This window comes from Onychomys torridus, chromosome 9, assembly GCF_903995425.1.
Source record: "Onychomys torridus chromosome 9, mOncTor1.1, whole genome shotgun sequence".
NCBI lineage: Eukaryota > Metazoa > Chordata > Mammalia > Rodentia > Cricetidae > Onychomys > Onychomys torridus.
The window spans coordinates 56,072,166-56,648,881 of record NC_050451.1 but is presented as its reverse complement, the minus strand read 5'-3'; the positions used below and the strand labels follow the sequence as shown (position 1 = coordinate 56,648,881).

Below are 576,716 nucleotides of genomic sequence, written 5' to 3'. Positions count from 1 at the left end.
ACCAAACACAAGTGCAAGAGTTATCATAGCCTTGCCATGGATGGGGCAGATGGGGTATAGATGTGACACAGTGTCCAACCAGGCATTGAAATCCAAATGTTTACCAATTAAGACATGCAGAGCAATGCCAATGCAACATACAAATGTATTATTTCTCCCAAGAAGTAACATTAATGCCATTACCTGCTTGCGTGGTTTTTAAAGGGTTTTGAAATTTATAGCTTTAAAGGCAATTTATGTAAGGCAGTAGAACTAAGCAAACAACACACCATTTATGAGCTCAGGATTCCAGGCAACATGTTTGCAGGGCCAGGTAGCCTCCGACAGGGTTTCTTTCCCCACTCAACATCAAGTATAGTTTTTTTTTTTTTTTGAAAGTCATTCCTTTTAATTTTTTCATGGGCTTAGATTTCCATGTATGCCATGATATTCAAGAATATATTAAAACTGTGACCATTGTGACAACTCTGTGGGGTTCATAGTCTACCCAGATTCTACTACTGTAAACTTGTCCACCACAGTTTCAAAATTGCCTCCTAGAAAACCATCCCTCCAGCCAACATTGTATATTTTACAGGGTCAGCTATAGTGTTATTCATGAATGCTCTCATTCATATTTATTATCAGGAAAGTTTAGGGGGAAATATTTTCTAGTCTTGACCTATTTCTCTATCCCTCAGAATGTCCAATTATGTACTGCACTTGTTAAAATTCTTATTTTATAAAAAAAAAATGGAGGTCAGTAGTCTACTTGTTTATGGTTTGTATTGGTGCCTTCTTTAAGGAATTTTAATTAAGTAAAAAAAAAAAAAAACCACAGCAAAATATATATCATTCAGTGTAACTTTATTTACTATTTATTGCACATAACTCGAGGTCTTTAATTTCTAACCACCGAAGTTTCAAATGACTTTTTTTTTCCATGAAGTTGCACATGAACATTAGTGAATTCACTTATTCGTGTTGTGTATGTGTGTGTCTGTGGTTTTTTTTTATTATTGTAAACATCTGTGTGATTCACATTGCCATAGATCCTGAACTCATAAGCGTGGACCATGCACAGGCTGGCAGCAAGCCAGAAAGCCACTCTGCAAGCAAACAGATACTCTGCATACGGGGGAAATTCATAGCACAACATTGAATGTCCAACCTAAGTCATCTCAGAATTAGACGGATATGGACTTCTTAATTTGTATAGGATCTGGAACTCAACTGGTTGGTTGGTGATGAGGTTGACCTGATCTGGGGAGATTTTTTTTTCCTGGAGTGGTTGGGAACAGGGCTCAATCTTTCTTCTTGGCTGCTTGCTCCTCCCCAGCACTTTCTTCTTTCTTCTCTTCCTCTTCTGATTCTTTGGTATCTTCCTCTTCACCCTCGCCACCTTCTTCTTCTTTTGTGTCTTCAGACTCGTCCTTGGCAGCTTGAAGATAAGAAAAAAATACAAAATCCAAATCCAGGTTAAGTCCAGGCAGAACATTTTTGCAGAGACTCTGTGAGTTACCAAACACTATTGTCAGAGTGAGGCTATAAGCCCCTCGGCCCCACTCTCCCAAAGGACACGTTACAGACAGTGCTTGACATGAACAATTTTCCAGGAACCATGTATTTAAATAAACGGAGATTACTTGCAGGTGCTGGAGATTTTCTCCTTTCTAGTACCTTGCCTCAATATTCTTACGTGTCTGGAACTTGTGTTCTTTAGGGGACAATCAGTTCTGGCCAACATCAAGTGTTCTTTTGGGTACCAAACTGTGTTAAATGAATGTGTTAAAATATGAACCTTCTACAATCTATAAAAGATGCTTATTTAAACCTGTGTGTCCCCATCATGTGTATTGTTTATGGTTGCAAAAACCCCCTAGGTTTCCCTAGGTAGTAAGCAAGGCCCCATATCTCACCCATCTCCCAGTGAATACCCACAGCCAGTTTGCACTAGGGATTCTGAAGGTTTTTGTCTTTACCTTCTTCCTCCTCAGCGCCTTCCTCTTCCTCTCCCTCCTCCTTCTCCTTCTCCTCCTCTTCTGCTTCTCCCTCAGAAGGGGGCTCATCCTTGGCCTCCTCAGCTTTGACAGCCTCAATGGTCTCCTCCACCTCTGTCTGCTCTTCCTGAACGTGGCTGGTGTAGTAGGCTGGGAACGAGCGAGCGGACATCAAGTAGGAGCTGCTCTGCAAGCCACTGTAGGCAGAGCGGCCAAAGATCTGCGAGCTCTGGGAGTAACCGCTGGTTATGCTGCCCACGCTGGTGAAGCTGAGCCTGGTCTCTTCGCCTTCCAAGAGTTTCCTAGGGGATGGGGGCGGGGCGGGGGCGGGGCGGAGGAGCAGGAGAAGGGTACAGTTAGACCAACCACCACTGGACACGTGTTCACGACCTGTTCTAAGTCCACCATTCATCACTTTCCCCTACTGCCAACCTCAGAAGCAAACACAATGATAAGCAGGGTTAGGCATAATTAATATTTAATAGGGATTTCACGAGAGACCCTACCCCGCAAAAAACCTTCTATGTACCGCTGTTAGGTTTAAAATGCTAAAAACAGGGCTTACATTACTTTAGGGTTAATTCCTTACGCATTTGCACCTTCTTGGAGGAAGCCCAAAGTAGGACTATTCTAGAGCACCTGTGAGTCACTGTAACTCTGTGCGGGACTTTGGTTATCTGATTGGTCTCTCCCAAGGTGCCACGCCCACTGCCTGCACCATTCCGATCTTACCTGTAAGCTGCAATCTCAATGTCCAAGGCCATCTTCACGTTGAGGAGGTCCTGGTACTCCTTCAGGTACCTCGCCATCTCACTCTTCGTGCTTCTCAATTCATTCTCCAATTTGTTGATTGTGTCCTGTTGGAAGATGGTTTTAAGATTTCAAAATTTAAGATTACTGTAATATTGGTGCTAGAGACTAGTTTCAGTTAACTCCAAAGTGTGCACCTTCAATAAAATCTCCCTTAAAATAACTGCGTGGTTTTTCGACCTAAAATATCCAGTCTAGTGATGCATGAGAAGGGGGGAGGGGGGGCGGGGCGGACTGATGTAATCAACTTTTTAAATTCTCTTGAGTCTATTGATTATGGTAAAACGTCTTTTTTAAAACATACAAAATTGATAGAAAGGAGAAAAGAAAACCTTGTCACACTTCTCTTAGCCGGGTCACATTTGGGGAAGGGAATATACAGTAATTTGCTAAAATGCTTTCCACAACTCTACTTCTACTCCCCCAAAGATGAGACCTTAAAAATAAATAATAAATAAGTTGCAGTAATTAATCGGCCTAAAATATTCTGACTGTATTCGTGTGTCCCTGTTAAAAATAAAACTATTCCAAGGCTTGGTGGTCCAGAACTAGTGAGAGCTAGCAGCAGTATTTATTAACCAGGAGATCCAGGAAGTGTAGAGAATAACTTGGATTTAAGAGGGGTCAGTACAGAGAAAGCATCAGGCTAGTGGCCACGCCCAACTCCGGACTCCCTCCGCCCCTTCCTCCCAACCCTCCCCCCTCCCCCCAGAACAGCGATTCAACACAACAGGCAACAGTGGCGCCCCGCCCCCTCCAAGTGCCCCATCCCCTCCACACCCTCCCGGAAGCCAAGCCCTCGGATAGAGCTCCGTGCTCCAGGACCCCCTAGCGTTCACTCTGTGGGTGCACCCTCCACCCCGACTTTGCAGCCTCCCCGCCCCCACTGGGCTTGGACCTTGCCATACCTGCATGGCGCTGATGTCTGCATTCTGCTTGTCCTCCAACTCCTGCAGCTGCTTCTCCAGAGCTTCGTTCATACCCCGGCATGCTTCGATCTCCAGGGTCTTAGCCTTGAGCAGGCGGCGGCTTTCCGACACCTCGTCCTTGGCTGCGCGCACAGCGTCGGTGTTCTTGGCGGCGCTCTCGGTCAGCACGGTGAAGCGGCTCTTGAACCACTCTTCGGCATTCTGCATGTTCTTGGCGGCCAGCTTCTCATACTGAGCGCGGATGTCCTTGAGGGCGGCGGAGAGGTCGGGCTTGGAGGACACGTCCATCTCCACGGAGATCTGCGCATACTGGATCTGAGCCTGCAGCTCGGCGATCTCCTCTTCGTGCACCTTCTTCAGGAAGGCGATCTCGTCCATCAGGCTGTCGATGCGCTTCTCCAGCTCGGCGCGGGCGAGCGCGGCCTCATCGGCGCCTTTGCGCGCTTCCATCAGCCGGCCCTCGGCGTCCTCCCGGCTCAGCACCTCCTCCTCGTAGCGCGCCTGCAGGTTGCGCAGAGTCTCCTCCAGCCCCTCGCGCTCGCCCTGCAGCGCCTGCTTCTCGTTGGTGGCGTCTTCCGCCGCCAGCCGCAGATCGCGGATCTCCTGCTCGTACAGGGCGCGGAAGCGGGACGGTTCGGAGTGTTTCTGGCGCAGCACCAACAGCTCGGCTTCCAGGACCTTGTTCTGCTGCTCCAGCTCGTGCACGCGCTCGATGAAGCTGGCAAAGCGATCGTTGAGGTCCTGGAGCTGTGCCTTCTCCTGCGTGCGGATCGACTTGAGGTCGTTGCTGATGGCGGCTACCTGGCTCAGGTCGAGGTTCTCCAAGCTGGGCATCAAAGAGCCGGAGCTGGACGAGTAGCTGCGGCGCACGGACAGCGAAGAGGAGACCGGCGCGGAGTAGCTGGAGTACGCGGAGCGCGCCGTGCTGTAGCCGCTGCGCACGCTGGAGATGTGCACCCGGGGCGTCTCCACGTAGCGCCGCTTGTAGGAGGTCGAAAAGTACGGGTCGTAGCCGAACGAACTCATGGTGGCGGCCGGTGGGCCTCTCCGGCCCGGGGCGGAGGTGGGGGACCTAGAGAGAAAAAACGGGGAAGAAGAGGGAAAGGGGAGGATGGATGGCTGTGTGCGGCTCGGCGCGGTCCTGCCACCTCTATTTATACTCCAGGACTCTGACGCAGACTGCGATTGATCGCTGTGCGCAGGCCAGTGGGGGCAGCGCGCTGCTGCAGCCAAGGGGAGGATTCTGCGCAAAAGCGAAGGCGGGGGCGAGCGACAGGCCGCTGGCGAGGTGCGGCTCCAGCCTGGCAGCTTTGCTGCGAGGTCCTCCACTTTCTCTGAGACCCCCCCCCCCAAAACCTCCTGACTCGTTCCTTTTCCTTTCCCACTCCCCCGGCCCACCTTGCCTCTTAATACCTAAAGTCCCCATGACTCCTTAAATGTTCCAAATAAAAGGTTCTTGCTCTCTACTGACACATCAAATTTTAATATCCAATGTCTCAAAGACACCTTGACCCCACCCCCAGCTCGCCCTTTCTCCATCAAGGACCCTCTTAGCATCTTGTTTCGGGTTGACATAGGCGAGTTATGAGTCCCTGCGGTTAGGTTACTGACAATAGCTTAAGGTAGCGTCCATGCGACATTCCTGCAGGAAGTTTTACATGTCTTTGTAGTTATTTTCTAACATTTTCTTAACCCCCTCCCCTCCCTTTCTCCTGCCTCCTTTTATTTATTCATTTTTCCTTATCACTCTACTTCTCAACACATAGGGGACATGCCGGACCACACACCCTTGAAACCTCAGGACAGTGGGGTGATTTTAACATTTTAAAACCTTCACAGGAAGCAGTTAACTTGCGTGATACCTTTCATTGAATTTCTCCTTTCTTTGTGGGGAATGGAGTCGGGAGTGCTTAGGACGGGTTTGAAAGTAGCCAGGCAAAGAAAGACTTGCAAGGCAAAGACGCGCTCTGCAGCGCCAGAACCTCAGGGTGCTTCTATGCTCACTGATCTGATACCGATCCCATCGCATCAAAAGCCTCTTCCCCTCTTTTACACCTGTGTGGTACCCCAACCTGACGATTTCCACAAGCCATGTAGGTGGCTGTTTTTCTGTTTTGTTTGTTTGTTTTGTTTTTTGTTTTTTGTTTTTTTAAGGGGGAAGGCGGGTGGAGAAACTGCTGCTGTGAACAGCCGCCCGCTCTGGGTGTGGTCTCCCTCGAAAAGAACTCAATAGAGACGGAATGAAAAGAAAAAAAAAAAAAAAATAGCCGGCTGAAATTCATAGGCACCCAGATACCAGAGTGGGTACGCCAAACGCACGTGGGTGCAGCATTTTCATACTCGCGTTGTGAGCTCCTGCAGTTTTGAAAAGATACTGCAGAGATTTGTAGGAAGTAACTGAAACCGTTTTTAAGCAAGCATTTGGCGTTTTGTTTAATGTGTTCAACATACCACTGGCTTACTGGTTCCTTTAAATGGTCGGGTAAGGGGGTATGGCTAACGGTTTTCCAATAGAGAAGTGAACTTTTTGGAGCTGTGCCCGGTCGCTTCTGGGGACTGGAAAGAGCGTGAGGTGAGGTTTATTCTATGTATTCCTTTCTCATCTTACACTTACTGTGATTCAAATAACGCAAGAGGAATGAACTGAAGCAGAGGACTTCTGTGCGGTTGCCGATGGTTTAAATCCGTGAAGTCTAAGCTATGTTAGACGCCCACCCAAGCTTACACATTCTAAGCTTTGAAACCTAAAGTCGCCAGGCTGCCTGGGACTTGTGTGGCCAGCATATAGGATCAAGTACTATATACCTGTTTCTCTGGAGCCTGCATATATCCTTTTTTTAATTCATCGGTGACCAAGAGGACTTAGGGGGAAGGAACACACACACACACACACACACACACACACACACACACACGAGAGAGAGAGAGAGAGAGAGAGAGAGAGAGAGATTTTAGATAAGCCACAGATTTCTTGCTTCCTATGACTCGCATATAGATGAAGAGTTGCAGATTTTCCCCCAAGCTAGCTCCATGTAACTTGTATTATTTCACAATCTTTTGTTGAGGGACTGTACACACTACAGTTGGGCATTGCTCACTTGCATTCTTCCAGCGCCTTTCCTCTGGAGTTACAGGTCATTCTCAGAGATCTTAAGTGTGTGTGTGTGTGTGTGTGTGTGTGTGTGTGTGTGTGTGTGGTTTCTTTGGAGCAGGGAGGCAGGGCTCTTTGCTAACGCCTTTGACTGCAGAGCAGAGTGCCCTGAAGGGAACAATGTGGCTGGTGCTGCAGAGGCCATGAGATGCTGCAGACAAAATAAACTATGGGGCACCTTCTGTGGTTCAGTGGGCAGTGGAGAGAGGAGGCAGGTACTCGGGCTTGGTGGCAAGGCTGGCCTCTGCAAGTCAGATGGAGCATCCAGGACCAGCTCCCTTGCTGATGCAGACCAAGAACAATCAGAGGAAAGGTAGAGCACTAGCATTCATGAATGGGGGTCTCCACTCTTTCTTCGCAGTATCTGGCAATAGCCGCTGGTCATAGCTGCTTCACTTCAGCCTTGCTTTGGCATAGAGGGAGGGGTCCTCAGTACACAGTGGGTCTCCCTGCCCTTCATTGCTCTCTCCTCTGCTAGAAGCCGGCCTCTTTTTAAATATTCTGCCCAGTCATCCTCCCTTTGCTGCCCTTTTGTCAGCATTTGCTCCAAGAGCCCAAGTGATATTTGCTTGGTGTGTCTGAGCCAAGGTAGAATAAGACACTTTAAAAAGAAATAGCTTGACTTTCCTTTTCCCTGTCCATAAGTGTTTCTGCCTTGGTGACTTCTGCATTAGGCTCTTTGCTCTCCTCCTCCCTCTCTGTCTCTCCATATCTACCTATCTCTATAAGGCCTGTGAGTCTTATCATCTTTATCTTTTGATTTTCCTATAAACATAGGACAAACATGAAATTGACTGAGAGTTTCCAGCAGGACCCCATGTAGTAGCTACATGAAATAAAAATATAGAGAGAGAGAAGTAAATATGAGTTGGTGAAAATCATTAACACAATTCTTACTACTTTAATTATCTCCAAACACCTCTATATTCCTTCAGAGAACTTTTTCAAGTCCATTAGGCTAAAGCAAAATATATTTGCATTACTGTTACACAGTTAGCGTATAACTGTTCCAGGACCACTAAAAAAATACATCACTTCTTTCCAGTGACAATAGGATCCATAAGCTTCAAATGGGCACCTGGTGACTTTCTGTTGATTATTCTGAAGTCCTTTAGCACAAGAACTTTCTGTATTGGCATTTATTTTTTAAGGTGCTGCGTTAGGCTAAAATTCTTACAAGCTAAAGAGCGTGAACGGCTTCTGTCCATGGTCCTGAGAGCCAAATTCTCCCAGCAGCAATGCAGTCAAATAATCCTACATCAGAAGAGCAGGTGGGTCTCCATCCCCCTCATCACCAAGGACATCCACCACTGGCATCAGTCCATACATCAATCCAAGGAGGGATGAAGGAAATAAACACAGAAGGGGTACTCACCAAGTAACAGGCACTTGCTATCTATTATTTAATAAGGACAAAATCTCCGTGAGAAGGTTATTCAGAGCAAACAGCTGAAGCCGAAGATATTCAGTCATTTGAAGTTACACAGCTACCTCAAGCCCAAGCTGTGCCTGCCTCCAAATTGAGTATTGCTCTCCCTATCCGAGTTCACATCTTCCCTGCCTTTGAGAAATTAGATAATTGTGTACTGCAGGCCTCAGAATATAACAAGTATGCAGTAAACCCCTCCTGTTTGGGTAACACCAACATGAACTGATCTATACTGTATGGCAGAGGCTAAGGATGTTCTCTTTGGACAGCTAGCAGAGGCAATGAACTGTATGATTGTTACAAGTTTCCCTAAACGACTCAATATAAAATAAATACTAGTGGATATTCCTAGTAAATGACAATACAGAATCAGTAACGTAATAATTGTGACTTTACCCTTTTTCATTATGTAACTTTCAGATGAAGCCTTGACACCCATTTGTTTTTGTTTGTTTGTTTGTTTGTTGTTTTATTTTGTTTTGTTTTGGGGGGTTGTTGTTATTGTTGTTGTTGTTGATAGGGGTTCTCTGTGTAGCTTTGTGCCTTTCCTGGAACTCACTCTGTAGCCCCGGCTGGCCTCGAACTCACAGAGATCTGCCTGCTTCTGCCTCCCGAGTGCTGGGATTAAAGGCGTGCGCCACCACCTCCACCACCACCACCTGGCTCAACACCCATTTGTAACATAACCTTTTCAGAAGTTGTTAAGCCAAAATGTAGCCCGGCTCCTCTAAATCTGCAGTCCCACACCCTGACTTCCACATTCCTAGGATTACCTTCATCTTCATTCCCTGCCTTTATAAGCAGGTTTCCTGGAGATGACCTTTGAAATCCCTGCAGTAAGTACAAGAAAGCGTGCTGGCACTCAGCAGCCCACAATTGAAGTGCATTGTGCTTGCCATATATTTTTTTAACCTTTTCAAAAGAAATGGGAGCCTAAAGTGAACTCGAAGGTACACTTTGTTGAAGCCACGGGTATCTTTCTTCTCTGTGTCTTGAAGCCAGTTCATTTCTTTGTACGACTGGGGCCATATTCACCATTAGACTCGGGGTTGTATCTTCCCCCCCACCTGAGGAAATGCTTAAAAGAAAACATGCTGTTGAATGGAAAGGGTATCTAATTTAAAGCCCCACGTTCTGAAAGTGATGATCACAAAGTGTGCTGCACAGTTGTATAGATTTTAGGTTGCAGCAGAAGGGCGGGTGTCACCTGAATACATTAAAGATGAGAAGCTCATTTCTATGCAGAGCGCGATGGTCACTGGACGTGACGGGGCTCCGAGCTGTCTGAGCAGAATGATGGTGATGGGGCCAGACCCCTAAAGGCTTGTTCCACGGAAATAGCCAAGGTAATGTCTTTTCTCCCCAGAGGCCTGCTCCAGAGTGCCTCACCCTCCATCGCTGTCACCAGTCAGAGTCAGATGCTCTGCTGGGGACAGCATTTCAGGCAGGTCATGGATGTGGGGTCAGACCTGACAGTACTAACCTTGTTTGTTCAGTTGCACTTCCCTGACTGCAGAGAAATACATGCTGCTTCTGCAATCTAGGTCGTCACCGGCTGCAAAACTATCTTCGCTGCACCTGGGTTTCTTTGCTGACCTCTACTGTGGTTTAATAAATCAATCAGAGGAATGGGAGGCATAACGTTTTCAAAGACTGAGGATAAGCATTTCCACCTGCCAGAGACAGAGCCTGAAGCTGGCGCCCTCACAGCCATGCTGGAGCCCAGCCAGGGCAGCAGTTCACTCCCTCACCAGCTCCACTTGCTGCAAGAAGGCAGCAGATGCTGCGGAGTCGCAAAGGGGCGGATCCCAGGGCTCTGAAGACACTGCAGGCTGGCTTCTGAAACCATGTGTCTGTCAGGTTATTTGGTAAGTTGAACATCAAGGCACTGTCTGCTTTAGAAAAGTTGTGTCTAAATGCTTATTGATTGATTGATTAAATAACTCATATGTTCATCTACCCATTGCGTCACCAAATGTCAAAAAAACACTTAGAATGTGCCAGAATCTATACACGTGCCCCAGGTTGTGTGAAGAGCAACCCAGCCACAATCTTCAAAGGGCTTGAGAAATATCTGAACATGATCAAAAGAAGATTCGGCTGAAAACACAGGACACAAATGAACATCAAAAATAGAAAGCTGGGATTACTGAAATAAATCTTTCATAAAAGATTACATGTTGTGTGTTGCCATTTCTGTGAAATTCTACAACAGACAAATTAACCCATGCTAGGAGAAATTAGAGCAGCGGCTGCTTCTCCAGCAGGGAAGATGACGAAGGGGCTTTCTTCATGGTGACGGGATTATTTCTTGAGCAGTTTGGACTGTGCATTTGGGGTTTGTATTTGTCAGGACTGAGCAACCTATTAGGAGCCATGCATTTTATTGAATTTACTTGTGTCAGAAGAAATAAGTAAGGCCATGTACATGTGCACGTTTATATTAATAATTATTATGGATATGATATAAAAACAGAAGTAAAGGACATTGTTTTAAGAAAATCTTATTTACATGAAATTTCAAAGAATGATGTAAGAGTGATCATGAGAGAGATTGATAGAAGCAGTAACGATGTGGCTTTGGGAAGGAAAGCTTGCCAGTGGCCCGGAGCTGACATTTGTGCAACTGATTCCCATCCTTCATGCTTTGCAGGCATCATATTTAAACCTCACACAGCTCTAAGTAGAGCATGTTTTCCTGTTCTAGAGAGGTGTGGTATTGTATTTCAGTTATCCCAGCTTCACATTGCAGTTAAAAAAAAATTTCAACTCAATCTTACATTGCTGCCTCATATTGAATTAATATTGACTCTAAAAGGCATTAAAATCTATCTTTAGTAGGCTTCTTTTTAAAAATCCTAGGGTGTAACTAAGATTCATTTTCTTTAAATTTAATCTCTAATATAAATATTTTTGGCCCATTCAAACCTGATGAAATAATTCAAAACCCTTCCAACATCAGGTTAAATTGGATAATAGATGCCTGTTTCAGGGTATTTGAAGCTTAACACTTCCTTATATACTATTGCATAGGCTGCAGGGATCCGTAATTTATATGATTTCAGGCAAGTCTACCTGATTCTTTGTCTCCATCGGGACTTAACCTTTATCTACTTTGTTTATCTCTTCTAAGTTGAGAATTAGCCGTTCTCAGTGATTCCCCCATACTACAGTTCTCACTGATCCCCCGTACTGCAGCCACCGGACATTACTTCTAAGAAGAGTAGACCTGGACATTTCTAAAGACACACAAGAGCACTGATGCTCAAAAAACAATGTGGTTTTATGCTTTTTACTTCCTCCTAAATTTTAATTTCTCCTGCATGTGAGTCTACAGCATTCTGCTTCTAATGGGTAACTGTAGAGACATTTCAGTGACAGGGCGAGGGTCCTGAGTTAGAGTACTGGCTCCCTGCAACAATTCTATGAGGCATGAGCTGATTCTTGCAAGTGTTTGGTCCCCAGAGGATGCTGAGAGGGCTGAAGAAGTAACAAGACATACCTCAGACTGTTGGAGGCCATGAAGCCAGACCTATCATCCAGGCTTTCTGTCATCATGGTCATTGGGATTCTTCCTCTAAATCCTATGGTTTCAGATGTATGCATGTCAGGCCTTGTCACAGTGCAATTCTAAAAAAAGCGAAGAAGTATCCAAGTGTAATGGTGCATACCCATATGAAAAATTCGAAGATAGGGAAGCCTTAGGGCACCCTTACTTGGTGATGTTATCTGATGTGTTATTACTCAAATATAAGGACCCCATCCCCTTTGCTTGACTCACTGTTAAAAGACCAATGTCAAGGGAGATGTATAGATAAACTGTTATATCTTTGCTCTGTACCTATGATTAGGCGTAATAGTTTCAAAGAGGAGGGAGAGAAAGGAGTGGGAAGAGAATGCTAAAAGCATTTTACAGTGAGCATTGGGTGACCCCTGTGGGATGAAGTGTATAGTCACAGAATAACCAGAATCTTAGCCGTAATGGGGACAAAGTGTTTCTTGCAGACCAGAGTTCAATACATTCCAGCAAAGGCTTCAGTGCCCACGGTATCATCTGACTGGGGTACCACCTATATTGATTTTAACCAATTCATCTTGGGGTTCTCAGGATGAATTCAGAACATCAGGAGAGCACTCTAGAGCTTTATTTTGGGGTACCTTTTCCCAACCAAAAAAATATTCTGGGCACTGACAGGTACTGGTTTAAGCTCATCCTTACTTCTTGGGCACTCCTGGAAGACACTAGTCACCCAGCCAAAAACAAAGAGAGAGGACGTAGCCAAAGAAGAAACAAATTGGCAAATAAGCCCCACACCCAGTGTTCAGCCCAGAAGGATTGATTGGAAAGGAAATCATAATCCTGTAACCTAAGAGGGTTAGAGAAAGGAGAATTTGCTTTAGGACACTTTTGTCTAATCAATCATGATTGTTAATCATATCTTTGGGTCAAAAACCTTGCAAAGTTATTCGCTTGGATAGTTTCATTTATCATCACAAAATTGTAACTACTTGAATGCCTGAATCATCCTCATTTTAGAGATGCAGTAGCTGGCAAGCAGACGGGAGTCTAGACAGTGTCTAAGGAACTTGGAGAGTCTCTATGTCGTTAAATCTTCACAGATGTTAGAATTAGTTCCATTCTGCAATTAAGAAAGTGAAGTTCAGAGAGTTTAGGGGCACTGACCAAGGTCACACAGCTAGGTCACGATCTGTCTGAATTCTCATTCTTCCTGCTAAGACCAAAGTACAGGAATGTTCGGGGAATTGTTATACCAACAAGATCTCTCTTTTTTTCCTACAAAGTTTAAATATATATTCAGGTTTTTTTAAGGCTGAAATATTTAGTCAAGAATGTTCAAATGTTATACAAATAAACACATCACTCTAATGGAAGCTTTCTAACGTAGATAACCATCACTGAAATAATTATAAGAAAAATATTGTATTGGGTATCTCTCTTCAGATACAGACTGGATGCCTTTTTACTAACTAGCAATTTTCTTTTTATTATGTTATCCAGAAAAAGAAAAAAGCACACTAAAAACAATCCCCTGTATCTGTCAGTTTATCCTACAAATTTAATAAGCAGACCGACCAAATCATGTTAGCATAGCAGATGCACTTTGGAACGGGCCTTAGATATTTCAATTTGCAAAGTGGCCCCTTTTACCTCCTGCCAAAAAAAAAAAAAAAAAAAGATGTTTTACCCATTACGATGATTAAGATTTACTTTAGAAGTCATCCAAATTAAAATTGACTTTCAAATCAGTCTCCAAAGTGAAATGTAGAAAGATTACTTAAGTAAAGGCCATAGCTATCTGCTGTGAAATACACAGAATAGTGGCAGCTGTAGATAGTGATGGCCTGGCTCCTTTTCAAAGGCAGAAGGGTTGCTCTAGGGATGAGGCAAGTGTGCTTCAGAAAGAATCATCCCATCTCTGAGCTGGCCTTGACCGTGCTCGGCCTCACCGATGCTCAGGCAACCTGATAGTCTGTGATTCAAAAGTAATCAAAGGGTAAAAAATACTAAGCAGATGAGAGCCAGTGAGCATTGATGAGGGTTTGGAAGTCCAGCATTATAGGGAAGACAAGGCTTGCTCGTGCCTGATTTAGATGCAAGTACCCGACCGACTACCTCTGAGCAGAACCTGCAGAACAAAGAATTTGTGGAAGGAATTACTAATTGGAGTCATAGTGGGATGCACACATTTGCTTATTTGCATAAATTTGTCCTTCCTGTCCCAGGGGGCTGAGTCATAAATAGCTGAATGACTGCCCATATTTTATCAATCAGATTGGTGACCCCCCCATAATACAATGAGTTCATGCTCCCACTTCTTTTTTTTTTCTTTTCATAGATTGATTATAAATAAGGGGAGAAAAACATACTCTTTTTTCACTATGGCTTCAGGATTACATATTAAAGCAGACTGGAGTCTATTTGCAAACGTCTCTTCTAGGACCAAAGTCCAGTGTGAGGAACTGAAGAATCCCTCATCCTACATCTCTTTTTTTCATTATATCTTCCTGAGATTTATAGGTTGGTTTCCCTTTGAAAAATAGAAACAAAGAGTCTGAAGTCAATGGCTAAGGACTCATAGACCCTGAAGTCTGAGGTTTATAGAGAGGACAGGAGAATAAACTGTAATTGTTACCATGGTAACACATCCTGCACAGTGATTGGAGTCTGCAAAATTGGAAAAGGAAAATCACCTAAGTCGGCTAAATGCATTGTCATGTTCTCCTAACAACTATATTTTGTAGATTTGCTGTTTCTCTGCAGATAGTTTTTAAAGGCTGGATAGATTTTTTTTTTTTTTAGTGTGTGTTCATTATTCAAAATGATGAGTTTTATTGTGACTGCCTTATGTGTATTACCACATTTTAACCACTGCCCTCCCAATCTATTTCAAAGTTTGGGGAAGCAATTGTGTACGACTGAAATGATAATGGATAGGGTCTCAGGCACTGACCCTAGATCTAGCTCTGCCAACAACCAAGCGCAGCTGTGGCCAAACTGAACCATTCCTAGGGAGCCTAAAGCAATTCCCCATGGTTCACATGCACAAGGAGTGCTAGGGAATCTCCAAGTTTGGAGTAGCCAGCTATAACCTCATTTTTCTAGTTAATTAATTAGTTAATTATGCTTGAGATGGAATCACCTTGTGATCCTAGGCTGGTCTTGAACTCAGCATTCTGCTGCTTCTGGACAGGGATTACAGGCATGTTCATACCCAATTAGCTATATTCTTTCATAAAATCAGTCTGCTGGAGGACAGCAGGAATGCAGTACGCTGTTCTTGAAACAGTTACCAACTTGTTGGACAGCTGAACCCAGTGGTTGTGTTCCTTCTGCATTCATGGAATCCCCCTTATTGAATAACGCCACAGAATATTTCTTTAGAAGCAGCACCCACAATCAAAATGAAAGCTGCTACCCTTAAAAACAATTCTCTTACAAGATGAACTTCCAGAAAAGAGTAATATTTGGATTTCTCATTTGTTTCTGAAAACATGATTTAGAATTGTATACATTGACTGAAGCAGGGAGAGAGTGTGGCAGGTAACACCCACACAAGGTTACTTTGGAATGCTGAAATTTTCCAAACTTAAATTATTTGAATGGTTGCACAATTCTTTGAATATATTCAAAACCATTTAATTTACTAGATTAAATTAGTGGATTTTGTCAAATGTAGTTTATATCTTGATAAAGGTATTAAGAACACTGCCCAGGTTATTCCAAGAGCATTTTTGATGACTTGCTTGTCTCCCAATGCTTTAGGTTACCTTCCTCTTACTAGGTTTCATGAACATGTCAAACTTGTATGTTCTCACTCCTGCCCTGTGAGCGCTTGTGAAAGTGTACATTTTTCCCTTCTTAATTTTCATTATAATAGTGTCTTGATACACAAGATAAATATTTCCATGGTAAATCAGATAGCCATATTACTTTATTGTTATTTCTCAAATATTGAAAATCAATTTGCATGTAAAATGGTGCAAATCTTCCTCCCACATTTTTTGTAAGCCCAAGAGCTGGGCTGGGATGAGATGATAATCAGAGGCCATAAACATGAAGCACTTAGAAACAGTTATTTTATATATTCACACATGAAAATGCACACCTATATATACATACATGTGCATATGCCCCCCCACACACATATGTGTGTGTGTGTGTGTGTGTGTGTGTGTGTATACAAGTATACATGTATACATATACATCCTCATGTGCATTTTTCCCTAGAGGTTTGTGTCTGCATCTTAAAATCATACTTATTCACCAGACTGTTTCATTCAAGATGAGACAATGATAATGGTCTAACAGTCAGGAGTAATGGCGCATGCTTGTAACTCTGCACTCAGAAATCTGAGGCAGGAGGATCAAACAAGTTAAAATCATCCAGGGGTACAAAGCAAGACCCTGTCTCAAAAACTCCAAGTAGAGATATAAAATAAAAATGAAAAACAGTCTTTATTGAGAGGTTTCTAGGCAGACATGGGCAGAGTTCACTGCAAAGATTATTTCTTGTTGAAGTTTGTAGAAAAGGATAAAGATGTTATAATAAATGCCATATAGCTTTTGCTTGGTTGTCAAATCTTAATGTTCTGTAAGATTTAGTTAGGATCTTACAAATTTTAGGCATACTGAAAGACCCCTGCATGACTTTCCTCCATCCCCTTCCTGCCTCTGCCCCAGAGGCAAGCCACAGACTGATTCTATGTTACTCCTTCTCTGCTGTGTTAATGAAACTCATAGCTACAGGTAATGTGAATACACAATATAGGTTTGTGGACAATAAATAACAGGATTATGTTGCATCCTTAAAGCTTATAATTCTTTATCTCATTTTACTAACAATTCTAAATTCTGACATCGTGCCTTTTCTATTTCTTTCCCAACTTGAAAGGAATGTTTTTAGAGGTTTTGTTTTGTTTTTTTCAATCAGGTTTTCTGTAGGTTTTGGGGAAATCAGCTTTTTCAGGCTAAGAACATTATCTTCTGATGCACTCTTAGCTTGCAGGAAGTCCCTAGGTTCAATACCCAACATCAACGAAGAACAAAAGCAAGGAAGAAAGAAGTTTCCTTCCATTTTTAATTTGCAAAGAAATTTATTATGAATTAGTATCAATTTTGTGTGACAACTTTTCTTTAATGTCACAAGTCTGTTCCTTTATTCTTTAAATACCATAGATTATATTCATGTATTTCCTAATGTTAAATCACAGTTAACATCCTGCACTTTTGGTAAGTAGAAAATGATAGATGGAGATAGATAGATAGATAGATAGATAGATAGATAGGAAGACAGATACATGATTGAAAGATAAATGATAGGTAGAGAGAGAAAGAGAGAGAGAGAGAGAGAGAGAGAGAGAGAGAGATGACAAAGGCAGATAGATAACAGGTAGTGGAGAGGTAGATGGGTAGATGGATGCAAGGATAGATTTATATCTACATTTAGTTTTCCCTCCATGAGCTGTGTCTGTATCTATTTGAAGTTTTGCATTAATATTCATATAGTGAAGTTAACCTCTGCTTTCTCCTAAAGTCCTTGCCTGATCATGGGATAAGGTTGTACTGCCCTCGTTAACTGATCCCAGCAGAGTTCTGCCACACCTTAACTTCTGGCAGGATTCATAGAACACTGGGCTACTGGTTTCTTGTATTTCATTAAATTCATTTCTAAAATCCTCCAGCTATGGAGTTTTATATTGTATGAATTTGAACTACTGAAAAATATCCTCCTGATTGTGATACCATCAGGTTCTCTCTCCCATTGTGTATGAACAGCAGTACCCATTTTTTAAAAGAAATTGTATATTGTAAATTTTCAGTCTTATCAACATAAAGTCATTGGCACTGGTGGACTCTTTCTTTATTCCATATGAGGTATTTTGGGGGGGGGGCGTGGTTAGAATGTCTTCCTTTTCCCTACTTGTTTATCTGTGTCTTCTCTTTAAAATTTCAAAATATGGTAGAAACCCCATGATAACTTACTATCTCCAACCATATGTTTATATTATTTTATGGATATGAATGTTTTGCTTACATGTATGTCTCTGCACCATATGCATGCAGTACCCACAGAGGCCAGAGAGGGCAGAAGGTCCCTTGGAACTGGAGTTACAGATTGTAAATCGTCATGTGGTACTGGGAACTGAACCCTGGTCCTTGGCAAAAGCATCCAGTGCTCTTAACCGCTGAGCCATCTCCCCAGCTCCCTATTTCAGCCATTTTTAAGTATACAGTTCAGTGTTAAGTATGTTCACATAGCTATATGGTAAAACTCTCCAAGCCTTCATCTCACAAAACTGGAGCATGGGTGACTCAAAGACAGCACAGTCACCCAGCCTGGGCGACAACTCACAAAAGCTGCATCCGTGGGGAGTTTCCTACAGGACTGGTCAGTAGCTCAGCCTCACTGAGAATCAGAGCCCTCCACCCGGCCATTGTCACTGCTTGCATAACCCCAGGGAGGGGCCTGGAAGATCATGTCGTGTTCTGTTTTCTGACACTTGAGAGTTTTACTTACTTCTTGAGCTCCATAAGGTTCAGTCATTCCCCCCGAGTCTTAAAGAACCTCCCTCCAGGAGAAAGTCATTAGTTTGAAGGAAATCACTTCACAACAACAAAATTTAGTGGAACATTTTAGAAATCGATTCAATGTCTCTGGCAGGGTCTCACTGTATAACTCTGGCTCTCTGGAAACTTGCTATGCACATCAGGCTGACGTTGAACTCACAGAGGTCTGCCTGCCCCTGTCCCCCTTGTGACGGGGTCAAAGGTGTGCACATCCCCAGATGTCTTATTTCTATTATTTTGTAAAGTCCTTCCTTGTACCTTGCTTTTCCTAGTTTGCATTTTACCCTCCAGTACCCCCTCATCCACCTGTCACTCAAGCAGTGGATTGCTGTTCCCATGACCAGTATTTGCTCAGTGCAAGTTGTGGGAGGCAAAAAGGACCAGGCTTTCAACACCTCTATGTTCCATAATTAACTGGAAGGTCTTTTGAACAAGCGATTTTCCTTTTCTAACCTAAGCAGAATCAAATACGCCCAGCTCCCATGCTGTGAAGCTGAAAGAAAGCAGTGAGTGCAGACCATCTCATTGCCGGGAGAGCAGAGATCAGCGGCGTGTTTACCAGTTTCACTCCCGGTTTATTTTCGAAGTCTTAATCTTGAGTCCTAGATTATTAAATGGAAAGAGCTATATGTTTTGATTCTTTGCGGGTTTTTCTTTATGCATTATGTATCATTCTGGGTTTGTTTTAGCGGCGAGGAATCAATACTACTTTGCAACCTACCAGCTTCAGAAATGGAACCTGAATGCACATGGGCGCTCTGTTCTTCCCAAATGGACTGTTAACCTCTCCCCAGCCTTTCCATCAGTTTGATAATCTTTCTGGATCTAGGTGGTTATAAATGGTGAGGGCTTGTCTTACTGGACCAAATAAGTTGGGCCACCTGAAAAATCAAAGGGATAGATTCATTTTGCAGTTGACTTTTTTTTTTCTTTTCTTTCTTTTTTTTTTTTTTTACTTTGTTGGGGAAAGGAAACAGGAAAAAAAAAATCAGAAAGCAGGCTCCTTCAGTGAACTGAGAACAAACAGTTTATTTCAAGTAAACTTCAATTAGCTCATCGTAAGCTCCGTGTTGATAAGTTTGAAAAGCTAAGATTCTGGGCAAACCTATGAGACTTAGTATGTTAGCATCTGAGGTCTAGATTGTGTCCAACCCTTCACAAACGGTCTGGGTCATCTATGTAGAGTTCTGGACGTGGATCTGAGTAGTTTAGGACGAACTAGACTGGAATGGTTTGGCTTGGAGCTATTGGGTTGTGGTGATGTAGTTTATTTATTTTTATTTCATTGTGTTTATTTTTGCGAGACAAGTTCTCATTATGCTACCCAGACTGGCCTCAAATTTCTGTGCTCAAGAGATCTTCCTGGCTTGGCCTCCAAAGTAGAGCAAATGATGTATCCAGTATACAGGATTAATTTGTGTAGAGGTTTCTGTTTATATCACATGATACTTATTAAGAACTAGTTAAGAGCTGTGAGATGGCGCAGCCTGTAAGCACCTGCTGCCAAGCCTATAGGTCCCTAGTGAGGGAATAACTCTCACAAATTTTCCTCTGATCACACTTGCACTGTGGCATGCACATCCTCCATTAACAAACAAACAAATCAATTTTTAAAAGGCCAAATAATTAACTGGATTTTTTTAAAGGAATTTTTTATGCTTTATCTAACAGCACATTTCTCCTTGATATCTGAAAGCCTAATTTGTTTCAGAGTTAGAGAGCCACAAGACCACCCTCTAGTGGTAAAAGCTGTACAGTGCAGGATGAATTTAGCTCCTAAATTCATTTTAAGGAACGTGTAGACTTCCGGAGCCACCTACAATCTCTCAAAAAACAGAGTTCCTGGAAGAGCACCCCCAAAACAAAACTGCCATTTGTAAAAGTCTAGGAGTTCAGTTTACATAATAAAAGGAACGGTCACCCAGCTTCCTTCTGAAAATTCACCAGGGTGGCAGTTACTGTTATTTTAGAGGGATTTCATATCAATGTCAAAGATAGAGCTTGAATTTTTGTCTTTTTCTGGCTCTGCTATTATGGAGCAGAATTCCTGATGCTTCAAATTAATTTTAATGTAAAAAAAAAAAAGCTTCTAGTGAAGGAGTCAATTAACTTTTATGTTAATTTAGGGGCCATACTGCCTTAGCAAATAAATGTATTTTCTCTGGAATTTACAAAATTCAACGAGGGCCCTTGGGAGATGTTCTCTTTATTATTTACATCTCAGGCTCAGTTTTATGCTGATGCATAAAGTTGTTCAAGGAGGGGTTAAGTAGAGGGTTGAACTTGAGACACCAGTGATACCTACTTGCCTTACCTCTCCTCCACTCTGGAATTTGGGCATCTTTCTCCTTCTTGGCCACCTGTCAGCCTACCTCTAAACCCCCTTTCTCATGCCACGAATAGGGATTTAGAAGAGCACAGTACTACAAACATCGCTCTTTATCAAGCAATAGCCATATACTTAGTTCAATATTTACGATAGATATTCATTTCTAAGAGATTACATTCAGCTGGCCTACTGCTTCTAAAACCAACTCAGAACACACATGCATTGCTCTGGGGCAGGGGCATGGAAGAGTCCATAATTTAAGATTACAGCTATGCATTAGCTTGGCTTGTAAGAGTTGATTATACAGAAAACCCAAGACGAGTAAGGTTGACTGTCACATGGTTCTCTTAAAGACAGGTTAAACCAATGGGCTGAGTACTCAGAAGGATGGCAATCTTAAGCCCTAAGTGACCCCAAGGCATATCACTAATCCCGGCTATGAGGTCCAGCAAAATGTAAGAGACATCTTAATAATATGGCATCACCGTGGCTTTTCTTTTTCTCTGATCTGCTCTGGTGGTTCGATTTGGTAATAAATCTGTAGAGCTGTCAAAGGACAAAGAGCTGAACTGGAGATGAGTAGAGGAAGCTGCCTATGGCTGGTCTGACTTAAACTGTCACAGTGGGAAGATGAAGCCATGGTGCAGGCGGCCACACCTCTGCTTAGAATGCCCCTAGATGAGAGGTGGGAAATGGAGAGAGCATAAGAAAGCCTGTCCCTTCTCTCTTCACAGCAAAATGTCTATGATACAGATTTGAGGACAAGTCTCACATCTACTCACAGGTTTATCTCACTCTGTTAGACTGGCTGTTGGGAGATTGTTGTCCTAAGGTCACCATGACAACAACAACTCTTATAAAGGAAGACATTCAATTAGGGCTGGCTTATAGCTTCAAAGGTTTAGTCCATTGTCATCATGGCAGGAAGCATGGCAGCCTGCAGACAGACAAGGTGCTGGAGAAGGAGCTGAGAGTTCTACATCTGGATCCACAGGCAGCAGAAGTGAACTGGCCTGAGCTTTGGAGACCTCAAAGCCCACCCCCTAGTGATACACCTTCCCCAACAAAGCCACACCTACCCCAACAAGGCCACACCTCCTGATAGTGCCAGTCTTTATGGGCCTGTTGGGGCCATTTTCTTTCAAACCACCACCACAACAAACATCTATTCACCCAAGCTAGAGCAACAACAACAAAACAAAGAAACAAAAACTATTCTGCCCAAGTCTAGCTTGGCAAATCAACAAGCTTATTAGGGTTATTTACTGTAGAATAGGTGGTTACTGAGTGACTATACCACTAAAGAAATGCCTTCCTCCCTTTCAAACCTGCCTGTAAATTCTCAAAGAGATGAGACCTCATGAGATTCCACCATTACGGAACAATAATGGGTCCAATCTTGTGCAGTTCTGATGGAGGTAGTCACAGGTGCAGGGAGTTTGAGAAAGCAATGGCCATGCCATGCTCAGGGGACAGTGTTCCCCAAGAGAAATTGTGATGCGTTCTGGAGCTTTTGCCGTCTGTAATGTACTGAAGGATACAGTTTCAGCTCCATAATAAGGGCTGCCGTAGAGGGATCTGGCACAAAGAACCTGGCTCAAGACTGTCCTAATTCTTTGACCTACCCCATCATAAAGACCAGGAAAAGAGATGTTTGGGATGTTATGTACTCTGGCCCAAGGCACAGCAGGTTCCTTTAAACCCATGCTCTTGAGCTGCATTCTCATTGACCTTCCTATAAGAAGTGCCCTGCCAATTAAGGCATCTGCAATGAAGCCTAGACTCTGTCAGTGTGTACTGGAGTGTCTGATTCTGTCCTCAGCTATATGCCTCTACCATACCTCTCTCATGTGATTTCAACTGAGATAGTGGTACATCACAGGCAATGAGCAAAGGAACAGAGGCACTTTATACGTATTTTCTTCTTTCATTTATTTACTAGATGCCTACTGTGTATCAGGTACTGCATCAGGTATTTGAGTGAAGAATTTGAATTCACAGCCCTTGTCCTTGAAGGGTCTACAATGCAAATAAAGAGAAATGTAAATGAATGCCATCCTTTCATGTGGCAGGTGCTATGGTAGTGTAGCATCAACAACAGGGTTGTACACCAGCAAGGGTGGGCAAAGGAGAAACAGGGAAGGCATCCAGAGTCATGACAGCCTACATCCACAAAGTGCCCTCGTCCCTGATTTCATAAATTGCCCATGAATCATTTAGTCCCAACAGCCACCTCACAAATAAAACCTCTTCTCATAGGCTCATTGAAGTTAAAGTGCATACTGGAGGTCACAGAGACAGAACTCCCAGTGAGGTCTATGACACCAAAGTCAATGGGGCTTCTACAGCACCCTGCAGTAGCTCTGCCTGTCTCCAGAAGCCAGGAGAAGTGGACACCTAGCCCATGCATACCCAGTGGTCAAGTCAATGTGGAAAAGTATTTAAAATAAAAGAAGTTCCACACACAAAGGCCTGGAGATGAAAGTCAGATGGAGGAAAGAGGTGTTTTTAGAGTACTGGAAAATGCCCAGATCTGGGAATGCAGATTCACCAGACACCTGCCTGTGAAAACCTTCCCATCATCCTCTGGCACTATTGTTATTGACACACATAATACTGATATGTATTTATAGAGTTCAGAGTGATAGTTCAATACATGTATACACTTACCATCCTTTGTGCTGGGAACATTCAAAATCTTCTGACTGTTATGAAATGCATACTAAATCTAGGTTAACTGTAGCTTTTTAAAATATATTCTTTTTTTTAAGATTTATTTATTTATTATGTATACAGAAGAGGGCACCAGATCTCATTACAGATGGTTGTGAGCTACCATGTGGGTGCTGGGAATTGAACTCAAGACCTCTGGAAGAGCAGATGGTGCTCTTAACCTCTGAGTAACCTCTCCAGCCCTTAAAATATATCTTAATGGACACATATTTATGGGTTGCAATGTGACATTTCAATATGCAATAATGATTAAAACAGGATGTCTGGAAGAGCTTTCTCTCTAGACATTTATCACTTCTTTTGAGTTAAATCCTGTCTTCAGAGATTTTGAAATATGCAGTAACTTGTTGATTTAACATTCTGTGCTGTGAACCTTGACTTTTCTTTCCTATGGTCTGTTTAAAGAATTCCCATTTCTTAAAAAAACAAAAATAGATTATCAAATAGGTAGGTAATCCAGTCTACTTCACTAGATCACATGATCTCTGAGGAAAGATAATTAGCAAGAATCTTGATGTAGTTCTCCCATTTAGTGCCATAAGACATGAAAGCTGTCACTTGAACTAATTATGGTGTGAAAGATGCATTGGCATTTCCAAAATTGCAGATGTAGGCACAAAATAAAACCTCAGACCACCAAGGCATGAGATTAGAAACAGAACCTTGACAGATGTCTCTGTTTAATGCACCTCCCCTCTCCTCTGCCAAGCTGAGAGAAGCCAAGTGCAGACACCTCCCAACCCCTACCCATTCACCCCTGTCTAGAGCAGTTAACAGCAGGATCTGTAGCATGAGAGGTCTGAAGAGCTCTGCAGGCAGCTGGCCAGACTCCATGTCTGCCTCTCCCACTTGACCTTGCCTGCTTTCCACCAGATTAGGACACCTAAATGCTGCAAGCCTCTGCTTTTGTAAGTGGGGTCAAATAACACCTCCTTCAACAGTACAATAGGTAGCACAGGGTAAGGGGCCCATCAGTGACAGCCACCACTGTGACGATCAACCTTCACTGAGCATCCTTGAGAGTCTCCCTGGATACCTAGCATATACCCAAGGAATGCTCAATCATACCGCGAAGACACATGCTCAGCTATGTTCATAGCAACATTATTCATAATAGCCAGAACCTGGAAACAATCTAGATGTCCCTCAACTGAAGAATGGATTAAGAAAATGTGGTACATATACATCATGGAGTACTACTCAGCAGAGAAAAACAATGACATCATGAAATTAAACATATAAATGAATGAAGTATCCCCGTCACACTCCAGGAACTCCATTTATAGGGGATTTATAGCATGTAATTGTATTTTCTTAAGTCTGAACACAATGTAGAGAGTTAAAGGAACCCATGGGATAGAGAACTTCAGGTTGAAGGACCTAAAGAGGTGTCAGGGAGACTATGAGGAATACAGGCATCCCTGAGATGAAGGGAGAACTGTGGAAAGCCTGGACTGGGAGGTTCCTGAGTGTAGTTCAGTGTGCCGGCAGTGGCGAAAAGAAGCATTACTTTCTAATAGATGCCCAGTGGCCTTGTACATATTAAGCACCAACCAATAGGTCAGCCCTACTCAGCCACTGGAAATAGTACAATGAACACAAAACAATCCCTGCTCTTCTCAAGCTGCCTTTCTAGAATTTGAAGGAACAGACATAAAGCTTACAACATACTGTCTATGTACAATAATAAATCCAAAAATGTATGAGTCTGTAATGTTTTGTGTACAACTAAAAAGAAAAATTAAAGCAGGGTAGCATGTCTGGGGATGAAGGGACTCTGGAGGAAGTATGGGCCCTCTGTGGAGATGTTATCTGAGAAGAAACCTGAGTGCAGAGAGGTATGAACCATAGTTTAGATGTTTTTTTTCGTTAGTCACTCTCAGTGATGGGTGACATCTTTCAGGAAACACTTTGATCTGCCTTAGTTCTAACCACACTCAGTGGTGAGCCAGCTTCTGCCCTCACTGCCCGCTCTAATCTCTCAGTTCTGTAACTTTCCATCCTTTTTCCTGTTCTCTAGAATTCCTCCCCTCTCCCTTCAAGACACAGTTGCAATGCTCTCTCTTCTCCCTATCCACTGAGGAAAGTCTGCCTTCAGTTGGCTCTCCAAGCAGCACCTGGCCCTCTGCCCCCATCTCAGGTTATCCTCTCTGCCCCTCCCCTCCAAGTCACAGTGGATCCTCACATCTACCCCAAGATTTCATTCATGAACATAGAGGTAGAGCTCATGTCCTGGGTCCACACTTCTCTCCTGAGCGCAAGATCATATCACACTGTCGTTGGATTTCCCCAACCCTTCATTCTTGTGAGTTAAATCCTAGTTCTCAAGTGCTTTTTATTGTTTTGCTGATGGTGTTTGGTTTTTGATAGGGAGGGAGGCTGGTTAATTTGCTTGATGAGCTGATTTCATTAATTCATCCTCTGTCCTCTCCCTACAGTGTTTCGTATTGATCGATTTTTTTTTTTTAATGTGGTGAAACAACTTTGTATTTCTTGTATAAACCCGTCTTCATTGCAGCCTGTGGCCCTTTCTGTTTTACTAGATTTAGTTTGCTAATATTTTATTAAGGGATTTCTACTTCTGTGTGCTTAAGAAATGTCGATCCTTTGTCATTTCTCTCTCTCTCTCTCTCTCTCTCTCTCTCTCTCTCTCTCTCTCTCTCTGTCTATCTTGATGATGTATTGGAGGTCTTCAAATACATTTAGCTTTTACTTTTTATTATTTTATGTGTATGCATGCTCCTGAGTGAAGGAGGATTTCTGATCCCCTGAAACTGGACTTACAGGCAGTTATGAGCCACACAGTGTAGGTGCTGGAAAACTAACCCCAGGTCCTCTGCTCTTAACCCCTCCCTGAGCCATTTCCCCAGCCCCTCACATTCAGTTTTCAAAAATACATTTTGCAAGTTCATGTCTATTTGTGACAAGTGTTAGGTCAGTACGGCTTTCACCTTCACCACAGGTGATATTTTCGTACAGCGGCCTAAAATCTGTCCTGTACTTAGACACATTTCTTTCTTCACGACATTGGCTGTAGCAGGAATCTTAAAGAATCTTAGTAATAAAAACAAACCTGAGGCCAGTTATTGGGTGAATGCTGGAAGATCAGAGAAGCAGAACAAGCCACAGTTCCCTCACCTCGCCAGTTCCTCAGCTGATCTGTTTCCTCAGACTGCAAGCTTCTGAGTCCTCATCCCAATGGCTCTCAGCTGAACTGTGCTGCTCCAAAGCCTGAATGCTTCTCCAGCCAAATGCTTAACTAACTAAACGCTTAACTAACTCTGGTGCCTGTTTTTCACGTCTTATATATCTTTGTACTTTCTGCATCACTCCCTGGGATTAAAGGCTGGATTTCTGGGATTAAAGTCATGTGTCACCATGCTTAGCTGTTTCTAAAGTGGCCTTGAACACACAGAGATCTACCTGGCTCTGCCTCCCAAGTGCTGGGATTAAAGGCATGCACCACTTCTGCCCAACTTCTGCTCTGGCTTGCTCTGACCTCAAGGCAACTTTATTAACATACAAATAAAATCACATTTCAATACAAATAAAATCACATTTCAATACAAATAAAATCACTATAATTGGCCTTAAAATTTGGAAGGTGCTCTGTATCCTTTTGGAGCAACGTTTGTCTAGATTTTCTTTTAGAACTTTGGTTTCCTCTAATTTTGAAAATATAATTTGGAAATGCCCTATGTCCATTGAACAGTCCATTCCTGGCTGTGCAGCTTCACGCCTTTATCAGACAATAAAACACGCTGTCCAACTGAGTCTATGTCTGTCCATCACTTACTCGCTTCTGACTGACTTGAGAATTCGCTGCGGTAAATGCCTATCACTGTTTTCCTTTTCCAAACGCTTTTAGTCTTTCTTAAGTACTGTTCTTCCAGATAAGCTTAAACACCACATCAAGCCAAAAAGGTCCTGGCTTTTGTATTATCTGACATTCACCATTAATTTCTGCAGGATAAACATATTTCACGACAAAGGGGGAACTTGACTGTGTGGCATAAGTGTGGAGCCAGACAGGACAGGAGCTCCCATCCCCACTGCACTGCAATGTCCTACACACACACACACACAGAGAGAGAGAGAGAGAGAGATATCCCGGCATTAGGCTGAACATTGGTGCTAGTAGTTTGGCAAGTGGTAAAATTTCACCCCTTAGTGAGCAAGTAATTCAGAGAGAAGGTGAGAGAAGGTGGTTCTGGAAGCTTCTGGCAAGGGGTCATTTTTAGGAAGAACTGTCACAGGGGAAATGCCTTTTATGACTAAAAGGAAGGAGAACACCCTTAGAAGCTTGGTATTGACAGAGTGGTGTGTCTGAAAGAAAACAGAAGCCAAGGCCCTGGGCCTTAGAGGTCAAGGCCACACAGGGAAGATCACAGCAGGGTCAGTTATAGCAAGACTTCAAGGATGGGGGAATGCTCCAGAAGCTTAGATTTGGAAGGTCTACATAAAATGCTATAAGGACCAGGGCTGCCCTGGGACTCTGATAATTAACAAGGTAACAAGCACAGAGCCATCTTTACCGCTGGAGGCCAGACCTGTGCTCCACACACCCTCACGGCCAGGTCTGACAGAAGTGGCTGTTCCTAGGAGCTCCTGACTGACCAAACGTTACATGGGAGCTGGGGATGATCAGCTGTTAGGGTGCTTGTCTAGCATGTATGAAGCCCTGGGTTCAAATCTCAGTCCCATATAAACTGTACCTGGAGACTCAAACCTGGACCCTCAATACTCAGGAGATGGAGGCAAGGAGAAGTAGAAGTTCAGAGTCATCCTCAGCTACGTAGTGAGTTTGAGGCTATCCTGAGCGACAGGAGAGCCTGTCTCAAGTACGTTTGTCTGTTTGAAGGCTGACACAGCAAGCGTCCGTACAATCTGAACAAAGGAAGGTGGACACTGTCAAGCACATTAGCAGGTCAGGAGAGCAGCTTCTAAGATTTTCCACCTTGGAGTCCAGGGACAGTCTGGGGGTTTTCAGAATGGGGGGGGGTGCACCATCTGCTAGAATCACGGCCACTTCTGTGGCACCTGCTTAGGTCCCCATATGCTCTGCATCTTCTGACAGCAAGCTCGATGGATAGGTTCCTGAACCAATCAGAACCAGCCTTACAGACTGCTCGGGATGGACTGTTAGGTGCTTTCCCCCACGGGGAGCCACAGCTGCCAGGGTGGATGTAATAAAACTCCAGGGATTACATTTTCAGTCAATTATTTCTAATGGTATGCAGAATCAGGTCACCATCCTGAGATCCCCCTGCATACCATGGAAGTGACTTAATGCATTCTGGGAGACCGGGGCAAAGACCTCAGAATGACATGCTTTATTGAAACCTTTTCTTTCCTGGGTATAATAGTTAACATATTCCTACAGCAGAAAACATAGAAATGTAGCCAGAAGGGGGAAAAATAGCATGATTTTAATAATTCTTCACTCAGACGTGATCACATTATTTTGGCAGGCTGTCTTTGAATACAAGCACATTCAGATCAACAAAAAAAAATATGCACAGCTAAGACTCTGTTATCAGTCTACCTAGTTACTTCCAATAGCTTTATAACTTCATATCAAAAGTATTTTTAAAGGGGTTTATGTGAGGCTTGAACTCTCCAAATGCAGAACACTGGACCGACCAGTGTCTCCCACAAACAGCCTATGGATAATACACGACTAAACTAATTTAGCCAGTGTCTCAGTGGAAACTGATAATAAACCCAGATACAGCCCTGGCATGTCATGACTGTGGCCCCCAGAACAGTGATAAATCACCCCTGTCATAGTACATCTGGTAATATCTTTTGAGCCTAAAAATAATGGGCCACATTAGCTAAAGCAGAATAGTTATTTAGCTAAATTAAGCTTCGGCTACTATCAAGAGACTCATTCCAAAATGGGATTTTTTAAGTAATAATAATAGGGCCTTATTCATTATTTATAAGGTAATTACAGCTGAGCCCCTGCTGTTTCCATCCAACCATGTGATACCGACGCTGAGGGTTTGGGGAGGAAAAGGAGAGATGGATATTGTATTTCCTTTTCCCATCATGGATAGTATTTTTCTAGTCAGCAGTCGCAAGGTTGGTTCTCAGGGAACGGTACAACAAGGGATTTTCATATCTCTTGCAGAACTGTGTTTTGTCTATACCCTGTTCCATCGCACGCTCTTTACCACATTTTCTGTCATTCCGTGATATCGCAAGCCTTTCTTTGCATTTACAGCCTGTGGGACAAAGTGTTCATTGGAGCAAGCAGGGGAGAGGGCGAGGAAACCTCAGAGAATCTAACCATAAAAGCCTGTGTGTCCCAGGTTCAGTGACAGCAGACAGCCTGTGCTGTGTGCAGGGTGGAACTACCAGCCCCAGAGCTCTCTCTGTGAAGAGGTCACCAATCTTCTTGTAGAGCAAATGCCCTAGCACAAACCCAGAGCACACACGTATCCACTGGGTTGGTTTTGGTGTCGCCTGCCTGCAGATATCTGCTGGTGCTCCTGTGTCTTGTCCCAGGGATGTAGCTCAGCTGGTGGAGTGCTTGCCTGGCTTGCATGAGCCCTGGGTTTGGTTCCCAGCACGGTGTAAAGCCAGGTGTAGTGGCACACACTTGTCATCCCAGGACTAGGGAAGTGGAGGCACGAACATCAGAAATTCAAGATCCTCCTCATCTTAATAGAATTTTTGAGAACACCAGATGTCTAGTATAGGGGGAAAAAAAGTCTATATGGAAATTTTTTTTAATTTGTAAAAAAAAAAGTTTCCATTGCAATATTATGTTTATATAAGATTTTATCTAAAGTGGGATGGTACTCTATGTAATCATTTCTCCTGATTTTTAATTTAATGTTGTGTATGTGAAAAACATGTTTTCAAGTCATTAAATATCTACAGTTCATTTGAAAGGCTGTTTAGTATTCTTCCAAAGTGATGAATCACATGTATATCATACAGTTGGATGAGGAAATAGATTCCAGATTTCTTATTAACACACATAAGGCAAGACATATACATAAATTTTGTCCCACATTGTAGCATTTCCTTAGGCTGTTGTCACAGAATTTATTTATCCAAAGCATGTGGACAGTGTTTAAGTTCATACAGTCTCCAATTGAGTGTGAAAAAACCCCCAAATCTCATCAGTGTTGAGTGCATCCACTATTTAAATCTCTATTACATGATTGGCACTGTTTTAACTGGTCATTGTCTGGTTATAGTGAGCTACAGTTTCTTTTTTTTAACATTTATTTTTTATTTTATCTATATGAGTGTTTACCTGTATGGCTCTATATGCACCATGTGCATGCCTGGTACCCTCAAAGGCCAGAAGAGGACATCAGATCTCTGGGAACTGTGGTTACAGACTATTGTGAGCCACCATGTGAGAGCAAGGAACCCAGACCAAGTACTCTGAAAGAACAACAGTGCTCTTAATCACTGACTTACCTCTCCAGTTCCATTGTTTTGTCTTTTAATGTCTTGATCATTGTGTGTGTGTGTGTGTGTGTGTGTGTGTGTGTGTGTGTGTGTGTGTGTGATATGAATGTTGTGTCTGTGTATAATGCATGTGTGGTCCTACATGTGCAGAACACACACGTGAAAGTTGGAAGACAACTTTGTAATTTCTTTCCTTGAACTTTCGAGTGGGTTCTGGGATCATAAGGTTTGTGCAGCAAGGGCCTTTCCTTGCTGAGGCAGCTCCCAACCCCTTGTCCTTTTGTTGCTATTTTTATTGTATTTTTAATTTTGTGAGTATGTGTATGTCTTAGCAGAGATGTACATGTGAGTGCAGGTGCCCCTGGAGGCCAGAAGAGGGAGTTGGATCCCCTGGAATGGGAGTTACAGATAGTTGTGAGCTGCCAGATGTGGGTGCTTGAAACAGAATACAAGTCCTCTGTAAGAGCAGCAAGCATTCTTAACCACGAAGCCATCTCCCTAGTCCTTGCCCCCCTTTTTTTTTTTGAAACATCATTCATGGTATCTTTTATCTTCTAAGTTGTTAATGTCTCAAACGCTTTATATACTAGACCCGAACCCATCCATTTGAAACTCACACAGGTCTTAGAATGTCACTGTCCCTGGTGGAATTTCTGCCTCGATGCACAGTCCCTTAAGACATCAGCAGCAGCTATCAGATTCTTCCATTGAAAAAGCTTTGGCTGCGTGAGGGGAGTAAAGTACGGGGGACAGAGGGCCAAGAGCAGACCAGAGGAACCAGACTGGATGGTTCCTTGCTCCTCATACTGTCCTTCATTACTCTGAAATAGCCCAGAGACTTCACCCTTGGAGAACAGTCTCCTTTCTTCAATGGGAAACAGAGGCACAGAGAAGTTGGGGATGCATGCAACTTGGGGATACACATCTCCTGATACTCTGCATAGTGCCTTGACCATGGTCCAGATGTATTAACCAAAGTAATTGGCAAGTTATGTCTAAAATAGCTACTATGCTTTGCCAGGAACGAACATTTCAAGGTTACTCTGACTTTGATCTGAGTCTGATGTATCTTTGTGGTTTTTACCTTTAAAGACTCTGTGTCCCTGACCTTGGCCACCAAGATACTTTTTGGAGACTCAAGGGCACTCTTGGGTCTGGCCATCGATGAAAAGGACTTAACACTTTTCATTGCTTTGATTGGCTAAATCAGTGTCTCCCTTCCTTCCTTCCTTCCTTCCTTCCTTCCTTCCTTCCTTCCTTCCTTCCTTCGTTTTGGCTTGTTTTATTTATTTATTTGTTTGTTTGCTTGCTTGCTTGTTTTATTTGAGACAGCATTTCTCTGTGTAGCCCTAGCTAACCTGGAACTCAATTTGTAGCCCAGCTGGCCTCAAACTCAGGGATCAGCTCCTGCCTCCCGAGTGCAGTTTGGTTTTCAATAACTGGCTGGCATGGATCATTACATCATGAAGTGGAAGAGAAATGGAATGTCTCTCACTGTGGGTCAGCATGCAGCTCAGTTGCTCACTTTACAAACTCTGAGATGTATTCTTTAATGACCCTTCGGCCACTTTGTCTCCCTTCACACCGATACCTTCTTGCATGGGGAAGTGTGAGGGATTATGCAGTAGGGAGTTTCCGCACTCAGAAAAAACACCTCTAGCTTTCAATTTAAGCTGTCCAGGTGCCTGACATTTTAATCCATCTAAAAGCTCTTTTCATACACGAGCCGGCTGCAGCCAGTCACTGTCAGCTTCAGGCTGGGAGCTAAAGGGAGAGCCATATCCAGGATAAATGCAGTTGGGTCTTGGAGATTTGGAGCTGGGAGCTGAGCAGGGCTGCTAGCTGCAGGGAGCCGACAAGATGGCACTGGGATTTAGCATTCTGCCTGGTGGTGAGGCTGGCTCTTTTTTCCTCTGTAATTTGCCTCGTCCCTGGTGTGCACTTATACTGTTTCCGTGAGTCTGAGTTTTAGGAGCAATAAGTAAGAGCCTCTAAGCTCCACAGCTTTATTATGTTAGAAGGAACCAGAGGAAGCTGATTTACAGTGTAAGGAATTCGGGGGGCCCTGATCACTGCAGTGTTTTTTTCTTTAAAAACAATAAACATGAAGAATCAGTGTCAGTAATCATTGAGGCGTATCCAATGTCATCACTTACTATGTCCTCAAGGGTCTTGTAATGTCACTCCTCTGGCTAGAATAAGGCATATGTGACCTAAAGAGATCTTAAACTGTACCATGATTCTTTCTTTAAAATGTGCAGGTTACATATAGGGTAAAAACACACAGGGCAAACAATGCATAATGCAGCCTCTAAGATTGCTCATGTTTGGTTTGGGCTGGAAATATGGCTAAATTTAAAGGGCATTTAGTGAGCGTGTGTTTTCAAACACAGAATAAAGATCTCACTGCAACTTACCACAGAAGTTTCCAGAAAGTATATTAAAGAATACAAATGATGAGTTGTTAGCAACATTCAAAGAATAAAAACCCTTCTGTATGCTCCCATTTTTAGTAAAAAAATGACACTTTTAAGAGATAAATTTTAAAAAAGATTTATTTTTTAATTGTGTATGTACATTAGATGTGGGTGTGTGTACATGAGTACCTAGGACCAGAAGAAGCTGGGTGCTTTGCAGCTGGATTGAGAGGCAGTTATGAGACAGGCTTCTAGGTGCTGGGAACTGAACTCAGGTCCTCTGGAAGAATAGTAAGTGCTCTTAACTCTAGAGACAGCTCCCCGGCCCTGTTAATGCATTCTTTAACAAAGAAGTGATAGAATCGGGAAGTATTGGAGCAAGCTTATGGGGTGCAGGTTTTTCTCTCTGCTAGGCAGCAAATCAAATTCCAGGATAGCTAGGACTACACAGAGAAATGCTGTCTCAAAAAATAAATAAACAAAATAAAACGAGCCAAAAAAAGGAAAGGAAAGGAAGGAAGGAAGGAAGGAAGGAAGGAAGGAAGGAAGGAAGGAAGGAAGGGAGACACTGATTTAGCCAATCAAAGCAATGAAAAGTGTTAAGTCCTTTTCATCGATGGCCAGACCCAAGAGTGCCTTTGAGTCTCCAAAAAGTATCTTGGTGGCCAAGGTCAGGGACACAGAGTCTTTAAAGGTAAAAACCACAAAGATACATCAGACTCAGATCAAAGTCAGAGTAACCTTGAAATGTTCGTTCCTGGCAAAGCATAGTAGCTATTTTAGACATAACTTGCCAATTACTTTGGTTAATACATCTGGACCATGGTCAAGGCACTATGCAGAGTATCAGGAGATGTGCATCCCCAAGTTGCATGCATCCCCAACTTCTCTGTGCCTCTGTTTCCCATTGAAGAAAGGAGACTGTTCTCCAAGGGTGAAGTCTCTGAGCTATTTCAGGGTAATGAAGGAGTCTGAGGAGCAAGGAACCTTCCAGGCTCGACCTGTGTTCTTATCATGTAGCATTAACTTTTCTCATGTCTGTGACAACAGGGCCTGCTCCCATAGGAGCTACATAGCACTGTGGGGTCACATTTCTGTTTGACTGTGTCCTCAAAAAGATCTCCTGATCCAAGCTGCAGCAGGAACAGAAAGCCAATGCCCAACACCCACATGCACCATCGTTGTTCCCGAGACGGTACACGGAGATCTATGGCTCCCTGGCCATTAACAGGTTACAGCCCAAGTTCTCCTCAGCCAGAGACATTATCTCATCGGCAGGTCTAGCCAGAGGCAGGAATGATGTCTCATTAAGAAGTCTCCAAAGCCCTGAGATTCTGCTTTGTCACTGACACCCGTTTAGTTTATAGTTCTGCTATGTCATTGGGCAAGCTTTCTGCTGCAGGGACACGGCAAAGGAGAGGCTGTGGTTAACCAATTCAAGGCAAAAGGCAAACAAAAATGATGTAACCACAACTTGCCAAGTAGTAAAACAAAGGGAAAGAACCAAACTTCTATTCTGAAAGAGAACCCGGGGGTATGGGTTGCAGGAGGGGTGCACGGTCTGTATCTATAAGAATGGACAAATGAATAACCCTTTCTCCACTGGTCTTACACTAAAAGTGATTTAAAAAAAAAAAAAAAAAAAAGAACAAGTCCAAAGAATGTAAGGTGGATATCGCAGACATTCATATAATTTTTCTATAAATTTTGGGGGGATCCCAAAGATCAATTTAAGGAGGATGGTATATTTTAAAAAAAAGCATAATTCAGACTGTCTGGTGTGTGTGTGTGTGTGTGTGTGTGTGTGTGTGTGTGTGTGTGTGTTTTAACCTATACTTTATTATTTAAAGGGTTGACAGACGACTAAATGGAAGACAGGGAGCTACATCTCCAAGGCCTTTCTTTTGGAAGAACTTTTTGGGGTGCCCTCTTCCCTGGACCCTTGAAGGTGTGCAAGGAATTCATCTTTCCACTAAAGTCCTTCCTTTGTTCGGGAGTTTGCTGCTCCGACAGCGCCTCTGCTGGTGGCCTGGAGCAGCGCGGGGACCGCGAGAGCCTCCTAGGGCGTCGCCTGCAGTTACTGCTCCCAGAGTTGAGGGTCTTTGTAGTCACGCAGTTTGAGTGACATAGAGTACAGGACATTTTTGTTTCATTTTCTCCGACACCCAAAGCCTTCTCCTCCTGCGTGGGGTTGGGGGTGGGGGAGCTGGCGCTGCAGCATTTCTAAGGCTAAAGTTCAATATTGTAACTTTTCTAGGTTTTTTGGGTTTTTTTTGTTTTTTCGTTTTTTTTTAATGCTGAGAGCAGGCTGGTGGGAGAGGCAGGGAACCTGAAGCATTGCAGAAGCATGAGGGGAGAGGTCTTTGGACAAAGTGGGCAATGGTACTTATGGGCAATGGTCCTCCCCTAGCGACCGGGAGGCACAGGCTAGAGAAGGGTGGGGCGCTCCTGCTAGGAAGTCTTGCACGCCCCGTAGATGAGACTTCGGGCGCAGCGTGGGTGAGTCAAGATGCTGCACCCGGGTGGTGGTGTGACCTGTCTCAGAGAGCAAGGGGTAATCAAAAGAGACGTTAGGGATAGAGGTCCTCACACTGGGGCTCCTCATGGCTCTGTGCCGCTCCCTTTCTCCCCGCCACAGGACCACGCTGAGTCATTCCTTCCCCGGCCGCCGCAGCAACCCGCATACTGTGCGGTGCTTGTCGCCCCCGCCAGGGAGCAGAGTCCTCTAGGCGTCCCGCACCCCGGGGGCTGGAGTTCGAGCTTGGGGCCTGGTAGACCGGGGGGCTGTAGGGGGAACCCCAGTGTGGTCAGGTCCACGTTTCTGGAGAATGAACACATAACTTACTTTAAGGTAGACTTTCCTAAAGGGATCGATTCATTGCTTTACCCCTGGGAAAGGGTGCTGCCGAGGGGAAAGGATGTTGCTAAGGGGAAAGAAAGGGTGCTGTGGGTTTCGCACTAGCGTCTTCTAGCGCTGCTGGAAGCATCTACCTTGTCGGGGGTTTGTTTTGTTTTTGTTTTTTAATAACTTCCGCAATTTCTCTATTGAGCACCATGCGCTTGGCGTCCTAGTTACTGCTGCAGACGCCTGCAATGCTTTGTGCTGAAAAATGCTACAGTCCCCACCCTGGAATTTTGCTGGCCTGTACGCAGTTCAACACACACACACACACACACCTAGGAACTAATTAGTCGAGTCTCCATGGCTGCTGAGATGTCAATCAGTTGACTCATTGAACAAGGCTGGGGACTTTAATGACTTCTCCTTTGAAAGGACTGGTTAGTCACTAGGGGGTAAGAGCCACCCGCCAGCGACTTAAGCTTCCCTTCACCCCATTTTAGCAGTTTATTTTTCCTGCTTTTCCTATGAAACTTCGACAACTGACTTTAGCTTCCGCCCCATCCTCTGCCCGGGCTCCAGGATGTTGCACATTCCTGTAAGAGGACTTTTTGTTTACCTAGGAGTGCTATCAGGGACAGCTACTCTAGCTGTGGTGAAGTTGCCTTATCTTTGTTCATGAGAGATTAGACACCATGTTCCATAATACATGAAGGTTTTATGTGAAAGTGGCCTGCCCCTGACAGCCACTGACAGTGGAAATTAAATAGACTGCCCCACAGCATCTTCAGGGTGCCTGCTTATTGCTGTGATCACACAAGCAATAAACAGCTGACCGCCTCCCCTGGGATCCCAAAGGGTTGAACTGTCACAGCCCTAGTGAAAGAAAAATGAATGTCCTCATCTTTACAGAAAAGGTTTACATTGGGATTTGAATTAAGTATTTGAAAGCCCTTCAATGGTCTGAGAAAAGATATACTGACCCAGAGGCTTAAAAGGTCCAAATGACTTGGAATTGTTTAGAACAGCGTATTCCTAAGGGACCCTGGCCTCTTTGAGATGAGACTACACAAGGAGCTGGGAACTGGAGGAGAAGGGAGATGTTGAGCCCTGGGGATCTGAAAACTATCATCAGCCAAGAAGGGTGATGGGATTTAAAGAAGACAAGAAAGGACTCAGGCTCTTGTAGCTGTGATGGAGTAACTCCTCCCAGGCTAGTCCTCCGGCTTCGAAAGCTACAAAACCAGATGAACATACGTGCATAAGCTGTTTGCAGGCAGTTGACTGCAGACAACTCTCGGAGAGAAACTCTTTGAGTTTCTGAGGTAAACGCCAAATCATCCAGCTCCCTGCCAATTTATTAGCCACAGCGCACCAAGCTGGAGTCCAAGCAGGGCCTCAAGACTGAGCTGAATACACACAAAACAGTGTTTAGCCAAGTTGAAGTAACTGAGTCTGCACTGCAAGACTTTAGCAAGACAAGGGGCTACTCAGAGTCCACACGGACACCTCACTAGATCACGACTAAAACCTGGACTGTAGTGAGCAGGGGAGAGCACAGGCGCTCACCAGGCTACAATGGGCCTGGACATCAGACTACAGGTTACTATAGTCCTCAGGAAAGAGCCATGCCACAGTGTAGTTCTGATCCACAAAGATGGGGGAGGTCTCAATCATGCTTTGTCAATAACCCCTAACTTTTCAAAGTAATGAAAACTATCACAATGCCACCAAACTTGGCAAACCTTCAGCAGTGTGGAGCCTAAGGAATGGCAAGGAGGCATGTCACCCCCTCTAGATCCATTCTCGGGTAGGATTCAAGGATATGACTTCTCCCACACCAAAAAACACGTGGACGGCAGGAATAGAGGTTGAATCCACTAGGGCCTCGTAAAGAGAAGGAAGATACACCAAGATCAGCTCTGTGGTGATGGTGGCTGCTGGGGCTTCAACTGAGAGTCCCTGGGATAAACCTGTGATCAAGTGAACACCAGCTGTTTGGGACAGGATGAGCCCTAGGGATGGCACAGCTGTCAGCAGCTCATGCTGTTCTCTGAAATGCCCTCCACTGAAGGTTTCCTCGGAAAGAGCTAAGCTCCATTCTGCTGATCAAGCCCCAGAGCACACCAAGTGTATTAACTCTGGAGGAGGTCGCCCTGTTCAGAGAGAGGAAAATGCACATATAGAGATACTGATTTCTTTTGCTCTTTGAGATGGGAATCTCACTACGTACATTTAAGGGTGGCTTTGAACTTGTGATCCTCTGGTCTCCCAAGACCCATAAACTACCACTCCCTATTAAAGTGCAGCAGCTAAGTTTAGGAGAAAAATGATGCCTTTATCAGAAATATATGTCAATGATGGTGTGTGTGTGTGTGTGTGTGTGTGTGTGTGTGTGTGTGTGTGTGTGTATTGAGTGTAAGGAATGTAAAAATCTCTCTTCTGTTACTGGGAGCAGCATGGGATATTGCACCTACATTCAGCTTCCAAAGCTACCTGTCACTTGAAACCTTAAAGCCTTCCTCTTTATATTTAGATTAAAACAGAGAGAAACTGATATATACATTTCTTGACCAAACTTGATGTGCTCTTTTGAGCTCAGAACTCAGAGATGGAAAGTGACTTGGATGGAGAAAACGAGGCGGACATAATTAACATGGCTCCAATATTCCAGTTACACTCGGGAGTGAATCATGACTCCTAAATGACTCATCACTTCAGAGAGAACGCCTGAACAGTGTGATTCTAGGAACACTCTGCCTCCCTGAGAATTTGATAGAAGGGCTCTGTTCCGGTTTACAGCCCGACAAGGCCAATGTGTGTGGGCTTTGCACAGGTACAAACTTGTCTTGAATAAAACCAAACACAGCAGGTCTGCTTTTACTTGTGAGAGAAGAGCTGTTTTGTTGTTTGGGGTTTTTTTTCCCTCGTCTTCTTTTTCATTTTCCTTGTTTGCCTCTCTCTGGGAGAGAGGATTTTCAGACAGGAAGCTGAAAGCTGCCCATAACCCCTCTGCAACTCTGCAGAACTCTGTGACAAAGTGGCAGTGGCAGCTGGCCTCTTGGTGGAATCTCAGAGGCTGCAGAGACATCCCAAATGCTGTAGGAATTTAATCTTCACCCGATGCAAACCCTGGAATATGCTCTCCCATGGGTGGCTGTGTTGCCAGCTACTATTTATTGCCAGGACAACAAGAATAACCTGACTATAAGCAAAGGCAGCACAGCCTGTTCCTACCACTTTTAAGTTTCTTTCTGTTATTCCTTTGTTTTTCAGTGAGACAATGAGAATGCAGAAAGTATTAGGTACAATATGGAAGGCCAGGGCTGCAGAACAGGCACTGTCCCATTTAAAGCCACCAGAATGCCTACTGCTTATGTGGTTAGCAGGATGATAGAAGAACCAGCCTGGCATGTTTGGTTAATTCTCACTTAGGAAGGGGACATTCATTATTCTCAATTGCTGACGTATGGGTCTGTTTTATTAAAGTTTGCCATTTAGGGGAAATGGCGTCAGGGAAGCAGAAGATGGACAACCTGCCTGAATGGGACTGTGTGTTGGCTAAACTTGAGCCCGGATATGAAGCACCAAAGCTTTGGATTTCTTCTTCCTTCCAACCTTCTGCCCACTGTGAAAGCTCATGGACTCCACTCTTAGCAAAAGCTTACACCTCACTACATCTAGTGTCACATTCCATCACCAAATCACCTTTCCTTCTCAATGACACCTGAGGTCTTAAAGAGGTAGAACATTCTTCTTGTCTTCAAGTGTCAGGCTGGCTTCCTTTTCAAGCCTTCTGGTCCTCAAAAGAAAAATGGGGAGGGGGATTAAGCTACATGGTTGTTGAAGATTTTGCAGCTGAGCCAATGGAGGACTTGGCTTAACCTAGAGGAAAAGAAACCTTTTAGAGTCCCCCAGAGTCATATGACCCAATTGGTTGTCCAAGTCTGTGGATAAAGCCAGCATTCCAGTACTGATGATGACAAAGCAATTCTCAACAGTTTCCTCACTTTCAAAGGGATCTTGAGGATGCTTCAGGATCTCGAGGATGTGACATTTCTGTGCTTTTCCAACGCTTACAGTCTTCTCAGTAGCTAAGACCTATGTTGACCTATGGCAGTTCTGAGGGCAAGGTTGGACAGCAGTCTTATCCCCACAACAAAAGTGGAAGTGCCTCATGAGAAGCCATACATCAGGTGTTTTTGTATCAAAACTGTATGGTAAGATCCGACACATGGTATAGATGGACAGTGGGTCCTGGTGATTAGCTGAGCATACCTCGGGACCCTTTTCCTGCAATGCATACATAGTCCCTTGTTTATAAAATAGGATGGGATGCAATAATGCCTCAGCAGGGAATGTATGAGTCCCAGCACTCACCGACTTTGCAAATTGAAGGAGATTTTAACGAAATGATCAATGGGTGTGTTGTTGTTGTTTTGTATTGTGTTGTGTTTTCCCTTGAATTCTATGAGAGGTGCAACATAGCTAGTCACGTTTGTTTGTATCTGTCTGTATTCAGGGTGTGGCATAGGAATGGAGGTCAGAGGGCAACATTAGGAAATTGGTTTTTTCTGTGTACTGTGGGATCCGAGGATCAAACTCCCATTGTCAGACTAGTGTGGCAAGTGCTTTGACCCACTGAGCTACGGGCCAGCCCTCATATTTTATTTTTCTCTTTATCAAACTGGATATTGAAAAATTGTTTAAAAAATTTTAGCTTCTGTGGCCCGGCCAGCAGAGTCTTCAACAGGGACCTGAAGGGAGGGCCAGCCAATGAGAGAGACAAGAGACACAAAGAATGAGAACAAGACATGATGTCTGATCAAGCTCCAAAATTTTATTTTCCTCTTAAGGCATATATAGGTAGGCAAAGGGGGGGTGCAAGCAGGAAGGGGACTTTAATCATGGGTTGTTCGGTCAGCAGGGAATGTTGCTCTGGGGGTTATCTATCTACTCTTGCCTAACTGCCTAATTGCCTAACTGCAGCATGGTCACCTGATTTCTGAGAAGAGGTTCTTATATCTGTGAGAAGAGGTTCTGGTGCTATGGAGACTTAAGCAAGGCCTAGATCCAGGAAAAGAGGAGAGAAGCCCAAATATGGTGGCATGTATGTCAAGGGTCACTTAGGCTTATGGCTCCCATCACTTCCGAGGAATCTAAGTAAATAAATGAATAGCCTACAGCCTTGACTGATCATGCTTGCTCTCTCCCCAGTTCTTCTGTCAGTTAGGAGGGTTGGGGTGGCACCATGGTAGGTGTAGCTGGCAGTGAGTTCACCTCAAGCTATACTAGAGAGATAGGTGGAAAATTACCTCTTAATGCAATGCTGTATTGTTCCTTCCCAGAATTCCTGCTTCCCCCCCCCCCCCAGGACAATAGCTAATGGGGCCACAGTTGTTTGATGTCATAAATCTGTCCACCTTTCTGAATTACTCAGCTTAACTTCTCAGTTCCTTCCATCTCTGTTCTAAGCATACTTTACCCAACACTTTGGGCTTCCTTACTCTTGATCTAAATGCCCCTGTCCTGCCCTGCCATTCGGCTGACCTGCATGCCAGCTGAACTCAAAAGGCATGGCTTTTCTTTCTTTCTAGTCTTCTTTCTCCCACAGGCAGCCTCTGAGATTTACAGCTTGCCTACTCTGAATTTTTCTCTTAAATCCTAATAAAATCATCCTCCAGCTTCCACTTGAGTCCACTCTTAAATGCTTTTATTAATGAGATGAAGAATTCCAAGGACAGACCTCAGTTTTACCAGTGCCACCTAGAAACAAGTGAAAAGGAGGTTGGACCCTTACCAGGCGACATTGCTAACCCATACTTGAGCCTCCTGGTCTGTCCCTTACCTGAGTGACTCGGCAACAGACACCTATGGGTTATTCCTAAACTCCGAGGATTTTTTATTCAAAGCCACACAGTGAGCAAAAAAGCAGACCATAAAATTCCTCCGCTGTGCCTCTGGGCAATGACTGTGCATTTTTATCTGTGTTTTATGATGGCAAAGGAGATCCTCCAAACATTCCCGCACCCTTTGAAAAAGAACCTTAAAATGTAATCTGCATTTCCCAGAATTTCAGTGAAAATTTGCAATGAAAAGCCCACTCATGTTTCTGGGAAGGACATGACTGTACATTAACTGCCAGGCAGCCCCTACTCTGAGAAAGAGATGGATTAACGGCAGAGCTTCCTGTGGCGATGATTAGCCCCTGTTCATAGAGGAGGAATGCAGTAGTACATGGGGAGAGAATGTCTGAGTACATCTGTGGGGGGCCCAAAAACAGCTTGACCACACAGCTGCCATGACAGGCTTAGAGGGCCAGACACAGCTTCTGGCAGGTAACACCTGGACCCAGGATTAGCCATAAACTGACCCCACCCAGTGGGGCCAGTATCTAAGGGGAAATACCTGACTTTCCAAACATTCCCTATACCCCTAGACAAATGTCAACCCATCAGGGTCCTGAACCCTGGAAATCCCCTCACCCTAACCTCTGCTATGATAAAAACCCCACCCCACCTGAGCTCAGGGCTCTCTGCTCTCACCGCTGTGTCGGACAGATAGAGAGACCAACCTGGAGCTTGAAAATTAAAGGCTCTTTGCTTTTACATATGGGGTTCCATCTCTGTGATGGTCTTTTGGGGGTCCCTGCGGTCTGGGCATGACACAATCAGCTTTGCAAGTTGATTGAAGAAGCATTTGAAGAACAGGCTAAAGGGGTTTTTGATGTTGTGCTTTATTTTTAGTTCTCGGATTTTATGAGAGGTACAAGCTAGCTATTCAAGTTTGTTTGTTTTTAACTATTTTGTGCATGTATGCGTGCGTGCGTGCACGTGCATGAGAGAGAGAGAGAGAGAGAGAGAGAGAGAGAGAGAGAGAGAGAGAGAGAGAATGTGTGTGTGTGTCATAAGGCACTTGTATGGAGGTCAGAAGTCAGTTCTCTCCCTCTACTGTGGGAACTCAGGTCTCCAGGCCTGCACAACAAGTATCTTAACCCACTGGGCCTTATTTTTGGTCCTTCTATTTTATTTTTCTTAACTTAGAGATTGGATAGTAAAGAACTATCAAAACCTGCTTTTCTAAACAAACTAGATTAATACATGAGTACCTCATAGCCTTGGCTTTTCCTAGTTTCTCTCTTTCCCTTCATTGGTTGGGAAGGGTAGGGGTGGGCAGATGTGGATGGTGGTGGATGGAGGGGTAGCCAAAGCAAGAGCACATTGTGTGTGCCAGAGAGGAGACACACTGAGTCCTAGTCTCTGCCACCTGATCTGATGCCCCCACTCTGGTCTTCGGTCACCCCCACGCCATCTTTGTCTGAAGAAGTTGGTTGAAATTTTCTACATGTGACTCTGTATCACGTTCTCTCCTGTACATGCTGAGAGTAACTTCTTCTCCCTGTCCGTCCACATCCCAAAAGCTCTTGCCTGCTTGATTTTCTCCAAAGAGGAAAAAGAGGATCGAAGTTACTTTGGCAGCAGAGACACAAGGGAGTTGGAATCTGTGGACTGAGGGGGTCCCCAGCTGCTGAGTCCCAGCAACCATTGATTCAAGATTCCTGCTGCAGCCTGGAATGACTCAGGCTTTTCTGTGCACTGATTTCTCCTCCCAGCTTGTAGCTATCCTGAGGGAGCTGCTGCTGCTGTCCCCAGAAGCAATAAACAGCTGCCTGGAATGGGTTGTCAGGTGTGGGTCACCAGGCAAGCCCTGAGCTCATCTGTGTAGACCACCTCCCTGATTATGAAAATGAGCCTCTGTTGTTAGGGTAATTTATGAGGAACTGAATTAACCAGCCAGCCATCTGCCCCCCTCTTGTCTTCCAATGGTTTATCTGAGGATATTATAATAGCTACAGATGAAGGCATGTGCTGGGCTCGCAGTGGGTAAAGCGGGGTGCTTCATGCCCTCTCTGGGCACAGGCATATTTTAAGGACAGAACATTTGGAATCCAAGCCTCAACTCAATTTGCTGGTGAGAAAACAGACTTGGAGAGAGGGACAGGTTGCTCCAGTCCCTGCTCCTCCTGGCCAGGCTCCCAGCAGAGCTTGGATAGACAGCAACATGGTCTGATTATTTCCCTTCTTCCTTCCCCTCTCCTCCCACGCCCTTTCTTTACTCTTTTCTCTCCCCTTCCTTTTCCTCCCTTTTGTCTGTCTATCTGTCTCTCTCTCTCTCTCTCTCTCCCTTCCTCCATCCCTCCCTTAACTCCTCGTCCTTCTTATGTATACATTATGGGGAAGAGTTTGACATCCATTGTGTACTGCTCAGTGTCTATCATCCCTCCCATTTATCAATTCTCTGTGATGAAGACATTCACAACCCTAGTTGGACCCTGAGCTCCACAATGCCATTCCCCCTTGTGTCTTGAAGCCTGCTAAGAAAATTCACCCTGTGACTCAGGAGCACAGCTTGCTAGAGCTGCCAGGATGCAATGCAAACTTCCGTGGAAGAGTTTGGATGTTTGCAGGACTGCAGCCAAAGCCAATGTGGCCTCTGTCATTTACTGCTTTGTGACTGGCCAGTCAACTTCCAAGATGCAGTGTCCACATATTTATAATTTCCTCAAACACAGAATTATTGACAGGATTTAAAAATAATTTCTGCAGAAAATGTTGACAGACATATCTGATAAATGTTGGCTCCTTTTTGTTAAGGCTTTCATTTGAAATGGCTACTGACAGGCTCAGGTTTGGTGTTTGGGGCTTTTTGGGGTTGTTTTAATCAGGTTGGGTTTGAGTTGGGTTGTTTGTTTGCTTGTTGCAATTCCATCCTTCCAGTCTGTTCTCTCTGCATCCATCCGCTACCATGTGAACAAGCCACGCCCCGTGATGCTGCAGCCCCAGAAAAGCTGCTCCGCCTGCCTTTCCGGCTCTGTGATGGACTGATATCCCTTTACTGTGCTGTTTCTGGAAGGAATTTTGATAGTGACATCACAAATGTAATTAACAGGCCTTTTTGCTCTTTCTAATTTAAATACATGTTTGTATGTATTTATTTATTTATCGTGATTACTTTGCATGTGTTTATTTGCCACAGAATGTGTATGGAGGTCAGAGGATGACTTTATGCATGGGTTCATCTCTCTTTTTCTCTTAAGCTCCTCCCCACCATGTGGCTGCTCGACTCCCAAATGGCTGACCTGCCTACTAGCTTAAATGACATGACAGGTTTTTTTTTTCCTTTTCCAGCTTCTCTGCTCTGGGGGGTTTTCCCTTAAACTCTAATAAAATTCTCTTAGAGCTTCTCTTTTAGTTCATTCTTAAATTATTTTATGAATGAGACTAAGAAACCCAAAGTGGACCCCAAATGCCTTGGCATTAATTTATTGTAGATGGATAGTTGGAAGTGTAAGAGGGAGAGAGAGAGAGAGAGCCATGCCATTTGAGATAGGCATGGGGGTCAGCCATGTGGTAGACTGTTAATCCCAAAGATGGGAGGAGAAAGACCACAGACCTGAATCATCATGGCCAAATTAATTAAAGCAAGCAATGAATTAAAGTAGGATTTCTTACTTGTGGAAATGGGCTGCCTCCCGATAAGGCCTTATTCAAGAGGTCAGCACTGTACGTGAGGAAGACAAAGTTTTTATAACTCAGGCATAGGGGATTTCCAAATGAGGAATTTGGCAGGAAAAACAGACAGGGTTACAGGTGCAGAACATAAGCATGATAAGTTAGTCATAACGACCTCCTGAAACAAAGATTTGATTATAAGGTGGTCATAAGGTAGTTATAACAACAGGTAATCATAGAAACCTACTGGTGAAATTATTAAGGCCACTCCACAAATGAAGGGATAGGTAGGCTGCAGGGTCTAGGAAAGGTGTGGTGCAGTCTGGCGGTGTTCTCTGCAGAACTCTGCTCGGTCCACCTCCAGAATCCCTCTCATTTGGATCCTGGGTCTTCAGCGTCCTCTCTCAGCCCCGCCTTGCAGGCGGGACCATTACCAAAGCCTCAATGAGGGTTGGAAGTTCCAGGCAAAGGCTGGCATGGCTACCCACTCCAGAAACCTTGAAAAAGAAAAGAAAAAAAGGTTGCAAGATGGTCATAACAACATTTTGAAACAAAGACGTAGTTGCCGTTTCCTGGAACAGGCAGTACAGAACCGTTTGTAGTTACGGTTACAGGGAGGGCAGAGCCCAATCCTTGAGAAACAGATTTAATCAAAATCGGGAATGAATCTAGTTTGTCTTTACTCTAAGATGGCTTTCAAGCCCAAGATGGAGGCAGGCTGGTTCATCAAGACAAGGGCAAGGAAGGAAGTTTTAAAGAAAGAGTGAGACCCAAAAGGTAAGGGGGACCCTGCTTAGAGAAGAAAAGGTCACCTCTTCTGAGTCAGAACCCAGGAAAGCAGGGGACTCAACAGCACTGAAGCCACAGGAAGCGGAAACTCTGGGAGAAAAAGTACATTATGTCATGACAATGATAATCATTCCTCCCGTCTCTTTTGCATGGCTCAGAATGGATCTGCCTTCCTAAGCATGGTCCCTCTCAGAGCTGGTCCCTCTGACTCTTTCATGTGTTGGGTGGCTTGGATGCTAGAACACAACCCAGGCTAGACAAGTAGATTTCCCTACTGGACCTCCAAGGAGTCCTGATCAAGGCGGCTGTGTCGTTATTTGTGAAAGGGAGCCTGTCCTCTCACACCTTCTTTCTTCATCAGAACCCAGTACTCTCCCAGCCTGAATCTGGACTTCTGGTCTCCAGAACCATGAGAAATAAATGTCTGTTGTGTGAACCATTCAGCCTATGGTATTCTTGTATAGTAACTCAAATTGACTAGGACATTTTCTATGCCAAAATGTAGTGCTGCTATGCACTAAGTTAATATAAATTAAATTTGCATGATGATAATCGCTTATTATCATGAGGGATTTATCAAGCTCCTCTTTTGGCTCCAAGGAATTCAGACATGCATGTGCTGCATACATACATAGACACATACGTATATGTATGTGTGTGTGTGTGTGTGTGTGTGTGTGTGTGTGTGTACATGCATACACATAAAATAAATAACATTTTTTAAAAACAAAAAAAGAAATGAGACTGGGGAGATGGTTCAGTGGGTAAAGTGTTTACTATGCAAGCATGGGAACTTGAGTTCGAATCCCAGCACCCATGTAAAAGCTGGGCAGAGCAGCATGCTCCCATAGCACCAGCACTGGGGGTGGAAGTGGAGACAAATGGATCCAAAGAGCTGGCTGACGCACCAGCCTGTCTGAAATGTCAAGCTCCAAGTTCACTGAGAAAGACTTGTCTCAGTAAAATAGAGTAGAGAGTGATAGAGTTACAGAGGAGAGTACCTAGTGGTGAAATTTAGCCTCCATACATGTGTGCACATGTGCATGCACATACACATACACACACACACTCACACAATAAATGGAAGATGCTTTACATTTGTTCCAATAAACTTTCTCACAGATATTAGTTATAAAAAGACTTCTCATCTCATGCCACTGGTCCTGTATAGCAAGACATCTTCTTTTTTATGGTCGATGCCCTAAGACTCTAGCTTTGTCTGATGCCATTTATTACTGATGTACATAACTAAAGTTAGAAGGCCCCAAGGCAGAGTCTGTATTCATGAAAGATTTCAGACTGATAGTGAATACAACTATACACCAGATTTGGTCTCAGAATTCCCATCATGAGAGGGGCCAGTGCTGGGTGTCATGGTCTGTGCAGGTCACAGGAAGCAAATTTCAATCAAATCCAGAAATATATACTCTAAGGCTCTGAAAATGCTTTCTCAATAATCCAGTTTGGAAGAATTAGTAAGAAACAGAAGAAACGGGAACTGGAGAGATGTTTCTGTGGCGAAGAGCACATGCAGCTCCTGCAGAGGACCCCTGTAAAGTCCCCAGCACCCACATCAGGCAACTCACAACCGCCTGTGACTCTAGCTCCAGGGTGATCTGACACTTCTGGCCTCCAAGGACACCTGCACATGCCCCCACACGGACAAATACTCACACACATAATTAAAAATAATAAAAATAAACCTTAAGAGTAAATTTAAAAATTATCAAAATCAGATATTTTAAATATATTTTGGGTAATTTTGTATGTCTACTTGTGTCCATTGGCTATATTATTTACATTTTATTTATATTGTAGATTATCTCTGTCGTGTATATAGATAGCATCGGGCTGAAAATTTTTGCATTATTCTTAAGAAAGATTCTGGAATTACTCAAGAAGATGCACTTAGATGGGAATGAGTTATTACTCCAACATTGAGTTGAATCAAACACCTCTAAATGAGAATTCTTCTCAATTGGTTCAGGCAGGTAATAACTACCACCAATTTAGCATTTAGCCCCCTGCCAAGTACTGTGCTGAGCACTTTAACACAAAGCACACCTAGATTTGTAGGCATAAGCACCACTTTATATTTAAGGCAAGCAGCTAGAGAGGTTTAATAATTCACACAGTTAATAAATATTTAAATAACTGAGCTGGGGGCTAATTCTTGGCGGTCTAATAAAGCAAGCTAGTCATTTAGCAGGACTGTAGGCATCTTGCTCTCCCCCGCTTTGAGTTTTATGCCAAATGAGACTAAAAGAGCAAACACTGGAATAAAAACTGAAGTGTCAGCAATGGTATTGATAAATCTGATTACCCCCCACCAATCCCAGGTGACTGACCCTGCTGGACGAGTGACTCCATTTCTGTCTTCCTTCCTCTTTCCAGAGTACATATTTGTCCGGGTTTCTGTTCTTAGCGGCAAGCCAGCATTGGCAGAGGGTAAGCCACAACACCCTTGTTCTTTTGCTCAAGTGCTGAGCTCACCAAGTCAGTAGGTAGGAAGAATGGAGAGAGACACATGCACAATGGAAACAGGAGCTCAGAGGCGAGAATATTCACCCTGAGCAAAATCTAGTGAGGAGGACAGACATTCAAGGAAAAATTGCACGTGCACTGAATTTATTGTTTTCTCTTTGCTGGATGAAACAGAGGTACAGAATGTTTCAAGATGCTATGCTGAAAGGATGTCCTGTGGCTTCCACCAGAAGCAACATGAGCATATACACACATAGATGTAACCAACAATAGTAGAGTACTACAGATAAAAGGAAGAAATGATTGGTTAAGGCTGTGAGGCAGAGAGACGTATATAGTATTCAGCTGAAAAACAAGTGGATGATAGCACAAGGAAATAGAAAAATTGTTACAAGAGTCAATGGACATAGACTGGTAAGGCACACATGGCCTTGTAGAATGCAAAGAATTTTGAATGGTGTAGCAAGTGCCAGGGAAGTCATTAAAATTATATAAGCAGAAAATTGGCATTATTAAAGTCCCCCCAATCAGCCTCCATCTACACAGCCCTGATTGATGCTCATATCAGACTAGAATTTTTAAATTTTATCTTATTGATCAGTGTGTGCAAGTGCATGAGAGAGAGAGAGAGAGAGAGAGAGAGAGAGAGGGAGGGAGGGAGGGAGAGAAATGGGAGGTATACACATGTCACAACCCTCATGTAGAAGTTGGAAGACAACTTCGTTGGAGTCAGTTGTCTCCTTCTACCTTTACATAGGTTCCAGGGATTGAACCTGGGGCATCCGGTTTGCACGGCAAACATTTTATACACAGGGCCAGCTCACTGGCACTAGAACTTTCGAAGACCATCAAATTCTCTGTGCAACCAGAATTAATTCTTCTTGTACGTGTCTCATTTGTTCTTAGCAAATTCACAGGCAAGCCAAGTACTCAGAAGCTGTTTTTAGTTCCATGATTGACTGGTATCCAAAGGGCTTCAAGTGTGTCCTGGAGCTTTCACGGAGTCCTTTCCGTTGGACAGACTGACCGTCATGTAGCTGCTTCATTTATTCATGCCATCCCCTTTTAAACTTTAAAGGAGTACTGAACACAAGATGCCAAAGCAGATTAGGCTTCTTGGTCTGTGATTTAGTTTGCCAACTCTGCTAATAGCATCCTCGCATCCATCAACTTTGTGGCACATCCAATGCGGCAGTGTCTAAGACCGTATTTTTCCAGTAAATGTGTCTTCCTCTGGGCAACTGCATTTATAAATATTTAAATCTCTATTTCTCCTCCCCCCTCACCCCCGAGATGGATATGATTATAAAATGTGGCTAATGCCTGCAATCCCAACACCTGGGAGGTTGACACAGGAGAGGTATCTAAGTTCTATGTAGGGAGAGGCTATCTCAAAAGTGTGAGCATTTTACAGTTCTTCTGAACATAGGCAAAAACACTCAGTAAACTGTATGGAATTTATTGAACAGCTATTAAAAATTACACAACTGGGCTTTGATAGATGGTTCAGCAGCTAAGTATGCTTGCTGCTCTTCTATGAGACCTGAGCTTCATTCTCAGTACCCAACTCAGGCATCTCACAACTGCCTGCAACTCCGGCTTCCCAACTCACCCTCTTCTGACTTCTAGGAGGGCTTGCACTCATGAGTACATACCCACACACAGATACACACACACACATGCACATAATTAAAATAAAATAAATAGGTTTGGAAAGTAGGCTCAATGGTTAAGAGCATTTGTTCTCGGGAAGGACCCGGGTTCAACTCCCAGCATCCACATGGAGGTCCCCCACCTCTTTGGGTACCAGGCACTGATGTAGTGTACAGACATACATGCAGGCAAAACACTCATGTACACAAAATAATAAAATAAAATAATATTTTTAAGTAAAAAGAATACAACTAGATACTGTAGTGAAGTTGGTGGGAGATTATTTATTAACTGATCCTGTTACATTTTTGCTGGGGCAAAACAAAACAAAATAAAAACATATATTAAAGGATAACTGATACATGGCAGTAGGTAATATTTCTAAATAAATGATAGCAACCCCAAATACAATGGAAACAGAGGGGGGAGTAGTCATATAGCAAACACACCTTTGTTGATGGGCCCTCTGGAGCAAGAGAGATTTCAAGGACAGAGAAAGTAGCTAAAGCATTTTATATGAAGACTGCTTACCAATGAGAGGGATGGTGTATAAAGAAGGATGGAGGTGTGGTAACTTCATGAACAAGGGTTTAAATGGTAAGGAAGCCTGGGACCAGATAATAGAGGGCCTCCTATATCAAGACATGATTCGACGATGTAAAGCCAGAGCTATACATAGTGCCATTAGCAGCAAATGATTTAAAAATCAAAGTCAAATCCCTAAAATGAGAAAACTAGAATCCAAGTTGTGTGTTCAATACATTTTTAATCTACCAAGAACTTAGATCACATCTGCCTCTGTCTTCGTTATTTTTATAATTAATTGCTGTGACCAAAATGCATTAGAGAAACGACATAAAGACAAAGGGTCTGTTGTGGTTTACAGTTTCAGAGAAATGTCACACCTTTGTGGGGAGGGATGATGGGGATGAGCCCTGCACATGGTACAGTAACCTTCAGCAAGTGTTCTCCACTGGCTTGTGAGGAAGCGGGCCCAAACTGGGAGTAGGTAGGACCTCAAAAGGCCCATTCGTAGTGAACTATTTTTGCCAAGTGGGCCCCCTCATAAAGGTTCCATAACTCAATAAACTGGGAATCAAGTCTGCAAAATGTCTACCCATAGTGGACATGAACATTCCAAACCACACAAAGCTGTTGAGGTAATTCCCAGTTTTTCCATCCTGTTTCCTATTGTTTTGGTATTGGTATTATACAATCAAGCACAAAAATGATTTTTTTTTTTTTTTTTTTTTAGTTCCAGAGATTGAACCTAGGGCCTCATGGATGCTGGGCATTTCAAACTCTACCACTGAGCTACAGCCCAGTCCTTCTTTTCTACTTTTAATTTTGACACAGGCTTCCCTAAGTTGCCCAAACTGGCCTTGAACTTGTTCTGTATCCAAAGACAAGCCTTGAACTTGCAATCTCCTGCCTCAACCTCCTGAATAGTTGGAATTAAAATCTTATACTGCTTTAAAAAGAAAAGAAGGAAGGAAGGAAGAAAGAAAGAAAGGGAGGAAGGAAGGAAGGGAAAAGAAAAAACTTCCAGAATTTCAGAATAAGCTCAGAACTTAAGAAATGCTAATATGGTTGTTACAAGTATATGTTTTTGAGTTGATCCAAAAAAATTTAAACACTTTTGTCCATTTAAATTAGCTGCAACAAAGAAATATTCTATTGAAGTGTGTTCCGGTGGTTCATAGACTCTTGATGAGTCATGACGCTACTGTGAGCTGCAGGAATTACTACGTGTGTGATTGGTCTAGGGGAAACCACCCACAGGCATCCACCCCTTCCCTGTGGATACCAGTCATCCTACAGGGCTCTGCTCCTCTCCTGTGGCTTACTCACCCCTCTTTCCTGTTGAGTCATTCTGATTCTCTGCAGTGCAGACTGCAGCAGCCTTTGGTGTGCCTATCAAACATTTTATTATTTTTTTATTTAAGAGCAATGTACATGGAATACATTTCACAGAGCTTAAGCATATAACTTGATACTTCACTTTTTCATTTTAAAATGACTTGTGTGTGATGTAGGAGTGTGGCATATGTACCCCTGTGTGTAGGGGTGTGTGTACATGCTCACACATGCAAGGGCCAGATGTTGGTTATCTTATTCTGCTCTAGTCTGCTTTCTGTTGCTGTGACAAATCACAGACCAAAACCAGCTTGGGGAAGAACAGGTTTCTTTGAATTACAGATTAGAGTCCAGGATGGAGAGAAGCCACAGCAAGAGCAGGAGCTTGGGCACTGAGGAATGCTGCTTACTGACCTGTTTCACTAGCTTTTTTTATGTAGCCAACCTTCCTAGAGATGGTGCCACCCACAGTGGACTGGGCCCTCTTCCATTAACTAGTAACTAAGAAAATGCTTCACAAAACAAACATGGCCGCAGATCTGTCTGATCAAGGCAATTCTTCAATTGAAGTTCCCTCTTTCCAGGTAACTCTAGGTTTGTGTCAAGTGAACAGCTGGAGCTAATTGTGACATGCTCTATCACTTCAACAAAATTCAATTGACAGTAGCCAGTTTTAGAATCCTAAGTAAGTTCTCCAACCATGTGGTCTCTCTTTCAAGGCTGTTCTATATGGCATTTGGATTCCACTTATCAACCTCCACACAGATGAAAAGTCTCCCGGGATCTTAACTGGGATGGGACAGCATTGTATCTATAAATCAAGTTGGCAAGAATTGATGTCTTAGGGGCACAGTGGGTAAGAACATTGGCTGCTCTCCCAGAGCACCCAGGTTCAATTCCCAGCACCCACACGGTGACCCACAACTGTCTATAACTCTTGTTCCCGGGGAACCAATGTCCTCTTTGGACCACTGAGAGCACCAACCATGCACATGGTGCACAGATATACATAAAGGCAAAACATCCAGATACATAAAACACAATTTAAAAAATAATTGACATCTTTACATTTAACTTTTGCAGTCAATGGGTTGTATCTCTCCATTTATTGTATTTTCCCTTAATATTTAATATCTTTCAGCACTATTTTGTACTTTTTAGTGTAGAGGTCTTGCACATCTTTGATGACTCTATTCCTAGATACTGGGGGTGGGGTGGGGGTAGGGACTGAGGTGGGGGAGGTGCTATTTTAAGTGACAATGTTTTTAAAGTTCCGGTTTTCAATGGTTTGTTGCTAGTATACAGAAATAACATATTTTAAGATACTAGTGATGTATATTTTTGTCTTGAGAAATGTACTCACTGGTTCAATTAGTTACAGATCCCTGGAATTTGTTGGCACATTCTCCGGGCAACTCTAGATCAAAATTTCTCCTTTCCAATGTTTGGTTTTGTCATTTCTTGAAGGGGGACACTTTCCGCTAGAGATGGATCTGCTTATACTCCTCTGAAGTAATCGGTGTAAAATTGGTGGTGTCTCATCATTCAGTGGTTGTTTGACTTGTTTTTTTTTTAATAGTGTTTATAATAAAGAAATTTAAGCTTAAAGCTTCTCTCTGGAGTTTTTAAGTATCAATCCTATTTAACAGATGTAGAATTTTTCAGATTTTCTATTTCTTCTTGAGTAAATTCTAAAAAGGTTTTCATTCAAAAAATTGCATCTTATTCTAGTTGTTAGATATATTCATACTAGTTCATAATATCTTCTTTTCATTATTTAGTATCTATAGAATTTGAGCTATATTATTTTATTCATTTCTGCTGTTTTTATAATAATGATAATGTGTTTTCTCTCTTTTTTGATAATCCAATGGGGCTTATAAAATTTATCAAAATTTCTAAATATTTTTTCATTGTTGATTTTTTAATTGCCAATTTGATAGCTCTTTTATTTTATTTTTTTCTTCCTCTATTTTCTTTGGATGCATTCATGGTATTTATATCTCCATCTCTTGTGTCCCAGTCATGGGCACTTTCTGGAACCTTGGGACTTTGAAAGCATTGTTCTACTTCACTTAGGTGCCACCTTTGTGAAATGCATTATTCATGGAGGGCTCCATCCCTGAGTTTTAAATATTTGGAAAGCATCTAGCATGCACACCAGGCAGCCCAAACAATCAAAATATGCCTCATCGCTCCTTGTCCTGGGCTGGATGGGCTGAGAGCAATATTTGCTTTCACTTATTTGGATTCCATAAGGTCTGCTTTCCTCATAAGGTGACCTTGAGGTGTCTGTCTCTGTTAGAATACATTACTGAAGAAAACATGGAAGGTAAATAACAGAATCATGGAGAGTTTTGCTTGCAGGTTTGAGGAAGAAAAGGGAGAAAAGAAAATAGCAGGGCCTTGAAACATTATAGTTTTAAGAGAATAAAAGTAGGTCAGAAATGTGTACAAGGTAGCATGCTGTGGAAAGGAAAGAACTTTCCAGGCTGTTCAGATATATTGTAGTGCACAGTCCTCAGGAGCAGAGGTAAGCAGGGGCCAGTGAGCCATGGTTAAAGAAATGCTGATCAGTGAACACTGATAGAGAATTTCCTCTCAGAAAGGATGTCATTGCCTGTCACATTGGGAGAGCAAGTGTGTCTGCATTTTAGCAGTGAGAGTGGAGAAGAAGCAGGAGTTAATCATTTGCACCTCACCAAGTAGCAACCAATTGTGGACCTGACCGGTAAGAGATTGCTCCTCAGGGATGCTCGAGATGAGCCCAGCTCTTCTGGCTCTGTTCACCCTCTGGATTCTTGGCATCTGACTGGACTTCTAGCAAAACATCTCACTACATTCAGGAACCTATTTCTTACTTTCTGCTCTTTTCCACTGAGCTTTTCTGAGTATCTCTGGCTCCTTCCAAGTCTTATACCAACTTCCATAATTAGCCTTTACTTTTCTGCTTCTTGATTTCAGCCTGTTCACTACATTATCCTGATAACCAGCAGTTTTAGGCAACATCTCCTGTAGCCTAGGCTGGCCTCAAATTCTCTAAGCAGCAAAGTCTTGCCTTGAACTGCTCACCCTCCTGCTTCCACCACCTGAATGCTTGGCTAGCAGGCACACACCATGGTGCTGGGCACACCCAGCTAAGACAGTATGGTTTGAAAGACTAGGCTCTTCAAGACCAACATGAACAAAAATGTTCTTATCTTTCATTTAGTCTTTCATAAGTGATTTTAACTAAGTAGGCTGCAGACTGGAAACATCACCTGCTCTGCTCTGGTTTCTGGAATATTACTCTTCTCTCAATTTAAAGAGAAAAATGATCTGGTTTTTAAAGTGTCACTTCTAGGAAGAAAGCCAAGGCTTAATTTGCCTTTTCATTGAGATTTATATCATGTCTTTGATGTTTCAAAGCAAAAGTCATTGGGCAGTGTGGTTCACTCTGTCATTAATATTCAGATACTAACTTTCTGCTCACCATTACAGCACCAGGAAGTGATCGCAGACGTATCGATCCCAAGAATTTATTTATGGGACTCTATTCCGGGAATTGTTGGGAGATAGGAAGAAATAAAATATTGGTGACACTCACCCCTCAAATTACAATGCAGGGAACTGTGCATTAAATCAATAGAATCAATCGATCAAATTTGATTTATTTAGCCAATAATTTATTCAGTCAATAAATGTTGGTTAAGTTGAGAAATTGTAAATCAATGAAGGATTTATTGATCACATATTATCTGCAAGGATTAGATAAAAGGATCTTTGCATAGTAAGTTCGCAACTAAAGTGAGGGGTGGAAGTACCACACACAAGCTGGTAGACAATAAATGGTGAATTCCATGGTAGCAGTGACTAATGGCATGGGAATCCTTATCAAAGATTTTATAGAAATTATGCATGTAAACAGAATCTCATACAATTATTACAATTTGACCAGATGAATGACAAGTAGCCATAATGTCCTAGTTGAGAACAATGTCATCACTCAGCACGGAAAGTCAAACTGAGCGTGGGGAACTGGTGGAGAAGGTGAGACACGGGACCAAGTCAGAAGATGTCATTTCAAGACTCGGAAACAACGCCGCAAATGAGAAGCTTTGCTATGACGTAATGGAACAATAATACACACAGATCTCTTAAATATTCCTTACTATGGAAATAACATGATAAAACCCGAGTTTAAGTAATGTAAGAGAAAATGAAGTTATGCTGACTAGGTTTTATGTCAGCTTGACACAAGCGAGAGTCCTTTTGGAAGAGGGAATCTCAATTGAGAAAGCACCCTCACCTGATTGGCCTACGGGCAAGCCTGTGGTACATTTTCTTGATTGATGATTGATATGGGAAGGCCCAGTTCACTGTGGGTAGCGATACCCCTGAGTTGGTGGTCATGGGTGCTGTAAGAAAGCGGGTTGAGCGAGTCGTGAGGAGCAAGCCAGTGAGCAGTACTTCTCTGCATCAGCTCCTGCCTCCAGGTTCTCACTCTGCATTCCTTCCTGAAAGTCATATGATCAGGACAGGCAAGCTGAAACAAGGCCTTCCTTCCCCAGGTTGTTTCTGGTCATGGTGTTTCACTACAGTAAGCGAAACGTAACCAAGACACGGAGTAAGGGTGCAGCTCAGGGTTAAAATACCTGCCTGGTGTGCCTGAGTTTCAAATTATTAAATATGAACAGTTAGAAAAATGGCAGTGTTACTAAAGGGAATTGGGAGGCATGTGGAAGGAGACAGTGATGCAGTTATGACATTGGGGTGCAGCTCTGTGATCTTAGAGGAAGAAACCCTAGGTTCTTAGATAAAGAACTGGGATCTGGCTGAGCAACCAATACAGAGATGTGAGCAGTTCACATATGGCGTCTGAGAAGGTTCTCAGTGCGTTGCTTCTCATGGAGTCAATAGCTTACAAGAAGCCAATCCGGAACCTCAGGTCCGGAGAGTGAGGGCACAGTGTACAGTCACAGCAGAACCAGACACGGCAGTGTAAGGAAACCAGTGTGGAGTTTCACAGACCACAGTGGTAAAAGGTGTGGGAGGGACGTGTGAATGGAACACATAGCAATAGTGTCAAATTCAGCAGATGAGCTAAGAATAGACTGTGTGATTTTCAAGCCCCAGTGGTATCCTCCAAGGAGGTGCTTCCAAAAGGACCAAGGTTAATGCAGAAAACGATTGGTCAAAGAGCAGAGAATAGGTTTAAATGGACTGTTCAGCCACAACAGGCCCAGCTGAGGGCCTCCGCCCAGCTGATGGCCTATGGGGAGGGGCAGTTACGCTTTAGGGGATGACAGCATACCCGTGAGTATATGGGCAGAACAAATTGGAATCTGTGAGTTACAAAAAGGGTAGGAGGAGGGAAATGTGAATTTGAGAAGGGGTGGATCAGGGTGGAATTAGCAAAAGTAGTGGAGAGTGAATATATATTAAAAACATTGCATGAAATGCTTAAAGAATTCATAAAACATTGTGTTTAGTTTTATATGTTATATATGTACACACACATACACACACACACACACACACACACACACACACACACACACACACACACACACACACACATGAGCTATATGTGAGCTATAACCTAACCAAATCTAAGAGCACAGAGTCTAAACATGGCAGGATGTGGACTCCTGAAGAAAACAGAAGCGAAGAACCAGAATTATCAACAGCGAACAAGGGCTGCCCAGTTGCTTGCAGAATACTATGAGGCTCCACCAAGTGAGCCTGATTGTCGGAGTCAAGCACGTGCTGTAGAAGGGAAGGCACTCAGGACAATCACCCCAACAGGAGCCCACGCTTCACCTGGAGCAGCCAGTCCCTTGATTCTACACTGCTGCTGCCTGCAGTGGTACCCTGCGTCATTGGATAGCAACGCCGAAATTATCTAGTTAAGGTTAACAAAGAGGCTCCATCTCTCCTGGAAACTGCATCGAGGTTGCTGAGTTTCTGAGTTTCAGAATGATTCCGGGCTCTTCAGGAGACGGTCTCCATTGATGAGCTCCTCGGCCCAGGGGCTGCTCATCTTCCTTCTTTCCATGAAGTAGTTCATGCTCTAATACAAGATGCATTAAGGCCTGACACTAGGCAGGGGAGAAGGCTCAGTTCATAAAAGTACTTAAGGACAGGAGTTTGGATCCCCAGAATTCAAGTGAAAAGACTGGATACAGACTCCCAGCTATGCAGAGGTTGAAACAGGGGGATCGCTAGGGCTCACTAGCCAGTCAGCCTCACCTGCTTGGTGGGTTCCAGTCAAAGGAGAGACCCTATCTCAAAAAGCATGGTGGTGGGTGGCAGCTAAGAAATACCATTTGAGACTACTCCCTCTTTCTTTCTCTTTCTCTTTCTCTTTCTCTCCCTCTCTCTGTCTCTGTCTTTCCATCTGTCTCTCTCTGTCTCTATCCATCTGTCTCTCATCTCTGTCTGTCTCTGTCTCATTCTGTCTCTATGTCTCTCTCTCTCTCTCTCTCTCTCTCTCTCTCTCTCTCTCTCTCTCACTCACACACACACACACACACACACACACACACACACTCACAGTGTATGTCTGTTCCCCACACGCAGCTAAAACTTCGTGACCTTCAAGCCAGGACTGTGCAGGAAGGGAGTTGGTTCCGATCATATTAAAATGCTAAGAGCAGCCATTGGTAGCCTTTTCAGTTTAATTCATTGTCACGAAAGTGATTCTGGCCAAGAATGCAACAAATTTAAAACCACTGCTTGTCTTGATATCTTAATGTAAATTATTTATACTCTTTCATCCTGGCGACAGCGAGGGGAAGTAGATGAATCAGCAGTTTCTTTGCAGAGCTGAGCTGAGAACAAATAGCAGGGATGAGAAAAAAGGGTAGAGTTGCTCTACTATGGCAATTGCTTCCCAACCATAGATTCCTGGTATTTCCTGCTTAAATGACTAGACGTCAGCCCAGGAATAGTTGTCCCAATTAGCTAATGGCACATGGGGGGCAGCTCAGCTTTTCTGTTGCTGTAAGAAACCAAACAATGTCCCTAAGTGTCCACAGAACATGATCCTCCAAGGACAGTGTCTCCCACTCCCTCACAGTGCCACCCGAAGTCCCATGTGGCCTTGCCTCCTATGCATAGCTTCACTTCTGGGCTGGAATCAGGAGAACAATGGAACTCACTGATAGCACACATGTCAAGGAGACTTCCGGAGAATGGAGCCTCTGTTAAACATGCTCAGGTCTGGTTGTTGCCTATGAGAACATTGTTCTGGGTCTGTAACTTTGAAAAACTACATTTCCTGAGATCCTGGGTTCATTTCGAGTGCTCTCGGGTGGAACAGGACTCCTTTCAGAGTGTAGCCTATGGAAGAGCAAGACAAAGTATGAATCTACCTTTGCCTATGGGTATCTGGGAGAGAGGAAGCCCTATCAGAAGGGAGGAGACAGGCGACAAGGGACTCCAAAGAGAACTCCTTCTAGTGCTATTTAGAGATGTCTTTATCCACTGTGGAGGCAGAGCTACTGGCAAACTGCTGTGAGGACATCCATTGCTCATCTGATAACATTAATTCATGAATTCTTCTCCTGACTCATTCAGCACACACCCTGCCCAGACCTCCAGTGTGACAGACACCTTCTGTGAAAGAAACCCGAGGAGGATTAGACAGTCCTGTGTGTGTCCAGGGCCTAATGAGATGGACAGATACCTAGAAAGGGGATTATAAAACACTAGTTATATAATGCTCAGGGATCACAGGAGGATGCCTGAGAAGTATCTGATTTTAACATGATGTGTTGCCTTCCTCCTAGTTTGATGTGTTCCTTATCAAAACCTGGAAAGCAGAGAAGAGCACTAAAATCAGTTCCATCTGGTGACAATTCTGCATTTAGAGGAAATGCTTTCCTTCCTGTGTGCCTGGTACCTGCCCAGACACATTTTCCCCAGGGACTCAGTCTAAACTCCAGAGAGCAGGAGAGAAATCCTTGCATTCTCAATGCTGCAGATTGAGACTAGAGTTGAAGAGAGGGGGCATTGAGACACTCTGTTCTGTAGCTTCAGGCTTTCAGTTTAACCTCACCTCTACTATTGATATTACTATTGCTTATTATTATGACTACTACTATTACCGCTATAACTATTCAACATCTCTAGGTTTCTTGCTAGCTTTCTGAGCCTAGGATCCTTACCTAGTGGGATTTTTTATTGGTCTATAAGATTAAGGTTAGTGCATTTGAAAACCACACCATCCAGGTAAAATGGGGCGTATCCATGCACAGTATATTTAAAGAGCTCTGGCATTATGTATAAAAGATTACTGAAATGGCATGCTTTATTTAACAGCTTCTTCCAGACTGAAAATCCTCCATAAATAGCAGCTTTCAAACCAAAGGAGCAGGCAGATTGACATGGAAGCAAGCTGCTTTGATGTGTGGAAGGTTAGGTCCTGAGCCCCAACCCCTCCAGATTGCTTGCTGAGCAAACACTGTTGTTATAAGCTGGTTTCTTAGACACACACACACACACACACACACACACACACACACACACACACACACCAGCACCCTGCTGCACTGCATGCCATTAGCATTCAGTATCAAATCTGCAGACTGCGGATGACTGCAGCAATGGCCACTTTGAAAATCCCACTAGATCAGAGGCATTGACTTTGGCCCAAAGAAGGTGATGGATTACAGGGGGTCTTAGCCATGAATTAAAGCATGTAGCATCCAACATCTTTTCCTCTGCAGAAAAGAAGTAGAAGCCGCAGGGTGAAAGCACATGGACATATCTTTATTGGTCTTTTACTCCCAACCTGATGATTATGAGGAATAAAAGGCTGCAAGACCTTAGCACACTGGATTGTAGTTGTATGTCTGTGTCTGGCCTTTTGCTTCTGGTTCCTACAACCAAAGCTCAATGATCAATTAGGAACCCTTCATTTACAGTGCCTATGAAACAGACTTGATGAAGGAGTTTTTGATGTGAGAAGCCTGGATCCAAACAGCATGAAGTCAAGTATGTGTAGGCAATGTCATTAGTGCTTGTGTTTCTTGGGAAATGGAAGGTTCAAATACAGCTGCTTGTGATCATGCATCTGCAAAGCAGGGCTGTAGTAAAGATCCCTGGAAGGCTAGCACTTATAGGCACAGGCGGGCTGGAAGAGATGGCTCAGCTGTTAAAGGCCAGCCAGCTCACAACCGAGAAGACAAATACGGCCAGTGTTTCTGTGTTTTTGCTGATTCTGGAAACTCCAGTGGCGGGGGATTTTATTTTCTTGAAAATATGCTATTTTTTTGACAATTAATTCTATCAAAGAGCATCCATCCTCCCCCAGTTTCAATGGGATTTTGTATCTTCAAAGACATCCCTGTAAAGGAGATACTGCTCTCTAAGTCATCAGCTCATTCAGGATGCTGGCACTAAGTTGATCGTCTCTAGCAATTTTTTAAAAAAATACCCAGATGCTTCTAAGAGCCTTTTGAATATGTATGATTCAAAGATTAATTATGTTAATCCAGACCAATTGATCACCTACTCCCATTTAATTAACAATAAGGGAGCATGACAGGAGATGGGTTATTAGATAAGTTCTTTATCAAAGAATAAGGAGAGAAGACAGAGCCTGATGGATTTGAGGGGCTCTCCAGAGAAAGCCTGTGGGAGCCTTTGGTGAAGCTGATCAAGGTGTCTTTGTTCTGAACATAGTAAACTGCAGTTTCTGGTGGGCAGAAGTAACGCATGTCTTACCATAAGCAATTCAGCCTGAAACTCATGAATCCTCCTGCATCCAAGCCTCTGATGCGAAGATATCTCTTCACTATGGAGCCCCGTTTTTTCATCTCTCTGATCATCCTAACCAAAAGCCATTCAACATCTCTAGGGATGGGTGTCCTTCCCAGGTCATCGATATCTCTGGGCAGAATTATACTAATGGGTTTGAAATCCATTTGCCTCTGTTGTTGAGAAGCAGTGTACTCCCCAAACTGAGCATCCTCTTGGGGTAAAATAGGCAGCTTCATAGATGACTCTGAACACATCACTAATGGAAGATGTCCAGGACCTTCCTGATGCCAGATGGGCTTCCAGTATCAAACTCCAGTCTAGCTCCCAGAAGGAAGATGGGTGAAAGTTAGCTCTGAGAGATGTGTGCCCATGGTAGACCATGCACAAGAGAGGAAGGTAAAAATGCATAGCATTTAGAGTGGTAACCGTACTATTTACTATCTCTGAATATTCAGTTTGATGGACCAACTAGAGAGGTAGTCCTCATTTAAGGAGAGATTCAGCAGGAAAGTGGAACATGGGGTTGTGTCATAAGTGAGACACCAGAATAGATTCTCAGTTGATTGGGCTTTTAGGTCAACCAGTAAATTAAGGACTTTTGGCAGAAGCAAGGGCTAGAATCTATATTAGATTTTTCTAGGGGACTTTATAGTTTTAGAGTAGTTTTGAGATCACAGAAAAACTGAGTAGAAGGCACAGAGATTTCCTCTCCATCCCCTGGCCAAACTCATGCAGAATATGGTATGTTTGTTTTAATTCATGAATGTAACTTGACGAAGTTGTCAGTTCAAATCCATAGTGTATAATAGGGTTCTGTTGTATGACGAAGAGATGTGAACAATGTCTGTTCACCCTAAAGAAATTACCCAACTAAAGTCTAGCTGGGTGAGCCAATGGGTTTACAGGAGTTACTTACCCAAGCATGGATGACTCAAGGGCAGATGCATCACCAAAACGTCCACCCCAGTGCAGATGATGACTCCCAAAGCTGCACCCAGGAGGGAGCTCCAGGTCCAGCTAGCAGGCAGCTCCACTAGAGTCTCCACCTTCCAGCAATGGCTCGCTGCTTTTATAATCTTGAAGTGGGGCCTAGTGAATCCTAAGTTTCTGAACTTAATCTTGTCTGTTTCCTGCATCTTAGCACTTCCCTGTATATTTAACCTGAAGAAAATGGCTACATGGCAGGCTAGTCTTGTGTTGCACCTTCTACAGGTTTCAACACACAAAATGCCCGGAATTGATCATCACATGGAGCAGTTTCACTGCCTACCCTACTCCCCCCACCACCACCACCAATTGCTGAAATACTCTGACAGAGTATTTTAGGAGAAGGGGGTTGATCGAGCTCAGAGCTCTGGAGTATAACCCATCATAGTATGGATCTCATAAGCTTTAGAGAAATGGTCTCATTACATCCATGGTCAAGAGCAGAGAACAATAGATTAATACATACATACATACATACATACATACATACATACATACATACATACATACATACATGCTCAGCTCACTTTCTCCACTCTTACACAGTTCAGAATCTGCTGCCTAGGGAATGGTGTCACCCACAGTGGGCAGGGCTCCCCATCCCCATTATCATATCAAGACAGCACCATACAGACGTACCAATAGGCCAATGAAATCTAGACAATTCCTGACAGATGTATGTACCCAGAGGCTTACCTCCTAAGTGTCCAGTTGACAATTAATGGTAACTATCATATTGCCCTAAAAATCCTCACTGAGCTGCCTCTTCATCCTTATTTTTCCCTGCAATCCCTGGAAACCACTGGTATTCCTCCTATCTCCATAGTTCTACCTTTTCCTGAATGTCACTTAGGTGAAATCACAGTTTATAGCCTTTTCCAACTGGCTTCTTTCATCTAAGATGACTCTATGTTTTTTTTTTATAGCCCCCTCTCCGTGTGTGTGTGTGTGTGTGTGTGTGTGTGTGTGTGTGTGTGTGTGTAGGCATGTGCCTGCAACAGAGAGTGTATCAAAGTCAGAGGACAACCTCAGGTGTTATTCTTGCCTTCTATCTTGACTCAGATTTTCTGGTCTCTTGTTGTTTGCTATAGCTGTGCAGCCAGTTGACCTGTGAGCCTCCTTCCATCTTGTCTCTTACCACAGGAACATTAGGATGACAGATACATGCTTCTGTGTCCTGCTCTATGTGGCTTCTGCGGATCTGAACTCAGGAGTTCATACTTGCCTAGCGAATGGTTTACTATTGGGCCATCTCCATGGCCCAAGCAATCCACTGTGGTCTAGGTATGCTACATAGAGTGTGTTCATTCACTTTCTAGAACTATCTTGGCTAGTCTCAAGTTTGGGCTGAGGAGGGCAGCCATAAGCATCCATAATGTGAACCCTTGACTAGACTCCTTTGAGATCTGACATAGTTTGTCTTCCAACTTGGTTCTTTTCACAGCGACTTGGATCTTCCCTTCTATCTACTTCATGTGGAAACCTGTGACTTGCAGTTTCTCACTCTCCTGAGTCAATGACATCTTAGAATCAATAGAGCCAAATATTAAAGAAAAATTTGTTCGAGGGTTTATTCAACACTAATGAAAGCCAGTCCTGAGAGGTTAGTTTGCCTGGAGGATGGAGCCTGTGGCCATGCCTCAGATGCCAATGCTGTCCCTCATCCCCTTCAGGCCTCACTGAATCTTAGTCTTTGGGGGTTTCAGAGACTTCTTTCTTGAATGTCTTAAATGGACCAGTCACCTGTGTGACTATAGAATGGTCAAATGTGATGCAAGAAGCTGGGAACATGGGTGAGGTGTAGAGAACTTCATTGAATTGTGAAATGTTTGTGGCTACACTTTTCCAAGGCTACAGTTGTGTCTTGTGTTATCCATTTGAAAGTAGATAGAATGGAGATTCTGTCCCCATTTCATAGCTCTAGGATATGAAAGTGACTCAGGACGTGAACAGTCCAAGCTATGAAATACCTATGCCTGCCTGGATGGGAAAGGAATCACTTCTCTTAGTACTTCTTCAGGATAAAATATGCCCTCCACACATTCCCTAGAGATGAGCGTTCCCAGGGTGGATCCATAGCTGTTCCAAGAGCCCTGCCTTCCCCAGTCTGCCAGATATCTGGAGATGTTGTATAAGATGCTATGTAAGAACCTACCATGTGATGTCAAGCTTGTTTATGCGTTTATAACTTCTTTTGATGAAAATATTATTCAAAACCAAAGGATGTGCCTAATGGTCCATGTTCTGTTGCTATAGGAAAATACTCAAGACAGGGTAGTTTATCAAGAAAACAAGTTTTGTTTTGACTTTGGAAGCTGAGAAGGTGTCAGTATCTTCTTGCTTCTGGCAAGGACCCACATGCTCCATGAAGGGAAAAAGAGGAGACAGGTGTATGTGGACAAGGAGGAGACAAATGAGCTAGGCAGCTCTCAGACAACCCACATTTGAGGTAGCTAACAAAGACCTCCAGGAGTGACATTGATCTCCTCATGAGGTAGGTCCCAATGACCTTATTACCTTCTAAAGCGATACCATCACACCGACAATTTAAATTTAAAATGTAGCAACAGGCTATCAGTAAATATTTGCTAAATGACATATGCGTGGAACTGAGAAACAGCTGTTAGTATGTTTGCAGTATTGGGGAATCGGAATGAAAATGTGATCCTGGCCCTGGGTCTGCCAGCTTTGACTTTTTTTGCATGGGCCATTACAGCTATTTCATTCGGAATGACTAAACGGTTTCAATAAATGTCTTGACGGTATTTATTCCTGAGGGTTACTATCCTAGGAAGAAGATGCATCGATCATCTGGTAATGAGGGAGAGAATCAATTGAGGTCTTCATAGCTTCCTCAGAAAAACCATTTAGTGTGGATACTTAGTAAAAAGAAAAAAATAATCATACTGTTTTGCTAAGTATTTGTGCTGTCCCATTGTAGAAATAAAAAACTAGTGGAGATTGTAGCGGTGTCACTTGTAAAACTCCTAGCTCATCCAATCACAGTCTTAATCAGAGTGACTGGGAGGTGACAGATGAGAGTGGGAGGGATAAGAAAGGAGGAAAAGTAAAGGTCCTTAGCTACATCAGCAGTTTTGGGGAGCATCCTCATGAAAGCCGCTGCAATAGAATCCTGTATCCCTCTGGTCTCAGGGCAGATGCACCATTTGTGTGTGTGTGTGTGTGTGTGTGTGTGTGTGTGTGTGTGTGTGTACACGCATGCTTATGTGTTCAGAGGTGTCAGGAGAGTCATAAAAGCCATCAACAAGCTTTCTGTACTATAAGTTCGATCCGCAGGATGACTCATCTCTTCCAAAAGAACCTTCTTGTTACGACTGATGCCAAAATCAGTTCCTGTCAGCCAATGCCTACACCCCCATGCTCGGAGAACATAAAGAGATGCTGTCCCAGGAAGAGCATCACAATGGTGCATGCAGGACTGCAAGAGAAACTGAAGTAAGATTTTTGATGTGGTGTCAATGGGGAAAGGGGGGTGGGGGGGAGAAGGCCTAGAGCACCGGATTAGAGGACACTTTCCCCATCTGCACGGCCACAAGCAGGCTTTGTTGCCTTGAGCAAATTATTGTGGCCTGTTTTCTCATCTCACAAGTAAGCTTCCCTAATCTTTAATATCCCTTCTTGATATGTGACCTGAGAGCTTCCATGCATTTCCTCTCATAAATTTTGACATTAGTTTTCCTAATAGAATTTCCTCTACATGACAGATCTAGCATTCATTCATCCATCGTTCCTCCATGAAATGAATATTTATTAAGTGTCTACTGTATGTCAGACCCTGTAATGTCCCCGTATTGTGCCCTCCCTGAGACAGGTTCACTTTTGGTTTTTTACTGCCTAACTCACTGACACTGGAGGCTCAATACACGTTGGGTTGACTTGAATGGGATCCTTCAGTCCAAGCGAGAGGTTAGACATGGTGTTTTAGTGCAATCATATCATTTCTTTAGACATAGGCCTGGAAGGCTAGGGTGATATCTCACCCAGTAAAGTGCTGTCCTTGCATGTATAAAGATCTGAGCTCAATGGCCCAGAACTGTGTGGTATTGTGTTCCGCAAAATAAACTTACCTGGGGGTCAGAGACAGAACAGCCACAATATTAAACATGAGGGTAGGCAGTGGTAGCACACGCCTTTAATCCTAGCATTCCAGAGACAGAAATCCCTCTGGATCTCTGAGTTCAAGGCCACATTAGAAACAGCCAGGCAGGTGACACCTTTAATCCTAGAAATCCAGCCTTTAATTCCAGGGGGTGACAGCCAAAAGTAGAAAGATAAGTGAGGCTTGAAGACCAGAAACCAGAAGCATTTGGCTGGTTAAGCATTTGGCTGGTTAAGCTTTTAGGCTTTGGAGCAGTAGTTCAGCTGAGACCCATTCTGGATGAGGACTCAGAAGCTTGCAGTCTGAGGAAACAGGATCAGCTGAGGAACTGGTGAGGTGAGGAAGCTGTGGCTTGTTCCGAGTCTCTGATCTTCCAGCATTCACCCCAGTAACTGGCCTCAGGTTTGATTTTATTAATAAGAACTTTTAAGATTCATGCTACACAGAACCCATTTTAAAAAAGAAAAAAAGCTGGACATGGACATGGTGGCACACACTTCTAATCCCAACACTGCAGAGACAGACAGGTTCTTGGGGTTCACTAGTCAGCTTAGCCTATCTGGTAAGTTCTAAGCCATTGAAAGACCCATGGAAAAATAAGCTAGACAGTATCTGAATAATAACACCAAAGCTTGTCCACACACACATACACACACACACACACACACACACACACACACACACACACACACGAACACACATGCAGGTGGGTACACTCACACTCAAAGAAATAAATTCAATTAAGATGTTCATGGAAACTGTTCTCAAAGAATCTGAAATGCAGCAGGTTCCAAGTAAATGATGGTGACCATTTTCCTCTAAGTTGACCTAGGTGCATGGAGTTTCCCTCTGTAAGCTCTTTGTTATGAATCCAATTCATAGCCACATGCATCTCACATCTCTCCTAAACTAACACTGCTTTGGTGCTCTGAAAAGCTGTTGCAATTCTTAGACACTCACTCTGAGGGAAATTAGGCCTCAATACCTTCCTGGTAGCATGAAAATGCATCACAGCTCAGGGGACAGGCCCTAGCCCACTGCATGTGAATTTCACATTGGCTGCTGATGGCAAGCTGCTCTCAGCAAGTGAACTGAGACCTCCGTGGAACCTAGTTTTGGGTACATACCAAGTATTCATCTCCACCTTTCAATCAATACCTACTGAGTCATTTGAGGGCAGGCATCTGACAGGCTGCTCACCACCTAGGAAGGTGTCAAGGACCAAATCTGTAGTCGGTTACCTGATGACGCCCCCTGTGGGCTCAGATGTTTCAATGCTTTGTCTTCAGTTGATAGCACTGTTTGGGTAGGCTTAGGGGGCGTGGCCTTGCTAGAATTAATGTGTCATTAGGGACAGGCTTTCAAGCTGCACACCACTTCCAGTTTGCTGTCTCTACCCTGAGTTTGCTGTTGGAGACGTGAGCTCCCAGCTTCCACTCCAACCATTTCACCTGTTGCCCGTTGCCCCCACTAACCACAGACTCTTACCCTCCAGAACTGTAAGCCTAAAGAAATTTTTTCTTCTATAAGTTACCTTGGTCATGGGGTTTTATCACAGCAATAGAAAAATAACTAGTACAAATTCAAGCGAGACATGGCATGGTCAATACCTGGTATGTATTGTGTCTGAGGAATAAATACCTTTTGAGTGCCAATTACTAAATGCAGGGCCCGGGGAGGTGGGGGCACGCGTGGTTCTTCCAGGTAAATCCAGTCCCATCCCCACCCCTTGATTCCAAAAACTAGACTGTAGTGTCAACAAAGAGCGAGAGCTCAGAGCAAGGGACCCCTAGCTTTCTGTCCAATCTGGCTAGCCGTTCTCAACCCATACCCATCATACTATAACTGACACAATGAGAAGAGAGATCTTCTACATGACCCAGCTACACTACTCTGTGGTGGGCATTGTGTTCCCTGAAATATTGTGTGTTCCCTGAAATATTGTATGTTCCCCGAAATAAACATATCTGGGGTCAGAGAACACACAGCCACTAGAACAAAGCCAAAAATGGTGGCTAGAAAATGGGAAGAGTAAGCCATAACAGAAGTTGAGCAGGGGTGGTGCACACCTTTAATCCCAGCACTTGGGAGGTAGAGCCAAGTGGATCTCTGAGTTCAAGGCCACTTTAGAAACTGCTAAGCATGGTGACCCACGCCTTTAATCCCAGAAACCCAACCTTTAATCCCAGGGAGTGGGGGCAGAAACAAAGGTATATAAGGCCTGAGGAGCAGGAACTAAGGAGTAAAGCATGTAGTTAGTTAAGCATTTGGTTGGTTAAGCGTTCAGGCTTTGGAGCAACACAGTTCAGCTGAGATTCATGTGGAGGAAGACTCAGAAGCTTCCAGCCTGAGGAAACAGGATCACCTGAGGAACTAGCAAGGTGAGATAGCCATGGCTTGTTCTGCTTCTCTGATCTTCCAGCATTCACCCCAATAACTGGCCTCAGGTTTGTTCTTATTAGTAAGAACTCTTTAAGATTCATGCTACACCACTCCTAGGTACTTACCCAAAGGACACCAAGTTGACACACCACAGACACAGCTGCACACCAGTGTTCCACTGTTCACAGTGGCTAAATGCAACACACCTCAGTGTTTGTTAACAAGCATATAAAATTGTACATATGCACAATACAGTGTTTTAGCCACACACACACACACACACAAAAATGAAGATAAGTTGTTTTCAGGAATGGATGTAACTGGAAATTATCGTTTTAAGCAAATTAAGGCTGCCTCAAAAAGACAAATACTTTTCTTTCTTTTTTTTTTACTTTGAGATAGGGTTTCTCTGTGTAACAGCTCTGGCTGTCCCAGAACTCACTTTGTAGACCAAGCTGGCCTTGAATTTACAGAGATCTGCCAGCCTCTGCCTCCTGGGTGCTGAGATTAAAGGTGTGCGTCATCACTGCCCAGCTAATATCTTCTAACCTATCTGTGATACCTATATTTTATATACGTACATAAAATCATGTGCATATATATGACATGAGAGCAGAAGCCAACCTGTCTAAGGAAACCTAGAGAACTAACATGGGGAAGGAGGGGGAAAAACGGGGATTCTCGGGTATGGAACCTCCAACTTGCTCCTTTGAAAGTCCCATTTCTTTCTGTCTCCCAACCCCACCCTCTCAGAGACTCTCCAGCAGAGAAGAGCCAGCGAAAGGCCCAGTTCCTCATTCTTGGAGAAGGTGGCAGCACCTCCCCTGAAGTTGCCAGCCCGGCAAGACTGGCCTAAAAGCTTACTAAACTTGAGCACAAACCCATCTTACAGAGGACACTCCATCACCCCTCAACTACAGGGCACAAAAGTGCCCTGCTTGAGTTCAGCCATGTGATTTTCTCCTGCCCCCTCCCCTGCTGCAATCTCTGTGGGGCTGGGGGATTCACCCAGGAGTGGCTTTGCCCAAAATAAACCTGGTCTTTTACTTTTTAAATTCAATTTGATCTGGCTTACTGTGTCGGCCGAGAAACCTATTATTGGGGTACAGGAAACCTATTAATACTCAACATGTAATACATATTTGCATGAAAACTTAAAAATTAAATCATACTTTAAAACATAAAAAAAAAAAAATGTGGGTAAAAAGGAGATGTCACAAGACACACACTAGGGACTCCATTCTAGGGACCCAGGACAGCTAAACAGTTTAGTTCTGTTGGGTTCAGACTCTCAGACTGTGGGCTAACAAAAGCTGCACAGCTGGGATTCTAGGCCTTTCTCACCAGGCTGGACCAGTGGACTGGCTAGTCAGAGAAGAACCCACAAGATGGGTCCCAAGATGGCTGAACAAGTGACCTGTTTGGTAAGCAGCAGGAAGGAAAGCAACTGAGTGCATCCGCTTCCGCAAGAATGGTGACTGCATTAAATGGAACTGCGGGTAACCTCCAACTTTCTTCACAAGAACTAAATCCTGACCTTCCGAGATTTTGAGAGCTTCATGTAGAGTGGGCAGCGGTAGGGCCAAGACTTCCAAGCTCCCCTGTCACCTGATACTTGGTGTCTTATCACCAATTATTAGACTTAGAAGAATGAGTCAAACAGTACACATTTTACCTAAATACCACAAACTTATCAAGACTCAGTCATGCTTGTCAAGGGTGCCTCAGTAGCTCAGTCAGTAAAGTACTTGCTCTACAAGCATAGGGACCTGGGTTCAATCCTTAGAACTCACATTTAAAAAATGGGGAGCATAGGAGTACATGCTTGTAATCCTGCTGTAGCACAAATTGTTAGAAGGGCTTATTAATAAAAACAAACCTGGAGCCAGGTACTTGGGTGAATGCTGAAAGATCAGAGAGACAGAACAGGCCACAGCCACCTCACCTCTCCAATTCCTCAGCTGATCCTGTTTCCTCAGACTGGATGCCTGTGAGTCCTCATCCAGAATGAATCTCAACTCAACTGATGCTCAAAAACCTAAAAGCTTAACATGGCTCTAGTTCCTGGTCTTCATGCCTTATACCTTTCTGCTTCCTGCCATCACTTCCTGGAACTAAAGGCTTGTCTCACCACGCTCGGTTGTTTCCAGTGTGGCTTTAAACTCACAGAGATCCGAATGGATCTCTGCCTCCAGAATGCTAGGATTAAAGGTGTGTGTGCCACCATTTTCTGGCCTCTATGTCTATCTAGTGTGTTCTGTTCTCTGACCCCAGATAAGTTTATTAAGGTACACAGTATATTAAGGGACACAATATCACCACATCCTGCCACTAGGGAGGCAATGACGAGAGGATCTCTGTGGTTTCCTGGCCAGCCCATTTAAACTAATTGGTAAGCTCCAGGAAGTAGATTATATATCTGAAGATAACACTCAAAGTTGTCTTACATACCACACACTTGTACACACACACACACACACACACACACACACACACACACACACACACAACACGTATGTACGTACATTTGCAAAACAGTTAAATTTGGGGGATAAAGCTAGGGCTATTTTTCTGTGAATCCAAAGATCTCAGAAAACTTTGGTTTTGATGACTTAAGGGCACACTGCAAATTCGCCCTTCAGCTTCCAGATCCCACTAAGCACATTCATCATTCTCCTTCGACACAAAACCCAATACTCTTGAAGAGACAAGGCAGCATTCCAACTCCTCTGCCCGCATCCATCTTTCTGTTTTGAGAGTTCTAAGCCTAAAATAAAAACTTATTTCAATTCCAAAGAATTTATGTCTTGACATATTTAAATTCTGAGGAAACAGGAGTTGAGGTTATACATATATAGAATAAAAACTTCAGAGTGTATTATAGGTCCACAGGTGGAGTTTTTAAAAAGTAAAGAAGTACTTATTCTTTAATTGGGGGGGGGGGATAGAAAGTTTGTCATTAGGCTGTGGTGCTTTCATGAAGTTTGGTCCTGCTTTAATTTCCTTCCCATCACACCTTACAAAGCACCTCTTGGTCCTCCGAGAAATCTTCATATTAGAAAGGTTCTCTATCATGGCATCTCAGAGACTTTCAAATTGCCCTCAAATATTTAAACTTCTATTCTTATGCTCTTATGATTCAAATATAATCTAGAGTCATTTGTCTCCCCTCCACACACTGCTTTAAAACACAGATTCTGATGGGTTATGCCAACAGTTTCTAATTCATTCTAAATTATTTATCTTCAGATCATTTTCTCATGGATGCTCCAAAGCGAAAGATTTTTTGGTGTGCATATCTGTTTTTATTTTTGTTTTGGTACTGAGGGCTGTGCATACTAGACAAAGTTCTACCATTGAGCAGTGTCCCCCTCCCCCTCATAAATGTCTATTTTTTTATCCAACCCCCCAAGTCACTTATGTTGGGTTGAATCTACTTTCTGTCCACAGTGGAGATGTTCACCTCTTCCAGCTCAGTCTGAATAATGAGTTCCTTACACTGTCTCCCAATCCTTGTTTCATGTGAACAACACACACACACACACACACACACACACACACACACACACACACACATATGCACAGACGCTCACACATACAAACAATACATACACACATATACACCTGCCACAGCACAGTGCACTAAGAAAGTCAACTATTATGTACTGCAGAAAGCTCTAGGCCAGAAACTAACTGATCCAAAACCCAGCATCTCAGTGGTAAGAACTTACACAACATATATAACCTCTCTAAGCTTGATTGACTGATTGATTGACTAAATGATTGTTTGATTGGTTGCTAGGCCCTGGAGATCTAACTCAGGGTCTCATGCTCGCTAAGCAAATGCACTACCACTGAGCAGCACACTCAACCTTGATCTTTTTCATTAACAAAGGAAGGTAAAGCTTCGTCCTTATAGGTGCCATCACCTACAGGAGGATAAAGCTTCCCCCTTGCAGGTGCCATCACTTACAGAGCTGAGTGGGAAAGCCTGTGAGGTGGAGCGGACAGTACAATAGGAGGTCAGAAAGTGGGCTGATGCTGAGCACAAGCTCATTTGTACTTTAGGACATGTGCAGCCCTATCTAGACTACTGCAGTAATTTCGCAACTGGTTGGATCCCTTTTCCTCCTTAATTGATGCTACACTGCAGTGCCAGATTCATCAACTTAAAAGCATCATTTTTATTGTGGTCCCCTCTTAGCTGAAGGACACACATAAGAAAATGTACGCATACTCTCATCTACTCTTCAGGGTCCACTGTGACCTTAACAGCACCGACTCTTGCCTCTGACGTGGCTGTGTTTTTGCTGTCCTTTCCCAAACTGCCCGTTCTCACAGCTCAGTCTTTGATCTTCAATTATAATGTTCAGATAAAGCTTTCTTCCTCCTCCATCTCAGAGGGTTCATTGTCTCTCTTTCCAAAGTTTCTTTAAGTTGGTATTCTAACCAGATATGTTGGCATATCTGTGCCTCATATAGTGTATTTCTCTGTGCTCACATATATTTTCAACTTATCAATCAAAAGATACTATGACATGGATAGCTCTTTATTTACCTCTTATGTAAAACCTGAATCAAAGTTGTAAGTTCTCAGGAGGCAAGATGTTTTCAGCATAGACAAGATAGGAAGTGGGCTCTTCATCAAAACATCTCCCCCTTATTATTTTTTATTCTTTTTCCAGGGTCAGGGTTGGGGCAGGATGGCACTATTAATGCTCATAAGTGGGAAGGAGAAATTGAAGTATGTATTTACAGAGGAAAGCCAAGGTGCTGTTAAAAGCTATGCTGGCATTTCTGGTGTCTGGGTCAGCAGAGGGCTTGGCATCTAGTGAGAGTTCAGAGTCTGTATGAGCTAATATATGCACAAGTGGATGAATAACTGGGCGGCTAAATGGAGATAAAATTGAGCTATAAAGAAGTGGACAATGTCATGGCAGACAACCCAGCACTGCGTGGTGACATCTGAAGATTATATGAGGTATGTACCTTGGCTCCTCCCTTGGGACTCTCTGCTTTGAACTTGCCTAAGGAAGGCTCACACTTCCGGAAACATGCAAAGTGCTGGCTTTCTGTTTGCAGATTTTAAAATCTCCTTTTCTGGGACGTAGTGTCTCCACTCCTGGGCCTCTCGGAGTGCCTTCGTTTCTCCTGGCCTTTACTCCACCTCGAAGACTGCTGATTTGTGTGCAGACAGAGTTGCTACCCTTTCAGAGACTCTGGCCTGTCGCCAGGCTGCTGAGGTCACAACCAAGCTTGGTACTCTGTGACCTTGAACAAGTGGTTTAACTTTCCGATCTCTATTTACCGCACCTGCCAAATGGAGTCGTTACTAATACCTAGTGAGGAGTTAGTGACTTACCATAATGATTCAAAGCTATCCTCTGCATCGGCCCTCACTCTCACACAGCAGAGGTCAGTGCTGGCTGCTACTATAGAACCACAGTGCTGGCACCTCATTGCCAGGCATGGCCATAGGGCTGTGGACAAAGGTAAATCCCCAGAGAGTTGTTAACGTTCCTAATTGTATTTGGATTTTCCATCAACACATAGTTTTAACCATAAGGCCTAAAATGTGGGTTACTGTGAGCTGCACCTTCCTTAGCCTGCTACCGGGAGCTAAGCATGCTGCTCCTCTCAGAGAGCTGTAGCAGGCAGCCCTCCAGTCTGTCAAGCTTCCTTCCACACCCTGAAAGCCATTCACAAACTCTGATCTTGGAAGCTTTCCGTCTATCTCCCACCACCCATCCCCGAACCCGGCAATAGATGTTTCATGGCTCTCCAGAATACCAGACTTTCTTTACAAGGTCCACTCTGGTGTGCTCTTTCCTCTGCCTGCAGTATTCAACACCTGCCTTTCCTTTGCAATTTATGTCTGCCAAAGTTATGCAGTGACCCTTTAATATGTGGTTTTGCTTTCTGTATTTCCAGTTACCTGTGGTCAGAGCAGTCTGAAAATATTATCAAATGGGAAATTCCAGAGATGATCTACTTTTCAAATTTTAAATTGCACAACATTCTAAATACTACAAGGGAATCTCATGACATCCTGCTCCAACCTACCCAGGACATTAATCATCTTCCTGGTCCAATGTATACACACAATATACACTACCCTCTTGATAGTCATTTAGAATCCATGAGTTATCCAACCAACATATCCAACCACAGAGTGTCTCTGTGCTTATGATAAAATAAACTTTATTTTATTTAATAATTGCCTAAGCATACAAGGAAAATTATGCTGGCAACTTGAAGATGCCAAGCTAAGCCTCTTAGGTGAAAAGATGAAAGTCCGTCATAGATAGTTACTGGGGAAAGCAGTGTATACAGGGCTCAAGACTAAGATTTCAGGCAGTTTTGTGATCTTGGTACAGAGCTTTGTGGACAAAGAGAAGCTACTGTGTCAATAACACAAACTCTGGTACTGCATCATACCTCACATCAGAAAATGGGTTCTGTTCCCAAGGCCAGGAAGGAGTGCTGAGAGATGCTGTCTTCTGGACCTGGTGTGGCCACTGCACTCTTACTGGGAGTTACCCACACAAGACCAAGCCAAAATCCCAGCATAGGTGGGAGGCACTTTCCAGGCCCCACCCCTTACCAAGGAGCTGGTGACAGTCGATAGATGCTAAAGGAAGAAGAATCATTTTTCTCTGAGGGAGTGGCCACTGGTAGGTTTCCCATGCTCCAATCCATAGCTCCATACCCAAGCCACAGGGACAACACCGATTGGAATCAGTGGGTATCACACACAGAGAAAAGAAGACATGAAGCTGGGGAGGGGGTATGGCAGGGGGACACAGAAGGAATTAAAGGGAAGAAATAGAGAGGTCTGTGTGGTTGTATTTCATTGTATACGCATATGAAATTCTCAGCAAAAATAAAATACAGAGAGAGCCTTTTCAATGATTGCACTCTACTGTAGAAACATGCTACCACTTATCTAGCCCCCTATTGAAGAAGAAAAATGTGGTTTCTGGGTCTCTGCATCTTTTACAACAGAAATATCACTGGGAGAAAAGAGCCTGCCTAGTTCCACTTCTTCTCTGTGACCAGGCCTGCCCAGTGGTCCAGCTTGGGTACAGGTGAAATGGATTGTGCCAAAAAGCCAGTTTGGAAGAGTCCTGAGTGGATGGCACTTCCTGCCAGGCACCTTAGCAAAGAATGGCAAGATCTTGTTCCCTTGTTACAGACAATTTGCCCAGGCCCTGTGGTCACTAAAGCAGGAAGTACAGTTCTTTCCAGGGGTCCCCACACAAGTTAAATGATCTTGACTACATAGATGGAAATATGGGAAGAATTTTACCCTGGAAATAAGGCTGAGTTTTCAGCAGCCAGGCCAATGTAAGAAAGCTGCTAAGAATTATAATCTAAAAATCTCCCCTTCTCCACTTCTCAGACAACAGACTAGGAGCTTGAACTGATGACATGGAGCCCCTGAAGAAGCTGCAGCCCTTCCACCATCAGATTTTTCCTGGGTGTAGCCAGAGAGGGAGGCAATTCAGTGCTGTGCCTTTAACAGGGCTGAACTGCCCTGTCTGCGACAGTCTTTACTGCAGTGCAGCACTCTGGAGCTCTAGCTGAGCCAAGGCCCTTCCAGCACCTCCCCTGAATCAGTGCTCAGAAGCCTCACCTTCCCAGCCTGCAACCAGCCTACAGCTCCTGGCGGCCTCAGATTAATACGTGGGGGAGAAAAGACACACACTCTGCTCTCTTTAAACAAGACTCTGTTTCAATAATTCATCAGAGGCAAAGTGTTTAATGGGGAACAAGCAATTCTGAAAGCTTGGGTCAAAAACGCTTTCAGACAGACCCAGCGTTACATAGCTACAGAAAATGCAAGAAAGCCCTTGAGGCTGGGGAGATGTTTCTGTTGGGAAAGTGCTTGTCCCAGGACATTAAGAGTATGAATTTGGATCCCTAAAATCCACATAAAAAAGCTAGGAATGGTGCCATGCACCTGTGATCCAGCACTAGAGAGACAGAGACATAAGGGTCCCCGGGCATGCTAGCCAGGCAGTCTAGCCCAATCTGGGAGTTCCAGGTTCTGTGAGAGACCCTGTCTTAAAATTTGAGGTAGGAGGGGACAAAGGAAGACACCCAGTGTCAACCTCTGGCCTGCACATACATACACACACACACACACACACACACACACACACACACACACACACACACTGAATTCATATGGCCTTGCTTTTTATTTTCCCACGTTGGGAACATTTTCTACTCTAATTAAGCTGTTTTGCCAAGATTTACTTAACCTTGTGTAGTAAAATCTTTACAAGTAGAGGCAGCATGACTCGCCTGAGATCAGGGGACACGGGCCTTCAGAGGCAGGTTTTTCTGCTCTGTCACTGGTGGCTGCCATTCTCAAACAAGCTGGGTGCCCAGAGAGGGTCCGCCCATCGACAGTACTCTGGCTTCCTTATTCTTCCTCCTTGGGTTCTTTATATAAGATCTCCTCATGATTACATAAAGACACAGGGAACACAGAGCCAATTAAGTGTCTTTCCACGCCTCTTTCATCTTCCCACACCTTCCAGTTCTCCTAACAGAGATGAGAAACCCAATTAGGCCGTTTAAAATAGCAGGGCTGTGTGATAGCCCTGTGTAGGCTGTTAACGATTACTGTATCTTACAACCTGCAAGAAGAGGCTCAAAATGGAAACAAAGATATTAATATGCCCCCATCCCTGTTGGATCATCATTTAGCTTGTCAAGCTGACTCATCACGGCAGAGCTGGATGTTCCAGCCCCTTCTGGGATGCTCAGGGTTGTGCCTCCCCTGTAAGAGGAGAGAGACATCAGGCAGAAAGGGAAGAGGTGAGAATCCCAGAGTTTGGCTTTATCTGAGCCTTTGACTCTAGGAGATTAATTCTTACCATAGCCAATGGCAGTGCCCACAGAATGGGAGCCAAACCGTGAGGCAGCTTGACACGTCCGCATGTAATGCGCGGGGATTTGTGCAAATGTCCTGAATGTTTTTTCTAGTCGTTCACTGTTTGGAGGCTACTCCCACCTTGTGGCCAAATGACACCACTGCAAGATCTCACCGAACAATCGAGTGTTCAAAGACTCCTCTACAGAGGTGCCTGATGGGTGGAATAAGTATGTCAGGGTGCTTTTCCAAGTTTGATGTGGAAACATATTTGACTCTTTCTGTCATCAGGAAATTTTTACTGGGTTTCTGTTGAGAAGTCTAACTCTCACAGGTTTGAGCACATAATGTAAAGACAGATGACGTCTTAGGTCCTTCTAAAGTAGTCCGACAAGAAAATGGTGGATTCAGGAAGCCTTTCCCTAACATTACACCTTGACATGAATATTCAAAATGAAGAAGCAAAGACACTTACCAGGCAAATGACATCATAGACACACAAGGTATACAGCTGGTTAAAATAGCTTGTCTATTTTAACTCGGAGGCAACTTAGACCATGGTACACCTGGTGAAATATAATTTCCAGGACCAACAATGGTTATTAGGACATATGTGGCAAACTACACCCTCTTAGTAAGTCAATTAACTGTGGTACAGGTAACAAACAGCTAAAATGAGGTTCCTCCAGCTGGCTAACAGTGTGGCCTTGGGACAGTGGTTCTCAACCCATGGGTTGTGACCCCCTTATGCGCATTGCATATCAGATATTTACATTATGATTCATAAAAGTAGCAAATTTCAGTTATGAGGTAACAACGAAATAGTTATGGTTGGAGGTCACCGTGACATGAGGAATTGTATCGAAGAACAGCCGCATTAGGAGGGTTGAGACCACCGCCTTAGAAGATGGGATTTTTACGTCTTGTGTCTCATGAATCATCAAGCTGACCTCCTTAAAGACTCTATCCCCTCCACCCAAGCTACCTTGGATTTCTGGTGTGGGTGATGTCTGAGAGGGAGGGAGGGACAGCCATCTGAGACTTCTGTGACCTTGGCTCTGGGAAGATCATTTCAGCACACATTCTTCTGTATTTCAGGACCCTAAGGAGAGAGTATGTTGTCTTTATTTTACAAAGGAAAAGTAGGTTCTCAATGGGCTAAGGAGATTTAAGCAGTTAACAGAGCTAGGGAGAGGGTGAGTGCAGGTTTTGTAAGTTGTATGGATGAGGTAGAAACAGCTATACAGCAGTCCACAGCCTCCGTTGATATTTGTGCAATATGAGAAGTTCCCCCTGCATATATGTGCTCTAAAGATATAGCATGGGGCTGGAAAGATGGCTCAGCCATTAAGAGCACTGGCTACTCGTCTAGAGGATCAGGGTTCTACTCCCAGCATCCACATGGCAGCTCTCCACTGCCTGCAATTACAGTTCCATGCGTCCAACATCCTCTTCTGGCTTCTGTGGGCACAAGGTACACAAATGATGAACAGACAAACACTCAAGCAAAACGCCCATACACATAAAACAAACACAAAAATTAAAACTAACGGAACTATGCAACTTGTCTCCACAGGTACATTTAACAACAACTGCACACGCTAATTGTTAGCCAGGGCCACTCCATTTTGTGAAGTTGCTCCATTAGCTTCCAGATTCTTGCTTTCTCTACCCTCGTAGCTGATTTTGCAGACTGGCACCTGACTAACAGATTCCCTCTCTCTCCTCCAGCCATCTGGGAATCAAAGACAACACCAGTGCAACCATGTACTGTGGACTACCCGGAAGGAAAAACTACCTTTCTGCCATGTGTTCCTGAACTGCCTCAGAGGTTCTGACACTGCTGTCTGTCCATCTATGGTGTTAATAACTCTTTTGATAAATCTCTTACCTAAAAATAGACAATCCTCCTCAGTGTCCACTTGACCCCCCAAACCTGAGACTCTCCGTCAACGGCTTGCACTTGGCTCTGCTAGGAGAGGGAGGCAACTCCCACATGCTAGTGAATGGCTTGCTCAGCCCCTGGTTAGAGGTGACTCTAAAGCTCATTTAGGAATAATGAACCCACTAACTGTGAGTTACGAGGGGACTTTGAGACACTCGCACAATCAGGATGGCCAAGGCAAATAGGAGCACAGTGTTTCAGATATGCTGAGACCCAACAGGAGGAAAGTGTGGTCAGGTGGGCAGCCTGAGCCACCCAGCTTTCCCTACTCTTGGATACTATATTCACAGACAACATACTCTACTCTGGGATAGAAACAGAACCCCAACCCCAGCCCTGGAGCTGGACAGAAAATCTGAGCTAGAAAAGGTTAAACTTGGAGTATGGTCCCATAAGTGCCCAACCCTCCTTAGTAGATGTCTCTGGGCAGGTGGGAGGGGAGATTGGCTTCCACTGACAACTGAATGTCTTCTTCAAATGCAGCTCAAGTCAATGACAATTGAAATCGATTTGCCCCGGGACAGGATGATGCTGTGCAGGGCATGAGTCAGGTTATCTGAAGGATGATACAGATAAGGACAGGCACTCTCCTGCTGACAGGAGAGCCAGTGCTTGCCAATTCTGCAGTGGAGATGGCAGGGCATTGCCCCACCCCCACCCCAGGCTTGGAGGAAGGAAAGAGGCAGAGGCTTAAGGCCAACCTTCTAATTCAGAAGTCCCTTCCAGGTACTGTCCACATTTCCCCACTTCTTCCTGCCTCCCTCAGTCTTCCAGCCCAGAGGAGAATGCACAACAGCTTGGGTCACCAGCAGCCCCACTGACTGACTGAGGAAGGCATACCCTTTCATCTCCTCTGCCTGGAGACCCCTTCTTCAAGCAGACTCCACCAGCAGGACCCTTTACTGAAGCTTTGCAGTTAGGGTGGAAATGGGCAAGACTGACTCATGCCCAGATTCTACATAGAGTAAAGGGGGCACAGCATTCTCCACTGCATGCCACTGCTGAGAGAGAGAGAGAGAGAGATTTTCAACAATTGGCATGTGAGCACGGGAAACCAAAGGGAATGAGAACAGACTCTGAGACAAAACAGAGGGAGAGCCATCCTCAGGGCAGCTGGAAAGAATTTTGCAAGAGACTCACCACCATGAACTCATGCTACGGAGAAGGGATGCTTATAGTTATTGCCTAATCCCCAATATCTCTCTATGTCTCTCTTTCTCTATCTCCCTCCCTCTCTGGCAGTCTAGTGAAACCCATGACTCCATCTCAAGATAATGGTTTCAGTTCTATAAAATAATAGTAATTCAATTACAGTGAAAATCACTCTCAATAGTTGTTGGTTTAGAACATAACTGTGATCTAATTATTTTATAAATTGTAAAATCATGTTTCAAATTAGCTTTTAAAAAATCCCCTAAAATGCCCCTTTGCAAGAATCCCTCCAGACCTCTTCCCCAGGTAGAGGGCTTAGCACAGTCTGGGGCCCATTAATGAAGTGTTTCTCTTTAATGAGTTACATTCTGATAGGTAAAACTAAATGCAATAAGATACCTCAGTTTCTCCTTATCCATCATTCATCTTTAACCATTGAGGAAAATGAGATTCTGCCCCCTCCTGAATCCATGAATGAGAACATTCAACATGCTTCAATCATTGAGGGATAGGGCAGGGTTGGTTATATGTTTGGATTTTTCACCTAGGGCTTTCTGAGATCATGGGCTTTATCCTGAGCCCTGCTGTAAGATGATCTGAGTTTATTCTACACTCAGTGTTGGGAAAAGTGATATTCCACAATGGAGGGCAGCTCACTTGTAGATTCTCTGCTCCTGTCTCACTCTGACAGATGGTGGAGCGCAGGGCATGCCAAAAAGCACACAGATCTACCTGACTCTTTTGAAGGCATTCAGCCATTCAGTGGTTAGAGCAGGTGATTGTGGGGGAAGCACTTTCTACCAAAAGTTCAGATACAAGAAAATTCTAGTTATTATTTACTAAAGCAGGGGACATTCAAACTATACATTGAACTTTAAAAAAAAAAAAAGTGACAGCATGCATGGTGGCTGACAGGTACCAGGCTTCCCCCAGGAACTGTGTTGTGAGATTCTGATCTCCATTGTCATTGTAGGACTAGATTCTGCCATCCTTTGTTTCTAGGAGAAGTGGAGCTCAGAGTTCACAAGACTGGGATATAGGTAGGAGAAGCACACTCGAGTTTACCTAGCTCCGGGGTTCACACATAGTCCTCACAGCGTCAGACAGACAAGGGCATGAACTGGGGCAAAGCAGGGGCTTAAAAGATATCTCTGAGAATGATGGAGTGTTTCTTGGGGAACTATAGTCTTGGAAACTGATGGCCATGGAAGCTACCCCAAGCCCATGGGTTTTGAATGCCTGTGTTGCAAATTTAAAGAACTAAGTTCACAGATCACAGAGGGTGAGTTTTAGAGAGACATTTACTACACTTTCATGGATGGAAGCTTAGAAGGGAGAGAGAAAGAACCCCGACATTTGAGTGAGGCATGGAGGTCAGTCACGTATCTGACTAGTAGCTGTATGGCAAGAAGAAAGTGAGGGGGAGGCTTTGGAGAAAGAATAACAATGCCAAGAGTACCCAAAAAAAATGTATACTTAGGGTCTGGCCAGCATCTGAATGAAAGAGACAGCAGAGAAGAAAAAGGAAAAGTAAGGACTCAGAAAGGAAGGCTGACCCAGCAGAACTTCATGGTGGTCCATCGGGACTGCAGTGAAGGCAGAGATTCTAGGAAGGAAAAGTACATTATCTCATTAAAGGAATAATTATTCCTCCCACCCCTTTAGAATGGCTTAAAGTGAACCTACCTTCTTGGGTGGTAGTCCCCTGGCCAAGTGATTGACTGCATTAAGTATTCAAGGAGAAGACAGTGGTATTTCACCATCAGGGGTCAAGGGAATGGAGAAGTTTAATATAAATGCACCCAGCACAGAGTTCCTTGTATATAAAAGTCTTCAAACAATATTCACCTATTATGGTTGTTATTATTATTATTATGTTTATGTTTATTTTATATCTGTGTTTGAGGGGATTAAAAAGAAAGGGTAATTTGAGTGCCTTTCACAGAATTGTGAAAAGTCTTTTGGAACACCCAATGGAGCTTCAAATTTTATTCTAAGATTTAAGAAGCCATCATCAATCTTTAATATGGAGTGACATTAAAAAGATTAACATGGCCGGGTGGTGGTGGCACACACCTTTAATCTCAGCATTCCGGAGGCAGAGGCAGGCGGATCTCTGTGAGTTGAAGGCCAGCCTGGGCTACAGAGTGAGTTCCAGGACAACCAGGGCTACACAGAGAAACCCTGTCTTGAAAAAAAAATTAATGTGAGGACCACATGGATAGACTAAAAATAATGATAATAATTAAAAAATAATAAAAAAAAAAAGGCGGGCTGGAGAGATGGCTCAGCGGTTAAGTGCACTGACTGCTCTTCCAAAGGTCCTGAGTTCAATTCCCAGCAACCACATGGTGGCTGATAACCACTTGAAATGAGATCTGGTGCCCTCTTCTGGTCCGCAGGGATACATGCAGACAGAATACTGTATACATAATAAATAAATAAATCTTAAAAAAAAGGGGGGGGGCGTTGGAGATTTAGCTCAGTGGTAGAGCGCTTGCCTAGCAAGCGCGAGGCCCTGGGTTCGATCCTCAGCTCAAAAACAAAACAAAACGAAACAAAACAAATGTTAGGACAATAATCTGGGCTTCAGCATTTCTGTGAATTCATGATGTTATACTCAAAATTTCAAGTGCACATGTGTAGTTACATTTTTTCCCCCCTGGGGAAAGGGATTCACAAAGTTCAATAAAACTTTAGAGGAGACTCTGAGTATAACAAAGGAGGGCTGGCAGTGAGGAAATACAGGGAGAGCATCTGTAGAGGCATTTGGGGGTAGATGAACAGAACTTGAAGAAAGGTTATTTTTAGACAATGAAAGAAAGAAATGAATAAATGTTGATAAAAATATTTCAGAACTAACTGTCTCACAGTCTACTGGCATAAGTGGGAGAGAAAGAAAGAACGTTAGGTACCCATTTAGGTTTTAAAGACAAAGAAATATGCAAGTGGAGGCCTTTTGTTATATGGTGATTTAGTATGCTTTCTATTGATGCTGAAAAACATTCAAGATAGGGCGATCTATAAAGGAAAGAGGTTTAATTGGTTTGTGGTTCTGGAAGATGACAAAGACCAAGAGAACAATGTCAGCAACTGCTCCTCTTTGGGCTTCAACTCATGACAAAATGCAGGAGAGGTGGTAAGTGCATGTAGAAAAAGTGAAACAGGAAGTGGCTTTGCTCATTAACAACCTGCTCTTTCAGTAACTAATCCAGTCTCACCAGAGAGAGCTCATTTCCTCACCACTGTAAAAGTTAACACCCTCCCTTGAGACAGGTATCAAGCCCTCTTAAGCACCTAATCGCCCCTGGAAGATCCACTATCTCTGAATCATCCATCTCCCACCACATCTCATGGAGCCACATTTCAACGTGAGTTCCAGGGGAGATGAACCACATCCAATCCATAGCCAGAGAAGTAGAAACAGACCCTGCTGGTGACACCATCTCATAGTCCTCCATGCAGACATGTTCTCTAGGAATCTTGGAAGCAAGATTTCTTCTAGGAAGGAAGATACCCCAGGAGCTAAGAGAGATTTGAGATGGAAGAAATAAAGTAATGATCTGTAAGCACTTAGGTGCTTTTGAAAGACCAGAGGATTGATGGCTTCATAAAAATGCTACCAATCTAACAGTTGTCGTGACCTGTGCTCATTGTTAAAGAATACTACTTTGATAAAATCTCAATGGCATCTCAGGGAATGAGGCAATGGCAGATGGATGGCAAATTGGGGGATTTTTAGGCAGATAATTCAGTGCAAGAATATTAATAGGACAATGGTTATGAGATAATCATTTAGGAGTGGTGAATACCATACAAAAGGAGGATATTCAGGTGAGAGTTTTAGAACAACTTACAAACAAATATTTGGTGCTATTTATTAAAACACTAGAGGACTGTCCAGTTACTGCTATAGCTTGCAAGATTTACCCCTAGGCTTGATTGAGAATTACTTTTCTCCTCCAACAGCATGCACAGCACCTTCCAACACCATGAATACTACTGGTGTGACAGGGGCATGAATGTTATGAGAGTAATCAAGCACCTTCTGATTGGAGCTAAACCTTGCTCCATGAACTGGAAATGTTATTGGGACCAAGAACGTGTAGCTAGATAGGTCATAGGCCCAGCAGAGAGCTCAATGCTATTATTCTGATAAATGGACAGAGTATTAAAATGACTCCTAGTGACTTACTGCTACATCCATAGATCAGAACATCTCTCAATCCTCATCAGAGAAGCATCTTCTTGCTGTAGGTAGTAATTATCACAGAGACCCCCCAACTTGTCAATGAGCAGAGAATAAACAAACTGTGGAATGTTCATCTCTAAACAGGATATTCATACCACACCTCTCCCTGAAGGACCCAGGGGTCATTTGTAAAGGCTAGAGGTGGCCAATAACATCAAGGGAACAGTGTTTTCTAGATGCACATGTGAACTCACATTCACTGAAACAGCATGCACAAGACCTGATTCTTTAATGGTATGACCTCCTGGTAGGCTGAGCACACACCAGGGCAGATCCTACTCCTAAGATTAACTGGACAGCACAAACTGGACATGATGGAAAAGAAGAAAAATGATAAATCACAAAGGTGGGTGGGAAGGGATGGGAAGGTGGAGAGTGTGGTAAGGGGAGAAACTGGGAAGGGGTAAATAATTTCAAACTACATTGAATTTAAAAAAAAAAAAAGAGGTCAAATACTCCTGATCAAAAAACAAACAAACAAACATGGAGGTCTGACATTCAGTTAAAAGAGTTTTATAAGAAGTTTCTGAAATGAAGTGAAAAATAAAGTTATTTGCAACCTTTCCCTATTAGTTGAGTTTCTAGTTTAGGGGAAGAAAAAAATCTGTTTCCTCTGGTCCCTTAGACTCAATTCATAAGTCAGCTAGTTAACTGGCAAACGACTAGTTAAGGGGGAGCAAGCGGTAAACAAAATGTATTTAATGTTAGTGTTTGCAGTTTTGCTTATGCAGAAGCCTTCACAGGAATATGAGATGATACTTTAGATCCAGAGGGTTCACATCTTCCAAACAAATGACAGTAAACTAAAAAGTAACAGAGGGAGAAAGGATTAGGACTTCTGGTAATACTAAATATTTGGGGTGAAAAAAAAAACTGATGGAAGATAAAAATTATTTTAGTTATGTTGGTTTTTAGAATCCCATCTTGGTGTCAAATTTCTGTCTCTGGTAATTGTAATTGCTTTTTTTTATCTTCCTGTTAAAAGAGGAAAGAATGAGACCCATAGACTTGCGGGGGAGCTCATCACTGGGTCTCTTTGTCCTCTTTCTAATGTGGCTACATGGAATCAATCTCCTTTTACTACTTTTCATTTAAAAGAAAAATAAAGAAATCCAAGCAGGCATGAGAAAAACAAAACATTATTTTCATATTTATTGACTTTTGATTAACTTCATCTCAAAATAATCTTTATGCCAAAGTGACCTGTTCTAGGATGCCATGTTCTGATCCCCTTCACTGGAAGAGCAAAGCTGTCTCTGAGCTCAGGAGAAGACCAAAGCTGTGTAAGTGAAGACACCTGAAAATTATGGTCATATTCATGGAAACACTAAAATGTGTGGGGTTCGTCTGCCAACAAAGCTAGTTAGTAATAACAGAAAAATAAAAATGACTTCATGGGCTGTTGAGATGGCTCAGTGGTTAAGAGCACTGACTGCTCTTCCAAAGGTCCTGAGTTCAATTCCCCGCAACCACATGGTGGCTCACAACCACCTGTAATGAGATCTGGTGCCCTCTTCTGGCCTGCAGGGATACATGCAGGCAGAATACTGTATACATAATAAATAAATCTTTTTTAAAAAATGACTTCAGAGTTGTCAAAGGACACCCCCCCCGCCCAAATCATTTTCTGAGCCTTAGAGATTCACTCACATGAGGTAAATTACCGCATAGATATCCTGTTAGGAACTTATCCATACCATAAGGAACAGATTATCAGAATCTGACTGTATCTTTCAAAGTTTGGGCAATACTGGAGTGGCCAATTTTACCTCCTGACTTACACATGTCGAAAGTCTTGAAAAGGCTTACAATCCTCCTGATTTGTGCAGTTTCCAACCCCTGGAGTTATCTCAACCTTGCTTGTCACCTTCAAAGAATGCTCGGCTACTTGCTAAGCTGTTCTTATCCACCCTGGCTGTAAAAGCTCAGCACTCTTTCCCACACTAGGAATGCTCAGCTCATCCTACCACTGAACCTGTGGTCCTACATAGTGTCTACTCTGCACCCAAGTTGCTTTTGTTCTATCCTTGTTAGTTATTTCTCGGCTCACGTTAATAGCTAGAAGTTGTTGCCCTTGCAAACAGTGAAAGTTTAAATCGCTCAAGAATCCATCCCCAAAGCCTTGTCTCCTCCCTTCCAAGACAACACCCTCATCCCTGCGTGGATGGAATCCAGCCTAGTCTGGTAGCCACTAGTGTGCTCCACCACTGTGAACTGAAGGTCTCTGAAAAAGCCACATCTGTGTGGATGTCCCTGCAGGCCAACTGACTAATAGAATTTCATGATATGAAGAGATGGAATGTTCCAGACTGACAGCCAAAATCAGGCTATCATTAATCCTCTTATTAGCCATTTACTATCAACTGCTTTGCCTGACTTTACTATCTTTGTGACTATTACATAAGACTTTTGGATTGAATTAAGAGGCCACCAGCCTCCACCAGCCATGGAGCTAAGAATGTCACCAGATAGTATTTAAAACCTACAGCAGAGATTGCCTAGCCTCGCTGACTGCCATCGACCCACCTGATGTTCCCATCAGAGTGTTGGTAAACGTATTGACTTCTAGCTTCCACTTGTTCTTTTGCTATAAAGATTCATATAGGGGCTGGAAAGATAGCTCAGTGATTAAAGCATTTGCTCTTGCAAAAGACCCAGGTTGAGTTCCCAGCACCCACATAGCAGCTCACAAACATCCATAACCCTAATTTCAGGAGATGTGATATCTTCTGACCTTTGCAAACACCAGGCATGCACATGCAGGCGAAATACACATAAATAAATCTTAAATATTTTTAAGTTCATATAACCACTTTCATAGTGATTCACATCATTCCAATCAAAGTCCACATTCCAGGACCATGGTCACTCAGAATAGACTAACCCCTTGGAAAAAAAAGCTGTGTTTTACATGACCACCATCCAGTCTATGGTGCAAACTGAATAGGGCTTGCAGACTCTCTTCAGCTAGCCAATCATTGAGGTATTATTTCATCCTATTTGAAATATTTGCAATGCTGACTTTTAAAACATCCCATCAGAGAATCAAAGGGAAAAAACTATTTGCAATCTGTTGCAGTTCTTCTCAGGCCCAACACTCATTGAACAAAGAAGAAACATTTTTTTGCCTGACCACCAAGAGTGATGCTTCTCATACTAGAAATGTGAATTTGAATGACCCTGAAAAATAGTGAGGGAGATCTGGCTGGGCCTCTGCCCTTCAACCATGCTTCTTTCGTTCTGTCCCCACCATCCATGACTGGTTATTATGTCAGGAAGTAGCTTGCTCCCAGACAATTCCTGAAAACAGAATAGGAGAAGCTAAAATCTATTTCTCTGAAGCTAGGAGTTTGGGGAATTTCAAACACCCTTTTCATAGCATTATTATCAGCGTTATTAGCATTCTCTCTCAGACACCAAATGTGCCTTCCCTGAGAGTGAATAAATATGCCACCCCTGCTATGGTTACAGGAATTCTGCTTTCCTTGGACAAAAGCCTCTGCCATGAAAGTCCTTCTTGTTGTGTGAGATCTTGACCATTCAGGCACGGGTCAAGGCTGCAGCTCCACCATGCACATTGCCCTCAAAACTCATTTTTTTCATCTAGTTGCTAAAAGGCTTTACTTTATGCATCAGATGGATATAGGGAGTTGCAACCGGTGAGTCAGCTGCAAGAGGTGCAGGGGGGAGGGGAGTCCTACAGGTGCAGCTTCATGCATGATCTCACAGTGACATCTAGAGTCTACTGGGAGAGACCAGCTACAGTCTCCTTCTGCTGTCTGTGGACCAAGATGTAGAACTCTCAGCTCCTTCTCCAGCACCAGTATTGACTTCTGGCTTCCATGTAAATGGTGCACACAAATGCACAATCAAACATGGACACATAGAAGCAAGGACAGCTGAGGACTAGAGATGGTGTCAATAACCAAGGAAACAAGTCTGTACTTACTGCCTCAACAGTACAGTCAGTATTGCACTGTGCCCCCAGCATGTAAAGAACGTGGGTCTTCCGCTGGGCCAGATGTTTCAGCTGGTCACCAGGGTGCCACTGGCAGGCACTAGCATGGTGTAAAGAAAAGGACTTACTTATCAAAACTGGTGTCTGTCCTTCCTCCTCTGACGTCCTAAACACATCACGTTTTCTGACACCACAGGTTGTGCAGATCTGGGGAACAATGATGGTGGGGTGTATGGAAACAGAAGAGATGGGGATGTGGCAGGTCCTTTCCATTTGCTCTGCAGCCACATGGACCTCATCTTCCAAACACCTGACACTTTCCTCTATGAAGACATTGTTTCAATGGAGACTTAAATGAGACCAATTAGAAATCTGCCATGCGTTGAGCTACCGCTCCCAAGTGCCTGTAAACTAAACCAATGTCACTAGGCTAGTGAATTTTGCTCTTCTAGCTCTTTTGTGTGGCTTTGCTTTTATGTAGTGTGTGTGTGTGTGTGTGTGTGTGTGTGTGTGTGTGTGTGTGTGTGTGTGTTGTCTGTGCATATTTGTATGCATATGTTTGTAGAAGCCAGAAGTAGATCTTCATTGTCATTCCTCAGGCACTGAACATCTTGGATTTTTTTAAATTTTTTAATTTATTTTATTATATGCATGTTTTGCCTGCATATATGCATGTGTACAGTGTGCATGCCTGGTGCCTGAAGAGGTCAGAAGAAAGCATCAGATCTCCTGGAACTGGAGTTATGGATGGTTGTGAATCACCATTTGGGTGCTTTAAAATTGAAACCCAGTCCTCTGCAAGAGCAACAAGAGTGAGCCGCCTCTCCAGCCCCTAGGTTTGGGTCACTCTTAAAGGATTATGTCTTTCAAATCCATAAAATACATAGAACATATAGCCAGCCTGGGGACCAGGTGGCATGCAGCCCTGATTGAATGGGTAGACGCTATGGTGAGGTCATTGCACACAGACAGCGAGTCAGATGGCACTTCTCTGCACAGCCAAGTTCTAGGAAGGGAGCCCGGAGCTCTGCTCTGCAATCTCTGTGAACACAGACACTGTTTTCTCTTATGGCCACAGCATCTGCCACAGACCCAGGGTCTCTGTCAGAGTTTTGACAAGAGTGGCAAACAGATCTTCTTCCTTCTGTGATACGGAGATAGAAATGACAGTTCAGGTTCGTTCAGTAGACTTCACAAGCTTCTTTCACATCTGCTGAAAGCTGGCCAAGAAAATAGAAAAAAAAAAAAAGTTTGCTGCAAAAGATGGTGTATCAAATTCCCACCTTGAACTTTGAGAAGACGTGCTGTATGAGAAAATTGTGAACAAATTCTTTCATTGGACTCAACATTGGCCTCCTGAGAAGGTAAGTCACAGCTGACACATATATTATTTAGCAGAAGTATGACAGGAAAAAAGGGAAATGATCAGAAGAGAAAACACCTCATTCAGCTACTGAGCTAGCTGGCCACAGCTGCCCAGATGAACACAGCACCTAGGGGTGTCACTCTCTCAACAAGCTCTTCCCTCTTCCCCGTCCAAGCTCAGTGATTGGTCAGGATATCGGGTCGGTAGCTACAACATAGACCTCACAAGACAATGCTCAGCCATGAAGAATAATGAAATGACATCATTTTTAGGAAAATTAATGGATCTTAGGTAACTAAGGCTGTTTCTCTCATGTAAAAAACACTAGGTTTTTCAGACACCATGCTCCATGATTATGAGTGCACTGGGTTATTTATACCACCACACCTCGACTTCAGACTTTCGGCTCCTGTCCCAACACAGCTGCTGTGACTCCTGCTATCATAACTGCATTCCAGCCAGCCGAAAAAAGAGGGAGGAGTTTAAAACACACCCGTTCCTTTGAAGATGTGATGAGAGGATTTCTCTTAACTGTTCTTTTGGAATACAATGTTTTCATCTGGGACAAAGGACGCTTGGAGGGTTTTACTCCAGGGAACCGTGTAGGCAGTTAAAATTTCTGAGGTCTGTCATCAAGGGAAGATGTGTTCTAAGGGACAATTGACAGTCCTTACCGTACTGTATCAGCCAGTCAGTCCTGTGTGGCGGTGAAGATTCCCAGACTTGTTTAGGAGGTGGACAACCTGAAAACTGTGGACTCGTGAGACGTCCAGTCTCAGCTCTCAGTTATCTGCATAGACCATTTGTGTCACCAGCAGAGAGGAGGAGACCTAGGGTGTTGGTACCAGTCTGTTTGGAGAATGGTGTGACTCCATCCATGTATGGACATAGGAAAGTATTCCCATACTATCGACTGTGAGAAAACAACTTAACGCCATGAAATCAAGTGTGTTCCAAATTGACTTGACTGGAGTTCTTTTGGTTAAGCCCCTGATCCCACAGAATTAGCCTGCTACAATCCATGTTTATTGTGGCAACGTTCACTATAGCCATACTATATAGAATTAGCTTAGGTCCCTGTCAAAAGATGTGTAAATAAAGTGTACTGTGTATAAACTATGAAGGTTTTTTTCAGCCATTAAGAAGCATGAAATTACATCATCTGCAAGAAAAAAGATGGATCATGGCATTGGGCAAACCAAGCCAAATTGAGAAGGACAAATAGTGGACATTGTCTTTCCCATGAAGACGCTAATTTTTTATTTTATGTAATATGGAGAGCTGGAGACATAGCAGACAATAAAAGTCTCGCCTCACAAGCATGAGGACCTGAGTTCAGATCCTCAACAACCACACAACAAGCATATGCCTGTAAACACAGAACTGTCAGATGGGACTGGGGACAGGAAGATCCCCAAAACCTTGTGCTCAGCAGGCCTGGTCTGTGTGGTGAAGTTTCACTGACAGACCCTGTCTCAAGCAAAAGGTGGAGGGTGCCAAAGGACCCACACCCAAAATGGTCATCTGATTGCCACATGCATTCCATGCATGTGAATACCTGTACCCATGGGTGTACACACACACACACACACACACACACACACACACACATACACACACCAAAAAATTGGAATTAAAATTCAAAAAGACCAATTTTGGAGGAGGAAGGAGATCAGCAACCTTGGGAAGAAAGTAATGGGGAGCGAACATAATCAAAATAAATAATATACATGCATAAAAATGTCTTAATGAAATACTATTTGGTTCCGAAAGATATACTTTTTAAGAAGAACTCCTAAAAATTAATCATTCTAAAACATTAAATCTCAAAAACTTATTGTACTATAAAATACATATTAGAAAACAAATTAAATTTTGTCTACCAAACCAGGAAAACTTCATTAGCAGGAATTATAAGTGGTGGCTCTTAGGTTGCAAAATAACCTAAATCCTCAGACTGAGAAAAATAAGATGCTTCTGAATCCTAGGTGTGTGTGTGTGGGGGGTGTATGGATGTATGAGTGTATATGTATGTACATGTGTATGGGTGTATATGTACGTGGGGGGGGTATGTGTATGGATATATGTGTGTCCATGTATGTGTGTATGCACATGTGTGCATGTGTGTGAATGCACATGTGTGTGTGGGGGGGTGTATGTGTGTGTGTGTGTGTGTGTATGGGTTGGTGCATAAAGTTGTTTGTTACTTTCCATTTGTTTTATCCACAAAGGGAGTAGATTTAAAAAATTATAATAAGAGAAATAAATCTTGAGGGAAAAAAATATGTTCTATCTACTGGTTAGATCCTACCAAGAATTAAAATATGTAAATGAAGCACTTGAGCCTACATCACAAAATATTCAGTAAGAGAGCTTGAAAAGATAACAGCCTGTCAAAACACAATCTCTGGTTTCTGGTAACCTTCATATGTGCATTCAACAACTAATTATAAGCTGTAATAAGAACAAAAACAACACTTTAGTACCAATGAAACAAAGATTTCCCTATAAAACCCAAATTCACCACTAAAGGTCTCTCCTCCTCTCCCTCTTCCCCCCCTCCCACTGTTTACCACTTATATAACCTTGAAGAGGGACCTTGTGAGTCTTCCCACAATCCTCTGCTCCCTCCAGGAGGAAACATTCATACCTCTGATCTTACAAGGGTCTCCTGTGGTTCATCACAGATGCTCTGGTTCAGGATGGTGAGGACCATGTCCAACCCGGAGGAAACAGCCACCCAAAACCGTCCGCCTCTCTCTCCTCAGGAGCCTGCACTGAATCTCTCAGCAGTTGTCTGGAACACAGCGGCCCTTCTGTAGTGATCTGGGTGCAGCTCCTTTGAGTCAGCCATGTCGTTGATCGCCATTCATTCACCGGCTTTTCTTCTTCCAAAACCTGTCGCAATTTCCTGCCTCCTGCTGTGTCCGCTCACACTCCCTTTTCACTTAGCAATGATGTATGCTTTGTTCCTTATCTATTGTTTTATATAAATGGAGGAAAGAGAGACCAAAAACTACTTCCTATCAATCTCTCAGTTTCAACTAAATGCTATCTAGAGCCTAGGTACCACTCCCACACTCAGGGTTACCCTTCTGTAACTTCCACTCCAGAAAAGAAACTGACATGTGACAATAACCATTCATTAAAAGACTCAGCAAAAAGATTCCAGTATCTACCCTCTGTTACTAAGACATTTGCATGGCTTTGTTTTTCTATCTACAAAATGACTGAGATTTTGGTGGGACACACCAGATTTAATGTAGGGAATTCCTATCAGTTTGCTAATTGATCATTGAAATGTTCTTGAAAGTTAGGAGGTACAGAGGCCTAAGCTTGGTTTGATCTCCCGTTTCATACAGCATTTTCCTCATGTAGAAAAGGAGAGAGAATAATCCCAGTCTAAGCATTTGGAGCCAAGGGTATGATTGCACCCTGCATCTCCTGAGAGCCAGGGCAGAGAGTCAGAGCAGAGTGTCGAGGGGTGGCCATGGACCGGGGAGAGTTCAGCATAGCTTTCTGTTTCAATCATCTTGAGTAAGATTCATGGGGCTAGATTACACATTTAGGGCAAATAGACTCCTGTAAAAGAGAAAGTTAAAATGTTTATTTCTAATCCACTCATTACCTAACTCTCATTAATCCTAAAATCAGAGCATACCTCTCCAAACATCAGAATTCAGTTGTTCACACTGAATTTCCATGGTGAAGATGTTAGAGACATTTAGAAAAGAGGCTGGGTGATCCAGATGTATGGAGTAAACTGACCCCGTTTCACAGGCCTGGAGCTTGCTCCAGGAGGACAGTCCAGGGGTCATAGTGCAAGGTCACTTGCTGGATGCTGTACCCAGCAGACAATCCGTGATCTCAAGGCGAATGAGACTCACTGGAGTCGTCTCCACATAGACCAATAGAGCTATGTCTGTGCTCTCAAAACTCTACCCTGACTACCTGGAGAAGAACCAAAACAGTGGCAGTTTCTTCCCTGTAACATCATCTTTAGAGGGGGAAACCACTCTGGCTTCTGACTGTCTTGTTCAGTCTTGGAACACCCTCAGACCAGGCCCCTTTAGCAAATCTTTACTCTTACTGCACTTTCCTTTAAATGAACTTATAGGTAACAAAGAAGTCTGAACTTTCCTCAATTTCAACCATTTCTATCTCTAAGCTTAAATGGATTTTTCCCCCACATTCACTAAAGTGTCATTTAATGAAATACAAAAAAAAAAAAAAAAAAAAAAAAAACCTCTAGAAAATAAATGATTAATGAGAACTTTATCTAGTAAATGAATAACAAGTAGTTCTGTTATTAGGTTTTGAATGACTTTAATTTCTTAACAGCAACTACAAAGACAATGCTACAATGTGTAGTTTCTGATGATAATGATAATAATAATGAACATTTTATTTGCAATCTTTTTCAGGGAGAAGGTTAACAAGCAACTTTCCAGAGTGTGGGCTAAGGATTATGGAATTCCATTTACACACAAATGATAAAATGTGTTGCCATGGAGAAGGACTGGTCACAACAGGAGTGTTCTGGCTCATTAGAAATGTGTCAAAGCAGCAATTATCTGAAAGAAAGGAGGCAACTTCGTTCTATAGTCCATGGATTTTCTGGGAAAGTTGTACAGGATAAATGAAAACCAGATGTGCTAAGTCATTCTTTATCAAGCGTGCATGCTGATGCCACCTGGGAAAAATACTGAAGCCTGAGTCTCTTTTCCAGAGAGCCTGGTTTGTTCGTTCTCTGTGAGATATGCTCTGAGAAACAGAGTTCCTAGGGCTCCCCAAGGTGATTCTAATGAACCTCAAATAGGAGAAGCTTGCTAGAGATGCCGATTCATGCTTCTGCCCAAAGATAGAAGCAACATTGAAACTTTTTAAAAAATTAATTATATGTATATGTGTGTGTGCAAGCAAACTTGCATATATGTGTGCATGTGCCCAAGGAGACCAGAAGAGGGCATCTGACTCCCCGGATCTAGAATAACAGGCATTGTTAACTGCCTAATATGATTGCTGGGAAACAAACTTGGATCCTCTCTAAAAGCAGCAAGCACTAAGCTGCTGAGCCACCTCTCAAGCCCCAACAGGAAAGCTTTTAGTCACAGGTTTGTAACGCAACATTTACAAGAGCTTAGTTAGAGGTTATTGTATTGGCGTGTCTAAAAGAAGTAAAAAAAAAAAATCAAAATAGAGAAGAAAATATAGAGTCTAGAAATAGAATGTTAATAGAAAAATAATATAGCATGCCATTTGTTAACATAAAAGTTTTATATTTTATATGTTACACAGCATCTTTTGGGATAGCATATTAATGTAGTAATAGAAATATAGAAGAATTATGGAGGAACTAGGATCCAAAAGTTTACAAAGATTACATTCAAATAAACTTAATCAGAATTGCATTAGTACACAATAAAAAATGAACTTTGTCTCTGGAGAAAATTCAGTATTTGGATATTTTAGAGACCAGTTGCCTCCCCTGCAAAGTCAGGCTGTGACGGGTAGGTAACACATGGTTCTTCTGTCAACCAATGGAAGCAGCAGATTTGGTTTTCATTCAATTTGAATTATTCAGCTTCTTTGCAGTTCATAAAGTCAAACTATTAATCAGGTGGTAGCAATGAATACAGGATTATGAAAGCAAGGACAAGCGAGGCCACTATTGTGCTGTGCCTAAAAGAAGGTTTTATAACATTCACAAAAAACAGGATACATCTAAGCTAGTTATAAGGAGTCCCTGATCCTCACCACATCACTGTCCTAGCTGCCACCCTAGCAACTGTGTTTCCCCACTATCCAATAACCAGGAGGCCACCTCTGTATGGACCCACATTTGTCTGATTGCTACATGTTTGGTACATCTTCTCTGATCATAAAAGGAACTCACATCAGGACTTGGAGAGGTAGGCTAGAGTTGATTAACGGTTAACCTCAAGTGTCATGCCATGAACTTTGGATTTATTCATTAAGAGGGAAGAGCATGTTCACTTCAGATCTTTTTTTTTTTCTTTTTTTAGTAGACAAGTAATATGATCAGAGCTCTGTGTAGAAAGACAATTATGACAGCAGCTAATGTAGCTAATTTAATACGAAGAGAGATCAAGCAGGAGCAAGGATTAAGTGATATTTGTAAATGAATAACACATTATTGAAGCAGCAGGGAGGCCACTCATAATTAGTTACTATAGTCATTAAGATACAAGAAGTGTTTCTGACAAACTAGATGAGACCTGACCTTATTGCTCGATCCTAATTATCGCTGTCTCTAGCTGAAGTTGCTACAACAGTGTCTGTATGAATACAGGTGTATCTTCGTGGATATCCCAGATTCTAGGGTATCAACGTGATATCCCAGGCTGTCAGAGCATCATCACTGTCTAACCATCCTCAGCTGCCGGAAATGTCATTCTAAGAGCAAACTTTCACTTACTCTATTACTTCAGGGAATTATCTGGGAATTCTCCATCCTCATCTTTACTGCTCTAGACTGTGGTGATATTTTATTTGTGATGAAATGTGATATTTTATTTGTATGTTAATAAATAAATTCTGGAGATCAGAGGTCAAATAGCCATTAAGCAGAAGTCCAGCGGTGGGAGCACACACCCTTAATCTGATCACATGGCAGGCAGAGTCTCTGTGTGGTCAAGGACACAGCGAAGCGTGGTGACATGAGCCTTTAATCCCAATACCAACCATAGAGACCTGGAGGTCTGTATAGACAGGCAGTGACGAGGAAGTCATGTAGCTGGGCTTCAAGCCAATGAGAAGGCAGAACAGAAAGGCAATAAAAACACAAGTCAAGCAGGAAAAAACTCTCTCTGGGGAAGCTACTGCTGTTGGTAAGCTCAAGCTAATTATGGCTATTGCTCTGATCTCTTTGGCTATTTCCTCTGTATTTGGCTCTGTGTTTCTTATTTACTAAGACTGTTTAGAATTTCGTCTACACTAGATACATAAACATACATATGCCTGCATACACTCACAATCAGATGCACACATGTGCCCCACACACACACACAGGAATACACGTGAATGAATAGGAACACTACTTCAACACATAAACAAGCATATACTTGTAATCAGGTATATATACCCATGTCCACAAACATGAGTCTACACACTTGCCGTCTATAAGGGAGTTTTAGACTTTTTCTACAGAGTCACAAAGACCTCCTAGCTGTTTCATCTTGGCTGGCCCCCATCCCAGAAACTGTCTTATGGCTGGTTGTAGACTGTTCATTTTGAGCTCAACAATAAAGGCCAGATCATAGTTACTACATCAGTGCACAGTAGATCCCATTAAGTCCACATTCTTCTCACTAGATGGGATCTTCCCATGGACCCCTCCCACTCAAGCTCTTGAGATTGACAGGTTTTCCATGCTCCTATTTGGACCCCATCTCCAATCTCATCCAGTTCCAAGTGACCCACATACCAGAGCTTCAGTCTCCATGGAGTTAGGAGGCACACCTCATCCCTAAGCATATGGATACATACACTGACACGGAAGCCTTCCAAACTCCATAATTTAAAGTTTTATGGAGGTTCCAGTACACAGCCACAACTGCTTGGATCATTAGCTAAGGGCGGTTAGCTCAGTCTCCAGCCCTCTCCTCTCCCAGGAGATCTGGGCTAAACCCTCTAATCATGCCTTGGACAGGGCCTCCTTAGAATAAAAGACGCTCCTGACACAAAGGACAATCAAAGGGATTTGGGGATTTTGTGTTAGGAATTGGAGACAAAAACTAAATATATATTTATCCAGCATTCTGTTTCTAACATCAATTAGTGCAGACTAATTTTCCTCCTTTATTATCCATCAATGTTTTTATATAATATACGTACATTTATACATATATAATGAACAAATTCTGAGTCTAGATACAGTAGTACAGTAGTCTTCGGGACTGAGTGAAGGAAATCCCAGACTACAGTGAGAGACTTTGATCATGGACCTGTTTAGCAGATGTGAGAAGGTTGAGGTAACACAGATGAGAAACAGCGAGAAGCAGCTACCTTCCCCAGGACTGAGGAGAGAAACCTGGAAAAGAACAAAACGCAGAAGCGTGGAGGGTGGTTAGTTAGATTTTTGCTTAGATTGGTCAGTGCCCGTCTTTCTAAGGAGGACCCCAGACACAGTTGCTATGATGAATGCTTAAAGGACAGACAGCAAGCACCAGGTTCTGGATGGACTGACAGAAGCAGGGAGCTGGTATATGCAGCTACAAGGAGGCCAAGTGGGAGCAAGACACAAAAAGTGTCCGCAGGAGCCCCACTTGGTGGCATGTTACTATGTAATAGGACACCAGAGCAGAGGAGAGGCCACGACATCAGTTCAGACAATGGAGCCTCAAGCAGCATCCTTCCCACCTCACACATGGGGGCTCACCTCAGGGTGATGAGATTGACTGGGCAGACTATAAACACAGGATAGGTTGAGCAGGCAGGGCCCTCGGCATACATCTTTGCATTCCGAATAGGGTCTGGCCGCTTTCTACCAAAAGTAGAAGCTGATTTGAGTATAGGTCTGTGTTTGGACGCATTTTATTCTTGACTTTCTTTGGTTTGTTTTTAAACAGGGCCAACTCTATCCCAGGCTGACCTCAGACTTACTGGGTAGCCTCAGATGGCATTCAACTTCTGATCCTCCTGACCCTACCTCCCAAGTGCTGGGATGACAGGTGTGCACCACAAGCCTGTGGTGCTGGGGATGGACCCCAACCAGAGCTTTGTGTATGAACTTTACTAACAACTACATCTCTAGTCCTTGAACCCACATTTTTAAATATCCTTGTTAATGATGCTAATATAAAATTATTTCAGGCTCTGAAATTAAACATGCCATTTTTGCAACACTGAATATATTTGGGGAGAATATGTTAGCTACTATATTAAAATGTCAGAGACAATGCTATTTCTGATCTCACTCTTAGTTTCCTAAGTGTGTGAATTTTTCAACAGCAGAACTTAATTTCCAAGACCATTCTGATTAAAGGCTTGGAAGTATGTGAAAATCCACAATAAACCCACATTCATTCTTTTAGGGGAGCTTCTTTTTCTGACTGAAAACAATGAAAACAGATTATAAGTGTTTACCCAGCCTGGAGAAAGAGAGAAGCAGGCCCTCAGTGTCCTCAGTCTGCCCTGCCTTTGCTTTGACTCATTGGATCAACTTCTCAGAGCCATTCCAAATCCAATGCCTTGATCTCATGGAAAATTACCTAGTCCTAAAATGACAGGTCATGGGCTGAAGCATGGCTCAGGTCATGAGAAGCTGAGTTTGATCCCCAGAACCCATATTTTAAAAACCTTGAAATCCCAGCCTCTGGGAAGTCAGAGACAAGTGGATCTCTGGGGCTCCCTCATTGGCCAGCCTATAGTACTTGAATTGCAGGCCAGGGCGAGACACTGACTCAAATAAAATGATAGAGACACCTCAGAACACACACAAGGTTGTCTTCTGGCCTCCACATGCATGTGTATACATCTGCACACACATATGCACCCATCCATTGTGCACACACACACACCAGCTTAACCAATTCCATCTCAATCATGTTTCTGTAATCAAATACCATGTGCACAGTGTAGTGTCTTATTTGGTATCAAGTGACTTTTAGGTGTTTCCTGTTTCTACCAACTATCTTGAAAGAAAAATTATCTATCAAGAATGTCCCTTAAAGGGCCAGAAAGATGGCTCAGTGAGTAAAGGTAGTTGCCAGCAAGCCTGACAACCCAAGTTCAACCCCCAGAACTCATATGGTAAAAGGAGAGAACCAAATCCTGCAAGTTATCCTCTGATTTTCACACACAGGCACACACAAATGTGCACGCCCATGTATACACACACACACACACACACACACACACACACACACAATTATGTTTTTAAAGAACGCTCCTTAAAATAAGTTTATTTACCTACAATAATTCCAAAACAAAATTCTAAAATATTTTATAGCTTGGGTGTAATTCGTGTGTTGAGTATTCATGTTTGTATATTAACAGAAAAGAAAAAGCCATTGAATGTGCTTGTGTTCTGGTAATTTTTTGTTGTTGTTGTTTTGTTTTGTTTTTTTCAAGACAGGGTTTCTCTGTGTAGCTTCGCACCTTTCCTGGAACTCTCTTTGGAGACCAGGCTGGCCTTGAACTCACAGAGATCCACCTGCCTCTGCCTCCCCAGCGCTGGGATTAAAGGTGTGCATCACCACCGCCCGGCTGTGTTCTGGTAATTTCTTAAAAACAGAAAATTGGTCACACAAGCCAGGCCGTTTGGGAGCTCTCTGAAATAGTAGTTATTCAGGAAACTTAGGAAAGAGGATTGTAAGTTCGAGCCTTGCCTGGAATATTTCACAAAACCCTAATCTCAAAACAAAAAGGTATAAAATGGGTGGGGATATAGCTCAGCCACAGAGTGCTTGTCTAGATTGTACAAGGCCCTGGCTCAATCCCCAGTGCCAGAAAACAGAGAAAAGTCACAGGACTTTACGTGGTATGAGGGTCAGGGATAAATTGGAGGCAAGAGTGAAGACTAGATTAAATCCCAACATTATCTGTATGCATGGTTATTAAATAAAATACCCTAAATTTTACATGTTCCATATTTTGAGAATGTCTTTAAGAGGCAAACATTCCAATAAACCTCTTCAGTGTTTTGCCTTCAGTACTTAAGTGCAATTTCACTTTAACCTTCTTGTCAGAATGTATCGACATTCATTTTATCATGTCCTGTTGTACTACACTAGCTTCTTAATGAATAAAGACTATGGACTTCTAAAACACATGTGCTATTGTTAATTGTACACAACAATACCATCAAAGAGAGCAAAGGAATAATTTCTCAGCAAATCTAGTGTCTGCAGAGAGAACAGTTGACCAGCCAAGGGAAATGCATCCTACAAATACAAATACAGTGAGAGCCCAATATTCCAGCCCTTTGAATGAGTTAAACATAACAAAATATGGTAGAAGACAGGCCTGAAGTAACAGAAATTGATTTTCTAACAGTTCCGGGGGCCTCGAAATATAAGAGCAAGGTCCAGGCAGAGCCTGGCTTCTACTGGGACTTTCCCTCTGGGGCTTGTGACTGGGTAGAGAACGCTGGTCCTTTTGCCTCTTCCTCTCCATAAAGGTCCTCTAGCCCTAGAGGTCAGAACCCCACCCTGTGATTCTATTTAATCTACACTGTCTCCTCACTGGCCCACCCACAGTCTATGGCTGCATAAGGACTTTTCATCAGACACGTTGTGTATACAGTACTACACGTTGTGTATACAGTACTACACATTGTGTATACAGTAGTCTCATAAGAGTGTGTCACCAAGTGTGCCCATTACTTTTCACCTTCATGTGACCTGACACCTGACAAGATTTGTTAAGCTCAAGATCTGAAAAGGTACAGTCTGTCCGTTACGGTGGGAAAGGTAGGCTGTGAGAGCGGGGCTTGAAACTAGTGATAGAAGTATGGGCCTGCTTCTCCACACCTCAGCAGACCAGGAAGCCAAACATGATAGCACTCTGCTGCTGCCTTGCTCCTGTTTTTCCTTATTGTTCAGTCAATGGAGTGGGTGTCACCCATAGTCAAGGTAGGTCTTCCCTCCGAGTTAAGCCTCTGTCAAGGACATGCCCAAAGGTATGTCTCCTAGGTGACTCTCAGTCCAGATGACAATAAAGATTAGCCATCATGCCTAGTGACATCAGAGTCATCTCAGTCTGTGTAAGTAGCTGTGTGGCATGTACACGATGAAGGGCTCTCCTATGACAGCTTCCTCAGAAGGTGACATCTGACTGTACAGTCACAATGGGAGTAAGAGTTTCAGCACACAGATTGGAAGGGCACAGATATTGCAACCATAACCTTTTGAGTAGTCAAGTCCTTTTCATTGTGGTCCAGACATCCGTGAAGGTGAGGAACATAGCAAAATCAAAGGGGTCCCAGGACATTATAGCCAACTTATTAGGGAAAAGTCAGCACAAAAATCAGACTCTAGAAAGGAATTAGGAAACACATGTAGACATGAGGAATGGGAACTGGGGCTGGAAAGAGGGCTCCATGTGAAAGTGCCTGCCACCAACGCATGAGAGCCAGAGTTCAGATCCCCAGGACTCACATAAATACTGTGTGAGCTCCACAGCTCACCAATAATTCCAGCATGGGAAGACAGAGACAAGCGATCCCCGAAGCAAGCTGGCTAGTGAGACTATATCAGTGAGTTCTAGATTTGATTGGGAGACCCTGGCTCAATGATGGAAGAGCAATACAGGATGATTTTCCACATCAACCTTGATCGTCCATATGCACATGCACACATGGTGTGTCCACACACATGGAAATTTACATACATATCCATGGACACCAAATTTTAAAAAATGGAGAAGGAAAAAGGAGCGGTGGTATTTTGGAGCAAGTAAGTTCAAACTCACGCCTATTTGAACAAAGTACAGATAGAATAGACATCTACCTAGAATGAGAAACATAAAGCTTAAACATCCATCATTGCCATCCACACTGCTTGTCCCAGTGGGTGACTCTCAACTTCGTGTCTGTGATACTCTTATTATATTCCAAAGTTCAGATCCACTTTGGAAATAACAAGGGACATTCTGAGCCACCTGGCTCCCTCCAGACTCTTTGAAAACATGATTAAACCTTCCTGCCACTTTCCATCCCACAGAGACAATTGATCTTTGGCCTTTTGTTTTCTTTTAACTTTTCTTGCATGACTCTTGGTGGTTGGTAGGAAACCACCAGCAAACTCTTCCTGTACACAGTTGTTTTCCTGGATCTGTCAGAGAATTGAATGATGCAAGGAGTGGAGGGGTCTGCCAGAAGACAGCTCTTCGGTGGCTTGACATTTCATTTCCAATGGCCATGACAGCGCTCAGCTTGGTCTGGCAGAAGCTGCAGAGATATGGAGTCTCATGCTGAGGCGAGCTCTAGGTTCTGACTCCCTGGCTCCCTTTGGCTATTGTTTGAAGTACGTTTCATTCAGCTTATCCTTTCTGTGAGCTACCAGATCCCTTTCTTACAATTGCTGTACCTGTTTTACAAAGCAGAGGAATCTCTGTCTGCAGCTTTAATAGACAACCTGACACGAATTGGATTGGCCTATGGATATGTCCGTAGGGGATTGTCTTCATAAGTTAATTGATGTGATGTGAGAGGGCCCAGTCCAGTGTGGGTGGCACCATTCCTTAGGCAGAAAAGTCCTGAACTATATGAAGAGTTGAGAAATCAAACTGAGCACAAGAAAGCAAGCAGTCAAGTGAGCATGCATGTGTTCCTTCTCTCTGTTCTTGGCTGTGGCTGTGATGTGTCTAGCTGTTTCAGATTCCTGCAGCCTTGACGTCTCTGCAATGACAGACTGTAACCTAGAACTATAAGCTAACGTAAACCCTTTTTATCCTCCTAAATTGCTTTCTGTCAGGGCATTTCTTGTCAGAGCAACGGAAATGAAACTAGAAGAAGCCTCTGTGAGAACCAAGGTGAAAGCAGGCATCTAAACAAGGGGAAATTGGAAGATTAACAGGGGTAAAGTGGTTGACTTGGGCCAGTTCAATGCACAGTGAAGGGGTAAAGTGGTTGACTTGGGCCAGTTCAATGCACAGTGATCAACAAGCTACTTCCTCCTTTTGTTTTGTCCCTGAAGCCCATGGGGTCTTTTCAATTGTTTCTCAAAGCAGACTTAAAATGCTCCCTGAATCTGAGTTTCCATAACTAAAAAAAGGAGTGTCTCTCTGATTTGCTGAGCTGGCTCTTGGAGTCAACTCTGCACAAAGGCCAGACGACTTGAAAAACTGCTACAGACTGCATCAAGAATGCAAAACTTCGCCAAGTTCTGAGAAGCAATTTATTCTCAACCTGGTGTGTTCCAGCAATAGAAACCCAAGGGTCTCTTTCTTAACCAGCATGTCTGGCACACATAGGCTTTGGTGGATTCCGAAAAGGAAAGATATTTCGGGAACAACTTTTAGGAGGAACATTTGGACCTTTGTAGCATCGCAGGCCTCATTTATAACTGCACTGAATTTCAGCCATGTGAATTGTAAGAGTTTTACAATGGCTGCCAGTGATGCCATCCGACTTCCTCTGACCAAATTCATAAGCAGATAGAAGACCCGCAGGGCAGAGAATTGGGTAATTGGAGAATTTAGGAGGAAAAAGACACGTTGCTCTTTTTCTCAGAAGTAAACCCACACAAAGCAGCACGAGACAGCTACATTTTCACACCAACTAATTAGAATTTCTTGGGCCTTACCTCATTAGACTGATTTCATCCGAGCTCAGCATATGCAAAGACTCCTACAGGATGCAAGGCTACCGCGATGGCCAGCTTAGGAATGGGCCTCTTCCCTTTTCTACAAGACATCGACATGTGCTGTTTGAACGTGTCTACGGATTTCCCAGTGAAAGGGTCAGACCCAGAGGTAATTTTAAAAAGAATTACAAAGGCTGAAGACATGGCTCAGTGGTCAAGAGTGGTTAAAAGCACTCGCTACTCTTGCAGAGGGCCCAGGTTTGAGTCCCAGTACCCATATGGCAGCTCACAACTATCTGCAACTCCAGTTCCAGGAGATCCCATTCTCTCTTCTAACCTCCTTGGGCACCAGACATAGATGGAGGCAAAACACCTATACACAGAAAACAAAAAAAAAAAAAAAAATTAAATTAAAAAACAACAATAAAATGAATTTTAAAACAATTGCATTGCAGACAGAGATCTAATCATGGTAGATAAATTTATGCTAACTACTTTGATTATAAACAAATGATTAATTCTGACTGCTTCCAAATCCTCAGGCTTTCATGGTTTTCCTTTTTATGTGGCTTTGCTTTTCATTTATTTTATGTAACAACAATTAAAAATGAGTGAGCTTCCCATGGGGCTATCTGGAAGCCAATAGGAGATTGGATATTTAATATTTGGACTGCAACATTAGCCAATTTCTCTTTGATATTTCTCTTCTACTTCCTTTGTTCCCTTTTTTCCTAATATCTAAAGAAATCTAAGGGGGGTTGGGGATTTAGCTCAGTGGTAGAGCGCTTGCCTAGCAAGCGCAAGGCCCTGGGTTCGGTCCTCAGCTCCGGCAAATTAAAAAAAAAAGAAAAAAGAAATCTAAGGGGCATAGCAGTTCTCAGGCACTGTTTTTCAGCTTGACTTTGTTCTGGGTTCTGCCTTCGCATCAGCATGTCCTTGGCACTCAGCAGAATTCACGCACACTAGTGGGCAGGGTGCATGGCACACTAGCAAGCCAGCAGCAGGAGTACTTCAAACCAGCACACCTGCTCAAGAAGGGCTACAGGCAAGTTCTGGGCCAGAGCCAAAAGCAGAGCTGTCCAGTCAGAGACTGGGAGTGGGACGGAGCAGGGAGAGGTGTGGATGTGACGCTTTGGAAATGAAAAACAGAGACTGTAAGAACGCCAGCTTGAATCCAGAACATTGAAAGAAGCATCTGTAGGAGCTACGCATGGTGGCGCACGCCTTGAATCTCAGAACTCCAGAGGCAGAGGCAGGAGAACTCTGTGAGTTCGAGGCCAGCTTCAGAGTGACTCCAGAAGAGACCATGAAGAACCCCCGTCTCTCCACTGTGGGAGCAACACAAAGGTGGCCTCCGTTCTCCTATGCCAACCACCCCTAACAATGTAGGGAAGGTCCTGGGCACTCCATCCTACAGAACCTTCAATGACTGGGCCTCAACAGAGGCTGTGCAGAGACAAAAATCCTAAACCATGACAGCTCCCGAGACTCGGATCTCAGCGCAGAAGGAAGAAGTATTCTCAACCAGTGGGAGTCACGGTTGTACACGGAAGGTCCAGGTGTGGTAGCTGAGGATAAAGTATGTCGTGTTCACTCCCGTCCTGCTCAGCAGGGGTTGTTGACCCTGCTGATTGCAGGGCTGATTGGATGCTGATGTCCACACCCAGCAATGCCAGACAGAATGAGGATCATATTACATGTGACTAGGCCTGGGAAAGATCAAAATTGAAATTTCCAAAGGTAGTTTCTCCTGAGTGACTATCGTTTTTCACACTGTCCCAAAGTTTAAAAAAAGTCTCAAGTCAAACCAGCATCAGTGGAAAGCTGTCTGTAGAAGGGTTTCGGATTTATTTGCTTAAATATTTTTGTTTATTTTAGATTTTTGCTTCCTGGAACATGACCATACATTGAGTAAGAGTCTATGTCGCAAGCGACAGACATCAAATCTAGCTGACTTAAGGAGAAAGAATAATTGATTAAAATGGGTGTGGGCACAGGGGAACACTACAGATGTGGCTCAGGACAGTGCTTGTCATGCAAGTATGAAGACCCAAGTTCGGATCCTTAGAACACCCTCACCCTCCAAAAAAAGCCGAGTAAGGCAGCTTACGTCTGCAATGCGTGATAAGGAGGTGGAGACAGGAATCACCTGGCCTGCTGCTCAGCCTGTCTACCCAAAGAGGTAAGCATAGGTGCAAGGAGAAGCTGTCTTAAAAGGGGGAGGAGGTAAGGTGGTTGCACATGTCTTTAATCCCAGCACTCGGGACACAGAGGCAGGTGGATCTCTGTGAGTTTGAGGCCAGCCTGATCTACAGAGCAAGTTTGGAGATAGCCAGGGCTACACAGAGAAACCCTGTCTCAAAAAAAACCAAAAAACAAAAAACAAAAAAACTCAAACAAAAACGTGTGGCAGACTCTGGACACAGAGGCAGGTGGATCTCTGTGAGTTCTAGTTTACACAGTGAGTTCTAGACCAACCAGAGATGCTCAGTAAGACCTTGTTTCAAAAGAAAGGACAAAAACAAACTGAAGAAACAAAAAACAAGGTGGAGTACTGTTGAGGAAGATATCCAGTATTGATCTCTGGCCTCCACACTCACTTGCCTATACATACCTCCTACACATGTATGGGGGATGCACACAACACACACACAATTATACCCACACATATAATAATAATAATAATAATAATAATAATAATAATAATAATAATAATAATAACAATAACAACAACAACAATAATAAAATTCTTAGCATTTAAGATACATATTGGTATGTTAAGATCTCATGAAAGGCAAGATTGGCTTGAAGCTTCCTGTTTTCTTTTTGTCCCTGAATCATTTGTCGCCAGGTGCTATTCATACTGTAGGATGCTTGACAGAAGTCTAGAATCATCTTCTCCTTGCATATAAATATTGCTGATAAGGCTGGCGGGTCCTCTCTCTGTATGTCACTTTTCTTACTTTTTTGTTTCTTGTTTTTTTGTTTTTGTTTTTTTTTTTTGAGACGGGGTTTCTCTGTGTAATAGTCCTGACTGTTCTGGAACTCACTTTGTAAAGTAAGCTGGCCTCCAACGCACAGAAATCCACCTGCCTCTGCCTCCTGAGTGCTGGGATTAAAGTCCTGAGCTACCTCCATTGAGCAAGTCTGCCTGATCTTGATGCTAATTTCCACACAGATTTGTGTTTTCATTTATTTAGTAGTTCCACATTTCCTGGTGTATTCTGACTGTTTGCCTGAATTTGGCAAGTGATTTTTTTTTCTAAATGTATACTCTTTTTTTTTCAGATTCAAAAAATATACTTATAAGGCTTTATCATTCTGGTCCCTCTGGAACAAAAGAACCTCTGAAATAATTGTTGAGTGGTGGCAAAACCCGTGGTCAAGGTTTTTAACGTGCTAGACATCGGGTAACGAAGAAACATGACCACCAAGAGATGGAAAACAAACAAGATGGGAACTGTGAGTAGTGAGAGGCCTTGAGAAAACTTCCAGGCTGAAGCACAAGGTAGAAAACCCTACATAGAGTTGTTGAGCTCCCAGAGTTTAGAAAGCAAAGCTGAGCCGGGCGGCTGTGGCACACGCCTCTAATCCCAGCATTTAAGAGGCAGAGGCGCACGGGTCTCTGTGAGTTCGAGGCCAGCCTGGTCTACCAAGTGAGTTCCAGGACAGCCAGGGCTATACAGAGAAAAACTGCTGAGAGAGAGAGAGAGAGAGAGAGAGAGAGAGAGAGAGAGAGAGAGAGAGAGCATGCAGAGCTGAATCCAGGGAGACAGACAAAGGTAGCCAGAGTTTATGGGCAGGGTACCAGAAAGAAGGTAGCTGGTATACAGAGAAAGAAAGTTCCAGAGATCTGTGGAGGATCAGATGGCAAAATATAGATCAGCATAAATATATGGGGAAACTACCCTAAACCAAGGGGGAAAATATGGCCTGAGATGAATAAAGGAAGCTGTATGCGGAGCTTGCATGGGGCTGGGGAAGGCACACAGGAAAACCTCGTAATTCACAGTGCATTAGGCAGAGCATGGCGTGGATGGCTGGCTCTACATTGCTCTGGTCCTACCTAATAAATCTTAAAAGCAAAAAACAAAAGTATCAAACCATTTCCATGGAACTTTGTCGTATACTATAACAAACTCCGGGGGTTTTTACGTCAGGGAAATATATCCCAGAAGGAACAAGGTAAAATCCACAGCATTTAGTATCTAGCCAACTCTCACCAGGGAAGCACATAAACAAAAAATGACCCACCATGAGAGGAAAAGCAGCCCAGAACTGGGAGGTGTGTTGGAATTAGCAGACAAGGTGTGAGAGGAGTCATTGTCACTGTCCCATCTATACGAAAAATCAGAGCAAAGAAACACACCAAGTAAAAACATATCAGATAAAAACAAAAAACAACAACAAAGAAGATCCAAACAACAGGATCAAAAGCCAATATTTTTAGGGGGAAAAAAGTCAATAAAAAGCAGTAAACCTCTAACAGAGAGTTTTCCCTCCAGAGCCAGCTGTGACCTCTATAGCACAGTCTGAAGTGTTATTTCTCAGAACCCAGAATGGTGCTGGCCCCTAGTGGGCTAGTGGGTCAAGCCCGGGAATGCTGTCGACAGCCCCCCAGAAAGAATTAGCCAGTTCAAATATACCTACAAGACACAGGTTAAGGAACTATGAACAGACAGATCAGGAGAAACCAAAAAAGAGGCATGAGAGAAGCAGGAATTACCATGATCAGCCAGGAAGGTGATGTCACTGGAGAGTCAATATATCCCAAGAATGCAATAAGCCAACCTTATTATCCGAAGTTTGAAAATGTTGGCAAAGTTGATGTATGTATTAAAAGACATAAATTATAAATGCTAACTGAAGAAAACTAGACTACCCATGAAATGCACACATATCCACACACACTATGCGTCTGCACACTCCTATTGGCCTCCAGTGACCACCTGCTTTCCATTTCTATGGACTGACTTCTTTAGGGTCTCATATACATACAAACATACACCGTGCTGTCTTGGTAACTGGTCTTTGTTCACATGTTGTTTTCCAGGGTTTACACATGCTGTGGCATGTGTGACTACCTTGTTACAGTTTGTTGTTGATGAAGCTATCCTGTGATGGAATCTGTCACACGTTGTTTACCATCCATCAGTTGGAGGCTATTTTCAATGTTTCTCCTCTGGGTCTGTTATGAGCAATCATGTTCAACTTTTATGTGTTTTGTGTAGACCTGTGTTTGCTTTTCCTAGAAGGAATTTTGGTTCCATTAGTAAACCTATGTTGGAAATCTTGCAGGATGGTCACTATTTTCCCAAATGGCCCCATCATTTTATAAATCCACCAGTGTGGCAGGTGAGGTTCAGTTTCTCCGCACAGATGTGTGCTTATTACTGTCATTATTACAGTTCTTCTGAGTGTAAGGGCCTGTATCACCAGGATTGAATACATTTCTCAGTAATGGGTTCATGGGCCAGTTCACCTTTGGAAAAAATGTCTATTCTAGTCATTTATCCAGTTTTTAATTAAGTTGTTTGGCTTTATTGTTGACTTGTAGCAGTTTTTTTAAAGAGTTTATTTTATTTTAATGTCTATGTGTCTACATGCTTGTGTGGGCAGGTACCTTCAGAGGCCAGCAGAGAGTGGTGGATCCCCTGAAACTGGAGCTACTCATAGTTCCTTTTTGTTTGTTTGTTTGTTTGGTTGGTTGTTTGGTTGTTTGGTTGGTTTGGTTTTTGAGACAGGGTTTCTCTGTGTTTCCCTGGCTGTCATGAATCTTATTCTATAGACCAGGCTGGCCTCAAACTCAGAGTTCTGCCTGCCTCTGCCTCTTGCATGCTGGGATTGAAGGTGTGCGCCACCACCACCCAGCTAAGTTACTGATAATTTTGAGCTGCCATGTGGGTGCTTGGAATCACACTCAGGTATTTTGGAAGAGCAACCAGTGCTCATAGCTACTGAGTCATCTCTCCAAGACTGAGTTGCCAAAGGTTTTTGTTTGTTTGTTTGTTTAGGTTTGTTTTGTTTTGTTTTATATTCTGGGTACTAATATATTATCAAATAGCTTACTTTTAACCATTTATCCAATTCTATGGGTCTCCTTCTTAACAGTGTTGATGATGTTACTCTGTTGATGATGCACACACTTGCTTAGTTTGGAAGAAGTCCTGTTTATTTTTTAATTATTCCTTGCATGTTTAGTGTTAGATCAAAACACAATTATCTCATTCCGAGTCACAAATATTTATATTTACTCCTATGTTTTCTTCTAGAAACTTTATATTTTAGCTCTGACCTTCAAGTGTATGATCCATTTCAAGTCAACTTCTTATATAAAATGAGGTAGAGATCCAAATCGATTTTTTTTGGGGGGGGGTTTTTGAAACAGAGTTTCTCTGTATAGTTTTGGTGTGTGTCCTGGATCTTGCTCTGTAGACCAGGCTGGCCTCAAACTCACAGAGATCCGCCTGGCTCTGCCTCCCAAGTGCTGGGATTAAAGGTATGTGCCACCGCCACCTGGCCCAAATTGATTTTTTTTTTCAACATGAGGCTGTTCTGTTGTCCCAGCACTGTATTGCTTAGTTTCCAGACCCTGGAATCTCTCTTGTTGATATTTATGTCAGTGCTTACATTAGTATTACATGATGGCATGGTAAGTTCTCCTTTTCAGCTCTTACATCAGCGTCTCATCCTTGCCTCAGCCTTTCCCTTCTAGGATTTCAAACAAGCAGCACCACCCCTGACTGTGCCAGGTTCAAATCATACTTCAAATCAGGAACTAGGAGTCTTCCAACTTGGCTTTTTTTTTTTTTTTTTTTTTTAAGATTGTTTTGGCTAATCTGAGTGTCTAACATTCCTATGTGGATTTTAGGACTCGCTTGTCAACTGCAAAAGTGAGTATTCGAACAAAGAGGCCAGTCCTCTTCCTTAGCTATGCATTGGCATTTGGGTGCACTGACTTGGTGTAGCTAGAGTTTTCCTACCTGGCCCAGAGTCAGGACAAATCTCTCTCATCCACCAGACCCACAGTCGCTCAGACCCAACCAAGTAAGCACACAGAGACTTATATTACTTACAAACTGTATGGCCGTGGCAGGCTTCTTGTTATCTACTTCTTCTATCTTAAATTAACCCATTTCTATTAATCTATACTTTGCCACATGGCTTGTGGCTTACCAGTGTCTTTACACGTTGCTTCTCATGGCGGCAGCTGGCGGTGTCTCCCCGCCCCAGCCTTCCACCTCCCAGAATTCTCTTTTCTCCTTGTCCCACCTATACTTCCTGCCTGGCTAGTGGCCAATTAGTATTTTATTTATACAGAGTGATATCCACAGCAACTTTGTTAGGTTCAGATCTGAAATCTCCAACCAGATCACTTCCTGCTGTGAGAAAAAAACAAAAAACAAAAAACAGGACAAGTCAAGTTTCTTCAACACAATTCACAAGTGAAAGGTGAAGGGGAGGGGGGGCAGTGTTCAAAGGTAAAAGAGACTAAAATTGGCATTTATTTTTTCAAAATTCAACTATATTGTTCACACACAACTGAGCAGAGAAACTGTAAAAGTTGGGGAATGAGCTGGATACAGGCTGCCTTTGCCAGGAAGCTCTGTTGGGCTAGGCTGTGACATGAGGCAATTTTCTGAGAGGCTGGATTAGCCCCCTAGAGCCTCTGTGACCAAACACCCCAAACAGGTGTCTCCCAGCAGACATCCATCTTGTTGAAGTTCTGGAGGCTGGAAGTTCAGGGCCCTGGCATTGGTGAGGTTGATTTCTCTTGAAGGCGTTTGCTTTGGTGACGATCACTCCTTTTCTGGTTTGGGGGAGGGCAGATAAGACAAGGTCTCACCATATAGCCCTGGCTGGTCTGGAACTCTCTATGTAGATCAGGCTGAACTCAAATGCACAGTGATTTTCCTGGATGCTTGGACTACAGGCATGAGCCACCTGACCAGTGACGGTCACTCTTGCTGCCTTTTCACATGGTCATTCCTCGTATGAACTATCCCAGTGTCCACTTACTGTAGGAACACGAGGACACTAGCTTTTCAAGCTCATTTAGCCTCAGTGACTTCCTTAAATATCCTGTCTCCAAATATAGTCACGTTAGGGGTTAGGGTTTGAATGTGAAACTCTGGGGGCAGCATAGCTTAGTCTTCAATAGTGACGAAATAGTGTCTGTGTGTGTGTGTGTGTGTGTGTGTGTGTGTGTGTGTGTATACATAATCATTCACAAATCATATAAGACATTATATAGAGAATATATATGCATTCATTGACCACACAAGTGTGTGTATGTGTGTGTTTGTATATTCCTCTGCATGCCATTTGTGAATCTGTGCTAGACTGCTAAATTTTTTAAAAGTCAGAATCATAATCAGTTTTGAGAAGAGGGATTTAAAGGTGCATGGAAGTTTTGAGGATATGGCTGCATCCTGATCTTTTTTTTTTTTTAATCTAGGCGATAGTTACGTGGACATGGATGAAATGGGGCTACAAAGCACATCTATTACTTTTGCTCTTCTCTGTATGTCTTACTTCAATAATAGAAGCTATTTAAAAAACAGAAAGCAAGCACAGGAGAGTTCTCTTAGCCACTGCTCTAACTTACGCTCCTTCTTTAATTTTTTTTTATTTTAGGAAATAGTGCATTTTGGTATCCTCTGTGTCATGGGAGAAATACATAATTCCATCTTCAATTTAGAGAGAGTCCAGATGCTGTTACATTATTTAGCTGGCTCTGTGTGGAAGTGTTGCTTAAAGAATGACTCTCAGTGCCAGAACTTCCCTTGCAATATATCACGTTAGACAGTGATGATTTGTGTTTTAAACGTTGCCTAATGCTTTATGTAGGATTTGAATTCTTATTGTAAGCCATGAAAGCTATCTTCAGGGAATCCAGACCTTTCCTGTTTCTCATTTCCTTCATTTTTGGAGATAACATCACAGTATATATGGAGAGAATCTAGTTATTTCCAAGTCTATACATCCACTGGAGCTGGTGGATGTCAGATCAGCACCTGAATAAATAAAACATGAGACCATTAGCACACACTCATGTGACCTGTCAGCATCGTTAACTCGGCTGTGCAGGAAGCCAGCTGGGATCAGGGCTTTCATAATGATGGTGTCTCTCGGGAAAGTCCAACAAATCCAGGCTTTGCTTTTTGAATAAGCATCCTGGTGTTTACTTTGCAAGGGCAGGGTCTCACTTCTTCAGGTTGCTGTAATTCAAGCCCTGGGCTCCCCGCAGTCCTCCAACCCTGCGTGAATGGACTCACCCAGCTAGATTCCACAGAATCTGGAAACAGGAACTCTCCTACCAACATAACACACATAATGACCAAGCAGAAGCAGAACATTTACTGTTGTTACTGCCCTAGTATGGCTAATGTCTGCAAAGACACACACACACACACACACACACACACACACACACACACACACACTCACTGCATGCCGTGTCTGCTAGGACAATCTTGTTAATTTTCAATGCAAGTTAATGTAGGTCCTAGGGTTGAACTCAGGGTTTCAAACATACTAGGCAAGTGCTCTCTGACTGAGCTGAATTTTTAGCCCTATATTAATATTTAAGAATCTTTTTTTTTTTTTTTTTGTTTTTTTTGGTTTTTCGAGACAGGGTTTCTCTGTGTAGCTTTGTGCCTTTTCTGGAACTCACTTGGTAGCCCAGACTGGCCTCGAACTCACAGAAATCTACCTGGCTCTGCCTCCCAAGTGCTGGGATTAAAGGCATGTGCCACCACCGCCCGGCTAGAATTTAAGAATCTTTAGGAGCATCTACCTAGACCCAAACTACTCAGGTTCAAATCTCAGCCTGACCACAGTACCATCTGTACAAAACTTGGACGAGTTACTAAACCTTCCTGGACCTGAGTCCACTTATCCATACATGGGGACCCTGTAAGTAACCATCACACAGGGCTTATATGATAGTTAAATGGTATCATAATATAGAAAGCACTTTGTACAGGAAGTAGTCCAAGTCACAGTGTGTGATGGTTCATCTTCACTCTCAACTCAATTTGGAATCACCTAGGAGACACACTTCATGGTCTGTCTTTGACAGTGTTCCCCAGAGAAGTTTAACTGGGATGGAAAGATCTACCCTAAATGTGGCTGGTATCATCCCACGGGCTGGATCCCTGGATTAAATTCCTTGCCTCCCCCCCCCGCACAAAAGGAGAAAGCAAGCTGACATGGAGCACCAACATCTATCTCTTGTTTCCTGACATTGGATGTCATGTGACTGGCTGCCTTCGTGCCTTCTCCATAAGATAGAGTGTACCCACAAACTGAGAGCCAAATACACCCTTCCAGACTTGAGTTGTTCTGTTGTTATATTACAGCAGTAACAAACTCATTAAACACAAAGCAAGTAGTCTAAATCACAGCTCCTCGACCTGCCCCACAGCCCCACATGGAGTGGTGTAGTTATATATGAAGGGGTCATGGGGAAAAATTGACAATAAAAGTTTCAAGTGCACCATGACAAAACACTAATTTGAAATCTGCATGTAATACATCAGGGATGTCTATGGTACCATCTGTCTACATAGCATCCGGCAATTTCACCATAGCTTTGACCCACTTTGCCCTAGGCATCCTTCCTGCAACATGCTGCCCAGGAACTGCTGGAAACAGCTCATCCTAGCCTTGATATTATGTTACATCATGCAGTGTGTTATTGTACACACAAAGCTCTCCACTGGGGTGGAAACACAATGGTTAATGTTAGGAAATAAAGTGAGCTAGTATTTCCCTACCGTCATTCATTCCTCAGCCTGCAAGTGTCCAGTTAGTTTCATTTTCTGTAGACAGATCTAACAAAAAACCGTAGCCACTTTATAGTGTGTTGTTTATTGAGCTACCTCTGCCATTGTGCACTATGTATTTGTATGACAGGGATTTTCACCATTGATAATAAAATATCTGTCAATTCCAGTATGATGTTCAATATCCTACAGTATCAAAAAATTCAACCAAGATTTAATTGTTTATCACAAAATGAACAGGTACATCTTCTCATTAATATGACAGCTTCCTTTTGTATTTAACAAATGGTAAAATTATGTGTGCTAGAGACTTGGTTTAAAATACATTTTTTTCAGTTTATTATAAATAAATGTTTGATTTGTATACCTATTTTCTATACATAGGTACACAGGCTCACATAAGAATTTCTTAGGTAGAGAATTTACAAACAGGGTTCCATGAAATTAAAATTTTCAATCAGTAAATGGATTGAAAGCTTCTTAAAAGAAACACAAATTAAAACTAGCTGTCATGGCTTAAATAAGAAATGTCCCCCACAGGCTCGCACACTTGAACACCGGGCCCGCAGTTGGTGGTCTTGTCTAGGGAAGTGGAGGAGGTGCAGCCTTGCTGGCGGAAGTACATCACAGGATGCCAGCTTTGAGATGTCAGAGCCTCACCTGGCTGGCAGTTTAGCATCGCTGCTTAGAGTTTGTGGTTGAGGATGTGACCTTTCTCTTAGTTCCCTGCTCCTGTATTGCATGCCTGTGTATGTAAGCCACGCCCTGACACTTGCTGAGTTCCCTGCCCTCCCCAGCACTGTAAACCAAAGTACACTCTTCCTTCCTTATTTTATGTTTTATTGTTTTTCGTTTTGTTTTGCTTTGCTTTGCTTGAGACAAGGTCTCACTGTGTAGCCCAGGCTGGCCTGAAACTCAGACATCCACATGTCTATGCCTCCCATGTGCTGGGATTAAAGGTGTGTGGCCCCGGTCCCAGGCTTCATACACTGCTGTTTGTTTTATGCTTCATCACGGCAGAAGAAAAGCCTAAATGTCCATTGTAGTTAGAGTTTTCCTGCCTGGCCCACAGTCAGGACAAATCTCTCTCACCCGCCATGCCCATAGATGCTCAGAACCAACCAAGTAAACACACAGAAACTTACATTGTTTAGAAACTGTATGGCCATGGCAGGCTTCTTGTTATCTACTTCTTCTATCTTAAATTAACCCATTTCTATTAATCTATACTTTGCCACATGACTTGTGGCTTACTGGTGTCTTTACATGTTGCTTCTCATGGCAGTGGCTGGCAGTCTCTCCCCCAGTCTTCCACTTCCCAGAATTCTCTTCCTCCTTGTCCTGCCTACCCTATCCTTCCTGCCTGGCTATTGACCAATCAGCACTTTATTTTACCCAATCAGAGCAACACATTTGACATACAGAACATCCCATAGCACTTCCCCTTTTCTTTTTTTCAAAAAGCAAGGTTTTAACTTTTATATAGTAAAATTACATATAACAAAAAAATTATCAAGCAAGAATTATAGTTACAATATCTAATCTATTTGTTTTGGCAAAATTAAACAAAATATTCTATCTATCCTATATTTGTGAGTCTAAGGTTTTTATATCTAACTTATCTTTTATCATAATTGAGGAAATTATAACGATCTAGTCTTCAACCACATCAAAGACCTCAGAAGGATATAATATTACCTGAGAATGGGGAGAAGGATGCAAGCAACTTCCGGGAGTCTTGCAGGGTAGACAGAGACAGATGGCAGCCTGGGCAGTCACCTAATGTTCCTTTGTAAAGTTGGGGCATTTGTCTTCAGCCCACAGGGCTAGAGTCTCTTGGTCACTTCTCTCAGTGTCCTATAGAATGTCTGGCAGTTTCCTCTGTGAAGCAGGAACCCAAAGGACCATTTTGTCAAGCAAAGTTCAGTGGTCATCTTTCTATGGGTCCTGCATGTCTAGTCTATGGGTCAAGCAGTCCAGGCAAGAACAGTTTCTTGCCCAAATGGCTATTTTGGCCAAGGTGAAGATAAACTCCATATGAAATGTCTTCAGTGCCCATCCTTCTCTATGAAGTAAATCGGTGCTGCCAGGAGAAGACATGTCTCACTGTTCAGAAAGTCTAAATTTTAAAAATATTTTAATGCCATATTCTGTAGGTCTTTGGAGTATTTGAAGATTACCTGTCTATCTGAAATATCTCTATGTATACCTAGAAGACTTAACTAACATGGCTATGAGTATGATTATCATAGATGATTAATTATTATTCCATTTTTAATTATCCATTACAATTTTAAATGAGCTGTACAAACATAATACCTTAAGAGTAGAAATATACACACAGTATAACAAAATTAACTTTAAGTTTGTATCAATAGACTAAAATGTATACCAATGTAAAACATTTCAAACAAGTTGTTCTTTAAAAGTAAGTTCATTAATCTACCCTTTCTTCCTATTATATCTATATCATATCCCCTTTTCTTCTTTAGAAAGAGATCACATTTATAATCAACCTGCTTTAAATAAAAATACTGTTTTTTTTTTCCTGTCCCACATCAGAGGGCTCTTCTGATTTGGGACATAAAAGTCTCTTAACCTTTCTTTTAGCAATATGTCTGGGTTTAGAGAAGGAGTGAGCCAATTCCATATCTAAAGCCAGCTTGATAATTTTGGGAAATTGGGCATAGTTTCTCTTACTACTTCCTGCTGGAGGGGGGCGCTGTATCTTATGGGGACACAAAGAAAATTTTAGGATTATGGAGTAGTCCATGAGGGTAAACCTCTGAGCCAGTTGCCTTGAAACCATTTTGGATGTTGGATCATCTGGGCCATGGTGTCCTCAGAGACCCTTCAGGTGGTCTTGGCTGATCAAACCTGATGTATCTTAATCTGGAACAAATCCACAGCCTCTGGCTTTCTGTAGAAACAAAAGCAGAGACTCTTTTCCAAAGCAACATATCCTTATATCCAAATTTTGAAGTCAAGGTACCTTTAAAATTTACATATTTGTTTAGCTCAACAGCTTTTACAATCAAATCTTTTTCTGTAGTTAAAAGTCCCAAAGACAACATAAACCAGATTCTCTGTGTAATATCCATCTTTGTAAGACTGAAATACCGCTGTGGCTGCTGGCTCCGCCCACCTCAGCTTCCCAACATGGCGGTGGTACAGTTTACCGCCAGCTCTGGGTCTGGAGCCATGTGTACCATCAACTATCAGAAGCAGTTCTATCAAAGCAGTGCATAGCCCAGAAACTTTTTTTTTTTTTAAACTAGCAAAGGCTAAATCTACCACGCAGCAGAGTAAAGTGCCGCTTGTAGATTCCTCATTCCCATCACACTGCAGGTCAGACGCACATGCCAGGAACCCGCCATAGTAGCTCAAACTGGCAGGCTGCAGCTAACTTGAGAGAGACAACTAGGAAGCTGTTTTTAGCACCATTTTAGAATCTTTTTTTCTCAGATTTTAAGTGGAAACTCTTGTCTCACATTGGGCGCCATTTGTAGTTAGAGTTTTCCTGCCTGGCCCACAGTCAGGACAAATCTCTCTTACCCACCAGGCCCATAGACACTCAGAACCAACCAAGTAAACACACAGAAACTTACATTGTTTAGAAACTGTATGGCTGTAGCAGGCTTCTTGTTATCTACTTCTTCTATCTTAAATTAACCCATTTCTATTAATCTATACTTTGCCACATGACTTGTGGCTTACTGGTGTCTTTACATGTTGCTTCTCATGGCAGTGGCTGGCAGTCTCTCTCCCAGCCTTCCACTTCCCACAATTCTCCTCCTCCTTGTCCTACCTACCCTATCCTTCCTGCCTGGCTACTGGCCAATCAGCACTTTATTTTACCCTAATCAGAGCAACACATTTGACATATAGAACATCCCACAGCAGTCCATCAACAGATGAATGGATAAAGAAATTGTATACTTGGTGATATTTTATTCAGCCACAAAGAAAAATAAAATGATAGTGTATGCCAAAAATAGACAGGACTGGAAATTATTATCTTAAGCAAAATTAGCGAGACTCAGATCGATAAATACTACATATTTTCTTACAGATGTGGATTTTTGAGAGGGTGGGGGAGAGAGAGAACAAGAACAAAAGTAATTGAGCAAGAGAGACAGAGAGAAAACATGCATGCATGCATGTGTATTTATAAGCCATGGAACTAGAAAGGGGACCATGAGAGGTGGGAAAGAAATAGTAAGGAAAAGGGGGGGGAGAAGGTACTGGAATAGCACAATGCACATGCTGTGATAGCAGGAGATATCTGCTAAGGGGAGGGAAACAGTGAGAGGGAGCCAGTGAGAGGGAGCCAGTGAGAGGGAGCCAGTGAGAGGGAGCCAGTGAGAGGGAGCAGTGAGAGGGAGCCAGTGAGAGGGAGCCAGTGAGAGGGAGCCAGTGAGAGGGAGCATTGAGAGGGAGCCAGTGAGAGGGAGCCAGTGAGAGGGAGCAGTGAGAGGGAGCCAGTGAGAGGGAGCCAGTGAGAGGGAGCATTGAGAGGGAGCCAGTGAGAGGGAGCCAGTGAGAGGGAGCAGTGAGAGGGAGCAGTGAGAGGGAGCAGTGAGAGGGAGCCAGTGAGAAGAAGCAGTGAGAGGGAGCCAGTGAGAGGGAGCCAGTGAGAGGGAGCCAGTGAGACAGGGGAGACAGTGGGCAGAAGCAGAAAAAAGAACAAAGTATGCGTGTATCTAAAAATGCCATGATGAAACTCCTTTCTTGATAGTCAAGTTTTAACATAATATAAATGTCCTGGATAAAAAGGGTCACATGTGGAAAATGTTTCAGAAACCCTGCTCTAATTCTGTTCTGATTATTGTTGCTATCTGTATGAACTTCTGCAAGTCACATAAGTGCTCTGTGTTTTCATTTCATGTCTATAAAACAGAAGTAACAAGACAGAGCCTGCTGTCGTCCTGAATGAACAGTTCATAGATAACATGCAGTGGATTGTGTTGCACATGGCAAACACTTGTGTGAGGATGGGAAGCTCAGCTTAATTTAGTTTGCACCATGTTGCCCAATTTTTAGGGAAAAAAAATCACTGGACTTTAATTCATATGTTGTCATTTTCAGATGAAAGCAGAAATACCTCTCAGTAATAATAATGCACACAAGGGAATAATTTTCATAACCTCACTATGAAATTCTGTTTGTTTGATATATTTTATGTTTTGATTTCATCCTACTCTCTTTTCTCACTGAATGTCTGACGCCGACCTCATTTTAGAGGAAGATTGCTATGTCAGTCACTTTTCTGTTCCTATGACAATGTGTCTGAGCAAACAATGTAAAGGAAGTAAAGGTTTGTCTTGGCTCACGGTCTTGGAGCTATCAGCCCCTGGTCAGCCAGTTCCATTGCTGTGGCCTGTGAAGAGGCAGAACATGATGGTGGAAAAAGGGGGAAGCCAAGCTAAGCAGAGGGACAGGAAGAAGACACCCCTTCAAAGTCCCACCCAGAAGGGCTGTTTCCCCCACCCTGGCCCTCCCCTGTAGCAGCCCACTCAGTGTGAACTGGCTAATGGATTATTCCTTCATTGAAGTTAGCAGTCTCACAAGCCAATCACCTCTCAAATAGCTCTGGGGACCATAACTTCTGCATAAGAACACTCTGGGGAAACACCTTATATCCAAATCACAATGCTCCTTTTAGCAAACATCCTAAATAATATTGCTTGCATGGTTAATGAGACCAACAGTGCAGTAATAAAAGTCAAGGACATAAAAAGTAGACAGAAGAGCTGAGAGAGGGCTCCAAATAGGAGTGAATGACTGAGGGTCTGTGAACAGAAAAGGTAGTGTTATTACCAGGTAATCGAGAGACACCACTTCTGGGGTTTACCCAAAACAGCAACCAGACCCTCAGTGAGGTTTCTGCACTCCCAAGTTCCTATTCACTGCAGCATTTTTCGCAACAGCCACTATGTGGGATCATCCCCCGTGTCCATCTGTAGATTATTAGCACATAAAGAAAGCGTGATTAGGGGGGAGGCACCTGGAGAGATGGCTCAGAGGTTAAGAACACTGGCTGTTCTTCCAGAGGTCCTGAGTTCAATTCCCAGCACCCACATGGTGGCTCACAACCATCTGTAATGAGATCTGGTGCCCTCTTCTGGCCTGCAGGGACACATGCAAACAGAACATTGTACACATAATAAATAAATAAATCTTTGAAACATAACATGAAGACATTTTAAAAAGTGAACTTGAGAAAAGAAAAAAAGTGGACTTCATTCAGAGTACATTTTGAATAAAAAACAAAAATGCACCTTCAAGAGCTAATATTCACATCATTTCAATCATCATACTGAAACTCCCATCTATTTCTGTTCAGCCTCAGAATCAATCTACAGACCAGCAGTCCTCAACCTGTGGGTCACAACACTTTTCCTCTGTGGAAACAGGTCTGTGTGTTTGACCTTTGTTACAGATATTGTTGATTTTATCTGTTAAGGACCAATTTTCTGTAACTGCAACAACATCCTCTATGTATTTTGTCTATAACAGTGGTTCTCAACCTTCCTAATGCAACTATTGGGGATACTGAAGTTACAGGTGTGGAGAGTGCAGGTGTGGCAGCTGTTAAGATGCTGGAGTTACAGGTGTGGAGAGTGCAGGTGTGGCAGCTGTTAGGATGCTGGAGTGCAGGTGTGGCAGATGTTAGGATGCTGGAGTTACAGGTGTGGAGAGTGCAGGTGTGGCAGCTGTTAAGATGCTGGAGTTACAGATGTGGAGAGTGCAGGTGTGGCAGCTGTTAAGATGCTGGAGTTACAGATGTGGAGAGTGCAGGTGTGGCAGCTGTTAAGATGCTGGAGTTACAGGTGTGGAGAGTGCAGGTGTGGCAGCTGTTAAGATGCTGGAGTTACAGGTGTGGAGAGTGCAGGTGTGGCAGCTGTTAAGATGCTGGAGTTACAGGTGTGGAGAGTGCAGGTGTGGCAGCTGTTAAGATGCTGGAGTTACAGGTGTAGGGAGTGCAGGTGTGGCAGCTATTAAGATGGTGGAGTTACAGGTGCATGCCCAGCTTTTGTGTGGGTTCTGGAGACTCAAACTGGGATCCTTTCATTTTCTCAGCAAGCACTTTAACCACTGAGCCATCCTCTGAGGTCCAGAATAAGCACAGCAGGGCAACTGCACATATGAACACGCATCAATAGTGACAGTGCACACACCCCTCACGCAAGCTCAAGTCAGACCAAATCCTACCCTGGGGGGCGGGCGGGGGCGGGGAGTATGTGTAAAGTCCCATCCCTAGCTGAGAAGCTATCAGAAATTGATAGCTGCTAGAAATGGACATTCAGTTTTCTTGAAGTGTGTCACCCAGAATAGGTTGAGCCAACTCCAGCGGAAGACTACCCATCCAAGAATCTATGGGCAGCACAAACTGGATTGATGGAGGGGAGGGGGGGGACACACAAAATTAGGTGGATAGCAAAAGGAGGAACAAGGAGGAGAAGAATACAATCACAACACATTGCATGAAATTCTAAAAGAACTAATAATAAAGAATGTAAAGTAGTGTAGCCATTTTGAAAAAAAAAAACAACAATGATAATAACCAGAGTGCCTGAGATGGCTCAATAGGGGAAAAGTGCTTGTGTTACCCAAGCCTAATGACCTGAGTTGAATCCTCAGGACCCAATCAATGGCAGAGGAAGAGAAGAATCTCCAGCAAGCTGTCTTCTGACCTCCCATGCTGGCACCGTGCCCCGCCCCCCCATGGTCTGCGTGCTGGGCCCTTACAAACAAGTAATGTAAGGAAAAGGTTTTAGTTGGTTTGTTTAATTAAGTAAAGAACCGTATAGTGGTGCTAATCTCTGTATTCTTCACTACAGACAAGAGGTGGGAGTCACTCAAATGTCCTTCAGCAGATGAATGGACATACAAACGTGGTCTTTATGTCCAGAGGCATGTTACAGAATACAGAAAAACAGACCATCTCGTGGCAAACCATGGACGGGCTTTCCAGGACATTATGGTAACCAGATGCATGGCTTTGATGCCACTGGAAGCGTCCTGTCACTGTGTGGGTGGGCCTTGTTGTCACATTCAATCTGCTGAGGCAGCTAAGCATGTCAACTGTTCACGACGAGGTTAAATTGCTGGCACTACCAAGGCCATGTCTGCTGAGAGCCAGATGGGGACAGACGGGCTGAAGTAATCTGGAGAATGACCTGCCACAGGCAGCCTCTTTTGTAATAGAGATGCTGGGGGGATTGGAGTCATCATTTTTGGGGACTTGTTTGCTCTTGGAGATGTTCTAAGACCCACACATACTGCCGTGGAGCCCTGACCCCTTCTCTCTAATTGCCTGGACTCCAAGTGACCAGCTGCCTGGACTGCTTGGAGGGAAATCCCGAGGCTGCAGTAACTGGCTGCTGGCTTCACTTCCCAGGCCATACCGCCCCCGGCTGTATGGACCTACTGGCCTGCTGGCCTCTTCCCTGCTGACTCTCAGCATTGCTGTAACTGCCTCATGCCTGCTCTGTTTGTCTTTCCAGAGCTTGATAGGAAATAGCATTATATTTAGCAATACATCTTGGGGTCTCTTAGAACGTAGCACTAGGAGCTGTTAGCATCTGCAGTCAATAACTAGCAAAAGTTTGACAGCAAGCCATGTACACAGAGGCAGGTCCAATATGTCCTTCTTGCCCCACCTGGGAAGGAAGAGGATGACAGGGAAGAGCTGACACCAACATCCTCCCTGAGTCCACTTACCTGTTCCTGTCCCAACAACCTCTCCCCACCACTGTTCTACATACAGGACAATGTGTTTTTTCTTCAACTAAAAACCTACTCAATAATGGCTCAGCCGCTGGGTAACTGCAATTCACATTTACAACAGCAGGTGGCACTAGCACCATATCTATCTAGTAATACATTGAGTTTGCTTGGCTTTCTTTTTTTTTTTTTTTTAATAATGAATTCTGCAAACAGCATTTCTTTTCCAAGAATAACAACATTTCCTCCTTGATCTGTTAATTTTTGTTATTCCTCCGTAACAGCATGCTATTCCTTCAAACTTTCATAAGCTCTTTTCAGTAATATAGAATGTATTACTGCTATTCAAAAAACCACAGGCACCAAATGCTATGGACTGATTTCCTGAAATCTACAAACCTGTTCAGAGGCTTATTTCTCTCTCTCTGTAACTTGTTCTTGAAATCTGACAGTCTTTTTATATGGCAAGGAGACAAGAATATTCCATATCTGTGGTCTTCTCTAATCCTAAGAAATGTCATACCATGCTTTCTAGGATGTCACAGGACGTGTGTTTACTAAACACATGTTTATTAGAAAGTTCATACAGTGCTGACTGAGAGCATCCCCCTGTTGCTTGGTGGACAGGTTTCTGGGTCATTTAACAACACTGGGAATCACATTTTCGAGTTAGATCTTTCACGCTCTCACAAGTATCTTCCTATATGTAGTGTCCTATGCTGCTGCCTCTGTGACTGACATCAGCTCCTTCTCCATCTGCCCAGGAAGTCACAGGTGAGCTGAGGGTCCCTCTTCCACTGGGTTTCGGTTTGGGCACCCAGTCAGCAGGAGAAGGATGATCACTGAGAGTCCATGCTAGGAAAACTCCGTGCAAAATCTATTATGCAACCACTGTGGTCTCACTTGTGACCAGACTTCCGTGGTGTGTGCAGAAAAGACGATGCTGACACAGATCAGGACGACACCCCAACCACAGCGTCAGGGCCGTCATCTCACACTGGGTAGGAAGGTGAAGGCTCAGGCCCCGTGAATGCCTTATATGGAGGTCATGGCATCAACTTTGCTGGAAGACTTCAAAATGACACCTAGCATCATCACAAGGCTCCCTTCCACCCCGGGGAGCTCCCAGTGACAAACAAAAACCAAACTGTCTAACTCAGTCTGCTTAGACCCTTCCGTAACAAATCAAGGGATAGCCTTTGGCAGTCACAGTGTCTGCCACAGTTATTTGTGAGAGGAACAAAATCTGCAGCCATTGAAAGATCATGCATTTCAGCACAGTAGAGCTCATGAAAGGGCTGGGGTGTGTGTCTGTGTGTGTCTGTGTCTGTGTGTCTATGTGTGTCTGTGTGTGTGTGTGGTTGTGGGTGTATGTATGTTGGTACACATGGGAGGGAGTGCATTAAAATGAATGTTTTTGTCATGTAACATGTGGTATTTTATAAAGAAGTTTATTTCTCATGGCTCTGTGGAGAAGCCAAGTGTACAAGGCCAGCCCCTGGCAAGGAAATCCACTCTGTGTCATGGGGCAATGGGAGGAAATCCAGCAGAGCCAGAGAGAAAAGCTCTCACACTTTCAGAAACTGCTGTCTATCATGATATGGATGCATTGTTAAACGCAGAGCTTCCGTGAGCTAACCACCTCAATACTGTTACCATGCCATTCAGTTTTCACTGGAATATTGGAAGGGACCCATGACTTGCATGTGATTTTGATTCATTCAAGGATGTTATTGATTCAGTTACGTCTGTCATCAGCAAGTAAGGACAATTTGGTCTACTCGGATTCATGCTATCCCTGTCTCTGACTTCCTTGTTTGATATAGCATCTTGGATCCCACACTGGCTCTAGAGGATCCTGCACCCCAATCTCTTTCTTTCTCAGTTTTTATTTGGGGGGATGGTTAAGACAAGCCTGGCCTCAAATTCATGCTGTAGCAAAGGGTCTTATTTGTTTATTTATTTGTTTGTTTGTTTGTTATGTTTGGTTTTTTGAGACAGAGTTTTTCTGTGTAGTTCTGACTGTCCTGGAACTCATTCTGCAGACCAGGCTGGCCTTGAACTCAGAGATCTGCCTGTCTATGCCTCCCGAGTACTGGGATAAAAGGTGTGTGCCAGCACTGTCTGGCTCTAGTCAAGCTAATATAGCCAAAGCTACATTATGATACTCCTACCTCAAGGACTGGGATTTACAGATGTGTGGGACTTACAGTTACTAGAATTACAGATGTGTACCACCATCTTTATTAATATGTGGCCATGTTAGGCACGGTTGTTGTTTGTTTTGGTCACAGTGACAATACCTGAGGGGAACCAGTTCAAGGGAGGAAAGATTTAGTCTAGCTCACAGTTGTCCTGGTCCACTGGATCCCTCATTCCTGGCCTACAGGGAGGCAGACTATCATGGTGTAGAGCAAATCAGCTCGCTCATGGCTGAGAGTAAATAGAGACAGACAGAGAAGGGGCAAGATGGCCATGTCAAAGGGTGATTGTAGTCATTTACTTCCTCCAAGAGGCCCCCAACTCTTAAGTTTGCCATTGTCACCGTAAGAGTATGAATCTATAAAGTGACCAATCCTGTGAGGTGAACAGATTTCATAGGAACAAGAGAGAAGACACCAACTTCCCACAATCCTCTTGGGAAGTAGGCCCTCAGGACCTTGCCATCCCAATCCCCAACTGGCCCTCCATCTTAGAGGTCCCACTACCTCCCAGTAGAATTGAGCTGAGGACAAAGCCTTTAGCACATGGCCTTTTGTGGAACATCCTGGAAACCAGAGTAAACGTCTTTTACATGTCTCAGCTGACCCTTGGACTTGTCTCTATTGACTTTCTGATAAGATACCAATTGACAAAGTTCTTACCATTCTCCTACTAGAGTAAAACTCATTAATTCATTCTGTACTGCTCTTTCCACACACTGCGTGATGAAATTCACTAATATTTTATTCTGGATCGCTGCTATAGTGGTGTTTCTGGGGTATATACATTTCTATTTCTGTGCCATAGATTTTAACAAGTTTTGCTCCTGGGGTGTTGGGAACAGAAGGCTGTAAGGGCCTGTTGATGCTTAGACAACACGGTGCTGAGATGCATCCCTGGTATGAGTTAGTTAAAATATGGCTGACACTGGACATCCGGGGGGTTGTGAGTCAACCCTGTTTGTCTAGGGAACCCCAAATATAAACAGTGATGTAATCTGTTATATAACCATTCTTGGCAGAATGTCACCTTTGTGTGGGTTCTGTATAAATATAGCCTCCATGTCAGGGGCTGAGACTTGAGACTTTGCCTTCACCAGCCTCTGTCTGTCTGTCTGTCTGTCTGTCTATAGGCCTGTGTGCCTACCTACGTGTAGTCTGTTTGCTATATAGATGTTTACTAGTGTTTGCCTGGATGCCTGCCAATGTCTGGCTGTATTAGTGGCCTTCACCCAGAGTGAATAAAATGTCTTATCTGTCTACAGTTCCTCAAATCCTTAACTTTCCAACCTTCCTTGACCCTCCTTTCCTGGCATCTGAGCATGGACCTCACACAGGGTTATGCTAGTTTCAAAAGATAAATTAGGAGATTTCTCATCTTTTTCTTCGAGGTAGTGTGGTGGTTTGAATGGGAACTCTCCCCAGCCCCCATAGGCTAGGGTATTAGAACACTTGCTTCCCAGTTGGTGCTGGAGATACAGGTGGTGCAGCCAGGATGGAGGAGATGTATCGCGGGGGTGGTGGGGGTGGGGGGGGGGGGGGGGGGTGGTGTGAGGTTACATAGCCTCACTAGTTCTCTCTCTCTCCCTCCCTCCCCCTCTCTCTGTCTGTCTCTCTGTCTGCCTCTCTTTCTCCCCATCTCTGCTTCAAGCTTCTGTTTGAGGTGTGATTTCTCAGCTCCCTCCTGCAGCCACCACGCCTCTGCCTTGCCTCCCTGCCATGATGGACCCTTACCCTTCTGGAATCACAAACTAGAATAAGCCCTTTCTTCCCTAAGTTACTGTTGGTCATGGTGTTCTATCATATCAGCAGAAAAATATGTGGCACAGAGAGTAAATACTGTGTTTAACTGACTTATTTTTCAAGTATACAAAAGTATTTGCTTATCTGGTTAGGCATATTCTTTAGAAGCAGTATTTTTACTCCAATGTCTTCTAGGCTGTTTAGTTAGCTTGGGCTTGAGTTTTCTATTTTTCGGCTCAATTTTCTTTATTTTCATTTCCCAGTGAATTGTTTGACATTGTGATTTTTTGTTTTGGTTTGGTTTGGTTTAGGTTTTTCAAGACAGATTTCTCTGGATAGCAGTCCTGGCTGTCCTGGAACTCACTCTGTAGACCAGGCTGGGCTTGAACTCACTGAGATCTGCCTGTCTCTACCTCCCAAGTACCACGGCCTGGCTTACATTGTGATTTTTACAATATATTTTATAAAACCTGTACATGACAGTCTTACATACTCCGATTTCTCCACACCTGTGGTTCTAGAGCCTTCTTAGTTCTGACTATGTGTGCTTGTGTCTTCCTTTTGTTCTTGTGTCTCTTCCTCCTCTTCTTCCTCCTTTTCCTCGTCTTCTTCAACAAGGTCTCTTTATGTAGCTCTACCTATCCCAGAACACACAGAGATCCTCCTGCCTCTGCCTCCCACATGCAGGGATCAAAGGTGTGTGCCCACACTCAGTCTTTTCCCTTTTATTCTTGAATGAATTCCCTAAACCATTCATTCATCTTATTAGTATGCTTCTACTTCAAACAGGTTATAGAGGGTTGAGCTTACTATGTGGCCACTTGAATTTTCCTGTTGTTCGCATTCTGGGGACACAGTGGGAGTGTTCCTTCTCCTTCGAGTTTTTAATACCAGGTTGAAGAGTTCCATCATTTGCACCAAGGCAAAGAATTACAAGAGCAATCCACAAAGAAGCAGACTGACTCAGAGAGACCTGTTTGCCAAATCAAAGGAAAAATAAAAATCACCTCCCAGTGCCAGCGTCTGCCTGGCACTTGGGTGTGCCGAGACCTCATTTAACGAGCACAGACATTAACACATAGATCACTTCTAAGTGGAGTTTGCATCCAGGAAGAACTGAAGTGAGTTAACTCTCCTCTTCAGCAGCTCTCTGCAGATGTGGCATGCAATGTTTAAGGAAACAAACCCCTGAGGTGTAATACACCAGGAGGGAAGGGCCTGTTTAAATAAGAACATTATGCCACAGTAAGATGACTAAGAAAACTACGCCAGAAGTTGCTCCGCTGAGTAAGGTGTTTGCTGAAAAGTACTTAGAGACCGTGGGTTATCTTGGAAGAAATGGGTTGAGGAGGCCAGCCCAAATATGAGCAAAGGACTTGGATGAAGCTGCATCTTGAGAATGGAGTCTGCGGAGGCGCATCATTGTTCTACCGATCATTGCCCGCATCCCGACCTTGGTCTAGTTTACACTATTAAAGGGCTTTTGCAAGCACACCGTTTCAAAGAGCACCTTCCAAGATAAGGGAATTCAATCTCTTGACATGCAAATTATCAGCCCCTAAAGCTGTGAGTCACTTTTATAGTGTCTGTAACAACTCTACCCTAGCTGCCCTTTCTCCCGAAAGGACACAAAAAATTTAAAACAAACAAACATGACTTTTAGGGAAAAAGAGCAGGTGAGGGTACCAAGTAGCCTTTTCAGGCCAGTTGATCATGACAGCTCTTACTCTGCTTTCCAAGCCCCTTCCGGTATTTCTGAAGGACCCCAAGCCATTCTTTTCAGGGCTCCTCACAAAGCATTCTGGGTACTTGATTTTCTTCTGCCCTAACCTTAACCAGGTGATAGCACCCCCATCCATCTGGCCCTTCCGGACTCCTGGTCTCCTCAGGCGTATTGTGACATTTCCTTCTAGCACCATCCCCTATTCTGAGTGGCAGTGTTGGGGTGGGGTGTAGGGGCACAACTGAGATGCTCCAGTCTCCACTAGAGGTGTTTGATGTGGTTACTAAAGCACTCTCGTGTGCGCCCCCGTCTCACAGAGGTCTGGGTTTTAATCTACAGTTCATTCTGTATAGACTTCAAAGGGGCTTGTTCAGAAGACAATAAAAACTAGCAAAAAAAATGGATTCTTAAAATGGATTCTTAGAAACGCCACGTTCCCTGTCCTGCCCCAACCCCACTACCCTACCCTCTCTGTCTCTCTCATTGAGAAAGGGTTTTGTTACAGGGGCCAGGCTGCCCTGGAATTGCAATTCTACCTGCTTCTACCTCCCAAGTTCTGGGATTACCTCTGCACCACCTTTTCCAGAGTCCCTGTCCGGGGATTTCTAAGTTAACTGCTACTACTTAGGATTCTCCCCCCCCCCCCCACCCCCACCCCCACCCCGTGACCCTCATGCAAATACTTCCCATGAGAAAGTTCCAGTACAAGCCTCCTTCTCCTTCGTCATTCTCTTCCTCTTGGGTGTTCTAGCCCTCCCACCCACCTAATGGGTGGCCATCCTGGTTTGTTTTAGGGTACGGCTGTGGGAGTCGTTGATAAACTAAGGCCTGAGGGCCGAGTCGGCTTATCTGCTGCTTTCACAGAGCCTGGAGTTACAAATGGCTTTCACTTTCCTAAATGACTGGGAATAAAAATCCGAAGAAAGATATGTGGTGGGTATTGTGTTCCTTGAAATATTGTGTGTTCCCCGAAATAAACATATCTGGGGTCAGAGAACAGACAGCCACTAGAACAGAGCCAGAAATGGTGGCTAGAAAATGGGAAGAGTAAGCCATAACAGAAGTTGGGCGGTGGTGGTACACACCTTTAATCCCAGCACTTGGGAGGCAGAGCTAGCCAGATCTCTGAGTTCAAGGCCACTTTAGAAACAGCTAAGCATGGTGACACACGCCTTTAATCCCAGGGAGTGGGGGCAGAAAGAAAAAGGTATATAAGGCGTGAGGACCAGGAACTAAAGAGGAAAAGGCATGTAGTTAGTTAAGCTTTGGAGCAACACAGTTCAGCTGAAATTCATGTGGAGGAGGACTCAGAAGCTTCCAGCCTGAGGAAACAAGATCACCTGAGGAACTAGCAAGGTGAGATAGCTGTGGCTTGTTCTGTGTCTCTGATCTTCCAGCAATCACCCCAATAACTGGCCTCGGGTTTGAGTTTTATTAACAAGTACCTTTAAGATTCCTACTATAAAGATATTTCATGCCTGGGAAAATTATGTGAAATTCAGATACAAATAAGGTTTTATTGAAACACTGCTGTACTCCTTCATTTGCATGTTGACTGTGCCTGCTTCCCTGTTGTGACTGCACAGTCAGGTCATGGTTACCAGGTGGTGGCGGCAAACATCTTTAATCCCAGCACTTGGGAGTCAGAGGTAGACGAGCGATGTGAATTCGGGGCCAGCCTGGTCTACAGAGCCAGTTTCAGGACAGTCAGGACTACACAGAGAAACTATCTTGGAAAAACAAAACAAACCAAAAACAAAATCCCTATGGTCAACAAAGGTATGGACACACATGCATGTGAACACACACACACACACACACACACACACACACAACCTTTTCCAGAAAAAGGCCAATGACCTCTGGTTTCCAGCAGGGCCCTGAATCAGACCGCTTGGTCTGGATTTACTTCTGCCTGCCTGACAGGAGTTAGCTGTGCAGGCCATTTCCTCCATCTTCGAAACCACCACGTCCACATTTGTAAGGTGGAGACAAGATATAGTCACTCACTGGCCAGCACTGGGGGTGACGCAGGCAGGTGGATGCTTGGCCACGCACTTTCCGTATTGTTCCATCACTGGCGAGCACAGAAACTGAAATTGTTCCGATACTAAATACAAATTCTAGCCCAAGCTTTTGTTTTCCTGACAAAGTGACAGGAAGAAAAGTCTGCTGACTATGACTGTCACGGAGACAATATAGTCCAAGTGTCACAGGGACCAAGGACTGCTGGGGAGCCTTCACTCCTACCACAGATAAAGGTCAAGTTTAAGCAGTTTCCAGCCTGTGCTCATAGCCCATGAGTTTCCCATATTTATGTCCGAATTTTCATTGCTATCTCATTTTTGAAGTTTTTTAAAAATTTATTTAATTATTACGTATACAGTGTTCTGTTTGCATGTATGCCTGCACACCAGAAGAGAGCACCAGATCTCATTACGGATGGTTGTGAGCCACCATGTGGTTGTGGGGAATTGAACTCGGGACCTCTGGAAGAACAGCCAATGCTCTTAACCGCTGAGCCATGTCTCCAGCCCTTGAACAGTTTTCCTAAGTTTGTTTTATCGTTTATTTTTGTGGTATGTGTGTGTGCCAGCATAAGTATATGTGTACCACATGCATTCAGAAACCCACAGAGGCGAGAAAAGGATGTCAGATGCTCTGGAACTGGAGTTACAGGTGGTTGTGAGCTACCAGGTGTGGCTGGGAAGAGAACCTAGGTCCTCTGCAAGAGCAGTAAGTGCTCTTGACCACAGAACCATCTCTCCAGCTCCTATTTTTGTTTTTTGAGACTGGGTCTCATGTATCCTAGGCTGGCCTCGAACTCCTGATGCTCCTACCTCCATCTCCTGAATGCTAGGATTACAGGTATGTATGACCATGCCATATTTTAAGAATGTATAAAAAATGTTTAAAGTATATACATGGACCTTTCAAAAACTATACATAATATTTTAAAACTATATAAATGGAGTTATTTTTTAATCAAAGAGCTTTCATTCACCTCACACGGCTGTGAATCTGTTATCATTTTCAACGAACTATGGATTAATTTAAAAATCTGTGTATGTGTTTATGTGTGTGTACACATTCATATGTGTGAGTGCTGGTGTGTATCACATGCACATGTAGATAGATGTCAGTGAGAACTTAGAGAATCTTGATTGTCAGTCTCCACCTTGTACCTTGTATAAATTGGATCTCTTGTGGTTTTCTGCTAGCTGACATGCAAGCTTCAGGGGAACCTTCTGTCTCAACCTCCCATCCCCTTATAGAGACCCTGGATTACATACAGCACACCACTGTGTCATGTCCCCCTATAGAGACCCTGGATTACATACAGCACACCACTGTGCCATGTCCCCCTATAGAGACCCTGTAGATGTATCCGTCTTGTTAAATAAGAAACACAGAGCCAATTGCAGAGTTAAAAGCCAAGAGGTCAGAGCAATAGCTGAGAGCTGAAAACCTTACCCTTCACTGCTGCTGCTGTCTTTCTTCTCCACAAGAGAGCTACTTCCTGTGTCCTGTCTTTTATAAAGACTTTCTGTTCTGCCTTCTCGTTGGTTGTAAACCCAGCCACGTGACCTCCTCGTCACTGCCTGTCTGTACAGACCTCCAGGTCTTCTATGGTTGGTATTGAGATTAAAGGCATGTGTCACCATGCTGGCTGTGTCCTTGAACACACAGAGATCCTGCCTAGCTCTGCCTCCCAAGTGCTGGGATTAAAGGCATGCACTACCACCACCCAGCTTCTGCTATGGCTTGCTCTGACCCCAAGGCAACTTTATTAATATACAAATAAAATTACATTTCAGTACAAATAAAATATCACTATATTTCCCCTCTTCTATTTTAATAAAAAGAAAAAAAAGGAAAAAGTTATAACTAATATAAGGAAAACTATATACAAAAGTACAATGACTATATACCATATATACACGCAATAAAAACCTAAATAATGTCTAGTCCATTTGTATTTGACAAATTCAGAGAAAATAATTCCATTATCTATCCTATTTTGGTAAGTCCAAAATGTACCTGATTCATTTTCTATCCTAACTTATATTACTAACGGAACTGTCTTATAACATCTTTCAAATTTATACACTTACACCTCTAGTGAGTTTCTTTTCTGAAATTCTTAACAAGAAAAACAATAACTATAACTAACCTATCTTCAACTCCCTCAGAGACTCAAGAAGGAAATAATACTACCCAATAAAAAATAAAAACAGGAAGTGCATGCAAGCAGCTTCCAAAAAAAAATGTGAGTTGACAGAAACAGCCAGCTGCCTGGACAGTCACTTGAGGTTTCTCCGCAGTGTTGGGGCATCATCTTCAGCCTATAGGCTTAGCGTATCTGACAGACTCATTTGTGAACTAGGTTGTATACAAGGTCAACAATTTGACCTCACATTTGGTGAGAGCAGTCCATGTACCAGAAACACCTGAATTCCATTAGCGTCATGTCATGATTCAGGATTTTAAATTCTGGAAATTATTGATGTTTTTTCTTCAATTCAGCTGTCCATTTTTCTTGGCTGTGTATATGTGGCTTCATCTCGGCATCCCGTTCTTCTCCACATCCCTCTAAATGCCAGTCTTCTATTGAGAGGGGTGAGCTTAGTTATTCTTCAAGAATAACTGTTTCATCTGCTGTTCCACTGCACATCAGAAGCCATTGGCCTACTGCCTGTTTCAGCTGCCTTCAAAGAAAAGGGCACGGTACCTTTTACAGATTGCAAAGGCCACTCACTTCAGGGATGGTGCCATATTGTCCTGGCTTCAGAAGATGCCTTTTGATAAAGCCACAACCACACTTGTTTTGGCAAGAATCGGTAGTCCTTGGTTTCATGTCCTGTCTGTCCTGTTTGTCAGCAGTTGATTTGAGGATACTTTGTTGTCCAGTGTCTAACTTTTGCCACAGTGAAAGTTAGCTCCATATGCAGTTTCTTCAATGTCCATATTATCTCTGAAGTAGATTAGTACTGCCAGGAGCCAACATGTCTCATAGTCAAAAAAGAAAAAATCCTAAGTTATTAAAACATTTTAAATGCCATATTCTGTAGATCTCTGAAGGGTTTGAAGATGACCTGTCTATCTAAAATATATCTGTTCGATCTTGAAAACACACCTAATATGACTACAAGTTCGATTGTAATGTCTAACTACTAACTTTCATTTCTATATATACTAATAGTTGGTAACAATAACATTCAAGGATTAGCAAATTGCATTACATTGTTAAATGAATGGTATAAGTACAATATCTCAAGCAAGATTAGAAATATGTGTATGGCATATATATAATTTGTATATACTATAAAACAATCCAATCCAATGTAAAGTATTTAAAACTAGCTGTCTTTTTCTTTTTCTCTTTTTTATAGTGATATTTTATTTGTACTGAAATGTAATTTTATTTGTATATTAATAAAGTTGCCTTGGGGTCAGAGCAAGCCATAGCAGAAGCTGGGTGGTGGTAGTGCATGCCTTTAATCCCAGCACTTGGGAGGCAGAGCTAGGCAGGATCTCTGTGTGTTCAAGGACACAGCCAGCATGGTGACACATGCCTTTAATCTCAATACCAACCATAGAAGACCTGGAGGTCTGTACAGACAGGCAGTGACGAGGAGGTCACGTGGCTGGGTTTACAACCAACGAGAAGGCAGGACAGAAAGTCTATTTAAAAGACAGGACACAGGAAGTAGCTCTCTTGTGGAGAAGAAAGACAGCAGCAGCAGTGAAGGGTAAGGTTTTCAGCTCTCAGCAATTGCTCTGACCTCTTGGCTTTTAACTCTTGGCTCTGCCTCCAGAGTGCTGGGATTAAAGGCGTGTGCCACCTCCGCCTGGCCAAGTCTTCACTCTTACTCAGTAAACACTGAACACTTCACTGCTGAGCTATCTCCCTAAACCACCAACAAACTAACAATTTCTTAATGTTCGTATCATCAATCTGCTTCCCTAGGCAGCCTCATCTCATGTAGATGTCTGCAACAAGGAACATCCTAGAAATAAAACTAAAAGTGTCTTGTTTGGTTGCTTAAGAGGCATAAATCTTCCCACGAGGGGGTCAAGAGGAATGGCATAAAAACAAGGTTATTCTCTCCCTAACTATCAGGGTCCATGTCCTACCCAAGTCCAGGTAGTCACGCTGAAGATGGATCCAGTGATGACCAGCATCTGCACCATTGGGAGGTACAGAGTAGAGATTGATATGAGAATCTCCAGGGTGTATGACAAAGTGTTTCTGGGGCTCAAAAGATAAGCTTCATTGTCCTGTTCAGCTCAGGGGTTCCAAATTCCAATGCATGACCTGCTCTATAGTATTGGCCTGTAAATGCCCACAAATCTCTGCTTAGAACCATAATCATTTATTTTTGTTTCTCTTTATTTATTTTTGGTTTTTTGAGCTAGGATTCCTCTGTGTAGCTCTGGCCATCCTGGAACTTACTCCAGAGGCCAGGCTGGCCTAGAACTCACGGAGCCCTGCCTTGCCTCTGCCTCCCTAGTGCTGGAATTAAAGGTGTGCACCACTCCCAACCCAGATCCAATAATCATTTGCATTCCTTATCATTTTGTGTAGTTCTAGCAGCAACTTACTTCTCATTTAGAAAAACAAACAATTCCCCAAAACTGTCCTTAACAGAATCCATATATTCTTCTAAGAAAGTTGTGTCAGGCAGACTTGGTAAAATAAACCTGATCAATGAGGAAAGTAGAGTCCTGGCCAGCTGTCTTGGTGTCCTATATTAGAACTGTCAGGGATAGCTCCAGAATTCAGGCCAATCAAGCTAGCCTAGAAATTCATTTCTCCTCATCTCTTCCTCTGGAGCTCCTGAAAGCACAGATGCAAGCATTCTCGTGTGCTTGAGGTGCGGGTATTCTTACGGGCTTTGGAATCTAATCTAAGTATCTGTAATTGTGGAGTACGCTTCATGGTTTGGCTTTTTTTTTTTTTCTGAAAAGGCACCAGAAGGAAAAAGGAAAGGCTAATTCTGGGAAACGGGCTGTTATTCCACCTACCCATCTGGTCAACTCTCTAATTTTAAACCTCATTTTAATAACAAGACTTTGAATAGCTGTGCTTTCATGATTTAAATGGATGTTCAAACTGGGCTACAACCATCTGATATAACAAGTGGGTGGACTTCAGTCTGCAGAGGGAAAAGAATAAACACTGGAAGTGGTGATAAAGGTTTTCCATTGTCCTCCAACTGTCTTAAAAAGCAGTCATTGCCAGTGCTTGACATCTTAGAATCCAAATTCAAATACAGAGTTTTGGAACTAGCTTATGACTACGGAGAGTGAGCTGGTTGAAATGGTTTTGGTTAAAAGGATCAACACTATAGTGTGTATTAAACTTAAAATAGATACTCAAAGACCATCAATTTCTCTGCACACAGGTGACTGAGGGGAACTCAGAAGTCCCGGCTCCACAGCAGCCCAGACCTCTGTTCTAGACCAAGGTTGACAGCTGGTAAAGGTCCAGGGCGAGCTGTGGCTTGGCTGTGGGTGAGGAAGTAAATCCTAGGAAGTAGCCAAAGGTAGGAAGTAAACTTTGATCCAAAACAGAAGGTACAAACCAGGCAGGTATCACAGACCAACAAACAAAAAACAGTAGCTGTGTTCACCAGTTCTCCAAGCTCCGAGTCTTGGGAGTCATGACTCTTCACTGACTTTGTCTCACACCCCAAAGCCAAGCTCTGTACAGACTGTGTGTACACAGTGTGAGGAAAGATTCCGAAATAACAAAAACCAAAAACAACAAAACATAAGCACATCTTTTTGTCAGGCTTTTTCCAGAAACACATGCTAGGAAAGCAAAGAGGCCTTAAACCTCACGGAGCACCCTTCTTTGCTCCCACTGTCTTCCTGCTGCAATGCCTTTCAGTTTGTGCCGAGAACTTTTCACAGTCGCCTACCATCTCCAGCTGTCTTCACGGACTGGCATCCTTGGCCCTTGCAGACAGGGTTGGACAGTGTCTGGCATCCCCACCAAGCCAAGCTCAAAAACTCCAGAACTTCTTTGTAATAACACAGGAAGTCCTCATCCTGGTCACGGCCCTCCTTCACCACTCCACATCAGCCTCGTGAGCCAGGTTCTCCTCTGTTTTACTCAGATCACTCACGGTCCAAGATTCTTTGCCAGTTGGGAGCCTGTTAGACCTGCTCGGTGGCCTCTGCATTTGCTGTGCAGGCTGACCGGAACACTTCCTCCTTTATTGTGGGTCATCCTCACTTCCTGCAGCTCTGCCCTTCAATCTCCTCTTATCTTCTCAGAGGCCTTTCCAGACTGCTCTCTGTAAATCCATGGCACCCACACTCCCCATGCTCCTTGCGAGGGTTCCTCTCTGCAGGCCGAGCCTCCTGTAGCTAGCATGCATTTATGTCTTCTTGTCTTCCTTCCTTCACCAGCTGTGTGAAGGTAGGGGTCTCACTCACCTCACTACTGAACCGCTGTTCCAGGAACAATGCCCAACACATAGTAGGTCACTTATAGAAGAAGGAATAAGAAATTACATAGTCTGGGTGCTTAAGTTGATCATGATGTCATTGACCAAGGAGAAGTTATTTTGGGGACATGGTGGGGATCTTTGTGGATGTCAGGTCTACAGTGATGGAAATATGTCTTGCTGTGTATTATGCATAGATTCTTATTGGAACTCTTTTTTCTTTTTAAATTTTTAAATTATTTATTTATTTATTTACTTACTTACTTATTTAGGTTTTTCGAGACAGGGTTTCTCTGTGTAGCTTTGTGCCTTTCCTGAAACTCGATTTGTAGACTAGGCTGGCCTTGAACATACAGAGATCCACCTGCCTCTGCCTCCCGAGTGCTGGGATTACAGGCGTGTGCCACCACCACCCAGCTCTTTTTTTATTTTTTTTAAGAGTGTTTCTTACACATTTTGGTTTTTTTCTTTTCAGAACTCTGTTCAGTACAGTAGCTCAGTTTGTAATGTGGCTGATTGTTTTCCTGTTGTTTAGATTCTTTGGTGATTTTATATTTTTTAAACATTCAGTATTAAGTACACAGTGAACATTTATTTTTAAATTACAAAAGTAATAAGTGACACATTATGTAATGGTGTTTAACTTTGAGTTTTCCCCTCATAAAGAATAAAAACTGACATTTAAAATGAGATGTAACTGAACCACTTTAAGGAAAAAGGCCGGAGCAGGGTCATTAATAGGTACCTATTTTGTTTCTCTTATCCAGGACTCCAAGTTCGGGACTTACTTTCTAGGGAGGAAAACCAGGATTAAAAAGCTATTCGGGCATGGTCTGCAAACAATACCAGAGCTCACTCATCTCTAATCAAGCATTATATTGTCTTTTACGGCGTGTTTTAATCTCATGTTCTATTCTTGCCAGGTCCTAAACTGGCAAGAAAGCCTCCACAGACTCCAAGAACAACACAATTTCTCGCAAGAGGTATTTTTTCAGATGGCGAAGCTAACTGGCCATTTAGTCTGAAATTTTACTACTAAGTAGAGAGTCTACCTCATTCTGGAGGGCTCTCCAGGGGAAGAGCATCTCCCCGCAGAGGGCGCCATGCGCATCCCTGTGCAGTTCAACGCACAGCCACCTTTGGAATCTTCAATCTGGAGTCTGGAAAAAGACCAGGGATGGATGTTCCCGGGTCCTCCCCAATGGGGTGCCTTCTGGGCAGGGGGTCAGTTGGAAAGGGGACTCCTTGGAGCGCACACCGTCCCTCGGTGTGAAACTGCAACTGGGAGAAATAAGTCCCTGAGTTCGGGATTTCCAGATGAGAGCTTTGTCAACAGTTTCCTAACGGAAGGTCCCCTAGATTGGATACTTTTGAAGCGCCAGCGTCCCTTGCACTAGTTCCCCGCGGGCCTTGAAACCCGGCTTCCGGCTCTCGGGGCTTCTGCAGACGCTCCCGGAGGCGAAGGCGGTAGCTCACCGCTCATTCATTCAACAAATATTTATTGAGCGTCCGGTGACTCTCTCCCCAGCTCCTCCTCCGCGCGCAGCGGCGCAGCCCGGGAGCGCAAGGGACCGCAGAGCCGACCCCGGGAGGACCCGGCCGGCAGCTCCCGGCCGCGGCTCGGGCTGGGCGAGGCGGAGTCGGTGGGGGAGGCGGGCAGGAGGGCGGCCGGGGCGCAGAGGGCGCGGCCAGCGGGAGGAGCCGGGGCGGCGCCGGGGAGGGCGCGCGGGGCTGCGCGGCCGCCGGCCCCAGCAGGTGACCGCGGGCGGGCTGCGCGGGCGTGCGGGGCCCCGGGCGCGAGCGAGGCGGGACGGCGCGGCCTTAGACGCGGCCGGCGCGCCAAAGTCGCCCAAGTTTTGCTGGAACATGGCGGAAGAGTCATGCAGCGCTAGGAGCACGAGTAGCTGTAGCCGCTAGCGCCGCGGGGCGAGGTCGTCGCCATGGCCCGCTGGATCCCGACCAAGAGGCAGAAGTACGGGGTTGGTGAGTGTTTGCCCCGCCCCACCCCGACCCGAGCGCCACCGAGTCCGCGGGCTTTGGCCCCGCCGAGCTGGCGCACACTCGGCCGCCGGGTTCCCCTGGTGTTGCAGCCCCGGGAGTCCAGCCCTCCCAGGTTGCTAAAAGTGCTGCTAGGCTTGGGGACTCTGATTCCCTCATCCGAACCCCAACTCTAGCGCCGCTCACTGTGGGAGCACGTTGGGTCCCCTCTGCCGTAGGTGGCCAGCGAGGGGCCGCACGTGGGATGGTGCGCTTTGCGCCTGCCCTTTTTGCCAGATCCCACTCTGAAGCCCCAAAGTCCCTCTCCTTCCCTCCCTGGGTCTGCAGTCCGGACCGAAGTCACAAACAGAATGAGAAGCTCAAGTTGCGAATGGAGATGATGGAAGAGGCAGGAAGTGTGTGACGTGGGAAAGAGGGCAAGGGGTCCTGGGGCTGTGTGTGAGGACACCCATCGGACCTACTGGGATTATTGGAGAGGTGTGACACAGCTTCCCAGTGGGGCAAGAAGCGGGGATAGGTCCCGCGCTGGCGTGTGGCATTCGTGATCTCAGTACCCCAGAGCCCCGCGGTGGTTGAGCTGTTTGTCCTCTTGGTTTGGATCCGAAACCGCGGCTATGCGGGTTTGGACCCAGGTGGGAAAAGTTTCTGCTTTCATTTTTGATTGAACGAAGTCAAGTGGGAAGCACTCACCTTTAGCCGGACGATTGCCATGACAATTAGACTTTAAAGGGAGCCTCTGGGATAAACAAGTGTGTTGTGTGAGAATTCTGTCACTTTCTCTCAGGTCCGTTCACTTGGCACGCTTGAAATGTAATCCTTCACTCCTTGCAGCACGCCCCTCTTTTTCTTCCCCTCTCCGGCCTGCAGAAACACTGCCTGAAGTAATTAGTCTGTTGTGACATCTAGACTCCTTTCAGACACTAAGTCCTGGGTGCCTCCGTAATGGTGACTCAGGTTTCCCGTTTCATCTTTAGTATATCATTAATTTCATGCAAGTTGAAAGCCTGCACGTGTACATTTGTAGATATGTATCTATATATTCCCAAAGCTTTTTTTTTTTTTTTTTTTTTTTAAATTAGGCTTTACTTTTAGACTTTTTGCTCCTCCTGCCACATGGCTGCAGGTCACACGGACAAGTGAGATTTCTTCAGCCCCTGATTACCAGGTCTTGACTTAACCCCCAAGCTTCCGATAGGACTGTTGGCCAGGTGCCTACTAGTAAGTAGCTGGTCCTTGGGTAAGTGAAAATTGATGAAGGGTTGGGTGTGTCAGTCATGCAGAATGTCCAAAGCCCATTCCATCTCCTCCACCAAAAAGAGGGAACTTACTTGAGCAGTATAGAGTACTAATTAATGAATAAAAGCATGCTTACTAGAATTTCTCATTTTACCTAGGTTGAACGTTGTTCCCAACAAGTATGTTTCCAACAGTGTGCTGTATGTTGTCAAAGGCATGGGAGTGCAAATGTTTCCAGTATTCCTCTGTGTTCTGGAGTCAGGGTTTTGGTTATTAATCAGAGGTCATTGGAAGTCTTCGGACAGTGTATCTAGGGGGCTGATCTTAGCAAAGTTGTTTCAGGGTGTAATTTGGGACATTGACGTCATTAGACCCAGCAGATTGAAGTAGATGTGGGTGTTGAAGCACAGAAAATGCACCGAGGTCAGGACATGGGTCTGCACTGGGTGTCTGTGCTCTTGTGTTTGGAAACCTTCTCTGGCTGCTGGAGAGCCCGAAGGAACCCAGTTATCATTCAGAGTTCCCATAATGGAATCCTTTCCCTTCTGTGAACTCTCCACTCATCTCTGGTTCAGTATTCCATGGAGAGTCAGTCCTGTGGGGCTTTGCTCCCCTATGCTTGAGCCCCCATCTATGGTACCCTCCCAGCACTGCATCCGTCTCTAGCCTTTCTCTTGGGGTTCAAATCTGCCTCCTGCTTCCTTCAGATTTACCTCTGCAGCTCTTCACTGAGTCTCCACATTGTGCCCCACCACCAGGTGTTACATACAGAATGCTAGCCTCTTCAGCAAATAACTGTGACTGCTTGTTGGCACCCAGATCATATTTATTGACTGTTGACATAGACGGGGTTGGGAAGGGTCATTGGTTTCTCTTCTAGGATCCCAGCTCTACCCTCTGACCCCTACTGGCTAGGTGTTTGTTGGTTTATTTGTTTGTTTGTGAGACAGAGTTTCTTGGTGTAGCCCTGGCTGCCCTGGAACTTCACTTTTGTAGACCAGGCTGGCCTCGAACTGATGTGTTCGAACTTGCCTACTGAGTGCTGGGATTAATTGCACATACATAGAGTGTGCCAGGGTAACTGAAAGAGGAAGTCTGTCATCCATGCTGGGGTGACACTTTCTGGTGCCAAGATTGCTTTGGGGTCACCTATTCTTATGCACTGTCAGCAATGAACCCATTGGTTCCCCAAGTTGAACTTTGATGGAATCATACCTTAGTTTGTCATTAGTGCCCTATAAAGAGGGGGTAGATGCTTCTTTATGTCTTCGCAGGGCAAGAATTCTGGCCAATGAAGGTTATGGTTTTTATTTCTGCCAATCAGAAGGTTTTGCCAGGTACACAATAGTCCTTACAGTTTTATTCTTTGCCATTATGGTTATCAATAGTCAGCTGAGGCCCAGCTCTGAAATGGGATATGAGAGAGAGAATGAGAACACTTCCATATAATGTACGTTTTGGTATATTATTATAACCTTTTGTTAGTAGTTATTTATAAATTAAACTATCATAGGCATGTATGCAGAGTATGTACAAGGTTTCGAGCATGGGGTTTTGGAACATGTCTGCTGTGGGCAAGGGGTCAACCTCTATAAGTGTATTCAGGAGTATGCGCCCTTGATGTGGAGGTGCCCTTGGAAAGCAGGCTACCATAACGTCTCTGGAGATTTAATACAATTTCCTTCAGTTAAGCTTTGACAACTCACTTGTCCCGATATGGGTTCTGTTGGAAGAAGAGGAAGTAAGGGAGCATTCCTTGGGTTGTTTGAATGTCATTGGGTGTCCTGCTGTGCCTGTACTGCCCTGGGATGTTGTCACTTATGAGGGCAGATGATGAAGGAAGCTACCCAGTAGCCATCTTGTAAAGGCCTTGGGTGACTCACAGCTGCCCCCACTATGGCTGTGTGCTGCAGAGGAGGCTGTCTGGCAGGGAAGGTTTGCTGAGAGGGTGGCCTGTGATCTGCATTTGAATTGTGCTTGGGAAAGGTCCCCACCATCCCATCTGTCTGGTCCCCTCGAGGTTGTTTTCCAGTGGGGACTGAAAATGTCTGGGAGTCCTTAGTTCTTGAATACAATACTAGTCCATTCTCTAGTATTAGGTGAACCTAGATCGTCATTGTGGACATCTGTGTTATCCAGAAAGGGGACTGGTAGACTTAATTCTAAAGACTAAGCACTTTAATACTCAACATCAGTACTCCAGAACGAGGTACTAAGTGCTCAGTACTTAGGAATAAGTATTGTTATTCTCCGAAGCCAGGCAATTTTATGTTGTCCTTCACTTTTCTTTTCCATGTTGTTTATTTGCAGTACTGGTGAACGAACATAGGGCCTTGTGAGCACTAGGTGAGTGTTCTACCACTGCTCTGTCCTCCCAGACCGCTTTTCATTATTGAGTGTTACCAGGTTGTGGAGGCTGGTCTTGAACTTCCTTAGTAGCCCAGGCAGGCCTTGGAATCTTCTTGCCTCAGCCTCCTGAGTTACTGAGTTTATAGACCTATACAGCCGGGCCTGTGACTCTTCCTTTTAGCTGTTTAAGTGTATGGAGTTGTAAAATACAAATATTTGAATTTTAAGCACACATCAGTGATAAATATGCTTCTCACTCAGTCACTCTCTCTCTGTCTGAGTCAGGGTCTTCCTGTTGTCACCCAGGCAGGCCTGGAACTCTCCATCTCCGGCCTTAGCCCCCGGGATGCTGGAATTAACTAGCATGCATCATGGCACTCAGCTTCAGTATGTTTTTAAGTCAGCTTCTACACAAGCCGTTTATGTCAAGAACAAAGATGATATTCTTTGCGGCCTGTTTGCAAAGCAGTTCACTGATGCATGTTGGGATTTCCGGTATCTATAGCCATAGCGTGATAGGAAATCTTTGGAGGGAAACACTGGCTGTCACAGTTAGCCCTCCAACAGTTTAGCTGTGCTTGCCCCAGATAGCCTCAAGCATCGGGCTCTGTGGAGCAGATCCTCAAGTGCAGATTTAAGACCTAAGCCAGACTCTGGGTCTTTTCCTGGTGCATTCATCCAGCCCCCTGCCGCCATGCCATCCTGCCTCACCCTGGGCACAGTATTCCTGAGGCTGGGATGTGACATCAGGGAGGGGATTTCATAGTGACTGGTCCAGTTTGTTTTTTTTAAAGTATATATTTTTATTATTTGTAATCGTGTTTATATGTGTGTGGATGGGCATATGCATGGTGCTCATGCAAGACAGAGGTGTTGGAGCCTCCTGGAGCTGAAGTTACAGGTGGTTGTGAGCTGCCTGATGTGGGTACTGGGAACTGAGCTCTGGTCCTCTGCAAAAATTGTGTATCCCCTTAATCCCTGAGCCCTCTCCCTAACCCCTCCCCACCTTTTTTTTTTTATTATTTAAATTTTGAGGTCAGTAGCCCTGGCAGGCCTTAGGATCTTCTTCACTATGTGTCCTGAACGATAGAATTATAGGTGTATGCCACCAAATCCAGCTCTATTTTACTGTTTTGAGACAAGTCTCTTGTACCCAGCCTAACCTTGAACTCTTGACTCTCTCTACCCCAAGTGCTAGGATTCGAAGCATGGAGCGTTACCTGGTACATATGCTGGGGATTGAACCCAAGGATCTGCGCATGTTAGGAAACCATTTTATCAACTGAACTACACCCCCAGCAGCTCCATTTTCCTTTGAAAGAGAGGAAGTTGGTTCCTAGAGAGGGAAAGTGAGTTGCTTCACTCCACGGTTCTTGGCTTCAGGATCATATAAAGGTCTTTGGCAATCTGGTGACACCACCCTGAGCTCCCTCCCACAGGATGAAACTTCTGAGTACGTCAAATAATATACAGAGTACTGAAAATGAGACTCATTGAAATACTTGTCAAGTTACTTCTCGTTGTCAATGCAAATAACAGTGTAGCAACAAGTAATAATAATTTTGACTTATTGATGAGTGCATGTGATTTATTTATATATCTAATTTCTGGATAGGATCTGAAAGTGCCTGTTGGTGGGAATGCCACAGGTTCTGCTAATCCAACCATAATTTACAGCCTAACTCCAGCTGAAGTCAACTCAGAGTGTCACTTAGAAAATCCAGAGGGAGCTTTCTCTTCCATTCAAGTCTACCAGTCTTCTGGATTTGAACTCAAATTGAGTCCTTGGCTGATTCTCACACAGTTGATTAATTGTAGAACCATCTGAGAGACACAATAGTAATTCACACTTGTCAACCACCTCACTACCTGTGATGGTGTTAGATGTTACACAGCTATGTGTTCATGCTTTAACCTTGAGGCTAAGAGAAGAGGGGTCAGAGAATTAACATGTCTCAGAACTTGTGGGGTGCTGTTTTACACTTTTTCCAAAGAGGTGCTGTTCTGAACACCATGTCAGTGTGGTCCAGGACGTGAAGGGGTCTGGAGAGAGGTGCTGTTCTGAACACTATGTCAGTGTGGTCCAGGACGTGAAGGGGTCTGGTGCTGTTCTGAACACCATGTCAGTATGGTCCAGGACGTGAAGGGTTCTGGAGAGAGGTGCTGTTCTGAACACTATGTCAGTGTGGTCCAGGACGTGAAGGGGTCTGGAGAGAGGTGCTGTTCTGAACACTATGTCAGTGTGGTCCAGGACGTGAAGGGGTCTGGAGAGAGGTTTGTAGAGTTTGCAGAGGCTCGTGAGATGCAAACGTTTTTCATAGTGATACTAAAAAAAAAATCCTTGTCCCTTTTTTGTACTCATGTTCTTGTGGGTGTCTGTGGGAGCTTGCCCAGAGGTTAAGTGTGACATGGCAGTCATATGCCCATATGAGACTTCAGCTGCCATCTGTGAAGTGAGACATTAAGGGGATATACAAGGGACCTAGAGAGATGGCTCAGTGGCTAGGAATACTTATGGCTCTAGGAGAGGACCAGTGTTCAGTTCCCACTCACATGGTGGCTCACCATCATCTGCAACTCCAGTTCTAGCAGATCTGAGGCCACTTCTCACTGCCATGGGCACCAGACATACACTTGCTGTAATACATACACATAAAATAAGTACATATAAAAATTAAAGCTCTATAGATGCCAAATGCATACTTCTAAGTGTTTTTGTTTGGAAAGAAAAAAGTTTGTTCCTAATAGAATATGTATTAATGTTCCCATGTATTGGGCTCCACACAGTGATTTTAAATTTATATTTTAAAAACATGTCAGTTTAGATTTCTGATGTAAGTAGCCATAGAGGTGACCCACGCAGAGGAGAGCTCTCTTTTGAAAGGGTTCTGAGCCAAGACAACGCTCGTGCTCTAGGCATCATGTAACAGACTACTAGAGCAGAGCTATGAGACTCTGTTGGCTTTTCCAGCTGAAGCAAACCGGCACAGGTCTCCTCTAAGCCCTATAGTCCCACCCCTAAACCAAACTTCCTCACTCTGTATTTCCTCTCCCGGACTCACGTTGTTTAGGCCATTGGTTTCTTGTCTCGTTGGAGTCCGCTGACTGTGGGTACCTCTATGGCTAGAGCCACACCAGCGTGCCATCATTTTTTTTTTTTAATGTAATATTTTCTTTCTTTGCCTGGCTTTTTTCCTTTTTTTTTTCTTAAACTTAACAGTCATTGACAGATCTGTTCCTCCTCTTCATTGTTTGCCATATAAAGAAGCAGTTCCAGAAATAGGGAATGAAGCTGTGGTGGTGGTGGCTGCGGCTGTGCACGCCTGTAATCCCAGCACTTGGGAGGCAGAGGCAGGAAGATCTCTTTGAATTCGAGGCCAGATTGGTCTATAGAGCGAGATCCAAGACAGGCACCAAAACTACACAGAGAAACCCTGTCTCGAAAAACAGAACAAAACAAAACAAAACCAAAACCAAAACCAAACCAAACAAAACAAAAAACAAAAAAGAAATAAAGAAAGAAAAAGAAAAGAAAAGAAAAGGCAGAAATAGGGAATGGAAGTGAAGTAGCAGAGTGGGTTCTGGCGGGACACCGTTGCCTGCTTCTTACTAACAAGCGGGAGGCTGGTGCCTGGCTGAGTCTCTTTGACGTCTTTCCAGTCTCCTTATTCATGGTAGCTGAGTTCTGTAGTGTTGCAGCAAACACTGGATCAGTAAATACACTGGTCCTTCCCCGAGACTGTTCTCCACAGTCTGGGTGATCTGTGATCATGAACATAGTAAGTCAACATTCCAGAACAAGTAACATACTTTTTTTTTTCTGTTGCTTGCTGTCCTGAGTAGCATGGTGACCCCCACCCCCACCCATCCTAATCTGTCCCATAGATAAAGCATCCCTTTATCCCCAGTATCCATGCTGTATACACCACCCACCCGTTAGTCACTAAGGAGCCATCACAGTCATCAGATTGACTGTGGGGTTTGGCAGTCCTGGGTTTGGGTGGCTGTTATTTTGCTTATTAATGGCCCCATAGCCCAAGAGTAATAATCCTGGCAGTTATGCTCAAGTATGTGGTTATGGCTGCTCTAGTTTATTCCCTTACAGTGCCTAGCTTAACTCTGTACGTATAGGAAAAGCACGGTACAGTATATGTGGGCTTTGTTGCCGTCTGAAGCTTCAGGGATCCACTGAGGGTTCTAGAGTGCCAAAGGCAGAGTGTCGCCCTGTTTGGTCTCGCTTGAAGCTTGGGCACCATTGTCACCACTCTGCATGGGTTTGTGGCAGCGTCAGCAGGATTGATAAGGGAGTGACCAATACATGGTCATGAATAGAGGCTGGATGAATAGTTCCGCTGAAGTCAGATAAAGAGAGTTGGAGATAGGAATGCCTTTCACCCCATGTGGCTTTTGTTCTGTTCTGTTCTGACAGATGTAATACAGTTGTGCCCACCCACCCCTGTTTTGAGGCAGGCTCTCATGTAACGGCAGGCTGGCCTGGATGAAACACTGCGGATGATGAACTCAAAGTTCTGGTCCTCCTGCTTCTGTTGAGATTGCGGGCACCCACCACCACGCAGTGTTGGGACTTGAACCATGTGCATGCCAGGAAAGCTCTGAGCCCCCCGGGTGACTCCTGGAGGGTTTTCCTGTCCAGCCTGCTCATCCCATCTCTTCATGATCTTTCATTCATGGCTCCACCTCTGTCCTCTCTGCCCTCTCCCTTTGTGACTTCTTTGCCTGCCTGATACCAATGATTTCATTCTGTCTCTTGATACGCATCTGTTTATCTCCAGGTTTGGACCCCACACAGGCCTCTTCCTGGCATCTCTACCTCTCTTCCTGCTTATCAGACAACCCCCATCCCAGCACCTTCCCCTGTTCCTGTCATCTCTGTGCTAGGCTCAGCCCCAATGCCCAGAGTCATCCCAAATTTGTTCCATCACCAAGTTGTGTCCGTCCTCCATAGTTCATCCTCAGACCACCACTTCCTGATATGTTTGATGTTTCCGTTTCCCTCCAAGCTTGCTTGGTGGCCTACCAACTCCTTGCTCTCCCCCCGCCCCTGCTCTAACCCTTACACGTCCCCCATAAGTCCTCCATGCTCTCCAGGTGTGGTTGGTGACATAGGACCTCTTGGTCATAACTTAGCCTGTTATAACATAACAGGCCCTGTCCATGAGATCCGTGTTCTCTCTACCCCTTTGCGTCCCTTTCCCCTCTAGCCATGCTGGCTTCATTCCTGTTTTCTGAACTCTGCAAGCTCAGTTGACTCAGGGCCTTGGCACTTGCGCCTCCCTCTTGTGGAATGTGCTTCCTGGATGTTAAAATAAATCCAATTCTCTTTGGTTATCTAGGTCTTCAGATAACTCTCCCCTCAGACAGTCCCTTCTGAGGTCTCTCATGCGGAAGCACCACCATCTTGACACCTCTGCGTGTCAAGCCCTTGATTTGTTGAGATTTATTGTCTGCTGATACACTAAAGTATGAATCTATGAGGTCAGCAGCTCTCAAATTTTTAGAGCATACCCCAGCCCCAGGAGTGGTACCTGGCTTGTGGTTCATTTAGCACCCTGAATATTCAAAGGCGTGGGTGACTCTCTGCCCATCACTTACCTAACTGATCTACCCACTCCTCAGAATATGAATAAGCATGCTTCTCACAAGATACATGGCAGTGGGAAAGAGGACATCTGATCAATAAAGTAGGGCTAATGAACTTAATAATCCCAGGACTATGTGAACACTGGTGTAGGAGAGGAACTGAAATCATCAATATTGCATTTATTAAAGAGAGAGAAAATGGAGAATGTTCTCATTGTTCATGGAGGTAGATGGCTGGATTGGCTAATGGGAAGGAAGCAGCTGGTGGCACTGAATAGACTGGGGGCGTTGGTCTAAGTCATTGGATGGGTACTGTGTTGAGCGGGAGTTGGCAAAGAAAGAAGATGTGGTCTATGGGGAGAAAGGAGATGTGGAAAATTCTTTGGCTCCAGTACCACGAAAGGAGTTGTGTTGCTTTCCTGTTAGAATAGAGATTCTGTACAATGGGTCTCTCCAGAGAAGGGGGAAGAGGTTGTAGGTGACAAGGTAAAGAAAATGGTCACTGACAAGTGGCATCTCTTAGCTTGTAGGCAGGAGGATGATGAAGTCCAGGTCAGCCTGGGGGATAGGGTGAGGACCTTTCCCTCAAAAACTTACCAGAATTTCTGTTATGATCCTATGATAACTGCCACCATAGTAGCTACAATTTTTAATGAACTTGTTGTTTCCCATGATGGATTTGCAGAGACAAACCAGAAGGTTAGGGCTAAGAAATTCATTCTCTCAACATCACACTTTCTTATAAAGCAAACCTTTTCCTACTATTAGCTTGTTTCCAGAAATACTCAATGTAGCAGTGTAACAACCATAGTCCTTTACTTATAAAGGATTTTTAGTACATTCAATAAAGAAAGCTGGATGTGGGTAGCACATGCCTATATATTCCTAGCACTGGGGAAGCAGAGGCAAGAAGATCATGAGTTCAAGACATGCCTGGATTACACAGAGAGATCCTGTCAAAGAAAAAAAAAGATAGGTGGGTAAGTAGATAAAGGTGTGATCCAGTACTTTGAAATTACTTTGAATGAACTTGACCCTTGGCCTGTATTTCTGAGGTCAAGAAGTACTTGGTATTTCAATAGAGGGTTGGATGTGCTAATACATACATACCTGTGATCTCATCCCTCAAGAGGCTGAAGCAGAGGGGTTGCCCCTAGTTGGAAGCCAGCCTGGCCTATTCAACATGAGACCTTATCTCAGAAAAAGCAAAACAAAACAAAACACCATTTTGCTCCCCGTGGAGGGAAGTGTACATTTCCCCTTACAACAGAGGCAAAACCCACCTACACTGTGCATGCTTCCTGTGGGCATTAAAGGTTTGGAGAGTTCTGTAGGGATGCTTCAACCTTGGTTATAATTAGCCCCAATTTGCCTTGGGATGAGTGGGTTTTACTAGGAAGCCTGAAGAAGTGCTTTGGTGAGGTGGTTTGGAGGCAGCAATGGGAACAGGGAAGCAGCTGATAAGTGCATGAATTCATTGTGTTTTTCCAAGTGATGTCCAGTGTCCTTCCCTGAGCGCAGGCTGACAGGCCCCATCCAGTGACTGAATTGCTGGCAGCCAGGATCCCAGCAAGAGACAAGTGGGCTTTGTGTCTCTGCCCTTGGGCTCCATACAGCCCCTCCCTGTTGTTCAAATGGTGTCAGAATTGTTTTCCACCTTTCGCTGGTTGGGCCATCTTCTCTCTTATTTTCAAGCCTGATCTAACTTCAATTGTCCACGTGTGGGGGCAGTTGGACTCCCCCAAGTCACCTACTCTAAGGATCTTAGGCTCTCTGTCCTTGCAGGCAACATGAGGGAAGGAGATTGCAGCAGTGATGCATTTGTCTGGAAATCAAGCTGATGCTGACTGTCAAGATGAGCAAGAACGCATCCTGTGGTAGCTTCATCACTTGGATACTGTATGTTCTGTGAACATGGACCCATGTGGCCCTCAAATCCCAGGCGTAGTGGGTTGAATGAGAAATGTCATCTCTGAGTTCGAGGCCAACCTGGTCTTACAGAATGAGTTCCAGGACAGCCAGGACCACAAAGAGAAGCTCTGTCTCAAAAAACAAATGTGGCCGGGTGGTGGTGGCGGCACACGCCTGTAATCCCAGCACTCGGTGGGGCAGAAGCAGGTGGATCTCTATGAGTTCGAGGCCAGCCTGGTCTACAGAGCTATTCCAGGACAGGCTCCAAAGCTATAGAGAAACCCTGTCTTGAAAAACCAAAAAAAAAAAAAAAAAAATGTGTGTGAGGGGTGGGTAGGGTGGGTGGGAAATGTCCCCCATAGTCTTGGACATTTGAATACTTGGTCCCCAGTTGGTGGTACTATTTGGGTAGGATTAGAAGGTGTGGCCTTGCTGAAGAAAGTATATCACTGAGGGTGGGCTTTGAGGTTTCAAAGCCTCCTCACATTTCCAGTTTGCTCTCTCTAATTCCTGCTTGTGGGGTTCAAGATCTGACCTCTCAGCTTCCATTCTTGCTGCCACGCCGCCACTCTGCCTTCATGGAAGCACTGTAAACCCAAATAAACTCCAACTCTGTAAATTGCCTTGGTCATGGTGTCTTTTCACCAGGTGTTATTGCCAGAAACCATCTGTGAAACCAAGGCGCAAGGATGTTAGAAAACCTCACTGTTCTGCCCCCTTGTGTGTGGGACATAAAGTCCTAAGAAATAGATCCTGGCAGTTCCATTTCTTGGGCAATGCTTCATGTTAGAGGAGAACAAAAGTCCAGAGGCATAAGGGACTCTTCCAGAGTCCCACTGCTGATAGCTGACAGTAGCTGACTTTCAGATATATTAAATGTTCAACTAAACATTAATTCTTTGAGAATTTCGTGCACTCTATTTTGAACACGTTTGCTCCCATCAGCTCTTCTCCTTCCTCCCTCTCAACCATCCCATCCCTTCCCATGGACTCTGAGGCTACCTTTGTTCTTCTCTTCTCCATGGAGGCCCGTCTGTGTTGTCTTGTTAGCCTTGAGATTGGGGGTGCCCTGACGCGTGCTCAGCCTCCCAGGGGTCACAGTAAACAAAACCAGCTCTTCCTCTCCCAGTGGCTACCAAATGCTAATAGCACCTCAGCTAGTGGTGAGCTTACACATCTCCATTCCCCCCTCCTTGTTCATCTGTCACCAGCTCTGTGAGTTCATATGCACACATGCCCTGTTGTGTCTGCAGAACACTCTTTTATTGATGTTACCTGTCAATCTTACAATCTTTCCTCTCCTTTGGCTCGTCCATTCTTTCTGCCCCCTCTGCCTCAAAAGATCCGTGATCCTTGGGGTGTGGGGTGGTTTCAACTTGTTTCCTAACTACTTTTCTCCCCCCAAGAGAGAGCACACTTCTTTATCAGATCTGCAGCCCAAGAAGAAAATGCCCATTCTTCTTTGCTCATTTTCCAGGTAGAGTTTTTGTGATAAATACAGTGTGTGATGACACACACCTGTCATCCTAGCACTCAGGAGGCAGAGGCAGGAGAATCGGCAGTTCAAAGTGGGCCACAGCTATATGCTGAGTTTGGGTCTGGCTTGGGATACCTGAGGCCCTGCTTCAAGGAACAAACAAACAAACAAAACAGTAGAGAGGCACAGGAGCTGGGGTTGTTGCTTAGTTGTAGAACATTTGTTGTATGTGTATGAAACCCTGTCTTCTGCCTCAACCCTGCAAAAATTAAAGACATTGGTGGACAAATAAAAGCCCTACCACCTTCCTACCACTAAACTTCTTTCCCATTAAAACAGGAAGGTACTACCATACTGGCTTCCTGTTTCAGAGTTTCTATAAGGAACTGGTTTTGAGCCTGCAAAGTGGATGACTGTGGCTTCCATGGTTTGGCCACTGACTTCTCACATGGTGTCAGGCTTCCGCCATGGGGTCCTGGATCTATGGTTCCCAACACAATGATGTTGACATGGTATCCATCACAAAATTAATAAGCCGGGCCACTTCTCACCATGACACTGGCAGGCTTGAGAACTGCTGTCACTGTGTTTGACAGAACATTGAGGGATGAATGGAGGGAATATATTAATAGAGCATCAGGTGAATGGCGTGGAAGTTGGAAAAGGGTAGTTTTGTTAGAAATGGATTTGTGCAAAAGGAGAAGGCCACATTCTGAAGCCTCAAGTTGAGTCTGGCATCTCATCCTTTCTTGAATTGGCTTCTCCTGCCCTGTTCTCTCTGGTGGGGAACGGACTGCTTAACACTGAAGAGATGCAGCCATATTTCATGCAGGTGTTGATGCTGTTCTTCTGGATCAGGCTTCCCTTGAAGCAGGCATATTTGTCCAACTGGTTTCAGAGGCTCTGCTACAGTGCCTTGGCTTCCTTCAGAGCAGGAGGGAAGAGCACATTGCCCTTGCTCTGTGCCTAGGTGAGCCTTCGAAGGACTGTTTGTCAGATCCTGACAGTGTGGGTCATGATAAGTTTTCTTTCCAGCTTGCTGGATTCAGAGGTAGGCTCTGTGAACTTCATGGCTACATACTTTGCCAAGGATCTAACGAACTGAGGAGATTGGTGTACTAGGGAGGAAAGTGTAATGTGTCTGCTAACTATACTTGTGAGTCATAGTGGTTTTAACAATCAAGTTATTGACATGAAATGATTAAAATCGAATCATCCCAGCAAGGAATGATTAAAATTGAAAATGCACATTGCCTTTGACTCTTCAACTCCACTTAAAAGAGTTTATCTTACTGATAGGTGGGGAATGATGACAGGGTCAGAGGTTATTTGTTGTGAAAACGTGGAAAAGAAAATGTCACTTGGCTGGGCTCCCTAATTTATGATATGTGCGCATGATAGAAAATTATGTGGCCATTTAACGGCAGGCCTACAAATGCACTGAATGCACCAATAGGTTGTGTCTGATAAAGATGATCTAGCATGCAGATGCTGTCAAGCCAAGGGAACATTATTCCATGCTCTTTTGGCTTCTTAAACTGGATAGTGGCTAGGTAAGTTTTCACTTGGTGAAAATTCAGTGAAATGTGTGTGTGTGTGTGTGTGTGTGTGTGTGTGTGTGTGTGCGTGCGCGCATATGGTAGATGTCCTTTTCTACACATATATCAAACCTGAATAAACTTTTTAGGAAATGAACAAGGCACTCCGATCTAATGAATGCATTGCTGTGGGCTTTCCTGGAATGTATATGAGTACCAGCAAGATGTTTAAAGTGTGCAGTGTTGATTGCATCCATTAAATAAGTACTTTCATTGTACCAGACACATTTTAGGCACTGGATATAAAAGGAAATAATATATTCTTTTATCTATACATATTATCAATTGCTAGAAGAATAGAAAAGTAATTGTCCACAGTTGGTTTCTGAAGGGGAAAGGAAATCAGGTCTCAGCAATAGGAAGGCTGTATGGCTGTTGTTTTACATTTTTATTTGATGTGCATGTATGGATACATGTTCTTAGTCTGCATACACTTGTCATGGTACATGTGGAGGTCAGAGGACAACTTATAAGAATCTGTTCTCTCTTTTCACCATGTGAGTCATGGGGACAAAACTCTGGTAATCAGGCTTGGTGACAAGCACATTTATCCACTGACCTATCTCCCCAGCCCCAGAACATTCGTGGAATCTCTTTGTGCCTCTTAAAGTCTGTATGTTGCAATATATTACAAATTAAAGCAAATAAATTGAACAGGCCTGATACTATTAATGCCATTTGTGACCCAAGGAAGCCATCGCAGTCACCTCTGCCTTGGAGTTCCAACCATCAAAAACATACTGTTTGAAGGTTTGCCCCTAACCACACAGGATGTTTTAAGTGGGTTTGGTGTGAAGGTTTTCTATGCGGTCTCCCTAAGCTGACTTGTACATCCTAGCAAAAATGTAACTTGATAAATTATATATAACCATCAAGAATTCCAGGAACTTTTAGAATGCTTCGCTCTCTCCCGCTCAGTTGATTGCTTATGTGCACTCCGTCTCTTCATTATAATCAAAAAAGAAAGATCCAAGATCTTGATTCAGATAAATAAAAGTGGAATTTGCAATGTTGCTCTCATTCGTTTATAATCCTAAAATGTAAAACTTACAGTCACATCTCATTAATTTGAGTTTTAATTTGTTGGCTGATTCAAAGCTCTGAGTAGCTATTTCATGTTGGATGGAGCATTATTCTCAGTGTTTTCCTCCTCTCAATTTAAAGGCAATTAAATCTGACACAATCACCTTATTGCATTACATAAAATGAAGCACTTTAACAGTGAAGCAACACCTAGATACAGTTATTTCTGTAATCCAGCACTGTCAATGCATGCCTTTTAGATAAAATATATCTGCGTGACTGAGGAAGATTGAGACATGTGTTGGCTTGCTTAGTGACACATGCTAAGCCAGCTTGAGAACCATGGCTACCTCTGTTAGTTCTGCCCACTGTGTGTCCTACAGCAAAGCCGGGCTTGAAATGGGAGTTGTCAAGGTCAACATTTGAGAGCCTTTGCTGCAGAGGAATGCTGTAGAGTAGCTGCTTCAGGCTAGGGTTTTTGAAGTCCAGTCTGCTAACTTTTATTGCTCTTTGCCTTTCTGATGTCATAAAAGGCTTTAAGTGATGTGAAAAGGTGGGTATGAGATCCTGTACACGCTAATAGTACACCATGAGTCACTATCTGAGGTACAGAAGACAGACCATATGCTGGCCTGTCCCTTGTTGACAGGATATGGTTGATGACTAGGTATAGTTAATCGTGCTTAGCTCTGACCCTTCTTCACAGTTCACAGGTGCAGACCAAATTCTAACAGATTTCCAATCTTTTATATCTGCAAGTGGCCTGATCTTGCAAGAATCTTCCTGGAAAATGTTTTCATTCCCCCCAGAAGTGATATGCGGCTTGTTGTCTGGTCAGAGAGGAACAGTTACTCTCTGGTCTAGAAGAGGCTAGCTGGCGTTGTAAGAAGAATGAATGAATGAGTGAGTTGATTCCTCACAGTGAACTCACATGGATGTTCTGAGTCATGCTAATTTGAGCTGGAATCCCGTGTATTGACCACTAACCTCCCTTAGGGCTCAGAAGCAGGCCACATTAGCTGAGTCCTGTGTATGTGCAGCAGCTTGCTAGATGGGCATGAGCATTAAAGAAAAAAAAGATAAAGTCTGAGGAGGTGAGTCCTGATCCCAGCACTTGGGGGTGAGAAAGTAGACAGCTGGATCTTTGGAATTCCCTGGCCAGCTGATTTAACCGTCCTCTAGAGACTATGTCTCTAAACAATGTAGAGAGCAATTGGGGAAGACACCTGAGTGACTTCTGGCCTACACATGTATATAGAGACCTGCATATACATGTGGACACACATGCTATACATGTACACACACTGTACTACACACACACACACACACACACACACACACACACTCACACACACGAGTATGTAAGTAAATGCATAGAGAGTAAGCAGGGCCCATGGCTTCTTTCTCTTTCATCTAATGGCAGGCCTTAAAATAGATTTTCAAACTCTTGAATTTGTATCCATTGGGACTAGGGGTCTAGGACCTGTTATTTATGTACAAACTACCCGAGTTATCTAACACTCAGGGGCAGAGCTATGTGCCTATAAACCTGTCTCAAATCTACTTAAGCCAAAGTGTTGTCTGAATGTAGAACTGCCTGGAATCACTCCTCAGAAGATTGGGACATGACTGGGAGGGTTGAGATCTGGTTTGGCTTTGGCAGTGGCGGTGATTGCTGCTCCGTGATCATCTTCCAGTTGCCTGACAGCTCTGGGGAGGTCTTTCATGTAAGCTCACAAATTGAGAAGGGACTGAGCCTACAGAAGAATTCTTTTCATGTTTGGGCCCTGGCCTAAGCCAAGTGCTTTGGAAATATTGAATCTGTTGTATTTTCTTTCTTGATTTAGATATAGGTTGGCTTACTCAGTTCAGATGTTGACAAAATGACTTATTTCAAAAGTACATGGCTTACTTCTAGAAGCAAACAGTACCCCATCACTTCCCCCTTTAGTGGCATTTGGAGTGTGACTTAGGAAGACAGTTTCAGACCAGGGAGAGAAAAAGGCAGTCTTGCTGTTTCAAACACTACAGATGTAAAGACTGGAGTGAGCACAGGGACATAAGTAACTGCATCCCTGTGGTTCCTTCTTAAAGCCATTGCTGTCAGGAAGTGGCAGGGCTGCGGAGACGGCTCAGTCCATAAAGTGCTAGCTTTGCAAGCATGAGGATCCAGGTTTGATCCCAGCACCTATGTAAAAAAGCTAGATGTGGTGGCATGCACTTTCATCCCAACACTGGGAAGGTAGAGACAGACGGGTCCCCAGGAATCACTAGCCACACAGCCTAGATAAATCAGTGATGTCTAGTGTTCCAGTGACAGATCGTCTCAACGGAAGTGGGCGGCTATTGGTGAATAGCACCAAGTCTGTCCTATGACCTACACATGTGTTTTCATACTTGCACACACACATGCAGCCATTAAGAAAGAAACAAACAAACAAACAAAAAGCCCAGAGGTGGAGGGATTGCAATGTGACGTGTGTTCTGTGTAATGTGATGTGTGTTCTGTGTTCTGCTCTTCTCTTCATGTGTGTCTTTATTTTACATGCATCAGCAGCCTTGAGTGACAAGTTTTAGTCTTTTGGAAGATGATCAGTGCTCTCTCTTTTCTTGCTGAAATAGTCATAACCATGAGATTCTTAGTAGCTCTCTCCCCAACCCCAGCAAGTGTTTAGAATTGGCTAGCTTTAAGAATTCTCCATTTTGTAAAGGTCACTTGATTTTTATATTCAGGGGCATTTAGGTTTGGGGGTTGAAGGGACAGTGAAACTAACAAGTACTGGCACTAGAATAAGGACACTGGGCTTTTGGTCTGTATTACAGATATGATCCCTAGTGCTCTGGAATTCACATCATTCTCCCTCTGCTGTTCCCTCCCACTATCTTGTTCTGTATGTCTGTCTCTCCCTGTGTGTGTGTGTGTGTGTGTGTGTGGTGAATGCATTCATGCATGAGTCTGTGAATGCACTCCCCCATGTGTCCTGTATGGGTATATGTGGAAGATCAAGGTTGATGTTGGATGTCTTTCTCGGGCATTTTCCACCTTGTGTTTTGAGACAGGGTGTCTTAAAAAACCTTGCTGTTTCAGCCAGTGAGCCCCTGCAGTGGGCCTCTCTGCGCCCCCACCCCCCAGCAGTAGAATTACAGATGGGCGCTGCCATGGTAACTTTTGTGTGTTAAGGATCTGAAATCTGCACTCACTTAACTCACTGAGCCATTTCTCTGCCTCTCCTCCGACTCCTTTTAGCTTTTTCTGTGTGTGTGTGTGTGTGTGTGTGTGTGTGTGTGTGTGTGTGTGTGTGTGTGTGTGTGTGTGTGTGTGTGTGTGTGTGTGTGTGTGTGTGTGTCCGTCCCCATCTGTAAAATAGAGAGAAGCTGGGTATGGTGGCACATACTTTTAATCCCAGTACCCAAGATGCAGAGGCAGGCTGATCTCTTGTCAGTTCTAGGCCAGCCTAGCCTAGTATACATAGGGAGTTCCAGGACAGCCAGAGACAGACAACCCTGTCTCAATAAAATAAAATAAATTTAGGAGAATATTTTCTATGACTTCTAGATTCTCAGAGTGTGGAGAACTTTCAGTTTTTGAAGGTTTCTTTATTTTTTTCTTCAGGGTCTTCCTCTGTAGCCCATTCTGGCCTCAAGCCCAGTAGAATCATCCTGCCTCAGCTTTCCAAGTGGCACACAGATGCTTTTGAAAGTTTCTGCAAATTAAGCAGTGCCAGCGAGGCCATAGTCATTGGCCCCACAATATCATGTCTAAAGTTAACATGCCATTGACCTTCTGAAGGCTTCCTCAGAAGGCTTTGTCTAGAAGAAGCTTTGGTGCAGGTAAACCACCCATGACGTCACAGCCAGAGTTCCACCTGTGATGTCATGACCCGAGTTTCACCCATGACATCATGGCCAGAGTTTGTTAACATGCCAACTCAACTGTAATATGATTTTTTATATTTTACTTGTATGAAATATAAATGCATATGAAATATGATTTATATGAAAGCTTTCATATACTTTCAGATTGGTAAGTGACCACTGACATTAAGAACTAATTTTTTCCACTTGACACTGAAGTTATGAGTTTGTTCATATAGTTTCAGTGCTGTCTGGTTTTTGTATGTCAACTTGACACAAGGTAGAGTCATTAGAGAGGAAGGAGCCTTGATTGAGGAAGTACCTCTGTGAGACCCAACTGTAAGGCATTTTCTCAATTAGGGACCAATAGGGGGAGGCCCAGCCCATTGTGGGCGGTGCCGTTCCTGGGCTGTGGTCCTGGGTTGTATAAGAAGGTGGGCTGAGCAAACCATGTGAAGCGAGCCTGTAAGCAGCGCCCTTCCATGGTCTCTGCATCAGCTCCTGCCTCTGGGTTCCTGCCCTGCTTGAGTTCCTGTCCTGACTTCCTTCAGTGATGGACATTAGTCCTGAAGTGTAAACTGATGAAACCCTCTCCTCCCTGACTTGCTTTTGGTTGTGGTGTTTTGTTGTAACACCAGAAACTCTGAGACAGTTTCCAAGAATGATTCTCCAAGTTTCGTGAGATCTTTTCTAAAATATTTAAGAGGTGATTATTTTTAGTGGGCGCTGAGGTCTGTATTATGTCCTCCTAGCCCCATTCATATGTTGAAATTTTAACACTCAAGTATGATGGTATTTGAGGTGGAGCCCTTGGGAGATGGGAGCACTTCATGAAGTCAAGAGGTGGAACTCTCATGGTGGATTAGGGTTTTTTTTTATCAGAAAAGACCAGAGAGCTTGCTGTGTGTTGCAACAGGACACAGACAGATTGGGGCCACCTCTAGCCCAGATGAGTGCCACTCCAGAAACTATCCATGCTGGCCTCTGACCTCATACTTCCAGCCTCAGTGCTTCAGGAAAATAAATATCTGCTGCCTAAGCCACCGACCAGTCCATGGCATTTTGTTCTGGCAGGCTGAACTGCCTGAGACTTGGGAGGATTCGCACTGAATTATGAATCCACTGTTCCAGGATTAAGGTTTAATCTCTGTTGTTTAATTCCTAATTTTCCCCCACTTACAGGCGTTATTCACACATGTCAGACCCAGGCCTTTTGCAGCCTTCTGGCCTGGAATCTTGTGGCTGATTTGTTGTCAAGGCTCAGATGAGATGGGTTGGGGAACTCGCTGAGTCTGGAATGGTAGGTGCAGGAAGGGAAGGGAAGGGAAGTGCTCTGATGGGGACCTGTAGAAATGTAATTTCTGAGGTTGTCCATCCTAAACTTCCTGGTTTGTCCCAAGAGCAGCCAGGTTTCTGCTTAGCATCTCGAAGGTGTGGAGAAGCAAACAAAAACATTTGTGGGAGCTTTATAAACTCTAAAGCCGACACTAACCCTAATGGAAGGAAGGCTGAACATGAACCTGGCAGCTGAGAAGTGTGGCGTTCAGGGCAACAGCTCATTTTGGCTGAGGAGACTTCAGAGACCTTGAACTTGAGATGAGCATGCTGCTTTGTGAAGACAGGCACTCTGGTCCAGTGCAGCAAGCACTACCAAGTGGGTAGGGAGGAAGTTGTCCCCTTTGGTGGGAGCAGAGCATGGAGGGAGGGAGAGAGGGGGTTGATATAGATTGTGTCAGATTAGGGGAGACTCCTAAGCTGTTGTTCTGTGCTTTGAGGTTTTATTCTGTCCCCCAAAACCCCAGCAGCTTGGTGTGCTAGGAAGCTTGCTCTCCAGGAGGGGTTGGTTACACAAAGCAGCCTAAATCCGTAGCATGTGCCAACATCTGTAGTGCAAACATCCCCTCTGTGGCCAACTTCAGAGAAGCATCGGATTAGCTGGGCGCTCACAACATTCCTCAACATTTAACAGTTGGCTGTGAGAGCCCTGCAGGCCGACTCCATGTGATTCTAGAGGCTGGTTAGTTCCTGTGTGCTGAACAGTGACTGTGCCTGCCAGCCCAAAGCTTCAAGGAGACCTAGGTACCATCTGTGAGACACCTCCTGCCATTGTTGACTGGTCTGTGAGGGTGTGTCCCCCAGTGATGCCATAGCAAGTACATATGATTTGACACAAAGAAATGAGTAACTTGGGGGCTGGAGAGATGGCTCAGAGGTGGAGAGCATCAACTGCTTTTCCAGAGGTCCTGAGTTCAGCACCCACATGGTGGCTCACAACCATCTGTAATGAGATCTGGCACCCTCGTCTGTGTACATAATAATAAATAAATGAATCTTTAAAAAAAAAAAGAAATGAGTAACTCCTCAGATTCCCTCTCCTGCAGTTTGATGAGGACATCTCAAGGGCAGTTTTGTTACAGAGACAAAGGGTTAATGGAGAGTACTGAGTCCAGCCAACAGGTTGAAATCACTTGATACCCAGAGTTAAGAAAGAGATCCTGTGAAGAAACAGAAGCTGAAGGATGGACAGAAAGGAGCTGATGTGGAAAGAGACCTTAGAGCCTACAAAATGACCTCTGGGGTCAGTGCTGTCCCTGAGGTAACTTGTAATCTAATGGCCTGACTGGACAAGTTTACCTGGTTCCTTGGAGTACCTTGGAGAACTTTCCATGGACATAGTCCTGCCTGTGGCCTTAAGGGATTGGTCCCAAGATCTCTAGGGAGTACCTCTTAGATTATACCCAGTCCTGCCTGGACCACCCTGTACTCATGGAATGATAACGAAGTTCAACATGTAAATGAGACACATCAGAAGATTAGCAAGGTCATACAGAGCAGTTATCAGTATACTGTGAGAAAAGTTATTCAGAACTTACCCACTGGGGATGTAGCTCAATGGTAGAGCACTTGCCTAGCATGCTTGAGACTCAAAGTTTGATTAACATTACCTGGAAAAGTTATGAATGATTTATTTCTGGAATTTTCCTTTTACTATTTGTAGATCACAGTTGACAATAGGGGAGAAACCTAGAATGATTCAGCTAGTTAAGGATGCTGTGGGCCAGATGTGGTAGTACACTCATGCAGCAAAGGCAGGTTGATCTCTATGAGTCTGAGGCTAGCCTGGTCAACATAGCAAGTTCCAAGCCATCTAGAACTACGTAGTGAAACCCTGTCTTTTAAAAAAAAAAAAAAAAAAAAGACACTGCAGCTCTGTACCACAAGTTTCTAAGGACAGGGGAGGAATCATGTAACTCTGACTGTGATTCAGAAAAGCCCCCATCTTTATTTTGATGCCCGCTCTCTCCTCTTTGTACTCCTCCCAAGTGGCTATGAGGTTCATCCCAGCATAGCTGATTTGGAACGCACGATGTTGAGAGAATAGCCAGCAGAGTGTGGTGGGGTGGTAACTGGTCGACACTGACTGCTGGAGGGAACCAAGACAGTTGGAGCCGTTGCTGCAGGAAGAAGAGAGAGTTCTTTTTCGGCTGAAGGCATCTGGAGAGGCGGGGCTAACGATGCCCTGCCCAGACTGCATTGGTATGAAGTGGCATTTGAAAGAGGCTTTGGGCGAATGGGGGCCTTTTTCTCTGCCTGGTGTCCCCATCACACGCCAATTTGTGAATGATCGAATTGTTGGGAAGGGGAAAGTTACCCTGGGCTGTTTGGGGCCCAGAGCTTAGTCATAGTCACAGTGGCATAATCTAGTGTCATCGGCTAGGATGACAGAGTGGACTGGGGAGATGGCCCCATTGTAAAAGGCCGTACGTACATACGTCCTGCAGAGCATAAGGGCCTGAGTTCAGATGGCTAACACATATATTAAAAACAAATGAACAAAACCAAACCTTGGTGCAGCAGCGCATGTCTGTCACCCCAGTAATGGAGGGAGTGGGAAAAAGAGATCTCTGGGCTTGCTGCTCAGCCAGCATAGTGAGTCAGAGGGCTCCAGGCTCAGTGAGAAGACCCCGTCTCAAAAAATAAGGTGAGAAGTAACTGAAGAAGATGTCTGATATCAGCCTCTGGTACACACACACACACACACACACACACACACACACAGAGAGAGAGAGAGAGAGAGAGAGAGAGAGAGAGAGAGAGAGAGAAGAGGAAGTGTGGATTCACTTTCAAGGTTGTTTTTGATACATGACTTTACTTACTTCTTTTGGGAATGTTATTTCTGATTCTCCAGTGAGGAATTTTGCCACTGAGTTTTAACATTTTGAGAGAGAGAGAGAGCACCTCTTGATACGCTAATGAAACCTTTGGATTCCTCCCTCTGAGAATGTGCATCTGCGTAGAGCTGACATCTCACATACAACCTGAAGAAGCTTACGTGTGAATTTGTCACTGTCTAAGCTCTCTTTGTTCCTCTGCCATTGTAGTTTTCTAAGACAGGATCCTGGAAGTTACCTGGAAAGACAGGGAGCGCTCTCCCTCTTCCCCCCACCCCGTTGTTTTCTCCACAGGAGACAAGCGGGCTCTTTCAGCACTGTAGGTGGGCAGCAAAAAAGAGCAGGGCTTGCCTATCTCCCTACAGAATCCACAGAGTTCAAGGTGAATTCTAAGTAGGGAGAAGCCAACAGCCCAGCATGGTAATCCCAGCATTCAGAAGCAGGTGAATCTCTGGTGAGTTCAAGGCCAGCTTGGGTTACATAGTGAAACTCGATCTTCATGCGGTAGTGGTAGTGGTGATAGGGGCTATGGCCATAATAATGCTAAGAGGGTGATAGGGTATAAGGAAGTTTTGGCCAGTTATGAAACAAGAGGAAGGCCAGTGTATCTGGAGCTGAATGAAGGGATGGAGAGGCTGGCAGAGATGGGGGTTGCCGTGCTGTGTTCACTGAAACACAATTGTCCCTGCTTGCATAACATCTAATAATAGTTATTCATTAAGCTGGGCATTCATTCACTGTACAAGCTTGATTTTTACCCACAATAGCAAGGTTCTGAGCTAGCTGAATAACAACGTGGTAAGCAAACTTGATTGTATGCAGGCAGTAACTGGAAAGCCTTCTAAAGAGAACAGCTCGGAACGCCCACCAAGACCTGAGTCTCCTGGATGCAAAACCCACGCTTGTGTTTTGTTTCGGAAACTCTCCAGGGGATTCTGCTGTGAGGGCAGGATCTGTGTAATGGTTAGTTTTCATTGTCAACTCAACACAGCCTAGCATCATTTGGGAAAGGTTTCAGTGAGGGATGGTCTAAATCAGGTTGGCCCATGGGCATGTCTGGTGAGGGACTGCTTTGATTGGCTTCACTGTCCCGGGAAGATCCAAGCAGAAAGTGGGGAGCATCGTTCTCTCCCAGGACCCGGGTCCTGAGCTGTCTAAGAGTGGAGAAAGCTAGCCGAGCACCGAGCATAGATAGGCTCATTTCTCTCTGCTGTTGGCTGTGGATGTGCTGTGACCAACTGTCTCAAGCTTCTCCTGCTGTGACTTCCCTGCATGGATGGACTGACTGTAACCATAAGCTAAAATAAACCCTCTCTCACCTAAGTTGCTTTTCGTCAGGGTGTTTTATTGCAGCTACAGAAAGAAATCTCCAACTGTCTGTTTTGGGGGGTAGGGTATGGAGCCATTAGAATAAAATACTCATCCTCCGGGAGCATAACAATGCCCATGGAGACGGGGCCGTATTTCATAAGAGAAACATAAAGGAGAGGAGGTGTGAATGCCTCGCATTGGTGAGATCAGGGAAGGCCCCATGGCCAGTTCCATCAGCTGGGAAGCTGGGTGTTCTTAGAACCCAGCAGAGGTGAAGGGACCAAACAGCTTTCTGAACTGGGCCTGTACTCATGTAGTAAAGTGCTCCAGAAAATGTGTGCGGGCCTTTGAGTCATGTTGTAAAGAATAGTGGGAATTTATGAGATATAAAATGACTGGTAAGGGCTGGGGGAAATGGTTCAGTTAGTATAGTACTTGCCCTGGAAAGCCAAAGGACCTGGTGTGTGATGTCCTGAAGCCATGTGAGAAAGCTGGTGTAATCCTAGCCTTGGGGAGGCAGGAACAGGTAGCTCTCTGGGGTTTGGTGAGGAGTCAGCCTATCAGAATTGCTGTGCTCCAGGTAAAAGTGAGACTGTCACTCAAAAGGAAGGTGGTCACACCTGAGGAATGGTACAGGAGGTTGACTTCTGGTCTTCCATCGCACACATATACACATTTACAAATGACAGCTATGATCTTTCATCCAGGAAGGCCTTTTTTTCAAGTCTCCCTATAAAGAACTATTCAAATATGAACACAAAGGTATTGAAAACACCTGGCTGCCAGCTTTATGAGGATTCTTAATTAAGTAACAAAAGGGTCAAGATTTTCCAAACCTAAGCCTTGACCTGGAAATAGGTTGGTGTTTTTAACCTGGTACATTCAAGCCCTCTTCAGTGTATGAATGTTCTTTTCTTTGATTGGGCCAGCCCTAAAGGGCCCACCATAGCAATGGGCAGGTTTTGTGCTTTCAGAGAGGTAATACTACAGATAAGAGTCGAATGGAGTTGAAGCTTTATTATGTGGGTGGCACCTTGAAAAGAGACTGGATCTACACTTGCCAATAACATCTGGATTCCATTTGAGTTGGAAAGTATTTTGAAAGGAAATACCCAGATGTGTCACATGACTGATTCAGTCATTCAAGGGTAGTTAAAAGTGTCTGAATAATTGGGTTTATGTTGATGTTTGCAAGTGAAGTTCATTTGCAGATCTCTTTGTGCTGTCCTGCAGGAAGACCTGGGGAAAGGACAGCCGGTGTGGAACCAGCCTAGTCCACTGGGGCCAACACGGTCATCTTCCTTTCTCCAGACTTTGCATTCAAATGCCTGGGAGAGAGACTCAGATTCAAGCAGTGAAGCTTGGCTTTGTTTAATTGACCCCTGTATTTAAACCCTAAACAAAGATGAGTCTGCTGTTTAGAGACTATTCCCCAGTGGATTGAAGGCTAATTCTTGAGTCCCAGGGAAAAGGCACAGTAGGGTTGTATAAGTGAGTTTTAGAACTAGCCCCGGTGGTTGTGGGTGGGCGAGTTTGTGTGGAAGGTTCTCCTTGCCTGAGCCTGTGGAGCGGTGGGTGTGTGGGTGGGAATGAAAGATGGAAAGTTAAACCCTGGGCTCAGTGGGAGCCTAGTCAAGAAGTTTCCTGTGGATTGGGCCCAGGCCCAGAGGCAGGGGAAGGCTTTGTGTTTCTGGCCTGAAATGAACTGGCAGGATGGAAGGGCAGGCTGGGGTAGGGTGACTTCCCTGGGGTCTCTCTGGTGTCCAAAGCTCCCCTCATCTAGACGGCTTTGTTTTACACAAAAGTCAGGAGCGCTCTGCAAAGGGGTCTGAATGAAACAGGAACAAAGCCCGGAATCTCTGGGTCCAGACCCTAGCTGGCTGGTCAAGTCATTTGTAACTTTTCCTTTGTGCTGTGTGTCTGGTTGTGGCTCTCCCGTGAAGGGTTCCAAGATGTGAGAAATCGGACACCAGAGGTTTGTCCTCGTTTGGGGTCTGCATTTTCCACAGGCTTTATAGGGGCTTGGTTGCTAGTGTCCTTCAAGAGTACTTCCGAAAGGAATAGGCTTCCTCTGTGAGAACTTCCCCACGCTCCAAGGAGAAGCAGTGCCGCGAATGAGATGCTCGAATTCACTATTCAGAACTGCAACTTCTAAGTCGGTTTCCGCTCTTGAACTGTAGTAGAGCCTGAAATGTTCATGTTGTGTCTCATGGCCTTGGCAAAGCAGCCTGCGCCTTTTAATTTTCTTTTGGTGATGGAGATGAAGCCCAGGTTCTTATACAGGCAGAGTTTCTGCACTCAGTTCCACGCCCAGCCCCCAGAGGGACCGACCTCTCTAAGAGAACTAATTCTTCACGTGCACGTTGCTCTTTTGATATTAACCTGCATTCCCCCTGTGTCATCAGTAAACTCAGCGCCAAGAAGATGGACACTGTGTCTGCTGTGAGAGTAGGAAATAGCGTGGTGTCAAGTAGCCTCGAGCACACGAGTGAAGATTTTTATTTCTGAGGACTTCTGCTGAAGAAGAAATGGCATTTTCATACCCGAACATACATTTTTATCCAACCGAGTAAGCATTCCCTTCTGTCCTGTTTTACTTTCTGTGGTTTCGGTTATCCACCGTCCAGCATAGACTTTATTAAATGGAAAATTTCAGAAGTAAACTACTTCTGAGTTTTAAGTCGCACACTAGAATCTTGCACATCCTGCTCCATCTTATCAAGGATGTGAATCATCCCTCAGTCCAGCAGATCCATGCTGTCTACAGTACCCACCCTGTTAGTGACTTAGCAGCCAATTCATCCGTTAGATAGACTGTCCCAGTGTCAGAGTGGCTGTGGTTAAGCAATCTTTACTCATAGTGGCTTCAGTGTGCAAGAATCTTGATGTCAGTAATTCAGATATACAAGCAAAACCCGTGAAGTGTTTCCTTTCCTTCAGGGAGGTTGAACTTTTTTGACATTTTGCTGTGGTTTAGTACTGTCTGTATGTCTGCTGGGGCCCCAGGTGCATCCGTGAGGATAAAGGGAACTGCTGAAGTCCCATATGTGTAACATACATTGTCAGTGTCTCCAGTTAGGCACAGTGGTTAGGAGTGCTTAGAGAAAATGCCCCCAATTGTGGGATTCTGTCATTATCCAACTCCATACTCTGTTTCCTGCCCCCTACTTTCTAAATGTGAGAGGGTACGGAGGAGTAGGCCATTGGGTTGTGATGTAGGTGAGAGAGAGGCCTTGCTTGGCACGGTCCTCTCTGCTGGAGGCGCAACACGGAGAACCAGGGATGCCTAGAACTGGTCCCTGGCAGCTGTGTGTGTTTCTGTCTCCCCAGTTCTCCCCTGTCAGCAGCCAGCTAGGGACTAGAGAGAAAACTGTCCCATAAACCTGGCTGGAGTGCTGTGGGCTATCTGCGTCTGTGTTTGCCCATTTGTATGCAGAGTAAGCAGATCCTCCAAGGCCAGCATGTTTGCATCCACACTGAGCATATATAGGCTTTTGATATGGACATTGCCCTAAGTCCCTAAACCCTGCAGTGCAACTGTGACTCACATAACACCCATGTTGTGTTGGATTGTATGTGTAATCTGGAGATGATTTAAAGCATATGGGATAATGTGTGTGGCTTATGTGCAAACACTCTGTGTCCCCCACCCCCATGAGGTTAGAGCACCCACATGTTTAATTCCCCTCTGGTCCTGGGAAGAGCTGTGTTTTTCCCATGTATCAGCATAGGAGCTCTTCAAGGGACACAGTATGGTCTGGGACTAGGGATGTGAGAAAGCATGCCAATCGTAGAATGGAGGAACCCTGAACTCTTTAGTCATCTTGTCCATGGCTGAAATATGGTTCTCCAAGTACCCGGAATGGCCTCACAATGGCCTGGCTCCACTCTTTGTGTCTATTTGAAAAGCATGAGAATTGGGTGACCACTCTGATTTTGGCTTTCAAAACACAGATAAGCCAGAATGACTGTGTGGTCCACATGCTCTGTGGGAATGGAGTGCCTTTGAGCAAGACAGTATCCATCACTGTGTGGTCACAGTGGGAAGATGTCTTCTCCTGTATCCTGAACCCCAGGTTTGTCTATTGGATGCTCATTCAGCCTGCTCATCATCATGGACAGAGGATGGTTTCCATGCCGATTTGTACGCTAAGTGATAGTGTCACTTGGTGTGAGGGAAGGTTAGTAGGGAGAAAGTATCCTTCCCCTGCTGGGCGCCAAGAGCAACTTGCAGCCAATTCAAAACCTTGGACTTCATTGTTTTTATTCTAGGCATATCACTTGAAAGAAACTTTAGATTTTAGGCTTTAAACATAAAAGATCATTCATTATAGCAGTATCATTCTGTGTTTAAAAAGTATAAATGGTAGACGTGACGCCTATTAACGTTGATACAATGTTCTCAATTTCGATAAAGAAAAGATTATTGAAACCACTCAGTGCCGGGTGTTTTGGCTCACACCTGTAATCCCAGCACTCTGGCAGAGGCTGAAGTCATTCTGGGCTCTAGAGTGAAACTCTAAAAGAAAAAGCAAGAGAAAAACAGAATTTCTCAACTAGGCAGTAAATTAAAAACAAAATATCAAAAGAATAAGAGGCCATGAATTTGAGAAGTCTAAGGGACATGGGAAGAGTTAGAGGGGGTAGGGGGATATTATGTAAATAAAGTGTGTGTGTGTGTGTGTGTGTGTGTGTGTGTATGTAGAAATACCCCGCTAAGGGGTCAGGATCCTTCCCTGGTGCATGGGCAGGCTTCTGGGAATCCGGTGCCTGTGGTGTGTGACGCTTTGCTCAGCCTTGGTGCAGTGGGAAGGGGCTTGGACCTGCCTAGGCTCAGTGTGCCGGCTCTGCTGACTCCCCATTGATTTGGGGGATGTGGAGATGTGGGGTGGCTTGGGAGAGAGGGCTGGGGGGTAGGAGGAGGTGGGATCTGTGGGTGGTATGTAGAGTAAGTAGAAAATTTATTAATAAAGAAAAATGAAAAAATACCCCCCTAAATTCATATATATGAAATACTCCCCAAACCATGTCAAATTAGTTTTCTTAACTGTTTCAAACTCTGGAAATAGATATGTAACTTAATATAACTGAGAGATGATGCTTAAAAATATTTCATGATTGGGCATGATGACATACACCTTTAATATCAGAACTAGAGAGGCAGAGGCAGGTGGATTTCAGAGTTTGCGTCTAGCCTGGTTAACATAGCAAACTCTACGCCAACCAGGACTAGGTAGTAAGACCCTGCCTCCATAAATAAATAAGCAAAAATAAATAGAAGGTATTTTGTGTTTAAACAAGTAACTGGATGATGTCTGCAGGGCTCAGAATGACTGTGGTAGTCATTGGTTTTTGGGGGTTCTTGCTCACCTCCGTTTCTTGAGTTTGCCACATGTGGGACTTATCTTGCACAGTGGGGTTAGCTTATTGAAGAGTTTGAAGTTCTTTGTATGGCAATGGTAATGGCATTGAGCAAGCAACATGAGCCAGTAGTATTTATTGTCTTAGCATCTTTAGCTCCCATGACCTGGAACACAGCTATGGAGCTGGGGCTACACGGGGAGGGTGTAGTCCTGGAGAACCATGGCTGAAGGCTGGGAAGGAACATTCTTGCTCAGGGTAGCCTTCTCAGGAAGGGAACCATGTTTATCATCTCAGAGAACCAAAGGTTATATTAGAAGGTGCTAGACGTGGTATGCTGTGGGATGTTCTGTATGTCAAATGTGTTGCTCTGATTGGTTAAAATAAATAAAGTGCTAATTGGCAGCCAGGCAGGAAGGATAGGGTAGGCGGGACAAGGAGGAGAAGAATTGTGGGAAGTGGAAGGCTGGTTGGAGAGAGACCAGCCAGCCGCCACCATGACATGCGAGATGTGAGGTACTGGTAAGCCACGAACCATGTGGCAAAGTATAGATTAATAGAAATGGGCTGAATATAAGAGTAAGAGCTAGACAATGGTAGGCCTGAGCTAATGGCCAAGCAGTTAAATAATATAAGCGTCTGTGTGTTCTTTTTATAAGTGGGTTGTCGGACAAACAGGGCTTGGTGGGGGCTGTAGAGAAGTGCTCCAGCTTCAGTGGTATTAAGACTACTTTGAATCATACAATGAGGAAGAAATTCCTTTTCAGCATTTCTGGCTTTGTCAATTAGAAAGTCTCAGTGGGGTGTTAGTGATATAACCTGATACCTATCCATGATTATAACTATAGGCAGGGAGAATGCCCATTTTCTGAAATACTTGAGACTAAAAGTATTTCCGATTTCAAAGATTTTCAAATTTTGAAAGTTTAGGTAGATCGGGTGAATATGGCTGATTTGAAATTTGAAATGCTCTGAAATCTCATACTCTATGCTTGCAGTTTTCCTGGCCATTTCTCCAACTCTGGTACTTACACTTCTAATTGCTTCATTTCCACAACAGGTAAGCAGCCTGTCGGTTAACCTGTCAATTGCATGGTTATTCTATAGAGACCATAATCAAAGGGCATGTGCTCTGGTTTTTTTTCCAGTCTAGCAAAGTTGCTCTTTATGTCTGCCCTGGTCACTTGAGATTTCTTGTCCCCATCATTCTGGGACTCCTCTGACATCTCCAGCGTTGGAGTGTCTCTTTCTCCAATGCTGGAGATGTCAAAGGAATTTCGTTTACTCACTGGGCTCCCTTGCCCGTATCTTGTTATAACTCCTTGAGGAAAGGTTCTGTGATAACCTTTTTGACACTTTCCATGGTAAGAAATATTTTGATTCTATGTTCCCATTTGATTACTAATTTGACTGGATATAAAACTCTAGGTTTAAAAGGATCTTCCTGCCAAAAGGAGTTTGCTGCTTGGTGGAGAAGATGATTTATTAAAGAAAGTCATAGCAGTGACTCTTGTCTTTTTTTCCAGCCCCTTCAGGTATGACTTGGATTTTCCTTCTAGGAGATTATAGAACCCTCTCCATTTGTGTGTTACAAAATTTCTGGCTTTGTGAGCCTTGGTGTGAATTGCCTTTCAGTTATTTGTGTTGTGTGTCCGTTGACGGTGGAGAGTTACCTTCTTTCCTTTGGAATATCTTTGTGGTGTTGTTTTGCTATTTCTTTGTCTATTTTATGCGTTCATTCTTTCTGAGATTTCTAGTAGATGCTAGATTGGCCCTTTAGTCTCCATCTCCTTCTCTGTAGTACTCTTTGTATTACACACATGGTATTTTATTCCCTGGCGGCTCTCAGTGGCCATGCTTAGTTTCTCTTCATCATTATTAAGTTGTCCTTGATTGTTTTTTTACCAGGTTCCTCTGTCTCATTTGTTCCCTTCCTCCTTCTCCCTAACCCTGTGGTTCCTTTCTTTCACCTGTGGGGGAAGGGAGCTGTTTCGAGGGATGAAGACCCCACTCTCCGTCCTTTTTATCACTCAGCATTCTGTCCAATTTAGTGATTACAAGGCCACTGATAGGATCTGGGAAATACTGGTTCCTTTTTGTTTGCTAAATAGGGATGCTGGGGTGTGGGGGATGGGGATGAAGGAACCTTTCCAAGGAGTGTCTAAACAAAGCACTTGAACAACCTCAGGAGCCATAGCAATAAGCCAAAGAGCAGTCATCAAAGGTACAGACACAAGAGAAGGTTTCCAGTGGCCTGCAAGGGGAGTGGTTCATATCAGCTCCGTGTGTCCAGCCGCTCTGTCTTCCTCCTGGAGAAGACCTTCTGAGGTGGAGGACCATCTAAGTCAGCACTGCCTGATACAACAACTTACTCGGTGTCTGGAGTGTCCAAGACAGAATCAGTAGCCAAGTGGCTGCTGATCCCTTGAAACACAGTGAACCTGGGGGTACCACCTTTCATAATTCTCAAATCAGTTACATTTATAATGGCTGTGTGAGACGGATGGACATCCCATGGAGAAGTTCAGATGAGACCCTTAGAAGCTCATGTGAAGATATAGGTTCCTAGACAGGATATAGAGTGCATTATATAGAATGGAAGGCCGGCTCTCTCTGTCTCTTCTTTCCTCACTTCTCCACCCTAGCAAGTAGCACTGGCTTCCTTCTAGAGGTGTGGAGGAAGCTCTTCCCTCAGAAGGACATGATGCATTGGATATCCTACTTTTCCCATGCTGCTCTGTCCTGCACCATTATTGAATATGAATAATCACTCCACAGAGCTCTGTTAGTTCTTTGGTTCGGATTCTCTAAGGTGGATACAGATTTTTCCTTCTTTGAATCATCCCAATCTTATTTCAAAAATAAGAGCACAACCCCAAGGCTACACCTTATCACTTATAATAGTTCCAAAACCCCTCTTAGAAGAAAATAGAAATGTATTTCAGTGGGTCATGTCATATTTATTCCAGGGATGGGGTACACGGTAGCTTTCTTCAGAGACAAATGGGCAGATCTGCTTCACTCAGATTTTTATTTTCTCAAATGTAAATGAAGCATTCATAGAAGTTCCCTGAGAATAAATAAAATGATCTCTAGGTTCATCCTTTATCCTCTTAACAGGTAGGACAAAGATCAGGAATTCTATTATTGCCACAGTAACTCTGTAGTAGAAATCATTCCTCCTGGGGCTGGAGAGATGGCTCAGAGGTTAAGATCACTGACTGCTCTTCCAGAGGTCCTGAGTTCAATTCCCAGCAACCACATGGCAGCTCACAACCATCCGTAATCAGGTCTGGTGCCCTCTTCTGTGTACATAATAAATAAATAAATCTTAAAAAAAAGAAATATTGATGTTTAAAAAAAGAAAGAAAGAAATCATTTCTCCTAACATTCTTTTTTTTCCCCCTGGCTTCCAGCAGAGGTGCCCTACAGCCCTGTTCTGGAGATCTGATGACCTCAGTGGGTACCAGGCATACACAAGGTGCACAGAAATACATGCAGCCAAAACACCAGTATGCATAAAATGAAAGAAATCTTAAAAAACAAAACAACCCAAAACAGCAATGATATATTACCTCCTACCTGTTAGCATGGCAACTCTTAAAAAGATGAAAATAAGCCAGGCATGGTGGCATGTGCCTTTAGTCCCAGCACTCAGGAAGCAGAGGCAGGTGGATCTCTAAGAGTTTGAGGCCAGCCTGGTCTACACAGCAAGTTCCAGGGCAGCCAAGGCAGGATAGTGAGACCCTGCCTCAAAAATAAATAGATAGATAGATAGATAGATAGATAGATAGATAGATAGAAGAAGAAGAAGAAGAAAAAAGAAAAGAAATGTTGACAGGGATGTGTAGACATTGGTGCTTGTTTGTGGCAGTATACAATGATGTAATACTTGTTGAAAGCAGTTGTGGTAAATCCTGAAAAATAAATTAACATCCATTTCTGGGTATAATGAAAACAAAGTTTTATAGAGTTGGTTGCATATTCATGTCAATCAATCAAGGCATTATTTGTACAACCTCAGTGTCCATCAATAAATAAATGAGTGGATAAGTGTGTGTGTGTGTGTGTGTGTGTGTGTGTGTGTGTGTGTACCCCATTGTGTCTGTGAGTGCCTTTGTGTATGATGGAAAGTTATTAGTCTTGCAAAAAGGAACTTCTGATACATGCTGCATCATGGAAGACCTTAGATGACATGAGAAGTGATATCTTCAAGAAACAAAATGAAAAAATACACTGTGATTCCACTTCATTGAGATGCCTTTAATAGTCTGACTAACAGAGTTAGTGTTTAATAGATACAGAGTTACTTACACATTACTAAAGATCCTGATCTTTTTTTCTTTTTTTTTTCTTCTTTTTTTTTTTTTGAGACAGGGTTTCTCTGTGTAGCTTTGTGCCTTTCCTGGAACTCACCTGGTAGACCAGGCTGGCCTCCAACTCACATAGATCCACCTGCTTCTGCCTCCCGAGTGCTGGGATTACAGGCGTGCGCCACCACCGCCAGGCTAAGATCCTGGTCTTGCACAACAGTGTGACTGTCTATAACCTACTGGAATGTACACTTGTTTAGTTGGTGATGTTTATGTGTTTATTTTAGCACAAGTTTTATCTCTTTTTTAAACTTTGTTAGATGATGTTTCGATGTGTACAGATTCTTTCTCTACATGTATGTATTTGCACCATGAGTGTGCCTGGTGCTTGCGGAAGTCAGAAAAAGGCTTCGGATCCCCTGGAATTGGAGTTAGAGATGATTGAGTGGCACCGTGTGGGTGCTGGGAATCCAACCTGGCTCTTCTGCAAGAGCAACAAGTGCTTATAACCACTAAGACATCTCTCCAGCCCCCACTTACAAATTAACTAATCAATTTAGTTTTGGAGATAGTGTCTCTCTATGTTATCCTTGGCTGACCTGGAGCTTACTATGTAGACCAGGCTGGCCTCGAACTCACAGAAACCTTCTGCCTCTGCCTCTGAGTGCTGAGATTAAAGGCAAGCACCATCATGTCCCAACCAGTTGCAAGTTTGAAAAGATGTCAAATAAGATTTAAATGGAGGCTGGCAGATACCAGTCACCCTTCTTTGTTTGTGAAAACAGGTGCGTATAGGTTGCAGTTTGCTTCTTTAGATATTTGGAAAAGATTCATATCACATCCAGTATTCTCCCCCTCCCTCTCTTAATCCATTTAACAACACATCATGGACACCTTTTCCAGGTCACTGAATGCAGCCCTGACTCACCACCCCATAAAAGATGACTGTTCTCCACAGGCACCAGGATATATTTCATTTCCTTTTTCTTGCCTTCAGGCTTTGTTTCTGCCTGTGCTACTACTCCAAGCAGCCTAGCAATAAACAGCTCTGTGCATGTTTCCTCACAGAGATGCTCTGATTCCTGCTGAGGTCAAAGGATAATTGCTGGTCAGATTATTCCCCATGAAACTGAGAGCCGCTGGCATTCATGCTGACGTTGTGTGAGAGGCCTGTGTGCTGACCTCTCCGCTGGGGCTGGCACTGCCAACTGCCTTGGAAGCCACTTACTGTGGCTCTCAAACTTTGTGAAATGGAGTGCCCAGGCCTAGGACTTCCTCATTATCATCACCACTGTTATTTTATATAAGATGAGGAACCCCTCTTTTTCTTTTCTCGTATGTAGCCCAGAATATCAGCATTACTTATTACAACACCTTTCCTCACCAAACAAACAAAAAAAAAAATGCTGTAATTATATGTATTTTTCCAGGTAGATTCTTTAGATTCGTTTTTCTAATTCTGCTGGGTTAATTTATATCTGTGGAAATGCACAGAAAGTCTTGGAAAATCCTCCCAGTTTCCTTGGCAAAGGTTCTCGTCAGCCCTCAAGTACTTTGCTTTCCTATGAATTTCTTTTCAACTGTTTTGCTCAGTGCTTTTCAAAGATCCAGTTGGAGTTTGATTATTTCATTTAAAGTCTGTGTAATCTGAGATGTGTTTTTAGATCACAGATTGCTTTTTATAACTGAAGAAATACTCAAATGGAAACAAATAGATCAGGGTTTTCTCTAACATTTTGAACACATGCCAACCATTTATTATATGGACTTGAAACTCGTTTATTTATTTAACCAAAAACAGTGGGCTAGCAAGATGGCCCAGTGGGTAAAGATGCCCGCCGCTAAGCCTGACAACTGAGTTCGATCCCGGAACCCACAAGCTGAACAGACTTGACACCTATAAGTTGTCCTCCGTCCTACACACACCCCACACCATGCCATTCTCCCTACACACAAATAAATAATTAAATACTATAAGGGAATATGATATATGTAGATATTGCAGTATGCTTTTTTTCTAGTTTGGGAAAAAATTAGACAAATTATCAATAATTCTAATTCAGTTAAGCAGGTTTAAAACGGATAAGGAAGGGTTCAAAGTAAGCTTGCAGTAGTCACCATCTGTAGAGTCAGAAGAGTGGTTACCTGTGAAAAGGGCCATGAAAGGGACTTCTGGAAGTTTCTGTGTTGCATTCCTTGACCATGCTGACTTTATGCGGTTGGCATTTGCATTTACAATGCTTAGGCCCATTTCTTCATAACCTGCCAGACTCAAATACTATGTCTTATCTTCAAAAAGGGCTTCTGAAAACGAGACCTCAGCTTGGGTGTGGTTGGTTCAGTCTTTAGCTCCATCCCCAACACACACACACAATCATATACACATACACGCATATTCATTCTATTCACACACTCACCTGGGGTGGGGTGGGGCAAGATCCTGGATAGTATCCTTTTGGGGCAGCATTTTCTTTATTTTTTTTTCCTTTTATTGAAACTAGCTTGTCCCCCCTCACTTAATATATCCTGATGACAGTTTCTTCTCCCCGTGCTCCTCCCATTTCCTCCCATCTCCCCTTCCCTCCCATCCAGATCCACCCCCTTTCCATCTCGTTAAAAACAAACAGGCTTCTAAAGGATAATAATGAAATAAAATAGAAACTAATGCATTGGGATAGGACAAAACATATGGAAAAGAGCCCAAGAAAAGGCACAAGATACAGATATAGATACAGAGACTCACACATTGGCACAGTCAGGAATCCCATAAAAACACTAAGTGGAGGGCATACTATATATGCAAAGGACCTGTAGGGCATGTGTAGAAAAAACATATAAACAAAATTAAAGATAAGATAAAATTAAGGGGAGGGGGAAAAAAACCCTGATATGACAGGGAACCTCCAAAGATACCATTAAGTTCATTTTCTGTTGCCACTTATGCTAGGCATGCAGCCTGCCCTTAAGAGTAATTTATTTCTTCAGCGAGTCTCTGTTGGAAAAAAAACTAAAATTTTTTGCAAATGCTTATCAATTGGAGATTACTTCTGGGTTAGGGATGGGGGCATGTGTCTATGTATCCTTTCAGCCCTAGAACTCCATCTGGCTCAGACCTGTCCAGGCTCCGTGGATATATACTGTCTCAGTCTCTGTAGTTCATGTGCATATCAGTCCTGCTGTGTTTAGAGGGCCTTGTTTCCTTGGTGTCCTCCATCCCCATTGACTGTTAAACTCTTTCCATGTCATCTTCTACAGGGTTTCCTGAGCCTTGAGGGGAGGGATTTGATGGAAACATCCCACTAGGGCTAAGTGTTCCAAGGTCTGTCATTCTCTGCATAATGTCCGACTGTGGGTCTCTGTGTTTGTTCCCATCTGCTGCAGGAGGATTTTTCTCTGATGACGGTTAAGCAAGGCACTGATGTATGAGAATAGCAGTGTGTCATCAGGAGTCACTTTTTTTGCTGTTTTTTTTTTTTTTTCTTTTGGGATGTGTGTGTGTGTTTGGTTTTTTTTTTTGCCAGTGTTTGTTTTTTTTTTTTTTTTTTCCCTAGGTCCCTGGGCTGTCTAGTCTGAGGTTCTTGGTCATCTAAGCAGTGTTGGGTATGGGTTCCATCTCACGGAGTGGGCCTTCGGTCTAATCAGATAGTAGTTGGTTACTCCCTCAAGCTTTGTGCCACCATTGCAGTAGCATATCTTGCAGGCAGGACACCAAGGTAAATTAATGGGTTTGTGGCTGGGTCAATATTTATGTTTCTCCTTTGGTAGCATACAGAATACTTTCCTGTATCAAAGACACTAGAATATAGGAGTAAAGGCTCTATGTAGGCACCAGCTGGACTTCTCCATGTTCAGTGAGCTGTGTAGGTGTTATCTTCAGCAATGGGGCCTTGCCATCAGTTTGTGGAGAGTAACTGATAGTCTTGACAACAGTCTAGGTTGTTTGGGGATTCTCATGGGAACCCTTTGGCCAACAACTCAGTGGGTTAGATGTAACCCATTCCTGGTACTAGAAGCTTCTTTTGATGACGAGACGTCTAGCTGGGGCTCTGTCTTTCCTGTTATTTTGCCATTTCATTTAGATTGCCGTCATATATGTATGTATTTTTGAAAGCTTCTATGGTATTAAGTTTTGATACTATGTCCCTCAAATGGCCCTTAAGTTTAGCTGTCTTTCCCTGTATTTCCTCTCTTGAACACTCTCCACATGATCCTCCTGTTCCAGTCCCCACCCTCATCCATCCATAGCTACCTATTCTATTTCCCTTTTCTAGGGAGATCTACCTTTGTCATTCTATTGATTATAGCTTGGCTATTGTTGACTTAGCAGCTAATATCCACATACAAGCGAATGCATATCATATTTGTCTTTCTGGGTCAGGGTTAAGTTCACTCAGGATGATTTTTTTTTCTACTTACATTCATTTACCTTCGAGTTTCATGCTATCATTTTTTTAAAAAATAACTTAGTAATATTCCATGGTGTAAATGTACTACATTTTATTTTCCATTTTTTCTTGCCTATTAGGAATAGAGTAGCAATGAACATGGTTGGGCAAGTGTCTCTGTGGTAGGATGAAAAGTCCTTTGGGTACATTGGGGTGGTGTTTTCATAGACATGCTTCCAACTTTGGTCGCCGTATTTTTATTCCTAATGGTGAAAATGAACACTTTAAAGTACATTCACACCCCTCATGAGCCTGTATGCTTCTGGGATTGACCTCTGTGTCTTCAGTGCAGCAGTCTCTCTTCTCCACTGTTGGTGATTCATACCTTCGGCCACACATTTTTTTGCCATTCTTCTTTCTGTTATAATTCTTCCCCCTGGGGTGAATTTTCCTGTTACTTATGGGCGTTTTATCCCATGGGAATTTTAATTTTTGTCTGACCAAACCTGGAGTCTTTTGCTTTTTTTAACTGGGCTGCCAGTGAGAAAATTCCAGTTTTTCCCAAGTTATAAAAATATTACCACGTGTTTTTTATTTTAGTACTTGTGGGTGTTTTCTTCCCATTAAATCCCTAGTTGTGGTGTTTCACCTATGAGGTGGGAACACATCACACTTGGTTCTCTAGCCAGTAAGCCATTACTGAGATATTTGTTGAATGAATGCATTGCTAGCCTTGTCATTTACTGTCCTGCGTAGTTGTGAGAGTTTTGATAGGCCCATTCAGTCGTGCAGTACCCGGCAGTTAGAATACGGAGCCTGCTCACTCCACTGCTGTCCCCACATCCCTTCATCACCAACCGCCCTCCAGCTGTAGCCCTTGGCAACCATGAATCTGTTTTCCTCTTTTAAGGCTTTCTCTCTTCCAGAATGTTATAACCACAGGACAGTGCAGTGTGTGTACATCCTCTTTGAGTCTGGCTTCATCACTTGACCTGCCATTTCTATACATTGTATGCAACCACAACTGTCTCTCTCTTCACCGAGTGTAGTTGTGGGGAATGTACCACAGCCTGTTTGTTTTGGAGTTGAAGAAATTTTTTAGTTTCCAATCCTGGGCCAATACAAATAAAACTTCTACAGTTCAGAAAGCAGAGATTTTTTTTTTTAAGATAATTATAAATTGAGATGGCCAAAAGAAAAAAAGGTGAGATTTAAGCCTTGGAACATTATCAATATTACTCCATTTTTTTTCCTATTATGTGGCAGAGAATTAAGAGACGAACAGTGGTTCTAAACCTAGACAACTAACTTTACTCCCTCAAAGAGCCAAAGAGCTACCAAAATGCTCTTACCTTGTTTGTCAAGGGGTTGAATTGTTCCTGTTCTCCACCACCGTGGGCTACAGACAAGACAGGTGCTGCCACCAATCATCTTCACTTCCTCTTGAGAAATTCACCAGGGAAGGAAGGTCTTTACAGTTTTGGTAAGTAGGAATCAATGTACACAAATCCTCTGGTGACTCCCAGGGAAGCCCCATGTCCAAAAAGCCCTTGAGCAAATAGACTTTACCAATGAGAGCCACTGGTTGAAGGCATCCCTTTCATGGGGCCCATGAGGGACTGGGCCAGGCCACATCACACAGCAGGTTGTGTTGATATGGTGTCTTGAAAAAGAATGCTTCCCATAGTGTCATGTATTTGAGTGTTTGGTTCCCAGCTGGTGAAGGATTAGGAAGTGTAGCCTTGTTGGAAGAGGTGTGTGTCACTGGGAGTGGGCTTTGAGGTTTCAAAAGCCCAAACTAGGCACTTGCTCTTTCTGTCTCTCTCTGTCTCTCTGTCTCTGTCTCTTTCTGTTTCTCAGTCTCTCTCTGTCTCTCTGTCTCTCTCTCATCTCCTGTTTGTGGATAGATGTAAGTCCTCAGCCACTGCTCCAGTGCCATGCCTGCCTGCTACCATGCTCCCCACCATGATGGTCATGGACTCACCCTCTGAAATTGTAAGCCATCCTCCCAGTTAAACCCTTTTCTTGGTCATTGTGTCTGTTCACGGCAATAGTAACTAAGACAGATGATGGCCCGGCTGTAAGTTGAACGGCCTAGCGCTGTCATCTAGAACATGCTGTGGCTGAAGTAGGCTTTTGTAAATTTATGGTTAGGATTAGGTCAGTGGGAGGAAAGTAGCAAAAGCCATTTGAACAAGGGAAATTGAAAAAGGAACTGGACAGGAAGGACCTTCATAAGTTGTTTATCATAGGCAGGGAAGTATTGGGAGATTTCGAGCTGGGAAATAAGACTGAGTATGGTATGTGTGGAGAGCTACTGGGGTGGCAGGAGTCTGCAGAAGGGTGTGATTTGGAGCTGGGAGATAAGACTTCTTAAAAAGGGAGGGGAGAGTTACAACACTGGCATGGGCTGGGAGGATAGTATTGCAATGCCTCTCATGGCTAATTCTTTCCTGGTGAGTGCTTTGGAACCACTTTTCCAGCTCCACACAGCCCATGATGTGACTCTCAAATACATGTGAGGAGCGTGGAGGGAGGATGCTCAAGACCACAGGTGTGTTATCCTGTGTTTAGACAAAGAAGGAAAGGCTTAGAGGTAGGGTGAAGATAGCAGCTCTTAGATGGCTCTTTCAGTGTTTAGTCTGAGTGACCAAAAGCCAAATGTCCCCAGTATTCTATTGAGACAGATACAACCTCTAGTTTCTTGTCAGTTTGGTGCTCCCTCCCCTGCCCCTTTTTCCTCTTGTATATTATGCTCTGGTATTTTAAAAAGTCCCCTCTGGGACAGAAGGATAGGTTGGCGGTAAGAACGGTGAATGATGTGTGCACACTAGATTTACACAAGTCATCAAACAGGATGTCTTTGTCTGTAGGAGCCCCCTTTCCCCCATGGTGGTATGCAGGGTGCAGGGTGCAGGGTGCAGGCAGAATTGGGAACTGCTGGCGTTCCATTGCTGCCAAGGCAGTGACTGTAGCTCATTGCTACCCAGCAACTCATTAGAGTTGAGTTGTATGAAAATGACGTACAGAACTCTCATGTGGGAGAACAGCAGATAGGTTTTTCCACTGCTTTTAGAATGGCTTTTACTTTTAAGTGTCAGAAGATGAGCAAGCCATGAGCCTAGATGTCTCCTTAAAAACATGTGATTTTCCTATTAACATTTAGATCATGTTGTAAGTTTGGTGGTCAGATTTTTATGAACTATTTATCCATTTTATGAGTATTCATGCCTAAAAATACTTTATTGCTGTGGGGATAAGTCAAAAGGCATGTTGAAATCACAAAACTTTTTTATGTTACATTCGGCTGCTAGTAAATGTATTTGAGATGAGAATGGAATGCAGGTGACTTTCTTTGAAATGTAGGAAATCACCATGAAATACTGTCTGTGGAATGTAGATTAATTCCTAAGAGTAATAATGTACATGCCTTTAGAGTCCAAGAGGTAATGAAGTTGAAAAAGATTGTATGGCCGGGAGGTGGTGGCGCATGCCTGTAATCCCAGCACTTGGGAGGCAGAGGCAGGTGGATCTCTGTGAGTTCGAGGCCAGCCTGGTCTACAGAACTAGTCCAGGACAGGCTCCAAAGCTACAGAGAAACCCTGTCTTGAAAAACCGGAAAAAAAAATTGTATATATCTGTGGGTTGACTTGATTCCAGTTGTTTTAAATAATAATTTTATTGTGTTGCAAATATATGTGTGTATGCATATATGATAAACATATGAATCATGGATCTGATATTTGCTTACTTTCTGGTACTGATTATTTCTTATATATATGACAGTTGCTCATTTGTTTTTGTTTTTCTCAAATTTTACATTGCTTATTTATTTGGGTATATGTATGTGTAAGTGTGTGCCCATGTGTGCCACAACTTGAGTAGAGATCAGAGGAAAGGGTGCAGAGGTTGGTTTTCTCCTTCTACTACGTGGGTCCCAGTGATTGAACTCTGGTTGTCAGGCTTGGTGGCAGTGCCTTTACCTGTCTTAACGATCTACTCATTTGTTTGTATGCCTCTGCTGGTTTCTCTGTCCAGAAGTATAGTTAAATACAGTGTAACATTTATTCTAGTTTATTATAATGACCCCTTACGGAGCTGGAGAAATGGCTCAGTGGTCAAGAGCACAAACCTGTCTAGCAGGGGACCTAAGTTCATTTCATAACACCATGTCAGAGAGCTCACCACTATCTGTAACTCCAGCTCCAGGGGGATCTGATTGATGCCTCTAGCTTCCACAGACCATATGTGTGCATGCGTGTACACATACACACACACACACACACACACACACACACACACACACACACAAAGTACAAAGTAATATGTAAAAATCACTTATGCGGCCCTCAGAAAAATTGTCCTGCCTTGCTCATCTGATCCTACCTCTAATTAGCTGTGTGATCTTAAGATTTTCCACTTGAGGTTGGGTTTTTATAGTATCTAGAATTTCGACTAGTCTTCCATTTCTAAGCATCTCTGAAATTAAGGGAAGAGAAAGGTTTTTTGGTACTCAGCACAAGACATGTGTTGATGATGATAAAGAATGAGCCTGAGACCTACCTGTCATCGATTTACAAAGGTAGTTAATATATACCGGGGATTACTGGGTGCTAGTCACAGACTTGGGTGCCTGTTGTTGTTTGGGGGCTCTTTTTTGGGGGGCCTATCACCCAACTCCCAAATAAATTCACACCCGGAGGCTTAGTATTACTTATGAATACCCAGCTTTAGCTTGGTTTAGTTTCTAGCCAGCTTTCCTCATCTTAAATTATCCCATCTATCTTTTTCCTCTAGACTCTTCCCATTCTCTTCTGTAAATCTTACTCTTACTCCTCGGCTTGCTGTGTAGCTGGGTGGCTGGCCCCTGGAGTCCTCCTTTTCTGTCTCCTAGATCTTAGATACCTTCTCCCAGTTTTCTCCTTCTATATAGTCTTTCTGCCTGCCAGCCTCGCCTATCCTTTCTCCTGCCTTGCTATTGGCCAGTTCTTTATTAGACCATCAGGTATTTTAGACAGGCACAGTAACACAGCTTCACAGAGTTAAACTAATGCCACATAAACAAAAGTAGCACACCTAAAATAACATTCCACTACAGGTGCCTAACATCTCTCAGCCCTTACTCCTCACAAAACCCTCTCTTCATTATTGTCTTCTCCTTCTCTTCTCTCTGGAGTCTGGATTCCTCCTCCTATTTATTCTCTCTGCCCACCAGCCCTGCCTATCCATCTTCTGCCTAGCTATTGGCCATTCGGCTCTTTATCAAACCAATCAGGCGCCTTAGGCAGGCAAGGTGAAACAAATATAGCTCATCTTTACATCATTAATAAAGGCAGCAAAGACAAATGTAGCACACTGTCACATGATTAAAGTAATATCCCGCAGCAGAAACAAATGTAACACATCTTTGCCTAGATAAAATAATGTACCACAACAGAGTCTTTTCTAGATTCTGTAATTCCTTCTTCTAGCTTCTCATTCTTTACTTCACTTACAATTTCTGTTCATAAGTTGGATGCAGTAAACTCAAAAGTATCAGAGATACGACTACTCTAGTCTTAGCTATCTTTATTTTCATTTAATGAGAACGTATCTCAGGAGCAATCGTTGTGTTTGTTTTTGAGATAAGTCTTCACTATGTAGTAGAGGCTGATCTGAAACTTGCTATGTAGACTAGGCTGGCCTTGAACTTGTGACAGTCACCCTGCCCCTGTCTCCCTACTGCTGAGACTTCAGGCATGTGCTAATAAGCCTGGTTCCTCAACTGCAAGCTTATGATAACCTTTGTGATTGGATGTCAATGTTCTGGGCTGATTATTTTTCATGCTTGTGGCTAAAACTGCCTTGTTAGGATCAGATTTTTTTTCCTCCTCTTTTACTTCTCCTGCTTTGATTACCAAGAAAGAACTCAGTGGAAAAGAACAGAGAGGTCAGTGAAAGAGAGGAGAGGAACGGGGTGTGTATAAGATTAAGAGCATTGCTGGCCTTCTGAATCACACCCAGGCTCCTCAGTTGAATCCTTACAGAAATGCTCAGAAGGGATAGAAAGGAGAGCGCTTAGCTACTAGAACATCCCAGATCAAAGTGCTGCTTCTCCAGGGGAATGCTTAGCTGCTTCTAATAAAATGCCCCACGATCACATGCAGGTCATTGTCCAGCAACCCTAGAAGAACACCGGAGATGAGTTCGTCCTCTGATCTCTCTAGTCCTTCTTGATTGGCAGTTTTCATCTAATGGCTTCTAACACGGATGAGGGTGGCAGGGGCTGTGGCTCCACAGACAGAAGCTATTGCGCTCAAAATAGGAAGCTAAGCAGGGAAGGGAAGAAAGAGAGGGGCGGTGACTCCCGGTAGCCAGTACCAGCCAGGTGTTAGTCATAGTCCAAGGGGCGCCTCATAGATTCCCTTTTCTGGGCTCCACAAACCATATGGACAATGGGCTGTGACCTCTGTTCTTCAGAGGAGGAAGCTGTGGGGGCAAAAGTCCCTGTGTTTGTAGACCACAGACCTTTTGTTCTCTAATTTTGAATTGCCTTGTTTCAGCTCTCCTCTCCTAAAAGATTACATTTAATCTCATGTACATTTAGGCGAGATAGGCTTTCAGGTAACTTCTGGTGCCAGTGAGCCAGTCAGTAAACTGTAGCTGGGTTAATATCTATCTAGATCAAGGTAGTCAACCTGTGAGTTTACATAGGATCTTCAGATTAGAAACTTCTGGATTAGAAGCTGGAGAGATGGCTCAGTGGTTATGAGCACTGGCTGCTCTTCCAGGGGACCTGGCTTCAATTTCCAGCATCCACATGGCAGCTCACTATAACTCCAGTTCTGGGGGATCCAACACCCTCACACAGACATACATGAAGGCAAAACACCAATGCATATATAAATATAAAGTTTGGAAAAGTTTAAAAAAGAAATCAAGTTTAAAAAAGCAACTTCTGGAATAATAACCAGTTGGTCATGATATCCACTATTCTCCTGAGTGGTTGGATAAATGAAAAGTCTGGAAGCCCTTGCTCCTGAGGAGGAGGGCAGTGTTGTTAAGAACTTCAGCAGGTGTCCTGATCCTGGCCCAGGCATGGCCCAGGCAGATCAGAGCAGGAGGGGACATGGCCATCTCAGTGCAGATAGGCTATTAATAACTACTGTCAAATATCATTTTCTAATCCTTATCATAATGTTATATTTAAGATTTAAAAAAAATTCACTGGGTTGTGGTGCTGCATGCCTTTAATCCCAGCACTCAGGAGGCAGAGGCAGGGGTACATCTGAGTTCGAGGCCAGCCTGGTCTACAGCGAGAGTTCCAAGTTCTGGGACAGCCAATGTTACACAGAGAAACCATGTCTCAAAAATAAATAAATAAAGAAAGAAAGATAAAACACCATACTGCCTTTAAGAATATTAACCCATTAAAGCCAGAATCGAAGATCAAAGATGCGTTGTGGATCTCGTAGTAGAACTAATAGCCAAATCTAGACAGATAAAGATAATAATGAAATTAAAAAATGAGCGTAATCCCTGTACCTTGGGGATGAGGCAGGATTGTGAGTTACAGGTCACCCTGGGCAACTTAACGAGACCTTGTCTAAAAGAAAGAAAAAGGAAGCAGGAAGGAAGAAGGGAGGGAGGGAGGAAAGGAGGGAGGTGAGAGAGACCCACATCATACACAGAAATGGAGATGAACAAATCTGATGATCTAAATGTTCTGAGTAGCAAAGCACTTCAAGTGGGGCCTTATCCTTTGCTTGCTGGACAGTCCTTGCACAGATTTCATCTGTAAAAATGAAAGGTTCCAGTTGTTCCTTAGGGAGCTGTAATCTGGGGACTCAGAGATCTCAGTTCATTAGGAAGGTTTATAATTGGTGCCAACAGACTTTCCTTCATCAAAACTGATCCCGTTTATAGCTCCTAAAAGTGTTCTTTGGGTTGCTTATTATGCACTTTTCAACTTTCTTCCATCCTAACCCCCCTTCTCTTGTGTAAGCCTAGTTTCAAAGAGAAAGCCTAAATCAAGGATTTGGTGAGATGCAAACTGTTGTACATTTGTAGACATACTGTCTTGTCTGTTTTGCTCTGCAAAATTACACTTTCCTGATGTAAACTGTAAGCTGCTTAGGGAAGAATTCCAGCAATTTGTCTTTCCCAACCTTGCATGAAGCAGTCAGGGAAGCAGTTTCTGCCCAGCGACTCCCTATTCTTGTTTAATTTCCTCAGACAAAACAAGAGATTGCGGTGGTGCCTGCCAGTTCAAAGCAGCAGCGCGTCTCCCTGGATTGTCACTTCATGAATCAGGAAGCTGGAACTAACGGCTCTTGAGTCATCATCCAGTCTGGTTCTTGTTATATAGACGACAAACTGAGGTCTAGATTAAGTAAGTCCTTGAAAGGCATGCCATTTGCAAATGAAAAAAAGTCTTGAATTCTGCTCTGTTTAACCTTAGGATTTCCTAGCGCTGCCTCCTCCTCCTTGCCTCCCCTCTCTACTCCCCCGATACTTCGTTTTTTGCTTTTCAAGACAGGGTCCCTCTGTGTAGTCCCAGCTTTCCTGGAACTCGCTCTGTAGACCAGGCTGGCCTCAAACTCAGTGATCTACCTGCCTCTGCCTCCCAAGTTCTGGGACTAAAGGGATGGGCCACCGTGCCCTGCTTAGAGTTTTCCTTTTGCTTTTTGGGTTTTCGCAACCAAGGCTGCCCTCAAATTGTATGTGGAGACAAGAGTGAACTCCTGAGTCTTCTCCCTCCACCTTCCCGTGATCACAGGCTTGTGCCACCATGCCTGGTGCATTTGCTGCTGGGGACTGAATGCAGGGCCTCCTATGCAAATACTGTCTGTCACCAAAGCTACATCCCCAGCGTTTTGCCCGATTCTCTTTCCTTCTTTCTTTTTTTAAAAATGGTTTCTTTATTTTTATTTTATACGTATTGATTGGTGTTTTGTCTGCATGGATGTCTGTGTAAGGGCGTCAGATCCTTCAGAATTGGAACTCAAGACATTTGTAAGCAGCCCTGTGGGTTCTGGGAATTGAGCCCAGGTCCCCTGGAAGAACAGTACAGTGCTCTTAACCACTGAGCCATCTTTCCAGCCACCTGATTTTCTTTATAACAATTATTCATGTTCTAGAATGAAACACTAGTTTCTCCCCTAAGTGCGTTGTTTATCCTGTGCTAAGAACAGCATCAGGCTAGCACAAGGCGATCATCAGCCATGGGTTTGTATGATGAAGCTTGGCTTTGAAGCTACTCTTTCATTTAGTATGAGAAAGCTTGGTTCTTCTCTACGTCTAGACTATTCCAGGACGGCACACCTTTACCTTACTGGCCATCCTGGTCAGAGGTGAATGGTGCAGTCCCACCAAAAGGCTTGCTGCTGGCAAGCTGAATCTAGCCCTTCTTAGCCTCAGCTCCCCAATTGGCAGCCGTGTGGCATAGCAAAGCTGTGTGAGGAGAGCTACAGGGGAAGTCGGAGAGGTCCTGGGGGGGGGGGGAGGGGAGGGGGTGGCTCTAAAGAGATGAGTTAGGTAGAATAGATTGCTATAAGCGACTACAGTCCTGTTCATACTTTTACCCAGAGGTATGTCATAGAACACACAGACATCTCAGCCCTTTTCTGAAGAACATTGCTGGAGGGCGTCTGTCTCTTTGACAGCCTCAGTTGGAAAGAAATATACATGTTTTTTTTTTTTTTTTTTTTTTCCTGTATGATAACATGTCCGGAGAGGTGGTTTTTGACATCCTGTTCCTATGTGATGGGAAACCACAGATGCCACTTTGGAAGGAAGCAGAAACATGGTTGCACTGGGGGAAGAGGTGGTGAATAACCGAATTGTTCTGAGCATCTTATAGGAGGGTTACAAATAGTATTTAAAAATAGTTCCTTTAGAAAATGTGTGCATACTCAATAGAGTTTTATTCAGCCATAACAAAATAAGAATGACATTATACATTTACAGGGAGATGGACAGAAGTCTAGAGTCTCATGTCAAGCAGTCAGTCAGACTGGGGATCACAGATGTTACAGTCTAGACTTGTATGCATGTATGTACATGCACGTATATGTCTGTGTGACGTGACAGTCGAAAGGATGGAATTTGAAGGGAAAGGGGACTAGAAAGGGAGGATGGGGAAAAGGCAGAGATAATGGGGGTATAAAATAAAGGACCAATCATGTGTTTAAAAAGTAAAATAAGGAGTGGAAAATGTGGCTTAGTTGGTTGCCTAGCATGCACAAAGGCCTGAGGTTCAGTCCCTAGTATTGCATACACTGAGTGTGGTGGCTACAAGCCTGTAATCCTAGCCCTGGGAGGAGGGAGGCTGGGAAATCAGAAGCAATCAGAGCTATAGAGAGAGTTAGGAGGCTAGCATGACATCTGTGATAAACAAAATGTGTTAACAGAGTCGTTATTTGTACCTTGAATTCTTCTCTGGGTTAAGTCTGTGCCTCATGAGTAGACAAAGGCAGTATGATAGAGAAGAGGGTGAACTTGACAGATCCTAGAAGAAAAAGTGGATAGTTAAGGCTAGAGCGTTTGGGGGTTGCTGGTCTTTGGGGGATGTGTGTGTGTGTGTGTGTGTGTGTGTGTGTGTGTGTGTGCGCGCCTACATGTGTGGTTAGGGTCATTCCTGTCTGTGTGCATTCATATATGCGTGTCTGTAATTCCAGCAGTCCTAGGCAGATGCTCATCCCTGGAGCCGACGGTGCAAGGTTACCTTTGAGAGCCTCTGCTTACTTTCCCATGACTAGGAACCAGGAAGAGTGAGGGTGGTCATTATGCAGCTTGTGCCAAAGAGGCCTCACTGCTTCCTGTTTCCGTGGGGGAGGGGTGGTAGGAAGAAGCATTGTAGGGGATGGCAGTGAATGGGGTCTGGGTGGTGTCCAGAACTGCAGCACCGTGTTTGCTGTAGAAAACCCTCCATACACTTCATGGGTAAACCATCGGAGCCAATTGTAGTCCTCCGATGGAGTTGAACAGTATGTAGGGTAGTGAGGCCACAGCAGCTCCAGGTTGGGGACACACACACAGGCCAGGGAAGCTGGAACTCCCTCCACCTGCCTTCTGTGTCATTTCTCCTAACCCACTTCCCCAGCCAGTCCTTATTCAGAAACCACAGCCTGTTCTGAAAGCACAATAGAAAATAACTTCTTCAATCCAAGACTGCAGAGGGACACCGTTTAAATCTGTGGCCTCCTTCATGAAGGAGAGGCCATTTCTGAGAGGTGGCAGGGGTGTTATCAGTCTCTTCCCTCACTGATCTAACCGGGTAGGATGTTTTTCATGACCCTTGTAGGAAATGAATTTGGATTGAGTGAGCATCCTCATGTGGTGGTCACACGTCTAGAGATGGAGCCGACGGTGAAATTCCTTGTAGTGTTTACAGCTGGATCTCCAAGTTGGTTCTTTTTTCTTGGGTGGATGCAGATTACTCGCTAATAAAGACAAGAAATATATCTATTTAAAAAGAACTTTCTCTGAAGCATAGTTTACAGATGGTGACATCCGTGTGTTTTCAGTGTCCAATTCAGGGGTGGATTTTTTAAAAATTTTACTTGTTTTTATTTATGTGTGTGTGCCTGTGTGGATTCCTGTGTACCACATGTGAGCGGTTGCGTGTGGAGGCTAGAAGCGGGTATTAGGGCTCCTGGAACTGGCTACAGCTACAGCTGGCTCTGTGATGCCTGATGTTTGAACTGGGACTGAACCCAAGTCCCTCAGGACTGCAGCAAGCAAGTCCCTCTTAACCACCGAGCCTTCTCCCCAGTCCCCAGTTTAGTCAGCTTTAGGAGCTGTGAATCGTCACCACAGTTCAGTTTGGAGTGTTTCACGTCCCTCAAAAGTTCCGGAACAGAGAGGTTGCTCAGTGACCAACCTCATATTTAGCTCAAGCAGCAAATCATTTGCTCTGTTGTCTGACAGATTAGCATATTCTGAACATCTCAAAAATAAATAGAGTAAAAAATGTATTTGCTTATGTCTTCTTTTGCTTAGCATACTCTGTGGTTATCCGGGTTGTGGCATGTGTCTGTATATCATTTTTCATTGCTGAATGGTATTCTGTTGCGTGGATTTATGGTCAGCACTCTTACCTGTTTTAAGTAGGGCACAGGAGCCAAACCTCCTGTTTATCTCTCTGATGTCACTCTCTAACACAGTTTGTGATACAAAGTAGGCAACCAGTCAACATGATGGACAGTGGAGAAGGGACTCTATGTTGCTTGACAAGGTGTGATTTCATTTCAGATCAAAACTATTTGGAAAAGATATTGTGTCTATTGAATATGTGTAGATATTTTTCTTCTCATTTTTTCCCTTTGGGTGTGTGTATGCATGTGTGAATAGTGTATCTATGTATGTATGTATGTGTACATGCATGTGTATGCATGTAGGATGTGTTTAGGGAAGAGATCAACATTAAGTGTCTCCCTCCTTAGCTCTCCACTGTCTCCATCGCTCTCCATTGTCTTTTTTTTTTTTTTTTTTTTTTTTTTTTGAGACAGTTTCTCTTATTAAATCTGGAGCTCACTAATTATCTAGACTGGTTGACCAGTGAGGCACCCCCCCCCCAGGTGTCCTCCTGCCTTAATATCCTCCAGGCAAGGTTACAGGTGCACCTGTGCCCACACCTGGCTTTTAAACCTGGGTGCTGGGGTTCCAATATCAGATGCTCATGTTTATGGGGCAGACACTTTACCAGCTGTACTTCTTAAGTGATACAGTATAGTAGCTGCCTACTAGCAGCTACATTACTTTAGGTACTGTTAATCATCTAGAGTAATAGAATAGGAGATGGTATGCTTAGGCTATGTGTCAACACCACACCATGTTTTATAAGAGTGTATGTTTTCCTATCTTCACAGGGTGGGGTTGTGCAGTCCACCTGGTAGAGATATCAAGACACAGTTGTACCATAGTTTCTGTGCCCAGGCACAGCTGAGTTGTTTCTGCTTGTTGACTGTTGTGAATAACACAGCCATGCTGGTTTCCTGTGGCTGCTGTAACAAATGATGGCAGATTCCATGGCTTGAAACAACAGGAATGTGTTATCTCAAGTTCTGGAGCCCAGAGTTCTGAAATGAAGGTGTGGACTGGTTTGCACGCCCCTGGAGACTCTCAGGAGAGTCTATCCCATGCTACTGCTGGCTTCCAGAGTGGCGCCGGCGATTCCTGTTGCTAGGTTACAGCAAATCTTGACGTCCATTCTTTCTCCTTCCCTTCCTTCAACATGTAGGGAACACCCTAAGATAACTACGCGTCCTCTCCATTACCTCTTTGCCGGATAAGGTGGCACCCACAGGTTGAGGGGATTGGCGTGGATATCTCAGGGGCTACTCTTCTGCCCCCTGCAGCAACCATGAACATTGAGATAAGGGTTTTGTGTACGTCTGACCTAGTTTCTCTTCTTTTTGTTGCTCTCCCAGGAGTGAATTTGCTGAGCCATGTAGTAAATTTACTTCTCTCTTAAGAAACTTCCAGTCTAGTTTCTGAAAGGTCTCTTGTTTTGTAATCCTATTGGCCGGGGATTCGAGCTCTTGTAACTCCGCATTCTTGGTAGATGTCTTTTTAAACACAGCGTTCTAGTAGGTGTGAAGAGGCATCTGATGGCGGTTTTTATTTGCATTCCCTCCATGACTAATAGTGCTGAACGTGCTTCATGTGCTTCTTAGTCACTTGTGTTGAGTTACGATAAAATACCTATGCAAAGCTCTGGCCTGCTCTTCCCCATTTCACTTGTGAGTTAGTCTGCTGTTTTCTGTGGGACCCTAACATTACCCATTCTAATGTTACTTGGTACTAGGGTTACTCCGTCCCCAGAGTGTCAAAAGCTGGGCCATGGTGCCATCCTTGCATTGAGACCTGTATCACTCTGTTGTTGGAGAGAGATGGCCCCTCATGTGCAGCCTTTTCGACTGGTGAGCACTGTCAAGGAAGTCAAGAGACCACTCTCCTGTGCCCCAAAGACTGTAAGACTAAATGAGTTTCAGATTGGCTATTGTCTCTTGGACAAGGGGATGGATCCACAGAACTTCTCATTGTATTCTCTGGCCTGGATTCTTCTGTAGTGCTATCCCAACTTTTAATTAAATACTTATTTCTGGGATTATATATTTGATACCTTTCTTCCTCCCCCTAGACTATTATTTTTTTTCTGGGAGTAGAGGCTACATCTATGTATTTTATCTGACACAGCATGTCGTATGTGCTAGGCAACCAGTCAGCGTGTTGAAGGAAATATAGCTCATGTCTTCTGCTTCACATAGAGTGGGTCACATGAAATCATTCAGCAGAGGATGGCAAAAGGGGACCTCAGCTGATGAATTCCCTTCATTTGATTGGTCTGTAAGCTTGTCTTTGGGGCATTTTCTTAACTGTTGGTTGATGGAAGGTACCCAGCACACTGTGGGCAATGCCATCCCTAGGCAGGTAGGACTGACAAAAAAAAGTAGCTGAGCAAGCCAGAGAAAGGAAGCTGGTAAGCAGTGTTCCTTCCTGGTTTCTGCGTCAGATCCTTCTTCCAGGTTCCTGCCTTGAGCTCCCGCCTTGGGTTCTCATGATGATCAGTTGTCAACCTGGTCAGTATTTTATCACAGCAACACAGAAGTGAACTAGAACAGATATACCAGTCACTAACTTTTGCATGTGCCATTTCATAGCATGTTTCCTAATCCCCTCTCTTCTCATCCACAGCAATCTATAACTACAATGCTTCTCAAGATGTGGAACTCTCCTTGCAGATCGGTGACACGGTCCACATCCTGGAGATGTACGAGGGTGAGTGCCATGGCCTCCCGCTGGGTGGGGCCCAGGAAGAGTCTATAGAAATTACTTATTAATAAAGCACTTAGCCTTAAGGCCCATGTGTTCTACTCCTCCTGCTGCAGTAGTGAAAACTTAGGAAGTACCCAAAGTGATACAGCTCCACGCTGAGGGTATTTTCAACACAGCCTGCTCATGGGAATGTGGATCTGCCCAGACATCAGCATCAGAGTTTTGCCACTGGATACAGAAGGGTTCACTGCAGAATTAGCTAGGGGAGATATACATGGGACATCAGGCTTGTGGGAGCTGGAAGGAAGCATTTGCTATTTAGGGGTGGATCTCTTTCTACTCAGTGCCCAGTGTATACAGATTGGGGGTGAATGAGAGTGAGGCCTTATGATGGTACTGAGCCTCTGAGAGAATTGGGTCAGGAGTGTAACAGCAGGTCCTACCTGTGTTTGTTTCCTCTAGCTAGCTCAGGCCTGGGCAGGGGTTCTGGTTAACCTGGCACTATTTCAGATTGTGTGTGCAAAGGCCAGATGACGCCTGCATCCACCCATTCTACCCTAGGAGACCTCCAGGGATGTTACATCTCTAATCCCAAACTCCAGGGCAACAAAAGCATCCCCAAGCCACCGAGGTTGAGGAGCAAAGCAGAGGACAGACTTTGGGGCCCAGTTTATTATAACCCTGTGAAAGTTGGAGTGAGGAGATGGTGGGAAGCTAGGTAGATTTTTCTTAGAGCAAAGCTTATTGGTACCGACACTCTGCATTGGTAAATGCTGGAGTGGAACGGCAAAGGTATCCTCTAGGAGCCTGTGTGGATTTCTAGGTTAAGACAGGATGATACAAGAAGGGGAAGAGACGGGAAGCCTGGGGGACAGGAAGCAGGATTTGGCTATAATTAAGCTGGGTCATCTACCTGCTTGCGTGAGGGACTGCTGTGATGGCTTCCTCTGTTAAAGCTGGGTCTTTGCATTTCTCTTTTCCTTCCATACCATCCCATTGTAGCTGGTTGGCTTCCAGGGGCAGCATGTAGACAGAGAGGACTGTGTGGACTCTCCATTTATGCTCCTGCTTTTACAGTCACCCCTACCAAACTAACGCCTCACCCAGCATCGGTTCTAACTTCCCACTACACTCATAATACCTGACATATGTATTTTAGGACTCTTGCTTCTGGAAACCACAGTTCCCTCAGACCCCACTAGGTCAGTCCTTTGCCAAGGGGGGCAGATACATATATACTGTAGTCCCTGTGGACATACTTTCCCATTGTGCAGGTTAAAAGCCTGTGTGTTCAACTTTTGTAACTTTCATGTGGGCTTGAAGAAATGTACATTTAAGGATCATTGAGTATTCAGTTCCATACATGACATTTGGACAGATTTTATACCCAGTTTTTCAATCTGCTATATGCTAACTTTTTTTCTGCTTTCTTGGTTACTGTGTTGAGTTTCACCATGATTGTAGTTTCTGTCTCTACAGAAATGGGAGTTTTTTGCTTTATGTAGTCTCAAACCTGTTTTTAGAATATATATGCCTACCATTTTAGAACTGTGCTAAACAACTCTATCCAACTCCTGCTTATTAAGCCTTTTAACTGTCTTCATCCATGGTAGTGCTTTATGCTTTACTGAAATTACAGCCAACTCATTGTGAGGCCCAGCTCTCTAATTTTTGTCCTGGTGGCCCCATAAGGCCTTTTAAAATGCTACTTTAAGCCATTCAGACATCCTTTCTTACATCAGCAAATGCCCCAGGCAAGACGCTGCCACAAGTACTAGGCTGGTCTCTTTGGGGTTTGTCTTTCTGCAGATTTTGACATGGAAATTCTTATTTTGTCTCCAGTATGTTCTCTGTCTCTCTCTGTCTCTGTCTCTCTGTCTCTCTGTCTCTCTGTCTCTGTCTCTGTGTCTCTCTCTCTCTGTGTGTGTGTGTGTGTGTGTGTGTGTGTGTGTTCGGTGGGGGCGAGGGGGTGCTTCATAACTGCCTTATGGAGTGCATCAGAGAAAAATAGAGTATTGATGTTGATCTGACATAAAGTTAACATCCCTGAAATGCATTCTTAAGATTGTTTCCTTAAAAAAGTTTGGTTTTTAAAGTTTTTATGTGGCTCTAATATATTTTTGTGGTAGTTATTTGAAGTATGCTGTCCTCATAGAATACATATTAGTGTGGTTTTGAGTATGTCCACTCTTACACTTTGTCTGGTGGTCTCACTGAGAACTGATCTTGGTTCAATATGCAGGTTGAGCATTTCTTACCCAGTGTACTTGGGACTGCAAGTGCTTATGATTTCAGATGGTTGGGGATTTTGAAATATGCATAGTGAAATATTTAGGGAATAGCATCTAGTTGTAAATTCATCTTTTTTTTTCTTATGTCTTAAGCACATAGCCTGGAGATAATTATATGCAATATTTTAGATAATTTCATCCTGGTGTGTCATCTACCTGTGATATCATGTCAGTGCTTTGAAAATGTTGAGTCTTGGAGCATTTTGGATTTTGGAGTTTTGTATTGGGGATGTCCGTATTGTATTTGATATAAATACAGACACAGAACTCTCATCTGCTTCTAATCCCATGTGATTGAGTTCCCAGATCTCCATCCATGGTTCTTTTAGGGTATCGCTGATCACACACAGTGTGATTGCAGGGAGTGCTGGCTCATTGACCATCGTACAGAAAACCTCACCATACTGTGCTTTGCGCATGATCAGGAGCTGTCCACCCAGCCAGCAAGAAAACAATTTTCTTGTAATTGTTTCCATAGAGTGTTTGTGTGTCACTATTAGAGTTCAAGGCTCTCAGAGAAGGATGCCACCCTCTGTGTTTTCAGAGTGGGCTTATGTCCTGGTGTGTGCAGGGAAACATATAGACAGAGCTCATAACCTCTGAGTGGCATGTAAGTTCTACACTGCATCGGATTATAGTTTTCCAATAGTGTTTCTTTTATGGGATTCATTTTGAAGTAGTGCCTGCCTTGCCCAGCACTCAGGGGGAGGCTCTTGTATCTGCTCAGTACTTTGAGTTCTTGGCGCAAGGCTTGGATTCCTCTATTATTTCAGGCCATTGAGGACTGGAGCAGGAGTACTTTGCAAACATTTTGAGACCTGCAGGAAATGCTGAGTAATGACTTGTGTTCATTGCTCCACTCCCTGCTCCTGTCTTCCTTTCAAACAAATAAACAAAATGGAAACACCCATAATACTGCTGGAGAGAATGCCAGGGTAAGGCTGGCACCGTTTCTTGGCCTCCAGGGTTTCATGTCTTGAAACTTCCTGTTGGTGACTCGGGGACTCTCCCTCAGCACATTCTGCCCCACCCCACCTTTGAGACAAGCATACCTGATCTATGTGTGCTGTTCTGGCATGGACCCCAGTACTCCCAGACAGTGTTTTTTTTTTTTTTTTTCTTAAAGTGTTTTCAGCCCACAACCCACACCAGAATACCACTGAACACTCTGGCTGCTTCCTGCCCTGTGGTTCAATGAGTGATTCCCCAAGAGCAATGACTGCTTGGAGGCACAGCTGATGCCTGCTCAATCTCCAGGTGCCCACCATAGCTTTTGACATGCAATAGGCCCTCAGCAAAAGTCTGGAATGAGTGCAGGTGAAATAAGAGACCGTGATGAGCTGGGAAGCACCGCAGTCTCTTGCCCTCTGCAGCCCACACAAGGATTTGATTATTGCATATGTTTTTGCTTTAACAGCAGCTTTATTAAGATATAACTCAAATGCCACACAGCTTACTCACACAGTCTATGATTCTGTGGTTATTTACTAAGCATAAGGAGTTGGGCAACTGTCAATCACTGTTTATTTTCATTACCCCCAATTCCACCACTTGTTAGCCATTCTCCTGACTCTAGGCAAATGCATACCTGTGTTCTGCTCCTGTGAGTTTATTTATTATAGATTTTTATAGTAGTGCAGTTGTCCAACAGTGTCTGGTGCTTTGTGGAAGGCTTCTTGAGATTAGTGTTTCCAGGGATCATGCATACTCGAGCATGGACCAAAACTTCATTGCCTTTTCTTTCAGTTAGCATTCCTTGCATGGACATAGCCACATTGCATCCACGCATCATCAGACAGATGTTGGAGCTGTCTAGATCTTTCAATCACAATGCTACTCTAACCATGCATGGGTCAGTTTTGTGTGGATATGTTTTTATTTCTCTTAGGTAGACCCCAGGAACTATGACTGCTCTGTTGTCATATGGGAACTCCGTGTTTAAATGTTTGAGAAACTTCTAGACGGCTGACTCTTTGACTTGAAGCCAGAAGACCTCAGTTTTTAGAGAGCTGCTCTTACTTGTCTTTTGTATCTCATAACCGCCCCCCCCCAAACTTAATTTGTTAAAGAAGAAAGAAGGAGGTGAGTTGCTAGAGAGGCTGTATACTGCTTCTTTGTAGTTCCCTAGAGCTGTCTGCCCTTTAGCAACTATAAAAGAAGAGAACTCCTTTAGTCCTGAAGCAGATTTCCTTGGCACTGAACTGCCTGGGTTTGGTGCTCTTTCTTTGCTCCCTTAAACCCTGGAAGGTATTTGGCAATGAGACATCCATCCCCTGCCAATCCCTGAATGTTCTTTCCTGCTCCAGACCCACGAGCATGTGGACAGAGACCCCTTGTTTTCAGCCATACCTGCTTCTCCCCTACCATGTGCCCAGTGCATTAAGCACAGAAGATGTTCTAACTCTGGTCAAAGGAGTGATAAAACAGCCAGGTGCCTCTCATAGGGTTTACCTAGAAAGACAGACAGGACAAGAAAGTAAATAAACAAACGAACAAATACCCAGACACTACGGGGAGAAGAGGATGCTGCTGTGGAGACCGTAGAGGACAGAGACAGATGGAGGACTACATTAGGTTAGGTAGCTTACTCCCCCATCTCAGCTAACTGTCCCCAAACAAGGTGCTTCAGCTATCTGGTGTTGTGAATGCTCCATTTAAATTTGGGTCGCTCGTTGACTTGGAAGTGATGAATCATCGCAGGGTGGCACATTGAAAACTATGCCGCGCTTTATAAATGTGAGGTTGTCAGCATCCAGTCACCACAGAGCTTTTCTCTCCTGTGACTAATCTAAATCTTCTGCAGACGGCTTCAAGCCCAGGGCCTGTTGTTCTTCTAAGTGCAGGTCTTCTGTGCTGCATTCATATCCATCAACTGACTCTGTCAGGTCCTCAAACCACCCATGAGCATGCGTGGCTAGTGTGAGTGGGGACTCTGAGGTCATCACACACCATCAGCCCCCAGGAGAAGTAACTAAGTGAGATATTGTCTCGCAGAGGCAGGCACAGGATAAAGCTTTGTATTCAGAATCATTTTTAAAGACTCAGAGGATAACACAAATATTCAGACAGGAATTAGGGAAGATGGGCAGCCCTGGAATGTGGAAAGGAGTAAGAAGCATGGACATTTGGGGCTTCCTTTTTTACATGTTACTTTTATATGGAACAAGGCCAGTACAACTCACCCAAGTCAGAAAGCCCATTCCCATTTGTAGGCTGAGCATCCCTTATCTAAAGTGCTTAGAAGCAGAGGATTTGGGTTTAACTTTTTGGAGTATTTACATATTAAATACATATCATAAAACATTGGGAGAACCCAAGTAAAAACACAAAATTCATTAATGTTTCATATTCACCTGTTAGGTATAACCAGAAGGTAATTTTGTTGTGGTGGTATTGTGTTCTCCGAAATATTGTGCCCTCTAATAAACTTATCTGGGGTCAGAGAACAGGATGGCCACAATATTAAACATAGAGTTAGGCAGTGGTAGCACACGCCTTTAATCCCAGCACTTGGATCTCTGTGAGTTCAAGGTCACATTGGAAATAGCCAGGCATGGTGACACATGCCTTTAATCCCAGAAAGCGAGTCTTTAATCCTAGGGAGTGAGGCAGAAACCACAAAGATATATAAGGCGTCAAGACCATAAACTAGTTAAGCATTTGACTGGAGAAGCATTTGACTGGCTAAGCTTTTAGGCTTTGAGCAGCAGTTCAGCTGAGATTCATTTGGATGAGGACTCAGAAGCTTGCAGTCTGAGGAACTGGTGAGGTGAGAAAGCTGTGGTTTGTTCTGTGTCTCTGATTTTCCAGCCTTCACCCCAATAACTGGCCTCGGGTTTGATCTTATTAATAAGACTAAGATTCCTGCTACATCTTGTAGAGTATTTTTTTTAGTATACCTGCCTTTTGACTGTAACCTGTCACGTGGTTAGGAATGACTTCTTTCCAGAGTCCAAAAGTTTTGGAATTTAGAGCCTTGCATTTTGGACTTTTAAAAGGATTTTCAACCTGACCAATGAAAAGAAATAAAAAATGGATTCTGACTTGGGTGGTACATGCTTTGAACCTCATCTTCTTAAGCAGGCCTATGCAAGTAGGTGCAGAGAATGGTGTCATAGCAGGTCAGTTACTTGGCAGTAAGTTTTGTCACTGCAGTTAATGAACCCTTCTCACAGAGAATTGACAAAGGAGGGCATTTTAAGTTTTTTTTTTTTTTTTTTCTAGCAGAGGCTTAGTAATCATCTGTTTGAGGGGCTGTAGCTAGAACTGCTCGAGTATAATGTGACATAGGAAGCTAGCTAACTTTGTGAGAGTTGTCTGTCTGATTGAAAATAGGTTGTCACATGCTATAGTCCTGTATGACCATGGTTTTTAAACAGCTATCTTCGGAGCCATTATTCCCTCCTTTATGCTCATTTCACTGTTTGCTGAGCCTTGTTCAGAGAGAGACCAAAAGAACAACAACAACAACAAGCAAATGAATTAAACAAAATCAGGAGCTGAGGATATGCCTCACCTGGTGTGCATACATTCCAGGATTCAACCCCCAAAGCCACCAAGACCAAGTTTTAGGCTGCCAAAACGGCTGATCTGGTGGAAGTATTCGCTCTGATGGCTTTACCCCTAGCATCCATGGTGGAAAACTCCAGAATGTTGTCTTCTGACTTCCACATGCATGTCTGTCTGTCTGTCTGTTTGTCTCACTCTCTCTCTCTCTCTTTCATGCTCACGTGCACGTGCGTGCACGCACACACATACACACACACCCCATAATGGCATGTCAAATTTACTAGATGAAAAAGGTACATTGGGATCCTCCATATGTTTGTAATACTCTGTTGCCCTCTCTTAGTTAAGATCCTAGGAGGTATTTTATAATTCTGAATCCATACTGTGGCTGTGGCCTAGTTATAGAAACCACTGCCTTTCCGAACATAAAGGGCAGCGAGCCCAGCAGTTCGAATCTGATGACAAGTTCTGCGTGCAGACATTTGGCTTTAGCTTGGGAAGCAGTTAGGGCTTCATCATATTTTGTTGAGGGTGCATGGTCACTTCCCACATCTGCTTGACCTTTACCTTATGTGCAGCTTGTCATCAGACACACCTCTGCTGGGAACATTCTTTCCTGAGCTGTGTTTTTATAGAGACATGTGGTAGTAGGAGTGTGTCTGGGAGAGACGTTAATTAAATGTGGCAGCCATTGAAATGTCTCTTCCCCAAACGAGTCTGTGTGTGTGTGTGTGTGTGTGTGTGTGTGTGTGTGTGTGTGTGTACACATGTTGGGGTGGGTGCATGTGGTGTATGTGTGGGGAAGTGCACATGCATGCATGCATGCATTTGAAAACAAGAGGCCAATCTGTCATTCCTCAGGAGGTGTCCACTTTGTTGAGACAGGGTCTCCTTCTGGGATCTGAGACTGACAGGCTCAGCTTGGCCGGCTGGGTGTTCTGCTATTTCCTCTTCCCAGTGCTGAGAGTATAAGAATACACTGCCACATCCAGGTTTTCACATGGGTGCTCAGGAGTACACTTGGATCCTCAGGCTTCTGTGACAAGGACTTTACTAACTGAACTATCATGCAGCCTTCATATTAAGCCTTAGAAAACAGGAAATGCCTTCTCCCGATTTTTCTTTCAAGGTAATGTGCTCTTGAAATACATCCTAACATATGTTCTTTAGACATAGGCATCTGTCCAATCCCCTGGTGTGGAAATTACAGCTCTTTCCTGAGTGGTACCTTAGTTCCATTATCCATCAAGCACTAGTTCTTGGCATTGACCCATCTGGGCAGCTGCCTGTGAATCTACAGAGGCCAGTGAACCTGAAAACAAAGAAGTTTCTGGAATGCCCCCATTGGAATGTTCCCAGCAGCTCTGTCAGACTGATTCTGGTCTCTGGGGATGTTGGTTAGATCAAGGGGTGGGAAAAAGGCATGGTATAGTAGAGCATAGTAGTACCTGTGCCTTTGATTGCTGGGCCATTCACCTTTTGTAAAAAAAAATGCTTTCTAGATAGCACATCCTCCAACTACCCTGAGGCCAAGATTCAGTTCAGGAGTAGGTATTGGAAACCCACCAAGAGGAGAAGTTCTGTGAAGGCCCCCAAGGCAAGGCATGTCCCTTGTCTTGCACTGGACACATCTGGATGTGTGCCACCTCTTGTCTGGTCACTGTGACCTGGCCCTTCACCCTGTACCCTAACACTTAGAGCAGACCTCTTGTCTGTGGAGCTATGTCCTAGCTGAAAATAGAGATCTGTGTTATCTGTTATCATCTGTCCTAGGTAAACAGAAAAAGAACTTAATGTTTTTAGCCAGAGTTAGAGTTTATAGTGGAGTGGCCTTAAAAGGGGGAGTGTGTGTGAGTGTGAAGGATGAAGAGACTGAAGGCTTCACTGCATTAGATCGGTAGTTTCCTCCAGAGCCCAGATGTATTCTCTTCATGAGGGAGCGGGGCCTTGTCTCTGGCTGTCCTGCCAGCTCTACCCGCCCTCACCTTACATTTGTGTGGCTTGTAGGTGCAGATTTTGTTCCACACTCCTTCCAATAGTCTGCTCTAGGTCAAAGAGACTTAGTGTTCTCCTTAACATACTTACTCATCAAATGTCTACCAGGCTCTGTAAACAAGGATCCTTTTCTGCTTTAAAATAAATGTTGAAGGGGCTGAAAAGATGGCTCAGTGGCTTAAAATAGTTATTGCTCTTCCAAAGGACCCAAGTTTGGTTCCCCAGCATCCACATCAGGTTGCTCACAAAACTCCAGCTACAGGGAATCTAATGTCTCTGTTCGTGTTTCTCTCTCTCTCTCTCTCTCTCTCTCTCTCTCTCACACACACACACACACACACACACACACACACACACACACTTTAAAATGATAAAAAAGGGCTGGAGAGATGGCTCAGAGGTTAAGAGCACCGACTGCTCCTCCAGAGGTCCTGAGTTCAATTCCCAGCAACCACATGGTGGCTCACAACCATCTGTAATGAGATCTGGTGCCCTCTTCCCTATACATAATAATAAATCTTAAAAAATAAATAAATAAATAAAATGATAAAAAAAAGTTAAGTGAGAGTAATCAGAATTCATTATATACATGTATAAAATTGTCAAAACTGACTTATTGAGTAAATAAAAAAAAAAAATGAAAGTTGAAGCTGGGTGTGATGGTGCATGCCTGCATGTAATTCCAGGAAGCTGAAGCAGCAGAAAGCTCAGGAGTTCAGGGATATCCTAGGCTACACAGCAGTTTTGAAGCCAGTCTACGCTATATGATGCCTTGTCTCAAAAATAAAACTAAAGAAGAAAGCCACACCCTTTCTTGCTCAGACAGTATGCATATGATTCATGCTGATCTGGCCCAAAACTAAAGTCTCCTCATCTAAAAGACAGAGTTCTGAGGGCCCAGTTTGCTGTCCTCACAGCAAGACCATGGTGACAGCTTAATGCCAGAGAAAGAAACCCCTGTGTTTATCGATGCCGATTGCTTGTTTATTTTTAAACAGTGAAGTAGTTAGGTTTCAGGTGCCCTGAGTCCTTCACATGCAAGCTTTCATCAGCAGCCTTGCTTGCCTAAAGGCTTGCAGATTTATCCATAGTGAAGAAACAACAGAATGGAACTATCTTCCCTTCCTTCGACTTTCGACCTTGCAGATTATTTGCCAAAGCCCAGTGCCTTTGGATGTGAGCAGCTGAGGCTTTGGGCTCTGGGAGGCGGCAGGAATGCTCCCCTGGGAACAAAGGCAGCCCACTGTCCTCTGCAGTGAGGGATTTCATACTGAGACTTTCTCCCTCCTGTAAGGGCTGGCTCCGGAGCCCCCAGGTTCTGCACTTCTTTCTGTTTGAGGGATAGCTCACTGGGTTCTGGCCCTGGAAACCTGACAGGTTTACCTGGTCCACAGGGGTGCAACCTTTGACTCTGGCCTAATTAAGCTAGCAGGCCTGAGATAGTTAAAGGAAAAACAACAGGATTTAGCACCTGCTCCTTCTCTGTGGATGCTGCCTCCTCTCTGCCCCATGTGTCATGTGGGTGCTATAAACAGCAACTTCCTCCATGTCCTTGGCTTTTAATATCTGAGAGGATAAGCATAATTTATTCACCTTTTATATGTGTATGAGCAGCACAGCACATTTATCTTGTGATGGCAAAATAAAAGGTGTTTGTGTGGAACATTCTATAAGTCACCCATCTAACGGCACTTTCATTGATTGCCTGGGAAGTCTTCAGCATTTCCCAGTAATTGCCTGAGTCTGGAGCATATTCATAACACACTCTTTTGTGATCCAGAGTCTCCAAGCAGTTCCATTAAAGGCCCCTTTGTATTCGGTTACTTGTTTATGGATCTGTTTCCTTCCTTCTTAAAGATGATGTCTGATATACTCCACTTCAAGAAGTGTTTTTATGTATAATGAATGAACGGCCACATGAGTCTTGTAAACCTCAGCCCTGATGGACCTCCTCAGAGACTTCTAACCACACTTTCCCGAGTAGCTCATCTGCTATGTTAGCCTTCCCCATATACCCTTTCATTCCTTCTTGACTTGAATCCCTGTGAAATTTTGTTTCTATGGCTCTATTGTATCTGTGAATTCTTTTTCCCCTTCCTTTGCATTATAAAGTAACAATTAGGGCAGAGAAATACTCCATGTCTTGGTTTCCTAGCTTGTGCAACTGTTGATTGAGTAAATGAATTGCAGGTCTGTGCTGCAGTTCTAGTTTAGAAATAGAAAAAAAAAAAAAAAAACTCATTCAAAATCAATTTGGAAGGATGCCAGGCGTAACTAGGATGGATAATGTCCTTGGTGAGACACAAGACAAAGTACAGTCATGGAGAAAGATGCGTGTTGTTTTTCACACCTGACTCAAACTCATTTCAGAGACCATGCCAAACAAAAGTTCTCACTCATATATGAGTGATACCATCCTGTTTGAAGTGATTAATTTCTATAGTAATTTTCACTTGATAAGTTTTTCTTCCTTTCCCTTTCCACATTTGAAGACATCAAGGAAAAATTTATATGCGGTAACATGACTTAGAAAAACAGTAGAATAAGTTTGATCAGATGGCACAGCCTGCATGTCACCCCAGAGTGCTCCAAGCTTCCTTCCTCCATACGAGTCCCACCTCAATCATTGGCCACTGTTCTTGCTTCCATGACCAACTATTAGTTTTACCTGCTAGTGAACCCTATGTCAGTGGGATGACACATGTCTATTGTTTGGGTTTTTTTTCACTCATTGTAATGGTTTTTAGAGTCATTCATAAAGTTGTACATTTTTCTGTGTTGTTGAGTAGTACTCATTATATAAACATGCCATAACTCAAACATCACTGTGCCTTTCATTGAGTTCCACATTTAGCTTGAAAGAATTAAAACATCAGTAAGCATTCCTCTAAAGCATTTTTTGCATGTGTATGTTTCCATTTACCTTGAATAAGCAGGCATGATAATATTGATAAGTCATAGGAGCTGTGTAACTTTAGAAGAAATTACCAGCATGGTAAGAGAGAACTGTCATAGTTAGGGTTCTGTTGTGATAAAACTCCATGACCTAAAGCAACTTGGAAAGGAAAGGGTTTATTTTATCCTCTATTTCTGTATCATAGTCCATTATAGAAGAAAGTCAGGTCAGGAACCTGGGAAGCAGGAACTGATAAAGAGGCCACAAAGGAACACTGTTTAATGACTTGCTCCGCATGGCTTGCTCAGCCTGTTTTCTTACACAACTCAGGACTACCTGCCCAGGGGTGGCACTACCCACAATGAGCTGGGCTCTACCTCATGAAAATGTCACATGGGCTTGCCCACAGGCCAATCTTCTTTTGAAGCTGAGGATCGAACCCAGGGCCTTGCGCTTGTGAAATCATTCTTTTTTTTTTAATTTGGTGGAGCTGAGGATCGAACCCAGGGCCTTGCGCTTGCTAGGCAAGCACTCTACCACTGAGCTAAATCCCCAACCCCATGGGCCAATCTTATGGGGAAATTTTTCTCTTTTCCCAGATTTGTCTAGGTTTGTGTCAGGTTGAAAAAAAAACAACCAGCACAAAGGTCCAGTTACACCTAACCATTGCTAACTGTGTCCATAGTCAGTCTCTTTGACCATAGTCATTTTAGTGGGTGCATGGTGGTATCCAATTGTGGCTTTTTAAATGAACAGTGTAATTACATAAAAGCCACTGTATTTAATATGTAATTCAGTGAGTTTTAACGAGTGTATATCATCATGAAATAATAAAATAATAAAACCAGAATTAATATATTTGTCTTAGTTACTGTTCTATCGCTGTGATGAGATACCATAGCCAAAGCTACTTATTTAAAAAACAAAACAAGGGGTTGAGGATTTAGCTCAGTGGTAGAACACTTGCCTAGCAAGTGCAAGGCCCTGGGTTCAGTCCTCAGCTCCAAAATAAAAACAATAAAAAAAATAAATAAAATATAAAAACAAAACAAAACACATTGAATTGGGGACCTGTTTGTAATTTCAGTGGGTGAGTCCATGACCATCAAGGCAGGGAGCGTGGCAGCAGGCAGGCAGGCAGGCATGTCACTCGAGCAGTAGCTGAGAGCTTACATCTTATTTACAAAGTGGAGAGGTGATTGTGAGTGTGTGTGTGTGTGTGTGTGTGTGTGTGTGTGTGAATGTGTGTGTAAGTGAGACAGAGACTGGGCCTGGTGTGAGCTTTTGAAACCTCAAAGCCCACCCCCAGTGACACACTTCTTCCAGTAAGACCACACTCCATAATCCTGTGATTCTCAGCTTTCCTAATGCTGTGACCCGTTAATACAGTTCCTCATTTTGTAGTGATTCCCTAACCATAAAATAGTTTTCATAACTACTTCATAATTGTAATTTTGCTACTATTGTAAATCATAATTTAAGTGTTTTTAGAGACAGGTTTCCCAGAGGGTTTTAACTTATAGGTTGAGACCTGCTGGATTAGGATTAGTAATTAGAAGGATTAATAACCCTCCCCAAACAGGGAACCAAACATTCAAACACATGAGCTATGGGGGCCATTCTTATTCACACCACCATACCTTTTTATGACCCCCCTGTAGTTGGAATTTTTCTGTCCCACAAGCCATTCCCAAGTAATCACTCAGAGGCTTAGTATTAGTTATAAATGCTCAGCCGATAGCTCGGGCTTATTACTAATTAGCTCTTACAACTTAACCCATTTTTATTAATCTATGTGCTGCCGTCAGGCATGTTTCTTCTACCTCTGTCCCATTTTGTGTGTCCGACTTGTTCTTTGATTCCACCCTTTCTCATCTTATCATTCTTAGTTTGGCTTTCCCGCCTAACTTTATCCAGTTCAGCTGTTGACCAGTCAGCTTGTTTATTAAACCAATCATAGCGACATATATTTGCACAGTACAGAAGGATTATTCCACAGCCACCTCTCCCTCACCAAATTCTCTTATTTCCGTTCTTAGTCAGCTTCACATTATACCAATAAACTTGTTATCTATTGTTTTAATTTTGCTTTTGCCTGGCTTATCAGGATTCATCAGTATTTTCTCAATTGTAATTTGTACCAGTCATAAAGATATTAACTGTAAAAGTTTAAAATGTTTCAAATCACACTTTATTCATTCATTCGTTTGTTTGTTTATTTATTTATTGTGTGTGTGTGTGTGTGTGTGTGTGTGTGTGTGTGTGTGCACGCATGCGTGCTTGCGTGTCTGTCTGTCTGTCTGTCTGTCTATCTGCCTGCCTGCATATGAGTGTGGACATGAATGTGCCCCTCATGTATGTGGAGGTAAGAAACCATGAGGGAGGAGTCTGTCCTGTCCTTCTATCATGTGGGTTCTAGAGATTGAACTGAGGTCATCAGATGCCTTTACTTAGACACAGAGCCACCTCACTGTCCCTGATTATTTTTACTAGTCCATAATGAAAACCAGCAGTTCCTTCTAACACCTCCTCATTTCTGAGGAGTTTCAGTTCCTCCTGAACTCTTTCTAGCCTTTTCTTCTATTAGGAATTGGCTTTTCCATTTTATCTACTATGTAAGATTAAGTTAGCCCTCCCATATGCCTCACCAACTCAGTGTATACCTGATTTTCACTATCTGTTCATTTCTGACACGTTCTTTGGATTCTTATGCCTGTGTGGTTCCAGTGGGAAGAGGTTGTCTCCTTGTCACATTTCCTTTCTAGAGTTAATCCCTTTTATCTTGACTGTCTCTGGGCTGACCTTTGTTTGATAGTCCTGATTTGACAGAGTGTTTCCCTCCCATGAACATGTCAGCTATTAAATGATAATGATCATTATGATTCTTCTTGGGCCCTGAGCTGCCATGCCAGCCTGACCCCTCTGATCCCTTCTTCCCCAGTGCACATGTCCCATGTTCCATGCCATTCCTGTAGGACTCAGCTGTTCAGGAAAGGGAGCCAAGGGTCAGGGCACGCTGCTCATTCCTTCTACCATTCTCTAATGTTTTAGAATATTATTGTCAGCTGTTTTACTTTTGTTTATGTTGCATTTGTTTAACTTTGTGCAGCTGTGTTACTGTGCCTGATGGTCTAATAAAGAGCTGAATGGCCAATAGTGAGGCAGGAAAAAGGACAGGCAGGGCTGATAGGTAGAAAGAATGTATAGAAGGAGAAATCTGGGAGGAAAGAAAAGGAGCCAGAGAAGGAGGAGGACTCCAGAGGCCAGTCACCAGCTCCACAGCCAGCCATGGAGTAAGAGTAAGATTTACAGAAGAAAGAGAATGGAAAAAATCCAGAGGCAAAAGGTAGACAGGATAATTTAAGGAAAGCTGACAAGACCGAAGCTAAGCTAAGGCCAGGCACTTATAAGTAAGACTAAGCCTCCATGTGTGATTTATCTGGGAGCTGGGTGGTAGACCCCCAAAAGAGTAAAAAAAAAAAAAAAATAACACTCCAAGGCTTTCCTTTTTTAAATCTTCCTGTACTATAGAGTAGCACTATGTACCACTTGCATAAGCCCAAGAGCCAAACACTCATTTTTCTTCCATTCTTGCCCATTGTTAGTGAAGCCATGAGCAATTCAAGTTGCTTCTAAATATATTCTCATCACTTCCCATTTTCAGTGCACCCACCATTCTCCTCCCCGTTTCTACTGTTTCTCACATCCCATGTCCATTCTTCTGTAGCAGCCAGAATGCAGTTTTATTTTTAAGCACAAGACATGATGCATTTAAAAACGCTCTTCCCCTCCAGTGCTGATCATTCTACTTAGGCTAAAGGTTAAGAGTCGACACAGTACATGGCACTTTGGCCTGGGGTGACACTTCTGCCTAGACATTCCTATCACCAGGGATCCTTTGAGAAGCTCTAAGTCTGGGCTTGATTAAATAAGACTATTTGGAGAGGTGGCCCAGGCTTCAATAGTTTAAAGCTTCCCTGTTGAGTCTAATGGGTGTCCAGCATGGAGATGCACACTCCTCTCTTACCCACTCCCTGTCTCCTTCTCTGACCTTGAGCTCTCCTGTCTTTGGACAGAATTCTTGCTTCATAGCCTTCTCACTGGCTGTGCTCCTGTTTGGAAGTTTCTTTCCTAGTCATTTTCCTGCCTGGTTTCTTTTAGTTTCTCAGACTAAGTATCCCTCTATTCCCATCTCCTCCAGGGCCAAGACTCCCCTGGGGATTCAGCTCAACCTGGTAGATTCCGGACCTGTCCTTAGTGCATGAGCTGGCTGTTTGGAGCCTGGGGCCTATGCGGGGACACTTTGCTCTGCCTGGAAGGAGGGGACTGAGATGATCGTTGATCGTCTTATGGATTCAAACTCCCTACATCCCCAGACACTGCATGTTACCCTCTCTGAGCTCGTGGTCTTAGTTCTGTGTTCTCAGCTCATTTATGTAATAAATGTTGTGATAATCAACACTTGCTCTCCACTTAGTATTTGTTGAGCTACCGCAGAGGGAGAAGAACCAGATAGGGAAACCTGTTAGGTGGAAGCCAGAGAATGCAGAAAATCCTGGGACCAGTCGCTGGATAGGTGAATGAAACGGGCAGATGGTAGAGTCTTGACTGATGACAATTATTTAGGGCTAAATAAAGTGAGTAAATTTGCCTGTGGCATTAGGAACTTTGATAGTTTCAAATGGGGAGATATTTTTATCATGGATTGGGGACAGTCCCCAAGAAACTGAAATGCCTTCTTACCCCAGAAGTGCAACCCATCTTGCCACGGTGGCTGGAACTTAGTTTTGAAGATTTATTTCACTAAAATGTAGCTAAGACTCACCCTCTGGCCTGCCTGTACCCCACCTCTCCTCCTGTTGTAATTCCATGATAATTTTGGAACATACCTGCCATTTCATACTCCCTGGTCTGTGCTTGGCTACAGACTGCTTCCTGATACATCGCCCACGGCCTGTTTGCATCATGATGTGCTCCTAAAACCTAACAGCAAACTCTATTTAATTAGGACCGTTTAACACTAACTATTGAGGATTAATGGGAAAACTGTGTTTTTGTTTGTATGGCAGCCCAGGTTTATGATATAGGAATAGCAAACACCTGTGATCATAGCCTTGGGAATTATTAGCAATTATTAGTAGCTGCATTTTTAGCGTTCTGACACTAGGAAAGTGATCAAGCTCCCAGATGTAGATTAGGTACTTACTGTACTTGCTGCCAAGGAAAATGAGTGTTCACTTTGACAAGTCCAGAATAATAATTCTGTGCTTTTTTTCCTAGCAATTATACATATGCCATGATTCTAGAGATAAGCTAGAAGGGTTATATGGAAATCTTTCCCCCCTCAAGATAACAGGTTTAGGAAACATAATTTTGTGATGAATGTCTGTGTAAAGCGCCATTTTCATGCATGCAGATACAGTCTTCCGGGGAAGCGGGTCCAAGTCTATATTGTGGTTTCTTAGTTTTATGTGGCTTGAAAAGTAAAGGCTGCCTCAACTGTCCTTTCTCAGCATGGCCTCCTGCTCTGCCCTTTATCCATCCAGGGTGATGCCCAAGCCAGCCATTCACACGAGACTGTTTTCGTGTCTTAGCAGAACCATGAGTCTGGAAGGGCATAGACTGCTGGGTCATGGGAGGAATGTTCAGTGTATTCTAGCCTAACCTGATAGCCTGCACATTGGCTTCCGAAATTGAGGCCAGTGTTTTTTCGTCAAGAGATCTTTTTCTCAACCATGTAGCCTTGGTGCAGACTTTAATTCCATACCAAAGCCCTACTCCCACACCCTTTGTGACACATAACAAATTCGTTATATTTTTTAGTTTCACTGATAAATTAAAACTTGTGAAAGTGTTAATCTGTAACTAAAGAGGTAAACTCAATGTTCTACTTGTAACACACAAAAACAGAGATTATGAAACTATTTTCTGGCTGATGTCTTTCTGTTTGTTTGTTTGTTTGTTTTTACTCTTCTCTGATACATTACATCCTGACCACAGTCTCCTTTCTTTCCCTTCTCTCCACCCCCCAGATCTACTGCTCCTTCCTCCATTGCCCTTCAGAAAAGAGCAGGCCTCCCAGGGACAGCAGTCCAACACAGCATAACAAGATGCAGTACGACTAGGCACAAACCCTCATGTCAGGGCTCGGTGAGGCAACCCAGTAGGAGGAGAAAGGTCCCAGGAGGAGGCCCAAGAGTCAGAGACACCTCACTCCCACTGTTAGGAGCCTGAAAAAAACAAAACAAAACAAAACAAACAAACAAACAAACAAAAAAACCCCAAAACCCTCAAGCTAAACAACCACAGCATGTATGCAGAGGACCAAGTGCAGACCCATGCAGACTCCATCATGGCCACATCAGTCTCTGGATCCCTATGAGCCCTGCTTAGTTGATTCTGTGAGCCATGTTCTCTTGCTGTCCTCAGCCTTTCTGGCTCCTCCTTCCTTCCCTTCTTTTACAGTTTTCCACAGGGTTCTTATGAGGCAGCTAGCTCTAGAGGCCTACTGGCAGAGGTCTGTAGTTCTAACTACAGAGTGCATCTACTTACCTACTTACCATCTACTTACATACTATTCACAATAGGATTTCCAGTGAGCACATTGATGCCTTTGATGGGTGTGGCTACAAGAAAAAACAAGTGTTCAGTTGTTTTTAATATCAAATGCTTGTTTGTGGGCACCTTAAGTTGTGGATTCTGTAATAAATGGGAAAATGTCTGTATATAAATACCTTCATGGAATTTTACGAAAGAATTAAAATCTGGTATTGTATATGGTGTATTCTTGTCATCTCGGCACTTGGGAGGCTCAAGCCAGGTCCTCCATGAGAGCAACAAATGCTCTTAACTGCTGGGTCGTCTCTTCAGCCCCCTCTGTGCAAATTTTAAGTCTTGTGGTTAGTGAGAGAATGTGACTGTAAAATAGATCTTTACTGGGCAATAAATGGAATGGTTCACAGTCTAAGGCAGTGGTTCTCAACCTTCCTAATGCTGCAACCCTTTAATACAGTCCCTCATGTTGTCGTGACCCCCCCAACCATAAAATTATTTCCGTTGCTGCTTCATAACTGTAATTTTGATTATTGAATTGTAATGTAAATATCTGTTTCCCAGTGGTTTTAGGTGACCCCTGGGAAAGGGTGATTTGACCCCCAAAGGGGTTGCAAACCCACAGGTTCAGAACCACCTGTCTAAAGCTTCTTTTGGTGTCCATCTCAGGATTGCTGATAGAACATGTGAGTGCATGTTGCTGATGTCTTTTTCTTCTCCCAGAAAACATAACATGCTTTGTGTTCTCCCCTCCCCTCCCCAGGCTGGTACAGAGGATATGCTCTCCAGAACAAATCTAAAAAGGTATGGCACATTGTTCTGTTTCTTGTTCCTTTGACTGCCCGCTAGTTCCCTGTTGTCTTGTGAGATCCCTTTATCTGCTCTCTCCAGAGCTGGTTTGCGTTCATTTCTGTGACTCTTCCTTTGATCTGAAAACAAAGACTTCGGCCCCTGTGCTCAAGAGGAATAGCGTAAGTTCCCTGGCTACGTTTCCTGGGAGCTGATTCAAGGAAAGGCCCCAGACTTCCTGCTGTCTACCCTTCTTGAAGCTGAGTAAGGCAGCAGGACAGTGCCAGTGCCCTAGGGACCTCTGTCAGGGAGGAAGGGACAGGACCCACGTCTCCCTCGTGTCCTTTACGTCCACTTCTACACTACCCAAACTGATGCTGCCTGCCTGTCCCCTGATTCATCCCATCAAACCAGAGTAGTGACTTCAATCTGTGAGGCCCGTGGAGTAACATGGAGCCATTTCAGTGGAGTATAACCAACACGTGCAACAGAGATCAAACCTGAACAACAGAGGCACTTAGGACACATTTACCTCGGGTATTGATGTCTATGTGGTTCATGCTTTTTATTGGACTGTTTGTCTCGTGCTAGACCATAAGCGTGTTTCTTCTGACTCAGGCAGAGTTTGCAAAACCCTGGCCTGGATGGTTTCCTTTCCCATTGTCAGGGCAACTCATCATCAAACTAAAGAAAGGCTAGTAGCCATGGTACGGCGCTCCTGGATTTGCTTTCGACCATCTCAGCACTTTTCCTTTGATGGTGCTTGCTGTGTGGGGCAGTGTGATGTGCCAGCCCTCTCCTTTGCAAGCACGAAGTTGATAGGGCTTTCTTATTTCGCAGTTTGCTCGTGTGCCAATAGCAGAGGGTGAGGGAAACACTTGAATTTGTCAGAGCAGAAAGGGTAGAAGAACTCACGGTTTTCGCTTTTTGACCACATCACGGGCCAGATATAGTCCCACGCAGATTGGCCTGTGAAACCGCCAAATCTCAGAAGAACACAGAGCCTTCACACGCCTGCCTGCTGGGTAGAGGTCACAGGAACCCAAAGGCGAGTGTGGCTGAAGTTGGTGACTCTTCAGTCTTGGTGTCTGCGCACTCTTAGACACACACACACACACACACACACACACACACACACACACACACACCATTCACTTTTTCATAATCTAACAAAACAAAGGAGCATTTGCTGTGCCTGCAGGTGCCAAGTCCCCCTGGTGCGAGCCCACTTGTCCCTGCCGTGCCCTAGTGGCGGAGCTTTTCGGCCCACAATCAGAGTCCTGTGCCACATGCCATTTCCAGCTGGTTGTTTCCACTCCTCTTGCTGACTTCAGCATCCCCAGTGTTCCAGTGGAGACCCGTGTGGCTGTCAGATGTGCTGGCGTGATTCGAGGATGACAGGACTCGATTGAAGGCCTCAGGGAAGCCGACGCCTGGCACACTCACCCCTGCTGTGGGTGGGTTTAGCTCTGTTTGTAGTTAATTTTACTCACACTTGTGGAAGTTGAGTTTTCCGAAAACAGTAAGAGTTAACACTTCTGGGTGGCAAGATGGCTCAGCAGGTGAAAGTATGTGCCATACAGACCCAGGACCTGAGTTCAAGCCTGGGATCTCACAGTAGGAGGAGAGAACCAGCTCCTGAAAGTTGTCCTCTGACCTCCACCAGAGTTCTGTGGGCTATCCCCAGACTCCCACAAGTTAACAGGTTTTTTAATCTGAAATGTGTGAGGGACAAAGAATGCCTGGGTTACTTAATTCTCAGCCCTTTCCTTTTAAATTTAATATGTAAAATGTGAACAGAAAACTTCTCCGACAAATCATATGGAATACCAAGAACGGCTGGGCCTGGCGGTACACTCCTGTTGTCCCAGCTACTTAGGAGACTAAGACAAACCTTACTGATGTCCTGTTTCCACACTATTTGAATGGCAGGCACTTACCTAGCATACAAAAGGCCCTGGGTTTGATCTCACTACCACCACTGCAATAACAATAATAATAACAACAACAACAAAAATAACAACCAAACCCATAGGTACTGTTAAAACATGGTCCCAGACCTGTACCCTACACAAGGATTTGTTCCAGCATAGAAGACTTTGCTTTCTATGCATTCTGTACTTTCCTGACATGTCTGCATCCATCCAGCTAGTGGTGCCTTCTGGTCTGACTAGTTAACATCCGAGGGATGTGTGTGTTTGTAATATTGCTTGTTCTTAATTAAAAAGTTCTTTAAAACCTGTAAGCTTAGGCCTGGCAGCGGTGACGCACACCTTTAATCCCAGCACTCGGGAGGCAAAGGCAGGTGGATCTCTGTGAGTTTGAGGCCAGCCTGGTCTACCAAGTGAGTTCCAGGAAAGGTGCAAAGCTACACAGAGAAACCCTGTCTTGAAAAACCAAACAACAACAACAACAACAACAACAAAACCTAAAGAACAACAACAACAAAAACCCTGTAAGCTTGAAAACTTCACCTTTTGGAGAAAACTGTTTCTGTAAGAGCTCCTCTGTCCCTTGACAAAGAAAAACATGAACAGAATTTGGCACAATGATTGTGCATTGATTTTTTTTTTTAAACTAAATTATCTTTCTTTGTGGAGATCCAAGAAACAAAGATGGAATTAAAGGCGTCAGTCTTGAATTTTGCTGAGTGTGACACCCCTTCATTAAGAGATGCAGCCTGATAGAAATCCTCTCCTCTGCTGGTCCCTCCTCTTCCTGTCTTGGGGGAAGAGCCATTTGAAAGGATAATTGTTTTCATGGAAATTATTGGTGTCGTTTATAAGCCAACTTACCCATTTGGCATGGTGATAAAAGGGAGCTAGTGGCTTTGCAAATTGAGGAAGACTAGAGCCTTGAGGAAATTGATCATTCATCTTGGCAGGGTGGTGGGTGTGTGGACAGGATAACAGAGAGAAAATCGTTAGCTGGAATTTATTCAGTTGAGTAGGTTGCATTGAGAAGAGGAAGGCAGACCCAAGAGACATCAGTTGGCCCTGGCCTTACCAGAGACACTAAATGACTACAGTGCCACCATGGCACAGTGATGCTGTAGATGACAGAGCAGTGAGCTCACCAAATGAATGGGCTCTGGATAGCAGCACCTTAGTGCCTGCACACCCGTGTAGATTATCTACCATGGTCAACATCAGTGTCGTAAAGTCATCATCTGTTTATGTTTCTGAGGACCGGTATCATGGCTGGCTCCCAGGAATCAACCCAGACCAGTCACTATAAATTCAGAAGCTTTTTAAAAAAACTTCCTTGATTTGAAAAATATTTTGCCAGAATTTTTCTTGGAATTAGCAGTATTACATTTGAGGTTTTTTTTTTTCTTCTTTTGGTTCCTAGTATTAAACCTTCCACATCTTAAACATGTCCTGCTTTAGAGCTGCATGCCTAGCTTCAGCAATGTTACAGCTTATTTTAAACTTATAACTATTACTTTTTTGTATTTTAGTACGTTCATCTCTTTTCGTGTTTATGCATGTGTGCACATGCACATGCATGCTCATGTGCCATAGCATGAATGTGGAGGTCAGAGAACAACTTGCAGGAGTCAGTTCTCTCTTTCTACCATGCAGGTCCTGGGATTCAAACTAGGGTTGTCAGGGCTGGCAGCAAGCACCTTTTCCCACTGAGCCATATTGTTGGCCCATAACTTCTACTTTAAACTGATCTCTCCTATCTAACCCCTTTTCATTTGCTTGAGATATGTTCTCTCACTGTCCTGGAATTCACTACTTCAGCTAGACTGGCCAGCAAGCCCCAGTGTTCTGCTCATCTCTACCTCCCTAGCTCTGAGATGACAGGCTTGACCATCAAGCCCAGCTTTATGTGAGCTCTGGGGATTGAGCACAGGTCCTCATGCCTACATGGCAAGTACTTTACCAAGTGACCTACCTCTCCAAACCCAATTTCTTTTAAAGTCAGTGCTAATGCCTTCTCCAATTATTATACATTGTATATGCGTTGAGGACCACTGTACCTCATGAATAGAGAGTCAATTATGTGTCAATGAAGTTTTTTCCTTGGGTTAAAAAAATATGACTTCTTCCAAGTAATTTCAATAGGAAGAAGACATTCAGATACTGTCAATTAAATAAATGAAAGCTGAGAATAGAAACAGAGAAGTATTATACATCAGAGTTCTCTAATTGGGCAAGTTCTGAAATGGGCAAGTATTGGATCATGGATAGATACAGGGTACTTGTTTAAAAAAAGAAAAAAGAAAAAAAAAAGAGGATATAGAAAAGGGTAGATTATTAAATCTACTCTGAAAAGAAAAAAGAGAGAATATGGATATGATAAGATAAAAAGGTAGATTTTTTTAAAAAATCTATTTTAAAAAGGAATTACTTATTTTAAATAGGATAAGTAATGAAAATTTTTGCCTGGATGTGTCCAATGTTAATGGACTAGACATTGTTAATGTATATAATGGAATTTTTTGTCTTAATCTGTCAAATGTTAATCGACTAGACATTGTTAATGTAATCCTTGATTGTATATATTGTATATACTTGTTGTATATACTTTTTCTTATATTAGTTATAACTTTTTAAATTTTAAACAAAAAAGGGGAAATGTGGTTGATATATTGTACACCCCAGTACACTTATCTGGGAGTCTGGAGAACAGAACAATCTCTATATTAAACATAGAGGTCAGGCTGTGGTAGCATATGCCTTTAATCCTAGTATTCCAGAGGCAGAGATCCAGATGGATCAAGGCCACACTGGAAACATCCAGGCATGATGGTACATACCTATACTCCCAGCACTTGAGATCTCATGTCTTGCTTGGGAAAGACACATGCCTTTAATCCCAGGAAGTGATGGCAGGAAGCAGAAAGATATATAAGGCATATATATTCAACTTAGATCCATTCGGGTGAGGACTCAGAGGCTTCCAGTCTGAGGAAACAGGACCGGATGAGGGGTTGTTGAGGTGAGGTGGCTGTGGCTTGTTCTGCTTCTCTGATCTTTCAGATTTCATCCCAATACCTGGCTCCTGAGGGTTTTTTTTTAATATTATTATTATTAATAAGAGTGTTTAAGGTTCGTGTTATACTGGATTGACCCTGTAATGAAAGAACAATGAAAACAAATACAGATAAATCCATGAAAACCCCTTATGGTAGTGTGTGAAGGTGATTGTTAGTCACTGTTGCTCTCTCCATATCACATCATAGTTGTTCCTCTTGTAGATATCAACAGTGACCTGGTATTTCCAGTGTTACATTGAATTTGTGTTTGTTTTTATTGCTGCTTAATCAGTCTCCCCTAATCACTCTGTATCCTGTACACTTGAAGAAACTCAAGGCCACCTTCTCTCTCTCTCTCTCTCTGTGTGTGTGTGTGTGTGTGTGTGTGTGTGTGTGTGGTCTCATCAGTAGAGACTGGAACCGTATATTCTCACTAGTACATCACCCTGTCTGATTGAAGAGATGGGGCTCTTGCTTCTGCCTAAAGCAGTTGCAGGATCCCTCTGCCATCACTCATGCTGAGATCAGCTTAGTCCCCAGCATTCTGTCCATTTCTTGTTGTATTGGCGAAGGATAAAGAAAGAGAGAACAGTGTGTAGACACATTTAGCACATGAAATTGGCCACAGGAGCAACCGCTGTCAAAGTTCCTGGTTTCTTGTCCTGTTAAGGATTATGAGTGCACGTATGGTCCTATGGCCTGTGGGCTATCTCCACCACCACCTGTGTGGTCAGCAATCTCTGACATTTAATGTCCACAGAGATCATGCCAGCCCTGCCGTGAGCAAGGCTAGGTAGGAGTAATTGACTCAAGATGCCGGCTAGTTCATCTCCTCTGCCATGTGAACTATTCGAAAGCAAGGCTCAATGACTCATTCTCCATGTGGCGTCTTGAGGGTATTGCACAAGGAAACACAAGCTTCAGTATTCAAGAGAACTCTGTGGATGGTTCTGTCTTACTGAGAAATCTTTTCTGCAGCTCTCTAGTTCCCACCCAGTGGTTTTGTGCCCTTTCCTTGGGACTTTTTCTTTTTCTTCTTTTAAAATTGTCGCTAGAGAGCAATGTCCTAATACTGATGTAGAAATGCCTTTTGGGGTTACAAAAGGGAGAACAGTTGGAGACTATGCAGGGTGAAAATGATGAGGTAACTAATGATTTGCAGTTGGTCTCCAATGAAAGTGCTGACAAGAATTACTGTATGAAATGTTAGCGACTTCATCACACTCATGATGAGGGGCCCCTTGATGGATACATCATGGCATGTTGGCTCGGTAAAGATTCTAGGTTATCAGTATTACATTCCTCACCATTGTTGGATCTCTGAGCTGATGGGGGCATTTTACCTCTTTATTTTCAAAACATCTTATGCATTGTGAGACCAAATCTTAACTTCTACTATTTCAGTATTTCCATGCTTCCTTCGTTGAAATATAGTTGGTCATCACAAGTGATGCCCTGCAAACCCAGTTGGCAATTTCCTTTTGTCGAGGTGGGCATAGCCCTCCTTGAAATGTTTATGCTCTTGACTTTGAGATTGTTTTTAATGGCTGTATAACAAGTGTTTTCTTTCTGTAGGGTATTTTCCCTGAAACGTACATCCACTTGAAAGAGGCAAGTGTGGAAAATGGAGGGTAAGTTCCAGTCCAGGAAGACCACTCTAAAGTGATGAAGAAGTGAAAAGACCAGGAAAGAATGTCCTACACCCATTGATGTCCTTCTCCTGTCATTGGTTTCTCTTGCCTCATATAGTTCCTCTTTCTGTCTTCTCTTTCTGTGCTTGTTCCTCCTGGACGCCCTTCCCCAGAATAGTAAAGACAGCAGCAATGAACTCTCAGGGCCTTCCACTTCCCCTCGGAGTTCCTAACTGCTCACTGTGTATGTGACTGTGAGTCCATGTGAACCTCCGGGGAAGGGGGACATTAGTCTGCCCTCCTCAACTCTCAACTTTGAACATATCAGTTGCAAGTACACCTCAGAGTTTTCACAGCTTCCTGGAGGAAAGCGCTGGTGATGGGCTTCGGGTGAGGTACTAGGGAAGCAGTGTGTGGGGATGTGCTGTGTCGTTCAAATCCATTCAGTTTTGAGTACTCATTTCTTGACCATGTCCTTTGTCCTGCAGAGTACTGACTCTGTGGCAGCTAAGGAAAACAGGACACTCGAAGTAGGAAGAGAGAATTAAGAAAGTAAAAACTCGACTCCGTGGCTGGTGCCAGGGAGGCTGTCACAGAATCCTGGAACCTCTAAGCTAGATGAACATCTTTGAGAAGTCCTAAGCACAGCACCCACATTTTAAGACAAGAGGCATGCTCTAGTTCTCACAGGTTGTCTGTCCACAGCAGAACCGGCGCTAGTAACTATTTTCGTCCACCTCCTAGAGGAATCCTCTCCCCAGTGGGCCATTCCTGGGCAGCCTCCAAATGTCACTTGTGAGGGCAAAGTAGGAGCCCTGTTCTAACTGGTTCTGCCAGGTGAAAGATGGGACGTCCAGTTAACTGTTACTCAGTCAGCAGATACAGATGCTCCTGGACTTGCCGTTATGTCCTTATAAACCCACTGGAGTTAACAATGTCACAAGTAGGCACCACAGGAAAGTCCATCATTTTACACAATTAATATATGCTAATAAAAAAGAACAACAAGAAATGCATTTATTTCACCTAACATAGCCTAGCCCGGTCACCTCCAGTTGTACACAGAACACTTAAATTAGCTAACAACTGGGCAAAATCATCTAACCCAAAGCCTATTTTTAGGATAGGGTAGCATATTATTCATGTAATATGTTCAACACTGCAGAAGTGAAAAGCCAGCACCTGTTGGTTGGTATATACTTCCCAGCCATCTTAAGAGTTGCAAAATCTGACTCTCCTAAGTCGGGGACCACCTGCAGCTTTCCAAAGCTAGCATGTCACAGATGGTTCATGAGTCACATTTGCCCTAACATTGCCTTACTTGACCTGAAATTCACACTTAGCTCCATCCCATGTTTGCATGTTCACACGGTGGTCTTTTTGCTCTTTCCTATGTGTTTGCATGTCTTTGCTATCTTTCTTCTGTTGATAATTGTAGGAACAGCAGGGATAATTTATGTGAGTAAATGCAGTTAAGCCTACTGAGAGTGAGGATGTTGGTTTGTTTCCATCTTCCATGCTCAGAAGCAGCAGATGAGAAGAAGACCCAGTCCTTTCTAGAAGAGGGCATGGATCAGTCTTGCAAACAGATCTTTGGGGGAGATCACATGTCATGTACCTCTCTACAAAATGGAGCAGTGCCCAATTGAACCAGCTATTATATGTCTTGGTCATTGTCACTTTTAGAGAGATTCAACATGGAGAAGTAGAGTCTAGGCTTAGCCTTTGCCATGCAAAAACTCAGTTTATAGATTGTGCTGCTCTCAGTTCCTTGTGTTTTGGCTCATGTTTACCTGTGTTCAAGTTCTCCAAACTGGATAGCCCTTCAGAGGCAGATTGGTTTATTTCAAACCACAGCAGCCACATTCCTGCCTTTGATTGTGAAGAGTGTGTTGGTTATGGGAGGCAGTTCCTATCATGTGCAGTAAAGTGTACATCTCTTTGATTCCCTGTAGGCAGCATGAAACTGTGATTCCTGGGGAGTTGCCGCTGGTCCAGGAACTCACGAATACTCTACGAGAATGGGCCGTCATCTGGCGCAAGCTCTATGTGGTAAGCTTCTCCTGGGGCTCCCCTAGTGGTGGTCTTGGGTGCCATTTGTGGACCCTCAGTCTGACTGTTAAGGCTGCAGAGCCATCTTCTGCCTTGTGTGAGATGAGCCTTCCCTAGAGCCCATGGTGCTGAAAGCCAGATGATTCTCATTTCCCCAGAGTTGGGCCACTGATAAAGAGATTATAGAGGGAAGTGGGTGTGATCATAATTCACTCTTGCTGATTGTGAAAGTAATAATGTGTTATAACTGCAAACGTTCACCAAGGCCTTCTAGGGCACCTCAAACCATGAACCCTCACTACATTGCTGTAAATAAGATGCAGTTACATCTGTTAATTCTAGCAGAAACCCAAGGCACTTGCTGTTAGCATCTCTATCTATGCCAACAAGTAGACATTTATAAACACCATAGTGCTCAGCCTTCTGAAGGAGGAGGGCATTTATAACCATGACCAGGGGACTTTGCAGACTCTGAACCATATATTGTGGTAAGCTGAGGCAGGCTCACTTATGTATTCTCTCTCCCCACTATTTTGACCTCAGAATGCTGATATAAAATGCTAGTTCAGTGGGAAATCACATAGGCACAGGAATATTCTCTGTGTGACAACCATTATTATGAGTTGTATGTGTGTTCACAACTGGGACTTTGTGGTTTGAATGTAATCTGTCCCTTCTGAAGGTCATGTTAGAGTTGAATGAATCCACTGTGAGGCATTAAGAGGATGAAGGCTGGGACCAAGACATGGCTTTCCAAGTAAAGGCACTTGCATCCCAGCCTAACAACCTTAGTTGAATCCTCTGGACCCACATGATGGAAGGAAAGAGCCAACTTCTACACGTTGTCCTCTGACCTCCTCACACACATTGTGGCATGCATGCCCTGCCTCAAGTGAATACATAAACAGAATTAGGAAAGAAAATCGTAACACAGGTGGAAATTTAATCCAATTGTAGTGCTTAGAGGAGAAGACTTGGGAGGTGAGTGGCAGGGAGGCTATAAGAACATTAACATGGAGGCTCATGATGGAATTCCTGTGGCTCCATATGAAGAGGGAGAGAGCCCAGAAGACATGTGCAAACTGTGTGTCTCACCATGTGCTATTCTCTACCAAGAAAGCCATTGTCACATTAGCTCCTTAGCTTTGCTCTAAACTGAGCCAGGGGGGCATCTTCTCTTTAAACATAGCTGCCCAGCAAAGCCAGGACTAGGGCCTGGCACTCCCAGCATTCAACATCATCAGAATAGAAACGGCTACTTTGCAAGTGCACAAGCCACTCAAAGTCCATTGCCAGCATGGCGGACTCTTCTCCAGGCTAGAAAAGCTTCCCTTAACCCTGGAACCCACGACTAATGTTGCCTCTCGGGAGGTCTTAGCGGTAAGCACCAGTGGGTCTCGTCTATTTAGGGGACTTCCAGGCTTCCGTGGGTGATGAGGAAGTCATATGGTGAGTAATGTACTCTCTGACTAGACATGTGAAGAAGTTCGTGAGTCTATAGGCTAGTCTGACTAAGTTAACAGTGATACTCCCTTTCTTGTCCTTGCCTACTAACGCAGTAACCAGACCTCATTCCAGCACCAGTCCTAAGAGTTCCCACAGAATTTCATTCCATTCGGGGCTGTGTATTCCAGGATAAATCATAACCTTAGAAGTCACCAACCCTTCGTGGAGAAAGCAGGTGGCATTTCTCTGCCTACCCAACCTTCAAAGCCTCATTTGTGTCCTTTCTTTTTCATATGTGTCTTCTAAACAAACTAATCCTTAATGTTCCCTTCTGGACCATCGAACACTTACTGCTGAACACATGGTCTGGCCCTTGGGACGTCATGCCCATATTGAAGGTGGTCTTTTGATCTCTTCAGACTTAGTTGATGAGAGCACTAACTCTGAGCCCCTAAATCATGCACTCTGGAAAGGGAAGGATACGGCTGTCATTCCTGTGGCCTCCATTGATCACCTTGTACTTACATTGAAAGCACTCCCGTTCTGGTTAATTGATTGCTTTGTGGTGGATATAGAGGGTTGATGGGTGGCAAATTGCATGGACGTGGGTTTATTCCTTAATGTTCTTTGTGGAAATTGTTGAGTGGAGAAATGTATGAGGTAAGTACAGGCTGAGTATCCTGCATTGGCTGGGTTTTGATGTTGTAATGAAATTCCTGAGGGAGAGCAGCTTACAAAGAAAGGAGACAGCTTTATACCATAGTCCCTGTGGCTCAAGGGCCTGATGATAGGAGTTGGTTCAGCTCTGGCAGGTACCTGTGGTGGATGGTGTCACAGTAGCAGTAGCTCATGTGAGGGAACACTCAGATGGAATGACAGGAAAGCAGAGCATGGAGAGACACCTCATGTATGAGAACCCTCTCCAGATACCTAACGAGTTTGGTGCTTGCAATAGCCTCTCAGGAATCTCCACTCCTCAGGATCCTACTACCTCTTAACAATGCCATGCTGGAGGCCAACCTTTCAGCACATGACTCAAACTGCATCCTAGGCAAACCATGGGCATTCCTAATCTAATATTAAATTCAAGCATCCAAAATGCTTAAAAACTCAAAGCATTTTGAGCACATGCATGATAACACATGTAGAAAAGTCTGTCCTACCCTTGGCCTCTTGTGTGAAGCTTCCTGTCTGTACAAAAATCATCTTGAGACTGTGTTAAATTCTGTTGAGGCCGTTGTTGCTGAAGGCAAAGATGAATCATAGACAAATTTTGTATTTAGACTTGAGTGCCATCCCTAGGAGATCTCATTAGGTCTATGTAAATATTACTTTAAAAATTGAAAAAAAAAAAAAACCCAGAAAACTTCTCATATCCCAGGCATTTCAAATCATTTCAAATAAGGGGTCCTCACCCTGTACTTTGGAAGGAGTTTCTGTTCCTGTTGTTTATGTCATGTGTAAGTACAGAAAGGGTGACTAAAAAGACCTTTTCTCTCTCTCTAAGAGATGATTTTATGACTCATTTTCTTCACTGTGTCCTCTTGTAGCCACACATTATCGAGACACGTTTTCAGGGGAAAAGAATTAAGAAATAGGGCGGGAAGTGTAGAGTGTTTGCCTGGTGTGCATGAGGCCCTGGTTTCCATAACCAGACAGACGGACAGATACAAACAGAGAGAGAGGGATGGGGGGAGAGGAGCGGGGAGGGAAGGGAGAGGCAGTGAGAGGGAGAGAAATAAGAATGAGGAATAGAACCATGTGCCTGTCCTGCCAATGCCCCACCCTCACCCCCCGGCAGTTCCAGGGTGGTGGGCTGATGAGCACTTTTGAACATTTCCCTTGTTAGCTCCCACACCTACTCATTTAATAGCAGAATTGAGTTTTAAGTGCAAAGCCTAGTGAATTAATTGATTTTTTTTTTTAATTCTCTCTCAGAGGACAGCACACTTTTTTTTTTTCCATCTTAGAAATTTGACAAGATAACTTGTAAGCGTGTTATAGCTGCTCCTGATGGGCTAGGAAAGGTGTTGGTGGTGTGCGGTGCTTAGTCATTGCCTGCTCTGGGGTCTGATGGTGTTCGGGATACCTGCTTATCCACTGAGGAGCAGTCCACAGCAGTGAGTTTGTTGTTAGTCACCCTGGCTCCCCAAGCCCCTTTCCCAAGACATTAACAGTTCATCTCAGGCAGAATTTCTGATTGTCTTTCTCATATAAAGTAGCAAACCTCAAATATGCTGTTTCACTGGGAAGTATTAAAAGGGGAAAAAAAAAAAACCCCTCTAATCTCTAGTTTCCAAGTCTCTCCTCCCTGGGTGTGTTTTAGTGTTTTGTTTTGGGATTCTGCACATGTGTTCCTTCATTCTATGTAAACATAAATGTGGGCTCTGCCAGCATACATTAATACATTGCTATGTTCATACTCCCATCTATTTCCTCCCATAGATTAGTATTCAACTGAACCTAGGGCTCTGTACATGTTAGGCAAGGATACTGCTGCCAAGCTACATCTGCAGGAATTCCTTCTCTCAACTTTCAATCAGGAATTCTGAGTGACGTTGTTAACCACCTCTAGGATGCCCAGGAACTCTGTGTCTCTCTATGCTTCCTGGGTATTCTGAGTGACGTTGTTAACCACCTCTAGGATGCCCCAGGAATTCTGTCTCTCTGTGCTTCCCGGTTCTGCTTATTTCTGTCTAGTGTCATGGACATTTACATTGTTTATCCAGTGTTTTCTAGGAGGGAGAAATACAGCCCACTAACCAGCCATGAGGTCGCTGGATTATTCCAGAAATGTTTGTCTTTTGGTTCTAGCAATTATAAAGTGTGAAACAGTTAGAAATACCTCACAATGGGGAGGGAGACATCCATATTGAGGAGATGGGACCCCTCACCCAGAGTGAAGAGAAGGCAAGAGGCTGCTTGTCCCCAAGAGCCTCCCCACGGTCCCTCTTTCCTCCTGAGAATATGTTACTGATCTTATTTCAACTGTCTTTCCTGGTGGGTGTTGACTTATGCTATGGGGGAAAATAAGTTGTAGGAGCCAAACGCCCCTATTAATTGAGAAGTGGGTTTTTTTCCCTGCAGGTCATGTTCAAACTAGGTCTGTGATCTTAAGCAAATCATTCAGAATCCCCAAACTTCTGTAGGATTTTGACACCTTGTAAAAGTGATACAGAATTTCATATCCTAGCTTCATGAAACCATGAAAGCATGAAAAAGGACTGTAGCAATATCATTGTGCATGCAGATAGTAGGTCAAGGACACCACCGGTGCAAACCTGTGCTGGTTACTACTGTCCCAGTTGGAAGTAGTAACCACAGTCAATGGCCCTCCCACTGGACAGCCTTGACTCAGAGCTTCCCTCTTACCAGAAGTGGCTGCCAGGAATACAGGAGCTGCTTTCTGTGTGCCACACTTATCTAAGGCCACTGCCTTTCTTTCCTGTAATCATCCTGGGCAGAGTGGCCTTGAGCAGTTGGGAGCAGGCTAGATTTCGTCTGCTGTAGATAGCAAGTCTTCTTGGTCGAGGTTCAGGTCCAGGAGGCACAGATATTTCCAGAATTCAGAGTGCACGTTCGCAGCAGTTCTTGGTAATCATTGCCTGCAGAACTACCCCTGGGTTGGCCCAGGTACTGGGTGTTTCCAGGGCTTGATCAGGAAAGGAGGAAACATCTTGATCAGTGAGGTCACCTGGTGATAGGCCAAGGTGGTGGACACTGGGGCTGGACAGATCAAGCAGTTCTTAGAGGGCTCCCTCCCTATCTGGGTATGGGTTGTTTTGTTTTGATTTGGTTTTTTTGAGACAGGGTTTCTCAGTGTTAACAGTCCTGGCTGTCCTGGAACTCACTTTGTAGACCAGGCTGGTCTCAAACTCACCGAAATCTGCCTGCCTCTGCCTCCCGAGTGCTGGGATTAAAGGCATGTGCCACCAACTGCCTGGCTAGGGTATGTATTTTTTATATTCAGGAAAATCCACAAGGCTAATAATAGTCACAGACAACAAACAGCCTTTTAACAGAAAAAACATAGATTTGGGAGGCTGGTAGCTGATCTGGCAGCCTAAGCAAAGTCCTTGACCTCTTGGGTTCTTATCTCCTCTCATATAATTGAAATTAGATGTTATGTATGCCTTGAATATTCACTGTGAGAGTTCAGAGAGTTAGTCCATAGGGTGTCCATGGCAGCACCTGGCACGCTGCATCTCCAAAGTGCCATTGACTTTAGATGGACATCTCCATCACACCAAAGAATACTAGAATTTGTCCACCCCGCTGTGGCCATTGCTTCATCTTCCAGCTTGGGCCTGAAGGGGCAGAGATGAACCATGGCTGGCTTCCCTTCTGCTGTGGCATCACTTCATTCCGCCAGGCAGGTGAATTGACACTGCCCATCTATTCTCCTCTGCTGCCGCAGGAGGTTCATGTTCCCCAGATGTGACATACAGCCAGGGACCTCTGGCCTTTACTTTCTCTTCCCACATCTGTACAAACCTCCTCGCCATGTGGATAGATGTGTTGCATGGACTTAGACATGGCTGCAGCTGTATGAGACCGAACTTACCAGTTAGCTATACCCAGTTAGTTTTGTACCCAAGTCTCAAACTCCTGATCCTCCTGCCTCAGCCTCATGAGTGCTGGGATTATAGGTATGTAACACCATATTGGACTAGATATACATTTTATTTTAAAGGATTATTTGTTGTTATGGTTTTTTTTTTTAATGTGTGTTCATGTGTATGTATGTGGATGTAAATGTGGGTGCCCTCAGAGGGCAGAGGCTTTGCAGCCACCCAGAGCTGGAGTCACAGATGGTTGTTAAACTCTGGATGTGGGTGCTGAAAACCAAATTAGGAACTTCTGCAAGAACTAGGTATGCTGAGCCATCTGCTTTTTTAATATAAACAGCCATTTATGCCAAGTCACAGGGATGGTATTTTCTCAATTGAGAAAATTGTATTAACAGTGGGACAAGTGTTTTTGAATACAGGACTATTTGGGAAGCTTGAGACATAAGCAAACCATTCACCACCAACCATTCACCACCTATGGCGCCGGGGTGCAGCCCAGTGAGGTGTTTTTTGTTTGTTTGTTTTTGTTTTTGAGGCAGTCTGCTCTTTCTGTACGTTTGAGAGCTGGAGTCTATTCCTTCTTCCTGAAGGTAATGCACACCGTGGAATCAGGGAATTTAATTGTTAACATGTATTCCTAGGAAGGACTGATCTCCCTTCACTTAATAGTGGCTTCCAAAGTAAAAACCCTGTGCCTGCCCTAGTTCTGGAGGACTGTGGAGTAGAGCGGTGGGGGTAGGGAGCATGCAGGGCATCATACTGAGTCACCCTTTCTTCTTGTCACACCCATGGTTTTATTTGCAGGCTGATGAAGGCTCGCCTCTGAGCTGTCAGTCATTGAGGACGGCAGCAGCACACATGAAGGACAGTTTGACTGGTCTGTCTCCCTTTGGTCTCCTGTCGGAACTGGTTTCATCCTCAGGCAGGATATGTGATCTGTGAATTACAAGCTCTGCTTCCATGTGGCTTTGACAAGAAACAAAATGTGACATGGAAGGGCTGGAATGTTTTCTTAAAAAAAAAAAAAAAAAAAATCAACCCTTTGCCAGGCAGGCCAAGCTTTTCCGGAGTGGGAAGAGGGAGTAAGGATGGGTAGGATGCATGGCTGGATAGTTCACTTGGCACTTGGTCTGGACCCAGGAGTTAACAGCTACATGGAAAAGACTTCTTGAGATCGTTGCAAAGCTCCATCCTTGGGGAGCATTTGTATAATTCCCACTGAGTGTGTGCAGAGCAAGGCAAAGAAGTGAGGCAGTCGGAAGCAGCCAATCAGGAAGTTGCTTGGTAGGATTAATGGAGTTGAATGGCTCTGTCATAGATTGGGAGATAGATGTCTTTGGGCAGGGATCTTTCCAAAGTCACATAGCAAGTTAATGATAGAATTAGAAATAGAAGCCAAGTCCCCATATGTTCCCTCGGGCACTTTTTCTTCTAAATCATGAAACCCCATGGAAGAGGAAGGAGAGGAGGTGAGCAGAACCTGTGTCCTGACACCTGATCAGTCAATATCGTGGTCTGAACAGCCTCCAGATTTCTGGAGTACTCCTAAGGTGACAGCTGCATTCCTGTCACCAAGGGAGACAAAGCTATCTGTTCTTGTGCCTTGGTCTTCCTCTCCAGAAATTCTAACAAAGAAGGAAAAAGGATAAACATCTGGATTAGAAAAATACACCAAGTGAGATAGAGGGATGGCTGTATTGTCTGGTAGAAAATGGTATCTGGGGTATGTTCCGTGGAGTAACAGTTTCCTACTCAAATTGAAACCAGACTGTTCTATTAAAAATTTAAGCCATCCGATTTGTTCCCAAGTTCCTACTAGATCCCGGGATCGTGCTGACTTTTGCAGAGGTGATGTGATAATGGCTAACAGTAGAGAAAAGGCTAACCTGGAGAAGACCAAAGATTCTGGAGGAGAGGCTCTGTAGAGGGCAGCTTTGGGTTGTGTAGGATGTAGGAAGCAAAAGAGAGCATGGAGGGCCTTTAGTCCATTTTCTGTTCCCAGCATAGAACACCAGAGCCGAGGGACTGTACAGAAAGGACAGGTTTGTTTTGCTCCCAGTTTTGGAAACGGAATGTTCAGGATCGGGCACCTGTATCTGTTCATCCCTAGTGCCCTGTCCTATCACAGAAGCTTGCTTCACGGCAAGGATTGTGTGCAGGGAGAAGACCTCACAGGGTGAGGCAGGAGTGAGTCCCAGGCCAGGGCTGCACTCTTTCTAACAACTTTATCAAGAACGAACATACTGTCCTCACCTTAGCCAGAGAGCCGCCTTCTGCTGCTGTCAGCAGTTACTAGAATCAACCGGTCAGAGCTGAGAGGAAGTGACTCTCTGACGGGTTATGACTGTAGTAACTGTAGAAGTAGGCCGTGGAGAATTCAGCCAGAAAGAGACATCTATACTACATCACCCCACCCCACCCCCACCCCTATCCCCATTGTCACCAAGGACCAGGGAACATCATCTTGTGAAAGGGGGCCAGAAAGCATCTAAGAAGGCTAGGAGGAGTACTGTGGAGTGCTGTCTTCTGGATGTGGCAGGGGTCATTGCTCTCATGAACTCCAGGCAGCTGTGGTTACCTACCTAAAACCTACTCAAGATCAAGCCAAGAACACCGGTCAGGAGTCTAGCAAGCTATGTTAACTGGACTCAGTGGGTTACAGAACAGCAAACTCAGGAAGATGGGGAGGGGCTTGTGGAGAGGATAGGCTTAAGATGATGTATTGTATCTACATATGAAATTACCAAAGAACAAATCGATTTTTTAAAAAAGAACTAGCTTAGTCCAAGAGGCCAACTTTAATTCCCTCTCAGAAGTACCCGCTGTGGTTAAATCACCTCCTACTGGGCCACTCAGGAAGTCTACCACCCCCATAATGGCTCTGTGCATGGGACCTCTTGGGAGGACAAGTCATATCCAAATCCAGGCAGAGGATAACCGGAGAGACACTCATTCTACTTGGGAGTGCAGGATCTTCCTCTTCTGCCCTCAGATGCTTACCCTCCCCCAACCCCCCAAATGCATGAGGTGCCAGAGGAGCAGGGTGGGGCATCTAGGATGCAAACTGCTTAGCCCAGAGCAGTTGGGGCAAAGCCCTGCTCCTTGAAGTAAGCAGGGAACGCACTTCCTCTGGCCTGTTCCAGCTTGTCTATTGAGAATGAATTTGGCACAGTGAGGGAGAGAAGAATGGCTGTCTTCATCCTTCTTTGGGGGAAGGACTTGGCAAACGAGGCTGATATGGACAGGCAATAATTAAAGTGCCACGGACAATGTCTGATATAATTGAGACTGAGAACTTGTGAGCATGTGCCACCAGACAAAGCACCTTATCGTGCAGAGGCTTCCCGGGGCCCCGGAACCCTTTCTTTCTCTGAGTGTGGAAATGAATGCCATAATTACAGCTAGGACACACTAAAAGCTATAGGAGTAGAGGGGTCACAGGGAAGGGGGAAAACCTCCTTTTCCATCCAGCAGTTCTGAAAGGCATAGTCTGTAGGCTTAGCCACCACCAGCCCCGCCCCCCAGTTTGTGAGACAATGGAATGGGAACATTTCATGCAGAATTGAACTAAAAAGGCAGAGGTTTTACCTATGTTGATGAAGACAAGATCTTCCTATCTCCTTCTGCTTTCTAAGGCCCGGCTCAGAAGGGTGCACAAAGATGTGAATACCTTCCTGGTCTTCAATAGGAATTGCCTTTTGGATTGTGAAGCTCCGCAGTGTAAATAAAGCCCCTTGAGATCACAGATAACTGGGCACCTCCTCCTCCTCCTTTTGTTCCCGTGAACTTTGAACTTGTATCAAAAGTTTTTATCAAAAGTTACTAATCTCATCCCTGCCACACCTGTGGGCCAGGCTTCTTCCCCACAGATTTAAGCTTTGTTCAGAAATACCGTGGATGTTTCCAGCTCTGTTCTGGTTGATGCTTTTGCCTGGGAATCTGTTCCTGGAGTTGTTAGAGAACACCAACAAGAGGGAAATAGTGACAGTCCTTAGAATGCCCTCTCACTGTCTCCACCCACCCCTCACTTCTCCACTCCCTCTCGCCTTTCTCCCTACATTGTCAATATTGTCTGCCTTCTCTATGTAATGGGCCACTCAACCATTCAGGTAGAACCAGGTTGTAATCGCTTAGACACCGAGTACAATGGTTGACACACAACGGATGAGTTACAAACTAACTTCACAACTACACGGTCCTATAACATCATCATGACTTTTACCTACAAACAAGAAACCACTAGCGTCTTAGTCCATAAGGAATGAGGGGTACTGTACTGTTTTGTATTTGATACATTTCAAATATAATGTACTTTTCCTGACTGTCTAAGGTGGCCCTTTCCACTATGTGTATAGCATCATAGTCTACTTTTTTTTTTTTTTTTTTTTCTGAGACAGAATCTCACTGTGTACTCTGGCTACCCTGGAGCTCACTATGTAGTCAAGGCTGGGCTGGAACTTCACAGAGATACTCTTTCCTCTACCTCCCAAGTGCTGGGATTAAAGATGTGCCACTACACCCAGCTTGTTCACTTGTTTCTTTTCCTTATTTTCCCATTTTCTTTCTTATACTCTTGGTAATCTGAGATTATCTTGTGTGTGTAGATATAATAATATGAGCCCCAGGGTTGTGGCTCAGTGGTAAGAGCGCTTGTTTAGCATGTATGAGTTCTCAAATTCAATCGCAGTGCTTCTGGGAAAAAAGATAACGCAGTACATAGTAAATACATGCCTATGCATACCTGTTTATTACTGCCCTTCCCCTCCACAATGCTGGATTTTCCAGGGCAGGAATGTTGTTTCCAGTTCATTCTCACTGGCTAGTGGTTTGTTTTAGAGTACATAATGGTCCAGTCAACTATTTAGATAGAACTGAGAGGGTGATGGCTCAGATCAAGTATTTGACTGGAAAAATTATTGAGATACAAAAGATTATTTGATTGTAACTTTGATTCTTTCTTCAGTGTATTTTGCGGACACAGACTCAGAAGGGGTGATTCCTATCCAGGAAAAGAGCCAGCTAGGCCACGGTCTTCCAGGGCTCTGTGTGCTGATGTGGGTTATAAATTCCAATCAAAGGAAGGCATGGCTAACTCAAGACTCAGCTGAGACTGCAGTCAGAAGTAGGCAGCTGGTGGTGCTGGGGGAGATGGCTCAGTGGATAAAGTGCCTGCTGTGCAAGCAGGGGATCTGATTTTTGGATCCCAATGCTCACGTAAAAGCTGGACGTGATGGCAAACATGAATAATCCCAGAGCTGAGGAGGTAGAGACCTCCAGTTCCCTGGGGCTCATTGACCAACCATTCTACCTAAATCACTGAGTTCCAGGTTCAGCAAGAGAGTCTGCCTCAAAAAAGGTGAGGGGTGAATGGGGAAGTGGTATGTGACATTTCGTTCGTGTTCTGACAAATAAAGCTTGCCTGGAGATCAGAGGGTTAACCACAGAGCCAGGTGGTGGTGGCTCACACCTTTGAGCCCAGCACTTGGGAGGCTCATGCCTTTAATCGAAGCACAATTGGGAGATGGAAACAGGAATATAAGGCAGGAGGAGACAGGATCTCTCCCCCCATTTCCATCTGAGCATTCGTAGAGGTGAGAGGTCACCAGTGACTGCTGCTCTGCTTCTCTAATCTTTCAGGTTATTACCCCAGTATTTGACTCCTGGTTTTTATTTGTAAGACTAATTAGGATCACGCTTTAAGGAGGAGCCCTGATCTTGACCCCACCTGCACACACATACACGTGCATGCGTGAACACCCCCACATATGAGTGTGTACGTACAAAAGAAGTTTGGAAAGAGAAGGACAGTGTGGTACATTTGATGTGGAGAAAATGATGACAGGCTCTGGAACATTTGGAAGAAATGATCGCTGCTGTGCATGAAGGAAGCACAGATACTGAGGCGTAGATTGATACAAAATATAGATGGGAATGTAGTCCAGGCTAGCCACAAAAGCACTTACAAAGAACCCTCTTATACCTGGTGGGATGCCTAAAGGGTTTTAAATGGAGAAAGGGACATGGTCAGAATTTAGGATGGGTTTATGATTTAGCACCAATCTTCAAGTGTTTACCCAGTTTTAGAGTTACATTTTGGGACAAATTCAGAGTAGTTTGGGCAAACTTACCCCTAGCAACATGAAAATATGCCTCGAAGTGTGCAGCTTACCATGTGTCCTAATAAATGACACCCTGTAGCTAATCTATGCTAAGATATTCTTTCTCCATCACATCTTTGTTTTCCTTTCTGTCCTTTCCTGTTTTAGAACAACAAGGTCACACTATTCCGCCAGCTGCAGCAAATGACCTACAGTCTGATTGAGTGGCGCTCCCAGATCCTGTCTGGAACACTCCCCAAGGATGAGCTAGCGGAGCTGAAGAAGAAGGTCACGGCCAAAATCGATCATGGGAACAGGTAACCCAGGACATCCTTACACCCAAGATGTGGGAAGTGACCGGCACCTTCACACCGGATACTGTTCATAGAAAGTTTAAAAAATCCTTTAAGGCCAGGCATAGTGGTGCACACCTTTAATCTCAGCACCCGGAGTCAAAGGCAGGCAGATCTGAGTTCTTGGCCACCCTGATCTATGAAGCAAGTTCCAGGACAGCTGGGGCTACACAGGAAGACCCTGTTTTGAAAAACAAAAAGCATAACAAACAAACAAAAATCCTTTCCACAATTTCAAATTGAAGGTTGAGGCAGCAGATCAGTTGGTAGAGTGCTTGCACAAAGCCCAGCCTAGCATAAACAGGGTGTGGTGTTGCTGCAATCAGCTCTCTGAAGATGGAGGCAGAAGGCTCAGAAGTTCTGGTCAAGGATGCCTGACTGTATAGCAAGTTCAAGGCAGCCTGATTGGCTATATGAGACCCTGGCTGAAAAACAACAGAAAATAAGCAAATGCAGTACTCACACATTATACATCATTATCCGCATTTACGAGGCACATGTATAAAGCACTTCTCTATGATGATGATTAATGAGGCATGCCCATCACGTTGGCAGTCATCATTTCATCATGTTGGGAACATTTACAATCCTCCTTTCTGGGTATTTTGACATATAAAGTTAGTTTTCGCCAACAATAGCTATGCTACTATGCAGCAGGAAATTAGAAATTGTTTTTCCTACCAATCTGCATAACTAGACCAATTAACCAGCTCCTTCCCTGTATTAGTGTCTTGGGGTGGAGGTGGGGTTCTTGTGTGTGGTAAAACACTGGATAGAAGAAGAAACTAAAGAGAGTCAGGATTGACTTTGGCTCGTGGTTCCAGAGAGTAGAGTTGGTCGTGATGGCGAAGGCGCGGCAGAGCAGCATCTGTCCTTGGCGATGGTGGCAGGAATCTGTGACAGAGCCCCTTCACCTGGCACACCAGAGAGCAGAGTGCTCTAGACTGGAACTGGAGGCCCACCCCTAGCAGTCCAAGTTTATCAGCTAAGCACTGCATCCCAAAAGGTTGTGCAAGCTCTCAGATCAGTGCCGCCATCTGACAAGTGTTCAGACATAAGAGCTTGTGGGGTATGTTTCCCATTCAAACCATAGTACCCCCAGTGTCCCTACAGCCCTCTAGGCTCACTGCAAACTTTTGATCTTAGAGTTGTCAAATAATAATGGTTACAACGTACTATCTTTGTGTCTTAGAAAATACTTAATTTCAGTGAAAAAAGTCACAGTCCCTTTTTTGGGTCAGGTGTCGCTGTATTGGCCCTCAGATCCCACTGGCTGACACAAGAGCAGAGAAAACGGGTTTTCTGTCCTGGCTTCTCCTTTGAAAGAGAAGCCAAGAGTGATTGGCCTTTCAGATGTCCAAGACTATGTTTTTATTCCAACAATGGATATTAAGTAGATATCTGGGACTGGGACCATGACTAGCAGTGGTGCAATTCAGATTCCCTGGTATAGAAAGCCATCCTTCCTTCCTGCCCGTTAATTCTATCTACACATTTACGTGTCCATTTCTCCAGCAAGCTCCTAAGTATCACAGGTAGACCTGGAGCTTCCAGGTACCACTGCCTTTCCCAGCATGAGAAATTCAGTCCATTCCTGCACATCCGCAGTGGATATGGCTGGGGATTCCTGCTCTCAGCCAGCCCCTTCCCGAAGACCTCAGAAGCCCTCTGTTAGCTTTGCTGCTGTTTATTTGGTATTTAGGTTATCTAGTTGGTGCCGATGCCATTTCTGTCTCTCCATTCACCCCATGGCTCCAGCCCCAGGGCTCTTGCTTATCCTTCACAACGCTGTTAAAATACATTTCATTAGCCTAGTCTTTAAATGCACTACTCTAACAAGCTGTATTTAGAAAGAACTGGAGTCAACATGGGATGCAGACCTCAGTCATTTGCACAAACTGCCTCCATTGTACACATCACATACTTATAACTCTACGAGGTAGTTATTGTGAAATAATTAATTTTTTCCAATTTTATTTAGTGGGGATGTGGATTTGACTGATTTCTTTCCAGGTCACAAAGGCAATGGGAAGGATTTAACTTAATCACAGGCCCCACCTCTAGGTCTGACTCTGCCTGCAGTTGAGATGTGAATCCCTTCTGTGATGCTTGTCTTCTGGGATGGTCAGTGTTGATGTCTCCTAGACAGGATCTGGAATCCTCTAGGAGACAAACCTCTGGGCACATCTGTGATGGGGTTTCTAGATTAGGTGTACTGAGGAGGGAACCCCCACCTGAAATGTGGGGCAGCACCATTCTCTGGAGTCCTGGAACTGAATAAGAGAAGCTAGCAGAGCACCAGCCTACATCTGCTTCCTAAGTGATGATGTAATGTGACCGGCCTCAGGTCGTCTGCCATGACATCCCTTGAACTGTGAGCCAAAGTAAGCCCTTTTTCCGCTAAGTTGCTTTTGTCAGTATGTTTTGGTCATAACAACAGGAGAAGTGTCCCCAGGTGACCGTCACTGCTTCAGCTGCATGGCCTTTCATGCGGTCTCCAGATCTGTCAGAAAGCCAGTAATGTAGAATGAGGCTCTCTCCTTTTGTGGGCTTGCCACAGTAACATTGGCCTGGAGGTTCCCCCAAGGCCTGGCATAACATGTTAATGTCTCCCACATGGCAGAGCATGCCTGCTTTCTCACACGCGTCCTTGAAAGTAGCTCAGGAAACAGAGTTTCTCTGCCAATACATCCATGACCCAGCTCTGCCAGCATGCTGTCACTCTCAGGTCTGGGTGGTCTGGGTGGTCTGGCCGCCGTGGGAAAGAAGCTGCCAAGGCAGATGACTCGTCCAGAGTTGCTGTAGAGCAGGGAGGAAGGAAGTGAGACATGGCTGCTTTCTTCCCAAGGGTTTGGCACCTCTGGCTGTTAGCCCTTGAGTGTTGCTGTGGGACATCTCAGCTCACTCCTGCAGTGCCTGGAAGGTGGGCTGAGGACTGAGAGCAGAATTCTCTTCCACCAGTCTCCGAGTTCTTTCTACCTCTGTGCCCATTGGGCACAAAAGCCTTAGGAGAGGGGCATGCTTGAGCTCAGCCCACAGAGCTTTCATTGACCGTTTTCTTGTGCCCTTCCCTGCAGTGGGAGCTAACATTGATACTTACTGTATGTGAGGTTCTATGAGATGTTTTCCTGCTGTGATCTCAATCAAGTTCTTATGGCAACCTTCAAGGGTAGGAATCATTTACACAGGAAGGAGCCTAGGCCTTGCAGAGTGAAGGGGTCCTAGAGAAAGCAGATGCTAAAGCCAGAGTTCAGACTACAGTGTGAATGACAGTGGAGTCAGCAGAGAGATGGATTATGAGAGGGTAGTAGCCCCCAGGACCACTTCCTCCTTGAAGACAACATTGAGTAAGGAATCAGGGAAGGCCTTTGAAGGATGCTCTATGGGTTTGTTGTTCTTACTATGCCAGATCACAGGAGACTGGGCCAGGGAATCACTGCAAAGAGGGCTTTGGTCAGAATCAGAGTCAATGTTACTGTCTTGCTTTGGGCGTCCTTGGCACATGCACGCACGCAGGTTTGGCTAGGATGGCCTCCTGAGCTGTGTTATGTTACTGGAGGTGGGAAAGAGGTAGAGGTTGGAAGGAGGGAACTCCCGGGTGGTGTCCAGTCCCTACCTGTTTCTCCTGGATCCCCTGGGCTTTCTGATACAGGTTCTTCTATAAAGAGGGCAGTGGAGTGGGGAGCTACTTACTACCACCTTTCTCTTCAGAATGCTTGGGCTGGATCTGGTGGTACGTGATGACAATGGGAACATCTTGGACCCAGACGACACCAGCACTATTGCCCTCTTCAAGGCCCATGAAGTTGCTTCAAAAAGGATAGAAGAGAAGATCCAAGAGGAAAAGGTACATTTCCTCCCAGGTGCAGGTCAAGCTTCTAGCATTTCCTTCTTTGCTTTGGTTTTTAGTGCCAAAAACAAGGAGTAGTAGACAACAGAAATAGAAATGCCTAGAAAGATCACGTGTGTCCTCATTTTAAAAGTGGTCAGAAAGAATGAGGCCAGTATTTGTGTTCTGATTTGGAAAGGGAACAAAGGTAGGGGTGTGTGTGTGTGTGTGTGTGTGTAAAAAATGCAGAACTATTTTATAAAATAGTACTTGTTTTGAAAAGATACAAAGGGTATCCACCCTCCAGTGCTTGCATATCCACAGAGTATAACTGGAATGGGAGATTAGAAACTAGCCATTCAAAGCTGCCTCTGGACCCGAGTTCGGTTCCCAGCACCCACTTAGTTCCAAGGGATCTGTGTCTTTGTCTGACCTTTGCAGGCACCAGACACGCACATGGTACACAGAGTACGTGCAGCCTAAACATTTGTACACATAAATATAAAAAATAAAAATAAAGATGCCTCTGGGAAGGAGAACTGGTTGAAAGGAAGACTTTTTATCATATAAACGTCTCTGTTTGTTATAAATATTGTGATTTCCAAGATAAAACTATTTTAAATGACCTATTTGGAAAAATTTGAAAGTAAAGAAAACTTAGAAAGGTGGAGAAAATCAGGAAAAGAAAATAACTGCCAGCCACCTTCTGACCACCCTGACCTACCATGTTGGCATTTAGTGTATTTTCTGTTGAATGAGGAAAGGTTTGTCTGTGTGTTCTTTATTGCTTTTGCTTTCTGGAGAGTCATGATAGTAGGTGACTGTGATTCTGCATCTAGTGAGAGCCACACCCAAGGGTATATGTTTCTCATGGAACCATTTGTTTCCAGTAAAGTTGGGTAGTGGGTCAAGTGATTTAAGCTTGATCCTCCAACATCCCGTTGTCGGACATGGAAGGCTCACGAGTCTGCTAAAAACTGAGTTATCACCTGTAGACAGCATGGTTATTTTTCATGTGTATGTATGTGGTGGGCATGCAGGTAGGTATGTTTGTTTGCATATGTGTGAACCCACATGAATATATACATGTATATGCAAATGGGAGTGGAAGCCAGAGGCTGGCATTGGGCAGCCTCCTCTCTCACTCTGCATCTTATTTATTGAGGCAGGGTCTCTCACGTGAACCTAGAGCTTCCCAGATCAGCTAGTCTAGCTAGCCAGCTTGTTCAGGATCCTGTCTCTACCTCCTGTGTGCTGGGATTACAGGGGACTGATATGCCCACCAGGGATTTACATGAATGTTGGGGATCTGAACTCTGGTCCTTATTCTTCCACATCAAGCACTTTATATGGCAAGCCATCTCTTCAGCCTCTTAGACAGCGTTTATTGAATTATTTGGGCTCAAGGCCATGAACAGGACCACTTTGGTTATCTGATAATGCTGATGCCTTTGTTTGACTGAGGGATGATTGGTTCAGGGCCACATCTGCTCAGTTCTTAGCAGGTACTTCTCCTTGAGTATAGCAGCTGTCCCTTTTTTATAGGGTGACTTCTTTGCCAATACTTTTTGCTGTTTGCTTAAGTCTTCTCTCCTGTCCTGTGGCCCAGAGCATTTTGCAGAACCTGGACTTGAGAGGCCAGGCGATCTTCAATACTGTGCACACCTACGGCCTCTATGTGAACTTCAAGAACTTTGTCTGCAACATCGGCGAGGATGCGGAGCTCTTCATGACCCTGTATGACCCAGACCAGTCCACCTTCATCAGGTAATGGAGACCATGTCACTGGTGCTTGGACTGGCAATGTAAAGTCTTTCCCTGCCCTTATCCAGGAGCCCTTTACTGGGTTAGAGATAGCGAGATGTAGACAGTGGGTGTAGTCACTTCTACAATATCTCACAATAGAAAATAAAGGCCTTTGGGCTCTGAAGCCTTTGTCCATGGATGTTGGCACCATGCAGCTTCAGAGTGTGTACTCTGTAGGGTTTAAAGAGTGAACGGAGCTGCTCAGGATGCAGACACAAGGATGAAGGATTCAGAAGACCCTAGGGGAGGAATGAGAGAGATGAAGTGAAGCACAGTGGGGATCCATGGCCCTGAGACTGAGCTTTAGGATCTGGCATTGGCGACTGTCTGTCATTGTGTCTGTCCAAGCCCATGCAATTCACTGTTCCAGCTGTGAGTTCTCATGTCAGCTGTCTGAATGATGATGTGTCCATGAAGGTTCAGCAGTTAAAAGCTGGTTAGATGGGGGCTATGTGTTTGGGAACTCTGCAACTCAACTCTCCCATGAACCCAAAACTGCTGGGGTAGGAAAAAAAAAAAAAAGTCGACATAAAGAAAGTCTAAAGACTGTGGCTGAGCCCCAGGGTGACCTTCACTGAACAACTTGGGAAATGGAGATTTATCTTTAAGAACATTGTAAAAAGTAATTCCTGGGGCCTAGGTGTGCTCAGTTCATAGACTGCTTTCTTAGCATTCACAAATCCCCATGTTCAATTCCCAGCATTACATAAACCAGATGGATGCCACAGGACTATAATCCCAGCACCGGAAAGGTGGAGACAGAGAACCAGCTACATAGTGAGTTTAAGACCAGCCTGGGCAGGCAGCATAAGACCCTTTCTCAAAAAGTAAAAATGGTTACTAAGTCACTTGTATGATGTGGACCGTGAAGGATGGATTGGGACTAACTTAACAAAATGAAGCTTTTATAAATGTGACCTCTTGAGACGTGGTTTCCCTGACGATCTCAGGCTGGCCAATTTACTATGTAGCTCAGGCTAGCTTCAAATAATGATGATCAGTCTCCAGAGTGCTGAGATCACAGACCGGAGCCACCATGCCCAACTCTAAAATTAAACTTTTGTAGAATTGTAAAATGAAACTTTTCTTGTAGACAAGAAATTTGAGGTGGAATGATGACCCCAGACAAAAGAACTCATGAACAGTGTTGGCCACCATATAGCTTGTTCTCTGTAGTAGGGAGTCTTTCAAACACAGAGGCCCCTCATGTATGAGGGGTGTGTGTGTGTGTATGTGTGTGTGTGTGTGTGTGTGTGTGTGTGTGTGTGTGTGTGTTTCCTTCCCTGGCACCTGCCTCCCCATGAGACACTTCCGCCTCTTGCTGTGAGCAGCCTCTGCCCCAGATGCCCTCTCACTAAGAGTAATTTCCTTTTTTTTCCCTGCTAGCGAGAACTACCTAATCCGCTGGGGCAGTAACGGGATGCCCAAGGAGATAGAGAAGCTGAATAATCTCCAAGCAGTGTTCACTGTGAGTCCTGCTGCCTTCTTCATAAATGTCGTCTGCCTTCGTTTATCTTCTGTGTCTGTGCAGATGCACGTGTATGGGTGCTTTGCTGTGGCCTAAGTGTGTGGAGGTCAGAGGCCAATTTGCAGAAGTAGGTTCTTCTTCCACTAAGTAGAACCCAGGGATAGAACTCAGGTCCATAGTCTTGGCATCAAGCGCCTTTATCTGTGGAGCCATCTAACCAGCCCAGTCTCCCTTTCTGTTTTTTCAGTTTTTTACTGTTTCAGTGGATACAAGTGATAAATATATGGAAAGCATACAAAAAGGCAAGCCATCATTGTCCTATGAGTGGGTGTAGCCCAGTCACTTACTCACTTAGTGAGCATATACTAGGTGCCACATACCAACCTGTACACTTGAGTCCATCTGTGAACAAAACAGGGAAAGAAACCGTGTTCTTGAGCAGCTTTTCTGTGGGTGGATTAGACAAATATAAATAATCCTGACACAAGGGGGTGAATTATCAACAACAGCAGCAATCCTGAGGTGCCAGGGGTTTTGCTAAAGTATTGCCAGGGGAGGCTTATGTTTTAATGGAATATTTATTCATTTAACTTTTGTTTTCAACTTAGTTATAGTTGTTTATTGATTTTTATTATCATGAAAATGGCTTCCTACTCTTAGTCTTTTTTTTTTCTTTCTTTTGGAGATTATAATAAAATCACATTCTTTCCCCAACATCCTTTCCTCTATATGCCTCTCCTTGCTCCCTTTCAAACTCATGGTCTCTTCTTTTCATTAACTGCTGCTACATGCATGTATACATACTTAACTTTTGGTATGTATGTGTGTATATGAAGTGTGTGTGTTCCCGAGGTCACACAGGTGTCCTAGTTCATGTGCAGAGGTCAGAGGTCAGTGTCAGATGTTCATCTTCCCCTTCCACATTGTTTGAAGACAGGGTCTCTGCATGGACAAGGCTATTCTTTTAGAATCTTTTAGATTCTATTCTTTTAGAATTCTTTTAGAATCTTTTAGATTCTCCTGTTTCCACCTCCGATCCTCTCTAGGAACATGAGGATTACAGATGTGTGCCACAGTACCTGGCTTTACAGAGATCTGAGGATTTGGATTCAGGTTCTCATGCTTCCATGGCAAGCACTTCCTGCATTGAGCCACCTACCCAACCAGGAAGCTTCTGCTTTCAGTAGATTGTTTCAGTGCTGGGAATAGACATCTGTGGTAGGCACACCCTTAGCATGCACTAGGCTGTGGGTTCAATGCCCAGCACTCCAAAATACATAAACAGAAGACATTTGAGGAAGCTAATGAAGTAGAAGAGAGTCAGCCATGCAGACTACTAACTGGGAAGGAGAGCTCCCAGACCAAGGTCATAGTGAGGGCAAATGTGATTCAGATCTTTTCCAAGAACCTTCCTCTGAGTAGATTTCTAGTCTCTGTAGGGTGCTGCTGTGTGCAGCTCAGGAGCCTGGCAGTGCACGAGGCTGTAGTTTAGACCTGGCAACTGTCTTCCTCTTGGGTTAGAACTCTCTGGGCTTCTTTCACACTGTTTTTTAGTACACACCTTGGGGCTGCAAGGAGACCTGGGAAATCTTGATGGTTGGGTCCCCATCTCTGTCCCTCTTTCCCTTCTCCCATCAGCCCACACTAGTGCCTCATCACCTACTCTTTCCGAGTCCAAGACAAAACCAAATCCCAGTAACGAATGAAGCAGTTACCAGTGACTAAGCCCTTGTCTGGCCTCTCCGCCAGCCTCTCAAGTCTAGCACCTGCACCGGTTCTCCGTCCCTGCGCAGGGCCCTTCCTGTTTCTACCCCTGCAAACGCAGGCACAGAACGCTCTGCATTTTCACACTAGACTTCTGTAGTGTTTGTTCAGTTTTGAAACCAAGTGGGGTTTTCCCCTGCCATCAACCGTTGTTTATGGGACCATGTGTACATTTTTTAGGCACTGTTAAATCTTTGGTTCATCGTTTAATCAGTCTTGACTTAGTACAGCTGTGATGCCCTTTCCTGCTCCCATGCTCTCCCAGCCAGCCAAAGGGTCATCCAGTATGTAAATTTCCTGTCTAGTCTTGTCAATAAATCAAATGTGGTGGCCATTCCCTTGGTCATTAAACAGTCTTCAGAACTCACTTGTAAATGACTATGTATTATTTAATGATATCAATATGTTACAGTTTATAGAAGCTGCCACTCAGTGTGTCTATTTTCCATTAGTGGAAGCTCTGTAGAGCCTCAAGCAGAGATTTGGGATGGATGATTACTGGTGTGTATTGCTGTCTCGGTAATGTGTCTTTACCAAATTACAGGGCATAGATTTAGAGTGATTATTTGAAAAGTAATTCTTGATTCAGTAAGAGGCTGGGGCTGCTGTTTCCTAAAAGGGTTCTGAGATCTAATGAAGTTATTTCTGATGTTAAGTGAATGAGATCTATGAGCGCCTTTTAGGTTCACTCACCCCTCCTTAAAAACACACACACAGGAGCCTCAGCTGCAAACAGGAACAATGCCACCCCACACCTCTTGCTATTTGTTCCCTATTTTATATATATATTCTCAGGAAGCAGGTGAGGAACCTCACAAAACCATACCTGGGTTACACTTACCTCTCAGATTGCTTAGAAGGTGAGCTGGGAGGAGTGAGGGGTGGCCCTTCCCTATAATTCCAGCACTTGAGAGGTGAAGTCAGGAAGATCTAGAGTTCAAGGTCAACCTCAGTTACATATCGAGTTCAAGGCTAGCCTGGGCTCTTACAGGCTTCTGTCGATGCCCAGTAAGTGTCAGCATCATGCAAGTGTTTATGTCATATGACACTGAGGTGTGTTTTGTACTAAAACATACCGTGGAAGGACCCAAAGTGTCAGAGAGTGTCCTGGTTTTTAACACCTTACCCACTTCTCAACTGTAGAGGTTCAGACTGACTCTGATCTAGTCTGGAAATGTGAAGTAGGGACCAGAGAATAAAAGAACACCGTTTTATAGGTAAATCGATGCTAATTTTCTCTGTTACCACAGTAGTTTTTGGGTGGGTGGGAAGAGAGGCACTGTTCTGGTGTTTCAGCAGCAGGTAGTGTTCTCTGAGCAGGGCATGACCGCTGACCTCTCTCATGCATTCTCTGCCTGCAGGACCTCAGCAGCACAGACCTCATCCGGCCACGCATCAGCCTCGTGTGCCAGATTGTCCGGGTGGGCCGCATGGAGCTGAAGGAGGGTAAAAAGCACACCTGTGGGCTGCGGAGGCCTTTTGGAGTAGCAGGTATGATGAAAGCCCAGAGTCCAGGGGAAAGAAAAGGTACAGCTTCTGGGGACCCCCTTCTTTGCAGTTTCTGAAAGACCTAAATGTAGAACCATCATCTAATCCTACACTGGTCAAAATCCCATTTGGGGCATATTCCAAAAGAATTGAAAAGCCAGGTCTCAAAGAAACATCTGCGTGCTTGCATTCACAGTGGAATTATTCACTCAAGGGTGCATCAATAGATGAATGGATCAATAACTGTGGAGTATCCATTGAAAGGAATTTTTATTCAGTCTTAAAAGGAATGGAAATTCTGACTCATGCCACAATATGGCTGAACCTTGAGAACATTCAGCTAAGTAGAATAAGCCATACACACAAATTGCCAACTGCTATATGATTCATTTATGAGTCAGACTCAGAGAGACAGTTGAATGGGATTGTCAGGGCTTGAAGAGAGTGGGGGAATTGCTTACTGAGGATAGGGTTCACTTTGGGAAAATGAAAGAGCTGTAGTGGTGGATGATGGTGATTGCTACACAAGGGGAGTATACTTACTTCCACTGAACTGTACACTTACAGGTGATTAAGATGGTAATTTCTATGTTGTGTGTATTTATACCACAATTATAGCAAGGAATAGAGATCGAGAAAAGGGGGTAAATGGCCACTAGTGGGCAGATAGATGGCAGGAGGGCCCTCTAAACATTGGAAGCAACAGATCATGTTGTCATGGCTGGTATGGACTCAAAACATTCATGCTCCAAGATGGCCGGTTCTCTTCACTTGAGCCTGTGTCCTTGAGTCTCGTAGCTACTGATCTTGTAGCCACTGGTTCTCCTTGCCAGGCACCATGTCTCACCCACAGTGGGACTACATGCTAGCTCGTGGGCTCTGCTGCTGTGATCCACTGCAAAGCGTCCTTCCTGCTTAGGAGACTCACTTTCCAAAGGCAACTTTGTGTCACTAAATGCCTTCAAAGAGGATCCAGATGAGCTTAAACCAATCCTCAGGACCCCCCAAGAAGCCCTGTACCTTTGTAGTTTCTCCTAAATTTCAAGAACAGATATTTTGTCTTTTGTTGACATTTGGATCAGTACTGCTTTTGAAACGTCGTCAATAAAATGTCAAAACTTTGCTCCTGGACCAGGGCCAGATAGTCCATGTTCATCAGTCTTCATTGTGGCTTCTGTGGATAAGGAGATGGCCTCCCTGTCCTATATGACTGCCTATGTGCCATGTCTTTTGAACTGTTCCCATCATACCTGCTGCTCAACTAGGGAAGCAGTGATGCTTTTTGGTTGGCTTTTGAGATACAGTCTCATTCTGTAGCCCAGGATGGCCTGGACCTTACGGGGATACTCCCGTCTCAGCTTTTCAAGTCCCGAGATTATGGGTATGTGCCACCCCAGCTTGCTCAGCATTGCTGCTTTATCGAGAGTTAGAGTGGAGTGTCAAAAGAGACAAGGGACCCAGGACGATTTAGCCATCCACATGGCAATGTAGATGTATTTATTTGTCTACAAAAGATGTATTTGAGGTCATTGCTGTTCATAACAGGCCAAAGAAACTAAAACATTAGACCCGAGGCTTTTGTCTGCTTTTCTGTATAAGTATATGTGTATGTGCATGGAAGTCGGGGTGAGTGTGTATGTGTGTGGGTGCATGGGAGTTGAGGAGAGTGTGTGTATCTGGGTATTGAATGCAGAAAGGACTAATCATGAGCCAAAGTTAGGTGTCACGAGATGATGACAGTGACAAATTATCAGTGATTTTGGTGCCGTTTTTGGTCTATTAGGGATAACAGCAAGCTGCATGTGATGGATGCCCAGCTGTGTGCCCCTTCGTAGCTGGCACCCGCACTATCCCCTGGCCTGCTAGACCGTCTTGCCTGAGTTCTTTTGAGCAGTATTATGTTTCTCAGTACTTCTCTTGTCTACAGGCAGACTATCTTAGGTGTGGAGAAATGGGTTGCTAGCATGTTTTATGGTCAGACTGTAATTTATTAACCAAAGTTTCACTTCTTCCCGGGGCTCTGCCTTGTGTCAGCCAGCAGCTTTGCAGCTTGCTTATTAATCCTCTCTGTAGCTGGTTGTCGTGGTTATGTGACTCGGCTTTGTGGTCACTGTTAAATTCACACCCTGGCTTTGCTAACAACTTGAAACTAATGGTACAGATGTGGCTCAGTGGGACCTTGCTTTCCTGGCATGTACAAAGCCCTGGGTTCCATCCCACCACTGTAAAACAAAAAAAAGCAAAACAAAAAAGCAAATGAACATAACCAACAACAAAAACCAAACTTGTGACCAAGGGCAAATTAACCCTCTCCATCCTTTAAGGTGGGGCGCCTCACATCTGTGTAAGTGAAGTAATAAATGCAGCAGGCTTACCACCTGGCTTTAGTGAAGTACTCTCCTGGGGTGGGGCTGGGGGAAACCAATTACTGATGGTTTGTTTTGTGATACTCTTAAGGCTTATGTAGAAACCAAGAGTCTATCCAATCAAAGACACAAGTGGCCACTTCAGATCTTGAATTTCTCTCCAGACCTTTAATTCTTCTAACAGACCTGAAGAAATGTGTGTTCTCTATGGCTTTCAGCAAAGGCTTATCAAAAATAAATAAATAAATAAAAATCAGGCTTAAGTTTTGCTGGAACATAGCAGTTCAGTCTTGCAGAGTTGTAAAGGTGTGTCCTGCATGGTTGGATATAGAAAACCTGAGCCTTTCCCGGCCGTTGTCCTGCTGGGTGCGGCACTTCGGGTAATTGTTGTTGCTCGGTCCCTGGTCCCTTTCTTCCTCTGGTGTTCGGGGTTTGCCAATGCCAGCCTTTTCTATACAGCTCAATGAGGCATGGAGCCATTAGTGTCTCTAATGTTATTTCTCTCTCTTCTAGTGATGGATATTAGTGATATCATACACGGGAAGGTAGATGATGAAGAAAAGCAGTATTTTATCCCCTTTCAGCAGTAAGTATCTGGCATTCATCCCTGGCGACTCGAGGTACAGGTTAGCCATTCAAGTGGGCCATGAATTCAGAAGCGGGTGGGAGGAAGCCTTTTCGTTATTGGAGAAGGAAAGGCTCCTCCACAGAAGATATTGTGGGGCTTCACATTAGACTCCAAAGAGGGCAAACTGAGCATTTCCTGACTCTGTAAAATAACTGGAAGAATAGAAAAAAAGTGCACACATACATGTGCACTGGAATCCAGAGAATGATGTCATTTGATTGTCAGAGATGATGCAGAGCGTCTGCCCTTTGTCATGTTGAACAGGTTTGACCAAGAATCACATGACTTCTCAGACTGGATGATGCATATGAATTGTCAGGGCAATCTTGTTAGAATCAACATTTGCTTTAGTCGGTCCGACTGCATCTGATAAGCTGAGTATTGCTAATGACTGGCACTGGTCCAGGGACCACACTTACAGAAGCAGGGGGCTGGTCAGGAAGAGTGTGAAAGGCTGGTTAGGGCTCCCTCAAGGAATTGGGGGAAACAGTCTGGTAGTACAGGGCAGGGTCAGCTCAGCACTTGACCCAGGGCTCCATCCTGGGCTGCAGGAACTGTAGCCATACCTGCTACTGGGGTCTTTTAGTGAACAAATCTCAACCCTGTAACTCTGATGAGATCAAATGTGAGCATTGTGGCTGCCCTAGCATTGAGCACACACATGATGGTGGCCTAGGAAGAGGCCCAAATGTTTCTGGAAATGACCCCCAGGTCATTACCAGTTACGGGACATTGCCTCATCTCACTTGCACGGTCACTGCAGGTCAGTAGAACAAATGGAATTTCAGAAGCCAGCCTGAGGAAACAACAATGTGTGTGTGTGTGTGTGTGTGTGTGTGCATGATGGGGCTGGAGAGATGGCTCAGTGGTTAATAGCACTAGCTGCTCTTCTAGAGGACCGGTGTTTGGTTGTCAGAACTTAGGTTGGATAGTCCACAACTGTCTGTCACTCCAGAGGCTCTTCTGATGTGTCTTGTAGCTCTGGTGGGCAATTCCATACATGTGTCAGGTACTCACCCAGACATACACTCATACACGGAAATAAAAATAAGTCATATATGTATATAAACATACACACAAATCATATTACAATTTACATATTACATTTTTAAGCTATTCGACTTCATGCTTACTTAATTTGGAGTCTGTGTTGGCATAAGTTGTGATGTTAAAGCTCTCTGACTTGTGTTTTGTAACACTGAGCTAAGATTAAAAAAAATAAAAACTTCTCTTGTACAAATGTTAGAAAAATGTTCTTGATGTATATAGAATAAATAGAGGTTAATTAGGTCCTAGAAAGGGAATAAACACACAAAGAAATGGTATGCATATTCACAGAGGATCAGTAAAACTCGCTGTAAAACAAAGTTAAGTTTGGGGCTTGACCAGGTTTTTAAAGTATGTTAGACATTGTTTCAGTGTCTGTGGGAGATCCATATTACTCATCCATATATACATTGTTACAGTGCATTCAACTGGTAAAGTTACCTGCCACCAGACAACTGAGTTCCATCCCCAGACCCCACATAGCAGAAGGAGAGAATTGACCCCCTGGGTTGTGCTCTGACCTTCACGTGAGTGCTATGGCACACACCACATGTAAACACACACACACACACACACACACACACACACACACACACAAACACACTCATACACACACAAACACACTCATACACACACACAAACACACTCATACACACATACACACACAAACACACTCATACACACACACACACACACACACACACACACACACACACACAAACACACTCATACACACACACACACACACACACACACATACACACACAGCCCACATAGAAAAACTACGTAAATAAAAATTTAAAGCCTTAAAGTTTAGATTTTATGGAGAATGGACCACCTAATTAACTGATTATATGTTTTAGTTTATTCCTGTTTTTGTTGTTTCCTACTTTTTTCCTACAATAGATATAAATAAAACTATACATGGCTGTATTTAAAAGACAAGAATTCTATTCTTTCTGTCTAAGTCCTGTACCTTTCCCCTATTCTAAATTAATAGTACGCATATGCGAGTAGGCTTTTTCATTTCCAGAGGCCGTTACTAATTATTTTTATAACATACACTTAATAATCTTCACCCTACTTACCACTTTCAAGAACATGGAGGACTCAGTATTTCACATAGTTTGGTCCTAGTACTTACTGATTATCTGATAACTTTGGTATCATGAACTGCTTCCCGTTACACATACACATGTATGCACACACAGTCATGCATTGCTCAGTCAGGGAACGTGGTCTGAGAAATTCCTCTTTAGACAGTTTGTGTTAACATAGAGTGTATGTCTATAAAATAAGGAAACTACAATGTCACATGGTCACAAAGTCTCATGGGACCACCATCAAGTATGTAACTTCTCATAGGTGACTGAAATGTGGTACATGGCAGTGTGCGTGTGTGTTATATGACATATTTAAATATGTTTAGACAGGTATATTAGATGGATTGAATTCATCACCAATATATTGAATTAAATTTATAAATATATTAAATCTAATATAGTAAGCAGATCAAATACACCGAATAAATATAAATATATAAGGCAGAGTTGGGCACAGTGGTGCCTACCTGTAATCCCAGTTACTTAGAAGGTTGAGGCAGGATGATTATGAGTGTGAAGCTAGCCTGTGAAGCATAGTGGAACCTTACGTTAAAAAAAAAAATTAAACATTTTATTTAGAGACAGATACCATAAATGTAACATATACACATATAAAACTATTATATCCATGAATACTACTACTTTTTTATATATAAACATTATCAAGATTTGCATTCACTGACAGAAAAAAAATCTATGTGAAAATTCCTTTATTTATATTCACCTTTATGGTGGATTTCTTCCTTTAGTGTTTGGCGTCCTTGCCCAACTCCTGAGCACCATCCATGTGGCAGCAGTGAACTCTGAGGTGGTCCCACTGTGGAATAGCATGTGCTTCCCATAAAGTCCCCACAGAGACCAACCCTGACTTGATTACCACCCAGTGTGCAACCAACAGCCACTGTATAATGATGCTTGTGTTCCCCGCTGCATCCCCTGGCATGCCCTCCTGCTTTTCTAAGCTGCAGTGGCTTATGTTGAGTGGGGTTCACTTGTGAATTCTGCTAGTCCACCTGGGAAAGCCATTCAAAGAAAACAGCTCCCATATCCAGCCCATGTCACACTATGTTTTATCATCTGGTACAAGGATGTACACAAATCTGTCTGGTAGGCAGAGGGGGCTATACACTATTGCATGTCAACAGGATGATATGCAGTTGCTGGTGGCAACTTCAGGAGAACAGGGTCTGTGTTTGGTCCTTTGACCTCCCCCTCTGTGGACCTCACCTGATGTGCTCCTTCCACGGGATATCATTTCCCAGGTGCCCATTGCATTCCTACATGTAATGTCATTGAGTGGAAAAATACCTTCCCAATGTCCTGCATACCTGCTGTATCCGTGTGTCAAATGGCCATGTGATATGGGCCTCAAGGGGAATAGGATCCTGCAGAGCATACTGTCTGGTGGAGGTAGACCCAGGAGCCAGGTTTCCTGCCCATTGGCTCTCCCTTCAATCCCATCCTAGCAGCCAAGTCTTAAGAGTTTGAGCATTGCCTCTGACTTTAACTGTTTCACTTGTCCTTGATAACTGATTTTAACTTCAGCTGTTTTAACACTTGGCCATGGCTGCCCATCCTCACCTTCTTCTTTGCCTCAAGTCATTTCCAAGACAAGTTTAGGAAGAGAAAGTGGAACGATTGTAACAGCTAGAGGAGCAGGGAGTTTGTTATGAGATGGTGGCTCCTAGTAATATAAGAATCTATACCCCTGAAGCCTCACCAACATGACTGTCCAAATGTGTGCTTGAACAAAGACGACACCAGTAGACGTGCTCACGTAGACAAGGAAAAGCTCACAGAGCCTCCATCCCACATAGAGAGCTACAGGCAACTGAGAAGAACCGGGGGCTGGAGAGATGGTATTCCCCAGGGAAGAACACACTGACTGGTCATCCAGTGCCAAAGGTCAGCCTTGAAAACATATACAGATAGCATTATATGGACTGAACAGGGTCTATTTAGGAATATACATGTACATACATGTATGTATGCACTAACAATGAAAAAAGAGGCCATGAATCTGGAGGGAGAAAATAGAAGTGTAACTATAATTATATTATAATCTCAATATACATATGATACACACACACACACACACACACACACACACACACACACACACACACCAGGGAAGAATGTAGGGAAGAAAATACCAGGGACAAAATAACGAACAGTTTGCGTAGTTGACCGTATTTTCGATTCGATTGCCCAATCCTTATAATCTAGGATTAGGCAACAACACTCTTGCCATAAAACAGAGTTAAGTGTCCCAGCAGGCGAAGCAGAGGAGATTGGCTTAGAGACAGAGGGGGAGAGCAAACATGGCATTAGTCCTTGGAGAGTTACTTTGCTTTGAAGGCTGCGACGGAAGACAGAAGGCTGGTGAACTGGTGGGTCAGCATCAGGTCACTTTTGCAGGTTGCCCTTTTTGAGGAACTTAGTTAGCGTTCTTGCTGGAAACAGCCTCTTTGGGGCGAGTTAGGCTGTCGCCTCTCCATGCTGAGGTCTTGGCAGGTAGATCTTCTACTGGGCTACAGCCTTTGCTGCATATGCACTATGGTGAGTGACTCCATGTTGACTTTAGCCTGGTCCATGCAGGAACTTAATCGAAAACAACAACTTCCTGTAATTTGTATTTGACACCAGAGCCCTCTGGTGAGATTTTGTTTGTATTTCCTGATTGTGCTCATAAAACCTCCGTGTTCTCAGGTCATGCTCTGGAGACTGTTCCTGCTCCTGACTTTGTCCTTACCTCTTGTGTCTTACCCAGAATTGCCATGGAAACTTACATCCGCCAGAGACAGCTCATCATGTCGCCCTTGATAACCTCCCACGTGATTGGAGAGAATGAGCCACTCACTTCGGTTTTAAATAAAGTGATAGCTGCGAAGGAAGTGAATCACAAAGGGCAAGGTCTGCAGCCTGCCCAGGCGGAGGGGACTTTGGCTAGGGTGGGAGGGAACATCCAGAGCAAGGTCCCTGGACTGCCCTATCACCCTCTCCTTGATACTAGACAGCTCTCCTCAGGCATCTCCTGCTGAAGATCCTCAACCATTCACCCTCCCTGGTGGTCAGGCTTGAATTTGGAAGTTCTGTGGAAAAGGCTTTTCCCCCACGAGTCTTTTCTTCTGCCCTCGGTTCCCAGTGTTAACTCCAAGTAGATGTGCCAACAAGAAGTAATTCGGGAGAGAATGTGCACTGTGCCCCCGCTAAGCTTATTCCTTTACGTGTTTTCTGAAACTAGGAGACGGAAGCAATCCAAATGAATATCTGTTAATATGAACTTAGAGGCTGCCTTGCAGAGCTTTGAGATTTTCTCAGGAAGCTCCATGTGCCTGTCTTTTGATAGCTTCAGCTAAGAGGAGTTCTTGTGGAAACGTTTCAGATCCAATAGTACGGAAAAAGAGTCGCAGCGTTAGAATACAAATGCCAGGATGGTAACCAGAGTGAAAGGCTTTCAAGACAGTGCCGCCATTTTTCACTACTATTACTGCTCTTTAAAATGAAGGCAGTCAAGAAACACGCCGTTTTCAGTGTATTTGGTTTCTCACATATTACAGTAGAAAGAAATAAGAGCAATAAATAATCTGACAACAGGTAGATTCCCCCCCCCCTTTTTTTTTGCATGTTTCTTTGTGTGTGCTTGTTTATATATGTGTGGGCACATATGGGTGCTGGGGTCTAGACTCAAGTCATCAGGCTTACACAGCAAGAACTCTACATTCACTGCCATCTCCCACTCGCTGCTTTTTAGAGCTTTCCATTTAAGAATATAATTTTAATTAGAGTAGAACATTCTTATACTACTCAGATTACTGTTTACATATGATTTCCTTTTCAGAACAAACCGGAAAACAATGCCATTCCTTCGTTTCTACTGAACAGAACAAGCCTTTTTTTTCAGATGTCTTTTTATGCACCACAAATACCTTTTGTGTGTGTGTTTGTGTGTGTGTGTGTGTGCGTGCGTGCACGCGCGCGCGCACGCACGGTTGTATAACATTCTAATGTTTAAAATGCTGAAAGCCAAATTTGTAACAAATTTAACTTAAATATTTTGATTGGGTTTTGTTTGTTTTTGACAACTGAGCAACAACACTTCATTCCACAAAGTAGGATTAGTTTTCTGACAAGGAGAAGGGGTGGGGGAAGGAAGGATGGAGGAAGGGAGGGAGGAAGGGAGGGAGAAAAAAAGAAAAAAGCAGTTGGTAGGGGGCAATCAGATTATTTTTAATGCAGGCAGTGAAACAAAGGCACATCAGCCTGTGGCTTGCAGGGGCCTGTTTAGGACATCCACCCATTATCTTCCTCTCCTGATTTCTCAGAAGGCCAGATAACAGTTTAGTTTTTTTTTTTTTTTTTTTAAAGCTGTAGAACTTGACCACAAGTGACTCCATTTTAACATCTGGCCCGATGGGTTGGCGGTAGGCACCTAAGTATCTTCCAGCTGGTCAGCACTGTAAATTGAAGCCAGCCTGCCGTGGCTCTTTCTGTATTGTCTCTTCCTCCATGTTTAGGACCACTGTTCAGGAACTCCCAGAAGTAGTTAGTGGTGGGTACAAGCTGCAGCCCAGATGAAGCCCAGGCATTGTCTGTCCTGGCCCTCAGAGTGTTTCTCCTGCATGCCCTGCCCTGTCTGAAAGGTGGCAAGAAGACTGTGGTGGCCAAGTACTTAAATAAGCACCTTGAGCCTGTGTTGTCTAGCAGCTCCATGAGTTTCCTGGTCTCCCTTCTCAGGTTTTATAAGGAAGATAATTAGTCTTCTGTCTTCTTTAAGACACATTTTCTAGTTTGAGGTTTGCTGAAATGTCCACGAACTTCTGCTTCCCTTTGATTTGTGTATTCAGGTCACGTTTCCTTTTGAGGATCTTTGTCACGGATTGCATTCTATAGCTTTGTAGATTTTATGTATATCAAAACTTTCAGTTTATATGTGGATAATTATTTTTGCTTTTAAATTTGTTTCTCTAGTTTAAGGCCTAATTGATTGATTGATTGATTAATTAATTAATTAATTCCAGGGCTGGAAATATGGCTCAGGCATTACGAGCACTTACTGTTCTTCCAGAGGACTGGGTTCAGTAACTCGTACTATCTGTAACTCCAGTTCCAGAGGATCTGATGCCGCTTCTGATCTCCTCAGACACCAGGCATGCATGTGGTACACAGACATACATGAAGGCAAAAACACTCACACCCATAAAATAAAAATAAATCCTTTTTAAAAAGGTTAATTTTTAGAGATTTAACAGCTGTTTGCTTTTCTTCCCTTTCAAGATCTTCTTGGTCCTATTTATTTCTCTATCACCCTAGAGGCTTACCTTAATTAACTTGTAAGACATTAAGTTGCCTCTGTTTTTTAGTAGCAAGAAAGATATTCTTTTTTGAAATTAGTTTTTAAAAGATGCTTATTTTCATTTATGTCTGAATGGGTGTTTGAGTATCTGCCATATGTGTGGGTGCCCACAGAGGACGGAAGAGGGTACCAGATTCCCTGGGAGTGACAGTTGTGAGCTGCCTAACATTGGTGCTGGGATTCATTCAAACTTGGGTCCGCTGAAAGTGTTCTTAATGACTGCACCATCTCTCCAGGCTCCAAAATTCATTTCTTTATTCATGATTTTTCCCACCTCTGCCATTGCTTCTTAAACTGCCATGTGTTGTATATATAATCCCACAGTTTCCACTGATCTCCGTAACTATTTAGCCTCTACTGCCACATACTATTAGACTTGTAACAAACATACATCGATATCAACTAGGATAATCTTTACTCTTTGTCCTCTGCTGAACTCAGTGATGTCTGTTGACTTCTCAAGTACGTCAACCCTCTAGTGAGTTTGAAGGAAGTGTCATTGAAATGATGTTACCCTGGGATGATTATATGCTTATCATCAGGTATCTGGTTGATCTCATACAAGCTCTATATGTGTATTGCAAAGATCATACAGAAGCTTGTCTTGTTTTTTTCTCCTTGTAGGTCTTTGGGTGTCTTTAAAGCTACTGCCGGGTGACCTCACACAGGTTCAGAAGAACTTTTCACACCTGGTGGATAGATCAACAGCAATCGCTCGGAAAATGGGCTTTCCAGAAATAATCCTGCCAGGTACACATTTGGCTTGAGTCCTGTTTTATGTTTCTTTTCCATGTTGGAAGGAAGGATTCCCTCTATTCAGACAGTTGAGGCAATCTGGGTCCCTCAGAGGACATAATTTAGGGTTAATGGCATCAAGAAACTGTTGACAGAGAGTTGCAGCATCCTAAAAGACTACTCAATGGACAAGACCAAGAAAACACCTTTAAGTATCACTCAGCATTCTCAACACATTCTTTCCCATCCTGTTCCGCACACATGTTTTCCCAACTTGACTTCCTTCCCAGGAAGCAGTCTGGTGATCCAGTGTCTTCAGTCCAGAAGACTAAACTGCTTCCTTGAGAAGCACTTTTTCTTGATGACAAGCATGTCATTAGCTACGTTGGGCCCGAGTGCTCAGCTCCATCTCCGAGATGCTCTGCTCTGTTCCCATGAGTTGTAACTGTGATCTGCTCACCCTGTCTGCACTTTCTCCATTCTTGCTCTGCTCTCATCTTTTTACCACGTGATAGTGACCTGCAGTCATAGTCTCCTGAGTTCGCTGACTACACCCATTTACGTCTCTTGTATCCATAGTAGTCCAAGGGAATCATACTCTGAGGAACTTGATTAATAATCATGTGAGCTAATTGTTACTAATGAGCCTTGTGGGCAGTCATATCACATTTGAAAATTCTAGAAAGCCAACTTGCTGTGTAGTCCTCGAGAACAGATCTGTTGAGAGTCATTGGGATCTTTGTTCATCTTTAGGGCATTAAGGGGCCAGGGTAGTTACAAACACATCACCTGAGTGTGAAGGGTGTTTTAGTGAATCCTCAGAGAATGAATAAGAATTTCAGTAAAAGGGAGGTTGTCTTTTTTCATAAAAGCAGCCTCATCCATCGCAAAGCTGTTTTCACCCGACTATCAACTCACCAGCATCTGGGGGAAACGTTTTGCTTTTTTTATTGTTTCGGATTGTTTTAGAGAGAAATTCTCACAGTGAGCCCAGGATGACTTGGAACTTGAATCAGTCTTCCTGCCTCAGTGTCTGGTTGCTAGAACTATAGCCATGCAAATACTACACCCAGATGTCTTACAGTTAAAACAACTAACTCTCAACAATATTCTCTCGTAGGACGGCTTCACTGGTAGACAAGGCAGGAATCCGAAAACAGAGACATTTTCTTTTTAGACAAGCTGTCTTTGTCTCGGAAATACTGAAATGCTCTTATCAGCAGGATTGACTCAGAATGCCAGGGCTGTAATGGGCTTTGAAACTCCTGTCTAGGACAGCGGTTTCCATGCTGCTCTGTGGATCAGTTCTGTAAGATCCCCTCAGGAACTCCACAGTACAGAAGCACATGGGTTGAAGATATCACTCAGTGGAAGAATGCTTAGTTGGCATAGATGAGGGCCTGGGTTCCCTTCCTAGCACTGAAGAAGAAGAAGAAGAAGAAAAAAATAGAGAAAGAGAAAGACAGTGGCTAGCTTGATTCAGTGGTGCATGCCTGCCTGTGTCCTGACCACTGTGGAGGTGAGTCAGGAGGCTCATGAGTGAAAGGTCCGCCTGAGCTGACACTGTTGACTGGTCATTCCCTCCTCTGAACATTGCCTTCCCTCTCACTAGAGACATCGGAGTCTCTTTTGTCTATTCCCCTGGGGCCTTTTCCAGGCACCTTCTGTTTTCCTTAGTCATTCTTCAGTGTCTGGTTCTTTAGCCCTGCTTACTTGCCGAGGGCTATCTTAACAAACACCATAGAAAAGGCCCCATGACAGTGGGGATTCACTCTCCCATGTTTCTGGGGGACACATGCCCAGGACCGAGGCATTTGCATGGATGAGCTTCCCTCGGCTTGCAGACAGCCATCTCCCACTCTGCCTGTATTCTTATCTCCTTTTATAAGGATACCAGTCATAGAGAATGACCCAAATTCACTTTAATTACCTTTTAAGTCAATGCCCTGTCTCCAAATACAGGCATTCTGAAGGCCTTGGGCTCTAATATCTGAATGGAGGGAGGCACAGTTCAGCCCATAATAGGTTAGCTTTCTTTGTCAACCATCTTGTCCCTGGATGATAGTGTGCACTCATTTGATTTTTATCTGTCAATCATCTTTTGTCCCCATCTTTAGCACCAAGACTCCTTTGGACTTCAGGCCATCTAGACATCTACCTCCTCTATCAAGACCCCGGCTTACTCTTGCCACCTCCAACTAGCTCACTCTCTGTCTTCCTTTTAAGGGATTACTTCTTTCTCAGCATTCACAGTGGGACTGCCTGTCCCTGAGAGTGTATTGCTAGTGTTCCTGGGTCATGTTTCCTCAGGAATCATGCCCACATCCAGCTAGCTGCAGAAACCAGAAACCCTGAAGACACTATTAAAGAAATCCACTGGGCAGCCTAACAAAATATATTATATGCTTATTATTAGACACATATTCCTGAATGTGACAAAGAATTACTATTGAAAAGAATTGGATCCCAGAGGGGGCTAAGTGATTAAAAACTCTTGCTACACGACCCTGATGACTTGTAGAATCGACATAAAAAAGCTGAGTGTAGTGAGTGGCTCATATCTGTTATCCCACACTCTATAGCAAGATGAGAGACAGAAGAATTGCCTGGAAGCTTTTGAGGGCAGGCCAGCAGTAGAAATGACAAGAGAGACACTGCCTCAAAAGGAACGTGGGCTGGGCCGTGGTGGCGCATGCCTTTAATCCCAGCACTTGGGAGGCAGAGGCAGGCGGATCTTGGTGAGTTCGAGGCCAGCCTGGGCTACCAAGTGAGTTCCAGGAAAGGCACAAAGCTACACAGGGAAACCCTGTCTCAGAAAGCCAAAACAAAACAAAACAAAACAAATGACTCCTGAGAAGTTGTCCTCTAACCCCGCACATGCATGCTGTTGCATGAACATGTACGCGTGTGTGCGTGCACTAATAGAAAATGTTACCCTTTGCAAAACGTGTACATCAAAGACTTCTTGCTATGTAGTGAAAGGTGGAATGAGAGAGCAGAGGAAGACTTCTGTAGAATAAATAGGATATTACCACCAGACCAGTTCCTATTAGTTTATCTTTTGTGTGTTGTATCGTGGGACTTCGAAAGGAGTTCTCAGATCAGCAGCACTCACAGGAAGCTTGTCATGTTTCAGGGGATGTTCGAAATGATATTTATGTCACCCTGATCCACGGGGAGTTTGACAAGGGGAAGAAGAAGACACCTAAGAATGTGGAGGTGACCATGTCTGTGTTTGATGAAGAAGGCAGTCTTTTAGAGGTACGTAGCATCCCCTACAAATGCCAACGCCATCACACGGGCTCTGTAGTGGCAGCAGACTGTTGCTCAGACTGACTGTCAGTGTCCCCATATCGGGGGTTTAGCTCTTTGATTTGTTTCTGTTTTTTAAGAAGGGGTCTCACTAGCTAGCTGAGACTGCCTCAAACTTGTGATCCCTCTGCCTCTGCCTCCCGGGTGCTGGGATTATAGGCATGTACTAGCATACTCAATGATTTTCACAAGGAAAAATATACAAAACGTGATAAATCTGTGATTTTCAGTGGCCAGTTTTTCACCTGGTGTAGAAGGAACAAGCCAAGGAAATTGTAAAGAAAATGTAAAGATCTCACTACAGATGGTTGTGAGCCACCATGTGGGTGCTGGTAGTTGAACTCAGGACCTCTGGAAGGGCAGTCGGTGCTCTTAACCTCTAAGCCATCTCTCCTTCTTTAAACTCAAGCATGTTGTTAAAAGGAAAATGCAAACTCCCTGTATCATACCAGAAGAAAGAACGGAGGCTAGGACCCAACACTGGAGCTCCACCTGGGTGGCTTGGCTGTGGATCTCTGCATCTGCTTCCATCAGTCTCTGGATGAGAGTTCTATCATGACAGTTAAGGTGTTTGGCCATCCGACCACCAAAGGTGGAGTAGAGAAGAGTACCTGAGGCCCAACCCCTAGCTGAGAGGCTATTGGTGGTTGATGTGGCTGCTGGAGAAGAGAATTACTTTTCTATAGGAGTGTGGCATTGCCACTGGTAGCTTCCCCAATGCCCTGGTGGATGGATGACCCCCGAGCGGTCGGCATCCCCCAACTTCTTAGAGGAACCTGTGGCTTATTCTGTCTCTCTGATCTTCCAGCATTCACCTCAATAACTGGCCTTGGGTTTGATTTTATTAATAAGAACTTTTAAGATTCCTGTGACATCTGGGAGCCATTTAGATTTATTTTGGTATTTCCCTTGTGCAGAGATGCTGCAGGCCACTTAGCTTTAGGTTCTCAGGTTCCTTGACATTTTCAAGCTATGTTGCTACTCTAAGCTTGGGCACAGCGGCAAAAGTGTCCCAAAGGCTTTGAAAGACACATACATTGCCGTTACCTGGGCCAGTAGAGCAAACAGATCTAAAGGAGCACTGTGAAGCTAAAGGCAGGCATCCTTGGGTGTTGGTCAGCTGATGGTGATTTCCAGTGTTAGTCATTAGGAACCTATACCTGAGTGGAGTTTTTTTGTGGGGAAATGTAGACATTAGTTATAGGCAGAGCCAGAAGGGGCTCCAGGCATGCTGACTTCCAGTGCAGAGGTCCTTGGTCTCTGGCAGCTTTCTGGCCATATAAGCAATGACATCTTAAATTAGACTTCAGAGTGTTGGGAGGTACCAGGTAGCCACGGGAGGCCTCTGTCACCCTCATCTAATTACTTTGGGATCAAAACCTAGACAAGTCAAAGTCTAGGCTCTTGAAGCTCTCTAGATGTCCTGCGATGATGCTCCCCAAATATTCAGTTCTTGTGCATAATTCAACCATTATGTTTCTTTAAAAGCAGGAACCTCTGTGTTCAGTAAAAACACTGCAATTCATAGCATGCAATACTTGGGGTTGAGGTTATTGAGGTTGTTGATGTTATGTGGTATAACGAATGCATGTTGGGTGCAAAGTGTGTTCAAGGCTGCAAGTCTACAAACGCAATGTGGATGAGCGCTGCTCGACTCTTTTCAGATCCACTACACCTCTGATTTTGAGTTAATTTTTTCACTGGTATGCATTCAGAAACCTTTTCCTATAGCCATGTTTTTCTTGACCTAGTAGCGTCTCCTAATTGTGTCTTTCCAACCAAAGAAAGCCATTCATTCCGGTGCTGGGTACGAAGGTGTCTCGGAGTACAAGTCGGTGGTGTATTACCAAGTCAAGCAGCCCTGTTGGTATGAGACCGTCAAGGTGAGAACTCTGTTTCTAGCTCCTTCGGCTGTTGACCCTGGTTTAGATTCCTGTCTGCTTTTCAAATCCCAGATCATTCTTACCTTATCTGGAAGTTTCAGATAAGCTGTAGTAAGAGATGAATGGAATGGAATGGGGTAGGGTGGTAGTGAGAGTGTATCAAAATATGTTGTATGAATTTCTCAAAGAACTAACCACTTTTAAAAAGCTAAATTGGTGGTGAAGAGTTCTTTAGAGCACCCATTTTTAAGAAGCCCATTATTCTGAAAGAATATTCTCATTCATAAATATATAGAGACTGGAATAGAGAAAGTTGTGGCCATAATAAGGGTGTGGGCTGCCAAGATGCAGCAGACAAGCAAAGGTTTTGCACTCTGTCGTGGGCTCCCTAATGTGTTGTTCTTGTTGGCCCCTGCTCACATGTTCTGGGCGTCCTCAGTGTGAGGAAGTTTTATGAATTGCAAAGTGCTTTCAGATCTAACATCTCCTGTGGGCTCACAGTGGCCTTAACACTAGAAGAGCCAGTAGGGCATTGGCATGACCTCTTCCCAAAGAGGTGGCAGACCTAGGGAAGTGACTCATAAGATCCCAGGGCACCTTAGGGTCACCCTAAAACACATCACACTGGGCTGTAGCAGCCCCCTTTGCCAGATTGGCAGGGTTTTTTATGAGGTTTTAAGCAGAAAATCCACAGACAGAAACATTGTCCTCGTATCTCAGTTAGGAAGCAGTTATTTTTCACATTCTTCTGTAGTCTGTGCTTTTTATGGTGCTGTTCATATGAATGTATATTGTGATTTTTTTTTTTTTTAAAGATAAGTTCACACTCTGTAACTCTGGCTATCCTAGAAATTGCCATAAAGTCCAGGCTTGCCTTGAACATACAGAGATCCACCTGCTGAGACTGAGAACACATACTGCAGCTCCTGGGTGCTGTTTTAAGCTGTTCATCCCAGGCATTGTGAACTCTTCAGGGCTTTAGATGCTGAGGCTGTTTATACTGTCTTCTATAACTCACTGAACTACTATCAGAAAATCTCTCCATCCGGTATTTTACCCTGTCTTCTCTCATAGATACTAGTCACCACTGTATCTGTCTGGGACTTGCAGTTGGAAAAGTCCTATGTAGACATCAAAATCCAGGTCTTGTCCCTCTGAATGCCAGACGTACAATGTGTCTAAACTCCAAAACTCTGCTACAGCAGAATGGTCTCCCTCTGAGATTCTCTCGGCTGAGAATGGTTGTGTGAGTGAAGCCTGCTAGCAAGCCTGGGATCTCTGGAGGAACCTGTGCTGAGAGAAGACAAAGAAGCCAAATCTAAGTTTCTTTTTCTCAGAAGAGTTAACAGGGAGGACTTTGAATGTGGTCACCCCAAGCAAAGGGCAAAAGCTTAAAGCAGTAGATTCGCTAATTATCCTGATCGGAACAGTTGCAGAATGTTTGCAGTGTCCAGACACCATGCTGTTGTGCCTTGTAAATGTGCATATGGTCCTGGGTGTGAACCGTGCGTTACAGTTGAGAGGAACTGATTCCAAATAAGCCCCGCCTTCTGACTCCTACCCTTTCCACAGGTCTTCATAGCTATAGAGGAGGTCACGCGCTGCCACATCAGATTTACCTTCCGACACAGGTCATCTCAAGAATGTAAGTCTTAGGAGGGCTGGGGCACATTTCCATCTTAAACTGTACTGTCGTCTCCTGCCATGCTTTGTGAATTTGAAAATGTGGGAAAAAATGGGCAATTTTAGCTCAGAATTCATAAGGTGTTGGGAAAATAGAACAGTGTTTTGTTTTTGCTTTGTTCTGAGCGCTGGGGATTGAATTCACGGCCCTGTGCCTGACAGCCATGTGCTCCACCATTAAGGTGCATCCTTTGCCCTGTACTTTTGTAGCTGCTTATTTTTGATACAGGATCTCAATATGTAGCCCAGGGTGGCCTCAAGCTTGAATTCTTCTTCTCGCCTCAGTTTCCCAAGTAGCTGGAGTTGTGAGTCACCATCTCTAGCTTTGTTAAAGGGGTTGAGGCAGGGGGGTTGCCATGAATGAGTCTGATATGAAAGTCCTCCCTCCTACTGTGTGGAGAAAGTGTTGGATGGAAAAGGCATGAAGATAGAAGGAAGGGCTTACAGAGGTAAACAGATGGGGTGAGCATGCCTTGGCCTTGGGTAGGAACAGGGCATGGAGAGAGAAAGGGATCAGACTACAGAGATACATTGGACATGACATTGATTGACAGGGCTGAGATTGGTCAGCACTATCAGTCTGGTTTGGATGATTCCATAGACGGTGGTCTCATTCATTAGGCAATATAGAAAATAGCCCATATGTGAAATATCAGGCAGTCTCAATTTGAGAGCAGCTATGACACAGACAAGTTTACTGCTGACCTGTGTTGATTCTGCTATGGTTGACCATCACACACATCCAGAGACAAGCTTACTGCTGACCTGTGTTTATTGTGCTATGGTTGACCATCACACACATCCAGAGCAACTGTGAAATTAACCGCCACAGCCATCTCCTTCTGGTGTCTACCCACATGGTTTAGGCATGTATTTCTGTTTTTTCAGCCAGAGATAAATCAGAGCGAGCTTTTGGGGTGGCCTTTGTGAAACTGATGAACACGGACGGCACCACCCTGCAGGATGGGAGACATGATCTGGTGGTATACAAGGTGATACTTATAGAACCAGACTTCAGAATGGCTCAGTACACACCTGTTCCCTTTGGATGTGGTTTTTCAGGCTTGTTTGGGATTTACATGTGAAAACTTCAGAAATCTATTGAAAGTTGCTCTCTAAAGTCTAAAGGGCTCCAAGTCATACCTTGGTTTTGCACCTCTTAGGGGAGAGTGAGTTGCCTGATTAGTGAATGTTCCAGGAGTATCTCACTGTAGGGTAAAGGGTGTGCCTTGGTCCTGAATAGTAAAGGGCAAGGCCCTTGATCATGCTGTCCATTATCCCAATGACACAGACAGTGAAAGGCTGTGTCTGCCTAGAACCTGGTAGGGTATGATAGGATATGGTTTTCATACCACTGTAACTCAGGCACCATTTTTTTTTTCTTTTCTTTTTTATTCTGTCTAGGCCCCACTGCCTTTCCTTGCTCACTGTTCTGACTGAGATTTTAGAGTTTAAAGTACATACTGGGAGATCTCAGTTCGCCAGCAATATTTTGCAGAGGGCAGCTGATGCACAGTAGGCAGCTCATCTGAGTTGTACCTCACCAGTGAACATTCTCTTTCCTCAGCATGTCTTTGGTCTCTGAGTACTTTCAGAACCCATAGGGAGCTACTTATTTCTCCATTGGCCCAATGAAGTATACCCGTGACCACGTATAAGTTCAAGAGTTCAAAAGAATCAAACTCAACCTTATTCTGTAATGCATGTATTTACTTCTGGTAGAGAATAGGTTCTGATTTCTAGTTCACGGCTTACTTTATTATTATTCCATGATAAAGTTATTTCTTCTGTGAACTCTATAGGATGATAATGTCTAAATGATAGGGGATTATAAATATAATCTGATACAAGTCACACATCCCCTACTAAGAATGACCATGCTTCTTTTGGGGAGGGTATTTCTTTCTAGTGTGTGAGAGATGCTGCCCAGTTTCTAGTTTTTCTAACTTGCTTCCCTTGCAGGGTGACAATAAGAAAATGGAAGACGCTAAATACTACCTGACCCTGCCTGGGACCAAGGCAGAGATGGAGGAAAAAGAGCTGCAGGCATCCAGAAACCCATCTGTCTTCACGCCCAGCAAAGACAGCACAAAAGACAGCTTTCAGATTGCCACCCTTATTTGTTCCACAAAGCTCACCCAGAACGGTAGGTGTGGGGCCCCATGGGCACAAATGGGCCTGCTCTGGTCCTCCTAGGCTCCTTGGTTAGACTCATGATGCTAGACCATGTGGTGGCAGGTCTTCTGAGACAGGATGCTTGGTGGTTGGAATTTGCCCTCTGTTCCTCCTCTACCAGTGTTCTACAAGGCTGTGACAGTTACTTCTCCTGGTTCAGTGACAAAATGCCCAACAGAAGCCATTTGAGTAAGGAGAGTTTATTTTGGCTCTGATGCCAAGTCACGATGTCCGTCACAATGGGGACAACATGGGAGCGTGAGGCAGCTGGTCACACAATCAGGAAGCAGAGTGTGATGAATGCCCTTGTGCAGCTCCCTTCTACCTTCTATGGAGACTGGGACCCTGGCCTGTGCAACGAGACTGTCCGCATTTTAAGTGGGGCTCCCCACCTCAATTAGCACAATCTAGAAACTCCCTCACAGACATTTACTCAGAGGTTCGTCTCCTAGGTGGCTCTAGATCCTGTCAAGTTGACAAAATAAGTTGCCATCATGAGTACTTGTTCACACCAGAAACCCTAAGCACATTCACGAATGGGTGGAATTCAGAAGTCTCCTGTTACCTTCCATCCAGACATCAAAGATAACACTGGGGGGGGGGGGTTGTTTGTTTGTTGTCATAGATAGTCCAGGAAAAGTCAGTAATTAGGCATGGATTCTGGCAGTAACCAGTCTCTTGCCCAAACGGGGATGGCAGAGAGCAGTTTGTTTCTGTTACCCGCCTCCCTTTTTGACAAACAGTCTCACTATGTAGCCTAGATTAGTAGTGATTCTCCTGTCTCAGCTTACCAAGTACTGTGCCAGTAGGTATGAGCCCCTATGCCCAGCAGAGTTCCTCTTTCTCCTGGTTTTCCCCCTTCCATTGCTCCAGGAAACGAGGAATTTCCCATAAAATCAGCAGCATAGTGTAAATGAGGCGCCATTTTGTTTCTCGGGAAACCTCTGGCATTCGTTTTAACCACTTATATTTAACATGGCGTTCGACAGCATCATCAGTCACTCATTAAACCTGTGCCACATAGAAGGAACCCTGCTAGCCATCGAGCCCAGAATTTACGCCCAGGAGTCTTCCTTACTTTAGCAGGTCTGTATCCCAGGAGCTGTGCACAGGATCAGGCCTGTGAGCATGAGGCTAACTTTGGTTGGAGCTGGAGAACAGTAGCACTGTCTTGGGAGAGTGGACTGCAGAGGGAAGGCCCACTCGGGACTCAGCTCCTGGTTGTTCTTTAGAAGGAGTCAGTATTGGGTTGATGTTGACAGATTCTGGTTGGCTAGAGAGTAAGGGTGGTGTTTCAACTTGGTCCTGCAGCTGTGCTTAAGAGAGTGAAGTTCAGAAGCTAATCTACATGGGAAGGCGAACTCACTTAAGGTAGAAAGTGTCCTTAGCTTCATAGAAGACAAAACAAACTTGTCCCAGTCACATGGGCCTGACTGTGTGTGTGTGTGTGTGTGTGTGTGTGTGTGTGTGTGTGTGAGAGAGAGAGAGAGAGAGAGAGAGAGAGAGAGAGAGAGAGATAAACTGCTGATCAAATGTGAAGGTATAGCAGTCACAGAAGTTGGTTGTAACTCCTAGACATTGAACTTGGCACTAGTGAGATGTGCATCACCACTTATGTGTGAGGATGTTTTCTGATATTTACAGTGCGGACACACTGGCAGTAGTCCAAATGGCTGGTGGCTGGAATCCATTTAAATTTTAGAGTTTAATTGAATAACGAAATGTATGTGGCTACTGAATACTGAGTTTTAAATCATAGTTAATGCCAGCACTCGGGAGGCAGAGCCAGGTGGATCTCTGTGAGTTTGAGGCCAGCCTGGTCTACAGAGTAAGATCCAGGACAGGCACCAAAACTACACAGAGAAACCCTGTCTCAAAAAAACAAAAAAAAAAGAAAAAATCATAGTTAATGGCCTGGTAAACTTGTTACTCTCTGCGTATGATTCTGATTTTGTTTCAGTGTATATAAGTTAGAACAAGAATGCCTCTGTCAGCTGGGCGGTGGTGGCACACACCCTTAATCCCAGCACTCGTGAGGCAGAGCCAGGTAGATCTCTGTGAGTTCAAGGCCAGCCTGGTCCACAAAGCGAGTTCCACGAAAGGTGCAAAGCTACACAGAGAGAAACCCTGTCTCAAAAAACCACCACCACCAAAAAAAAATAAAAAAGAATGCCTCTGTCAGACCCATCTCTGAAGTGACTTCCATGTGACTTGGTTTCCCCATCTTTTAAATGAGAGTAACAAATAGTACATGTTGACTATCCCTTTTATGGAATACTCGGGACTAGAAATACTTTGGATTTCTGATTAAAAAAATATTTTTATGGGGTGTGTTCTGGGAGAAGTCTAGTCATGAAATTCATTTGTTCCTGCATTTGTTAGCTGTCATGTTTAGAATCAGATCAAACTGTAGCTAAAGCCCACTCCTGCTGCCCCTCGGTAGTCATGTGACCTAAAGCAAGTGCCACAAAGCCTATTTTCTCCTCTGAAAAACAAAATCCTTACAGTACGGTTGTGACGCCAAAGTGAGCTGATATGTTTCTGTGTTGCCCCTTCCCCAAGAATCTGCCCAGACACGGATATCTATCAGGCAGGAAGTTGGAGACTGAGAGTCTATGCTTACTTTTATAATGATGATGTCATCATTTGAGAAACATGAGTTCCAGTCCGTCATCATTTTATGTTCATGCACATCAGTAGCTGATTGTTTTTCTCCTTTGAGGGACTAAAGAGTGTCACAAGGTTTCCTCTGATTTATATGAGATAATAAATTGCAGTAACGCCTGAGGTATTTTGTAAATCAGCTACCATGAAGAGCAGTTAACTTTTAAAAATCTTTGTGTGTGTGTGACATGTGGGTGTTCATGTGTGTGCTGACAGGCATGTACCGCATTACACATGAGTAGGTCAGAGAACACCCTTGGATGTCAGTCCTCACCTTCCATCTTGTTTAAGGCAGGGTCTTTTGTTTGCTACTCTGTAAACCAGGCTGTCTCCTTCTAGGAGCACTGGGGCTTTAGATATACCCTACTGCAGCCAGCCTTATGTGGGTCTGGAGATCCGAACTCGGGTCTTTAGACTTGCATGATAAGCACTTTTATACCTGGAGCCATTTCTCCAGCCTGGCAGCAGTGATCTTTTCTAGAAATGTCTGTAACCTTGTCTTCTAATATCTGTGGTTTGTGTTCTTCCCAGTGGACCTGCTCGGCTTATTAAATTGGCGTTCCAACTCTCAGAACATTAAGCACAACCTGAAGAAGTTGATGGAAGTGGATGGAGGAGAGATTGTTAAGGTATGCCTTTATGTCCGTAGCTGCAAGTATACCTTACTGTGTCACCGGTTCAATAATTTCAGTTAAGCCGAGAGGAAACCTAAAACTCAGTATCTACAGGACTAAGCCAGTGTGCCAATCTTACAAAAATCTTTTATACACATCTCTTCTATTAGAACAGGATGATGCCCAATTTTTTTTTTTTCTACAGCATGTAGCAGGATGAAACCCAGATAACCTCTCTGTTCTCTTGCCTTCAGTTTTTACAGGATACACTAGACGCACTTTTTAACATAATGATGGAAATGTCAGACAATGAAACGTACGACTTCCTGGTGTTTGATGCGCTGGTAAGCTGTTTCACATGTTTTTTAAGTACCATAAATATCATCAAGCAAAATTACAAAATTATTCATGTACATCTCTCTGAATATTTCTTCAGCCTAAACTCTGAGAAATCCAATTAGGAACTAAGGTCTTGTTTTCCAAGCTCTTACTTTCTATTTGATCTCACTTTTTTGACATCCTTTCACTTTCCCATTAGGGAAAACAATGGGTTTAATTATGTTAGAGATTGCCAGGCACTTGAACTTCTTTTCTCATCCTCTAGTCAAAGCCTAGGAGAAGCCCTTGCTAAAGAACCATGTATGTCCTTGTCTGGCCGTGTCAGGGAGGCTGCATTCACCAGTCTGAGATGGATCTTAGTGTCCTTGTGTACCAGAGGCAGCCTAGCAGACAAGTTTGTCACACAGTACCCAAACCTGTTCTAACAACTGGAATCAGAAGAGGGATGCGTCACAGTGGGAAGTGGGAGAGGCAGGGGACGTCCTGAAACAGGAGGAAGCAGACACACCTAACCAAGCCTCCTTTCCTCACCGCTGAGGGGAGTCTAGGACAGGATTTGACCTGAAGATTGGGACTGAAGATGTAGGTAGATTGCGAATGTGCGGTGTTTACCAGTGTGAAGAAACTGGTCATTTTAGCAGCGGGTCAGGGCATCGGAGCAAACGTTGGAAGATGGAGCCAGGCAACGCAGTCACCATGAACTGAACTTGGTCATGCCCTACTTTATGAGGAAAAGAGGCCAACTAGAGACCATGGAGATGAACCCCAGCGGGACAGGCAATCACAAGTGCCTCTTTTTATACACACTTGTCCTATGTGCACTCCATAGACATAAGGTGACACATAGGGAAGAAATGGGGAGACCAAACTCTGACGTTCACAGGGTATTACTACTCAGCTTGGGGAAAATCTCATGGAGACTTTTGTTAGTTTAGTTAATTCCCACAAACCACTTTCTCTATCTCTCTCCTGCCCTCCTGTGTTCTTCTGTGCCTTAACTCACCTGTGCACCCCTGTGACATTAGCGTCCCACAGCCAGTGGTGATAGCATGGATGAGCTTGCCCATAGCAATATGCTGGACTCATATAATCTGTCTATGTTAAACGTGAACCCTAAGACTTCACTTCAGCATGGATAGTAGACTAGAAATGCCACCAAATGTTAGAGTCTTGGTCCAGGCAGAGCGTCTGGGCTGTGCAGTACTGTTGTTAATGCTGGTCACCTTTGGCAGGTCTTCATCATCTCCCTGATAGGAGACATCAAGTTTCAGCATTTTAACCCTGTACTTGAAACCTACATTTATAAGCACTTCAGTGCCACCCTGGCCCATGTGTAAGTATGACTCGGGGTCTGGTATGTTCCTGGGGCTGGACAGTTGAGAAATCAGAGCCCTTCATGCATTCTGTGTGGCTGGAGGGGGGGACTGTGTCCTAAGCATCTTTGTGGAAAGAGGCCATTTGAATAATGTGTCAGTGGAACTAGGTGTTGGACTCAGTGCTTTCCTTCAGGAAAAGGAGACATTTCTTAAAACCCCAGAGTGTGGGCTGGGGAGATGGGACGGTCAGCAAAGTGCTTGCTGTGGAAGTACAAGGACCTGGGTTGGATCCCTAAGACCCAAGTCAAAAGCCAGTCATGGTGATGTGTGCCTGTGACCCCAGCACTGGAGAAGTGGATACAGGGGGATTCCCCAGGCTTGTTGGCTGGCTAGTTACATTGAATTAGTGAGCTCCAGGGAGAAATTGTCTCAAAAATTAAATGGAGAGTGATTATGGAAAACACCTGATGTCGACCTCTGGCTTCAACACATGTGCTCACTCACATCCATCTGTATGTACATACACATGTGCAAATGCATGTATGTACATAAAACCAAGAAGGTAAAACCCAAGGGCATACAATGGGGAGATGGAGACAGGCACAGAAACCAAACTCAGGAGCTTCCGAATCAGATGTCACTGAGATGGACGTGAGGCACCAAGGGGGTCCAACAATGAACTAGGCAAAAGCAAGCCCAGTAGAAAGGCAGGCCACATCCTCAGCCCTTCCCCACAATGTTTTGGGGAACTGAGTGCTAATAGGAATCAGGAGATTTGGTTTATTTTCCTTTTACCCACGAGGCAGTAGTATGAACCTTTTGCATAGAGCAGCCTTTTTTCAGTGTGCAGTTTGTGGCTCACTGACTAGAGGAACCAACCTGCTGGGTCTACTCAGCTTCCCCTAGTGCTCAGCCCCATGTGACCTGACAACCCCAGCTCATTAATTCCAGTTATCGTGCTGAGTGATGGGACCTATTATGACAGGAAGGTAGCTGGGACTGGTTAGCTCTGGACAGTGGCTCATGCCATGTCACATTGATTACTGTGGTGTGATGTGTCAGGCCAGATCATTGTGCCTCAGTGGTGTTTTCTACACCAACCATTCATGAAGATACAGGAACACAAGTCCTACAAAGGAGATGTTACACAACATGCTCATCAGCTAGCCTTATGATCAGTGAATGCCTTGTGGGTCAAGAAGGCAGCAGACACACCAGCATTTGGTGTATTCCCACCCAGCACCTTGACCTTCCAAGAGGTCAGCGCCTATAACTAAGATAGTTGTAGATTATTACACTGAGCCCAATGAGACTCTTAGGCAAAATTGAATTCCTGCCTCTGCCACGCAGGAGCTGGGATGACAGATTCTCACTTTTTCACCTGTCTCCTACGGGAATTTTCAATAGCCGAGAATACAAGACAAAACTCAGCACACAGACAAGGTCAGTAAGGAGCTCAGGGTCAGACACATACCTGCCAGAGGGTAGCCAGTTGGCACTCTCCTGCCTGCTGCTGGGTTTATTTGCAGCACTTGATTAATTCTCCATGTTTCCCTTGGATTTCAGGGTGAATTTGAGGGGGGAGGGAAAGAGAAAGGGAGGGATTGAAATACAGGTGCCCTCAAAAGTCCAAGTTAACCCTGGTACCATGGTGTTGGGGAGATGATTCAGTCCATAAAGTGCTTGCTCAAGGCTGAGGGCCAGAGTTCAGTCACCAGAATCTAAGTAAAGAGGAGCGTTGTGGCACACATTTGTAATCCCAGTGCTAGGAAGATGGAGCTTGTACATATACAAATAATCATAAAATGTAAAACTTCATGAAATCCCAGATGTTTGTCTATTGGCATGATCAGAACAATGGATGATACAGAGTCAGAGTGAGTCCACTTTTCTCATCAGTGAAGACTCCGTCTGGCGCCATTTCAAATGGTTGGGGCAGGCTGGAAGGAATTAGCTTAGGCAACTGCCACAGGCAAGCATCATCTGTCCTTCACAGGGTATCGGAAGATGTCTGTTTTGAATGCCAGAAAAATAAAATAATCCCAGTAAGGCAAATCCTCTTAACTCTTTGATTCCCGTTTCCCCCTTTTCATATATATTGTGTATGTGGTATGCCTGTGTGCATGTATATGGGTATGTGCACATGCACGTGCATGCATATATGTATGTGTGTGTGTGTGTGTGTGTGTGTGTGTGTGTGTACTTGTGTGTGCTTATTTGCATCTGAAGGCCCAAGGTTGATGTCAGCAATTTTCCTAGGTCACTGCCCCAAACTTGTAGATGTAGCTAGTTTAGTTAGATGACTTGCTTCTGGGACCTAGTCTCTGCCTTCTGAGCACTGGATTACAGGTGAGCCACTAGACCTACCTGGCATTTCCTTGAGTTCTGGGGACCCAAACTCTCTAGTTCTCACACTTGCTGCTTGAATAGCAAGTGCTTTAATGGCTGAGCTGTCTCCTGGCTCCAGCTCTGTCATCTCCCAAGCCCTCTTTTCACCTCCACCAATGGAAACTTGTGCCTTGAGGTATCGAGATTCCTCCTAAATTTTCCCAGTATTTTCAAGGAGAGGGCAAGTGTCAAAGCTAGACAGACGTGGAAACAAAACAGCAGTCAGTCTGCCTTTTAAGGGCATATTTGAGAGAGTGGACTTGAAAGCTGCGCCTTGCGCTTCCCAGTTTACCGCCATCCCTTTCTGTGTTGTGTACCCCAAGGCTTGAGTGTAGTGTTGCCCATGACAATGTTGCTTTCTTACCATTTTTAGGAAACTCTCCAAGGTACTAAACTTTTATGTGGCTAATGCTGACGACCCTAGCAAGACGGAATTGCTCTTTGCTGCCTTGAAAGCCTTGAAGTACCTGTTTCGATTCATCATCCAGTCACGAGTGCTCTACTTGAGGTAATGGTCCCATTGACAGAATGCTGCTGGTACTCGCCTAGATCCCTGTGTTCTTCATGCTCATTTGTATTCAGCTTTTGCAAGCAGTTGATTGGTCAGAGTATAAGCAAACTCCAGGTCTTTAGGGGGTGGAGGTAGAGGTGGATAAGGAGATCACTGGAGAAGGTCCATGGGAGGTCCTTCCGCATCCAGAACTCATGAGTGTAAATGGCTCAATGTGCTGCTTGCTCTAGAAGTCTTGATTGGTGACCATGGCCTTAGAGAGACAGGTCTTGTGACAAGCCAGGAGCTTGGGTCTAATCCAAGTGTGGAAGCAGCACTAGGAGCAGTTGATTAATGAGAGACTAAACTCTGGCTTTTCGATGATCACCTCACTTCCTGTGTAGAACATGGACTGTGCAAGGCTGAGAATGAAAGTGAGTCACCACTGATAGGCTGCTCAAGGGTGAGACACTGAGGCTCTGCAAGTGGAGCGGGGGTTGATTCAGGAGGAAGAGCTGATTGGCTATTGTAGGACTTCATGGGGCAGCAGTAGAAAGGGAAAGGCCCTAGACCACCTTGAGTTGGGCTGGGCAGTGATGGCGTTTGCTAAAACAAGAACCGTTGAGAGCTGAGCAGAAAAATGAAGCGTGTCCCCTCGGTTGATTTTGAGCTGCTTTGGGATTAACTTAGAGGTCTTTTCTTTTTGTTTATGTGTGTATGTGGCACATGTGTTTGTACATACACGTGCAATCAGGACATACATCTGGAAGCCAGAGGACACTGAGTGATCCTCTCTATCACTTCCTGTCATATTCCCTTAAGATGGGATCTTATTGAGCCCCTAGTGATCCTCCTGACTCTGCCCCACCCCCCAGCCCCTAGTGATGGAGTTACAAGCTCATGTGGCCAAGCCTGGCTTATTACATGAGCACTGGAGATCTGAACTCAGTACTCATGCTCACACAGCAAGTGATCTTACCTACTAAACCATCTCCTTGCCCCAAGTTCTTTTCTAAGCCTTTCAATGAGTGTGTCAAAAACTAAGAATTATCACCTGGCTTAATAACATTCTCCAAGAAGTTCAGACTCCTTGGTTACTGTATTCCTTAACCAGGATGTTAAGGACTAGAAGCAGTTACAGGTTTCCAATTTTCAGAGGATTTTGGAATATTTGAAGCCATATAATAAGGTATCTTAGGCTTGGGACTGGAATCCAAACACCAAGTTCTTCTGTTTCCCATATGCCTCATGCACATAGCCTCAAGGTGGTTTTACATAATTTCTGTTGTGTGTACATTTTTACTGACCCCTCATGTGAGGTCAGATAGGGAACTTTCTACTCATGGCTTCATGTCAGCACTCATGAAAGTTTTGAGAGTTTTTAGATTTTGGGGTTTTTAGAAAGAGATCAGTCAGTGTGTTCAGGTGAGTGGAGGAGACTAACTATATATATATATGTGCGTGTGTGTGTGTGTGTGTGTGTGTGTGTGTGTGTGTGTGTGTGTGTGTGTACACCTGTGCTTGAGTGTGTTCATATATTCTGGATCTGTTAAACCTTCCCTTGAATACTTGGTGGAGTTGTCATCAATGACCGTGTACAAGTTCTGCTCTTTGGGATGTCTATGGGGAAACTAGCCAGAAACCTTCTAGTATGTACTTAGATAAAACAACCCACTTCTGAGTTGATGGCACCCGTCTTAGGAAGACAAGCAGAATACTTTAATCAAGGCACATCCTTGTCAGTGATGTTCAAGGCGTGGTACAGCAGGGCAGTAGCAGTCGAGGAGGTACAGTGGAGAAAGTGGACAACTGGAATTTGTAGGCTAGGTTGGGGAGCTTCTCTGCAGTGCCTGTGGCCTCAGCTCAGAGCAAGGCTCAAAAGCATGAGACAGTGGAGAGGAAGGGAAGAGGGGGATTCTGGAAGAGAGTGTGCAAGGCTGATTTAGATACCAGTAGAATCTGCTCTGGGGGCCTACACCCCCTGTTCTTGCTCATGAGCTGAGGACGGCAGCCGTGCCCACTCACCTGCTACCTCTGCACAATGACTTGCTGCTATTTTCTCCCTCCTGCCAGCAGTGCCCACAAACTGCCAGAGCCAAATTCTTCTCTAGGCTTGGGCCCTCCATTCAGCAACAGCTGACAGTCCTGGTTAGCCAGCTCTAAACCGTGGGTTAAGACTTCACCTGCAGATGACCACTTTGCTCTTTTCAGGGTCTTGATGTCTTTTCAGTCTATTGGGTTGACTTTCGGTCCCATTAAAAACAGTCCTGGGGTGCCCCCATGAGCTGTCTCTGCACATTTAGAGATGGTGACCAGCAAGGCACTGACCTCTAGTGTTGTTTTTTGAGACCACATGTCTACTGTAAATTCTCTTTCTTACTAGATTTTATGGTCAGAGTGAAGATGGAGATGAATTCAACAACTCCATCCGCCAGTTGTTTCTTGCTTTCAACACGCTGATGGACAGGCCTCTAGAAGAAGCTGTCAAGATCAAGGTCAGCCTGGCGACCTTGTGGGTGACCCCCTTACAGGCCCCTCCTGAAGATGTGACGTAGTGGGAGGGAGAAGTGAAGTGTGCTCATGGAGAGCTGGAGAAGCACAGTAGGATGGGCAGAAGTGGGGGAGACGTGGGTGCAGCTGTGGCTGTTTTGCCTAGCCTGCATGAGGCTCTGGGTTGCAGCCACAGCATTGCCAAAAACAAGCACACAATCAAAGTAAATATGTCCACATTTTAACTTTTATACCCATTTGTGTCCTCAAATGTCAGCTTGCCAAAGACAGACTTCCTCTTTAGACCCCACTTGGGTGGCTGCTATAAGTTCTGCTTGATCCCTTGATTTAAACGAACTGATCCCCCTGGCTGTCACAGGTGGCAGTGTTTCTTCTCTGTCACCGCCTCTTCCCCCACCCCTGCCCACCTCCTTCCAGAAGTGCAGAGTCACAAACTATGTAGTATGTAATCCTTGAGGGCTCCAGTTTGAATGTTACTGTTCCTTCCTTGCTTTCTTTCCATGGGGACCTGGTAGGTGAAACTTGAATTACTTCCAAAAAAAAAAAAAAAGTGCCGTAAATAAGCATGGCCTTTCAGGAATGAAGACCAGGGCCTGGGCCCCCTGCATTTTCAGAAGGAAGCTTGGGGGAGGTCATTCTTAACAATACCAGCTTCTCATGGCAAGAACACCTGCTTCCAGTTCCTAGTTTAAACCCCAAGGCCTGCCCTCTCCTCCTGGGATGCAGCAGTGTATTCCATTTTTGACTTCCTTGGCACTGACTGACTTTGTGCTCCTTACAGGGGGCAGCTTTGAAGTACCTTCCTAGCATAATCAATGACGTCAAGCTGGTGTTCGATCCCATGGAGCTCAGGTGAGGAGCAGAATACTGTGTGTATCTGGAAACTAACAGGAGCAGCCCAATGTTGGGCAGAGGCTGGCTGCTACACATGCTTTGTTCTAACAGTTGTTAAGGGAGCACCTGTTTGTGCTCAGTTCTGTGGAAGAGAGAAAAGAACGCACAAAGTGGGCCCTTGGGAGAGACTCGTACTCTCTGTGGGAAAAGAAGCTATGCAAAAGGAAGGAGCCCAGAAAGGCAAAGTAGGGTGGCTCTTAGAGAGGAGATTGCTGGAAATGGCATTTTGCGGGAGCTGAGAAGTGAGGTGGGCCTGGATGGAGGTGATGGTGATTGTGGGTGTGCTAGGCTCTCAAAGGCAAAGTCAGTCCTAAGGGAGAACCCTTTGGGGACAGGAATGTTCCCAGAGACACTCTCAAACCAAGTCTTAGGTCATCCATGAGTTTTCTGAGTCATTCCTCCTGCCCAACTCTCAGAGTGGAGATGTGCCTAAGGATGTCCTTTGCTTGGCCAAGTGAGCACACTGACCCTGAGACTTCTCTTCCAGCGTGCTTTTCTGCAAGTTCATTCAGAGCATTCCCGACAACCAGTTGGTCCGGCAAAAGCTTAACTGCATGACCAAGATAGTGGAGAGTAGCCTTTTTCAGGAGGCAGGTAAGTCTCTCTCAGAACCTGTAGCATGTAGGGAAGAAGATGTCAGAAAGCCTTCCACTTGACCATATGTGTGCCAGAGTGGTTTTCTGTGGAGTTACAGCAAGCATTGTTATGTTTAGTACGCACTTCTCTGTTCTCTGATTGGTCTCGCTCACATTAGATTAGTTGATTTTAACAAGTGACTCCTCTCTTTAAATTGAATATAACAGTGTGTTTGCAGCACATCTCTGTGATATTTATTGTATTCACAAAAGACAAAAGACTGAAAAAAAAAAGCATCAACAAACAAGCTTAACAATGAAATTTTACAAATGAACTGTTAAAAAGAGCAGGAAAGAGATCCCCCAGCTCCTGCCAGGCCAGGCTGACATCTGTGATAGGCAGCGCTCACCTGCCTGTGTTTTGTTTCCTTGTTCTATTTAATTGGAATTTGGCAACACCAATACCCTTGGCAGGTTGCTGGTTCTTTCTTTCTTTTTTAATATTTTATTTATTTATTTATTTAATTTATTTTAGGGCAGGGTTTCTCTGTATAGCCCTGGCTGTCCTCCAACTCACTCTGTAGACCAGGCTGGCCTTGAACTCAGAGATCCACCTGCCTCTGCCTCCTGAGTGCTGGGATTAAAGTTGTGTGCCACCACTACTAGCCCATTTTGCTGTGCCTTAAGAACCTCTTGGGAAATCTTTCCTTTTTATTCATTCATTCTCTCTCTCTCTCTCTCTCTCTCTCTCTCTCTCTCTCAGTGTGTGTGTGTGTACATGCAAGTGCCCAAGGAGGCCAGAAGAGGTGCCTGATCCCCTAGAGCTGGAGTGACAGATGGTTGTGAGCCTCCTGATGTGGGTGCTGGGAACCAGACTCAGATCCTCTGAAAAACAGCAAGAAGTCTCTCTAACTGCTGAGCCATCTCTCCAGCCTGGTGTACTATCTCTGATAGTTGCTATTGTTTCTTTCCTTTTTCACTAAAACAGTTTTCTCTCTTCAGTACAGGCTGACCTCAGACCCCAGCTCTTCCTGTCTACCTATGAGTGCTGGGATTTAAGCGCACCACCACACCCAAGCTAAATAGTTCTTTTCTTTTTATTTTTTTACATTTTATTTGTTGGTGGTGGTGGTGTTGGTAGTGTGTGCATGTGTTTTTGCATGTATACATGCATGCACATGCACACTACCATACACACATAGAGATCAGAGGAGCTTATCCAAGTCAGTTCTCTTCATCTGTTATGTGTGTCGTGGGGATCAAATTCAGGAGCCATCTTGTCAGTCTCCAGTTAGACAGGTCTGGTTGGAGGCAGTAGAACCACTGTGACAGTCACTTTTATAGTGTCTGGAGGGCTTGCAGTCATCCTAATAAAGTACCATCCTGGTGGAGATTCCAGGAGAAAGGCATACATAGGAAGTGACACTCTCCGTAGACCACACGTCTTCAGAGACGTCCACAGAATGTGCTTGTGACGTACAGGAAGCCCGGTGTTCACAGGAATTTGACAGTTAACTGTCTTTGTCGAGTGCAAACATTTCTGAGAACATGGCTGCCTTTGTTTTTATCTATTTCCTGTAACTTCATGCTCATGTTGGCCTTAAAACAAAACCAAAAGAACAAACTGGAGGGGTTGATGGTGTAGAGCATGTGCCTGGCATGTGGAATGCCATGGCATCAGTCCCTAGCACTAAATACCAAAACATAAAAATTTTAAAACAGAATTAGAAATGGGGAGCAGGTAGGCTGAGAAGATGGCTAAGTAGTTAGAAGCACTTGCTGCTTTTGTGCAGAACCCAGGTTCAATTCCTAGTACCTACATGGCAATTCACGACCGTCTGTAACTCCATCTCTAGGAGATACGATGCATTCTTCTAGCCTCCAGGGGCTCCTGCATGCATTTGGTACATATGAACTCAAGCAAGCACATGCACACACACACACACACACACGCACATGCACATGCACGCACACATGCACACATGTGAGCACGCACGTGCACACATTATATATATTTGTGAAAAAAATGAATATTTAAAGCTAGAGAAATTGTTATATAATTCACTCACTGTTAAGGCTTAAGCGTCTGCCCCAGCCATAGAGGGAGAGTCCCTCCCATCAATCCCCAGCACTGAAAAAAAGAAAGAATGTGGTCAATGCTCACATCTGCCTTTGGTGGGAGTTTCTTAAACTATGAACTCCAGGGACAAGATTGAAGCTTCATGCCGAAGTCCGTGTGCTCTGCTGGCAGGGCCGGCTGCAGGGGGTTCAGAGACATGGATAGTTGCAGAGAGCGCTAGTGGGTCTGGAGGTAGCCATGCTCTGTGAGCCATTTTCTGTTCTTCTTCAGAGTGCAGGGAGGTGCTGCTTCCGCTGCTGACAGACCAGCTCAGTGGCCAGCTGGACGACCACTCAAGCAAACCTGACCATGAGGCGAGCTCACAGCTTCTAAGCAACATCCTAGAGGTGCTGGACAGGAAGGATGTGGTGAGTCCAGTCATCCTCTATGGCCTGAGGCTCTGCCGGTCCCTTTACCCCCAACAGGAAACTCTGTGGCCTTCCTCATCTCAGGCAATGCAGGAGCACTAAGGGGGTAGAGCAAGCTGTGTCCTTTTCTGAATGGAATGGACTGAACAAGCCATACCTCACATTAGGGTCAGATACAATCAAATAACTAACTGTGAGGGCCCTCACTGGGGGATTTTCCTAGTTGGCTTACCACTGAGGTCATTGTTACGGACTCTTAAGTTGGTCAGGCATGATAGTGCACACTTTAAGCCCAGCACTCAAGAGGCAAAGGTAGGCAGCTCTCTGAGGTTGTGGCCAGATTGATCTACCTAGTGAGTTCCAGACAGGGTTACTTGGTAAGACTCCATCTCAGAATCCAAACAAGCAAACAAAAGAGTCTGTTTAAGTTCATGGGCTGGGAACATGGCTCAGTAAGTAAAGAGCTTGCTGTGTAAGCATGAGGACCTGAAACTAGGTTTCCCAGCACACATGTAAAATCTGAACATGGTTGCAGATATATATGTGTGACGCCAGCACTGTCATGTACAGACAGGCAGACCCCAGAGGCTCACTAGTCAGCCAGTTTAGGCAAATGGTGATCTGTAAATCCAACTGGAGACCCCTAACTCAGCAAATAAGACAGTGAGAAAGAGAAAGGCAATGGCCTCCACACACACAGGCACACACCCCACATATGCACAGGTTGATATTTTTGGTGTTCTCTGTGAACACCCCAGCCCCACCTCTTGAAAAATGGGAGCTAGTCCTGCCTGGATTTCCTGTGTGCTATGTTCAGGCCCCATTGGAGAGGCTGGGAAACTTCACAGAGTGTGTTCTCTTGAGCACTGATGGTACAGAAGAAAAAGAATCTCACTGTAAATAGTAGGCTGTGTTCCCCATGATGGTTGCTGGGGGCAGGGGTACCCACAGGGCAGAGACCACTTAATGCTCTTTGGCCTGTGATTCTTAGCAGTCTGTTTAGATTCGACTTCACCAAAGAACACAAAAGATACTCACACTTTATTTCATAGCCAACTCGGACTTCACTTGGCTAGGTCAACCATGGCTCAATCACCTACCTTATCCCAGCTTGTCAGTCCTGTGGGTGCTTTTGTATTTCTGCTATGCCAGCCTTGGCCTGAGGAGTATGTAAAGATACTGTTGCTTTCTCTGATTAAGCCCTATATTTGTCTTTTCCATATCCTTGGGCCCCAGTAGTTCACATACTGTTTGTACAGTTCATTTGATATTTATTCATGATAGATAATCCTTCCTCCTTTATCCTTACACATACCTGTAGAAACCACATAATAAGGTTGAAAACGTTTTTCCAATAGTCCTGTGACCGGGAATTTGGTTCCTAACCAAGAACTTAGTAGCAGATAAAAAAAATGTGACCAGTCATGTATACATAGCATTTTTTAAAAAGTAACTGTTACTGTGGCAGCTCAAACAAGGCCTGCCCACAGGTTTAAGCCAAGCAGGGTCCTGGCACTGAGAGGGGAAAGTTAGACTCCCACCCCTAGCCAAGAAGCTGCAATTGATACCATTGGCAAAGGAAAAATGGATGCCCTGATGTCATCTATGGGAAGGTGAGGAATTAGTGCCTGCACACGTATTTGGCGCTGTTTTGTCTTAGTACAGTTGAGTCCAATAAGAGTACTGTTACCTTCCTCCATTCACAGTGATGAAAACTAAGGATCAGTGAAGTGGAACAACGGCTCAGTGTCACATGGGACTGTTAGAACATTAAGTTCTCGAGTGATGATGCCTAGTCTTCTGTAACACACCATAGAGTTGGGAGCCTTAACAGAAGTTTAGTTCCTGCAAGTTCTAGAAGCTGAAAGTCAGTATGATTGAGCTCCGCTGAGGACACTCCTCAAGGCTTGAGGATGGCCACCCTCTCCCTGTGTGCTGTTGTGGTCTCTAGTCCATGAATACATGAAGTGATGGGCAGAGAGTATAGAGTTAATGTATACCCAACCCACCTAGAGTCTCTTCTAATAAGGGCACTAATCTTGTCAGATCAAGGCCTCACCCTTGTGACTTTAATTCCCTCCCAGAGTCCTCTGATATTATAGGGTGTTAGGGCTCTAATACTTGTAATGACAAGGAGTCAACAACATTTATTGCACAACAGACCCCCTAACCTTGAGTTCTGTTTTTCGGGAGTTCTTTTTGTTTAGTTTTTGGTTTTTTGCCCCTGCACAGATACAGCGTTTTCTTTTACTTCCCATGCATATGCCTGCCTGTCCAGGGCACCCCTCATCTGCTCTGCATCCTTAGCTGGGAATGACATCACAGCTGTGTTTCTCCTGCAGGGCCCCACTTCAGCACACGTCCAGCTGATCATGGAGAGGCTGTTGAGAAGGATCAACCGGACTGTGATTGGGATGAGCCGACAGTCCCCTCACATTGTGAGTCTTCTGGTAGCCCACATTGCAGGCACAAGGTCTCACTCCGTTTCACCAGTGGCTCAGCACTGAACCCATGCTGCCCCCCTGCAATATCATATGATAGTTCTGAGTTCTAAACATATCTCAGCTTCTACATGAGCTTTCTGCCCCAGGTTGGATTGGATTTCCTTCAGGAAACGCAGCCACCAGGCCCTTTTAGTTCAAGGAAAAAAGCAGCTATCATTAAGAGTTTGTGATCAGTGTGATTTTAGAAAAGCCGGTGCCCTATCCACTAGACCTAAATAGTTGTCAGTAAAGGGTAAAATTGATGCCAGAATAATGATGAGAAGCTAAGTGGTGTGGTGATTATAGTACAAAAACCTCTAGCGATTACACCAAAAGCTGAGGTTAGACTTTAATTAGAGGACTGTTCTGTGTGGTCCAAAGAATGATCTAGAGAGCCACAGTTTGGATTTTTGAATGCTTGAGTGATTTAGACTGAATAGCAAGTAGCAGATAGTGAGAAGCAGCAGACAGATAGCATGATATCATTAAATCAGGAGTTTCCAGCATCCAGCAGAGGCTGCTGGAGTAGTCCCAGTGAGTGCAAGCAAAGGGAGCCTCCAGTAGGAGACCCCAAGCATCCAGCTGCAATTAGCTGGTGAAGTTGAAGCAGTTGGCCAGGAGCTCTCCAAGAGATCGAGCTTTCTCTCCATGGCTGAGCTTTCGGCTTCCCATTCCCTCTGCAGGCACTTCCTCCAGCTGTTCTCAAGGGCACAACGTTCTCTTTAAAATTAAATTCATTCATTTATTTGGTGTGTGTGTATGTATGTGTGTATACGAGGGCATACGTGTGCCATGATGCGTGTGTGGAGGTCAGAGAACAACTTTTCAGGCATCATTTCTCTCCTTCCACGAAGTGTGTCCCAGGGATCAAACTGAGGCCATCAGCACCTCTGCTTGCTGAGCCATCCCAGCAGCCCAAGGACATGAGGTTATCAGCAACCTTTGTTGTGTGCTCTTTGTCTTTCTCCTGGCGCAGAGTTGGGGGTGTGGCCAGCCTGCCCAGGTAAAGGGGATTTTGGAGAACGCTTGAAACAAACAGGCCTTCTAGGCAGTGGTGTGTGTTCATACGCACATCTCAGTGTCCAGAATGGTGTTTGACTAGTCATACATAATTGTCACATTTAGCTGAAATGACCAGCATTTCTTTGAAACCCAGAAAAGTTTGGGGGAGAAGCGAATGAACTAACGAGCCCTTTACTAACAGGTGGTTTAGAAATAAGTGTATTCAATGGCCTTCCTGTCAAGTGATAGCAGAGGTTTAGGTATTTAAAGGGGAATTCTCATCCACTGAGTCACACAAACATGAGCATGAAAATAAATGAGATGCATATAAATGACCATTCAAGTGTAAGTCATAACTTGTCACATTGTAAAGGAATAATTAAAATCAGATTAGACTCCTGCAATTGAATGTATGTATATGTGTATGGCTCTGCATGTGTGTATTTTTATATGTGTGTGTTTACATTTGTATTTGTGTATATGTGTGTGTGCTGTGGGAATTTCTGTATGTCAAATGTGTTGCTCTGATTGGTTAAAATAAAATAAAATAAAATAAAGTGCTAATTGGCCAGTAGCCAGGCAGGAAGGATAGGGTAGGCAGGACAAGGAGGAGGAGAATTGTGGGAAGTAGAAGGCTGAGAGAGAGAGAGACACCGCCAGCCACAGCCATGACATGAAAGATGTAAGGTACTGGTAAGCCATGAGCCAGGTGGCAAAGTATAGATTAATAAAAATGGGTTAATTTAAGATAGAAGTAAATAACAAGAAGCCTGCCACGGCCATACAGTATATAAGTAATATAAGTGTCTGAGTGATTATTTTATAAGTGGGTTGTGGGACCGTGGGAGCTTGGTGGCACCTGGAGAGAAGCTCTCCAACAACATGTGTGTCTTTGTGTGTATTGACTCCTAAGTAAGACAGAGCCAAGGGACTTAGAGGTAGAGTTTTGACTCTATGATAAGGCCCTTACCTTTCTGTAAAGAATCTGAAGATTTTTGAATTAAGATAGTTTGAAAAGCAAATGAATAGTGTGGAAAAAATTATTTGTCTTTCATTTGGTGCTATACCTTCAAGATAAATGTCAAATGAAATGAAAAATTGTATGTGAAAAGTTAAATGCTAGAGCAGCCTGAATAAAACATAAACGGATATGTACCTGATCCTATAAGAAAAGGCTTCTTGAGTTTCCAAATATTAAAAAAGAAGAAAAACCAGCTTTTTCCTGATTAAAAATGTAACTTCTATATTTGAAAATAGGTTTGTGAAGTCAAGGTCATACACCACATGTGGAAAGTCACTAATAGACTTAATATACAAAGACTACTGTAAGCCAATAAGAAGATAATGTTTTAGTTAAATAAGTAAAGAATGTAAACACATGGGATGGAGTGTAGCTTAACTGAGAGAATTCTGCATGGTGTACATGTGGTCCTGGGTTTGATCCCCAGTACCGAATGAATCAACATGGCTATAAGCAACTATAGCCCAGCACTGGGAGGCAGGAAGGGGGAGCTGGAGTTCAAGATCATCCTCTGTTACATAGGGAATTAATTGGAGGGGAGCCTAGGCTTTCAGCAACCCTTTCCCAAAAACCAAAAATAAAAAAGACTATGAATGAAAAAGCAAAATGGAAATAAAATAACCAAAACTATATGGATGGAATATTTAATTCAGAACAAAAGAAATGCAAATTAAACAAAAGTGAAATCCCAAATCCAGAGTAGGCAAGAGCCCAGAGACACAAATAGTATTTGACTGTTGTGTAAATGCAGAGTTTATAATAATTTGTAAAATATGTCTAAAGCTTAATACAGTTTACATTGCCTTTTGGTTAGGAAAAATAAGTATTTTAAGTAAAGAGTCTAAAATGGGCATTCAGAGGGAGTGTACGGGTGGTGTCTCTTTCCTTCCTCAGCATGGCAGTATTTCATCATCTCTGTGCTAAATTCATTTAAATTTGTGTGGCTTTTGTATTTACATGAGTACAAGGGGGCAGTATATTTTTCCCTCTGGCTAGAAAATAAGGTCTGTGGAAAAACCGTGTGTAGCTGAGGGAAGAGCTCTCTGAGTGTGCAGCTTGGACCTTGCCAAGGAGATATTATAGTCATTGTGGAGTTCTTTGCCTTCTTTCTTAGAGTAGGGTGCAGAGTCCCATGTGGTTCACAGACTAGATGTAACTGTCCAGAGGAATTTAGAATAAGAGCAATGGTATGCTAGGGTTCCTGTCCTCCTCACCCCATCCTCCTCCTCAGAATTGCTGCAGATTAAATATCCCTTGTCAGAAATAATTGGGACTAAGGGATTTCAAAATTTGTAGTTTTGGGTATTTTGGACTATTTGCGTAAATTTTACTGATTGTGCATCTTCAACTCCTAAACCCCTAAACCTAAAATGCTCCAGAAATTAAAACTACCCCAACATTTCAGATGTCCCCTGACAGCTGCTCTTTTCTCTCTACTCTTCCCCACCATCCCACCTTCAGATTTAACCCATCTGTGTATGCCAGACATTGTCCCAAAAGCTCCTCAGCTCTGCCCCAACCAGGGACTCAGAACCCACCAACTAGTTTATCTTAACTGGTAACCTAGTTGAGTTAATGCCCCTCCCTACACCTAGAGGAATCCAGAAGTCTTGGCCCTTGGTGGGATGCCTAGGGCTCCAGTTTCCTAACTCACACTAGGATGTGCTTGAAGCCAAATTGCAAAACACATACATGCCTTTCGACCTTTGGAAGTAGTATTTCCAGTTCCCAGTGTCTTTGTAGAGTGCCATGGGTAGAAAACTCCGAAGTCCACGATGCCCAAAGTCTGTCTTCATCAGGAACCCTGACTCAGCTTCTCTCCTTGCAGGGCAGCTTTGTGGCTTGCATGATCGCTATCTTACGGCAGATGGAGGACAACCACTATGGCCACTACATCACCACCTTCAAAACCAGACAGGACATCATTGTAAGTTGTCTGCTCTGGGCCTTGGCAATGTTAGAGCGTATGTTTGTTTTGGAGACGATTCTTGTCTAGTAGCCCAGACCAACCTCAAACTCATGATCTTCCTGCCTCATCTCCTGAGCTCCGCTAGACCCCTCTGAAACTTTCTTACATTAAATGACCAGTAACTGAGGTTGAGCATCATGAGTTCAAGGCTCCCTTCCCAACCACTACAATGTGAATAGCTGTCCATAGCGGGCACAAAAAGGAGTTGATGCTTACTTCAACTTGATAGAATTTAAGCAAGAGTGCAACAACTGTACTAGATGACCATCATGTGTGGACCTTCTTCTGAAACACTTAGGACATCTTTTTGCTCTAAAAAGTATGTATCTCATTTAAGAGGAGGTGATGGTTCCTGCTACCATGCATGGAATCTCCGAGGCTGAATGTACTGGTTCCTCAGAATGTGGTTAGCCATCGTCTCTTTCAGGAGGAAGTAAGCAGAGGTTGCCCCTCTGCCCTTCACAGCATTTGGAAATGATTTCCTGTTGCTTTAAAAAGAAAAGTTGTTTTCATAGCTTCTATGAGCATGCATCTAAGGTCTCCAGGGAGACCTTAGTGGAATTAAGCTGTTGGTAAAGACATTCTCTGATGTGGGCAAGGCATGGCCTGGATTAGCAAACCGATGCTCTGATGGTTCCAGCCATCCATGCGTAGCTCACTCTTCCTTCTGCTTTAGATCAGATGTTTCATACTGTAGATTGTGACCCCCTTTGTGGATCACGTATCAGATATCCTGTATATCAGATATTTATATTATGATTCATCACAGTAGCAAAATTACAGTTATGAAGTAGCAATGAAATTATTTTATGGTTGGGGGTCACGACAACATGAGGAACTGTATTAAAGGGCTGCAGCATTAGGAAGGTTGAGAACCACTGGTCTGGATTTTTCTGCTTTCCACCCTTACCATATTGAGTATGTGTGGCTGGTATGCCAAGATGGATACAGTCCTTCACACACGCACCCCATCCTCCTTTCTACAGTGTCCACGTGGTATAGATAAAAGGAGAAAATGAGAAGAATTTATCATTGTTAGTCCAACCCCAGCCTTCATAGTGTTGGTCCATGTGGCTTAAGCAGAGAGCTCAAGTTGAGGCAGCATGATTCAAGAGTCAGCCATATGTGGATGTGTCTACAGTGACCTGATGCAAGAGAATGCAGTCAGAGGAAGCGGGTGGTATAGGCCGCTGAAGCAGCTATGTGCTCTTCGTTAGGGCAGATGGTGTATCACAGATAACACATGTTTGAACTGTGACCATTCTAAGCTCTTCTGTGAAATCTGAAACTAGCTACTTAATCTTGCTGACCCGGTTACCTCATCTGTAAGATCCTGTCTACATGGAGGACTAATGTGAACACTGACTGAATCCATGCATGGGAATGCCTCACCTTGTACTGTGCTTGGGGTCAAAGCCTATGAAGAATAACTATTTGTAACAATAGTCCCATTCTTGCGGGCTGTATGAACATACCCTAGTGATTTTTTTTTCTTTTTCTTTTGTTTTTAATTTCCTTTGGAAAGCAGGTAAAGTAGGGACATTCTGAGTTCACAGGCAGACAGTTTGGATTCACAGTTCAAGGTTATCCTGTGCTACATAGCCTGGTTCAGTATCAGTCTGGGTTACATGAGTCTCTGTCTCAAAATTAATGATATACATATACATCATATATGTATATGTGAAGAGATAAATGAGTGGTAGGTAGGTAGGTAGATAAGCTGATAGGCAGATAGGGGCGGGAATACCCTGTCCCTCCTGTGCCCTGTGCCTAGCACTATACAATGTCCCCTTTCTCATGGGACTGTATGCACAGAGTCTGAGAAGCAAACAACTAGACTTTCTTTTCAGCCATCCTAGTGGAAAAAGTCTAAATTTAACCAAGCAGTAAAAATGGTTTCAAAACCTTTTAGGTTTTGTTTTTTTTTAGCCTGCCTATTCTATTTCTGAGTTGCTTTTTGCTCACATCCTCTGGATGAGACTCACCATTTCTCCGGCTCTGTGCCCTGCACACTCGTGTTATTCCTCACTGTGGCTCTCACAAGCCACGTTGACACAGCCTTTTCTGCAAGATTCTGGCTGTCCTGTTTGTTCGAGTGGCACGTTTCCTCTGTCCTAACTAGTCAGGAAGAATTGAACTGAGATCTGTAAAAACCTGATGACTTGGGGCTGGAGAGATGGCATTGACTGGTCTTACAGCGGACCTGGGTTTGATTTCCAGCATCCACAGGGCAGCACACAACTACCTGTAAGTCGAGCTCTAAGGGACCTGACACCAGCTTTTGGCCTTCATGGATACCAGGCATATGTGTGGTATACAGATATACATGCAGGCAAAATATCCATACACATGAAATAAAAAAGGTTTTATTAAAACGATTGTTAACTACTTTTTAAGTTTAAGAGGTATATTCAGACAGCACACAGCAGAGGACCAAATAAATACACACACACACACACACACACACACACACACACACACACACTCTGATGCTTTCTGTGGCCATTTAGTTTTTCTCAGCCTTGTGAAACCATTTGTAAAATAAGAGTAATATTGTATTCCTGGTTTTGTTTTTTTGTTTTGTTTTTTTTTTTTCTTACAGAATCATGCTATGAAACAAACAAAAAAATCAAATCATAGGCCAGGGGTGCTATTGACCACCAATCATCACACTACTTGGGAGTCTAAGGCAGGAGACCACTTTAGATTACATCTTGTCTCATGATACAAAAACAAAAGCTAAGTCAAATTACCCGACAGTTATGTATAAGAATGCATTGCCCATAGCAACTTTATGGGGAAGGCCACAAATTATGAGACCATCGATATGTTTTCCCAAAATAGGAGTCCTTCTGTCTACTTGCTGAAAGAAAGACCATGATAAGCCTGTTTTCCAAACTATTCCTCTACTGTTCTCCACAGGACTTCCTCATGGAAACCTTCATTATGTTTAAGGATCTGATTGGAAAGAATGTGTATGCCAAAGACTGGATGGTCATGAATATGACGCAGAGCAGGTGAGAGAGCCCATGGTCATTCTGGAGGCATTTGACCTTGAATGCGCTGGTCTGCTGTACATACTCCAAGGGCTGTCCTGCTTCAAGCCTGGCACCTGTAAACAGGGTCTTCTGCTTTTCCTGACTCTGATGTGTGTGTTTGGAAACTCCTTTTCACTAGGCTACCGATTTCTCCCTATTTGCTGTCTCTGCTGGCCTGGGTTAGTGTCCTCACCATGCTCATGTTAATCCCCAATGGCCATCAGCTCTGACTTCCCTCTCAGTGGCTCCATGTGAACCCCTCTTCCTGGTGTTCAAGGTTCAGCCTGCCTTTCCAGCCACATCCTCCATAAGCATGTGACTTGTGCACCAACCAGACTTCTCCTGGTTCCTGAACGTGTTCTCTGTCTCACACCTCTGCTTCTGCCATCATGCCTTCTCCACTGTCTCTGGATGTCAACCACTCTTCTGTTCACGTGGTCCTTCTGAAACATCTCCTCCACTGGAAACCTCTGTCCCCAGCTGTCACTGCTCTAGAGGCGGTACGACCTAGGACAAGGGAGCCTATAAACGAGCCAGACTAAAGTCTCTTGCCAACTTTATTCAGAGCCTCAGACAGTTTATACTCTAAGAGTTAAGAAAGGTCCCATGGATAAAGTTTTCATGAGTTCAGGTTGTATACCATCACAAAGACAAGCCACATGTGGCGAAATCATATTTTTTCCCATAGAGACATAAACAGGTAACAATAGCCAGTTGTAATGAATAATCTGAAACAAACTCACCCCTGTCACACATGGGAGAGGCATGAAAACACGTTCCAGGAACAATTCCGTGTTTTGAAGAAACTGAGGTCACAAGCCCCCTGTCTTGTTTTCTTAGAGTGTTCTCACAAGCCCTCAGAATTCTCCTCACACGACTGGACTCCATTCTAATACCCAGCCTTTCAGAAATGTCTGTTGATCTTTTCTTCCTTCTGGTTTCCGGTATCACTTTGAAACTCTATCATAGAATTCTTTTTCATGTTCTCTGTTGGAACACAACCAGAGGTCTTAAGAAGGGTACCCACCACTGTGCTGTAATCTTCTTAGACCAGGAGTCAGGTTTTGAGTGGGCACCTATGTCAGCGCCTTAGAATTGCTACCTAGCAACAGATGCTTGTCAAAGAGACATGAGGTGAACTGAATACATACATACTTACATACCTTACATACATACACACACACAGAATGTTGCTAATGAGCCACATAAGCCATATCAATATAAGCATCGTCAATCTCCATTATCCTGATAGAAAGTCCCTTCCCAATTAGATAACAGATTCAAGGACAATTTCGTGAGAATGCTGGCCTTACCTGTAAAGGTAAGAGTCATAACAGGGTATAAACCACCTGCTCTGGTGCACAAAGAGCCTAGACTTGCAGTCTGTGCTCCATCCTCAGTTAACTTGTGCTATAACCCCCAAGCTCTTACAGGCTTGTTTTGGAGAGACTGAGTTTGTATGCCTCTTTCTGGAGAGTGTGCTCTGTGGATGGCCTCTAAGGACACCGTTAGGTTATATTGACTTTCACAGCCAAGCCCCAGAGTAATGGTTCTGTGTCCAGAGTAGGTAGGAAAACACAGGGTTGCCTTCTTCATCTGCTCTTTCCTCCCCAGAGTTTTCCTCCGTGCCATCAACCAGTTTGCTGAAGTTCTCACAAAGAGGTTCATGGACCAGGCAAGCTTCGAGCTTCAGGTAGGCCCCCCACCCATCGGGAAGGCCTTTGGTCATAGCAAGAGACTGTGCCAGCACAAAAAGTGGCATTTCAGATTTCATCACTGTCAGAAAGGGGTTTCAGGGGTCTGCCGGTTTCCCAAAGCACACATTCCAAAAAGAGTTCTCCAGACACAATAAAATGGTTTGGTTTTCATTGCACAAAAAAGTAACCCACATCAAAGGAAATGCGAACAATACTGTCATAGGGAGTATAGCTAACTGAAAATACAGATGCAGTGGTCTCTGATCCTCAGAGGTTCAGTCCAGGAGCACAAGCGGAAGCCTGAATCTTTAGTGCTGAGTCCTCTCGTTACTGTGTTCCTCGTGTGTTCCTAGGCATGCAGACCTATGGGATGTTTCATTTGTGCCTCTGCCACATCGTATGAGATTAACACCAACAATGAACAGCAAAGTGGAGCGATTACAGCAGGATACTGCGAGCTCATGTGAGCGAGGAGTGAAGCGTTGATGGTTTCAGACCACAGTAGACCAAGGGTCCTGAAACTTCAGGAAGCAAAGCTATAGATAAGGGGGCTGCTCTCATCCTCGCCTTCAGGGTTAAGATTTTGTGCTGATTCTGTCCACACAGGCCTGAATGTGCACATAAGCAGTTGCATAGGCACACTGTCCCTATTATGTGAATACCTGCAAAACAGGTAATGAGTGTGGTGGTGCACACCTTTAACTCCAGCTCTCAGAAGGCAGAGGCAGATGGGTCTCTGTAAGTCCAAGACCAGCATGGTCTACTTAGTGAGTTCCAGGTCAGCCAGGGCTATGGCGAGACCCTATCGGCAGAAATAAAAACAAACCTGGGTATCTGGTAGCTTGGTCTCCATTTATTCCTTCATGTGGCAAATATTGGTGTGTACACCCAGCAGAATCCCAGTTCCCGCTGAAAGTCCATCATGCCCCAGCTTTTTAGGGGCTTTAAGTTCAGGAAACATTTTTCCTGGTGATATCCTTTTCTTGTCATGTGCTTTTTTATTTTTCATCTCAACCTCTAAGAGGGAGAGTCGTAACCAGAGGAGGATATATAAGCATTGTGTGTGTGTATCATGTACATAATATACAAACCAAAATATAAACAAACCCTGTAATTCTTTAATGATCCATTTGCCTACTTTCTTTACTTTTTCCACAATCTAAGACTTTTTTCCAATGATGTTAAACATTTTTCACAATACTTTTAATGGCTGAATATGGTTCATTACACCTCTGGCCTGTGATACAGGAACTAAATTCTTCTTAGGGACGTTCAAATTGTTTCTATGTTTTGTAGCTGTGAGGGCCTTCTTTGGTTGAAATGTTTTTAACTAGCCACAGTTACTTTGTCAGGAAAATAAATCAGGAAAGTATTTACTAGTTCAAAAATCTGGCAGAACTGGAGGGCTTTTGATACATACTGCCAAGCCACCTGCTATAAATAGGTACATTTCTTGGCAGTACTTCTCCTATGCCCCCAGGGCAAAGAAAAATGTAAAGTTTGGATTGTTTTTTTAGAGGTTAATATTAAGCCTCAAGACTTTTAGCAGTGAATAATTGAAACCCCAGAAGGAACAAAAAGTCCTATGGTTTTATTTGGGTTTTTCACAGCGCGACTCTCCCACATGTGGGTGTTTTATCTGGATCCTCACTGATGTTATTTTCTGTTTTGCCCTGCCTACCTGATGCATCCTGCAAAGCTCTGGAACAATTACTTCCATTTGGCTGTAGCTTTTCTCACCCATGAGTCCCTCCAGCTCGAGACTTTCTCAGAAGCCAAGCGCAACAAAATTGTGAAAAAGTAAGTGTCCTTTAAAGATTTGGTGACCATGGGGAAGGTGATCCCTGTGTTTATGTCCAACAATATTATGTTGTCATAGAAATGACAGGGACTTGCCCATGTTGATGATGTGGATTTTATGTGTTATCACTCACCTAACCTGAAATTCCTCCAGATTCATATTGTTTTTATTAATGTATTTCCATCTCCTCCTCAGTCACCCAATGCTATTGCTGGAGTCTTTGCCTGGTGAACTACCCATGCCAGGGATCTCCTGCCACCTGCTGCCAGTTTACCAAAATTGCAGGCATAGTGCCTCCTTACTCTTTGCAAACCAGAAGTAGGAAAACTCAAATATATCCTAAAACTATCCTCTAGATTCATGGCTTGGGATTCAAAATGGAATTATATTCAGGAATAATGAGAAATTTGGTTACACATTTCACGGCATTCTCTTAGGTCTGAAAGTTCGTCGAGAGCCTGGAAGCTCAAAGGCTGTTATTGGAAAGTAGTCTGAATTTATTAAAGACTTTGAAATTTTAGCTCATTTTCCACTTGCTATGATATGTGGGAAACTAGGCAAATTATTTAACGTATCTCAGCCTGTGGTTTCTCTCTATCAAGACTGATAACTAAGGACTAAGATTGGGAGACTCTAATTTTAAAAGATACAATGTATGGCTTGTTTTGTAGATTTCCCTAATGGATAAGTAATGAGAGATGCTTATTTTTAAGGAGGATCCTTTGATCTATCTCATGTTTTAAAACATCTTTAGTAGTGATAGAACCTCTTTGAAGGAAGATTTGAATTGGGTTAAGGAACTACAAATGAAGATAATTGGTTACAAATCAGAAACACACACAGAAGGGGGAAGGGGGAAGAAGGGAGAGAGGAACAGAGACACAGAGTGCCAAGGGATGCTGGGGAGCTGGGCGCAGTGGTGCAAACCTGTAACCCCAACACTCAGAAAGGGTAGACAAGAGAGAGAATTAGGGGTTCGAGGCTAGCCTTGGTAACAGCAATTCTATGCCACCTTGGGTAATACGAGGCTCTTATAATTCTAGTTAGGACTGATACTGGATCTTGTTAAAGAAAAATAGACTATGAATGTAACTCATGTAAAAATATGTGTGCATATGAGCAGAAATAAGATTTGAGAAGTAAAACCAACATATCACAATTATTGAGGTGTGATTCAGGATCTTTCTTCATGCATGTTTTTAGAAGAAATCAACCTACCATTTGTTCAGAAATAGACATAGATATTGTTTGTTGCCTTCGGGTATCAGATTTTGGTCATGTAGGCTTACTTGAATATTAATAATGAAATTAAGTTAAGCATTTTTATTCAGATGGAATGGTAAGAGAATTTAAAATAAGATTGAAAAAAAAAAAAAAAGAACATCTGGCTTCTGAAGATATTTCCAATGAAGAACTTGAAGAAAATGAAGTTTAGGAGATCCCTAGCATGAGGGGAATGATGTAGGGAGGGGATTGTAGGACCAGGTGTGGCCTGTGTTAGTTTCCCAGAAGCACTTGCAGTATCTACCTTTTAAGAGCAGCCCATTACACAGGATCTTGCTATGTAGCCCAAGCTGGCCTAACATTCCCCATCCTCCTGCCTCAGCCTCTCCAGTGGTACCGCCACAACCACAAAACTAGTTTTTAAACTTTGTCTGTGTCCCGTTGTCCCTGCTGAGAGTGCACATGAGATCTGTGAAGAGCATTCTGGGAGGACTTACCTTAAGTACACAGTGCAGCCTGTTGGTTAGCCATCCGTCAGGGCGCCTCATCTGTCTCACACCTCGTTTAGATCCTCACTCAGCTGTCTCTGCTGTGTGGAGACCAGAACCTCTCACTCTCTTCTCTTCTCCATTGGCCAGTTGACCACGATTTCTCAGTTCTCTCTCACCCTTTGTATTTGGTCCCTTCTGTTCCCAAAGGCCCATGTCCTCCACGTGGCTCAGTTCTCTGTTGCAGCTTCTCTGGGTGCCGACCTTATCGCTTACAGCCCCCAGCCTTCCCCGAGATCCAGAGGGATGGGGACTCTTTTGTTTTTTACCCCTTCATTGTGTGCTTGCCCTTCCAGACCAGCAAACTCCACATCCACCACTCAAACAGGCCGAAGTACCTGAGGGGAAAATGACACCTTACATAACGTATACAGACATTTTTCTTGTCATTATTTCCAGCGAATTGATATAACACATATTTATATAACATTTATGTTGCACTAGGTATTTTCCTTCTTTTTCTTTTAATTTGGAGAATTTCATACACACACACACACACACACACACACACACACACACACGTTTTGTCCAAATCCACCCACTCTCTCCCTTTTAATTTTTCCCATGTCCCCCTATAATACACTTTTCCCACCCAACTTCATGTGTTTTTGTTTTGTTTTGTTTTTATAAAACCCTCTAGAGCCCATTTAGTATTCTTTGTATGTGGATGGGTGTAGGCCTTCTACTGGAAAATGGTCATCCTTCCACTAAGGGTTAAGTCCCTGAAGAAAACTGACACACTCCCTCCCCTGGTAACCATCAGCCCTTCAGCTAGGGTTGGGACTTGGTGGGGATCCCCTCCTGCCGTCTGTGCTGGCACTTGGGCTGGCTTCATCTTGTGCATGTCTTGTGGACATGGTCACAGTGGCTGTGAGTTCATGTGTCAGCAGCCTCGTCATGTCTGTAAAACATTCTTTCGTGGTAGTTACCCATGGGCTCTTACTTTTTGGTGCTGGGGATCTACCTCAAGGCCTTGCCCATGGTAAGCAAATATTCTACCATTACCACCTTCCCCAGTCTTTTGTATTATATATTCTGAGTCATCTAAGGGATCTTTTGAAATGCAGGGGATGCTGTGCATAGCTTACCTGCACAATCCCTAAGCCATAACCCTTTTCAGGATCAAATGACGTTTTCACAGGAGTCACATATCAGATATCCTGCTTATCAGATATTGACATTATGATTCACAACAGTAGTGAAATTACAGTTATGAAGTAGCAACAAAACTAATTGTATGGTCGGTCACTACAACATGAGGGACTGTATTAAAGGCTCTCAGCATTAGAAAGCTGAGAACCACTGTCATAAGCCATTCTTTATAAGGGACTTGAACAGATTTAGGGGTCTGGGGAGCAATGCCGAGGGGTGACTGTATGGCATGCTACTCAGTTCTATTGCAAATCCTTTTCCTATGATCTTTTTCCTAGATATGGGGACATGAGAAAGGAAATTGGCTTTAGGATCCGGGACATGTGGTATAATCTGGGTGAGTGTCTGACTTTAAACAGGCCACTCCATGAATTCTCTATTTTCCTTCCTTCCTTCCTTCCTTCCTTCCTTCCTTCTTTTCTTTTCTTTTCTCTTCTTTTCTTTTCTTTTCTTTTTTTTTTTTTTTTTTTTTGTTGTTCTAAAGTAAAGATTTTTCCATACGGGTTGCATTAAAAACACGCACTCATAATGAATTCTTACTTTAATTGACATAACCCTGAGATTTGTATGTGTGTACAAAAGTAGACTTATGGGTTCCATAGGGTCTCTCCTGGGACACTGACAGTGAGCCCTGTCACCAGGCCATTCACAGACTATCAGAGAACAGCACTCTGCCATTGTCCCTTGGTGGCCATGGTGTGTCCACGTGAACTTTTTCTTCTCTTCCGGGCCCCGTGGAGGAAGATTGTTAAGGTGGGGTGCAACCTTCTAATCTCTCCTCATTTGCTTTCACCTCAGGGCCTCACAAAATCAAATTCATCCCATCCATGGTGGGTCCCATTCTGGAAGTCACCCTGACCCCTGAAGTGGAGCTCCGTAAAGCCACAATCCCCATTTTCTTTGATATGATGCAGTGTGAGTTCAACTTGAGTGGCCACGGCAACTTCCATATGGTAAGAAGGCGGCCATAAGAAGGTACTAACTGCTCTTAGTACCATGGAACAGTTCACTTGATTTACTGTCTCTAAACAGAGAGGCAGCAGCTTGATTGAAAACTGTGTTTTAAAACTTATATTTTTCTATTACATTATGTAAAAGAATGAGACGCATGATTGGGTCTTCTGGCCCAGAGGCTGGAAGAAGTCTCTGCACTCCATGCCTTTTTTTTTTTTTTTTTTAAGTCAACACTGTCTCAAGAAAATGAAACGTTGGCCTGGTCTATCAGTCCTGCCATGCTCCAGCCCAGGACTGAAGGTGTAACCTGTGTAGGCCAGCCAAAGGAAGGATGCTGTGGGTCCAGCTCCCATCCACCACTGCTCACCTTTGAGAGCTTTAGTTTGCTGGTCCTTTCTCTAGACCTCCCTTTATTAACCATGCACTGCATTAGTCAGGGTTCTCAAGACGAACGGAATGGGTATGCTGAATACAGATTACAAAGTGCATTTTTTTATATTGGTTTATGCAGTACAGTCTGGGTCATCCAACAGTGGCTGTCTGCACATTGGAAAAGCTGACAGTGCATAGCTGCTCAGCCAATGAGCTGGATGTCTCAGCAGTCTTGGTTTAGAGCTGAAGGCCTGGAGCTTTTCTGATGAGCCTCCAGTCTTCAGTCCATGTTGGAAAAGCAAAGAAGCTGGATCCTGTTTGCAGCAAGGATAGTTAGTGACGGCCGCAACAGGGTAGATGTACTCACTAGGAGGAGCAATAGCAGGCAAAGGGTGCTTCTTTTTACATCTGACTGCCCACTCCTGGGGAGCTTCTTCCTCTTTAATACCTTTATAGACCTACCCAGAGGTTTTTCCTTAGCTGATCCCAGATAGAGCCAACTTGGAAACAATTCGAAATTGGAAAGGCGTTGAGCCAGATCTGGAAAAGACTGGCCACTGTCTCCCGTGTATTCTTTAGGATCTGACATCCTCCTGTGAAATTCTCTCTTGCAGTTTGAGAACGAGTTGATCACAAAGCTGGATCAGGAAGTGGAAGGGGGCCGAGGAGATGAACAATACAAGGTTCTTCTGGAAAAGCTGTGAGTACCTCAGAGCAGCACCTTAGGCCAGCGGGCAGAGCTGCTGCTGCCTGCCTAGCAGCCGGTGGCAGACTCAGAATCACCCCGTCACCAAGTGGTCCTCGGTGGTGTGGATGGAATACACACAGCTGATAGTGTTCACCCAGTGTGAGTCCGTGATGACCCCGGAGAACACAGCAGATGGCCGAGGGAGGAGACACTGAGCAGTGGCATCCTGCCCAGTGTCGTAATGATGAACTTGAGCACAAGTGGGGCACCTCTAATTGTGGCTTCAAAGCAGCTGTTTAGAGGAAGTCCAGGTTGATTTTATACTTAAGAATACCTCGCATCCCATCAAAGAACTTAGAATAGTGCTGTTGTCTCTCAGCCAGCTTGGTCGGCACTCTATGAAGACATCATTCCTTCATCTGAGCCCACTTTGTCCCTTCATGTCCTGCCTCGCCTACCCAGCCTCTATACACTCAGCCTTTTTATGCTCTACACAGGGGTGTGTAGGGTGGCTGAAGTCTTTGGATACTGGGATTCATTAAGTACAAATCCCCTTTTCACCACATTCTCATATCTTGTCTTTGGAGGCAGTGAGTCGTCCTGACAGGTACAACCAACTTCCCCACCCCATCCAACTCCTGTCTTTAAGAGTAGTGTCTGCTTTTTAGTCTTATGGTTAGAATTCAGTGAGGCAATGGGTCAACATAGGGTCCCTTGCAGAGTTCACACTTTTAAAAGTTTGAATGCAGGTGGTCCACGTAGCTCAGCCAGTGAAGGAACTTGACAGCCGAGGCTCGAACCCTGGGACCCACGTGGTAGGAGAGAATCAAACCCTGAGATCGTCCTCTGATCTCCACACATATGCCGTGACATGCACTTACCCACATACATGCACACAAAGGTTTCTTGTTTGTTTGTTATTCAAAGGTTGACTGCAATTATTCTTGTCTAACTGTCCCATTCCGCAGGTGGCTGTGTACAATCACCAGCCACCTCAGTTGGCCCACATGTCTCCTCTATGTCATTTGGTTATTCTCCTGTTCTGGGGAAATTCTTTGGACCAGTCTGAGCATGAATATAGGGACAACCAAACTTTTATCTTTTCTCAAAGATTCCCTGAGGAGGGGCTAGCACACAAAACTGTAGTGGAGCAAGATAGAGGAATCGCCTCCATTTTAGAGAACTAGATGTCTGTATTCTGTTTACAGATGGAATAATCTTTCTATCCTTTTTCCGCTAGATCTCTTGACCTTCTAACCCTTCTAGCTTTTGAAATTCTGGATTTGTCTAGAAGTTATGCACAGATAGAAACAGACATAAGATTTGGGGATAATTGGGCATGGTGGCACCTACTTTTAATCCCAACCCCCTGGAGGCAGGGGTGGGAGAGTTTCTGTGAGTTCAAATTCAACCTGGTCTACATGGTGAGTTCCAGGACAGCCAAGGCTGCACAGTATGAATCTGGCTTTATTGAAAAAAAAAAAAACAAAATAAAGATCTGATGCTGTGGAATAATGCTTTTTATAACACTGGTTTAATAAAATGCTGATTGGCCAGTAGCCAGGCAGGAAGTATAGGTAGGATAAGCAGACAAGGAGAATTCTGGGATGAGGAAGGCTGAGTCAGGAGACGCCAGCCTGCCGTCTAGGGAGCAGCATGTAATAGCACGTGGGTAAAGCCACAAAACACGTGGCAACATATAGATTAACAGAAATGGGCTGAGTTTAACTGTAAGAACTAGTCAGTAGTAAGCCTGAGCTAATGGCTGAGCAGTTTTAATTAATGTAAACCTCTGTGTATTTACTTGGATCTGAGTGGCTGCAGACCGGGCGGGACATAGGAAAACCACAGCTACAATCTGAGATATGTCTCAGTAATAGAGCACTTACCCACACATACACTATGTACACAGGATAAAATTACTGGTTTAAAAAAATACCCCTACAGCTAATCTTCATGGAGTGATCTTACTTTGTTTCTTTTGGTTTTTCTGAATCGTTGGCTCAGAAAAGTCTGACTATAACAATTCCAGCCCCCCAAATACTCCTAGAATCTGGGATAATTATTTTTCTTTAAGCTTTATTTTAAGGTGTGTGTGTGTGTGTGTGTGTGTGTGTGTGTGTGTGCGCGCGCGCGCGCGTTCATGAGTGCAGGTATCACCCCTAACCACTGAGCCATCTCTCTGGTACCAAGTCTGGACTGATTCTTTAGACCCATTTTCTTTTCTGAGTTTTCTTTCAGTTACCCAAGAAGTCCCAAAACTTTGTTCGCTGTGGCCCCTGAAGGGGAGGACTGGGTCTGAAGTGTATCCCCAGTCTGCTTGCTCATAGCTCTGCTTTTCTACCTGAAGATGGTTTTATCTGGTGTTATCCATCCAAATGGCTACCAGGTTCTTCTGACCTGGGCTTCAGCCTGGGATTTTCAGGCTGCCTGTTCAATGCCAGGCTCTAAAGAGAACAAAGACGTAGGACAGATGGTGTTTTATGGATGAGTTAGAATGGGGACAGTACGTGAACATTGTAGGCAAGGGTTCTCATTTCTGCAACATCCACTAAAGAAACTATTGATTGACTGATGCTCATAGGACATTGTGGGCTGGGGTTCTAAATGATGTGGGACAAGTGTTTCCATTGTGATTTGTAACTGCATTAAAATTACAGTTATAAAGTAGCAATGAAAATGTATGGTTGGGGTCTACACAGCATTAGGAAGATTGAGAATCACTGGTCTGGAGCCTCCTGCTGCTAGGACTTGATTGGGACGCACAGATGGTGCCGAAAGTACCTGGGTAAACTGTGGAAATTCTCTCTCCCCACTCCAGCCTGCTAGAACATTGCCGGAAACATAAATACCTCTCGAGCTCTGGGGAAGTCTTTGCCCTCCTGGTCAGCAGCCTCTTAGAGAACTTGCTGGACTACAGAACCATCATCTTGCATGACGAGAGTAAGGAGAACCGCATGAGCTGTACAGTAAATGTTCTGGTAAGGGCCTGGTCCCTGGGCGTGTGAGTAGGCACAGCTAAGTCCCCCCTGCTCCTCCAACTCAGCTCTAAGTTTTAGCGCAGATGCCCAGCCACCCTGAAGCATCTCTATGGAGTCCGTGCCCTACTGAGTCAGACGCGAGGACGGTAGACACAGACCTTCAGGTGTTCTGAAACAGGCATAGAATGTGCATGCCACTCCAGCCTTCCCACAGCATCTCAGCCTGGTTCTTGGTCTTAAGTCACATGTGCTTGCTTTCTGTAGCATGCAGAAACCTGTGCCATGAAGTAAGTTGGTCTGTGCCGTTCTCCAGGATTTAGGTTGCTATGCATTCTTGTGCTTAACATAAACCAGGAACATCCCACCTCCCTGACTTCCTGAGAAATAAGCATACCAGGTGGCTGCAGGATAAGCCGGGCTCTGCTGTTCCCACAGAAGATCTCTTGCATTTCTCAGAAGCATGGTCTTTAAAAAAAAATATTTATTCTTCTCTCATACAATACATCCTGATAGCAGCTTCCCCTCCCTCCACTCCTCCTACTTCCCCTCCATCTCCCTCAGATCCACTAAACACCCCTCTATGTCCCCCCAGAAAAGAGCAGGCCTCCCAGGGACATCAACTGAACATGAAGATACAATAAGACCAGGTACAAACCCTCACATCAGGGCTGGGTGAGGCAACCCAGTAGGAGGAAAAGGGTCCCAAGAGCAGGCAGAAGAGTTAGAAATACCCCCACTCCCACTGTCAGGAGTCCGCCCAAAACACCAAACCAACACCCATAGCATATCTGCAGAGGACCTGGTGCAGACCCGTGTAGACTCCATGATTGCTGCTTCAGTCTCTGTGGGCTCCTGTGAGCCCTCCTTAGTTGATTCTGTGGGCCATGTTCTCCCAGTGTTCTGGACCCCTCTGGCTCCCGCAATTCTTCCTCCTTGTCTTCCATGGGGTTCCCCAAGCTTTTGAGGAGAGGGACCCAATGGAGACCTCCAACCCGGGCTCTCTCTCTGCCTAATGTCTGGCTGTGGGTCTATGCATCTGCTCCCATCAGCTTGCCAGAGGCAACCTCTCTGTTGACAGCTGAACTCTAGGCACTGATCTGTGAGTGTAGGAGAACATCACTAGGAATCATTTCACTTTTTTTTCCAGTCATGTTTGGTTCGTCTTTGGGCCATCTAGCCTCCGGTTCTTGGTTATCTAAGAAGTGTCAGGCATGGGCTCCCTCTCCTGGTGTGGACCTCAGACAGTCTTTGGTTGGCCATCCCCACAAGTTCTGGGTCTCCACTGCCCCAGCACATCTTGCAGATGAGACAGATTGTAGCTCAAAAGTTTTGTGGCTGGGTTGATGTCTCAGTCCCACCACTGGAAGCCTTGCTTGGTTACAGAAAATGGCTAGGTCAGGCCACATATCCTCCATTACTAGGAGTCCTCACTAGGGTCATCCTTGTAGAATCCAGGGAGTTTCCACTGCACAAGATTTCTACCTCTCTCTCTCTCTCTCTCTCTCTCTCTCTCTCTCTCTCTCTCTCTCTCTCTCTCTCTGCACATGCACACACGCACAAAAATATCCTCCAATTCCAGTCATCTCTCTCTCCCTGTGTTCTCTCTCTCTCCATCCCTCCTAGTCCCCCAGTACACCTGTGAAATCTATTCTATTTCCCCTTCCCAGGGAGAGCCATGAAGCATGGTCTGAATTTCTCCACTTCTTTGTATCCCATTGCTTCCTATGCAATGATTCCTAAAGGAGATGATGAACTAATAACATTTATCTCTTTGGAAAAGAGACAGTGTTGACAAGCAGCAGTTGGGGTAGAGAGTGTTTCATGGTTTAGAGTGTGTGCTACTTCTGCAGAGACAAGAGTTTGGTTCCCATCACCCATGTCAGTTGGCTCACAACCGCCTGTAACTCCAGCTCCAGATGATCTGACGCCCTCTTCTGGCCTCTGAGGGCAACTACACTTGCATGCATGCACACACTCTTTCAAGTTAAAAATAAAAGCAGCAGTTATGTCAAGTTCATCAACAGCCTTTCATTTATGCTGGTATTTTGTGACCTTCTTTTTGGCAGAATTTTTATAAAGAGAAGAAGCGAGAGGACATATACATAAGGTAAGCGTAGGAAGTGCCTTGGGTTGGCTATTTGTATCATGGGTTTGTGGTATAATTTTAAACCAGAAAATGCTGTCCCAACAGCACACTTGCTGCCTTGATAGACTCCTACAAATACAGGAGGTATGTAGTCTGCCTCAGAGGGTGAGCCCTGAAGACAGAGCCACAGACAAGTACAGTGTGAGGGAGTGTGTCATCGAGTCGCATCAGCATTTGAGGTGGAGGGGTAGAAGCATTCAAAGGGACGTGAAGGGGAAGTAACCCATGGTGGCATTTAGTTTGAGGGCCATGAGTCTCTGACCATGAAACCGACTTGTCATCAGCAGAATTTCCAAAGCTTTCCCTCACCTCCCAAAGGTGACCGAGACCTATAAATAAATAAATAAATAAACAAACATACATACATACATACATACATACATACATACATACATACATACATAAATAAGACAGGAAGTGGTATCGTGGGCTAGAGAACTAGGTGGTGACCAGTCTATTGCTTAATAGAAGGGAGGTGTTCCTGTTAGAAGCAGAGGCCTGTGTGCAGGCTGGCTGGGGATGCTCTGAATGCTAGCTCACCTCCCTGGTGACAAAGGGCCTCTCCTGTCCTCTCTTACCAGGTACTTGTACAAACTCCGAGATCTGCACAGGGACTGTGAGAATTACACTGAAGCCGCCTACACACTCCTCTTACATGCTGAGCTTCTGCAGGTAAATGCGTCCTATTAAGAAAGACCCCTGCCGGGTGCCATGCGTTCAGTCCCTTGGGACTGAATTCTGTGGACTTCATGATGTGGGTAGGAGAGAACCTTATGTGAGGAATATAGTTTATCTAAGAATGTGTTTGCCTTCCAGGTAAACAGGGCCACTTTCAGATCAAGACTGGGAAAATAAGCATTTGTCATTTCAAGCTCCTTAGGAAGCAGGACATAACCTAGAGGCCTCTGGTGATTGACAGTCTGATTAAACACACCATGATGTGTAGAGATTAGTAAAACATGAATGCAACACTTGGAAGAAGTTATTTCCTGTTTATCCTCTCTCTCCAAATAAAATTATAGTGAGGCATGTTATAGATGCATCTATTTGTCCCAAATCCCAAACAATTCTTTCAAGCCCTGTCCTCCTTTAACTTTGGATTCCTACATAACTATCACTCTTGGAGTGGGTAATAACTCCAACTTAACACGTCCAAAACACAAACCTTCATTCTCACGCTTGTTCTTTCTGACCACCATCTACCTAGTATCTTAGGTGATAACCTTGTAGTCACACTCCAGTCTTCCCTTTGCTCTCTGCCTCCTGCATTCTCCATGAACAGGACATGTAGCCCCGCTGTCTAGACCATGCCCTTCATCTGACTTCTTTAAAAGAAGAAGGAGGAGGTTGAGGAGGAGGAGGAGGAGGAAGAAGAAGAAGAAGGAGAAGAAGAAGAAGAAGGAGAAGGAGAAGGAGAAAAAGGAGGAGGAGAAGGAAGAAGAAGGAGGAGGAGGGGGAAGAAGGGGGAGGAAGAGGAGGAGGAGAAGGAAGAAGAAGGAGGAGGAGGAGGGAGGAGGAGAAGGAAGAAGGAGGAGGAGGAGGAGGGAGGAGATCCCTTGCTGCTGTCCTGGTTTAGACCCCTAGCATCTCTGCCGGAAGCACTAGCGTGTCTCTCCCCAGACTTCCTGCTTCCATTCTTACACCCAACAGTTCATTTTCTCCTAGAGTTTAATTTGATTTGATTTGATTCTAAAATCATATGTAGGCATCATTCTCAGCAGCTAAACACAGGAGTTCCCTGCCTCCCTGTTTCCCCAGGAAATCCATATCACATGTTCAAGATTGGGACACTAAAGGCTTTTCTGACTGTGTGATGTTTGCTGGGTATCACCAGAGAATGGTCCCCTGTGACAAACCCTGTAGGTCTTTTTATTCATGCTGCCCAGAAAGTCAAACCCTCTAGCTGGGCTTGGTGGTACATACCTATAATTCCAGCATGTAGGAAGTAGAGGTAGGCAGGGACAGTAAGTACAGGGCCAGCCTGTATTTCTTTTCTTTTCTTTTTTTTTTTTTGATTTTTCAAGACAGGGTTTCTCTGTAGCTTTGCGCCTTTCCTGGATCTTGCTCTGTAGCCCAGGCTGGCCTCAAATTCACAGAGATCCGCCTACCTCTGCCTCCCGAGTGCTGGGATTAAAGGCGTGTGCCACCACCAATGCCCGGCCAGCCTGTATTTCATAGGGTGAGTCTATCTCAAAAAAAAAAAAAAAAAAAAAAAGCGGAAAAAGCAAAAGAAAAGAAAATTAAATTGTCCTATCCTGGTATAAAGTATGAAGTGTGAATTCAGCTTTTCTCCCCAGTTAGCTGCTCAGGAGAGATGGTATTTGTTAAATATAATCTGAATTTGATTCCCTGGCGTAAGATCCCAGCTTTATCTCTGTGGCAGAGGAGGTCTCCTTCTAGTATCTTCTTGCTTGTGGGCCTCCCTCTGTGCATGCCCTGGTACTACACTGTTGTGATGACTAATTCCGCACAGTGTGTTATCATCTGGTGTAGTGACTCCTCATTGCCCTCCACCCCCAATGTTGCTTCCTGCTCCTTTGTGTGTTTTCATCTGGCCTTTAGAACCCTGAAATTTCAAATGATTTGACCCTCGGGGTATATAGCTCAGTGGCAGAGCACTCACCTGGCATGCTCATACCCTGCTTTCAGGCCCTAGAGAAAGAAGGAAAGAATTAGGGGAAGGCAGGGTGGAGAAGAGAGAGAACGAGAGAGCAAGGGAAAGGGGAGGGTGGGAAGAAACTTCTTTTGCAGAGCCGGGTAGCCTAGACCGGTAATTCCAGCTGATCGGGAGGAGGCTGAGGCTGGAGGATCCTGCCCCAAAGACCAGCCTGAGCAACTCAGTGAGACCCTTTATCTCAAACTTTTAGAAATGTAAAAATAAGCCTGGAGGGCTAGCTCATACCTGGCTTGTGTAAAGCCCTGGATTCGATTCACACTACCACCAAAGAAGGGCTTTAGGAAGAATCTACATGTATAGGAAACAGTGTTCCGCTGTCTAAGCATAGACATTCCCTTTCTTCAGGGCCGCGACTGTGCCTTTGAATGTCACAGCCAAGTGCCTTGGGTACAAGTCTTGTGCAATCCTGGTGATGTCTGATGGCCTTCATTTGGATGGATTTGTTTGCTTCTGCTGTCTTCTCTGTGACTGTTATCTTTGTAGCCAAGATCTATCCTCAAATGTTTTTATTCCTTTGCTTCTTAGTTCTCGGTGTTGTGTCTACAGTTTTGTCCTGGGCTGCCGTGTACTAAGAAGAAGGAAATGTCCACAGGCAGTGATACTTTTATCCGCTCCCCCATGGTTATATACCTAGCGTGTTTCTCTCATCTGATTGTGTTCAAGATGCCTTCCACACAGTCGTGTGCTGGTTTAGCTGGCTCGTTCCGTTCCCCTCTTCCCGGGGAATGCTGCAGGTGCCTGGCCATTTGGCGTGATACTTGTTTCCAAGTGAACCTGGCATATGGGTGTCTGTGTGTATGTAGTTTTGTGTTTAGTAAATAACTTCAAACACAATATGGATGAGTTGACTGCCTGCAAACAAGTCGCTTCCTGACTTTTTGGGTCTGAAGTATTGCCTCATTCATCTCATGTGTTACTTTTTTTTCTTTTTTTTGTAGTGGTCGGACAAGCCCTGTGTGCCCCATTTGCTCCAGAGGGACAGTTACTACGTTTATACCCAGCAGGAACTTAAAGAGAAACTGTATCAAGAGATCATATCCTATTTTGACAAAGGCAAAGTGAGTGCTAGGTTCTCTGGGGTTTTCTGTACTACTAGAAAGAGAAATAAAAGATTATAGTGAATACATTTCTGATGCTGAGTGCTGAGTCAGCACAGAGCACACAGGATAAAGGCCCTGTCCCCAACAGAATGACATAGGCTGGGGAGATGGTTCAGTGTGTAAAGTGCTTGCTTGCTATGCAAGAATACGGACATGAATTTCTGATCCCCAGGATGTATATATAAAAGCAGGGCATGGGGACGAGTACCTATGACCTCAGGATTGAAAAGAGACACTAAGTTTCACCCAGACCTGCTGGCCAGCCTGACTAGCCAAAATGGGGAGCTTCAGGTTTCATGAGAGGCCATCTCAAAACAGATACGGTACAAAAGTGATTTTGGAGCTGAGTGTGGTGGCGCACGCCTTTAATCCCAGCACCAAGAGGCAGAGGCAAGCAAGCCTGGTCTATAGAGAGAGTTCCAGGATAGCCAGGGCTACACAGAGAAGCCCTGTCTCCAAAACAAAACAAGCAAACAAACAAGAAACGTGATTTGGAAGAGACGTCTTAACATATCCCTTTGGCTTCCACACACACTTACACAGGCCAGCACACCCACACAGCCCTAACACATATGCACACATGAATACACACACACACACACACACACACACACACACACACATACACACACTTATGTGCATATGCACACTCATGTACTCACACAAGAAAAAATTATAATTTCTTTTTTATTTTTAGAGACTTCACTCACTTATGATGATAGTTATAGTGTCAGGGGCTTAGATCATTCACATGTCTGATGAAACTTGTTAGAAACTTTGAGTAGCTTAGGGTAGCACCTACAGGCTTAATAACAGAACTCAGAAGATTGCTGAATCTACTTATTACAGTGTTGTTGTAAAGGGCACAAATCAGGACCAGCCAAGTGATGAAATACACAAGGTAGGGTCTGGAAGGGTCTTTGAGGTCCAGGGTCCTCTTCTGCTCTGGAATATTGAAGTGTCCACTAGATGCAATATTGTGCACCTGCAATTCTAGTGACTCAGGAGGCTGAAGCAGGGGGATTGCTTGAACTTAGAAATTGATACCAGCCTAGGGCAACATAGTAAAAGCAGCCTTTAAAAAAAAAAATCAATGTATTTGAATTGTACAGGCATGATTGAATTATTATTAACTACATGCTTTAACTCAATTTCCTTTGCCTCTCTTGAATCAGAGCTGATAATTCATGGCTCATATCTCCAATTCTATTTTGTGTTTTTGAGACAGAATCTTATTACATTGCCCCCTCTGACCTTGAATTTATAATTTGCCTCTGCCTCTAGAGTGCTGAGATTTCAGAGTGAGCCACCATGCCCAGCTTATAACTCCAACTCTTTAATCACATGACTAGCATCTTCCTGACTCTATCTAGATCAGTGGTTCTCAATCTGTGTGTCAAGACCACTTTATAAGGGTCACATATCAGATATCCTTCATATCAGATATTTACATTATGATTCAGTAGCAAAATTACAGTTATGAAGTAGCAAAGAAAATAATTTCATGGTTGGGAGTCACCACAACATGAGGAACTGTATTAAAGGGTTATAGCATTAGGAAGGTTGAGAACTGCTAATCTAGAGAGTGGCCTTGAGTTGCTTCATTAACACAAACTCAGAGGGCAGGGTGCATTTATTTGTCTACATTATTTACTGGGTGTGAGAAAATATGAGGTACAACGGAACCCACTGTAAGAGTTTTTATTAGGGAAGGGAAAGGGTAGAAGTGAGTAGGCCCACTGAAAATAAAGGAGTGGGGGTGCAGAGGGGGTGTGCTCGCTACCTCTGGTGAGAGGAAGAGAGCGCCGGGAGCGGGTAAAGCCTGCTTTTGTAGATTACCTCACACATGTGTATATGGGCTTACATAGCTATTCCAAGCATGCCCATAGATTATGTGACCATGCTGTGCACAGATTACATAGGACATAAGGCCCTGGAAGGATTGAGCATTTTGCCTGACTGCTGACAGTGCATGTGTGGTCATGTGACTCCAGAAGTGGCTAGGAATAATAACCCAGGGGCTCTCTCTAGTCACCTTTTTAGCATCAATTTTGGAGCCTACAGGGATCCAACAGGAATAGTACAAATTTCCATTTCCCTGGAGAAGAGTTTGGGACAAAGAGCAGGTCAGTTCTTTATTACATTGCACACATGGCCTCCTGACCTACTCCTTATTATTAGTCCCTTGTTAGTCTTTGAATTCTGTTTGTTTATTGGAGATAAAACAAACAGATGAAAGAATCAGTGAGTATCTTCAATTAGTGCCCATCTACGAGATGTTCCACACAATACCAGGAAGGCTTCATTTGGGTCCTGGTTGTGCTAGCCTTAGAGGCAGAGAGGTGTGAGAGGCTGTAACTTTTTCCATGTAGTTCACCAAATTCCATACCACATGCCATTTGGCCCCTTCCTGTCCCTGCAAACCCCTTATCCGCATGAGTGTACACACACACACACACACACACACACACACCACACACACACTCAAGAGCAGAGTCTCACACCAGCTACCTTCCCCGTCCAGCCACACTCCCACACTCCCAAACTCTTGGATCCTAGGAATGGCTTCTCTTTCCTTTGCGCTGCCATTGGTGCTTTGCTCTTTCAACTCCAAACTGCCTCCATGGAGGCTCTTGTGTCCTGGCAGATTGTCTGGAGGAGGGCACCCTTAGCAACATACCCAAAGTACACAGGTTGGGTACCTCCAATCCAAAAGGAAAATTTTCGGAGCTCTAAAGCTGTGGAATACCAACAGGACCTGAAGAAGGCTACAGACTTTGGAGCATTTTGGATTACGGGACACCTAGCCAGTCATGTCTCTGGAAATTATCCCAGATTAAAAAAGAAAAAAAAAAATCCAAATTGGAAACACTGGTAGCCCCAGGCATTTTAGATAAGAGTCATTCACCCTGCAGTATCCTTACATCAGGAAAGAAAGGCTTAGTGAATCATGGGGTGTAGGAAGTCAGGGTCCCTTATAGATGCTTAGCCTGCCTAACTCCTTAGTCCCAGTGATTCTGTAGGGAGGTGACAGCTCTGAGGATGGTGACTCTTGTGTCTTCCACATCTCACCTGGCTTTCCTTCTTCTGAAGATGTGGGAGAAAGCCATCAAACTGAGCAAAGAGTTGGCTGAGACCTACGAGAGCAAAGTGTTTGACTATGAGGGCCTGGGCAGTCTCCTGGTAAGTGTGAGCCAGCGGGGCTGCTAAAGGGGACCTTAGGAACAGTTTGGTGTGTGGATTGAAGCCTGGGTCAAGGGTGCACTTTCCAAGGAGAAAGGGGCCTTACTTGACTTCAAAATGAAGCGTGTGTGATCCCAAAAGCTTTGACCATTGTTCTCCAGGTTGTCCCTCTAGAAGGCCCCTGGGACTGGGGAAGAGGAGAGGGGAGGGGGGACACTGAGCCTGAGTCATGATGTCCCATCCTGGCGACTGTGGGACATCATCTCTTCATCAAAATTCACTCGTCTTGGGCCAGTGAGATGATTCAGTGGGTAAAGTATCTTGCCGATGAGCCTGACCACCTGAGTTCAATTCTCACCTTCCACATGTTGGAAGGAGACCTCAGACCATGGACCGTGACACATGTGCTTACACACACATGCTCACACTAAATAAAATGTAATTTTACAATGAGAAGAAACCCATCTTTGAGGCTGACTTTTTTTCCCCTCCAAGAATGCCACTGTCCACACCAGGACATGCTGTGAGTGTTTCAGTCAGAATCTAAGTGGCTGTTGCCTCCATTTTTCTCTCTGGTGTCACAGAAAGGCTCAGCATTGACATTTTTCCCGAGCCAGTGTGATAAGCCCCGCTGCGGGCACAGTTCAGCTCTTACAAACAAGCTGCACAACAACCTGCATGCCCACTGCATGACCATGGAGAGAAATTTTACCACGGGAGCCTAGAAAGGTCTGGTCACAGAATAATCTTTTCCTTAAGGTTCTATTTGTCAGGAGCATTTAGTGGAAACTTAACTCATGCACTTTACCAGCTTCTGCCATTGAGAGGCCAGATATTTACTCAATAATTTCTAAGCTAATTTGAGTTAAGATTCTGGTAACCCACCAGCCAGCTAAGAAAGCATGGTTCTGACAGACCTTCACCTAGAGCGGTCACAGTTATGTCAACTATGGTAGGGATGGTTGTGGTACAGGATGATAATCCCAGCTGCTTGGGACATAGTGTTCATGCTCTGCCTGCCCTGCAGAGCAAGTTAAAGCAGCCTGGAAGGCTGTATGAGGTCTTACTTCACAGTACAAAGGAAAAGAAGAGCGTAGGCTAGAACTCAGTGGTCGAGCATTTGCCTTGCATGCATTAGGCTCTCAGTTCAATCCCTGTTTCCACATCAAACCAGGCATGCTGATGTATTTCTGTAATCCAAGCACCCGGATAGCAGAAGTTCAAAGTTATCCTCAGCTACATGGAGAGTTGGAGGCTAGCCTGAGCTACCTATAACCCAGTCTCAAAGAATTCATAGTAAAGCATCAGAAGACATCAGAAGACCCGCTGAATCTAGAGGCCACCTTTTGGTCATCAGTCAAGCCCAAGGTGACTGTCCAAGTCACCTGCTCAAAGCAGAAAATCCCTGAGCCTCTCCTCTCACACGCTTGGTTAAGTTCAGATCCTGCTGTGGATCTGAGGAAGTGCTCCTAGTTCCAGCCTAGGCCCAAGTCCCAAACATCAGATCCCAGAACAAGTCACCCTGCGGCTTACCAGGTGGTCTCCAAAGTCCTTCCACTTATCTGTTACATGAGAAAACACAGCAAATGGGCTGACTGTTTTCTTTTTTATTTCTTCCCCTGACAATTTCCTGGTAACCTCCTGGTGGCATGTGTTGTTTTTCTTTTTCAGAAAAAAAGGGCCTCATTTTATGAGAACATCATTAAGGCCATGAGGCCGCAGCCTGAATACTTTGCTGTGGGTTACTATGGACAAGGCTTCCCTTCCTTCCTGCGGGTGAGGAGCCTGGGGGTGGTCCCCAGAGCCATTAGGAGTGGGGTTCAGGGGAGAGAGGAGACTCATCTCTCTTCCAGATGGGCAACAGCAGCTGCTGGCCTACGTTCCCACTGTGGGAGGTCGGGTCAGGGAGGGAGACCTCTTCCTGAGTGCTGGCCTCTTCACCCCGCACCCCTGACACCGCTGGGATTCTGGCAGATTCTCTGTGCAATGGCTTTCCCAGGTGCAAGGAGAGAAGGAAAACATCAGCTGAATCCATCCACAGGCCAAACTCGGGCAAGGGTGGATGGAGATGTGTTTTGTTGCTTGTTTTCTTTCCAGTCAGGGCTACTTTGAAATCAGGTATCCCAAGAACAAGGCAACAAACATTTCCCCGAAGTAAAAGCAGTTTTGTCGTAAAGTGACATGTGCAAGAGAGACCCTGTTCTCCTTCTCAAAAGTGTGTCCGTTGTCGCAGTGACGTGAGTTTGAGAAACAGACACTTTAAAAAGAACGCTTTCAGACCTGAGCTTTGTTTAAATGTATTTTTTCTCTCGTACTCTTAGTTAAAAAGCATAGAATAGGATGGGGATGTAGTTCAGTTGGGTGAGTACTTGGCCTAGCGTACTTGAAGCACTGGTTCGATTCCCAGAACCACATCAACTGGGCGTGTTGATATATGCCTTTAGTCATAACACTTTGGGGTGGAGGCCAAAGGATCAGAAGTTCAAGATTATCCTCAGCTACATAGTGAGTTGGAGGTCAGCCTGGGCTACATGAGACCGTGCTGCTACAACCAATAATAACAACAAAAAGTGGTAAAAGAAAGCCATTCCCGTTCCCAGCTGGGCTTGATGAGAGAGCAGTGTCCCCTTATTCAGTAAGTGTCTACTGATGATTGTCCACTCTGTGACAGGCACCTGGGAAGAAGCAGAAATGTCCTGAAGTGACTCAGACTTCTCTCTGCCCTCAGGGATTCTACAAGCTAACAGGGGGAAGGGGGGTTAAATGTTAACATATGAATGGGACATTTAAACCACTTGTAACCAGGGAGTATTTACTCAAGTGAGTAGAAATCTAATCATTCCAAAATACTGTAGCGATGTTCACAGCAGCCTTAATCATAACGACCAACGCCTGCATCCAGTGTCCATCACCTGGGGCAAGAAGGGATAAACTAATAGTCATCCAATAGATGCTGCTCATTGCCTGTTGGGCATGTCCAGGATGGTCACTGAGCACTTGCTCGGTGGTAGATTTAGCTTCGATGGAGGAGCACAATGGCCTTCTCTATCTTCAGCTTCAGGTACTCCTTCACCCTTCATATCTAATGACTTCCTTTGGCTTCCCTGACCTGCAGAACAAAATCTTTATCTACCGGGGTAAGGAGTATGAGAGGCGAGAAGACTTCAGCTTGAGGTTGCTGACCCAGTTCCCCAACGCTGAGAAGATGACCAGTACCACGCCACCAGGAGAGGACATCAAGTCATCCCCAAAGCAGTGTATCCTTGCCGTGGGAAAAAGGGCCCAGTGGCTCTTTACCCTGGGATGGGCCAGGCCAAGGCAGATAAACTAAGAGTTGCAACTCCTCCCCTGCAGGCAGATGTGCCCTGAGCCCTCAGACTCATCCCTCAACCATTCGGTGTAAAAGTCTTTGGGGCATTTAGGGAAGACATGGTCAGTTGGGCGGAATGCTTAAAGGAAGTTCCGGCTTCTGTTGCAGACCTTGAAACCACGCACAGTCATCCAGCTGCATTCTTGATAGCCTCCCAGCCAATGGCTCCAGGACACCCTCTGTCTTGGCTAAGGTTTCTAACTAAGAGACATCATGACTATGGCAACTCTTATAAAGGAAAACATGTAACTGGGGCTAGCTTACAGTTCAGAGGTTTAGTCCATTATCGTCATGGAAGGATACAGCAGCATGCAGGCATACATGGTGCTGGAGAAGGAGCTGAGGGTTTTACATCTTGATTTGCAGACAACAGAAAGTAGACTGAGTACCAAAGTAAGCATAGCTTAAGCAAAGGAGCCCTCCAAGCCCACCCTACACTTCCTCCAAAAAGGCCATTCTCTTTGGGGGTCATTTTCTTTCAAACCTCCACACCCTTCCAGCCTACTCTTTCTACCACCCCAGGATACCCAAATCTACAGCTGTTCAAGTCATGTATATGGCATTGAATTTGCATATAGCCTATATACACTATATACATTCTTCCTAATTCATTCATATTCATTCCCCCCTCTCTCTCTCTCTCTCTCTCTCTCTCTCTCTCTCTCTCTCTTTCTGCGTGTGTGTGTGTGTGTGTGTGTGTGTGTGTGTGTGTGTGTGTGTAGTTGTGTGCTGGGCATTGGAACTCAGGCCCTCATGCTTTTACAATAATCAATTTAGTAAGTGTGCCATCTCCCCAGCTCCTCCTTGTTGACTTAGAGTCCCTGATACAGTGAACGCTCTGTATCAGTTTACTTCCTGTTGTATTGTCACACTGTATCATTCAGGAGTTACGGAAAAGGGGCGTGGTGGGGGTGGAGAGTCTGTAGAGGGTCAGTACAGAAGGAAATCCTCACTTGGTTATCTTCCTTTGGGTGCAGAACCTGTAGGTCCAGAGATCAGGAGTACAGTGTCTGCACTGGTAAGGGTGCCAGGGGAAACCTTTCTAACACTATTCATCCCATCTAAGTAGGAGCCTGACTTCACTTCTCTGTGGTGGAATCTTGAGTTTTAACTTCTCACAGCCTCCAAAGTTCTCCTCTGCTGAAAAAAAAAAAAAAAAAAAAAAAAAAGATCCATCTTGTAGGTTTGCTGTGTGAAAGATAAATTCAGAACACTTAGTCCCCATGAAGGGGCTCACTCCATCAACAGTAGCATCTAGAGGTAGCAGTTTTGGTTTCCTGGGCTCTGGAGTCTGACTGTTTCGGGAGAATGGATATCCAAAAGAAATCGTTTGAAAGCATCTCTGGCTGTCTTTCTCCTGAGACTTTCCTGACACTTGTTTCACATGGCAAGGATATTCGCCAAGTGTCTCGCCACACAGAGGGTCCTAGGACAGTCCCACACTGTGACAGTGTATATGGGAGCCCATTTCAGTGCAGTTCTGGCCCCTGCTGAGAGGAGATGAGCCATGGAAGCAGGCAGGGACCTCACTGCCTGTGGCACACACCTGCAGGCTAGCCTTTTCCTTAACAAGTCCTCAGACCTACAGTGCTTCACTGTAAAGCCTGTGATGAGCCTGCCGCCCAGCTACAAGGATAAACCGGTTCCAGAGCAGATCTTGAAGTGAGTGGTCCTTTCATAGAAAACCATCAGGTGGGCCATGACACATGCCTGTCATCATAGCAGTGGAGGGAAAGAGAATGGCAAGTTCAAGACCAGTCTGGGCTACCCAGCAAGACTTTCTTTGAAATGCATCAAAAGCAAAGGCTTTTTCATTTGCTACAGTTTGGAAGACTTACTACGTACTGTTTTGCCCATGAGATGGGAGCTTACTGAGTTAAAGCAAGAGCGTTGTTTCTTTGAGACAGAGGGAAAGCTAAACCTCACTTGGTGTGCGCACAGGAGCCTTTAGCCCAAATACCCACACAGGTATCACTGAGGACCAGCCGGTCCCGGGGTTTGAGGTTGCTTTCTGTCTCTAGAGAAGCTAATGTGCCAGTGAGATTGACTTGACAGCACTCTGGCAAAGCTATGCAAACACAGTCATTGTAAGTACTGTATAAAACTGTGAGCTGTAAAATAAACTCTCAAGTATGACAAAGAAGAGGTGGTATGAAACCCAGGTATGGACTGTCCCAGGAGCTCAGTGTGGCTGGCCCTGTCGGCCACAGAGGTAAAACTCAGTGTCAGATGTGTCACACCTGTGGTTGTGGGCTGGTTCTGTGAGGTCCAATGTAGCTGCTCTGTCCTTTCCCAGCTACTACAGAGCCAATGAAGTGCAGCAGTTCAGATATTCCCGGCCGTTCCGGAAAGGAGAAAAAGACCCAGAAAATGAGTTTGCTGTGAGTTCTCTTGGTTTGCCTTCTCTGTGGGTGGTGGATGGGCCAGGGGAGGCTGGGATTGCACATGAGCATTTGAAGGCCGGAAGTCAGCCTTGGGTATCATTCCTCGTGAGCTTTCCACTTGTTATTTGAATGGAGGGTCTTTCCTGGGGACTGCAGCTTACCAGCCTAGCTTGGCTGGCCAGCCAGTGAGCCCCTGGGAATCTTCCTCCGTCTCTCCTCCCCAACACAGGGACTACAAGCTTTGCCACCACCCCTGGCTTTGTACATAAGTGCTAGGGATCAGTCCTGGGTCTTTTGGCTTGCTCAGGGAGCACTCCCCCGCCTGATCTATCTCCCCAGCCTGTTTGCCTTTTGAAGTTCAGTGTCTTTTCCCTGATCAGCACATGCAGCAGATTGGAGCTTCCCCTGTTGGAGAGTGTTTAACTACCTGTTAATTACTGACAAAGCAGGCTGAAGGTCTTAGATCTGGGCTCTGCTTCTGGTCCTGCTGCTGATACAGCCCTAGGCAAGACACACCCATACCTCCTGGACCTCAAGTTTCCAAAATCTTTAGAACGAAATGGCCCAAGGAGACTAACCCCATGCAGACTCAAAGCCCACGATCCTTGAGTTTATGAAGAATAGGGTTCCATTCCCTCAAAGACATATGAGAATGGATTCTCACCCTATTGAGCCAGAGGTTTGGGGTCAGTTGTGACCTAGAAGCCGACCACTGTCTCATTTAGTGTTTTCTTCTTTGCACCAGACCATGTGGATCGAAAGGACCACGTACACAACAGCCTATACCTTCCCTGGGATTCTCAAGTGGTTCGAAGTCAAACAGATTTCAACAGTGAGTCATTTGAATCTGTAACTCTGGCAGGGTGTATGTGGTGGGAAGCCTTTCTGTCTGCAAGAATAATAACAGCTTTTGTTCAGCTTCACTGCAGTCTGCACCAGCTTGACTGGCCTCCTCTGGCCAACTTTGTTTTCTAAAGGGGAAATAAGAAGCACACTTGTGTAATAGGGTCACTTTGTAAAACTGATGTGACAACACCAACCCGAAAGGTCACACTCAGAGAATGACGCTTTCATGGCCTACGGGGCATTGTTCCCTATCCCTCACATAATGCTGCCAGTGCCCAGAAACATTGCTGGGATGCCTCTGGAGAGTTGCCTGTCTGCCACATCCTTGTCCCCAAAGCCCCTTTCTTTCTCAGCTCATTGTGTCCCTGGTACTGCAGCTCCTGCCCCAATACTTCCCAAAGCTGCCATCTAGCCTTTCAAATCCTTGTTTGATCTGTCTTCTGTCTGTCCCCTTGTGTTATTACCTTGTTTTTCATCCCATACTGATCCCTGCTTGGGACTGCTAAAAAGGTCTCTTGCCAGAGAGCCTTGGTCTTCTCAGCAGGTGCTCCTCACTGTTTCAGAGTATGGATTCCACTGAGCAACCCCGACTCTGTCACGTGTCCTTGTGTTCAGGCCCTCCCAACTCTTTCATATGTTCTGGTGTTCAGGCCCTCCCAACTCTTTCATATGTTCTGGTGTTCAGGCCCTCCTGTGGCTTTCTAGTACCAGCCCTACAGAGCCCGTTCTCATGTCTAGGCACCTGTCTTTATCTCCGTCCCTCTCCATCCCCTCCATCCACTCCCATCCATTTGTACTTCTCTCCTTTCATGTCCGTCCACCTCGATCCACAGCCGTCTTCTCCTTCTGTCGTCACCTCTGTCCATCTCCTTCTCCCTCTGTCCACCTTCATCCGTGTCCTTCTGTCCCCATTGGTCTCCTTCTATCTCTGAGAAAATCCCTTGGAACTAAGACTTTGGAGCTGTTGAAGTAGTTAATGACCTTGGGTCATTTAGGGGCGATGGGCTTCAATGTCCTTACCACTGCTCGGTGTTATTTCCCATCAAGTTAAGTGTGGGATCTACCTTCTCCATGCAGCCAACTCTGGAACGCCTAGCTCTGGGTGGATATCCTTTGTGGTGTCTGTGCTCTAATCATTCTGGGCATGTTTCTGACACTCTGTATTTGAAAGTCTTGAGTTCCTACTAAAACTGTCCACTCCTACCAGGTGTGAATTACAGTGGACCCTCAGAATGTGTGTGTTCCACTCTCGGCAACTCAGCCAAGCATGGCTCCTCAGCTGTGGGTTGTCTACTGTGTATTTAGGTCTAGGACAACAGCTTCTGACCTACCCATGTACAGACTCTTCCCTTCCCTAGATAATGTATAATATCCACCGTTATAGATAGAGATCCTACTGGTCATCCAGAGATGATTTAAAGTATATGAAAAGCCAGATGTAGTGACACAAACCTTTAATCGCAGCACCTGAAAGGCAGAGACAGGTAGATCTCTGTGACAACAAGGGTACATAGTGAGATATTGTCGCCAATAAATTAAGTCTATGGAAAGATATGCATAGGTTATATGTAAATACTGTATCACTTTGGAACCAGGCAGGCACGCATCCTCAGATTTTGGTGCCTTCAAGATCCACAAACTGGCAGTGTGTTTTCATCACATTTGTAACTGGTACACAGCATGGCACTTAGCATTAAGTAGGTGTTTGAGAAATATTCTTGCGATGATCATGTACAGTCAATGCTAAGCACTAATTTGGCATTCATTCACAAACAGATTTTTCACACCCAACAGAGGGGAGAGGAAGAAGAGAGATTCTTGGAGCCAGGCATTTCCTATAGCTGGGCATGGTGGCACATGCCTGTATAAGCTTTCAGCAGGATGAGATCAAGAAGATCAGTTCTAGTTTGAGGCTAGTCTGGTCCTCATAATGGGTTAAAGACCATCCAGGGCAGCGTAGCAAGACCCTGTCTCAATACAACAAAGAAAGGGAAGGGTAGAAGAGGAGGGGAGGAAGAGAAGAAAGATATTTCTTGGTCAGTCTGACCTGAAATTTGATATATTCCTTGGTGCTAGTGAGAAATCATCGTTATTTAAGTGTACCATGCTTTCTGGAGAGAGATGTTAGGAATGAAGTTTGGGGCATGAGGTCATGTAGCCAACAGTGGGGAAGATGATGGGGCCAGTTTTCGGGAAATGTGGTTTTAAGGATGTTTCTGGAAGAGGAATCTAGTCCCTGTGATTGTTTTTTCATCCAAAACTCACCTCGGTTACGAAGTCATCCTGTTCTTTCTGACTTTCCTTAAGCACAGATCCCACCCTAAGATGATGAGGCATAGGGCAGACCCTACCCTAAGGAGATGAGGCATGGGGCAGACTCTACCCTAAGGAGATGAGGCATGGGGCAGACTCTACCCTAAGGAGATGAGGCATGCGTCAGTGTCTACCCTAAGGAGATGAGGCATGGTGCAGTCTCTACCCTAAGGTGATGAGGCATGGGGCAGTCTCTACCCTAAGGTGATGAGGCATGGGGCAGTCTCTAAGGTGATGAGGCATGGGGCAGACTCTACCCTAAGGAGATGAGGCATGGAGCAGTCTCTACTCTAAGGATATGAGGCATGGTGCAGTCTCTGCCCTAAGGTGATGAGGCATGGGGCAGTCTCTAAGGTGATGAGGCATGGGGCAGACTCTACCCTAAGGTGATGAGGCATGGGGCAGACTCTACCCTAAGGAGATGAGGCATGAGGCAGTCTGTAAGGAGATGAGGTATGGGGCAGTCTCTACCCTAAGGTGATGAGAGGCATGGGTCTGAATAGAGGAATTCCAAGATCATGTGCCTTTTCTTACTAAGGAGGCATCTGAATTTTCCATTTTCAATGGCACAGGAGTCTCATATCCACTAGCCAGCAACCATCTCAGAACCCTGAGGTGGATTTGCCTGAGAGACAATCCTAGATTTTCTTTTCTTCTTTTTACATTTTATGTAGACATTTTACTCTGAGAAACAGTCATTTCTACATTTTACTCTGAGAAACAGTCATTTCTACAACCCACACTTCACAACATTCCACTTTCTAAGAAGATTTTCGGTAGCTGAGCTTGTAACTGACCAACAGAAAAGGGGGGGGGGGCCTCCTAAACAGACTCAACAACATTACGCCCCTGCAGATTGTGGATAATTTCTCCCATTTGAGAAGAATGAGTAAGTTTGTTTCAGTCTTTGCAGTGGAGCACCTGACGGGTCCTTTTCCCCTGTGCTGCATTCCTCAGGAAGAAATCAGTCCTTTGGAGAACGCCATCGAAACCATGGAGATGACCAATGAGAGGGTCAGCAACTGTGTACAGCAGCATGCCTGGGACCAGTCCCTCTCCGTGCACCCGCTCTCCATGCTCCTCAGTGGCATTGTGGACCCAGCCGTCATGGGGGGATTCGCCAACTATGAAAAGGTAAGTCCGGCTTCTGGCTCTCCCAAGATGTATGAGTCTCCCTCCGTGTCATGTGCCATTTCCTCTTTGAATGGGCACATGGAGACACACCAGGGTTGTCCCTGGCCTCCCATTGTCCTGTGAAGTCTCCATGAAAGAGTGCCAGGCCCCGGTCAGTGCCTCCTTCTGACCTCTAGGAGGAAGACAGCTCAGGGTGGTCCCAGAGGCTAGGGTGCACTTCCAGCAAAGGCACCTTTAGGGAGAGCAGAGAGGCCTTATGTAGAATGATTTTCCAGGACTCTCCAGCCTGACTTGAGCCACGTTGTGTAGACAGAAGACGGTTTCAGCTTGTGTTAGCTACTTCTCTAGTGCTGTGATAAAATACTATGACAAATAGCAACTTAAGGAAGAAAGGGTTTATTTGGCTATGGTTCCAGAGGCATCGGATCCATCATGGTGGGAAGGGATGGGCTGTCGCGGTGGCAGGAGCTGGAAGCTAGCTGAGCACATTTTCATCCGTGCACAGAAAACAGGAAGGGAACAGGAAATGGAGTGAGCCTAAACTCTCAAATCTCATCCCAGGGATGGACTTCCTCCAGCAAGGCTCCATTTCCTACAGGTCCCGTTTCCTCCCCGAGGAGCACCACCAGCAGGGGCCTGTTGCTGACATTGCTCATTCAAACTACCACACAGCTTCACCATAGACTTGTCTAACTGGGTGTTATATCTGTTACTCTGAAATGGCATAAGAGGTGTCCTGACCATGTGTAATGACTGGATAGATAGAGTTTGCTAGAGTGCCATTTATATTGGAGGTCATGAATTCAGTCTAGGTGAAGGCCAGTTGTTAGAGACAGGAATATTTCAGCTGTTATGGTACATGTTCAGTGGCTGGATATTTTGGGAGTCTCCTTGAATATAAATATACATGTGGCCAGGAAATCCCTTTGAGGAGGCAGTAGATTGGATGGCACTCTGGTTTCCATTTGTACACAGTATCCCAGAAGAGTGAAGGCTTCGTGACCTGTCACTCTTGTGACCTCATTCTGGCTTTTTACTGGCCACTCTTGGACATGGGTGTCACCTCTGAGCTGCAGGTCCCTGCACAGTGAGGGAGCTTCCCAACTTATGGGATGGGTTTGGGGATTAAGGGAGCTGTCCCATATATAGCTGGGAATTTATTTAATATACATTTCTGAATTAGTCACTGTACAATAAGGGCTGTCCTGTGAAAGGGCTAAGTTTTCAGTTAGGCCTTCCTGGTTATCACTCCATAAGAGGCTTTCTCCCTTTGGAATCTGTCTGCCTCACTGCTGGGATCAGGAATGTGTCATAAGTAATGTTTGCCTGTGTTCTGCTTTTAGGCTTTTTTTACAGAGAAGTACTTACAAGAACACCCTGAGGACCAGGAGAAGGTGGAGCTGCTCAAGCGACTGATCGCCTTACAAGTATGTGGCCAGGGAGTCATGCAGCTCGCCAACTGTGCACAGTTCTTAGTGGGGGTCCGCTGCACTTGGCCCTAAGACAGGCTCCAGAGCTTACACATAGCTACAGGCCACTTTCTGCTCTCTCTTATCTCTCTGTCTCTCCTCTCTCTTTCTCTTTCCCTCTGTAATTGTGTGTGTGTGTGTGTGTGTGTGTGTGTGTGTGTGTGTGTATGAGAGAGAGAGAATATGAATCTGGGTATCTGGGGAGGTGAAGCAGGCAGATTATGTGGACTTACTGACCAGCCATCCTAACCTAGTTGGTAAATTCCAGGCCAGTGAGAGACCCTTCTTTAAAAAACAAAAACAAACAAGGTGGATGACATCCAGGAATGACAGCAGAGGTTGTCCCATGGCCTCCACATGTATGAGCACACATTTACACACATAGACACACAGCATGCACACACACACACACACACACACACACACACACACACTGGCACACACAAAAATTCTGTAATCTGTTTACTAGCCAGTGTTTCTTGCTGGCACATACGAGTGTAGTTGGAGAGCTTCTCTCCAGCCCCCAGCAAGCCCTGTTAGTCCAACAACCCACTTATAAAATAAACACACAGACTCTTATATTTAAACTGCTTGGCCATTAGCTCAGGCCTACCATTGTCTAGCTCTTACTCTTACATTTAGCCCATTTCTGTTCATCTATACTTTGTCACGTGGCTTGTGGCTTACCGGTACCTCACATCTTCCTTGTCATGGCCATGGCTGGCGGTGTCTCTCTCGCTCCAGCCTTCACTTCCCAGAATTCTCTTCTCCTTGTCCCGCCTACCCTATCCTTCCTGCCTGGCTACTGGCCAATCAGCACTTTATTTATTTTACCCAATCAGATCAACACATTTGACATACAGAACATCCCACAGCATATGGGTCTCTTTTTTCTTATCATTTCAATACAAACTGCTAGAAAAGCAGCCATCAGACCGAATCTAAGACTGATACCTACCCCAGTGCCCGGTTGTATTAGCCTTGCTGCTCTATTTGGATCTTTCTGTTTCTTTGACACAGATCCCCAGCCTAGACTAAAATGTGGTATTTTCATTAAATAATTCTGTGTCTGTCAGTTAGCCTTGCTGACTCCATCCTACCTTTCCCAAACCTCCAAATCTGAATTCCCCCTCTGCCCTTTCTTCCAGATACCTCTGCTCACGGAAGGGATCCGCATCCATGGGGAGAAGCTGACGGAGCAGCTCAAGCCGCTGCATGACCGGCTGTCTTCATGCTTCCGTGAGCTGAAGGAGAAAGTAGAGAAGTTATATGGCGTCATCACACTGGTAAGCTTTATCTAAACGGCCCTCAAGCTTTCCCTGGTCTCTCTCATGACATTGCTCAGGGTTTCAGATGAGTCATACCAGCATAGGTATGATGGTACCTATGATGATAGGTAGATGGGCAGGGAGGAGAGAGCGTGTTCAACCTGTAGTCATCCAACCATCCTTGGGCTAGATAGTCTCAAACTTGACCAACCTGCAGAACAGAGATCTTATAAAACACGGCTAACTGGCTTCAGATTCCAAGTTTACAACTTTAACAAATGGCTAGCTGATACTGTTCATCCAGGTGGCTGGACTGGGCATGTAAGTTTTCTTGTTCCATATGTTGGCCATTTTTTCTGTCCTGCCTCATTTCTATAGCTTTTCCTAATCTTTTTTTGTGGTTGCCCCACCCTCATCCCTACCCCCACCCAGGAGCTGAGGGAAGCGTGCTACTGTCCTGTCCTCTCTCACAGTTGATGGGGTGATTGGTTCTGGTCCATTGCTGTGATCTTTTGTCCTCGAGTTCACCTTTCCTCTTTAGCAGTCTTGTTTTGAACCCCTGAATTTCAAATTCTTTCAAAGCAGAGCTCTGCACATCTCCCAACTAGAGTTTTCCCCCAGGAGATCTCCCCCCCCACCTCTTCACCTCTTTCATGCATCAAAGTACCCAGTCCTGACAGGTGAGGTGATGCATGCCTGTAATCTCAGCACTCGGGAGGCTGAGGCAGAAGGATGGCTATGAGTTCGAGGCCAGGCTAAGCTACTTAGCTCGATTCTGCGCCCCCCCTCCCACTCAAAGTGCCCAGTTTAGTTCTCTTCCTGACACTTTCCCTCCTACTGTGGTCTAGGTATGTGTGTCTTTTGTGCCCACATTCCTGGAGCACAAGACTCAGCCTTCCTTCAACCTACTGTCCTCCATCATTGTTAGAACCCAGCCAATGTTAGAAAGCAAATTTAACAAAATACCACATGGGGATGGTGATTCCCTGGTGACATTTGGCGTGACAGTATGGCGTCCTGGGCTTCCAGAGACTCTACCCTGCTTAGCTTAGTTCGGTGGCCTCCTTAGACTTGGCTCTTAGGTCAACATTCCATTCTTTCAGAAGGCCAACGGGGTGGCTGCCCCAGAGCATGGGGGCTGCATTGCAGGCTGCTAACCCTGGAGGGCTGCATGTGTTTCAGCCATCCAACTTGACCGAGAGGAAGCCAAGCCGTGCAGGCTCCATGGTACTGCCCTACATCCTGTCCTCCACGCTGCGCAGGCTGTCTGTCACCTCCGTGGCCTCATCCGTGGTCTCCACCTCCTCCAACTCTTCTGACAATGCACCCTCCAGGCCAGGATCTGATGGGTAAGGTTGATCTTTGCACTTGGGGAGGGTGCGAAGGTGAGACTTGTGTGGCTGCACACCACTCCTTTGAGAAGAATAATTCATGATTGTGGGCCTCATTCACTTCTCATATTCTTCATGAGGCACATCACTGACAATACTATCACTAAAAATAGAAAGTGAAAAATTAATATTTCACCCCCTGTTGAACACAGTTGCCTTCTAGGCACAGTTTACTCTCTCCTCACATGTATCATTTTTAAAACAATTTTAAACTTAATTTGCATTATCAATTAATCACAGAGTAAAATAGTACAAAATTCTAAAGGTAGAAAATGATACAATACACACACACACACTGATGTTTCTAATAAACTGAATGTTAAAAACATGCATGAAGAGGTGTGTGTGTGTGTGTGTGTGTACCATATGCACATGTAGGTATGTATCCTCTTGCAGGCATGCCTAGAGACCAGAGTTGGCATCAGGGTACCTTTCTCACTTACTCTCCACCTGACCTTTGGAGGCAAGGTCTCTCACTGAGTCTCGAACTTACCTGTGACTGGATAGGCTGGCCAGTGAGCCCAGAATCCCCATTTTGCCTGCAGTGCTGGGGTATAGGTGCACACTGCTTTGCCCAGCTGTTCTTACATGGGTGGTGAGGGTTGAACACCAGGTTCTCACGCTTGTACATGTCCCTTACTCACTAGGCCATCTTCCCAGCCCCCCAGATCTCATCTCAGTCCCTGGCGCCTGACCACCAGTGCCACCTCAGAACTGACGTGAGCTTTAGGCTCCTGCAAGCCCCCGGCTCTTTGTAGGAAGTCAAGCAGCTAGATGCATGCTCTTCTCTATGCTTATTTATATGGCATCTCTTAATATGACTCTTTTCATTTACTGTGTCTTGAAAAAGACTGTCTCAGAATGCAGTGCACCTCCTGTGGCTGCAGACATCCTAGTGTGTGGATATCTACACCGCAGGCGGCATCCTCCACCAGCGCAATGGAGGGCTGGCTGAGTTCACTTCTCCAGTACTTTTTCAACTCAAAGTACTGCTTTAAGATAAATTTTGGGTGTCACTCCTTTATGTGTATCAGCAATTGATACTTTTTTTGTCATTTTAAATCAAATAAAAATAATTAGGGTTTGCTCTGAGAGGATGGAAAGATTGAATTATCTTATTAAAAAAAAAAATCAAAGTACAGAAGTTTGTCCAGCAAATGAATTAATGAATGAATGGGAAATGCAAGATAAGTAAATAGTTCAGATGAAAACTGTAACAACTGGAAAATACCTGAGAAAAGATTTAGGTGTATGCAGTATTAGACAGGGAGGGAGGGAGGTGGGGAGACAGACAGACAGACAGATAGATATTGCTGATATATGATAAAATTATAGCTACTGCTGAAATATGGTAAAATGATAGGTAGATAGATAGGTAGATACATATATACATACATACATTATATAGATTAGATAGATAATAGAACTTTTAAAAGGAGAAATTAACTTGAAATGAGATAAAAAAAAATTTTTTTTTCAGCCAGGTGTTATAGCTCATGTCTATAATCCCAGTACTCAAAAGGCTGAGACAGGAGGATTTCTGAAATTTCAGAGCTACCCTAAATTATTGTCTTGGTCACTGTTCTTTTGCTGTGAAGAGACACCATGACCAAGGCAACGCTTCTAAAGAAAGCATTTAATGGGAGGCTAGCTTACAGTTTCAGAGGGTGAGTCTTTTATCATCATGGTAGGAACATGGGAGGAGCATGGTGGCACTCATGGCTGGAACAATAGCTGAGCCTCATCCTGATCCACAGGCAGAGACAGAGGGACAGAGTCAGAGACAAAAGAGAGACAGAAACGGAGACGGACTAGGCTAGTGTGGGCTTTAGAAACCTCCAAGCCTACCCCCAGCAACACACTTCCTCCAACAAGGCCACACCTCCTAATCCTTCGCAAATAGTGCCACTCCCTGATGACTAAGCATTCAAATAGATGAGCCTGTGGGGGCCATTTTACTCAAACCACCATAGCTAGAGAATGATACTTTGACCAAAAATAACAGCATTAACCAAAAAACCTAGAAAGAGGAACTTGGCGTGTGAAGGCACAGCCACAGAAATATGGGTGCTGCCTCAGGCAGACCTCCCTAGAGTTTCACCATCCTGCAGTCCTCCTAGCTAGTAACTGTGGGCTGAAGAAAGGGCGACCTAGAGTATTAAACACTTAAAGTGACCTATTGAGCACATCTATTAATGCAGAGAGTGCCTCTCTGTTGGATCCTAATTCAATCAAACCACCCATTGTAAAAAATTGTGAGAAAATTCAAAAATTTGAAGATTGTGTGTTTGATGAACTTGAAGATTGGATGTTTGATGAGATTAGGGAGTGACTCATCTTTAAGCATGATGATGGGATTGTGGTTATGGAAACGAGACCTTGTCTCGGAGAAATGCCCTCTGGAAATATGGTAGATATGACAACAGGGAACAACCTCTCTCAAGTAATTTGGTGAAGGCTGAGGGCTGTAATTGGGTATGTAGACTAAATAAGACAGGTTCTGAGTTGATCATTGTTGATGACAGGGGATGTGTGCATGAGCTTATTATCCAGTTTTCTTCTGGTTTGTGTTGAAACTCAATAATAGAATTTTTTTTTTTTTTTTAATTAAAAAAAAGCCCAATCTATTTCAAAACCCTTGAACTAGAGTGATCATCCTGCCTCAGCTTGCTGAGTAGCTCGGATGATAGGCATGTGTCATCATTTTCGGCTTCAAATACCTTATTTTAACTTATTTAGTAATAAATGAAACAAAAATTTGGACTTTCTTTTTCATAAAATTCCTAATCATGTCTTAATTTTCAAAAATTAGGCTACTCTTTCTTGTTGTAGAATATTATTTTAAGGTGTGTTACTTTTATTGCATTTGTTTAACTCTGTGAAGCTGTGTTACTGTGCCTGTCTAAAACACCTGATGGGCTAATAAAGAACTGAACAGTCGATAGAAGGCAGGAGAGAGAAATGGGTGGGGCTGGCAGGGAGAGAGGATAAATAGAAGGAGAAATCTGAGAGAGGGCAGATCTGGTAGCCAGAGGAGGAGGAGGACTCCAGGGGCCAGCCACCCAGCTACACAGCAAGCTGTGGAGTAACAGTAAGATTTACAGATGTAAAGGAACAAGAAAAGCCCAGAGGCAAAAGGTAGACAGGATAATTTAAGTTTAAGAAAGCTGGCAAGAAACAAGCCAAGCTAAGGCCTGGCATTTATAGTTAAGAACAAGCCTCCAGCCGGGTGATGGTGGTGCATGCCTTTAATCCCAGCACTTGGGAGGCAGAGGCAGGAGGATCTTTGTGAGTTTGAGTTCAACCTGGTCTACAGAGCGAGATCCAGGAAAGGCGCAAAGCTACACAGAGAAACCCTGTCTCAAAAACCAAAAAAGAAAGAAAAAAAAAGAAGAAGCCTCCATGTTATTTTTTGGGGAGCTGGGTGGTGGGCCTCCCAAAAGAGATAAAACAATTAACAACACTTTCTGTTTTTAAATACTAAAGATACATGCCCTCCATCTAAAATATGCATGTTATGTCTTCAGCTCTCCCCTCTGTGTGTTAAGTTTGATCATGATTGGACCAATTTTCATTATGGTACTTGGAAATCTATCATTATACATAGTGACCATTTCTCAAACACTCCCTATTGCCAAACATTGTTCCATTTTTGCAGGTAAGGAGCCTAAGATACTGTGCCTAGGTTAACCAGCAAGTTCATAATTGCTGCAGGCTCTCCAGCCCCAGAACACAAGCTGTGATCCCACTACAGTGATCTAGCGATATGTGCTACACTTTTACTTTATGGGCTCTGTCTTTTTCTCTTCTCTGGATAGAGTAAATATTGATGGGGCCTGAGGAGATGGTTCCATCAGCGAAGTACTTACTGCATAAGCCATGAGGACCTGGGTTTGAATCCATAGCACCCACATCAAAGCAAGATGTGACAGCATTCATATATAACCCCAGTGCTAGGGTCAAATGGAGGATTCTGACAGCTCATTGGGGAGCCATTTCAGCCAAGTCAGTGAGCTCTGGGTTCAGTGAAAGGCCCTGTCTTGAAAAATAAGGTGGAAAGTGATAGAGGAAGACAATCAGTGTTGACCTCTGACCTTCACACGCATGTGACCTGCAACACACATGCACATATCCTCAAGAGAACAAATATATAACACCCAAGGTGAAGGGCAGTGATAAATATTCACTAATATTTTCTTCCTTTTGCATGATAATCTCATTTCTGTATATTTTACCATGAGTTGTTTGATAATTAGACTGAGATCCTGAGAAGTTGGGTGAAGATGGAGTTGATGGTCTTGCTGGTGCTTTAAAATAAAGCCAATCATTCTGGGACCCATGTTTTGTGACTTCCTGGCTGACAGGTCCATCCTGGAACCACTGTTTGAGCGCAGAGCTTCGTCAGGTGCCAGAGTTGAAGATCTGCCACCCAAAGAAGACAGCGAGAACCGGATTAGCAAGTTCAAGAGGAAAGACTGGAGTCTGAGCAAGTCGCAAGTCATTGCAGAGAAAGCGCCAGAGCCTGACATGATGGTAAACAAAAAACAAACCAAAAATCAAAACAAAACAAAACAAAAACAAACAAACAAAAAACACCAAAAGGAAGAAGTAAGAGCAAGTAAAAGCAAACACTGACAGGGTGCCACTGGCAGAGTACCGCTGGCGGGGCACCACTGCCTGCCCCCCTCAGCCAGACCTCTTCATTCACTGCACAGCAGTGAGTCACAGATAGGAAGCCTGGTTGCACTAGTCTCAGGACACAGCAGTCTGCGGTGGTGTCAGATTGCAGATGGCAGGCAGGAAGAAGAGCGAAGACGGAGAGTTTCACGTCTCCAAGTCAATACTGGCACAAGTTCTCATACCCACAGCGTAAACATAGGGGTTGCACTTGGAACCACAGCTCCAGGAGTCGGTGCAAACATTCTCCTTTCACTTTTCAACTTTGAAGAAGTATTTACGAGGCCAACTTTTGCTAACACTCAGAGTTGCTTATTCCCAAAGTAGATGGTCAGAATCAAGCCATTGGCCAGACCCAAAGCTATCTGTTTTGATGTCATTCCCAACAAGTATCTCTGCCAACTGCTTGCTGTGTAACAATACAGTGACCTTAAAAGTGACAAGTGGAGACGGTAGGGAGGTGGGTCAGTAGGTAAAGGACTTGCCACACCGAGTGTGAGGGTTGGGTGGGTGTGGCAGCCTGTATGAAGTTTCAGTGCATGGCCAGACTAGCCCCGACATTGAGCTTTGGGTTCAGCTATATCATGGAGAGGAGTAGAGTGAGATAGCCCAAGTGGAGCTTGGCCCTCACATGCATGTGCACACACACTTGAGGACAGAAAGAAAATCAGCCCTTGGAATTAAGTCCTTCTGATAGTTTCTGTCAGACTTTTAAGGCTGTTCAGGGTATTACTGAGGTCTGCCAAGTCCACCAGGAAGTTGTAATGTGTTTGGTCTCCCTCTTTGTTTCCAGAGCCCAGGCAGAAAAACACCGAGGCCGAAGAGTCTCCAGCTGGTGGACTGCCGGCTGACCCCATTCCACAGTTCCTCACCCCTGCAGCCTACAGTCTTGAGCCCACCTCCGCTCACTCCCAAAGCTACGAGGGCCTTAAGTGAGTTTTGCCATGTTTCCTAGATTCAGCCTGCTAGGGAATGGAATATGGCTGTGAATCTGGGCGGTTCTTCATCAAACCAGCCACAAATGGAATGCGGCTGTTGCAAGAGGGATTCTGTTCAGTGGCCATTGGAGTCATCAGAAGGCTGGAGTTTGGGGCTACGCTTATTTCAGTAGCAATCCTAAGGGTCTGCCTGTCCCCTTTCCAACCACAAGTCACTTACAAAGTTACCACTGAGTAGCCAGACCCACCCTGCATGCTGCTATTAACCTGGAGCCAGGCACTCCAGACAAACTCAAAGGTTCCCATAGTGCAGAGGCATGGGGAGAACATGCCCGCCAGTGCCAATAGAGTCAAGAGTTACATACAGCCAGATGAAGCTTCCTGCAGAATGTACATGTTTCCCTAAATACTTAGAGTACATTGGAGAACTGTTTGTTTTTTTTGGCTCTTTGGGTGGGCTCACCACCTAACTCCCAGATTAATCACACACAGAGGCTTATTCCTAATTATGAATGTCCGGCCTTAGCTTGGCTTGTTTCTTTCCTTAACAACTTATCCTGTCTACCTTTTGCCTCTGGGTTTTTCCCATTCTCTTACTTCTGTAAATCTTACTCTTGGCTTGATGTAGAGGTGGGTGGGTGGCCTCTGGAGTCCCCCTCCTTCTCTGGCTACTTTCTTCTTTTTCTTTCTCTATATATTTTCTCTGCCTGCCAAACCCACCTATCCTTTTTCCTGCCTTGCTATTGGCTATTCAGTTCTTTATTAGAAGAATCAGGTGTTTTAGACAGGTACAGTAACACAGCTTCACAGAGTTAAACAAATGCAAAATAAACAAAAGTAACACACCTTAAAATAATATTCTACAACAGAGAACAGTTCCCTAAAGTTAGAAAATGTTCTCATCCTTAGCTTAAGAGTAAACATTGGGCTAGGTGGTGTTGGCGCACACCTTTAATCCCAGCACTCGGGAGGCAGAGCCAGGTGGATCTCTGTGAGTTTGAGGCCAGCCTGGACTACCAAGTGAGTTCCAGGAAAGGCACAAAGCTACACAGGGGAAATCCTGTCTTGAAAAACCAAAAAAAAAAAAAAAAAAAAAAAAAAAGACTCAACATTGGAATTTATGCTTCCATCAGAATTCCATGTGCAGCTTTCTGGGGAATTAAAGAGCAACTGGGGTTGGCCAGGGTACAAGGTCTTCCCCATTCTTTCCATAGAAACCTCAGAAATGGCTACAGCGATGTGTATAAGGCTGGTATAGGTGCTCTGGTGGCAAGCATTATCTTTATGAAGAGTCAGAATAAATTCTTCACTCTGTCTCCTTTGTATCACTTCCAGGCTCCCCATCTTTGCAGACAGATGGGCTGATGGCTGCCGTCCCTCCACCACCTCCCCCCAAAAGCAAGCCCTATGAAAGCAGCCAGAGGAACTCAGCTGAGGTAGGAATCTATAGGTTACTGTCGGTGTGGCCACAGGCACCACCCCTGGGTAGGCAGCTCTGGATTGTCCACACTGCGTTAGACAGGCTTTCCCACACACGTGGCCACACACTGTAGCAGGCGCTTGCTTCACTCCTGAAGCCTCTGGAGATGAGAAGGGAAGTATGCTGGAAGCCTGCTTCATTGGTCATGTGACTGAAGGAGGCATGGCCTCTGCTTCCCACACTGGTGGTAAGATGAGTGAGTTCAACTTCATACCAGTGTGTCACTTCTGGATGACAGGTGGTGGTTCTGCAGTAGACTCAGACGGGTTTCATCCTTCTTTCAGCAAATACTTACTAAGCACTTCTTAAGTATGTGCCAGGTACCCAAGTGTCGGTGATGCAACCTTGAGAGAGTGAGAGAAGGAGAGAGTGTTAGTTCAGCTCAAGAGAATAAGAGTATCATTCCCTTTAGTCTTGCATAGACAGTGTAAATACTCATCAACTTGACAATGGAATGAATGTGTGGAATGGGAGAAGGATGGACCGGAAATAAAAAGGAGGACTGTTTGTAATTTCGTGTGTCTCCTCCCCAGATTGCACCCCCCCTGCCTGTCCGGAGAGAAGCCAAAGCTCCACCCCCACCCCCTCCAAAGGCGCGAAAGTCAGGCATGCTCTCTTCTGAGCCAGGCTCTCAGTGACAATGTGACTCTGGCTCTGCACCTCTGAGTGCCTTGGACCACTGCTGCCTGAGAAGCACCCGCAGAGAGGATGGCCCACCATGCAGGGCTCCCTGCCAGCACTGCTTCCTGTATCAAGGTGATTCCCCACTGGGAACTGCTTTGTCCGTCTGAAGGCTGTGCCACATCCCCTTCAGCCCATGGAACTTCCAGAACTGGCCATCTGTATACATGAACAAAGAAATGCTCGCCTTGTCCCATGATGGCATGTTGGCCTCAACCGCTGACTTGCTGGATCTGCAGATACCACTGACAACTCTCCTACAGTGACAGTGGAGGGGAGAACAGCCCCAGCAACTGACTCCTGTGTGGATTTCTCAGTTTGCTTCTGAACTGCTGTGTTCAAGACTTCTTCTCTCCTGCCTGCATCCCTAACCCGTCTAACCTCCTGAAAGAGCCAGACACCAAGCATACTCCAGGAGCTGCCATGGTTCTTTTTTCCCTGATGTCTGCTGTCTCCTTTGAGGGAAAGAGCACGTGGGTATCGGAGGTGGGGCGGCTCTTGGGTGTGGATGGCTTCTCTGAGATTCCGTGGACTCTGCATTCTGGCACTCTCCCGATGAATGGTCCTCACCATGCAGCAGTCACATGCTGTGCCTTGGATTCCTTTGAAGCTGTTTTGTACTCTGTTTCTCCTCCTCTTCTTTCCTCTGAGCTCAAATCCTGGGCTCTGAGGAACCTAGGAACTATGGTCCTACATCTCTAGACCCTGTTGGCCTGATGAGGTGGTCCCTGCCTGCTACTTGATTTTTACCCTGGAGAATACAGTGCAATACTCCCTTTGATTATTTATTCCTCTTGATCATAGAATTAATTCGATTGCTTGCTAATGGTACTAATGTCCATACTCCTTTCAGAAGGAAAAACTAGGGTGATTTGGAAGCCCAAATATTCTGTTCACATAAATGATGACAAGATGTACAGATGTTGTGAGTTAAGCAGGTTTTAAAATTCTCTCTCTCTCTCTCTCTCTCTCTCTCTCTCTCTCTCTCACACACACACACACACACACACACACACACACACACACACACACACACACCTCATTTTGTACATAAGGAAATTGGGGCTACACACAGAAAGTGGACTATAGGCTTTTTCTAACAGCCCAGTTTGCTCACATAGGATGTACCCAAGATAACCTGTAGACCCCAAAGACACCCCTAACAAAGTCCTGGGTGCCTAGCCCCAAGCTGGAATGGCATCTGCAAAGTCCCAGATAGTGCTCTCAGACTTAGGTGTTGATGGCAAAACTGAAAGCTGCTTGCTGTGTGGCTTGGGTCTGCCGTGGACATGCTAGAATCTGTCAGTGACCTTGCCCTGAATCTGAATCTGTTCTTCCAAGTTCAAGTGCACAGAGGGATTTCAGCTGTGAGGATCTGCACCTGCCTACCTGCTGCTTTTTTTGCACAGGTCCTTTCACGGAAGCAAAAGCCAGAGACATGCCTGGCACAGCACTAGAGAAGTTAGTGTGCATATCCTAGAAATGTCACGTGAATCTCGATTGTTTACTTCCGTCAAGGAGCATCCTCATGTGATAGTGAAAAACACACAGGCTCTGAAATTTTAAACTGCTTTGGTCTGAAGTCCCAGATGTCACCATTAACTTCACATTTGAAATTCTCTGCGTGTTTGCTTCCTCACTTTTGAAAGTGGAGGCATTACCTCCCTCACAGGTGCTTATGGGGGGCCATTAAGGTAGAATGGGTCATGCAATCAGTGACTTTCTTTTCTCTCCTAGACCTGGGTAGGATTTGATACTGTTCATTTTTCTTCATGGTATTTGAGGGTGAATTCAGGTTTGCAGCTCTTCCCTAAAAGATGGTGGCCTTGGGCACCATTTGCATGGAAGAGTTAATAAGAGTTGAAGACCATTTTAAGTGAAAAGATCCAAGCCCTGCACAGAAGCAGGAAGGCTCCAGAAGGGTGAATAGAGGGCATCCATGGAGCTTGGGACTTCTGAGAAGAACTCTAACAGACTGACTAGAAAAGATATGAAGATGTTGGTGTGCTTTGCAGGCTGCCATGGAAACACAGAAATGGGATGGGAAAAGTCCCCAGCCTATTCTTGCAGAGTAGTAGAAGGCAGTTGTGAGTTTGGTCTCTGAGCAGAGCTGGAGGTGTCCCTCCTCCCACCCCACCCCTGTTTTTACTAAGGCATTTCCCCCATGATTCCCTTTCCACATTAATGAAAATAATAGCTTTCAGCTGCCTTGACCCAAAGGACTCTGGGTGATGTTGTAGGTACTGATTTCCAGGGCACTGGGAGATTCACTTCTTTGGGAAGCTGTCGTAGGGTTCCTCTTGCTATGATTAGCTTGTATCAAGTTGTCATAAAAGTAGCTGGCACAGAAGCCATGGATGAAGAAGGGGTTAATTTGATTAAAAGAAAAACCATTATCTGTCCTAAAATTGAAGACTGCGATGATGTTAAATATAGAAGGGACGAGAAGCAGAGGGCAGGAAGGACCAGTTTTTACTGCCCTTGCTAAGACCTCTGAGGTATTGAAAGGCACTGAAATCAGCCCTGAGACTGTCACAATCCTTATGAATGAGTATTGATTGATGGCTTGTGAGTTTGTAGTATTGTTACATCACTTTTTTTTCATTCCCTCTCTGCCATGGTGACTTGTCTTGCTTTGAGATGACTATTATTTTTTTTTAAAGAAAGATTTCATTCAGTATGCACTTACTGAAGGCCAGACACGGTACTAGCCCCTTGGTGTACTCAGTAGAAACAGCCGGTTACACAGTTAACTCTAGTGTGATACTGGATCAGAAATCAGCACTGCATCAAAAGGAAAGCCCTGAATAAGGCTGCTTGGCAATGAGTTGCCTCCACCCTCCATCCCCACCCCTTGCTTGACTCCAGCCAGGGACAGCCATGATACACTTAGCCACCTTGGATAAAACAAGGTATCTCACAGGAGCTGAGATGGGATGGTAACCAACCTCACCACTGACTGCCAAGTTAAGTCTTGCCCTTCCAGTTGCCTCCAGATTGAGGGGCACGTTTTCATTTTGCAGTTCAACCTATATACAGTGAGTACTCACATCACAGGCGTGCAGACAGAGGCATCATTCAATCACTGGACACCATGTGACCTTTTCTCAGACAGACATGACTCCCATATCCCAGAAGGTGCCTGAGTGCCAGTGGCACACTTCTGTGAAACGTAATTGGGAGCTCCTTCCAAGTTTGTGCCTTCACCCTCATACTTCTCAGGTATAATGAAAAGGGGATAAGACCTGTCCCATCAGCACAGGATGGCAGATGTGATGTACCATATCGCAAGTCCATTTCCTTGTCTGGTATGTATCTGAGACTGCAATGGACTTGGGCAGGCTTTTTCTAAGGAAACAAGTGAAGTAGGACTTCTGTTCAGAGGCTTTTGCTTTGTGAACTAGAATCCACATTTTGCATCCTCTACTGGTGCTTTGAGCCTCCTAGGCCTGGCTATTGTGAACAGAAGATTTGTGGCTATTAATGAGTCTAGCATCTAATTTTTTAGATATTGGTTCAAATTGTCCTAATTCTCTGCAGCAGCCTGTCTCCAGAGTTGCCCATCTGGCCTGCTGTGCCTAGACTTCCGGTCCCTTGTTAAGGATCACACTTTCCTTGTGTACTTTGGGAAGTTGATGACTACTGCTTCCTTGCACATTTTCATTCCTCTCTAAGTATGTTGTTTAGAATTATTGGAAATGCTGAAGATGTACTTGCTTAGCTCATGCAAGGTCCTGGGTTCTAGTCTCAGTACAGCAGAAGAAAGAAAAATTGAAAAAAGTGAAGCTTCTCTTTGGGTAGGCTCAGAGTCAAACCATTAGTTGTTACCTATGAGAGGAATAGCTTTCCTTCTGGGGTATTAACTTCTGTTTGACTCTTCAGATCCATCCACAGTTGGTTTCCCACATACATGCCCAAGCTCATCTCTCAGTCACCTGGATTGTTCACCCAGAGTCCTGGTAAAATTCCTTGACATGGTTTTATAAATAATTGGATTTCGAACATGGACAGTTAGGGAGATGTGTGTTGAAGCGTTTTGTTCATATTTGCTGTTATTTATTTTGTAAATTAAAAATGGAAATGTATTTTAAAGTTTACTATGTGTTTAGCTTGTTATTGTTTTTAGATTATTAAAATAAGATCATGGAGTTAATGGTTTTCCCTACTGACAGCCCCCTCAAGACACTTCATCCTCAGGGCCGCTCTGGCTCATTTCATTACAGAGCCTGTTGAAATGCATACTGTGGGATCATGGTGCCTGTCTTAAACAGAAGTAATAAAATCTGCAATCTTTTCATTTCTTTTTGCCCTGCCCATCCATGCCTTTGTTTCCTGAGCTGAAATTTTTCTGAGGGGAATTTATTTCATGTGTGCAGGTTTCATGTGTTCTTCATGGATAAATAGGCACAGGTAAGTGGATAAAGCAAGAGGATCTATGCTGGTCCAATTAATCTGTCACTTTTAACAACAAGTAATGTCCTGTTGTCTGTGCATCGAAGGGTTACCCTATGTGTGCTTATTAAAAATATGGGTGGTACACATCCCAAGGCCTGAGTGACTGTTTGGCTAGGTGTATTCCGACTGAGAAAGTCTACTTTTGTCTGCTGTCAGAATCTCTGAGTGTTGTTACACTTATATAACACACACACACACACACACACACACACACACACATTTGATATATATACATTACACATTACACACATTACACTGAGGGGTAAAGTCTTAGGGTAGAGGGAAAGATTTAACATTTAGTAAAGGTAATGTTTTTACTATTCTCTATTCCTCTTGATCTTTTGGGCCATCTGTGGATTAAGTGGACCCAATAGGTTTGCAAACTGCCATGTGTCATCCCAGGTCTGTAACAGCAAAAGCAGCTGAATGAACACCTTTTTATCCCCAGAGATGATATTTTATAGCAGAAACCCAATGCTCCAAATATAATGTATAAGAAAGTCTGTTGCTTTTAAAAAATATATATGATTGTTAATAGCAAGTTCAAGGCCAGTTTGAACAACATGAAACTGTCTAAAACAAACCAAAACATTCATGAAAGATGGTAGGCTTCTACTTGCCAATCACAGTATTATTTTTTAAAATAATCAAAATTACAATATTCCATGGGTATTTGCTGAAATTTGGGTTTTTCCAGTGGTTCCATAGCTCCTTAGAAGTTGTGATGATGTTTGAGAATTATGTTGTCACATCTAGGACCTCATGATGTGGCCACAGCAGAACCAAGCTGACGATCAGCCCCAGTTTCCTGTTTCTGTTCCTACAAGCAAAGCCTCCTACGGCTCAGTTTCATTGGCTGTTCCTTGCTGTGCAGTTTAGGGAGTGGTAAGTGCAGATCCAGTGGAACTGAGTGGCTCTCCTAAACCCTGAGCCTCGGTTCCATCACTTCAAAGTGAGGACAGTCGTGGTTAGTTCCCATCTTACTTGAAGACATTTGTGCATGTATATCTAGCATGAAGCCTGACTTTGTCCTTGTGGAGGATGAAAGGTGGCCCAAGAGACAAGGGGCCACTAGGTTCTCTAGCCAGTGGACTGTGTACACTTCTTTTTCTTAAATACAAAAGTTCTCAGGAAGGAAAACAGTGTTAGGCCCTGGCCCCTGCTATGGTTTGGATGTGGTATGTGTGCTAAAGATTCACATTCTGGAAGCCTATTCCCACAGTTGTCAAATGTTTAGGAAGAAGTGGGTCTTGGGATCATGGTAAAAGCACTTCAGAGTGGACTAATGCCTGTCTCATGTGAGTGAGGTCCTGTGAGATGAAATCAACCACTGTGAGAATAGGCAGTTATAAAGTGAAAGCACCCAGTGTTTGGCATCCTCTGTGAACATCCTATACCACTATGATGTGTAGTTCCACAACATGATGCTGTCCCCCAGATTATGATACGATGTAACGGATATGGCCTCCCAAGTTCAGCCTCTAAAACTATGAGCCAAAAGAAACCACCTTTCCTTAAAGTACCTAGCCTCAGGGATTTTGCTACAGCAATAGAAAACTGAAGTAGTCCTGAAGCTCCTATCACCTGGCATGACAATATGGAGCCAGGAGCAGCACTGGACCAGGAGCCCAAAAGACTGCCTCTGCTCTGCATCAGTGGGGTTGATTCTAGCTGACTTGGAGAGGGAGGACAGTTCTTTCCCTGCAGCAGGAACACGGGGCCGTGGGTGTACCTGACTGTTAGAAGTCAGAATGCAGTTATTATTCCATAGAAACCAGGAACTAGGTGAACTAGCTTCCTTTGACCTCAACCAGTATATGATCACTCTCTTCTCTTTGTGAGTTCAGGGTGGATATGAGCCATGGAATACGTCTCCTGGTCAACCACATCCTTGTGGTTTCTTTCCCATCTGCCACCTTTCTCATCTGAAGAGCTGCATCCACCCCATCTTGCCCCCGACACCCGTGGTGGGCAAGGGAGCTGATCCTCCCCCTCACCAGCTGCAGCACTTGGGAAAGAGGGCCCTGCACCTCTCCTGGGCAGCACTGTAGAACTGACCCAACTGACAGGGATGTGGGCGAACCTGCTGAGAACATGCGCATGGGAGAGCTGGCCCTGAGGTCATAAGAGCTAGGGAGCTGTGCCTGCCCCTCATCTACTGCAACACTTGGGAGAGTGGCCCCTGCACTTGACCTGGGCAACAGGAGAGCTGGCTCTGATAGTGCAACTGTGGGAAAGCCAACTCTGAGGGCATGAAAACAGAGCTGGCCCTGCCCCTTGCTTATCACTGCAAGGGGTGAACTAGCCAGGGCAATGCTGGAGAGCTCACCATGATGATGGTGATGGTGGTGGTGGTGGTGGTGGTGAGCTGACCAATCCTGCAACTACTCAGGCCCAGAAACAGGGTTAGGAGTTGGCTCGCCCCAACATCCACCTCATTTATGAACTGCAGGAGCATGCGAAGGGGCTGATCTTGCAGCCCCAAAGCTGCAGGATCTACATAACACAGGACAACAACAGGATATCCAAGAGGAGTCCTAGTGAGGGCCCAATGTTGATGGTGTAGCTGAAACCAGAGGCCTCGAACCCGACCAAGGACTCCTTGCAGTGAACACTTGCAAGTAAGATATGTGGATCAAAGGGTTTACTGTGTCACACTACAGCTTCCATGACGAAATTTTCTTTTTTTCTCTTAAATCTGATTTTATTTGGTGTGGGGGTTGAAAGGGCAGAGGGAAGATATTGAAGGACAGGAAATGAATGGGATCAAGATACATGATGTGAAAGACACAAAGAATAAAAGAAAAATAAGTTTAAAAAACATCCTGAGCTCAAGAACCAGGCACATCACATTTACAGTACTTGATCCACAACACATCATTTTATTACGACATCCACGCGGCTGGGCATAAAAATGCTGAAAGCCACACAGGTACAGCTCTGTAACAGGTCACAAATTTCAATGTCCACGTTATACTTGGATGTTGTGGATCCTTCAGGGTCAATGCATTTACATCTTCTTCTGCCTGCTTTCTTCTTCAATCAGACTCTCCTGATTGAAAAATACGTAACATGCATATCATTTTGGAATAACTAGCTGAATTTCATTGTTTCTGACATTTATTTTCTAAAATTTAGATCTAAGAAGAATAGGTGCATCTGTCATTCATTCAAAAGTACTAGAAACATGGCATTCAGTGTCTTGTGAGCTGTAGACATCCTAAAATCTGCATTCATGGCTAAAAGGATGACATTGTGAGGAAGGATCTGGGTCAAATTGGCCTTTCCTTGGAGTCCTTCAGGATGCCATGTCTAGGGAATTTCAGCTCATTATTTTGACTGAGCTATAAGCAAGCTTATACAAGAAAGAAACAGAGACGTCTGCCTACCTTCATCTTTGTCCACTGGGTGGAATTTGAAGTCAATGGAGAAAATTTTTAACAATCCTCCTTATCTCCATGCATGATTTCTTGAGGATTGATTTCCCTGCTCCTCTGAGTAACTGGCAGTTGGCTATACGCTTTCTGAGTGCCGTGAATGAGCGGGAAAGCAGCCCCCCCGAACACTGGCACTCAATTCTAGGTTCAGTTTTCCTGTTCAGTTTGTTTCCTACTTCTGTTCTCATGAACACAACCAATATCACAGCCGGAGTGGCTACACACCCCTGTAATTGTAGCTTCTCTGGAGGCTGAAGGGAACCTCAAGTTCAAGTCCAACGTGGGCTGCGCAAGTCTGAAGCCAGCCTGAGAAAGTGAGACTCCATCTCACACTGAAAGGATTTAGTTTCTAAGTAGGAGGAGGGCTAAGGACATAATCCAGTGGTACAGTTCCTGTCAGAACATGATCTTACCTGGGATCGATACCCAGTACCAAGAGGAGAGAGGGGAGAGAGAATGAGAATGGTGGGCACGTAGGCCTAACAAAGCTACAAGTCAAACCTGTGGCTCTGAGTTATAAACTTTATAAGTTTGGAATATTGTGATCCAAAGCAGAGGAGTGACCTAGAGCCTTGTTCTTGGTTTCTACAGTGCCCAGGGTCCTGGAAGCAATAGCTGAATCAAGCAGAGGGCAGGAATCAGCTCAGAAATGAGTAGCTGAGGGGCTGAATATTCTTTGAAAAATTGGAGACTTACAGTGGGAAGAAATTTGCTGATCATTCCAAAGGCTGAATCTGGGATTAGGATAAATGGTTATATAGATAGACATTTAAATCTATTTCAGAACAAAAAATAGTTTCCAAACATGAGTGCTATCTAAGCAGAGTGGTCACTGTGTAAGATATTGAGGGCCCTGCTGCAGGAGTGACTCAGGTAGCTCGGACGTGGTGGCAGGTCACTGTATCCAAGCTCCTTTCTGACTCTCTTTCTGGTGACCACAGTAACTCACCAGAGCTCCTCGCAGGTCCCTGAGGGGCGAGCGGGGCCAGTGGACAGTGCATTCGAAGTGCTGGGGTTCTGCCAGCTGATCGACATCTTCGCCCATCTGGAGATAAAGAATGAGATTCTCAGAGATGAAGATTAAACAAAACAGAGTTTTCCATTTCCATCAAGATTTGTCTGTGGAGAGGACTGGGCATTGAGGCTGAATGGGAGGCCTGGAGAACTGTAGGTCTGGGGAATCTATGGATGCACTTTTAAAGAGTGAGCTGGAGTACAGAGGAGATGCAGACAGCAAGAAGAGATGGTGGTCTCTCAGACAAGAGTGAAGTACTCTGAGCCTCACCAACAGAGAGCACACAAAAAGTGCAAGTGTTACAGTCCTGATTAGGCTGGGTTTCTGTTTGTTACGTTGTTTTTGTTGTTGCTGCTCTTTCCTTGTATTTCAAACAGTGCTTCACTCTATCCCAGACTGAGCTGAGATCCAGGTCTATCCTTGAACTAGCTTAAAGTGGTACGTTTGTATATCAAATTGATGAGGGGTGGAGTTGTGATGGTTGTTTTTAATAGTCAATTTGTAGCATCACCTGGGAAGAGACTGTCTATGGCCTGTGGGCATATCTAGGGGGATTCTCTTGACTGTTCACTGATATGGGAAGATGAAGTCCACTGTGGGCAGCACCATTCCCTGGCTTTGGGTCCTGGAAAGTAAGCTGAGTACTAGGCATACATACATTTATTCTCTCTCTGTTCTTGACTATGGATATAATTAGCTGTTCTGAGTTCCTACCTTCACTTCTCCGCAATGATGGACTCTCTGGAACTATAAGCCACATAAACCATTTTCTCCTAAGTTACGTTTGGTCAGTGTGTTTTACCACAACAGAAATGAAACTGGCTCCAGTCTCTGGGGCTTCATTGGATCTTCAAAACCAGACGATATCTTGGTTAAGTTTCTCAGCCAAGTTTCTTCTCAGCTCTGAGTTACTGGTTGGACTAATCAGCTAATGTAAATGGCTCCTCTCATGTAATCGTCCCCATCCTAAAGTGAAGTTTTAAGATAAGTGTCCAGACATTAATGCTGGTGCTGGTACTGCAGCCTAATCTGGAGGAAATTAAATCTAGTACGTTTTTCCACCTCACAATCTTAAGTTTGATAATTCATGGAGTTAAACATTCTTCAGGCTCTCTAATGTCTCTATCGGTGACAAGAAATAACATTACTAGGTCCTTGATATAGACACTTACTGGTGAATTATACAAGAGTACTGATTTAATGATAGATATTTGAGAGCATGGTGCCTCATCATGAACTTGGTGTTTCACTCTCTTCACATCTGTCCTGCCGTCTGTGTCCTTTGTCTCTGGCAAAGGTACAAGGAGGAATCTGGCTTCCACTCCATGAAGTCTCACTGCAGTCAGCATCTAGGGTAAACTGAGTAATGCCGCTGGGGCTTGCACTGCACGGCTCACACAGTTCAAAGTGAGTCAGTGCGGGGAAGCTTACCTCTTGGAAAGAATCAACCAAGTGTTCGGCGTTTCTCTTTCCTCCAGGGCGCAATCCATAGGACCAGTGCTGGCTGGAGCAGCCTTCCAAACACAGACTCAGCAGAAGAACAGCAGCTGTCAGTTTGGGGGTCATCTCCACTCTAACGGACATCAAGACACAATCATGACAGGCCCAGGCCGACGTGCATGAAAATAAAGAGTGCAGAGCAAAGAGACCAGCATCTGCACCACTCACCTGCAGCAGCTGCAGAGGGAGTCATGCGCTGGGATGTCATGCAGACAATGAAACTCGGGGGCATCTGCCTGTCTTGAGCATCTTAGACATTGGGGACAAGCACTCGTACTGGATCCTGGCATCTTCAGCACTTTTTTTGTGGCATCGTAACCCATTTTTATTTTTATGTGTTTGGTTACGTGAAACCCATAATTCATCCCTTACCAAATTCACTTTGCCTGTACCCTCCCCCTTACAAGCAGTTCTCCACTTTGTCATTCAGGAAGTTAGAACTGGGCCATCAGCTCTGAAAAAGCAGCTCCTCCTTCTACTAAGAGGTTGCTTGACTTTAAACGGCTGCCCCGTGGTACTGCTGGCTTGTTCCTGTCTGCCATCTAGACATTACAGTTGGTCGGACCAGGTTCAAGACCAAGAGAGAACTCTATACTGATCTAGGTGGAGATACCTAGCTCAAATGCCCCCTTGCCAAGTTAGCCTAGAGTTAGTTGATAGAAACTTGCCTCCAGATTAATTTCATCTAATGGGGATGAAGCTAAAATCAATGTCCAACACTGGGCCATGAGCTGCTAGGTTCCTCCAAGGTTGGATCTCCCCCAAGGCTGGTGAAGGTCACTCAGTGAAGGGCAAGGCTTCCTTGGATACCATCACATCTAGACTTGACCCTTGAGTGCAAAGTACCCTTTCGACATACAGTAACAAGCAGCATTAAAAATAGTGGTAGAAGTACAAAGAACTTTACCTGTTGGGAAGTGAAAGCCAAAGGGATGCCAAGCTTCTTCGGTGTGTTGAGTGTTGCGGTGTTTCTGTTTTCCTGGCTTCCTTTTTATACGAATTTTCTTTCTGGGACACTGAAATCTTCCCCGCTGGTGGATGACGAGGTGCAGTGCAGCACAGACGATGGTTTTAATAATAACATTCAAATCCTCCCCAAAAGCCTTTTAATGGCGAGTGTAATTGGGACACCTGCTGGTCTATCTGTTAAACCTGGTCATTAAGATCTTAGCTGAAACTTTCACAGTGGAAGTCACCATTCTAAGGGATTAAAATCCAGCTATGCTGTGCTCCCCTGAGGAAGAGCTATGGAGAGTTCAAGGAAAATCAATAGCTTGGGTAAGTTAAACACACACACACACACACACACACACACACACACACACACACACACACTTTCACAGGGAAGTTAAGCAACAAATACAGAAAGTTGAGACAGAGCCCCTGGGGAGCCAGTCTCAGCATTTGCGTCTCTGTAAAAGGAAAATTTTTAAATCAGATAGTCATGGTGTTTGTTGTTCCCAATCTAAAACATCTAGTTTAGGGCTGGTGAAATGGCCTGCTGACCTGAGTTTAATGCCAGGGCCCCAGAAGGTGGAATAAGAACGGCTTCTCTCAAGCTGTCCCCTAACCCCCACGTGTGTCATTCATGCACACATACACACACACACATGAACATAAGAAAGGTTTTCCTACCTTTATCCCGTCTATAACCTATGAAAGTCAGTTCTATGCTTCCTGCCTGTTGATAACTCTTTGCATCTAGTCAGCATTCGACACATAGAGATTCGGTGAGTCCCTGAATAAATGGAGGGCCTTTTAACCAGGTTTGGCAGATCCGCCTTGATTTCAGCTTCCAAGATATTTTATCTGATAGAGAATGAAACCTCTATCTGTGTACAATACATTGTAAAAGCTGGTATACTACCTCTGCTGTAATGCTTTAAAAATAACACAGTATTTGATCTTTATACAGCTGAGATGGGCCACATTGATGGTAGGATACTAACCCCATCAGTCATTGCCCCATGTTCTCTGAAATAATTCCAGTTGCAAGGGTTTCTAGGAATAAGTAATACTCTCAGGCTTCCTAGGTGATCTCTTCCCGATCCTCATGACAGGGGACTTTAGTGGCTGTCATTTCACTTAGGTAACTTCACTAGCATGCTACTCTGACACAAATAGTGGGACCTCGTCTCACTAGAACGTGCAAGTGAGGTGAGGTTTCAGTAAGAACTCCTCAAGTTTAAACAAGTTTGCTTCAAATGGTCCCCTGTATTTTGTTTGTTAGAGATGTGCTTCTAAGTGTCACTCAAGAAAAAAAACAAAAAAAACAAAAAACGAAAACAAAACTGTGGCATTTGGCTAGAATTAACAGAATGATAAAGATGTGGGACCCCTGTCGTCAATGAGCCTCAATGTTTCTATATCGATTTTAAAACATTTTAAAAGTTTGTGAACATGGCAACACAAGACTGAAAGTATCAGATATGCCTTGGCCCAAGTACACTTAGTCTTGTCTCAGGTCACACAGAGCCTAAGGACAGAAACTAATGTCCTACTTTCTACAGCATCAAATAAGCTATTAAGCCATTATGCAATCAGTGAGGTTTTGAGGCTTAGAGATACACTTATAGATCTCTCATGATTGCATGCTTAAGCCAACTTACCAAAGACCTGAAATTGATCAACTGGGTTTAAATAATTGGACTTTATAATTGTCACAATTTTCTTTTCTAGATTCAAAAACGTTTTTATAGGGGGAAAACTACTTCATTTTGAGCATTTAAGTAGCTCAAAATGACCACAATGCTTTTGTACCTTCCTGAATGACAGGCGAACAACCTCTTTCTTGCCCTAATGCAAAATCTCAGCAGGAGGACTGTGGGGCTAACTGTAGCTCACACCACTAAGCCAGGCAGTGAGAGGTCTGAGAATGAAGCCTTGGGGAACATGCTTTATCCTGAAATGAAACCGCTTTTCTTTGTAGTTTGACGCTTTTCATTTTAAAGATACTACTTCCTTGGGGGAATTTAATATAATTCCAGAATTTTTCATGTATAAAAGATGATTTAAAGTTGACTTGGGGCGGGCTTATGACATAAATAACATTCATAAAATGAACTGGAACAAATAGGTCTTGATAGAGAAATAGAGAAAGCTATCATAATGACTTTACATTTCTGACTCCAAATCCCTTCAAATGGTTGAGAAGAATTTGACCAGAGTCTGACACATTTTGCCTTAGACAGTTACTGAAGTGGAGAACTGAATCTTATCAACGGAAATCATCTGACTGACTCTGGCTGAGAACCTTTCTGCAGCCCTCCCACAAGTCTCTATTTTAACCTATATGCACACATGATCATTGCTAAGGATAACACAAGTTTTACTATTTGGAGCTCTTCCCTTTCTTAGGAATCTTTCCTAGACTTCAGGCAAAACCATATTTCTTGCTCAATACAGCAAATGAACAGTGATATTCATCAGCTACAGAGCAACACAAGCCACTGGATATCTTCCTTAGTGTAAAACCAAAAGTGTTGTAGCATGGTAGTCTCTGAAAAAAGGATCATAAAACCATGAAGTGAATTTGCTTTAACGGCTTGTCCAACAGAACTAATCCATTAAGGGCACTATGCAGTTGGCTCTTGCATGGACCCATCATGAATAACTATGTGAAATGGAGAAAATGTTGACTTTCAAAAGCAAGAGCAGAAACAGCCTGTCAGCGTTCCACACCATTTATTAATGCGGTTTACATCAGATCTGAACCCTGCAGTTCCCAAGCATACTCTGTTTACATCTTTCAGCTGCTTTTGCAGTCTCAGGTCTGTCTGCAGAGGACCATTCAGTGAATGAACACAGTCTATAATTATTGAAAATAGAGTGCAGTGAAATGAGTTAAATATAATTTAGGCACATATTGATTATGAAAATAGGTATCTCTCAATACAATACTTCTCTGTCTTGGTAAAAATAATAATGCAAAGAAAATAATTCATTTTCAAAGTTGCTTTCCTCTCCCTGTAAAGGAGCACTCTCCTCCCACTGTGCATGTGAGCCCTTTACTGTGAAGGAAAGCTTTGCATATGTAGATAGAAGAATAAGCTACAGAATAATGAAGACATGCCACTCTCCTGAAGGAGACAAGGTCACCTGTGATGATTCACTACCTCAAGCTGACCAGTCTGTAGGATTTAGAACCCATGTGGACACAGCTTCTATCCCTGCTCAGAAAACACATAAGGACACCGGGACGCCCACCTGCTGTTGTTGCTCAAGAAAACTGGACTAAAATCTCACCTACAAACAACACAACAGAAAACAAGTTAATTAAGAGCCACAGTTACTGACTGATAATGCCGCTTATACTAGTCAAATGCTTAATTTTTAGTCATCAAATTTTTTGGTGGCTACAATCAAACCATCAGTTTAGAATTCCTTAGTCCCCATGGTAGAGTTTTAACTGTAATTGTCTGATGTTGCCTTCTCATAGGGGACTCTGCAGGATTTATTCATACTTTATAGCTCCAACTGCAGTGGATTTAGATTGAATATCTGTTTTAAGCTGGTCCTGTATAAACTACTTGGCATTATATGAACTGTGCTGAAGATACAGCTTGGTGTTTTGGTTCAGAAGTATCTTCCTATGCTTGTGATAACTGACCAGAGAACTGGACTAGTGAATGGACAGAGCAACCTAATCTGGTGCAGAATGGAACTCGCCCTAAGCTGAGGCATGCACAGCTACAGCAACTAGTGGATCCGTCCTTCTCCTGCAGAATGATTTACAAGCTCTTTCCTTCCATCCTGTCTCAAAATGTGAGGACAGACTATGACTCAAATCTAGCTACTGTTTTTTTTTTTTTTTCTTAAAAAGTAAACATTACAGAAATGAATCAGAAAAGAGTCATAGGGAGTCTTACCCTTACCACACTCACATGATGATAGGGATGTGAAGAGGGAAGGCATCACTAAAGCTATTTATAAACCCGAACAACTCTTCAGTTTTCAAGACATTTAACAATGTAAACATCCTTACTGCATCTAGGTGTTCAATAAATATATTTGCATATATTGTGCTTTTCATAAATTAAAATTCTCAAATGCATCTTAAACCAAGATGGTACTTCTACACAATGCCTATATAAAAGCAAATATAATAGATACTACTCCTGGTCAGAAACCAGACAAATGCCCCACCTCCACTGGAAATGCAGCAGCATGATCTACTTCCCTACATCTATAAACAGAGTGTTCTTCTGTTACAGTCATAATGCGGAGAAACTCAATCGTTTCCCCTATGCACCTCTGGGAACAGGCATTTGCCTCCAATTCCCTTACAATGGTATCTCCTCTGGACAACTCGATGGATGGACAAAGAAAATGAGGACAGTTTTTCATCAGGGACCTCTTCCTCCAGCTCTTGCCGCTCTCATCTGACACTCTGGGACATATGTAATGGTGTCAGCATCTCTTCAAATATGGCACCCTTCACGTTGGAACCTCTCAGGTTGGCTTCCTGGAGGTCACACCCCGACAAATCACAGTTCTATAAGACAAAACAAGACTCATGAAGCTCGAGTGATTTAGGATGGAACTTGGTTCCCCGTAAAGTTATTTCTGGACACAGTAGAACAATATTTCCAAGTGTTCCCAATTTTGAAACACTTCCACTAATGCACTGTGGTGGTCTGAATAAGAATGGTCCCCACAGGCTCACATATTTGAATGCTTAGTCACCAGGGAGTAGAGCTGTTTGAAATGATTAGGAGGATTGGGAGGTGTGGCCCTGTTGGAAGAAGTGTGTCACTAGGGGTGGATTTTGAGATTTGAAAAGCCCATGCCAGGCGCACACTCGCTCCCCCTCTCCCCTGACCCTCTGCTTATGGATTAGGATGTAGTTCTCAGCTCCTTCTCCAGCAGCATGCTTGCCTGCCACCATGTTCCCTGCCATGATGATAATGGACTAAGCCTCTGAAAGTGTAAGCCAGCCCAGTTAAATGCTTTTCCCAGTATTCATGGCAGCTCACAATGATCTGCAACTCAAGTTCCAAGGGATCCATTGAATACCCTCTCTGACCTCCATGGGCACCAGGCATGCATATGGCATATATAGCAGGCAAAACACTCATCAACATAAATAAAAAAGAACTGAAAAGACTACATTAACGGTGCAAAGCCAGTTCCTTTTGCCATTAAAGGAATTTGCTGCTTGGATCCTAAGAATTATCAAGAGATCAAGGCTAAAACAAAACAAATCAAGAAGTCTACAGTAATCTAAATTTTCGTATACAATTCTCTCTGTGCCACATGTCATGTTGTTCAATAGAACACAGCTACCAAAAACATGTAGCTATTTAAGTTTAAATAAATTAAAATGAAGTAATTTTCTTTAGAAGAGTGTTTCAGTGGTATCAAGTTCAAATGTCCAACAACTAAGTGGTTAACTGGCCACTGTACTTAACAGCACAGACACACAACACACCCGTCAGTGCAGGAAATAGCATTTGACAGCATTATGTAGACAGCAGCCACTGAGCCAGGTATAGAGGCACACACTTATGATTCCAGCACTTGTTGGGGCTGAGAAAAGAAAATCATATATAGCCCAAGCTATATGAGTTCTTATATGCAAACAAACAAGCTACCTAATCTATAAATCAAGAAGACATAGAATACAGGTCTTATGAAGAATAATAGACAAAATAAAAAATCTCAAGCTGAGATTCAAACTGAACAAGATGCCGGATTAAAATGGGCTTTTCTTGAACCTATCTTAAACCTGGAAATGATTTACATTTCTCTTATAGTTTTGGTTGTGAGCCTAGCCTTTAACGGCTGAGCCATCTCTCCAGCCCATGATTTACATTTCTCAAGTAGTTTAAAAAATAATCTGGCCCATTAAATTCTGTTTGGAATTAAAATTTATGAAAATGTAGTATATCTTGAGCAACATCCAAGAAAACAAAGATAAATGAAATCAGTGCTAACTGACCACCGTATTAGTCTGCCTCTGCATCTGGAGCTGGTACTTGTAACTTAGATAACAGATCAGATCTAACTCTGGTCCCTGCTACCCCATTTCTTGGAGGGGAGGAGGGTTGTGGGGTCTCACTGTTTAGTCCAGTCTAGGCTCACAATTCCAATCCTCCCACTTCAGCTGGGATTACAGGTATGAGTCTCCATGCCCACCTTCAGAAAAAAACCACAGAAAGGGCAATAACCTTCCAGCCACCTTGCCATGCTAAGTGAGCTTCACAGCCAACTATTGTGCTTACAATGTCAGTAAGTTTGCATGATCCCACCAGTAATGCTCCTCATTAAAACTCATCAGAGACTTCAGCCTCACCTCCAAGTCGGTTCCTGCCAAAGTGGCCCCTCTGAGATTACAGTTCTTCAGTTTTGCATTTTTTAAGGTGGCAACTCGAAGGTTAATCCCTGTCATCTGACTTCCTTCCATATCCACGCCTTTCAGATTAGCACCTGCAAGAAGCAAGTTTGGGGAGTTTAACCTAAAAACATTTACAGTTAACCACTGGAAGCAAAAGTACAAGATGATTTAAGGGAGGAGAATGAGACAAGACTCCACAAGTTTGGAAATAAACATGAAATCTGTCTTTTAACCAACTCGCAATATAGATTTCAGTGGTGGCGATTTATTTTCTTATGGCATAAAATAAAATGTTTGGACTATACTTTATATGGGAAAAATCAACACTGTCTTTTGATAATTAGCACTTCTGTAATATGCCTCTATAAATTCATGATCATGGAGACACAAGTACCATGTCACCTAAATCCAAGTAAATAAAGTGTCCAATTCACATACAACAAAACGCTAACGAAGTATTAAAACCTGACACAACACTACAGGGTAACCTGAAATTCTTCATTTTTGTTAACGTAAGAATATTTTATTCTCTTCAAAAGTTCAGATGTTGGTATTTAACTTTTCAACTAAACATCTGTGGCATTATTTCCTGTGTCCTGGGTGCTGACTCTCCAGTTCTCAGAGGAAGCTCTGCCCACAGCCTTCCTGTTTCACCTCGAGCAACTACTTTTACTTAATGGTTTCCAACCAGGCAAGAACAGGCAGACAGGCTCTTACCCTCTAAGTTGGCTTTAAGACCAGAAGGATCCTCAAAATTACAGAGCCTCAGGGATGCGCCTTCTGCGTTTGAGCAGAGCATCTTGACTCCCTGGAGATTTGCACACTGTGAACACAAGAGTCCCGGCTGTAAGGGTTAAACTTGATAATATCTGTGCAAGCAATAAGAAAGAAATTAATAGGAAAGGCCCAAGCCAACACATCTGCAATTTGTTACTTTCTGTTTATCCTGAAGACACCTTTAATGAAACTGAGAACTTTTAAAAAAGCTATATTAAAAGAAATTAACAACAGCATGTCCACTTTGCATAGAACATGAGTTCCGATAAAGAAGCTATGCAATCTGAACTATGACAGCCTATTTTTATCTTTATAAATAGCCTGAGACATCACAAAATACTGTTCAAAATGTAAGTGAAATAAGGAGGACATAAACTCAGGGGATGGAATTTCTCTTCCTAATCATAAAAGAAATAAAAAAACCTTGATGTCCCATTACTTCAGAGGCCAGGACACTAATGTCACCATTAGCCTCATCATTTATCTGTACAACACTAACCACCTGTTTCTTGAGTCTTTCTATATCACCCACTGCTACATGGCATTGCCAACCCTGAGAACAATGCATAATGAGGAGAGTAGAAAGTTAGAAAATTCATGTGAGTTTTAAGTCATTGCTTTCAAGGCCTGAACTCTATGAGGTACTGATTAAAATGATAAGTGTCTCTGTAAAACTGACATTAATATACTTCTTTACAATTGTGACAATCAAAACAGAAGCTGAGTGTGTTAAAATTTATAGTGTAGAATATACACGATAATTGTTTTTGTCTAAAACAAGTTATAACCACACGTATTAAGGAAGATCTTTGGTTTATAGGTGCAATTTTACTCAGCTTACAGTCACTTCAAGTAAAATGAGACAAGAGAGGTCATTCCACTGACATCCAGTGGACAAATAGTTGCATACTCCCATCTTTCCATGCCTGGGCCCTAAGGAGGAAGTATAGAAGGTCTGCCAAGGTAGATGATATAATAAGGACATTAAGAGACCAAAATAATTAAAGGATGACTAGATGTTTGTACCTGAAAATCTAACAAGACAGGAAGTTGCCATATACAAATGAATGTCACCGTTTTTGCTTTTTTCCTCTATTAATACTCCTGAATAAGACACATGAAATTTACCCAGATTTCCCAGGTAATTCTGCAGGTAAAAGTCTACATCCAGGGCTGGGCTCTAGGATCTCATGAAGAAGGAAATACAAGAGAAACTAGTAGAACTTTCAATCTTTAAACCATGCAAAGCACTTCACCTTCTCCTCATCAATATGGAGCAGGTTGTCATTGCTGAGAATGTGCAATTCAGCTAATAACATCAGCACCATAGTCATAACAACTGTCTTGCATTACCAAGAGAGGGAATGTTTCGGATTAAACCGGTTAGGTCATTTACTGTTATTTTAAAAATATATAATGAGATTATATTTCTTAAATGACACTTATCTTTAAGAAATAAAGACCTATATATTTTGAACATACATACATACATACATATTGAAGTAATGTGCTATGTAAAAATATTCTGTGGCAAGGTACAAATAAAAAAAAAGTTGACTTCATGTTAGTGTTTGCTGAGGCTAATGGACAAAGATAAAGTGGAGATTTGCTCCATTATTAAATTTTTTAAAACATTTTGTGTTTTCCAAATGAAACAGTCCTTTTAAAAGAAAGACAAATACAAAGGAAAGACACTTTAGATTCTAGTTCCCACTCTAATAACTGGCTGCTGGCCTCTGGCAAGCCTCTAGGCTACAGATTATCAGCCTATAAAACAAGGTTGAACTAAGCAAGCATTCCAGCTCTTGGCACTCTAAGTTCCCACCAATCCATAAGGCTGTACTGGAAATATGCGGTGGACACAAGCGGTCAATCATCTGCCTCTATGCAGTCAGATAAGTGAAAAACTGGCAAAGCATGCAGAAGAAACACCCTAGGCATGATGGGAGGAATGGACTCCTGAACAGGACAGCAACAGAGACCACCTTTGGTTTACAGTCAAAGTGGAGGATTTCTCCACCAAGGTTCAGGGCTATGATGGAAAGAAGCAAAATTATAAACTGGGTGAGAAGTTCAGCAATAGGTGGGAGCCATAGGGGCACCCTTTATGGCAGAATGTTAAGCACATGCCATGTTTTGTGGACATTGCAATCAATATTCATGGCTATTAATCAACGGCCATTTCAAATACCAAAGGCAATGAGAAATTAGCTTTGACCTCATAGCTTATAACTCAGCACTCCTCCTCAATATAAGCCAATTTTATTAGCAGTTATTAACATATATTCCTATATAAGGAATTTCACTTTGTCAGAAATATATACTGGCCTTCATATACATTATTTAAGGAAGGGAGAATGAAAACCTTGAGTCCTAGTGTACAGATAACATTATGGCTCAGTTCACGAGAACACCTTAATTAAATGGATCTGAAAAACAGTTGTTTTAAATGACTAAATCTATCTTATCTTTTTCTGACCCTACCCAAACCAAGCAGTCTTCCAGCATGTCAATGAATGCTAAATCCTTCATACTTGTCTTTATGCCGTTGGTCTATGTCTTTGCCTGTTTTGAAACTGGACCATTCAGCCTGCGGTAGAACCAAAAGAGTAGCAGTATCTAAGATGTGTACTGGTTGATTTTTTTAAAATTATATTTGATATAGAAGTTATGGTAAATAGGCTGAGCTAACAAATAAAACAAAAATATAATAACTATCAAAAGCAAAATGTTATATACCTGGAGCTTACTTAATAAAGCAGACTACAGCCCTGACATAAAGAACTAATAGTTACTGGCTCTGTATGTATCCTCTAATCCCAGAATCACCCAGGAGACTACTACATACATACGTGTGCATAAACAGATATACACAACGTATTCTCACCTCTGTGTAGAGAAAGGAAGAGCACCATGGAGATGCTGACTTCCGGAATGTCTACCACACCCACTTCAGACCCCCCTCCAGATACTTCTAGTCATCCTCTTTCCTATTCACAAACGAGGGTCAATGGATTTCACGTTCTTTCTGGCTTTACATATAAGTTGGCAAATAGTATAAGTTCTGACAAATTTAGTCTACTACTTTGGGGAACTTAAAACCTCATTTCAGGATTTAACTTTTTAGGTCTATGTTTCACAAAGGATATGAATAAAACTAACCCATTCCACTTTTAGAGGCCCCCCTCAGTGTCAGCCACATGGTCAACTATCTGTGTTGAATTAAACACTCTGTAAGAAACACACAATTCCTGCCTTTGAGAATGCTCAACAGTAAATTTTCATTTTCCTATGACTAAAGAACGATTCTTACGTCGAGCACTGATCCAGAAAGATCAGCTCGTTCAAGATTAGCACAGCAGAGATTTGCATGTGCGAGGTTGCAGCGGCTTAAATTGGCCATTTTGAAGTTAATATATCGAAGGTCCAAACGGGAAAGATCAGCACCACTGAAGTTTAGGCCCTGGAATTAAAAAGCAGACTGTCATGATGCTGGAACTGTCTGTATGAACTGAATTTAATTACTGTAATTAAGCACTGAAATTTTCAGAAGCCACTGGCTGTCGCTTGGAGTTTATTATCAGCATAAGCAAATGGAACTGAGTGTACATGGCGTCTGTGGCTTTTATGGGTTCTCATAAAAGAAGTTTCCTCTCCACATATTAGGACAGAGCTGGCTACACTACATTGAAAGGTGGACATCCTAAAGAGAGACCATAGTCTGTCACATACCTGCTGATAGCCATTACTGTGATAAACTGGATAATGATCATTTTACTAATTCTAAAATCCAATCCTCTTATTTAAGAGGGAAAAAATGCATACTGTCGTGTCTTCAAATCTGTAATGCTGTAAGACACCAAGTTTCTGCCACTGACCAGCCACGTACACAGTAACTATGCACACAACCTTAAAAAATGGCTGCAATTTCCATGTTACTCAAGAACTACATGGAGCACAATCAGAGAGAAAAAAGGCTGTTCCATCTCTTCTGCGCTAGCCACTTTAAAATGAAATCAAAGGCACAGCTCATAAGTAGACTGCATCTTGCATAAACAAACAGACAGACACTCGGAAGGACTGTGAAACTGCTCTTAGACTTGTGGATATGAATAGCTCGTGCAGTGAACGGTCTGCTTCAGGCACCTGGCAGCGCAGCTCTGACTTGGTTGGAGTGGCCAGCAGAAATCGAACGAATTCCTTTCGGGATATCGGTGAATGATCCTCTGGTGGTTGGGAATTCTTGAAAAAGATATTTACAAAAAAAAAAAAAAAAAAAAATCAATGGGGGTCATGGGGTGATATTTAGGACAAGTGTAATACTGACCAAGATTAAAAAATGTCTTACCTTTATGGCCACTTCTAGGTGTTCAATCAGTGAGTCAATACCAAAAAACCTGGCTTCTTCTAGCACGCCTATCAAAATACAAAGCAGTGACTTTCACAGAGAACAATTCACTTTGATATTTACATAACTTTTTTTTCTGTTGAACTCTCACAACAGTGTAGAGATTCCACAGCAGGCTTATTTGCTTATTTATTTATGTGTGTGCTTGTGTGTACATGTGGGTGAAAAGCAAAGGACCACCTCAGGTGCTGATCACCTTCTGTTTGACATCTCTCATTTCCTGGAACTTCTCCAGGCAGGCTGGGCTAGCTCGGCAGTGAGCTTCCAAAGAGCCTCCCCCTTCTGTCTCAGCTCTCCCTGGGAATTCAAGCTCAGGCTGCCATGCCCAACTTCTTGAGTGGCCCTTAACCCACTCCAGTTATTCACACTTGGGTCCTGACTCTTACAAGGCTAACACTTTACTGGCTGAGCCATCTCCCTAGTTAAAGAGTAGAAGCTTGGTCTATTAATAACAACAAGTAGTTGTGGTTTAGAATGCTCCTACAGAATGTTGAAAAATATTTTGAAAGCAGGTTTTTCTGAGGCAGATTTAGATATAATCTCATCACTTGGGATACAGAGGTAGGAAGATCAAGGTTGGGAGATTGTCTGGGACACAGAGTTTTCCAGTCAGTCTGGGTTACAGTAAGACTCTGAGAAAAAACAAACAAACAAACAAACAAAAAAACAAAAAACCCACATATTTCCACAAAAGAAAAAAATAGAAAACTAATAAATTACAACAAAAGCTTGTCATATTTCTAGATTCTGTTGGTAGTTAAGTAGGCCATTAGCAAAAAAACCTTAACACTATATACTCCTAATATCAATTTAGTGGTGATTTTACTGTGAGTCAAATTAAAAACAGTTTATTTAATCTTAACAATTCATCTACTTTATTAATGGAGTGAATAATCTGATTAGGTTTGCTATAAATAGCTTAATGAGTCAGAAAATGATAAAAATGAGTAACAGTTTAAGTCAAATTCACAAAATAACAATGTAATTCAGTCCCTTACGCTTTCTTCTTTCTAAATGGTAAGGGGATTTTATGTATCACACACTTGCTAGGCATGGTTAAATAGGCACACATCTGCACGCACTTTAGAAGACTCTTTTCATTAGAGTACAGGTTAGCTCTATGTTCCAAATGCTCTGTTGGCTAAACTCACTTGGGAATTACAAAACCAACAGACTTAATCCCTCCATCAGTTCTAAAATAGTACGAACAGCCAAGCAGTTGGGAGGAAGAAAATAATCTCTTCTGGGAAAGCCAATCTCCACTTCCAGCCATACAGCTGAGGAGCAAAGCTCACACACACAAAAGTCAACTTGGCATGTGTCCCCTGTCCAGCCTCAGGTGCACACTCATGGAGTCACATGTTCCCTATCCAGCCTTAGGCAGACACTCACTCATGGGGTCATGCGTTCCCTATCCAGCCTTAGGCAGACACTCACTCATGGGGTCATGCGTTCCCTGCTCAGCCTTAGGCACACACTCATGGGGTCAGGTGTTCCCTGCCCAGCCTCAGGTGCACACTCATGGGGCCATGTGTTCCCTGCCCAGCTTTAGGGCTCCTTCTCTGCATCCTTCCCAAGAGGCAGTGAAAGTATCAATCTTTATAAAAACCTAGAATAAAGAGGCTCTCTTGGGCCTCATTCTCAGTTCACCAAAACCTTTTGTATGAACCAGACCCTCTTGGGGAATGTGGTATGGCTTCCTTGCTAATTATTGGTTTAGAATTAAAACCTCCAGAAACACACAAAAACCCCCACACTGGGACAGTTGAAAGGATGTCCGGTCTATTTTTCACCAGCACCAGTAACACCTGGACTGGAACTCCAGCTCCACTACGCCACTTCAGTCTCAGAAAGACTACTGTATATTATTTTCAAAGTATTAGATGACTTGGGGGAACCTGGAAGCAAAATAAAAATGTTTGGGTGGAAACTATCCTTATTAAAGATGGTGTATAAGATGTAGCCCGGAGCGTTCCTCACTCACAGACATGAACACTGGTATCAGAGAAAGTGGCGTGACTGGTGTGATGCTCCTGACCTGAGGATCTAAGCTTCTGAAACTAGTTTGTAGGGAGAAACTGGATATTTGAGAAAGCAGGGTAGAAAACACTAAAACTTCTGTAAATGGAGTCTAATAAGCAATATTGTTGGAAACTCAGAAGAGCAGACCAGTAGAAATACAGATAATGAAACCTGGTTCACAAGACTTAGCACTCTACTGGGATTAGAATATAAGTCATTCATATTATACTCTGGCAAAGAATTTCTATATTCTGTCTGTGACCCAAGCGTTTGAGTGAGGCTAAGTTTAAAAATAATGGACTAATTAGCCTGGTGGAGGGAATTTCAAGACAAGATAACATCCAGTCTTCATCCCTGGCAGCTGGCTACTCAGCCTGGCTTCCACTGAGAACTGGAAGCATAAAACAGAAAAGGGAGACTTGAAAGACAAGTATTTTGGCCAGAAAAAGAATGCATATAACTTTTTCAATGAGGAGGGCGGCTTGATAAAGAGATTAGTACCATCTCAAAGAGATCAAGTACTTTGATAGTGGACATCTCAGGAACTGACTCACCCACCACAGGATCAAGGATATGAAGGTCTGGCTTATTTGAAAAACTTTGCTTTGAGAAGACAGTACAGTTAGCAAAGTGTTTTTTCAGATCCAGCCACACAGGTACTCAGCACCCACTCCACACCATAGTCTATGGCAGTGGTTCTCAACCTTTCTAATGCTTCAACCATTTAAAACAGTTCCTCATGTTGTGATGACACCCCCCCCACCATAAAATTATTTTCGTTGTTACTTCTTAACTGTAATTTTGCTACTGTTATGAATCATAATGTAAATACCTGGAATACAGATGGTCTTAGGCAACCCCTATGAAAGGGTCCCATGGCCTCTAAGGGGGTTGTGACCCACAGGTTGAGAACCAATGGACTAAGGGGCCCCAGCTAATATTTGAACCAGCAGCAGACATCCACATAACTGCTTCTGCATGAATATAAAATGCAAGGATTCTAGGGTCAGAGGTTTCTGTCCAGATTTCAAAAGCAGGCAGTTAGAGGTACCAGGAACACTGAACTGTCTGCCAAGGAAAGCTGCCAGGGGTGAGCAAAGCCAGCCCAGGAAGAGGCCATGGGCAAAACGGCCAGGTATAGTAGGGGGCACTTAACCTTTGGGGGTTCACATGATATGCCCTAGATGCTGCCAGACACGGAGCTAAAGGATCTAATGTCTGCCTTGCTCAGTTGGCCCTGCGTTTAAATGAGAAATATTTATGGGAAACATCCCATAGACTCAAGGATTTGAACAAGCGGTCCCCAGCTGGTGGTGCTGCTTGGAGAGTCTGAAGCCTTTAGAAGATGGAGCCTTGCTGGGGAAAGCCTTTGAGAGCGTATAGGCTGGCCTCATTTCCAGTGAGCTCTCTGCTTCAGGTTTGTGGTTGAAGATGTGTTCTCTCAGCTTCCTGTTCCAGCTGCCTACTGCCATGTCTTCTTGCCATGAGCCATGATGGACTCTCCCTGTGGAACTATAAACCCTAATCAACTTTTGCTTCCTTCTCTGAGTTGCCTCAGTCACTATCACAGCGACAGAAGAGTACCCAGCGGAGCCCCATTCCTCTTTTCTATGCTTCTGTTCTTCTCTTTGAGCACAGGAGTGTTGATTCTGTGCCATTATATCTTGAAAGTCTGCAATTTTAGTTCTCATTTTTCAGGGGTTTACAACTAAGAGATGCTTTGAGGCTCAGAAGGGACTCCAGAGTTGATCTTCTGAACAATGTTGCCAGTGATAAGACTATGGAAAGTTGGACAATGAATACCGCATTATGAGACAGCAATAAGCTTTTAGGGACCTGGGGCAGAATGTTATGGTTTAAATATGAAAGGATCCCACAGACACAAGGAGTGAATTGGTCTGCTGTTGGTGTTAGCATTTGGGGAGGTTCTGAAAACCTAGAAAATGGGGCTTTGTTGGAGAAAGTAGGTCAGTGAGGTATAGCTTTAAAAGAGACCTGGTCCTCAGCCCTCCTTACCCTCTGCTTTCTGTTTGCTGTGAGACTTAAGAACCTCTTCTAGCATATACCCCTGCTGTCACTGTATCCTGCCAAATCACATGGAACTTAGCACTCTAGACTTAACCTTTGAGACTGGGAGCCTTATATACTAGTCATCTCCATTGTTGTTGTTGTTATGTTCGAATGCTAGACAGAAGCAACCTAAGGGGAGGAGAGACTTATTTGGACTCATGTTTTCTAGGATATAATCCATCATGTAGAGAGTACAAGGCAGCTTACAGGACTGGAGCAGCCAGGTCCATGTGCAATGTGACTTGGTTATATCTCAGTAGCAGACAGGAAAGGGCTGAGTAGAACATATGGAAGCCCGAATGACCTACCTAACTAAGCTCACTAGTTAGACTATGCATCCCTAAGATTCCACAGCCTCCTAAATCAGCACCACCACATAGGAACCAAGTGTTCAAACACAGTCTGTAGGGACACCTCACATTCAACCTATAACAAGTTGTCTCCAGATATTTAGCCACAGGTATGCAGAAATAACCATACAGATGAGCAATCATAAGGCCTACAAACTGCCATGCTGCCCACAAGTATCAGAAGTACTGACACAGGCCAAATTCATTCATTTGGAGAGTGCTATGGTTTGGAAGATGAATGCTCCCCAAAGATGCATAGGTAAAGGCCTGGCCCTCGGGTATTAGTATCAGTCAATGGTGTAGACCCATAAAAGGGCCTAATGGCAGGTCCTTAACTCACTGGAGCCATACCCTCAAAAGGGATTATGGGACCCAAGTCTCTCTATTCAGAATCAAGATGTGATCATTGTGTTCTCTATCATGAGAAGCCACCATCTGCTGCCCTCACCAGATGCTGGGCCTGTTAAGTCTACCTGAACTCAGTTTTGACCTCTAGAACTGTGAGTTAATAAATCTTATCTTTATAACTTAGATGCTTCATGCATTTAGTTTCAGTAATACAAAGCAAACTAATGCAGCAACCTCTCAAATACATAATCACTACTGTCTCTAGAAATTCCAAGACTGCTAACTTCTATATGCATTACATAGAAATCATTGTGTTTCATCTAGATCATGATGAACCTCTATGAACCTTCACAAAAATCCTGTGGTAAAGGTAGGGATGAGAGCATCTTAATACACATTTTTCAAAAGGGTCTCAGAGAAACTTGCCCCAAGTTAATTTTCTAATAAATTGCAAAACTGAAACATTACTATAGTCAATATTCAAAAGCTTTGTCTTTCCTTTTGACTACACTACTCAATATAATAATAAGTCCCATTTAACTCACAGAACTAACACAACCCTATAAAAGCCCCTTGTGATAGAATTTAAATCAACTTAGAATCCAAATAAAAAAGGTATGGGCTAGACTTACGAATACAAGCAAAGGCAATCAGTCAGAAAGGCTACCTATCTGTACTGATACCTGCACTTCCATACTTAGTACTCACATACGTGTGAAAAACTTACCCAATAAGTTAATGCCATCGTTTACAATGAGCTGTCCATGACGCAAGTAGTTCAAAATGGGTTCAAAGTACTCAGGACTTCGGTCAATTAAGAAAGCTCCTCTATGATCTTGCTTATTTCCCCAGACACCTGCGATACCATTTTAATGAAGAAATTCCCCCCATAAATAAAAATAGTCAGAATTTGTGGAAGGAAAAAAAAATCACATTTTATGCCATCCAATCTTTACTCCTGTAAAATTATTTTATTCCACTCCACAGTTATGAAGTCAGCTCAGATAAAAAGGGCCACAAGAAAAGTGAGAACATGCTTACTCACCTTTGTCCTTGAACATGTGCGCCAGCATACTGTCGGGCTCTTTATTCACTAAAGTGCTCCTAAGAATTCAGGGAAAAAAATTGATTTCTCCATGTGTCTTTATAAACAAACATATTTAAGTCAAGAGTATACTTGAGTTCAGCTGTTCTCTCAAAGAGATGCATGCTACAACCTGGGAGGGGTAACGCTGGGAAACAAAAATGTGCAGTAAGTTGCCAAAATCTCTTCTAACCTGGCAATTCCTTTGATTTAATGTAGCATTAGTATCTTCATTTAAATACTAGCAAGACATTTTATCACAATATTCTTGACCTTACATTATCTGATGGATTTAAGTTGTTTCTAGAAATACTGCTAATTTCTATGTGCAATCCATGGTTATTACTATATCTAAAAAGCAAATTTTAAAGCTGAATTGATGCTTTACTTATACTTTCTCTCGAATGAAAGGTTAACATCATTTAAATTTTTTTCTTAAAAAACTTTCTAAATAGTTTCACATCACATAATATTCTTAAGCATTTGAAAATCTTGTAAGGAAACTGAAGAAAACAGTACATAGTCACTTCACTGTTGTGCTTTTTAAGACACACACACACACACACACACACACACACACACACACACACACACACACACCCCTACCTTGTTGTTGTAAAGTATCGCCCTCCTACATTTAATGTTAGCCAGTCTGTGTGGGATCCTAGTAATCCTCCAGGTGGTTTAGAATCTGTCTGAGGATCTAGAGATGACATGTAAAAAATAACAGAACTATTAAGATTGAAGATTCTGGAAAGACAATGAAGTAATTTCTCAAAGCAAAGCCCTATAAGAATCTATCAAAGTACCCAGTCAGCCACAACAATGCAACCAAAGAAAGGGCCTACGAAACTGTTTAGCTAAGGGAAGAAAAGTCCTTTGGTGATGAAGAAGTATAGTCACCTAAGAACAGATTTGCTTTGTTTTGTTTTGTTTTGTTTTCAAGACAGGGTTTCTCTGTGTTGCCCTGGCTGTCCTAGAACTTACTCTGTAGACCATGCTGGCCTCGAACTCACAGATCCCCCTACCTCTGCCTCCCAAATGGTGGGATTAAAGGCATGCACCACCATGCCCAGCTAAGACTGGATTTTTTTTTGATGCCACACTTTATGTTAGAACAAATACCCCCAATAAGGAAAGTATGGATCAACAATTTTTTCAAAGGCTTTATTGTAAAACTGATATAAATGTATATTTTTAAAGTTTGTAATTTGATAAACTGAAGTGATTCAACATCTGATTTTCAAGTACAGAGCCATAAACTGTTAGAGTTTGCAAGATGCTGGAGCAAACTGGTCTCAAAGACTCTGCCAAGAATCTACTCTAGTTAGGTTTCAGACAGTCAAGCACTAAAGAGAATGATATAAGCACTGAAGGCAAGCATTAAGTATCCTTGGAGAAGGAAATGTCAATACAGCTAGGAAGAAAATACAGTATACAGTGGATATACCTTCTGACAATATGGAAATATAACCACTTTTGACAAAAAAGAAGGCAAGAGGCTATACAAAAAAAGTTAAGCTGTTGGTAGACCCTATTGTTATTTAAAATTATGATTATTCCTCTGAAATTTTTATGAGGTTTTTGAATGGAATGGAGTAGATGAATAATAACATGACATTGTAATTCCATCACTCTCTGTATTTTTGGAAATCAGGGTTACTGATATGGAAGAAAGGACATATAGTCAAGACAGAAGAGGGTAAGTAAAAACCTTCTACTCCTGGATAGATCCTGAAAGATTTAGTGTGAACTCATGAGATATTTTAGATCATATTACATGACATAAACATATCATTTTATAATATATGATAAACTTTATAGCATATATTATATAGCATAACATGTAAATTTTATCTCTAGCTACATATATATATATCTCCAACTCTAACCATCAGAAGGTCTTTTAACAATTACAAACCAGACTGCATCTTGCACATGACATCAAGTCAAAACTATAATGTCTCAAGTCTGTGACAAAAAGAGGAAGATGAATACCTGTTACACTAGAGAGTGAAGAAACCATGAAGACTAACAAGGGTAGGCTTAAAGACAAATAGGTTGTCACTGGCAGATAAGACACTTAGGGCAATGATACATGCATAGAATAAAAACCTATGAAATATTCTTAAGTTTAAGAAGTCTCAGGAGGGAGCCAGTCCTGCAGACCCACAGCTGCAGAATCTCCAACACAGGGCAACAACAGGATATCTAAGAGGAGTCCCAGTGAGGGCCCAGCATCAACAGTGTAGTAGAAACCAGAGGCCTCGAACCAGACCAATGACTTTGCAATGACCACTGGCAAGTAAAGATCTGTGGACAAAGGGGTTTACTACATGACTCATGTGTCACACTGCAGCTTCCATGGCAACATTTTTCCTTTTTTCTTTTCTTTTTTTTCTCTTAAGTTTTTATTTTGATGAGGGGGTTGCAAGGGCAGAGGGTGATTCAAAGGGACGGGGAAATGAATGGGATCAAGATGCATGATGTGAAAGACACAAAGAATAAATAAAGTTAAAAAAAAGTCAAAAGAATAAACAAAAATCCTAGCAGAATTTTTTTGTTGTCACTTTTTTTTTCTGGCTTTAAGGGATTGAACTCAGGCCTCCATACATAGTAGACACTGGTTCTATCACTGAACTAAACCCCAGTCTAACTATTTATTACTTGGTGAATGACTTTTTATTGCTAGTATGCAATGAAGCAATCAAGTAACCACTTCTTGTCAGGCCAATGGATACAGGATGATGGTGAAAGATTTGCTCACAGTTTAAGGTGGAGACAGAGAGGCTACATGTTTATTTTGTAGTTGTTTCTTTTGAGACAAGAATCTCATCACAATGTAGCCTCAGCTGGCCTGGAACTCACTATGTAGATAAGGCTGTCCTGGATTTCATAGAGATGCACCTGCCTCTGCTTCCTAACTGCTGAGATTGAAGGCAAGCCACCACCATGCCCAGCACAGTTATTTTTAATGTGGCTACTACCTAAAACAAAGCCTCTAGGAATCCCCTTTACTCATCAAATAAAATGGCTGTGATGTAAAAACACTTAACCACACATCCATGGAAAAGCACTGTTAAAGAATATTTGCTTACTTATGTATTAGGTCTTTTCTTTTGAGATATTCAACTATAAGAGCTTTCTTCCATATGAAAGGATAATGGCTGAAACCAAGTCATGTTTTCATTGTTAAGACTGGATCAGCAGTAAAGGACTGTCAAACACTATGCAAGGAATACATGGCTACAAATAAGGAATATACTAAGAGAAGTTCTAGTGATCACTATCAAAGACTTTTTAAACAGCTGTTTCTAAATCAAAATTACTTTACCATGTCACAGGTTACAAATGCACAAATCTAGCAAATCTTAAAAGCATGTAAAAGAAGAAATACATACACAAAAATATACTTATAATGCTAAGTGTAATTTGACACAAACAGTGAAGAATAAAAAGAATGTGAAGATCTGAGTTTGATCATCATAATTTTTCCATGTTAAGACACATAGCTCCTTTTAAGTACTTACCATCTCATGGTTTTTACTATGGCAAATAAAACTGGGATATATCAAAGTCACTTACCAATAAATGGTTCTCCTTCACACACAAACAACACATCATCATCCCTGGGAAAACCAAAAGTTAAAAAGCCACAATCAAAATCTAGAAGCACATGAATTAGCTGATGACTATCTGAACTATTCCTCAGAACAATACAGGGAACAGGCTTTGTTACCAATCTACCTATATGAAAACTGTTTGCAATGCTCTGGCTAACACTGACTACACTGAAATTCAAACACATTGATCCTGTATATCAAAGTATTTTTAAAGGAAAAAAAACAAAACTCACTATCAAATTTTGTGAATGTGGCCTTATATTAATTGAAGAATATACTATTGTATGTTTAAAAGACATGACTGAAGTCAAGGCAATGTATGTTTTTATTTTAATTCTTTACCCCTAAATAAATCACTGAAATGCTTTTTCAAATAATTAGCAGCTGAGTACTTTAGGAATTAAATAAACTGTCATATTAAGTCCTGGAAAAATGAAACCCTAAGCAACTCTGTTATAAACACCCACTTACTACACATCTACTGTGACTATGTTTAAATATTTCAGATCACCCACCCTCCTGGAATAGCAGTGTAGTCTCCTCCTTGATCCCCTTTGCACCATTAGTGTAACTCAATGACCAGGGACATTCTGTGAGCCAAAAAACACTGTGCAAGCCTTGTGTATTTCTGTCACAGTCACATTCATCTATCTTATGGGGATCATTTGGTGGATCAACATAGAAATACATTGGGTCTTTCTTGGGAATAGAATTTATAACTGAAAATTAGGATGATGTATAACATGCAATGATGTTGGCCAATTATCCATGGAAACTGAGATAAAGAAAAAAACTAAGAAATTTTAATTTATTTAGATTTACATTTCAATTTGTATTTTCTACTTGCTCACTTTGCCAGTTAATGTTTCTAGATTAGTATGGAAGTTTGCCCTCACAGACAAAGAGCAACCTCTAAATTATGACCTGGATAAGCCTCTTCACATCTCAGATGCTCAGTTTCCTTGTTTAAAATGAAGAGACTAGAACCAATTACTTTCAAAGGAAGTCTACTGAAGGGTCAGTCTGCCCTGGAATTCGAATGTAGATTCAGCCTCCCATACAGTATTGTTTAAAGCATCATTGTCTTCACACCATCAATAAAAAAACTCATGCTTTGCCAACCAAATGAGATAACTCAAGTAAAGCAATCCCATTGCTGGTGTGATCTCTACCTAGAGTGTCTCCTTTATCAACCTTGTACTAAATGACTCCCCTTCCCCAAAGCTGTCTCCTCCTTTGAGGAGTGGAGCAAGCCTGACACCTATTTCAAGTGATAATCTACCTGGGACAGTAGAAAAACAAAAAGCAGCTTTAAAAAAGCAATACCACAGACGACCCCTGGTATTACCTCCAGTTAGAATTCTAGTAGTCAACATCAGTTCCTTGTGATGTTTATAATTTAACAATAAACAAGTGCACCTAAGAGATTTTTTAAATTTTAGAATACTATAAAGAAGAAAGTCTTAGTGCCATATCTGAACAATGCAGACTATCGGTATACTAAGGGTTTTCTATCTGATCAACAGACCTTGAGTCCAAGAGATTTAAATTTCAAACAGCTAATTCTGGACAACTTCCCGGCAAAACCCAGCTTTCTTAACAGCAATAAAACTTTTGCATAAGTAAGAAAGCATACGAGCAAGAGGCCAATAGCACACTATTGACAGTTTAAAAAAGGGGAAGCTTACCTGATCAAAGCAATATCATCAATCAGTCCACCTTTTCCATTATATACACTGGTAGCTTTTATGCCAAGTTTACTGCTGGCCACTGAAAGCAAATCAGACAAAGTTCCATATACAGCAACCACCTGTGAACACACCAGATTGATTTGAACAACATAAACAATGAATGTCATCACTGACAACATTTCAGACCATCACACTACATACAAATTAAAACATCCAAAGATCATGGAGATTCTGAGCACTGCCTGTACATAGTTACTTTGCACCTCCTCCTGTAGAGACTCAAAATGAGAGACTAAGAACCCCAACGAAGAGAGGGAGGAAAGACTGTAGAGTTAGAGAGAATGGAGGACACCACCAAATCCACTAAGCAGGGCTCATATGGGCTCATAGAGACTCAAGCGGTAAGCATGGTGCCTCAAGGGTCTGCACCAGGTCCTCTGCACATATGTTCTGGCTGTTAGCCTGGTGGTTTTTTGAGTCTCCTAACTGTGGGAGCAGGTGTCTCTGAGTCTTTCCTGCTCTTGGGACTCTCTTCCTCCTATTGGCTTGCCTTGTCTAGCCGTGATATGAGGGCTTTCGTCTTGTCTTACTGTATCTTGTTTTATCCTGCTTGGTTGTTGTCCCTTGGAGGTCTGCTCTTTTCTGAAGGGAGTGGATTTAGGAGAGGGAGAAGGTGGGAGAGAGAGGGAAGGAGGGGAGGGAGGAGAAATTGGTTGGAATGTATTGTATGAGAGAAGAATCTGTTTTCAATAATGATGATGATGATTGATGATGATGATGATGATGATGAAGAAGAAGAAATTGTGGCCAACCAAAACTAATCTAGAATCTTACTGTTCAACACTAATTCTGAAGATAGACTGGGACTTAAATTTAGATTAGCATTATCTGTCAACTTATGACAAACCCTATGCTTTGTTGATTTAACTGGTAATAAAAAAAAACATGGTGTCTACCTCAGTTTTATGAGGAAATAAGTTGACGCCTACAGCTTAGCAAAGTGCCTAAGCACCGTAAATCCTTATTATGTTGTTCTATTATTATTATTATTCATTTGATGGAATGGCTCGTTTTTTAGGAATGCTTTTCTGCTGTTTAGTATATTATTCAAAAATTCAACTATCATAGAGAAAGTAACAACTTCCCATCTCATTAATTTTTCATGAAACCCAGTTTTTAGCATCTAGCATTCTGAATACAATACTGCTGGGTTATATAATAAACTGGTGTGTCCTGCAATGAATCAGGCAGGGTCTAATACATAATGATGCATGCAGCTGCATTAGCAAGGAGCTAAGAAGGGTCCATACGTGCTCTGGTCAGCTCTAACTGGCTTCCTAGCTCTAACTGAGACAATCCCTAATGGTAACATTGTCACCAGGGTCTCTGAACATTTGAAATAAAAACCACAATTGCAATCAATGCAGAGGGACAAAAACAACCACAGCATGCAAAATGGCTGGAAGAGGAAGAGCCTCTCCTCCCCAGAGCTGAAGCCTCATCCTCATCCTTACAGCACTAGGATTCTGCATGGCTTTCTTTGGCCTGGCATCCCCTCCTGGCCCTGACATCAATGTTCTCTCCATAGTTCTTTTATTTCTGTTGGCATACTATAAAATGAATACAAGACAGAACACGTCTACTTGAAGTAAGCTCCTAACTTAAATGTGAGACATTAAGATTTTATGTGACCTATTTTTCCAAATCAATTAAACTGCTGTCCACTTCCATCCGATTTCTTTGGTTTTTCCTATGCCTTGGTTGTTTTCTAATGAATAGAAGGCCACTCACCACACTCCAGTGCCATACTGACAACATGAGGATATTTAATTTTAATCCAGTAAGCATAGTTAAAAGTTTTTTAAATAAGATTTATTTATTTTATTTATGGATGCTTTGTCTGCATGTACATCTATCTGTACAATAGAACAGGCCGTCTGATCCCATGAGACTAGTTATAGATGATTCTGAGCTACTGTGGCTGCTGGGAATTGAACTCGGGGCCTCTGAAGGAAAGGCCAGTGCTCTTAACCACTGAGTCATCTATCTCTCCAGCCCTGCTTAATTAAAAGTTTTAAAAAGGCAGTTCATTAGCTGTACTACTCATATGTCCAACAAGCTCATGCTCCCATATTCAACAGCACACATGTGAACTCTCTACAGTCACAGTTCTACTGGACAGTGCTGTTCTAAGCAACAGGGTAAAGTAAACAATGCTGAAACACCTATTTTACCTAGGGAACATCAACCTGTAGTAACCAAATGAAGAGAGGGGCACTGCCAGCTCTGGTGGTTTGAATGAAAGCGGCCCTTACAGACTCATATGCTTGCATGCTTAGTTTCCAGTCAATGGAACTGTAAGAGAAGGACTGGGAGCTGTGACCTTGCTGGAGAAGGTGAGTCATCAGGGGTGGCCTTTGAGATTTTGATAGCCATGCCATTCGTAGTGTGCTTCTCTCTGTCTCTTGAGTGCATCTCAAGATGAAAGCTCTCAGCTACTGCTCTAGCACCATGCCTGCCTGCCTGCCTGCCGCCACGCTCTCTGCCATGAAAGTCATAAATTCTAACCCTCTAGAACTATAAGCCCCAAATAAATACCTCCCTTTATAAGTTACCTTGGTCATAGTGGCTAATCACAGCAATAAAAAAGTAATCAAAATAACACGTTCCCTGTTTTCAACTTCCCATTAAGTCAACTTTGAACATACGACAGGTAAACCCCCACAAACTGACTGGTAAAGCCTATTCACAAGATGCTCAAAACCTGATTGGTACTTTTATGTTGGCTGGAAAACTAAGGAATCAAGGTATAAATTGAGTTCGACTTTTTAGTTTCAATAAATCAGTTTGAACACAGCAGCAACTATATTGTACTATTCAGTTGCAATTCTTTTTGCGTTGGAGAAACCACGATGAGGAAAAGCTACCTGATAGCTGAGGAAGTGACTGCTATAACTGTATGGGCATGGTTAATTTTAATTTAAACACTATTTTCAAATTGTAACCTGTTATTTAAGTTTTATTAATTAAACTTGTATGTGCCTTTAAAATATCATGTCTAATATTCTCACATTTTATATAACATACTATTAATACAAAATGGTTAAATTATGCATACTGATTTATCTAACCAAAGCACCATTAATAATTTAAACTGAAAATGGAGAACTCAATTCACTCTACCTTCAATTTCAATAGAGTTCAAAAGTGAAAATGATTTTACTCCTAAAATAAAATGGTCTATCTACTCTTGAGGTCAAGGACACTATTAAAAATTGAAAATTCTAGCTCGGTGGTGGTGAGGCACGCTTCTGATCGTAGCACTCAGGAGGCAGAGACAGACTGATCTCTGAGTTCGAGGCCAGCCTGGTCTACAGAGTGAGTTCCAGGACAGTCAGGGCTACGCAGAGAAACCCTGTCTCAAAAGAAAAAAGAAAATTATGATAGTATTAAATGGTGGAAAGAAAACAATCAGCAGGAAGATAAGTACTGCTAGTGGGAATATAAGGACCCACAATGACTTCAAAAAACAATCTGCAATTCCCCTCTAAAGCTGACTTGGTGGGAGGTGGGGAAACAAGGGCGTGGAGGAAGGCTTAACGGAAATCAAGAGTTTGTGAAATAGCTGTATGGAAAGCTATGATCTTGTAACTCAAGTAGCAAGTATTATCAGAGAGGGTCGTACACAGGCCACATGAAAGAAGGGGAACTGGAGGACTCTGGCTAAAGGTTTAGTGAGGACGGGAAGGTAGACAGGGCGGAGAGGGGAACAGGAGTGGGTTCACCAAAACTCAAGATTATGAAGAAGCCTTATTAAAAAAACTCGTGTGTGTGGGGGGGGGGGGGGGGGTGGTATCCTGCATGGGTGGACAATGCTGCTCCAGAACACATGGGTCATTAAATAGAAATCTCAGTGTCAGGACATGGTATTTATCTGGGCTTCAGGGAGGCCCTAGAGGTAACCAAACAACCATAGACTATTGCCATCACTCTTGGTTATCCACCATAATTAGATGGTAAGACTCTACTGCTGAAGATAGGACTCATTTTAGATATAGAACATAAGAGAAATTGACCTTGACTGACAAAGAAACACGCTCCCTACTGTCTAGCTTACAAAGTACCAAAAGGTGCTATGCAGGACACTGAAGGGAAAAAGACATCAACAGTCTTAATTCAGTGCTTGATCATATAATACAGACTTGCCTGGTAGGATGTGTCCTGATGTAATAGTGGTGTGACAGTCACAACTATAAATATGGCCAAAAGCTCACAAGTTTAGAGAGGAACCTATTGCTGTTATGTTAAATTTTCAGGCTGTCAAACTGAGTTATAAATATTCATGTTTATACTCATAGATTAATGTTGCTCAACTTTGGTCAAGGAAGCTTCTCTTTTGCAGTGGGTAACAGTTAATAGAGAGACTCAAAGTGAGAAGTAGAAGTGACTGTGAGTACTCAGTTGTGGGTGAATCATCTAACTTACCCCACACACACCTACACCCACATCTTAGGAAGCATCTAGGAATAGTGGGAAGAGAGAATGTAAGAGCTAGCAAATGAGGAGGAGTGCTGAGTAGCGCTGAGAAGTGCTTGACTTCTGGACATAACTGTTGCACACATCAACTCACAGTAGCTATAGTTACCTGCCAAAGACCTGTACCATCATATCAAGCCAGTCAAAATTTCAACATGAATGGGGTGAGGCCTTGGTGGAGCAGCTATTAGCAGTTGAGGCTGCTGGGGGAGGTAGAGTCACTTTACTTCGAGGACATGGTTAGGGCTAGGTTGTCTATACTCAAGTGGATGGTCCCATGACCACATCACGTGCATATGAGCGGCATTTACTGGACTCAGGGGGCTACTTTTTAAAATATATATATCTGGAGGGGGGTTGCATGTGAGTGCAGATGTCTGTGGAAACCAGGGGCATTTGATGACCTGGGGCTGAAGTTATAAGGCTGTTGTGAGCTACCTGATGTGGGTGCTGGGATTCAAATCCTCTACAGGCAGTAAGTACTCTTAACTCCTGGGCCATCTCTCCAGAGATGGGGAAGGAAAGGGTGAAGGGGAAGGAAAGGGTGAAGGGGGAGAAGGAGAGGTAGTTCTCAAATTACAGCCCCAAACCTGTAATGTAAGAATCACTGAGAACTGTGATAGAATGCTATATCCCAGCCTCACTCAGCCCTACTGGGGTTGGAGGACGGTGGCGCTGTTTTTAAGTTTTCCCAGTGGTTCTGTGCCTGAAGGACTCTAGGAGTATTCTTTATGCTAGAGTATACATACAGTAGTATAGGTGATACAAGTCTGTTGACAGGAGAATGGATAAACTATGCTAATATTTTATATATGGACTTCACTTAAAGCATTGAAAATGCAGACATTGCCACTAATTGATAGAAATATGAAATGAAAAAGTCGAGTTTAGAAAGACTAGGAAAGCAGCAAAGAGAAACAAAATTAATGTCTTCGTAGGATTTTCCTTTCATTTTTTATATTGCAATGTTCTGTATACCTCAAATATATTAAGAAACAAATGAGCTTGCCGGGCAGTAGTGGCACACGCCTTTAATCCCAGCACTCGGGAGGCAGAGCCAGGCAGATCTCTGAGAATTCGAGGCGAACCTGGTCTACAGAGTAAGTTCCAGGAAAGAAGCAAAGCTACAGAGAAACCCTGTCTCAAAAAAACAAACAACGAAAAAAGAAGGCCAAGCTCTTACTGAGGTTTGGATTCCAAGAGTCAGATTTTTACCTCTAACAACGTAATGAGTTGCAGTCTGAGTATATGATACCAACCACACATATCTGACTTGATATCAAAGATAGAAGGGAAGCTCTTTCTTGGACTAAGAATGCAGACGTCAGTACAGAATACAGGTTATTTCCTGTAGCTGCTGCATTTGGCATGGAGGATCACACTCAAACAGTACTTGGTAAGCGGTAGCTGAATGATTGAATGCTGTTTACAAAAAGCTGGTGATCTGCCCATCTCGTTATTGGTGGCACTAATACAGGGTTGCTCAGGCCACATGTCTTATTTAGATGTCATTTCATGTTCTTAATACTACCCTTTACAGGGAATAAATAGTAAAGATATCAAAGGAAATGGGGAAGCATATGGAGCAAAGATGGACAGTGTAAGCACAGCTGACCTTTCTGGAGCCAATAACAGCCCCCTCCTCCCTATGATTCAAATGAGTCAGTGTTTGGGGAGTATAGTCCTCAAAGCCCATCAGTAGAAGAGTTTTGGGCTCATGTTCAATCAGCTGTGTATTTATTTAATTGTAAACAGTATGCTACTGTCTGGAATGTTTTTCTAAATGATATCTTTTTTATTTACTCAGATGACAAACTGGCCAGCAGGGACCTTTTAAATATTTATCATTAATTTTAGTGAGATTCTGCTAAATATAAGGTTGCCTTTAAACAATAAAGGTTTTTATTCTTTTTCATGTGTGTGTCTTCAGGTGTGTAGGCACCTGTGTGTGTTCAGGTGTGTAGGCACCTATGTGTGTTCAGGTGTGTATGCGCCTGTGTGCACATGCACGTTGAGGCCCTAGGGTGATCTGAGGAGTCTTTTTGCCATATTCTTCACCTGTTCGCTGAGGCAGGGTCTCTCAACTGATCCTTGAGTTTGGCTCCATGGGCAGCAAAGCTAACCAGCTTCCTCCTGAGAGCCCTCGTCTTTACCTTCAGAGGCTGGACGTACTGGTGGACTACCATATCCACCTAATTACTGCTTCTCAGGATCCCAACTCTGTTCATCACATAAGCCGCTTGTACAAGGCTTTTAACCTCCTGGCCTCGAACTCACCTGGCTCTGCTTCCCGAGTGCTGGGATTACAGGTGTGTGCCACGGCTACCCGGCAACCTCTAAAAGTTTTTAAAAACTAAGACAAAGTAAAAAAAAAAAAAAAAAAAAAAAAAAAAAAAAAAAAAACCCAAGACCATTTGCCGGCATATACAGGAAAATACATTTTTTTCAAGTCTTAGTAATTAAAATGACCTCATACCACTGGATAAAGTCAAAGAACCATATGACCCAAAGAAGAAGCTGACTATTAATAGCAACGATTAAGAGAAACTTCAAATAATTTTCTTAAAACATGGCACTCTTCGGTTTCTGAGACCCTTTTATTATTGTTGTTGTTCGTATTATTATTATTATTTTAACTTTACAGCTAATGCCAGGAAAAACAGTAAGCTCTGCCACTTTCTCAGTGTTTACTGTGCTTGCATAATTAATACTGGCTTCAATCTGCAGTTTCTTTGAGGTAATCTTGTAAAGTCACTTGGCATAGTTGATGGCTTATTCAGTTAAGACGGAATGATGTAAATCTCCAATGTTCTTACAGGCGTCTATGTATCTCATATGTCAAGGAGAACCAACCGGTACTGGCTATCAACCTACTCACATGTGCAGGCCTCTGTTCTGGAAGAAAACAAGACCAGCTCGACAAGTTCAGTGACTAAAGGCCTGCATGCTTTTCCACATTAGAAATTACTTTGTTTTTAAATAAAAATGAAAATAATATACATTCCTTCCTAAATCCCAATGGGTCATCTTATACCCTCCGTGGTATTTCATTTCACTTAGGAGAAACCAGCTCTTTCATCAACATTAAGAGCACTTATCAGTTACACAAACAGGAAATGCATGTTGATACCCTGATGCACGGTGATGTGATCTGTGCCTTCCTACCCCCCAGCCCATAGCCACAAAGCAAGCAGTAAGAGGGAAACCCATTCGGAAAAAAAAGATTATTCTCATGACTAAGGGATTAAAAACAGAAAGCAGGTAAGTAAGGAGACAATCTAAAGGATATATCTACTTTACAGACAGGAACCCAAACTATTTCAGAGTGGCACTTCATTTGGGAATATTTTAATGAGCATCCACGCCATGTTTACGACACCCCTGATTAAATACAGTTGCTATGTATATACAACATATCCATCCATATACATATGCAGGCAGTATTGTGATCTTGTCAAATAAGAGTCATTTTAGGGGCTGGAGAGATGGGTCAGCAGTTAAGAGCACTGACTGTTCTTTCAGAGGACCTGGGTTCTATTCCCAGGACCCACACGGCAGTTCACAACTGTCTGAAAGCCCAGTTCTAGGGATTCTGACACTCTCACACAGATAGACATGCAGGCAAAACACCAGTGCACACAAAATAAGAATAAATAAAATTTAAAAAAGAATCATTTTAATATTTTTTCCATCAACCGAAAGGAGAGGAAACAGCTTCAGAACCTATGTTCTCTAGCTGAGTAGGAAGGACTGGGGCATACATAGTTTCTTTGAAATATTAAATGTCAGTATTCTTCACTTCAGACTTTGCCATCTTTGTTCGTAAAGCACATGCATGCACAATTATTTGAGATGCACTCTCCCCAATCTTCTGAAATTTCAAGGTATTTTAAGTAAGATTTAAATTGGAAACTCACAGTCAAACACAAAGTTTAAAACTTTTCAGAAGGTTTTTTTAAAAAATTAAAATAATACACAGAGAGCAACTCACTCAATTGTTGGACAATACAATGCAGTGGATTCGGAAGAAATTTAGAGTGGAGGATTCCTAAGGGCCTCTAAACACTTGGACTTCGTGGAGTACCACAACACAGGCCAGCACTGGTGAAAGTGATCCCCAACACAACTGTGAACACTGGGTCTACTAAATCTCTCAGTAACCACACAGACTTTAGTTATGAAAACCAGCCAACTCGGGAGTTGGTAGAGGAAAAGTTCACGATCAGAACTGATGGAGCCTTTGCTTGCGGCACATATTTCTGAAGCACTGGTAGAGAGCTTATGCCAATACTATTTCTGTATGAATAGCAAATTTTAAGAAAACAAAGTTGCAAAGCACAAACCTCACTGTGGTTCAGATTTCCAGAGTCCCTTTATTCAAAACTACAACTAGTCAAAAAGCCCCTCTCCCCTCCTTAATGCTCTTGAATAGTCTTGCTATGTACACGTGTAGGAATTAAGAGTTTTCTGGCCAATTAGTAGAGTGGGGCCAATGTACCTTGAACTGAAACTTTAAAAGGCTTCATTACTTCTGAGCCTTTAAACAGGCTTCCTTATGTGTGGGTCGGTCATTTAACCACACATTACCAGTCCGCCAGAAACAGCCAACATTTTCCAAATAACTTTCAAGGGTGGGGCAAGAGGCTGCTGTAACATCGGAAAAATATTTAGCACCACGCCCTCCACGGAGGCCTAAACGCAGCAAAGGCTACTGTCAAATCAAGTCATTCTGGTCTGCTGTCACCGTCCTCAAAGTGACCAAAACAAGGCGACACAATAAAACGTGTACAAAAGTTTTGCACAGTGTCAGGGCAGGGGGTCCCCAGGCACCTTGAAAGAGGAGGGAAGCATTGCAGACCAGGTCCCCATTCTGAGGTTGTCACTCAACTGTCCCCTGGAGTTTTCCTTCTCCCGACCCGGCCAGGGTCACCGGCCTCGGTGATCTCTACCTCCTCCCGGGGCTGAGCATTACTCAGCACGGATAAGGACAGGAGGGTGCAGCGGGAAGGTGGGAGGGGACCTCGGCCCGCCGCTCAGGTGACAGCGGCGCCCCGGAGCTCCGGTGGCCGGGCTGCCGGGACCTGTCGGGGACTGAAGGGTCCCCAGGTCGCGCCCCCGCCGCCGCTTACCTTGCCGTTCCTCGGGCTGCCGTTCAAGAACAGCGTGACCCGCCGCATCGCGCCGCCCGCGCCGGGTCCTGAGGGAGCCGCCACCCTCGCCCCCGGCCCGCCGCCCGCCGCGCTCCGCGCCCGCGAGACCCCTCCCGCCTCCCACCCGGACTCTCCGCCCTTCGCCACCTTCCTGGTCGGCCCCACACTCCTCACGCACGCACTCTCAGTCCCACACCCCGGGGTTGGCCGATCCTCCTTCCCACCCCGCCCCTAGGCTCCTTAGCCTGCTAGCGGCCCTTCCCCCAACCGCGCCAAGACCGACACGGAGCAACGCCAATCAACGCTCGGCGCCGGCCAGCGTTCAGCCAATCAGAGTTCGGCGAGGGGGTGGGCTTAGACTAACGCCTGTCGGCGGAGGGAGGAAAGAGAGGCTGAAGGCTGGTTGACGGAAAGGAGTATCAGCGAATCAGAGTAGAAGCTACTGGCAAAGGGTGGCTCTAAGCGTTACTGAGCAGGCGTACGCTGGAGTGTAGGCAGCACTCATTTGCATATAGAGGCGGAGTCTAATGAAGAGGCGGGACATTGAAGTTCCATACACCAGTCAGCACCTTGCTCTGCTTCAACCCCGCCTACCACCCACCCACCAAGGTAACGGCTGGTGTCGGGATTGGCTAATGGGGGAACTAGCCATCCTGCGGATACGTCGCGATTGGTCTAATGATTCATTTTCGAAGTTTGCAGCAGCCAATCCAAAGGTGAGAGGCGGAGTTATCAGCTAACTGAAGTGTTGCTCCGCGGGACTCAAAGGTAGTCCCCGGGACACTTATTTTCCCGCAAGTATGTCTCGCTAGGGGATCATCAGGGATGGCCGTGGTTCTCCGGGGATACACGAAGGTCTCCCTGCGGCGTCCGAGAGCGCAACGGTGAGGACTGGAGGGAGCGGGACGCACGCTCGCACATTGGACGACGGCTCCGGGAGATCCCTCCGCGGGGGCGTGGCCGCAGTTTGAATTTGCTGGCGGGTAGCGAGGCCAGTTTGCTTCGTCCGGACGTGGTGTGTCCAGGCGTGCGGCGGCCAGCAGGAGTCCAAGCCGGCTCCCTTCTGGGACCTCTGGTGCTTTCTGCAGCGGAGCCTGCGCGACGCTTGTCGTCGTTGTCTGAGGGAACGCGCGGGCCTCGAGTGTAAGAGGTAGGTCTGTTATCCGGTCGAGGTCCAGGGATGAAAAGGCCCGACTTGTCAGGTAAGGTCTGCGTTGTTAAGTCAATAGCATCTCTTTAACCAGGACGCCCCGAATTCTCTCCCCACATGTTCCTCTAGTACAGATTTCGTTAAGAGTTCCATCGCATTCTTTTTGACTTGTCGTGGGATTATTTTTCACTTTTTATTCTTGTTTCTCTTTAACTCCTACATCTCCAGATGGATACGAGTTCACACGACGAACCGCTCACTGAATCCAAGGAGTGTGCCGTTAATAATTCTGGTATGTTGGTGACCTGTTGCCTTGGTTAGATGGAAGGTTTGAGCGTTTTTCTTGATTGTGTTGCTTAGCTCTGCGACTTGTTGTGCGTTTTCAGAAAATGCCTCTTTTATCTTGGGATCCGGGAAGCTTGTAACCCCTCAGAAGCATATAGAAGGCGAGACTCCTAATCTTTGCACCCCCAGTACGTTTAAGTCACCTTTGGACTTCTCCACAGTAACTGTGGAGCAGTTGGGAATCACACCTGAAAGCTTTGTTAAGGTCCCTTCAGGTAAGAGAAGTTCTTGTATTGCACTTTTTCAGTTTTAAAAATAGCTGTGGTAGGCCTCATTGTACGTGTCTATATTGACTGACTTTCTTGCTGTGCATGTTTATATTGACCCTGCAGACTGGCTTGTTTGGGGAGACTTCTGTGCTCATCACAGCTCACCATGGACAGCAGGGACCAGAGGGGTCCTAGGACTCCCAACATGAGCTTTCCTAAGTCATTCGGTCTTTGTGCCACCCAAGAAAACATCCTATATGAAACTAATAGGAAGTCGAAAGGCAGTTAAGAAAGGATAGCACTGACAGGTTGTGTACCTCATTCAAAACTCACAAACAGAACATTGATCCAGAGGCTGATTTCCTTCCACTTCAGGAAGAAAATTCACCTGTCAAATCTGACCTAGATGGAGAAAGAAATATGGGAATGGAGTTCTTTGAGTAATAGGACAGCAAGAAGGATATCATAAAGAAGGATAATGCGGCACTGGAGGAGCCAATCACCATACTTTGTAAGGCTTCAATTCGGCTAAGCCAAAGTGGCATTCATTCAGTATTGTTCAGAATTATCTCCGAAGAGACTAGATTCAGTTTTGTGTGTATGGGCAGAATTCAGGATGATCTACTGAAGGTTAAGTAGCTTATCTCAGAGTAAAAGAATTATTTTGAAAAAAATTAGAACACAATACGCGAGTCTCTCACCGGCCCCAGCCACACAGAGGCTGTCTTCCATGAGCCCTAGTAAATTTTTAGCACCAAAGATATGAATAAAGCCTATAGATACTGAGTTTTGCTATGTGTACCAGTGATTGTGCTTAATTTATAAGTTAGCCACAGTAAGAGATGTGGCCTACTGGTCCATGAGTAGGCTCTCAGAAACATGCCATGATTAAGCTGGTTGAGTTTAGAATCAAGCTTAGCCATCACAAAGTGTTCTTTCTCTGCTTAGATGCCTAGCGGTCACTTAAAAGAAGCACTTCTAGCGTAGCTGAGTTACTGCCATCACTGCTCTTGAGGCTGGAGTGAACCACAGTGAAATAGTGTTTATCTGCATGCGGTTACTGCTGCACCAAGGAGAGATCCTTAGCATCAAGTAGTTACTCCTGCCCTCTCCATGCACTGGGGATCCAGGACACAAATGAAAACTAAGAGTATTCCTGGCCTTCTGTGTGCCGAGTGCTGATCTAGAAACGTGAATTAGATCAGTAGTCAAGTGAAAGTCTACCCAACTGAGCTGCTGTTTTTCCAGGAATTCTTTAGTTCCTGGAACATGTGTGTACTCTATTTTCTCACTCGTGGTGGCCCATCGCTAGCATAGGACAGGATTTCTGGCCTTTGCCGTGTTCCATGCTGATACGTGAGGGCGTCTTGTTGCAGGAAAATCATCTTCCCTTCAGAAGGCCAGGCGGCGGTCTACAGTCGGTGTGCGGGGCTCTCCGGAAACAAATGGCCTGATCCGTTTCATTGCTCAGCAGCGAAGCCTAAAGAATGCTACAAGGTCTCCATTGGCACACCACTCCCCATTTCAGGTGCGTGTTCTCCTGCGTGCTCATGAATGTTGTGAAGGGCAGGTCTCACTCTGAGAGGGTTCTGCTTTCTGGCTCTTCTCTGTTTGGGTCTTGAGGGGTAGTAGGAGGGATGGACTGACTGCCTTCCACGTCTTGCAGGGATTGTGGGGTAACAAGGTGCTTATCTTCTGGTGTATTTAGCTCCTTGCTTTTCAGATTTTATCAAATTAATGCATGCCCCTAAAAGGTCAAATAGTTGAAGGCTTGTTATGAAAGACATGGGCCCCACTTAGCACTACTCTGCAGAGGGCAACCACTGGGATGCTGGCCTTCTTACTCTAGAATAATTGACTTCCGTTATTTCCACTGCATTCTTCTGCTTTGCAACCTGGTCTGTGCATGAGACAATTTCTTGTAAAAACAACCATGGAGTTTTCCTGAGTCCCTTTTGGAAGATCCATGAAGTCGACTATTTTTCTAATTTTACTAAAGGTTATTTGTCTGTACCCCAAAATATGTTGATATTTATAATCATGAAGCAAAACGAGTCATGAGTGGGATTACTGGCCTATTAGCATGGGCCATGACAATGACATCACACTGTCATCATATTAGTACTTACTGGACAGTCACAGGGAATGATATTAGTTTCATTAAATATCTCTGAAGCACTAATAATGATAAACTTCACTACATCTCATTCTTCAAATATGGATGTAATGAAGTAGAAAGTTTGCATCAAGCACTTCAGAAGTTTCTAGAAATGTGTATGATTGAGTTGTGTGGACTGACCTGGCTATTTTTTCACAGAACATCATTTTTACTTGATGGATCAACTGATAGAAAAATTGTGGTTTGTCGGGCTTGTAAATGTCACAGGTAGGCAGTGATCTACCACAGAAACTGAACCCTGTTTTATCAGTGAGGAGGGTTGCATTTTAAGAGGAAATTAAGATTTTAGAAAACATGTACCCGTGACTGCACTTGACAGCTTCCTGACTGAGCAGTGGGTAAAACATAAAATACTTTCATATCGCCTTTCTTAAATGAACCACTTTTTAGAAAGTGTGAAGAACACAGAAAACAGGTATTTTTCAAATGATCAGTGCATGCTATTACAAAACCTGGTGGGTAAGAAATGTCCCACATTGCAGGGTAGGCTGCTAGATTGGTTTTTGTGTGTGTGAGAGTCTAAGCGTATGTGTATGGCCCAGGGGTTGACATCAGGTATCTTCCTCTATTGCTCTTTACTAAGCGTGAAGCTTCCAGACTTGGCTACACAGACTGGCCAGCAGGTCTCTGGGATATGCCTTTCTCTGTGTAATACCCTGCAACAGACATGTGCCATCATACTTTGCTTTTACATGGGTTTTGGGGATCCAAACTCAGGTCTTCATGCCTGTGTTGCAAGTTCTTTGCTCACTGAACCAGCTCCCCAGCTCCTGAATCTATTTAAAGATTTTACTTGAAAGATAAAATGCATCTGTGTGCACCATATATGTGTGTGGTGCCCACAAAGGTCAGAAAAGGGCATCAGATCACCTGGGACTGGAGTTCTAGGATTGTAAACTCTGCCGTGTGAGTGCTAGGAACTGAGCCTAAGTCCTCTAGGACAGCCAGTGCTGAGCGATCTCCCTAGCCCCACCCCTTAAATATCTTATAAATATTCTGTTGATGTTTACTTCTGTGTTCTGTGCTCTGCCTACAATGGACAGTGAAGAAGTAGCCCTCTTTCTTCCTATGCTGCCCTTTTTCTCCAGCATCCCAGTAGCTTGGTTATGTCACCAGTCACGTGATTGCATTATTATGGTTCTGGGTGCTAGTCTGAGCTGGGTTTATTTTTGTGATTAGCTTACGCTTTTTTCCTTTGGGTCACCAGATCACTGTGTTCTCATTCTATTTATTAGTTACTTTTTGTTGCTATGATTAAAAAAAGAAAAAAAGCTGCTTAAGGGAAATATACTTTAGCATATGATTCCAGAGAGCGACTCCATAATGGGGGAGGCATGGCAGCTGAGAGATCATAACTTGTTTTTCATTTTTTTTTCTAGACAAGGTCTCTCTGTTGCCCTGGCTATCCTGGAACTCTATAGACCAGGCTGGCCTCAAACTCAGAAATCCTGTCTCTGCCTCCCGAGTGCCAGGGTTAAAGGCATGTGGCACCACTGCCCTGGGAGAGGTCATACCTTTATTCACATGTAGAAGATGGAGAAGGCAAACTTGAACCTGAGCAAGGCTATATGCTCTCAAAGCCACTTCCTCATCCTCTCATGTACTTCCTCCTGCGAGACTGCACCTCCGAAAGGATCCAGAACTTCCCAAGCAGTAACGCCAACGAGGGACCGAGTTCAAATGCCCACACTTGTGGGGAAGAGTTCTCATTTAAACCACCACATTCCTTTTCTGTGCCCCATCTCTGGCTGTCCCCCCTCTACCTGTCCTGTTTGACTGACTCCATTTCCCTTCTTGCCATCCTTTCCTTCTGGTGGGCCACTGAGACAGTCTCGGCATAGTTGAGGCTTGTGTGGAACTCAGTCCTTCTAGAGCCTCAAAGCCCCCGTTGTTGTGGTTACAGGCATGTGCCCTCATACCCTGCTCCCTCTGTCCTCTTACTGTTGCCAGCCATTTTGAATCTCTTGGACTTTCATGACTTTGGCTGTGTTTAATACGTTGAGACACTTGCTCATTTGGGTTGTAGGACTACACATTGGCCCAGTTTTCTTCCTGTGTCACAAGTTATTTCTGTTTCTGGCGAGTCCTCCCAGTTTTTCCCTCAGAAATGCCAGTATGCCTGGGTCTCTTTACTGTTTGCTCTAAGTATCATCTGTGTGCTGATGACTCTGAAATGTCTGCAGCTGTAATCCCGAAGGCTCCAGACCTACATGCCAGCTACCTGTGTAGTCACTTTGAGTGTTGAGTGAAGTGTTTGGAGCATACCCTGGCCTATTAGTTACTTGTTCCATTGTCACAAAGCACATGGTTTTAGAGTGCAATCCATCATGATGGGAATGGCATCGTGGAGGTCACATTGTATCCACAGCTAGGAAACAGCGATGAGTACTAGTGTCCCATTCTCTTCATTCAGTCTAGGGCCCCGCCCATTGGATAGTACAGCCCACATTGAAGGCAGGCCGTCCCTCTGCTTTGGAAATGCCTTCACAGACACCCAGAGGTTTGTCCCTCTGTGGGTCTAATCCTAGCAAGCTATTCTCCAGATCACTCCGGCCAGATACCTTAGTCATCCTCGGTCCTTTCTTCCTGGGGGTGCCCATCCCACTCCTTTAGACTGCATTTCAAGGCCTATCTGAACTTCTTCATATCCTTCCTGCCAGGGCCCTGAAGTGGTCTCCTTGCTCCTGCTTCCCCAGTCTACCCGCCATTACCCAGAGGCAAGGGGTTTTAGAGTGAATCACGTCATGGCCTCTGTTGCTTTAAGCTTCCCATGTTTCCTATTGAAACCAAAACCCAGCGACTTGTTTGAAGTCTCTTTGTTCCTCCGGTCTGAGCCCTGTGCACTTGTGGCTTGCTTCATCCCTGCCTTCCCCCCAGTCAGTGGGCACACAGGCTTGCTTTCTTCCGATTGTTCCAGAGGGCTTCTGCTCTTATTTTTGCTCTATGCCTTGTTCCTGTGGTGTTAAAACAGTTTTCATTGTGGTTTCAATTCAAATGCCTCTTGGTATCTTTCTTTCCTAAATAGCCAAAGCAACACGTTATTCGGCTCAGCCACACTGGTGCTTTCTCCATAACATCTGAGTATTTTCTTAAACCTCACTCTGGGGTATCACTCCACTCCCATCCCCGCCCACCCACCCTACCCTAAAGCCTTGAGCACCTGGAACAGTTTCTGTATTTGGAAAAAATGGGACTTAGCAATGCCAGACAAAGGCATGACAAAGTTTTCATTGCTTTGTTCGTGAACATTGTTCTCTTCCTCTATTGGGAACAGGTTTAATTAGGGGAACTTAGTTTAGGCATTTCTAAGTGCTCTGAGTTCCTGGGATAGTGAACCAGCCCTGACGTATTCAAATAATGTCACAGAAAGGCACTTTCAAGATAGTTTGTGTGCCTTTAAGATAATCTTTGTTACATAGATGAGTTGCCCTCAAGCCTGTTGGGAACATGTTGGGCTCATTATGTCATAAAGGTTTATGTCATCAAATACATTTCAGTTTAAATGTTCCACTATTATGTAGTAGGCAGTTTGTCTTATGACAGTGCTTCACTAGGAGTAGAATCAAATATGAGAGCAGATCATCAAACATGACTTCAGGATTTTAACAGCTTTTCCTCCGTATGATATCGTAAAGGGAGGTAGCTTTTTTTCCCCCTTCCTTTTGCCTATAGGTTAGAATGTTAAAATTGCCCCTGTCCTTATTGGGAGAAATGTTAATGGCCCAAGTTAAAAGAAAACGCAGCCTGGATAAAGTGCTTGATCAGTAGTTTATTTTTTATATGAACAGAACTTTATAATCTCATGTCATTAGCTTTATCTAGTAATGTAAATTCATTTTTATCTTTGTGTAGAACCTCATGGGCAGGGTTTCTAAAAGCTCCTGGGCTTGTGTCTGAAGTGAATGGTTGGCTTTCAGCCCTAAGGAAGTGAGTGTCTCCCAGATCTTCCAAAGTTAGGGAGTTAGCCAGGAGGAGGTAGGAGTGGGATCAGAAGCATGTGCTGAAACTCGTCTGGTCCCGGTCTCCCAGGGTAGAGAGCATCTGTGCACTAGGCACAGTGTGCTGATCTGTGCAGTTTACTTCATGACTGCTCTTGCTGCAGCCTTTCAGTACAGGACGCTCCCTCCGCCTTTTTCTTCCTTGCGCTCCAGCCCTGAGGTTGGCTTGTTCTGAACTGCTTTCTTGTTCCCTTTCACACTGTCTTGTTGACACTGTCTCAGTGATGGCTGCCAAGGTTGTTCTTAACCCTGAGAATCCTTTTCAGAGTGGTTTAGTACACCCCTCCTGCCCCCGCAAATAAGTAAGTAGAGATGCACTTAGTCTTAGAGCCTCTATAAAACACTTCCTATCCATTTTAAGTTTCTGTTAGCCTGGCTCAGTAGCTACCAACATATTGAGTATATGTCTGTGGGTAACCACTTAGCTATTCTTCTTTGCTCCGATCTTAAACAGGAACAGAAGCGCACTAAGATGGCTACAGCACACGAAATATTAAGACAGAAAATGTGTAATTCTGAGGAAAAGAGGCTCTGTCACACTAACTTGTGCGCTTTGTTTTCGAGTTGGTGATGGCAGGCCTAGCTAAGAAGCTGATTTATAATGCTCTGTTTATATAGTCACAGGGTAGCCCAGGACTATATCAACATGCCAGTGCTTTAAGTAGTGATCTGTTCATACATTCACAGGGTAGCCCAGGACTGTATCGACATGCCAGTGTTTTAAGTAATGCTCTGTTCATACATTTCACAGGGTAGCCCAGGACTGTATCGACATGCCAGTGCTTTAAGTAGTGATCTGTTCATACATTCACAGGGTAGCCCAGGACTGTATCGACATGCCAGTGCTTTAAGTAATGCTCTGTTCATACATTCATACATTTCACAGGGTAGCCCAGGACTGTATCGACATGCCAGTGCTTTAAGAGAACGGATGGCAGCTTTCCGGTCTGCTTTTCACCCAGTACAGGAAACTGAGAAGATGGCTGGTGGTCCCACAGCCTCAAAAGCAGATCGAGAGTCGAAGACATCAGATTTGAGTGAGTAGAAGGCATGAACTTTCATGTTTAAAGAGAATTTTCCACAACAAGAAAAGATTCATTTCCACAGTGTGAAAGTAATTTTTTCAGAGTGTGGTTGTTTTTGTAAATGGAGGCTCATAGCTAAAATTTGCAGTAGTTACACAGAAATCTAGATTTCTGGTTTCAGGGTTTTGTTTTAGTTTTACCTACTTTATTTTGGTGATGCTAAGGATCATGCCCAGGACCTCGAATGCATTAGACAAGTGCTTTACAATCGAGTCCCACCCAGGCCCTGTGGTTTCTGTTGAAAACCTGTTCCTTTATTTCCATAGTTACACTTGTTCTGAATTTCAAAAGGCCAGTGGTAACTCGATCGTGTCAAACTTCAAGTGGGGCTTGTGACAAATTTAGATTTGTATCGATTTTTATAGACTTATTGTTAAACTTTGCAAAAACATATGTAAATGGCAAATACCCAGCCTTGATGTTAACCTCAAAGTTGTCCAGTCTGATCAATGTCTTGCCAGTCTGCTGCATTCCTCACTGTGTCTGTATTGTTCATTTGATTATTTTGTAGTTGTTTCTGGCTTTTTCAGTCACAAATACTTTAAACACCAGAACTTGACAGAATATTGGCTTTCCTGCAGACCTGTTTTTCCAGCACTTTACACTCTAATTACTTAACAGAGTCCATCTATTTCATGCTTAAGGAGCTGTTCACATGTCCTAATCTGTAGTTTGTAACTTACCTATTACCTGAATTATTGTGTAGGTTTTAAATTTTTTTACTTCATTGTTATAAGTATGTCATTAAAATCCTTTTGTCCCTAGAAATAACTGAGTACATTGCAGTTGTGTGTTTTCTTTTTTCGTTTTTTCCAACAAAAAGTGACATACAGTCGAATTTGAACACATTAGAATGTAACTGTGTCTTTCAGGTCTTGCCAGCTTGTGGTTTGCAGGCTAGATGCACCAAGTGTAGGATTCACTGTGCAGCCCTAGCTGCTCTCAAGTTTGCTTTCCAGACGAGGCTGGCCTTGAACTTTCTGGACTCTGCTCTTAGCCTTCCTTGTACTGCCACTACATGTGTGCCGCTGCACCCGCCTCTGGTTTCCCTTTTTGAGTGAAAGGGGTTAGCAGATTTTTTATTTCATTGAGGACTCACATACAAACACTAAATTGGCATTATGTTATTCTAGTGGATGGTATTTTAAATGATAAATGTAAAAGAAAGTATTTGTCCCCATATCGTTTTGTTTCTACTTTTGCTTTGTGCATATAGCCAAGAAAGAAGGTCTTGTTGAATACCGGCAGTCTGGGTTCCCTGTAAACTCATCTTCAAAGCGGCGGAGAATATCCTCCCAGAGCAGCCCGGAAGACCACCTCAGCGGCGCCAAAGGGAAAGTGGTTCGTGTGCGGACGCTCGCCAACCAAGCCTGTGCTGTGGGCACCTCTGCAAGTCTTGCTGAGGTGATTGTGCTTCCCCCATAGGACTGGAATTGGTTTTCTACATAGGCAGTTTGGAGACTGTCAGGGCCTGAGATGCTAGTTCCTGCTTGTACACGTAGTGCTGCTGTCGTTCTTAAAAGAGTGTGTGTGCCTCCTATGAGTAATTGTGTGACTTTTGCAGTCAATTGGTTTTGAAGCTGTTTGGGAAGATTGGTTGCTTTTGACTACTTTTGTGAGAAGATAAGCCCAAGGGTCTTCTGCATGAGGTGTTCTACAGATGGTTTGACTGTAGGTCTCAGGTGTACCTTGAGGTGGCTTTTGTCCATCCAGGGAGCACAGGTCCCTGAGCAGGTTATTTAGGTATCAACTGGAGTATTTTTGCAGAAACTTGGAGCACCTGTCCAGGTCTGTCCATCCTTGCCCACCTAGTCTGAGAAGCAGGATCTTAAAGTCCTTCTTTGTTCCTCTACTTGTTTCAAGTAGCATTAGGAATTTTTGTGGACTGTGACAACCTAACGCCTGTTAAGATTCTTGAAAAACAAAAAACTACCTGAGTTTTACTAAAGTAGGACAGAGAATGCTAATGAAGTCGGAGACATTCCTGCAGCTGTAGATGGCAAGACAGTCCAATCGCCCCTTCTTGCTTTGTGTCTTTAGTCAGAGGGTTTGCTTTTCATTCCGGAGAGGAGGCGCCGACACCATCACAATGCAACTAGTTTACATTTTAATTGTGTAGAGGGCGGCAAGAAAGGGATTGGTACACATGGAGGTCAGAGGTCCACTCTCAAGAGAAGGTTCTTTTCACTTTGGGTTCTGTGGATTGAACTTGGTCATCCAACTTGCAGAACAAATGTTTTTGCCTGCTGAGCCATCTTGTCAGCCGAACAGATGAAATTTAGTGTGGGCCATCTCTGTTGCTTAGGTCCAGTTTATGTCTGACCTCGTACATGTTTGCTAGTCACTAGAGACTCCTTAGTTTCGATGAATTACGTGGAGTGCATGTGAGGGTCAGAGGAGAATTTGTGTGTGGGTTTGCTCCTACCATGTAGGTTCTAGGATTGAAACCCAGGTTGTTAGGTTGGTAGTGGGCACTTCTTTAAGTCCTCAAGCCCATCCTAATTCATTGTGATAACAGTAAAAAAAAAGGGGGGGGGGTCATAGCATAGTGATCCCAAAACACTTCTCTACAATCCCTGTAACACAAGAACCGCTTGTATCACAGACTTGCTTATGGTCTCAGTTTCCTCTTTATTCAACATCATATAAAATGATCAGGGCTGGAGAGATGGCTCAGAGGTTAAGAGCACCGACTGTTCTTCCAGAGGTCTTGAGTTCAATTCCCAGCAACCACATGGTGGCTCACAACCACCTGTAATGAGATCTGGCGCCCTCTTCTGTATACATAAATAAATAAATCTTTAAAAAGAAATGATCATTTGGCAGAAGCAATAGTGGTTGTTTCCCTCCAGGACTTTGATTCATTGGTTATAAATCACAAAGGAGAAATGATTTCTGATTTAATGTGGCTAAGCTTTTGAGAATTTCCACTCTAGAAGGTAGCAGATAGCACAGTTCTCCAGGCTTTTATGGGCAACAAAAATGAATCACATACACTTTTCTTCAGGATTGAAAATGGTTTGTGGAGTGTTCAGGATGCAGCTGTGAGTATTCTGTGGTTAGTTCCTTGTGTACTTTGCCCTTGCTGGCTAGAGACCAACAGAACAACAGGTTTTCAAGTCATCCATGATGTTTATTGAAATCTCCATAAAGGTGTTACAGCAGTACTGTTAGTAAGAACATATTGTCTTTATATTCTTTCATTTTTTCTCCTAGAAGTCTGACATTGGTGCAGCCCAGCCTGGATGTGTGGTTGCTCCCCTTCCAGAGCTCATGGAGGTTTCACATGGTAAGTACAGATTTTCCTTAGTACAAACCGACACCATCCCTTTCACGTACATAATGATGAGTGTGTCTATAAGCTGAAGTGAGTAAAAGCAGTTCTTTTATTATAGCAGTGATAACCCTGAACTCATAATGTTCCTGCCTATACGTAGTAAGTATTGTGACAACAGGTGTGGAGGTCACCCTGCTTTAGCCCGTCACAGTTTCAAGTAACTAGTGATATGACTTGATTTACATCTACTATTTTGCCATATGCCACCTTTTGGGTTATTTGGTTTTTGTTTGTTTGTTTGTTTTTAAGAATTCTGTTTTAAGCCAGGTAGTGGTGGCGCACGCCTTTAATCCCAGCACTCGGGAGGCAGAGGCAGGCGGATCTCTGTGAATTCGAGGCCAGCCTGGTCTACAAAGTGAGTTCCAGGACAGCCAGAGCTACACAGAGAAACCCTATCAAAAAGAAAAAAATCTGTTTTACTTTACTAGCGTTTACTGTCTTTTAAGCTGTACCTCATTCTCTCTTTTTCTGTTGCTCCGGGATTCCAGCACACATTCTTCTCAGTCATTTGAGTGGTCCTGTGTACAGCTGTTCATAAAACACAGAAGTTTACTCACCTTGTGACTTGATGTCCTTTTTTCCTTCTCTTGACATTTCTAGCCCCTTTACACAGTAGATGCCATACACTTTTAGTTTGTAACTCCATGCATGTTACCATTTTTGCTTTAAATCATAAACTGTTTCATGTAATTTAAGTGAAAATCGTTTTTCTATTTACTGAGCATATACCCCTATTTCTGGTCCATTTGTACTCTCATTCTTTATTTTCTTTGTTTATACTCTTAATGATCTAAATTCCCTCTGGAGCTTTCCTTCAACTTCAAAAGGAACTTTTCACCAACGCCCCCCCCCCCCCCCCCGTGTGTGTGTGTGTGTGTGTGTGTGTGTGTGTGTGTGTGTGTGTGGTGAATATCTGCTCTGGCTGTTAATTTTCATTCTAAGGTGGATGGGTGGATTTCTGCCTGCATAGATAAGGTACAGGGGCAGATTGTTTGTCATCTAGGTAAAATAAGATACTGCCACCTTGTTGGCAGATCTCTGCTTTGTTTTCATGAGACTTGGTGTCGTTTTACTTGGTACTCTGCAATCCATCTGAAGTGGTAACATCTTACAAGGGTCAATGTTCTTTTGAGCACCTCACTAAATCTTACCGGAAGTGCTGGAATGACCAGGGAAAGAGGGGCTGCTGTGAGCAGAGGGGCTTTTGTCGATGTAGTCAGTCTAGTGTTTCGTGCTGATTATTCGATGAGCCTGCCCAAGGGTCAGATGATTAGAAATCTTCTGTTAGGGCCCAGGAGACGGCTCTACCATAAAGAGCACCTACTGATCTTCCAGAGGCTCACAGTGGTTCCTAGCACCCAAATTAGATTCACATCTGCCTGTAACTTGAGCTTCAGGAGATCTGGCACTTCTGGGCTCCACAGGCACCTGCACATATGTGCTCTAACACACAGACGCAAACACGGATTATATTTAACTTTGTGTTTTATTTCGTTGGTGTAAAGAAGACTGTATAATGCACCTGCTGTCTCCCTTGCCTTCCCCACTGCCTGTGTTCTTTCTCCTCCTGCTAAAAGTCCTGTCAAGCAGGTCTTGGCCTGTGCTGTGGTGCCCGGAGTGTGGCATTCTAATGGCCTCACTGTCCTTCATGCCCCGTGACGCAGCACTCCTGCTTTACCCGACGTCCTGCTTAGCAATCCTACTTAAAGATCTACCTTCCCTTGAGGCTGGTCTTCCTTTAGATCAGTGGTTCTCAACCTGTGGGTTGCGCTTTGGCAAACCTCGTCTCCGAGAATATGTACATTATGATTAATAACCGTAGCAAAATTACAGTTGTGAAGTAGCAATGGAAATAATTTCATGGTTAGGGGTCCCCACAGCATGAGGAACTGTATTGAAGAGTCACAGCATTAGGAAGGTTGAGACCCACTGACTTAGATGGTTATAACATGTTCCATACAGCACACATGATGTCTTAGTGTGTGTGTCATACGGGGTTTCTTTTAGGTCAGATTGTATCTACATCCCTGAGTAGATTCCTTCCGATTTAACTGGACTCCCTCCGTTTGCCAGTGTGGAGCTTGCACATTTGGCAGGGCAGCTTCTGTTTAGGTTGATGATCTCTCTCCTCATCATCTCCTCTTTATCACTGTGTTCACACATTGAAAGGCCTCCATCTCGAGTAGTAAAATGGCTCATTATTAGGGTTTGGCCTAGGTTTTATGTTGCAAGTAATAGGTATCCTAAGAAAAAGTACATTAGCATTCCAAGGCTCGTTCCTGACCTTTTCCCCCACCCTCTGTCCCAGATTTCTGTGGGAGCCAAAACCTTTTATCTTTATTTGTGTTAGATGTGACTAAAGCAGTATGGCCAGTGCTACTTCTTTGTCTTCTGTTCATGTCCAAATGAAGTCTGGTGTTTCCTCCCTGAGCAGGGAGTATTAGGATTGAATTGCTTTCATTTTACGTTGCTAGGGATTGAATTTAGTGTATGCTAGGTAAGCATTCTTCCACTGAACTATACCACTAGTGCTTGGTTTTGTGAAACAGGTCCTCACTGTGTAGCCTTGGCTGCCTTAAATTGTCCATCCTCCTGCCTCCATCTCCTGAGTACCAGGCTTACTGACTGAATTTCTAAATGTTGTGTTACAATCTTGGCAAGTGTGGTGAGTATCTTGTGCCTAGAAGAAGCAGATTTGGATGATGTCCTCTCGCTTTCCCCTTGAAGGACTTGGAGTTGCCGACTGTGTAGAGGGTACACGACCAGTTGTTGCTGTTCCACTTGACACACCTGCAGCACACATGAGCTGCAACCCATCCCCTGCCATCAGGTCACCAATGACTCCTGTGTGCAGGAGCAGCAGCCTTCCCTCTGAGACCTTTGTGCTCCATTCTGTGTTGAAGAAACCTGGCAAGCTGTTTGCAGAGAAGGTAAAGGTAAAAGTTACGTTTCCTAGTGCAAAGGAGTGCCAAGTCATTTTGCTTCAAAGCAATAACTGAAGTTCACATGTCACACTGGTGTTGAGGGAAATGCATGTCCTCACTGTTTTTCTTTTTAACTTAATAGTATTTTGAGATTGGTCTATTTTAAATTAATATTACATTGGTATTCAGGATTTAATGTAGGTAGACTGTATCAGTATAAAAATTCATCCAAATTATAATGAATTACATTGCAAAATTAGTTCCCGGTGAATGCCTCAGTCTGTAACCTATTCCAAACATGTGTGTCTAACACGTCAAGTCAACCATGTTTCTGTGAATGCAGTAACCTAAGCCAGGAGGGAGTTGACAGGAACGAGGTAGCATGTTCTGACCTCTTCTGTCAGCAGCCTTGGCACGTATACAGTGATAGTACATGGTTTGTTGGACATACCAGCCCCTTCTAGCAGAATGGAATATGTGTTTCCTGGTCGGAGAAAGGACTCACTTAGGAGGGTACTGGTAGTCTTGTTTGGGCAGAACTATTCTTAGAGCAGGTGCTGTTCTTGGTGGTTATAGTACTCAAAACCATGGACTGGGCAGAGGTTCCGGGTGAGATTGAAATGCAGGTGGTGATTAACCAAGACTGATCCGACCTGCAGGCCTGACTGTCTTCTGCAAGGCTTGTTCTGTCTGTGGATTTATAACATCCTTCCCTATATTTGGGTCCTCTGCAATCTTTTCAATAAACATAGACAGAACCTTCTTTCTTGTTTCATCCTCAAAAATAGAGTTATTCAGGCAGGAAATTCCATTATTAAAAGTGCTGTCCCCATGCTGAGACAAAGCTCTTAGTATCATTTGCCTTGTCTTATTTTAGTGGGTTCTCATGCTCAACCATTGTGAAATCTGCCTGATCTGACACCTGATACAACACTATAATTTTGGTACTCACATCTTCCTTAGTTTGCTAGATCAAAAATGGGATTATTTTAACCCATACTTAGAGATTTCTGTTCTCTAATTTGGACCTATAGTACTGTTGATTAAAATATAGAAGCCGGGGGCTGGAGAGATGACTCACCAGTTAAAGAGCGCTTCCTCCTCTTAGAGATGATCCAGGTCCAGTTCGGCACCCATGTAGCAGTTCACCATGAGGATCAAATGGCCTCTTCTGGCCTCCAGACACCTGACATGTGGGGCACAATTTTTATCAGTATACAGGAATCCTTTAGACAAGAATAGAAACATATATACAAAATATATGTGTAACAAAAATAACTTTAAATTTGTAACAGTATTCTATATGATAATAAACATCTATAACCCACCAAATAACCAAAAACCACCTCTTGGGAAAGTGGGCGTAGTTTTCACAGCTAAGATTGGGAGTTGGCTCATAGGTTTACGAGTGAACTTGGGCCCCCTTCCTAGTTTTCTCAGTGCTTAAGTCACTTAGGACAGTATTCTAGAGGAACTAGATTACTTTAATAATACCATTTAGAGCAAGTGGATGTTGCTTTGAATTTGCATGCAAAACACTCATACACTTAAAATAAAAGTAAATACTAAATATATTAAAAGATAAGAGAACTAGTTTTTTCCTAGGCCTTCTCAGCATGGTGTTGGAAGCTAAACAGTTAAGAAAATAAAGGTACTCTGCAAAACCATTTTCAACAGTCCCATTCTTCTCAATGACTTTGTATGTTATGGAAGGAGTAAAACCTTTGGTTGGTGTTTATTTTCATTAGGAATACAACCTCTGTGACGATGGGGCTCAGCTAATCCCAGATCCTTCAAACTGTTGCACAGAACAAAGAGCAGGTGTGTTATCCACAGTTGTTTTTAGACCTAAGGGTATCATTTTCTTTTGAGAACTCGACGCAGCATGTTAGATTTCTGACAGTCTCTGTTCATGCTTTACTACTTCTGAAATTACTTGCGATTGGAGAGCAGTGGGGAGGGAAAGGTGTCTTTGTAGAACCTCATTGATCTTGGGCTGAGGGTGTGGCTCAGTGGAAGATCATCTGCCTGACATGATTAAAGTCCTAGGCTCAATCCCTGGTATCACACATACACAAAAAGAAGTTGTCGGTTTTGCCTATCAATTTTTACTTAATGGTACAACTAAAGTACTTCAGATATTCCAATTTTATTAACACTTTAAATAATTATAACTTATTTTAAATTTTTAAAATCGGGACTATTTAGTTGAAAGTATGGTTTCCTTCTAGTTGCATTTTCTCTACAAATTATCTTATACAAACAGCAGCTGACTATACCGTATTCAAATATTCTAGTATATGCGTTTTAGCTAAGAAAAGCAGCTTAATTTTTTTTTTTTTTAATGTATTCTCATTTATTGTCTGTAGGTGGGGAAAACTGTAAATCACCAGGCTTTCTAAATCAGAGGAAGAGGAAGAGAGTTACCTTTGGAGAGGACTTAAGTCCTGAAGTGTTTGATGAATCTTTACCAGCCAATACTCCGTTGTGTAAAGGAGGAACACCTGGCCGACAGAGGAACATAAATGCTGCCAGTCCCCTGCAGCCACCAGTTCATGAACAGTTAGCTCAGCCAAATTTTGATGACAAGGAGGAGAATCTTGTAAGTGGGAAAAAGCATAGAATTTCTATCAGGCCTCATATTTTTATATGAAAATTATGATTTGAAATTATGAGGTAGACCAAATGACATGTCACATCTCATCTCTTGTTTTTTGTTTTCTTTTTCTTGTTGTTGTGATTTTGTTTGTTTGTTTGTTTTTGTTTTTCAAAACAGGGCTTCTCTGTGGAGTCCTGGCTATCCTGGAACTGGCTCTGTAGACCAGGCTGGCATTAAACTCAGACATCTGCCCGCCTCTGCCTCCTAAGTGCTGGGATTATAATGTATTTTAAAACATAGTGGTAAACACATTTTAGTAAACTTTCAGTCAGATTAATTCAGAAAAAAAGTAAAGACAAATGACCAGTGTCAGGAAAGAGAGGTGACATTCCTGTATCCTAACAAACTTTCAAGGACAGAGGGGATAAGCAACAACTTCATCCTGTTCTGTAACAGCTTCCATAACCAGATACAATCTTTGAAACACATTACACATCAACCTTCAGTCAAGAAATACATTGTTTCAGTAGCCCCACTGTGACTAAAACTTTCCCAGAGTAATAATTTTAAGGAAGTTGGCTACATAGTTAAGCAGACTACAATATTGATTATATGCACACTTTTCCAAATAAGACAGAAAAGCTATGTGATCATCTCAGTCCATGCAGAAAGGGCATTTTGTGAAATTCAGCATTTCTGATTAAATATCAAACAAGTGTGGGCAAACTGGTAAGAAGGGGGAATTCAAATTATTCAAAATCTATGAATGAACAATAATTGCTATCTTACTGGCAATTATGTGGCAAAGGTTTGAAATCTTCTTTATTTTGCCATCTTACCATGAATTTCACTGAAAAATATTGTAATACTAGAGGGTGTTTCTCAATGATTTTCTTCAATTTGCTTTGTAGAAGTTAGACAGTAGGATTTTAAATAAATGGAAAAGTAGTTTGTGAGTGATTAATATCACCCCTTATTTGGGGTGATTGCACTTGGTAAATATATTTGCATTATGAAGATAACCAGTCAGTGTTTGCAGGTTATCTTTGTTTTGCTTAGACCTTTTCATTCTCTATTGATTTTCCCTTTCATTTTGTGCTTATAATTCCTACTACCAAAATAAGGCCTTAGTTTTTCCTTTGGGATACATCATTTACATATTTACTGAACTTAGGGTATCTAATTTGTACTGTTCTCCTTTGCTTAGGAAAACATAGAGCCGCCTCAGGTATCGTCTGCACCCTCTGAGACTCTTCCAGGTATTTATGTGTCTTTATCTTCCGTTCCTGGGTTTGTGTGGGTGTGAGTTTGGTATGTTTGTGTGTGCGTGGTTGTTCATGGGCTGCAACAGTGTGGGTGAGAAGAGGACATTCTCTATCCTGTGCTCTCACTCTGCACTAACTCCTTTGAGACAGGATCTCTTACTGAAGCTGAAGCTAGGCTAGTGACCAGCAAGACCCAGTAATCCTCCTGTCTCCGCTCCCCCATAGCATTGAGATTATAGGCATGCACACAGACTTGCTTAGCTTCCACTTGGCTTTTTGAGACAGGGCTTGTCATTAGTATGGAGCTTGCTCATTAGGCTGGTTGTCTGGCAAACTCTAGGAATCTATTTATCTCTGCCTCCTATTGCTGGGATTATAATATTTCATACTGTAACCTGCCTTATGTATTTTTTTACTTTAGATTTACTTATTTTATATGTATGTACCTGTGTTGATGTGTATATTTCACGTGTCTGCTGTACCTGCAGAGGTTAGAAGAGGATGGCAGGTCCCTCTGGACAGACAGTCATGAGTCTCCCAGTGTGGATGCTGGGAACTGAACTTGGTTCTTCTGTAAAAACAGCAAATATTCTTAATTGCTGAGCCATCTCTCCACCCCCAATACCTGGCTTTCTTATAGGGATAAAACTCAGGTCCTCATGCTCCATGAGCACTTTACCAACTGAGCTACCTCCCTAGCCCCTTAATTCTTATTTTCAGGACATAAAACTTAATAATCTCTTTATTCTTAAAGTTGTATATGTGCTTTAACGATATGTTATTGATTTTAAGAAAACCAAATACTGTGTATGAGAAATTACCACTTCTTTCTGTTGCAAGTCTCATACTTCATAATCACCCACATTTAACTTGAATGTGTTTATGTCTTTTACAATCATGATAAGACAGATTTTTTTTTTTTTTTTGATATATCAGTCTTGGCTGGCAAAACCATGATATGAGTACTTGGGTTATAAACCTTTATTCATGTTTTCTCCCTTCCTGAATCATCTGATGACTTCCCATTGATACAGCTTGAGTATGTGAGCATAGAGTCCAAAGCTGTAAATTACCGACCTGCAGGTTAAAATGGCTATAGTCTATTATGTTCTAAGCTCTGAACATATATCACTCCTTCATTGATCCATTAAAAAACATGAGACGTGTCTAAGGTTGGCAGTTAAGTGTTCCTTAATATGTATGTTCTCATTGCACTCATTTTGTTAGTCAGTAATGGGAAGTCTTCTAAGGATTGTTCTGGATCTCGTTCATTGCTCTTGTTAATTATTTGTGTCTAGATATGATATTAAAAGCAACAGTGACTCAAAAAACACTATGCAGTTCTTTAACCCTCTGACTCGTGTTAGTTTTATGCTGAGAGCCTAATTTTGCTTGTTTCTTGACGTAGGCACAGACACTTGCGGTTCTTTAAAGAACCGTGAGGAAAGAAGCAACAGTGTTGGTAGGCCAAAACGGACTTCTCACAGAAGGAAGGTAAACACTTATGTTAAATCTTCATAATAATGAAGACAGTCTTGATTTGATGGGTGCTGTAGGAAATTAATACTTGCACCGGGCAGTGCAACTTTTAATCCCAGCTCTCAGGAGGCAGCAGTGACAGACGGATCTCTGTGAGTTCCAGGCCAGCCTGGTTTCCAAACTGAGCTCCAGGACAGCCAGGGATACACAGAGAACCCTGTCTCGAAAAAACAAACAATAAAAGAATTAATGCTTTGTCTCACTCAGTGTGTAACCCAGAGTAATGTCTTGCTGCTCTGATTTTAATTCTACTAGACGAAAATCCACTAGAACAAGAGCTTCCCTTCAGAACTGTGTTACTACGGAAGGCAGTCTACTTGTTAGCTTAGTTTAGATCTGTAGGACAATGGATTTTATTGTAAGTGTGAAGAAGATCCACATGTAATTAACAGCCAGAAAGTAACATGAATACATGGCTTCTTAAACTATGCATTGGTTTGTTCTCTGTGGTGACATTCAGCTGGCAGCAGTAAGCATCACTTCCACGGGCTACTTGTCTTCTGTTTGGTCATAAGTTACATGTAATTGGATTTTCTCTATAGCCTTATAAATATAAGCATACCTATACTATTATTGGACGTTCACTTGTCTGATTGGATGAAAATCCTATATTGTAGCCTAATTTACAGTTCGTGACTTGTTATAAGCTAATAACAGTTAAATACTAATTGATATTTCTTTGTATTTGAAGAATAAGCCACTAGTTCTTAAGTCATTTTTTTCTTCCTAATATAATAATCCTTCTGAATCCATGCTTGATAAGTTAGAGAATGGTAGTTAGTAATTCCCTCTTTTAATTTGGTTAATGTACTTCTAATGGAACTTGTACATTAAGAAGCAATGGGGTGTAAGATGGTAAAAGTAGATAGGAGGTGTGGCTCAGTGGTAGATGTGAGCACTGAAGGCGGGGAGCACTGAAGGTGGGGAGCAGCAGGATGGAAGAAAAGCTAGAGTGAAACCTGCCGTGCAGTGGAGGGTGACTGCGCATGTTCTGTGTGTCCTTACTATGCTGTCCTTCATGGCAGTTGATGAGTCCTGCAGAAGAGGATGTCTGCAACTCATACGCTGCAGAAGCTGAGCCCTGTAAAGAGAAGAACATGAACAAGAAGAAAGCTCAAGAAAGAAAATGTACAAGCAAAGCACTTCCCGGAAAGAAACCAGTAAGGATGCTTTTAGCAATTTCATTTATATGGTGTGGTACATTTCTTCATTGTACGGTAACAGAAGCATAGAAACAGTCAGTGTCTGATAATGGAAGCACGGAAGTAGCTCTAGCTAATTACCTGAGGCTAGCTCTATATCTGCTTCATTTGTCTGTGCATCCAGCCCAGTAAGCAGTAGACACATGGAATTGCTTCTCTTCTTAAGTATTCTACATTTTTTTTTCCATGTTTCACTATGTAGCCCAGGTTGGCCTTGGACTCACCATCTTCCTCCTTCAACCTCCCCTTGCTGAGAATATAAGTATCATGCCCAACTCTTAAAATTCTTCATGGATGTGCATATCTTCTTTGTTAATGCTTATGATCCTTAGAAGAAAGTTGCGTGGGTGTCTTCACTAGTTACTTTCTTGATTAGTCGCTTGGAGAGCTGTGGTCCAGAACACAGGATGACTCCAGCTTCTGGTCTGCTCTTTCAGGACTGGGTTCTGGGCTTGGTTAACTGAGAACTAGTCAGTGCTAACAATTTGTTTTCACTCTACTTCTTTTAACAGATCTCCTGGGTTGGCTCAGGCCACTCTTGAGCCAGTTTGTTAAGCACACACTCATCAGACTTTGCCTGTTATTTGTGAGAGTGACAAAGTGTCACAAATAAATGGCTGTGGGGCTGATCTTCTGTAATGGGGTTCACCTGCCTCCTTCACCCTCTGCCGCTCCAGAGTGTGAAGCTGCACTGTGCCAGCAGGATGTTAGCAGCCCTGACACTTAGAGTTCCCTCAACCCCTACACCTTTGAACTCCCTTGTAACTAGTCGTGGGTGCTTCACTTTGCCTGTGCATGCCTGGTTATCTCCTAGAGATGAATGAGCCAACCGCTGCTTGGACTTCTAGCCAGAGTCACTTCTGTATCTAAAGAAAAGATTGGAAGCCAACTTGAAAGTGCCTGACTTTCTGTGTACTTAGCTGACCCAGTATCTTTACACTGTTCCTTTACCCTTGGTGTTCTGTTGACCCTGACTGTCCTTCTCTGAGGCCACCTAGCCATAGTAATTCCCTCTGCTGCCTGCTGCTTGTTAGTACTTCACACCATCCCTGTCTGGAGATACTCACTTAGCTTCCCCCTCTGACCTCAGTCCCTTAATGATGTATCCATTCTGCCAATAATGATATCCTGCCCTCTGGCTACTCCTACGCTTTCAGATATCCATAATTTTGTGTTTCCTCATTTGTCCTGAACTCCTGGAACTGTTGCATCCATTCTGTGTGCTTTTCATCTGCCTTGTCTGCTTGCCAAAGTTTCAGCTCCAGGTTACTTACTCCTGCCATGTAATATTACTGCTGAGACACAGATGTGCGGTTGTTCCATCTAGAGTCATGGCTTCAGATGTTACCTGAAATCCATTCTCATATTTCACTTTACCTGAATCATTTTTCCAATAAATATGGTCATTTAGTTACTAAGATCAGTGCAAACTGTATAGTGTTATTCTCAATAGACATTCTCAGCAGCATTTGACCTAATAGAACACTTACTTGCAATACCTATTAAAAGTTGATTTTTCACCAGGCAGTGGTGGCACACACCTTTAATCTCAGCACCAGAAGGCAGAGGCAGGCAGATCTCTGAGTTTGAGGCCAGCCTGGTCTGTAGTGCAAGTTCTAGGACAGCCGGGGCTACACAGAGAAACCCTGTCTCACAGAAAAACAAACAAGAAAGTTGTTTGTTTGTTTTTTTTCTTCCACATATTATTATCATATACATTCCCTAGAATTCTACTTTCTACAAGGACAGTAAATTATTTGCTTTCTGGTGACTTCATATGCAGCAGCTTATTAATGACCAAGTTTTAAAATCACGTCTTCTTAATTCGTAAGTCTATGTCCAGTTGCCTATTGGACACACCTTCTAAAGCCACCTATTCTAAGCCCTTAAAAGTCAACATTTCCAAAATTAGTGTCACCTCTCAGGAAACCCACACAAAATATCCCATGATCTTCCTCTTATTCCATGAAACAAGCAACTATTCTTTATTGTTATTGGCACAGATAAACCTGAGTCATCAAATTCAGAAGAAACAGAGTTTTCCTGCTTTGTTTTCCTTTTTAGGCTTAGGGGAAAATGCTGAAAAATTACCTTGCTTTAAAAGTGTGTTTGTGGGCCAGGTGGTGATGGCGCATAACTTTAATCCCAGCACTCAGGAGACAGAGCCAGGTGGATCTGTGAGTTCAAGGCCTACAGAGCGAGATCCAGGACAGTCACCAAAACTACACAGAGAAACCCTGTCTCAAAAAACCAAGGGGGTGGGAGGGAGTGTGTTTTACATTCAGTCAGTGGTATGTATACCACTTGTTGCAAAGAAATAGATTTTTTTTTATTTTAATCTGTAGCTTTAAGAAACACAGTTACAAATAATGCATATATATTTCTTCCTAGCAAATCAGTGGCCAGACATTTAGCAAGACTAAAGATTAGATTGCTCTAATCCCTTCCAGGACCCTGCTGGATTAATGTAACTGATGTAATTTAAGCAGTAGAGGTAGAATGGCAATGAGAAAGGGTGTTAAGCAACAGATGACAGCCTTCAATGAATTTCTAGAAGACAAGGCAGATGGGAACATGTTGACGGATAGAAGAGGTGGAAAGATTTACAGTTCAGAATGTGCTAGGGAAGAAACTAGAGGGATCTGGGAACCAGCCTGCTTGTGGGAATCCCAAGAGACTCTGGCCTAGAATTGGCAGGTACAATGGATGGGAAGCGTGAGAAGTAGTACTGAAAAAAAAGATTAATTGAAGTCTTATATATGGAACAGTCTGCACCAGTTGGCATGCTATCCTTCTTTCCTGCCCTGATGTTCAGAACAGATGTTATCATCTAGGTTAAAGCCCCATTCTGGCATCTGTAAATTCCCACAGTCTTAACAGCCAACTCTTGCCCTAACACCAGACCTAACAACTGAAACACTTGTGCTGCACTGCCTTGCCCTGACGCACCCCACCTGACCCTTCAGGACGGTCCTGAGGAAATTTTCTGTAGAGTAGGGAGACTGAGCTAGAGTGCACAGGAAACTCTATTCTTAATTAAGAATCATATCAGTGAGTAGAACCAATATTGTTAAAGAAACAAGTTAAAATACTAATAAGTTACAAACAAAACAAAAATCTGACCTCAGGGAAGTCATCTATGGACTAGAAATACACACATGTATTTTGTTAGATTTAAGAAATTAAGAAGGGGATTCTATAAAAGAGGAACAGAAAAAAATAATTGGAAATCTAGGAGGTTGCAGGTGATTTTTTTCTGAGTCTTCATCTGGCTTCTCATGGCTCTGTCAGCTGGGTACCAGCCCTACAAGTGTTCATGCCCTTGAACCCGTAAGAAGTAGAAATGGCCATGATGCTCACTGTATGTCACCTAAACCAGGGCAGAGGTGGATCTGCTGACCAAGGGTGACATTCCTCTAGATTTAGCACAGCCTCTCCAGCGTTACATGGGATGATTTCAACTCAGGGAAATGCTGTGTCTTGGTCCTGATGTACCTGGTTGCTCCCAGCAGGCAGGTTCCCAAATGCAGGGAAAGATACTGTTTCCTCATGATCAAGAGGAAGAGCAGTGTCTTAGTGTTGTATTGCTGTGAAAAGACATGACCAAGGCAAGTCTTACAAAAGAAAGCACTTGACTGGGGCTTTTTACACTTTCAGAGGTTTAGTCCATTATGATAGCAGGGAGCTTGGCTGCAGACAGGCAAACATGGTGCTACAGAGTAGCTGAGACTTCTACATCTGGATCAGCAGGCAGCAGGGAGAGCAAGACATTGGATCTGACTTGAGCTTTTGAAACCACCCCCCACCCCCAGTGACATTCTTCCTTCATGGCCACATGATCTAATCCTTTCAAATAGTGCCACTTTCTATGAGCCTGTGGGACCATTTTCATGGAAACCATCAGAGCCAGTGACATCAGCAGAGACAATTTCTGATTTTATGGGCTCTTAGGCCTCTTAAGGACTTGGGTCTATGCTACTGCATCTGGCCTTTACCTGAGCATGGCAGGCCACTGAAGCAGAAGAAGTAGGTTGTATTAGAATTGATTGGGATCTGATTTGAGCACCTGTAAGGGTAAGGGTATGTGTGTTGGCCAGCTGGGAGAGTTCAAATTGAGGAGATAATTAGGGAAAATTGCTGAGTTGTGGGTATTTAAATGTGAGATTGCTTTAAGAAACATGCTATTGTAAGAAATAAGGAAGGACCCCAAGGACTTTTCTTGAGGGCTCTTGAACAAACTGATAAAAGAGTACAGCTAGCATGGGAATGCACTTGGGATACTAGACATCTTATCACACCTTATCGACAGATCTCTCTTGCCTTTTGTAGCTGTATCCACTCATTTCCGTAGCCCCTGGCAACCGCACTCTTTCTATAATTTTATCTTTTGAGATGGTATAAATATGAGACATACATTGTGCTGTTGGAAACTGGCTTTTAACTAGGCATAATTCTCAGTGTTTTTCTAGGTTGTATGTATCAACACTTCCCTTTTATTTCATTTTATTTTAATTATTATTTAATTAAATAATTTAATTTAAATAAAAAATTTAATTAATTTATTATAATTATTTTAAAGAGAAAACAATTTGCAGTCAATACAGGGCAGGATTCTCTCCAGTGAAATGAATATAATTCATGATATGCTTTAAAATCTAAGGGGAAGGTTTATAAATGAAACCTAATTTCTGTGATTATAATTGCTAAAGTTACTCAGTAGGTACATGGGACTCAGTAGAAGATTCTCCCTATTCTGGGGTATTTAAAGTTCAAAGGGTAGCAGTGTATTCTGAGTGGAAGCTGACCACCAAACTAAAAGTGCAGCAGCAGAGCCGTGTCAGCAGCGGAGCCGAGCTTTATCATTGTCTCTGCTGTCCGCTTTTATTGGCTGACATATGCCAGCATTGTCTCTAACCTCCAGTTTTCTTTGGAGACAAAATTTCATCATGTTGCCTCGGCTGGCATTGGACTCCTGGGCTCCAGCAGTCCTCCTTCCTCAGCACTGACAACATACCCAGGCCTTTTGTTTGTTTAAATGTGTATAGGTTCATGTATATATGGGTAGCACCCGGGCGTCTGGTGCCCTTGAAGGCCAGAAGAGGGAGTGCTGTAACCTTGAACTGGAGTTACAGTAGCTTGTGAACTGCCACGTGAACGCTAGCAATCAAATCCGGATCTTCTGCCAGAACCACCAGTGCCCTTAATGACTGAGCCATCTCTCCAGCCCCCTCCCTGACTATTTTCAGATAATTTTAAAACCATTTTTGTAGTATGCCTTCATTATGTGACTAAGGCAAATGATAAACGTTTACTTTGCCTTCTGCCTTGTGTGACAAATACCTGATTTGGAAGGGAGTGAGCAGAAGTAGGAGCAAGTCCCTTCTGTTGTCTCCATGCACTCTAGGCCCTGAACCAGCCCTGCCGTTTCCAGATCAGATGGCTCCCCCGGGGTTCCTTATGTCTTCAGTCACTGTGCTATAAGGAAGACTTTTTTTAATATTCAAGTAAATTTCCAGGTTTGGACCAGTTTTTAGTCTTTGCTGGTCAGATCTCCTCATGGCCAAGATCAGTGCTTAGATGCCCTGTTACAACAGACCTCTTAATCATTTTGCTGGTATTTTGGCCCCTAACCTTAAAACAGACCATTAGTCCTTATTCCCATGTCTTAGGGTTTCTATTCCCGCGATGAAACACAATGACTAAAGAGCAGATTAGGGAGGAAGGAGTTTATTTCACTTAACGTCTGTATCACCGTCCATCAGCTAAGGAAGTCAGGACAGAAACCTGGAGGCAGGTGCTGATGCAGAGGCCATAGAGAGGTGCTGCTTACTTGCTTGCTCATCGTGGCTCAGCCTGTTTCCTTCTCCCATCAGTTACTAATTAAGAAAATGCCCTACAGGCTTCCCTCTACAGAGGCATTGTTTTAACTGAGGTTGCCTCCTCTCAGATGTCTAGCTTGTGTCAAGTTGGTATAAAACTATCCAGCACATTCACATTTAGTAGATTTTACATAAGCTCAACACAATTCATTTTATTTGAAATTCATCGTTTTAAAGTATATAGGGTCATAGGTATGCTAATTACCTTGATGGAGCCATTCCAGAGCATATACATCATCAAAACACTGTTAACCATAGATAACTTTTCTTTAACAATTTAAAGTTTTCTTATGGTATTTTTTCTCTTTCAAAGTAACAGGGAGGAATTTGGAAGATTCCTAATAGCTAACTGCTGGACAGTCTAATGAGTATTGGTCAGACCCTATGTTAATCAATTCACATTTGAGCTCCTTTCATTATTTATTCGTAGAGAATTTCATACAGTATATTTTATCATATTCTTTTCTCCCCTCCCCCAACTCCTTCCAGAACCTTCTCTCTCCCTACCCATGCAATTACATATTTTTTCTCTCTTAAAAAAAAAAGGAAGAAAAGAAAAGAGCCACTAAAAAGCATGAAGTCTGATTTGTGTTGCTCATCTGCTGCTGAGCATGAGCATACTTGTGGTTGACATACCCAATACCAACAGTCCTTGAAGAAAGCTGACTTTTCCTTCCTCGCCATCTGTCACTTACAGATAGCTCCCTGGCTAGGGGTGGGATTTGCCCACTTCCCCTCCTTTATGCTGGGATTTCTGCCGGCTTGCGTTTGTGTAGGTTTGGGGCATACTGTGTTGATAACTCAACTATAGCCTATGTGAGATACCTATTGTGACTCCCATTCTGCACAAGAGGACTGTGGGGTATTCAGTTGACATCACTTGGCAGTTAAATGATAGAATTTGAACCCAGAGGCCAAATGTTTCTCTTCAGCAGCACATCTGTGAACCCCACCTTAAAATCTTTCTTTTCTCTTGGCTTCTCCATCCACTGACCAAGCCATTATTTCCTCATCTAGTCCATGAAATGTCAACAGATGTTCCATAAAAAAAGAAAGTTTAATGGAAAAATATTTAGCCCAACACTTTCCTTATGTGCATAGAGATTATGCTGAGAACTTCTCACCAAATTATATGTTAAATGTATATTGCATATCGCCAAGAGGAACATTCATCTTCTAGCATTCTAAAATTATTTTTGCATGGAATGTTGTGTTTGGTTTTGTTTTTACAAGTTATCTATAGATATCTTGAGGAACACACAGTTCTGTGCCGTTTCTGTGTTCTTGAATCTCATCCATTTCCTTACACCATTAGTTTGACCTAAATCTTGTAAGTTGTGTGTTGAGTGTAAGCTCACAGGTGTTTGTCTGCCTTAGCCTGCAGGAAACACTGCTTTTTCTGGAGTCACTGTGTTATACAAGGGCTGTGTTAGCTGCTGTTTCTGCATGGATGCCAGGGCTGCATATGCCAGCTTCGACTTACAGACTGTGTTGAGTACCTGCAAATACTGTTCCCTTTACTGCACCACCAGGACAGTTGCCCTAAGAATAGAGTGGAACACTGTGCCTTCTGTGCACTTTGTCTTGAAAGCCGGTCAGCAGGGTCCTCTCCTCTGTGTGCCTCAGGTCTGACATGGTGTCTATGTGTGGTGACTGCTCTTAAACCTGGAGTCCTTAAAGACCACATCCTGTTTGCTTTAGTTCTCATAGCCCACGTGTTACTAACTGGCTTTACCTCCATAACTGTTTGGATGGATTCACTCTCTGGAAGTACTGTCAGAAACATGTTTTATGTTGAAAGTCAGAGTATCTTGCATTTCTTTTGTTGGTAAAAGTCTTTCTTGTATTTCAGTATAATGTTACAATTTCCTTAAAGTTTTTTTCCATATGGAACATTTTTTAAACAAAACTATTTCTAGGTGCTGGTAGGGCACTCAGAATTAAATATAATCCTGCATTCCTTAAGTTATTAAAGCATTTTTTTAAAGTTTGTGGATATTCACCTTTTTATGAGTCAGCTGTCTTATTGTGGCTTCCTCTTGTACAGTACCGTAGCTCAGACCCAGAGCCTTTTGCATGCTAGGCAAGTACTCCTCCTCTGAGCTCTGCTTCAGCCTGTGTGACCTTTATTTTAATCACAATTAAAAAATTCATTTATTGTTTGCATAAGTTCATCTAGATTTATGTTACCTTTCAGTGTTATCTAAGCACCTATTATCTCTTTTCAACCAGGTTAATGAACAGAAAGCAGCCTCCTATAGCACTTCAGTAGATAGATAATTCATGCTAGATTAACCTTTTTATTTTATTTTATTTTATTTTATTGTGTGTGTGTTTTGCCTGTGTGTGCCTGGTGCCATTGGGTGCCCTAGGACTGGAGTTACAGACGGTTGTGAACCACCTTATTGGGTGCTGGGAATTGAACTCAGGGACTCAGAAGAGCAGCCAGGGCTCTTGATTAATTAATCTTGGGTTATCTTGCCTGCTTACAAATTTGGATTCATATTTTATCTGACTTTATGTAAGTTACCTTTCTCTTGCTGTCATCTGAACTTAATTTCTTACATAGAAGAACTGATTTTAAAGTTTTTCTGTAAAAACAAAAAACTCCCACAACTTAAAAAAAAAAAATGTGCTGTATAAACGCTAATTAGGAATATCTTAGATATGAAAGGGCAAGAATTGAGCATGGGCCTACATCATTCTCAGTTACAGTATCTGAATACATATCTTTCCAGGTTTTAAAAAGTTACAGAAAAAAGAAAAGAAAGGGAAAGAAGAGTGTTGAGAAATGCTTGTATGGGGAAAGAGACATCGCATCCAAGAAGCCACTCCTGAGCCCTATTCCTGAGCTGCCTGAGGTCTCTGAAATGACGCCTTTGACTCTGTGCATGCAGAGGACATGTTCAGGTGCTTATCTCTGGGCACATTACTACTGTGCTCTTTCTCTTCCCTTTCCCCGTTCACTTTTATAAGACTGAATCTGTTATCAGTAAAGGAAGTTGTAATCATTTTTATCAGAAAAATTCAAACATAAAATTTGCATGTAATTTTGGGGGAGATTACTTCTGTTCATCTACTTTTTGATGAATTTTGTTATGATGAATTATGTTTGGTTATGTGGCTCATCACAGAAAATGGGTAAGATGGTCTCTTATTAATATGTATGTACATCTTAAGAGTTAATAACAATGTTGGATGGAATAGTAATGCCAGACGATAGTGGCACACGCCTTTAATCCCAGCACTTGGGAAACAGAGGCAGGTAGATCTATGTGAGTTTGAGGCTACCCTGGTTTGCAGAGAGTTCCAGGACAGCCAGGGCTACACAGAGAAACCCTGTCTCAAAAAAAAAAACTGAAGAAACAAAAAAGAATTAATAGCAAAAATAGGAAATTAGAAAAACTTGCATTTTCTTACAATTATAATCTGGAAAATGTTTATAAATTGAGCTTGATTACCTTGAAAGTTACCTTTACAAGCAAAGACCAAGTTGATTTATATCCTAAGATTTATTGATTTTATGTGTAGAAGTGTTTTGCCAGCATGTACATATGAGCACCATATGCATTCCTGGTGGCCAGAAGTAGGTATCAGATCCCCAGAATTGGAGTTACAGATGGTTGTGAGTTACCATGGGGTGTTGGAAACCAAACCCACATCCTTTGCAAGAGTAGCCAATGTTCTTAACCACTGGACCATCTTTCCAGCCCCTATAATGTCTTAAGTTTAAACTAAGTTTTCATGTTTAAACTGTTAACATAAAAAGTGCCTCCATTTAGCATGTTGATTCTGTATGTAGCCATTTTAAAGTAGCTACCTTTGTCCAATGTCATAATCTTAGCCTGCATTCTTCAAGAATTCAAAATGAATGATACATGTGTGACTGTAGACTCTGGCTTCTGCAGGCATCTCAACTTGAGGACAAAGCAGGAGTTGAACAAGTACTCCTAGCTTTTTTTGCTCCTGCCCTGTCATGAGGAGTGCAGTGGAGTGGGCGGTCTGCCGTTTCTACCTTCTTTTAGCCTGCCCTTGATTCTGCTTGTCTACTAAAATGGTCCTACCTTCATTGCAGGAAATACCTTATGATCCTAACTGTTTCTATAGTTGCTGTTGTCCCCTGAAAAGAGGGTTTAAGACAACTTAGTTTCTTTCCATCTCTCTATAACTAGAGAAAGTTCAGCACCTCTTTTTTTTCTAGTATGCTATAAAAATGTATCAATCCTAATTTTAAAGTTATAAAAGAGCCTAGCTAATACAGTCATTGTATGAATAACTTATATGAATCTCTAACTTTACATACTGTTTTACCTACTCTAATCAGGAATGTATTTTTTTCAGATTGAAACATTCAGATTTTTATTTTAACTTTAGGTTCAGCTATATCTTCCAGCTTTTATTTAAACATGTTTTATATTCACTTGAATGACCAACTAAAAACATTATCTTAGATAATAGTAGAGATAGAATCTAATAAGTACATTGATTTAGAATCATAAGAACTGAATTCCTGTGGGAGAGTTGTTCTCAACCTGTGGGCTGCAACCTCCTTGGGGACCAAACAAACCTTTCACCAGGGTTACTGACCCCTAAGATCATCGGGGAGCACAGATATTTATATCACAGTTCATAACAGTAACAAAATTACAGTTATAAAGTAGCAGCGAAAATAATTTCATGGTTGGGGTCAGCACAGCATGCAGAACTATATTAAAGAGTCACAGTATTAGGAAGGTTGAGAACCACTGTTCTAGGTCTCGTCTCAATCTCAAACCTTATTAATGACTTCTCACCTATAAGGTACTACGAACATATACAAAGCTGCATGTGATGTTCTTCCCAGGAGGACAGCTTAGTCAGAAAGGAGGGGACTGGGCTGGACTTTGAGACTGGGGCCATTGGCTCTGTCTTCTTTTTATATTTTTTTTATTTTATGTCTATTTACATATATTTTTAATATATTCAATGGGAATTCTTAGAAGCTATGCCAACTGTACACTTCAGCGGCTGTGTCTTCATGTATCGCCTTGTTTCAAGAAGATTGATAGAATAATTTGAAGTATGATGGTGTCTGATTTTTTTGGGTAAATAGGAACTGTTTCACATACAAATGGACATTGTAGTATGGGAAGTGCATTACAGAAAAGGAAACTAAGACAGCAGTTTCAGGTTCATAGTCTGAAGTTGTGTGCTTTTTTATTAATTCATGTGTTGCACACTTGTTTTCTTAACCTGTGGACTAGGGCAGTAAGAGGGACGGAGAATGACTGATGGGAACCAGAACAGTGTCATGATTGTAGGCTGGAGAAGTTCTGAAAGATTGAAAGACAGTACTCCGTAAAGCACATTGGTGTGAGTCAGGCTGCTTATTTAATAGGCATCGCACTGTTCCTTTGTAATTGAATTAAGTGTGTTTATATGCCGTAGATGATTCCAGCATAAGTGAAGAACTGCAAGACGTGATCTCTCGTGAACTTCCTGGGAAAAGAAGGAGACCCTTGCCTCAGGAGGGAGACTTGCCTGAGCCAGAGCCAGCCTGTGAGCAGTCTGAATTGTGCTGCTGCTTGTTGCCTGTCACTGCTGCTTCTGAGGGGGCGCCAAATGCCAACGCCAGGGCCACAGGCAGACACGCTAACTCCAGAGCAGACAGGAAGCGTCCAAATGCAAAGGGGCCAAAAACCAAGACCAAAACTGAAAGCAGTCCTGTGCCTTGTGCTGTGACCCACGGGCATGGTGTGTCAGATCATCCAAAGGCTCTGTGTAGCCATTGGTGCCAGGAATTCTCCAAGGCTGATCAAAACGCAGACAATCCTTGTGATATCCTTACGGTTTCAGAGACTAGGAATGTAAAGTGTGAGGAAGACAGCAAATGCCTAGCTCCAAAGGGGAGTCTGCAGTGTGACCCTTTGCCATCTGACTGCTCAGAAAGGGAGCGTGACTATTCAGTAGGTGTCCTGGTAGATCATCTAAAAGAATCCACAAGCCACAGTGGGAATGCAGGAAGAAATCGTGCAGGAAACAGCAACCTCACAAGTGACAGAGAAAGGAAACAGAAAAGACACTCTGTGCATTGTTGGGAGGGTCAGAGCTCATACCTGAAACAGAACAGGAACCCTGCATCTTCCTGCAGTGGGGGAAGCCCTGCAGAAATTACTTTAGGGAATCCCCAGCTGTATGAAGATTTATCTGCCGCCTTAGAGCAAAGCTTTCAGAGACCAAGTGATAAACCCAGAGTGAGACGCAGCACAAGGCTCCAGGGAGATGTGGAAAATACAGGACTTGTATGGATGTTGCCTCCCACTCCTCCCAAGTCCCAGAAAACCAAAAGGAGAACTACAATTTGTGCCTTTGACAGCAGAAAATTTGAAAGTATGTCTCCCAGAGAAGAGACTATATCCTCAGGACAAAACCCAGGTGCCCCACCATCCATGCCAGGCAGCGAGAGCCAGGGTGTTGGTTCTTCCAAGCTACCTGGGAAAAGGAGGAAGAGCTTCTGCACGTCTACACTCAGAAATGCTGAGAGTACCACTGAGCCACCATGCTTCAAGAGAAGAGCCTCTTTCAACAAGGGAGAAAGCCCTCTACCGCTGTGAGGGGCTGGGTGCAGGAGCCGAGGCAGTGATTGACAGCTCCAGCTGGGATTGGCTCTTAGGAGGAGGGATCCCAGCTCTCTCTCATCCCTAGTCAAGGCCAGTGCATTGCACGTTTCTAATAAAAACATTTGAGTTGTGACGACTTTAAGTAGAAATGACCGAATTTCTTCATCATCCAAAAGAAAAACGTGATTATGTATCTTCTCCCTCCAAATGCTAAGTGGGTTTATTAGTCTTTTGCTAAATGTTCATTTTTAGACCTACCAATGTATTTCTATGTTTTCATTCCTTCTAAATATTACACACTTACCACTGAAGGCTTAGACTGATCTGGAAAACATCCTTTAGAATGACATTTTTTATTTTGGGTTAAATTGAAAACCAGCCTTTGAAGTCTTGGTTGTCTGTCTCAAAGTGAGGTCCTACATTGAAAATTTTCTTCAGTGACCAGAACTCTATCGATCCATTGTTAAAAATGAATATGTAATTAGAAATAACTATGCAACCATTCTTCCAGATTGTTCAAATTAGTCACAGGTAATTCAGAACTTAATTGTTTCCTATTAAATTTATTTTTGAAAAGTCAAAACTTAAATGTGTTCTAGAAACTTTGTTTACCAACAGTGAAGCATGGTCTAGGTATCTGATTTCTTTTAACAGCATTTTCCAGCAGTTGAAACTGTTTCCTGATATCTACACTGTCCTTGTCTGTTCCCTCTGAGCTTAGCTTTTGCAGCTCCCTAGTCTTGGCGACAAAAGTTTAAAAATCTAAACTGCTGTGAATCTGGAATCTGTGAATATACATAAATCATCTTATCATTGAACAATGGTCCCAGAAATCCTTTAAATCACTAGCTCTCCTTCAGCCTGATAGCAGAAACATGTTAACAAATAGCGCTCCCTATAAATAACACACAGGGAAGAAAGCTCCTGCTGGGCGGCCCATTTCCCCCTTGGAGGCGGGGCTATTTGTTACAGCCTTGGCACCGCCAGGTCTGGAACCCCTGCTGAGAAGGACTGATGGCTTTTACATTAACAGGCAAAGTGATCCCCAATTTCTTCTGCTCAAAACTTTCTTTTATCTCTACATGTAAATCATTTATGGACTCTGCTCTCCCATGTATGTGACCACCAAGTCAGTACCGCTAAACATACACACATACCAAAATGATAAAGAATTAACTCATTTGGAAACATGAGTTTTAAAACTTGGGTTTTAAAAAGAGTTAGCATTTTGCCCTTGTTTGGGATGCCGTTCAAAAGCTGTTGACTGTTCTTGCCTTCCTATTTTATGGTGGTGGCATCTCAGCTCTATCTCACTGGCCATCATTTCCACACTGAGCTATCAGAAAGTGCCAGCTGATTGTGACTCGGTTTGTCTAATGTAAATGTGTTCTCATTTTCCAGCACTGAAATTAAATCTGTAATCCGCTGTGTTCATTCTGAAATGTTTCATTATAAATGCTTGGTTGATGTTTATAGACATCCCTTAGAGCAGTGGTTCTCAACCTTCGTAATGTTGTGACCCTTTAATTCAGTTTCTCGTGTTGTACTGACTCCCAACCGCAAAATCATTTTTTGTTGCTACTTCATAACTGTATTTTCGCTACTGTGTATTGTAAATATCTGGAGTCGTGACCCACAGGTAGAGAAACACTGCCTTAGTTTCTTAGACCATTTAGGGGCCTAGTTTATCTACCATGTCTACCTGCATCAGATGCTTAGTGAAAGTTAATTTCTGTATTTGATCATGCTTTCTGCCTCCACCCTCTCCCCAGTTTCTTTTCATTAATGGTAAGCTGAAATTTAATTTTCCCTGCCTTAATCTTTTTCCTAGAAGTATCTAAACCTGGATGCCTTCCTTAGAATGTTTCCCGTATTCATTGAGTCTCTCCTTGCAGATTCTCATTTCTTCCACAAGGTGGCACTGTGGTTCCTGCAGTTTTCCTTCCATGAGCAAAGAGGGCCAGGGCTTGTAACTGCTGTTGCTTCAACTTCCTGATATTTTTGTTCTTTTTTTTACCAGGAAATGGAGAGTGCTTGTGAAGAGAGCAGAGAACACATAATTTAAAAGAAGTGTAAACAGCTTTCTGTATCTAGAAACTCAACTGGCATACATCTTCCAGACCTCTATGCCCATGCAAGTGTAGTTTGCCAATGTGATGGGTGTGTGTGTGTGTGTGTGTGTGTGTGCGTGTGTGCGTGTGTGCGTGCGTGTGTGTGTGTGTGTGTGTGTGTGTGTGTGACATTCTGCCAGCTCTGTTTCACAGAGTACCATGTCTTACTTCAGACAGCCTTAGTGTCCTTTAGTCTTTCAGCCCCGTGTGGAATTTCATATCTGGGTATCTGTAGTGTGGGTAGTCATCTCTTCAGTTGTAGGTATTCATTGTCTCCTGCTTTTGTGACTGGAAATTGTGTCATGGGTTTTGTGAGATGATGCCAGTGCTGAAGTGGCTGGCTTCTCTCCTGTAGATTCTGGAAAGTTCTTCTGACATACAGCTAGCATCTTGGCCTTTTTTTATTTTCTCCCTTCCCACAGTGATATTCTTTCTTAACTAATCTCTGACTAGAGCTTCGGGATGAGGGTGCAGCCCTGTCCTGGCAAAGCAAGCAGAGGATGGTTGATAATGCCTGACTCACACTCGAAATTGAAAACACTATTTCAAACGTCCAGTTTTGTTTTGTTGGGTTTTTTGTTTTTGTTTTTAGGTAAAACAACTTGGAAGAGTTGACTTTAAAAAGAACATACTGTTTGAATTTTGGAAAATGTGTATGGTCATGTGCCGTTTTGACAGCAGAGTAATAGTAAGCCCACCAATCCAACACCCTTCCCAGCTGATTGTAATTGTTGTATTTCTCACCTTTTCTAAAATGTCATGCAATCTCAGGTAGGTAGGTAGGTAGACAGATAGATCCTTTGTGCCTGTTTTTTAATAGCACGGGTTTTGTTTTAATAGCACAATGCTTTCAAGAGTCACCCATGCTGCATGTTGTAAATGATTGTTGCTGTTTTTCGCTGGTTATTAATTTCACTCTGGATATTTGGGTTATAAGATTTGGGGTTTTGTTGTACGTAAAGTTGCATCCTGTTCATACATGGTTCTTTGAGGTAGGATCTCGGGGATTTCTGTTTGCCGGGCTGGTGGCAATGAGCATGTGCTCTGTTTATTTGCCCTTCTTGTATCCTTATCCATTGTCATGTCTTTCCCAGGTTTGTTTATTTGATACAAGTCCTTTACTGGGTACTTTTAGAAATATTTTCCCCAGCCCATGGCTTATTTTTTTGTTTGTTCTCTTGGTATTATTTGAAGAACTGGTTTTCATTTTGTTGAAGTTGAGTTTATTGTTTTTCTTTTCTTTTTATTTATTTTTATTTTTTATTTTTTTATTTTTCGAGACAGGGTTTCTCTGTGCAGCTTTACACCTTTCCTGGAACTCACTTGGTAGTCCAGGCTGGCCTTGAACTCACAGAGATCCACCTGCCTCTGCCTCCTGAGTGCTGGAATTTCTTTTCTTTAATAGTTTATGTCTTTTGCATCCTAAGAATAACCAGGCATAGTGTTTCATGTCTATAATCTCAGCCCTTGGAAGTCTGAGGCAGGAGGATTATTGTGAATTCAAAAGCAGCCTATAACATTTAGTGAGTTCCAAGCTTTTCAGAGCTGTCTCAAGCCAAAAGAAAAAATACATTTCCTAAGCGCAGGAGCACAAAGATTTTCAAGAAGTTTCATGACGCTATTTCTCCACTGAGTTTTCCATGTATTTGCAGTTAATTTCTGTGTGCTGCCGGAGGTGCAAGTGGTTTTTGTTTGTTTTGAGTGGAAATCAGCCAGCATCATTTGTTGAAAAGCTCATTGTTGAATTGTGTTGATATCTTTCTTGAAATCATGAGTCTGCTTGGACCTTATTCTGTTGGTCTGCATGTTTACTGTCCCATCGACACAACATCTTGAAGCCTCTTCCCTTTTTGCTGTGAATTTGACCAGAGTTTACTTATGGGATCTGGGATGGACTAGAGGCCAGCAGAAGCAAAGGGTTAACCAACTCTCTGGGGGCCTTCATCCTGCCCAGAGCACACTCCCTTTTGGAGACCATGAGTCAGCAACAAAAGCATCCAGAGAAAAGGTGGGAGGCCAGCTTCACTGGAAGCCTGTTCTTGAGCCCAGTAAAGATTTACTTCATTTGCATCATGACCTTGAGTCCTGCTGTTGTTTGGAAGTAATTCGCTTTATTTCAACATTGTCTTCTAAAGTTCAAACTTAGGTTTACCTTTTTTTTTTTTTAACAAAAGGTAAATTTAGTTCATTTATTTTCATAAAATATGATAGTTTGGTTTAGTATAAAAGCTGTCATAACATCATTAAGATTTGAGAATTGCCTGGCAGTGGTGGTGCACGCCTTTAGTCCCAGCACTCTGGGAGGCAGAGGCAGGCAGATATCTGAGTTCTAGGCCAGCCTGGTCTGTAGAGTGAGATCCAAGACAGCTAGAGCTACACAGAGAAACCCTGTCTCAAACACCCCTCTCCCCCGCTGCCAAAAAAAGAAGGAAAGATTTGAGAATTGTTTCTTATCATAAGTAAATTTCCCAATCGAGTCATCCTAGATAGGAAGACTATTAAGCATTCACCATCATTTATTCAGCAACTACTGTATGCAGACATTTGTTTCTAAGTCTGGATGTTCTGTTTTCTCCAAGAAGCAGAATAACGGTGTAGGGCAGACCGATAAGGGCATGCCCAGCTCTGTCAGCCCTCCCGGTGGGACCAGCTTGGGTAGGGCAAGGTTCTGGAGGAGGTCTTCGAAAGGCCCATTCTTTACAAATACCTTTCCCTTATTACAGGTGCAGACTGAGTGCAATCTGGCTTCATCTTTGGTAGACTTCTATTACATAGTTTTCTTCCTGTATGTTTTAACCAGTGAGTACATCTTGGTGAAGCGTAAGTTTAAAAGACAAGTGGTGAGTTGAACATGACAAAAATCTGAAGAGACATCTCAACTTCTTAGATCTTTTAAAACCTCCTGCTCCCACGACTCTGCCCCAGCCAATCTTACTCTGGGTTTGAAAATTTAGATCAAGTGAAGTTGGTATTAAATTCAAATAATTGTGTGTGCACATAGCAGAATTTTATCCTAAGTTCACTGGAAAATTGCATGGCCTTGATTTGGCTGTACATAGGCTGGTCATAGCATGCTGTGACCTAACAATGTTAAGTGTGTCAGTGTGCAGCTGTGTCACTTTTGGACATTCTTTAGTCCCAGCAATAACCTAGTTGCTGAAGTGAGGAGATGAGCAATTACTGTTATGAATGGATACTTTTTTCCTACATCTTCAACCAAGGTTTATTAGAAAAGTAAGAGATTGGGATTTAGGTGTTTTCTGGAAGTTTATGTTTTGGTGTGTTAAGCATTGTGCTATATATGAAAAGAAAATAAATGGACATGAATACAAAAGAAAAATACATTTGTGTTCTGTATGGGCTGGCTGGGAAGTCGTCATAAGGATTCCCAGTGTCCAGTGCCTTCCTTTAAGTCTTTCTTCTCATCTGTCCAGATGTTTAAGTTGTCTAAGTAGTTTTCATTGTGAGGTAAAAGTGGTCTGCAGACACCCCCCCCCCAAAAAAAAAAAACAGCTGGTGTTTTAGGTTTAGATAAAGGAAAAGTGAGATTTCCAAAACCTTACATGTAAACCTAAGGTTTTGATCTCTGGTGTTTCAAGGAGCTGTTAGACTTGATTATTAAGCCTAGTAGTTGATTTTTGTGGCCTTAGTCACCCTACTTAAATTTACTTTAGAAATTTCTACTGCTTTGTGATATTTCGTGATCTTAACAGTGGTTTGATAGAGACCACACTTCACCTCCAGTGTCGGGTATCCTGGGGGTTTGGTGGAAAAATCTGTTATCATTTCCTTCTGAAGATGCCTCTGCCTTTGCAAACCTGCCCTTCCAAATAGTAGAATAATTTTTCAGTATAAAATTGACATCAGTGTTCGCTTCAGCAGCACATACACTAAAACTGGAATGATACAGAGATCATTAGCATGGCCCTTGTGCAAGGATGACACAAATTCGTGAAGCGTTCCATATTTTTTTTTTAATAAAAATTGACATCAGGCAGTTGAAATTTCCTAGCAGAAACTGAGCAAATGATTTTTCAGAAAGTAAGATTGTATGATTTTTCTACCTGACATGTCCATTTTCCCATGTTCATGCCAGTACTGTCTTTTCTTGTTTGAAAGTTAAAATTTGAGAATGAAGATTTTAAGAATATTCCTCAACTCAAACCTGAAAAACCTGGTGTTAGTCTTGGGTGGTTTCCAGTGACCCTCTGCCTCCTTCTTCCTGCCCCCTGTGTCGATTTGGAACTGGGCAGCCATTTTTGTTTTTGGAAGGGAAAGGAGACAGATATAATGAATGGCTTCTATTGTGCAATATTTCAAACTCTCTTGAATGCATTCGAATGGGATGGAAACCGTTCTGCCCTATGTCATAGCCAAAACAAACACGACAGATTCCCTAAACCTGGATGTGTGTTTCTCTCAAACTGGCAGCAGAGTTCAACTCTCACGACAAGAATTTGGTTTGACAATTTTTAGCCCTTGTTCAACTAAATATTAGCAGAGGCCACAGCCAAAGCAAATACCATGGGAGAAACTTAATGCACGTATTTACAGCTTGCAGGTGACTTTTTTTTTCTTAAAAAGTTAGAGGTTTGTCTTAAGAATTGCATTTGTGGTAATACTTTTAACTAGACAACTTTTGCTAATATTTTAAGAATGAACTGTCTGATAATGCTAACTCCCAATGTAAATAATTCCACAGAGGTCCCTAAAGAGTGATAAATGCTTGAATTTAAGTATTTAAACATTTAGAGACCACTAAGAATCTGAGAATTCTAAGGCCATCAAACCCAGCAAATATGCGCTAGAGGCCCCTTGATAGCAGCCTTCTGTGCCCCCCAAAGAATCCCCTCTAAGAAGCATCAATGGTTCCTTTATGAGGCAACCTCCAATACTGTGTACTGACTCCAGTCACCCCCACTTGCCTTCTAAGTACCCCTTTGCCTCCACTGGGAAAAGGTATTGTGCACAGTCGATAATTCATTTTGTAATATGCCATTGCACCTCATGACCCTGACAAAATACGTTTATTATTAATCACAGTAATAACTTGCGATTTATGGCTACTTAGCATCCACAGGTTCTTAGTTTGTGTCTTAACCAAGACATAGTGGAAACAAATTTGTAAGCCTGCCTGGCAAGAAAGACTCCAACCTACCTTTCAGATGCTCCCTTGGAATTGAAAAATCTTTCACCAACTATTTTACATAATGCTTTTATGCAAACATTTATGTGAGTGGGAAATAAGTCAATCATCACTCATCAACTGCTAACTACGGATGACTTGTCTACTTGCATCTTGCAATCTTGCATTTTAACAGTGCATATCCATGCAAAGTTGCCACTTCCTGAATACCTTCTAGTTGAGTTACATTCCTGCAGACCACCCCAACTTGTGTCTTCCAGACAGACAAATCCTGTAACTTTGGGGTTTAGGTTTTCTGTGCTTTAGCTGCCAAACAAATTTGATTGTGAGATTCGAAAGGAGGTGAAGGTACAGATAATAAATAAAAAGAGCCTGGAATGATAAGCATATTTCAACTTTAAAATGTCCCCTTAAGTTCTTGGTATCCTTGAGTGACATTGGGGCTAATTGGTTTTTTTACCCAAACTCTTGCTTGTTTTTTAACCCTCTGAGCACTGGAGGGTCCCTTTTGAATCTCAGTAAACTTTATTTGGGGATTTTAAAACAATTGACCTCGTCAAATTAGAGCCATTTAAACAAACCCACTGTTGCCTTCCCTGCAGAAATACTCTTCTTCTCTTTAACAAACAACTTTGTGATCTTAAATGGGGCTTTGTCCTGCCCTTTCAAATCTTTTTTGTTGTATTGCAGCCCATGCTATAGGAAAACATACAGGACATCCTCTGAGAAACTACTGTGTTATCTGAAGTACACAAAGAGATGGGACAGTTGAGGTAGTAACAGGCCAGAAGGCTTGGGAACCACTGGAGCCTTCCGAGTTCGCTTTCTTCAGCTACTGCCTACACCTAGCATGTGGAGCTTAAGGAAGTCAGATGGTTGGGACCCTTGCATGCTGTTCTGTGCAAGTTTAGCTTAAAACAAAACACCTATCCAAAATCCTATCTATTGCTGTCAACGGGATGGTGAATGATTTGTGCTGTGGATATCACTCTGTGTAAATAAAGTGCTGATTGGCCAGTAGCCAGAAGGAAATATAGGCAGGAGAAGCAGAGAAGAGAATTCTGGGAACAGGAAGGTGGAGGCAGAGAGCTGCCTGCCTCCGCCACCATGACAAGCCAGATGTAAGGTACAGGTAAGCCACTAGCCACGTGGCAACTTATAGATTAATAGAAATGGGTTAATTTATGATAGAAGAACTAGATAACAAGAAGCTTGTCATAGCCATACAGTTTATAAGTAATATAAGCATTGGAGTGATTATTTTATATGTGGGTTGTGGGACCGCTAGGGCTTGGTGGCACCTGGAGAGATCTCCAACTACAGATTTGCCATTCTGTAATAGAATGTTTTGGGGGCTGGGAGCTCAGGCTCCAGAAGGAACCCCACTTACATCAGAGCTAAGTTGGAGTAAGTAGCATCCTCAGCTTGCCACTCAGTAGACCCAGTGCCACAACCCTGCTGAAAATGCCCAAGTTAATGTATTCTTCCCAGAGGTGGAAACTATCCTAGGCACTTGGACTTGGTGGTGTCCCTGTCATATGCCCCTGCCTGTCCCTTTCCTACTCCGGAAGCCACCAGTAAAGAGCAGGGGGCCACGAGGGGGCCAAAAGCTGTAACAATGTTAAGATGTTTTTCTTCAACCTTGTCCTCAGAAAGATACTCTGTTTCCAAAAGATTATTCTCCCCTAGGCATTACATCATGAATTGATTCAGTTCTTGGAGGAAGAAGTTGAACAAAATATAATAGATTACCTCTTGGGGAAACATTCTGAGGTGGTTAAGTATTCCCACGAGAGAACTAAGAAACTGCTTGTGTATTACTATGCTGTCCATCTAGCCTTTCCCCTGCATGCAGAGCAGGGCGCTTTTTATTTTTTCCCTTCCAGTTTTTGTTTTAGTGGGGAGCATTTCTTTTGTAAAGAGTACAAGTTTGTTTGTTTGTTTTTTAATTTGCTATTACTCTTGCTCCAGCATGTCACCAGACCCTAGAACAGGGTTAGCCTGCAAGAGCTACTCAGGGATGTCCTTCCTATGTACAAATTTGGTCTTCCAGTGAGCACTGAAGAAGGAACAAAGGGGATAGCCAAGGTCGGGGGGAGGTGCCTGGTATATTTAATTTTCTTCGTGGTGAGGAGCCCTGGAATATCATTCCCCAATAGAAAAGAAAGAACACTCGGGTGTCTGAAAGGATCAAGTGCCGTGGCCTTTGTGGCTAGTGTCTTCTAAGCCATCTCCTTGATTGAGAAGAGGATTGTTTCCTCGTTCTCGGGAACTAGATCTCAGAGACGGATGTTAATTGTTGATGAAATGACTCCCATCTTGTAAATCGTGCAGTGACAAATGCGGGAGGAGGCTGTTTTCTCTTCCAGGTTCCCAAGTTGGAGTAGGAGAAGGGACAGGAAGACTTGGCCACAAAGATGGTGGCTTGGAATGAAGAGTACATGGACAGGCTGAGGAACCCAAGAGGCTGTAATTCCAGAAAGCCTTTCCTCACCAAGTACCCAGCTGGCGACTGGACGCTCACCAGTGTCCAGACCCAGTTAACAGATGGTTGGGTTGTAAAGGACTTGGCCAGCACTCTTGGAAGGGCTGGTGAAGACTGAGTGGGATGTTGCTTTCCCGAGCATGTCAGCAAATCTCAATTGTCTGTCTCATAAATCTCCAGTCAGATTAGCACAGTCTCCCCAAGACGATGCTCCATATCCCTTTATCCCGATACAATCCCTCCAGTCTCCAGTTTGTCTCTGACTCAGCCTAGAGGGTCCAGCTCCCCTTCTGAGATGGGTGAAGATCCGTGGAGGGGGGACTCCTATTATTTTTTGACAGCTTCCCATGGATGCATAATCATTTCAAAATAAAAATGATTTCAAAAGAGTAAAGTCCTTAAAACAACTGTCACAAGTTTGTGAGTCTCAGTGACCTCATCAGCAACATGAGAATGTTAGTGATACTTCCTGGTTGCTGCTGGGGATGCAGCTTTCCCAGCATCCATGAGGTCCTGGGTTTGAACCCTAGCACTGCAAAGTAGTATATAAAAATAAAAGCAATTCAGATGCACATCTTGATTTTTGTCAGCCACCACCATATTACTGGTGTCCAGGTCCTTTGGATAGAGGGTTACCAGAAGAGTGTTCTGCTGTTGTTTGTCTACAGTCTGTCGCTGTACCAGGTGCTTCCCTGTGTGCCTTCATTGTATGTGATGGCACTGTTGTACCCATGTTACAGGTCAGGCAACTGAGACTTGTAGAGGCCATGGGACCTGTCGAAGAGCACAGGGTTCATCTATAACAGGGCCGGCTTAGAAGCCCACCTGCCTGTTTTTCTTTGATGCAAAAGGGGGAGGTTAAGGTGTGAGGATGGTGGGAGACAGAAAGGATACAGGAAGATGGGGATTTTGTGTTGTGCCTGACTGGCTGGTGTCAGCACGACCATCCATCCAGTGAAGAGCTTGCATCTCGTGGACTCCTCAGGCCTGATCTGCTTCTGCTCCACTGAAATGGGAGTGAGGATTGTCTTGTCTGTATCCCAGTTCCCAAGGCAGTTGGCTAGTCCATGCTGCCAACCACTGAGCAGCTGCTGCTAGCTTAAAGGTTTCTTCATCAAATTGCAGGGAAGTTGTATGTGGATTCTAGTATTGCGTACTAGCTTTGGCTGGACTTTTATGACCTGCTCCTTCTCCTCCTTTTGAAAGAAGGTCTTACTATGTAGCCTAGGCTGGCCTTGAACTCATAATCTGTCTTCAGCCTCCAGAGTGCTGAGATCTAGGAATGTACCATTGTGCTGTTTCTTTTATTCCATCTATTAAGAACTCTTACCCTTTTTATTCTTGCCCAGCTATGGAAATCATAGTACCTGAATCTCTTTGCTATCCTAAGTGTGTCCAGCTGCAGTTTGGTGGTCAGAGTCAGGTATGAGTGTTAGCCAAGGATGGAGGAGCTAGGAGGTGCTTGCCAGAGACTGGCAGAAGAACAGAGTTGCCGTCAGGGGTCCTTCCTGTCCTCAGAGTAATTAAGCTGAGGAGTTACCCCTGCATCCTACCGGGCGGGATCCCCAAGTCCAGGAAGAGATCTGTGAGCTATGGGCGACTGTTGCTGTTTCTGTTGGGAGGTCCAGGTGTAGCTGGCACTGGCATGGTTCTGTCCTGAGGGCTTAGGACAGCAAGCGCCAAGAGAAATGTTTGCTGAGTAATAATTGCCAAGCAGTGAGTGCAACAAGATTTGAGTTGGCATGTCTGCCTGGAGTTGAGAGGCACATTAACGCAAAAGGGTGTCTCCAGCTCCTTGTTCTGCGTCCTAGGATGCTACCAGGAAGTTCTGAGGGAGAAAGAGACTTCTCAAAACAATTAGCCTCCCAATTTTGGGGGAAAGCCACCCTCCTTTCTCTGACAACTTCTTGAAAGAGCATGTAAGGATCCATATTTTTAAAAACTTGCTTTAGGGGGCTGGAGAGATGGCCCAGTTGGTAAGGAAAAGTGCCTGGTACAGAGCATGAGATCCTGAGTTTAGACCAGATAAATGGGTATTGGTACATATCCTGTCCCAATCCCCTTTGCCAGCCAATCTAGCTAAATTGGTGAGCTCCAGGTTCAGTAAGAGATTCTATCTAAAAATAAAACAAGGTAGAGATCGATAGGGGCACCTAATGCTGACTTTTAGCCTCCAGGGGAACACATACACCACACTCCTCCACAAAGAAATGGATGCCACGTGCTCAGGTGCACCACAGGAGAATGCCAGTTAATCAAGTTTTAGGATGTAGTCTTTTGTTCTTGTCATTTGGAAGACTGGAAACAACCCAGCAATTGTATATTGTTGGAATGGCTGAGGTGAGAAAAGAGCAGGGTACTCTTTTCCCATTGCCTCACGGAAGGATGAACAGATGGCTAGTGGACTGGTCTAGGTTGCACAGCTTCTAAGGGCCCAATGCAACCAATCCTCTTGATTGGACAGCACTGGTTCCCTCTCTGTGCTACGTATGGGTGATCTCTGAGAGTTTATATCTGCTGTTCAGTGTTTGACTGACAGGAGAAACCTGCCCAGTAACCAGTTTACTGCTGGGTATGTTTGAAGGGGGCACTGAATGGATGGATGGCTTTGTGCTAGGAGCTGTGTCAGTGACTCCTGTCCCCAGAGTGCCAAACCTATAGGTGTCGACCCCTTGGGACAGTCGTGGTGCACTGGATACATAGGCTCCCCCACTGCAGTATTTCTACAGCGTTCCTCACTTAGCACAGGCGTGGGATTTCTCTCTGATTGTGTGAGGTTAAATGATGTGATAATGCACGTGAAGCCCCTATTTTAGTGCTTGGCAGGCGGCAGAGACTTGACTCCTTTTTAGCTTGATGGAATTTCAGGGTGTAAGAAAACTTAAAGGGGGCTGGAGAGATGGCTCAGAGGTTAAGAGCACTGACTGAATGTTCTTCCAGAGGTCCTGGGTTCAATTCCCAGAAACCACATGGTGGCTCACAACCATGTGTAATGAGATCTGGCGCCCTCTTCTGTATACTAAATAAATAAATCTGAAAGGAAGGGAGAGAGAGAGAGAGAGAGAGAGAGAGAGAGAGAGAGAGAGAGAGAGAGAGAGAGAAAGAAAGAAAGAAAGAAAGAAAGAAAGGAAGGAAGGAAGGAAGGAAGGAAGGAAGGAAGAAAGAAAAGGAAAGTTAAAGGAAGAGCACAAACATCATTCACTAAGATTCCCCAAACATTAGCATCTTACTGATGGCTCTGTAGAGAGAGGAATGATGGGCTGATAGGTAGAGAATGACAGATATGGAAGGCTAGACCTTTGGTTGCTAGAAGTCTTTGCCTTTCTCTACTGATGTGAACCTTTTCAAATAAAACAGTAGACATGATTCATCCAACCCCGTAAAATACGTATCTCCTGAAGTATCAGACCACTCTCAAGGTGATCATTTGATTAGGAGCAGTGAAAGGATTTGCAGCATTCCCATGGCCTGACCCAGACTCAAACACACCCTGCCAGCTTTAACTGAGCACCTAGTACATGTCACACACAGTACTCGGCGCTTTGGGGGAAACAGTCTCACTGATCTCTCTGCCACATCGTGAGGCAGGTTTATGAATCCCTCCGTTTCAAAGATCAGAGCAATTAAGACTCAAAGACATTTGTATGCTGCCAAAGGACTTTAGTGAAGTGGTAGAAATGGGATTTGAACCCAGGTCCTTGGGCTCCAATCCTGGTATTCTTTCCAAAACAACACTGGTACAGATGATGCTTTTTGCTGCCAGTTAATTGATACCACACTCGATTCTAAAAACGGGCTGACATGTAACTCAGGATGAAGTGCTGGCCTAACAGGCATAAGGCCCTGGATTCAAATCTCCAGTACTGCGAAAGAAATGAGTATGTTACAAAAGAAAGGCTAGAAGGGAAACAAGAAGGGCCTGGGCTCTGAGTCAGTGAGCACTAACCCCCTGCCATGCTGCCCCACCCTTGATCTGCTCTGGTGGTTTTCCTGGTTCTGCTCAATTCTGAAGAGATGGCCAGAACTATTTAGGTTTCCCCAAAGTCCTGTCACAGAGTTCCTCTACTGGCTACAGAACAGTTTCTTATCTTCAGATTACCTTGAGTCACATCCATATTTGAAATAAAGGTTTATTTCCCCAGGGAGTGCTGATGATATTGTTAACACTGGGGACAGTGGGACTTCCTTCTCATTAGGACCTGGAGATGCTGGCCTGCCTTAGGCTCTGCTCAGACCGTGGGGCAGTAAGAGCTGCCAATTGCTTCTCTCCATTTCCATCTGAACAGGGCGGATAGGTCTGGCCCGATCCTCTTGTGCCTAAAGACAGCAGAAAGAACACAGTTTATTGGGATGACATATCCTTTGGGGAGCCCTGCAGAATTCTGGCAGGGCGCTTCTGGAACCAACATTAATTCTACTTCAATACAATACAATACAATACAATACAGTGCAATCCTGTGCTTGGATCAGCAGTCTTAGCTATAAGTTGGATGAAAATTCAATGGGAAAAGAAGTTTAACTCACAGCCCGTGAACTTGATGAACTCCGAGTAGCTTGGGAACCATTGATCGGCCAAGCTGAAAAAGGTGCCTGGGGATAGTGGGAGCTCTGTGTCTCTGAAGCTTGACTGTGGAAATGCTTCGACATGGAGGTCCAGACCTGCATATGTAGGTTCAGACTGAATTGAATTTGTATGTGTTTTGCTTGTTTGGAGGCAGGGTCTCATGTATCCACAGCTGGTTTTGAACTTACTCTGTAGCTGGGGATGACTGAATTCCTGCCTCCCCCTCCCAAGAGGTAAGATTACCACATCGCCTGGTTTATGCTGTGCTTTGTTTGCACCAGGCGGGCATTCTACCAACTAAACTACATCCCAAGCCTTGAACTGTATTCAGATCCCAGTGGCCTCGAGCAAGTAAATCTCATCTTCACCCTTAGAAATGATAGCGATGTATCTGTTTAAGGAATGTAAGTGAGGAGCCTGGGATAACTCTGGTCCTTAAATTCTCCTACTTTGTGTTTGGAGAAATGGCTTTGAGGTTTGGAGCACATATTGCTCTTCACTCTGTGTTTGAGTGCTCCCAGCATCCACAACAGGGGCTCAACAGCCACTTACAGCTTCAGAGAGCCATCGCCTCTGACCTCCATGGGTACCACACTCACACAATACACATAACTAGAAATAAACCTAAAAGAAAATTCTCGAACTGTGCATCCTGCTTCTTTCTTGTCAACTTGACACATACTAGAGTTATCTGGGAAGAGGACCCTCAAGTGAGAAAATGTCTCCATCAGATGGTCTCCAGGCAAGTCTAGAGGGCATTTTCTTGATTAATAATTGATGTACGGAGGTTCCACCCATGGTCGGCAGCATCACCCTGGGCAGGTGGTCCTAGGTTGTAAAGAAAGCAGGCTGAGCAAATGATGAGGAACAAGCCAGCAGCGGTCCTCAGTGGTGTCTGCTCCAGTTCCTGCCTCCAAGTCCCTGCCTTGAGTTCCTGCCCTGACTTCCCTCACCGTGGAATAGGAGTATGACCTGACAGCTGTAAGCTGAATTAAACCCTTTCTTCCCCAAGTTGCTTTTTGATCATGGTGTTTCCTCACACTAATAGCAAGCTAACTAAGATACCATGACATAATTTAAAATTAAGTTGAATGGGACAAATCTGATTTTTTTTCTCCTTTTCCTTTCTTTTGGCTCCTTTCCCCCCACCCCCTGCCTCTCTGTTCTTCCCTGTCTCCTCCAACACTCCCCTTTTCCTCCCCATACTACCTCAGTCCTATGCTGACCCATAATTATTAACGAACATTTAGTTCTTAGTGTTCTATGGAGACTACATCCCTGATGCCGAGTCCCATGCAGAGAATCTCTGATTTCTTAAAGGCTTCATCAGAGCCAGCAATCCAACAAAAGCTTCCCCTCCTGGAGTCATTTTATTCTGCTTTCCTGAACATCTGGGCGGGCAGGGGTGGAGTGGTACAGCCTTTGCTTGGGCCTCTTCAAAACAGCTTCTTCGAGCTGGAGAACCGTCTGTGTTTATGCCTCATTAGGAGCGCAAACCATGCTTCCAGGACCTTCTTTCTGGGACTGCCACTAACTGCGTGGGTGAATTATTTCCCAACTTTGAACCTCAGTTCTGAAAATGGAACGAGTCAGACGAGACTTGCTATAATTGATGAAAGTCAACGAAAATACCACCCCGATTTAGTGCTTAATCATATATATTCCTGTGTTGGTTTCCTGATATCCATCTTGGCTTGACAGTGACCCCTCAAGCGTGGAGACAGCGTCCCACTTCCTCTAGATGAGCTTAAGCCATAGTCAGGGCCTGCCTCGGCGACCTTCCGCAAAGGTCGGCTCCCCAGCCACCCTTGATGTTCTCCAGAATGTTCTCCAGCACCCGGCAGGGTGGTGACCAGGACTGTCTAAGAAGGGACTGACAGCGCACTTGCTAGGTGTTCGCTGTTTTTACCGTCGGGAAGTCTCCAGGCAGTGCTCAGCAAGTTTTCGTTCTGGCCCACTTTTTTCTGGTGCACAAAGTAAGAGTTTGGCTTTTTTTTTTTTTTTTCCCTTAGTTAAAAAAATTACTGAAGAGTAGAATTGAAAGTACTTTCATTTTCTTCTCTCTCTCTCTCTCTCTCTCTCTCTCTCTCTCTCTCTCTCTCTCTCTCTCGTTTTTCGAGACAGGGTTTCTCTGTAGCTTTGGAGCCTGTCCTGGACTAGCTCTGTAGACCAGACTGGCCTCGAACTCACAGAGATCCGCCTGCCTCTGCCTCCCGAGTTACAGGCGTGCGCCACCACTGCCCGGCAGTACTTTCATTTTCAATACGATGACATTAAACACACGAAATACAGGCTTTTGTAATTAGTCAAAGCTTTGTGTGGTTTTATATAAATGATATTGATGTCTATACTCTTTGGAGTGCCTTGAGATTTATAGGGAAGTAAAAATACCAAAATTAAACTGGAAATGAAATATTAATGCCCTCAGTGGGATTAATTTTGTTAGGTTTTCTTTACATAGTTCTTAAATTTGCATGATTTTAAAAAATGCTTTCTATATATAGGAACAATGGGAGAGAAAAATGTGTAAACACCTGACTTTTTTTTTTTTTGTATTAGCCAGGGCTCTCCAGAGAAACAAATAACAGGAAGCAGGGGTGTGAAACAAATTCCTTAGAAGAAAGTGGTTCTTGGAGCTTCGGGGGCTGAGATGTTCCCACGTTTGTAGATGGAAAGGTGGAACAGAGAAGGGCCAGTGGTGCCTGCTCCAGTCTGTGTCCAGAGGCAGGAGACCAGCATCCCGGCTGGAGATGGGCAAGTGTGGACATCCTGCTCAGCCAGAGCTTGTTTTGCTATCAGGCCTTCAACTGATTAGATGCAGCCCATGCACAATAGGAAAGGACCATCCGATTTCCCCATCTTCCTACTGGAGTGTTAATCTTATGCCCAAACACCCTCTCTGACTTGTCCAGGATAATGTTCAACAGAATATCTGGGCATCCTGTGGCCCAGTGAATTAACACATTAAATTCCTGTCACACTGGGGTTGTTGGAGAGGCTAGGCATTCCAGTGGCACAATCACTCAGCACAGCATCTTTGGATAAGATACTTGGAAATGCAGGAAGGAAGGAAGGAAGGAAGGAAGGAAGGAAGGAAGGAAGGAAGGAAGGAAGGAAGGAAGGAAGGCAAAAGTCACGTTTTGCCACCCAAAGATGACCATTATGGCAGCTGGCACATTTCCTAACCGCCGTTTTCCTTTTAAATAAGCACAGATCATTTTTTTAAAATTGTATTTGGTGAGAGGTTTTGTGTTAGCTCTATTATCAGATTCCAATTACGGAACAACCATTAGAAAGTCCGACCTGAGTACATGAGACAGTATCCCTGTAACTGAATAGAGGGAACATGGACCTCCAACTCTGTTTCCCCAGAGGGAGAGAAGTGATTTTCTCCTTTGTAACACTCAACAACTAAGTTATGGGGGAGGGTCGGAAAGGGTGGGTATCAGTAATTTCCAGAGAATTCCAAAAGTGCTTGCTACTCTTATGACTATGCACTGTGCACACATATTAAATTATTATAATGTACCCTAGAAATATGTACAAAAAATGCCTTATAACGAGAACAGCTGTTAGCAAAACCATCCCCGATGCCAACCCTCCTGCTTCTCCACAGCCCAGCACCGAAGGTGTTAATCGCTCATCTTGCCTTTCCAGGGCAGGAGGTGTGAGTGACTAGGAAACCTCTCATAAATTAAAGGTGGCAGCTTCTCTGAGGAGAGGAGGTGGCTTGTTCAGCATTTTAAGCTTTTAGCTAGTGTCCGTTATCACTGATTGATTTATTGGATATTTATGTAGTGGGCAAGGGATTTGAAATATACCATAAGCGCTTCCTGCAATGTCAGTACCCAACGTTAGTGGTCTGAACAAGGATGTAATTCATCTCTGCAGGTGCTTACTCCAGTATCAAGTACTCCCATAACATCATGCCTGTGGAATCCACGGCTCCCCGGGGGCCTATTTGTATCCTGATATGCCCTGTCCTTCCTATATGTGTTTTCCTTTCTTAAGGAACCCTCATTTCCTTCAATAGGATATGTTTTATTTCATCCCTTTTCCTGCATTTACTCATATTAATGTCACCATATTCACTGGTAATAGCTAGGCCTGGAAAGAACCCACATAGCCATGTAAATACCAGCCTGAAACAACGCCTGGGGTGCATTACTAAGCAAGAAGAGGATGAAAATTGGTGAGAGCATCCTTTCCATCCTTCGTGAGTTCCACCTACACAGAGCCCTGAGGGGGGCCGAGGGGTGCACCAGAGAACAGAACGTGGAGTTTCTCCCCAGCACCAGCAGTGCGGGAAGCCAGGAGGAAAGAAGAGGGCTTTGGCCACTTCGTTTCCAGGGAGGAAGTCACTGGTTGGAAGACACAGCGCAATTGGAACATCCCTTTGCAATGGACTGTCTTTTGTTCTTTAGCTGTAGCTAAAGCATTGGATGTTACCAACAGGCCAGAGTAGAGGTGTTCTGCAGTCCGGCTCCTAGACTTCGCATGTGGTAAGATACAATATGGGTTCTCCTCTTCCTCCTGCTCCTTCTGTCTTTTCCTCCTCTTCTTCCTCCTCCTCTTCCTCCCTCCTCTTCCCCTTCTTCCCTCCCCCCTCTCCCTCCCTCCCCCTCTTCCTGCTTGCCCTCCTCCCCCCTCCTCCTCCCCCCCTCCTCCTCCCCTCCTCCCCCCCCCTCCTCCCCCCCCCTCCTCCCCCCCTCCTCCTCCCCCCCTCCTCCTTCCCCCTCCTCCCCCCCCTCCTCCCCCCCTCCTCCTCCCCCCTCCTCCTCCCCCTCCTCCCCCCCTCCTCCTCCCTCCTCCTCCCCCCTCCTCCTCCCCCTCCTCCTCCCCCCTCCTCCCCCCTCCTCCTCCCTCCTCCTCCCCCCCCTCCTCCTCCCCCCCTCCTCCCCCCCTCCTCCTCCCCCCTCCTCCCCCTCCTCCTCCCCTCCTCCTCCTGCTGCTGCTGCTGTCCTCCTTTGCTTACTTATGTGGGAGTTGAGTTTGTATCAGCAAGGCAGTATTGCTTAGAGGAGGAAAGTTGGCTCTGGCCTCTGAATAGTCGGGTTTGCTTCAGTTTGCTTTCTCCCTGCAACATTTTTCGCCTGTGAAATGGAGCTAGTACTTGGCTTGCTACTTATGTCAGGGAAATCCAGGCAGAAACCAGTCTTTGGAATAAGTATTGGAGGTTATATTGAGGAAACAGAGTTATGTTCAAAGTTACTTATTCAGAGAACAGAATGAATCGTTTCTGGACACTATTTTATAATGTAGGGTGCAGATAATTACATACCTCACTAGAGGTATTACTGCTAATTAATATGCTAATAGGTGCTTTAATTCAACTGGTATTGGCTCACTCATTCCTCTATCTGCCAAAGTTCTGTTTTACCTCTTATAATAGATATTGGCCAGAGGGACCCTTGTCTCCTTGTTAGGAGATTGGGGGACATTTTAGGGAATGAAGGAGACATGAGCTATTACTTAGAGGGAGCAGGAGACCAGGACCAGGTGCATCACCTTACTATAGCCTATGACAACCAAGTTAATCCCTTCTGAAGGTAGTTAACACTAAAGTCGCTTGAGCTGGGCATGGTGACACATGCCTTTAACCCCAGCACTTAGAAGGCAGAGATAGACAGATCTCTGAGTTCAAGACTTACATAGTCTACAGTCCAAGTTTCAGGACAGTCAGGGCTGCACAGAGAAACCCTGTCTTGAAAAACAAACAACAAAAACTCCACCACAACAAGTGTGTGTGTGTGTGTGTGTGTGTGTGTGTGTGTGTGTGTGTGTATTGTAAGTCCAGGAATACAACATGGAGCATGCTGTCACATATTATCCATAATGTAAACACTCATATTACATTATAATATGGCTGAGATTCCTGGGGCTTGCTGTGGGTGGGCAGCCCCCTCTGAGCCTGCTAGTGAGAAGTAGTTTCTTCTTACATGAACTGCTGCCGCATCAGTTAGGAAAGAAGAACTACAGATATGGTGAATGTGAGCCCTGCCAAAGAATTCATCTTGGGATGCTGGAAACATTAGGGGAAGTTTCATTTAAAAGGTGGGGTATGAAGGAATTTTAGAATAAAAATCCTAAGGTTATGAGAAGACCAGCTCAGTAGACTTGGTTTTTACAAATGTAAACACTTTTTTCCTCTTGGAAAAGATGGATTCCAAATAGCTTGGAGGCTTGCAAGAGAAGTTGTTCTGTAGTCACAGAAAAGGCCTTTTTTTTTTTTCAAAGTCAGCAACAGACACTTCTCTCTCTCTCTCTCTCTCTCTCTCTCCCTCTCTCTCTCTCTTTCCATTTTTTGAGACAGGGTTTCTCTGTGTAGCTTTTGCACCTTTCCTGGGACTTACTTGGTACCCCAGGCTGGCCTTGAACTCACAGAGATCTGCCTGCCTCTGCCTCCTGAGTGCTGGGATTAAAGGCATGCGCCACCACCACCCGGCGACACTTTTCTCTTTTAGGAAATCTCTCTTCCTATATGTGAATTAGACTGTCACTTCACCAAAACCAATAGAGGGTTCTTGTTAAAGCCATTTCTTAGGAGGTGATGAGGAGCCAGCTTTAGCTAATGCCAGGATCACCCCCATCCTGGGCTCTCCAAACTCAGTATATGCAGCCCCTCTGGATATTATCCCACACTGAAGAACATGGCCCACCGAGGTCAAGAGGAGATGGAGTACTTGCTTCCTAAAGGCAGAGAGAAATATGAGGTTAACCCCCGATGGCCAGTATGGGATCAGTGGTGAATGACAATTCACCCAGCAATAGGACAGAGTCAGGGGTACAAAAAGAAGACTCAGGCAGTATTGGGGTGCTGAGGACTTACATTGCCTGGGAAGGAGTGATGCCAGAACACCTCACCTGTGCTTTGGATTCCTGCCTTCACATCTGCTTCCTGGACCACTCAAATGGAATCCGTCGCGCCTACAATGCCTGGCTGCTTTATCGACAGCATCCGGCCCGCATATGCCAAATATGGTTCTCCTTTTCACAGCTACTCCTTGTCTCCACAGCCACTTGCCATTTTCTCCACTAACACAAGCCCATGATTTGTGATACAAAAGCACAGTGGCTCTGCATCATCACACAGGAGTGTTAGTAAGAGCACAGCAAAACTGGAACCCAAGTTGTTCCCAATACTCTATTACCCACCAAGAGACTGCAGTTAAAAGTTAATCATTCATTTGACTGACCTCTCTTAGAACTCTGTCTGCCAGGAGTTAGGAAACACTGAAGATATGTCAGTCCAGAGTAGAGAGGGTAGGGGTCTCTCCCTACAACGTGATAACCAAGTAGGAGCTTGTGAAGACTCTGTAAAATGCGGGGTGCCAACAGTGAGTTCTGAAGTGGCCAGGAGTGAGTGAATAAGGCTTTTAAGAATACAGAGAGTTGGGGTTGGGGATTTAGCTCAGTGGTAGAGCCCTTGCCTAGCAAGCGCAAGGCCCTGCTTTCGGTCCTCAGCCCCGGGGGAAAAAAGAATACAGAGAGTTAGCTAGGGGTGCAGTGGTGCACACCTTTAATCTCAGCACTCAGGAGGCAGAGAAAGGTGGGTTTCTAAGCTGGAGGCCAGCCTGGTCTACAGAGTTTCAAGACAGCCAGGGCTACCCAGAGAAACACTGTCTCCGAAAGAAAAAGAAAAAAAAGAAAGAATCCAGAGGATTGAGCGGAGGGAAAATGAGATGGGACTGTTAGCTGGTAGGATTAAGTGTGTGGTTGCTGGGGGCTTCAGAGATGGCTCAGCGATTAGGGGACCCAGGTTTGAATCCCAGGACCTACATGGTGGCTCACAGACATCTGGAACTCCAGTTCCAGGGAATGTGATACTCCATTCTGATTACTTGGGGTTCTTCATACATGTAGTACATATATGTGAGCAAAACATACACATAAAATTAAATAAATCTCAAAAAATTTAAAAAAAGAGTGTGGGTTTTAGGTTTGAATTCTAGTGCCATTGTTACCTGGAGTTCCCCAGGGATGACCTCTCAGACACATTTTAGCTAATTGAAAGTCTTCATTCCAACAAGCTGGGTTCATATCCAAGTGTTCCAGGACCTAGGTGTGGCCCCTGTGTCCAGAACATGGGGGTTTTTAAGGGCAGAGACCTTCTCCAGGCATCTGTGGGGGGGGGGGGGGCGCCTCACAGGGGAAGCAGTTTGAAAGAAGCAGTTTGAATAGAAGCTGAGGTAAGTGGTTAGCTGGAGGAGGATCCGCACAAGCAAGCAGTTACAACAAAGGCTGAGTAAGGTAAGTTAGCTCGGGCATCCTGACCTCGGGTTGCTAGAAGAGGAGTTGGATAGTTCTCTATGGGATTCTCCATCAAGGAGATCAAATTGTTAAACCTGATATGGCCTGAGCAAGACTAAAAGATGGAGGACTCTTTACACTGTGGTCTTGCCCCATCACATCATTATGGTTTCGTTTTGGGCTTTGAAACTGGGTCTCCTGATGTAGCCCAGGCTGGCTGAAACTAGTTATGTAGATCAGGCTGGCCTGGAATTCCCAGAAATCTTGCCTCTCAAGTTCTGAGATTAAAGGCATATACCACCATGACTGATATATACACACATATATGTGCATATACCATTATCCATCACCATTGCACATAATGTGCATATATGTCAGGCATAGAAGTATATGTCTTTAATCTTTTCATTTATTTCTTGACTGCTGCTAGTATCTTTATCGCTTAGGAGTCAGTTTCTATTGATTTTTTAAAAAATTGTTTTAATCATTTTGTTGTGTATCTCTTCATCTTTACCTGTCCAGTAAATTTTTGGGGGACCGTAGCAGTACTTTCTAAGAGGTTCCCTTCTCCTGTGATGAGGCAAATGCTCATTAGTGCTCTGTAACCTCACAGACTGGGAGATTTCTGTTCTGACTGTTTGGAGTGGGGCTGCTGTCACCTGGTGAGTGTTCTGGGCATTGTGTCGCCCCCCCCCCCCCCTCCATGCTTTGAGTGGTTCCTTGCCTGGCCTTTAATCATTTGTTTCCTCACATAGCATTTGATTGAAGAAGCAACGGTATTCTCTGTGGACCTCCGGATCCCAGATTCAGAGCACCTGCAGGGCACTCCCGTCCCTCTGCTTCCCTCCCTTCTGAGTTCTCCCGGAATGGAACGGAATGGAAGGAAACCTCAAACCGGGAAAATTGCTATGGTTCCGGTGGCGGTCAGATGGGCAAGTGCAGCTCCTCCAGGTTCCGGCCTGTGACTTCCTGCTTCTGTTCAGGGGTTCAGAAAGCCTCCATCTCCATCAGCCTCGTGCGGTATCTGTTAGAGCCAGGCATTTGGACTGTGAAGACTTCTCTGAGGAGTCTTGAGGGACTGGATATGTGGTGGGGGGGGGGGGGCAACTCTGAAAGCAAATGGGGTTCACTTTCTAGGGAGCAGAGCTTGGCTTTTCTTTGTTTGACTGAAACGTCAAGTAAAAGAGGGAGCCGGAGTGGGAGCAACCAGCTCCACGGGTGGCGGAAACCCAAAGAGGAAAACAATTCATCAACTTTAAAGCAACTCATTTAAAAGTGTGAGCGTGGTTTATTTGACCCGCACCTGGGAGCAAATATTAATGAAGAAGTAAAGACAGCTTATGGCTTTTTCAGGTTCTTTCATTTCCCCCTAGATAACTTTGATAGAAACTAATTATCAATGCTCTTGATTTAATTTGGGGTAAAAATTGGATGAAGGTTTCTCTGAAGTCCCGAGTCAGTGTTCAGAACCCAGGAGAATGAAGTTAACCCCTGATCTTTCTCTCCACAGCTGTTCTAGTCAGTGGGGTCCAAGGAGTCCACTTTAGAAAAATAAGAAAAAATTGTTACTATTATGGCAATTATTATTTTTTAAAGAAAAATTTCTTGTGGGAATGCTAAAGGATCAGGGGAAAATTTCCCAGTGCTAAAGTTGGTTATGTTTTTCTTTTGTTTGTTTGTTTTCCTACTAAACAGATACTGCAAAACTTGCACTAATTTAAACCCAAATAAATTTGTACTCTCCCCAACCACATTCTACTTTGAAGCGGGGGAAAAAAGGCAAGGTAGTTAGGAAGCTACCCTGTAAAATTTAGGGTATCTGTATCTAGGGTCCATTACTTGCATATGTCGATCATATACACCACCTCCTTCCAACTGCAGGCTGCTCTCAGGGCTTGCACCCCACTAGACAGAACGCTGTGCCTTTGTAACCTTTTTCCCCTGGCAGTACAAGATTGAGGTGAAGAATGTGGGTTTAGGGTTTGAGTCCCAGCACCATCATTGGTCGGTGTTGTCCCGCCCTCGGCAGAATGTGAAAAATAGGAACACCTATTTGTAAGAGCGCGCAGGGCTGCCCAATCTTTTACAAATTGATGGTGTCATCTACTAAAGTTCATGCTCAAAGACCATGTAATTGAGTTACCAAAAGAGAGAGAGAGAGAGGAAAGAAAGAAAGCAGGGAAGGGGAAAGAAAGAAAAAAGAAAGAAAGAAGGAAGGAAGGAAGGAAGGAAGGAAGGAAATAGTCTCCTATTGTTTAAGTAATTTTGTCTTGGGCTGTATGATGTTTACTCTTGTCAATTTGATGAGACTTAGAATCACAATGGGAACAGATCTCTGGGCATAGTCATGAAGGAAGTTTCTAGATTCAGTTAAATGAGGTGGAAAGACTCACCCTAAATGTGGGTAGCATCTTTCTACAGGACTAGGGGGCTCAGACTGAATAAGAAGGAAAAGGTGGGCACCAGCATCCATCTCTCTCTCTCTGCTTCCTGACTGTGGATGCCATGTGACCAGCTGCCTCACCCTCCTGTCATGATGCACTCTCCAACTGTGAGCCACAGTGAGTCCTTCTGTCCTTAAGGGACTTGTGACAGGCATTTTGTCACAGCAACAAAACAAATAAATAGGCTACACGCATACATAGCTATCCTCTTCATGGACCACGCATTCAGTATGCCTGGAACTGAGTTAATACATGTCAAGTAGTAGAATGTGAAGAAGAGGTTCAACATGCCTGGAATGACGATTGTTCTACTTGATAGGTCCCTCTCCTCCTCTGCTTCCATTGCTTCAACCTTCATTTTTGTGCTAACATTGACAGCAGCCATATATGAGCCAATGGCTCCTGCCCTGACAGGAACCTCCATTGCAGGTCAGCCCCTATTCTAGGTGCTGGGGACAGGATGACACATGTCCTCTCAGGGTTTCCACATAGAATCTAATGTAAAACTTAAGGACTGTGGTGATGATATTTTATTTGTGCTTTAATAAAGAAAGCTTGCCTGGAGATCAGAGGAATAGGAACAGCCATTATAAGTAAACAAAGAAGTCAGGCAATGGTAGCACATGCCTTTAATCCTATCACTTGGCAGGCAGGGATCTGTCTGGATCTTTGTGAGTTCAAGGCCACACTGCAAACAGAGCCAGGTATGGTGGTACATGCTTTAAATTCCAACACTAGTTAACTGTGGAGGTATGGAGGTCTGTACAGACAGATAGGCAGTGACAGAGCTGGGCAGGAAGAGTAAGTGATGTAGCTGGACTGAGAGAGCAAATCAGATGGCAGAACAGCAAGGTATACAGGCATGGGTAGATAGGATGTTACTTGCATTTGGAAGCTGCTGAGTTGGTGAGGTAAGGCTAGCTGTGGCTTTCCCTAATTCCCTGATCTTCTCAGACTTTCACCCCTATATCTGGCTCTATGTTGTTGTTTTTTTTTTTTTTTTATTTAATAAGACCGTTCAGAAATTTGTCTACAAAGGACTAATTTAAAAGCACAATAAGATCACTGAGAAGAATAGATGTGCTATTATTGAAAGAGTGGGATATAAAGGGATTCAATGGGTTTAGGGCTGGAAAGTTACAGGGTGTTGGAGATCGAACCCAGGGTTTCACACATGCTAAGCTAGTGCTTTACCTCTGAGCTGCACTGTAACACAAAGGTTACAGGAGATCTCTGTGAGGAGATGGGCTTTAAGCTGAGCAGAGGCAGATCTAGAGAGAGCTGGTGATCGTGGACTTTGAGGGACACCAAAATCCCAGTAGTCAGTTGCTAGTTTTTTGTTTGTTTGTTTGTTTGGTTTTTCAAGACAGGGGTTTCTCTGTGTAGTCCTGGCTGTCCTGGAACTCACCCTGTAGACGAGGCTGGCCTCAGATTCAGAGAGCTGCCTGTCTCCCAAGTGCTGGGGTTAAAGGTGTGTGCCACCACTGCACAGCAAGAGTGTTGGTTACTACCTTAATACAATAATTTTATAAAGAAAAATCAACGACCATAGCATTAACATTTTAAATGAAAAGGATCAGTGAGTTTTAAGTCAATTAAAAATGACTTAAGATCAACACTTGGTCAAAAAATGTCAAATGTGACAATTCATGTCAATAAGAATGAGTTAAGTAAGAGATAGATTGTGGAGAAACTATTGCTGTGTTTGCTTCTGTTGAGGTCTAGAGAGTAAAGTGGATTCAGTTCTGATTATATTTATATAATATATATATATATATATATATATATATTATATATATATATATTTTTTTTTTTTTTTTTTTTGCCAGAGCTGAGGACCAAACCCAGGGCCTTGGGCTTGCTAGGTAAGCGCTCTACCACTGAGTTAAATCCCCAACCTCTGATTATAAAATTACCAAAAAATTAAACTGTAAAGTGATGGCATGAATTACAAAATACTTTTCAATTTGTCAACTACTTTAAAGTTCTGGAAAGATATTAAGCATGTAAAAGATACATAAAAATGTTTATCAGAGAGCATAGCTTTCCTTTTCCTCTCTAGACTCCTCCACAGTGCTGGAGCTGAGACATGGAGGTCAAAGGCCAGCCAGATGGCTGTGATTGGAAAGAGCTTTCTAGAAAGAGGGGCAAGCTGCGAGGGTCCTCGGGGTGTAAGGAGTGCGTGCATTTTTTTGACCAGGGTGGAGATGAAGCTGAGATGTGTGAGATCATGCCAGAGACCACACCATGTAGTCCTGCAGAGCAGAGGAAGAAATAGGAGTGAGTTTCCTCACCACATAGGACAGCCATACTAAAGTTTTAAGGGAGGAAACTTATGTAATTGGATTTAGACTTGTAAAAATTGTATTTGCTGGATTTAGACTTGTAAAAAAAAAAATTGTAGCTGCAGGGCACTCCCGTCCCTCTGCTTCCCTCCCTTCTGAGTTTCTCCGGAATGGAACGGAATGGAAGGAAACCTCAAACCGGGAAAATTGCTATGGTTCCGGTGGCGGTCAGATGGGCAAGTGCAGCGCTCCTCCAGGTTCCGGCCTGTGACTTCCTGCTTCTGTTCAGGGGTTCAGAAAGCCTCCATCTCCATCAGCCTCGTGCGGTATCTGTTAGAGCCAGGCATTTGGACTGTGAAGACTTCTCTGAGGAGTCTTGAGGGACTGGATATGTGGTGGGGGGGGGGGGGCAACTCTGAAGCAAATGGGGTTCACTTTCTAGGGAGCAGAGCTTGGCTTTTCTTGTTTGACTGAAACGTCAAGTAAAGAGGGAGCCGGAGTGGGAGCAACCAGCTCCACGGGTGGCGGAACCCAAAGAGGAAAACAATTCATCAACTTTAAAGCAACTCATTTAAAAGTGTGAGCGTGGTTTATTTGACCCGCACCTGGGAGCAAATATTAATGAAGAAGTAAAGACAGCTTATGGCTTTTTCAGGTTCTTTCATTTCCCCCTAGATAACTTTGATAGAAACTAATTATCAATGCTCTTGATTTAATTTGGGGTAAAAATTGGATGAAGGTTTCTCTGAAGTCCGAGTCAGTGTTCAGAACCCAGGAGAATGAAGTTAACCCCTGATCTTTCTCTCCACAGCTGTTCTAGTCAGTGGGGTCCAAGGAGTCACTTAGAAAAATAAGAAAAATTGTTACTATTATGGCAATTATTATTTTTTAAAGAAAAATTTCTTGTGGGAATGCTAAAGGATCAGGGGAAAATTTCCCAGTGCTAAAGTTGGTTATGTTTTTCTTTTGTTTGTTTGTTTTCCTACTAAACAGATACTGCAAAACTTGCACTAATTTAACCCAATAAATTTGTACTCTCCCACACATTTCTATTTGAAGCGGGGGAAAAAAGGCAAGGTAGTTAGGAAGCTACCCTGTAAAAATTTAGGGTATTGTATCTAGGGTCCATTACTTGCATATGTCGATCAATATACACCACCTCCTTCAACTGCAGGCTGCTCTCAGGGCTTGCACCCCACTAGACAGAACGCTGTGCCTTTGTAACCTTTTTCCCCTGGCAGTACAAGATTGAGGTGAAGAATGTGGGTTTAGGGTTTGAGTCCAGCACCATCATTGGTCGGTGTTGTCCCGCCCTCGGCAGAATGTGAAAAATAGGAACACCTATTTGTAAGAGCGCGCAGGGCTGCCCAATCTTTTACAAATTGATGGTGTCATCTACTAAAGTTCATGCTCAAAGACCATGTAATTGAGTTACCAAAAGAGAGAGAGAGAGAGGAAAGAAAGAAAGCAGGGAAGGGGAAAGAAGAAAAAAGAAAGAAAGAAGGAAGGAAGGAAGAAGGAAGGAAGGAAATAGTCTCCTATTGTTTTAAGTAATTTTGTCTTGGGCTGTATGATGTTTACTCTTGTCAATTTGATGAGACTTAGAATCACAATGGGAACAGATCTCTGGGCATAGTCATCTTTAGCTAATGCCAGGATCACCCCCATCCTGGGCTCTCCAAACTCAGTATATGCAGCCCCTCTGGATATTATCCCACACTGAAGAACATGGCCCACCGAGGTCAAGAGGAGATGGAGTACTTGCTTCCTAAAGGCAGAGAGAGATATGAGGTTAACCCCCGATGGCCAGTATGGGATCAGTGGTGAATGACAATTCACCCAGCAATAGGACAGAGTCAGGGGTACAAAAAGAAGACTCAGGCAGTATTGGGGTGCTGAGGACTTACATTGCCTGGGAAGGAGTGATGCCAGAACACCTCACCTGTGCTTTGGATTCCTGCCTTCACATCTGCTTCCTGGACCACTCAAATGGAATCCATGGCGCCTACAATGCCTGGCTGCTTTATCGACAGCATCCGGCCCGCATATGCCAAATATGGTTCTCCTTTTCACAGCTACTCCTTGTCTCCACAGCCACTTGCCATTTTCTCCACTAACACAAGCCCATGATTTGTGATACAAAAGCACAGTGGCTCTGCATCATCACACAGGAGTGTTAGTAAGAGCACAGCAAAACTGGAACCCAAGTTGTTCCCAATACTCTATTACCCACCAAGAGACTGCAGTTAAAAGTTAATCATTCATTTGACTGACCTCTCTTAGAACTCTGTCTGCCAGGAGTTAGGAAACACTGAAGATATGTCAGTCCAGAGTAGAGAGGGTAGGGGTCTCTCCCTACAACGTGATAACCAAGTAGGAGCTTGTGAAGACTCTGTAAAATGCGGGGTGCCAACAGTGAGTTCTGAAGTGGCCAGGAGTGAGTGAATAAGGCTTTTAAGAATACAGAGAGTTGGGGTTGGGGATTTAGCTCAGTGGTAGAGCCCTTGCCTAGCAAGCGCAAGGCCCTGCTTTCGGTCCTCAGCCCTGGGGGAAAAAAGAATACAGAGAGTTAGCTAGGGGTGCAGTGGTGCACACCTTTAATCTCAGCACTCAGGAGGCAGAGAAAGGTGGGTTTCTAAGCTGGAGGCCAGCCTGGTCTACAGAGTTTCAAGACAGCCAGGGCTACCCAGAGAAACCCTGTCTCCGAAAGAAAAAGAAAAAAAAAGAAAGAATCCAGAGGATTGAGTGGAGGGAAAATGAGATGGGACTGTTAGCTGGTAGGATTAAGTGTGTGGTTGCTGGGGGCTTCAGAGATGGCTCAGCGATTAGGGGACCCAGGTTTGAATCCCAGGACCTACATGGTGGCTCACAGACATCTGGAACTCCAGTTCCAGGGAATGTGATACTCCATTCTGATTACTTGGGGTTCTTCATACATGTAGTACATATATGTGAGCAAAACATACACATAAAATTAAATAAATCTCAAAAAATTTAAAAAAAGAGTGTGGGTTTTAGGTTTGAATTCTAGTGCCATTGTTACCTGGAGTTCCCCAGGGATGACCTCTCAGACACATTTTAGCTAATTGAAAGTCTTCATTCCAACAAGCTGGGTTCATATCCAAGTGTTCCAGGACCTAGGTGTGGCCCCTGTGTCCAGAACATGGGGGTTTTTAAGGGCAGAGACCTTCTCCAGGCATCTGTGGGGGGGGGGGGGCGCCTCACAGGGGAAGCAGTTTGAAAGAAGCAGTTTGAATAGAAGCTGAGGTAAGTGGTTAGCTGGAGGAGGATCCGCACAAGCAAGCAGTTACAACAAAGGCTGAGTAAGGTAAGTTAGCTCGGGCATCCTGACCTCGGGTTGCTAGAAGAGGAGTTGGATAGTTCTCTATGGGATTCTCCATCAAGGAGATCAAATTGTTAAACCTGATATGGCCTGAGCAAGACTAAAAGATGGAGGACTCTTTACACTGTGGTCTTGCCCCATCACATCATTATGGTTTCGTTTTGGGCTTTGAAACTGGGTCTCTTGATGTAGCCCAGGCTGGCTGAAACTAGTTATGTAGATCAGGCTGGCCTGGAATTCCCAGAAATCTTGCCTCTCAAGTTCTGAGATTAAAGGCATATACCACCATGACTGATATATACACACATATATGTGCATATACCATTATCCATCACCATTGCACATAATGTGCATATATGTCAGGCATAGAAGTATATGTCTTTAATCTTTTTCATTTATTTCTTGACTGCTGCTAGTATCTTTATCGCTTAGGAGTCAGTTTCTATTGATTTTTTTAAAAATTGTTTTAATCATTTTGTTGTGTATCTCTTCATCTTTACCTGTCCAGTAAATTTTTGGGGGACCGTAGCAGTACTTGCTAAGAGGTTCCCTTCTCCTGTGATGAGGCAAATGCTCATTAGTGCTCTGTAACCTCACAGACTGGGAGATTTCTGTTCTGACTGTTTGGAGTGGGGCTGCTGTCACCTGGTGAGTGTTCTGGGCATTGTGTCGCCCCCCCCCCCCTCCATGCTTTGAGTGGTTCCTTGCCTGGCCTTTAATCATTTGTTTCCTCACATAGCATTTGATTGAAGAAGCAACGGTATTCTCTGTGGACCTCCGGATCCCAGATTCAGAGCACCTGCAGGGCACTCCCGTCCCTCTGCTTCCCTCCCTTCTGAGTTCTCCCGGAATGGAACGGAATGGAAGGAAACCTCAAACCGGGAAAATTGCTATGGTTCCGGTGGCGGTCAGATGGGCAAGTGCAGCTCCTCCAGGTTCCGGCCTGTGACTTCCTGCTTCTGTTCAGGGGTTCAGAAAGCCTCCATCTCCATCAGCCTCGTGCGGTATCTGTTAGAGCCAGGCATTTGGACTGTGAAGACTTCTCTGAGGAGTCTTGAGGGACTGGATATGTGGTGGGGGGGGGGGGGCAACTCTGAAAGCAAATGGGGTTCACTTTCTAGGGAGCAGAGCTTGGCTTTTCTTTGTTTGACTGAAACGTCAAGTAAAAGAGGGAGCCGGAGTGGGAGCAACCAGCTCCACGGGTGGCGGAAACCCAAAGAGGAAAACAATTCATCAACTTTAAAGCAACTCATTTAAAAGTGTGAGCGTGGTTTATTTGACCCGCACCTGGGAGCAAATATTAATGAAGAAGTAAAGACAGCTTATGGCTTTTTCAGGTTCTTTCATTTCCCCCTAGATAACTTTGATAGAAACTAATTATCAATGCTCTTGATTTAATTTGGGGTAAAAATTGGATGAAGGTTTCTCTGAAGTCCCGAGTCAGTGTTCAGAACCCAGGAGAATGAAGTTAACCCCTGATCTTTCTCTCCACAGCTGTTCTAGTCAGTGGGGTCCAAGGAGTCCACTTTAGAAAAATAAGAAAAAATTATTACTATTATGGCAATTATTATTTTTTAAAGAAAAATTTCTTGTGGGAATGCTAAAGGATCAGGGGAAAATTTCCCAGTGCTAAAGTTGGTTATGTTTTTCTTTTGTTTGTTTGTTTTCCTACTAAACAGATACTGCAAAACTTGCACTAATTTAAACCCAAATAAATTTGTACTCTCCCCAACCACATTCTACTTTGAAGCGGGGGAAAAAAGGCAAGGTAGTTAGGAAGCTACCCTGTAAAAATTTAGGGTATCTGTATCTAGGGTCCATTACTTGCATATGTCGATCATATACACCACTTCCTTCCAACTGCAGGCTGCTCTCAGGGCTTGCACCCCACTAGACAGAACGCTGTGCCTTTGTAATCTTTTTCCCCTGGCAGTACAAGATTGAGGTGAAGAATGTGGGTTTAGGGTTTGAGTCCCAGCACCATCATTGGTCGGTGTTGTCCCGCCCTCGGCAGAATGTGAAAAATAGGAACACCTATTTGTAAGAGCGCGCAGGGCTGCCCAATCTTTTACAAATTGATGGTGTCATCTACTAAAGTTCATGCTCAAAGACCATGTAATTGAGTTACCAAAAGAGAGAGAGAGAGAGGAAAGAAAGAAAGCAGGGAAGGGGAAAGAAAGAAAAAAGAAAGAAGGAAGGAAGGAAGGAAGGAAGGAAGGAAGGAAGGAAGGAAATAGTCTCCTATTGTTTTAAGTAATTTTGTCTTGGGCTGTATGATGTTTACTCTTGTTAATTTGATGAGACTTAGAATCACAATGGGAACAGATCTCTGGGCATAGTCATGAAGGAAGTTTCTAGATTCAGTTAAATGAGGTGGAAAGACTCACCCTAAATGTGGGTAGCATCTTTCTACAGGACTAGGGGGCTCAGACTGAATAAGAAGGAAAAGGTGGGCACCAGCATCCATCTCTCTCTCTCTGCTTCCTGACTGTGGATGCCATGTGACCAGCTGCCTCACCCTCCTGTCATGATGCACTCTCCAACTGTGAGCCACAGTGAGTCCTTCTGTCCTTAAGGGACTTGTGACAGGCATTTTGTCACAGCAACAAAACAAATAAATAGGCTACACGCATACATAGCTATCCTCTTCATGGACCACGCATTCAGTATGCCTGGAACTGAGTTAATACATGTCAAGTAGTAGAATGTGAAGAAGAGGTTCAACATGCCTGGAATGACGATTGTTCTACTTGATAGGTCCCTCTCCTCCTCTGCTTCCATTGCTTCAACCTTCATTTTTGTGCTAACATTGACAGCAGCCATATATGAGCCAATGGCTCCTGCCCTGACAGGAACCTCCATTGCAGGTCAGCCCCTATTCTAGGTGCTGGGGACAGGATGACACATGTCCTCTCAGGGTTTCCACATAGAATCTAATGTAAAACTTAAGGACTGTGGTGATGATATTTTATTTGTGCTTTAATAAAGAAAGCTTGCCTGGAGATCAGAGGAATAGGAACAGCCATTATAAGTAAACAAAGAAGTCAGGCAATGGTAGCACATGCCTTTAATCCTATCACTTGGCAGGCAGGGATCTGTCTGGATCTTTGTGAGTTCAAGGCCACACTGCAAACAGAGCCAGGTATGGTGGTACATGCTTTAAATTCCAACACTAGTTAACTGTGGAGGTATGGAGGTCTGTACAGACAGATAGGCAGTGACAGAGCTGGGCAGGAAGAGTAAGTGATGTAGCTGGACTGAGAGAGCAAATCAGATGGCAGAACAGCAAGGTATACAGGCATGGGTAGATAGGATGTTACTTGCATTTGGAAGCTGCTGAGTTGGTGAGGTAAGGCTAGCTGTGGCTTTCCCTAATTCCCTGATCTTCTCAGACTTTCACCCCTATATCTGGCTCTATGTTGTTGTTTTTTTTTTTTTTTTATTTAATAAGACCGTTCAGAAATTTGTCTACAAAGGACTAATTTAAAAGCACAATAAGATCACTGAGAAGAATAGATGTGCTATTATTGAAAGAGTGGGATATAAAGGGATTCAATGGGTTTAGGGCTGGAAAGTTACAGGGTGTTGGAGATCGAACCCAGGGTTTCACACATGCTAAGCTAGTGCTTTACCTCTGAGCTGCACTGTAACACAAAGGTTACAGGAGATCTCTGTGAGGAGATGGGCTTTAAGCTGAGCAGAGGCAGATCTAGAGAGAGCTGGTGATCGTGGACTTTGAGGGACACCAAAATTCCAGTAGTCAGTTGCTAGTTTTTTGTTTGTTTGTTTGTTTGGTTTTTCAAGACAGGGTTTCTCTGTGTAGTCCTGGCTGTCCTGGAACTCACCCTGTAGACCAGGCTGGCCTCAGATTCAGAGAGCTGCCTGTCTCCCAAGTGCTGGGGTTAAAGGTGTGTGCCACCACTGCACAGCAAGAGTGTTGGTTACTACCTTAATACAATAATTTTATAAAGAAAAATCAACGACCATAGCATTAACATTTTAAATGAAAAGGATCAGTGAGTTTAAGTCAATTAAAAATGACTTAAGATCAACACTTGGTCAAAAAATGTCAAATGTGACAATTCATGTCAATAAGAATGAGTTAAGTAAAGAGATAGATTGTGGAGAAACTATTGCTGTGTTTGCTTCTGTTGAGGTCTAGAGAGTAAAGTGGATTCAGTTCTGATTATATTTATATATATATATATATATATATATATATATATATATATATATATATATATTTTTTTTTTTTTTTTTTTTGCCAGAGCTGAGGACCAAACCCAGGGCCTTGGGCTTGCTAGGTAAGCGCTCTACCACTGAGTTAAATCCCCAACCTCTGATTATAAAATTACCAAAAAATTAAACTGTAAAGTGATGGCATGAATTACAAAATACTTTTCAATTTGTCAACTACTTTAAAGTTCTGGAAAGATATTAAGCATGTAAAAGATACATAAAAATGTTTATCAGAGATCATAGCTTTCCTTTTCCTCTCTAGACTCCTCCACAGTGCTGGAGCTGAGACATGGAAGTCAAAGACCAGCCAGATGGCTGTGATTGGAAAGAGCTTTCTAGAAAGAGGGGCAAGCTGCGAGGGTCCTCGGGGTGTAAGGAGTGCGTGCATTTTTTTGACCAGGGTGGAGATGAAGCTGAGATGTGTGAGATCATGCCAGAGACCACACCATGTAGTCCTGCAGAGCAGAGGAAGAAATAGGAGTGAGTTTTCCTCACCACATAGGACAGCCATACTAAAGTTTTAAGGGAGGAAACTTATGTAATTGGATTTAGACTTGTAAAAATTGTATTTGCTGGATTTAGACTTGTAAAAAAAAAATTGTATTTGCTGTTGAGTGAAGCATGGGCTGCATCAGAGTGTTGGAGTAGTTATTGGGAAGATGTGAGCTAAAGGAGGAGGTGTTATGTAGATCCAGCCCTTTTGTGAGTAGACACATTGTGAACACTTATGCAGGGAGTTAATGTTAAATTTATCTTGGTAACTGTATCTCCTGATGGTTCAAATTCCCCCCTTGAATGTGGCTAGATATTCTTGAAGGTGCAATTAGTTTTCCACTGTATCAGAAAATAAGGTGTCAGGTTACTTTTTCTCTGGCCATCATGTACACCAACAAATGTCATAGTGAGTAGGGGATGAATAATCATAGAGGTGTCTTCATCCTGGAACTTGCACAGTAGAGTGTGGGAATAAAAAGCAATACCCAGCCGGGTGGTGGTGGCTCATGCCTTTAATCCCAGCACTTGGGAGGCAGAGGCAGGCGGATCTCTGTGAGTTCAAGGCCAGCCTGGGCTACAGAGTGAATTCCAGGAAAGGCGCAAAGCTACACAGAGAAAGTCTGTCTTGAAAAACCAAACCAAACCAAAACAAACCAAAACAAAAAAACCAAAAAATAAAACAAACAAACAAACAAAAGCAATACCCAATGGGAGGAACTTTACAATGACATCACAAAAGGGAGGGGACCATAAGAAACTTACCCTTCCTTCCTTCCTTCCTTCCTTCCTTCCTTCCTTCCTTCCTTCCTTCCTTCCTTCCTTCCTTCCTCCCTCCCTCCCTCCCTTTTTTCTTTTCTTTCTAAAGAAATGTCTTAAAAATCCTCAACTTGGAACTCAATGGGCTCCCATGCACCACTCCTTGTGACACACTCCAGTCTCTCTGGAATGCACGTATGTGCCTCATTTTGCTGAATAAACTGCTCCAACTGTCTGTGACTCTGCTGAATCCTCTTCTTTGAAAATATGTGAACTGAGAACTCTGAGATCCAAGGGAAGACCCGGTGTCCTTAAGAGGGGGCTACAGAATGGAGAGAGAAGAGGAGAGTACCACACGCTCCTCTCAGTCCAGTATCCCTAGATCCAGGGATGGGGGTGAGCCCAGTAGCAGGACTGCCAGGGGTTGCCATAGAACAAGGCATGTGCCTGTCTCACATACTTCACACCACCACCCCCTTTTCCTTGGTTTCCCTTCTCATCCCAGAACTAACCAGAGCCCATCAGGTCATTATGTGGGTTTCAGTGACAAGGAAGCGAGGCCCCCTTCACCAGATTGGCTACAGTGTCCTGGACTGCTTCCCATCTGTCAAGGGGAAGGCTTGGAAGAGAAAATGATCTGTCATCCCGAGTCTGATAACAGGACAGGGTTGAAATCATGCTTCACGGGACCCAAGGGAACCAGGGTGGGGGCTAGGGTTGCTAGAAAGGAAAAGGAGAATTTTGGACACCCCAGAAGATACTTACCAGCTGTATCTTCAAAGAGGAATTACTCCTGGTCTTCCTCAATTTTGTCTATCTGATCTTGAGAACTTAAAAGAGAGAACTGTATCTTCTTCATAATGTGCTTTTTTAAAGGGTGGATGAAAAGAGGAAATAGCTGTAGTTAAACTAGATGTATAGCTATAACATTATAAGTCTTCACTTTAAAGGACCTAAAAGACTTAAAGTCGGTACCATATTGGCTCATGCAATTACTATGACATTACAGGGAACAGTTCCTTAGATAGCTTCTTTAATAACAGGGACTCCAGAATGTCCTAAGGTTGTTCTAGCCAGTCTCCAGTGGTTGTAATCGTTAGCAATTCATGAAATGTGATTTATTTTTTCTGTAGCCTCCACCCTTGTCTAATAGAAGAACTAACTCCAACTTCTTCACATGCAAGCCTGGAAACTTGTAGATAATGACTGTGACGTTTTAAAGCTAAAGATCTGAACTTGTCAGGTTTAATTGGTTTTTGTTTTTGAGACAGGGTCTCATGTCTTCCAGGCTGGCCTCAAACTTTTGATCCTCCTGCCTCCACAACCCAAGTACCACACTCAGCTTATATCCAGTGCTCAGTATGGAACTCGAAGTTTAGTGCATGGTAGGCAAGCACTCTGCTAAGGGCTCTACGTCCCCAGCCCTATTAGCTTGTTTTTAAACCTCTCAATTCATCTGGCCCTTCTTCTCCAAGAAGTTTGTATTTCTGTTTCCCAACAGAAGCTAATAAGCACAGAGGAAATGAGACGGTTGCTCCCTCAGCGATTGTGAGGATGTGTAAGAAGCACAGCTTAGAAGCAGCATTGGGGAAACCAGGACTGTCAATCACACGGGCCCATTTTCTTCAGTGGAAGGAAATGAAGAAGCCTGGTCACCTGGAATGCTGGAGTGATGTTGTCAAACAACCTGGTGATCCTTTGCTATTCCATTAAGAGTCAGCCTCCACTAGAATTCCTCTACTATTCTGAACATTGTCTCTCGGTGAATAGAATGCATCCCTATGAAGGAGGGCCCATGTACTTTGCATACTCCACCAATAGAATCTTTCCTTATGCTTATCCCAGATCCTTCCTCTAGACCCCAGCCCTAAGCTCTGTTTACCAGCCAATAGAATTCATTCTTGTTGTAAAGGTCACAGGTCACAAGTTCTACTATGGTTAAATGTGTAAGAAAAGCGAGCCATGAGGTCAGTCTCTGGAAGACATGACCCAGTGCCTACAATGATGGTACTGTACGTGTTTCATTCTTCACCTCTTGAGGACCATCTCCCACTAGCCTTGAGGCTTGTGGGGTTCCTGATACTTGGTTCCCAGTGGATTTTGCTGTTTGGGGAGGCTTAGGAGTTGTGGCCCTGCTGGAGGAAATACATCACTGGGGGCGGGCTTTGAGAGTAAAATCGCCTCATCCACTTCCAGTTCACTCTTTCTGCTGTGTACTTGTAGTTCAAGATGAGAGCATTCAGAACCCTGCTCCAGACACATGGCTGCTGCTTGCTGCCATGCTTCCCCGCCATGATGGAATCTCCTCCCTCGGGAACTGTAAGCCATATAAACCCTTCCTTCTACAAACACCTTAGTCATGGTGTTTTAACCCAACAACAGAAACGTAACTAATACAATGGTAGATTCACTATCCCGAACGTTGGAGCCCAAGATCTCATGAATTTCCTGTTCATATTAAGCCAAACATGGGGTACTGCTCTTTGAGTGTATGTATTACAGGTTTTTGAACCCTCCAAATACCATTCCATTTCACAGGGGTCTTAGTGTCACAGTGTTGTAGTTGGTATTTTGGCTCTTTTGTGGGGGGGTCTGCCAAAAATCACTCACATTCTTAATTATAAATGCCTGGCCTTTGCTTGGCTTGTTTCTAGCCAGCTTTTCTTATCTTGAATTATCTCATCTACCTTTTGCCTCTGGACTTTTCCCATTATCTTACTTCTGTAAATCTTACTCTGTGGCTTACTCTACTATGTAGCTAGGCAGCTGGCCCCTGAAGTCCTCCTCCTCTCTTGCTCTTTCTCCTCTTCCTCCAAGATTTCTCCTTTTGTTTATCATCTCTGCTTGCCAGCTCTGCCCATCCTTTCTCCTGCTTCACCATTGGCCATTCAGCTCTTTACTAGACAATTGGGTGTTTTAGACAAGCACAGTAACACAGCTTCACAGAGTTAAACAAATGCGACATAAACAAAAGTAACACACCTTAAAACAATACGCTACAACACAGTGTGAATGGCCTGCAACCTGTAGATGCCATCAGAGATCATGCAGAGTGTATTGATTGTCACAACAAATCCAAGACCTTCCAAACAGAAGGCTCTCCAGGTTCCTCCAAGGCAAACAGAAAGAACTACCTTTACCAGGAAGGAGGCTAAGTACTGTGGATGTAACAATGGGTAAGATTCAGAGACTTCTTCCGGGAAAGTGGAGGACTGAGAAGAGGGACCAGATTCTGGTTGGTCCTAACAAGAGCCCAGGGACAAAACAAAATGAGATGAGAGAAGACATGCGTGTTATATTGACCCCAGAGCAGGACAGTTCAGAGACCAGAAGCCAAATTGTTTCTGGTGCGCTGATCATGGGAAACAGTGGTAGTTGGCTTTTGGTGGTGGTGGTTTTGGAGACAGGATCTCACTGTGTAGCCTTAGCTGGCTTGGAACTCCCAATGTACATAGGCTGATCTTGGACTTATGGAGCTCCTAATGCCTCTGCCTTGAGATGTTGGAATTACAGGCTTATGTGGCCATGCCGGGCTGTGGATTTGTAATTGTTTTAGTTGTGTTTCCTTTTCCTATGGAGATGTGAACAAACATTTATTTACCCTAGAAAAAAGCACCACTGGCAGACCAGAGGAATACTGCCATTCAAATGCAGCTTGGTAAACCAGTAAGTTTACGGGGTTTTCTGCAGAAACGTGATGATAGCAAATAGCTGTGTCACTGAAATCTCTCATGCCACAAGGGGTGACAGTCTCATAGGGATGGACTAGATAGCCCCCTCTCTCTCTGTAGCCCCCTCTCTCCATATGTTTGCATCTCCCAAGACGACATGCAGCATGACAAGGTTCGGTTCTGTACAGCTCAGAGGGCAGTGAGTGGTTGGAATCTTAGGTCTACTGACCCTCCCCACACCTTTCGTGTATGAGGAAACATCAGAGGCCCAGCCTTGTATGTGTGGGTAGTCACAGCTGTTCTGATTAAGGTGGCGATGGCCCAGCTATATCCTGAAAGCAGAGTTCCCCAACGGATTTCCTACACAGTTGCTTGATACGTTAAGGAGCTGAAATTATTTCTCCATGTGGAGTAGAGAAGTTCTTCATGTTGCAAATTTAGGAAAACTGGCCCACGGTCTCAGAGAACATGAGCACATTCAGGGCCTAACATCTGTTATCTACTCCTCCTAGTTGCCTGTCGTGTTCTGATTTAGTGAACACATCTTCGCTGTCCCCAGCTAAATCAGGCAAATGTGTAGCAGGGAAGGCCAAGGACAGACAGTTCTATGGCACAGTGTGAAAACCTCCCCTCAGGTTGACAGTCATCGATTAATCACGGCTCTGAGGACAGCCATCCAAGTGCTTACTAGTCCGGTCCATCTAACAACATCAGCATCTAGCTCAGATTTCTAAATTGTGTCCAGAATGCTGTAATGAAAGACTCCATCATATGCTTTGTTGAAGCACATGTGTGCATGCCTGTGGAGTCCTTTCAGCCTTGTGTTGCTCCTCAAATGCCATATCCCTCGTTTCATCTTGAGGTAAGGCCTCAAAGCTCTCTGACTAAGCTAGGCTGGTTGAGCTGGAAGCCCCAGGGATCTCTTTCTCTCTCTGCCTGCTACCCCTGTGCTGGGGTTACAGGCTCTGCACCAGGGTTCTGGGGCGCTAAGGCAGGTCCTCTTGCTTGAGCACCAAACATTTTATGAGCTGAGCTATCTCCCCAGTCCTCTTCGAAAGCCCTCTCAGCTGGTATTCCAGAGATTTTCATTAACCCCACTTATCTTTACAGACTCTTTTCTTTCTACCCTTTCTTGAAAACCAAGACATATATAACCATCTCCGCTCTACTGAGACTCCTCTTGCTCTTTATAATTGAAAAGAAAGTATATATAAAATTTCAATTTTATCATTTCTACATGACCCAACTCACTGAGAGTGCAGACGCCTAACTTCTTCTCTTAGAATGCCCCCATTCTCTTTTCTCATAGGAAGATCAGTCACTTTAAGGTAAGACTGTTAGGGACCAAGATTTCAGGAACCAAACAGGAACCATGGAAAGTACTAGCTAAGCCAGAGAGCAAGTCATAAGCCCACTGCCCTTCCCCAGAGCAGTAACACCTGTTTACTAACGGAGGCTCCCAAAGATAAGAACATTCCACAGTCAGGTGCCATGGCAACCGAATGTAAAGGAGCATTCCATGGTCAGGTAGCCTAGCAACAGAACAAATGGCCCCTGACCAATGACCTTAGCCGACATCTTGCATGTGCATGACCTGCATGTCTCCCATGTCTTACATGCCTTCCACATCTCTTCCCCTTCCCCCCTTCCTGCCCCCTCCCCTCCTATGCTATATAAGCCTTGCAGAGAGAAATAAAAATTGCAGCTTGATCAGAATCTTGTCTTGCTGTCAGTCTCTCGTGTCCCCGTCTCTCATTCGCTCCCACAGGTGGGTTGCCCTGTTGAAACCTTGCTGGCCGGGGCATAAGACAAAAGGAAAAAAACAAATGAAAGCTATTTTTTACCATGATTGATTAACATTCAACACCAAGCACAAGGCTTCCTTTTTTTTTTTTTTTTTTTCCCTAAACTTGTGATCTTTAAAAAGGACTCTCCAGGGCTGGGGAGATGGCTCAGTGGGTAAGAGCAATGGCTACTCTTCCAGAGGATCCAGGTTTTGATTTCCAGAACCTGCATGGCAGCTCAGAGCTGCCTATAACTCCAGTTCCAGGGGATCTGATGCCCTCTTCTGATCTCTACAGACCACAGGCACACACATGGTACATGTAGTTACAGGCAGACAAAATGCCTAAAATAATAAAGATAAGTAAATGTTTTTCTTTCTTTCTTCCTTTTTTCTTTCTTTCATTCTTTCTTTTTTTAAATAAGGACTCTTCCACTTGTGAGCTGAAGCCTAGAGAAGAGCTTACATGGACTCCCTGGAAGTCCATGGTCCCAAAAGCCTGGTGTGTGCATCAGTGAACAAGAATGATAGAAGGTGAAGACAGGCACTGAGTTTGTCTTCTGACATCCACACACTTGAATATGCAGGCATGTATACATGCACACACACAGTGTGCACACTCACACACAGAGACACAGACACACACTCACACACACATACACATATACCATACACAGACACACACATATATACTCACACCATACGCAGACACACAAACATACACATTCACAGGTACACTCACACATGCATCATACAATAAAAAAAGATAAAGAATTCCATGACTCAGAGTTCTATTTCCTTTAACCTCCTCAGAATCTTGTAGGATATTATCTAACTTCTAGTCTACATAACATACTCTGTCCTCTCTAGAGTCTGTGTTGTCATGAGCTTCTAATGTTCTCCGTCTTCACTGCTCCATGGGATGTCCATCAGCTTCACATGACAAAAACTAAATGTTCAGAGTAGAGAATTATGAAAGTTGGTGTGTCAGACACACCACGTTCCAAGCTCTGGGTTGCCACATGGATGTTGGTTCCATTTTGGACATCACAGACATTGATTATGTCTGTGAACCCAGCTAGTTCTAACAGACAGTGCTGGCTTAGGTGGTCCTTTACAGAGGAACATGAAGTGGTTGGACTCACAGAGTTGGTATGGGCCACACTGTCTTTGTGGGCCATCGTAATCCGTGTGTGTGTGTGTGTGTGTGTGTGTGTGTGTGTGTGTGTGTGTGTGTATGTGTGTGTGTTTTGAGATAGGGTTTTTCTGTGTAGTCCTGTCTGTCCTCTCTCTGTAGACCAGGCTGTCCTTGAACTCACAGAGATCCTCCTGCCTCCCAAGTCGTGGGATTAAAGGTGTGCACTTCTGCCACTACCAGGCTCATGGTATTCCTCTTGGGTCTTTGTATCTCTGACAAAACTAGGATCTAAGCATCCCTGTGGCCTGTAATCACCACACTTGGCAGAATGCTGGCTTTTAGAGAGGCTCAGAGTGCTTGCTTGAATCAAGAAATGGCTGAGAGAGAGATGAGATTCTTTTGGCCTCTGAAACAGTTCTTTCCACAGGTCAAAGAAAGGTGCTACAGGGTTAAGGGGGGGGGCGGGAGGGAGAAGCTAGACATGATGGTATACACCTCTAATCCCAGCATTCCAGAGCCCAAGCCAGTTCAAGGACAGCCTGGGTAACATAGTGAGATCCTGCTTCAAAACACAAAAGGAATTGGGTGGGGGACGAGGAGATAGGGAGAGATGGGGGAAGGGAGACACAGAGAGATTCCACACATGTATGGATGTCTGCCCTCTTCACTCTGGTGCCCGACTTCCATGTCAGAGACACATAGAGAAGAAAGCAAAGGAAGATGAGAACGGAAGGAAGCCATGTCATGTCAAACTCCAAAAGGACTGTAGCAGCCATTTAGACCAACTCCCTCATGTCCCTGGATGAAATATGGCCATGGAAAATATGGAAGTGGAAAGGCATAGGTTAAGCGTAGTAGGACTTTTTTTGTACTGCCAGCTCCCAAATAATGACACAGAGACTGCTTATTAATTATGAAAGCTTGGCCTTAGCTTAGGTTTGTTCCCAACTAGCTCTTAAACTAACCTGTTTATATTAATCTACGCCTGCCATGTAGCGTGTTACCTCTCCTCCATACTGTACTGTCTGACTTGCTCTGCGTCTCACTGGTGAATCTCACCTCTTCTTCCCAGAGTTCCTATCTTTTCCACAAAGTCCCACCTATCCTCTCCTGCCTAGCTGTGGGCCATTCAGCTCTATTAAACCAATCAGGAGTTGGCTTGGCAGAGACACATCTTCACAGCGTTCATAAAGATGATCCCACAACAGTTAAGTGACTTGAATAATGTCACAGAACTCAGGAGAGTCAGAGGGAAAATGAGCAGACAACCTATCATTCAGTGCTCCCCACCCAGGCTCTGCCCTCCACACAGTGAGTGCCCTGAGGTACTGAGGGGGATGGAGAAGAGCAGAGAAAGGCAGGAGGGGAAAGACACAAGAAGAGGAAACGTCCATCTGTCTGTCTCTGTGCTGGATTGAAGCATACCATGACCACCACCACACATCCAGCTTTTGTGTTTTGTTTCGAGTGGCTTCTGGAGATGGAATTCAGGTCCCTAGGCTCACCAGGACTGAAGTATTTTCCCAGGTTTTGAATACGAATGCCCTCTAAAATTGGCAGCCACTTTGCCTGTACACTCTGAAATTCTTTATGGCATCTCCATGCACACTTATTTTTTATTTTTAGCGTCCTCTCCCCTATCTCCCCGGACCCCTTCTCTGTCCCATGGTTTGACCCCTAGTATTCTTCTCCTCCTTGAATATCAGATTCTAATTGGCAAGAGGCCGGGGCCAGACTGCCCCAACCTCTAGCAACCTCTGCACTAACTCACAGAAACGAGTTTCGTGTCCCATAGTGGCCACATGTTCCTCGTCAGCCTGGTCTAGATCTAGACTGTTTGCTGAAACGTCCTGACATTCCTACAATTTCACCTGGCCTAGAGTATGAAAACACAGTGAAACAGACTTTGACAAGGATTTTAAACAGAACTCTCGAGTGACTTCATTCCCACCCCCTCCCCACTGTATCCCAGACAATCAAGAATTAAAGCAGGAGTTTGAAAATGGTTCACATTTTCTCCTGACTTCTAGAAAATTCTCCAGGTCAGAAACTTTGGCATGGGTTGTGGAGTTTGAGGTCACACAGATCTGATTTCAAACAGGTAATATGTAGTTGTGTTCCTGTAACGAGGCTACTTACTCTCTCCCCGACAATTTAGACAGTACTAGCTGAATGTAAGGATAGTTAAAGACACTTGTCATTGCCTGGAACCATAATGGCTGAGGAGCGACATGCAGTCGATGAGATATGAGTGTAGATCAAATATTCGGCTTTGAGTAAAGCCTTTGAGTTTGAAGATTCTCTCTCTCTCTCTCTCTCTCTCTCTCTCTCTCTCTCTGTGTGTGTGTGTGTGTGTGTGTGTGTGTGTGTGTGTGTGTTCCAATATGTATAACTGTCATTCCTCAGATTCCCTCCAACTTGCTTTTTAGAGACAGGGGCTCTCACTGGCTTGGAACTTGCCAAGTAGGCTAGGGCACTGGTGAGCCTCCGGAATCCACCCACACCCCACCCCTTGGTGCTGGATTAAAGCACACCACCGCCACCACTACACCCAGCTTTTCATTTTTCCTTTGTTTTCTTTTCCCATGGCATCTGGGGGTGGAATTGGGGATTCTTGTGCTGGCAAGGACTGAAGTAGTTCCCCAGATTTTGAATCTGAAGATGCCCTCACTGCCCAGCAATGTGGCCTCCCTTTAAAACAAGTCCCTTGATTCTCTTATTTTCCTTATCTGTGTCGCGGAGCTGGTGAGTGACTTTCCATAGATGTAAGGACAAATTGAGATAATGCATGTCCCATGCCTAGCACAGGACTGGCACCTGCTAAACATTAGCCATTATTACCTAATGTCCTGTGATTTCTTTACATGTGCATTAGCGTCCTTGGGGGCACCAAACAAGCTGGTTTAAAGTCCTTGATCAAATCACCTGCCGAGGGCAGTGCTGGGACTATCTCTTCGATCAATGTCACTCCGCCCTGAACTCCAGTGGGCTCAGAGAGTCAAGAGTCGGGTTTTTATGAATCCGAGATGTTTGAAATATTGTAGGAGACTGTCAAAGAATACTTAGGCCACTCCGAAAAAGGGCCGTTCTTAATTTTCATCTTTCCTGCAAGTCAGAAAGATATATACTCTCCGCGTAATGGCAGTTTCCTTGTTCTGAAGTTATGGCAGGTTGGTGATACAATAAACAGTACCCTGTCATAAGGAGTGCATAAAACATGGTCTGACATTTCTTTAAAAGTAAAAAGAAACATGACTGCAGCAGGTGACCTTTCTCGGAGGGCACAGCTGTTTTGTGTGGTTAGAGGGACCCATGGTTTCGTACTCAGGGGCTACGATATATGGCTGGCTTTTCACAAAGTGTTTCCATGAGAAATTACAGTGCGCTCCTGAGGGAAGCGCCCCATTCTTCGGCATCCGCGTTAGGCTTGCTCTCTTGATGCTTTCCAAATGATAGCGTGGTCAATGCATGCTATTGGGAAATGCTTGAGTATGAGAAGTGAGAGAGGTCTTGAGAGGGTGGAGGGGGTCTTTAACTTCCTGGGTGAGTTTCATCATGGGGCTCCTTTCAGGGTGGGGACCTCTTAGCATAGAAGGGGTCACTCAAAGTGTGCCACTTCTGTGGGTCAGGACCAGAAGTTTCTGTGGGAAGATTTAAAATAATCGGTTTGTGAGAGATGCTGGATGTTTTTCATTCTGCCCACAGGCGTTTATTTCCCATGTAAAACATTAATTGTGCAATGCATTAAAAGAGTCACAAAAATGTCACTGCTCTTAGAACAGGACCACAAATTGTGTTGCCACTGGCTGTTTTCTTCTGTGACTGATTCTCGAAATTATTTTTAACAATTTTCACTTACCTTATGATAAAAGTAAAAGGAGTAATACCTCTCCTTTTATTTTATTTTATTTTTTCATCCAGTTCTAAAGATCCCTGATAACTAAAAACATCACTGTAAATGCTTTGGACCCTTCTTCTTCTTCCTCTCTCCTCTAAGTTAGAATAATAAGCCCTTTGAGAGAGGAGCTTGGCAGCCTCACCCACAGGATTGGGGGAGCATGTGCCAATTATCGATGGCCCTCGTGCCAGCCTAAGAGTGGGTTCTTGTTGCTCAGGTCCAAGCCCTGCCACTGGCCTGTCAACAGCTGGATGCAGAGTGTTCATCTTACTATGGTAAGAGATTTGTACTGATTTATCTCTGGGAGCCCCATTTGTCCCCTGTGTGACCAAAGCTGAGCATATGCAGAATGGTTGGCTTGGAAGTACAAGCGAAGACCGCGAAACAGTTGACTTACTGGTAATTAGACCACACCGGTAATGAACCCTTGACCTCAGCCTCATTAGAGCTACATTCAAGCCAATGGAGCTGACCAGAAACAGATTCAGAGCTGTGAATGATAGAGAGGCCTTTGGTGCCGGGTCAAAGGCCTACTTACACTACCCAGTGGTGTAAATGGATTCTTATTTTCCCGTGGTAAAAGCAGCAGCAGCAGATGGGATGTCCCGATGGTCAGTGTCCCACCCTCCAGTTCTGCACAGTTGCTCACCACTGCTGTTCCAACCAGCTGCCATGTTCCTGACATGGTTCTCCCTGTAGCACTGAGTTAATAAAAGCAGAAGCAAGGGTTTTAACAGGAACACTCCCTTCCCTGCTAGTTGCTAATGGCTTACAGCAACAGAAACACTGGGTCAAAGTCCATTACTTTACAAGAGATTCCTGTGAAATGATATTCTTTGACTTAAAAAAATTCCAGGCTACAGTGATAGCCATTGTTAATTATTGTTTTGACCCTTTTCCTTGTATGGAAATCTAAGCACTGATGATGAATTCTCCTTTTATTTATTTATTTATTTATTTATTTTATCCCCCCCCCCCCCCCCCCCCCCCGGAGCTGAGGACTGAACCCAGGGCCTTGTGCTTGCTAGGCAAGCACTCTACCACTGAGCTAAATCCCCAACCCTGAATTCTCCTTTCAGTAGGGAAGGAATTGTGTTTTCTGCCAGCAGAAGAGGGCCTTGGAGGTGACAGGCCCCTCATGCCCTGCTTGGGAACTGGGATAGAGGTTCCATGTGTGAGGAAATTAGCATTTCACGTCTGTGGGAATAATGGGTTACAAAGAGCCACCAGCCATTGAATAGACACAGTCGAAGGTAAGACTGCCACGGGAAGAGAAACTAATACAATTCTCGGGGATAATTATGCCATTCTCAAATCATCTTTGAAGGACTTTATAGGTATATAAAAAGGTACAAAAATCATAAAAGGTGGAATAATTTGACTCCATCAAATGTATCATGAAAACAAATGTCTATAATATCTATATTAAATAGTAAATAATATTAAAAGGTGTCTTAGTCACTGTTCTATTACTCTGACGATTCACCGTGACCAAGGCAACTCTTACAAAAGAAAGCATTCCGATGGGGCTTTGCTTACAGTCTGCTGTATAATCCATACAGAGGCTTAGTCCATTATCATCATTGTGGAGAGATGCCAGCAGAGAGGTGTGGTGTTGAAGAAGTAACTGAGAGCTACATCCAGATCAGCAAGTAGACAGACAGACAGACAAAGACACACACACACACACACACACACACACACACACACACAGAGAGAGAGAGAGAGACAGAGAGACAGACGAGAGACTGGGCTGGCATGGGCTTTTGAAACCTCAAAGCCCAGCCCTAGAGACACATTTCCTCCAACAAAGCCACACCTCCTAATCCTAGTAATCTTTTCAAGCAGTTCTACTTCCTGGTGACCAAATATGAGCCTGTGAGGGCTGTTCTTATTTAAACCACCACAAAAGGTAAATGAGGAATCATTTGGAAATGAAGAATGGGGGGTGGGGTGATAGATGGCTCAGCAGGCAAAGTGCTTGTTATGAGAACATGAGGACTTGAGTTCGGTCCCCAGCACTCACGTCAAAGCCAGTTGCTACAGTGCAAATTTGTAAGCGCAGCTCTGGGAAGGTGGAGTCAAGAGGATTCCTGGAGCTTGCTGGCCAGCACTGTAGACAAATCAGTGTACTCCTGATTCAGTGAGAGAGCCCACCTCAAAAAGTCAGATGGAGAGTGGCTGAGCAAGACACCCGATGTCAATATATGCCTTCCACATGTGCACACATGTACACACATATGTGCACATACAAACACATGCACACATTAAAAAAAGAATCAGGACAAAGACAGGACAGCTTAATAGAAAATAGATAATAGAAAGGAACATTTTACACAGGCAAAAATAAAAATAGCCAGTCAATCCATGAAAACTGTATTTTACTTTCTTGATAAATGTAAAAATAATTGCACATTTAAAAAAAGCCAATTTTTCATTCAAAAAACTGTCAAAGATAAAAATGCTGGCAGTGTCACAGGGAAATGAGTAATTTTTAAAATATCATTTGTGGTTTTGCAAGTTGCTATAACTTTTCTAGAGCGTTATTTGGCATTGAGAAGAAGAGCATTAAAATTGTACATGGGCTGTGACCAGATATTTGACTTGCGGTTATCAATCCAAGAAGAGCAATCAAATTCTGCTGTCAGAGCGCCGATCACAACGTTCTTCTGATAACTAGGACTTGGAAACGCTGTATGTCTCCTGCAATATAGATAGAGAATTGGTCAAGAACGTCATGGTGCACGGTGTGTCATTAAACTTCGTACAGACATGGGTTATTACAGGAAGGAATGTATTTCATATTATGGAAAAATTTACTTTTATTGCTAAGGAAAAAAAAGAATCTTCAAACTTACACTGTTATAAATTATACATATGCATAGAAAAAGATGGCAGAAAAAAATTATGCTATGCCACAACATTTAATTATGTTTTAAACGTCTCTTTATGGATTATTTTACAACTGAACCCTGGAAAAACAAAAAGGTAAGCAGTATGTTTTGTCTCCTGGATTATAGCTAGCACAGATTAATCATGGAGAGTAAATGGAATAAGGTCTAAGAATGTCTCTAAACACAGGGCTAGAGGACAAGGCAGCCTTGGGACCTAAGGTTTGAACTTGAATCTAAAAAGTCGACAAGTTGTCAGGATCTTTCTAAAGTCCCTAGTAAACACTGCTTTCCAAGCCAGTGGCTCACACGAGCCCCACCCACTATCCATTTTCCTTACATTTTCACAGTGTGTGCAGATCTCTACGATAGATCGGAGCGGGGAAAACCCAGTTTTTCTTTCTAAGATAATTCCTGCGTGTGTGTGGCCATGGGTTGATGTCGGGTGTCTTCCTCAGTTTTTCTCCACCTCATCTTTTATTTTACTAATTATCACTATGGTGTATGTATACATGATGTGTGTGTGTGTTGGAGTTACATGCGGACATCAGAGGACAACTTTGTGACGTCACTTCTCCTCTTCCACCTTGAAGTGGGTTCTGGGGATCAAACCCAGGTGGCTAGGCTTACCTGACAGGTGCCTTTACCCCCCAAGTCATCTTGCTGGACCTTCAGCTTATGTTCTGAGATCCTATCTCTCACCGAGCCTGTAGCTTGAATATTCAATTGGACTGACTGACCAGCAAGCCCCAGATAGCCTCCTCCTCTCCCTGCTCGGTCTAGCACTGGAATTCCAGACGCCTGGCTTTTCAAATGCTTATTGGATATTAAACTTCATGTTTGGCACAGCAGCCACGTGACTGAGCTGTCTCTCCAGCCTCTCTAAGAACAACCCTATCATATTCACTTCCACAGCACTGTACCCTGAGCTACAGGGAGACTTCCACATGCATCCCTATAGGGTAACTTGCAGCAGTGATTCTACTTTCCACACAGTTCTAGATTTGGTGGCACCGGTGGTGCTAGCCATTATGCTACACCAAATCAGGAACTCTGTGCAAAGCTGTAACAGCAAAGTGAAGCATAAGCTTTGCCTGTGATGGACTGTGGAACAGCGAGGAGGGTCCTGCTGCCAAAGAGGGGAAGAATGTTTGGCAGGTGAGCACTGAGGCAGTAGAGGGGTGGGGGAAGGCACGTGCAGGCCTGGAGGATAGAACTGGAGTTGTCTAGTTGTCCCAAAGGCTTGTTTCCCATCAGCACAATGGGTTCCCATTCTTGGGTAGGCCAAAGAAAGGAACAGCATCTAGAAATGGAAAAAGCACTTGGGACAAAATATCTTCTAAAGAGTTTGGGTATAACACATTGCTCCTTGAAATTTTTATTTGTTATTAGTGTAGAGGTGCACATGTGGAGGTCAGAGGACAACCATGTGGAGTTGGTTCTTTTTTCTTTTTTCTTTTTCTTTTTTTTTTTTTTTCTATTTTCACATGAATTCTGGGGATCAAACTCAGGCTGCCAGACTTGGTTGCAAGCACCTTTACTCACTGAACCATTTCCCAGGCCCAACATGCTGCTCTGTTGGCAGAATGCATCTATAGGGTATATATGCAGGGTACACACAGATGTGTGCATGCATGCCTACCAATGTGTGTGCTCACAGCATCAGGGAGTTTCTGTAGGTGTGTCTTTGGAACCAAGGATTTTCTTTGCTGCTGTGCAGGTGAAGAACACAACAACTTCCCCCTTTCCTAACATTAAAGGGGTACAAAAGAATGGTGTTGGGGAAGCAGGGGAGTGGTGTCATACAGTGACTATTGGCTTTGTTCTGTGCACCATGAAATCAACTCATTTCTGGGGAGTCAGGGCTTGGGAATTTGAGTGTAGCAAGGAGGGTGGACAAATTCGGTCAAAGTCTGGATGATTGCCACTAATGTAACTTTCTTTTCAAACTGGGGTTAAGTGTCCTGGGAAAACGTGTGTGATACAGACAAGTGTTACTTTCTATGATTAATTCAGCTGGCTACAACTTGGCACTAATGAAGCCATGGCCAAGGCAACTGGCTCCATCCCCACGGGAGCTGTTAGCGTCTCCTGGCTCCAAACGTGAGGTGACACTTTACTCTTGCACCTAGTAAAGACTGGGTGAGAGAGTGTGGAGGCACGGTCCAGTCTTAGCGCCTTTCCAATGCCCCTGCTCTCCCCTCTCGTACAGTGCCACTGTACCAAGTAGCCTTGGAGCTGACTTCTACAATGTGACAACCCAATCTCTGACATTGTCTCAGGATCTGTATTGTCCTTAGGAGACAGCAGCCACCTGCACAGAGTCCAAATTGCTTCACCAGATATAAGATATTCTACCAATTGGTTTTCACAGGTTTGCTTGAGAAAAAAAAAGTCAGGGTCTGGAGAGCTGTCTCAGTGGTTAGGAGCACTTGTTGCTCTTATAGGGGACCCTGGTTCAATTCCCAGCACTCAGGTGTTCACTTACAACTGTCTGTAATTCCAATTCTGGGGGATCTGAAATCCTTTTCTTTCCTCCATGGGCACTGCAAGCATGTAGTGTACAGACATACATTCTTGTAAACACTCATATACAAAAAGTAAAACTAAAAACAAAACAAAAAAAAAAAAACAAGAAAAACCAACAAAAACAAAGGCAGGCTTATGTTATCCTGTTGCCTGACAACATAACTAGCATCTTCTCCGAACAAGTCTTTCTCCAGCTCCTAAGACGTTGGTGACCTATAGCCGAGTGCCTAGTGAGAGAAGTCAATCCAGGTGCTTTGCCTGGGTCCCCTACAGCGTGCATCTGGGAGCATCCTGCCAGACTACATCCTCCTGAACTTGTTTGAACTAGTCCCCACTGTTCCACTCTCTGGTTTTATCAGCCGTGAGGCCTGGACCCACCTCTAACCAGTCTGGTACATAGACTCACATACACAGCAGTAGGGATCAGAGCCTCAGGAATCAGAACTGTGAAGCAACCCCACCAGGGGTGTCCCCCTCCTTGTCTCCCTCTGTCCTTGTGTGACTTTCTTCTTTGGAGAGCCTTTCTTCAAGTGGTTGCAGCTTCTCCAAGTGCACATTCCCCAGACTTGGCAGGCTCAGCAGGAAGGTCACCTTCTAGAACTCTCACATTTACTGGAGAGAACCCCTCTAGTAAGTCTACATTTTTGAATGAATGTCATCGGCCTAGAGTGTGAAGGTTAAGGTTGACAGGCCCGGGCGTCTATTCTTATAGCTTCCTTGTATGTGTTGGACGGGGAAGAATCATGGCAATCACAAATCATAACAGTCATTGCTGTTCCCCTTAGCCTCCCTAAGACTTAACTGGCCAGTTCCTTATCTACCCAGAGCCTGGCATTACGATGGAGTCTTCCAGAGGAGCCCAGAATAACACACATGCAGTTAGAGAAGAAAAGACGTCTTCTCGACGAATTCTATTACTGTCGTAGCAAGAATCATCTAGACACTTCTTGTGTAGATGAGGAATTGACTCTCAGTGGAGTAGACTGAATCCAAGGGATCAAAATGCAAATTCAAGGTCTGGAGAATGGCTTTGCTGGGGACCTGTCAGCCTGGCATGCATGAAGACCAGAGTTCGATCTTCAGCCCCAGTGTAGGAAAAAAATAAAAGCTGATGTAGAAATATGAGTCTTGTAGTCCCAATGCTGAGAACATGCAGACGAGAGGATCTCTGGGGCTCACTGGCCAGAGAGTCTAGACAAATTAGTGAGCTCCATTCAGAGACCCTGTCTCAAAACTAAGACAGAGAGTGATGGAAGAAGACACCCAGTGTCCAGATCTGATGTCCACACACACTAAAATGCAGGAAAGCACACCCCACGTGTACACACATGCACACGCATGTGCACACATGCACAGAGTGCAAATCTAGTCTATGCTTTCATTTCCATTTAAGATTCAGAGACCCACAAGACAACATTGCTTTTATCCTAATGATGTGCAAAATTGGGCTCATCCATAGAATGATAATTCATTTAGCCCATCAAAGAGCTAAGGTCAGGGTCAGGCAGGTAGTAAGCTCTTCCAAGGAGGCTGAAATGGTGGGAAATCCTCACAGGCTGAGTTTGGTGAGTTTCTTGACTATTGACCAGGTGCTGGGTTCTGAGTTGTGCAAGTTTCGGGCAGTCTGGTTTCAATCCTGTTTTTTTTTTTTCTTCTGGAGTGTGAGGTGGATGCATTGGTTATCTACCACTGTGTAACAAATCACCCCAAACTCAGTAGTCTGGGACTCACTGTTCTGGGACTCAGCAGTCCTCAGACAGCTTACCTGCGGCCTCCAGCTTGAGTCTCAAGGTGGTGCAAGTGAGGTGGTCAACTAGGGAGGCCTCTATGGCCAAGCTCACACAAGTGACTCCTAATAAGAATCCTTACCGCATGGTTCTCTTGAGGACCGTAGCTAATGTGGCAGCTGGATTCCCTCAGAGCGGAGAAGTGAGTGAGCCGGGAAGAATGTCCAACAGGAAACCGGCCTTCTGTCACCTAATATCTGTCTCTTCTTCTGTGCTGATTAGAAGCCAGCCACTGGGTGCAGCCGACACATTCAAGGGGTGGGGATTACACAGGACAAGCAGGGTAGGAGGCTGGATCAAGGAAGTCGTCTGTCATGGTGAAAAATGTGAAGTGGGGCCTAAAGCTAACTCTGAAACCTTAGGGATATGCATCAGAGAGTCAGAAGGTGGGGTCTGGGGAAGGGGCTTGCGCCAAGTTTTGCAAAGACTGGAACCTTGACTGGGAAGTCAGGTATCTATCTGTTCATTCAAGATTTGAGAGTTGGCATTAGTCTCGAAGGACTCCGAGGCCTGAGAATGATACAGAAAGAAAGACACAAACACATGTCATATGACTTCTGCAATCATCGAAACAAATCCATGTGGAAAGGATTAGCTCCATTTCACAGACGAAGAAGCTGAGGCCTGGAGAGGTTTAGGTGTCTTTGTCAAGATTATGTTGTACTGTGGTCATGGCTGTACAATGCCCTGTAAATGTAACGAAATCATTAAATTATATGCCCACAGCAGGCAAACTCTATGCTAGGTGAATTAATATCTTAATAAACTACTCAAAACAAAACCAACCAACAGCAACAAAAGTAAGGCTAGGCAGACAGGATGGTGGGAAATTTCAGCTCTAACTGATCTTGACTTTGCGTTCAGTTGTATGAACTGTAGTAACAAAACGCCACACGCTGAGCTGGCTCCCACTGATGATGTTTATGCTCCTGTGCTCTAGAGGCTGGGAGTCTGATACCAGGCTGCCAGCAAGATTTCTTTCTCTGGAGGCCTTAGGATTTAGCTTGTAGGTCCCTTTCTGGTCTTCAGGTCATCTCTTTATGTATCTATATCCTAATCACTTCTTATAGGCACACCACTCACATGAGACCAGCACCCCTGACCAGACTCTTTTAAACCTTAGACTTTCCTTTTCTCTCTCAGTGTAGTTATGGTCTGAGTTCTGAGGGCTAGAACTTTGGAGAGACATAATTCAGTCCACGATAAACTCCAGAAATTTGTATGTGTTTTTAGCCAATAGGAGAAAATAGAAACCACTATTACGTTTTGTAAAATAGAATCTGCTGTTAAACATATATATGGTTATCATTATATACAGATACACATATGGTATTTGTTCTGGCTTTATTAGCATAGGACCTTCTTTCTGTTTTTAAAGACAGGACCGTATATAACCTAGGTGGGCCTTGAACTTGTTTGGTAGCTGAGGAGGATCTCTGACTCTTCGTCCTGCCTGCCCTTCCCAAGCACTGGGATTTAGAGCACCTCACCCAGTTTTATGATTTGCTCTAGAGGGACAGAAATGAACACTCTCATTCCTACAGATAAGCATTTGTAAATGGCAATGATTTAAAATAAATAGCTTATCTCGAAATCTCTGGATACTCCTCAAATACATTGGTGCAGAGCCCAAAAGAGGGAAAAAACCATGAATTACTAATATTAAATATCTGTTAACATTCTTTATCACTAAGTGATAAGTGAAGTAAGAAAGCATCCAAAATGTTTAAGACATATGTATATGGTTGGATGGTAACCTTACCTCCAGCCTTGTCATGGCTTTTCTGATGGTTGCAAATGGGACCTGGACCTTGTGCTGAACGAGAGGGCAACTCTTCGCTTGTGGAAGGCAGCTTCTCTTCCCTGGTTTTCATGTGGCTTTCCTTCGGCGAGTCACATTGAACATTCAGCTCATGCGGAAAGAACACACATGTGCAGTGTTACGTGAGGAGTTGTGTAGAGGATGGTGTTTGCAAAGGGTGCCCTTTGATTGGTTAACTTATTGGTGTTCGGATATGTTCCGCTTTGACATAAGAGACCTTTGATAGCACATTTAACTTTTCTTGGAAGGCAAACCCCAGCTTTGAAGACACTTGAACCAGATACTTGTGGACTCCCATACCATCTGGCCCAGAGGTTTACAGTCTGTCCTGGACTCCCCATTTGGTCTGTGTCATTAACATCTGACCACTTGTGACCGACCTGACCACTGGTCTTGTTCAGTTCGTCAGGGCAAGAACCCCAGACACAGGCCCACTGAAGGAAAACCTAGTATGTGCTTAAGGAGAATTCCAGGATAATTAGCTCTAAATGCTTCCTCCTGCCTAACTGATCCACAGACTTCAAGGGCACAAGAGAATCCCTGTTATCTCTTTACAGATCAACCGCAGACCTTAGCATTCCTCAGGAAGAACTGTATGTCACTTAAGACTGCCCTTTAGTCTGCTTCCTCCCTCAATTAGGAAAGCCTTTGCAGCAACAGAGGCCAAATGAGTCTATAAAAAGGGCTTATTTACCATTTGGCACTTACCCGACGCCAGCACTGTGTACTCTCTCTCTCTCTCTGGTTCACATTTATTCTATCTCCACACCCTGCCTCCCCATCTTTTAAACCAATTAGGGAACTGTAGGTTTGGCCCAAGTACCACAAAAGCTGTTCTTTTTGAGCTCTGAATTTTTCAGTCAACAAGAAGAGGCCAGCCAAGATCCCTTTATCTCAAAGACAAACAAAGGCAGCTAATGAGGGAGGTGGGAGGTCTGGAGGGGGGGGTGCGTTCTGGAGGCCTTAGTGATTCTTTAGAGGAGATGGCATGGTTTTATGCAAATTGGATTCAAAGCGCAGGATCATCTCAGCCAAGAATCTTGCATACAGTGTTGGCCCACTGGATGGCAACAGAGAGCCATCTATGCCTTGGTCCCTGTAGTCAGAACATCTTTACTGCTTGCTGAAAGCAAATGCCCACTCTCCTTCAAGTGGAACAATACTAAGAACTTTACTCAAGAAGAGCCTGATGCTTGCTCAGTTCTCTTTTTTCCACCCTTGAATATTTTCATATTCAACTTCTTTATTAGGAAAGCAAGCTTGGTATTTATGGCCGGTGCCCTGCATTCATGGGTTCCACATCCTTATGTCCAACCAGTAGAAGATAGAAAATATTTTTTAAAAACTCTGTTTATATACTCAACACATACAGATTTTTTCCTTGTCATCTTTGCCTAAAGAACATGGAATCACAACTACTCACATAACATTTATATGTGTGAAGTGTCTAAAATATCTGGAGATAACTTAAGCTACATGGAGGTTGTACAGACACCACACCATTTTATAGAAGGAATTTCAGCATCAGCAGATTTGGATGTCTGGGTTCCTGGGACCAGTTCCCATGGATACTGAAGGATGACTGTACTGTCATGTGTTTCCTAAGGAAACTGCAATACCAAATTTCCTCTTCTTTCTTATAGATCAGATGTGTTGCTCTCTGAAAATAACATTGTTTTTGTTTTTGAGAACCAAGTAGCCACAGTAGCTGAGTATGAAATTGAACTCAACAGTAAAACTTGGCTTCGGTCAGATTTCACGATGAGCCTCCTGCTCTGTGCAAGTGACTATCGAGAAGAAGATGATAGAACATTGATGGGGTTGGGCACTGTAAGCAAGAAGCAAAGGTGCTCACAGGGCTTTCCACACATAGGAAGAGAAACCCGTCAAACCCACTGAATACCACCACCTGGGGAAGCTGGTGCTCTCCTATGACTCAACTGTTGACACCGATCAAAAGCCAACAAAATTGGTGAGGAGCTATGGAGCAAAGCAGAGAGAGCAGAAAACGAGACTTCTCTGACAGCTGTACTGCGAATCCCAAAGACCCAGCAATGCCTTGCCTTGAGTTCACTCCACAAAGAGCAGCTGTTGTAAGCTTGCCTGCCGTGTGGGAGAGAAGGGGAAAGAGGGCTTGGGCGGTGGTGGCACACGCCTTTAATCCCTGCACTTGGGAGGCTGAGGCAGGTGGATCTCTGTGAGTTCGATGCTAGCCTGGTCTACAGAGTGAGTTCCAGGAAAGGTGCAAAGCTACACAGAGAAACCCTGTCTCAAAAATCAAACAAAGTGAGAGAGAGAGAGAGAGAGAGAGAGAGAGAGAGAGAGAGAGAAAAGAAGAAGAAGAAGAAGAAGAAGAAGAAGAAGAAGAAGAAGAAGAAGAAGAAGAAGAAGGAGAAGAGAAGAAGAAGAAGAGAAGAGAAGAGAAAAGAGAAGAAGAAGAGAAGAGAAGGGATGGAAGAATGGCAGAAAGTCATGATGAAGGTCTCCCACCCGGCTTGGAAGTCCAGAGCCTCATGTCCGGGGGGCTGAGTACATGCAACTCCCTGGCTGAGTGCAGGGCACAGGCAGAGCCAGACTCTGAACACTGATAAGTTCAGAGGGTCTTGGTCTGGCTTGGGAGAGGGGATCTTCATAACTGATGGATATGTAGCCTGAGAAGCCTCTGTCTGGAGACTCAGAAAGTCCAAAAATCCCTCCTATTGTCTCTGCTTCACTAAGAGCTGGAGCTGTACTGCACAGGCTCCCCTGGGAATCCCAAAACCACCTCACCCAGTGTCAGCTGCTGACTGTCAATGCCTGTAGCCTAAGGCCCCACAGAGGGGTCCAGGCAACTGCAGAGTCTGCATGGCCTGTGGAGGGGGACATGCAGAATCAGGAGGAAGAAAGATGGGGCTCCTGGATACTGCAGTGGGAGCCTTCAGAAGACAGCTGGGAGGTCTGAAGAAGTCAGGACTGATCAGGACTTCTCTGGGGGATGTCTATTGAATTGAATGTAAGTTCACATCGAATCAAGTAGGATCAGTTCATATTTATATAACCTTATATAACAAGCCAAACAAAAGAAGAGACTTCTGGGCCAAGAGCACATTGAAAAGACAAGGGAGGAGACTTCTCAGGAGAGATGACAGCATTCAAGGCTATCTTCAGATTAAATAAGAAACTGCTTGTGTATTTAAAACCATTCTGCACTCATTTATTGCAGCTGAAAACAGTTCCCGGATGGCAGCATCAGGGCCATGAGCTGCTTCTGAACCTAGTCTCAACTTCTCACTTGTCCAGTGAGGGATTTCAGCTTTTGCCTCAGTACCCAGCAAAGATACTACTGTATAGTGCTACAGGACACAGTACCTGCCCACGCATCATCACACCTCTTTGACCCACACAGCAAGCACCCTGTCAGGAGGGCTCTACTGACATTTCCAATTATCCAAGCGAGGCTATTTCAGGTAGGACAAAGTGACATGATCAGAGTCACCTGTAAAGTGTTAAAAGCAAGGTTTCGTGTCTCTGAATCTAGTGTTTGTTTCACACGCCAGGTCAACAATTTTTTTTTTTAAAGTTTTTTCTAGCCTACTGTATCTATAAGGTGCTTTAGTAAATATTTATACTTTCTAGAATCACCATTATTCTTCACCTCCCTTTATAAAGCAACACCACAACACAACATCACAGACATGCCATGATGTCCCTTTTCATTCCTGACAGTGTGTGGGGAGACCCCAGGATAGGAGGATGGAGAGGGAGAATTGCAACCAAGTTCCACCTTCCCAGGACTGCAACAAGCCCTTGACTTTGATTCTGGTGGCCACTCACTACTATTCTTTTCCTGGAGTTATTTCATGCATATAAGAGACTAGGCAACACACTACAAGAATTTCTTCTCCATCTCTTTCCCTTCTTGCTGTTTTTTTACCTTCCCTCTCTCCTCCTTCTCCTTCTCTCCCCCTCTTTTTTGAGACAGGGTGTCATGTATCCAAGCTGGCTACTATTCACTATGTAGTTGAGGATGACCTTGAACTTCTGATTTTTTTTGCAGAGTGCCGGCATTACAGACATTTGCCATCATGCCTGGTTTTTAATGCAGTATTGGAGGTCAAACCCAGGCCACTGTGCACATTAGGCCAACACTCTATGGGCTGAACTATACCCCAGCCCAAGAATTTCTTCTTAAACAATGGGATCTGGTTTCTCAAAGCCAGAGAGTTTTAACCGATGGTCGATCTGAAGGAATCGTTTTTTCTAACTTGAATGCATTGAAGGTCTCCTCATCCTGAAAGATTCTTGGACTCCTTTTTAAATCATTTTTAGTGCAATGAGTTTGGGAAATGTCTGAAGCCGCAGAACAGTACTGGCAGGCAGTAAAATGGTTCTCAGACTCTCCTTCAAGTTAGCCACCGTGTGGTTGTTCTTTTAAATCACCGTGCTCTCCAGCGGGACTGAGAAGGGGTCCTGACGGAGCTGCCCGCAGCAAGACTTCATTAGACACTTCCTCATTTAATCTTCTCATGTAAAATATTCCTAACACCAGGTCCCTTGGCAAACGCCCTGAAGAAGTTTCATTTCAATAATATTGCTTGGTATTTATATAACCTCTATATCCAAGGAGCTTGGAAACACTTATGGCCCGTGCTTCATTACTGAGTTTAACCGAAAGAAAAAGAAAGCCAGCCCATTTCATATGAACAATTTAAGCTCTCCCTTTAGTAGGAAGGAATAAAAATAATATTGAGTTGACAGTGGGACACATTTGTCTTCTGAGGAGCCCAGCATCATTTGGGTCCCGCAACTACTGGCGAATGTGAAGACTACATCACGCAAGTGTTTAATTGTAGGTGACACGGCAAAGCAGGGGCAGAGTGGGAGTCAGAGACAGACCCCAGCATTCCGTTCCGTGAGTCTGAGGGCAGTAAATTAAAGGAAGAAAGGAGAAAGTGATTTCCTATCGTCATTCTTGTCACAGGTCCCCCCCTCCCCCCATCTCAGATTGAAAAAAAGAGTCTCCCACCCCTACCCCGGATGTTGGATGCGAAGCTGTATTCTTTATCTTTATGTCCTGCTAGTTCTCCTAAGATGTTGACAGAAACAACACAGGACCTTGTCTATGGTAAAGTCCCAATTAGCCCAGTGCTCAGGGGACAGACGTGGCCATGCTTTGAATTAAGCAGTAAATGAATGTTACGTAGTAAACCTTCCTGCCTCGCAGCTTATTACACGTCTGGAGACCTGGCTGACTCTCCTTGATGGGACTGGCTTTTCATTCCCAGGCTTACCAAGATGTCAAAGACAAGATGGGAAGTTCTGTGTTCTGCTTTCTGGGTCTCAGCCTGAATACTATATCTAGCAAGTTCTGGAGGTCCATAGCTGGCGTGTGTGTGTGTGTGTGTGTGTGTGTGTGTGTGTGTGTGTGTGTGTGTGTGTGTCCTCAGCACAACTTCTTTCTTGGTTAGAAGAGTTCTATTATAGGGAGAAGCACATGGGGGAGGGGAGGGAGGGGATTGTGACTGGGAGTACCACAGCTGTCACACTCTGCTAGTCTGAGCCTTCAGGTATCTCATCTTCTTTTTCCTCCTACAAAATCAAGGTGCAGTTTGGGAAAAGCAGTTTGGCCTGTTCTCTTTCCAAATTGCATTTTTTTTTTTTTTCAAGCTGCCATGGATGCCTGATTTCATGTCCAATGTCCCAGAGTTCAGCAGTTCTTATGCTTCTTGATCTGGGGAAAACGATACATTTTTGGAGTTCTAGAAAGAAAACCCTTAGCCTGTTAAATACTGTCTCCCCAGTCCCCTTAATACCACCAAGCACAGAACTGACCAGGACTGAGAAATGGTCATCAACTCTCCTGATCCTGTATCATTTTTCTTGCCCCACACAAGACTCATTTAAACTAAAATAAAACAGAAGCTGTAGGACAACTTGTCTGGAGTCTGCAGACTTCTCCAAGCGAATATTCCATAGCAGGGGACCTCTGGGCTGCTTGGCATAGATATGGCAACTTGAACTTGGCCCTCATCAGAGTGCAGTGCATATGGTGTTCAAAGTCAGGATTGCACACAGCAATTAACCATACTGCAAGTGGAGGGCAAATATTTATGGGATAATAAATGTGAGCAAGGCATGTCTGTGCTCTCGGGATAATTGCCAGTAGAATATGTAGATAAATGGGATCCTTATAGGAGCTGTAGTCAGAGCCCCTCTCCAGTGCACCTCAGGGCATAAGCCACCTTCAACCTGAGGATAAGGGATGGGGATGAACGAGTCTCCCCACTGATTTGGAATGAGTACTCTGGAAGGAACATAGCACCTACTGCCATGTGATTTGGCTGGACGATGTACACCAATCCCCCACTCCCCAGAGTGGATTATATGCCTCTCGTATGTGGGGTATAGATCATTCCTCTGAAACAGACTTTCTGTGGACCTTTGGAAGCATACAGACGAAAGTTAACAGGATGCTGCCATTGTTACGGCAAATCAGGGCAGGAGAAATTGCCAGCTCTATGTTTTCTATGTAAATCTCACTGTTTGGGTGTTTTTAGACAGAGAAGTCAGAAAGTGTGTTTTTTTCAACCACACAATGACATTGGATGTGGTGTGATCATTATGACATTGGATATAGTGTGATCATTATGACATTGCCACAATATTTTTGACCAGTTGCTGCGATTTTATTTCTAAAGAGCCATAGAACAACAAAAATCCCAGAAAACAAATCCCAGAGTGAAATGACTTTTTTAAAAAAATTATTTTTAGTAACTTTCATCCACGTATGTTACTAGAGGGGCTTTTTTTGTTGAATAAATGAAAAATAAATTGAGTTAATTTGTGCAATTCTCCGTACGCATTTTTAAAAGTAAAAATTGGAATCTGGGGTTACAATTGTTGTCATGGAAGAAAGCCCATGCACTTACTTCCCTGCCCGCTTGCTATTGTTAGGCACTGGGTAGATTTCTCTTCACATTCTTTCTGTGTTATTGTAACAGACAAGTCTAAGACACTGTCTAATGTTAATTCTACCCGCTGCTGCCAATTATAATCAGAGCTAGTCAAAATAAACAAATTAAACAAATAAACATGTCAAAACATCTCTGATTTAGGGAAAATAAGCCAAGACTGAATTCTCCCAGAGTTTCGGCATAAATGATGGGCTGTGGGTTGTAAAACGCTCCATAACATTTTTTCACCTTTGCGAGGGGGAAGGTGGGTCAGTTTAGAATTACAGCTCAGCTCAACTTTGAGAAAGGGGTCTGCGACAGAAACCAAATCAAACCCAAATGTTGCTGGCTTTGTCGAAGGTAGTTATGATGTGCTGGGCGCTCTAGATGCTTTAAAAAGAGAGAAGAGAAGAAAGAAAAAGCAGTCGACGCTTTGTTGACATGTTGCCAGAACCCCTAAATCACCAGAGAGGCGAAATGCTGCGCAGGTGAAAATATACCAAAGTCGGATGTACGTTTCAATATGAAACATACTGTCACCGTGACATGTCCCAATCAGCACGTTGCAAATACTAGGCAATTAAGTTAGAAAGCTCTATTGGTTTCCGGAAAGGATATAAAACATGACTTTGCTACTTTGCTACTCAAGTGGAGTACCTTGGCTAGAGCTATTGCTTAAATGATGGGAGGGAGTGTGAGCTCGAGGTGTGTGTGTGTGTGTGTGTGTGTGTGTGTGTGTGTGTGTGTGTAAAACATTCATTGGTATGTTAACCTATAAAAAAATGGAGCAAAGTTAGAGGAGAAGGCTGACCTTTTGGCAGGTGGTTCTTGTCAAAAAGTGATCTCTGGAAGTTTAAGACATTGCAAATTATCTACACCCAGCTCTGGACAGCAAGCTACTCCGCTCTCTTCACTCAACCCTTTCTGATCTAACACCAACTCTGTGCCGGGCAACAGGCAACAGCGCAACAAGTGGGCGTGGACCTCATCCGTGGCGTCAAGGACCCTCCTGGCTCCCCACTGGAAAGTCACTAAGTTGAGTTTAAGACAGGGAAGTCGGTGATGGACACCGAGCAAGAGCTGAGGAGGCTGGGTGGGATTCGCTGTCCCAGCTGGGCCCTTCACTTACCGGAGGGTGGGCTCTGGGGACAGTTTTGCTCCATGGACAGGAGTTTTGCAAGCCTGTGAGGGGCGACATTCCCCGCCTCCAGAAGACACCGGGCTTGATTTCTTCTCTCATCTTTCATGCTTTTATTTTGTAATGGGCACTCTGTTTGGCCAGGGAAGCGGGTGGGGGTGGAAATCGCCGCGCCTTTGGAACACTGTTTTCTGAGGACAGCATATAGAACCTTGGTTATTAACAACCTCTCACAAGACAGTTATTTTTGGAGTGGCCTCTTAGGAGGCAACCTCTTGGAAGTGAACTCATTTATTTTGTGTCTCACTGTCCTGCCATTTCCTGCGGAGAGAGGGGAAAAGCGAAACCACATGTTTTGAGGAGCGAGTGGAGGAAACCCCTCCAAAGACAAATGACGACTCTTCTCCCCTGGCAATTAGTCAAACCTGGGCTCCAGGCCAGCCCAGGTGCTCCCGACTGCGTATAAATTTGCCGAAGAACAATGAAAATAGCAGCTGATTGTGCTGACAGATTCTTCTGGTAATTTCCTGTTGTTTGGCATCTTCAGGTTCTTTTCCCACAATTATAGCTGCTGATGAAGTCAGGGACCCTTCCAAGTCATTTTCTAGCCCTCCCTGTGCCCCGTCTGTCATCTTGCCAGCCAGCAGCCTCTTGTCCCCAACTTAAAAGAAATGAAACAATCCAAGTCCAAAGCCAAGGAAAGGAATATTTCGGAGTTATAGACTTTTTCTTCCCTTTCCCAGATGTTTGAATTTAATCCCCTTGCAAAATACATATTTTAATGAGTCTGAATTTAAAAGAGGAAGAAAAAAAAAACCCTACCCTGCACCTGCATCATATAGAGTTTCTTGGCAACTGTGAGCTGGAATTCAGGTTCCTTCTGATTTTTCAGCTTACATGTTGGAAGGTTCCTGGAATTGTCCATCAGCATCTGATCTCGTGAAAGCTGGGGTAGCTGGTGCCATGGCTGACCGAGGTGGGACTCGAATCCAGTGCTAGCCACTAGGCCAGCTCCAAGCTGGCTTGGGTGTCACCTTGAGGTCATGTCTTGCCCTGCTTTCGCTTCAAGAAAAATGATCCACACTCAGCTCTGGACCGAGCTTTCTCACTTTCAGTCTGAAACAATGAAACTGTTATTGGGCATGGTGGTTCATCCCAGCATTTGGGAGCCCGAGGCAGGAGGATGGCTATGAGTCGAAGGCCGACTTAACCTACATGGGGAGTTCCAGGGCAGCCGCAGCTATCTAGTGAGACCTTGTCAGACATGAAATCAAATGACAGAAGGAAGCAAAGAAGGAAAGGAAACAAAATAAACCGCTGTTGCTTGTTGGGGGGAAGTTATACTCAAACTCTCAGCACTTGGGGTGGAATTAAAGTGAGGGAAACTTCATTTTTCTGAACTCTGTGTATTATCCAGTATTTTCAGGAAGTTATTCCGTGCTTTCTTGTGTGTGTGTGTGTGTGTGTGTGTGTGTGTGTGTGTGTGTGTTCACACAGGCATGCAGAGAGAAGGAGCTGGAGTTACTATTGAGGAGCTGCCAGGAATTGGAGTTTCTTCCCCCTCCTTCTCCCTTCACTGGCCCCTCAACCCCCAGAGGAGAGAGGCTGTATGAGTGTTGCAATGTGCCTTTGCAGCAGAGCTGCCTCGGCTAGATTAGACTGCAGCATAATGTATTGAATTTTCCTTAACAGGGCTCCGTGTCCCCTATTAATCAGGACTTCAAGTCGGGAGGATTACAAATGGGAAAAAAATTCCAGGGTAATCCACAACATTTGAGAAGAGGGCAACCCTTAGCAGCTATCCCATCCCAAAGCTGGTCTTGAGCCTGGCTTTGGAACTGTCAGTCTGTTTGGTACCGGATATATTATGTTCATTGTAGCAAGAGACTTCCTGTGTTCAGGTGAAAAGCATGGAGAGAAAAGGACAAATGTAAAAAATCTGGAAGCCACTAGGAGATAGTTTTCTAGATCCCTGCACCCTTTTACTTTGGTTATGCTCTCATGTAGCCCAGGCTGGCCCTGAGCTCCTGATACTGTTTCCTTTACCTCTCCCATGCTGGGATTATGGGCGTGTGTCACTTCACCTGGTTTAGAACCCTGGACGTTTCTTTTATTGGTGTGTGTGTGTGTGTGTGTGTGTGTGTGTGTGTGTTATGACAGGCTGTGTATGTGCATGTCCATATGTATGTGGGTACATGTGATTGTGCAGGTGCACAAGTCTGTGTGCATAGAGGCTCAAAGTTGATGCATCTTCCTTGACCACCCTCACGATTTAGGCAGAGACTCTGAACCCAGAGCTCCCTCATCAGCTAGTTTAGCAAGCTAGCTTGTCTCAAGGATCCTCCTGAGATCTGGGTTTACAGACAGCCACCACGCCTGCTTGGTATTCAGGTGGATTCTGGGTATCCAGATTCAGGGCCTCATGATTGTGTGGCAAGCATTTTTTTTTTTTTTTTTTCTATTGACCATCTCTCAGGCTTTCCCTGAACTTCTGAAAAAAATAACAACAAAACATCTAGGTGGAGGTAGGGTAGTTTGAAATGATGGGACATAGAAAAAGAAGGGCTCTTTGTGACTTGTCAATCATCATCCCACACTCACACACATACTCAATTACCATATGCTCGGGGGTGTTGATATAAACTATTTATAGTTTTAGAAAAATGCTTTTAGTTCCTGTCATTTGTTATACATTTCATCAAGAAAGCCATTCATTTATTCATTTCTAGCTTATTAATTAATTTACCCATTAGTATACACACCATTTGTTAAGCATCCATGGGTTTATTACAGCCCCTTTACACCTTTACCACTGACCATAATTTAATCTGTTCTGCCCCCTTTTCAAAGTCCCGCTTACCCAAAATCAAGTGGTACCTCCTCCTCACAATATCCTTTCGCTTTTGCATTGTGGTCCTTATTAATCTTCATTTTCTCCGACTACCCACAGCACAGCTTCATTCAGTCAGCCAGACTAAAGGGATGGCAGTGTTAATGAAGACAATTGTGGTTCCTGACCTCGTGGGTCCTAATGACAATGCTGGCCACAGCCAGCTGAATCGACACTGCATATCCACTGAATGCTGTGATGTGACAGTCTGGAAGCTACCGGGAACAGGAGAGAGGCTCCAGGGGCGAGGTTTAAAGCTCAAACCTAAAGGCTGAGCAGTCTTTGACTTCACTGCCTGGGTAAATGGTCCAGGCTGAGAGAGTCCCAGAGAGAGAGAGAGAGAGAGAGAGATGTCCAAGTGAGAGGCACACTGGGAAAGGGATGCTGCTATGGCCCCCAGCACTTCAATGATAGTGCACACACAAAAGACCAGAGAAGGAGAAGGATGCCAAACTTCAACCCCAGAGCAAAGCAGAGGCCAGATTCTGAACAACCTGTGACGCCACAGTGAAGAACGCAGACCTGTTTTGTGGGTGGAGCTGGTGTGGACAGCATGGAAGAGGCATGCTTAAATTTGTGTTCTGGAAAAAGAGCATTACCTGAGGCTAGAGAATGGTTTGAGGTAGGGCAGTGCAAGGACAGGTTGTCTTAAATGGCAATTGTACGTATATATTTTTGAGCCCAGGTAAAGAGCTGTCTTTCAATTCTAGGACACCTTAAATATCAAAATCTCGGCTACCTTCTTCAAAATTGTATAGTAGCCACTTGTAGCATGCTCAAGGATACTTTATTTTTCTTTTGTTCGTTCACTGTGTTGGGCATGTGTTGTATGCATGTGAATGTATGGGTGTCTGAACCTGTCAGCATGCTTGTGGAGGCCAGAGCAGGGCATTGTCCCTCACAGAACCAGAAACTCACCATTTTGGCTAGGCTGGCTGACCACTGAGCTTTTGGGATCCACCAGTTTCTGCCTCCCTCAAGCACATGCAGCCATCTCAACTTTTTATGTAGGTACTGGGGATTTGAACACAGGTCCTCACGCTCTCAGAACATAAGCTCTTAACCAGGAGCCATGTCCACAGCTCCTCCAGCATACTGCAATTCACTGCTAGATGACTTACAATCCAGTGCCATCGCCATGAAAATAATTGCAAAGAAAGGCAAGTGTGTACACATTCAGTTTAGTGTGGAGTCAGTGCACACAGAGGCCTTCTGGCCTGGGTTTTCTGTTTCTGTGTTCCCTCCACAGCAGCGGCCAGTCCTTTTAGCTGGACCACAAGTATTTGAGACTATATACCTTTTAACTCTTCTGTTCATGGGGTGATGCTCAGCTAAGTATTTTGTTTCTGCTCTTCCTTCCCAGTAAGTCACTTCAACATCCACCATCATCCTGTCCTGGCTTGTTCACAGAACCATACTTTGCTGGGTGACTCTCCTTCAAGCCCCAGGCACCCCACTTTACCAAGACAATAATCTGGGCCTGGCCTTTCAGCCTCTGACTTTCTCCAGAGAGAAGCACTGAGATGTGATGTGACGTGCACGGTCCCTAACATTGAAAGCCAGAGAACTCAGCCAAGAAGCTGGGTGAATTCTACAGGAGGGAAGTGGGGCTTGTAGAGCTGGGTGGGAAGAATTTGTGGTGTTTGTGAGCCCCGGAGGTAGACCACTTCCCTGAAAAGTGGCTCCCTGAACCACCCACAAGGCATATTCCTCAATGTCCACCAGAGACTGACCCTGTTAGCGCTTGATATTTATAGCTGACATTTGCCTGGGATTATATTAACAGTCAAACGATTACTATTCTAGATATGATTGTGTATGTGTGTGTGTGTGTGTGTGTGTGTGTGTGTGTGTGTGTGTGCTCTCATCAAGGGGAGGTTTATGAAAGAAGAGGGTATGTTGAAGGAAAACATATTGTCCCTTTGAAACTGTATTTCTGTTAAACCGAACAGGAAATTTTACTAATGTCTGTATTAAAGAACAGAGTATGGGAACCTGGAAGGGACATTTAAAGATGAGAAGGTTGAATCCCAGGAAGAGTCTTGTCCTGGGCCACACAGACGGCAGAGTCAGAACCAAAGAAAAATCTCTCCAACTCCTGATTCAGTGCTCTCCCCATGGTGCCTGGGGCATTCTCTCTGCGTGTTTATTGCCTTCACGTAGGGCTTGTCTGAAACCCAGCCTCCGGGCCTTTATATTTATCCAGGCTTTCATCTTCTCTGCTTCCCTTCGCTCTCCTCAGGCACCTGAGGCTGCTCCAGTCCCAGGAGGTTTGCAGGTAACTGGAGCTCTCTTTGGTTTTTCCTCTCCTGCGGTCACATGACCAGGAGCTCGGCTCTTAGGAGCCCAGCTAGCAGTTCCTTAATCCTCCCAGCTTCCTCTGGGGCTTCTTTTCTAGTTCCTTGGGCCACTTCTGTGAACTTCTGTCTGTCCTCACAGACCATTAGCTGTGATTCTCAACCTTCATTTACAACTTGTAAAATTTTCTTTTTTTTTTTTTAAAGAGAGAACTTCATCTCAACCAACCTTGAGAGCCACAGTCTGCCTGTTTACTCATTCAGATTACTTGTTTGCAATTAAAAAAAAAAAAAAAGCTTAGTATGTGTGTGTGTGTGTGTGTGTGTGTGTGTGTGTGTGTGTGAACGAACATGCATGCAACAGATGCCAAGGCACACGTTGTAGGTCAGAGGACAGCATGTGAGAGTGGGTTCTTCCCTCCCGCTGTGTGATCTGGAGCTCGGAGTCAAGGAGCAGGCCTTGGGCTAGCCCTGCTTTCCGTCTTCAGCATTAGTGAGACACAGACGATACTCCATACGCTTCATACACAGGTCACCTCATTGTCTTTTTTAAACTTAAATATATGCATTTGAAGTTTTTATAGCATCTCCATAACTGGGAAGCCCGTATCATTCTGTTCTGCAGAGAAGGTAACTATTTAGATAATGACAGCAAAGGATGTTTAAGTTCTGACTGGAATCACTAAAGCCTGGCTTCCGTCTCTTTTGTTAACAGACGCAGGGAAGTGGTGGCCGGCAGAGACAGACCTATTGGGGGATTTACTAAGGGCAACTCCACGTAGTTAAAAAGAAAGTTTATTTTGGGGGGTAACTTACAGTTAGTAAAGGGGTTGGTTACAGGATCCGGGAGAGGTGAGGTGAGGTCCAGCTGGGTTCTCTGGAGAAGTCTGCTTGGTCTACCTTCCAGCATCCAGGATCACCAGGAACCAAAAAAAAAAAAAAGGCAGCACATCACAGGTCTTAAGTGCTCCCCTCTTGGCCCCACCTGTGGGGCAGGTCATAGGTAGGCCTGACAGTTACCGGAAGCCTCACTGGGGGTAGTACTTCAGGTCAAAGCTGGAGCAGCTACCGACTACATAGACTGGTGGGTAAAGTGCTTGATTCATAAGCATGAGGACTGAGCTTGTACCCCCCCCCAGCACATAGAGTCAGGAATGGCAGCACATGCCTGTGATCCCAGCACTGGGAAGGCAGAGACAGGAGGATCCCTGGTTTCACTGGCTGGTCAGCAGACTCAATCTGGTGAGCTCTAGGCCACTGAGAGGCCCTGTCTCAAAAAACAAGATGGACAGTGTCCTAAGGGATGATCCCTTAGGTTGACCTCTGACCTCCACATGCACGCGTGTGTACACACACACACACACACACACACACACACTTCACTTTACCAATCATCTACTCAACATATTTAATTCCAGTATTATTGTGGAAAGTATGGGGAAATATTTGGAGTTAAATGGGCCCCTGGTTGACTAGAGGTTCACACTCTAGCAGCTTGCACTGTGGAATGATGAGCAGCCTATCAAGATTCCATTTTAGGAATGTCACCTATTAGCAACATGATGTGGGATATGCTACTTGGTCACTCCCAGTCCTTACCTATGGAGTGAGGATAATAGCACCAACTTAGAAGGCGGTGTGACAATTTAATGGAAAAACAAACAAAACAAAATGATGCCTGACAGAGAGAGAACTGTTTCCAAGGTGAAGAGGATTCTAAGAGCTTTAAGAGTCCATCTAGGCCGGGCAGTGGTGGCGCACGCCTGTAACCCCAGCACTCGGGAGGCAGAGGCAGGCGGATCTCTGTGAGTTCGAGGCCAGCCTGGTCTCCAAAGTGAGTTCCAGGTAGGGCGCAAAGCTACACAGAGAAACCCTGTCTCTACAAACCAAAAACAAGAGTCTGTCTAGTAACAATGTTTACATATTGTAGACCCAGCACTGAAGGGATTCAAGCCAAGGAAGAGATCATCACTCAGGACTTTTTTATGGCAAAACATTGTTACAGTGCCCCTGCCTTCCCGGCATAGGGTGCCTCTGCCTCATTTTCTGAGCATAGATTCTGGGCATGGTTTTGGAAACTATGGTCAGGAGTTGTTGCTGGAAGAGGAAGATCGGAAGGACATGGCATTTCCACATTGCTGAATTATGTATCGCTCCTGCTGGGGAACGGTCCAATTGCTTCTTGCCCCGCTGAAGATGGATTGGATTTGACTCTGTCCCCATGCAGTTCCGGAGCTTATTCTAATAAGCACAACTTAATATTGCAACTGTACAGTGAAGCTTTCTCATCCCTCTAGGACATTCTACGCGTCACACCTTGGGCTGGGACAGCCTTCCTGATTACTTCAGAGGAGAAAACTGAGTTAGCCTCCCTAGGAGGGCTTAGGTGAATAATCTTAGAATTGACGTTTAAATTCAATCAGCTTTTTTCCCCCTGGTTTTATTGGGATTATTTATTTATTTATTTATTTATTTATTTATTTTTATTTATTTATTTTTGCATTTGTCAAGGGCCATACTCTGTGTGTTAGATACCTTCATGACCATTATTATATTGAATCCTCAAAATAATCCCTCGAGGCAGGTGTTCTTATTATAAACTTACTGAAAAGATACAGGATCTGAAGAGAGCCTAGGAGGTAGCATATATTAGGGAACAGGATTTCAAAATGAATTGCTTTTAACTCCATATCCACTCTTAGCATGCTATATACTGTTGTTGGCAGCCACCTTCCCCCTCCCCCTCCCTCCCTTTCCACCATCACGCCCCCCCATTCATGTTATTATCCCCTATCAGTCGTATGAAATAATGGGTCTCATTGTAGTATTTCATGTATGTATGTCATGAACTCTGATCATAGCCACCCCTCCATTATGATCTCCCATTTCCATTCCTACTGGCTTGCTCTTGTCCCCAAGCAGTGTCCCCTCCTACCTCCAAGTCCTGTTGCTGTTGTCTGCATATAGATGCTGTATGTAAGAGAAAATATGCAGTATTTTTTTCTGGTTGGTTCTGTTAAACACAATGATTTCCAGTTCTATCTAACTTCTTTGTGGCCGAATGAAACTTCATTGAGCATATATGCATTTCTTATTTTTTAAAAGTTTATTTATTTTTTATTATTTTGTGTGTCTGGATGTCTTGCCTACATATCTATGGGTACACCATGCTTGTGCCTGGTGCCCTCAGAAACCAGAAGAGGACATTTGATCCCTTAGGATTGGAGTTACAGATGGTTGTGAGCTACCGTGTGGGTGCTGGGAATCGAACCCAGGTCCTTTGGAAGAGCAGCCAGTGCTCTCTTAACTGTTGAACCTTCTCTCCAGGCCCGTATATACATTTTCCTTCTGAATTCATTTCTTGATGGTCACCTGGGTTGGTATAACTCAGCTATTGTGAACACCCTCTTTCCTTGAATCCTTTCTTACTTTGTCCCCCTACCCCCACCCCCAACTCCCTCTACCTTTCCCTCTCATCCATTTTTCTTCTCCCTCTTCCCACTTCCTCTCCTTCCTTCCTTCCTTTTTAAAAATAAGGTTACTTTATCTTGCAGAATACACTCATGTTAGTTGGCAATTAGTTACAGCTAGAGAAAGAGCAAGATGGGGTTTGGATCAGGTTTGCACTACTGACCCTTGGAATGATTGTGGAAAACAGGAAGGAGCAGTGCGTGCCTATTCTGTGTCAGGGCTCTTCAGAACTTTCCAGACGCATCCTCGGGAACAATCTTTCATCCTAGGCATTGTCTTTCCCACATAAGGTAGGAAAGAGGACCTTAGAGAAGTCCCGCGATACACCTTCAAGCTCTGATGCTACAGGTAAGGATGGAGTCAGAATTCGAAGACAGGCTATCCTTTTATTTTTTGTTCTGGATTAGATTTTAGCGTTGCCTAGGAGCTTCGACTCTAGGAGACAGGAATAAAAGAAGCATAGGAGACTTGGCTCAATGCAAAACTGAGGGGTACTTGCAGCCTCAGAAGCTAATTCCTCCCTCCCTCGGACTGGAAACTGATCCCAAACAATAAACCAGAGATCACCTCAGACCAGAGATCCAGGAAGCTGGGTGGTAGGATCAAGGAGAGCCAGTGGTGCACTTAGCTGCCTGCCGGGCTGTTGTCATTGGCCTTTCAGGCTCCCTGACCGCCCATGATCCCTTGTGAGGGATCATGCTGCGACCTATGGTTCCCAATGCTTGTGGTCCTGTGAGCAGTTAAGAAGCCAACATACTGCAGGCTCCCATGTTAATGGCGAGGGGATTAGAGGGAAACAAAGCAAGCATTTGACAGCAAACGAGTCTATTGCAAGTGAACAGCAAAAGCCAGAGGGAGTGTGTGTTTCTCACTTGTTTATTGACTCGGCTTCAGCGGAAGGGTCTCTAAACTTGGGTTCGCCTCTGTCGTGCTGGCTATAAAATGGGAGATGCCAGTAGCACATATCCCTTAACACTCAGAGGTGGTGAACAGTTAATTACTTCGTGCCTCAAAAAATTCTCCAGGCTCCACGGTACAGACCAAAGTTGGGAAAGGGTTTCCTTCCTTGTCTTTGCAGGGTTCTCTCTTGCTTTTGGAAAATTAAATAGTCGAGGCAGGGGTAGTGAAGAAAAATAAAAGCTAAGAGAAAAAGGGTTGGGTGGAGAGGAGGCAAGAGGATGCTGCTTCCAGGGTGCCTTGCTGCTGCTCAGATGAAAGGGGGTCTCTAAAGCAGACAGTCTCTTTTCGTTTACTTCTGCTCTTGGTGATGTACGTTGTGGGAGGTGATGGGTACAGAGTGTGTTGATTTCCGGGAAGCTTTAAGTATTGGGTCCCTTCCGGTGTGCCCTTCCTCTTTCTTTCCCTCCTTTCTCACTGTCCTTTTTCTCATCTCTTAGGTCATGTTTGTCCACAACCAGACATAGGATCACATTTGAGTGGTGGGACATCCCGGGCCCACCGGGCAAATGCTGAGGTTCTTTTGGGAGGATTGGAACCGGTGGGACAGCTTTTCCTGTCTCTTCCCAGGGACTCCTAGAGCCGAGGCTTAGCCTGCCATGGCAGCTGCTTTTGTCTCCACCTTTCTACCTAGCCTTGCTCCTGTGGGCTGAGCTAGAAAAGACAGCTAGCTGACGCACTAGCCTGCTTACCGGTGGGGAGTATTTTCAGTTCTTAGTTGACCAGCTTTGTGAACAGAATCAGCTATGTCTCTATCACAAGCCCCCAGGATTGTTTTCCCTGTACAATCTCTTGCAAAGGATTCTGTAGCAGAAATCTTAAAGAGTCTTGCCAGTTCCTCAGCTGATCCTGTTTCCTCAGACTGGAAGCCTCTGAATCCTCATTCAGAAGGGATCTCAGCTGAACTGCTGCTCAAAAGCCTAAAAGCTTAACCAGCCAAATGCTTCTAGTTTCTGGTCCTCATGCCTTATATACCTTTCTGTTTTCTACCATCACTCCCTGGGATTAAAGGCGTGAGTCACCATGCTTGGCTATATCCTTGAACAGATGGATTTCTGCCTCTGGAATGATAGGATTAAAGGCATGTGCTACCACTGCCTATCCTCTAGGTTTAATATTGTGGCTGTTCTGTACTCTGACCTCAGATAAATTTATTAGGGTGCACAATATTTTGGGGAACACAATACTTCCATAGGATTCCATATACCTCTTTGCTTTACTGTAAAATGCCAGGCAACATACCAAGGCTACATGGAGACCTTTGTTTGTTTAATGTTACCAAAATGCCAAATACTGTCATGAGGAAGTTCCAGAAAAAATATTTCCATGCACTCATTCTATGCGTCTTAGGAAAACGAGAATCTTCACATGACTAGAGACCTAGAACTTTGCTTTTGTGCCCTACTGGATAACTAGAGATAATATTAAGGGAGATTGGTGTGATGAGGAGAGCTGTCAGGGATGGTCGGCATCGTTTAGTGATCCCATATAACACGAATGGGTTCTCAATATGAACATGAAGGTAAGGGGACTCCTGTTGCGAGCTGTGGAATTGAAAAGTTTTTCTCATCAGGCATAAAAAAATATTCACTAAACTGCTTTTTTTTTTTTTTTTTTTTAAGTAACATAGAAATATTCTTAACAGCCTGTTGTAAGAAGTCAAAGCTGGTTACTCACAGGTTCCAAGTTAGAAAGTTTCCCCTCACCCAAAGCCTTGTGAGTAAGTTCCGGACAACAGGATCAGGGTGCTAAGACTGCCAGAAAACGGAGCACTTGACCTCTGATGTTTGTTTTGCAACTCACAAAGAACAAGAGGCAACTTTTCTGAAATGTGTGCTTCAGGGTGCGGTGATGAAACCCTTGTTGGCTTCCCTTCCCTTAAAAATCCTGTTCCATCTGAGAGCAGAAAGCTATTTCCTTCTGATTACCAGAAAATGACAGGAGACTTTGGTAATGCCAAACATTGGCCAGACAGCAAGTATCTGTGTCCTCACCAGCAGGATCCAGCATTCCCCTTTAAAAAATACTCAGCCTGTTCTTTGGGTTAAACCAGACGTTTGCCAGCAGAGACTGGGGTGCAGAGCCAGCATTTGGAAGATGGAGGGAGGTAGATACTAAGGCAAATACCTGCCCCCAGTGTTACTTCAAAGAAGCCTAATGCCTTCCTCACCCAGAAAAGATGGATCAGAAGAGAACATTCTGTGTGTGTAGGGGGGGAAGGGGGGAGGTCACAGCAGGAGTTGGAGGGGAGGAGTGGGGGAAATGCAAATATAGCTCTCATATAGGACATTCTCAAAATTTAAAAGGAAAAGAAGATTTTAAGATGAATTATGAAGAAACATTTGAATGAAAACTAAAGGAGACAGAGGATCAATTAAATCACCAGAGATGATTTGAGAGAAAAAAAAAAAAAAGAAGAAGCCGGGCAGTGGTAGCACACACCTTTAATCTCAGCACTTGGGAGGCAGAGGCAGGCAGATCTCTGTGAGTTCGAGGCCAGCCTAGTCTACAGAGCGAGATCCAGGACAGCCAGGGCTGTTACAAAGAGAGACCTTGCCTAAATAAATAAATAAATAAATAAATAAATAAATAAATAAATGAAGTGAGGCTATTCTAAGCATTTAGTCTTTAAGAACTTGCATTTACAGCTTAATAAAAACAGTACGTTGGAGTATGGCTTCAAAGAACAGCCCTGTGATGATGCTCAGCTGGTCTCCCAAGTGAAAGAATGCAGTGTTTTCATGTCCTGTAAAAGGTGTCTAAATTTAGGTAGGACTCTTGTTCAGACTGTGGGTTAACAGAAAGAACTCTCACTCACATACTGGCACACAGCTTCAAGGCAGGTGTCTCATTCAGCTCTCTGTCACTGTTAGAAGTTGCCAGATAACGATCTTATTGAGAAAAGGTTGACTGGGGCTCATGGATTTAGGGGTTTGGGTCCATGGCTAAGGAGTCCCCTCGAGATGGCAATAAGGGCAACTGTGTGGCAATGTAAACCATACACCTCTTTTCTAGGAAACAAGAAGAGGAAGGAGCTACTGTCTCATAATCTCCTTCAAGAGCACGTTCCCAATGAGCGAAGAACCTCTCCTTACAGTCTACCTCCTAATGGTTCTGCCACCCCTCAGTGGCACCAGCTTTTAATCCATAGGGCTGGGGCAGGGTGCAGGTGGCATTCATTATTCAAATTCTGACAGCAGGTGATCGATCTGGGTAAAAGGAAATGACTTCTTCTATTCCAGACCAACACTGATGCTTGGCAAGTAGGGCCACAGACCCAGAGCCCAAGCTTCTCGCCCTGCTGAAATCTGATGTGACATCTAGAATCAGAGTACTAGAAGAGTGACCAGGTGCCTGGGGACTTTCTGCCGTCTGTGGAGGTGGGACCCTCTGCCTTCCCTTGTGGATATGAGAGGCTCTGCCTTGTGGAGTTGGCCTAGACCGGACAGGTTCATGATGTCGTGGAGTAGAGGAAGGCAGCCTCCTTGAAAATGCTTCTCCAGTTGGTGTGCAGTGTGAGTATTAAGCACCTCAAGGAGGGAGGCAGAGGGAAATAATTAGAAATGGGGCATTTTCCCCAATGCTTTCAGGGCACTTTGCTCTTTTACCTTGGGACATAGGTTAATGTGGTTTTCTAACCATCTGCACAGTGCAACCCAAACCCGGCCGTTTAAGTACTCAGTGCTCATATAGACAGCAGACAACCACATCTCAGGAGATACCTCAAGGTAATAGGCTTCATTTAGAGAAAAATTACGAGAAAGTCTATCTTTGAAGTGTTGATATGGAATCCCAGTATAACGTTATATTACCTTTCCCCTTGCTGCCATTTCTAGTTGGATAGACTCCAATAATACGTAGCAAGAGTACAGTCCTACTTCAAAGTTCTTAAAGATACTAGAGGTTCAGAAGACAAATGGGCCCTCTGAAGGAACCATATCTTTCAGGCAGCACCCTGGATTGAGGTCAGCATCTTAAGAACGCAGAGAGGTACAGCGGGCAGCTTTGCTCCTGTACAGAAAAGAAAAAAAGAAAAAAAAATCATGCAGCTGCATTGTCTAGGCTTGTACAACTATGGATACTTTTGAGTCCTGGATTTTCTGGGTGTATCTACATAGCTGTGATTATGTGCAGAGCATACCCCTTCACTTAGGAAAATAATGAATGCAACTTGATCTAGGAAGTCCTTAACTCTTGGGTACTGTTTCCAGTGCTTTCTGACTTTATGGAATGGCTGGTGCTGGACACTGACATGCTGCTTGCCCCTGCTCCCACGTGCCATGAGTAAAGGCTAATAAAGTATAGTCACAATGCCCTAAGAATGTCAAGTCAGTGCCCCTGGGGCCTCCCAGAACTATTCTGCAAAATGGAGCTGGTAACTGTGCGCCCAGGCTTCCTTGCACAGATGTTAGGAAGCCGGGCTACAGAACATCTGTAAAGCAGTTTTAGACTTTGGAATGTAGGAACAATAAATGACCATAACAGCTATTTATCATGCAAGAGGGGATGGCGATACATTCCTTATTCAACCCCCCACTCCTCACATCTTCTAGAAAATGGTTTTGCCTGAGACTGAGGCCATCAGTTGATGCTCAGGTGTATAAAATGCAGGGAAAAGAAGGGATTATAGTCTTAAACTACGCCATCCAGAGTGAAAGTTAACTCTTGGGGAAGGATGTGGATTTGCACACTGTTGTATCACACTAGTTTATGAAGTGTGGGATGCTGCTACTGAGTTGGGTGTTGGAGTGAAGGTTAGAAGGTGCTGAGGACTAGACTCAAGGTGGTCTGACTGGGCTCGTGCTCTGGAATTCTTAGCAGGTTAGGGATGACCTAGATGGAGGTCTTCAGAAGATGACAATTACATTCTGAGTAAACATCAAAGAATGCAACAGGCTTAGATCCTAGCCCTTCATGGAAAATGACCATGTAAGTCAACTAGCTAACACTTTGATGTGAATGCACATCCAAGGAGAGAAAACACAGCTATCCATGTTCTAGGTCAAGAGAACACTTCAAGGACAGCCCTTGCTGAAAGTGGTTCGGTCTTTCCCTTTCCCTCTGGGGCCCATTGTCTTCAAATAAATGCAAAGTAGACATTTTTAATGCACTTGGTGTAGTGTCTTGATGCATCCCAAATACCGAGATGAAAATGGGCTCTGTCCTTCAGGAGGCTCGGGCATCATACTTTTAATACTCTTCCGTAGTTAGTTAATTTCTCCAATTTAGTTCTGTCCCTTGCTTTTTCTCCCCACCTCCCACTGACTTCATCAGAAGGCCAGTGTCGCCCTCTTTTTAAGAATCCCTTTCCTCTCTGCAGAACCATCCGGAGCTCCTCCAGTAAAGATCCTCCTGATGCCTACTGCCCACTGGCTGTCCATTGGCTGCCACTGTCCTTGCCCTGCGGTTACTCCTTACTGCCACACGGTGCCACTGTTGAATACGGGCACAGGCCAGAGGAGCACCCTTGGGGAGGGTAGGTCCAGCTCACTCACATCCCCCAAGTTAGCTCTTCTAGCTCGTTCTCATTGGTTTGTCTGGCAGCCTCAAGGGACTAGCTGGTTGGTTGTGTAGCCACGGCTCTCCACTCTGACCTGCACCAGGCAGGTTCAGGATCATCAGAGCCCTGATGGGCTCATAGAGACTTTCCTCGAACTCCAGAAACAATAGGACTTCTTATCAGTCTCTCCATCTACTCCTTGCTTCCCTTTAACATGTTTCTTGAACGGATGATGCCTTTGACCTCACTCACTCAAAGTAATGATTTTCCTTCTCCGTTGATGGACAAGTTTCTCCATATAAGGAGTGAGTCACCTCGGAGCCAGAGAAAAGTGGGACAGGATTGACCTCTGGGATTCCACCTGCTCAGCACAGTGAAGACATGGGCTACAACTTCAGGAGGACACTCCACGGTGCCCACAAAGAGATAGATTAAATTAGGCAGAAGGCAAGGAGGGTTACCAAGGAGAGTGACGAGGGCACCTATGAAGGCAGGGACCCAATGGGGAAGGGATCTGTGCCAACTCCTTGGCCTGCTCAAGGACTTTGCTGGTTGAGTGTGCTGGGGTAGGGTACTGCAGGCAGAGAGCATAAAGCCGGTGCACAGGTGTAGGTGGCACATGGCGCGTGCTACCATGGGGAATACAGCAGTGATATAGGTGATAGGGACTTTTCTGCCCTATAATGTGAGGACCATGAAGAGGAGAGATGAGAGTCAGAGGCTGGGTCTGAAACCCCTGCTGAAGAATGCAGTCATCTTCCATACCCTTTGGAGCATCTGTTCCAAGCTCTCCAGTGGATGCCAGTATGTAGCGTCCATCTCTGTAGCTGCTACCCTTTGGCTTTTTCTGTATGCCCAGACTGCCTCACACTGGCTCATTATCATTATACATTTTTTTTTCCTCTGGTGCCCACTTTGTACCACTGCTCTTATGTTTTGGGACCGAGAAAATAAGGGTTACTTGAATACAGACACTGAATCATGAACAGTCAATATGGTAGACCAGACAGCTGACAGATGATTGACAGTCAAGTAGTGTATAAAGCATGCGGATGTTGAACAAAGAGATCACTCACATCCCAGGCAGGAGGGAACAGAATGGCATGAGATTTCTTAAGCTCTCACAATGTTTACAATTTAAAACATATGTATTACTTATTTCTGGGATCTTCTGTTTAGTATTTCCAGACTGTGGCTGACTGTGGTAGCTTAAAGTATGGATAAGAAGGGACCACCATGCAAATGAAAACCATGGAGATCCATCTATTCCTTTCATGATATCACATCACTTGATCAGTTCAAATAAAGAATGAACCATTTAAGGAACCAAGACTTGTAGTAGTTGAAAACAAAAGTTGGACATAGAGGCTCACGCCTGCAATCCGAGCACTTAGGAGGCAGAGGCAGGTTGATCTCTGAGTTCGAGGTCACCTGGTCTACAGAGTGAGTTCCAAGACAGCCAGGGCTATATAGAGACACTCTGTCTTAAAAAAAGAAAAAAGAAAGAAATAGAAAACAAAAATTGAAAGTTGAAATAGAATTGCCTTAATGTAGCTCAATCCTTAATTTTGTTTAAGAAAAAGCAAACCCAAAGTGTCCAGAGAAAACAATCAAACTTGTAGATTTGAGTAAAGTGACATAGAATGTTTGTGGAATTTCAATAAACCACCGAATTAAGAAGTCTACTCACTTCCTTAAAAAAAATGTTTTGAGTTGTGTAAACAGTCAATACTTCAGTGCGTGATGTCCTTGAACCAAATCCTTTTAGTTTTCAGACAGAGACATTTAGAAGAAAATGACACGAAACATTTCCTCCTCAAACCACCTTGTTGAAGTTTCTCCAGGGACCCAAGCAGATGATTTGTAAATTCCTTAACTCTTGAAATGAAAGGCATGTTCAAAAAAGGGAAGCCGAGGGCTGCAGACGAGCTGTTTCCCACACTCACACTACCCAGGAGGGAAAATGGTCTCAGGTAAAATGTCATTTATCCTTCTTCATGGCACTCAGCTGTCTTCCATTCAGATGCACCCAGAGCTGAAGACAGCAGCCGTAAGAAAAACTTAAACCCACTGGCAATGTCTTTAAAGAGTCTGAAAAATGAAGACTTTGACAGAGACAGTGGTAACATCTTTTACTTGTATTGTTCGGTAACATCTGTAAAACTCTGTCTCTGTCTGTCTGTCCGTCTATCGATCTGTCTGTCTACTTCTGTTTTGTGTGTGTGCGTGTGTGCGCGCGCGCACACACACATGTTTGGGTGGGTGCATCTGTGTGCATGGGAAGGCTAGAGGACAACTTCAAACACTGTTCCTCACATCCTGCCTACTTTGTTTTTTTGAATCCATCCCTCTCACTAGCCTGGACCACACAGACTTGCATCACTGGCTGTCTGGCCGGTGAGCCCTAAGGATTTACCTTACTCTCCTCAGCTCTGAGACCACCATATCCAGCCTTCTTCTTGTCACTGTTCTGTTTGGTTTTCTTGAGTCAGGTGCTCACAATGTAACCGTGGAACTTGTTATATGGAGATCTGCCCACATTTGCCTCCCAAGTTCTGGGATGAGAGATGTGTGCCATACCTGACCTTTTTGATTGGGTTTGGGGGATCAAATTCAGCTTTCCATGCTTTGCAAGGCAATCACTTTACAACTAAGCCATCTCCGCAGCCCTCGAGTAGCTGTTTTCTGAGTTTCTCTTCACCCAGCATCTCATTTACTCCTCGTGGTAGTCCCACAAAGAAGAGCAGAGTCTTAAACTCTGTTCATAGCAGACACAAGCCAGCTACTGAGTGAGATGCAAACCCATGCGAGCCAGGAAAGGCTTGGAACCCAGACGTCTTCAAGCTCATCTGGGCGTGTTCTTCCTCAGCTCGGCCCCGTCCCATCAGCCTGGTGGAAGGAAGTGTTTCCTGAGGGCGAGGATTGTGTCTTAACCATCTTACTATGCTTTTACAGTACTCTTCACATGTCAGGTGTCCAATAAATGCTAACTAAATGCACTAAGCCCTGATATCTAAACGGCCTATAAATGTTAAAGCTTTTGGGGGCTTCATGCCTTTTTCTTTATTTTAAAAAAGAAAAAGGAAAAGTAAACAATCTTTCTTTTATTAAGATTTATTTTACTTTTTTTTATTCATGTGTATGTATGTGTGTCAGTGTGGTATGCACATGTGTGCATACCACGTTATGTACAGGGGCACACAGAAACCACAAGAGGGCATCCTCTCAGAAGTCAGAAGAGGGAATTGAATTTTGTGCCTCTCCATGTGGGTTCTGGGAATCAAGTGAGGGTCCTCTGGAAGAGGTGTTGGCACCCTTGACCACTGAACCATCTCTCCTATTCCAACATTTAGTTTCTTAATCTGGCTATTCACCAAGAGTTCATCTCACTTCCTGAGATATTCAGAAAGAAATAATGAAGACTTTGTGGAATCCTAGGGTTACTCAGGGATAAACAGCAGAAATTAATGGAAGAGGAAGACAATTGGGTCTCTTGTTTACACGTGTCTGCCCCTCTGGCTCGTGGGTTTTAAAGCGACCTTTCCTGGTGAGATGGGGAAATGAATGGTCTTTTCTTTTTTCACCCAGAACCAGTATTTCCTGAAGTCAGTGAACATGTGTCCTTTGATAAATGAATTGCTGGAGTGTTGACCTTGCCTTGAAGAATGCTTCCGTCCTGTGGCTGTTCTCTCTCTCTCTCTTTCTCTCTCTCTCTCTCTCTCTCTCTCTCTCTCTCTCTCACTCACACACACACACACACACACACACACACACACACACACATACACACACACACACACACAGACAGCCATGTTTTACTTGGTGCAACTTTAGATATAGGTAAGACCCATCCCTACATAACTGTGAAGTGGCAGTGTTGTTTTTCAGGACGTATTTGACTTTGCTCTGGGTCGTGGACCCATTGATAAACTATGTTGGTGTGTCAAGATCTGGGGAGCTTGTGATGTGGCTATGAGACTCTAATTAGTGTTCCCTGTACCTGCTGGCCAGGCCTCACCCTCAGCCCTTGTCACACCAAACACCAACATGGATTCTACAGTTCTGTCATCATCCATTTGTTTGTCAATAGAATGTACCACGCACATTCTAGAAAGCCTGGAAAGGTCAGAAAGAGAGATGTTTATACAAGTCACCCGCAACAGCCATCTGTGAGCATTTGTCCTTGTTGTTTTTCTAGGCACAGGTACTGAGGGCTTCCATACATGGTTATTACACAACGGTGTAAATAATTGAGTAGATTGCTGTTAGAAGCCTGCATTTGGAGATAAGAGTCACATACAAAATCAAGCCCTTGCTCAATTGTGGTGTAAATGCTTTGTGAAGAAGGCAGTGCCATTAGTCACCCACTTTTTATGTGGAGTCTAATTTTTTTTTTAAATCAGTGTCTAGTGAGTTGTACTGAGATATGGAAGAGAATGGGAGCATGGAAAGATGTTTTTAGCACCAGAGAACCCTGGCCAAGGAAGCGATTAAGAGCTGCTCCTCTGGTGCCACTGTTCTACCTGCCACTAGGATGCTTTAGGTCTGCATTCATGAGGCCTTGACTCTTATCCCCAGTGTGAATAGGAACGCCACTTATTAGGGCCCACAACTTCTGGTCAAAGACTTATGGAAGCAAGAACAGCATTTTCTCCTCTATGGTCCTAGGAAACCCTCTCTTCAAAGTCATCGTGGGAACCATCTGTGAGAAGGATGTCACAGATGAATCAGTGACAAAAAGTTTTGTCTTAGGGTTTCTATTGCTGTGAAGAGACACTGTGACCACAGCAACTCGTATAAAGGAAAACACTTAACTAAGGCTGGCTTACAGTTGCAGAGGTTTAGTCTGTTATCATCATGGTGGGACATGGCGGCATGCAGGGAGATGTGGTGCTAGCTACATCTTGATCAGAAGGCAACAGAAAGGGGACTGTGACACTGAGCAAGCGAAGCTTAAGCAAGAGACCTTAAAGCCCACCCCCACAGTGACACACTTCCTCCAACAAGGCCACACCTACTTCAACAAGGCCACACCTCTCAAGAGTCCCACTCCCGATGCGCTTACCGGGGCCAATTACATTCAAACTACAACACGTCTCCTGCACTGTCAAGAACCCATGAGCTTAACTTGTATAAACCTTCAAGAGCAGAATATTAGAACCCACATTCTTACAAGATTCATCAGCAGTTTCACAAATTATCTTCTTATCCTCTCCAAAATCTCAAGGAAGTGTAACAGTGGCCAACATTTATTTAGGACTTATTACATGGCAAGCTCCATTCTCAGCGTTTTACTTGAATCACACCATTTAGTTCTGAATCACACCATTTAGTTCTCAGCAGAATACCCAATGTCACACTTATTAAATACTACGGTCAGACATGGGTGGCAGTCACAGCATTGCTGGAGCCAGTTACAGCTCATGGGAAGGGAGATATGACTGTCTCTACTTGGTAGCAGAGGGGCTCAGCATACCTGAGTCTTAGCAGGAAGCTCTGGGTGAAAGCTAATGGTCCCGACTTTAGGGAACTCAGAGGGCCCCCAGCTTCCTATCAGCCTGCTCATAGGATGATGTGAGTCATTTGTTGATGTCAAGCTGCCCCAATGTAAAGGCAATCAACTCACGGTTCACTGGAAGAGAAAGGCAGGCAGGAAGGCCCTGGAAAGAACTAGTTCTACATTAGCACTTGGGCTACCACAGACCCAAGACAGTGAGGCTGAAATGAAGCTGTACAGCAGAGAGGATGTGCCGGGAACAGGGGCCTTGAGCTCAAGGGAAAGCCCTCAGTGCAGAACTCTTCGTAACAAAGTTGGTTCTGGAATCTGGATTCTGGAAGCACACAGCAGTGACTGTTGGAGTTTGCCAGAGACAGTGGAGAGGGGCGGTTTCTGAGGGTTAGAGCCCGTCTGACCAGCTGCAGGTTCTGCTCTCCTCAGTCCTCGTCACCTCTGCACCTCAGTCAGAGCTGCTTGTCTACCAAACCCTCCCTGACAACCCACCATTCCAGCTGGCTTCCATGCCAAAGGCAATCCGGCTTGCTATGGCAGAGACGTGGTAATCGTTGATCGCAGCAAACAGCTATGCTACATCATCCTGAATTTTAAAAAAACAAACCCACTTGGAGAAAAGGAGAGGTTGTCTCTTGTTGAGCTCTGTAACACACTCAGTGTAATTTGGAGGCTGGCTGCTACAGCAAACTGCCCAGATGATTGCTGTGGAAAAGTGTGTGGCCACTCAGAGCCTGATGGGTAAACATTCTGGTCACTTCCTGTGAGTTTCTGACTCCATTTTTACTAGGTAGAGAGTCGATGAGGCCTAGCCCTGGCTCCTTGTGTTCATGTGCAGACTGGATATCATAGCACGCAATTACAGATGAATTACCTCTCCCTGTCCCCCACTTCCCACAGAACTCAATTGTTTATCCAAAGTCAAGTCTCTGAAGCACAATAAAAGGCCATCTCCACATTTACAGACTCCAGGTCCTAAGAACTGCAGAGAGCATCTGATGATTGCCAAGCGACTCTAGAGAGGCTTTCCCCAGTGTTCTCCGGGAAGCAGCGTCATGTCATCAGGGAGAAGCCTCAACAGACAATTCGCTTTTACCTCCCATCATTGATTTTTTTTCCTTTTCTTTTCTTTCATATGGAGAAGAAACTGTGTGAATGTTTTCCTTACATTCCTCCACAGATCGAGTGCACACACACACACACACACACACACACACACACACACACGTGCACAAGAAGGTGAGAGGCTGGGAAAGCCTAAGTGAAAACAAATGTGAGGTGACTGGGAATGGAGCCCCAGGAGGGAGGCCAGAGGTGCATCCAGGGACAATGAAACCTACTGAGCGCAAGCGTGGGCTCAGGCATGGGGATAAAGAATGGCCGGGATCTGCTTTCATGTTTCCTAGCCCTTGACGGAATTGTGTGAGCACTTTGATTGTTCATGAAGCCCTTAATGTCTATGTGTGTCAGCACCGAAGTGTGTTTCAGATGCTGCAGGGGACCTTGTCTCTCCCAACAGAAGTTTTAGCCCAGTCCAGGGTCTTATTTTCTCTTTGCAAAAAGAGTGTTGTGTGGTCTTCGGATGGAGTGAATAGTTCAGCTCATAAATTCCCAAGACTGGTCTGCACAGAGGTGAGGACTCCACTGCCCACGTGTGCTTCCAACCTTGACCTGTGGGATTCTTTGTCACACTGCAGCAGAGTCTTTTCATATTAATACCAATTTATCATTATTCCAGTTAAATGTTCCTTTTTTTTTGGGGGGGGGTCTGAGAGAAAGAGACAGAAAACATCTGCATATCCAGTAATATTAGCCACAGTTGGTGTCTCAAGTGAGAATCAATTTGACAGCCCCATTTGTTATATCTGGGTAGGCTTTATTATGAAGACTCTTGCATTTGAACTTTCCCTCTGCAAGAACTGAAAGAGTCTCTAATGTATTCATATCTTGCTTTTAAAACAGCATTTTGAAATATGGAAGGGGATAGCAAGTGCAGATAACATTTCCCTTCTAATAAGAGAGGCCAAATGTCAGCCAGATTTGAAACAATAGCAGCAAGGGAGACCGTTAGAGGTGTTATTAGTTCCTGAGCCTTAAGGTGCTTATTTATAGCTCTGCTCTTTTGTCCCTGGTGTTTGTTGGATGTGGAGTGATTGCTTCTGCTCTCTCTGTTTTATGCCAGCATTTCTATACATCAGGCTAATGACGCGGGTCTTCTTGAGAGCAGTATCATAGCGCCGGCCACTGGTGGTAAACCATGCCATTGTTAAACCAAATCACCACTCCCTCCACACCTCCACATCGATTCCTTTCCAGCTATTAGGAAATCTGCCAGCCAAGGCTTAGCAAGCTACATTAGGGTAGTCACGGCCAACGGTCAAAGAGCTGGGTAACTGTTCATCACCAAGTGGCTCCCATGTGCTCTTGGTGGCTCTGAACCCTGGGACCCAGTTCTGTTACTGATGACTGACAAGGGTGCAGAGGACACCATGGGTATTTCCCCTACGTCCCATTTCCGCTGCCGGATTTCTTAAACAAGTCCTAGTTCTCAGCACCAGGAAATGGGAAATAAAACAGGACTCCAGTTCCGAGGATGGGTGGTCAGCATGCGGTTGTTCACGTAAATCTGTGAAAGTCCAATAAGTTTATTGTTTTATGTCAATGTGTTTTAGCATTTCCCAGGCGAGTAATCTCCCAGAAAACCACTTGCTTGGTATAGATTTGATTTTTAAAGCACTCTAGAGCGGCAGTGCTCATATTTCCATGTCAATTAAAATAAAAATGTGTGAATTACAACACTCACAGGCCTTGTCAGATGTAAATAGAATTGTGATTTTCCCTACTCCTTTGTGGGTCTTCCCTTAGATCCCGACTTACCTATTCTTGACTCCTTGTCTTCAATTCATTACATTTCTTGGCTTGTTATTTGAAGACCTTTCATTTCATTCACTTATTCGTTCATTCACCGCTTCATTAATTCATTCATTTGTTTTTCGGTTAAAACGTATTCACAAGTCTCTCTCACTCTCCCTTCCCCTCTCTCTAGTGTCCCTTAATCTAGAAGAGAGAGATAAAGCCTGGTAAAGGGAACTATGATGGTAGATGTAATAAATGCAAGAGAGATCAGAGTTAAGGGCTTTGGGGTGTGAAAGATGAGGAGATACCCATGAAATGGAGAACCACTTCTATTAGAAAGTATAATTTTTATTCTCACTATTAAACAATAAAACTTAGAGTGAAGCTTTCTTCTATAGAGAGACCGAGCTGAGAGAAAAACACTCTCAGAATTCTGGAGGTCAGCTGAGGTCTCAGCACCCCAACACATAAAATCAGGAAGGGATTTCAGATACAGGGGCAGGAAAGTTGGCAGCTTCTTGCACACTCATCTGTACCCCTTAGTTCCCACATTGTCTAAGCCAGGACCATGCCACTGAGAGGAAACATCCCCTACCAGGGATTCTTCCTTTGAGCAGACACAAAAACAGGACTGTGTGTTCCGTATCCCATCTACTCTGGGGACTGTATCTTTTATACCTGACTCAGGATGAGCAGAACTGGCAGCCACTGTAAACAATGTGGTCCCAGTGGCTCACTGGGATGTCGTTTCCACAGGTAGATACCAGCAGTAGCAAGAGGTTATAGGCTTTCAAGATGTGTGCTAAGGGAGTGGGAGAGGACCCAAGGCATGTGTCATCCCCAGAACAGACACTTTGGTCAGAAAAGATTTTAGTGGCACTAGAATCTGTATCTTGGTTGATTGATGACTGATTCCCCCCCATGAAGCCAAGGTAAAGTCCAAGGGGAGTGGCTGGTTCTTTTTTTCCCCCAAACACCTAAGTCTAAACTCATCATCACCATCAACAGCATGATTGGGTGCACACAAAGAAACAGGGAATCATGGCACAACGAAAAGACAGAAATAAAACTCCAGAGCCTGATCCAGAAGAGATGCAAATGTGTGAACCACCTAACAGATATTTCTTCAAAATATCCAAAAGATGTCCAGTATTAAAAGAGAGCACAGAGGACTAAATCTAAGTGAGTGAAGGATGTCTGAGTGAAGTGAGAAAAGTAACACAGGCATGCACGGGGCGACACATAAAAGAACCAGACGCAATTTGTACTTGAGAAACGTCATTGGACTGAGAATGTCTCTGGAAGGGTCCAGGTATCTGAATGGGTCAGGAGGAGGAAAGATCAACAACTTCACACAGAAGAACTGAAATCAATGTGTCTTAGGAGCAAAAAAGGAAAAAAGGAAGAAAGAGTGAACAGAGCCAAGAGCTTGGAGGACTCTGCTGGGCAACGTGGTGAATTCCTTAGCACAGTCCCAGAAGGACAAGAAAGGCACAGAGACCTATTTGATGAAATAATGGCCAGGCATTTCTCAAGTTGAAAGGGGAAAAATGGATGTGCACATTCAAGAAGTCTAAGAGCTTCATTGAAAACAAACTAGGAGACCCGCATCTAGAAGAATTACAACCAGAGAGTTAAAGTTCAAAGGTAAAGATGGTTAAAAAAAAAAAAAAAAAAGGGCAAGAAAACAATAGCTCATTGCATGCAAGTGAACTTTGATAAAGCATTAGGTTTCTCAGCATAAACCTAGAAGGCCAGAGAGGGTGTTGGAAACTGCCGGAGATGTCCTTCAAAAATAAAGAACGTAGGCTTCTTCAGGTAAACAAAAACTGAAGGAGTTAATTACTGCAAGACCTTCCCAGGAATAAATGCAGAAGGAAGTCCTTTGGCATAAAGAAATGTTTGATAGACAGTCCCACAAATCTAATTAAAAATAAAAAATTCTCCAGGGAGGGTAACACAGTAACACATATGGTAAACTATGGTATGGTAATTTGGGTGCATACACTCATTTTTAATTCTTGTCTGAAATTAAATGACCAAAACAGAAATGATAAATCTATGTTAGTGAGTATACAATGTATAAAGATGTAATAAGACAGAGCAATAGGCCGAGCATGTAAGTATAGAATTTTTGTATGCCATTGAAGTTACATTGTCAGTTATAACTTTAACACATATTATGCTTGCAACCATAACCACAAAGAAACAGCAATAAAATATTCAGGCTGTCCTTGCTTTATTTCTGACAAAAAGAAGCTTGGGGGACAAAGCATTGAATTTGGCTTTCAAAACCAAGTTACAGTATATTATTGTGGGTAAGTCAAAGCAGGAACTTCAGACAGCTGGTCACATGCCACCTGTAGTCAAGAGCAGAGAAATCCACAGATGCATGCTTACTTGTTTGTGCTCAGCTTGCTTTCTGCACTCTTGCATAGCTCAGGAGCCCCTCCTTAGGGAATGGTGCCACCCACAGTGGGCTGAGTCTTCCCACATCAATTAATTTAACATAACCCCCCACAGACATGCCCATAGGGCAAGGCAATGTAGACAATCCTTCACTGGGACTCTCTTCCCAGGCAATTCCCAGGTGTCAAGTTGACAATTAAAGCTAACCATCAAATTATGCCTTTTAATTTCACTCACAAGTTTAAATATATTTACAGACACACATATATATATTCTGCATAAAGCAAATCAACCAACAGGAAAAGAGGTAAACTCATCAACATTACCAAGAGTTTGGCAGAGTTAATTTCAACCCTTTTAGATGATTTTGAGGGGTTCGAGGCTTTAGTGGAGAAAGTAACTGAAGATACCTAGGGTTGGAATGAATCCTGGAGATATGACTGAATTGTTGCTATAATCTCATTGTAGAGCTTTAATGGCTGATGAGATGCTTCTTACAGATAGGCGGAGGAGTCTGTTCATAGAGAAAGTGCTATGGGCTTTGTTGAAATGACAACAGAAGACTTAGAATATTACATACTTAGATGGTAAGGCAGAGACAGGGTTTGAGAGAATTGGCTCCAATTCTGAAAGAAATTCTGTGAGTAAATTAGTGTGTGGCACACTACAGAAAAATCTTTCATGATAGGAGAAGTCCGTTGATATGGCAAGCTTCATTATCATTTTTAAACAATATTATCCTTTGACATTTTCATACATATATACAATGTATATATACATCCATGGGTTTTGACCATGTTTATAGTACCAGGCATGAGTCTCTCATGTGGAGCAAGCCTCAAATGCAATCAAGAGAGTGGTTGGTTACCCCTGTAAACAGTATTGCCGCTATTGCAGCAGTGTTCGTATCTTGCCCAGGACTTGGGTATTGCAGCATTCAGGATCCAGAACTGAGTAAGTCTGCTGATGCCTTTTCTCCCCCCAGCAGTCTAAATAGCACCTTCTAGCACTATGGAAGCTGGCCAGTAGGAAGGGTTATTCTGGCTAGTTCAAGACTGATTTCTTTCTGTCTGCATGTTGTCTTATTTTAAGTAATTGCCATAGCTACTCCATCCTTCAGTCACTACCAGCACCCTGGCTAGCCATCAGCCAGTAATACCACAGCAGGATCTTCCAGCAGCAAAACTGAGTTACAATTTCCTAAAGGCTTAGATGATCATTGGCATTTTTAGCAATGAAGTGTTTTTTAATTAAGCCACATGTATGGTTTTAAAAGACACAATTCTGTTTTACACTTAATAAACTACCAGCATAGTATAAACATAGTTTTTTATTTGCATTGGGAAATAAAAATCCATGTGACTTGCTTTATGGCAATGTGCACTTTATTGCAGTGGTCTGGAGCTCAACCATCAATACCTCTGAGGTATGCCTATTCATAAAAGGAGACTGAAGTTGAACCGAAAGCTCCTGATAACAAATGGTAACAGAACAGAAAGGGAACGGGCTGAGAAAGAGGAGGGCAGAGATAACAGCAAAACGGTGAAAGTCAACCTTTGCAGATCAGGAACTGTTGGAACTTAAATGGACTGAACTCCCCAGTCACAGCTGGGATCAGGCAAACAGAACGGAACAGCCTTCAAACCACCTAGCATCCAACTCTACACTTTCTATAAGAATTTATTATTCCACTGAGGGGTGGGAACAGAGCTGGGGGTGGGAGGGAGGGACTGGGAGGAGAGGAGGGAGGGAGAACTGTAGCCGGGATATAAAATAAATAAATAAATTCATTATTAAAAGAAGGATTTATTATTCCTTAGAAACCTGTTGGTTTCCTAAGGAGAGACAAAAGGTGTAGATCTGGACTGGAGGGAAAGGAAGAGGTTGGGAGGCTTGAGGACAGGGAAACTGTAATCAGAATATGTTGTATGGAAAAAAAAATCTGTTTTCAACAAAAATAAAAAATTAAATAAAATGTGATATCTATTCCACCCACTCTCCCAAATGTTCACTGTGAACACAGTGGGAGGATAGTATGTTAGGGTCTCATTGCTATGACACATGACAGAGAAAGATAATTGAGAAGGAAGAAAGATTTATTTGAGCTCACAGTTTTTGAGGTTCAGGTCTGTGATCTCCCAGCTTCATGACAGTGGACCAGTGGACAGGAGGCAAAGCAGAAGAGCCTGTTGGCAGAGTGTGAGGCAGAGGCCTCTCATCTGTGGGGGCCACAAAAAGGAGAGTGAGGGAGGAGTGGGCCAGACATGACTTTCACCGTTTTGCTCTGGTGACCTCCATCTTACATAACATCTTCCAATAGTCAACTCTAATTTTTAGCCCAGCAGTGGATTAGACCACCAATTGAAGCAAAGCACTCACAATCTCATTGCCTTAGAAAGGATCTCACAGTCACACCAGAAGTATGTTTTCCTAGGTACCTAGGAGGCCTTCAGTCTGAGTTGATGGTTAAGATTAGCCAGGGCAGAAGCAAATCATTACCAGACTAGAGCTGGAAGTAACAATGTTGTTATTACAGACAAAGGAAGATATTATCTAAGGGCAATAGGCCAAACAACCACGAATAATACATGATACTATATCTATGTCAAATATCTGTCTGTGTATGAACACTGACCAGAATCAGTCTACGAAGCAGACATTGACAGGATTGAGAGGAGACTGGGCAACACAGGAAGAGTAAGAGACTTCTGTAACCTGCTTTCAATGGTAGATGAAAGAACCAACGATAATACATCTCAAAATACGAGATACATCTCAAAAGAGAACTCTGGGCTGTGGATACATTTCACAGTGCTTGCTATGTGTGCATGAAGCCCTGAGTTCCATCTCCAGCATGGCATAAAATCGAAGATGGCACGTGCCTGCAGTAACAGGACTTGGAAAGGGGAGGCAGGAGGATCAGAAGTTCAAAATCATCCTTGGCCAGCCTGGTCTACTTGAGACACCGTCTCAAAAACGAAACAAAGGAAAACAACAGTGTGGATCTATTCAACCTAAACTAACATGCACAGAATATCCCATCCAACATTAGCAGAATGTGTGATGTTTTCCAGTCTCCAAGGTACAAAGTCTCTGTAAAAATAAAACAACAACCACACACACACACACACACACACAAAACCCCAAACAAACCAAGACCTCCAAAGCTGCAGTTAGACAAAATATCCCTTCTAGTCACAATGGAACAAAATGAGAACTTAGGAGACAAACTGTAAAATTCATAAGTTTATGGAAACTGGACAATGCACTTTTGAACAACCAGTGTATCCACAAAGAATTCATAGGGAACTAGAAAACCAGTTGAAAACTTCACCTCTCAGGGAACCATTAAAAGTACAAACTAAACTTAGTAGCTCTTGGAAGGAAAGAAAGATATAGATCGAAGTGGAAATTAATAAAATAGAAAACAAAAAGAGAAATCACCAACAACATGCTTTGAAAAGATCAACGAATTTGATCTACTCTTGCCAAAATTAACTAGAAAAAAAAAGAGATGAGTTGAATAACTGAAATCTGAAACAAAAGAGACATCACAACCAATGCCACAGCAGCAGATGTGATCAAAAGACCAGCCAAGTGGGACGAGCTAAAAGAAATGGGACACATTTGCAGCAACACACATCCTGCAAGGACTGAATCACAAACAGGAAGTTTATTTATTTATTTAATGTAAACGAGTGCTCTATCTGCTTATACACCTTTATGCCAGAAGAGGGCATCAGATTCCAGTACAGATGGCTGTGAGTCACCATGCAGTTGCTGGAAACTGAACTCAGGACCTCTGGAAGAGCAGCCAGTGCTCTTAACCTCTGAGCCATCTCTCCAGCCCCACAAAAGGAAATTTAAACAGACTAATAACTAATAAGGTGATTAAATCAATAATTTAAGAACAGCAGGCTGGTGAGATGGCTCACTGAGTAAGGATTCTTGCCACTAAGAATGATGATCAGAGTTTGATTTCTCAGCATCCAGGTGGCCTCTGTGGGCACCGGGCATGCCATGCACACGGTACACAGACATAAATGTAGACAAAGTACCCATATACGTGAAATAAATAAACAAATACATTGCATGATTTCAGAAAGCAAGCCATTTTTTCCTGATCATAGGCTACTGTGCAGAGGGAGGTCTGACTGTGTATGCTTCCTTTTTCAGATGAGTAGAGTGTAACCGTTTTCTCTCTTCCTAGTGGAGTTGGGGAGGAGGTGAAGCAGGAAGAATGTAGAGTGTTTAAGGGAGCAGACCCTCAGGAGCACCATGATCACTTGTGATGAAACCTGACAGAGCTTAATCTACTTTATAGTTTATATTAGATCATAAAGTTAGAGTCATCTCTCACATCAAGGAATCAGTGAAGCTTGTGCTTTCTTCATGTAGTAAATATTATAGCTATGTTTCCTAAAGTGAAGCCTGACTGGGAGGGTTCTAGGAGCTTTGGTATATGATGCTATCTACAGAGAGTCGCTGGACCTCAAATCCTGGACATGTTGGAAATGACACAGGCATATCTGGTCATCATTCTTCTGGTCACCTGCTGTACTGCTGACTAAATCACCTTAGGGCTGACATGCTCAGATGTGTTGTTATTGATGAAGATACCAGAAAGAAAGGCACCTTTTGGCCCAACTGAAACCAAAACAAAGACAGAAAACAAGAAAGTGGATGCTGGAAGATTTCACATTTGCTGCTGGGAGGTCATTCCAAACATAGGAAAATGAGCCTTTTCCTTCCCAACCTGGAAGAGATACATGTGTTGCATTTGTACTTTGTACCACAGACCACCATTGTGCACAGCGTTGGCAAAGGTCTTGCACATGAGGCTAGATGTCAGGGCTTGCACGGTCCATGATGGCTTTCTGTAAACAGGCTGCTATGACATGAAGCAGGGGCAGACCTGCTGAAACTCTCCGTGGGGGTTGCCCCCCTCAAACAAGCCTCCTGGTGTATTCGTGTGATCATTGTCTGTACTCTTGAAACAAGCCATTGAAACAAAAATCAAGCTCAGAAGACAAAACGTGCCCGACACTGTTGGCCTGCAGTTCTCTTCTGGTTAGATTCCCCGCCATTCACTTTGGGCAAGACATTTTCAGCACTGTGTTCTCTCTCCAGCAGAATCGAGCAAAGCCAGGGCAATGCTCCCAGTGCAAAACTGAGCAATTCTCTTTTTGAGACAGGGCTTCTCTGGGCAGGCCTGGCTGTTGTGGCACTCGCTTTGGAGACCAGGCTGGCCTCAAACTCAGAGATCTGCCTGCCTCTGCCTCCTGAGTGCTGGGATTAAAGGTGTGTGCCACCACGGCCCAGGGTTCATTTTTGGATTTTTAAAAGTTCATTTAAAAATGTATTTATTCTGGGTTGGGGATTTAGCTCAGTAGCAGAGTGCTTGCCTAGCAAGCACAAGGCCCTGGGTTTGATTCTTAGCTCAAAATAAATAAATAAATAAATAAAAAAGATTAAAAAATTTAAAAATGTATTTATTCTTTCACAGTCTCTCTTCATCTGTCTGTCGGTCTCTGTCCCCCTCACTGCCCACTGCACGCACATGTAATACACACACACACACACACACACACACACACACACACACACGCACACACATTCTCGAACACAGTATGCTTTGATCATATCTCCTCAATCACCCCCTCATATTCCCACTGAACCCTTTCTTCTCCCCAGCAAGTTCTCCCTCCTACATTCCTCTTTCCTTTGTAGCCTACTGCATTTAATTATGGTTGGTTCTTTGAGTATGGATGGGGTGGGTGTACTGGCTGCTTTCGTGTGTCAACTTGACACAAGCTAGAGTCATTAGAGAGGAAGGAGCCTCAGTTGCGGAAATGCTTCCATCAGATCCAGCTGTGAGGCATTGTCTCAGTTAGTGATCAATGAGGGATCACCCATTTCATTGTAGGTGGTACCATCCCTGGACTGGTGGTCCTGGGTTCTATAAGAAAGCAGGCTGAGAAAGCTGTGAAGAGCAAGCCAGGAAGCAGCCGTGCATGGAAGTATAAGCCAAATAAATCCTTTCCTCCCCAACTTTTGGTTTTGGTCATGGTGGTTTTTTTTTTGTTTGTGTGTTTGTTTTTTGTTTTTTTTGTTTTTTGTTTTTTTTTTTGTTTTTTGCAGCAGTAGGAACCCTCACTAAGACAGGGATACATCATTCAAAATAGCTTCAGGAAGTCCCTGAAACTGACCAGGTTCACTAGGCCCCTCCCTGCCAGAGTAAGCAATAAAGAATGTTGAGGGTCACTCTCAGACAAGCCAAGCTACAAAGAAGACTCTGAGATGAAATGGGCTGCCTGGAAGAAGCAGAAACCAGCCCAGCTGCCTGGAAGTGGTTTAGAGCAACTGAGGCACCTGGAAAGGACACTTTCTGACACATTGAGCTGCCTGCAGGCTGTACAGTGTGCTCCAGGTTCCCAGCTTTGTGAGCTGTCAGTCATGCTGGGGCGGGCCGTGGTGACACAGCCACATTTGAGTCATTCCTGCATCTGTGAGTGATCCCTCCCCTACACTCCAGCAAGGAACCTCAATACAACTCATTGCTTCACCACGTTGGAATTTGGTGGTATCCATACTTTGGTCAGTTGTGGGCTCCCTGTCTGGGGTGAGTAGATGTGTGTGTTGTGTCTCCCCAGGAAGAGTTTAGTCACACAACAGACCCTTGTCACCATTTCACAGTTGGGGAAACTGAGGTAAAGCCCAAGACCATGGCTTAGCTGAAATCTGAAACACAAAGCAAAAATATGGCACGTGAACGAAATTAGAGATTTGCATGCCTTGTCCCCTCACCCCAGCAAGAGAGGCACATGTGTGCACAGCAATGCTCCAGCTTTGCCAGGGCCACCAGATGGGTTTGGAAAGCCACTGAGGGGGGGAGGTGTTTGATTCTCTATGTAGAATCAGCATTTGCTTACAACAAGAAGCATTAAACAAATTTCCACATTCCCTCTAAATGAATGGGACTCCACAGGAAAACCCTAAAGGGAAGTGTTGGAGAAATCGGTGGCAGAGGAATGTAGCTATGAGGAGAGAGAGCTAGTGCATTCTGTTTGCTTATTAATAGGTTGTGTGTCGCCGGCTCCAGGGGGAACGGCCTCTCGACTAGCTGGCAGGGAAAGGCATGCAAGGCCTTCCTGCTTGATGAAAACAGGGACTAGCAGGAAGGGAGAAGGGAAGCAGCTTCAGAAAAGACTGGGAAGCATGAGAACTGCTAATTTGACTGTCTAAGTTACTGTGGACTGTCAAATCCAACTAGGCTGAGTCCTAAAGAGCATGGCAGCCTCCAGTCTTTTGTGTGTGTGTGTGTAAGTATGTGTCCATATTTGTGCGGGCCGGTGCACATGTGCATGTATGTACATGGAAGGTGTGAAATTTTAGTTTAAAAAAAAAAATCACACACGTGTGCACTTACATGTGTATGGGTGTGGACACGTGTGTGCCAAGGTGACTGAGTGGGGGTCAGTCCTCCATTTCCATCTTGTTTGGGGCAGGGCCTCTGCACTACTGCATAACCAGACCAGATGGCCTCTAACTTCTGGGCATTGTCCTGTCTCTGCCTCCTGTCTCTCCCCAGGGTGAGCTGGGACTTCAGATGCATGTGTTACTGCTTTTATTGAGATTCCAGGGATCTGAACTCTGCAGTAGCAAGCATTTTTTTTTTTTTTTTTACAAACTGAACCGTCTCCCCAGCCCAAAGCTATGAATTTTAAGTACTCTGGGGCTCCTTCAGACATCTACAAATCTGTGTATCAGACATATCTGCCTTTCTGGGAAGAGGGCACATAACTTTCTCACAATGCTAGAAAGCTGAAGACTGTCTTCTCCTTTTCTGGTTAATTATACAAATTAATAGCATCAGTTTTTACTACCCAACTCATGTCTAACTAAGGGAACTTTATATCTTGTCTGTACATACAGTCACACGGCAGTGATGTGTTCTGAGAAACAAGCCACCTGAGGACCAACTGTGTTGCTTTGTGAACATCATATCCTGTACTTAGAAAACTAAAATGACTGTGATGTTGTTAGCCAATATATTTTGGGGACCATCTTATGCATGAGACCCCCTTAAACAAATCTCATGACATGAGATGGTGCATGGCTGTATTCTCAAGCACTGCAATTTCATACATGTATGTCTGGAATGACAACAGACACATGCATAATCAAGTGAGTTATTTTCCTAAAGTCTTAAAGAGGGAGCATTTAATGACCTTCAGCTTGGTGTTATCAGAATCTCCTCTCTGTGTGTAGGTTTATCTCCATCTTGCTGATGCTTTTGTTATTGTTGATTAAGAGACATATTAAATACCAAGTGGTACAGAAAAGATAGAAACCCGTGAAGTTGCCCAGATTCAAAGGATAACAACAATGACCTTACTGTTTCAGGTTGTTTGTTTTTGCCTCTGCTGGTCTTGAACACATACCTCTGTCTTGGCTTCCTGAGTGTTGGGTCTATAGATGTATACCACCATACCAGCCTGTTTCTGATTTTTGATAAAGTAATAGACCCAAAGAAGTCCTCACCCCAGTGCCCTACCACAGCTATCTCATCCCCCCCCCAGCATGCTTCAAGTGGATGCCCCAGACTTCTAACACTAAGAAGTCTCAGCGAGGGAAGATGGTTTTCCCAACAGCGCTGACTGCCAATGTCACACTGAGTAGACGTATCACCACTTTAGTTCAGCATTTCCCAGGGTCGGGAAGTTCATGTTGCCTTTGCTTCCTTGTTCTTTCTTGGCTGTCTCTCTTCTTCTCCTACACCCCTGGAAGGAACAGTGAGTTAGTGGCCTCTTCACCTCTGTTGGCTTACAAGTTAAATAGATAATTCATTTTCACTCTTAGTGGCCTGCCCTTAGAACGTTTTAATGGCTTTATTTAGATGTAATTCACTTGCTATGCTGTTCTCCTGTTTAGTGTGGACCATTCAGTGGTTTTTAGAGTATCCAGGGTGATGCAGCTATTATCACCATCTGTATTAATAACAGGTTGTTTTTGTTTTTCCTTTAAATCATCCAGGGAAAACTCCACAGTCTTTATCAATCTCCCTTTGTTCTCCTCAGCCCTTGCAAACCACTAATCTATTTCCAGTCTCTGTGGACTTGTTTATTCTGAACATTTCACACAAATGGCATCATATTGTAAGTGTCCTTTAGTGGCTGGCTTCTTGCACTTGGTCAGAGGTTTTCAAGACCCATCTATGTTACTTTTTATGACTGCATGCTAACCTTTTGCACAGGCAGACCTTATTTATCAACTGTTGGACATTTGGATGTTTCTGGGATTTGCTTCTGTGTGTGTATGTGTGGCTCCTCTGGGGCTGTCCACCTTGTTTTTTGAGACAGAGTCTCTCACTGGCCTGGAACTTGCTGCCTAGGCTAAACTAGTTAACCAGCATGCCCCAGGGATCCTCCTTTCTCTGGTTCCCCAGCTCTGCAATTATGAGTGAATCCACCACAACCAGCTTTTCTTTTCAGCCTGCCCTTTGCCACCACAAGGGTATGTCCTGGGTGGGACTCTTCCTTCTTTCTGTCCCTGGAATACATGAGATGTTGGCAGTTGCCCCACAGTCTGGAGCAGAGATGTAGGAACCCGAAGCTCTCATATGACATGAAAAACAAACACAGCATTGTAAGCCACTGAGATCTGGAGCTGGCTTGTTACACAGCAGATGCTTACAATTACGTATTATAGTGTACTTCAAAGTTTTCCTGGGTCTGGAGAGATGTCTCAGCAGTTTAGAGTTGTTATTGCTGTTATAGAGGACCCAGGCTCAACTCTCAGCAGCCACACTGTAAGTCCAACTCTGTGGGTCCCGGTCCTCTCTTCTGACCTCCATGGGTTCCTGTATACACATGGTTACACACACACTCTTTATATCCTTCTGAGGTCTTTGATGTGGTTGAAGACTAGATAGTTATAATTTCCTCAGTTATGATACAAGATAAGTTAGATATGAAACTTTAGACTCACAAATATAAGATAGATAGGATATCTTCTTTAATATTGTAACTATAATTCTTGCTTGATAATTGTTTTGTTATCTGTAATTTTACTATGTAAAAGTTAACCCTCCTTTTTTAACAAAAAAGAAAAGGGGAAGTGCTGTGGATATCACTCTGTATAAATAAAGTGCTGATTGGCCAGTAGCCAGACAGGAAGGATAGGGTAGGCAGGACAAGGAAGAGGAGAAGGCTGGGAACGGGAAGGCTGGGAGGAGACACTGCCAGCCGCTGCCATGAGAAACAACATGTAAAGACACCGGTAAGCCACAAGCCATGTGGCAAAGTATAGACTAACAGAAATGGGCTAAATATAAGAGTAAGAGCTAGACAATGGTAGGCCTGAGCTAATGGCCAAGCAGTTTAAATAACATAAGTGTCTGTATGAATATTTTATACGTGGGTTGTGGGAGCACGGGGGCTTGGTGGAACCTGGAGAGAAGCTCTCCAACTACACAGAACATTTATCCCATTCACTTACTCCTTCCTCCTAGTCCCTAAAATAGGTCAGAAAGTATGGTAAAGCTCTATGAACGGATGTAGTATGAATTAATACGTGCTGGGAAACTCTCAGCCATTATTTTTTGGATCCTCCCTCCAGTCTTCCTGGAACTTCTGTTAAATATATGTTGGATTTTCTCATTATACTGTATTTCCCATATCTCTTAACTGATTTATTGCTGTTTTATATTATTTGCCTCCTTAATTCTGCATCCTTCATTCTGAGTGCTTACCTTAGAACTCCAAAGTCCTAATGCACATTTTATCAGGGACTCATTTGTGGTTTGCCCTATTCTGTGAGGTTTTAACCCAGTGACTATATTTTCATGTTTTTCAGATTCTGTTTTATTCTTCATTCACATCACCCATTTAAAAAATACCCTGTTTTTTTTCAAATGTGTTTTTTTTTTCTTAAAAAAAAAAAAACAACAACACTATGTTTAATCATATTGACAATTTAAAACATGTTTAGTTGTTATTCTTCTGCTGGAAGAACTTTTTTTTTCTGAAGTTTTGGGGAATGGCAGATGTTCACCTTTCTTAAGCTGAAGACCATTGCTCATCAAAGATTCTTTTCTTTTGTGGTGTGTAACACTGTTGGAAGCTCATTTCTGGTGAGCGCTGTTTTAAAGAATGTTGTGAGATTAGTTTATGATTTTTTTTTTAAACCAAGAAGACAGTGCTCATATGTCATCCCACCCACACATGGCACTGTGTTGACTTGTCACTTGCTCTCAAGAGTCTTTGTTTTCTGCTCTTCCCAGAAACTTTCTGTATAGTAAAGCTGGTTGTTCTCCCCACAGTCAATGCAGTTACGGAGTCCTCTGCAAACTGAGGTGCGGCCACTGTATAGTTGCTCAGATGTGCAGGGCACATGGAAGGCGTGAGTGTCCAGCCTCGGCTCCTAGGATGCTGTCCTTCCTGGAAGTCCTTCCACCCAAAGCTGTGCCCTCCTTTCTCTGAAGCCAGATGCCCTGACTACTGTTCCGTCTGTCTGGCCCTGAGTGAGATCCCTTAAGGAATCCATCCCTACTTCCTCGGTTTGTGGTTACTTCACTTTAAAAGTGATTTACCAGTGAGCTGGGGACTCAAATGGGTAGATTTGTACTTCGTTTTCATTTTAATGAATAAATGAATTAATTGTGTTGTTGTTGTTGTTGGTGGTGGTGGTGGTGGTGGTGGTGTTGGTGTTGGTGGTGTGTGTGTGTGTGTGTGTGTGTGTGTGTGTGTGTGTGTGTGTGTGATTTGAGACAGGATTTCCCTTTGTAGACCATGTTGGCCTAGAATGCGAAGAGATCTATCAGTCTCTGGCTCCCTAGTCTGGGATTAAAGACATGCATACCATGCTCAGCAAATCAACACCTTGCTCACTGGCTGAGTGCACCAGGCTAGCTGGCCCAAGGGCTTCTGAGTATTAGCCTGTTTCCACTTCCGACCTCACCAGAGGAACACTGCAATTACAGACACTTGTTGAATGTTAATTCAATTTTTATGTGGGTTCTGGGGATTCAAACTCAGGATCATATTTGTAGGGCAAGGACTTTAAGCACTAAGAATCTCCCCAATCCTACCCTCAGTTTTTTTCTCAATTTTTTTCTAACAACTGAAATTAATTTTTATACACAATATGAGGTGAGTACCTCACTTTAATTGAATTTAATTCTCTAAACAGAGTTTATTCAGTAATTCATTCACATTCCATCTCTTCTACATATACTGGTTTGTTTGTTTGTTTGAGACAAAGTCTCATTATGTAGCTCTGGCTATCCTGGAATTCACTATGTAGACCAGGCTGGCCTTGAATCCACTGCCTCTGCTTCCGAATGCTAGGATTAAAGGGACAAGCCTTTTTATATCTCCAGGGTGAGTTTCTCAGCTTTCTACTTTGCATTAATGATAGACCTTTCCATACTGTACTCTTATCATATGCTAACATTGTATCTTTCTAATCTGTCCCAATATTGGGTAATTTAATCTCCCTTATAAACCTATTTTTTCTTGTCTCAGGATAGAGGTTTATTCTTTTCAATGAACTAGTGAATTATTTTATTCAGTCACAAAAATGTTTGAGATTTGATTAGAATGAATTATATGAACAATTAACTTAAAAGTGACAGGTATCTTTAGGAAAATGAACCACCTTGAGAAGTTTATTTTTCTGTTTAGTAATTTTTTTAATCTTATGTTATTCAATAAATACATTTTTCATATAACGCATCATATAACATTTATTATGGTTTTCTTTTAACTGAATTCAATCATTTTTATTTTTTAATTTTTGTTTTATGTACATGTGTGGGTGCCCATTTGTTTGTGTGTGCCTGTTGTCTGCAGAGGCCAGAAGAGGGTGTCGGATCCCCTGGAACCGGGATTACAGATGACTATGACCCATCCTATGTTGGTTTAAGGAACTGAACCCTAGTCCACGGAAGAGCAGCAAGTGCCCTTAGCCATGAGCCTTCTCTCCAGCCTCAACTTTAAACATTTAAAGGAAAATTCCTGACCATTTTGAGTATACAGTGCGGTGAGACTAAAGCACATTGGCTCTGCTGGGCGGCCGCCCTGTGAAACTGCAGTTCCACACCCATGAGGACCTCCTGTCACCACCTGGCCCCTGGCAGCCCCTGCTCTCTCTGCCTCTGGGAGTCTGACTACTGAGCCTGTGAACAAGGAGATCCATCAGAATTGTCCCTTCGAAACAGACTCTTCCATTGAGTGTGGAATCTTTCAGTTCAGCTATGAACTGGGCGGTGGTGGCACAAGCCTTTAATCCCAGCACTCGGGAGGCAGAGGCAGGCGGATCTCTGTGAGTTCAAGGCCAGCGTGGGCTACAGAGTGAGTTCCAGGACAGGCACCAAAGCTACACAGAGAAAGCCTGTCTCGAAAAACCAACCAACCAACAAACAAATGAAACACAGAGTTCAGCCGTGTTCCAGTCCTGTCAGAATTCCTTCCTCGGGAGATGGATGGCGACAGTCCACTGTGCAGAGCGCACACTTGGTTTCCTGCCCACTTTTAACCACGAACACTCACCACACTTCTGCCTCTTCGCGCTGTGACTACCACTCTGGCGAGTACTTCTGGAACTGTTTTGACTTCTTCTGGAGATGCATCTAGAAAAGGAACGGCACGTGGTGACTCTGTTAGTATGAACTCTGTGTTTTGTAGTTCTTAGTCGGCTTTCCTTTGCTTTAGACTTTGTAGCTGGTTCCCGATGGCGTGAGCGACAGTCCATTACATTTTCTCTCTTTTGTTCTCGGGCGGTTCTCAGGCTTGGACCCGTATTAGAGGCACCCAGGAGCTTTTACAAAGCACTCAGGGCCAGGCCTTATTTGAAAACAATTACTCAGAGTTTCTCGGGTCTGCCCAAGATATTGGTGATTCAGAAAAGTTTCCCAGGTGATGCTCAAGTGAAGCAAAAGTGGAAGACTGTTCTAAACCACTCCCCAAATCTTCTAGAGGCAGTCATTGTAACGCCAGATCATGGAGATGTCTGGGCAGGGACTCCTCCTGTAGAGAACAATTCTCTACCCTCTCTATAGATTTATACCTCCCTTTAATGTGATTTTAAAGAAAACAGTGTTTTTATTTATTCTCTGAAATTGTCATGCATATATACAATGTATTTTAACTTGCTTACACCCATGACCTCCCTTCAAGTCCCTCTTGGGACCCTCCAATCCCAATTAATAACCCCCTGAGCTCAATTAGCACCGACCATATGTGCATGGGTGTGGTCCTTAGTGTGCATTTGACCGAACTGACCAAAACTTCCTGCATGTATGTTTTCTCTGATCCTGACTTTAGTTTATTATTATTTTTGGACAGGGCAGAGATTTCTTTTATTTTTATTAGTGTTTTGGTTCGCCTATAAAGAAAGGGGTCTCGATGTGACATTTTCGCACCTCCATACAGCTCCACTCTCTTCTAATTAGCCCCTTCACTGCTTCCCCCATTTCTGCCTTCTCTTTCTGGTTGGTCTCCTTCCTTTTCCCCAGCACTCAGGAAAGCAGGAAGTGAGGGACCGTCTGTTCCTGATTTAAAAGAACACTCTGCCATACTTACCATGTATACGCTGTTTCCAGAAAGACTTCCCTTCTCAGTGTGCATTTCTCACACAAGATTTAAAAGCAGGGCTGTCTTTAGGAGTTCACATATTACACATGCTTGTATCTGAGAGTCTGGGTAAATCTTTTTACCAAAGCAAACACAGAGGTTTTTTTTTAAGATTTCTGGTTACAAATGTATTTTATGCCCATTTCCACCACATAAATTTGGTCAAAATATATGCTGGATTATTAATGCATTTTGACTTTTCCTTCCTTTTTTCTCTGTGATGTTAATCAAACAGCTTATCTTCTTGGCCCGGTTGATACTTTGAGGCATATTACTGGGTTTGCTAGTACTTAAAGCAAGGGTCAGCGCTGCTTTATAATGGATGGGTCTTGTCCTTTACAGTGTGACCCAGGACTCTCTGATCTGGTGGCATCCACAGCTGCCTTGCTCCTAAAGACAGCCCTGTTCCTTCTTCTTCCGCCCTCACCCAGTCTTTTAGTGGAGACTCTGTCTGGTTGGCACCCCCCGTTATTGCTCTCCTCCACATTTTTCTTTCTAGACATGTGTTTTTTTTTTTTTTTTTTTTTTTTTTTTTTTTTTTTTTTCTGAGAGTGTCTACTGGGCTATAGGAGGGATGTAGGTTCAGAGCATGTGACAGAGGGGAATAGATTGCGGCTGAGACTACAAGGTAGTGTCTGCCTGATTGACAGCTCTTGTTCCAGGTCTCTGAGTCAGGTGACAACAGTGTGGGGGGGCTTTTCTCTCTCTCTCCTTCTCTTTCTCTCTGCCCCCCATGTCTCCTGCTTTCCATAAAGTCTTCCTTCTTTCTGTCCTGACACACACACACACACACACACACACACACACACACACACACACTCGGACTACTGGGGATTGAACCCAGGGTCTGGTGCTAGATAAGCCTTCTACTACAGAGCAACCCTTCAAAAGCTGTTTTTAAAACGGTCTCACTAAGTTGCCCAGGCTGGTCTTGAACTCTAATTTCAATCCTGCCGCCTCAGCCTCCCTAAAAGCTGTGACTATAGGCCTGTCTCACAATGCTTGGAAACAATCTTTTTATTATCCCTCAGCATCAACCCACCTTTAGCACAATCCCATTTGTCTGTAGATCCTAGGCCTCCTCCTGGAATTTGGCACAATTTTTTTTTTCTGGAAAATTTTCTGTTTATTTAGACATAAACTTTTGTCCTCCACCCCCACCCCCTGCCCTTGGTGTCTGTACAGGGGCTTTAGTGCGAAGTCTGCAGAGACACGTTAGGGTTGAGATTTCAGATGCCGTGCTGAACCAGGGGTCTAGTTCAGAAGACTGGTCTTATTTTAGCATCTTTGTGCATCTTAATCGGGGCAAGGGGGTGGAGGGGGATGTGCAGATTTGGATTAGGGGAGATTAGAGTGGAAGCTTCGAGATTAGTGAGAAAGCTGTGATAACACATTTAAGTACTGGAGGGCACTTTAATGCAGCATAGAATAAGGTACTAAGCTGAAGGTAATTGGATATAAGCAACCTTGTGGAGCAGAGAGATTTGGTATCAGGAGATCTGAGCTTTAACCTTAGTGCTAACTAATCCTAACCAGCTGTGCAAACTCCAGCGACTCTTTTAACTTCTCAAAGTCTTGGTTCACTTACGATGACGGTTCATTGTATACGTCAACTTGACTGGGCTGAAAATGCCCACATAGCTGCTAAGTTATTATTTTGAAATGCGTGTCTCTGTGAGGGTGTTTCAGAGGAGATCAGCATCTGAGTCAGTAACTCAGTAAAGATCTGCCCATCTGGAGTGAGAGAGATGGCTCAGTGATTAAGCACACTGGCTGCTCTTCCAGAGGACCCAGGTTCAATTCCCCATACACACTTGGTGGCTCACAACCTTCTATAATTCCAGTTCCAGAGGATCTGACACCCTCTTCTGTCCTCTGTGAACACTTCACAAAACTGGCACACAGGCATAACATGCAAGCAAAATACCCACATACATTAAAATAATATCTTCCTGCCCTTTGCCCTTGCCTTGGTAGGTGGGCGTCACCCAGTCCCCCAAGGGATGGACAGAACAAGAGGCATAAGACAATGAGTTTGTTCACTCTCCTCAAGCTGGGCAGCTGTCCTCTGCAGCCTGGGACACGGTGGCTCCTTCTCTCAGCCCTTTGGCCTTGAACTGAATGTTAAGCTTTCAGCTCCTCTGGTTCTGAAGCCTCGGGGCCTAGACCGGACCCATTAGCTTCCTCAGACCCCTCACTTGTGTATAGCAGATGCTGGGGCTTGCTTCCCAACGTGAGCCGGTTCCCACAGGCAATCCCCCTGTATATAACCATGTGCGGATGGTCCCCGCTTACTGTTGGCCCGACTTGTCATTTTATGACTCTACAATACACATTCAGTAGAAATGGAACTTCCAATTTGAATTTTGATCTTTTCCCAAACTGCTCAGGTGCTCTTGCAGTGCTGGGCAAGAACCACTTTATGTGAATTCTATCTGCAGTACATCCCGAGGGCAAACAGCGTTCTTTCCAGCCTGTGTCCTGTCAACCAGGCACACTATTCCATGCATGTCAAGTACATTTTTCACTTAGGCTGTCTTCGATTTACAGTGCCTTTAGTGGGAAACTACTGTTGTGTAAATCGGGGTGGCATCTAGATGTCCTCTTGTTCCTGTTTGTAGGAAGAACCCCACTCTACCTTATGCGAGAAAGTCGAGGGTCATCTCTGAGTCTTGTTGCTGGGTGCTGTTGTAGCTTTAGGTAATCCTGTGTGCAAATGTGAATGATAAAGGCACCGAGGGAAGTCAGAGCCTGGCCAAGACGAGCATGCCTGTGACATGTAGGAGGTCAGGTCTGAGTGGGGAAGGCAGGGCTGTCTCCAGAAGGTTTCTGAGTGCCAGCAGACACTGTGTTTGCTTCAGAGGCTAAGGTTGACACCCGTTTATTGTTTATCCAGAAGAAGTTACAGAGAGGTCATGTTTGAGTTTTTATAAGACATTTAAATCTTATATGCTGTTTAGATGAACAATCTTTAGAGTAATTTATTCAAAATTTTTTCTTTTCTTTTCTTTCTTTTGGTTTTTTTTTTTTTTTTTTTTTGTGTGTGTGTGTGTGTGTGTGTGTTTGTTTGTTTGTTTGTTTGTTTTGAGACAAGGTTTCTCTGTGTAGCCCTGGCTGTAGACCAGGCTGGCCTCAAGCTCAGAGAGATCTTCCTGCTTCTGTCCCTGTGTGCTGGGGTTAAAGGAGTGCACTCCCACCGCCTGGCTCAACATTTCTTATATGATGGGCTGGAGAGGTGGCTCAGTTGGTAAATAAAGTTCTGGCCGCACAATGACGAAGAGCTGAGTTCGGATCCCCCACCTGACATAGAAAGTCAGGTATGGCAGTGCACACTTGTAACCCAGTGCTGGGAACAGGGTTGACAGGCAGGTCCCTGAGGCTGTTGTCAGCCAGTCTAGCTGAATCTGTGAAATTTAGGTTTAGTGAGAGACGCTGTCTCAAAAAATACGGTAGAGAGTAATAGAAGACAATTTTGATATCTGGGCTCTACATGCACACATGCACAGTGCACACACTAATAAGAACATACACCAGGTGCATACCCCCAACACACACACACACACACACACACACACACACACACACACACCATAACACACTATTGATGATTATAATAATAATAATAATAATAATAATAATAATAATAATAATGAATTCTGTCTGAGATATTTCATCTGGGGCAGAAGCAGAGTTTCACATACTGAGATGCAAGGGGGCTGGCACCACGATCACTGTGCTATTGTGAGACTATTTAACACAGAAAAGACTGCCCACACTACAGATGGGCAGTCCAGAGTCTGTTGCCATCTGTGTAATTCCAAAGACTTGAGGTCTTTCTCTCTGAGATGAGCTGCCTTAGCATTTAGATGCCGTCTCTGTGGTTGTATAGTGGACAGAGAAACCAAGGAAATTTGATCCATTTCATGTGCTGCTCAGAAACCAGGAACCTAAGGTCAGTGGCTGTGTTTTATCAACTCCCTAAACCCAGTAAGTGGCACAATGATGGCCATAGAAGAGACGCGCCGTAAATACGGTTAACTGGGCTTGAGTTACAGCCAGTACCAGGTGAGGATCTGAAGGTGCCCGCTCCGCCTGTCTCAACCCTCCACCTGAATTTGTCCTGCATCTCTGGCCTGAAATTTCCCCCTCCAGGTGCCTGTCAGAGAAGGGCACACACTTGAAATATTTGCTTACAAGTTAATTTGGAGAGCAGCAAGACCTGGATCTCAGCACTGAGGGGGTTGGAGAGGGATGCCTCGGGCTGGCGTTCTGAAACCAAACAATTAAGTTCATTAACAGTAATGAAACACGGAGAAGATGAGCAGTGGGAGAAACACAAGTGTAAAATGAGCAATGACCTCTCTCTCTCTCTCTCTCTCTCTCTCTCTCTCTCTCTCTCTCTCTCACCCTCTCTCAAAATGAAAGTTGCTGACCCTCTGGGCTTTGTGTACCCCCGTGAGCCATGAAGCTACTGTGTTTCTGAATACTAGTGAATAATCACTGGGGAAAGCAGACCCTTTAAAATGAGCTAATTTGAAGCAGCTTGGTTTAAAAGGGCAGATCTTGTATTTTGAAAATATAAATGAATCAATGCAGGTGCTAAGTTCTCTGATGGCCAGTAGCAAATGATTGTGTGTGTGTGTGTGTGTGTGTGTGTGTGTGTGTGTGTGTGTGTGTGTTTATATATTTGTGTGCATTTATGTGTATGTGTATGTATGTGTGTATGCGCGCGCGCATGTACATGTGTGTATTTCTAGTACAGTGCAATGTTGGCATACCACAGGTGCCTAAATTACATTTGCTGGGTTGCATTCAGGAAACAAATCCTGAGATGCCTCTGTAAGTGGCCTCTGCTGAAGCACCCCAACTGTCCCCAAAGCACCCTTACTGTCCCCTGTGCTCAGTGTAGGATGTGAGCTTAGCAGAAGGGGGAGCCCTGACACCAGTGCCACCCCCTACCCCACCCCACCTCCATCATGTAGCCTTGACAGATCCGTGGAGGAGACCCCAGACAAGTAAACTCAGAGCCGTGGCCAGGCCCTGAGGGGTGGAAGGTGGGGCTGAAGGGAAAGTGAGCCAGTCCCACATGGCCGGGACACTTTGTGACGTGCCTCTAATAGGCGAAATAAAATTGTAGTCACCGCTGTAAAGGACTCGTGCTGCAATTTATTAATCCGGGTCTGGGGAGATCGATGACACTGAATGATGATGGAGCATTAGGCTAACCCCCGGTCCTCTGGCAGAGTGGTTCTCTGGATGGGGTACAGATGCTCACATCTGCTTTTGTTAGAGACCCCAACTCCTGCGTCCTGGTGGGAAGTTAATGAAGGCCCCTGCATTAGTCTCCACATTCCTTTAGCAGAGTAAAGTGTGGCCGGCCAACCTGGAAATCCAATGAGTTAATTAAGGCAGAATTGTCTATGATTTCCTTTTCCATTATAACTGCCCCCTCTGCCCTTCCCCCCCCCCCCCCCCCGGCAAGCCTAAGCAGTGAAACTGCCTCTTGCCCCATGTGCCAGGATGATTAATGGAGGCCCGACAATGGGGTCAATTAGCCAGGTCAGCTCGAAGCTGAAAGGTGGAGTGTGTTTCTTTATTGAACACTGCATTCACACTCCAAACTGTGACCTGTGCCGCTGTGATTTATTACAAGGGCAGTTCTCTGATCACTTACCCTCAGCGCTTGGACCTTGGCTCTGAAAACCGGGTTTTCACTGTCAATTAACACTGGACAAGGAGATCCATTCAAAATCTGAAATGCATACCTAACAACAGAGTGGGGGTAGGCGCCGCCGAGGGGAGTGGAGGAAGGCAGCCTGGGACAGTGGACGGCCACCAGTGGGACCCTCAAGCTGTGGACTGGCTGAATAGCCATATGATGGTGCTTTCCTTTGAACCCTAATATGCTTTGGGTTAGAAAGGAGGTCTCCTGTTTTGCCAACAATTCTTGTTGGAGTCATTGTTAGTTCCAAAGGGTAAAATCTGCAGTCAAGCTTGGACATGTCAGAGGGCTGCAGGAAAGCGTAGCTGCCCTTGGGTGTTGAAGCAAGGCATAGTTCTTACACGGGCCTCTCAGGTGAAATTCCAGTGTGAGCCACTGGTACCTGGAGGAACCCACAATGGATTCTTAGCATCTCCGTGTACCACAATGGGTTTATATTGTATCTAAAATACCTCAACATACAAATTACCTTATGCTTTTGAGTGAGAATTTCATGATGGAGTATTAATCAATTAATATATGCTAATTAAGAGGAAGACAAGAACCAGAGCCAAAGCCAGAGCTGGGCTCTACATGGATGTTGAGGACATCAGTGGTTAACACATGTCTCCTCCTCCTCTCACCCTCAGGATCCTTAGAATACTTGTGATGTGTTCTTAACGTTGGAACATCTGCAGGAGCAGGACATAAACTGAATTGAGTTGGGGTAAACTGGGTGAGTTAATATAAGTTGGGGTGAGTTCAAATGAGAGTGTGGATGAGGTGGGATAAGCTGGGGTGAGTTGAGATGAGGTGGGATAAGCTGGGGTGAGTTGAGATGAGGTGGGATAAGCTGGGGTGAGTTGAGATGAGTTGGGATAAGTTGGAGTGAGTTGAGATGAGTGGGCTGAGGTGAGGTGAGTTGGGGTGAGCTGAAATGAGTTGGAGTGAATTGGGATAAGGGGTGCACATCCTTATGTATGCTGAGTTCTCATGAGCTTCTTCCCCAGTTTTAACCCCTCCCCGCCTAGGGCTTTGCTCAAAGGATGCCTTCCTCTTGGAGCCTTTCCTGACTGCTGAATCAACTCATAGCTACCCTCTCATTTTCCCAGCTTATTTTTCTTCTGAACTCCTGCAACCATCTGATAACCTCTATTTTGTCTTATTTTAACTAGTGTACCCATGTATTGTGTGTGTCCAACACTACACTGTGAGTTCCATAGGAGCAGAGGGTTTGGGGATATTGTCCATAAGTACATCCCCTGTGACAGTGCTAAGAATGAACACAGGAACTCCCTTTTCCCTGCAAGCATTTCTTTAGAAAGCATGTCTTACTACGTCCACAGACCAGTTCATTTGTATGTCACAAGCTGTTTGTTCAGTATTTACTTTTAAGCTGTTTGGTTACTCTATCATCAACAATGTCAATAATGATGTTGATGATTTTTAAAATGTTTTGGATTTTATTACAACTCCCTATGCCTGTCCTAAAAACTTTTGTATGGGTTACTTATCTAAGCCTCATTTCCCTCTATAAAACTAAATGATAGCCCCATTGGGTAATAATCCCCTATGTGTGGATTAATCAAAACGAAGTCTGCTGTGCAGTTAGCACATAGTAGGAGCCTAACAGCAGCAGTTGTTATTGTGCATTCTGCACAGCAGAGCAACCCTCCCATAACCAAGGGCAGGTCAATAAATTATCCACATCTTGTGTGTGAAGTAATGATGATTGGTGGCATCCAAGTGATCCACTGAACCCATGAAGGTAATGCATCAGAACTGTTGTCTACGTGTCTTCATATTTCTTATTCAATTGATGGAAATTCCTGCTTGTGACTTTTATTTTTATTCAGAAATAAAGAAGTTAATACTCCAAATATAAACTCTGTCCAAGCTTGAGAACTACAGGAAGGTTGCTGTTAGTATAAGGAAAATAAGTGGGATTTTTGGTTTGTTTGTTTAGGAGGGAAGAGTTTGAGACAGAGTCTCATGCTTTGAACTCGTGACATTATTTCTCCCTCTACCTCTTGAGTGGAGATTACAAATGTGAGTTCTTATGCCTAGATAAGGAGATTGGAGGCAGGAAGGAGGGGAAAGGGAGGAAGGGAGGGAGACTGTGTGTCTATGAATAATCATGTGTGAGTGCATGCGCATATATGTGTATGTGTTGACCAGAGGTCAACTTCAGATGCATTACTTAGGAGCTGTCTGCCTTGGGTCTCACCAATTTGGCTAGGCTGCCTGGCCAGTGAATCTCAGGGATCCCCCTGTCTCTACCTCCCCCAGTGCTGGGACCTCAAATATCTACTAAAATGCTCAACATTTTTTTTTGTGGGTACTGGGGATCAAACCCAAATCCTCAGGCTTCTGCAGTAAGAACTTTATCTGCAAAGCAACCCCTCTGGCCCTAAGAAATGGTCCTAAGATAACAGAGTTATCCTTTGTTCTGTAGATCTAATGCAGTCACATCCCCAGCTCTGGTCATGGGCAAAGCTGTGACCGTCCTCCTTATCATTGATCTTTGTTCCTTTTGTTCTGCTTTTTAAAAATACAGTAAAGTGAGAAAGATGGAGGCATGAAACATTCTCTTTAATCCATAGGAACAATTATGTGCAAGTCTTAATGGATATTCTCAAATGACTACTTCCTTGCCCACAGTGGACCACCCTAAGAGTATGGTCCAGGCTAGGGAACCTCTCCCTTCTCTTGGTGTGCAATGCCTTCTTCTCCTTGACTTTGTTACTGGAAACTGACATGTGGAAGAGGCACCATGATGAGCAAGTTTCTGTACTGGCAATTAACAGTGGTATCTCTCCACTGACTTAGAAAGAACCAACTTCCATAATGAGGAAATAAAAAGAATGAGACCAACCTTTCCCCAAATCTGTCCTGGTTTCTCTGCCCTCGTCCCCCAGGAGATATTTAATGACAGGCTTGTGGCTTTAGAAAGAACATTTTGGCTGTTTCTTTCTTTCCCAATTACAGATTTGTTCCCTGGGAATGTTTCTGGAAACATTCTCTTATCCCACTTTCGATGCACAAGTCAATGGGACTCCCTTGGATTTCTCCTGGGATGTCATTGTGCCAGCTTGACAGTCTCTCATGAGCAGCAGACAGTAGTTCACTCTGTGGAGAATTAGCTTAGAAATAGGGAGCGTGGGGATGGCGTCTGTATCCCCAGTGGGCTCAGCATGCTGGAACCTTGCAGCAAAGCACCACCCAGGCAGGTGACTGACTGCCTATGGTGTAGTGTCATGGGGGTAGGGTGGCATTTAGAGCTAGCATCTGGATGCGAGTGCAGTTCTGCCCCTAGCCACCTGTGTTCAGGTTCCCTACGCATACAGTGGGATTACCAACAGTCAGCTTAGGGTATGCTCCAAGACCCAGTGACTGTAGAAACCACTGACATGGTTTTGCTCCACATACATACTTATGGCAAGGTTTAATTTACAGGAGCTCAGTGGGGGAAAGTGCCTGTTGTGCAAGCAGAGAAACTTGAGTTCAGATCCTCAGCACCCAGATAAAACCTGGGTATGGTGGCAGACATCTGTAACCCTAGTGCTGGAGAGGCAGAGACAGGTGATCTCTGGAGTCTGTTGGTCAACCAGTCCAACCAGTCTCAAAAAGTAGAGTGGAGGTCCCCAGTAGCTTGGGCTGGGCACGGTGACACTTGGGAGGCAGAGTGAGGTGGATCTCTGTGAGTTTGAGGCCAGTCTGGTACACAAAGAGAGTTCCAGGCCAATTAGGACCACACAGTGAAACCCTGTCTCAAAAAAAAAAAAAAAAAAAAAAAAAAAGCCAAATAAATAAAAATAAGAAATGGGGTAAAGAGCAGTTGGGGAAGACACCTGGCTTTGACTTCTGCTCTTACACGAATGCACATACCTGCGCGCGCGCGCACACACACACACACACACACACACACACACACACACACACACACACACACACACACACACACACAGCAGTAAGAAATCAATGACAATAACTTAAAGCAGAATAATTACAGCAATATACTGTCACAAATAGGAATATGATTCCCATCCCCCCCCCCCGCCCCGCTTGCCTCTTGTTTTTAGCAGACAAGTTCTCATGATGTAGGCCAGGCTCTTGGAACTTACTCATATAGCTGAGAATAACCCTGAGCTCTGAATCTCCCTGCCTCAGCTTCCTGATTGCTGGAATCACAGATATATGCTACAATGCCCAGCTGTCAGTATATCCCTTTTTGTACTGTAGATTTCAGCAAGCTCAGTAAATAATAAATTTTTCTTTCACCGCTAAATTGAAAATCAAATTCATCTTTCCACTTAAAGAAGTCTTCTACGGCTACCCTTTGCAGTTTTGACCAGCAGCACCACCAGTCTCATGCTTGGGACTATTATTAAGTCAGATGAGCATTACTTGAACATAACTACTATCTATGATCCATAAAAGTTGATCTGATAACTGAGTCACCTACTATATATTTAACAGGTGGGTAGTATATACAGGGTGGACACACTTGACAAAGGGAGAGTTCTCATCGATGGTGTGGGACAGTGTGAGATTCTATCACTAAAATGGCAAATTTTTAATTTACAAATTATTTAGCTGGGTTTGGAGTACAGTCACTTGGCTGTGGTTGTGTTGCCTGGAAGCAAGCATCCCTAATGCAAAAGAAACAGCTTTAGGCAAAGAATGGGGCTCTATGGCCAGCTGTTGCCCCCACTGTAGAGGGTACAGAGAGGAAATGAGTCCATTGTGAGTAGAGAACCCTAGTGTAGAATGGAGGATGCTGTATAGACATGGCTCAGGCCTGTGCTTGAGAGCTTTCCTCAGCAGGCAAAGTGGGAATTTAAGTGACTATGTGACCATTGGAAAAGGATGGGTGGGTCTATGTCACTGAGTGCCCTGGTAGTCTAGAGCCATGTTGGACTTTCCATGGCACTGGGGTCTCAGGGACTCTTTGAGTGATAGTATAGACATTACGATGCCCACAATTTAGTACAAGAAGAAACAGTGTCTGTCATGGGTAGAGATCCCTAGAGAAATCTAGATCATTGAGTCCCAAAGAAGATGCTGACAGCTAAAAGTAGATCTAATATGAAAGCCCACCAAGGCAAAAACAAAACCAATATAAATGCAGAGCCCTAAAGCAAAGGGTAAGAACCTCACTAGTGGTAAGAAGTGGGAGGCAGGTGGGGATGAATTATTGCTCTAGACCACGAAAAGGGAAAAGACTATCTTAGTTTCTCCTTGCCATGATAAAACACCATGATAAAAGCAACTTAAGAGAGAAGGGGCTTATCTGGCTCACAGTTCCAGAGGGATACAGTCTATCATGGCAGGGAGGACATGGCAGCAGGCAGGGAAGACGGGCTGGGCTGGTCCCACTGCAGCCACACTCAGAAGTCCAGCATAATCAGAAAGTGTGACAGCTGTAAAGCCTCAAGCTCCTCTCTCCATGACCCACTTCCCCCAGTGACGTTCCACGTGTGCATTCTGTATTTTCTTTTCCACCAAAGCCAATTCTCTCTCAGCTTCTGCTGATAATTCTCTTGGAATATTTAAGTCCTTGTCACCATCTAAAGTTTTGAATAAATTACTCAGTTCATCATTTTTTACCCCATAGTGAGCCATAGATAGGAAATGTCTCCTAATAATCTTTGAAAGTCATTAAGAGTCTGCAATCAACTGCTGGGAAGTGGTGGTGCACGCCTGTAATCCCAGTACTCAGGAGGCAGAGGCAGGAGGATCTCTGTGAGTTTGAGGCCAGCCTGGTCTACAGAGCTAGTCCAGGACAGACTCCAAAGCTACAGAGAAACCCTGTCGAAAAAATTTAAAAAAAAAGTCTGCAATCAATCTCTCCTAATTTGCACCTTTTGGGGTGTAATTTTTTGTAGACCTATTTTAATATCCTAAATAATTAATAGAATCTCCTCCTTGTGTCTTTTCAGGAGCAATTTGTACTCCCAACAAGGCAAAATTTTCTTTACTTCTTCAAACATTCTTTCTAAAGTTTCTACATTTGAATCGGCTAGTAAGATGTCATCCATGTAATGGTAAACTATAGATTTAGGAAATTGTTTACGTATTATTTCCAATGGCTGTTGTACAAAATATTGGCACAGGGTTGGGCTATTTAACATTTCCTGTAGAAGAATCTTCCATTGATATCTCTTAACAGGCTAAGAATTATTTTAAGTAGGCACTGTGAAGGAAAATCTTTCTCTGTCCTTTTCTTGTAAGGATATTGAGAAGAAACAGTCTTTTAAATTAATAACTATAAGAGGCCATCCTTTAGGTAATAGAAAAGGCAAAGAGATTGCAGATTGTAGAGAGCCCATTGGCTGAATTACTTTGTTAATTGCTCTTAGATTTGTTACCATTCTCCATTTACCAGATTCCTTTTTAATAACAAAAGCAGGAGAATTCTAAGGGCTGGTTTAGTCTTCAATATGCTGAGCATTTAACTGCTCTTATATCAGCTCTTCTAAAGCCTTTAGTTTTTCTGTTGTTAACGGCCTTTGATGAACCCATTCAGGCTTGTCTATTAACCATTTTAAAGATAGGGCTGTTGGTGTCTTTGAAAGATCAGCAGCTGTTGTGCCCTGTTCTTGTACAATCTGGATGGTCAGTTACTGTTATTTATAATACCTTCTAATGTTTTTCTCAGAAACATATGCTAGTTTATGGTTTGTTTATGAGATTGGTGGAATGTTAATCTGGGTATTCCATTGCTGTAACAAACCACAGCCCCATAGATTCATAGCTATATTAGTCCCAGATGGCTTTAATTTCCCTCTCTGTCCTTCTGGCCCTATACATTTCACCCATTCTGTGCTCTGTTTCATTTGAGATATTGTTCCAATCCCTAAAAGCTGAACATTTACCTTATAAAGAGGCCAATTTGGATGCCAAGATTCTGGTGTGATTATTGTTACATCTGCACCAGTGTCTACAAGATCTTCAATGACATCATTTATTCATAGTTTTAATTTTGATCTTTGTTCATTTATAGAAGTTTGCCAAAAATTTCCCTTTATGGTTTCTCCTGAATTTTTGTTCTCTCTTCTATTCCTTTTCTATCATCCAGAGCAGTATGATTTTTCATAATAGACATCAAGTTCTTGAATTGCTCTGGGAAGGAGTTTCTTCCATGGTGACAGGAAAGGACTGAACTGAATTTGACACGGAGGTCTGCAAGAGGCCCCTCAGTTCATTTCCCAGTGGCAAAAGTTTATCTTGTCTGTCCCTTTTTGATCTACATTTGGTAGTCCAATGTGTGCCTTTATCACACCTTCTACATAATCCAGAAGGGAGGAGCATACTATTGGGATTATTCCTAGCAAAAGCATTGTTTATAGGAATGCCCTGATTACAGTCCCTTTTTAGGTGACTTGTAGCATGAATATTAAAGAGTCTTGTTAATAAAAACAAACCTGGAGCTGGGCATTGGGTTAAAGCCGGAAGATCAGAGAGACAGAACAGGCCACAGCTACCTCACCTTGCCAATTCTTCAGCTGGTCCTGTTTCCTCAGACTGGAAGTTCTTGAGTCCTCATTCAAATGGATCTCAACCGAACTGTGCTGCTCAAAAGCCTAAAAGCTTAACCAACCTAGTTCCTGGTTTTCATGCCTTATATACCTTTCTGCTTTCTGCCCTCACTTCCTGAGATTAAAGGCTCACTTCTTGGGATTAAAGGCATGAGTAACCATGCTTGGCTGTTTCCAGTATGGCTTTAAACTCACAGAGATCTGGGTGGATCTATGCCTCCCAAGTAATAGGATTAAAGGCATGTGCACCATTTTCTGGCCTCTATATATAGTGGCTGTTCTGTTCTTTGACCCCAGATAAGCTTATTTGGGTACACAATATTTTGGGGAACACAATACCACCACATTGACTTTTTTAAACCACAATTGAAACATTTGACATTACTATTTTTTTTCAAGCTTCTGGAAATCACCTCTCCTATCCAAGCTTCATCATAATCATCAGAGTCAATATTTATTGTCTCTTGGAACCATTCCTCCAAGGGTGTTGATCTTGCCTTTAACAGCCTAATTACCCTTTTGAATTGTACATTGGCATTTTCAAAAGCCAGAGTTTCAATTATTATTTGTCTAACTTCTGAATTTGGTATCATCCTATTTACTGCTAAAGTCAGTCTTTGTAAGAAATCAGTGAAGGTTTCTTTTGGGCCATGTATAACTTTTTAAAATGACTCAATTTTCTTTCCTACTTTTTCAATTCTGTCCCAAGCATTCAAGGCTGCCATTTGGCATAAAGCTAGGTTGTGGTTATCATATAGAGATTATCTTTGTATATCAGCATAATCACCTTCTCCAAGAAGTTGACCTTAGGATATTTCAAGACCTCTCTCTAGCCCTACTTCATTGTTCAATGGTCTTAGCCTCATCCTTCCACATGGTCCTCCATTGTAATTGGGGACCAGCCTTTAAGACTGCTGTAAACCAAATCTCTCCAGTCCTGAGGGGTACTTATATTACAAGTTGAGCATGAGTTTAACACCTGATTTACAAACAGAGAATGCATACCATATGAGACTATAGCTTCTTTAAATCTCCTCAAATCTAACATTTGCATAGGAGTCCAATCAGCTCATACCTAGTCTTTGTGATATCTATCATTTGGTGGTTCCTGTAATATTACTGGATAGATTAAGGTGGACTGTTTGAAAGCCTTAGGCTGTTTCTCAGCAACCTTATAATGCAATGCTGAGATTGGTTCTCTTTTAAATTCTTTTTTTCTGGGTCTGAAAAGCTCTATGATCTGTTTTAACAAGTTTTTCTAAAACTTTTATCTTGGACTCATATTAACCAGCTTTTTAAATGATAAAACAGAAATGATTAAACAAATAACATTGTTGACATTACATAAATCCCATTAACATTAATTATCCTCTCATTTAATTGTTCAATTTTTCAGACTGTCAATTGTATTATCAAACAGAGACCAAACTCCCTCCATTGTAAAAATGTTTTCCGTTTTTTTAAAGTGGGAAAATTTGTTTTTCTTTTAACTAATTCCTCCCTTTAAGAAATCCCAGTTGACTCACGAAATCTGCTGACAATGACTGTTCAGATGACAGTGTGGCAGCAGCCTGAGGGGTGGGGTGGGGGCTCAAGTAAAGCCAAAACCCACCTGGAAAGGAAAGAAGTGAAAAACAAAAAACAAACAAACAAACAAAAAACAGCTCTCTGCACAGGGGAACTTGCAAAAGTAGGTAACTCCTGCAGTTTTTGAAGCCCTAAAGCCTATTGAGTTTGCTGCAGAGAGGTTGTAACAAAAACTTAGCTGGTAGGGTCAGGACTCTGGCCATGCATAGCTCTGCCCCAAGCCACAGGCAAACACCTTTTTCATGAATTTGTGCCCCAAACATTGGGTGCCAGATGTAACATTTATTCTAATACGTCTTTTAATAATAAAAAGGCTGGAGTCAGATATTGGGGCAAATGGTGAAAGATCACAGAGACAAAGGAACAAACCTCCTCCACATCTCACCTCACCAATTCCACGAATCTTCTGACTGGATGTCTCTGAGTCCTCTGCCAAAGGCTCTCCAGCTGAAAAGCCTCTAGTTAAAAGGAGCTTCATCTGGAAAAGCTTTAGTTCCTGTCTCCTCACGCCTTATTTTCCTTTGTCCACCCACCCAGCCATATTACTTCCTTCCTACTGCTGGGATTAAAGGCGTGTGTGCTTCTCAAGCAAAGGCATGAGATCTCAAGTGCTAGAATTAAAGGCATGTGATTCCCAAGTACTGGGATTAAAGGTGTGTGCCACCACTGCCCAGCTCTGTTTCTCTTCTAGACTGAGTCAATCTCATGTAGTCCAGGGTAGCTTTGAACTCACAGAGATGCAGACAGATCTCTGTGTCCTGAGTGTTAGCACTAAAGGTGCGTGCCACCACTGCCTGGTCTTTATGTTTAATCTAGTGGCTTGTTCTGTCCTCTCATCTTCAGGCAAATTTTATTAGGGTACACAATATATCAACACAGTCTGTAGGATAGCTCTTCACCTCTGGTGCCCTGAAAAGCCCAGGTAAATACAGTTTGCCTCAAGTTGTTTGCACTTTTATGGCTTTCTCAGACTTTTGTAGATGCTATACCAAAGTCTGCCCATTACTTAGAATAATCACAGGAACATGAAAGTAGATGAACCAGTTATTTATTCAGTGAACAAATAAACGTATTTACTGAATAATTTTAAAAATATGTGAAGAAAATCAGTTTGGACCACAGTTTTCCAGTAAAATCTCACTGAACTGTATTCTTTTCCACAGAACAGTATTTTTCCAGTAGTAAGTGCTAGTCTGATGGAATGAAGATGTGAAGCAAATCCTTCAAATCTAACTCTATTCAGATTTCAAGAGACTTTAAGCTCAAACTTAATCCATAACACTGTCCCAAGACACGAGGGCTATGGGGGCAAATCCCTAGGTATTTTGGTGACTTAATATTCTTAAGTGAACTTGTGTGTTCCTAATGTAGGTTGCTGCCATAGTGGGCAACTGTTGGAAGACAAAGATCTGTTGTGCTTTTCCTCCAAGGTTAAAATCTTCCATCTTAGAGGAAACTTCTTAAGACATTGGGTATAAAACAGCAGTTCTCAACCTGCGGGTCATGACCCCTTGTGGTTAAACAACCCTTTCATATGAGTCACATATCCTGCATATCAGATATCTACTCTATAATTCATATCAGTAGCAAAATTACAGTTATGAAGTAGCAATGGAGATTTTACAGATGGGGGCGCCACAACATGAGGAACTAGATTAGAAGGCTGCAGCATTAGGAAGGTTGAGAACCACTGATGTAAAGGGAAATGAAACAGCAGGATATTTTAGGGCAAGATGTTTACAAGGAGGTAAAACAGCAAGATATTTTAGGGGGAGGTGAAACACTCTGTTCTGTAGGGAAGTTCCATTAATACAGGAAGGAAACAAACCAAGGTAAATCCAGGAAGACCCTGAAATGGAACAAATTCATTAGGCTCCACCTTCCCTAGGAGTATATAAGTCATAAAGATCACTGAGAGTCATCCTTAGACAAGCTGAGCTTTCTAAAAGAGTCTCAGGCCATCTGAGCTACTGGGAAAGAACACTTTCCAATCTCTGGAGCTGCCTGGGGTTGTGCAGTGTGCTCTGGGTTTCCAGCTCTCATGAACTGTTATTTACTCTAGGGTGGGCTTTTCTGATGCAGTTGCTGCTGTCTTTGGGTCATTTCTGCTCCTGTAAGTGACGCCTTACCCATATTTCTGTAGGTAACCCTAGGGAAACTCATTGGCTTGCCAAGTTGGACTTTGGTGGTATCCACATTTTGGTCTGTTGTTAGTTTCTTACCTGGAGTGAGTAGACATTTGTTCTTGTCTCCTCAGGAACATGTCATATAATAGATGGGGACATAATGTTCTCATGGGGGCATGTAGCCAAGTATCTGATTGGACTGGAAAGATAGCTCAGAGGTTAAGAGCACCGAGTTCAGTTCCCAGCACCTGTGTTGTGTGGCTCATAACTTCCTTTAACTGTTGTTAGGAGATATGATTTCTTCTGGTCTCCATAGGAACCTGCACTTGTGTGTACATACTCTGTGCATACCCTCTCACAGAAGACAGACAGACAGACACACACACACACACACACACACACACACACACACACACACTTAAAAATAAAATAAATCTCAAAAAAGAACATGAATTGTCTTCTAGCATGCACTTCTGTTTCTTGTGAGTTTGCATAAGACATTAGAAGACAAACTGATAGAAATGAACTTATCTGTGACCTAACTCTCAGATATGTGTCTGCTGAAGTTTACACCTAAAAATTCACTTCCTTTTTTAATATAATACTTTATTAATTTTTGAATAGTTTACACATGCATACTATATTATTTTGATCATATTCACCCCACTTGATGATCCTCTTCTTGTTTCCTTTATAACTCACTGATTCCCATTTATGAAGCCTAAATATTCACGGGTGTGTGGCTATCCACTGGAGTGTGGTTGATCTACCAGGGACCACAGCCTTAAAGAAAAATGACTCTCCTTTAGAAGCCCTCATGTTACCAACAATCAACATCAACAGTATCTCCTCTGTTAGAGGTGGAGACTTGAGAGCTCCTCCCAACTCCATGCTGGAGTATTTACTGGCTTCATTTTCTGCAGCTTTTGCTCAGGCAACCACAGCTCCTGGGTAATTTGTGAGTGGAGCCATCCTGTCATGCCCAGAAAACACTGTTCTCCCCAACCTCTGGCCCTTACTCCTTCTGCTCCCCCTTCTTTGATGGCCCCTGAGCCTTGGGAAAGAGAGCTGTGATGTAAATGTCCCATTTGTGGGTGAACACTCCATTGACACTTGCCTGACTTGGACCAGTTGTGAGTTTTTGCATTAACTGCCATCCATAGCATGAAGAAACTTCTCTGATGAGAGCTGAGAACTGTGAATTTAGATGGCTTTTTGAGACTATGCCCACTGAGCAAAATAATAGCATAGATTTATTCTGGGGCCAGTGAGCTCCCATTCATGAGTTCTTGGACTGGTTTATAGCATTAGGCATGTGTTTCCTCCTATGGAGCAGGCTTTAAACCCAGTCGGGAAGTGGTTGGTTACACCTTGTAGCATTTGTGCCACTACTGCCCCTGTGGATGTATTTTGCCACACTGGTCATTATTGTAGTTCATAAAGTTCACAGCTGGACAAAACTGTTGAAGATACCGCCTTCTGGTATCATGAATACTAGACAGTGTGAGGAAGCTTCCTGGTCAGTACCTACCTTATTTCTCTGTGTTCCATGGCCAAAGTATGTGGTATCTTGAGCCACGAGGTATTTCTGTTAAGTCCTGGTGGGCAACCAAGAGCAATGCCCATAGCTATATTGTTTGGGGGCCCTGACAATAATTTGAGAGTAGATATCCATACTGGGATTTTTTTTTTTGGAGGGGGACCTCTGGCTTTATAAAGTAGATTTCCATGTGGCTGTTTTCAAACATTCCTAGTGTTAATCATCCCTTTCCCAACACCCCCTACTCCCTGACCTCTCATCCCTCTCCCAACTTAAACCTCTTTCCCCTTTATTCTCCCTTTTTCCTTCATATCACCCATGTTTTACTATCCTACAGGATAGGAGAGCCAAGACTGAGACCCATTTCTGAATGTCTTCATGTGCCTTGGGAATAGGTGGCCCTCTGTTGGTTTACAGGTACTGAGGATGCCATTGCTCCTAAGCCAGCTTCTCTGAGCTCTTCTACAGGCACTGAGATGAGAGGCTCCAAAAGGAATGAGTGCTGTGGCCAAATATTTATTTTCAAGAAAAATAATCTCCAGGCCTAAAAACATGAACTAGCAGGGTAGAGATTCACATCATCATTTAGTAGTGTGGGAAACTAAGACCCAAGGTGGGTTAGTGCGCTACACAGATATATGACACAGGTGAAGGTGGCAAAGCAGATTTCAAAGATGGGTCCTATGGCAATGGATAAGTTGAGCCTTTCTTTGCCCCCTGTTGCTTGTAGCTGTTACCTCTGAATTGAAACATTGTATTAAGGCTCAAGAAGGAACTGAAACTCACAAGTCTCAGGAAGTTCCTGAACTTTCAGGACATACAAGACCCCACCTTCTCCTTAAATTGTATAAGCAGCAACAGTTGCTGGAGAGGGGAGATATTCTCTGACTGAACTGAGCTGCTTGCAAGTTGTACAGTGAACTCCCAGAATGTAGCTTTTCTGGGTTGCTCTTCATGCTCAGGGAGGCTTTTGGGGGGAAGCAGCCACCTTTGGTTTGCTCATGCCCCTGTAAGTAACCCCAAGTAAACTCAGTGGTTCCCTAAGCTAGTCCAAGATTAAACTGTTCCTTCGGTCTGTTGTCAGTGACCAGCGTGTGGGTGAATTGTTTGTTTGAGTCCTCCCAGGAAAGCCACACAACAGCTGCATAATTAACGTGTGAGGTGAACATGCGTGGCTACACAGAATTTCTGTTCCATCTTTGCAGAGTTAGGAGAAAACAAAACTTCCATTGGTGTCATGGGTCATGAAGCAGCCTGAAATGCTATTGAAAAGCAATCCTATGACTAACTGGGACAAGCCCTCCCCACAGTTTTATAAAAAGAAACACAAGGATCATAGATGAAAGAGTGCACAAGTCTCAGAACAGGAAGTCCCACCAGTGCTGAGAAGAAAATCCACTGGTCATTGCGGGATTGGTCTTAGATCACTTCTTTTCTAATTTAAACCTCTTTCAAAGGAAAAATCAGAAGGGCATTGTGGGAAGAGAAGTGGATTAAGAGTCAAGAGACTTGGATTTTCATTTCAGCTCTCAGTGGCTAATTAGCTGTGTGACCTTGCAAAGTGACTGAACATCTCTGGACGTCTGTGTCTTCATTGGAGAAAAGAAAGAAAAAAAAGTGGAGCAGCCAACAATCTCTAAAGGCCTTTTCAGTGCAGGGCCGAGAACCAGGGAGCTCTTTGAGAGAGCCCCCTATGGGGTCCTGGCATTTATACTTATTGCAAGTACCCATGGGGTGTTCTATTTGCATGCTGCTATGCTTATTAGCACATATGCCTCCATGAGGAAGGGTTGCTGCCTTCAGACCTGCCTAGTCTCTTTATTGGTTCCCCTTATTCTTTTGGGCCCCGAGTTCCTGACTAGAGTCTCCAGTTTGCATCAAGGGACCTTTACCTTCCTGAAGGGCATGGCTAGAGATGAGATTATCATCTATCCAGGTCTCCTAAGGCTATGCATGCTTTCCTCTGTGGTCACGTGATCTCCTACTTTCTTGAGGGCTGACATCCCATCCCTCTGGTGTTACTTCCGTGTCTCCAGTACAATTCTAAATAAGCTTGGATTAGCTTGTCATTCCCATTTCAGAGGTGATGTGATCATTGAGTGACTCCAGCTCTAAAGGCATAGGAGGCATGATATCTCAGAGAAGTGGCAGGGGACAGAAAGAGGAGGCAAGTTCACCTAGCTGGAAAAATGACAAGAGGGTCTCAAAGCAAGAACTTGACTAAAGGCTGTTGGAACAATGGAGTTGGTGGGAAAGGCTTTGCCTTGGGATTTGGGGTTGATTACGCCATCTTTGCCATGGGGGAGGGTATGCTCAATCTCCCCACACATCAATCATTTTCCTCCAGTGCACACAATGGAAATGACAGGACCCAAGAAGCTACAGACCTCTCCTCCCAGGTCCACGGTGATTATTTCTCATATTCCACACATGCTGGGGTTCTGGGGCCTGGGCTTTCGTTCCATTTTGGATTTGGATCAAGTCACTAAATATTTTGGTTTCTCTTCTCCGCAGAAGGTTGTGGTGGGGCAGGAGTAGAGAGATGAATAGGGACAGCAGCATACTTCTCTCCTCGGGGTTGGAGGGGAATGGGCTGGAATAATACAAGTAAAAATGCCATGAAATGAAACCCTCTATTCAAGCACAGGAGGTTATTTACAGCCTTCAACTGATACTTGCCCTGCTCTGGTTGCCCACCTCGAGCACATTCCACAGAAACCATGGGGACCCAAAGAACCACAAAACGTGATGAGTGAATTCAGAAACACAGTGTATAACCAGAGCTGTTTTTGCCGGTGGTCTCCTGAGGCAGTTTTCTTGTCTCGGATGAAGGTTTATAGATGAACTGTGAGGAGGATGTCTGTGAGGGCTGGTGGCAGGCTGTGCCTTACCTTAGCTATGCTGATGAATGAGTCCTTGTCATTTAAGAGGATTTAGCAGCCACAGGCTTAAACTGAAAAGCAATCTGACATTGTGCAGGAGAGAAATGTTCAACTCTATTTTGTGGTAGAAGAGAACAGGACAGACAGGAGAAGAATGGTCACTCAAAGCCATGAACTTGTCCTAAAGCATCAGCAACACTCTTATGGATGTATTCTGTGGGAAATCCTGAGCAGAGATGTTCAACATGGAAGCATAGTAGTCAGTCAGCTTTGAGTTCAAATCCTGGCTCTACTGAGGAGCCAGGGTGAGTTACTTTTTCTCTTTGTACCCCATTTTCCTCAACTCTGTGTTCGGGGTGAGGTGGGGATAATCTAATCCCTACATTCAGTGGTTACTGGGAAGATCAAATGAAATATAGATGATGTCCAGCAAATGTTAGAAGCTATGATTTTTATGATAATCATTAGAACTTTGATAGCAGGCCAACCTCTCTTAGTTGCTTTAAGTTATTGTCATTTTCAAGTTCCAGTGTCTCCAAACAGCATGACGGACTGTAGACATGAAGACTTGCATTCTGGTGAGCACATCACCAAACAGCTTTGTGACCTTTGGGTCTTGTTTCATTGGTTTGAGAAATGAGTGGAGCATGTATGTACTCAATAGCTGTTGTTATTCATGAAACTGTAGAATGGTCAGGACTTGAGATGACAGGTGCAGAAGCCACACCCATGTGGGCAGGGGATGATGGGAATACACAGGGCCCCACATAGAAAGCTTCAGTGATGGGCAGTGCCACTGGGAAGCAAGAGTCGGAGTTGTGGATAGCTTCCTCTAGGGTGCAGGAAGAATGGAGAATCCAGGATGAGATAGGGAATGGGGGATCCAGGATATGGTAAGGAATGGGGGATCCAAGATATGGTAGGGAATGGGGGGTTCAGGGTACATCAGGGAATGGGAGATTTCGGGCAGTAGTTTCAAGGCTTCTTGAAGAATCAACACCTGGAGGGCTGAGTAAAATGTGAAACAAACATCTGTAAGTTAGGGGCTGGGCCAAGGGCACCCTCTAGATGATTCTAGGGCTTGAGGAAGATCCCTGAACCCCATGAATACCCATCCCAAGCAGGGGGGAAGGAATGGGGTAGGGGAGACACTACCCAGAGCAAGGGAACACACCCACCCCTGAGGGGACATGGCAGGGCTGGCAAAGCTGGCTGGTGGGTGGACAGCTCCCTGGCCCCACACCTGCGCTGTGCTCTCTGTATACTGGCTGTTCACCACATCCAGGCTCATTTCCTCAGATGAGAGCTATTACCGACAGTCTGTCCCCCCTCCACCCCCCACCCCCCACCCCCCAGCTCACACTGAGGCATGAAGAGGCAGCGTGTGACCTTCCATCCTCACCACACTGTCAAGTCTGCTGCTGGTCTAGCTGGAAAGGCTCTCACACTCTCCCTTCCTTCTGTCCAAAAACACAAAACGAAAACAAGAAAACCCACCTCCCGTTTCAATTTAAAAAAGAGAGTGAGAGAGAAAGGGAAAGGAAAAGTGGAGAGAGAGAGAGGAGAGAAAGCGTGAGAGAGCAGGAGAGAATTTGACATTATTGTATAATTTAAAATTGCACAGCCTAGAGCCCACAGAACTGAGCATGTAATTACACACTTACTAGAGGTAACAGCAGTGCTGATAATTATTCTTTACACAGGAGAGACCCTGCTGATATCCCACAGTCAGAGAGTGGGAGCTACAATATCCTTAATACCGTCCGCAGAGACCCTCGTAAGTAGAGGAGGTGCACGAAGCGGCTCGCAGGGTCCACAGCAATATCTTCATCGCGCTGCGATGTCAGGGGCTTTAGCACAACAGAAATCAATAGTTTCTAGTACTTTTTTTTTTTTTTTTGGTACAATTTTTTTTAATTTTTATGACCTAACCTGAGAAAGTATAGGACTGGCAGGAATGTGGTACAGTAAGAAACAAAACCTCCTTCACCGAGGAGGGACTGACTGTCTGCTTAGAGATGTCAGGCAGCGTCCGTTTATGAGAAAACACGGCCTTCATCAAAACAACAACCATGCAGCTGAAATAGGTCCTGGCCCCAGGATGCTCCAGCTGGCCCTTCTGGGTCCTCTGATTAGGGGAGTAGCCTAATAGTGCTAATAGTAGCCTAATAGTCCTGGGGAGTAGCCCGGTAGCATTTGGGGCTATGGAGTTAGGGGATATTAAATCTTTAAAGAAAAGAGATGACTCTATAGGTCCTCCTTCCTAGGCTGTTGGTGGGTTTCTTCTCCTTTCTCCCTGTGGACGAAGCTTGGATTGGTTGCACTGGATACCAAGTAAGAGCCGAGCGGGCAAGAGTTGACACACCACAAATTCAAAGTAAGGGTCGGGGAACGGGCCACAGTGGTGAGATGAAGGACTTGCGTGTGAAGAGACCAGAGGACAACTTCAGCATTTAGTAGCTCTCGACCGAGGACTGCGTTCATGTCTGTCACCTTCTATTAACTGGACAGACTGCCGCAAATGATCACCGAGTTCTACTCCGTAACCACAGCCAAATGTCCAAGTTTGTATTTTACTCTCAAAGAATGTGTCTTGGGGTTAGGGGAGATGGCTCAGTAAGTCAAGTGTTTTCTGAGCAAGCAGGAAGATGTGTGCATGCCTATCATTCCAGAGTTGGGGGTGGGGATAGATGGTTCCCTGGGCCTTGCTGGCTGGTCAGGCTAACCTACTTAGAGAGTTCCAGGCTAAGAGACAACTTGTCTTGAGAGAGAGGGGGAGGCACAAAAAAGAAAAAAAAATGTATGGCATTTAATTAAAGACACCCAGAATTGTCCTTGGGCTTCCATAGGCACAGGTTCACATGTGTACCTGAACATATATGAGCACGTGTACACGTGCACACACATAGTGCTTCTTGGACATTTGCACTCTGTGTTGACATTCTGACTTGTCAATATCTTCCAGCTATGCCCTGCCTCTTAAAGGTTCCACAGCCTTCCAAAATAGCACCCACCAACTAGGAACCAAGTATTCAGACAAGGTATGTGAGGTGGTCGTAGAGGCCACGGCCTGCTACTGTGCTAGCCCACGTTTCCTGCTCCCTGCCTGGCATCATGGAATAAGTGGATAGACTCCCACACTTCCACACTTCCACACTTCCGCCACCACGCGGCAGCTTCCAGGTCCTTCTCACCATTGTGGACTGTTGCTCTCATACAGTGAGCCAGAACCAGTTCTTCCTCCCTCAAGTGGCTTCTGTCAGGTATTTTATTAGGGCAGTGAGGAGAGTAAGAAGAGATTCAGTTTTGCACACCAGTCACTTCCCACCAGTTCTCTCTCTGGAGTTGTGTGGTCTCCCTGTGTATCGGCTACTTTCTTTGCTGCTGTGGCCTGATTCCTGGCTCAAAGCAACTCAGGGTAGGGAAGGTCGTGCTTGTGTTTTGGGGGAGACAGCCCATCATGGCAGGGAAGGCTTGGTGTCAGGAGGGTGCTGGCTCACATCTGAGCAGATCAAGATGTAGAGAAAGGGGAATGCTGGCTTTCTCCTTCCCCCCTTTATTCCACCCAGTACCTCAGCCTGTTAGATGGTGTCGCCAGCATCCACGGCACGTCCTTCCCTCGACTCCATCAGTTAACCTTCACTCGAGGCATCCCCAAAGACATGCTGCCCTCACACCCTAGTCATTGCTTGACCTGATCAAGAATTAACCACTGAGCATCCCATTTTGAAGGTGTCAAAGATGAGACTGAGACCTGTGAGGTTGGCCAAGGTCACAGAGCTCATAAAGACAGACGAAGATGACTGAAACCTGATAACTTTGATCAAGACAGTCACTGTTCCACCCTATCACTCGGACACACTCTTCTGACATCACTACAAAGAGGAAACAGTGTTGAGAGGGTTCAAGAACTCTTCGGATCCCTGGGGGAGAGTTAATTGGAGAAAAAGCCTGTTAGGATCCCACTTTAGACTATTGACTCTCACACATAAATCCCTTTTCCTACCATGTCTGCAAATATACACGAAGATTAGCTGATCCAGGACTCGGGTCTATAGTCGAGAGATGCAGTTTGAATTCCATCTGGCTGTTTATCAGCCCTGCCATTTGGGGCACGTTATTCTCTCTGAGACTTGGTTTCTTTACATGTAAAATGGGAATTAAACTCCTCTGTGCTGCTGGGGATATGATTTGGGACACACACACACACACACACACACACACACACACACACACGCACACAAACACACATGTGCACAGAAGCACAAACCAACCCTGTGTATTCCTGGGAGTAAATCAGAATGTCTTTTGGTCCACGTGTCTCCACTGTCTGTCAGTCTGGCAACCCCTACCTCCATTGTGATGACTCAAGAGGCTGGATAAAGACCAATGCCCTCATAGCTCTGTTTCTACTGTCATGAGATCCTTGATAGACCCAAGGTGTCTGTTCCCAAACCCATGCTCAGAGAAGGGGGTGTGATAATGTGGCTGGTATCTGGGGTGGGAGACTCTGTGTACCATTCTCTCAATTCCAGTGGTTAGTGTAAATTGCCCACAGAGCTGTTTGTAAATCAACTGTTGTAAATAAACAAAGTGCACAGGTTTCTAGAGGGAGGACAGAGCGGGGACGCTGCTTGGTAAGGGAGTAAGCTGGCAGATCTGCTTTGAGCCCTCAGGCAGGAAGCATGACCTTCACCAGCAGAATACCTCAGGAGGCAGTGATTCTGAAGCCCTGGTTGTTAGGATGTTGACTCTTTTGTCCTTTTTGCCCCAAAAGGTGGTGACCTCAGGAGCTGGGATGGCAAGAATTAAAGGAAAGAAAGGAGATGACTTCCTGATGGGGAACCACGCCAGGAACGTCTTCAGATCCCTGGGGGAGAGTTAATTGGAGAAAAAGCCTTTTAGGAACCCACTTTAGACTATTGACTCCCACACACAAATCCCTTTTCCTACCGTGTATGCAAATATACACGAAGATTAGCCGAACCAGGACTCAGGTCTGCAGACGGAGAGATGCGGTTTGAATTCTGTCTGGGCTGTTTATCAGCCCTGCCATTTGGGGCACGTTATTCTCTCCGAGACTTGGTTTCTTTACGTGTAAAATGGGAACAAAACTCCTCCGGGGTTGCCACTGAGGATAATTAATATGATTTGGGTCATTGCACCTAGTTTAGTGTCTGACATGTAGTAGTCTCCATAACAAGAGCTCCTTTCGTCCCCCTGCTCTCTCTTCTCTTTCTTTCCCCAATCTGAAAGGAGAAAGAATAGGGTCACAAGCAGCCACGCATCCACAGTCCAGCCACTTGAGTGATAAGATACAGCCCCAGGAGATACGGTGATGCCTTCTGAATGGGACCATTCAATTCCACAGGGGCTCCTGGTCGTGTGTCTGCTTTATCTCTAAACCCCAACTCAGATGAATGAATGTGAGAAAGGACTTGAGAATAGAAAGAGACGTTCAAAGCAAGCAAACTGCTTGTGCCTCTTTGCTGCTGCCTCTGCGACAGCAGGCATGAAGGAGGAGCAGAGTTAGCGGCTAAACAATGCTGATGGCATTCCAAAGCCCAAGGGCTGTTGGTACCCAAGGCTCCCATCGTCGGAGGCCCCAGGACACTCATTGAGCACAATCTGAAGGAAGAAAAAGGGTTATCAATAACCCAACTTGTCCTCTAATGAAGGAGCCCTTTTCACATTCATACCCGCAGAAAACAGGGCCTTTGCCGGGGGACCTTTGCTATATGGCGCGCGCTTCTCCACGGCACTGGGCAGGCTAGCGAGCATTGTAAAGTACTTGACATTGCTCCGGCTCCTCTCTTCATCCTCTGTCCACCTTCCACTCCCACACCCCTAACCCTCCCCTCCCTCCTTTGTGCAAATCTGTTTTCACCGCAGGAGCTCATGCTGCCTCCTCAAGCTACAACGCTGCTTGCTAATTCAACGATTCATCTTTAATGAGGCCCCCTGCCAATGTTTAAACAGCATTCAGAACAAAGAGGAGGCGATATTTCCCCAACAGCTGCTACGACTGCATCCTCATAGCTCATCTCTCCAGAATATCAAGGAAAAAAAATCCATAGAGATTCCATAATGGAGGAAAAAAAAAAAAAACACGTGGTGACTGTACACTGAGACGGTAGATATACATAATACCTATATCTTTGTAGGAGGACATAGATAGAGATACAATATTAACCTTTGGGATACTGGGACTTTTACGACAAAAAAAAAGTTTATTGGCTTCAGACAGTGCCACCTTAGGGAGGTTTTATTGGTTCTTTCTCAGAATTGTTCGGGAAGCATAGGTGGTGGAGAAAAGGGGCAAAGAGTTACGAGACAGGTCTACCACCCAGCGTCATCACTCACTCCCCACTCCAGTTCTCTGGACGGGCCACGCTCCCTTCTGGAGAAATGTCAGTGCACTGCCGGACACTTTAGAGGACTTCAACCATTTCCTTCTCAAATTCAGAACCTTCTGGCACCAAAAGGAGTGGGCAGAATCTTTAGGTTGTGGGCTGTGTTTGGGGAACGCTGACACTGAGCCCTAGCCAATGAGAATCTTTTACATCACACATTAGGAATCTCACCCAATGAGAAGCCTTCGTATCAGCGGCCTTTCTGCTCCTCTGCGTCACACCACAGGATGGTTCTACCAGAGAGAACGTGAGATTGGCGCGTCACATAGAGCAGGAGCTTCATAAAAGGACACCTGTATGCCCTTTATCATTTTCGAAAAGAATCAAACTAACACAGAGTAGAAAACCCACAAAATGAACCCCCACCCCTCATAGGACAACTAGAAATAAGGAATATATTTCAGCAAGCTAATAACCTCTAAGCCACGTAATGGTGAAATTAACTATCAACTGAAAATTACCCAAGTAACACGCCTTTGAAATGGGAATAAAGGTATACCTTGGAAAGACGGTAGTAAGAAAAAATTGGTTTTAGACCTGAGCTCAGAGACAGCAGTGCAAAGAAACCTCTGAATTATTAAGGATGGATGGTGCGTGGGAGAGCAGCGAAGAGGGAAGAGAGCGGAGAGGCCCAGCTCTTGCTTCTTCAATAGGATGCTCAGTCTCTCCTTCGGCATTACCTGTTTCAAGTTGATTTCTCTATCAGCAGTGAGAGCGCTGCTAATGCAGGAGTGAATACGGATTTGCAAAGTGGTTTGTTTAGTGCGGCCCCACTTTTGTCAGAAAGCATCCCTAAGTGTCTGCAAAACAAAGCCCGGAAGCATAGGCTAGAGAGATGATGGTTGTTACATTTGGTTAAAGGGATCAGTTCATTACAGCGTGCTATTTTCTTCTTTTAATTTTTTTTTAATTAATATATTTTAAAAGTTATTTTTAGTGAGAATTTTTTTATTATTTTATTTTATGTTTATGGGTGTTTTGCTTTCGTGTATATTTGTGTATCACAAGTGTGTCTAGTGCCTGAAAAGTCCAGCATAGGGTGCCAGATCTTCTGGAACTGGAGTTACAAACGGTTGTGAGCTGCCAGATGGGTGCTGAGACTCATACCTAGGTCCTTTGGAAGAGCAGCCAATGCTCTTAACTGCTCAGCCATCTCTGCAGTCCCTCAAGTTAACAGTTTATGTTTGCATACAAAGTAATGCATTTCATTGTGGCATTTTCATGCAGGGCTCATGCCCATGGTTTCTGCACTAAGTGCAGTCTTACTGCCCTCTGAGGATGATTCTGCCTTGGTGCTGTTTTGTTTTTAATTTCAAAACACTTTATTGTAGATGGTTCTAATCAGGCAATATGACTTCAACCTTTTTAGAAGTAAGGGCAGAGGCAAGCAGAGCTCTGTGAGTTCAAGACTATCCTAGTCTGTATAGTGAGTTCCAGGCCAGTCAGGATTATGTAGTGAGATTCCATCTTGAATAAACAAATGAACAAGAGCAAATTTGTGACATTGTTTAATCAGCAGACTACACATTATGGTTGAACACCATTTCATTCACTATCAATGGGCATCTGTCATTCTTTCATAAATGACATCATTACTTCTGGAATGCTGGGGCAGAGTGGAATGCAAATTAGAAATGGATTAGTGGGGAGGGGAATCTGGAAAGAATTAGGCTCCAGGGTGCTCACCTTCTGGTAGAAGCCCCTTGTTAGTCCTGGCCTATGGTTCTCAGTGACCTGTCTTTCTAATCATGATCCAATTGACCTAGTCACACTACCTCCATCATTACCACTAACTGACCAAGAGAGACAAAGGTGGATCCAGTGTGGAGAAGTTTGACTGGAGAATCTAGGCTAGGAGTATCAGTTTGGGAAATCCTTTTCAAAAGGATTTAATGCTTTCTTGATATGTTGGAGAAAGAGCAAAGATAATTTGTTTGTTGGTTCATTTTCTAGGCAATTCAAAGACAAAACAGGTTCCAGGCAGAGGAGGTAATACACTTGAACCAGGTGGATGGGCTCATCTCAGAGACAGCAAACCATCATTCCAACAGGGGATGAAGAAATGGTATGGGGGTCTGGCAGGGGTATATGGTCTAGAGTTGGAAACCATGCAGAAACCCTGAAGGATTTTAGGGATGAATGATGGCCAATTGAGTTCAGGGAAGAGAGCTAGACAATGCATTAAGCAGGAAAAGGAACAATATTTAATATATAACCAGGTGCCTAACAACACTGCTTTGGTTAAATTGATGAATTAGTTTTCTTCTTACAAGCCTTAGAAGTAGATATTGTAGCTGAATGAAGAAAGGCCTCTCAAGCTGCTAAGGGAATAATACACACTGGAGAGAACTGAGCCCTTGGGCCAGCGCAGGAGCAGAGGATGGAGAAGAGATGATCAGAGGGATGGGTAAGGTTGTGGCTGGCGCCAGTAACAGGTGGGATCAGTAGGACATGGGGAGGGGAATGAGTGAGTCCAGGGTGGGTGTGAGGAAAGTATCCTTAGTAGAGCCAATTATGAGAGGTGTATACAAACAACCGATGGGACCCGAGCAGAAATGATGCACATGGAACCAGTCCTGTATGTCAGGTAATACTTCCCAAGCATCTCAGAAAAGTGAGACTGGGTAGAAATGTAATGAATAAGTCATGTGACCTTTCCAATATACTTTTTTATTAATGGTAGGAATGTAGGCTAAGTTAAAGATGTCGTGAATAGTGAAAGGAAGATAAGAAGGGGGCCTGAGCATACATGTGGTCTTCTTTGCAGGAAGTTTTATGGTGAACAAAGTAAAGCTTCTGTGAGCACTAAGTATGTGGGTGGTGGGAGAGGGTATGGATGACCTTAAGGCTGGAGAACGGTCCTTTGAAGGCTGGGAGACTGAGTGTGCTAAGATCAAAAGAAGAGAGGAGCGAAAAGAAGAGACTCCAAGTACTCACAAGAGGAGATTAAAAGTCCTTTCCATCCAGGCATGGGGTTACACCTGCAACCCCAGCCCTTGGGAGGCAGAGGCAGGAGCATCACTGCAAGTCAGAGACAGTGTGGTCTGCACAGCAAGATACTGTCTCAAAAGGCAAAACAAACACAAACACATACAGTGTGAAATAGAAACCACTTTTGCTTGTAAAACAAAACAAAACACTACAGTGAATAGGGCTCTTATGTCCAGTGCCCTACACAAGGACGGGGACAGAACAATACTGCTACCCTAAAGTTGGCATGCCTGGGCCTCGGATTTATCAAACGCCTTTATGGAGGATGGGAGAACTGGAATAGGAACTCAGGGTGCAGACACTGGCTTGGTTTTTAGGTTCTGCTTCTGTTTTATTCTTTGCCTTGCACAGGGAAGATAAGACTCCAAAGAGTAGCTTTTTTAAAAGTGAAGCAGTACATTAGCCACTGCAAACAGCGTGAGGTCTGCACAAGCAGTGTTCCCCTTACCCTGTCAGTCAGAGAAGTATAGTGGCTTCTTCTATGATGTCCCAGAGCCTCCAACTCTTACATCCCATCTCCTAAGCCTGAGTTCTTTTCCCTAAGGCCCTTGGCTGACAGTGCTCTGTCCTCCTAGTGAAGAGCATAGAAGGAAAGCCTAGAGGGTCTGTGCTTCTCCTAGGACACCAGTTCTTCTGTCACCAGAACACTGGGGACCCGTGACTTACCTTGGACAGTGTGGTGTGAGCTGCTATACAATTCTCCATGATCTATTCTATAACTTGGGCACTCTTAGAAGCCATCAGATGGACGCTGCTGGCATGTTTTGTCAACACCACAAGGCTAGCTGCCCCGAAAGTCCCCTAACCCTGGAATAGATTGTTGGTAGGTGAGAAATAAACTTAACTACTTGATATCACAGCATCTATTGCAGCAAGACAGTCTAATCTAGAGAGACCAAAGAAATTGTCCGACCTGGAAAAATAAAGTCCCACTGTCCCATAGACAGCCTCTCCAACAGAGGCGGGCACCTTCCCAGAACAATTAGGAAAGAAACATCACCAGGTCCCTCCAGTAGTTAAAATGCTATCAAGACATTTGTTAAGGCTATATTGGATGGTGAGTTTTTATTACGAGGTTCATTTGTGGGCTTGAGGAGAAATTGTTTTCACAGATGTTCAGGGTGTGTTAGGAGGAAGTGGCCTTTTACAGGGGTTCAGGTTGATGGGGTCTCTGGGGATCCCTCTGAATACACGCATAGAGGAAGTAGGGAGGGGTCTGAGCAGGCAGCAAAGGACACAGTGGGGCTTGAGGAAGAACACAGAAGGGAGGCAGCTGAGGCGATTTAATAGAAAGAGATTTGGAGTCCCAGAGACTTGGGGCTTGAGAGCTGTTCCTGCCTCGAAAGTTCCTGCTCATTTAGCCTCTGAGTTTCAGCCTGGGTGCTGCATGAGGTGGGAAGAGTGGTACTGACTTTGTGGATCTGTTGTGAATCAAAAGAGTCAGTGAGTCACATTACTGGTGTTTCTTTTTTCTTTCTTTCTTTCTTTTTTTCTTGCGACAGGGTTTCTCTGTAGCTTTGGAGGCTGTCCTGGAACTCACTTTGTAGACCAGGCTGGCCTCGAACTCACAGAGGTTCACCTGCCTTTGCCTCCTGAGTGCTAGGATTATAGGCATGCACCACCACCGCCCAGCTTAGTGTTTCTTATTTTGTTGTTAATATATATAAGGAGGCCTTGATGGTCCAATTTTTTTTTTTTTTTTTTTTTTTTTTTTTTTTTTTGCTTTCTCTCCTATGGCTGTGTATGTTCAGAGAAGGCACTTGTTATGATCTGAGTTGTGTTCTCCCAAAGCACATACATTGAAGCTCTAGCCCCTCCAACCCCCAGCCCCTGAACTGTGACAGTGTCTGGAGCTAAAGCCTTTGGAAAATGGTTGGGTTATCTGAGGCTCTAAGGTGGAGCACTTGTGAGGGTATTTGTCCCCTTATAAGATGAGGCATGGTGTTTTGTTGTGCACACCTTTAATCACAGAACTTGGGAGGCAGAGGCAGGAAGATCTGTGAGTTTGAGGCCAGCCTGGTCTACAGAGTGAGTTCCATGACTACACTGAGAAACCCTGTCTCAAAAAATAAAAACAAAAACAAGAAGGAGGAGGAGGAGGAAAGAAGAAAAAGAAGAAGAGGAAGAAGGAGGAGGAGGAAGAAGAGGAGGAGGAGGAGAAGGAGGAGGAGGAGAAGAAGACGAAGACGAAGGAGAAGGAGAAGAGGCACCAGATAGCTCACTGTGCTGTGTAAGGACACACAGGTTGACAGTGTCAAAATCATAAGGAAGGCATCACTAGAACCTGGCATGCTGTCACTCTGGGTTGAGAGAAAACAAAGTCCATGATTAAGCCTCTCAGTGGGCAGTGCCCTGTTCCACTGTCCTGAGGGGTAGAAAGAGGGGCTCAAGCATCTGTTTCCTTTCGACTAATGATGTCACAGTGTTTTGGGTATGATGAGGCCTTGGGAAGTGTGGCCATGGCTAGGAGATGACTTCCTTTTGGAAGTGATATGTGAGGTGAGAGGAGCTGACCACTGGATGCTTAGAGCTGGCTCCACAGGAGCGCCCAACAGGGGGCCTTCTGTTTGGTGCAGTCTGGCTTGGCAGGATCCCTGACTGTAGAGGTTTGATGGAGAGTCCCCCATATTCTCCAGCATCTGAATACTTGGTGACCAGTTGGTGACACTGTTTGAGTAGGTTTAGGAGGCATGGCCCTGCTGAAGGATGTATGTCATGGATGCTGGGGTTGAGATTTCAAAAGCCAAAGCTACTGTTTTCAGGGCGCTCTCTCTGCTTCCTAATTGTGGTTTGCGATGTGACCTCTCAGCTGCTGCTCCAGCCTCCCGTTGCTTGCTCTTCCACTCCACCATTGTGAACTATCATCTCTCCAGAACCTTAAGCCAAACAAACCCTTTTCTTCTGTAAGTTGTTTGGTCACGTTTTTTATTACAGCAACAGAAAGTAACTTAAGACAGAACATGGTACCAGGAAGTGGGCTATTGCTGTGAAGAGCCTGGCCATGTGATGTTTTTGGAGGGATACGGGAGACTTTGTGACTTTGGACTAGAAAAGCATCTGAATGCTATAAGAAGGGCTTAATGGGCCATCCTAGTAGGAACTTGGAAGACAGTGGTACTGAGAGCCACGTGGATCATGGAGGCCCAGCTTCAGAGGTTTCAGAGGGAACCATATTAGGAACTGAGCCAGAGGCTGTTCTGGTGGTATTTTGACAAAGGATGTGGCTGCTTTCTGCTCTTGTCCTAAGAATTTGCCTGAGATGAAATTTAAGAGTAAGGGACTAATTTCTTTGGGAGAGGAGATTTCAAGACAGCTTAGTATTGACTCTGCCATGTGGTCATTAGTCATCACTTTCATGATCACAGTGAAAAAGAGAAATGAAAAAGAATGGGTTGGGCAGAGAGAAATATAGCACATGCAGTTTGGAGAGTAAAAGGACATGGGGAAGATTAATGTCACTGCCAAGGCACGTGCTGGAAGAAAAGTTACAACTGTTGAGAAGCCTGGTCTGTACTGGAGTAAAGGGAAGACCACAAGCCACCAAACAGCCAACCTGTGTAAGGAAAAGTCCTCAGGCATTTTCTGATCCTAGAACAGATACACAAAAGCTGTTGTAAGTGGGGGTCAAGGGGAGCCAAGCTCTATCACAACTTGGGAGCTGAACTTGGCAGGGTCATCTGTATAGTGCTGGCTTTAGGGCCATGAAGGACACAGGAGTAAAGGGGTTGTAGAATCTTTCCCCGTGGTTTCAGAGAGCCATTGAGACCAGTTGTGTGGCAGGGCAGTCCCTAAATGAAGACCCTGAGAGGGCAAGAGGCCCGAGAGGCCACTGTGTGAAGCTATGGCAGTGAAAGCCGAGTGGTCTCAGCCACCAAGCCCAAGATGTTGGCGGTACCAGAGCCATGAGATATCTTCCGAGGAAAGCTGCCTACAGAGTGTGAAACCAGCCCAAGAGAGAGGCAGCAAGCAAGTTAGAGGGGTGGAGGACACTTACAGGACTTGGAGTTTGCCCTGATGGGTTCTGGTCTTGCTTTGGTGCAGTATTTCCTGACTATGTCCGATTCTTCCCTTTTGGAATATTAATGTATATGCTGTACCACTGTACATTTGGAAGTATGTAATTTGCATTTTGATTTTATAAGGGGTTACAGTTAAGAGACTGCCTTGAGTCTAAGAGGAAATTTTTGACTATAAAATAATGTTGATACCGTGAAAGACTATGGGGACTTTTGAAGTTGGACTAAATGCATTTCACATTATGATATAGCTATGAGACTGTGGGGGTTAGGGAGTGGAACGTAGTGGTTTGAATGAGATGTGTCCCACATCTGAATACGTGGTCTCCAGTTGGTGATACTGTTTGCGTAGGTTTAGGGGGTACGGCCTTGCTGGAGAAAAATATGTCACTGGGAGCAGATTTTGAGGTATCAAAAGCCATGTGCTGTTTCCAGGGCATACTCTCTGCTTCCTGTTTGTAGTTTGCGATGTGAGCTTGCCACTCTGACATCATGGACTCTTGTCGCACTAGAGCCGTCAGCCGGAGAAGCCCATCTTCTGTCCGTTACCCTTGTCATGTTTTTTCGAAGCAGCAGAAAAGGAACCAAGACCCTGATTGGGTGAGGTGACCCTGGGTAGGACTGAAGTCGGCCAGCTGTGCAGCTGAGCTGGCTTAGCTGCTCAGGGCCCCTGCAAAGTCCTGAGACTCATATGGGGACTGTATAAGACAGTCCCCAAGGAAGAATTTGCCTGACGGGGTCCCCTCTGTGTCCTGAGCTTCTGCCTTGCATCCTGCCACCTCCAGAATTCTCCCTCTTGCTTAGACAGTTGACCTACCCCTAAAAGAGGACATTGAAAGCTTTAGCAGATTTCTCCAATTTTATTTCTGCAGTTTTCATTCTTTAAAAAAATGCTTTCTTTTTGATTACTCTCTCTCCTCCCTCCCCCCCCTCTCTCTCTTTGTGTGTGTGTGTGTGTGTGTGTGTGTGTGTGTGTGTGTGTGTACTTACCATAGTGCACGTGGGGAGCTCATAGGGTTCATAGGACAAGTTCCAACTTCCCTTTACCATGTAGGCCTTGGGGACTGAATTCAGGTAGTCAGACTTGGTGGCAACCATCCTTACTGGCTAAGCCATCTCATTGGCCCTATTTGGGCATATTTCCATTTTTTTTGGTCCATATCTATAAATATCTACTCTATCATTTATTTAAATTTAAGAAATGAAGACATTTCATTAACACCTCCTTAAGTTTTAAACTAAGCTGTAATTACCCATGAAATCATACTTCATGGTCTTTTCTAATATAGGCATAGTCACTATGTAGCCAAAACTTCTTAAAGAATGTTCCTCTGTGAGCTACCTCAGCTCATCCTGTGTGCCACCAGTAGAGTATGGATCACATTCAGGGTATTCTGGAAGCTGAGGGAAGATAAGGGTATCCTCTAAGCCAGAGGGCATTTGCTTGGAGCAGTGAATGTTTTTGCAGCTCAAGCCCCATGGGTGGCCTCCATCTTGGTTTAGGCTCGGGCTCAGCACAGCCATCTGCTCTGAGTGAGCAGCCTTTTGTGGTAAGCTGAAGGGGGATCAGCCTGGTTGATTGGCTGGAGCTGTGCCCAGAATGCCCAGATGTACATTTGCCCCAAAAGAGGGGGCACAGCTGGGGTTCACTGTCTCCTTGGAGGTTTGGGTTGTTGGTGAGGCTCAGCCCTGCCTCCCACTATCCCATAGCCCACTCTGCTGGCTTGGCAAAGAGGAGAAGGCCCACAGCGGCCCCAGGAGCTCCCTTACCACTGCCGGCTGCCTGCCATTTGTAGCCACTGGGGACATGAGATTGCTTCCATGGAAACAGAACTAGGGATTGTTTTTCCAGAAATGTCTCAATCTAATTTGTGTGAAGCTGGTGTGTGTGTGTGTGTGTGTGTGTGTGTGTGTGTGTGTGTGTCTGTGTGTCTGTGTGTGTGTCTGTGTCTGTGTGTCTGTGATTTCCATCACAGAAGGGGGAGCATGGAGTAGTAGGAAAAAGATTTGCATAAAACCCTCATTTTCCTTGATGTCCTGGGAGTTGATTATTTCAGGTGAGTATTGGACATCCTGGAGGCTGAGTCTTATTAAGGGACTGTGTTGGGAAGCAGTCACCATTATGTTTGGTTAGTGTATGCAGAAATACTGGGTTTCTGCCCTGACCTATACCACTAGTCAGTTCTCCTGCAAGTCCTGATGTAGGACTCCATTGACCAGCTTGAGTCTCGTTGCCAGATTCTTTTGCCTATCTCAGGCAGGGCCACACAAACTCAAAAATAAACCAATTGTGTGAATGCCTCTGTTTCATTTCAACATTCAAATATGAGTCTTAGTTTTCACATCTGCGATGGGACAACAGGAGTCTTAGCAGAAACGAGCTAGGTAAAAATGTGCTTTGGAGGTGAACGTGGAACTGACAAATGCTATCCCTTTGGCACCACTGACCCCAGAGAAAGAGTGTGTGTCCTGTAAGGAGAGGAAGTAGAAAACTAGAGTTTTCCAGAGGAGACAAGGGAAAGGAGAAGGAAAGAAGATGGACTTTGAACCTGGAACACCTCATAGCATGGCTGTAGGGATGCTAAGACAATGTTCATTTGTCCTATGACCTTCTGTTCTAGTCAATCCTTCATCTAGAATAGAATGTTCTGGAGTATAAGCAATTCACAGCAGGCTTTCTCCTTGAAGATGGAATGTCTCTCCTTTTCTAGAGGGAAGAGGAAGTGGACCAGAGAGGTCTTACCTACCTTCTTCTCTACCCAACTCAGAAAAGAGATGTGAGACTTTAGCATAGAGTGTTTCGGCTTTTGCCCCTGCCTCTTTCTCCCTATTATGACATTGGTTTTGGATTTGGGCAGATGTGAAGGTGAGTCATGATGCCTCAGGGTGTGATGAGCAGGAAAAGAATTGACCCCAGTTAATTAGAAGAAAATGCACTTTCTCAGTACATCCTTTGGGGAACAGTGGAGCAGTAGGCACGATCTAGGAGAACATCATTGGTTAAAGACTCAGCCTAGGGCTCCATATCACACAGTAAGAGACTGGAGTGCATCCCTGGCTTCTGGAGAAGAGAGACATCCCAGCAAGGTGCCAAGCTGGTGTAGACACCTTAATACGATGTTCCATTCAAGGCAAACGAGGAAGTAACTCTTGAATGACTGGGTATTTCTATTTCCTTATAAAGAATGTTCTAGGGTTAGAATCCCTTTCAGAAGTGAAAGGATTTAAATCACAGGTCTGCAGAGCCAAGAGTTCTTTTTATTTAGGATTATCATAGTATCATTAAAAAAGGTGACTACGTGGCCCTTACCCAGCCAACAGACCCATTCTCCCCTCCCTGTTTTTGTACTTTTTTTTGATAATATCATTTGTGTTTATTTTTATATTGATTGCATTCAATGCATTATTTATTATTTTTCTCTGTATTTCAAGTCACTGACGTACACTGATTCATAACACCCATCATGAATTTTCCACTCATTTACAAGCAACTTGCTTCACATTCTTTATTATTGACACATACCTGGAGTTTTATCTATACTATGTTTTTGTACTTTTGCCTAGCTGCCCTCTGCTGTTGGAGGAGCCTCCCTACTCTTCATGCCTTTCAATCCACGCTTCCTTTAGGCTTCCTTCCCATGATCAAGATTCCTGGGACTTCCTCTAATTCTAGCTTCTTTTAGAGTCCTGGCTTTTCTACCCATGCGATGCTGAACACTTGCTGTATTAAGCCTTGCTTTTTTTTTTGCCTTTGTGAATTTTGCTTTCCGGACTAGATTTTAAATCAAGGCTCTGTCTCATAGGGGTTGTTTGTTTGTTTGTTTGTTTGTTCATTTTAGTCTCTCTCCACATTTAAATGAATGCTTTATAAAGAGCAGGCCTTGATTTGTATTTTGGAGTTGAGCAAGCAATCACCTAAAAATCATTCTTGCCTTGAGAAGAAGAGCAATGTTGTAACTGGTCTTCATGTGCAAAGAGGACAGAGGAAATATTCCCGTAGACCCCTAGACCCTGGGAACAGCGGGGATGTGTGTAACAGCGGGACCGTGTGTGTGTGTGTGTGTGTGTGTGTGTGTGTGTGTGTGTGTGTGTTCATGTGTGCATTGGTGAATGTACTGGCCAGGCATCAGACTTCTGCCGGCCTCAGGTGTTGTTCTCAGGCACTGTTCACTCTCATTTTTTGAGAGAGGGTCTCTCATTGGCCGGGAGCTTGGGCAGTAGTCTGGACTGGCTGGCCTGCATGTCACAGGGACCTGCCTCTTTCCAGTGCTGGCATTACCAGCCTAGGCCGCCACACCCAGATCTTTACTTGGGTTCTAGGGATCACACTCAGGCCCTGATGCTTTCGAGGCAAGCACTTTACCCACTGAGCTACCTCCCAGCCCCTTACAGCATGTCTTAAAAAGTATTATTCCCTTCTCTTATCATTCTTGTCCTAGAGTCTTACTGACTTATAACGACTCACAGATGAATCATTTGTTAACTTTTATGGGAGAGAAAAAAAATGGCATCCCGTCTTCATTTTACTGTGGTTTGGGGGAAATGCAAAAGATTTGTGTTTTGTTTCCCGATCCCCATGCACTGGATTTCCTGCTGCAGCTTTTGCTTCCTTCACTGTTTTTATCCCTGCCCATACCCCTCCCCCACCCGCCCCCTCACCCCACCCTTACCCACAGCCCTGCACAGCACTCGTTTACTTCTAAAATTAAGCACACTTCAGTTTTGTTTCGAGAATTTCAGCATTTCTCTGCTCCTCTCTAGAGACCTACGGGATGGCTCCGAGCCCTGGATTGAAGCTATCACTGTGTAGCATCAACCATCTCGCAATCCTGGCTCTGTGGGGCTGCCTGTGTCTATCTTCGGCACTCCACGTTGGCACTGCCCGCCTGGCGTTCACCCAGGCTGGTCTGACACTTGCTGCTGAGGATGGGGAGGGAACCCAGGCAGGTTTCCAATTCTTTCACGAGCTGGGTGCTGTCTGCAGCCAGCACACTGTGAAGCCCTGGTCTGGAGGCTTCCAAGCACCCTGGGGTAGTGGGATGGGACTCCGGGGCCACAGGAAGTGCATAAGCAGAGAGCCCAGTGGAAACCAAATTAGCTCCTGGCACTGACTCCTGCTGATATGAGCTCTTGATCTTTTTTTTTTTTTCTCACTCCTCAAGTACCACTTAGTCCCCGTGCACGCTTTCTCCTGAACAATGGAACTGGATGTTCATTTGTTTGCTTGGAGATAGGGCTTGCCCCACCCCCTTTCCAAAGGCAGGGAGTGCTCAGCTGTCCTCTTTCCAGAAGCCTGCCCCCCTGGCTTTAGTGTCTTCCATGCTTAATTGCAAATTATTGATTTGAAGGGAATTAATTTTTAGCCCTTGCCAGATTCAGTCGCTCCTGGGTTGGACTCCTCAGCAGGACACCCTGGGGATCCCAGCTGGGGATGGGGGCAGGGACCAAGGCTCACGTGAAGCTGAAGCTGTGTTGGATGGAAGCCACATGTGTCTACTCAGAATGAAGCTGGGATTGTCTAGCCTATCCTCCTGTTTTGCCAGAGGGGAAACTGAGGTCTAGAGATTGCCAAAGGTTTTGCAGCCAGAGATAGAGGAGCTCCAGATTGCCAGTCAGGACACTTCTTCCTCCTGATGTGTGTGGGCTCCTTGGAGACTCACAATATAAACCTGAGAGGTAGACACAGTGTCGGAGGCTGCGTTCCACTGTGGATTCTGATTCCGCAGATGTGGGCCAGGCCAGAGACCCTGCGTTTCCAACAGGCACGTCTGGGGAGATGGTGGCTCTGAAAGTCCAAGATTACACTCTGAAAAGCAGGGAGTTCAACACTGTGCAGCGGCCTGACTTTGCCAGAACAATGGAATCACTTGAGATTTTAAAAAAGAATTGCTGTTTAGGGACAGTCTCCAAAATTTGAGACAATTGTGGAATGCCCTTGACAATGGGATTTCTGATATCTTTCCAGGACCTTCTTCCAAGGCTCATCAGTTTTACTGGGGAGAAACCTTCCAATTGAGCCCAACTGAGCTTTGCTAAGTTGGGTGAGCATATAGTTATTTGCCAAGGCGTGTCTCTATACATTTCCATATGTGTATGTGTTTTACAGAATCAGAAATCTTAGAATCAAAGGAATAATGATTACAAAGGAATGGTATTTTCTTGAACACCCACTTTATCATCATCATTATCACTATTTGTTGTAATTATTTTGAAACAACATCTCAACATATAATTCAGGCAAGCCTTGAACTTAGAGCTTCCTGTCTCAGTCTCCTGAATGCTGGAATTATAAGTATTCATCACCATGCCAGCTCTTTATTTCACTATTTAACATGGAAATAAGGGGATGGGAGATGGCTTAGTGGTTAAAGCATTGACCACCCAAGTGAGGAAACTTGAGTTCAGACTCCTAGAACCACATAAATGCTGGGTGGACATGGCCACCAGGCCATAATTTTAGCCTTGAGAGATGTAAACCTTTCCCTGAAGCCAAGTGGCTAGGCTAGCTGTGTCTGTGAGTTCTGGGTTTGATGGAGAGACCCTGTCTCAAAGAATAAGGCAGAAGAGTGATCAAGAAAGACTCTTGCCATTGGACTTCTGGCCATCAGTCTCTGGTACTTTACAAATGTTGCCTCATTTAGGCATTACAAACCCCTAGAAAAGGCAAACTGATTTCCATCTCTCTCTCATTTTCATAAAGTTTGATACCATCATGCACACTTTATTCACGATCTTTAATGATGACCTCAAGGTCACCATTCTTGAATGCGGTATAGAGCCTGTTGCTGATTTAGACTACAGGGAGAAATGTTGGGTCCGTTTTATGATTCAGAAAGAGGAGCATTGCTCACTACCATGACATAGTTGGGGGTGCCGCAGAGGTGAGGTACAATAGAGTGTAAGGTCAATGTCAGAGGGAGGGGACTGCAGGATTTAAAATCAGAAAGACAGAACATTTTCCTTGCTTCTGCTCATGGGTAGGAAATGTGCAGTCACAAACTCAGTTGTGCAAAACAGAACTTTTTTCTCTTGGCAATTGAGCTGGATTTAGCTCTTAAGCTCTCTCTTGTGCCCACAGTAAAAATTTACCTAATTACTTTCAGATAAATGCAATCACTTCCAGAAGGTTTTGTTTTGTTTTTCCTTCGCAGTGTCTTTGGTGTGCTCAGTTGATCTGAGCTCCTTCCTTTTCCTTCTCCTCCCCTGTACAAAAGAAAGGTGGGGTGATATGTAGGCCTCGTGTGTGTGTGTGTGTGTGTGTGTGTGTGTGTGTGTGTGTATCCATGTGACCACAGTGCACTCATATGTCTTGATCCTATTAGGTGCTCTTGAAATCTCCCTATCCAGCATAGTACCTACAGGTGTCTCTATCAACCTTCTCTTGTCTGTCAGGTTCTACAAATCCTTCAGCCAGTCCAAAGCAGTTGTGCATGACCCTTGACTTTTGATGGTTACCTTTAGAAATTTTCAACTTCACAGCAGTGCAAAAGGGTTTGCCTTCAATAGAAAAGTGAATTTTGCATTTTTATTTTATTTTATTGAGGTATTGGTATGGAACATTTTCTGGTGACACCTGGCTCTCAGACACAGCAGATAGTTGAGAGTACACCATATTAGATTTGTTGCCCTGTAGGCTATGTGTATTAATGATTTCCCAAATTATGACATCTTCTATTGGTGACACAGCCCTGTTGTATGTTAAGAACCACCTGTGCCTACAGAGGAACACTTCTCACACTAACTCTATCATGAGGGCTCTTTGTGTCTAGACACATTGAGTCCTTATGAGAAACCTAAGAGGTGGCTATTACCATCACCTCCCTGAGACTAGGAAAGAACAGAGACTGTAGTAACTTGTCCAAGGTCACACAATGAAGTCAAGACTCAAATCGTGACTTTGACTTCTGGACCTACATTAACTTACATCTGGGATCCCAAGTGAAGGGGCATGCAGCATCAAGAGAGACACTGGATGAGGTGACACCCAATGTTGTCCTCTCTGACTGTGTTTACTAGCACCTTGTGGGCTGATACTGTGTAGACACACTTTCATGCATCTATGATCCTGTCTTCCTCATTTCCTATACACCTGAGGCTACTGCCCTGATCATCATGACACTGTCTACCATCCCCTGATTTCTGAGTCTTTCATCCCCTGAAAGGTGGACTATCTTACTCACCTTTGTAGATCTCTCAGGCTTGATATAGGATCCAGCATCCTTAATCTGAAATACTCCAAAATCTGAAACATTTTCCGTGCTTGTATGATGCCACAAATAGAAACTTTCTCATTCAATCTCCTGTGACAGGGCTAAATGGGCTAAAAATATAATGTGAAATTGCCTTCAAGTTATACACATAAGGTATATATGAAAAATGCTCTGAAGTTGGTGCTTAGATTTGGGTCTGACTTTCTTAGCTTCCTTTTGGCTGCTGGGATGTAACACCCAAGGAAAAATAAGAAGGTTCATCTTGACTCATGGTTTCAGAGGTGTCAATCCTGGATCATTTGGATCCATTGATGGGAACCAGTAAAGCAGCAAAGCAACTCACCTCATGGCAGCTGGGAAGCAGCGGGACAAAGAGCAAGCCTGAGTTAATGGGTTTCCTCCCACTCTTATTTTTGTTCCATTGGTTCCCCCCAGGCTTCCAGGTGCTGCTGCAGGCCCTCTCCTTTAGGTGATGTCCCATCTGCCAGTCATCTCAGCAGACACACCTGGAAGTGGAAGTGTGCCTAACAAATCTAAGTGACTCCCAGTCATCAAATTGATATCTTCAGTCATCACATATTTCTAAGACCCAACTTCTTATGGAAAGAGAGTTGGTAGGCTACCTAGAAGGTAATCCCAGGGTCAAGTTCATTGCCTTCTGCAAGGGTGATTCAACCTGCTGATCCACTGGCCTTTGGAAGCACAGCACAGTCCAGTGAGATTTCACCCTTCCCAATTACGGTATGGCTGGAGCTCTCCCCACTAAATGTAATTTTCTCCCTTTCAACTTCCCAAAGCAAGTTTGGGGAACTCTGAGTCCACAAATTCTCAAACCAGGATAACAATGCATTTTGCACAGTGTTTGTGTGTGTGTGTCTTCCTCATTTCTTATACACCTCAGGGAAAATAATTTGAAATCAAGTGATTTTTTTTTCCATTACCACTTAGAAAACTGTAATAAAACACCACAGCATGTCTACTTGCTCTTTTTGAAAAGTCTAATTAATTCATTCACAGAGGTTGCATCTTACCTGGCACTGTGTCACTGGCTCATTTTAAAAGGTGCTAAGGCTTGGAATCTCAGGGTTACCACTTGGACAAATCCATTTTCATGTCCTATGTCTGGAGGCTAACAGAAGAGCATGATGGGCTGAGATAAACCAGAAGCCTTGCAACATAAGCATCCCCAGGTCCAACAGGAGGGCCTGCTTTTGGCTTTATTAGCCTCACCCTGAGGAGCAGGACACCTGTTTCGAGGCTGAGCATGGCCACTGAATGGCTGTGTGATCTCCATCAGTCTCTACTGCTAAGTGTCTTTACCTGTCCAGTCTCCCATTCCAAGTCCCATCTCCCACTAAAACTTTCTTACCAAATGTACTGTCGTTGAATTAGCCAGTTAACCTGAAATTGATGCAACTCATTGCCTTTTGTCAATATTGTACCAGCCTGGCACATTTGTTGGTGACTATTTTAAGGCTATTCCAGGATCCTCAGTGCCAATGTCCCAATGGCAGTAGAATGCTGGGTCCTGGGCTCATTTCACTTCATCTTCTATAGGAGGTAGGATCTTTCAGACTCTTCTGACACTAGCAGAGTTCACTGCCCACAAGCAGTGAATGGGTTGGTGCCACTGAAACCTACCTGGATACATTGGCTGGTCAGTTTGAAGTATGACTCTATAGAGTGGTGGTTCTCAACCTCTCTGATGCTGTGACCCTTTAATACAGTTCCTCATATTGTGATGACCCCCAACCATAGAATTATTTTTATTGCTCCTTCATAACTGTAATTTTGCTACTATTACAAATTGTAATGTAAATATCTGTGTTTCCCAGGGGTCCTAGGCAACATCTGTGATATGATCATTGGACCCCTTGGGTCGCAACACACAGGTTGAGAGTCGCTGTTATTAGAATCTTTGTGTTCTCCTAGGACATCTGATTCCAAGCTCTACCCACTGTTGGGAATTCTAGGAATCTGGTGGTCCTGGGGAACCAAGCTGAATTGCATATCATCTAGAAGTAGCCCCCAAACTGCTAGACCCCTTGACCTTGATGGAGGTACGTGATCTCCACCTCTACCCACACAAAGGTAGACTGTTGCTGTTCAGATAAAGGAGTATGACTGTTGGGTAGGATTATTGGTTAGAGGTTTGCTAGCAGGAGGGATAGTTAGTAAATGCTACTGTCACTCACTCCCACCTCTTTATCTAAGAATTAACTTTCTATTAATAGAATTCTTGCTGGGTAGACAGCAGAAATGTTGCTATCTCAGGAAACGCAGCTGTTCTCTGGCTGAGACATGTGGGCTGCAAAGATACCCATCTGCCTATAAGAAGATAGGACTGAGTATATTTTTCTGGACTCAAAAGGCAGCAGGTAGCCCAACTCTACTTCCTTGGGCATGAGTTCTGTGTGGGGTTTAGAGCCAAGCCTCCCATCAACGTGTTCATCTGTCTGGCTGTGTTCCTTATTCACATATCTTTAGATATTTCCAAGTGCCAAGAGGGACAAGTCAGGCTTTGGGTATTTGGGACCATGGATTCTGACCCAGCCTGGCACATACTGGTGAGTACTTTACCATTGAACCCCGGGCCCCTAAACATCAATTTTATATTTTCCCCCAATTAGTTTATTTCTCTGGCCCCTTTGTTGTTGTTTTGAGCTATTTCTCTCAAACTGGAAAGAAACTTAAAAGGCTCAGGAAGTAAACAAAACTTACAAGTCTCAGAAAGCTGCTAAGCTTGCAAGGTTTACAAGACCCCACCAAAGGGAAGGGTTGCTGAGTGGCCTGTGAATGGTGCAGGGATTCTGAGAATGTGGTTTTTGTGAGCTGTCATCCATACTAGGGTCACATTTTGGTGACACAGTTGTCTTTGTGTCACCAATGTTCCTGTAAGTGACCCCAGTAAACTCACTGATTCTTGAAAGTGGACTTTGGTGGAACTGTTTCTTTGGTCTGTTCTCAGTTCCCTCATTGGTGAGGTAACTCGATATTTGCTCATATCTTCCCAAGGAAGCAAGAAAGCTCAATATTTTCTAATCCTCTTGGGATTTATAGCTGTCAGCATGAGTCTTTTATAGAACATATAGATGCTCATGCATATTTACTTAAAGTATTTTGGAGCTATATATAGAGGGTACACTTTTCAAAGATTTCTCATGAAATACAATTAGAAATTTTCATAAAGAACCCCCCCTGAAAAAAATCCCCCTCCATTCCTATGCCTTCCCTCCAAAGGTCAAACTTTTAAACTATCTCATTTTCTTAGAAACTCCTTTGCCTGAATAAACTTACTTTGGGATACTGGTTTGTCTTGAGTTCTGTCTTAGTAAGTAGTGCCTTTCTAAAATTTTTACTTTCTGTATACTGAATACCATTTTCCAAATGCTTTTAGGGGAAAAATGCAATTTGTTGCTTTCCAAGCACTTTCTTACATACCTTTCATTGTGAATGGAGCTGTGGAGGAAGTGTAAGGTACATTATCTACCTTGAAAATGACACAGCCACACAGCTATGAAATGGTATACAGCTGGTAAGGTCACACAGGACTGACTTATTGGACCAACAGAAGGGAGAGTTTGGAAGCCAGGGTGAGGTAAGACACTCATCACTGCACTAGTGGTCTAAAGGGTTTTGATGTAGCCCTGACTCCCCAAGTGCACTAAAAATGCATCTGTATGAATTCTAGGTTAATTATGACCTCAGTCATAAGAACACTAAGATGAAAGCCATACAGTCCTCACCTCACACATGAGGATGCTGACGTTCCAAATGATTTTTTACTATCTTCATTTAAATACCTGGATACATGAAAGAAATAGTTCTCAAACTCAATTCTGGATGATCTCTTTCCACTCCACAACAGTTATTGTGTGGTCTTGGACAAACCACCAGGCTCTAGTAACTAGACTCATCTGGGCCTCAGTAACATGATATACAAAATGAAGGGTTATCCTTGCATGAACAGTTTCTAAAGAAAGCAATAGGGAATAACAGTTGTATAGAAAGAACATTAACCAGAGGTAAACTTGTCTCAAAAAATACAAATTCTAATAGCTAACTAATTTATTAAGTATGAGTAAGTTATTAATTTATTTCATACTTATAATTTTATTGGCCACACATTAATTTATTTCACATATTTATATTATAATACATACATTTGTTATAAAAATGATTAATTTTTTAATCATATGTTCTTAAAAATCTCCCAGAACTTGAGTTCGTTAATGAACGTTGTTAGTAACTGAAAGATTTAATCAGGGATGGAGAGATAAAAAGAACTAAATCCCTAGGATCTCGGAAACAAAGCCAAGAATGTGCCCGCCCTGCTGGGACGGACTGGGCCCTCAGACTGGGAGCCAAGATAAACCCTTCCTTCTATAAGTTGCTTTTCTCAGGTCTTTTGCCTTAGCAATGGGAAAAGTCACTGATATTGTAAAGGATCTCCCTGACAGAGCCATGAATAAACAGCCCTGAAGAGAGCTCAGTCTACCACCAGGAGTCCTGAGTTTCCTTGCAGCCCATATGAAGATGGTCTGTCAGAAATGAGCTCCCTGATTTTGACTGGGGTGACTGAATCTGACAGATTCACAGTCAGGGGAATGACAGGCACTGATGCATCTCAGGTGGGAGGAGCCTATGTTTGTTACTTTTCAAATAACATTGCCTTGCTGACTCACATCCGCCTGCTGCCCTGCTGTGACCCCTGGATACTCAACGCTCTAATCACACTCCACGTTATTGTTAATAATCAGAGTCTATGAAATTATGCCTCATTCTGGCTTGTTATCAAATTCTGGAAGTATGCAAATAGATTAATCAACTTGCTCCCACACTTAAAACCTCGGATGGAACTTTAAGTGTGGTGAAAATATTTGCCCCGGCTCTCCGTTGTCTCCTCCAATCAAGCCTGAGGTGTGTTTTCCTCCTAACTTTTAATTGCCTGACCTCTGAGAACCTAATTTCCAGAAAACCCATTTATTATTTGAATGCTCATTTGGCATTATTATTTTCCCAAAGCAATCTTTTTGTCTCTGAATCTCTGAGGAGAGTTGAGAAGCCAAGAAAAGCCTCATTTTCTCTTTCTGGCCCTCAAAGGAAGGCAAAAATGAAACATTAAAAATCTGAGTTTCTACTTGAGGCTGAGTGGGAGGGAGCAAGCCAGAAAGGGAGGGAACGAGAGAAAGAGATTGGAAGGCACTTGTCTTGGTCCCAGATGGGAAACAATCCAGCAAATTGCCTTTAAACAGCAGTGTCCCTGCAAATAGGGCACTCTAGCTGTTTGGTGTCACTTGAAAGCATCTTGTTGATATTTTTATAGATCTTATGATACGTCCTAAAGCATGTGGCAGGAGCAGCCACTTGGAGTTCTGGCGGTAATGAAGACTGTTATTCTCACAGTCTGAGGAGTCTTTACTTCAAAGGGAGGCGTTGATCAGATCTTTCTCTTCTCAGCTGTTGCTTCCCAGGTTCGCTCAAATCCTGTTTGAACTAAAAACCCCACATTTCCTGGTTGGAGTGAGCAATTCCCTTGACACCTCTAATCTCACTTGGAAGCTACTAAATGGTGACTGAATGATGCCATTAACCAAAGGAGGTAAATGCATTGAATTGTGCAGTCGCTGCTCAAATAATAAAATAATAACAACAATAACAACAACAACAACAATAATAATAATAATAATAATAATAATAATAAAGAAACCGGCTTGTGTGTCAGGACTCTAGCTTGTTCACTGAAATGGGATAAAATTAAATAATGGAAGGTGGAAGGTGGAAGGGGGATGGATGGATGGATGGACGGATGGATGGATGGATGGATACATGAATTTGTGGATGAATGGATGGATGGGTGGGTGGGTGGATAAGTGGATGGGTGGATGGATGATGGATGGATGGTTGAGTGGGTGGGTGGGTGGATAAATGGATGGGTGGATGGATGGGTGAGCAGATGGATGGATGAGCAGATGGATGGATGGATGGATGGATGGATGGATGGATGGATGGAAATAAAAGGTGGATAGATGGATGGGAGAATAGATACTGTAAGCAGGCAGTTTGGGTGTATGCCATGAAAAGCTTTCACACTCTCTGGATAGAAAGACAGTAGGAAGAAAGAAATGAATATGCTGTACTGTTTGGAATGGTGAGCTGCAGCTAACCATTTCTACAATGTTAGTACCTTATGCTTTTGGTCAACTTTATTTTTGGGAGACTTCCCATTACTTAAGTCAGGCCAAATTTCTTCTAGGTCCCTGTTATTATGCTCTTCCCCTGCTGGAAGTCCACACTATGCATCTGTTTAGACATCCGAGTTAAGGAATTCACATTAAACACAGTTGAAAATGTACATCTTCTGTCACACTGGTCACATTGTGAGTGGTTAGTATGGGCAAGTAGCTACTTGTTCAGATGTAGAACAACTCCATCCTCTCAGAGTTTGGGGCTCCAGCTGTTTCGCAGACCCATAAAGCCTCCTAGTTCTTCCCTATTTATGATTAAATGGACTAATTAATAATAGTCTTTAGCTTATGATATGCTCTCAACATTGATTCATCTGTGGCCCAGTGTCTATTTATTAGTTTCCATCCTGCAATAAACATCTCTGAAACTACAGCTAAGAATTAAAGTCAGGATGCTAAATATGTCCTACATACAGTCAGCCCTGTGTCTCTTCACATGTGATTGTGTAACACTTAATATCATATTGCCCATGTTGACTATGTGTTAGCTTTCCTTTTCTGACATCTTCCTAAGAATCCATGTGTGGTGTCCATCTCTTCACTTATGTACAGTTTTTGTTGGTTTTGATTTATAAAATGCTACCACACTAAATGTAATTTTGAAACTTACAATATTTTTATAGTAATTTATATCACTGGCATATAATATGCTCTTCATTGTGGGAATGAACTGCCAGGTTTTGGTTATTGTGAACAGTATATGTTTTATGTTGTAGATGTGCAAGACTTTCTCTTGGGTGTGTTAGGGAGTAAAGTTATTGGTCATAAGACACATAAATGTTTAGCTTTAGAGACATTTTTCACACAATGCATTTGTCAGCTTACTCCTACAGCAGTATGTGGAGAGCGTGTGACATTACATACGCGCTGGTGCTGATTTTGGCATTTTTAGCTCATCAAGTGGGTGTTTAATGGTCTCTCTTGATTGGCATCCCCCAGATCACTAAAGATGAACTTGAATGAGGATCAGTGACGTTCTCTTCTGGAATGCCTGCTCATATCTTCTGCTCACTTTTGGATCACATACTGTCTTGCTCACTGGCTTGCAGGGTTCTTTCTATGACCTCAGTGCTATTGAACAAGCCTTAGTTTTCTTTATTGGCCAAACATTGCGCAGTTTTCTTTCCTAATCCATTTCTCGTTCTTCTAGTCTATTCTACGATTTGTCTATTCCTGTGATAACACGACACTGCATTCATGATCAGAGTTTTGTAGTAAGTCCTGGTGTCTAAATAAGGCATGCATTCACTCCTGAGAAACTTTACTCCAAAGTATCCACTTTGTTTGTTGTGGTGGTATTGTGTTCCCCAAAATATTGTGCACCCTAATAAACTTATTTGGGGTCAGAGAAAAGAACAGCCACTAGATACAGAGGCCAGAAAATGGTGGCACACACACCTTTAATCTAGCATTCCTAAGGCAGAGATCCATTCAGATTTCTGAGAGTTTAAAGCCACACTGGAAACAGCCAGGCATGGTGACTCACGCCTTTAATCACAGGAAGTGATGGCAGAAAGCAAAAGGTATATAAGGCACGAAGACCAGAAACTAGAAGCTTTTGGCCTAGTTAAACTTTTAGGCTTTGAGCAGCACAGTTCAGCTGAGATCCATTTGGATAAGGACTCAGAAGCTTCCAGTCTGAGGAAACAGGATCAGCTGAGGAATGGGCAAGGTGAGGTGGCTGTGGCTTGTTCTGCTTCTCTGATTTTCCAGCATTCACCCCAATACCTGGCTCCAGGCTTGTTTTTAATAGTAAGACCTTTTAGAGATTCATGCTACAGTTTGTCTCCCTTGACTTTTTTTTTCCCAAAACATACAGTTCATCATCGTATCAAATTCCCCACTCCCTTACAATCCAGTCTTGCCATGCTAACTGGGGTTACTTTGAATCCACACTTCAGTTTAGAACAGTACTTCCTGTGGTGAACCTCTCAGTGTAGGGAATGCTGCACATCTGTTTATTTTGTAGCAGCTCTCAATTTGCACAGTTCTTTAGCCTTAGCCCTTGATTATTTACACTCTCCAAGGCTATTGCAAAAGCTGCTTTCTCTTTACTTATACTCTCTAGTTTGCTCTCACTGTCAAGAAATACAAATAACCTTTGAATATAGATGAATATATGCAAGCACAGACAAAAATGTGCTCCAACATCTCGATCAGTGGTCCTCAACCTGTGAGATACAACCCCTTGGGCAGGGGTCAAATGACCCTTTCGCAGGGGTCACCTAAGATCGTTGGAAAACACAGATGTTTACATCACAATTCAAAACAGTAGCTAAATTACAGTTATGAAGTAGCAATGAAAATAATTTTATGGTTGGAGGTCACCACCACATGAGGAACTATATAAAGGTCACAGCATTAGAAAGGTTTAGCAGCATCAGCCGGTTTTAACCAGTTCTGTCATTTAAAAAGTGCTAAGATTATTTAGTACTTTTTAAAGTAATATGTAAAATGGTAAGTTTTTGTTCCTTCTTTGATCCTTGTAATTCCTTTTCTATACCCCAGTACATTGGCTAAGCTAGGTTATTCAATACTACACGTAAGTAAGATATTGATCTTAAAGAAAATAATTCTAGTGCTTTCTAATTTAGGGTGATGTTTGTTCTGGAGCTTTTAAAAATATTAAATCATTTATCTGCTTACAAGAAGTTCTATTTTAGTTCACTGAGAGTCTGTGATATGTTGGTATTGGATCTCATTGGGTACATTTTTAATATCTATCATCAGATGATATAATTTTAAAACTTCCTTATGTAGTGATTTATTTAAGGTTATTTATTTGTGCACGTGTGCATGAATGTACATGTGTGGAGAACAGAGGATAACTGTGAGAGTCCCTTCTCTTCTTCCACCATGTGGGCTCCAGGGACTGAACTCAGTTGTCAGGCTTGGCAGCAAGCATCTTTACCTGTTCAGCCATCTTGCTAGCTCTGGTTTCTTAAATTATTAAAGCCTCTTGCTTTTCTGTGTGAAGCCCTAATTGGTTCCACTCTAGTTGTCTACTTGGAATGTTGGATTTATTTTTGAAGTCCACCACTTGCAAGGTCTGTGTTTTTATTCATAAATGTAATAGTTCTTTCTCCAAGCAGGTTAAACCTAGTATAGAGTCTGTCAGTAGTGACACATGACTTTAATCCCAGTACTTGGGAGGCAGAGGCAGGAGGACCTCTGTGAGTTCAAGGCAAATTCCAGGACAGTTAGGGCTACCCAGAGAAACCCTGTCAAACAAAACAAAACAAACAAACAAACAAACAAACAAAAACCCCTGAACCCCAGGCAGTGGTGGCACACGCCTGTAATCCCAGCATTCGGGAGGCAGAGGTGGATCTCTGTGAGTTCAAGGCCAGCCTGGGCTACAGAGTGAGATCCAGGAAAGGCTCTAAAACTACAGAGAAACCCTGTCTCGAACCCCCCCCCCAAAAAAACAAAACAAAACAGAAAGCAAACAAACAAACAAAAAAGTGTATGAATGAGACTTATGCTGTTCTCAAAGAATGAAAATGAGAACTATATCTCTGCATACCCTTTCAGGGTTAGAAAGGTCTCTCCACATCTGTTCTCTGAATGTTTTGTGGAACTTTCCTATCAAATAACAAGGGTCTAGTACTTTTAGTGTGAGTAATTTCTTTTTAAATCACTGTCAAAATGTCTTTAATAAATGTAGATTTTTCAAACTTTTTATTTCCTCTTAAGGTAATTGCAGTTGGGTAAACTTTTCTATGGATTTACCCATTTTGTGTAAGTTTAAAAATATTAGCACATTGTGATGATTGACTCTTTTGCAGCTTATAACATTATTATTTAAGACTTCCTTATTCTCTTGAAAAGTTTTAGCCCCCCCATCCCAGTTTTTATTTCGAAGGGTAGACTGTTGGCTTTATTGATTATATTTATTTATTGTTTGTTTGTCTGCTTGAGGGAATGGGTATCTCTATTAATTTCTGTTCTTCCATTCATCTTAGCTTTCTACTTTCTTTGAGTTTATTTTGTTGTTCATTATAACTTCTGAAAATGGACATGCATTTTGCATCCTTCTTCATGGCCAATGAAATTGACTAAAGCTATAAAGTTCTCCTGAGGCATCACTTTGAATGAATTCTTCAATGGTTGTTTTCTGATTGTTTGACTACTTTCCAAGGCTCAGGTCAGATCTTGCTTCCTATGTAGAGGTCTGCATTCATACACAATCCTGTTCACAGCCTCGTTTCTAGCTCCATAACTTCACACCATCATGAAATAGAACAAACACTGCTTCCAAAGTATCATAGGCCCAGCTTAAATTCCATGGCTTATACTTCAGAAGCAGTTTGAACTTAGGCAAAGCAGTGGATTGTAATCAGACATTTCCTGTCCCAAATAAACAAACAGAAGCTTATATGAATCATAAATCCTTGGCTGGTAGCTCAGGCTTATTACTAACTAGCTCTTACACTTAAATTAACCCATAATTCTTACCTGTTTAGTCATGTGGCTTGGCACTTTTTCTCAGTATGACATTCTCATCTTGCTTCCTCGTTGTCTGGCTGGTGACTCTGCCCTTCTCTTCCCAGCATTCTTAGTTTGGTTGCTCTGCCTATACTTCCTGCCTGGCTACTGGCCAATCAGCATTTTATTAAACCAATTCAAGTAACATAACTTTACAGTATTCAAGAGGCTTATTCCAAACCATTTCCCCCTTTTGGTCTAATTAAAAAGGAAGGTTTTAACTTTAACATAGTAAAACTACATAGAACAAAAACAGTTATTAAGTAAGAATAACAGTAACACTACCTAATCCATTTGCATTTGGCAAAATTAGAGAAAATACTTAATTATCTATCTTATCTTGGTGAGTCTAAAGTTTTGTGTCTAATTTACTTTCTATTATAACTAAGGAAAACGATAATTGTAACTATTTAGTCTTCAGCTCCATCAAAGACCCTAGAAGCGTGAAATATTACCTAATGATAGAGATCTCAAATTGCCTAGATAGTCACCCAAGTTCCTCTGCAATGTTGGGGCATCCAACACTGGCCTACAGGCTTAGCATGTCTGACAGACTTTCCTGTTGAAGCAGTATTTTTGAAGGACTGTCCCACCTTGTCTTGACAAAGTTCTGCAGTCACTTTCTTTTGTGTCCTGATTGTCCAATTTGGACATCATACTGTTAATAGTTGAGGCAAGGGCAGTTTCTTTGCCCACAGGGCTAGCTTTTGCCATAAAGAAAACAAGCTCCATATGGAGTTTCTTCAATGCCTGTCATCCTCTTTAAAGTAGTTGGTGCTGCCAGGAACAGATATGTCTCACTGTTGAGAAAAATATAAGTTCTTCAAACATTTTGAATGCCATATTCTGTAGATCTTTGAAGTGTTTGAAGATTGCCTATCTATCTGAAATATATCTTGGTATGACCTTGAAAACATACCTAACATGACTATAAGTTTGCTATTATAGATGACCATTAATCTGTATTTCTTAATTATATATTAATTTGTAAATGAGCTGCATAAATACAATACCCTAAACAAGAGTAGGAATATACATGCATTATAACAAAATTAACTTTAATCCATACTAATGTAAAATGTATAAGATTAATAGTTGTTTTTTGGATTGAAGTAGATTCAATAATCTACCCTTTTATCTTATCATTTCTATATCCCCACTTTTCTTTTCAGAACAAGATCCCTGAATCGAATCTCTTTTGTTTAGCTTTTTTCCTGACCATTATCCATAACAGCTTGTAACCAACCCCCCTAAACAATGACAAACATTCATAATTTATTTTTGGGAATGTGGTCATAGGTCTCTAGACTACTTCCTATTGTTTGAGGGTGCTGGTAATCTTTGGGGGACCCTGAGAAAATTCAGGATTATGGTCAAATCCTGACTGGAATATTCTGTGAATCTGGATCATCTCAGCCAGCAGCCTTTAAGCTGTTCTGGATGCATAGTTCTGAGGAGACTGTAACAGAGGCATTTTGAGCTGTTGGATCGATCACCTAGGCCTTCCATTTTCATTGCTGTCTGGTCCCCTTGCTCTGAAAATACATAAACTTTTTAAGGTAACATACATATCTGCATTAGTACAAGTATAGATTTGCATTGTACATAAATCAAAGATGATATTTTCATCTAATGTTTAAGCAGGTAAATTTATATCATGTGTCTTGTAATTCTTCTAGGTTTATTTTTTTTTTTTAATGTCTATACAGGATTTCAGGGAGTCTTCCTTGATCAAACCTGATTTTCTTTATCATGGAGTGAATCCATAACCTCTTATTTTCTGTGGAAATAAAAGCAAAACCTCTCTCCAAAAGTAAAACTTCTTTTGACTTAAATTTTGAAGTCATGACATTTTAAAAATAGGTAGGTTGGGACAGGTGGTGGTGGCGCATGCCTTTAATCCCAGCAGAGCCAGGTGAATCTCTGTGAGTTCAAGGCCAGCCTGGTCTACAGAGTGAGATCCAAGACAGGCACCAAAACTACACAGAGAAACCCTGTCTCAAAACCACCACCCCCACCAAAAAAAAGAAAGAAAGAAAAGAAAAAGAAATATATAGGTTTGATTAATACGGCAACATTAATAATCAAATGTCTCTTAGCAGCTGTTGCTCCTTCCTCTGCAGTCAAGCAATTCGAAGACAACACAATAACATAAAATATCCAGACTCTGTGTATTTCCTTTCTTTATGTGTCTTTTTTATATATTTTACTCCTTTTAAGGATTTTATTATTTTTAAATTATTATATATCTCTTTTATATGACTGTCTATACCCTCTCTTTTCTCTCCCAAGACTATGTAAAATTTTAAAACACACTGTGACCCATTTAGAGGACCTTTTTGTTTGAATCTGTCCTTACTGTACATCTCTAACCTTTTCTGTCTGCATGAGCAAAAGAACTGCTGTGTAACTTACATCATGGCATGCTGGTGCTGGCTCCTCCCCCTTGGCTCTAGTCTAGTCTCATGGCAGAGGCACATTTACCACTAGCTCTGGGAGTCATGTTTACCACTCCAACACTGAGACATTTCTAGGTCTATGCTACCACTGAGTTGCACGCTGCCGGCTGCTCATAAACCCCATTAAGTGTTTGGTAGTAGAGCCTCTTAAAAGAACCACCTGTTTTTGCTGCTAGCACTGAGCCAGAAAGCCATCTCTTAAAAGAGCTGTGACTCTGATTGCTGCCAGCACACAGAGCCCACCCGAGAAAAGGCAAGCTGTGCTTGGCTCAGTTCTTATGTGTCTAGAATCCTCTTTTAAGCTTTGTTGGGTTTTATGTGGAAATTTTGGCCCCACATTGGGTGCCATATATAATCTGAAGTTTCTGTCCTGCCAGCAACTCCCAAATACCCAGCAGCCACTTCTCAAATTACCACACAGAGGCTTATATTAATTATAAATGCTTGGCCGATGGCTCAGACTTATTATTAACTAGCTCTGACATTTAAATTAACCAGCTTCTATTAATCTGTTTATTGCTACGTGGTCCATGGCTTACCAGTTTCTGGCATCTTGGTCTTTCAGTGACTCCTTGCATCTGTCTGGTGACTCCTGACCCCGCTCTTCCTCTTCCCAGCATTCTCAGTTTTGGTCACCCCACCTATACTTCCTGCCCGACTACAGGTTAATCAGTGTTTTATTAAACCAATTTGAGTGGCAGATCTTTACAGTGCACAAGAAGATTATTCCACAGCAATGAATGTCATTTCTCACCTAAACAATGGAAAAGACAAAAATGACCTAAGATTCAGTGTTTTTGTCTTTTGTTTGTTTTCTTTTCTCCTGCTTTCTATTTTCCTCTTGGGCATTTTCTCCACTACATTTTCTCCCTAGTGGAGGAGTGAGAGCCTAGTGTCCCAGCAGTACTGTACCCCCATCCTCCATTGTAAGTGCCATGCCTTCATCCTGACCAAGTGGACATTATTTGCCATATATTAACCTGCTGTATCAATTCTGCAACTTGCTGGACCTCAGTTTCTATCAGCTTAGCTCATGTGCCTAAGAAATAGTGTCATTTTGGAGGGTTTCTTTCACTTATCTATTTTTATGTTAAACTCAAAACTGTTGATTTTCTTGTTCTTGAACTAACTCTACACTGACTTTTTCAAGTCACTAGAAAGATGCCATTCTGGCCTTTAGGTTTTAACTTCTACATCTCCAGGATCTTCTAAGGAGCTGCCATTGGTAGGGAGCAGTCCTGAACTTCTCACAGAGTGCAAAATATTGTCTCATGACTTGCAGGGTGTCTGCAAATATGGCTGCTTCCTAGTTCCAAACAGAAAGTTATTTGATTCAGTCTGTTTCACACCATGTACCACTCCACAAATTTCCAACACCTGAGCCTAATCTTGGTGCAAAATGTGTAAACCTGGATTAGTATGATTAACTATGGATTATTCACAGTAACCACATTGTTAACTTAGCAAAGAGCTGACAAGATATGCCAATACCCACACTCACTCCTGCATTCCATTCTTCCACTGGAAAGAATGAAAGTCGTTTGTAGCGACTTGGATTGTCAATTAAGAGCCTTTAGTACATCACACATTAAGAAGACACCTATTCTTCTAAAGTTGTGGTGACTTGTTGCTGGTACCCATAGAAGTTTTCCTGTGTCCTGCCTGGCCCAAGGTCAGGACAATTCTCTCTCACCTAGTTCCACAGCTGCTTGGACCCAAATAAACACACAGAGGCTTATATTAATTAAAACTGCTTGGCCATTAGCTCAGGCCTATCACTGACTACTCTTACATTTAAACTAACCCATTTCTGTTAATCTATATGTTGACACATTTCTTGTGGCTTTATCTGTGTGTCATTACATGTTGCTCCATGGACGATGGGCTGGCATTTCCTGACTCAGCCTTCCTCTTCCCAGAATTCTCCTTGTCTGCTTATCCCACCTACTTATCCTGCCTGGCTACTGGCCAATCAGTATTTTACTAAACCAGTGTACCACAGCACATAGATGCTTCTGGGATTTCCCTCTCAGTAGGAACACACTGTTTAAAAATTTTTATTTATTTTATTTCATTTTACATGTGTGTAGGTATTTGCCTGCATATATATCTGTGTACCATATGCATGGCTAGTGTCCATGCAGTTCAGAAGATGATTTCAGATCCCCCTGAAACTAGAGTTATAGATGGTTGTAAACTCAAAATCCAGCTTCTCTGCAAGAGCAACACGTGCTCTTAAGTGCTGAGCCATCTCTCTGGCCCCGCATAGATGGTTTTTGATGAGAAATATCAATACTTAATAATCTTCCACTTAATCATTAAAATCTTAACGCTCTGCCTCTGAAGGAAAACAATTTGTTTTTGTTTGGTGGGCATATTTGAAAGTGAAGCTGATGTTGTTATGTTGCAAAGTAACTCCTTCAGAGAACATTAGGACTCTTAAAGCCAATAGGAAGTTTGTATTTGCTGGCCAGTAGGCTACACAGGGAACTGGCCTAAACCATGCAGCTCTGAGCCTCATTGTTCCTTGCCTTTTATGCACAAAAACCACATCCTATAAAGCAAAAGATAACCAAGCTACAAACCACAGCCCTAGAGAAACTAGGTAACAAGGAGGATACTAAGAGTGATACATGGATCACCCTGGGAAGGTGAAATAGATGAGATCTCCTGGGTAAATTGGGAGTGTGGGGGGAGAAGAGGGTATGGGGGGGTGAGAACATGAGGGATAGAGATGGTCCACTTCAGGGAGGAGCAGAGAAGGAGAGCAATGAAAGAGATATCTTGACAGAGGGGGCCATTATGGAGTTAGAGAGAAACCTGGTATCAGAGAAACTCCCAGGAATCTGCAAGGATGATCCCAGCTAAGATACCCAGCAACAGTGGGAAGGGTGCCTGAACTGGCCTTCTCCTGTAATCAGATTGGTGACTACCCTAATTGTCATCATAGAAGCTTTATTCAGTAACTAACGGGAGCAGGTGTGGAGACCCACAGCCAAGCACTGGGCTGAGCTCCAGGAGTCCAGTTGAAGAGAGAGAGGAGGGGTTATATAAGCAAGGGAGGTCAAGATCATGATGGGACAACTCATAGAGACAGCTGACCCAAGCTCATGGGAGCTCACAGACTCTAGACTGAGAGCTAGGGAGCTTGGATGGGACCAACCTAGGCCCCTGGCATGTGAGTGACAGTTGTGTAGCTTGGTCTGTTGGTTGGCCCCCTATCAGTGGGACCAGGATCTGTCTCTGGTGCATGCGCTGGCTTTTGGGAACCTACTCCCTACAGTGGGATGCCTCACTCAGCCTTGATGCAGTGGGGAGGAGCTTGCCCTGCTTCTACTTGATGTGCCATTCTTTGTTGACTCCCATGGGAGGCCTTATCCTTTCTGAGGAGTGGATTTGGGAGGGGGGTGTAGAAAGGAGGTGGGTGGAGGGAATGGAAGGTGAGGGGGGGTGGTCTATAAAATAAATAATTAAATGTGTTAGACATTAAAAAAAAAGAAACAAACAAACAAAAAACCCAAAAAACAAAAACCACACCCTGGTTGACACACGTCAGTTAGCAAGAACAGAGAAGCAAAGCTACAGAAGCCACAAAGCAAGGTCAGTACACTTAGGCGCTTTCCCAGACCCTGGAGCTACAAACCAGAGACTTGGTCTCTGATGGATTCGGTCTTTGTCCACATTGTGAATTCTAAGGTCTGAACTGTGCCTCTAATATAGTGTTGGTTCTAGTAAGGTCTGGGGTCTACTAGGGTCTGGGGGCCTGGTGCATTCCTCACTGTTTCTATGGACATGAATCAAATCATGGACTCATCTGGAGCAGGGGCTTAGATCCTCTCTTTTGCACCAGTAGTTTAGCAGAATTTAGTCTCTGTTTTACTTAGCTAAATAGGCAGGTGAACAAGCAGCATCCCCCAGTGAGAGTTAGGAGCAAAAGGATTAGTGGTCCAGCCATGGACATAAGTAGAGTAGTTAACCAGGAGGACCAGGATTGGAACCAGTTGTTATGGCCATGAATAGAGTAGTTAACCAGAAGGACCAGGACTGGACCAGTTGTTATGGCCATAAGTAGAATAGTTAACCAGAAGGACCAAGAATGGAACCAGGGTTGGAAGTGGAGCTTATTGTTTGATTAGTTCCAATCCCAACATAATATGTGGGCTTGGGGTTCAAGCACAGCCAGCCAGCAGTACTGACCTATGTCTGACTGAGAATGGTTAATGAACTGATGTATACGCTTTCTCACATCTCAAACACTGAGGGGCTGGCTTCTGCTGCCTCCCGGACCTTTATCTTTGAGGTCACCAATTCCTGGTGTTTGGGGAATTGGAATACCTGGGGAAAGGAAAATTGGAGTTTGGGAACTTGCTATCTTAGGGTGGTTGTATTCTGGGGGTACCAAGATGGGTTGGTTTGAGTGGGTGGGCTGGATGACTCTAAGTGCAAATTTCTTTTGGATAGTAAACTTGCTGCCTGCGTCTGGATCATTCAGGTATAACCTGATTCCCCAGGATCTACCAGCTTCCCACCAGGCACCAACCTTTTTGGCTATGCAATTGCCTTGCCTGTGAGCACAGGTAGCTGATGATGGTTCCTTTTCTAGCACTATGAAGGGATCAGTGTGCCCTGCAGGAGGACTTGGTTTCACAACCCTGCCAAGCACGGTGGTATTTGACTGGCTTCTGGCAGCTAATCATGGAGTCAGGGTGGGAGGGCATCAGCTAGACAGGCATAATACTGGAGAGTTCGGAGCCTTTTGTCCACACCAGTGCATGAGGCCCACAGTCATAGGACGCATGTTCCAACTAGACAAGCATAGAGGGTCCCTGAAGTGGCTGAACTAAGACCCCCCACCACGAACTTAGTTCTAGGACATCAAAAACAAAAACAAACAAACAAACAAAAAACAAAAAACAAACAAACAAAAAACATCTTTCTTTCTGTTCATGAATTGCAGATAAAGTCAGTTTGAGTTCCTAAGTTGTAGGGTTTGCTCAGATGCCCCTTATAACAAGAATCATTGTCTTGAAGGGACTACTGGGCAAATTTTCCCAGTGTTAATGTTGCTGCCCAGCCCTGATAGACCTTTTAGGAATCAGGAAATTGACCTGATTTCCCTCTTGTTCTAGGGTGGCTGGCCACTTGCTGGTGGGGAGAGAGTGAGGTCTGGATAATCTCAGGATTACCTTTTAGTTTTTTCATTTCCCCTAAATCTATGTAACTGATTCTGTAAGAATCACTTACTGTCTTTTAAGAATGCCTTGCCTTGCAGGGCTTGTGGGGCACACCTTTAATCCCAGAGCTCGGGAGGCAGACACAATTGGATCTCTATGAGTTTAAGGCCAGCCTGATCTACAGAGTGAGTTCCAAGACATCGAAGGCTACCAAAGAAACCCTGTCTTGAAAAATAAAAACAAACAAACAAAATTCTTTGTGCTGGAGAGATGGCTCAGCTGTTAAAGACTGGACTCACAACCAAAATACAAGAATACCTTGCCTCATTTCTATTTTCTTGATTCAATCTTGACTCTTGGAGAGGACAGTGAGAGAGCTCGGTGGGAAAAAACCCTCACTGCCAAGCATGACAAAATGAATTTGACCCCATTGTTCCCTGATTCCCACCCACTGCCCTTTTATACCCATTCCACTTCATGTCCTCATTAAAAATAAAAGAAAACAAAAAACATTTAGTATAATTTATGCTTGCCTGTATGTTCTTATGTCTGATATAGATGACCTACCAGGGCCAAATCCTTAAAATAACTGGCTCTCCTAATGTAATAAAAATTTTAAAAGATCTTCAAGTTTTTTAAATTATATTATCATGTGTGGATGTGACACAATTTAGGTATTCTATAGATTTAACGCAGCTAGAATGGATTATTTGTTTTATTTATCACAAAATTATTGGTTAAAATGAAATACACAAATCTTCAGCTATTTTTCTTAAAACAAGTTCTTAGTATTGGATGAACCTATTCAAAGATTAGAGCACTAGTTATTGTTTGTTTGTTTTGACCCAGGGTGGCATGGTTAGAATAAGATGCTACCCATAGTGTCAGGCATTTGAATACTTTTCCCCACTTGTTGATGCTGTTTGGGAGGGTTATGGGGTGTGTCATTCCTTGTCTGGGGAAATGTATCACTGGGAGTAGGTATTGAGATTTCAAAAGCCCAGACTGTTCCAGATCCATTCTCTCAGCTTCCTACTTCCCATGGCTCGCTATGCCTACCAAACACCATGCATGCCTGCTGTCACACTTCCCCACCATTATAATAATTGATTCCCCCACCTGTAATAAATAAGCCCTTCCTATTATAAGTTGCCATGGTCTTTATCACAGCAACAGAAAAGTAACCAAATCAGAAGTTGTTACTACAAAGTGGACTATGGCTGTGAAGAACCTAACTATGATTTTTTTTGGAGGAATGTTGAAGGCTTTGGAACTTTGGAAGAAAAATCAGCTCAAGAGATTTCAGAGTGAAGCAAAGACTTTAACAGCAACTAGACTTGAGGCCATTGTGATATTTTGGCAAAGAATCTGGCTGCCTTCTGTCCTTGTCCTGAGAACTTGCCTGCAGCTACATTGAAAAGTAA

General features: G+C 43.8%; 5 protein-coding genes and 1 non-coding gene across 7 annotated transcripts; 3 read left to right on the top strand and 3 right to left on the bottom strand.

The window, feature by feature from the left end:
* Positions 1-719: 719 nt before the first annotated feature.
* Positions 720-4,916, bottom strand: Nefl (neurofilament light). The gene is made up of 4 exons (XM_036199165.1): positions 3,698-4,916; positions 2,712-2,836; positions 1,962-2,281; positions 720-1,420 (listed from the first exon to the last, which is right to left on the bottom strand). The coding sequence occupies exons 1-4, from the start codon at positions 4,742-4,744 to the stop codon at positions 1,284-1,286; spliced, it is 1,629 nt and encodes a 542-aa protein (XP_036055058.1). The 5' UTR covers positions 4,745-4,916; the 3' UTR covers positions 720-1,283.
* Positions 4,917-140,886: 135,970 nt separating this feature from the next.
* Dock5 (dedicator of cytokinesis 5) lies at positions 140,887-332,558 on the top strand. The gene is made up of 52 exons (XM_036199166.1): positions 140,887-141,127; positions 194,414-194,497; positions 213,501-213,541; positions 220,089-220,144; positions 222,100-222,196; positions 234,480-234,628; positions 238,376-238,511; positions 240,103-240,260; positions 241,686-241,767; positions 244,893-245,022; positions 247,899-247,971; positions 252,934-253,076; positions 256,144-256,269; positions 259,391-259,515; positions 261,351-261,449; positions 263,022-263,094; positions 264,021-264,124; positions 265,095-265,278; positions 268,503-268,600; positions 268,840-268,929; positions 270,157-270,257; positions 273,002-273,136; positions 275,502-275,613; positions 276,411-276,481; positions 277,011-277,117; positions 279,449-279,585; positions 281,928-282,023; positions 285,920-286,018; positions 288,983-289,077; positions 290,713-290,791; positions 292,495-292,595; positions 295,799-295,857; positions 296,319-296,473; positions 297,461-297,546; positions 300,356-300,515; positions 302,582-302,622; positions 303,243-303,333; positions 306,277-306,396; positions 309,532-309,621; positions 311,293-311,397; positions 312,737-312,878; positions 314,572-314,653; positions 315,288-315,372; positions 316,121-316,207; positions 319,492-319,668; positions 321,012-321,095; positions 322,286-322,423; positions 323,588-323,754; positions 328,161-328,329; positions 329,267-329,405; positions 330,747-330,847; positions 331,425-332,558. The coding sequence occupies exons 1-52, from the start codon at positions 141,085-141,087 to the stop codon at positions 331,527-331,529; spliced, it is 5,607 nt and encodes a 1,868-aa protein (XP_036055059.1). The 5' UTR covers positions 140,887-141,084; the 3' UTR covers positions 331,530-332,558.
* A 6,300-nt stretch (positions 332,559-338,858) lies between these two features.
* Positions 338,859-345,458, bottom strand: Gnrh1 (gonadotropin releasing hormone 1). Its single transcript, XM_036199360.1, has 3 exons — positions 341,911-345,458; positions 340,414-340,509; positions 338,859-339,079 (listed from the first exon to the last, which is right to left on the bottom strand). Exons 1-3 carry the CDS (start codon positions 342,061-342,063, stop codon positions 339,038-339,040), a joined length of 291 nt encoding a protein of 96 aa, XP_036055253.1. The 5' UTR covers positions 342,064-345,458; the 3' UTR covers positions 338,859-339,037.
* Positions 345,459-345,503: 45 nt separating this feature from the next.
* Positions 345,504-375,639, bottom strand: Kctd9 (potassium channel tetramerization domain containing 9). Of its 2 annotated transcripts, XM_036199358.1 has the most exons (12): positions 375,354-375,639; positions 365,686-365,807; positions 363,960-364,003; positions 360,981-361,077; positions 360,336-360,394; positions 360,018-360,146; positions 354,441-354,508; positions 354,239-354,334; positions 353,406-353,555; positions 350,033-350,138; positions 349,274-349,407; positions 345,504-347,473 (listed from the first exon to the last, which is right to left on the bottom strand). In XM_036199358.1, the coding sequence occupies exons 1-12, from the start codon at positions 375,399-375,401 to the stop codon at positions 347,357-347,359; spliced, it is 1,170 nt and encodes a 389-aa protein (XP_036055251.1). In that variant the 5' UTR covers positions 375,402-375,639; the 3' UTR covers positions 345,504-347,356. The 2 variants fall into 2 exon arrangements, with proteins under 2 accessions (XP_036055251.1, XP_036055252.1); XM_036199359.1 differs by lacking the exon at positions 353,406-353,555.
* A 1,113-nt stretch (positions 375,640-376,752) lies between these two features.
* Cdca2 (cell division cycle associated 2) lies at positions 376,753-409,723 on the top strand. Its single transcript, XM_036200096.1, has 14 exons — positions 376,753-376,816; positions 376,911-377,084; positions 378,455-378,606; positions 384,142-384,292; positions 385,557-385,744; positions 387,557-387,629; positions 390,405-390,613; positions 392,350-392,422; positions 392,971-393,203; positions 394,408-394,459; positions 395,874-395,971; positions 397,051-397,164; positions 405,824-405,995; positions 408,513-409,723. The coding sequence occupies exons 1-14, from the start codon at positions 376,753-376,755 to the stop codon at positions 409,676-409,678; spliced, it is 2,919 nt and encodes a 972-aa protein (XP_036055989.1). The 3' UTR covers positions 409,679-409,723.
* A 5,938-nt stretch (positions 409,724-415,661) lies between these two features.
* On the top strand, positions 415,662-415,766 carry LOC118591718. Its single transcript, XR_004946006.1, has one exon. It is a non-coding gene; the product is annotated as a U6 spliceosomal RNA (small nuclear RNA).
* Positions 415,767-576,716: the final 160,950 nt, after the last annotated feature.

Bases quoted from the DNA above. Each gene is read 5' to 3' on its own strand.
- Nefl (XM_036199165.1), bottom strand. From the start codon at position 4,744: ATGAGTTCGTTCGGCTACGACCCGTACTTTTCGACCTCCTACAAGCGG. The intron at 2,837-3,697 runs GTATGGCAAGGT...ATCTTCCAACAG, and splicing joins CAGACATCAGCGCCATGCAG to GACACAATCAACAAATTGGA. The intron at 2,282-2,711 runs GTAAGATCGGAA...CCCATCCCCTAG, and splicing joins ATTGAGATTGCAGCTTACAG to GAAACTCTTGGAAGGCGAAG.
- Dock5 (XM_036199166.1), top strand. From the start codon at position 141,085: ATGGCCCGCTGGATCCCGACCAAGAGGCAGAAGTACGGGGTTG. The intron at 264,125-265,094 runs GTGATACTTATA...CTTCCCTTGCAG, and splicing joins ATGATCTGGTGGTATACAAG to GGTGACAATAAGAAAATGGA. The intron at 268,601-268,839 runs GTATGCCTTTAT...TCTTGCCTTCAG, and splicing joins ATGGAGGAGAGATTGTTAAG to TTTTTACAGGATACACTAGA.
- Gnrh1 (XM_036199360.1), bottom strand. From the start codon at position 342,063: ATGTCCGTTAGAGTGGAGATGACCCCCAAACTGACAGCTGCTGTTCTT. The intron at 340,510-341,910 runs GTAAGCTTCCCC...CTTTATCTCCAG, and splicing joins TGGTTGATTCTTTCCAAGAG to ATGGGCGAAGATGTCGATCA. The intron at 339,080-340,413 runs GTGAGTTACTGT...TTTTTCAATCAG, and splicing joins GGGACCTGCGAGGAGCTCTG to GAGAGTCTGATTGAAGAAGA.
- Kctd9 (XM_036199358.1), bottom strand. From the start codon at position 375,401: ATGCGGCGGGTCACGCTGTTCTTGAACGGCAGCCCGAGGAACGGCAAG. The intron at 354,509-360,017 runs GTAAGTTTTTCA...GTATTTTGATAG, and splicing joins CGATGGCATTAACTTATTGG to GCGTGCTAGAAGAAGCCAGG. The intron at 354,335-354,440 runs GTAAGACATTTT...ATCTTTTTCAAG, and splicing joins ACCTAGAAGTGGCCATAAAG to AATTCCCAACCACCAGAGGA.
- Cdca2 (XM_036200096.1), top strand. From the start codon at position 376,753: ATGGATACGAGTTCACACGACGAACCGCTCACTGAATCCAAGGAGTGT. The intron at 377,085-378,454 runs GTAAGAGAAGTT...GTCTTGTTGCAG, and splicing joins CTTTGTTAAGGTCCCTTCAG to GAAAATCATCTTCCCTTCAG. The intron at 392,423-392,970 runs GTGTGTTATCCA...TATTGTCTGTAG, and splicing joins TTGCACAGAACAAAGAGCAG to GTGGGGAAAACTGTAAATCA.